We start from the raw sequence: 576,716 nt of genomic DNA, 5'->3' as shown, positions 1-576,716 counted from the left end.
CCTCTTTTCTTGTCTTACAAGCCAAGACTGTCATCTCTGAAAGAATGTAGCCTGCTGTGGACCCTGGACCACCTGTATTAGCATCATCTGAAGTGCTTGTAAAAACACACCTTTACAACTAATCACAACCAGCTGCAAATTTCTTTGTTCCTTCTCTGCTCCCACTGCTTCACTTGACTACAAGATAAATGCAAAAAACAAAAACACAGCTTTTGGCTAGCTGTGGTGGCTCATGCCTGTAATTCTAGTACTTTGGGAGGCCAAGGTGGAGGATCACTTGAGCCCAGGAGTTCAAGACCAGCCTGAGCAACATAGTGAGATCCCACCTCTACAAAAATAAAAGTAAAAAAAAAAAAAAAAAGCTGGGCATGGTGTTTTGCACCTGTAGTCCCAGCTACTTGGGAGGCTGAGGCAGGAGGATTGCTTGAGCTCAGAAGGTCGAGGCTGTAGTGAGCTATGATCATACCACTGTACTTCAGCTTGGGCGACAGAATGCAATCCTATCTCAAAAACAAAAACCAAACCAAAAATGCATTTTTCTGGGCGCTTTTCCAGACCTACTAAAAGGTCAGAACCTCTCAGGGTTCTGGACATTTTAACAGAATCCCCAGGTGATTCTTATGCACATTAATATTAGGGAATCAAGAGAGGCAAAGATAGAGTGGGAAGGTGGGGAGTCGGATGATGGCCTACTGTTTTCACGGCGTTGTAGCCATGGACTTCGATGGATAATTGATAAGGTCACCTGGCAAGTTCTCGTTTAGAGGGTAAAGCATGTGGCAGATAATCAAGAATATTTTCCTCAATCAATCTCATCAATGAGATAATTAGTAGCAATTACGCCTGAACCTTGGTTTTTGCCTAAGAGTGCAGCTGTAAATTTTCGTGCATTCCCCACGTGTTCTAATGAAATCTGGAGGAAGCATATCTGACATAATTAGTCACTCTCCAAGTTACTCTGAGAGCACCCCATCTCCTTCAGTTACTGCAACCCCCTGCTGTCTTTTATCAGGCCTTGGTGACCTCCTTGAGACCTGCAGATCCAACCAGGGCAGTTGAATAGGTTTCGCTCCATGTCCTCCCAGAGGCCCTCCAGATCTAAGTGGGCTTATTCGCAGTTGATTTCCTCATACCTCATCCCTGTAGAGTGGGGAGAAACAAGGGGAAACTGTTGCTGATAAAGTGGTGAAGAGGAAAATCTCAGGTCGACTCCATGATTCACTTTAAGTGAGGTGGGGCAGCAGCCTGAACACAGGGGCCCAGCCCAATACCTCATCTGTTCCTCCTTCCTGTAAGATAATAACAGTATGGGTGATGCATGAATGAGCACCGTATGACTTACAAAATATGTAATGCTCACTACACCATTTGAGGCAGGTATGATTATTTGGCTTATTGTACAGAGGAAGAAACTCAGGTGTAGACAGATTAAGTGACTCACCTGTTTCCCATTCCATCTTGTTTGCTAAGTGTCTTAGCCTGCTCAAAAGACAATAGACTGGGTAGCTGAAACAACAGAAACATTATTACAGTTCTGGTGGGTGGAAGTCTGAGATCAGGGTGCCAGCATGGTCGGGCTCTGGTGAGGGCCCTCTATTGGCTTGCAGACAGCCACCTTCTGTGCTGTGTCCTTACATGGCAGGGGTGGGGAGGGGAAAAGAGTCTCTTCTTATAAGGGCACTGATCCCATCACGAGGGCATCACCATCCTGACCTCATGTAAACCTAAATAGCTCCCAAAGTCCCCACTTCCAAATAACATCCTATTGGGGGTTAAGGCTTCAACATAAGAATTTTGGGGGGATACAGACATTTGGTCCGTAGCATTAAGTGACTTATACTTCCCCCAGAAGTGAGCAGTTTTGGTGTATTGGAAAATGGAGGCAATGTTAGTATCGTATTCTGGGAGCAACCCAGGGCATCTGTCTCCTAGGAGAAGATTCTTTGTAGGTCAAGGAATCCCTGGATCTTCGTAACTGGAAGGCTTTGAATGCTGTCAGTTCCCTGTAGGCACAACCTCCACCCTTGATGCTGTAGCATTAGTGAGTCCTGAAACCGAGGTATAGCAGCCTTTAGTCTCATGCCACATGATTTCCTGCCATGCATGGACACTGGGATTCCCCCATCGTTCTTGCATTCAAGGAGATGAGAGTCTTAAAAGGGGAATTAGAGATGTGAATAAATAATTAAAACCAGCATGGTCATATTATTCCATTCTAAGTGATGTGGTAGCAGGAGAAAGGGGTAGTTAACTTTCTTAGGAAGCCAGCAAGGCTGTGGCACTTGACAAATGATAACCAGCTGGAGGTGGAAGTCAGGGTTGGGAGGAGCCACTGAGAGCAGAGGCAGTCATGCTCACATTTATGGAATGCCTGCTATGTTTCTGGCATGATGGATACTATGAGGGGCAAAGTCAGACATGGTCCCTTTGACATCTCAGGCCTGAAGCAGGATATTCTAAAGCAGGATATTTCCCTGACACCTTCACGGGACTCAGGGCAGGGGTGTCTCAGTTACTCAGCCCACTGCTTTCAACTCCTCATGGGAGGAAGCATGTGAGCAAATGAGGTGGGAACTGGAGTAATGAGTGCTGGAACCAGCTGGCTGCTTCAGCACTGGCAGGAACAAACTCCATGTGGGCCCCGCAGCAACATCCAGGTGGAGGTGCCTTTGACCTCCAAAGTCCCAGAGGGCATGCTACAGTGCTCTTTTAGCTGTGCCATCCACAGACAGCTTAAGTGTTAACAGCTCAGTGGACCCTCTGCTTTTTCGTGTGAGGCAGCTGCCCTCCACCAGTGAGGACAAAGGGCCGGTGTGACAGCCTTTTGTATCCACACTTGTGGCTCCTGAGCTCTTGTCCAGCTTCCAGGAAAAATGAGGTTGCACGAATGCATTGAAGGATAGTAAATGCAGGGGATTTTATTGCTGATGAAAATGGCTGTCAGCGGGAAGGGGAGCTGAAAAGGGGACTGGGTGTGGGGGTAGGTAATCTTCCCCTGAAGTCCAGCTGTCTCTGGCTGGATTCTTCTCTGAAGTTATGCCATCAAGTTGTCCCTCTGAAGTCAAGCCGTTTCTCTCCAACATCCAGCCACAGTCTCCGCTCCTCTCAGACTGAGTCTGGGGTTTTTATAGGCACAGGATGGGGTGGGGTGGGGCCATGGGTAGTTTAGGAAAAGGCAACATTCAAGCGGGAAAACGGGATAGAAGTTCTCACTTTGGGCCGCAGCTCCAGGATTTTTGGCTTGAGGGTGGGGTTTTCACCAGGGACCTGCCCTTTTCTGCCTAGAATTTCTCTGCCTCCTGTCCCCATCAGTTCCTTATCTCCATCATCCTAAACTGGGACAGTCTTTTCTGTTACATGATTGCAAAGCACTGTATAACTTCCTTTTACAGCACTTAATCAGAGTTTGTTATTAGTTATTGTTATTGTCCTTCCTCACTAGACAGGAAACCTCTGTCACAGAGATCATGTCTGACTTTGCTCCTATACCTGAAATGTAGGGCACACCTCCCAGACAGCAGACAGATTCATAATTTTAAAATAAAAAATATACACACACATATACACATTTATACACGTATACATAGCTGCACCACTGTGTTCCAACCCCATGTGCACAATGTAATGTTCTCCATTCTCTTGTGGAGACTTGTGGGTCTAGATTTGTGACTCTAGAGCAGCTGTTCTCATGGATGGCTGCACATTAGATATACCTGAGGAGCTTTAGGCAATCCCCATGCTGGGCCCATAACCAGACAAGCCCACGGACTTGCCTGGTCAATGCCAGGCATCACTCATCCTAATGTTCAACAGGCCACAAAGTCCATTTCAGCAGCAAAACTCTTTCATAAACTATATTTTCTTCTCAAGAATCATCCTTTATGCTTTCTTCATGAAGCACTGATTCAAAAATACCCATCTAGTATTCAGAAAAACTGCCTGGACTAGGTGGGCCACAGTGACAAATTCAGTCAAGATGCCACAGTCCCTCTGTCCCACCTTCCTACCCCCAAATTCTAATGTCCACAGCTGGCAGACTCGGGAAGCCTTGAGAGCCTCTGACCCTCTAGTAAGAGGGGTGGCTGGAGGTTGACTTACCAGGTTGCCTTGACCTCAGTGGGAAGGCAGGTGGGGCAAGCACTGCTAGAAGTTCTCACAGAGGCCAAAGTGAGAAACCCAGCAGGAGTGAGGAGGGCTGGGCTGGGAACATGCCCTGACGAAGGACATATCTTATTGCCCTGCGATAAGAAGGAGCCTGAAGGTCTTGGATTGCTCTTGGTTTCTGAAGACACAAAAGAATCTGGCAATCCAGATTTTAAGCTGTGTAGCTCTTGATAGAGGGAGAATTGATTGCTGGGCATTGCACATGTGGGAGCTCCGCTGTGGGCCTGGGGCCTGGGAAGGGTTCTCTGTGGCTGAGGTAGAGAATGGCATCCACTAGGTGTGTTCACTGAGCTCCATGCCATCCCCAGATTCTTTCTCAGGGCCTGACTCCTTCCTCCTGGGTTTGCATCTCCAGGCCCAGGTGTGGGTCTGGGTGCCTCCCTGCCTCCCTCTCCTCCCTGTCCAAAGTTTGACAGGGCTCATGGGTCTGCCTTGAACCTTGGTAGGATCTCTCTGCAACTGAGAACAGAAGGGTCATGGTTTGCTTCTAAATTGGGCTAGGCCAGGCACAGTGGCTCACGCCTGTAATCCCAGAACTTTGGGAGGCCAAGGGGGGTGGATCACCTGAGGTCAGGAGTTCGAGACTAGCCTGGCCAACATGGTGAAACCCCGTCTCTACTAAAAATACAAAAATTAGCTGAGCCTGGTGGTGAGCGCCTGTAATCCCAACTACTCGGAAGGCTGAGGCACGAGAATCACTTGAACCCAGGAGGCGGAGGTTGCAGTGAGCTGAGACTGTGCCATTGGACTCCAGCCTGGGAAACAAGAGAAAAACTCCATCTCAAAAAAAAAATACATAATAAATAAATAAACAAATTGGGCTAGGACTTGGGATTGAAGGCCCTCCTTGGGGCCAGTGACAGGCCAGTGCTAGAGGACCTCATGGGTAACTGCATCCTTTCCCTCCCTCCAGGCTGCCCATTCCCCAGGGAGGTACGTTTGCTTTTGTGGTAACTTCTCTGGCCATGCTCTCCCTTCCCTCCTGGAATTGCCCTGAGTGGACACTCAGTGCCAGCCAGGTGAACATCAACTTTCCAGAATTCACTGAGAAATGGCAGAAGAGGATCCAAGAGGTAACAGAGCAAGGGGGATGGCTGGGAGCAGGAGAGGTGTCCGCAACAGAGACTCCTGAGTGCATTCATTCATTCAATATTCATTATCCAACTTCCTGCCAGGCAAGATCCTGGACTTTAAGATACTGCGGTAGATGAGACAGAGAAGGATTCTGCCCTCACAGAGCTAACGTTCTAGTGGACATGTGTGGTAAGGTAGGGTGGAGAGAGAAAGACACTAATAAGCAGTTGGAAAAGGCAAATTTCAGTGAGTTATAAGTGCAATGAAGAAAATAAAACAGAATGGTGAGCAAGAGAGGGACTGGGCTGCTCAATGGAAAGGATGGAGAGTGAAAATGGGTGTTCTTGGAAACACTCCTGCATATATCAAGGAGGAAGAGCTCAAGCATTCCTCCAGCCAGTCCCAGGTAGTAGAGAGGGCAGCGAGTAGTACTCCTGCTTTATATTAATTCACTAAACATCATTAGTTGAACATCTGGCAGGTTCCAAGCACTGTGTTGGGACTATAAAGAAGAGAGAGACACATCATGGGGGTAGTGGTGATGACGATGGTGGTGATGGTGGCGATGGTAGCAACAGATCGTGGTTACTGAGCACTTAGAGTTTTCCAGGCACTCTGCTACAAGTTCTTCATAGATGCACAAGTGCCATATTGATAAATGTCTGCAGTGGGCTCAGATTAATGGGAGAACCAACATGCCAGACTAGGGCTCAGCACCACTCTGTTAGTGGGCACTGCCAGCTTAGCTTGCCCATTTTGGAGAGTTGTGCCCCTGTGTTTATCCCACCATGAAGCATGACCCTTGCTAAACTTAATTGTCTCATCTAGGGAGAGGAAGTAGTGGCCTGGAGCAGGCTCTGAAAGTCAGCCATGTTCCAGGTTGGCTTATCTAAAGGGCCGAGAAGAAAGTCAGCACACTCAGGATTGTTGGCAGAGAGACCACCACAGGCTTAGGGACAGACCCCAGCATCCTCACCCAAAGTGGGCAGGTGGAGGGGTGGCCTGTGGGTGGGGTGCAGCTGTAGGTGGTACACTGTGAGACAGTGGAGGTCACTTGAGATCTTTAGGGAGGCTTAACCATCTACTTCCCAGCTCAACCTGAAACACCTAGGGCCATGGCATCTGTGCATGGGCTGGCTTGGAGCTGTGCCTGGCACCACCTGCTCTGGAGCAAGGGTAGCATTACACAGCACAACGTGATGATGGGGCCCAGTCCAGTGTAGTTTGCTCAGGCATGAATACAGCCCCCATTTATTATCTTCTGTACTAACTCCCTATTATCACTGGGACTAGACCAAGGATGTTCCAGAACTTAGGCCTATGGACCTAGAGCACAGTGGGTTCCCTAGATACATCTGGGAGCCAAGCTAAGAAGCCTTAGACCAGGCAGCACCCATCCTACAGCCCACCTTGATCCATGTTGAGGGTCCTCATAGCCTCATTGCTTCAACAATTGCCATTCTCCCATATGGGAAATACAAAGGACAAACATGGAAGACGGGAAACAGCAGTAAGATTCCTATTCCTACCCACGTTTGACCAGTAAGAAGGAACAGAATCCACAAAACATCTCAGTGCCTAACAATGCTACTCTGTGCTTGATAATATTGCTCTAGTTTGTTTTTTCCCTCCTTGCTTCCAAAGTTTGAACTAGTACCTTTTAAAATAAACTTTTTTGTTTTTTGTTTTTGAGACAGAGTCTTGCTCTGTCACCCAGGCTGGAGTGCAGTGGTGCCATCTCAGCTCACTGTAACCTCCGCCTCCCGGGTTCAAACAATTTTCCTGCCTCAGCCTCCCGAGTAGCTTGGACTACAGGCATGTGCCACCAAGCCCAGCTAATTTTTTGTGTTTTTAGTAGAGACAAGGTTTTGCCATGTTGGCCAGGCTGGTCTCAAACTCCTGATCTCAGGTGATCCGCCCGCCTCGGCCTCCCAAAGTGCTAGGATTACAGGGTGTGAGCCACTGCGCCCGGACATAAAATAAACTTTTAATTTAAGTCTTATAAGCATAAAGCAAAGAACACAATACATTTTCAAAGTCGAACTGATCTATATAACCTAGCTCAAGAAATAGGCATTACCAACACCCCTTAAGCCCTATCATACCTCCTTCCAGTCACCCCTCCCATAACAGTAACCACTATCCCAACTTCTAACGCCACAAATTAGTTTTGTCTGTTTGTGAACTTTGTGGAACCACACAGTACATATTCATTTGTGTCTGATTTCATTCGTTCAATATTATGTTTGCAAGATTCTTCCATATTGTTACGTGCAGTGGTAGATTATTCATACTCATTGCTGAATAATGTTTCATTATATAACGTTCCATTATATAAACCGACAGCAGTTTATCAATTCTGTGTTATCCAAATTATGTGTTTAAGGGTGGTTTCCAGTTATTTGCTGTTGTAAATAGTGTTGCTATGAATATTTGTGTACTTGTGCTTAAGTGAACATATATATGTACATCCCCTGAATGTGTACTTAGGAGGAGCATTGGTTGGGTCATAGAATGTGTATGTGTCCACCTTTAGTAAGCACTAATAAATACATTTCCAAAGCGGATCTTCCAGTTTACACTCCCACCAGCAGTGTGTGTGAGCTCCAGTTATTTTACATTCTCACAAACATTTTCTATCTTTTTTATTTTAGCCATCCTGGTGGTACATTTGTAGCATTTTAGTGATGTTGTTGGGATGATTTAGAGTTAACTATAATTGTCCCTCCTCAACTTGTAGTTCTGCTTGACTTCCTTGGGTCATTTTTTCCCTATGCTTATCACATTAACTGGTGACTGGAGTTAAATATCCTGATATAGACTTTGTCAGATATCACCATTTCCATGATTTTCATTTCACTGAATGTTATGCAAATCTTAATCTAACATAAAAGTTCAAGCAACAGACCATGTCCTAATGTGCCAGTGTCACGTTAGGAATTGGCTACGTTCACAACGGTCCCTCCTCCTTGCCCATCCAGCTCAGCCAAGTGTACTCTGGGCCCAGTTTTATCAAGACAATAACATCAAATGTGTTCCAGTTTGATAGAATCAACTCTGATGCCATCATCTCTCATCTAAGACTGAAGACATATCTAAAAATATTGCTAAGAAATAATTTTACTAGCAACTTATTTTAAAGGTAAAGGGCAAAAGTAGCATCATTTGGTACAGCAGTATTTCTGGTGGCTCCAGTTCTTTCTGCTACCATCTTTTTTTCCTCCACTGGGATGCCTTAGCCCATTCCCTTGCTCCTATTAAAGGAGGAGTATTGGATTCCTTCTGTTATCCTTCAAATAGTGGGCAGCAAAAGTAACACTGTTAAACCTACTTCATGTGTCCTTCCCAAGGTACTTTCAAATGACTTAATAAGTATATTGTAACTGGGTCCTCTCCACTGGGTAGGGTGCATCTTGAAAATACCAGATTTTTCAATACAGCTCATAAATGCCTTCAGGGTTCCAACAAGTGAAATTAAATTAATTTGTATTATTCCTACTTTAGGCAACACAATCAAATCCCTAGTCCTGGAAAGGCTTCCTTATCTCTCCATTTCTCAACCTATCCCGTAGACAATGCTCTGCTATTGACTTGCTCTCGTGCTCCTTCTACCCTGGAAAGCCAGGCCTCTGTGTCTTTCTCACCAACATTTTGTTCCTTCAAGCACACATTGCAATTTTTTTCAAAATTGTGCTGCTTTGTAGAAGTGATGTGAAATATGAAGAGGTAATTTGAGATTGTATTTCTTGGTCTACTCTTGCCCCGTTCATGCTGTGAAAAGTGATCCTTGAGCTGTTGATGTGTAAGTTGATATCATGTTGGTGGGTTATCTGGGCTGCCAGTCTTTTTATGGTACTCTGGGTCAGATCTTTAGTTGCAGAACGGGCAAAGCTCAAACCAGAAACATTGTCAATACCAGTTTTTAAAAAGTCTTTAAATTTCCCTTGCTCTGTGATATGTCCAGGATAGGCAGCCTGCCAGCTCTGTGTTGGGCCATAAACCCTCAAAGTATATTCCCCCACCGAAGGCACATGAGCCCATTGCTGTTGGCAATCCGGACCATCCTGGGTGACACAAGTGGCAACAGATGGAGGTGGGGATTATGTTGTTTGTGAGCGTGTGTCTTCATGGCTTGTGGCCCAAGGTGTCATCTTGTGGACTCTAGTGACTACATTCAAAGACATACTTCCCTGTTTTTAAGACTAAGGGGCATCAACATGAACAACCAGTCTCTAAAATTTAACCATGAAGTCCTGTCCCTTGAAAGGGAAGAAACGTAAATAGCGTTTTCTGTGATTCACTTGCCAGATCAGTTAGTTTATTAACTATGGCCCAGGAATCCATGGAATTACATATGGTATAATTGCTGGTAGGATTTGCGTGTGCACAGTTACCACGTCATACATACCTTGGTCCATTGGCCTGAGTTAGACTTGCCATACTTCTATCAGGGGCCTTCTGTTGGCTGGACAGAATGTTGCATTCTTCTTGTTCCAGCCTTTCCCAGTTAATTGAGTTCCACCTTCAGAAAGATGCCAACTAGTGCTTTTGAATTCAAAGATTTGTACAATGGGGCCCAAGTCTCTGCTGCTGGATTTAGATTATACTGTGAGGTTATGGCTGCCCTAGGGGATGGGGACTAAATCACTTGCTTGTGGATCTTATGTATCTTTCCTGGGTAATTGTCTTTTCTTTTCCTGAATATGACTATTTCCCTGTAATCAACACATTTTGTTTATCAGGCCGTTCCTCATTTGAATGTCTTTCTGACATCACTCAAGACATGATTGACATCTCTGATTTAGACTTATTTGCTTATTCATGAGTGGTCTAACCCCAAACAATGCCCAGTGGTGGACTGCTTGGTAATGGTCTTTCAAAGGGAGAGTGGTTGAGTAGCTGCCTTGGGCCACATCTGCACCAAAAGCCCCATGGCAGTGCTGGACACCTGTCTTTTGCAGGGTCAGTCCTCATTCAGCGTAGACTCCATCATTAACACTTCCCGTAGCTCAGGAGCACTGTGCCTGTGAGGATGCAATAGACCAATCTGAGCCCTAACTTGTGAATTTCAGCTAGAACCTTCTGTTACTCTTCTCTACTTTCAACAACAGCCTTTTTGCATGTGCCTGTACTCTGACATATGGTCCAAAAGTACACCCAGATGTAAGTAGACTCAATCACCTCATCAAATTCCTGTCCTTCTTTTTTATCTCAGGGTGGACCCAGAGTTAACAAGGCATTTCAAGCTTTAAAGAACTGTTCCAGGTAGCTCTAGACCAAGATGTACTTAAGGCCTTCACCTGTCAAGCTGGTGGGGCCTGGAGTTTTGCCAGGTTGGTTGTCCAATCTCAGAGTGGTATGTGCTGCACTACCTTTTCCAAATCAGGAAGTTCTTCAGTGAAGTCTATTCATATCATATCATCAATAGAATGAATCACAGCACACATGCGGTTTGCGGGCTTGTGGGATTTCTTGTTTTTGTTGCTTTTTGCTGTCCCCCGGGGAGCCTATACTTGGCTTTGGTAAATTCAAATTAAAACTGGGCATCTGCTCTGCTAGATTCCAGGGCAGGGTTTCCCTACACTCAGCCCCACTGAGAACTACGATTCCTTATGTAAGAATCTGTTGCCTTCCTACTTCCCAAGAAATAAGATCTGACAAGTTAATTCGTCTTTACTCCTAGTTAAGCCCTTATGCTGCTCAAATCCTTCCTGTGTTTTAATGCAATGTCTGCCTCTATCACTGCAATGGAACAACTAAAAAAACTTCAGTATGGCCGGGTGTGTTGGCTCATGCTTATAATCCCAGCACTTTGGGAGGCTGAGGCGGGCAGATCACCTGAGGTCAGGAGTTGGAGATCAGCCTGGCCAACATGATGAAACCCCATCTATACTAAAAATACAAAAATTAGCCAGGTGTGGTGGCGCACACCTGGAGTCCCAGCTACTCGGGAGGCTGAGACACGAGGATCACTTGAACCCGAGAGGCGAAGGTTGCAGTGAGCCGAGATTGTGCCGTTGCACTCCAGCCTGGGCAACAGAGCAAGACTCTGTCTAAAAATGCAAAAACAGAAAACTTCAGTGCATTTAGAAGAAGTTGCCTTGTGTTTTGAGGATAGTGGACAATAGTTATGGAAAGGAATGTTCCTGGGGCCTGAACGGTATCAGTAGTGAGAGTGGATGTTTAGGGATTTGGGTCATGCCCTGCCAGTACTGAGGACTAGATTCCAAGTGACAGAGGCATTCTTATTTTCTTTAATACATTTGCTGTTTACTTTTATGCTTGTGTTATGTAGAGTCCTGTAAAGCAGGAATTTGTAAAATATGGCTCTTGGACCAAATCCAGTCTGTGACCTGTTTTTTTTTTTTTTTCTTTTTTTAATGGCCCATGAACTAAGAATGTTTTTAAAGGTTGTTTTACAAAAAGATCGTGCATCAGAAACTACATGTGGCCTACAAATTCTAAAATATTTACTATCTGGCCTTTTACGGAAAAAGTTTGCCAATCATTGCTCTGAAACAGAGGGCCCAGGTCTAAGGGAGCAATCTTCACCCACACTGCCCCCAAGTGTCCAACACAGTGAGCCATAAACCTAGGGTCTTATCTGTGGTATTTTAGCGCCCTCTGCTGGGCCAATGTTTTTCACCAGTGCTGTAAACACGAGAAAGTTCTTGCTAATTTCAACTTCATCTTATTAATTGATGATTGATTGGTTTTATTCACCGAGTCAGCCTATTGGAAGGGAAGATACATTCCTCATGCTTCACTAAGTTATACTGATCCACACACATCTCAAGGCTTGAAACCACTGACGGTCAACCGACCAATTGTACAGCACGATACTAGCCACAGATGAAAGTGACAGCAATATGGAACCAACAGGAACATCATTACTCCCTGGGATGCAAGAAGTAGTGGAGAGGGAAAAGTGAACGATGATTCTGTTTTGCGGGAATCGTGCTTGCAGAAAAAGTAGAAAGCCGTGGGAAGAAACGGCAAATTCGGTTTTCAACACCTTAGACCCATTTAAACGTCATCCTCCAGTATCAGGGTAGTTTGAGCTAATATAGAACCCACAAACATTACCAACACTTGAAAATGCTGGATGAACTGTTATTAAATCCAGAATCAAGTTCAAAACCAAGGAGGAAAACCTTACTTTCTAGAAACCAAGATGGGAATTATAGCCAGGATCATGGCGCTTATGATGGTTGGGTAAAGAATCAGACCCAGATATAGGACCGAAGGCTAGGAGCTTGGGTTGTAATGATCAGCTGGGATCTGGAAGAGCACCCACTTCAGTGAATGGGGGAATAATAATCCCACCATTCCAGGGAATAAACAAGGAAACTTTTATTCTTCCTAGAGGTCTGTGGGAAGTGATAGAATACGGAGTTGCATGAAAAATAAGGACTCCAACTCTACAACAGGTGAACACATATGAGTGTGGTGGAAAGATTTGCAAGCTCAGAAATTAAAGCTAAAACTGGTCCTGTCAATAAAATATCTGTGGTTCTCACAGAAGAAAATGTACAATTATTCTTTAGGGATATTTCCATATTCTAAGGCACATAAGACACGGGGAAAAAAAACAATGCCCCTGAAGAAGAGTTCACAGACATAAATTTTGTCATTTCACACCAGGTAATAATGTATTATGAGAGAGAATCAGTAGAATCAAGAGCTAATAGAACAATTTAAAAGATGATAGTAAGTCAATATGTTTAAAATAATTAAAGAGATTCAAGAAGCAATAGAAACCATAATCTAGAAGATAAAATGAAACAAGAACAAGGAAATTTGAACATAGAACCAAATAGAAGTTTAGTAATAAAAACAAAGTCACTGCAATTTAAAAATGCATTCAATGAGTTAAACAGCATTTAGACACAGCTAAAGAGATATTCATGAACTGAAAGATTATCTAAGGAAATAATCCAGAATGCAGCACTGAGAGATAAAAAGATGGGAAATGTGAAATGGAGGATGAGAAATATGAAGCAGAAGTTAAGAAACGTGAAGCTAGACTGAGAAGTCCAGCATGTTTCTAATACGAATTCCTGAAGGTGATAATGAGAAAATGGAAAAGTGATAGTATTAGAAGTGATATAATGGCTAATAATATTTTGGAACAGATGAAAAATATGAATATTCAGATTTTAAAAGCACATGTAGTCCCAAGTGTAATAAACAATTAAATCTACAATTAGATATATCATAATGAAACTGCAATACAAATACAAAGAGAAAAATCTTAAAAGTAATAAGAAAGAAAGAAATACCTACAAAAGAATAGCAATTGGACAGTTAGCAGCCTTCTCACTAGCAATGGTAGAGGCTGGAAGACAATGGAATATTTTCAAAATGCTAAGAGAAAATATTATCATCCTAGAATTCTATCCCACTGTAGAATCCCATATCAGGCAACAGTGATAGCAAAATAAAGACATTTTCAGGTAAACAAAGACTAAGAGTTTATCAGTCACAGACCCTTATTGAAATAATTATTAAAAGCTAAACTTCAGGAAAAAGGAAATGGAATTTCGAATGAAAGAGTGGTGGAAAAGAAGCTCTAAGTGAGCAGAGGAACATATGGGTAGAAAACACAGGTGGGTTAGTCAGCCTGGGCTGCCACAACAAAATACTATAGCTGGGTGCAGTGCCTGTATATGTCTGTAGTCCCAGCTACTTCGTAGGCTAAGGCTGGAAGATTGCTTGAGTCCAGGAGTTCGAGACCAGCCTGGGCAACATAGTGAGACCCTGTCTTTACAAAACAAAAACAAAAACCAACCATAGACTGGGTGGCTTGAACAACTGAAATTTATTTTTTCACAGTACTGGAGGCTGGAAGTCTGAGATCTGGATGCCAGCATGGTCAGCTTCTGAGGGGTGATCCTTTCCTGGCTTGCAGATGGCCACCTTCTAGCTGTGTCCTCACAAAGACTTTCCTTGGTACATGCAGAGAGAGAGAGGAGAGAAGACACAGAAAAATCTCTTCTCTTTATAAGGGTACTAAGCCCATCAAAGGGGCTTTTCCCTCATGTATTAGTCTGTTTTCATGCTGCTGATAAAGACATACCCAAGACTGGGTAATTTATAAAGAAAAAGAAGTTTAATGGACTCACACAGTTCCAGGTGGCTGGGGAAGCCTCACAACCATGGCGGAAGGTGCAAGGCATGTCTTACATGGCAGCAGACAAGAGAGAATGAGAGAGTGAAAAGGGAAACTCCTTATAAAATCATCAGATCTTGTGAGACTTATTTACTACCATGAGAACAGTATGGGGGAAACCACCCCCATGATTCGGTTCTCCCACCAGGTCCCTCCCACAACATGTGAGAATTATAGGAGCTATAATTCAAGATGAGATTTGGGTGGGGACACAGTCAAACCATATCACTTTATGACCTCATCTAAACCTAGTTTCTTCCCAAAGGCTCCATCTTCAAACACCATCATATGAATTTTGAGGGAACACAAACGTTTACTTCACAGCACTAGGTAAATCTAAATAAGCACTAATCGTAGGAAAATATAATAAAAACAATAATGAGCAATGGCAGTGGAAAAATAAACAAATATTTGACAACAATAGCAGAATGGTGGTAGAAGTTCAAGTTTTCTAAGGTCATTGTACTATTTGATGGGAGACTAGACATTTTATTTACCCATGGACATTGCTAAGTGAACAATTCACATTAAAAAGTTGTGAGCAACTTCTAAAAGAATAAAATAACAAGTCGAACATCCAAACAAGTAAAATAAAAAGGGGAAATAAAGCAAACTTAATCCAGCAGATAAGTTGGCAAATTGCAGCCCAGGAGCCAGATCTGGCCCATCACCTCCTTTAGAGCAGACAGCCCACGACTAAGCATGGTTTTATATTTTAAGTGGTTAGAAAAATCAAAAGAAGAACATTTCATGACACATCAGAATTATCTGAAATTCAAATGTCAGTGTCTATAAGTGAAGTTTTATTGGAACACAGCTACACTCATTTTTTCACATCTTGTCTGGAAAAGTTGTGACAGAGCCCGTATGGGCATAAAGCCGAAAATATTCACTTTTTTGGTCCTTTACAGAAAAAGTTTGCAAAGCCGGGCACGGTGACTCATGCCTGCAATCCCAGCACTTTGGGAGGGCGAGGCGGGCAGATCACGAGGTCAGGAGTTCAAGACCAGCCTGACCAACATAGTGAAACCCTGTCTCTACTAAAAATACAAAAAAATTAGCCGGGCGTGGTGGCGCGCACCTGTTATCTCAGTTATTCAGGGACTGAGGCAGGAGAATCGCTTGAACCTGGGAGGCGGAGGTTGCAGTGAGCTGAGATCGTGCCACTGCACTTCACCCTGGGTGACAGAGTGAGATTCCGTCAAAACAAACAAACAAAACAAAACAAAACAAAAGAAACCCAGAAAGTTTGCCAACCTCTGCAATAGAAACTAGGAAAACAGAAAAATGCTGCAGCAAGATGTTCAATACACGACCGAGTGTGCTAGTGTTGGGAGTCGCCAACATCATCATCATTGTGACTACAATCAAGAATTAATTTCGAAGCCTATTTCCTGAAAAGCTTTGTTAAGCGAAAAAGTCCAACACGCAGTTGGAAATACAGACTGGAGGGAGGAGGGAAATCAGAGCTCTCCTTCTCTCAGTTCCTTTGGGGTCCAGCTTTGCCCCTGCACTGCCTAGGAACCGCCTAGGGGTCACCAGATTTCACCATGGGCTGCAGCACCCGGAACTGTCACGGTGGCCTGGGCCGCGCCGAGGGGCTGCAGCCTCCGGGACTGTTACGGTGGCCTGGGCCGCGCTGAGGCTCACAGTCCTGAGCACATCTCCCCTTCAGTTGCAGGGTGCCATCATGGTCACTTCCTGTGTCCAGATGCTGGTGGGCTTCTCAGGCCTGATTGGCTTTCTCATGGGTTTCATCTGCTCCTTGGCCGTTGCTCCAACTAACTCCCCAGTGGCCCTGCCCCTCTTCGATTCTGCAGGCAATAATGCCGGGATCCAGTGGGGGATTTCTGCCATGTAAGTGCTCCCTGGAGAGGGAATCCCATGTACGTTCTCTTTGGTGGAGAGTCACCCAGAAAGAATAACGGAGGGCCTGGATATTGGTAAACTCTTGTGGTTTACAAAGACTTTCATGAGTGTTATCAAACCTTAAAAAGCATCAAAGTTGTTACCTATAATTCATCATGACTGCTGATTATTATTATCCTATTTGTATTCACAATGAGGCGGAGGTTTCAGTGAGGAGAGACTGCGCCGCTGCGCTCCAGCCTGGGCAACAAGAACAAAACTCCATCTCAAAAAAAAAAAAAAAAAAAAAAAGAAAAAAAAAAGAAAGGAAAACAGATTCACAGGTGTTGGGAAAAGCTGGGTGTTGGGAGAAGCTGAGGCACGGCTTGCATGTCTGACATAATGTGAAAGAGTCTTGGAACATGTCCGGGGTCCAGGGTCTAAAACCCCTTGTGGCCTTTGGAACACCAAGCTCTGTGCTAAAGGGTGGAAGGCTACCCTGACACACCATAATCTAATCCTAGGGCATAAAATCCCTCGTGGCTTGGGAATCCAGGGCTTGTGGCTCTAGAATGTGTCTAGACTTGCTGACTCCTTGCTCTCCCGGGATCAATTGTATCTTGAGTTAAAATAACCTGCTCTCCATTATCTCAAGTAGCAGAGCAAATGCTAAACCATCACAGCTGTAAATCATGGGCTTAATGCAACGTGCCCTTTCAACCTCCACATTCTCACCACCTGTTTCTTTGTTGGATTACCAATAAATAGCATGGGCTCCCAGAGCTCAGGGCCTTCACAGCTTCCACAATTGCGATGGCCCCTTGGTCCCACTTGTCTCTCTCAAACTGTCTTTTCTCAATCCTTTGGCTCCGCCAGACTTTGTCGGCCTCACGACCTGGTCTTGGGTCTGATCACCCCAACAACAGGTTTGGGGAGAAGGGCGTGGGCCTCTGTAAGGGGCTATGATTTTGTCTTCCACATCTGGCCTTCTTTGCTTGTGGCGATTCCACAGGCAGAAATTCGATACTGGCCCTGGCAGAGCTCTTTGGTGGCTTTCTGAAGTGTAGCGGGGAGTTTCATTACCTCTGACCCAGCCCTGCATCTGAGCTCCAACCCTGAATATTCAAGTGTGTCCCAACCATCCCTGCCTGATGTCCTAAGGGCACCTCACCCTCAGTGGCCTCTGTGAAGCTCAGCCCGTGCCCCCTTCCTGACTGCTTCTGTGATCCTTGTCTTACTGGGCCGACCCAGTCACCCACGTTATCTGTAGCTTCTTGCTGTTCTGCACCCTCACTGGTGGGTTCTATTTTCTCAACACCCCCACTTCCTTCCTGTCCTCTTTTCTCCATTTCCAGGCCCATGGCTTCATCATTGCACTTGGACGTGCAGTGACCTCTTACATTCTCTCTTTCCAGGATCTTGCCCATGTCTTTCTACCACCTGGCTACCCAAGGATCTTTCTAGAACCTAATTCTGATGAGATTAGTCTCTGCTTAAAATCTCTTCATGGCTCTCCATTTTTTCACAGGAAAGCTCCGTAAGGTCAGCAGGAATTCTTCAGGATGGAGCTTTCTAAGGTGACACAAAATGATGGTGTCTAATCACATTGCTTTCCATATATCTCAGTGGACCTCTGCAGTTCCCAGCACAAGTCCTGTGAGCTTTGGAACAATACAGACCCTCCCTGCTGCCCACACTCCACCTTGCATTTTCTTTTTTCTTTTATTATTATTAGTATTACTTTTGAGATGGAGTCTCCCTCTGTCCCCAGGCTGGAGTGCAGTGGCACGATCCTGGCTCACTGCAACCTCCACCTCCCAGATTCAGCGATTCTCCTGCCTCAGCCTCCTGAGTAGCTGGGATTACAAGTGTCCATCACCACGCCTGGATGATTTTTGTATTTTTAATAGAGATGGGGTTTCACCATGTTGTCCAGGCTGGTCTCGAACTCCTGACCTCAGGTGATCTGCCTGCCTTGGCCTCCCAAAGTGCTGGGATTACAGGCGTGAGCCACCGTGCCCTCCTTGCATTTTCTTATAGCTCCATCAGTGGTTCTGACATGCAGCCTGGTAGCATCGTGTCTTTCTATTATCAGATCTGCCCACCTCTGTCCTCCTGCATGCCTCTGGCACAAAGCTATAGTTGATATCTGTGAGAAAATAGCTGAGCCAGCATCTACCCCAAAAGCAGATTCTACATTCTGTGACACCATGGACTCTTTGATACTTGTCCAAGGTTTCAAAGCCTTTAGCGCAGGCGAGGGGAACGTTTTCCACAGGAGGACCAATGAACCACGCTGAAACATAGCTGGAGATGAACAAATAAGTATAAAGCAGCAAATATTTTTTTTCCTGCTAAAGGGAGTGTATTTCATGCAGAACATAAAACTATATTCAATATACAGAACAAACATTTATTTGATGTATTATCTCTAAAATAAGGCCCTTAAAGGAGAGGAAAGAAAGAAAGATATATAGACACAGCAGGCTACAAATCAATTAGAAGGCTTAGATTAACCCTGAAAGAGGCACCAGGGCAAAGACCACTTCATTTATGGACTCACACCTCCCCCTCGTGGCCTTTTAAGGCACTGCTTCGTGTTGCATCTTTGCAAGAATGAGCTCTGGCCACTTGGTTGTCCACGTGAGTAGGGGGACGTCAGGCCAAAGACCAGAGATCTCCTGCCACTTCTCTGGGGTGCCACAGCTCCCTACCCAAAAGTCAGTTCTGAGGCCAGAAGAGGCCCAGGGCTGCATGATAAGTGGAATTGGCGGGTGACTGCAGTCTTTATAAGACCATCCGCAGATCCAGAGGGCGTTGGTTGATCCTCACAAATTGTTCTCATAGTTAATTGTTAGGGTTGTAAACAAAACAAAATGTTCTTTTGATGAGGTAAGAATTTTTTTTTTTTTAATTTGAGATGGAGTCACTTTTGCCACCCAGGTGGGAGTGCAGTGGCGCTATCTCGGCTCACTGCAATCTCTGCCTCTCCGGTTGAAGCGATTCTCCTGCCTCAGCCTCCGAGTAGCTGGGAATACAGGCGTGTGCTACCACACCTAGTTAATTTTTGTATTTTTAGTAGAGATGGGGTTTCACCATGTTGGCCAGGCTGGTCTTGAACTCCTGAGCTCAGGCAATATGCCTGTCTTGGCCTCCCAAAGTGCTGGGATTACAGGTGTGAGTCACCTTGCCCTGCTTAGAGTTTTTTTTTTAAATTTAATTGCCATAAAAGACATATAATATAAAATTTACCATCATAACCGTGTTAAAGTGTACAGCTCAGTACTGTCAAGTATGTTCACATTGTTGTACCACAGATCTCCAGAACTTTTTCATCTCACAAATTTGAAGCTGTATTAGAATGTCTTTGCAGGGGTCCCCAACTCCCAGGCTGCAGAGCAGTATTGGTCTGTGGCCTGTTAGAAACTGGGCTGCACAGCAGAAGGTGAGTGGTGGGTAAGCCAGCATGACCTCCTGAGCTCCACCTCCTGTCAGATCAGCAGCAGCATTTGATTCTCATGGGAACGTGAACCCTTTTGTGAACTGCACATTCAAGGGATCTAGGTTACGTGCTCCTTATGAAAATCTAATGCCTGATGATCTGAGGTGGAACAGTTTCATTCTGAAACCATCCCGCACCCCAACTGGTCTGTGGAAAAGTTGTCTTCCATGAAACCTGCCCCTGGTGCCAAAAAGGTTGGGGACCACTGTTTTAAATGCTGGGAGTAGACACAAATGGATGAGAAACAGATTCAAGAACTATCTAAATCATCCGCTGTGGCCGGGCACTGTGGCTTACACCTGTAATCCCAGCATTTTGGGAGGCTGAGGCAGGAGGATTGCTTGAGGCTGAGCCCAGGAGTTCAAGACCAGCATGGGACCTTATCTCTACAATTTTTGTTTTTAATTAGCCAGGCATGGTGGCACATGCCTATAGTCCCAGCTACTCAGGAGGCTTAGGCAGGAGGATCACTTGAGCACTGAAGGTAGAGGCTGCAGTGAGCCATGATCATGTCTCTGCACTCCAGCCTGGATGACAGAGTGAGACCTTGCCTCAAAAAAAAAAAAAAATCATCCATTGACAATAGAGTCATGATAAGATATTCAGACAAGAACATTTACAAACAGCCCTAACTTTGAAGAATGATACCAAGTGTCTCAAAGTCAGGAGTATTTTTTTAAGACTTAAATTTTTAGAGCCACTACACTCCAGCCTGGGCAACAGAGTGGGACTCCGTCTCAAAATAAATAAGTAAACAATAATGAAACATTTTACAGAGGGAGCTTTAGAAATGCAAATCTCATTATGTCACTAACTTGCTTAAAACCCCTCTACCAAGGTTTCTCTCATCTTTGGATTTTTTATTTTTAATACACATAACATAAAATTTACCATCTTAACCATGTCTGAGTGTATAGTTGGGAAGTGTTAAGTACATGTATATTGTTATGCAACCATCATCACCATATATCCTGTAAACTCTTTTCATCTTGAAAAATTAGAACTCTGTCCCCATTAAACAACAACTTCCCATTTCTCCCTCCTCTGGCTTCTAGCAACCACCATTCTCCTTTTGGTGAATTTGACTACTCAGGGTACCTCATATTTTGTGACTGGCTCATTTCACTTAGCATAATGTCTTCAAGGTTCATCCATGCTGTAATGTGTACTAGAATTTCCTTCCTTTTTCTAGGCTGAATAATATTCCATGGTAGGAATATGCCATGTTTTGCTTATGCCTTCCCTTTGGATTTTATTCTGACTCCTTTCCATAGCCCCCAAGGCCCTGCGGGACATCCCATCTCCTCCCCCTCTCCCTGTGTCACTGGGCCCCAGGCACAATGATTTTCCTTTTGCTCTCAAACCACCCAAGCTCCTCCCACCACAGAGTCTGCATTTGCTGTTTCCTCTCTAGAATTCTCTTCTACCAAATCTTCATGTCCGTGACTCCTTCTCTTCCTTTGGGTCTCAGCCAAACTCTCACCTCCTGGGGAGGCCTTTTCTGATTGCCCTCCAAAGAGCCTCCCATCCCAGCCACCCCCTGCCCTGTGACTTCATTATGGAAGACCGATTACTATCAGAAATTGTCTTCCTTCTTTATTAGCCTGGCTGTTTGGTATCTGTCTCTTCCGAAGATAATAGTAGCTCCACTGACAAAGTCACAGACAACATGGATATGGAATAGATATGGTGTAAATCAGGCACCCTGTCCGTGAACTCATAATGCTGTTTACAAAACCTGGAGGGGCCGGGTGCAGTGGCTCATGCCTGTAATTGCAGCACTTTGGGAGGCTGAGGTGGGCTGATCACATGAGACCAGGAGTTTGAGACCAGCCTGGCCAACATGGTGAAACCCTATCTGTACTAAAAATACAAAAATTAGCCAGGCATGGTGGCACATGACTGTAATCCCAGGTACTCGGGAGGCTAAGGCATGAGTATCCCTTGAACCTGGGTGGTGGAGGTTGCAGTGAGCCAAGATGGCACCACTGTACTCCAGCCTGGGTGACAGATCAAGACTCTATCTCTGGAAAAGAAAAGACAAGAAAAAAAATAAAAACAAACCTCAGGGTACTAATTGCCAGGCTGGACACAGGAGACCTGGTGTTATGCAAGCGTGACTACCCTGTGGCCTTGGGCCCCTTGCTCCCTCTCTTTGGGCCTTAATTTTCTCTTCTGTAAAATGAGAGGTTTGAACAAGGCACCCTCCAGGTTTCCGTCCTGCTCTGGCCCTCTATGATATATTAAACGTGTGCGTATCAGGTGCGTGTGGCCACAGGAGTGTTGTGGTCAAGGTGCGGCTATAGGAGGTAAAATGAGCAAGATTCCTGTCTTTGGGGAATAGATCTGGTGGGGAAATAGAAACACATGATCTGAGTGGATTAACAGCATGAACCACCCGCAGAGATGTAGCATCATACAAGAGAACTTTACACCTCTATCCCTTGCAAAAAACCTCTGCCCTTTATTGAGCACCGACTATGCTCAGTGCTTACTATTGTAAGCACTTCACCTACATGACATGACTTAGCCTTGTGAAGTGGGTGTTATTAATCCCCATGGCTCACGTGGAGGCTGACATTCAGAGAGATTAGGTAACGTGCCCAAAGTCACAGAGCTAGTTAGAGGTGGAGCTGGGATCGGCTTTCAAACCTCCATTCTGAAGTGCTGGGCCACTCTTCCTTGGTGAGCAATCCCTCGCCTTGCTGTCCAGGCTTCCTAGGGGGGAGGAATCAGAGCCAGGACTTGAAGACATGAGAGCAGACAGAAGTGATGAGGTGAGGGCACAGGCCGGGTGCCCAGCTCACACCTTCATCCTTTCCCAAACCCCATTTGGGAGCAGAGGGAGTGGTGTGGGATGAGGTGGTGCTGCTCCTGCAGTGGGCAGAGGCCTCAGGGGGCACCTGGCCTGACTGGTGCTCATCACTCCCCGGCCCTGGCTGCTGCAGGTGGGGAGCAGGACAGTGATTGTCACCGCAGGCTGCGTGCTGCTCCTGATGGGCGCATTTGGGAAGATCGGGGCTGCGTTTGCCACCATCCCTACCCCTGTGATTGGAGGCATGTCCCTGGTGATGTTTGGGGTCATCACTGCTGTGGGGATCTCCAATCTGCAGGTGAGGCGAGCGAGGTGCTCTTGGGAAGACAGCAGCAGTGCCTCTCCTGAGAGTAGCTGGTGGGACTAAGATGGATGGGACTGAGGTGGATAGGGCTGGGGCAGGGGAGGAGGAGAAGGAAGTCCTGGGTCTCAGAAACCACACTGGCCCCTAAATGGAGCAAAGAAACAGCCAGAAGCATCCAGACTTCTGCAAACCGGCAGTGAAGGTGCTGATGGCCCTGCCTGCCTCTAGGTCCTATCTCCCGCAGTATGTGGACATGAACTCGTCCAGGAGCCTCTTCGCCTTTGGCTTCTCCATCTACTGTGGGCTCACCATTCCCAACCGGGTGAGCAAGAACCCCGAGATGCTCCAGACAGGTGACTGTTCCCTGCCCTCTGGACTGTCTCTGCTCCAGGGGCAGAGCCAGCGCGGCCCCTGGTCCCCACGGATGTGTCGCTTTTGTCTCCACTCCAGGGGTTCTCCAGCTGGACCAGGTTGTTCAGATGCTGCTGACCATGGGCATGTTTGTCGGTGGATTTCTGAGTTTTCTTCTAGATGACACCATCCCTGGTATGACTCACCTCGCCCCTGAGGTAGGGCAGGGTAGGGCAGGGGTAAACATGGGGCCGCTGGCTCTAAGGTGACAGGACTGGCTCTCTTCTTCTCTAAAGAGGCAGAGGGTCCTGCTGGCCTCTCCATCCCCTCCCGCTCTGGGCCCGCTCAACCAGGCTGGTGTTCGGGAGCAGTAAGGGGTACCCCCACTCCTTCTGCCCCTCCTCTACATCCCTGCCACTCCAGCCTCATCCAGCTCAGGGAACTGTGGCCCAGTGTTGTCTACCCAAGCAGGAGGAAAGCTGAACGCATAGCCAGCAGTCCTCTGTGGTGTCACCACACACTGCTGTCCCTTGCTCTGTCCACACATGTCCCTTGGCCCTGCCTTCCCACTGCTCTTCAGCCTCCCCTTCAGGAGTCATGGGGTGGGCACTGAAGAGCCCTTCCAGGTAGGCAAGGGGGTAGCGGGCCAAGGAGGCTAAGTCCAGGTGTGGCAGGACTGGACGTAGCCTGCTCAGACCCTAGACTACTTGTCTACCAGAGTAGACTGCAGGCTGCTGGGAAGTTGAGCTCACCATTGCTTTGGGCTTCTCCAGAATCTTCCATTATTTCTGTAGGGGACTCAATCTGGATTTCTTTTTTTTTTTTTTTTTGAGACAGGGTCTCACTCAGTCACCCAGGTTGGGGTACAGTGATATGACCACAGCTCACTGCTCCTGGGCTCCCTGACTAATTTTTAATGGACTCTGGGTCCTACTAGCAAGAAAAAATATCCATGCCCTCCTTCAACACCTCCTCTCCCACCAAGAGCTCTCTCCTGGCTTGGCCAAACCCTCTCCTCGGGGAGAAAGAGGAGGAGACATGTTGCTGTGGGGATGGGGGAAGGGGGAACATCTGCGATTGTTCTAGGAGCCCCTTCTAGCAGGGTCTCCTCTGCCCTTCATACCGGCCATTCACCCATTGCTGCTTGGCATTGGGTGGGGGAGTCAGTCCCTGTAACCTACTTTCCAAGGCTTGGTGATTTTCCGTCTCCCATCAGAATGGGCGGGAAGGGTGTGTGTGCTCGGAGAGGGGAAAGTGTGTATATTCTTGTGTGTTAGCAGTGGGGGCCCACCAAGTGCAACGTCTGTAACTAAGCAGATCTAAAAGCTACGCATCCTGGCTCTCAGGGAGGGAACACATCAGGAGTGCGGACCCCATGGAGATGGGTGTGTATGGGGAGGCAGGGCTGGGAAGGGCACAGATGCTCTCACCGTGGTCTCAGACTTCTTCCTTTCCCTCCCAGAGCTCCTTCAATAAAACCTTCAAATAGCCTTTCATGCCGAGTGGCCTTGGAAATGGGAGGGGTCACCAGGTGGGGAGGAGGGGCTTACGACCTGGCTTTGGGATATGCTATGGGAGCATTTCTCCAGGTGGGAAAGTAAATCGGTGGGATTTCTTAAGGGAGGCGTCCTGAGACTGTGAGCCAGAGTTGGGAACGCACAGTGAGATCCACGTGACGCCAGATTCCCTTCAGTTCTGCAGGGTGGTGGTAACAGGAGCCAATGGGGAGGAATTGACAGGGAAGAGGGAGATGACTTCGGCGTGTGCAGTTTCAAGCACACACATGCAGGGATGTTTATTCCGACCCTCTGTGTTGGGTGATGGGCTCAGAGTGGCCAACCCTGAAGACCAGTCCTGGGGTGCATTGGACCAATGCCCTGATGTCCCCACCACTGACTGTCAGGCACCTCAGTGAGAAGGGCAGACATTTCTTGTCTCCTGGAACAATTCTAGTCGCTGTCCCTCCGGAGACAGTGGACCCAGGAGGAAGGAGGAGTGTCACTGAGCATGAGGAATTTCAGTCTTTAAGGGGGTGGGGAAGTGAAGTAGGGGAAGGAGTGTGATACAGCTGAATTCTAGAATGTGATGGAGCAGAGTGATAATAATACTTCTAAGAACAATCCTGAATGATGCCCAGTGAGTGAATTTGCCCAGTGAGTCCTAAATCCTGGAATATTATAGGAGTAGTCGTGCCTGCATGCTTGGAAGTTGAGTGAGAAGTAAATAAAAGGAAACAGGAGCATGACAGATAATATCCCCAAAGATGATCCAGGCTGAAAATACCTTTAAAAACTTTGATTCGCAGATGAATCCTAAAGGGAAGGGAGGATCTTGCAGGTCCTTGAAGCCTGGCATCCCTGTGACCTGGCAGGCTCTTGTAGAGTGCTGTGCCTGCGGCACCCCCAGCTCTGCCCCAGCACAGCCATCGGAAGATGGTCACAGCCTCTAAATTCTCTGCTGAGCCACACAAGAGATCTCTGCGTAATTAGTCAGGGTCCTTTTGGCTGAAAATGAGAAAAGTTTAACTAAAAAAATGGGAAGTGGGTGGGATTTATTGGTTCTTGCAGCTGGGAAGGAAGGAAACTGGGAGAGCTAGAAGAACTAGGGCCTGAAGGATGAGAACCTAGGCTTCTCTCCTCCCTGTCTCTCTCCACCTCCCTTTGCTGCTTCTCCTTTCTTGCTGACCTCTTCCTCTCCTGCTGCAGCTGAGGATGATGCCCTCCTAACCTTCCACTGTCATTGCAAAGGCAAAACAAAAACACAGCCTTCCATTGGCTCTACCAGAAACATCCCAGGGAGGACAAAGTTAGGTCAGAGTATTCTATGCAAAGAAGTTTTGTAAGTGCTGGGCTTGAAGACTTTATCTTTCCTGTCCCTGTCATCATTTCCTATGGCTGCTGTAACAAATGACCACAAACTGCATGTCTTGAAAGAATACAAATGTATGCATTCCTGGAAGAAATGCAGCTCAGAGGTCTAAAGTGAGTCTTACAGGGACACCAAGGTGTGGGCAGGGCTGCTTCCTCCTGGAGGTTGTAGGGGACAATCCATTTCCCAGACTTTTCCAGTGTCTAGAGTCTAGAAGGGGCCCACATTTCTTGGCTTGTGGCCCCTTCCCCATCTTAAAAGCACAATACTCCCACCTCTGCTTCCCTTGTCCCATCTTCTGTTTCCTTTGACCTGTGTGCCTCCCTTTTATAAGGACACTTTAATTACATTTAGAACCCACCCAGTTAATTTAGGATAATCGCCCCATCTCAAGATCCTTAATGTAGTTATTAATATATCTGCAAAAGTCCCTTTGCCCTAGAAGGAAGGTGACATTCACAGGTTTTGGTATTTAGGACATAAATATCTCTGGGGGCCATTATTCAGCCTACTACAGTCCTTAATTAAAAATCTTATACAGGGCCAGGCGCTGTGGCTCACGCCTGTAATCCCAGCACTTTGGGAGGCCGTGGCAGGAGGATTGCTTGAGCTCAGGAGTTGGAGAGCAGTCCTGCCAACCTAGCAATACCTCATCTCTACAAAGAATACAAAAATTAGCCGGGCGTAATGGTGTGTACTTGTAATCCCAGCTACTCGGGACACTGAGGTGGGAGCATCACTTGAGCCCGGGAGGTCAAGGCTGCAGTGAGCCATGGTCACACCACTGCACTCCAGCCTGGGTGACAGAGCAAGACCTTACCTCAAAAATAAAAATAAAAATAAAAAATCCTATACAGTAGCCTCACCTTATCCTTGGTTTCTCTTTCCCTGGTTTAAGTTACCTACAGTCAACTGAGGTCCAAAAATATTAAATAGAAAATGCCAGAAATAAATAATACGTAAGTTTTAAATTGAGTAGCCTGATGAAATCTCTCACCATCCCGTTCTTTCCCACCCAAGACTCGAATCATTCCTTGGTCTAGCATCTCCACGCTGTGGAGGATACCCGCCCCCTTAGTAGCTGTCTTGGTGATCAGATTGACTGTCGAGGCATTGCAGTGCTTGTCCTCAGGTAACCCTTACTTGAAAATATTATGATATTGTTATAATTGTTGCATTTTATTGTTAGGTATTTTGTTATTAGGGATGCCTAATTCATAAACTTTGTCATAGGTATGTATGTATAGGAAAAAACATAGTTTATATAGGGGTTTGGTACTATCCTTGATTTCAGGCATCTGCTGGGGGTCTTGGAATGCAGTCCCCAAGGATAAGGGGGAACTACTGTATTGGTTACAGTCTTAGTCTGTTTGGGCTGCTATAACAAAATACACTAAAAACTGAGTGGCTTACCAGAAATTTATTTCTTATGTCTGGAGGCTGTGAAGTCCAAGACTGAGGAAGGCACTGAGAGATCTGGTGAGAGTCTACTTCCTCACAGATTGCCACCTTCTCATTGTGACCTCACAAGGTGAGAGGGAGGAGGATTGCTCTGGGGCCTTGATTGTAAGGGCACTAATTCCATTCATGTGGGCTCTGCCCATGACCTAATCACCTCTCAAAGACCCCCACCTCCTAATACCATCACAGTTATGATTTTAACATACAAATTTTGGGTGGACACAAATATTCAGATCATAGCATTTCCTTTATAGTATGGCAGCTCTTCCTTAAGAAAACAAGCCTGAAGATTTTCTACACTTTGGGAAACTGATGGGCACAGAGATCAAAGCCTGGTTACATGGTCACTTTCACACTTTTATTCATTTACTATTTTTTTGAATAGAGAGATGGGGTCTTGCTATGTTGTCTAGGCTGGTCTCCAACTCCTGGGATCAAGCTACGCTCCTTCCCCTCCTAAAGTGTTAGGATTATAGGCATGAGCCACCATGCCCAGCCTTCAAAAAAAATTTTTTTTTTAAATTTTAACTTCACATTTTTAAACACACTGCCCAGAGTCCACAGTATTCTTGCTTTTATGAAAGATATCTTCCTTATATATACTCTTAGTTGATGAAAAGTCATGTATTTTTTTTCACCGCTTGCTAGTGAAGTTTCTAAACAAATTCTGCTCTTTTGAAGCAGTTTTTCTTTCCTATTTTATGTTGATTACATAATGTATCCAATTTGTTCTTAGGAGACATTTTGCAGTCTTAGCCCATGCAAAAATTGACAATTATTTTTATGTAATCTGTGATAAGCCATTCCTCTACACATTTTTCTTTTTGTTATATAGTTAGATAACATACTTATGTGAAATGTAATCTTTGCAAAACTCTACTGGAAGCTGACTAACAAAACTAGTACTTTACTTCAGGATAGTGAGGAATGGGGAAGAACTTTAATTCCAGATCCTACAGGACATCTCTACTGTGCTTTTGCTTTGAACCTCACACCATTGGATTTTCTACCTATGTACCTTTTTGTTGTTGGCATCTACAGACCAACCCTCCTTCTCTGAGGATGTTAGTGTGTTGGTCACTGTTCCTGTCTCCAAAATTCCTGTCTTCATAGTTGGAGACTTCATATCCACAGAGCTCATCCTTCCCACACCTTGGCCTCTAGTTCCTTGAGCTCCATGATCTGGCCTTTTTGATAGCGGCAGGAGGCAAACAAATTCCTAGACAGACAGGGGCAGGTCCCTGGTGAAGCCCGACCTTCAAACCAAAGACAGCTTAAAGCCTGAAAACCAGGCCTCCAGTTCCAGGTAGAGTCTATGAGCCAGAGTGAGAACTTCCTTGTTTAAGCCTGAAAACTGGGCTGCCAGTTCCAGGTAGAGTCCACAACCTGGAGTGAGAACTTCCTTGTTACTTTTTCTTTTTTTTTTTCTTGAGACAGAATCTTGCTCTGTAGTCCAGTCTGGAGCACAGTGGTGTGATCTCGGCTCACTGCAACCTCTGCCTCCTGGATTCAAGCAATTCTCCCCTCAGCGTTCCAAGCAGCTGGGACTATAGGTGCGTGCCACCACACCCGGCTAATTTTTGTATTTTTAGTAGAGACAGCTATGTCACTATGTTGAGCAGGCTGGTCTCAAACTCCTGACCTCAGGTGATCCGCCTGCCTTGGCCTCCCAAAGTGCTGGGATTACAGGCACAAGCCACCATGCCTAGCGCCTCGTTACCTTTTAGCCAATCCAATGGTGCTTTTTCCAGGCCCGCCCATACACCAATCAGCACACATTCCCCCATTCTGAGCCCATAAAAACCCCAGACTCAGCCACACATTGGGGCTACCTGCCTTTGGGTAGGGTCTACCCACTTTTGGTCCTGTCTCCTGTCAAGAGCTGTGCTGTCATTCAATAAAACTCTTCTCTGCCTTGCTCACTCTCTGGTTGTCCACATAACCTTATTTTTCTTGAATGCAGAACAAGAACCCAGAGCCCACCAAAGGACCGGGGTGAAAGGAGCTGTAGCACTGTATCCATCCCACCCTCCACTGGCACCGGATGGCTGCCCCACATGACAGGAAGTGTTGGTGTGGCCAGACCAGCAGCCCAGGAGCCATGGGCTAGAGTGGGGCATTGGGACTGAATGAACGCTAACATGAACAAGCTGAAACACATTCCTGGCCAGCCTGCCAAGCTGTGGGCAGTGACACGCTCTTATTTGCCAGACTACAAGAGAAGAGCTGTGACCCTTCTGGGGACCCATACCTCGGGGCTCCCCAAGCCAGAGTTGTGACATGCTGTAACACCCTCTTGCAGCTCCACAGTTGCTGGTGTCTTTGAGTTTTCAGGCACCATGGCGTTCCCCTCATTGGGATGCCAGTGCCCAAGGTGGAAGCCACTTGAGGCATACCTGGTCCAGCCACAGCCTCACATGGTTCTGACCCTGGAGCTGCCTACCCCTCTGCAGCAGCTGGTGCACCTGGCTCTGTGGTGTGGCTGGACCCCGTGCTCGCTCACACACCTCCCACTACTCCGCACCTGGCTCACCCACAGTGGGAATGGGATCTGGGCCAGTAGTGCAAGCTGACAGCCTGCTGGGCTGAGTAGGCAGAGCCAGCCCAGCAGTTGTGAGCAAAACTTGGTCAGAGGCGCCACTGGTCACAGAAGTTTCTGGCTGGTGAAGTGGCAGCGAAAGAATCCTGTGTGACTTTGCTCATCTCAGTTACTCATTCTGTGGCCACATCTCAGACTAGCCTTTGGGATTCCCAGTAGCTGTGCCTGCAATCCTCAATTTCAAGCAGTTGTCTGACCACCACCTCCTATTTTTCCAGCTCACTACTTCTAGTCCCCCAAGTCTAATAACTCTTTAATTGGCCAGGATCTGAATCTACCATCCTCCTACCTTCCGCTGGTCCCCTCTTCCCTCCTTGAGCAACCTCAATGCCACAGTCAGTCATAATAACCACCTTCTCGCATTTGCAATGCCCTTAGTCTGCTCTCTTCTTTACACTCTCTTGGCAAAACCTTAACACTGATGAGAAATAATTCTTCACTCTGCACCTGCGCTCGTGCAGTTGAACATCTCTGGAGAAAACATACAGTTGAACTGAGTGGTTTTAGATTCAGACCCTGAACTTCACGTGGCCCTCAGTGCTGCCTGGCAGGAAGGAACCCTTTCCCAAGCACACTGCTCTCTCTTCTAAAACTCTTTCCACCTCTGTCTTCTTCTTCTTCTTCTTTTTTTTTTTTTTTTTTTTTTGAGACTGAGTCTCACTGTCACTCAGGCTGGAGTGTAGTAGTGTGATTACAGATCACTGCAGCCTTGACCTCTGGGCTCAAGGGATCCTCCTGCCTCAGCCTCCCATGTAGCTGGGGCTATAAGCATGTACCACCACACTCGGCTAACTTTTTAAAAAACACTTTGTGGAGACAGAGTCTCGTCATGTTGCCCAGGCTGGTCTTGAACTGCTGGGCTCGAGCAATCCTCCGGCCTTGGCTTCCCAGAGTGCTAGGATTACAGACATGAGCCACTATACCCAGCCTCAGCTTCTTATTTCAGAGAAATCTGTAAAGGAGTAATCAGATGAGAAACTGTGCAAACACCTGCACGTCTCCACTCCCAGCTTTGGTGTCCCCTTGGCTCTCCCTCCTATTGGGTGAATGAGCTGCCTGGCTCCTCCCTGAAGCTGGTTTCTCCCCTTGTGCTCCAGAGCCCATTCCCTGATTCCTACTCCAGGGTTTCGCTGCGACAACTCTCTTGTCTTGCATCAAGTTTTCTCTTTCTCTCAGTAATGCATGTCAGCATACACACCTGCTGTTATTTCTGCTATCTTAAAAAGATTTTTTTTTCTTAAAAAAAGATTTTTGTGTGTGCCATGGTAGGCTTAAAGTAACAGGGTCCCGCCCATCTAACATGCTGTAATAAATGTGCTGGGAGCTGAGGACCTGCGCTTAGCTGCTCCAGGAGTCCTGGATGCCTCTCACACCAGTCAAGAGCAGGCCCATCCTCTTTCCTTACCCTACTGCTTCTCTATCCACAGAGGCCCTTCACATCCTGTCTGATTCTGCCTTTGTTCCTTTTCCTTTGGTTGACAGCTCCAGGACTTCAGAATGTTCCCTATGTTCTCACCAAACAGCTGCCAGGCAGCCAGGCTCAGTTTTCCTGTACTTTATTTTCGTATCGTGCTGTCCCCAGGCAGCCAAAGCAGGATGAACAGCAGGAGAAGAGAGCCAGGCCCTTTCCTGGAACAGCCTCCCGGTCTTCCCTCTGCTGTACTTTTTTTTTTTTTTTTTTTTTATCGGAACACGTGGTTTCAGAGCTTCAGGGACAAGGCAGCTTTGTGAGAAGCATATGCAAGAAGGGACAGATTTCTGACATTTCCATAAAAGCACAAAGGCTTGTTTTGTTCAGAATCAAGGTTGGAGAAGTAGCTGGTGGGTAAGAAGTAATTGACGAGATGGGCATGGGGTAATTAGCTTGATTCAATTAGCATGAGGTGGAACTGAGTTACCCAAGCTAGATGTCAGCTCAGCCCAGCCACCACCCACACACCATCTGCGCTCAATAAGCATTTATCTGTTGGAGCTTTTTCTGCACATTCCAAGGTCGCTATCAGAATCTGAATCTCCCGTTCTGATAATGCAGTGCCTAGAGCCACGGCCTCACAGCTTCCCTCCTTCACCTCCAATCTTGCTTCTTCCTGCCTCCACTTGACCGCCCATGATCCCCCTCCCAGCCATCACCTAGAGGTGATGCACGTGGCCGACAGAGGGAACTCCAAGGGCTGGCTTCACATTCCTACATCCTAATTCTTTAGTGGCAGAGCTTTTTTGTGACTTTAGACAACAAAATTGCTCCCCATTCATTAACTTATTGGGGATAAAAAGACAGAGTTAGAGGTGAGGTGATCTGAGATTCTTCTATTAAATGGTTTGGGGCTTCAGTTAAATCATTGTTTCTTCATCTGTCAAATGGCAGTAATAACAGAGGCCCAACCTCCACAGGGAGCTGTTATAACAACAACAACATAAAAATCCCCAAGGGGTACCCGTGATGTTGGTTTCATGTGTCAAGCTGGCCAAGCTATAGTATCTAGTTATCTAATCAGGCACTTCTTTGGGGGGTGTTGTGAAGGCATTTTATAGATATGGTTAACAAACCAGTCCACTTTAAATTAAGAAGATTGTCCTTGCTGATGTGATTGGGGCTCACCATCAATTAGCTGAAGGCCGTAAGAACAGAACTGAGGTTTCTGGGAGGAGACATTGTTTCAAGACTGCACTGCCAACTCCAGCCTGAGTTTCCAGCCTCCTGGAAGCCCTACAGATTTCAGACATGCAGTCCCCACAAAGAGATAAACCAATTTCTTAAAATAAATCTCGGTGTCTCTATATCCTATTGGTGCTGTTTTTCTGCAGAACTCTGACTGCTACAGTACTGACTGATAGATATAGGAAGATACCTTCCTGATACAAGTCCTTGGTGGGGAGGAAGGGAGATTAAGAACGACGTGAAGGTAGTTTTATGCAATAACTCCATCCCAGGCTATGCCAATACCCAAGGCTACAGGAGAGAAGCAGAGGGCTGTTGGGCTCACAACCCAGCACAAGGTTGTGGGGGGAAGGGACACCTCCACATCCTGCTGAGGTCCTCTCTGACCAGGGGCTGCTGACAGGTACGGCTCGAGGAATGAAGTCGCAGCCTTGGACTAAATAGGATCAGGGTGGAGCTTGGTACAAAGAGGGGCCGGCTAACACTGGCATACATTGCTTGAGGGCCTACTATGTGCAAGCCCCTCTGTAAAGCTGCATTTCTTCTTTCCCACACAGCTGGCTTGGTGAGCCACTGGGAGTGGCCAGCCTGAGCTCCTGCATTCCTGTCTTTCCAGCAGTTCAGGCTGCGCCTGAACACAAAGGCCCTTCCTGCCCAGCTCCTGGAGAGCCTCCCTCTGCCCACTCGGTGCGGTGATTTGTAAGCTGTGAAGGGCTGGCGAAGCTCCTATCCCTGCACACCCCGGGGGAAGTCCTCGAGTGTGGGCTCATGCATCTCAGGACAGCTTTGGAATCACACAGGACTGGGTATGGGTCCTAAGACAGCCTGCGTTTCAGGCTCTCACTAGGAGATAACACAGTCCAAGCCTTTGGGAGGGCCTCAGTGGAGGGGAGGGGCTGCTATGATGCCTTGAAAACTGTAAAGAGCCATGCAAGCCCCTTCTCCCTGCATACCCTGCATTAGTCTGGGTTCTCCAGAGAAACAGAACCAATAAGATGTGTATATATGTAGATATGGAGAAAGAGAGAGGTGAAATATTTATTTTAAGGAAGGGACCCATGTAGTTGCTAAAATCTGCAAGGCGGGCTGGCAGGCTGGGAAGAGCTGCAGTTCAAGTCCAAAGTCAGACTGCTGGCAAGATTCCCTCCTTCTCCCGGGAGGTCGGTCTCTTTCGATTCCGGCCTTCAACCTATAGGAAGCATTCTGAGGATCATCTGCTTTACTGGAAGTCTCCTGACTTAAATGTTAATTTCATTAACAATACCTTCACAGAAACATCTAAAATAATGTTTGACCAAATTCCTGGGTATCACAGACTAGCCAGGTTGACACATAAAATTCACCCTCACCCCCAGTGTCCAAGCCCAGGTACACGTATGCACCCTTTGCCCAGAAGCCTCACCAGAAAGCCCTCAGAACCCCAGGACCTCACTGTAGCTCCTGTTCAGGTGACTTTATTACTAGAAGCAGCAGATGAATCTGGTTCCACCCAGCCGTCCTGCGGCACAGGGTTGAGGTCAGCACTGCCCCTGGCTCTCAGAGTGTGCAGGGTGAACAGGTGGGCTCTGGAACTCTCTAGAACCCATCAGGGCAATGCCTTGTGCCCAGGACATGCTGAAAGCACCTGGCATTATGTCACCTCCAAGGACAGATCCTGCCTGTCCTCCTTGAAAGGCCCATGGCCTGGGCCCCAGCTATACTTTCTACCCCCTTAATAGGAGCACAATAGCAGCAGGCGAGCCCTTTGTGCCAAACAGTCCCCAAAGACCAACACAAGGCCATGCTTCTCTTATACTTTATAATAATCAGAAACTAAAATCATCAAAATGCTTCTGGAACAACCCACTCCAAAGAGTCCTGGAGGCCAAGGCAGGTGCAACCTTAGCTGCCAGCATTCAACCTTGGGAACTGCCCACCTCATTCAGTCCCTCCCCTCGCAGCTCCTCTTCTGCATTACAGATCTTCATCGTCAAAGGTCTCTGTGCACTGCAACATGATCATCTCTTCATCAACGGGAAAGGATGCTTCCTGCAAGACACAGGGTGGAAGAGGTTCACTTTTCATCTGTGGGTCTCGGGCCTCAGGCAGATAGGAAGGCTCCTGCATCTCTGGTGTGCCCAGCCCCCAGACTCTATCCTACATCTCTTCAGCTGCATTTTCACCTCCAGCTTGGGCCAGGAAGCAAGAGCTCTAAGGGGGAAGGTCCCATTTCCATTTCACTCAACTGAGCCCTCTATGACCTCCAGAAAGGACACAGCAGAACTGGCTTCTTTTTTATACTGGGGATTTCCAGGGTCCCACAAGAGAGACAGAGGACCTCATAAGGCTTTATCCAAATGCTCATCAATAGAAGACGGTGCACTGCACCACGGTGCTCCCACCAGTGAAACACCATGCAGCTTGTTTCCAACAAAAATAATGAGACAGCGTGCTCTCTGTGGGATACACTATTTACAAAGGGCAAAGTGCAAAGCAATGTGTACCGTAGGCTACTATTTGTGTTTGAAAGAATATATAATATCTGTAGAATATCTCTGGATGAGTGTACAAGAAACTGGTCACTGTAGTTGCCTCTGGGGGAGGGTATGGGGTAGGAAGCAAGGAAGAGAGAAAGTGTCCATTTTATGTCTTTTGGTAACTTGTAAATTTTATGCCATGTATATGGGTTACCTATTAGGAGACAATATTTTTTTAAGCAGCAGCACCGTGGCTGGTCATGGTGGCTCAATGCCTGTAATCCCAGCACTTTGGGAGGCCAAGGCAGTAGGATCACCTGAGATTAGGTGTTCGAGACCAGCCTGGCCAACATGGCGAAAACTTGTCTCTACTAAAAATACAAAAAAATTAGCTGGGCGTGGTGGTGTGCGCCTGTAATCCCAGCTACTCGGGAGGCCATGGCATGAGAATCGCTTGAACCCAGGAGCCAGAGGTTGCAGTGAGCCAAGATCACACCGTGACTACACACCAGTTTGGGTGAAAAAAAAAAAGCAGTAGCACTGTTTGCTTAGCAAGTGTTTCTCAGTCCCTAAAGGGACACTGTAAACAGTGATCCCAGCCAACACCTCAGGACTCTCCATGACTTCTTTCTGTAAAAATATGTTCCTGAGGTTTTGCTCCTTCTGTCTCTCTCCATCCCAGCAGAAAATGACCCCTGTAACTTGTCAGCCCTGCAGATCAGGGTTGATCCCCATGGAACCAGGTGGCATCCCTGACCCCAGTCAACCATCTAATGAATGTGGGACCTGGTCCCAAGGGTGATATCCTGATAATGGGGACGACCTCCACAAACTGAGCCTTTCCTGCCCTGGAGAAGCAGTTCCCGTTCACCATGCTTTCCTGATAGGGGCAGGGAAATAGGGATCAAGAGTGTCAGGGAGGTGGGACCACAGTCTCCAGGCAAATCATGTGGGCCCCTTGTTCAGTGGGAAGACAATGGCAGAGGTTGGGAGGAGAATGCAACTTTTCTGTTTACACCAGAGTCTATCAAAGCCTGAGTCCTCCTGCCCCAGAGCCACTTGGACAGCTCATTCCAAATGCAGATTTCTGGGGCCCGCTCTTGCAACACTGAGGCATCGGGAATCTAGGAGTGCTGAAGTTTGGCATCTTTGCTTTGTTCTGTTGTTGTTGTTGTTGTTTAGAGAGAGTCTCACTCTGTTGCCCAGGCTGGAGTACAGTGGCATGATCTCAGCTCATTGTAACCTCTACCTTGTAGGCTCAAACGATCCTCCCAACTCAGCCTCCTGAGTAGCTGGGACTACAGGCATGTACCACCACACCCAGCTAATTTTTGTATTTTTTGTAGTGATGAGGTTTTGACATGTTGTCCAGACTGGTCTTGAAGTCCTGGGCTCAAGTGATCTGCCCACCTCGACCTCCCAAAGTGCTGGGATTCCAGGCGTGAGCCACCGCGCCCGGCCATATCTTTGCCTTGTATGGATACTAGAATCCCTGCTTGTTATCTTTTCTGCCATATGTGGAGAAGGAGGGGAAGCAAAGATTGTCCTTTTCGTCTATTCTCAAAATCTTGATAAAGTGGGCTAATTTAACTGTATCTGAGAGAAAGAGGGAACAACTGGTCCAGGGGACAGTCACCCAAGGATTGGTGGGAAGGGGAGAGCAAACTGCAAGGAAGGGCTCCACGTAAGGATTCGCTGTGGTCCCAGCAGAAGGAAATGAAGACTTAGTTGGAAAAGGGCAAGTTATACCTTAGCCTACTGAACAGGTGTCTTGACTATTTTTAGACAAACATTTGCTATTATTGTAACTTACCTTTTAAATAAACAGTTGTATTATTGCTAAATTAGTAAAGAAAAATCTATGGCTATGAATCTGAAAGGACCTGTCCCCTTGTGGCTCAGGTATAACCCCCCTTCCCTGACAAAAAGCTTCCAGGAATGGCCCTCCTAACCAAGAGTCCCACTACTCATATCACTGTAAGTGGAACAATTTGGAAGCAGACATTAATATCCTTCAAAAGCTGACAGCAAATATTACTGAAGATGATGAAGACTGTAGAAGATGGTGAAATAGTCCAGCGTTTTGGGAAGGTGTCAAGGGTTCACACAACTTTATGAATGCCTGCTGAGAGTCAGGCCCCCGGGATCAGGTTCCTGCTTCAAAGGGCTCCCAGTCAAGGTCTGCCTTAGAGCAGTGGTTCCCAACCTTTATGGCACCAGGGACCAGTTTCACGGAAGACAATTTTTCCACAGACCTGGGGGGCAAGGGTGGTTTCAGGATGAAACTCTTCCACCTCAGATCATCAGGCATTAATCAGATTCTCATAAGGAGAGAGCAACCTAGACCCCTTTCATGAGCAGTTCATAATAGGGTCTGCACTCCTATGAGAATCTAATGCCACTGCTGATCTGACAGGAGGCTGAGGTCAGGCAGTCATGCTCACCCTCTGCTGGGCAGCTCTGCTCCTAGCAGGCCATAGATTTGTGCTGGTCTGTGGCCTAGGGGTTGGGGACCCCTGCCCTAGAGGACACCTCTCTGTCTTTCCTGATTCCCTGGCTATCTTCCATTCATTCTACAGGATGCGTCAGGCTGAAGGCGACCATCCATGGAGCAAGCCAGAGAGAATGAAGAGTGTCCCTGCCCAGTGGCTCCTCATGGTATGATTGGGGTGAGTTCTAGTTAGGGCTGCCCTTAAGAGCCTTTTTTGCTATCTAAGCAAGGGGGGCAGAGGTACCACGGCCCTCTACTCCATCCTACCTGCTTTACTTGAGTGTTTGCACAGCTAAGGCCTTTAAAAAAGTCGATGATCTGCATATAGAGCTGAAACTTCTCCTCTGGGTTTTCTGGGTTGCAGCTGGCAAGCACTGAACTGACAACAGAAAGGAAGAAGAGACAACAAATATTCAGGATCCTGATCTTTCAACTCTGCTTCCCACTCCCGTGAAAGATTTGGGTTACAGTGTGAACCAAGCACTTGTAAATTCTCAGACAGCCCAGACCTCTCTTTGAAAGGTTTGTGTTACCTCTGCTCACATATCATGTCTGGAATCCCCTGGAAAATCGAGACTGTGGTGAGACTGGCTCCTGCGCCCTAATTTAGTGTTCTGAGCTGTGGCCGCTGGAACAAGGGAACAAGAGTGCCTCTATCCCTCAATCTTCTGCAGAATGCCCCCATGGTTCTGGTTCCACTGTGGCTGCTGAGGCAGCTCTGGAGCACGCCGCACATCTTGAGTTCAGTTTGCTGAGTTGCCACTGCTCAGTGGGTCTAATGTGGAACTCAAGCCCTGGTGCAGAAAGGAGGCCTGTTGTGCAGGCTCTTTTCCTCCTGCCTAGCTGGGACAAGGGGAGATGCCCTGTGTGACTCGAGCTTATGTCACCATAAGCAGCACAGTTTGGAAGCAGACATTAAAATCCTTCAAAAGCTGACAGCAACTGTTATTGCAGGGCCTCAGAAGATGATGAGTTAGCTCAGCCTTTAGGAAAGGTGGCAGGGGCTCATGCAACATTTAGAAATGCCCGCTAAGAGCCAGGCCCTGCAATGTGGACCCTGCTTCAAAGGGCTACTTAGAGCACAGAGGCTGTGTGTCTGTAGGACAGCTGGCACTCACTCACTGTGAGTTCAGTAGGCAGCCCTCACTTCCTCCCGGGATGAGGCACCGCAGTCAGCTGAGGAACCCTCTGGCAGCAACCCCTGACTGTTCTAGGGAAAGTGGAACATTTTTAATAGGTTGTTTTTCCGTTCCATCAGCAGGGCGGGGAGTTCTGAATATTGCTTGGCAAGGACAGGCTGGCAGCTTCTCGATGGTTGTCTTTGCAGCCCAAGCACAGCATAGAAACAGGAATGTCTCTTCCAGGCAATTGCAGCAAAATGAAACTCCACTCACAGCTGAGAAGTGCTTGAGTCACTCTGTAAGGTCGATTTGCAGAGGACAAAGCCCTCCTCTGACAATCCCACTTATCCCCAAGGCCATCTAGGCCTGGGTGGAACAGGGAGAATGGAGGGAAAATGCTGATGTGTGGTTTCCCTGAAGCTCTGCTGAAAGGCCAGCTGGGTTACTAGGGACAGCTGTGGCTCCAAGGCCTCACAGGCACCCATAGGCCAGGCTCCCCTTGAGAGGACAATGAGATATTCATTGGGATCACAAGGATATGTCCCTCTCACCCCCAAAGCAGAAAAATAAATGTCCAGGATTCTTTTTAGCCATGACAGCAGCACAGGTATCTGAAGAACCTGTCCCTTCAGGCCCTAAGACCACAGGTTTTTCAAGCAAAGCAGCAAGGGAATTTCAGTCCTAAAGGATTTCTCTCAGAAAACACACCTTTGGGACATTGTTAGTCAAGCTGCTTCTTGTTTTAAAATCTTTTCACATCCTATTTTGTGTCTTCCCACTTCATGGGGTCAGCTATCCTTTTCTCCCCTCCTTCCATATCCGTTCCCATCAGCACCATGAAAAGCAGCAACCCCCCTTTGCAGAACTCAGAGAGTCCCCTAAACTCAGGGCCCGTGCCTGTTTGCATGTTGGCCCTTATTCTCTGTGCCCCAGAGCCCCCTCCCCGCCTTCTCCTTCCAGGTCAGCTGGGAGAACCTGCCCGCAAGCTGCCCTGGGTGCTACAGACTGATGGTTTGTGTTCTTCCAAAATTCATATGCTGAAGCCTAACCCGCAAGGTGATGGTGTTAGCAGGTGGGGGGAGGCTCCGGGAGATCATAGACTAGGGCATGAAGATGGGCCCCTCATGATGGGATTAGTGCCCTTATAAAACAGGCCCCAGAGCCAGGTGCTGTGGCTCACGCCTGTAATCCTAGCACTTTGGGAGCCAAGGTGGGTGGATCATCTGAGGTCAGGGGTTCGAGACCAGCCTGGCCAACATGGCAAAACCCTGTCTCTGCTAAAAATACAAAAATTAGCTGAGCATAGCGGCATGCACCTGTAATCCCAGCTACTCAGCAGGCTGAGGCAGGAGAATCACTTGAACCCAGGAGGTGGAGGTTGCAGTGAGCCAAGATCAAACCACTGCACTCCAGCCTGGGTGACAGAGTGAGACTCTGTCTTAGAAAAAAAAATTTTTTTTTAAAAAAGAAACAAGTTCCAGAGAGATTCCTTGCCCCTAGACCATGTGAAGTTTTATCCAGAAGGTGCCGTCTGTGAAAAAACGAGGCTCTGACTCTGCTGGCACCTTGATCATAGACTCCCCAACCTCCAGAACTGTGAGAAATACATTTCTGTTGTTTATAAGCCATCCGACCTATGGCATTTAGTATGTAATGGACTTAAGGCAGGGATACAGCAGCCCTCAGGGGAGGTTAGCAGGACTAACACACACTGGGAATAGGGTGCAAAGTGAACAGATGAGTTTCCACAACCTATAGCTGATAACCTGGTATGTCCCAGCCCTGTGCCAGGATGGAAGAATTTTCTACTCTGAAGATGCCACAGATGTCAAGCCCCAGGGCAATGACACAATCCTAGGACCAGCTCACTTCCAATCACAGAAAAAAGGTGGATCCCCAAGAATACCCACTGCATTAGGCACCAGATCTGATTTGGCTCTGTGTCCCCACCCAAATCTCCTGTTGAATTATAATCCCCATTTGTTGAAGGAGGGGCCTGGTGGGGGGGGGATGTGATTGAATCATGGAGGTGTATGTCCCCCTTGCTGTTCTCATGACACAGTTCTCACAAGATCTGGTTGTTTGAAAAGTGTGTAGCACTTCTCCCTTCACTCTCTCTCCTGTCGCCATGTGAGGATATACAGGTTTCCCCTTTGCCTTCCACCATGATTGTAAGTTTCCCCAGCCATGCCTCTTTTACAGCCTGTGGAACTGTGAGTCACTTAAACCTCTTTTCTTTATAAATTACCCAGTCTCAGGTAGTTCTTTGTAGCAGTGTGAGAATGGACTAGTACAACACTCATCTAGGGACTGCAGAGGAGAGGCCCCTGAACACCCCAGCAGGGGTGTGCACGCACACACACACACACACACACACACCTCTCTGTCTCTCTCTCTCTCTGACTCACCACATTCACACATGCAAACTCACACATACACACCCGCACACACACAATCTCACATCCACCCACACAGGGGCACGTGCTATCTCACACCCTCTTCCTCACCTGGAGCTAGATGTACTTGGAACCTCACTTTTGTCCAAGAAGCTTGCCACATCAAAGGCATCCTCAAAAAGGATCTGAAAGAAAGCACAGCACTTCATGAGTGGGAAATAACTTGACAATTTCACGCTTGCTCTGGGCTGCTGGGGAGAGATGAGTGGAAAGGCTCTCTATTTACACCATACCCCAGGGGGCATGCATGTCAGAGCTGGGGCCCACACCCAGGGGCTCTGCTTGCTCTTCTTCCTAGGGGGTGAATGCTAAACTCTAGAGTGCCTAGGACAAACTGCCAACCCTGGAGGTGGCTGTGAGGGACAGGAAGAAATGGGGATTGTGATTCCTCTTGCTGAAGAAGGTGGGAGCTCAGGTGTGAGATGCAATTACCAGAGCCTCAGTTTACCACTGAGAAAAATCTCATCAAAACCTCCCAAGGTGGACAGATTATTGGAGCCCAGAGTCCCCAGTCTAGCAGTCTCATGCCAGGACAGCTGAATCCAGAGGGTCAGGAAGGCTCTGGGTTAGGCTGCAGGCAGGCCAACTCCCAGGCCTGCCCCTTGCTAGCCGTGTGACCTGGGACAAGTTACTTCATCTCACAAATCCTCCTCTATAAAACAGGAATCACATTAGTGTCTACTCATAGGGCTATTCCAAGAATTAAGTAAGATAATGTATGTGAAGTATCTAGTTACATTTGAACATTATCAACTTTATAACAGACATACCCGGCACATAATTGAACATTATCTGCTTTATAACAGACATACATGTTCATTGTGGAAATTTTGGAAAATAGAAGCAGATCAAGAAAATAAGAATTACTGAGAAACAATCCCACCCAGATATCCGTTGTTGACACATTGATCTAATTCTCTCCAGTCACTTCCCTAGGTCTATAATATATATTTCCAATTTGGAATCTTGCTATTTAGACAGTTTTTCATCCTGCTTCCCCCAATGTGTTAGAGAATATTAAATATGTTACAGAAACATGATTTACACTTACATGACTGCCAGATTTAGCAAATACAAATACGGGATGCCTAGTTACATTTTGAATTTCAGATAAAGAATGAATAATTTTTAGTATAAGAATGTTTTGAATCATGCATGGGACGTTTTTGTATTAAAAATTGAACTGGGCATGCTTTACTTTAACTGACATCCCCTTTGCACTGGCAGTCACGCCTAGGAGAGGAGAGGAAGTTCTCTGACCCTGAGGTGGCAGGTACTGGCAGGTTCCGCCAGGGTCTCTCCTCTCCTCTTCCCTTCCTGCAACACACAGCTCTTCCAAGAGGATTGGTGTCTGCCCTTTCTGTCTTCCTTCAATTGACTTCCTGGAACTGAATCCCTTGGGACTCTGGCCCCTCTCCTAGTTTTCCGGACATTTTCTGTTGTCCTTCTACTTGATATCTCTGTGGTCATTTCAAAGAGGATCTGGAAAGGGGCCACAGAAAGACCTGTGCTTCAGTGTCCATCAGCTCTGAAGCCTATCAGCTACATGTTGCTCCCTGGCAGGCCTGAAACAGGGACCCAGAACTGAAATTCCTGTCCTTAAGCAATCAGCCCACCAAAGTCGCAGGCCACACATTGTGCTCACCTGTGCAAATCCCCCTCACAAGCCAGCCTGAGAAGGGACCCCAGACCAGGCTCCGCAGCCTTTCCAGAGTGCCACCACACTCACAGGGAAGCTCATGTCTGAACTGAAATGGAGCAGTCCAGAGCCTTCTGAGCCCATCTGACCGTGCTGCTGGCCTCTAACACAACAGTTCTGCAGCAGAACCTCTCCAGGTGGACCAGGGGCTGCAGTGGTGTCACTGCTCAGCAGGATTAACTGTGGCTTTGTCCCTGCCTCGGGCATGGGAGTTCTCTGTTCTGCCTACCTTATCACCCAGCCCTGGCCTGGCCTAAACCTGGGCACAGCCGTGCAGGCAGAGCCCTGCTTCTGGCCACAGCTGAGGGAATCTGCTGCCAGCTTCCCTTAATACCTAAAAAACATCAGCCCATAGGCCTCCCTGAAAAACCCAGAAAAGCTGTTTCCATGATTTGGAGACATTAGATTCTGGTTGTTTTCTCTTTGGATGTGTTCTTCCTGAGGAAGTGTTCATGCTGGCACAGTCAAATTTGGCAGAATTGCTCAGGCATTTGGTAGATACTGTCATGCATCACTTACTGATGGGGATAAGTTCTGAGAAATGTGTCCTTAGGCAACTTTGTCATGTGAACATCACAGAGTGTACTTATGCAAACCTAGATGGCATATATACATATATTTATCTTTTCTTTTTTGAGACAGAGTTTTACTCTTGTCACCCAGGCTGGAGTGCAATGGCATGATCTCGGCTCACTGCAACCTCCGCCTCCCAGGTTCAAGCAATTCTCCTGCCTCAGCCTCCCGAGTAGCTGGGATTACAGGCACTCGCCACCACACCCAGCTAATTTTTGTATTTTTAGTAAAGATGGTGTTTCACCATTTTGGCCAAGCTGATCTCGAACTCCTGACCTCAGATGATCCACCCACCTTGGCCTCCCAAAGTGCTGGAATTACAGACTGGCGTCACCACGCCCAGCCCATATATTTATTTATATATACTTTCTCATATGGAAAACCAAAAATCCAAGTTCCATTACTGAATATCAATTATTTCCCCTACTTGATGTGCAATGCCAATATCGAGTGCCATCTATCAGGTTTCCACATATGCTCCATTATCATTTTATGTGACCACCATTGTATATGTGGTCTGTTGTTGCCCAAAACATCTTTATGTATCCCATGACTGTATTTTCCTTTTGTTTTCTTCGTGTGAGACTCCAGGGCTGGGCACTTTGGGGCTGTAAACACATCTGTTTGGCTGCCCTTTCATACAAGCCTTGGCTCTTTTTGAGCCATCATGGAACAAAAGGCATGTCTTCTCATGGTGGACCCAGCATCAGAGGAAAACCGGATCAGAAGCCACAGTCTGGTGGACCCATGTTTGGGGGTCGGGGAAAGGATCAAGCTGGTAGGCCATTGAACATCTGCACTGGGAGTTCCCTCCAATAGGACCCACTGCATCAGCCACGAGGGAAGCTTGTTAAAAATGCAATTCCTGAGGCCCCACCCTTAGAGGCTCTGATTCAGTGTGTCTGGGATAGCAGCCCAGCCCCTGAGTTTTTTTGTGGGTTTTTTTGGGTTTTTTTTGGTTTGTTTGTTTTTTTTTTTTTTTAGATAGAGTCTTGCTGTGTTGCCAGGCTGGAGTGCAGTGACACGATCATAGCTCACTGCAGCCTTGACCTCCTGGGCTCAAAGGATCCTCCTGCCTCAGCCTCCTGAGTGCCTGGGACTACAGGTGTACACCACCACACCTCTTTATTTTTTTTAGTTTTTAGTAGAGACGCAGTCTCACTGTGTTGCCCAGGCTGGTCTCAAACTCCTGGGCTCAAGCATTGCTCCCACCTTGCTCAGGCTCCCAAAGTGCTGGGATTACAGGCGTGAGCCACTGCGCCCGGCCAGGCACCTGACTTTTTAAAAAACTCCACAGGTGATTCAGTTGAGAAGCATCAGGGGAGATAATGGAGGGTTGACCATCAACAGGTGACCAAACGGCAGAGTAATGTGAAAAAATGTGTGATGAGAGAGACACAGTCACCGAAGCAGGAGCTGGGAGTTCCGGGCAAGTCACGCTGCTGGTTAGGCCTGCAAACTGGAAGGACAGGAATGGGTGACATCTCTGTCGTTCTCCCGGCTTGGGCCTGATAGCTGAGGACCTTCTAAAAAACGGAGGCATTCCAGGGCTGTAACTCCAGGGTCAGAGACAATCGGACGCTCTCTGGCCCTAAGGCTCCACAGAGAGACACTGGGAAACTAGCATGTCGTCTCCTCAAAGGCGCCCCGACTGAGGAGCATTTGGAAAGTCAGGACAAGGGGGCGGCCTGTATCAGGCGGAAGCCATGGATGCTAAATGTCCATGAAGCACAGGGCATGTTCAGAGTGCGAATCGGCTACCCCTGTGCTAGAGGAGCAAGCGCGGGCCGTGTGGTAGAGCAGTGTTCTGAGGCCGTCCTCATACTGGAAGAGCAGCTGTGGGCCCACTTTTATCTCCGTGCAGGGCGACCTCAAATGCTACCTGATGCTCTGCTTTGCAGACTATGGCCACGGCCATTCTGACTAGCGTTCTGAACGCTGAGAAATGTATTTACAGTAGCAGTTGTGGTAACCTCCCCTTCACAGAGCGATCCCAGCGCTCTTTGGGGTGGGAACTGACCGCCTTTCAAGAGCTGGACCTGATTGGTCCAAGTGTGATCCTCTCTCTGGCCAGTCATTGGCTCAGCAGGCTGGCAATTTGGCCAGTTCCAGCCAATGAGAGGGGAGGAGCGGTTCTGGAAACATTCTTCCTTAACTCTTAAGAAAGAGAGCTTTCATAGGAAATCTTTGTTTTACCTGATGCAGAGTAGGAAGAATGACAGTTCGATTGCTCTAGCTGCCATTCCATAGCCACAGGAGCCGGGGGAGGTGGGGAGGGCAGGGAAAGATAAGAAACTGAGCAGAGCCAAGGGAGGCCTGAATCCACGCGGACATGGTGAGCTCCTCCGCCTGCCTCGGACCTCCCCGGGTGTGAGGAGTGCATTTTTTCGTGGTTTAATAATCCAGGCCCTGGCAGCCCAGAGAATCCCAACTGAGACAACCTCCCAAGCCTTGTCTTCTGCCATCCCCAGAGAAAGGCCAGGAAACTAACCGCAGAAAAACAAATGCTGTTCCGTGTCCCCAAGGATTAGAAAATCAGAAACCGGCCGGGCGCTGTGGCTCACAACTGTAATCCCAGCACTTTGGGAGGCCGAGGCAGGCGGATCACGAGGTCAGGAGATCGAGACCATCCTGGCTAACACAGTGAAACCCCGTCTCTACTAAAAATACAAAAAAATTAGCCGGGCGTGGTGGCGGGCGCCTGTAGTCCCAGCTACTGGGGAGGCTGAGGCAGGCGAATGAGGTGAACTCGGGAGGCGGAGCTTGCAGTGAGCCGAGATCGTGCCACTGCACTCCCGCCTGGGCGACAGAGCGAGACTCCGTCTCAAGAACAAAACAAAACAAAACAGAACAAAACAAAACAAAACAAAACAAAAGAAAATCAGAAACCTACCTTGGGAGCCAGAAGGCAAACTGCACCTCCAACCTGCTAAATGCAAAGCCCTGGTGTCCCCGGGCGAGGGCGAGGGTGGTTCCTGTGCCCCATCCACGCCACCCCGGTGGGCCTGCTCACCTCCTCGGGAGTGGAGACCAGCGAGCAGCTCGCCCCCTGGCTGTCCACGCCGCTGTCCTTCACGCTGCCCTCGGCACAGGCCGGCTCTCGGCAGGCCTCCGCCAGGGTCGCAGGGCCGCGGTGCTTCTGCGCCCAGGCCTGCCGGAGGCTGGCCTTCCTCTCCTCAGAGAGGTTCTGCCACAGGTGGGAGATGGCCGCGGAGACGATGGGCAGCGCCGCCTCCTGCGGGGTAATGATCCCGCTGCCAGTCAGAAGGTCCATCGTCTGTTTGTAAAAGTTGAGATACCTGGAACAGAAGCGGCGCCGTCTCGCACCCCTAAAGCTCCTTCTCGAAGCGTCTCCTCGGGATTCGGTTCATGGCGTGGACCCCAGCACACAGGCCCGGCCACGGCGCCACGGCTCACCAGGGGCTGAGACTTCTCTGACTCTGCACGCCCCTGGCCCTTGAAGAGCAGCAGCCTTCTTGGGGGCCATGAAGGACATAGACCTGGGCTTTGGGGCCACTCCCCATGTTCTCCCAGTCCCTGCCCCATGAAGCCTTCTATGTTAGACAGAAGGAGATAAGAGGCGTAGCTGCCTTAGTTCTCATCCTAAGGGAATATTCTTGAAAATTCTGAGCCCATGAATGTGCTGGCATGATAGGACTCCAACTTTAACCTGCAGCCCGAAAGTCAGGCTCGGCTGTGGAGAGAGCCTCCTGCTATTGAACCAACTCCTCTGGAAGCCAACATGGCTGCTGAGGGGCTTTGAGTCTATGGAGGAGGCAGTGGCAAGGGACGTCTGAGCCAGCCATTCGGCATCTTTCCTACTATAAGAGCAGTGCGGACTTGTGGGGGTATGTGTTTTGGGGGAGAGAGGGGTTAGCCCTCATAATCACCATCAGCTGTGCCCCCCACAAGACACCCCAAATAAACACCCAGTCTGAGTAAAAACACTGTATGAGTGTATGTGCTATGCTAATGTAGCTTCGAGACTATTTCTCTAGCCTCTCTGCCAGTCGTGTCCCTGAGCCCCTCCCATATGAAAATCCTGGAGATTTCCTGATTCAGGGCCTAGTCTGAACCATGCGCTCCAGCTGGGGTACACAGCTGCAGCATACCCCAGCCGGAGCCTCTGTCCCCTTCCCCATGGGAGGGAGCTCCATGGGTGCACAAAGCCACCCCACCCAACTGTTCACACCGTTCAAATTCCATGAGGTCAGGCGACAAAGTGCCTGGGGAGTATAAGATCACTTTTTTCTCCTCTTCCTCCTCTTCCTCTTCCTCCTCCTCCTCTTCCTCCTCCTCCTCTTCTTCTTCTTCCTCCTCTTCTTCTTGATCTTCCTCTTCCTCATCTTCCTCCTCCTCAGCATCCTTCCTGACTGCCTCAATTGGGCACCAAGGGGAGGAACCATTCTGAGGAAAACTGTTTGAAAGAAGGCTGGGAAAGAAAACAGAAACAAGACAACTATAGATTAATATCCCTCATGAACATGGACAAGAAATTCTTAGCAACTTTAGCAAGTATACATGTATATGTATGTGTGTGTGTGTGTAGGTGTACACATCATGACCAAATGAGCTTTTTCCTAGGAATGCAAGAGAACTGGTTCAACATTTGAAAATCAATCAATGCAATTCAACATATCAACAGACTACAGAAGAAAAACCTCAATAGATGCAGAAAAAGCATCTGACAAAATCAGCATCCATGCATGATAAAAACTCTCAGCAAAGTAAGAATAAAAAGGAGCTTGTTAACCTGATAGAGGGTATCTCCAAAAAACCTACTGCTAACATCATGCTTAAAGGCAAAAGACAGTTTCCCCTCTCAATCAGGAATAAGATGAGACTGTCCACTCTTACTACTTCTATTCAAAATTGTTCTGGAGGTTCTAGCCAGTCCAGTAAGGAATGCAAAAAAAAGGAATATACATTGGAGCAGAAGAGACAAATCTGTTTTTATTTGCAGACAGTGTGATTATCTGTGTAGAAAAATCTCAAATAATCTACACACATGTCATTAGAACCAAGAAGGGAATTTAGCAAGGTTGCAGAAGACAATGTCAGAATATAAAAATGAATAATATTGCTACATAGTAGCAATGAACAGTTGGAAATTGAAATTTTAAAAAGCATCATTTACAATAGCATGAAAAAATGACATACTTAGGTTTAAACAAAAAGCTCAATCTATTAAAAACAGGTTAAATTGGACTCATCAAAATTTGCAAATTCTGCTCTTCAAAAGACACCTTGAAGAGAATGAAACAATAGGATATAATTTGGAAAAGTCAGGACCTGCACCCAGGATCTCTTTATACTTATAGGAATAATCCCCAAGGTACCATGTTGAGTCAAAAAAGCAAGCTCGGCTGGGTGCGGTAGCTCACACCTGTAATCCCAACACTTTGGGAGGCCAAGGCAGGTAGATACCTTGAGGTCAGGAGTTTGAGACCAGCTTAGGCAACATGGTGAAACCCCGTCTCTACTAAAAATACAAAAACTAGCCAGGCGTGGTGGCGGGCGCCTGTAATCCCAGCTACTCGGGAGCCTGAGGCAGGAGAAGCTCTTGAACCTGGCAGGCAAAGGTGGCAGTGAACTGAGATCATGCCACTGCACTCCAGCCTGGGTGACAGAGTGAGACTCCATCTCAAAAAACAAACCAAACCAAACCAAAAACAAAAACAAAAAACCATGAGATCATAAAAGTACCTTTCTCAAATCAGTTTCTCCTTCAAAGTATGAATGTGACATATTAATAATGTTCCCCTTTCAGCATTGGTGACACCTGGGTGTACCATGGTTCCTTTTCCTTGCTGAAGTTTAATTTAGCTTTTCTTAGGTTCCCAGGAGGCTTGGAATATAGACTGAGATTTGCATTTTCCTGATTGTCATATGTATCCTCCAAGAAAGCCATTAGTTGTGGCTTTAAAAAATACATATAGAAAAAGCTATAATATAATGTAAACACTATGGTCTCATTTCTCTAAAGAATAATGTGCAACATTTTTTAAAAACTTGATGGATTTTCTTGAAAATTAACATTGATTTTCTTTGAGTTCTGGGACAATATATATTTTCTGGCTTTTGTGTATTTTCTGCATCTTGTGTGATAAGCGTGCATCATTTTTATAATTGGGAAAACACTGATGCATGTTACTAGAATAAAAGAGAAAGGAATGATCTCCAGCATATGGCTGTTTTGAATGGGGAGCAGCAGCCCTGATGGTTCTGCAGGCTGGAATGGAAGGGTGAGTTGCCACCAGACAGTACTGATGGCTGTAAGGACACAGCAGGCCCCCAGCTTGCTGGGGTTTGTGGTGTCTTACCTGTCATTTCCAGAATACATGCTGGCATATTCTTTCTTGACCTCCTCTAAGCTGCTTGCATGCCCATCTTCCAGGTTGAAGGATGCTATTGGGGAGTTGAAGGCCAGGAACACAAAGAGAAAAGTCAGGCCTCTGTTGAGTCTCTCCCACCCTTCTGGCCCAGGTGGGCTGTGGGTGGGACCCTGAACCCTCCAGGGTCAGCATTAGGGAGACCAGGTCCAGTTTTTCCTTCTAGGTGTGAGGGGAGAGCCTTAGACAAGCAGCAGCCCACTTTTCCTCTGGCCTCTGAAGATGAGATCAGGTGCCTTCGGCAGCACTCCAGTAGGGAACTCATCAAAGTCTCATGGCCTGGTGACTCTGGCCAGTCTTGCTGGACTGCAGGCTCACTAAGGACAGGGACCCTCAACATTGGCCCAAGCACAGTTCCTGGCACACAGTAGGCCCTCAATAAATATTTGTTGATTCATTGTAACCCAACTTCTGTTTTCAATAGAAAAACAGAACCAGTTTTCTCCAGGGAGGGAGATGGGGTTGGCAAGTAGTGATCCATTACCTTTCAGCTTCAGCAAATTATCCAGGGTTTGCTCCAGTTCCGGAATGTGACTCTTTGCCTTATTCAGAACCTGCCACTGAGGATAGACAGAGACAATGCTGAAAGCCAGCCTCTCACTGCAGAGACTGGTTTTGTGGACCCAGGAATCCCTTTCCAGGGCTGAGGCCACACTCCCTCAGATGCAAAGTCGCATCCCTTAACCTTGTCAGTAAAAAGAATAGGAAGTTTGTTCTGATGCACAGAAGGCATGAAGTTTTGTTTGTAGCTTAGAAATGGGTTCTCACCGAAATGCCAAAGGATTTGGAAAGAGTTAAGCTTTGTTCAGCAAATTGCTAGTGCTGTAGAAAGGCAAATGACTACAGAGGCGGCTTGAAGGTGGAATAAGGAGTGATGGAAGAGGTGCATTCTGCATGAACGTCAACCCCAGGCTTGCACAAAGCAGAGCTAGACTTCAGCTCAGTTGTAACCTTGTGCAAAGGGCAAGTTAATATTAAATGTCCTATTCTCCCACTATTTTTGTTTGCTAACAGCATACACTCCAGATGATCTAAAAACTTATCAAATGCTGTCAACCTGAACTCTAAATTTCCCTCTTTCCCTTTTTCCCTCCCTCCCTCCCCTCCCTTCTGCTCCCCCCTCCCTCCCCCTTCCTTCCTTCCTTCCAACTTCCTTCCTTTTTTCCCCTCCCTCCCTCCTTCCTTCCTTCCTCCCTTCCTCCCTTCCAACTTCCTTCCTTTTTTCCCTCCCTCCTTTCCTTCCTTTCCTTCCTTCCTTTTTCTTTCCCTCCTCCTCTCTCTTCCTTCCTTCTTCCCTCCTTCCTTCCTGTATGTGACATTATTAAAGTCAAAATGGTAACAGCAAGATTATTCAAAAATGAGCAATGCTAAATGTTGTTTGTTGGGCTGACCACCTATATCTGTCAGGGGCTGCATGCATCCCTTGGGCATGTACAAGGGCAAAACTGTGTGCTAAGTCCCAGGGATACAGAGTACATAAGACAGTCCCCGCTCTCAGGGTGCTGACCTCTGACAGGGAAGACAAGCATGGAGACAACCCCTCATAACACAAGATAGAATTAAGTAGGTACTAACAAGGGGTAGAAGCAAAGGGCTGTGAAAATGTACAAGGAGGAGGGAATAGTCCAACTGGAGGGGTCCAGAAGATTCCATGGAGCAGGGCAGCTGAGCAGAGTGAGCCAAGCCCAGCTTTGAAGTGTGCACAGAATCCCAAAGGCAGAGCTAACTGCATAAGCAGAGACACAGAGGCCTGGCTCAGGGAACTGCTGCAGTGAGATGTGGCCAGAGTGTGGGGTGGGCATGGGGGGACCCAAAGCAGCTGGGGGCAGAGCAGCCTGGGATTTGACATTCTAGATTCCAAGGATTCTGGTGGGTGCCTAAAAAGGAGACTTGACGGGGGCTGGAGTAACAGTGCTCTGCCAGCCCAAAGAGAAGGTGAAGGGAACCGCAGCTGCATGACGATACAGTGGATTGCAAGCTCCCTGAGCACTCCTATGTGTTTTGCTCTCCCCAGTCCCAGAGCTCATGTTGATGCTGTTGGGTCAGCAAGGACTTGGAACCAGGGGCTGACTGATTTACAGCATCTTGGGCTTGTTCGTAGGGTGGAAAGATGATTCTCCACCTGCTGTGGTTTGAATGTTTGTGTCCCCCCAAAATTTAGTATGTTGAGACCCAATCCCCGATATGATAGTATTAAGAGGTGGGGTCTTTTGGAAGGTGATTAAGGTGATTGGTGCCCTTATAAAAGAGTCCCGGGGAACCTGTTTGTCTTTCCCCCGTGTGAGAACACAGCAAGACAGCCCTGTCTATGAACCAATGAGCATGCCCTCACCAGACACCCAATCTGATGGCACCTTTGTCTTGGACTTCACAGGCTTCAGAACCGGGAGCAATAAACTTCTGTTGTTTACAAATTACCCTGTCTAGGGCATTTGTCGCTACCCCAGCAGAAGTGGCAGCTCCACACCAGTCCTTGCCTTGCAGCACAGTCCCTCCACATGTGAAAACGTCTCCTTCCCCGTGGAAATGTCCCCTCTCCTCCTCCAGGTCCCCATACCTTTGAGGCTGTGAGATCAGACTGAGAGTACACTGTCTTCCTGAGGTTGTTGAAGAGTGCTGCCAGGGTGGCTCGGTGGCGGGCCTGGGACAGGCGTCTCCGGGCCACCCGATGCTCAAGCTCCTGCAGCTGTGCTGGCAGCTGGGGTGTCGTTCTGTCATGGGGATTGCTGTTTTCTTCAGGGGTTGCCATTATAAGCTGTAATGTAATAGTATGCTTTTTTTTGCCCTAGATAATAAAAATACAATATTAAAGGGAAAGGAAGGCAAATTGAGGCAGGCAGAAAGGAGGTACCCTTCCCAAGTAAAGGCCCCAAATTCACTCCCTCATGAATTCAGTTATTGGCAAGATTTACAGTGAGAGAAATTTGAGAAGTTTACAAAAGCCCTTTGAAAGTGATGTTGGTCAATTGCTAATTAAGAAAAACAGATGGAGATTATACAGGGTCAACACAAATTCTGTTTTTGAAATTCAACTCCTAAAACTGCAAACCACCCATATAGGACTTAAGAGTTGAGGGGCCCTGGAACTTACCTCGAAAGGTTCCAACACATTGCAGGTACTCACCAGACACTTGTTAATTTCAGGGGTTAATTTTACACGTGGCCAAAGAGAGCAGCTGTACCCTGAGATCTCAGGCTTTACTTTAGTGTGTTCAAAGCCGAACAGGTACTTGTCCCCACTGTGAAGTCTTTTCTACCTCAAGAATGCCCCCTCTTTGATGTGGATAGTAGTTACATAGGTGTATGCATATGAAAAAAAAAATCTCTCAAGGGGTACACTTTAGACTTGTGAATTTTTCTGTGATATACCTCAAGGAAAAAACTAAAAAAGAAAACAAGAAAATTCACTTTACCACCTGTGCAAGCAAGAAGTCACCCGACGACACAGAACTGAAAGAGAACTCATACTTTGCCTTATCTTGCCTCTAGTGGGTTCTGGAGATGATCACTGTGTCCTTTGTTACATCTGAGCTTACAAGCCAGAAGCCCTTCCCTAGGAGAGGCGATTCTGGGACTGACATGTAATTGTTTTAATAAGATACAGGGGCCAGGGCCTTTTACCTGAGCCACAGACCCTTCCATCAAGCCTCACCCCACCACTCAGAGATCTGCTCCCCACTAGCCTGCCTGCTCTTTGGACAGGGAGGCTGCGACTTCGTCACTTCTGTACCCTCAGTGCGTAACACAGAGCCTGGCCCCCATTAGGTCTCAGTACTGGAGTTTCTGGTGAATTACAGTGAGAGGTTTCTGCTAGGTCTACTCCCTGCTGAGCTCAGTCCTTACAGAGACAATGCATGACCTCCGCCAGGAGTTTGTTAATTTTGAGGTATGTTAGGGTCACCTGCAGAGGCTGTTGAAAATACACATGCCCAGGCCCTGCCTTGAAAATATCAGATCTGAACCCAGCGTGTAGCTCCCAGGGTGATTCTTATGCTTTCACACTTTGAGAGCCACTGCTAACTCTTGATTTGTGTGTCAAGCATCACCACAGCTGGCAGCAGCTGGAAACAGAATCTTCATTAAGGGATTATGGGGAAGGGAGATGGAAGACACCTTTCCCACTATGTTTTAGTATGGAAAATAGGCCAATGAGATGGTAAACCCAATCAGGCAGTGTGGGATGTTGAAACACTTTTTAGGTCAGAAAACAACTTCTCATCAATAATCTGGTCTTCCCCAGTGTATCAACTTTCCCTTGTTTTGCTTTTTGGAACAGGGCAGGGAGATGGGAACAGTGATGCTGTGGTTGCCCATGCTGGTCCCTGCATGTCTCTGTCACATCTGTTATCAGGAGTTACACTGTAGTATCTTCCAAGGGAAAACAGCACGAATCTGCAGAGGCCCCTCAAGCCCAGCTCCAGGGTTATGTTAGATTAAAGCCTATGCCTTCATGGTCTTCAATTTCCAGATACCAACTAATCTTTAATAGGAAGCAAAGTGAAATTGTGAAGATTTTGAACTGCCCAGGGAAAATGAGAACCTTTTGAACAGAAGAATGTAGGTTTTTTTTGTTTTTTGTTTTTACTTGTTTAAATCAAGGAGCAACAGATGTGTCTGGACACCAGGGGATTTAGGTTAACATACAGAGAAAGGGAAGCGGGTGGGAAGCACTGTTCTAGATGAACAGAGATATAAAAATAACAGAGTCCTCCCAGGACCTCAAGTTCTCTAACAGTCTCAGGATACTAACACCAAAGGCGTCTGGGCTTGTAGGGAATCTGGAGTTCTCCCAATGCCAGTGCTGGGTGTCCTCCCTTCTGCCCAAACATGCTCAGCCTGAAATTCCTGGATGGCTGTGTGGACAGTTTCAGCCCTGGACAAGAGTGCAGTCCTCTACCTCCCCCATAGGGGGCAGACTTCCCACCAGTCGCCTCTAGGGGTCGCCAGGGCTGCTCGCCCCTAGGGGTGGGGACAGCCCCAGAGCATGCTGGCCAAGCTGCCTGGAGCCGTGGCCTCCATCTTGCCTGCCCCCAGGGGCCCCCTGGTTAGGAGCTGGGGGAAATTTCCACGCCCGCCCCCCCCTTGGCCCAGGGAGGGGGCACACCGCAGGAAAGATGGGAGATGACCCTCCTACTCTGCTTTAAGGGCAGAATCAAGCCCTGGAGATGTTATTCTTAATTAGACCTTGAGCGATTTTCAGTGTCTTCCATCTAGATCCTGCCTCCTATTCACTACTAGGAACCACTGTGCTATGATCCGCACAAGGCATTCTTTCCAAGTTATTTCGATTGACTTGGAATGTTTTCCTTCTCTGTGGCCCTGACAGGGTCTTAGGTAGATCTTTGTTAGACAGAGCTCTTTTTGTTTTGTTTTGTTTTTTGTTTTGAGGTGGAGTCTCGCTCTGTTGCCTGGGTTGGAGTGCAGTGGCGTGATCTCAGCTCACTGCAACCTCTGCCTCCTGGGTTCAAGCGATTCTCCTGCCTCAGCCTCCTGAGTATCTGGGATTACAGGCGCCCGCCACCACGACTGGCTAATTTTTGTATTTTTAGTAGAGACGGGGTTTCACCATATTGGTCAGGCTGGTCTCGAACTCCTGACCTCCTGATCCGCCCGCCTCGGCCTCCCAAAGTGCAAGGTTTACAGGAGTGAGCCACCGCGCCCGGTGGACAGAGCTCTTTTTATCTAATAATACACTTGGGTCTGTCCCATCAGCACCTGTGATTTGTGTGAAGGGCTGGCTCGCCTGGAACAGGTGCCTCAGAAATTACTGCCTAGGATGGAGAGAGGAGGGCAGGACCCTCCGCCTTATTCCAAGATTAGCCGTTTGGCTAGGAAGGGGGAATGAAACATACTGTGAAAGGGGGAGCTAACTATTGTAAAAATGAGATCAAGAAGTGATCTGTTATTTAAAAACAAAACTCGGCTCTCCTAAAAGCCCTCTGCAGTTGCAAAGTATGTCAAAGAAACTGCTTCCAGCAGCGTAAGGAATCATAGCAGTGTAGAGAAAACAGTCTGGAACTCTCCTCCCTAGGGCCTGGAACTGCATTTTAATAGCCTTGAAAACTCAGAATCTTCCAATTGCCCCTTTGGTTTGCTCCCCTGCTCACCAGTCTTTATTCCATGACCCACTGCCCCTTCTTCCATCTATAATACCATCTCTCTCTGCCCCGTCTTCATTTTCTACGGATCTACAGCCAACTTGCCCTTCCCAGTTTAAGTCCCAATTCCTTTAATGAGCTTCCCAGTCCCAGGCCACACTGGTTTCTAACTCAATCATGTTCTGGCAACAAGTAAGAAAAATCTTTGATCGGCACCTGTGTGTCAAGCATCAGTTGTGTCCCTCCCAGGAGGTGGTACCATGCATAGACATAGATGATTAGCTTAAGCTTCCCTTTCTTGGCTGCCTCTCCCACACTAAAACCGCTAAGAATTCTATTGCCTGGACTACTAAGACAAAAATCTCCCAAGCGTGGGGATGGGCAGAGACATTGGGTTGAATGAGCTAAAGGAAAATAAAAATTAAGAGAAAAGCTTGGTGGGTGGAGGGGAAATAACATCTTAGTTCCACCCTAACCCAAAAGACCTCTCTGCATCCCATTGAGAAGCCTTCAAAAATCTCTTTCAAGGTGATGTTGGTCAATTACTAATTAAGAAAGGTAGTGAAGATGATATAGGGTGAAGAAGCTGGATATCCTATCCAGACTTGGAAAACTGGGCATGCTTGGAGAGGTGAATGTGAATGTTTGGGCATCTAAAATGAGCAAGAATTGAGGGAACTCAGTACAGAGATAGTAGTCTGAAGGAAGCTAATCTTAAGGATGATGCAGAGACACAGTCAAAGATAGGATGAGCTGGTAAAGGGAAAGGCAAGTTGGGTTATGGATTGGCTTGAGACCTGGGTCATAACCATATCTTCAGGCTAACCAACCTTGTGACCTTGTGATTTTGGATGAGGCAAGAAATCTCTCTAGTTCACACACATACACACACACACACACACACACACACATATATATATAAAGATAGGGTCTCACTATGTTGCCCGGGCTGGTTTTGAATGCCTGGGCTCAAGTGAACCTCCCGCGTCAGCCTCCTAAAGTGTTGGCATTACAAACATGAGCTACCACCTCTGGCCTCTAGTTCTTAAGGTTTTTTTTTTCCCTATTTCTTTTGAGATAGGGTCTCGCTCCATTGCCCAGGCTGGAGGGCAGTGGCAAGCTCATGGCTCATTGCAGCCTCGAACTCCTAGGCTCAAGTAATCCTTCCACCTCATCCTCCTGAGTAGCTGGGACTACAGACGTGCACCACTGGGCCTGGCTAAATTTTTCTGTAGAGACGGGGTCTCACTATGTTGCCCGGGTTGGTCTTGAACTCTGGGGCTCAAGTGATCCTCCTATCTTGGCCTCCCAAAGTGCTGGGATTACAGGCATGAGCCACCATGTCTGGCCTTAATTTCTTTAAAGGAGGTAAAAATTCTTTAACTAGATTATAGTCTGAATGTTTTCATTTTTAAAAGGTCATGATCAGCTGGGCGCGGTGGCTCACATCTGTAATCCCAGCACGTTGTGGGGCCGAGGCGGGAGAATCACCCGAGGTAAGGAGTTCAAGACCAGCCTGGCCAACATGGTGAAACCCCGTCTCTTACTAAAAATAGAAAAATTAGCTGGCGTGGTGGCAAGCGCCTGAAATCTCAGTTACTCAGGAAGCTGAGGCAGGAAAATCACTTGAACCCAGGAGGTGGAGGTTGCAGTGAGCTGAGATCATGCCACTGTACTCCAACCTGGGCGACAAGAGTGAAACTCTGTCATAAAAAAAAAAAAAAAAAGTCATGCTCATGATTCTATGAATATCTGGGGCAATAAAAAAAAATAAGCCACTCATAACCAATAGAAGTGGGGTATGGATCACAGAGCAGTATGAGAAGCTTCATCTTAAGGAATTTTGGAGACTTCCTTATGTTTATGAACAAATGTTTACTGAACACTTTCTCTGTGCAAAGCCCATTTATTCTGCAGGAAACTGGAGCCCAAAATAATACTAGGCCTTTCAGAATGGCCATAGCTCTAACATATTTTCCCCTTTAAAAAACTTATTGCTGCCCAGGCATGGTGGCTCTTGCCTGTAATCCTAGCACTTTGGGAGGCTGCGGCAGGAGGATCACTTGAGCTCAGGAGTTTGAGACCAACCTGGGCAATGTGGCCAAACCCCATTTCTACAAAAAATACAAAAATTATCCGGGCATCATGTGCCTGTAGTCCCAGCCACCCAGGAGGCTGAGTTGGGAGGATCACTTGAGAAGGATCACCTGGGAAGCAGAGGTTGCAGTGAGCTGAGATTGTGCTACTGCACTCCAGCCTGGGTGACAGAGTGAGATTCTGTCTAAAAGAAAACAAGTGAACAAACAAAACCAAAACTTATTGCTGTGTTCAACCTTGTTCATGAGATCAGCTTGCCAAACATAACCTTTCAGTCTAACAAAGTTAGAAGGCAGCTTCATTGATACCTTCTTCTAAAAGGGCATTTTGTGAGGATTAACACTGTCACATGACATATTTTTATTAATTGTCATCTATAAAGCAGTGCATATTTTCGTTGCCACATATTTTCCTATTAAAACCTATTTAATATCCACTCAGAGCTGACATTTAAAAAACTCCCTAGACTAAGCTTTAAAAAAATGCCCTCACCTTCTCCAAGTTTCAGAGAAATGTTCATTTTTAAGCGTCAGTCCACAAAATATTTGAGCGTGATCCATTCTCATTAGCAAGCCCCAGACAATACAATACACTGGATAATGTACTACAACGCACAGACAGCTTCCTTTGATTTTCTATCTATATCAAATTATGTAAAAATAATCCAGAATTGGCTGGGTGCGGTGGCTCATGCCTGTAATCCCACACTTTGGGAAACCGAGGTGGACGGATCACCTGAGGTCAGGAGTTCGAGACCAGCCCGGCCAACACGGTGAAACCCCTGTCTCTACTAGAAATACAAAAAATTAGCCAGGCGTGGTGGCCCACACCTATAGTTCCAGCCACTCGGGAGGCTGAGGAGGAGAATTCCTTGAACCCGGGAGGCGGAGGTTGCAGGGAGCTGAGATCGCGCCATTGCACTCCAGCCTGGGTGACAAGAGCGAAACTCTGCCTCAAAATGATAATAATAATAATCATCATCATCATCCAGAATCACTCTCAAAAATGTAGGTAGCCACGATGACGGATACAAAAGGCTCCTGTGAACCCCGCGCTAAAAGTTCACCTGTTTGGCTCCACTGCACTGAATTCTTTCACGTCTACACAAACACTTACATGCCCAAGGGCACCTTTCTGGAGAGGAGCGTTCAAAGGATACTTACTCGCCGACGGTGCACGCGACGTCCCCACTCCCGGGACAGCAGTCACCCGGCTTCGTGCGCCGGAGTGGGGATCGCGGCTCCTGTCTGGGTCAGAAAACAGACCTGGCACCTCGTTACAGGGGTGGGGACCAATCGCGGCCCTGTCCTCGGCCGCCACAGCCAATGGGGATGCGCGGTGACGGTCCAATGGGCGTGTGGGCAGTGGAAGAAACAGTGTTACAAGTTGTCCGAAGGCGACAGAAAAGGGAGGAGAGCGAAGAGGGAGGGGCGGGGCTGACTCACCTCGCAGGGTCGCGAGGGGTCAGGGAGGGGACCCTCGTTTCAGTAATCAGCTCGGGGGCTCCACACAGCTTTCATGTGTCCTCAGAGGACTAAGTAGATGCCCTCCAGCTGGTTCCACTCACCTGGCACTGAGCCCCAGTTTTCTCATCTCTCAAATGGGGCAATGCCACCAGCTTAGAGGGTTGTCCTGAGGGTTAGGGAAAACCCCTTAGATAAAGGAATCAAAATACCAGGCTCGCTGTCTCAAGGGAAAACATGAGAAAACGGCATGAAGGAAATAAACGCATAAAAGGGAGAGAGGGGAATAGCATTTTAAATAAGGCAGGAAGAAATAGAGGATGGGGGAGAAAACGGGGTGCAGAGAAGGGACCTTTAATAGCTTGGATTAAAATATCAAGAATAAGAGAGAAAAGGGGTTCACTCTGGGTAGTAGGAAGTAGGTATTCTTTCAGTTTGGAAAAAAAAATTCATTTTTCCTCCCCAAATATAGATGTACTCTCGTTTAGGCTTCTTTTTGCTTGTATGCTTATATCCTGAAATATTTCATGATGCTCATGATACCACTATATCTGGTTGACACTGGTGGGGGTGCCAGCGAGGCCCAGCACATTTGGTAGCAGATGCAGGACCAAGCCCCTCGAAGTGCCCGGCTCAGGGCCGGTGCACAGTGCAAGAAGCATGGCTCCGCCCAGGCGCCCCCTTGCTGCCATCTGATGGGTGAGCTCCTTCACTCCTGAGGCAGGGGTGAAACAGGGGTCACAGGCTTAGCAGTCGTAGCAGGGGATTCTGGATTAGACTCTACCTCGCAGGGACTGAGAGGACTATCAATGAGTCCCTACGGAAAGCACGCAGTAGGGTACCTGGCAGGCTTAGACACTCATGAAGTTTGACATCAGTGAGATGATGTCCCACATATAAAGAAACCGTCACATAAAAACAGAAAAACCTTCCAGTAAGGGTCAATTCTCATTCTCCCCTTCTAGCTTTTTTTTTTTTTTTTTTTTTTTTTTTTTTTCTGAGACAGGTTCTCGTTCTGTCGCCCAGGTTGGAGTGCACTGCAGCCTCGAATTCCTGGGCTCAAGCAATTCTCCTGCCTCAGCCTCCTGAGTAGCTGGGACTGCAGCCCTGCACCACCACACCATGCTAATTTTTAATTTTTTTGTAGAGACAGGCCTTTCTAGGAAAATTTAAAATGTTCATTTCACTCCAAAATTCTGCTTGGGTCGCTGCCCCACTTCTGGCTCTCATGCAGCCCTTGACCTAGGGTCGCTCAGGGCTTTAAGGAGCTTGTCACCACTCCACTCCACCCCAACTCCCTGACTTTTCTCTCCCGGGCTTGCTCACACCTCCCCCCACCAACCTCCCACCACCAGCCCTACCTGCAGTGTTGCTGGGGACCTAGGATTTTGTGAAGCTCTGTCTTGGGGAGCCTTATCCTTGCACGAAGATGACACAGAGTGGTTTGGAAACTGACCTCTGACCTGCCGCAATCTTTCATGTAGTCACCCCACCTCCTGCCCCAACCACTGCCACACGCACAAGCAGATGTGCACCCAGAAAAAATGTAGTCCTGGGGGGAAAGTTACTAAGAAGCTTACTCACCTGCCATAGCCTGATTTCTTGATTGAAAATGAGGATCTTGTCCATGTCAATCTTCCCCATAGCTGCAAGGCAGAAGGCTCTGCCCATGAACACTGGGGGCCTCCTGGTGGCCTCTCACTAGCTCTGGATACGATGAGTTATACCTGGTAACATCCACACACACCACCACCCTCTGACCTTGACCCCTTCCTCCCAGTAGCAAAACTTTTGCCTTAAAGTACACCCCCTCCCCACCACAGGAACATAGATCCTGTCCAGAAATGCCCTCCCCCTACAATAACATAGATCCTTCTCTGAAATATTCTCCCAGCAACATAGATTCTGCCCTGAAATTCCTCCGGCACAGTGGCATAGATCCTGTCTTGAAATACTCCACCCCAGCAGAGATCTTGCCAGGAAATATTCTCCTTCTCTCCCAGTTGGAGAACATGCCCTCCTCGCAGATCCAGCTCAACACCCAGGAAGCCTTCCAAGATCCCTGCATTCACACCAACTCGGGATGGCCACCCCTTTTTGTGCCCCTCGGGCCTAACTTTCTGGTAGAAGGAATAACCCTCTGAATTTGTTCTCCTTGTTAGTGTCTATCCATTTCCTGAAATAAAAGTCAGGGACCTCAGGCTGTATTATCTTTTTATCCTCCAATTAAAATAAGAGAGATGGATCCTATACTGAGACTTTACTGTGCTCAGCATCCTCAGGGACAACCCTGTGAAGAGTCTTCTCCCCAGGCTCAGAGAGGGCCAGGGACTTGCTCAAGATCTTCTCTCCAGTCCTGTGCACTCCATGCCCCCTTGGGGGGCATTTGGTCCCTTAAACATCAACTACCTTAGGCCAGAGAGATATATGCAAGATTTTGTAATTTTTGGAACAAAAAACCCTCAGCTTTGAGCTGAGGTCTGCAGACAGTGGCTCCCAGGGAAGAATGAAAAAGGCAGAGACACAATGGAGGGATGCACTCTCTCTGACTGCAGTCAGGGGCTCCCAGCACTTCTGCCAAGATGAGCCTGAATGAAACACAATCCTAGGCTTTTGCTCACCGTGTCCTTTGCATGGAGCTAGACATTGGCTTCCAAGGGACCCTGTGGATACAGTAAACTCCTTTATGGGGAACATTGCTGGGTCAGTATGGCTGGGCACTTCCTGCTATAGGAGGGCAGATGTATGACCCCATCAAGACATGTTGCAGGGTGAGAGTCCCCACCCTCCCCAGACCTCCATAGTGAAAATTCCCAAAGACTCATAGTCTCATCACAACTCAGCAGCAACTTCCAAGGGACTGCTTTTGGAGTTTCTATTTTAAGGGTTTAATGTATAAGTGAAAGTGCTTCAGAATGTAGAAAGAGCTGTAGAAATACTGATAAAGAAGGTTGAAACTTGTGAATAAAAGTACATTCTTTGTGTTAGCTGCTCAGTGGTTTGACAGGGAACTTCTGCTATAGGGAGTCACAATTGATTTCACTATAAAGATTAAAGCCTGCTTTCATTCACTCAGTTAATAGACCTAACCTATTGTGCTTCAGATTCATTGAGAAAATACATGGGCCTCTTAATGTTTCACCATCAAAATGGGCAAACTATTGCTGTGAAAGTTAGATTGTTTCTTTTGTGGATAAAATTGATTGTAGATTCTCAAATGGGCTCAACTTAGATGGCACTTTAAGCTAGAGTTACTAAGTCAATAAGTATTTCAGTGCACTATCGTCATCTATTTCATTATATTTTTCTCTAATTCATGTTGAAATTTATTTTGTTTCCTTTTAGGGAATGACCTTTACAGTTTTTATACCACTCAGTTTAGTTATTTTTCAGAAGGACAGAGGGTTTGCATATGTGATAAGATTCACTTCTTTCTTGATTATATGAGAATATTGGGCCATCCCAATGTTAGGCTACTTTGGGATGGAAGAGAGAGTTTAGTTTCTTGGGTGGGGTTGTGTGTGGAGTAGGAATGAGTTCTTGGAACCAGAGGGTTTAATAGTTCAAGGATGTAGGATCAGGAACATGGAAACTGCATGGTCCGATGATGAGGCAGCTCCTTAGCAACTCCAAGAGCCTACTGGGGCAGTCTTGGCCACTGCATGGGCGGTCAAATGGGGGTGAGAAATGAGGCTTGCTTGCTTCATGTCTGAGAGACTGATCCATTAGGTTTCTTTTTCACCTGTTCCAAACTAATATCTTGGTTTCCAGCATAGACTATAGCAGGGTTTGAATAGCCACCACAGCTGCAAGACAGGTGAAGGTCACCCTTCTCAGCAAAAGTTACGGTAGATCAGTCACTGTGAGCGTCCAGGGCACTGGGGACTTCATATATTTTCTCAGAGGGTGAGACACAGTAAGCAGCTCAAGCGCAGCTAAAGATTTTCATGAGAGGGCAGTGGTTACCCCAGGCCTCAGCCCACGTTGATGGCTATCCAAGAGGGACAGTCTTATCTAATTCCACTGTGCATTACACATTGGGTTCAGTGGCCCCACTTCATTATAAATAGAGGAGTCAGGGGGATCGCCCCTTTTCGCCTCCGTATTATTTTCTCTTCTGTCTCCTACCATCAGGACTGATGTGGGTTCTCTCAGTTCTGGTCCATGGGAGCTTGGGCTCTCTTTCTTCACCACAACATTCCAGGTGGTGGATATGAGAAATAAACAGCCCAACTTCACATAGCCTGACTCGGGAGTTGGGGTGAGGTCAAAGGTTCTCTGTTTTGATGGAGGGGGCCATTTAACTGGTTAAAAGGATGAAGACAGCTTTTTAAACTCTGGCCACTCCCCTTGAAAGGGAGGGATTGAAAAAACTGCAAATGGTTAAGAAGATGCAAAATGGAGATGGTCCTTTGAAACAGACAGACAGACAGACAGTGATGGTAAATATAGACCTTGAAGCAGAGAGACAGGATGCTAGGCTGGTGTGATGAGGAGAGAGATGGCTGCCTGAGAGAAGGAAATCATGACCTCCATGGCCAGAGAGCACTAACACTTTCTCTACTTTTTTCTTTTTGGAACATCGATGTAGCTGTTTGATATGGTTTCGCTCTGTGTCCCCACCCAAATCTCATGTTGAATTGTAATCCTCAATGTTGGGGGAGGGACCTGGTAGGAGGTGATTGGATCATGGGGGCGGACTTCCCCCCTTGCTGTTCTCATGATAGTGAGTTCTCATGAGATCTGGTGGTTTGAAAAGTGTGTAGCACTTTCTTCTTCTTCTTCTCTCTCTCTCACTCGCTGCCATGTGAATATGTGCTTGCTTCCCCTTCACCCTTCTGCCATGATTGAAATTTCCTGAGGCCTCCCCAGCCATGCCTCCTGTGCAACCTGTGGAACTGTGAGTCAATTAAACCTCTTTTCTTTATAAATTACCCAATCTCAAGTAGTTCTTTTTAGCAGTGTGAGAATGGACTAATACACTGCTTTTAATGGAAAAAGCAATACACACACATGGTTATAAAAAAGTTCAAGCAGAATAAGATAGTGCACTGTAACTTTTAAGTCCTGGTGATAGGCAGTTTTATGTATCAATTGGCTAAGCTATGGTACCCACTTATTCATCAAACACTGATCTAGGTGTTGCTGTGAAGGTAATTTTTAGTTGTGATTAATGTCTACTATCAGGTGATTTAAACTAAAGTGGGTTACCCTAGATAATCTGGGTAGGCTTGATCTAATTGGTTGAAATGCCTTAAAAGCAAAGCTGAGAAAAAAGAAATTCGTTCTGTGGACGGCAGCATCAGCTCCTGTCTGAGAGTCTTCAGCCTACCCCTCCTGATCATCCTCCCCATGGATTTCAGACTTGCCCAGTGAGTGCCCCTTCAATCATGTAAGCCAATTTCTTGTAACAAATCTCTCTCTCTCCTGCTGGCTCTGTTTCTCTGGTAGAACCCTAAATGATAAAGGATCCCTTCTACTCCAGTCTTCCTGTCACCACAGAGGCAACCACTCTTTTCTTTTTTTTTTTCTGAGACAGAGTCTTGCTCTGTAGCCCAGGCTGGAGCACAGTGGTACGCTCTCGGCTGACTGCAACCTCCGCCTCCTGGGTTCAAGCGATTCTCCTGTCTCAGCCCCTCAAGCAACTGGGATTACAGGTGCACACCATCACGCCTGGCTAATTTTTGTATTTTTAGTAGAGACGGGATTTTGCCATGTTGGCCAGGCTGGTCTCGAACTCCTGACCTCAGACAATCCACCCATCTCGGCCTCCCAAAGTGCTGGGGTTACAGGCATGAACCACCGCACCCAGCCAGTGGCAACCACATTTAACAACTTATCACTTAAGAAATAGTCTATGCCCATACGAATGAATATCTGTTTATGTACCTCATTACTTTTACTCAAATGGCACACTGAATACACACTGTTGTTCTTCACCTTGCATTTTCACCTAATAATATATCTTCTTTTTTATGACTTTTTATTTTGCAATAATTTCAAATTAGGAAAAAAACGTGCAAAAATATTAGACTGCCTATATACCCTTTACCCAGCTTTCCTTAATATTCACTTATCTAACTATGATATAATTATCATAATCAAGAAATTAACATTGGTGCAATATTATTAACTAAACAGACCTTATTAGAATTTTGCCAATCCATGGAATTTATCTTACAGATCATTCTTACAGATCTGCCTGTAAATCTACCAAATCTTTTATGTACCTACCTGAATATACCAATATTTCATATTGCTAAAATTGAAAATGCTAAATCAAAGAGTAGATGCATTGTAAATATTGGTAGAAGCTGTACAATTACTCCTGAAAGAAGCTGTACCAATTTGTACTACCACCCTCAGCATACATAGTACCTACTTAACCATACCCTCACCAGTACTATGTATTGTCATAATTTTAGGACTGGTCCATCTGATAGGTGAAAGATGCTACAACATTTCAATAACAGCTTTATTGAGAAAGAATTGACACCATAAAATTCACCTTTTTAAACTGCACAATTCAGTGACTGTTAGTATGTTCATGGACTTTTGCAACTGTCACCACTGTCTAATTTTAGAACATTTTCATCACACCAAGAAGAGAGCCCACCCCCATTAGCACTTCCTCCCCATCCCTGCCCTGCCACTGCCCTACCATTCAGTCATTTGCAACCTCTAGTCTATTTTGTGTTTCTGTGGCTACACCTATTCTAGGCATTTTATAAAAATGGGATCATACATATAAATGAGACTATACAATCTGTGGCCTCTTGAGTCTAGCTTCTTTGCTTAGCATAAGGTTTTCAAGGTTCCATGTTGTAGCATGTATCAGTGCCTCATTTTTTTAGTGTGTGTGGCCAAATAATGGTTCTTTGTGTGGACTTTGTTTATCCGTTCTTGGGTTATTTCTACTTTTTGGCTATTATAAATAATGTTTCTACAATTATTCATGTGCACATTTTTGTGAGGATGTGTTTTCAATTTTCTTGGTTATATACATATAAATGGAATTCCTGGGTCACTTAGAAACTTTATGTTTAATTGTTTAAGAAACCACCAAACTGTTTTCCAAAGCAGCTGATCATTTCACCTTCCTACCAGCAATGTACAAGGGTTCCAATTTCTCCATATTAATGCTGACACTTGTCACTGTCCTTTTTATTATAACCATTGTAGTATGTTTAAAGTGGTATCTCATTGTGGTTTTGATTTGCATTTGTCTAGTGATGAATGATGTTGAGCATCTTTTCATGTGCATGTTGGCCATTTGTACCTTCCTTGGAGAAATATTTATTTAAATCCTTTGTTCATTTTTAAATTGGTTTGTCATTGAAAATCAGTAAAATTGTTGTGTTAAGAGTTCTTTATATATTCTGAATACAAGTCACTTATTAGACGTAAAATTTGCAAATATTTTCTTCCATTCTGTGGGTTGTTTTTTCACTTTATTGATGGTGCCCTTTGAGGCATAAAAATTTTTAATTTTGATGAAGTCCAATTTATCTATTTTTTTCTTACGTTGTTCATGCTTTGATTTTACTTCTGTATTTTTTGTTGAAGAGTTTTATAATTTTAGCTTTTATATTTATTTCTACAATCTATTTTGAGTTAATTTTTGTATATGGTGTGAGCTAGGGTCCAACTTTATTCTTTTGCATGTGGATATCCAGTTGTTCCAGCGCCACTTGTTGAATAGACAATTCTTTCTCCATTAAATGGTCTTGGCACCTGTGTCTGAAATCAACTGGTCACAGATTAATAGGTTTATTTCTGAATCCTCAATTCAATTTCATAGTCCTGTGCATCTACAATGTTTGTACCACAGTGTTTTGATTACTGTAGCTTTGTAGTAAGTTTTGATATTGGCATGTGTGAGTCCTGCAACTTTGTTCTTTTTCAGGATTATTTTGGCATTTGGAGCCCCTACAATCACATATGATTTTGAGGATTGGGTTCTTCATTACTGAAGAAGGCACTGGAAATTGTTAGGGATTGTCTTGAATCTTTTGGCCAATTTGTACAGTATTGCCATCTTAACAACAGGAAGTCTTCTGGTCTATGAACCTGGGCTATCCTATTTATTTAGGCCTTCTTTAATTTCTTTCAGCAATGTTGCATAGTTTTCAGTGTACATATCATTCTCTTGGTTAAATTCATTCCTAGGTATTTTATTCTTTTAAATACTATTGTAAATGGAGTTCTTTTTCATGTTGTTTATTGCTGGTATATAGAAACACAACTGATGTTTGCATGTTGATCTTACTTGCAACTCTACTGAATTCATTATTAACTCTAGTAGTTTATTTTGTGGATTCTTTCATATTTTCTATATATAGGATCATGTCATCTATGAATAGAGATAATTTTACTTCTTTCTCTCCAATTTGGATGCTTCATTTCTTTTTCTTGCCTAATTTCTCCAGCTAGAACTTATAGCGCAATGTTCAATAACAGCCATAAAATTAGGCATTCTTGTTTTGTTCCTGATCTGAAGAAGAAAGCTTTCAGTCTTTAATTATTGAATATGTTAACTGTGGGTTTTCCACAGGTGTTCTTTATTATGTGGAAGGTATTCCTTTCTATTCCTAGTTTTTTTTAGTGTTTTTATCATGAGAGTGTGTAGGATTTTGTCAAATTTTTTTTCCGCCCATATTGAAGATTTTTTTGGTTCTATTAATATGGTGTCTTACATTGATTGATTTTCTTATGTTGAACCATTCTTGCATTCCTGGGATAAATCCCCATTGGTCACAGTGTATAACCCTTATAATATGCTGTTGGATTCAATTTGATAATACTTTGTTGAGGATTTTTGCATTCTATGTTCATCATGGGATTTTGATCTATAGTTTTCTCTTTTTGTGTTTTCTTTGTCTGGATTTTGTATCAGGCTAATTCTGGCCTCATAGAATTAGCTAGAAAGCTGTAGCTCTGGAGGAGCCAAGATGGCCGAATAGGAACAGCTCCGGTCTACAGCTCCCAGCGCGAGCTACGCAGAAGACGGGTGATTTCTGCATTTCCATCTGAGGTACCCTGTTCATCTCACTAGGGAGTGCCAGACAGTGGGCGCAGGTCAGTGGGAGAGCGCACCGTGCGCCAGCCGAAGCAGGGGCGAGGCATTGCCTCACTCGGGAAGTGCAAGGGGTCAGGGAGTTCCCCTTCCAGAGGTGACAGACGGCACCTGGAAAATCGGGCCACTCCCACCCGAATACTGTGCTTTTCCGACGGGCTTAGGAAACGGTGCCCCAGGAGAGTATAGCCCGCACCTGGCTCAGAGGGTCCTACGCCCACGGAGTCTCGCTGATTGCTAGCACAGCAGTCTGAGATCAAGCAGCAAGTCGGCAGCGAGGCTGGGGGAGGGGCGCCCGCCATTGCCCAGGCTCGCTTAGGTAAACAAAGCAGCCTGGAAGCTTGAACTGGGTGGAGCCCACCACAGCTCAAGGAGGCCTGCCTGCCTCTGTAGGCTCCACCTCTGGGGGCAGGGCACAGACAAACAAAAAGACAGCAGTGACCTCTGCAGACTTAAATGTCCCTGTCTGACAGCTGTGAGGAGAGCAGTGGTTCTCCCAGCACGCAGCTGGAGATCTGAGAACGGGCTGACTGCCTCCTCAAGTGGGTCCCTGACCCCTGACCCCCGAGCAGCCTAACTGGGAGGCACCCCCCAGCAGGGGCAGACTGACACCTCACACGGCCGCCCAGGTACTCCAACAGACCTGCAGCTGAGGGTTCTGTCTGTTAGAAGGAAAACTAACAGAAAGGACATCCACACCAAAAACCCATCTGTACATCACCATCATCAAAGACCAAAAGTAGATAAAACCACAAAGATGGGGAAAAAACAGAGCAGAAAAACTGGAAACTCTAAAAACCAGAGTACCTCTCCTCCTCCAAAGGAACGCAGTTCCTCACCAGCAACGGAACAAAGCTGGACGGAGAATGACTTTGACGAGCTGAGAGAAGAAGGCTTCAGACGATCAAATTACTCCGAGCTACGGGAGGATATTCAATCCAAAGGCAAAGAAGTTGAAAACTTTGAAAAAAATTTAGAAGAATGTATAACTAGAATAACCAATACAGAGAAGTGCTTAAAGGAGCTGATGGAGCTGAAAACCAAGGCTCGAGAACTACGTGAAGAATGCAGAAGCCTCAGGAGCCGATGCGATCAAATGGAAGAAAGGGTATCAGCCCTGGAAGATGAAATGAATGAAATGAAGCGAGAAGGGAAGTTTAGAGAAAAAAGAATAAAAAGAAACGAGCAAAGCCTCCAAGAAATGTGGGACTATGTGAAAAGACCAAATCTACGTCTGATTGGTGTACCTGAAAGTGATGGGGAGAATGGAAACAAGTTGGAAAACACTCTGCAGGATATTATCCAGGAGAACTTCCCCAATCTAGCAAGGCAGGCCAACATTCAGATTCAGGAAATACAGAGAACGCCACAAAGATACTCTTCGAGAAGAGCAACTCCAAGACACATAATTGTCAGATTCACCAAAGTTGAAATGAAGGAAAAAATGTTAAGGGCAGCCAGAGAGAAAGGACGGGTTACCATCAAAGGGAAGCCCATCAGACTAACAGCGGATCTCTCGGCAGAAACCCTACAAGCCAGAAGAGAGTGGGGGCCAATATTCAACATTCTTAAAGAAAAGAATTTTCAACCCAGAATTTCATATCCTGCCAAACTAAGCTTCATAAGTGAAGGAGAAATAAAATACTTTACAGACAAGCAAATGCTGAGAGATTTTGTCACCACCAGGCCTGCCCTAAAAGAGCTCTTGAAGGAAGCGCTAAACATGGAAAGGCACAACCGGTACCAGCCACTGCAAAATCATACCAAAATGTAAAGACCATTGAGACTAGGAAGAGACTGCATCAACTAACGAGCAAAACATCGAGCTAACATCATAATGACAGGATCAAATTCACACATAACAATATTAACTTTAAATGTAAATGGACTAAATGGTCCAATTAAAAGACACAGACTGGCAAATTGGATAAAGACTCAAGACCCATCAGTGTGCTGTATTCAGGAAACCCATCTCACGTGCAGAGACACACATAGGTTCAAAATAAAAGGATGGAGGAAGATCTACCAAGCAAATGGAAAACAAAAAAAGGCAGGGGTTGCAATCCTAGTCTCTGATAAAACAGACTTTAAACCAACAAAGATCAAAAGAGACAAAGAAGGCCATTACATAATGGTAAAGGGATTAATTCAACAAGAAGAGCTAACTATCCTAAATATATATGCACCCAATACAGGAGCACCCAGATTCATAAAGCAAGTCCTGAGTGACCTACAAAGAGACTTAGACTCCCACACATTAATAATGGGAGACTTTAACACCCCACTGTCAACATTAGACAGATCAACGAGACAGAAAGTCAATAAGGATACCCAGGAATTGAACTCAGCTCTGCACCAAGCAGACCTAATAGACATCTACAGAACTCTCCACCCCAAATCAACAGAATATACATTTTTTTCAGCACCACACCACACCTATTCCAAAATTGACCATATCCTTGGAAGTAAAGCTCTCCTCAATAAATGTAAAAGAACAGAAATTGTAACAAACTGTCTCTCAGATCACAGTGCAATCAAGCTAGAACTCAGGATTAAGAATCTCACTCAAAACCGCTCAACTACGTGGAAACTGAACAACCTGCTCCTGAATGACTACTGGGTACATAACGAAATGAAGGCAGAAATAAAGATGTTCTTTGAAACCAACGAGAACCAAGACACAACATACCAGAATCTCTGGGATGCATTCAAAGCAGTGTGTAGAGGGAAACTTATAGCACTAAATGCCCACAAGAGAAAGCAGGAAAGATCCAAAATTGACACCCTAACATCACAATTAAAAGAACTAGAAAAGCAAGAGCAAACACATTCAAAAGCTAGCAGAAGGCAAGAAATAACTAAGATCAGAGCAGAACTGAAGTAAATAGAGACACAAAAAACCCTTCAAAAAATAAATGAATCCAGGAGCTGGTTTTTTGAAAGGATCAACAAAATTGATAGACCGCTAGCAAGATTAATAAAGAAAAAAAGAGAGAAGAATCAAATAGATGCAATAAAAAATGATAAAGGGGATATCACCACCGATCCCACAGAAATACAAACTACCATCAGAGAATATTACAAACACCTCTATGCAAATAAACTAGAAAATCTAGAAGAAATGGATAAATTCCTCAACACATACACCCTCCCAAGACTAAACCAAGAAGAAGTTCAATCTCTGAATAGACCAATAACAGGAGCTGAAATTATGGCAATAATCAATAGCTTACCAACCAAAAAAAGTCCAGGACCAGATGGGTTCACAGCCGAATTCTACCAGAGGTACAAGGAGGAGCTGGTACCATTCCTTCTGAAACTATTCCAATCAATAGAAAAAGAGGGAATCCTCCCTAACTCATTTTATGAGGCCAGCATCATCCTGATACCAAAGCCTGGCAGAGACACAACAAAAAAAGAGAATTTTAGACCAATATCCTTGATGAACATTGATGCAAAAATCCTCAATAAAATACTGGCAAACAGAATCCAGCAGCACATCAAAAAGCTTATCCACCATGATCAAGTGGGCTTCATCCCTGGGATGCAAGGCTGGTTCAATATACGCAAATCAATAAATGTAATCCAGCATATAAACAGAACCAAAGACAAAAACCACATGATTATCTCAATAGATGCAGAAAAGGCCTTTGACAAAATTCAACAACTCTTCATGCTAAAAACTCTCAATAAATTAGGTATTGATGGGACGTATCTCAAAATAATAAGAGCTATTTATGACAAACCCACAGCCAATATCATACTGAATGGGCAAAAACTGGAAGCATTCCCTTTGAAAACTGGCACAAGACAGGGATGCCCTCTCTCGCCACTTCTATTCAACATAGTGTTGGAAGTTCTGGCCAGGGCAATTAGGCAGGAGAAGGAAATCAAGGGTATTCAATTAGGAAAAGAGGAAGTCAAATTGTCCCTGTTTGCAGATGACATGATAGTATATCTAGAAAACCCCATTGTCTCAGCCCAAAATCTCCTTAAGCTGATAAGCAACTTCAGCAAAGTCTCAGGATACAAAATCAATGTGCAAAAATCACAAGCATTCTTATACATCAATAACAGACAAACAGAGAGCCAAATCATGAGTGAACTCCCATTCACAATTGCTTCAAAGAGAATAAAATACCTAGGAATCCAACTTACAAGGGATGTGAAAGACCTCTTCAAGGAGAACTACAAACCACTGCTCAAGGAAATAAAAGAGGATACAAACAAATGGAAGAACATTCCATGCTCATGGGTAGGAAGAATCAATATCATGAAAATGGCCATCCTTCCCAAGGTAATTTACAGATTCAATGCCATCCCCATCAAGCTACCAATGACTTTCTTCACAGAATTGGAAAAAACTACTTTAAAGTTCATATGGAACCAAAAAAGAGCCTGCATCGCCAAGTCAATCCTAAGCCAAAAGAACAAAGCTGGAGGCATCACGCTACCTGACTTCAAACTATACTACAAGGCTACAGTAACCAAAACAGCATGGTACTGGTACCAAAACAGAGATATAGATCAATGGAACAGAACAGAGCCGTCAGAAATAATGCCACATATCTACAACCATCTGATCTTTGACAAACCTGAGAAAACAAGAAATGGGGAAAGGATTCCCTATTTAATAAATGGTGCTGAGAAAACTGGCTAGCCATATGTAGAAAGCTGAAACTGGATCCCTTCCTTACACCTTATACAAAAATCAATTCAAGATGGATTAAAGACTTAAATGTTAGACCTAAAACCATAAAAACCCTAGAAGAAAACCTAGGCAATACCATTCAGGACATAGGCATGGGCAAGGACTTCATGTCTAAAACACCAAAAGCAATGGCAACAAAAGCCAAAATTGACAAATGGGATCTAATTAAACTAAAGAGCTTCTGCACAGCAAAGGAAACTACCATCAGAGTGAACAGGCAACCTACAAAATGGGAGAAAATTTTCGCAACCTACTCATCTGACAAAGGGCTAATATCCAGAATCTACAATGAACTCCAACAAATTTACAAGAAAAAAACAAACAACCCCATCAAAAAGTGGGCAAAGGACATGAACAGACACTTCTCAAAAGAAGACATTTATGCAGCCAAAAGACACATGAAAAAATGCTCACCATCACTGGCCATCAGAGAAATGCAAATCAAAACCGCAATGAGATACCATCTCACACCAGTTAGAATGGCGATCATTAAAAAGTCAGGAAACAACAGGTGCTGGAGAGGATGTGGAGAAATAGGAACACTTTTACACTGTTGGTGGGACTGTAAACTAGTTCAACCCTTGTGGAAGTCAGTGTGGCGATTCCTCAGGGATCTAGAACTAGAAATTCCATTCGACCCAGCCATCCCTTTACTGGGTATATACCCAAAGGACTATAAATCATGCTGCTATAAAGACACATGCACATGTATGTTTATTGCAGCATTATTCACAATAGCAAAGACTTGGAACCAACCCAAATGTCCAACAATGATAGACTGGATTAAGAAAATGTGGCACATATACACCATGGAATACTATGCAGCCATAAGAAATGATGAGTTCATGTCCTTTGTAGGGACATGGATGAAATTGGAAATCATCATTCTCAGTAAACTATCGCAAGAACAAAAAACCAAACACCGCATATTCTCACTCATAGGTGGGAATTGAACAATGAGAACAAATGGACACAGGAAGGGGAACATCACACTTCAGGGACTGTTGTGGGTTGGGGGGAGGGGGGAGGGATAACATTGGGAGATATACCTAATGCTAGATGACGAGTTGGTGGGTGCAGTGCACCAGCATGGCACATGTATACATATGTAACTTACCTGCACATTGGGCACATGTACCATAAAACCTAAAGTATAATAATAATAATAATAATAATAATAATAATAAAAAGAAAGCTGTAGCTCTTCCATTTTGTGGAAGAGTTTGAGAAGGATTGATTTTAATTCTTTTTTAAATATTTAGTAGAATTCATTAGTGAAGTCACCTGGTCCTGGCTTTGATTGCTGATTCAATCTCTTTACTTATTATAGGTCTATTCAGAGTTTTTATTTCTTCTTCAATCACTTTTGGTAATTTGTGTTTTTACGAACTTATTCATATCATTGTGGTTATCTAATTTGTCAGTATATAATTGTTTCTAGTATCTCTTATTATCCTTTTTTATAGGGTTAGTAGAAATGCCCCCACTTTCTAATTTTAGTCATTTACCTCTCTCCATTTTATAATCAGTCTAGCTAAAGATTTGTCAATTTTGTTGATCTTTTCAAAAAAACCATCTTTTGGTTTCATTGGTTTTCTCTATTGTTTTTCTATTCTCGATTTCATTTATCTCTGTTGTAATCTTTATTATTTCCTGCCTTCTTCTAGTTTTGGGTTTAGTTTGCCCTTGCTTTTCTAGTTCCTTAAAGTGTGAAGTTAGGTTACTAATTTTAGATCTTTCTTCTTTCTCAGTATAGTTGTTTATAGCTATACATTTTCCTCTGTATATTGCTTTCTCTGTATCCCATAACTTTTGGTATGTTGTATTTTTATTTGCATTCATCTGAAAGTTTTTTCTAAGTTTGCTTGTAATTTACTTTTTGACTTATTAGTTGTTTATCAATGTTTTGTTTAATTTCCACATATTTTGTGAATTTACCAGTTTTCCTTCTGTTACTGATTTTTAGCTTTATTCCTCTATGGTTAGAGAAGAAATACTTTGTATGATTTTAGTTCTGTTAAAATTTATTGGAACTCATTTTGTGGCCTAATACAAAGAAGAAAAGAGTTACAAACTACATTTTTACTGTCTTTTGTATTTACCTATGTAATTACCTTTACTAGTGCTTATTTCTTTGTGTGAATTCAAATTATTGGGTAGTGCCCTTTCTTTTCAGTTTAAAGGACTCTCTTTGGTATTTCCTATAGGGCAGGTCTACCAGCAACAAATCCTCTCAATTTTTGTTTATATGGAAGTATCTTTTTCCTTATCTTGGAAGTATAGTTTTGCTGGATATAGAATCGTTAGTTCACAGCCTTTACCTTTCAGTCCTTTGACTATGTCATCTCACTGCCTTCTGAACTCCATTATTTCTGCTGATAAATTCATTGTTAATCTTACTGAGGCACCGTTCTATATGTTAAGTTCTTTTCTCTTGCTGCTTTTAAGATTTTCACTTCATCTTTGGCTTTCAACAGTTTAATTATGCTGTTTTTAGGTCTAGATCTTTTTGAGTTAATCTGTTTGGAGTTTGTTGAATTCTTTTGTGTTCAGACTAATGTTTTTCATCAAATTTGAGAAATTTATGGCCATTATTTCTTCACATATACTTCCTGTTGCGTTCTTTCCTTTATTTTGGAAAAGAGTTTGCTGGATATAGAATTCTTAGTTGAGATCCTTTAACTTTCCTTTTGGGATTACCATTATGCACATGTTGCTATGCTTGATGATGTCTCACAAGTCTCTGAGGCTCTATACCCTCTTTTTAATTATTTTTTCTTTCTTTACCTCAAACTGCATATTCTTAGTTGACTTATCTTCAAGTTCACTGACTCTTTCTCCTGCCAGTTCTAATCTGCCGTTTCATCTCTCTGATGAATGTTTCACTTCAGTTATTGCATTTTTCAACTACAGATTTTCCATTTGATTCTTTTTTTAAAAAAGAATATTTCTATCTCTTTGTTGATATTCTCTATTTGATAAGCCATCGTTATTGTACTTTCTTTTAATTCTTTAGATATGCTTTCCTTTAGTCCTCTGAACATAATAGCTAATTTAAAGTCCTTGTGTGTTAAGTCCAACACCTGTGCTTCTTCAAACACTGTTTCTATGGACCGTCTGTTTTCCTGCATACAGACCATATTTCCTTTCTCTTTGTGATAATTTTTTATTATTAAAAATGGATTTGTTTTTTGAGATAGCGTCTCGCTTCATCACCCAGGCTGGAGTGCAATGGTGCAATCTCAGCTCACTGCAACCTCCACCTCCTGGGTTCAAGTGATTCTCCTGCCTCAGCCATCTCAGTGGCTGAGATTACAGGCATGTGCCACCACACCAAGCTAATTTTTGTATTTTTCGTAGAGACAGGGTTTCACCATGTTGGCCAGGCTGGTCTCAAACTCCTGACTCCAAGTGATCCACCTGCCTTGGCCTCCCAAAGCACTGGGATTACAGGCATGAGCCACAGTACCTGGCCAAAAATGGATATTTTATATAATGTAATGTGATACCTCTGAAAATCAGATTCTGCCCTTTCCTTGGGGTTTATCATTGCTTTTTGTTTGCTTACTGATATGGTTTGGCTGGGTCCCCACCCAAATCTCATCTTTAATTGTAGCTCCAATAATTCCCATGTGTCATGGGAGGGACCTGGTGGGAGGTAATTGAATCATGGGGTTGGGTCTTTCCCATGCTGTTATTGTGATAATGAATATGTCTCATGAGATCTGATGGTTTTATAAAGGGGAGTTGCCCTTCACAAGCTGTCTTGTCTGCTGCCATGTAAGATGTGACTTTGCTCCTCACTTGCCTTCAGCCATGATTGTGAGGCCTCTCCAGCCATGTGGAACTGTGAGTCAATTAAACTTCTTTCCTTTATTAATTACCCAGTCTCTGGTATGTCTTTATTAGCAGCGTGAGAACAGACTAATACACTTACTGTTATTCCAGTGACTTCCCTGGACTAACTTTGTAAAATCTTTATTCTTTGTCATGTGTAGCCACAGACACCTAAGCTTGGTTAACTCAGTGGTCATCTAGTGATTGGACAGAGATGTCCCTAAATACCTTGAACCAATAAGCCTCCCAGGCTTTGCCAAGGCAACCACTTGTGTAGGGCATGACTTCAACACTCTTTCACTTTATAATTCTGCCTCAGTCTTCACTTGCCACTTGCATAGAGGGTCAAAGTCAGCCACAGGTAGGAGAAAAGGGCCTTCTTAGTTCTTTTCTGGGCATGCACACATGTATGAAGCACAGGTATTGCAGAAGGCAGAAATGGTTTTGGATTTTAGGAATATGTTGGAGCTTTATGAATGTCCAGATTTCCCCTATGGAGATCTAATTTCACTTTTTTTTTCCGGTTAAGATTTTTAGCCAGTCTCTTGTAAGCCTCAACTGATAGCACTGCCTCAGGCAGCTGTGATGTTAAACAATTGCTAATGATTATCTCTGACAAATTCCCTAGCCATAGGCTGTTCTGTATAGACCAACCTTACGCCAAATAAAGACCAGCCCTGAGAATAGAGCTTTTAAAGGAGCTGCCACAAAGATCAAATAGTGATAATTCTCTGGAGATGAGGCTTTTGGGAATTCCAATCCCATTTTATTTCCTTCTGGGAATTCTTGGATGCTGTTTTTCATAGCTACTGTTACTGTAAGGTTCTTGGTTCTCAAGGCTATTGCAGAGCTACAGAGAGGGAGATGGGAATAGGGTACATTAAAATGACAAAAGTGTGCCATTCTTACCAAGATGCAGCTGTTTTCTTGAATAAATAGTCCTCAGATTGTTGCATGCCTTTGATTAATTTTGGGAGCTTTGCAAAAGTTGATTTTGAGCATTTTTGACAGTGTTCTTACCACTTTAATGGAGGTCTTTGCTATGCAAGAAGTGCTTTCCCGTCCTCATTTGTTGCTTTAATTTTGAATTTAAAGTATTATTGGAAGGAGAGATATTGACTCAGATATTTCCTCAAACAAAAACAAAACAACAGAAGGCCAGGCAAGTGGTCCAAGATGATGAATTGAGAAGGTTTGGACTGTTAATCCTGGCTGTACCTTTGAACTACTTGGGGAGCTTTTAAAAAATCCCCACCCTGAGAGATTCTGATTTAATTGATTTAGAGTATGGCCTCTATAACAGTATTTTAAAAGCTCCCTTGGCCAGGCACCATGGCACATGCCTGCAATCCCAGCACTTTGGGAGGCTGAGGTGGAAGGATTGATTGAGCCCAGGAGTTCAAGACCAGCATGGGTAACATGGTGAGACCCTGTCTCTACAAAAAAACAAAAAAATAGCTGGGCTTAGTGGCACGCACTTGTGGTCTCAGCTACCCGGGAGACTGAGACTGTGGATCACTTGAGCCAGGAGGTTAAGGCTGCAGTGGGCTGTGTTTGTACCACTGCACCCTAGCCTTGGCAAAGAGAGACCCTGTTTAAAAAAAACCCAGCAACCATAAAAACAAAATAACAACAAGAAAAGACAAAATAAAAGCTTTCTAGTGATTTTCATGTGCTACCAGAGGGAAAACCAACGGTCTAGAGTGGGTTTCAAGACAGAGGTTGACTTTGTGAGCCAGGGATGCAGTATGATGATATGACCCTGGACAGTAATGTTTGTCAAAGTGTGTGCTGTAGGTTAATTCCTTCCAAGTCACCCAGACTGGCAACTCCCAAATTTTTGTGTTGAAGGACCAAGTTTTCAAAAATTATTTTTTATTTCTAATATGTATTGACTGAAACTTTTATAAAATGCAGCAAAAATGAATTACCAGAAAAACAGACTAAAAAGTGATGCACAAAATATGTCCAAATATTTTGTTATTGTATCCAACAGACATATGATTGTGGTGTAAAATAGATACAAAAATGTCTGCTTAAGCTCAGTAGACCTTGGTGTGGACTGGCAACTAAGTATGTGAACCAGTACAGAGACCAGGTAAACTTGACTTTGGGTTCTTTGTTGAAGAGGCCCACCTTAGGGAGGCATTTCTGCTGTACTGGCAAAGCCAGCCAAAGGAACGGACCCACAGATAAGGCTCAAAAGGGAGCCCTTCTTTACCCTGTTGGGCTGGCAAAAAGGCAACTGTGGATGTGTGTCTCGCAAGCACACATCAATCTGGGGTGGATACAGGGAATTTTGAGGATGGACAGCTAGCTTATATGCCATCTGCACAGGAAAGCGGAATCAACCAGATGTGGTCATTGACTCAGATCCTGACACAAGGAGACATAGAAAGTTTCCCTAAGAGAAGTGCTGGGTAACCCCTCACAGGTAGCGGAAAGTGATATGAGGAGAAGCCCTGAAGAGGATGACAATGATGTATTGGAAGAGGGAGAATTCATACCAGCATGCACCATGACAGAGAAGCACAGGTATTGCAGAAGGCAGAAATGGTTTTGGATTTTAGGAAATGTGGAAACAGAGTTGGAATTCTCCCATGCTGTGCTCCAGTTGATGTTTGTTAAGGCCATGTTACTTATTAACCTAGGAGACTTGAATCATTCCAGCAGTGAAAGTGAATAATTTTATAGGCCCATAAATCTGCAAATTCCTACCACTGACCATCTAGCAGTATTATGAGTGGTTTGATACCCTGAGCTAATGGGGACTTTGCTGGGGTGGAAGGTGGTGGGGTAGGCAAGTGGCAGGTTCTCACACTAATTTGAGCTGCTTCTCAAGGAGATATGATCATAGTCTGAGACCTGAGAGAAAGTGGTTCATTTTCTCTCTTTAGAATTCATTATCTCTAAGTAGACAGACCAAAGTTCCCAGAAGGTTCTTGATAGCAGCATGATGCCCAGGACTATAAGGGTGAAAGAAGCTCAGGTTCCTTCTGGCCCAAAGTCTTTAAATTGCATATGATTGCTGGGAGCCAGAGAAATGACACGGTTTGGCAATCAGAGTTCAGCTGTGAGGTCCTATATTTGGTTCCAAAAATTTAACTGTAGAAGTACAGGATTGGAAATTCTTAGTTTTGCAGCGATTTATGCCTAGAAGTTTTGGGGGGACTAGTTGATAAAAAGCTTTGTATGAGTTATCACGAAGATATGGTTATTACAAATGATCATGCTGTGATTAAAGATTACATTCATTATATTTATAAATTATAAAATGAATATATGTTCATGGTAAGGAATTTGAAAAATATTAAAAAGCCTAAACTCAGAAATCACTTACAAAATCCAATACCTCTACTACCTAGAGCTAATAAATGTTAAGATTTTTTGTGTGTACATATGATCAAGAATATGCAAAGCAATGGTACTGCACCTACAGTTTTGTATCAACTTTTAAAAATTAAACTTATTATTCTGATATAACTATAGATTAATAAGCAGTTATAAGAAATAATATAGAGAAAGAAAGGATTTTGAACGTTCACAATGTGAAGAAATGATAAATGTTTGAGGTGATGGATATGCTAATTACCCTGATTTGATCATTACACTTTGTATATGTGTATTGAAATATCACTCTGGGCTGGGAGCGGTGGCTTATGCCTGTAATCCCAGCACTTTTGGAGGCCGAGGTGGGCGGAACTCTTGAGGCCAGGAGTTTGAGAACAGCCTGGCCAACATGGTGAAACCCTGTCTCTACTAAAAATACAAAAATTAGCGTGGTGGCTCATGCCTGTAATCCCAGCTACTCGGGAGGCTGAGGCAGGAGAATCACTTGAACCCGGGAGGCAGAGGTTGCAATGAGCCGAGATTGCGCCATTGTACTCTAGCCTAGGAAACAGAGTGAGGCTGTTTCCCAGTCTCAAAAAAAAAAAAAAAAAAAAAAAGTCTGTCTCAAAAAACAGAAAGAAAAAAGAAAAGAAATATCACTCTGTATCCCATAAATATGTACAATTATTACATGCCAACTAAAAATAAAAGGAAAAAAAGAAAAAAGAAATAATTCAGAGAGATCCCGTTGTATCCTTTACTCAGTTTTCTCCAATAGTAACATATTGTACAATATCATAACCAAGATACTGACATTTACTGATCTTATTCAAAATTCCCTGTTTTACTTGTACGTGTGTGTGTATTTAGTTCTATACAATTTATCATGTTAGGCTTGTGCATCTATAACCACAATCAAGATGCAGAACAATTCCATTGCCACAAGGATCCTTTGTGTTGCCCTTTTAAAAATCACAACCCTTCCTTCCTCACCCTCCTCCCACGTGCCCATCCCTCTTCACGGCCTTCACTAATCTGTTTTCCACGTCTACATTTTGGCTTTTCAAAAATACTCTATACATGGAATCATGCTGTTGAAGGACATCTGGGTTGTTTCCAGTTTTGGCTATTATGAATAAACCTTTGTGTACAGATTTTTATGTAAAAATCTAAGTTTTCATTTCTCTGGGACAAATACCTGAGTGTCATTACTGGGTTGTATGGTATTTGCATGCTTAATCTTGTCAGAACCTGCCAAATTGGTTTCTAGAGTGTGAATCATAATTTTAAACAGATTGTATTATAACTATTTCTCCAAATAATTAAATTATCTTAAAAAACAAAAATTATAACAATTGCATAATATTACATGGGATAGATGTAGCATAATGTATAAGATTTCCTCTAATGTTGAACATTTGGTTGTCTGAGATTTCTTTCTCCTTGTAGAAATCAGTAATAGACTCCTGCATGTGGAACTGGTATGAACAGACCCACTAGAACTGACTGGTTCCTGTAGTCCCCAGGAGTGACTAAGTTCTGAAAGGCTAATTTGTGCTAACCTCATTGCACAGCGGCCTGAGGAAGATATCATGATGTCACTTTGTAAATCTTTGAATGAGACATATAACTGTCACACAGGGACTATTCGTGGTAGCACTGGCATAAATGATATCCTTTCCACCTATGCTGGAAGACTATTGTAATTAAAAACTACCTTTTAGTTTACCAGGAGGAAGACACTGGAATGCTGTTTCCGTGTAGTCAAGTGCTGGAGGACACAGATGGTCTTTTTGTGAGCTTTGTACCAGGAAAAGGGGAGTGGGATGCCTCTCAGGGCCCAATTTTGGGATGGTCTAGAGCCACCTTCTCATCCTGGGGATGGCCTTGCCATAGGTCAGAACATACGATGAGTGCCGGCTGTGTTGCAAATGAGCGTGGGCCCTGTCCATGGCACTCTCTGGTTTCTGTGTGCCTGTGTTTAAAACCTCTTCCGACTGACCTAATATTTATTTTGGAAGTGAATGCCCTCAACCAAGGCCAGTGAGCCTAGTATCTTTTCTCTCTCTTTCCACTGATTTTGCATCCTTGGATTCTAAACCATCTTAGGTTGATTTTGCAGTTTAACTCTCAGTGGGAAGTACAATTTCTTCATTCCCAAGATCTTGGAGGGTAACTCACTGTAGCCTCTAAATACTTATACCTTTCACTATTGTAAATAACTTCCATTATTAAAGATAAGTTGCACTCTTATTAAAAAAAACCTCATTCTGCATAAATCTTATTTTTAATGTTTAAATTAATTTATTTTCTTTTTTAAAAAAATAGAGAAGGGGTCTCCCTATGTTGCTCAGGCTGGTCATAACTTCTGGCCTCAAGCGATTCTTCCACCTGGGCCTCCCAAAGTGCTAGGATTACAGGTGTGAGTCACTGTGCCCAGCCTTTTTTTTTTTTCTTTCAGCTTATTTTTAAAATTATTTCTTTAAGGGAAATTAAAGAAATTAAGTGGGATCATTGGGCTAAAGAGTAGAAACATTTTGGAAGCTTTGATAAGCTATAAATTGACTCCTAGAAAAGTAGCTCCTTCTGAAGCTTAATGACAATGCCCCTTTCATTTTATGTTCACCAACAGTGTGCAATAAATTTTAAAAATTACTAATTTGAGAAGTGAAAAAGGGTATCTGTTGTATGTCACTGATTTTCAGTGAACGAAACATTAACACATACATAGGCTGCCTCCTACAACAAGCATGAGGGCTATCAATAGGAAACCTGTGAATTACTGGATGGATCATTGTGGGCCATTTCCAGTTTTCAGAGGTGCTCATGACTATTTAAGGAACTGACTACAGTAAGAAAAGATTTATCTGCCAAAGACTATGGCGATGGATGCTCTCTACTGAGCATGTAACTTGGCACTATCTATGAACCAGACAGTGGGCATCCAGCAGACAATGAATCTGCTAGTGTCTTGATTTTGGACTTTCCACCCTCCAGAACTATGAGAAATAAGTTTCTGGTGCTTATAAGCCACCCAGTTTATGGCATTTCTAAAAAAAAAAAAAAAAAATTGCAGCCCTAAAAGACTAAGACAGTGACATTTGAGCAAACGCGTGAAGGAGGAAAGGCAGCTATCCATGTGGGTATTCTGGAGAAGACATTCCTGTAGAACAAAGGGCTTGTACTTAAGCTCTGAGGAGCTGCCTTTCATTGATCAGAAAACTAATCTTAGCTGGTTTTACAGGCTCTGGTCTGGGAGGTGTCAGGGCAGATGGAGGTGGGGGAGGTGAGATCTATGGTTGCAGACTTCAGGTGCCCTTAGGGAAATCTACTTCACAACTTTCCTGTAGGTGGAAGCTTTGGTGGTTGCAACTTGTCCAAATTTTCCAAGTTCACTTTGATGATCTGAGATCTCAAAGTAGGAGTTGGTCTCCCAGTAGTCACAGTGGTAACTCTCCTTTCCTGCCCTCGAGGCAAGGTTAGCTGCCTGGAGGGTACACTTGTGGAGACAGGTAGGGCAAACAAAGAGGGCAGAACAAGGTCTGTCTTGTCCTGCTGTGGCTTGCTCTGTGCTATCTTTTTGGCTTTTTCTAGTGTAGATCAGAGCCCTTTTGGAGCTGAATTTCCATAGAGTAGGAGTGGAGTGTCTGAGCAGAGGGGCAGCAATGATTCTGAGTTGTATTTTGACAAACACAAAACGTCATATCATTCGAGGGAAGGAGAAGGGAACACTCACTGCATGTTACCAATAGGCCATTCACTGTGCTAAGCGTTTTACATACACTGTCTTATTAAATCTTCATTACTACTGTGCAAGGTGGGTGTTATTGTCACCACTTTTTTTTTGTTTGAGACGGAATTTCGCTCTGTCGCCCAGGCTGGAGTGAAGTGGCGCGATCTCGGCTCACTGCAAGCTCTGCCTCCTGGGTTCTCGCCATTCTCCTGCCTCAGCCTCCCGAGTAGCTGGGACTACAGGCGCCCGCCACGACGCCTGGCTAATTTTTTGTATTTTTAGTAGAGACGGGGTTTCACCATGTTAGCCAGGATGGTCTCGATCTCCTGACCTCGTGATCTGCCCGCCTCGGCCTCCTAAAGTGCTGGGATTTCAGGCGTGAGCCACTGCGCACGGCCTATTGTCACCATTTTGCAGAAGCAAGGCTCAAAGACACTGGCTATTTTACTACTTACAAAAATACGTACACCTTGTAAAAACTTCAACGATAAAAAGAAAGTAAAAAACAAGAAGTCCTTCATAGTCTCACCTCTCAGATAAAACCACTCCAATTGTCACTTGGTATCTGCAGGGGTTTGGTTTTACGACCCTCCCTAGAAGACCAAAATCCATGGATGTCCTGATGTAAAAAGGCCTAGTATTTGCATCTAACCTATACACTTCCTCCTGTATACTTTAAATAATCTCTACATTGCTTATAATACTGAATACACTGTACATGTTATGTAAATTGTTGTTATGCTATATTTAATTTGTGTTTTTAAATATTGTATTTTTTTTAAACTGAGACAGTATCCTGCTCTGTCACCCAGGCTGGAGTGCAGTGGTGCAATCTCAGCCCACTGCAGCCTCGACCTCCTGGGCTCAAGTGATCCTCCTGCCTCAGCCTCCCAAGTAGCTGGGACCACAGGCAGCACCACCACGCCCGGCTAATTTTTTTTTTTTTTTTTTGAGACAGAGTTTCGCTCTTGTTGCCCAGGCTGGTGTGCAATGGCGCGATTTCGGCTCACTGCAACCTCCACCTTCTGGGTTCAAGCGATTCTCCTGCTTCAGCCTCCCGAGTAGCTGGGATTACAGGCATGCGCCACGACGCCTGGCTAATCTTGTATTTTTAGTAGAGACGGGGTTTCTCCATGTTGGTCAGGCTGGTCTCAAACTCCCGACCTCAGGTGATCCGCCCACCTCGGCCTCCCAAAGTGCTGGGATTACAGGCGTGAGCCACTGCGCTCCGCATTTTTTTTTTTTTTTCTGTAGAGATGTGGTTTCGTCATGTTGTCCAGGATGGTCTCCAACTCCTGGGGCCAAGAGATCCGCCTACCCTGGCCTCCCAAAATGTTAGGATTACAAGTGTGAGCCACTGCGCCCTGCTATTTTTTATTTTTAAAACTTTGGAAAAAATATTTTCAATCCTCGTTAGTTGAATCCATGAATGCGGAACCCGAGGATGCAGAGATCCGACTGCATAGGAACTTGGTGTATAATCTTCCTGAATTTAAAAAATGTACACACATACATACTTAATTTTTTTTTCACAAGAAACCAGGACTATAGCGTACATACACTGCTATGAAATTTGCCTATCCTAGCAGTCCATCTTGGTTATCTTGCTGTGTAGCCAAATCGTCTTACTAATGAAAGCAGAGATTTGGGGGAGTTAGTGCTCTCTGAGGACACGCGTGGTTGTGGCTTCACGCAGGTCACTCTGCACCGGGAGCTCTGCGATATAACGCCAACCAACAGGGCACCGCATCCCCTGCCCGCCTCGGGACTACCTGGGATGTTCTTAAGAACCAGTCTTGTTTGACTTGGGTGGCAGCCGCCACTTTCAGCAATCCAGACAAAGCCGCCGCCGGCGCCGCCAGGACCTCCCCTCGCCACTCCTCGGGAGGGTTAAGGGTGACCCGAGCGGGCACGCTGGCTGGGGCTGGCCCAGGGGCGGGGCCTCGGGCGGGGTGCCGGTCGAGGGGCGGGGCCTCAGGCTGGGGCGCCCGGTGCGTGCGGGCTGGTAGGCCTGTCGCGGCGTGACGTGCTCGGCGCCCGCGTCTGGCCCCGCCCCATTCCTCCCAGGCCCCTCCCCTCCGTCCCTCGCCGCGCCACCCCTAAAGACGCTAGTGCTGCGATGGCGGAGGCCGTGGAGCGCACTGACGAGCTGGTCCGGGAGTACCTGCTCTTCCGCGGGTTCACGCACACACTGCGGCAGCTCGACGCCGAGATCAAGGCGGACAAGGAGAAGGGGTTCCGGGTGAGGGGCCGGCGGGAGCGGCGCGGGCAGAGGCGGCCCGAGGGAGCCGGGGAGCGGGCTTCCCCCCAGCACTGCCTCCGGGGCGGGAGCGGCGCTGTCACTCGCGCCGGGGCGCCGGAGACCTCAGCGCGTCCGACCCCAGCTTGACGGATGAGGAACTGAGGCCCTCAGACGGACGGGACCTGCCTGAAGCTGCCCCCCGAGTCAGGAGCATCGCCGAGGCTGGAGCCCCGATGCCCCGGCTCCTGGTCTAGGGTTCGGTCTCCACTCCAGCCTCCTTGGCCAGGATGGCCATGAGGTTTTAGGAGCCGAGGTTAGGTAGATGGTTGCGTTTTGGCAACAGATATTCGTGTTGGCTTCCAGTGGCAGTGGAAGCAAAGAAGTCTGCAGTCCAAAACGTTAGCTGCGTTCAAGTATCTGCGGTGTTTGTTTAAAATGGCCTCGTCAGGGACTCATCGGCAATTTTGCTTCTGCAGTTGTGGAAGACCTCATGGCACATTAGAGAAACCCAGACTTCCCCTGCTCTAAAATGATTTTCCATTGCGAGGTTCTTGGAATGTATATGTGTGTGATTTGTATGTTTGTGTGTACTGACTTCAATGAGAGGCAGTGAGCTAACAGCAAGAGCACTGGAGGGGAGTTAGGAGATCTGGTTTCCTGCCTGGCCAAAGTTAGTGGCTACTTAGTGGCAAAAGCAAATCATTTCACCCCTCTGGGCTTCAGTGGCCTGATCTATAAACTAGGGGCGTTGGATTGGTATTGATATCCAAACCCTTTTCCAGATTCTGTACTCTGCTGTAATTGCTCCTCACAAGAAGGTGACTGCCTTGGCTGACACTCTGAGCAGCTACCACGGCTTCGTGGAACTTTGATGACTTGAAGGAGTCAGTCCATGCACCTCCTCATGATCCTTGGGATATGGGAATTGTGGAGATTGTCTCATACACTCTTCTTCACCCCACCCCCTTTTTAAAAAATGTGAGGTAACTGAAACTACAGTTAAGCAACACTGCCATTTTTTTTTCTTTTTTGAGACAGAGTCTCACTCTGTCGCTTAGGCTGGAGTGCAGTGGCACGATCTCAGCTCACTGCAACCTCTGCCTCCTGGGTTCAAGCGATTCTTCTGCCTCAGCCTCCCGAGTAGCTGGGATTACAGGCGTGCGCCACCACACCCAGCTAATTTTTGTATTTTTAGTAGAGTCAGGGTTTCACCATGTTGGGAAGGCTGGTCTTGAACTCCTGACCTCAGGTGATCCACCCGCCTTGGCCTCCCAAAATGCTGGGATTACAGGCGTGAGCCATGGTGCCTGGCCTGATGACACTTCCAGTGTCATTGATCAAGTAAGTCAGAGGCAGATCCAAGATCTGGAGCCAGATCTCTTAGGTTCTGGGCCAGAGCCCTTTTACACCTGAAATTTCCGTTCTTGCTAGAGGGTCAAACCACTTCTCTAACATCAGAAAATTACTGAAAAACCGTTGCGTTAGTATGTTTTGAAAATTTTATAGATTGCTAACTTACGAATTTTTTTTTTACACCCAGAAGCCATGACAAGAGGAAAAAGGTTTATTCCATGGAGGGGAGAATTCCCTTCTGTCCCTTACCACCTTCTCCATCCATGTTTCTCGCCAGGTGGATAAGATTGTGGACCAGCTGCAGCAGTTAATGCAGGTGTATGATTTGGCTGCCCTTCGGGATTATTGGAGCTACTTGGAGCGTCGGCTCTTCAGCCGCTTGGAGGATATATACAGACCCACAATCCACAAGCTGAAAACCAGCCTGTTTCGCTTTTATCTTGTCTACACAATCCAGGTGCCTGTTGATTCAGGGGTTCTGCTTTCCTTGGTGGAAGGAGCTCTTTGATCCCAAAATAGATTTTCTTCCATTTCCTAGGGAGGACTCTGTATGTGACTATGGGAAAGAGTGCAGCAGTTACAGTGCAATTATTTTTGACTGTTTTCCTTTTTTTTCCTTGTCATCATCTGTAGATCATCTGACTTGTCTTCCCCATTCCTGTTTCCTTTTTTATGTTAAGCATGTAAGCTTAAGCTTAAAACAAAGGTGGTATTTTAAAGAATATAAGTAGCTGGGTTAAAGTTTGAGTAATAAAGATGATAGCTGACCTGGAGGAATGAGTCACTTAGTTATTTGAACATCAGCTAGGGATTAATTTTTAGGATGGGATTTATCATTAGAACTTCAGCTTAAACCAGCTTTGAAATGACAAGTTCCTTGAGAAAAGAGTGATGATTTCCTTTATATTATGGAATTTTATTTTGCCACTTACCTGGCAGGCTGATAGCCAAAGGTTGTCTGCTGTGCAGTGATGAAGTCTTACCTCTGGATTTCTGTCTCTCCTCCCTCCTTGCTACCTCGTTGTGTCTTGGCAGACAAACAGAAATGACAAGGCTCAGGAGTTCTTTGCAAAGCAGGCCACGGAACTGCAGAACCAGGCTGAGTGGAAGGATTGGTTTGTCCTGCCCTTCCTGCCATCCCCGGACACCAACCCCACCTTTGCTACCTACTTTTCTCGACAGTGGGCTGACACCTTCATTGTGTCCCTGCACAACTTCCTGAGCGTCCTGTTTCAGTGCATGCATATCCTTTCAGTTGCCTGGGGCTGAAGGCCCAGCCTGAGGCACCCAGACCTCAGGATCAGTAGCCCGCTGCTCTCCATACAGGCATTTCTTCTACAAAAATGCCCAGGGACCATTTTTATGGGTCACATGAGGGGGCTGGACAAATTGTGGTTGTTTTTGTCAGTAAGCCAGGGAATCATAAATCTTAGTTCTGACACTGTGCTGTTCAAGTATTAGCTGACATGTGTAGGCAGTGACAGTGGCAGCAGTGGGGTGCTAGTACCAGCTTTGTCAGCAGGCACTGGGGTTGGAAGGCAGCTGCTGCTTGGAGAAACCAGGCAGCCTTGAGAGTACCCTCTCTGTGCATGAAACGTGTTCCCAGGGATATACCTTTGCTGGGATTAGGTACAGATGAGAAGACTTCTTGGGTTGGAACTTCCATCTGCATTAGTGTTTGGGTTATTGTCTCTAATAGTAACTTCAGTCTTCCTCAAGTTGCCAGAAAACACAGCAGCTTTAAGAATATATATGCGGGTATTTGAGAGGGGGAATGAATGAGAATGCAGGTAAATAATTTACAGCCTACCAAGTGTACAAGCCAGAGCTCCTGAGGCCATCGTTCATGCTCTCTAGGCTGGAAATTTAGAGGAGGAGAAGGGAGTCTGGCTTGAATGGGGCTGGCTGGTGAGGCACTGATAAACTTGGGTGTTTAGAGGCCCACCCATGGGTGGGTGTTTTGGCCTCTGGGAGGAACACTTTCTGGTGGAGGTGGGAAGGGCACCTTTCCTGCCTTCACCCTTTCTGCGCCCCAGATGAGTGTGAATTCCACCCTTGCCAGAACTGCCTTGTTTCCTCCCTCTTGCTCCCTCTCTTCATCCTGAGGGCTCTCCAGTTAACTTTGTGGGCCCTCCAGTGAAATCGAAACTGTCACTCAAGATCTTTTCAGTGCTCCTCAAACTAGGTTACACACATATGGGCTCCAGTCCTCTTTCCAGTTCTGAGGCCCTGTCTGCTCTGTGCTCCTCCTAACTGAAGCTGCCTGAGGCAGTGGAGAAGGACCAGTATCCCAAGCTATAGACTGTGGTTGTTCTTGGGGTGGCCACACAATCTGCAGAAAGCTTTCTCTTCTCAGTCCAAACCTTTGCCAGGGAGAGGCTCAATCTGGGGAGGCGAAGCCAAGTGACTGGTCTTTTCTGCCTCATTGGCTGTATTATTGCAGAGCCACTGGCCTCCAGGGCTGCTTTTAGCTGAATGTAGTGACCTCACTAAAGCTCAGACTGGCTGTGAAGTCCACTGGATGCTAGCTCTTTGCTGCTGGTATTTGAGAGAAAATGCTTAGGTTTGGATTTATGTCCCCTCTGTGGGCCTGCCAGGCAGATGGTCGTGCATCTATGAATCTGTCCGAATGAAATGAGGCCAGACCTAGAGAAAGTCTTGGAGACAAGACTATAGGGAGTGACTATTTCATTAAGCCCACAAGAGCCCAAGGCACCGCTCCTGTACTCTGTTCTCTGTGTCCCTGTGTCTCATGTGTTTTACTGCTGTGTCAAGGGTTTGGGAAGGACTTTTAAATATTTCATGGGCTGGCTTATTCTTTAACTTCGTGCACCAGTTCCTGTGATCCTGAACTTTGATGCGGAGTGTCAGAGGACTAACCAGGTTCAAGAAGAAAATGAAGTTCTGCGTCAGAAGGTTTGTTCTGAACAGGCTTGCTCCTGAGGAAGTACTTCTGCTTTTTGTGTGTGAAATTAGGTAGTGGCGGTGGAAGACTATATTAATCAGCTTTCCACTGCCACTACCTAATTTCTCAGGTGGAAATGAGTCACCAGAAAGTCAGTATTGGGGATTTGGAGAGTAACAGTCTCTGAAAACCAGAGGCGAGATTCATATTTTAAGTCAGATATATAGCATGAACAATATAGTAACAGTAATTAACTTTTAAGGAGAAAAAGACTATATGCACCCATGCCACCTTATAACTAATCTGTTTTCATGTGTCTGTTTTGTCTTTCCACGTATAGCTATATATGTGTATGTATATATACACATATATATGTAAACTATATGTATATGTATATATGTAAACTATATATATACACACACACATATATATATAGTTTATAACCCAGATATAATTTAGTTGTTCCTACTCAGCTATATGCTTCTCTAGTTTGATAAAACAGTAGAGCCAGGGGACCCACATTTGCCTGTACATGTTGCCTGAGGAACAATTTCTCTTTCCTGAAGTTAAGATCTCCTTAGGTGATATTGTTAGGAAAAGGAAGATTATAGGCTGTTTAGGTTATGGGGTTTAAGATTCTTGGGTTTTGGGGTGTGTGTATATGTAATTTTCTTCAGGCAAAAGGTAAAAAACGCTGTAGTTCGTTAAAAGTTTTTTTTTTTTTTTTCCATTCCAGAATGAGGCTTTGAGAGTTCTAAAGCCTGATTTTGTAGATTCTAAAAAGCAAAGCAGGTTGGGTGGAGCTATTTTTCTCAGTGAATCTAGGAGGAAGCAAGTCAAAGGATTAAAAAGAAAATGGGTTTTGGATTTCTAATAGTTTTTGGTTTTCTCACCTCATTGCTGTCCAGTGACAGCAGTCACTTTTCCCAGTCTGCAGTGAGCAGAGTGAGATGGGCCCCTTGACGCTGAGGCGAGTGGCGCTCAGAACAGTGGGCTTGGATGCAATGTGTCTAGAAATCTTCCTCCGCAGGGGGAAGGTTAGGTGAGATCATTGGCTAACTCAGTCCCACCCCTGTATAGCTTTTTGCATTGCAAGCTGAAATCCACCGACTGAAGAAAGAGGAGCAACAGCCAGAAGAGGAAGAGGCCTTGGTCCAACACAAATTGCCTCCTTATGTCTCCAACATGGACCGCCTGGGGGACTCAGAACTGTGAGTGTGTGTGATGGCCCTTTCCTTTTCTTTGCCCTCTGTGCTCTCAGCCCCACAGTTCCCTCTGATCTTGCCTTGCCTGCAGTCCTCTGTGCCTGCTGAAGGAGAATTGCGGAAGAGCCTCCTGGCACACACTGCTCTTGCTTGAGAGCTTTATTTTTATTTTTAGAGATGGAGTCTCGCTCTGTTGCCCAGGCTAGAGTGCCGTGGCACAATCTTGGCTCAAAGCAACCTCCGCCTCCTGGGTTCAAGAGACTCTCCTGCCTCAGCCTCCCAAGTAGCTGGGATTACAAGTACATGCCACCATGCCTGGCTAATTTTTTTTGTATTTTTAGTAGAGATGGGATTTCATCGTATTGGCCAGGCTAGTCTCAACTCCTGACCTCAAGTGATCCACCTGCCTTGGCCTCCCAAAGTGCTGGGATTACAGGCGTGAGCCACCGCGTCCAGCCTTGCTTCAGAGCTTTATGAGTAAGGTCCCCATGGCCTCAGAAGTCCTCTAGGAGTTCTGAGCCTCCAAGCCTGTGGCTCTGCCTAGAGCTGGGGAACTGCACAGCTCTGCCAGCTCTACATCCAGATATGTGTAGTCGGGATAAATAAAAACACAACCACTGTGGTAAAGTCTTGGGAAGGTTTTGTGCATTGGAAGGAGCATCTCATGTATGGAAAGATTGGTAACCACAGGTTGGATGCATTCCTCAGTAGAAGCGTGCACCTCTCTGACTGTTTAAAGAGGAAGGCAGATTAGAGAGAGGTATTTGACCTTCAGAAACAGCCAGTTAAAGCAGAAGCCCCAGCTGGTGATAATAATAGTAGTGGTTGAAGAAACAGAGGTACACACAGGTGAGGAAGATAGTGATTGGTGAGTCACGACGCAAACCCAGGCAGCCGGATTCCAGACCTCCACATAGCCAAGTATTGCACCAGATGAAATAGCTCTAGTGGTGGAGCCAGTTCTTTCTGATGGAAATAAAATGCGAGTCAAATACGTAATTTAATTTTTTTTTAGTAGCTATGTTAAAAAAAAAAAAAAGATGAAGTTAATTTTAGTGATATATTTTATTTGGCCTAGTATATTCAAAACATCATTTCAATATGTAATGAATATAAACAAAATGTTAATGAGCTATTTTATTCTTCTTTTCATGCCAAGTCTTTGAATTCCAGTGTCAATTTTACATCTCTAGCACATCTTGATTTGGACTAACCACATTTCATTTGCTCAGTAGCACACGTGACCAGTGGCTATCGAACAAGACAGCTCTGAGTTTACTGTGACCCTCAAAGAACAGCCGCAGACTTCACCCTTGTAACAGATAAGCTGCTGGCTCCCTTTGTGCAAAAAAATGATACCAAGGATAATACCACCTTAAAGCCCAGGCTCCTGGACCTGACCCAGGCCTGGTCACTTAACGTCATCCATAGCCCGGGAGGTCTATGTTCTTGGTTTTTCCACATCCTGTTTCAGCCCTCTGACCCTTTGGTGTGTTTGCTGACCAGTGCCATGGTGTGCAGCCAAAGGAATGCCTCCCTCTCCCAGTCACCTCGTGTGGGCTTCCTGTCCTCGCTGCTGCCTCAGAGTAAGAAGAGCCCCTCAAGGTTGTCACCTGCTCAGGGCCCTCCTCAAGCTCAGAGCTCGGCCAAGAAAGAGTCCTTCGGTGGTCAGGTAAGCACAAGTCCTGCCTCTCTGACTCTGGCCAAGAAGGCCCTGACAGCTGCCTGTGCTTCCAGACCTCCTGGTCAAGTGTAGACTTGTTTGCCCTCCCTTTAGGACTGATTTCTTGGGCATGTTGATGAGATTCTAAATTGACATCTCATTCCCTTTCTTCCCCCTTCTCTGCCTTTCCTCTCAGAAAGTGATGGTTCTGCAGGATGAGAATCTAGATTAGACTGTAGCAGAGGAATTGAGAGGAGAAGGAGGAAAATCCACCGAATGCATTCTGGCTCCCTGCTCCATCTTCACCTCTGGCTAGACTGCAGGCACTGTGGTGTTTGAGATGCTAGGTAGATGCTTGTGCACTGATCAAGGCAATGCCAGACCTCACACCCAGGTCTCTTGACCCAAGGGGCTGCCTTCCCCTGCTTGCACTCCTGTGCCAGTTCTCTGAAGTCTGTGATGCTTTCTGGTTGAAGTAGTAGATAGCTGATGACAGGAAGTAGGCTTTGAAGACTCTCCCCTCTTTTCTCATAAATTTCCTATGAACTCATGAGGGCTTATGGCTGTTTTGGTGGCTCAAGTGTGAGTTCAGGCAATTAGAATTTTGGATTTTTGGTGATATAAAAATAGTGTTTGGCTAAAGACTAAATCAAGAATTACCTCTGAATCCATGCATTTTGCCTACAAGTTGGTATTTGCTGATTCTGCAAAGGATTTTCACTATTTCTCACTTTTATGGAAGACTGCAAGCGGATTTTTTTTGATGTCAGCTTATATCCAAAACAGCCAAGGGTCCCACTGACTAGTTTAACTAGCAGACATTGTCAGAATTCATTGCTTTCAGAAATGCCTGCAGACTGTTTAATGCTTGCGTAGGGACACTTTGAGTGTATTATTAGTTACAGATAAAATAAATAGTCATAGTCTGTGGCTTTTTCTCCTACCAGCCTCGGTGTGAGACCAGTTGCAAGTGACACAGCAGTTTGGGGCTGCTCGCTGTACCCAGGGAGGTAGGGGTCTGCCTCAGGCTGCCACTGGAATACAGCACTTGGGCTGAGTATTGTTGAACTGGAGACACTGAGCAGGACCCTGGATCAGAAAGAGCATGGGCTTTGGGGCCAGGCAACTTAACTTTCAGCTCTGGCTCCTCGTTTGTCATTGGTGCTCAGATTGCGTAAACTCACCCCAGTTTGCTTGGGATGATAATAATAGTATTTACTCCCCAGGGAAGGATGAATTGAGCTGCTAGAAGAAGAGTGCTTGACAGAGGGTCAGCACTCAGTAAATGTTGGTAGTAGAAGTTGTATTCCTGCAGGCCCTGGCCCACGTGGGTACCTGAATTAGTTCTGAGACCTAAAGTACCGTTAATGCAAACAAACACTATAATTTTAGCAGCCATGAGGGTTCAGGCAGTTAAAACTCAATCATGGTTACTCCTATGAATATTTTTCTGAAATTTAAATCTTAAAGTTAGAATTCCAGTTCTGTGGAGTGTGGCCGAGTAAGTTGTACTGCTTGCTTTCTGGATCTCTCACTGTGCGACATTTTATAAGTTTAATAGGTGATGTGTGGAATGTTAAGTCCTTTGAAATGAGCTTGAAATTATGAAATTCAATTTCATTAACTTGAAAGAAAAAATAGAGACAGCTTCTGTGCGAGTAAGCTGTGGCCATACTCTATGTGGTTAGGAACTGTGTGTCACATGGTGAGGTTGAAATGAGATTGGAAATTATTTCTGCAGTTTACAGCCAAGCAATGGGGATAAGAATGTGTGATTTGCAGTAAAACGTGCCTTACCTTTCCTCTAAAATATAATGGAACAAAGATTGGGTCACTGTGTGGTATGTTAACAGAGCAGTTTGTAGTTCCTCAGTGAAGATGAAAGATATCTCTAATCTAAAAAACCCAATAGTCAGGTCACTTGTTTTTTATTAATGGTAGATGATTTAGATTCAGCATTAATGTTTCACTTCTAAAAATAACTAGTAGATTTGAGGTTCAAGAAAATCACAGAATTTTAGAGTTAGAGGGAAGCTCGAAGGTCATCTGGCCCACCTCCTGCTGAGTATAGGAATACAGTGTCTGGATTGATTGCCTCCTAAGATGCAGAGCTCACTGCTTGTCAAAGTGAGAATATATGCATGTTACAAAGCTATTAGAAGAAACTTCTTTATGACTTTTCCTCATGGATCTTAGCTTAGCCCTCTGGAGCTACATAGAATAATAAGGCTTATTGTACAGAGTGACTCTTCCTATCTTTTCCATGCTAAGCACTCTTGTTCACCCTCCCTCCAACCCCCACCTCAACTGTTTGTCCCTATGGCATGATTCCCCTCACATCCTGGGCCCCCTGCTCTGGAGGACATTCTAATGTTTCAATCCCGCTATTACAATTAATGCCCAAATTTCAGTGCACAATTCCAGATGCTCTCTCACAGATTAAATGCAGGGCATGGAAAGATCACTTCCTGCCATTTTCATAATATACTGCTTTAAACTCAGTATACAATGACATTGGTTTTTAAATAAGCCACATTGCTTTGTAAGTGCATATTAAGCATGTCGTCTTTTTTCCTTACTGCTACCACACCAGAGCCCTTCTTTCTTTTTTACTGTTAAAGAATAAGCACACACAAAAAATAGGCTGTATTTTATTGTTAAATTAGCAATATGTAAAAATGATTAGACTTTCCTATCTTAAATATAATTTATAGAAAGCATTGTAAATTTTGCTCACATCAGCACTTTGCCTCCTTGTAATTGGTTGCTGTACCTGTTGTCATTATTACTGAAATGTTCATAGCATTATTCTTGTAAAATAGATGGCAAAATAGATGCAAAATAGATTGCTTTTATATTGAAAGCCTGGCAAATACTCTCCAGGCTTTCAATATGAATCTGGAGGCAATTTTTTTTTTTTTTTTTTTTTAGTGGAAATAACTGCAAAACCACACTTCCCAAGCCCTTCTAGGATCTCTAATTACAATAGCCAGGGAGGGCACATCGATAGCAGGCTTGCCTGGGCTGCTGCTTGGCTCACACAGCCTGTAGTTTGTACTCCATCCTTCCCGCCAGCAATAATTCTGCTCCTTTCACACCCACTTGGTGAGCCATGGAAATTACCTCATTATAGAGATAACCTTTAATCAGCTGTAATGTAAGGCAAGCAAAGCATCCACAAACTTCTGTGCTTGTGACTCTTATTAGTGTCAAATTACCTCCCAGTTACTGAGAAGTAAGTGGTCACAACCGCTGCCCTGAAGGTTTTCCCCAAGGATCTTGGCAATAGGAGAAAGCCTGTCGTTCATTCTGGGATTTCTGTGTTATGAGGGCCTATTTTCTGGGTAGCTTTGTTTAGCTTCAGGTGAGACCAAATTACTGGAACTTGTTTCGTGCTCCATTTGGATGGCTGCCATCCTGGTAAGCTCTGTGAGGCTCTGGAATCCCTCCTGACCTACTCAGTCCACCGGAAATTAATGGGTATCAACTTATGTCTGTCTCCAGAGTGAGAAGGTCAAATGATAAGACAGAGGTTACCGTGTCTCTCCTGAACTGTAGGAGTCAGGTAGATTATGATAGAATATACTTTAGACTATTGGGATATTCTGTTATTTGAAGCCAGCAGTTAAAGACTATTATGAGGGTTGCACTTAAAATGAAATAAAACTTTCAATGAACAGTTATTTCATCTGTCCATCAGTCCATACATTTGTTACCTAGCCAGTCATGAATGAGTGCCCAGCTTATGCGAGGCATGGTGCTGGGTGCTAAGGTTACAAAGATGTGTAAGGTAGGGTCACAGTAGAAGACGCTTCCAGAAGGGTGCGAGCTTCTCTGTGTGCAAGTGTCATCGTCTAGAGAGTACACAGTTCTGCCGACATCTTTCACTCTCTCCAGCTCTTTACCCATACACAAGTGCTTGGCCAGAGTTTTATGGATTTGTTTGAAGGTAATTACTTACATAGCATTGTGACTTTATCCCTTTTTCCTTTGTTTTTATTTTTTAGCTTTTTATTTCTAAAAAATTAACAGTTGCCAGTAAGCATTCACTTGTTAGGTACATTTGTGGCTAGACACAAATTGGCCTTCACTTACTTATTAAAAAGTTTTGTGGACAACCACATTCACCAGCTTTTAATATATTATTATCTTTTGTTACTCTTATTCAGTGATTAACATAGATTTAAGGAGAAAGGAGAACCTATCCTCTTCTTTAAGCAAAATCTGATAGGTCATGCTTAGGTCCATCACTGTCTTGGCATAAACTGCCCTGTCATTGTAAAGGCAGTTCTTCTCTGTACCAGATGCCTTCCTTGCTATCCTGACTTGTGAGGGAAGTATTACCTTTGTACTTCTCAGTGTTTTATTGTTTGCTCCTGCTGGGGAAGTGTTACAAGTGGCTTTCAAATAAGCCAGAGGAATTCGAAGCCTCCTCCTTGCATCAATATTCACCAATTGAATTGAACACTCTTTACTGTTGCTGAAAAAGGAAAAGACACCATTATCCAGTGGAGGGGCTGAATAAGGCAGGAAGGGGCGCATAAAGTGCCTGTCTCCCTCTGTAATGGTTCCCACCTTTGCTTCCAAGGCAGAATCCACCTGTGACCCATGTAGAGCACGGCATATATGCAGCAGCACAAAATGTGGAAGCGGCACCTCCTGGACTGTGATGTGGCTGCTCAGTGTTTGCATTTTCAGTGATTTCTTCTTATGGGGGTTTCAGAGCCTTGTCTTGAAACAGGACACGACGCAACTGCCTACCACCTCCCCAGATCTTAGCCTTGACAGCCAACTCCAACAGGCCACCTCCCCACTCCATCTCTCTGAAACTCTGAGGAGTGGACATTACCTCTCCGTGGCTTTTGTCCTCCCAGGACCCATACACAATTGTTATTGACACAGTTCTAATACTTGGAATTAAATGTGTCTGTGGCTGATTGAGACAGGTTTACCATCCTTTCTTTGTTCACGGAAGTACTTGAAGTTTATAAACAGGCCAAAAATAGTAAATACCCTGCAGGTTAGTCATGGTTTGGTTCCAGGTAAGCTAATAGTCCTTTAAAATTTTCTTTCTTAACTGTTCACATGGCTGCAGGATTCCAAGGAATCCATGTTAATCATTTTAAATTGTTTACTGTTGACATAAAAAATAACAAATAGAAGAACTGGAAAGCAGCAGGTAGACTTTGGTTGAGTTTCTTCTCTTCACTTAGGGCTTGTGTAGAAATGGTTTCTTGAGAAGACTGGTCTCAAACCTGAGTAGCTGTTTGCATTCATATCTCTTAGATATGAATGAGGGTGAGGGTGTTTGACCATCACAATTTGTGGGTAAAAAGCTGGAAAAAGAGAACCCTGCCCAGCAATCTGGAAAGATGCGGGGGTGGCAGCTCCTTTTAAGAGTTTCTAGATTAAGAATGGAGACTTCTCTCTATACGGGTGGGGTGGGGATGGTCAAATTCATCCCCTCTTGCTATAACTTAGCTGACCCTATCACGGTTGTTATGAAAAGGAGCCAGAAAATACCAGTTTATTTCCTGTCCGATTTATCTTTCTTAGCATTCCTTGGGTTTTCAACAATTTCTGTTAAAAATTTCTGGTTTTCTGGTAATCATTTTCAAACACCTCAGTATTTGTTAATATTAGCTGGTTTAGTCCACACTTGGCCCAAAACAAGAGAGGGTACTGTGTTCCTTTTCCCTCCAGAGGTGATTGCTTGTCGCATAAATAATTTTTAGATTGCCCAAACATATTGTTGCTTGTAAATGTGTATAACACCAAGCGTAGGCCCAGGCCTGCCTTAGTCATCACTTAGTAAGTGCTGGCTCCTTCCCCTCAACTAGACTAAATTGTTCCGATTAGATCAAGATGACATCTCCCTCCAGATGAGAGATACCGCAGGATGAGGATTGCAGGTGACCTGTCCTCTTAATGGGTAGAGGACAGAAAGGAGGAGGTCATAGCAGGGGCTGTCTATGACCTCACCTACATAGCTGAGCCAACACCATTTTAACCACCTGCCCCCGACCCACCACGCCCCCGCCCAGGGCTGACCACTCCTGGCATGCTTATCATGGCCTAGGCAGATGGGAAGAGACTTCACAACCAGCTTCTTTTCCTCTAGGGCACCAAGGGAAAGGACCCGACGTCCGGAGCCAAGGATGGGAAGGGCCTCCTCAGCGGGCTGGCCACTGGGGAGTCCGGTTGGTCACAGCACCGGCAGCGGCGCCTGCAGGACCATGGCAAGGAAAGGAAGGAGCTTTTCTCCACAACCACTTCCCAGGTATGGGGTTGTCCTGAACACCCCTGAGGACACTCATGCAGCTACTGAGGAGCACTGTGGAGGGCCTTCTCTTCTCTCTCTTCTGAGTTCTGCTGCTGTGCAGAGTGTGCTTTTGCCTAATTGGTTTCAATGGCTTGTATTTTGGTTATTTGGGTTCATCATTTGCCTGGCTCTTCTGTGGTCCATTTCTCCCATGCAGCATTTCCCTAAGTAGGGGCCAGAAAATGCAGGCCTCTGGAAGTGCTCTCAGAAGATGACTTCTGTGGTTAAGCTGGCTTGGGAACCTTTGCATACTCATCCTTCCCTTAGGTTAATTGTGCTAAGCAGCCTGTCGTGGGCTCCTGGAGACCTGGTTCCCTCGGTTTCACCCAGTCACCCAGACTTGCTTGGTCACAGGATTCCTTTCTCCTGTGCTGCCTGAGGCCCAGCTGCCTGTATTGCTGCACTGAGGGCCATGTGCCCACACAATGGGGGGCTGTGGCCCAGGCCCTTCTGTACTGAGCCCTGGGCTCTGGGGACTCCCCTCACTGGCCAGTGTGGGCCACAGCCTGCTCTTTGTGGCATTACAGCTGCTTCTGTTTCTGCCAGATACTCCCAACTGATGGCAAAGTCTAAGGTATTTACTGGTTCTCTTGCCCAAGTCACCATCTTGACCATTTATCTCATAATTGGGGCTATTTGCCTGTTTTAAAGGTATTTCCTCATTAACAGCCTGGTACTGTGGTGACAACAGACCCCTAAGGCTCAGATCATAAGTTCTGGCATTTCAGGATTCAAGATGCACTTGGGGGCCAGCCACAGCCCCATAATGTCTGAAGTTCCTCTGTTATTTTATTGTTGAACTCCTCCTCCTGCCTCTCTGAGGAAGCACTTGCAGGAGCATCTGGACCCCAGGGCTAGTAGAGAGTGCCCTGGCCGATGCCCCCAGCCTGGATTGTGTCTAGGTGAGCACCAGATGGTAGCCAACACCTGCTGTCCCAGGGACGTAGAGATGGGGCAGCCTTGGACCCTCAGTGGCCCTTGGGTCTCTGTCTTTCTTCCTGGCCAGTTGTGTCTGTTTCTTAGTTTCTCAGTGCCCACCTCCCAGGAGGGCTGGTGGGCGTAGGGGTGCACTGGAAAGGGGCTGGGCTTACCTCTCACCCACCCAGCTTCACATCCAATTTCTCCCCCTTGCCAGCCATATGACTTTGGGCGAGGGATTTGGCTTCTCTTTCAGTCTTTTAGTTTCCACAGCTGTAAAATGGGGAAAATAATAGCATCTCATTGTTTGAGGAGGACTAAATGAGAGAAATCTGTAAAATACTCAGCGCGGTGTGTGGCCTGCACCACGCATCCTCCGCCTGGCCTGTTAAGGCAGATTTGTGTCCTGGGTCCCATCCGCTGTGTCACAGAGAGGCCACAGCCCCCTCTCCTTCAGCAGGGCCTGTGTGGAGCGAAGTCTCCAGGAAGGGGCTGTCAGGGGGGCAGGCCCTGCACTCTCCTAGGGTGAGCTGAGCACCACCCTCGCAGGTCAGAGCTCTCCTCTCCACTCTGTAATTACCGAGAGCCCCGCAAAATGCTGCAGCCTAGGCCTAGACCCCCTGCGGTGTATGCCCTGATGTGGGGGACCCTTTCCTGGCTGACTTGTCCCCACCCTGCTTGTGACAGTGTGCAGAGAAGAAACCAGAAGCCAGTGGCCCAGAGGCTGAGCCCTGCCCAGAGCTCCACACGGAGCCAGTGGAGCCACTGACTCGGACATCCTCGGCAGGCCCTGAGGGTGGAGGAGTCCGCCCCGAGCAGCCCTTTATTGTGCTGGGACAGGAGGAGTATGGGGAACACCACTCGTCCATCATGCACTGCAGGTGGGTTGGGCCTGGGGCCAAGGAAACCCTGGGAAGCTCAGATTTTCAGGCAGTACACGTGGAGGTGTGGCCAGCAGGAGATGGCAGAGAATGGGGGCTTGGACAAGGGCCACAGCCATGGCAGTAGAGTCATGGGAATCGGTTGGAGCTGCCAGTGGACTGGTCAGCCTGTCTGCCCTTTTTTTCCTTTTTGAGACAGAGTCTTGCTCTGTCACCTAGGCTGGAGTGCAATGGCACGATCTTGGCTCACTGCAACCTTGCCCTCCCAGGCTCAAGCGATTGTCGTGCCTCAGCCTCCAAAGTAGCTGGAATTACAGATGCCTGCCACCACACCCATCTAATTTTTATATTTGTAGTAGAGACGGGGTTTCAGCATATTGGCCAGGCTGGTCTTGAACTCCTGGCTTCAAGTGATCTGCCCATCTCAGCCTCCCAAAATGCCGGGATTACAGGCATAAGCCACTGCACTGGGCCTCTCTGCCCTCTCTAATTGTGTTTCTCTCAGTTTTAGGAACAAGTTACCCTTTATTTTAGCCCCCCAAACTCACTCAATTTTAATTTGCTTTATGTTGGTACTTTTAGGTAAATACCTGATTTGTAATTTACCATTTGTAAGTTTGTACTTAAGCACAGTATAAACCTTTCAAGAACAAACCTTGGTGGGGCATAATTTTCAGCTGTAGACGGGTTTCTTGTTTTGACAGCCCTGATGGCTCCTGGGGCCCTTGGGCTGTTCTGGAGTGTGAGTCGGAGGCTCTAAATCTCCAGAGACTGCAAGTGGCCTCAGGGCAGGGCCCTGCAACTCTTGCTCACGGCTCTTTGCCCAGAGTTGACCAAAAGCTCTGCACGTGGTTGGCACTTAATAAGTATTTCTTAGACAAATGAATGAATAAATATTTCTAGAAATAGTCTATACCAGTCCTTTGAATGTAGACCTCTAGGGATTGTTTTTTTAAAACAGTAAGGAAGTCAGGAAAGTGATCATCTTGGCATTAGCAGAAGAGGATGGGGACTGAGAGGCCAGCTGACAGGCCTCCCTTTTCTCTCATCTCAGAGTGGATTGCTCTGGGAGGAGAGTCGCCAGCTTAGACGTAGATGGGGTCATCAAAGTGTGGTCCTTCAACCCCATCATGCAGACCAAAGCGTCCTCCATTTCCAAATCTCCGCTGCTATCTTTGGAATGGGCCACCAAACGGGACAGACTGGTGAGTAATGGTGGCCTGTGGGGCCCGCTCTGCTGGCTCAGTGGAGGAATTCCCCAGGGTTCTCCACTGGCTGAGTCAAGACAGCCAAGCCAGTTCCCTTCCCTTCCCTCCATTTTTGGGGATTCAGGGACACACATCCAGGACTGGCCCAGAAGGCTCCTGTTGTGGGAAGACAGGGAGGTTACCAAATTGACAGATTGAAATGAGCTGCAGGGGGCCTGGAACACACGGCTTCTTCCTGTCTGTGGTGGTCTGCCCCGGGGACCACCTGCCTGACTGCTGTCCCTCCAAACAGCTGTGTTTCCAGCTGCAGTTTCAGTGGGCGTCCTCCCGTGCCAGGCCCCACGGGAAGTGGCTTCCGCTGGTGAGGGGCTGGTGTTCTATTTTGTGGTTCCCATGGGTCTTATTGTCCCCAGGAATAGTACAGTGTTCTTCCCTCTGGATTTTATATTTGAGATAGGACTTGTAGTTAAGGAGGTAAAATTGCCTTCCTGTTTTTTCTTTTACTTCATTTGTGGGGATCATACCACATAGCCCAAGATGCAAACCCTGTTTTTCTATAATTTTTGGCAGCTGAAGGGATTATCCCCATGGATGAGGACCTCAGGGTTTGCCCTGTGCCAGCGCCAGTTTGCCAAGTGAATGCCGAGGTCACACTCTACCTAATATTCCTGGGAGACACCCTCAGACCTGGGCTGCTTCTGGCACTTTCCTCTGGCACTATTATTATCTTTGAAGCTTTTCACCAAATAAGTCACAAGTTCCTGAAGGCAAGGATAACCCCTTTTATTTTTTTTCTGGAGGTCTTTACAGACCCAGAGCCAGAGCGGTCCCCTGAAAGGGCAAATGGGAGTCACCCAGGCCCCGTGGCAGCCGAAGCCAGTACGCTGGAAGGGGTGCTGGGCAGACCAGGAGTGGGAAGGAAGGGTTCCAACAGCTGGGGTTTCAAACTGAAGAAAGGGAGGATCAGAGGGCCTCATTCACCAGCCAGAACATTTCCAGATGTGTCCAAGGTGACACGTCTCTCCCATTCCACAGATACTTTTTGTGGTTTTGCTTAGAAGTTCAAGGTCAGCTCTCATGTCTTTGTTTAATTTTAAAGTGAGGCTCATTGTAGCCAGATTTCCCCTGAACTGCCTGGATGAATAGAGGAGGGGCCTCACCCCCGCAGCCTGCCCAGCCTCGCCCGCTCTGGAGATCCTCCCTGACTCAGCCTCACTCCATGGTATCCTTCCCACCTCCCGCCCCTTGTCGTTCCAGCTCTTGCTGGGCAGTGGTGTGGGAACGGTGCGTCTCTATGACACGGAAGCCAAGAAGAATCTCTGTGAAATCAATATCAACGACGACATGCCCAGGTGAACTGGAACCTACCCCCCACCATCAAGGCCGCAGGCTGCCAAGTGTGGTCCGCGGGGCTGGTCCTTTCCCAAGCCTAGTGCCTCATCTCCTGTGCAGGATCCAGCCTCAGGACCAAAGTGCTCCCTCCCTCTCTGGGCAGGCGGAGGGTCTGACCCAGGCCCATGTGTGTTGCAGAATCCTGTCTCTTGCGTGCAGCCCCAACGGGGCCTCTTTCGTCTGTTCGGCTGCAGCTCCGAGCCTCACTTCCCAGGTGGACTTCTCAGCACCAGACATCGGCAGCAAGGGCATGAACCAGGTTCCTGGCAGGCTGCTGCTGTGGGACACGAAAACCATGAAGCAGCAGGTACGGGCCTGCCCTGTGGCTCTCTCTGGGGCCAGGCACACACTCTGCATTCCCCTGGGTTTCTGAAGAGCCTCTTCCCTCTTTTTGCTTTGGTCTCCTCAGATTTTTAATAAAGATTTTAGTGTTGAAAAGTAGTGTACTCCAACTGGGCAGATTGTTAGTGACATGTCATTCAGAATTGTGCCACAAACTTAGAAGTCACCCAGAACCTACCAGAGGGCCCCTGTGGTTGATTTTCTAGGAGAGGACTCGTGCCTCCCTCTGATGTCCTGTTAACTTAAAATTGTATGAGAATTATAGCAGCAGCAGCCAGCAGTAGCAAGGACATATGCAGATTCATAAGAAGCGAGGTGACCATACAGCCTGTGAACTTGCTCCCAGGGGACCTGGGCACCACCTCAGAGCCAAGAACCCCTTCCTTCAAGACAGTAATAGATGCTGCAGCTGCCACCCTGAGCCCCAGAGAGATTGAATGATGCTAAACTCACCTTCCAAGGCAGTGCTACTTCTTATTAAAGTGATTCGTTTCACTGCTCACAAGTCATATGGCCTTTATGTTGAACACATTGTTTCCTGATGCTGCTGGAAACTCAAGGCTCCTGCTTTCAGTTGGTTCCTGTTCCACATGTTCAGTTTGTTCTGTTCTGCATCTGCCTGTAGAAGTGGTCTGTGTTCCCTTTGGGTCTGTCAGACCTCTCAGGCCCGTCAGGGTCACACTCGAATTCTTGCCGCATCCATCCGTCCCCTCATAATTTTCCTCACTTTGGCAAATGTGCCTCACTTAGAAATTGGGGATCTTGGCCAGGAGCAGTTGCTCATGCCTGTAATCCCAGCACTTTGGGAAGCTGAGGCAGGTGGATTGCTTGAGGCCAGGAGTTCAAGTCCAGCCTGGGCAATGTAGTGAGCCCTTGTCTCTACAAAAAATTTAAAAATTAGCCATGTGTGGTGGTGCTCATTTGTAGTCCCAGCTACTTGGGAGGCTGAGGCAAGAGAATTGCTTGAGCCTGGGAGGTGGTGGCTGCAGTGAGCTGATGTGGTGCCACTGCATTCCAGCCTGGGTGACAGAGTGAGACCCTGTCTCAAAAAAAAAAAAACAAACAAAACGCAACAGAAATTGGGGTTCTTCCCAGACCTGTCCTTTTCCCTCTGCTCACACAGTCAGTACATAAGCAAATGCTGCCAGTGTGTTTCCAGTCTGATCACTTCTCTGCATTTCCAGGGACATACTCTAGACCTATCTCTCGTGCCCCTCCCTGCCCACTGTCCTGTCCACCAGATTAATTCAGTTCCTCTCAGCTCATAGCATCTTGTATTTTCCTCCAAAGTTCTTATTACAATTTCATGTTTACTTGTGATTTTCAAGTTTTTAATTAGACATTGGATACATACAAAAGCATACTGAAATCATAGGTGTATAGTATAATGAGAAGAAAAGCAGTACAGTGAGCACCTGCAGACCCATCACAGTTTATACAGAACATCACCAATACTTTTTAGCTCTTGTGTAGCCCTTCCCAGTCTTGGTCTTTTTCCGTTTCAGAGAGAACCTATCTTGAATTTTGTCATACTGTTGCTTTACTTTTTTTTTTTGAGACGGAGTCTTGCTCTGTCACCCAGGCTGGAGTGCAGTGGCACAATCTTGGCTCAGCACAACATCCACCTCCTGAGTTCAAGCAATTCTTCTTCCTCAACCTCCTGAGTCGCTGGGATTACAGGTGCCCACCACCACACCCAGCTAATTTTTTGTATTTTTAGTAGAAATGGCCAGGTCTCGAACTCCTGACCTCAGGTGATCCACCCACCTGGGGCTCCCAAAGTGCTAGGATTACAGGCATGAGCCACTGCGCCCGGCCTGCCTTACATTTAAAAAATTACTTTACCATGTTAATTACTATATATCCCTAAACAACTGAATTTTTGTTTTGCGGGTTTTCTGACTCCATATGAATAAACCACAATATATGTGTTTTTCTAGAATAGCTTCTTGTATTCCAGGCTGAACACTGCTTGCCTAACTTTGTGATTTGGTCCATCCTCCAGCTGCCTTTGCTGAGACCGGGACATTAGCTCTCCATGTAATTGGCATTCCTTTGTTGTCTTTTCTCTCTGGCTGCTTTTAAAATCTTCTTATCTGGCTCTCTGGATGTGGATTTTCTGGTTTTTAAGTTTTGAAATTTATTTTTTTAAAGTTCTGCTTGGGATTTGTTTTCTGAATCAGAGTATTTGTGTCTTTGTTCAATTCTGGAAAATTCTCAGTCATCATTTTTTCCAGTATTGCGGTTCTCTGATCATCTCTTGCCTTCTGGAACTCCCATTCCATATGTGTTAGAACTTGCCTCTTCCTCTTTTTTGTTTCACTTTGCTGCATTCTTGATAATAGTTTTTTCAGATCTATCAGTTTGCTAATCTCTCCTCTACTATATCTAATCTTCTGTTTCATCTATTTATTAGGATGGTAATTTCAGTTATTGTATTTCTCATTTTTAGAAGCTCAGCTTCATTTTTTAAAACCTGCTTTGTCGTGTTTATAGTCTCTCATTTTTACCCATATTTTCAATTCCTTATTTTATTTTGTTGAACAATTGAATGTGCTTGTATGTTCTGCATTATAAATCTAATGTCTGAAGTCTTTGTGTGTCTGATTCTGCTCTGTTGTTTCTGTGGGTGCTGGCTCCTTTTGCCTTATTTTCTTGTTTCTTATGAATTGTGATCATGGTGTTTCTTGGTCCAGTATCTCTGAGAATATTTTGAGGCTTGGGTTGGAGGTGCATTTCTTTGGATTTGCATTAATTTTTGCCAGGTTCCTCCCACGTCAGGGCTAGTTTGTGGTTATGAATTTGCAGGGAGGTCAGTTTTCTTGTTATCCCTTTCTGTGAAGTAGGTTTGTTTCTAGTTCATTCCTGCACTGAAGGTATAGCTCTTTGGAGTCCCAGCTCCATGTGATGGTTTCTTATCGCCTGACCTTGGGCAGATCACACATTGTTGTCTCCAGGCTCCTGAGCTCTTCATGGGTAGCAGAATGGGAACTTGAGTCATCTGGATCTGATTAATTCCCCATAGTGAAAGGCAGCTTTGGAGTGTGCTGGTTCTCTGCGTTCTTGCTTTCTCTTAGTTGTGGCCCTAGAGGATTCTTTTATTTGCTAGCTCAGTACTCTGTGTGTATTTTAAATAACATTCTATCTTGCATTTTTAATTTCAGGAGGATTATTTAGTGTTCCCAGGGTTCCATATTGTTTGAAATGATAGTGTTCATTAATTATGTAATTAATAGACCTTATGTTCTATGAGGTGGTTTTGTTTGCTACTATATTTCTAAGTGTTTCTGTGGGGCGCCATAGGGCAGGTTTATTAGTGTTGTCTGTCATCAAAGGCAGTTGATGAAGTGTTATTTTCTGAGGGCATAAGACTTTTCAATGAGAATTTGCTTGGAATGCATTCGGGGCGAAGTGTAGGTTGCTAAGATATGTATTATTTCTTTTATAATGGAGCAAGCATGGATTATTATTTCTCTATGGAAACCAGAAGTGTATAGGCATAGAGACCTTGTTCTCAAAAGAGCACAGAAGGTCACTGGCACAGCACTTTGGCAAAGGCTCAGATCTACATTTCCAGATTACATAAGGGAGGAGCTGGTGGAAAACCCAGTCTGGGGCACCTGTCTGCATTGGAATAAGCAGCTTGCCTGGGCTGAGTGAAGATCTGCTACTGGCATTTTTGTTTTGTTTCAATAGCTCCAGTTCTCCCTGGATCCAGAACCCATTGCTATCAACTGTACAGCCTTCAATCACAACGGGAACCTGCTGGTCACAGGGGCAGCTGATGGTGTTATCCGGCTGTTTGGTATGCAAGTGTGCTCATAGCAATCCTTGATCTCCTTAGATTTCCCAGGCATTTTTTTTGCCAGTGTTGGATTTTTTTGCCAGCTGGGCTAGAGGCTTTTGCAAAACCCTGACTTCAGATGCATGTACTAGAGCTTAACTTTGGTTAACGTTTTCAAAACACCCACTGTAATAAACTCGCCCATAGTTAGTGTCAATAGACATGGGAGGGGGTGGAGCTCAGCGGTCCTTGAGTCTTGAGTTGTTCCATCTGAGTCCTTGTCACCCATGTGAAATACAAGAGGGCATACAAGGGTACTGCTGTCCTACCCACTTGCTGTGGGTAGTTGATTCTCAAAAGCATCAGAACGGTGCTCCTTAACCAGAGGCATACATCAGAATCACCTGGCATGCTGTGTACAAATCCCCAGGTTGGGCTCCGTCCCCAGGAGACATCCCCAGAGCCTGGGCTGGGGCAAGGCAATTGTATTTTTAGGGGATTCCCAGGGCACCCATGGGGAAGTTACAGAGGGCAGTTTCTCGGGTGTCTTCCTAGACTTAGGCCTCCCCAGATGAGCTCCCCCCAGGGACTCCTGAGCCTCACTTCTGACCTGGTGAAAGAAGCTGCCTCTGAGGCTCAGAAGCAGCCTGACCTCTTGGGCAGGGGCAGCTTTATGGCGCTCACTGGGTCCTGGGTGCCTGCCCTTGGCCTCCAGAACAGCTGTCAGCCTGAGTAGAGGGTGAGTGGGCCTCCTGCTGCAGGTAGATTCCTTCTGCAGAGCCCTGGCCAGGATGTGAATGGTGGTGTCTCATTGCCTCAGACATGCAGCAGCACGAGTGCGCGATGAGCTGGAGGGCCCACTACGGGGAGGTCTACTCTGTGGAGTTCAGCTATGATGAGAACACTGTGTACAGCATCGGCGAGGACGGGAAGGTAGGCGGCCGCAGGATTCAGATAAGAGAGCACCGGGATGACATGTGGGCCGGCTGCAGGTTGTGGCCATACCTGTTATTAGCTCTGTGACTTGGGGACTCTTTTTGCAGCTTTGTTATCTGTAGAATAGGGATAAACTAGTAATTCGTCTTACAATCTTTGCGAGGTTTTAGTGAGTTCAGCAGGAGTTGGCTATCCTTATGAAAGGAAGTACCAAAAATTACTCATCTTACCATAGATGGATCTGTGGGGTCTGGATTTAGGGCTGAGTTTGCTTTGCTGGGCTTGGTAATGAGTGGTCCCAGGACCACTCATGGATGTGTAGTTTGCTGAGTGGCTGGGGACAGCTTCTTAGATGCGTACAGACCCCAGCAGAGCCCAAAGATGTAAACAAGAAGCCAGAAAAAAAGGAAAAGTACATGCCCCTGGTAGATTCCCTCTGTGGAGGGTTAGGAACTAGGAATAGTGACCGCCTCAGAGGGGGAGCTGGCAGGGACAGAGATGGGAGAAGGACGCGCTTTCCATGTGTGCCTGCCTGGACCTTTGGGATTGGACACTGTCTATCCCTTGAAAGGAGTAACTACAAAATAAATTCTTCATTTGAAAAGTTTAGGAAGGGGCTTTTACATTAAAGCTCGACTTCCTTCTTATGTGGGATGCTCAGTGAAGAGGTGGTCACAGCCAAGTATCCTGTCCATGGGGTAGGCTAAGGGATGATGTCTGCTACGATAACAAGCTGAGTTTATAATGGCATCGCCCAGTGTTCAATTGATTATATGCCTGAAACACTGGAAATATATGTGGCCTTTGTCCTCTGTACCTTGTTCCTAGGACAGAAAAATCTAGTTGGGGTCTAACTCTGATAATAATAATAGGTCACTTGAAGCATTCCTCCTGCTTGAGAGACCAGGAATCCAGGCAAAGCCGCTTGCTGTCCCTTTTCCTTTCCTAGGGTCAGGCCAGAGGGAAAGAGAAGGGTTGGACTTTAATGTGAGGTTGCTGCCTCTTTTTCTAGATTTTCTTCCCTAAAAAATGCTTAAATCATGTTGGCCAGAGATAGGACCTGTAAACCTCTCGCCTGCTTTTCTGCCTCTGGCACTTGAAAGGCTTTTCAAGGATGTCAGCACTGTAGCTGGGGGAGGCGGGTCGTCCTCGCCAGCCTCTGCTCTGGGGTGGGTCCTGGCTCTTCCTCGAGGCCTGCATTGGCCAGCTCCGCTGCGAGCACCCTGCTTGTGCCCTGTGACTGCAGTTCATCCAGTGGAACATCCACAAGAGCGGCCTCAAGGTATCCGAGTACAGCCTCCCCTCAGACGCCACAGGCCCCTTTGTGCTGTCTGGATACAGCGGCTACAAGCAGGTTCAAGTCCCCAGAGGCCGACTGTTCGCTTTTGACTCGGAGGGCAATTACATGCTGACATGTTCTGCCACAGGTGGCGTCATCTACAAGGTAACTGATGGTTGGGGGTGGGAGGTGGTGGTATTGTGGTGGGCAGGGGTTCCTCCCTGGAGGTCTGGGCCATGGCTGCTGAGCGTGGCCCTCTACCCCGAGCTGCATGGCTGTGGAGATGCCTTTGACAAAGGATGGACAGTGCCTAGAGCAGAGGTGTCCAATCCTTTGCCTTCCTCGGGCCATGTTGGAAGAAGAAGAATTGTCTTGGGCCACACATAAAATACACTAACACTAATGATAGCCGTTGAGCTAAAAAAAAAAAAAAAAAAAAAAAAAAAAAAAAGAAAAGGAAAAGAAAATCGCAAAAAAAATCTCATAATGTTCTTAAAACACAAATTTGTGTTGGGCCTCATTCAAAGCCGTCCTAGGCTGCATGTGGCCCGCAGGCTGCACGGTAGACAAGCTTGGCCTAGAGCTTCCTTGCTGCAGGCCTGGCCAGGGCTGCTCTGCAGCTCAGGTGGTTAGAAAAGATGGGACCGGGGCATGAGACCCCCATTCTCTCTGCTCATCCTTGACCAGATTCTGCCCTTTCTCTGCCTTCTTTCCTTGGGAATAGCCTATTACAGAAATCGCTCAGGAGTAGGGAGAAGAGTTGGGGAGTGTTGGGATGGAGGAACATGCCCCCAACCAGGTCCCAACTAGGTTGTTTATTTTAGTACTCTAATCTGGTATAGATTAATTAATTTATTGAATGTCCCATGGGTCAAGTATATTCCAGTCCATGTTTTAAAAAAAATGTTTTAAATTTTTAATTTTTGTGGGTACATCCATAGATATATATATTTATGGGGAACATGAGATGTTTTGATTAAGGCATGCAATGTGAAATAAGCACATCATGGAGAATGGGGCATTCATCCCCTCAAGCATTTATCCATTGCATTGCAAACAATTCAATTACACTCTTGATTTTAAAATATACAGTTATTATTAACTATGGTCACCCTGTTGTGCTATCAAATAGTAGGTCTTATTCATTCTTTCTATTTTTTTTTTTAACACATCCAGTCCATGTTACAGACAGAAATTTGAGGGTGTGATTTGTCAAGCCATAGTGTAAGTTATCCACATTGTTTTTTGCCTCTCAGTTTACATGTTTTTTTAGCTCTTAAGTCAGAACTTATTTCATGTATTTTTAAGTATAAGTGTCTTCTGTTTTACTGGTATCACCTAGACTAGTGATGGGGATTTGTGTCATAGCCTGAGCTCCTGTGTCTGGTGTCGAGTGGGTCCGTTCTCAGCCTGTGTGATACTTTTTAGTTATTTGCCCAGTGGTGGTGTTTGTGCCTTCAAGGTGGGATATTCTCAGCAGCTCTTGCTGCCACAGCTCATTGATCAGTCAAGGGCATGTGTTTTGGATGGCAGTTTTGTGCTAGGCATTGGACTAGGCACTGAGGAGTATATGAAGAACATATGGAAAATGATCTCTGCTCTCTTGGGGTGCATACTCAGAAAGAGACACAGTACCAACAAAGGAGAGCAATGCGGAGTCGAGCAGCTCAGAGAGAAGAAAGCTGTCTCAGTGGGGACTGAGTCCTTGGGGGAGGTGGGAGGCTGTGGATTGGAGGCCTTGGAACCAAGAGGAGAGGACGAAGAGGAGTTGTTGGGTAGATGGAGAGGAAAGCAGGTCTTGGGGCCCCACATGGGCAGAGGTGAGCAAGAGCTCACAGTGAGGCAAGGGACACTGCACGTGCTGAGGTGGAAGTGGGAGCCTCCTAGACTGTAGCCTGAAGTGTGCACGGCAGGACCTGCGCTCACTGTCAGTTAGGCTCCTCTTTTCTGTGGAGCATGATTCTGTCAGTTGCCCTTGCCCTTTCCTTCAAAATTAGCTCCATCATTTCTTATAACTGATATTTCCCAATGGAGACACACTGTAAGACACTTTCCATTTACATGCCTGATCTTATTTTATTCTCCAAAGGTTTGTTTTTGTTGCATTTTTGGTGGGCTGTTCAGTACTTTGCTCTCTGTATGGATATATGTGTGTATGTATTTTATTTTTAGTCATGCAGTCTTTGTCATTTCATCTGATAAGTTCGTATGATTTACAGTCAGACTTGCTGTATGACCAATTAGTTGGTTGAAAGATTTTCCTCCGTAGAATTCTTTAAATGTGAATAATGAGATCTAATTACTTAAGGAATATATTGAACTTCAGGTCCCACTTTTATAATCTATAAACAATGTAATTTATGGTTTTTGTAAGTGTTTTCTCTATGATGGCTGAATACTGCGTTGTCTCCCGCTTACAGATGTTATACATCGTGGTACTGATAGCAATTCAGTTCGTTCCTAGCTTCCCCTTCCCCGTTAGTGCCCTATCACACAGGATTGCTGGCTAGCTAGTGCTGGGGTTCAGAGGAGAGCCATGTTTCTGCACTAACTGAAGGCTCCCGTGGCCAGCACTGTTCTGGGTGCGGCAGGCTGGCCCCCCCGCAGGAGACAGCTGCCCGAGGCCCTGCTCCCCTGCAGCTTGCATTCCCAGTATGGGACGTGAACCTTCAACAAATAAGCAGATTCATGAGCACCTGTCAGGTAGTGAGAAGTGATGCTGTAGTGAGAACAACCAGTGTGTGTGCAAGAGGCACCAGCCCACAGCAAGTTCAAGGCAGCTGAGAAAATGCCTTTTTTTAAGGAGCCGCTCAGGGACTTGTTTTCCACTTCAGATGGACCAGCTGTAGTTGGGAAAGTGAAAGCATTTCCTGGTTCAAGAAGTTAAACAGACTTCCTGGAAAGGTGGGCATGTGTGCCTGGCCTCAGGCACATCCTCAGGTAGGACACTGAAAGTGGATCAAGTGTGTGTAAGTGGTGTTTGCTGACACCTCCTCCTCTTTCCTGTCCTCTTGCAGCTGGGTGGCGATGAGAAGGTTCTGGAGAGCTGCTTGAGCCTGGGTGGCCACCGAGCCCCTGTGGTCACCGTGGACTGGAGCACTGCCATGGACTGTGGGACCTGCCTTACCGCCTCCATGGATGGCAAGATCAAGCTGACCACCCTCCTGGCCCATAAAGCCTGATGACCTGCCCCAAGGGGCACCCGAGGAAGCAGTATTATCTGGGGTGGGGGGAGGAGATTTAGGACGGGAAAACCAGGTGCTCCACTCCAGCTCCCTGCCAGTGCAGTGACTCTGCAGGGAAAGACTGGCAAGGAGGCTCAGGCACTTCCATCTGCGGTGACTGGAATGGGACCCACGTGGAGTAGGTGGCATATGCTTCCCAGAGACTGGTATTGTGGCTTTGCCAGGAGTACACGTGAGATTATGGGAGGAAAGCTCCGGAAGAAGGAGAAACATTGCGGTGGCTACTGTGTTGGCCCAGTAGAAATTGACAGTATTTTGTATATATGTGCCCATTTTTCTTTTTCTTTTTTAAAAAAAGAGAATACTCTTGTGGTCCCCTGATGTCTCTTTCTAGGATGTGTGTCACTTTGCTTCAGTGACAGCCCTCCCACCCAGCCTGGTTCTGCTGGCCCCAAACTGAACCTCTCCAGGCTCTCCTGTTGCTTTGCCATGGAGCCAGGTCAGCTCTCTGTCTGTTCCACTGGGTAACAAGGTTTGGCAGTTCCTGTTTCTCTGGGCTTAAGTCAAGGCCACAGAGTTCTTTTTCTTCCCTGAAAGCTGGCAGCTTTTGTTACAGAAGATTCTCAGGATGAAGGCAGGGGCTGAGGCCTCTGCCACTGGCTGCCCCTTTCCATCCAGTGGCTGCTGTTTCCCAAGACGGGCTAAGCGTTTCTTATTTGAAGTGCTTGGGACAGGAGTGTTACAGATTTTGGATTTTTTCAGACTTTGGAATATTTGCACATATACATAATAAGGTATCTTGGTAGGTCTCATGTCTAAACATGAAATTCATTCATGTTTTATATATACCTTATACATGTAGCCTGAAGGTAACTCTATATAGTATTTTAAATAATTTTGTACATGAAACAAAGTATTGATTGTGGTCAGGTGTGGTATTTTCTACTTGTGGTGTCACATTGGTGCTCACAGTTTTGGGGCTGGGCACGGTGGCTCACATCTGTAATCCCAGCACTTTGGGAGGCCAAGGTGGGTGGATCACTTAAGGTCAGGAGTTCAAGACCAGCCTGGCCAACATGGTGAAACCCCATCTCTACTAAAAATACCAAAATCAGCCAGGCATGGTGGCAGGTGCATGTAATCCCAGCTACTCTGGAGGCTGGGGCAGGAGAATCACTTGAGCCCAGGAGGCAGAGGTTGCAGTGAGCTGAGATCACGCCATTGGGAGAACCCAACTCAAAAAAAAAAAAAGTTTTGGGTTATGGAGCATTATGGATTTTGGATCTTTGGGTTAAGGACGCTCAACCTGTACCTTTTTCATTTGGTGGCTCCTCTCCTTCCTCCAACTGAACATCTTTGTGGAAAGGTGACGGCTGCCTGCACCTACTGCTGGCGAATGGTGAGAAGGTCAGAGCAAGGGGGCCAAGTTGCTGCTGGTGGGCACCTGGGGTTCAGGGCGGCCCAACTGTGGCTGAGCCGATCTGTAGCTGAGCTGAGCGTCAACCAGCTGTGTCTACACCCTGCCTGAGGCCTGCCCTCTCCTCCCTGGCTGGAGTGGGACCTTGAAGAGGCAGATCCTCCCACTAGGTGAGGAGGAACAAGAGACTCACTCCCCTTCTCCCTCTTGCCTTTCACAGCTGAGACAGAGCTTATGGGAGGAGTCACTATGGGAGTGATGGGCCTGGGCTTTGGTCTCCAGTGCTTGGCAGGGGCGACCTTATCACTGAGCTGGAGAAGGCGGCTGCCATGAGTCATTTTAAGTCTCTGAGCTCCAGCCCAGTTCTAGGGGCACAAGGCTGGAATAGGGATACTCCTAGTTACCTGCTTGAGGAAAAGCACAAAGAAATTGGTACCAAAGCCTTGGCTCTGTTCTGGGAGTTGAGGGAAAGTAGGGAGGTATTTAAGTGGCTTGATTATGAGAAAACACCAGAGAGAGTAGTAAATAGTTATTTACCGATTTTTACCCATTTCTACCCTGGTAATCCTCCCTGCAAATGAAGAAAACCAAGACTTCTTTATTTATTATTTTTCCCCATCTGTATTGGAACAGTGATCTTACATATCTCACCCAGTGACTCCGTAGGACATTTAAAAAGTGGTCATGGGTTTCATTGGAGTGAGAATGTATTAACGTTTCCTCTCATCATCTCAAAGTTTTCTCTCCCCTTAATACCATCTCTACAGCTTGCTGAGATGCTTTAAGGATCACAGAGACACAAAGAAGATTTGAACCCTATGCTCCTCCCATCCCACCTCTTACTCCCTCCCAGGTGAGCGCTCGTCCTCAAATAAAGCATGTTGGAACTTCCGCTTATCTCTCCTTCCATAGACCTGCTTGGCGTCTGCTTAAGAACCCAAGCAAGACTCTTGCATTGTCTTGGTTGAGGGCGGCATAGAAGAAAACCTCTTTCCCAGTCCCAGCCTCAGTTCCCAGCCCAGGTGTTGACCCTCAGCTCTGGGGAGGGCTGCACTGAGAGCCTTGCAGGTGCACTTCCCCACTTCCTCCCTCTCTTCAGATACCTGCCGGTATTTGCCTCTTCTGCTCCACGGCCTCAGGCCTTGGCTGTCTTCTGGGAGTTGAGGGAAGCATTTGAATGGGGAGGGCCTCATAGCCAGTCCCCGTTTAAATGCTTTAGGAGTTCAGCGTAATCTTTTGAAGTATGTATACATTGTGGAATACAGACAATGTAGAATAATTAAATCTAGCTGACTGACATGTGCATTACCTCACATGATAAATAACAGTTTAGCTGTCAGTTAAAAAAAATCCCCCAAACCCCCAAATGCTTCAGGTGCTGACTCCAATCTGTGCAAATGACACAGTTCAGATTCCTGACCCCTGCCTGGGGTGGGGAGCATCTCTCCCTTCAAATAGCTCTTTTCAGCTGGCTATGGAAAGAGGTTTTAAGGGGAGAAATGTGCAAGGGGTGGTTCTGTTAAAGAAAAACTTAGTCAATGATACTCATTAAAGCACAGTAAAGACTACTATCTTGATAGGTATAGGGACCACTGCAATGGAGTCTTGCATCAGGGAGAGAGATTGGGCTCAATTCCGAATACAGCGTGCACAGTGGGAATTCATAGCCAAGGAGCAGGGTGGGGGTCTGTGAATAGAAAATTACTAAGTGGAGCCATCAGGGTAAGAGAGATTCTGGTGAAACTGACCTAACAGGACTCTTGCTGAATACAGGCTAGGGCGATAAACCACTCGGGGATGGTGGAGGGTGAGGAGCCTGATAAGGCTTGGAGGGTGATCAGATACCAAGGGGAAAGGGGTTTTTGCTAAGACTGGGTTTTACAAGGAAGTGCACAGACGGGCCTTGCAGAAGACTCAGAAGCCTGACTGAAGCTTGGACTAGTAAAGCCTCTATGTCAGTTCCAATTGCCAAGGATTTTTTTTTTTTTTTCCCTGTAAGTGGCAAGGCAGAATAGCCAAGTATTTTCTGTTCCTTTATTCACAAGGAAAAGATGCTTCTCCACCCCAGCCCGTGGGACCTGGGCTTGTCCTGGCTCACAGCCGGTGAGAGCGGGGACCCTGGAGGTCAGTGACCCTAACCCCTCAAGGCGACGGTGGTGGGGAAACAAGTCCTGCCTGAGACTGCCCTCCTGAAGAGCTACATGGACCCCAGTGTGGCAGTTCGGTTTGTGACCTGAAGGCACTGGGGCCGCCCCTTCAGCCTTGCTATCCGGACACTGTCCCACGCAGTCAGGGGCTGAGGGCAGAGATTCAGCTGCGTGGGTGTCGCTGCTGTGGAGGAGCCACAGGAGCCGTGCAGGGAGGGAGCACGGTGTCCGAGCTTGCTGTGCCCAGGTGTGGGTAGCACCCATTCTCGTTGCTGATTTTTTGCGAACCATATTTCAGATCGCTGTCCTGAGTTCCCATTTTAGGGCCAGATCTTGTCAGATCATCCTTTCAACCTGAAAATGCTGCTGGGGAAGGCCTCACCGGCCACTGCTTGTGCGGGCGTTTCCAGTCTGGGTTCTGGTGTCCTTTGGGCTGTGTGAAGCCAGGAGTATGGTTTTCAACTAAAACTCGGTGCTGATGCCACGTGACCACGGCGGAGCCCAGCATCCAGCAGGACATGTGGGCAGAGGGGACCCCCGGGGCCGCCACCAGAACATTAAGCATTAGCAAGGCCTCCTGTCTTGAAATGTTGCAAAAATTAAGGGACAAGAGAGACCGAAGAATGGGATGCAGGAAAGTTTTTATTTTTAGGTGTACATCAGCTCAGTGGAATTGCATCCAGAAAGTCTAAGTATAGAACAAAGAAAACGAATGTCTTTTAAGCATTTTGAGGCAGGAATTACATGAAGCAGGAAGCAGGCTTACAGAAGCAAGTACAAAGGCCATTAATTATCTTGTGACACTTTTGCAACATGTCGTACATCTCTGGGAAAACTTAGTATGCAGCTTATGCTTATCTGTCTTGTGACCTTGCAGCTGTGCAAGGAGGGAAGAAGACACAAGCTTACAGAGCCTACAAAATACCTGAAGGGCAGATATGGTTAATGTTTCTTGGGACTGGCAGTTGATATCCTTCTTGAACTCTAACTTCAGGGGGGCTACTTAAATTCTTTTTAGCCTTGGTTGGTACAGCAATTCATTCTATGAGCTATTATTTCTTTTACTATAATTTTACTATTATTACTTATGTTATTATCCTATTATTTTAATTTTCCACTTCATTCCCCCCTTTGGTGCTCTATATAAATGTTGGTTAATAGCACACCACAATTGTTTATTTTTTCTTGAGTTGGTACATATTCTTCTTGGGGCAATACTTAGTCAATGCCATTATTTGAGTAGTAGTATTTGGCCACGACTGCCTCTATAGTTGACTGAACACTTCTGATGAGAAGAGGTAGGAGACAAGGGAGAATTAGGCAGGCACCTATGATAAGTAGGAACCCACCTATTAAGGTTTTGAACCCACTAAAGGTCGAAAACCATCCTTCAAAGAGAGAATCTGGAGACCAGCCTGACCAGGTTTGAACTGGAACATGGGCTAACTTCCACATCCTGGCAGTAATTTCCATGACAGCTCACCTGTTGTCATCTATTTCTAAACAGCAGTTTGTTAGATTAAACTTCCTGCATACTCCTCCTTCTGAGGCTAGGAGGTAATCTAGTGCCAGCCTGTTTTGATATATGGCATTCCTCATCTGTATAGCTTGTACAGCTAGTAAATCTAAAGCTCTTGATGTTTCATAGGTTATTATTTCAAGAACAGCCTGTAACCTTATGATACGGTTGAGCATATAAATTGGGGTGTGGTATCCCCATTACCTATTTTGTGCCTAGGTAGCTGGCCCATAGTATTTAATGATTTTTTCAGGAGGCCATTTGTTATTTTTCTAGTCTCCTATGTCTATGTCTTTTTTGATATTTATATTTATTTTTGAGATCATGCTCCTTTTAGTTCTTTTATTCTCATTATAGACTGGTTATCCTAAGAGTTCCCCTTGCTTTAGAGGAATTAGAAAGAAGGATGGCTTGATTGTTCCTAATACACATGCTCCTGTCCATTTAGCTGGCAGTTGCTGATATGCCTGTGCTCCACAGATCCAATATAGGCCTTTTCCTGAACAAAAATAATAACATAATAATAAGATAATCAGTATTACTAAGATCACTACTAGGCTTATAAGTTCTATCCACATTTACTTATCTAGTGAAGACTCCTCAAGCTTTGGCCATGCGTAGACTAGTCAGCTTCCAGTGTGTGACTAGAGCAGGGTTCGACTTCTCAAGCTTCAGTTGTGCATAGACTGACCAGCCTCCAGAGTGGTCAGAGCAGAGCGGTTGTCTTTCTCAGTGGTGTTGTGGTTTTGCCACAGGATTAGTCATGTTGGATGGTCTGGGTCTTGTTGACTGGTTCACTGGTCCTGCGCAGCCGGCTTCAGTCAACTGTGATGAATCCAAGGTGTGATACCTGCAACTTTAACAGCAGTGGAAGTAGACAAGATTACAGTGTGGGCCCATCCCATGTGGTCCCTAGTGTGGTTGGGTTCCATTTCTTAACCCAAACCAAGTCCCCAGGTGTAAAGGGGTGAACTGGGTCTGTTAGGCTTATAGGCAATTTTTCTCATACCCAGCCATGAATCTTTTGCATAGCTAATCCTAAAGCTTGTATTTGCCTTTTTAAAGTTAGTTCCCCTAGTTCCCACAGATCACCTTTTACCTGATTTATAATCGGGGGTGGTCGGCTGAACACAATTTCACAGGGTGAAAGCCCAGTCAATTTGGTAAGGGTACACCTGACTTGGAGAAAGGCCATGGGCAAGACCTGATCCCACCTAAGATGAGGTTCTTGACAAAACTTCTTCAGCAGATGTTTTAGTGTCTGGTTCATCCATTCTACCTTTCCTTTCCAGAGCTCTGTGGGTGGTAGGCTATGTGCAATTTCCACTTTATCTTTAGCAGCTGCGTCAGCTGCTGAACTACTTCAGCCATGAATGCTGGGCCATTATCTGATCCTAAAGTTAGAGGCAGTCCAAACCTAGGAATAATGTCTTTTAGCAACACTCTGGTTACTTCTTGGGCTTTCTCTGTCCTGGTAGGGAATGCCTCGACCCACCCTGAGAAAGTGCAAACAAACACTAGCATGTACTGATAGCCCCCTGCTCAGGGCAGTTCGGTAAAGTCCACAAGCAAGTTTTCACAGGGTGTAGCTCCAGTCTCTTGAATCCCTGGGGGCTGAGTTGGCACTTGCCATGGATTGTTCTGGGCGCAGGTTAAACATTGCTCACAAACGGCTCGAGTGATGGCAGTAAGGCACAGCACATAGAAATGCCATCCTACAAGAGTTTCTAATGCAGTCTTTCCCATGTGTGTTCCCTGATGAAACTGCTTCATAATTTGGGGGGCTATTGCTTCCAGAATAGCTAGCCTCCCATCTGAGAACTTCCACCAGCCTCCTTTTATGTAACTTCCGCTCTCTTGTTCAAACCAAGCTTCTTCATTGGGAGAGTAGCTTGGGGTTTCAGGTAAGGAGGGTTCTAGTAGAAGCGGTAGGGTTGGGGTTTTCTTTTTAGTACTTGAGTTGGACATAGTTGCTTGTCTGGCTTCTCTGTCTGCCTTCCTATTTCCTTTTGCTTCTATGCTGCCTCTTGTCTGATGTCCTTTACAGTGAATAACGGCCACCTTGTCGGGGGCCCACACAGCTTCTAAGAGTTGTAAGATTTCTTCTTTATTTTTAATTTCTTTCCCTCCAGCAGTTAAGAGTCCCCTTTCTTTGTAAATGGCTCCATGGGCATGTAATGTAGCAAAGGCATACTTTGAATCAGTATAGATGTTAACTGTCCTTCCTTTGGCTAGTAGTAGTGCTCTAGTTAGAGCTATTAATTCTGCTTTTTGTGCTGAGGTCCTGTTAGGGAGGGCCTGTGCCTTGGCTACTGAATTTAGAGTGACCCTGCATACCTGGCTTGGCAGACCCCTTCTGATATAAACCTGCTTCCCTCTGTGAAATATTCAGCATCTGGGTCCTTAAAGGGTTGGTCTCTTAAGTCTTTTCGGCTTGAGAACACCTCATCTACTACGTCTACGCAATAGCGTTGGGGAAACCGGTCTTGCAACTTCAGCATTTCTACAGGCAACAGGGTAGCCGGGTTGAGGGTATTCGCGGTTTTTAAAGTTACGTATGGATTTCCACATAACAGCCCTTGATATCTTAACATTCTTGGATTAGATAGCCAGTGATATATCCTCTTTGCTCCATTAAGGTGATCACTGTGTGTGGCACCCGTATTATTAGCTTTTGTCCTAGTGTCAGCTTCCAGCATTTTCTGCCAGCATGGCAGTGGCAGCTAACGCTTTTAAGCAGGGGGGCCACCCCAGGGTCACAAGGTCTAACCGCTTGTTAAATAGGCTGCTGGTCAATACCATGATCCTACTGTTTGAACTAAAACTCCTGTAGTCATTCCTTTTCTTTCATGGACATAGAAAAAGAAAGGCTTAGTCAGGTCTGGTAATCCCAGGGCTTGAGCTTGGCTTAAGGCCTTTTTGATCTCATTAAAGGCCTTCTCCTGCTCATTACCCCAGAGGAGGGGCTCTTTTTCTCCCCCACTTTGTAGCTTCATACAGTGGCTTTGCCATGAGTGAAAAGTTTGGCATTGAAGTACAGCGAAAGTCTGCTGCCCCTAAAAATTCCCTTACTTGTCGCCGGGTGACAGGAGTAGGGAGCGCACATATGGCTTCCTTCTGCCCACTGCCGAGTTCACGCTGCCCTTGGGCTACTAGGAAACCTAGATATCTTACTCTTTTTGCACAGACCTGAGCTTTTTCCTGAGACATCTTGTAACCGCCTTCCATAGAAGGCGAAGGAGATCTTTGGTGCCCTGGAAGCAATCTTTCTTGGTAGGTGCCGCAAACAAAAGATCACCAATGTATTGTAACAATACACACTTGTCATTTGGTGGGACAAAAGCCTTGAGGTCTGATGCTAGTGCCTCTTCAAAGATAGTGGGGGAGTTTTTGAACCCTTATGGGAGCCTGGTCCAGGTGAATTGTGTTCCTCCCCATTGGAATGCAAAAATAGGCTGACTTATTGGAGCTAGCCTGAGGCAGAAAAAGGCATCTTTTAAGTCCAAACGGGAAAACCAGGCAGCATGAGCAGGAATGTGGCTCGTCATTGTATATGGGTTGGGCACCACCGCATGTAAGGTAACAGTAACTTTATTTATGTCCCATAGGTCTTGCACAGGCCTGAACCCACCAGACGGTTTTTGCACTGGTTAAGAGTAGAGTATTCCAGGGTGACTTGCATTTCTTTATGATCCCATGTTCTAATAGCCGATTTATGTGCTTGGTCATTCCTCGCACTGCCTCTGTAGACACCTGGTACTGGGGAATGTGCACTGGAGTTGCACCTGGAACTAACTCTACTACCACCGGTGCCTGGTTTATGACCAATCCTGGAGGACTGTCTTCTGCCCACACCTCAGGTATTTCAGTGACTAGTTTGTCAAATATTCTGTCCATAAATTCAGACAGCCTGTACGCCTCTTTTACATATAGCCTCCATTCCTCAGTCTCGGGGAGGGTAAGAGTTAACATCATAGCTTTTGGTCAGCTTAGATCCAGAGTCATGTTTCCTTCCGGCCTGAAAGAAATTTGTGCTTGTAGTTTCTGAAGCAAGTCTCTCCCTAACAGGGGCACAATAAAGTCCATCTGTTGGCCTCCCACTTTCATAGAGACCAGGGGCTCCTGGAGGCCTAGAGAGATGGAGCCCAGTCTGTCTCAGTCCTTATATTCCTCAACTCCTGATAAGCCGACCAGATTGGCATCCAGCTTTAGAACAACGGCTAGTGGCTGCAGGCCTTGGGCGGGCATCAGGTCCCTGGCTGCTGCTTTCTTCCTTTTCTCTTTCTGGACATTCATCCTTCCAATGCCCTTTCTGTTTGCATTCTTGCTCATTGATCCCTCTGAAGCCTAGGCTGGCCTTCAAACCCTGGCCTAGCTTGTCCTCTACTGTGACCACGATCACGTCCGCGTCCTCTCACAAAACCAGTCTCTCAACCAGAGCAGCAGCCAACAAATCAGCCTTTTCCTTGGCTTTGTGCTTTGCCTCTTTCTTGGCTTCCTCCTCTGGATTAACAAACACCTTAGCAGCTACTTGAATGAGCTGGGTAATATTCATAGCCTCAAAATCTTCCAACTTCTGAAGCTTCTGTCTAATGTCACCTTGTGCCTGGCCCACAAATGCCACGTTAACCATGCATTGATTCCCTGCAGCCTCCGGATCAAACGATGTATAAAGCTGGTGTGCTTCACAGTCTTTCATAAAATTCACTGGGACTCTAATCAGCCTTTTGGCGTACCTCTGAGACCTCTCCCAAATTCGTTGCCTTTTTCCTTCTGGCCTTTATTCCATTAAGGGGTGCCTCCCGATACCTATGCAGGTTTTGCAATTCTCCTGCCTGGTTTGGATCCCAATTTGGATCTGCTTCTGGGAACCTCTTCTGTGCATACCGCTTAACATCATTTGTGCCTTCAGGCGCACTGCTTTCTAACCACTGTAAGGCTGCCTGAGTAATTCCCCTGCGTTCTTCTGTATTGAACAATATTAAAAGTAGCTGCTGACAATCAGGCCCGGTAGGGTTATGAGTCAGAAAGATGGACTGCATGAAGTCTGTGAGGGCCTGGGGCTTCTCCATGTAGGAGGGTGTAAGCTGTTTCCAGTTTAGGAGGTCAGTCCTTTTCTGTCAATGCCTAATGTTCCATATTTTCCTTTATTCCACTTTGAGTCTGAGGGGTTTGTGATTATCAATTCTAAAGGGTCACAGCTCCCACTCGTGCAGGAGGGGCTGCCTTTCCTTTTTGGAGCCAAACAGGATATTTTTTAATCTTCTTTCCAAGTGGCCTAAATGACACAAGACCAGTACTGACACATCTCACATAAATATGATTTTTGACAGAGGTACTTATTTTCTGCTGTGTAGCTTTTTTCTCAATCTAGAGAACCGCATTCTATCCCATGCTGTTTACTATTAATAGCGACACAAGCGTCAAATTTAAGGTTACATTTTTGGGGACCTCTCTTTCTTCTGTTCTAGCTAGTACCTTACTTGTGTCACCTAGAAAAGGGCCAGTCCTTAATTTTATTTTAAAAACTGTGATCATGGGAGGCTTAAAATGGGTCATAACACGCATCAGGTTGGTTATTTCCTGGGCTACATACCTTGGATAGAATAGCATTATACAAACAAGTTTCTTTTAGAGTCCTGGTACACTTATAATAACCATAAAATAATAGGACTGTAGCAATCTTTTGTCCTACCTCAGTGACTGGATGTATATACTGGAAACAGTTCTCAGTCTGAGGAAGGTCAGTTGAAGTCCTTACTGTTCAAGTCCAAATTTTAAGGAAAATGAGTCTGCGATGAGTTTCCTCATGTTTCGGCCATGCGTGGACCAGTGAGCTTCCGGGTGTGAGTGGAGCAGGGCTTGTCGTCTTCTTCAGAGTCACTTTGCAGGGGTTGGCAAAGCTGCTCCCATCCACGTACAGCTCCCAGCCTACTGATGTTTAAGGGTGGTCTCGGTGGTTGGGCCTACTAGAATAAACTGAGTCCAATACTTCTACACAGTTATGGTTAACTGGGTGGGCTCTCGGATACTGGGAGTAAGGTGGCAGGGTTTAGGGTGTGCAAACTTCAGTGGTTATGTGGGGATTTTCACAGAGCAAGCTCTGGTATCTAGTTAGTCTAGCATTCATCTAGTATGGTGTCCTTTGGTATTTATTAAAATCACCACAGCATTGGGGGAGTTTATGTGTAGGTTTTGTCTAAGAGTTAGCTTATCTGCTTCTTGTGCTAACAGGGCCATTGCTACCAGGGCCCTTGGACATGGGGGCCAGGCTTTGGAAACCCCATCTAGTTGTTTTGAGAGATAGGCCACCGGCCTTGGCCAGGGCCCTACAGTCTGGGTTAAAACTCTAACTGCCATTTTTTTTCTTTCTGACACATAGAGTGCAAAGAGTTTTGTCAGGTCAGGTAGACTCAGGGCTGGGGCCGACATGAGTTTTTCTTTTTAACTCATGAAAAACTCGTTGCTGTTGGTTGTAATAGATGTAGTTTATCTAATCTACATTTTTATTGACTGTCATCTACCAAAATATTTACTTAAATCCTGTAACTATTTGATTTCAAGCTTTAAATTGATCTGGTATTCTTTGCGGGGCTTTAATTGCATCTAAATAGATGTGAGAGTTGAAAGACCTATAAGGGGCTTTTCTCGCTTTATGATGTCTTATTTTTATTTTTTCCTCTTGTTGATGAAATGTCAGGGTGAAACGGATAGCCAAATGGACTAAAGCACAAGTGCCACTCTAGTTATTCGGCAGAGTGCCCAGTAAAGGTCTACCACAAACACCACCACACGTCCGCTTGGGGATGAACAAGGGCTGACTGATTGATAAGCTCGTGAAAATTCTTAAGCTCACTGCATCCCTTCAGGTCTCCAAGGAATGCTAAGTTTCCTCCCTGCCGTGAGAGACACGAAGTGAACTTAGTGTTGGGAGATGGAAGCTGGATGGCCCTCGGGGGCTGACCCGCAAGGACTTTGGGATATAGCAGAGAGAGCTTGGCATGACTTATTACTCCAGGCTGTAGAATCCTGGAAAAGAGCTACCATGCAGCCCACGCCTGGCCGACTGGAGGACCACCTTAGTGGAAGGGGGACAATCAGGGCCTCTGGCCTGCCATGTGCACAAGCATAATAATTGCTTTTGTTTAACGTGCAGATGGAATATTTGATCCATTTCAACCGGGCATTTGCATCTTGGTATGCTGTCTTAATTGCCAATGTTTGTTTTAAGTCTTTAACTTTTATGATCCTCTAGTAAAATGAATGCTTCCTTTAGCACCAATTTTTATTAGTTTTAAGACCAAAGAAAGCTAAACCCTATTTTATATTTAATAATGCTTCTTGTATGACTTTTATACCACATAAGCTAAATTTTACCTTTATATTAGTGTGTTATTAATGTTAAACTTAATTTTAATAAAACCTTGTAGACATATTTATCCAATTTTTTATGTTTGACCATAAGGTAAGATTTTATAGACTCTTTTTAACCTTTTATAATTTTTGTTAAAGAGCAGGCTGATGCTTTAAGAAAAACCTGTTGCATTTTTACTTTAATGTCCAGTTCACAGAAAAACTGGATACCTTTTTAACTTTAGCTAGTATGTTTACACACAGCATTTTTTTTATAATTAACGTTTTAAAACTTGCTTAAACTTTTAAAACAATAATTTTTTTAACCTTTTAATGTAGGTAAAAATCCACATTTTTATGCCCCTTTATAATTTTTTTTTTACCAAAGGCATATTTTACTTATATATCTTGCACATGAACTGTTTTTTTTTTTTTTGTTAAATAGTACTCAGGAGGCCTCATTACTTTTAAATTATACAACATTTTTTGCATAAAAATTTTTTTATAACTTTTTTCTTTTACAACTTTTGCAGACAATTTTTTAACATGTCTCAATTTTTTGACTTATTACAAACTTTTTTTTCTTTAAACAACCAGTTAATTTATTTCAGGACAAGAATTTACCATATAACTTTTTTTAATATAAATTCTGCCTCCCCCGTTTTTTTTCCTTTTTAAAAAAGCGAACTTTCTTTATGTCTTTGGACTAGACTGTCTAAGGCCACAAGATTAGAAGTTACCATAATACATGTTACACTGTTAACTTTTAGCAAACTTCACTTTTGTTGAAAACCTTGTAAGTTTGAGATTTCAATTATCCTTTGCTATTAATAAGAACTTGTTTAGTCTAAACTCTTAGAATTGGTACAGATGGCCTCTTTTTCTCTTTGCTGGTCTTTCCTTGCCTCTGCCAGCCACTTATGCTGCTGTTCTCTTAACTATTGTGGTGGAGGAAAGGGGGTCTAAAACCAGCTGTAACTGTCTATGTACAGAAACCGGTCTGGGTGCTTTGGCTTACAGGTTACCTTGTGCCATACCTTTGAAATAAGGGACCTGTCCAGGCTTCCTTCTGGTGGCCAACCTACCTCTAATGCTAGCCAGTCTATTTCACACAAAGGTCTAAGTTTTCCTGTTGTCATAGTAACACCGTAATCTTCTTTAAATTCTCTCTTGAAAAAAATTTTTTTAACATAGGTCCCAGTGGGGTGGGCTTACTTTGCACCTGACCCATTTTTTTTTTTTTCCCCGAGACAAAATACCATGCTCACATCACACATACTCACCACAAGACAAAGAACGGGTAAAGAGGGCACACACACTTTTACCATTTATACCAAACCAAAATCACGAAATTCAAAATCCGAGTACCAAAAAATTCAAGCCAAGTCAAAACCAAAACCAAAGTATCCAGCAATTCAACTCAAGTCAAAACCAGAACAAGAGTGCCAATGCAGGCATGCCATGGGTGATCAGGCCACGTTTCCACTCAGATGGAGTAGGGCAAGTTCCAAAGACTAGTCTTACCAAGTCAAGCCAAGTCAAAACCAGAACAAAAGTGCCAATACAGGCACACTGTGGGTGATCAGGCCACGCTTCCTGGAGTGGGGCAAGTTCCAAAGACTAGTCTTACCAAGTCAAGCCAAGTCAAAACCAGAACAAAGGTGCCAATACAGGCACACTGTGGGTGCTCAGGCCACGCTTCCACTCACGTGGAGTGGGGCAAGTTCCAAAGACTAGTCTTACCAAGTCAAGCCAAGTCAAAACCAGAACAAAGGTGCCAATACAGGCACACTGTGGGTGATCAGGCCACGCTTCCACTCACGTGGAGTGGGGCAAGTTCCAAAGACTAGTCTTACCAAGTCAAGCCAAGTCAAAACCAGAACAAAGGTGCCAATACAGGCACACTGTGGTGATTAGGCCATGCTTCCACTCAGATGGAGCGGGGCAAGTTCCAAAGACTAGTCTTGCCAAGTTTCAGCTGTCCAGACTCCAAGTGCCAGTTCCTTCTCAGTGTTCAGCCACTGTGTTAATCCTCCTCAGGGGCCTGCTATGCGCTGCTCTGGCAAGGCGTTCCACCGGGACAATTTCCTACCCGGGAGCGCTCTTTGGATCATGTCACTCAGGCTGGCCGGAGTTCCCTGCAGGGATGCTCCACAGGGCAGGCTTAAGCCACCTAAGGGGCTGCCTCGGCCATCCCTCAGTCACCTCACCTCCCAGTCAGGGAACCAAGGAATGTAGCAGGATGAGCTGCAGACAAAACCTCTCAGACACCGAGCTGTAGAAGGAAGTGCTTTATTCAGCTGGGAGCATTGGCAAGCTACTGCCTTAAAATCCCAGCTCCTTGAGTGCACAATTTCTTTCCCTTTTAAGGGCTCACAACACTAAAGATTTCACATGAAAGGGTAGTGATTGATTTGAGCAAGCAAGGGGTACATGACAGGGGCTGCATGCACAGGTGGTCAGAGCGAAACAGAACTGGGCAGGGAGTTTCACAATGTTCTTCTACACAACGTCTGGAATCTATGAATAACATCAGTTTCTAAGTCATGAGTTGATTTTTGATTTTTAACTACTAGGTTTAGGCCAGGCAGGCCCAGGTCCAGTTTTGGGCCTGGCGGTGGGCTGCCTGTCTTTGATTTCACTTCCTTTTTTTTTTTTTTTAAACAGGTACTGAGTATAAAACAATATAAAACAATATGAGAGGGTCTCTCTCTTCCCTCACTTTAACTTCTGGAGGGCTGAAATTCTTTTTAGCCTTGGTTAATACAGCAATTCATTCTATTCTAGCTATTGTTATTTCTCTTACTATAATTTTACTATTAGTACTTATGCTATTATTCTATTATTTTCTTAATTTTCCACTTAATTAGGATAACAAACCGAGGCCGGGCTCCCATCCTCCTCCAGCACACGAGGGGGCCCCTGGCCCAGCAAGAAGCTTCGCCTGGTTTCTGAGGGAATTCCCCGCGGGCCTTTCCAAAACACGCCCGTTCCCTTCCGCTAACTTCAGGGGCCAAGAATTGACACTTTTACGCTCCTCAAGCCGGTGGCGCTGCCTCGCTGGCGTTCGCAGCGCGCAGCCAACCGGATGCCAGCCGGGGGCCGTTAGCACTGCCAGCATGGGGCGCCCGCGGACCTCCGACTGAGCCAGCTGCCGGAAGCCGGAAGTGTCCCAGGCCCGGGACTGCGAGGGGGCCGGGGGCTCCCCAAGACCGGAAGTGTCCCGGGGGCCAGGAGCGCGCGGGACCCGGGAGCGCGCGAGGCCGGAAGAGGCGGGCGGCCAGAAGAGGTCCGCAGAGTTCAGGCGACAGGCGAGACGGCAGGGCTTAAAGTTCCGGGTGAGGCCTGGGTCCCGCAACCGCTTGGAATTTGCTTCCCGGCTCCGCTCTGGAAGCTAAGAAGGGGCCCGAGAGCCGGAGACGGGGAACTTGAGAGCAGGGAAGCCAGCAGCAGGCTGGAGGAGCGCGCAGCCGCTCGGGTCGGAAGGAGCCGGTGCAGCCCTGTCCGAGGTGCGGCGGGGTCAGCGAGGCCCCTGCGGTGCTTCGCCCGCGCCTTCCCCTCCGCAGTCACCGGCCCTCTGGGCCTCCCACAGGTCGGCGCCGTCAGCGGCGGGTACCGGCCCACAGAGGGAGGGCGGGCTGTGAACTGGCAGCACATCGCGTTCCCGCGAGGCCCCCATTCTGCCCAGGCAGGGAGCGGCTGGGATGGGACTGAGGTCGGTCCGCGAGCGCGGTGCCCCAGAGACCCGGCTTCTGGAAGGTGCTGCGGCCTGCTCTTGGGGCCCAGAAGCAGGGCGGGGAGGCGCGGGGTCTGGAGTCTGCAGGACCTGGCTGCGAATCCAACCAGCTGATTTCAAACTTTTGTGATCTTCTGCAAGTTAACTAAGTCTCAGTTCCTAGTTTGCGAAATGTACTTAATAGGCACCCCACGGTGAAATAAATTTGTCCGCATAGACTGCAGCACTGCGCTTGGGAGGCGCCTTAGGGGGTAGGAGTCACTAATATCACTGAGTTTTGACAGAAATGAAGGTGCATTGGCAAAGGTGTGCCCCATGGCCGGGCAGGTTAGGAGGAGGGTCTGGTAATATTTTTTCTTAAATTGTAAACAGCTATCTGGATGAGCAATACATTATCAAATTATGATTCAGAGAGAACTATCGCTGACTACTCTTTTTTGGGCAAACCTCCGCTTCAGGAGATTCTGGCTTGATTCCTAAGTGGAAGGTAGAGACCTAGGCCCTCTGAGTCACAACTCCATCTCTCTGGGTGAGGACTGAGCTCCAGGACTGCTGAGTGGAGGCAGAACAATTGGGATAGGGAAAAGAGAGGCCAAACTAGATCGGAGGCTAGCGTGGGCTTCAGAATCTACAGACTGGCACAGTTATGCCTCCGGGCCCCTATTGCTGCTTCAAGTTTGACCAATCAGAAGTATCTTTAGCTTAAGGGCGGCGTGTTGGCCAGTGAGACTTTATTGTGAAATAATAAAATGCCCTCAGTTTCATGTAACTGAGCCACCAATAGAAGAGTGGAGAAATCGAGTTGGCCAGATGAGGGAGAGGCCATTAAGAGGTGTTTTAGGGATTGAATGGGCTGGGCACCCCGAGGACAGTGGCATTTGGGGTGGTAATGAGAAGGAACATTAGGGGCCTCCGCCTCCTTCCTTTCCTCCTGTGCTGTCTCAGTCAGCACAGAGGCTGCAGGAGGTATCTCTGGTTGGCTTTGGCTGCCTGTGGCTTTGGGGAGGTCAGAGGGCTCTCTCCTGCCCACAATCACACCTGCCTGATGTCTGTGAATGGCCGTCTGAGTCTCTTGGGCCTTGGGTCACTTCTGGCCTGCCCTGCACTGACCAGTAACTGTGCCTGATGACTGGAGGTATTGGAATTCATTGGACTTTATTGTTCTTTGTAGGAATCAAAGATCAACTCCCACTGAGGACAAATGGACCTGTAATTCCGGGTGTGACGAGAGAACGAGATTTACCTTCCTGAATTAAAAAACAGGTCATTAAGCTTGGGCCCTGACTCTTCTTTGTGAGAAGGTGCAGAGATGGAAACCTTACAATCCAAGACTAAAACGAGGGTCCTTCCCTCATGGCTGACAGCCCAGGTGGCTACAAAGAATGTGGCACCAATGAAGGCCCCCAAGAGGATGAGAATGGCAGCAGTGCCAGTGGCAGCAGCAAGGTGCGACAACCCTGGTCAGAAGACTGTTGCGAATTGGCAAGTGGAGCAGGGGCCTCCATGACCTGGGCCAGGTCTTCCAGCCTAGGCAGAACAGCAAGATGGGCGGGTGTTTCAGTCTGATCATCTCTTGAGCTTTTAGAAGGTGGAGGGGCTGTGGGGGGATGCAAAGCGGGTTAACCCTCGAGGACAGGCACCCACTTCTGCCTCTGCACTGGTGAGTGTCCTGCCCTCAGCACACACAGAGTGGGTTCTCCATGTCAGCCAATCTCTGATGCCAGTTGTCCAAAATGCCAGTCTCTTCCTTTACAACGAACATGGTAACATCAGATGGGCAAGATCAGTGGTAGTGTCTGTTTTGAGTGGTGCCTGCCCCTGTGGACAGACCTTTAGGGATGGCCAGATGAGCAGCAGCTGCAGGGCCAGCAAGAGATAAGGAGCTGGGGAGTGAGTTAGTTGAATGACGGTAATTGCCGGGAGGTGAGGGGGGCGCGGGGTGAGTCTCCAGGCTGCAGCGTGAAGTGGGCAGAGCCCCAGCACTTGATGTTCCCCTCTCTGGCTCCTCCTCCTCTAAGGTTTCCTGACTGACAGCCTTCCCTTGTGACTGCTGCCGTCTTTCCCTAAGTCTGGTCCTGCTTTCAGGTTCCTCTCAGTGCAGCCTCAGCCCGAGGTTCCCTTCCTCTTTCATCCACGTGTGTGTTTCAGAGGTGGCCATCCTTCCCTACTTCCAGATCCTTATAGGGCAGTTGGTGGAGAGTGGGAGGCACCCCGGTGTTGCCTCCATGAAGCCCTGTGCCAGTCACTGGGCTGCAAGGCTGAGGAAATTGTGTCCGCGTCAGAGAAAGCTCCTCAGCTCAGAGGTGCTGGTGCCTCCTGCGTGGTAGGAAGGCAGGGGGAAGAGGCCCTGTTGATCTTGTTTTCTTTGCCCTTATGAGACCTGAGAGTCTGTGTCATCTGTGCCTTGTGTGTCTTTGTTTCAGACTCCCTGCGACAAGGACTGTGTACTGCATGAATGAGGCCGAGATAGTCGATGTTGCTCTGGGAATCCTGATTGAGGTAAAGTCAGACAAGCCTTTTACTCATGACCAGAAACTCTGCATGGGCAGAAGCTAGACTAGGCCCTTGGTCACCGTCAGTAAGAGAGATGCCCTCTGCCGTAGGCTACCTCTTCTTCCTCCTGCCACTTCTCTCGCTCTTGTCTCGGCCATGCTGCCCAGGCCTCTCCCCATGTGGGTGTGCACTCGTGGGGTGTCTTTGGGGCTAGATGCCTGGGAGGGCATGCGTGTGTTAGGGAGGGCGTGTGTGTGTTAGGGAGAGCATGACTGTGCGCTGGTGTGTATGTGGATGGGACATGAAGCATTTACCTGTTTGTGTTCTCGGAAAGGTTCCCAGTTGGGTAGATGACTTCTTAGCCATTGCCCCTCTCCTGAGCAGAGGATGCTGAGCTTCCTCGCTTCCTGCAGTAATAATTGCAGTGCCTCAGAGTTGCACAGCATTCTACAGTTTACCAGGTGCCTTGAAAGCATGTGTTATGTCATTTTAGCCTTGCAATAACCCTGTGGTGTGGGACTTTTCCTAGTGCTAAGGCATGGGCCCACACCCAGGTTTTGTATCCTGGGCTCCTCCCATTCTGTCACCGGCCTTTCTAGACATGTTTCTTCCATTTCTTTTTCCTTTCCCCTCAGCTAATCCTCATGCCTCTGCTTCTTCTCTCCCGAGTGGGTTCTGGTTTCTTCAAGAGCTGTGAAGAGGGGGTCGGGGGAGGAGTGGGGTGAAGAGAGGGTGGGTGCTCAGGATATGGGCACATTGCCTGGCCTGGTCACTTTGGCTTTGTAGTTGCTTCTAGATACATCCTGCGTTACTGACAGATCAGCATGTTAGGGAAATAAAACACGTATGTTGAGCCTGCCTTTTCCCGTACTCCACAGAGCCGCAAACAGGAAAAGGCCTGCGAGCAGCTGGCCCTGGTGGGGGCTGATAACCCAGAGCACTCCCCTCCCTGCTCTGTGTCGCCTCACACAAGTTCTGGGAGCAGCAGTGAGGAAGAGGACAGTGGGAAAGAGGCACTGGCTCCAGGCCTCAGCCCTTCCCAGAGGCCGGGGGGTATCAACTCTGCCTGCAGCAGGAGCCCTGAGGAGGAGGAGGAAGAGGATGTGTTGAAATACGTCCGGGAGATCTTTTTCAGCTAGGGCATAAACTGTGCACTGAACTGTCTGCCGAGAGCAGCTGGAGGACAGCTGAGCTTCCACTGGTGCTGCTGGGCTGCCCGTCTGTGGGAATGGGGCTCTTTGTGCTCCTACCTTTGTGCCTTCTTGGGCCTGGCCAGAAGCCCCTGGACACTCCAGGCCTTGGGGCTGCCGTTCTGAGTGTGCAGAAGGCAGGACTCAAAACGAGATCCCATTCGATTCCTTCTGTATGTACTGTGCCTTCTCCCGGCTCTGAGGCTCTGGAATCCCAATTGTCTGTGTTAGTCAGTGACCAGGTTCCAGGGAAAATGATGTCATTTGGTGGTCCAACTTACTGGAACCAAAGAGACAGTACTTTTCAAAGAAAAGGATCACTGCCAGGTGCACTGGAATTGCTACAGTTTAGTCCGCATGATCCCTCCTGAAGGAGGAAGCTTGAAATTTCAAAAACAGTTTCCATCATGAGTCTATCAATGAGCTCCCACCTCTCCAGCCAGCCTAGAAAACAAACGAGCTGCCCACAGTTCTCTGCCCTGTCTGGGAGGTTGAGGCCACAGTGTATAGACTGGTAAGCCAGACAGGCCTCCTCCCACAAGCTGCTACCTTGCTATCACCTGTACCTTGGTCCCTGGGCAGCTAGCTATAAAGCAAGAGGGACAGGAGCCCAGAAGAGACACTGAGGACAAGGATCACACCAGAGTACATGTTTCTGCCTTTGTTTTCAGTGTGGCATTGGACAGGAATATATGAATAAATCACTTGCCATACAGGTTTTCCAATACACAGGTGCTGGAAAATACACACAGTTCCCCAATGCGTAAGTTGTGCTAATGTCTTTCCAAGTTCCGGGTTGGGAAGTGGAGGGTGGCAGCGTTTGTATGTGTGCAACCATCCAGTCCTGTTCACAGCAAGGATTTGGAGTCCTCCAGGGTCTCATCATGGGAGTGATTTGTCAGCGGACACCTCTGCCCTGTCTGGCTTCAGGTCCAGGGAAGCTTTGAAGCAGTCAAGGCTTGTCTTTGTACCCCATGTGTCCTGTCTTTGTTGAGTCACTCAGAGATCACTGCTGGACCTCTGGGGTTGGAGTTCCAGTGATGGCTTATGGCGGCCCGCTCACCATGGTGGGCCGAGTGGAAGCTCCTTAACCATGCCCCCGGAGACACTGAGGTGCTCACTCTTTTAATGTCCTTGTTTATTGCCATAAGTCTTTGCTAGGTTTCAGTTTGGCATTTGGCAAATCAGCCTGGAAGTCTGGCCCCATGACGGCAATCACTCCCTCCCCACCCTCCTGAAGCTAGAGGAAGATTTGCTCAGATCCATTAATTAAAGCAGGAATTGGTGTGACCATGAGCTGCGTGGTTTAGGGAGTACTTGGGAGCCTTGGAAGTCCTGAAGGACAAACAATCTTATACTAAGAAGCCGCAGGTGCCCTGGCTGCCCTTGCTGCCCCTCGGCCTCTTTGACACGGGGGCCCCACCTCCTCTGTAGTGGGTTCCATCGCTGGAGCTGGAGATCAGCGTTAGCTGTAGAATGAGATGGCTGAGCAGATGTGCCACCTCTGACCATGGTTGGAACTGAACCCTTGCAATCACATAAGCCTTTAGCAGCTCTCAAGCTTGCTCTCAGCCCTCTCAGCCCTCAGAGGGAACACAGCCGTGGCCACAAGCAAGAGGATGAGTAAGGCCTGGGCACTGCCCAGAGCTAGAAACCCAGGCCCCGGGAGGGAGAGCCTGACCCACTTCCACACATAGAAGAGGAAGAGGCCCAGGCCGCCGGCCAGCAGCACGGAGGACACAGCCAGGAAGCCCACTGCCAGCTGCCACGCTCTCTCATCACTGTTGCACCGGGCTAGGAGGAGAGGCTGGGGGGCAAAGAGGGTGAGGACCAGGGCCCCGTACACACCAAACCTGGCCAGGGCCAGGCCAACCTGAGGCATCCCCAGGGCCTCCAGCTCAGGGAACTGGTGACACTGTAGGGTGCCGGTGTCCTCATTCCACAGGCAGAAGTTGTAGAAGCCGATTCTCAGGTTGGGCAGGTCAGTGAGGTTGCCAGCCTTCCAGAGAAGAGCGTATAACATCAGGCAGATGACCACAACCACGAGGACTATGATGCTCACGAACAGCAGCTGGTCACGCCACCGAGGCCTTGGGCCGGCCATCTCTCCTGCCCTCTGCGGGGGGACCTGCGGGGAAGTCACAGCAGTCAGTCCATCTCTCCCTCGCTTGCTCCCTGTGTCCACACAAGCTCATGTTCTCCCTTTGGCATTTCTTACAAACCCATGGCAAGTTTCCCTCCTACGCTGCCCTCCGCCAAGGACCAGAAATCTGAGGTAACCTCCTGCCAGGACCTATTTGCTAATAAGTCATTAGCTGCCCTCTTGATTTGAGGAAAAGTCTCTCCCGAGCAGCTTTGAAAGTGTGAAACATCTTAAACTGAGTGAAGTGCTCTTTAGCCAAAGGTTTTACTCCAGTCCAAATACAACAAGCCATTGGAAACATTAGTGAGGGGATTTCTCAGATCTTTTTTGAAGGTGGGTTTTGACTGAGGTGAAGGGCAAGGCCCACCCTTAATGGAGACCTGAAGGTGGAGGAAGCTATTGGTTTTCACCACAGCTGCCAAGACAACCACCTGGGGAGCTGCAAGAACTACCCATTGCTGGGCCACAGATCAATCAGCTCAACTTCTGTGCTTAGGGCTGGGCACTGGTGTGTTTCTGAAGCTCTGCAGCTCATTCGAAGGTGAGCCTGGGTCAAAGGCCACTGACACCCACTCTGATTTTACCTGCAGTGCTCTGGGAACTCATTACTGGGTCAAGACAAGACGTCACCTGGTGATGAAATCCCATCATATACTCATTACTTTAAAAACTAATACAAATTTTTTCCTGACAATGGTAGTATAAATGATAGAAAACTTAGACGTTTTTGTTTGTTTGTTTTTGAGATGGAGCCTCGCTGTGTCACCCAGGCTGGAGTGCAGTGGTGCGATATTGGCTCACTGCAACCTCCACCTCCCGGGGTCAAGTGAGTCTCCTGCCTCAGCCTCCCGAGTAGCTGGGACTACAGGCACCCGCCACTATGCCTGGCTAATTTTTGTATTTTTGGTAGAGATGGGTTTCACCATGTTGGCCAGGCTGGTCTTGAACTCCTGACTTCAAATGATCCACCCACCTTGGCCTCCCAAAGTGCTGGGGTTACAGGCATGAGCCACCATGCCTGGCCAGAAGATATTTTTAAAATAATAATAAAAAAGATAACCTTTTATCCCACCATACACATAAAACCACTGTTAATATTCTACCAATATTTTCTTCCTGTACTGATGTATTTTTACATAATCATGATGTTGAATATAATGTTTTTCACTAGATTTAGTAAACATTTTTCAAAGCTGTTAAATATTCTTCAAAAACATGATCAATGGCTGTGCAATAGTTCATGTGGAATCATCTGTTACACTATTACTAGACAAATTGTTTCCACTTTTCACCATTATAAGTGATGGTCAGTGAAGATACTGTGTGAATCGTGTTTGGGATCTGATTTTTCTCAGGTGATCTACCTATAAGTGCAATCATTGGATCAAGGGTAGAAATATCTTTTAGTGATCTTGCTAAATATTGCCTAACTGGCCTACAGAAAACTTGCTAATCATAGTCCCTCTAATTGTATATAAAAGTGCGCACTTTGTTATACTCTTTTAAAAAATTCTTTTCACTCCTTTTTAAATCAGAAGAGCTTTGTCCAGTTGGTCTCTGAAACAGTGGTCTGTACACTGTATTTTACATATGTGTATTTTCCAATATGGGATAAAGTTTGGCTGATATGGTTTGGCTGTGTCCCTACCCAAATCTCATCTTGAATTATAGCTCCCATAATCCCCACATTGTGTGAGGTAATTGGATCATTGGGGTGGGTTTCCCCCATACTGTACTCACGGTAGTAAGTCTCATGATATCTGATGGTTTTATAAAGGGCAGTTCCCCTGCACATGTTCTCTTGCCTGCTGCCATGTAAGATGTGCTTTTGCTCTTCCTTTGCCTTCCACCATGATTATGAGGCCTCCCCAGCCATGTGGAACTGTGAGTCCATTAAACCTCTTTTTCTTTACAAATTACCGGCTATCTCTTCATAGCAGTATGAAAATGGACTAATACAATAGCATTCACACCAGGAAGTGACTAGGAACACAGACCTTCAAGCTTTGTGAGGCACAAGGTACTGGGGCCATGATACCAAGTGGCCTCCTGGAAGCCCCGGCAGGGAGTCCCAGGTGGTTTTCAGCAGCAAAATGAGTGGTGGCCCTGGGAAGGGACCTGAAGGCTACACAGCCCTGATGACCAGTTTCTGAGGGGACCCCTCTGGGGGAACAGCTCCCTCCTCTTTCCCAGAGCTGACTGGAAGGTCTGTCTCATTCCACACACTGCATTTGTTACAGAAAGGGACCAAGTGGGGGAAAAAAAGAACATGGAACAGGCTGAGAGAGAGGGCAGCTCCATTCAAACGACCTGGGTGTATTCCAAAAATGAGAATGAAGATTGACCAGCGACTTTTTTGGCAGAGACCTGGGCACGCTGGCCAGTGGAGAGCTGGGGCCTGTGAGTACAGTAAGGGTGGGGTCCACACTGCCACCGCCTCCCCTCAGATGCCGCTGCTCTGGGTTCAGCAGCACTGGGCAGTCCGCCCAGTTCTGCCCGTGGCTTCTGCTCCAGAGAAGCCCAGTGGGGACAGTCGGAGTGGAGGAGTGAGGGGCTGTCCCAGCGGAAGCCCTGGCTGCTGCCTTGGGTGGCACTGTCAAAGGCTCTGGAGGTCCCAGAGGGCCAAGGGTCTGAAGACTCGGGTTTGAATGTAGTTGAGAGATTCTTGGAGCAATGATGCTTGTTACAGAAGGATTTATTGGGAATTGAAAAGGTGGCATTAGTCTGGGATGATGAGGAGTTTTAACCATTTGAGTCCATGGTATGGGAAAAACTGCCAACGGGAACATATTTTGTATGGTTTTGCTTGTTTAGTAAATGTTTGTAAAAGCCTATATCTGTGCTTTTAATGGGTTTGGGTATTTTAGGGTGTGGAATAGATTTCCAGGACTTCCCTGATTTATGCCATCATGCTGTGGAAAAGAAGGTTTGACCTCCTCCATTGTTCAGGACCAACTGGGAAGGGACTTGGAGATGCCTTTGTTTAAACACTCCCTCTTACTTTTCCCATTTGAATTCTGTTACACTGGGGTTCCAAAAAAAATTATTAAACATTTTGCTTTGAAAACAGCTGCCTTTTTAAAAAGTAATGTGGCTTCTCGGGGAGACTGCATCAGTCACCTTGCGGCAGCTCCTGCCACAAGCCAGGAGCCTTTGTTTTGACTTCCTCATTTTCTCTCAACTGACCTTTTAATGTAGAGCAAAACAAAATGAGCCAAGAAGCTCAGGACCAGGCGTGTGGAGAAGGTGGCGGCCCCTCACCTTTTTATATTCAGTCCCAGCTCTTATGAGGCTTGCCACCATCTGGTACGACTTGGAACTTGAACTTGGAATTCTCTAGTGAGGCCCAGCTTCCCCTCTTGCCTTGTGCAGTCCAGCACCTGCTCAGCTGCTCAGGCTGTGTATGAATACATTCCCATCTGCCCATACTCTGCCACCCCACAGCTCCTAGAGTCCTACCCTACTTTCTGCTTCTCTAAATCTGATCCATGCAGCAAGAGCATTCCTAGGCTCCTTCAGCCCACACTCTGGTTTAGCTATAAATTAGGATTTATTCTCCACTCTAGTGTCATGTCTCTGAGGAACAATCTTCATCTGTTTTGTTATTTTGATACACAGTAGGGGCTCTTTTTTTTTTTTTTTTTTTTTTTTTTTTTTAAATGAGCGAATGAAAATGCTACATAGGCTCCCTGAGTTCTTTCATGTACGAATCTTGGTTACACATCTTAGGACAGCAGAGCTGCCTGAGGGAGGGCTGTGTTTAATGTCGTATGCATGCTCAGCACAGTGCTGGCATGGCCCATCTATGCTTTCTATTGAACTATGGACAGACTTCAGGAACTTGTGTATGGAGAGGGTGGAAGTCAGTGCTCGCTTCTTTCCCTAAACATTTTGCAGTGACAGCATATGGATCTTTGGTTGGAAACCCCATGACACTCTTCTCTACTTCCCCATGGGCCTACCCTGGTTTTTGTTTTTCTTTTCTTAAACAATCCTGGTAATGATACTTCCACCACAGTGAGCTTTTAAATGTCCTTTAATGATAAGCCAGTGTTTCCTTCAGAGGGCAAAGGGGAGACTGCTGAGTCACTGTGGCCATTTTTAGATAAACTTTTTCCTGTTTATAATAAAATAACACATGCTGATTGCAGGAAACTAGAAAATACATGAAAGTGCAGAGAAAAGACTAAAAGTTATCTACACTTCAGGTCGTAGAAATAACCACTCTGAACAGCACACTTCTTTTTACACTATTGTTTTGCACTGTTGGGATTACATAAATATATATGTTTGTATCCCACTTTGTGAACATCATTCTATGTGAACTAGAAATGGTTCCTAAACATTAAGGGCTGCATATAGCTGTATCATAGTTTATAGTTTATACATAGATGCTTTGTAACATTATTTTGTAATACTATGAATGCTATGGTGAATATTTTTGTGAATCAACTTATGTTTCCACCAGCAGTTTCAGAGAGTGTCTGTCTCATCCCATCCTCCCCAGTATTACATATTCTTGAGTCTTTTATTCTTTGATAATGACAAATGATGAATCAGTGATAGTTTTTCTTCATAATAAGTAAAGTTTAACATTTTCAAGTGTTTGTTGACCATCTGTATTTCTTCTTTTGTGAAGTGCTGTCAGTTCTTTTGCTATTTTAAAAATAATTCTGAGTTTCAGTTTTTGTTTGTTGGTCTGTATGAACCCTTTAAAAATAAAGGCTGTTAGCCTTTTGCCATCGTAGTTGTGACGGTAAAGTATAATCCTTTGCTGCACTAGGTCCTCTGGAACAAGATGCAGATTTAGATTCCAGGTCAGCATGTAACTTGACCACTGTCATTCAAGAGTTACAGCCTGAGCAGGGCCTTAGGAGGGAGATGATTTCTGCTTAAAGGTGATGCAAATTCCTAGTTAGGGAAAAAGAAGGAAAGTATTCTCAGGAGATTAATTTAAGGCAGCTTTTTTGTTTGTTTGTTTAAGCACCTCTAACATTTTCATACTAATAAGGGAGAATGGGATGGCGGCTGAAAGAGACACAAATATTGTATCATTTAATTCTAAATTATGTATTTGTCAGGTTCTTATTGAAAGAGTAAATTTTCGAAAGGATCAAGATGGCTGTCTAAACACAGGTAGTATATGCCTCCACCATGGTGAGAAACCAGAATAGTAAGTGGATCCATTTTGAACAGATTGTCTAGGAGAGAATGCTAGGATAAACCAGAAAAGATATGAGAAACATGAGAAGTAAGGAGAGGATTCAAGGCAGCTTGCCCAGCTGGGAACCGACTGAGAGTCGGGAGAGGCTCCTGATGTGGGGAAACAGTAAGAGAGAACCCCCCAGGGCTCTAAAACAAACTTTTATAATCTCGGCCATGGAAGGAAACCTTGACCCACTGGGCCAGGGCCTGGGTCTGACATTCACAGCTGCCTAAACATTGCACAGAGGCTTTGCTCCAGAAAGGAAACCAATACAAAATCTCACATGCATCTGAACCTGGAGCAGCCTCAGCAGGGTGCCATTTTGAGAGCCTAGATACTGGGACTCTACAGACATGGCTCTTGCTGCCAAGCTGCTCCAAGGAGGGAGACGGGAGAGCAGGTGTTCCCATGCACCCCTGGGAGGGTCTGCTCCCCTGCTGTGGGCTATTGAGACAGATGAAAGTAGACACCCCTCCCCACAGCTTCTTTTCCACACTGCTTGTCTGGGAGGGACACTGTCTGATCCCAGGCCCAAGGTGGCATTTTGAGAGTTTAATGCTAGGCTGCATCCCCCTCCCAGCCTGAGTTTGGGCTGATGAGGCTGCAGCTGCCTCTTGGCTAAGGAAAGATAGGGAAATCAGGCCATCCTACACATATCTAGGACAAGACCCACTGCCCTGCCATGGGCTGCTGTGAGACCGAGATGTGGCCATCCCGTGTGTTCCACAGCTTGTTGCCAATGCTGCTTGCTTGTGAGGTGCTCCACCTTCTCTGATCTCAGGCTCCAGGTGCTATTTTGAGAGTTTAATGTTGGGCTGCACCCCTCCCTGGAACTGAGATTGGGCTGGTGCGGCTGTAGCTGCCACCCAGCCAAGGATTAACAGGGAAATCAGGCTGTCCTATGCACATCTAGGTCAATACCCACTGCTCTGCAACATGCTGCTGTTGAGACTGAAATGTGAGCAGACTGCCTTCCCTACAGCTTCTTGCCCATGCTGCCTGCCTGGAGGGAGCCCTGCCCTCCTGGTCACAGGCCCAAGGTGCCATTTTGAGAGTTTAATGCTGGGCTGTGCCCCACCTTCTTGCTAAGTTCAACTTGATGTGGCTGAAGCTGCTACCCAGTCAGGGAGAAACAAGGAATCCATGCTCTCCCACACATACCTAGGACAATACCCAGTGCCTGCTACAGGTTGCTGTGAGACCGAGACTCAAGTAGACCACAGTCCCTACAGCTTCTTGCCCATGCTGCTCACCTGATAGGGGCCCCACCTTCTCTGTTCACAAGCCCACAGCTGGCACCGTTTTGAAAGTTTAATGCTGATTCACAATCAGTCTGAATATCAGGCAATGTGGCTGCAGCTGCCACCCAGGTAGGAAAGGGACAGGGAAGACCAAGCTCTCCTAAGCACACTTAGAACAATGCCCATCACCCTGCTACAGGTGGCTGTGAGACTGGGGAGTAGCTCGCCCAACCCATCGCAGCTTCCAGCAACACCAACATGGACTGCTTGGATCCCAGTTGGCTGCTTCAACACTGCTACTGCCATCACTCACATGACATCACCTGCTCAGGGGCTAGAGATCATGCCCACACACCGGGCTCACCACTTCCACTACTAGCTTCTAAGCAAGCCACGTGGAGGCGCAAGAATCAGCCCTCCAAGACCCATTAACCACCAGAGCAGCGTAAGCTGCTGTAGGGCCTAAAACGGCACACTTACCCCACTGTTGCCACCACTGGGGCCCAAAGGCTGCTCAGTTGGCATCCAAGTCCCAGCTAAACTTCTGGGGACTTAGTCTCAGCTAATTACTGTACTCTATCCCACTGAGTAAATCACAGAGACCACTGACCCTATGCCGAAGAAGTCATAGAAAGATCACACGACTGCAGGCATCCAAAATCAAAGTCAAAGCATCTTAACAACATACATACATCCTCGGGAAAAAATTCTCCCTTATAAAAGCAATTTCAAAAAATTGGAACTAGCAATTACTACACCAGATGCAAAGAAATCAATGGAAGGATACAGGAAACATGTAAAAGCAGAGAAATATGACACCATTGTATTAGTCCATTTTCACACTGCTAATAAAGACATACCTGAGACTGGGAAGAAAAAGAGGTTTAATTGGACTTACAGTTCCACATGGCTAGGGAGGCCTCAGAATCCTGGCGGGAGGTGAAACACACTTCTTATATGGTGGCGGCAAGAGAAAATGAGGAGGAAGCAAAAGCAGAAACCCTGATGAACCCATCGGTTCTCATGAGACTTATTCACTATCACGAGAATAGCATGGGAAAGACCAGCCCCCATAATTCAATTACCTCCCCTTGGGTCCCCTCTCACAACATGTGGGAATTATGGGAGCTACAATTCAAGTTGAAATTTGGGTGGGGACACAGTCAAACCATAACAATCATCAAAGGACCACAACAGCTGTCCAGCAGCAGCAGATCCCAATCAAAGAGAATTCTTCAAAATGCCAGATAAAGAATTCAAAATATTGATTTTAAAGGAGCTCAATGAAGTGCAAGAGAAATCTGAAAACTAATACAAAGAAATCAAAAAATTAATCCAGGATATAAATGAGAAATTTATCAAGGAGATAGACATCTTAAATAAAAACAAGCAGAAATTCTGGAACTAAAAAATTCATTGAAGGAAATACACCATATGCTCAAAAACTTCAACAGTAGACTACACCAAGCAGAAGAAAGAATCTCAGAACTCGAAGACAGGACTTTTGAAATAATCCAGTCAGACAAAAATGAGGAAAAGAGGATAAAAAAGAATGAATAAAGCCTTTGAGATGTCTGGGACTACAAGAAGCAACTGAACTTATGAATTATTGGTATTTCTGAGGGGGAAGAGAGATTAGAAAGTTTAGAAAACATATTTAAAGAAATAGACATCCAGACACAGGAGGCCCAGTGATCCCCAGGAAAATACATTGCAAAAGGACCTCACCATGGCATATTCAAAATGTCTGAAGTCAAGTGAAAGAAAGAATTTTAAAATTAGCAAAAGTGACTAGTCACCTATAAAGGAAATCCCAAATCCCATCAAACTAATTGAGGACTTTTCAGCAGAATCCTTACATGCCAGAAGACAATGGGATGGCATTTTCAAAGTGCTAAAGGAAAAAAAACCAAACTGTCTGTCAGCCAAGAATTTTGTATCCTGCCAGAATAAGCTTTATAAAAGGAGAAATAAAGGCCTTCCCATAGAAGCAAATGCTGAGGGAATTTGTCACCACTAGACTGGTACTACAGGAAATGCTCAAAAGGATCTTAAACACTGAAATGAATGGTGCTTTTAATTAATTATTTTTGATACAGGGTCTTGCTTTGTCACTCAACCTGGAATGCAGTAGTGCAATCACAGTTCATTGCAGCCTTGACCTCCTGGGCTCAAGCAATCTTCCTGCCTCAGCCTTTTGAGTAGCTAGAAATACAGACATGTGCCACCATGCCCGGTTAATTTTTAATTTTTTTGTAGAGAGAAGATCTTGCTATTTTTCCCAGGTTGGTCTCAACCACCTGCCATCAATTAATACCCCTGCCTGGCATCAATTAATCCCCCTCCCTAGCATCCCGAAGCACTGGGATTAAAGGCATGAGCCACCATGCCCAGCCAAAAGGTTGATATTCACCATCACAAAAACATACAGAAATATAAACCTCATAGTTTGTATAAAACAATCATACAAAGGAAGAGAAAGGAATCAAATGGCAACATGACAGAGTTTCATCAAAACACAAAGTCAAAAAGGCAAAGACAAAGAATCTATAAAACAATTTGAAAACAATAAACAATATAACAGAAACAAAGTCTCACAGATCCATATTAACCTTGAGTGTAAATGGATTAAATGCTCCACTTAAAAGATACAGATTGGCAGAATGGATGAAAAAATATAATCCATGCTACTTACAAGAAACTAACCTTACCCATGAAGACAAATAGACTGAAAACAAAGGGGTGGAAAAAGATATTCCATGTAATTAGAAACCAAAAGCAAGCAGGCATAGCTATATTTATATCTGATAAAACAGATGACTTTAAATTAAAAATAGTAAGAAAAAAAGATAAGGTCATTGTATAATGATGTAGGGATAAATTCAGCAAGACGATATAACAGTCCTAAATATATATGTACCCAACATTTAAGCACCCAGATTCACAAAACAAATATCACTAAAGAAAGAGGTAGACAGCAATACAATAATTGTAGGGGACTTTTCACACTCCACTCACAACACTAGACAGATCATTGGGACAGAAAATTAACAAAGAAACATTGTATTTAAATTGAACTTTAGACCAAATGGATTTATAAAACATTCTACCCAACAACTACAGAATATACATTATTTTTGTCAGCACATGGAACATTCTCCAAGATAGATCACATGTAAGGCCACAAAAGAAGTTTTAACAAACTTTTTAAAAATTGAAATTATATCAAGTATCTTCTCAGACCACAGTGGAATAAAACTAGAAATCAATACCAAGAGGAAATTTGGAAACTATACAGATAATGGAAATTAAACAGCATGCTCCTGAACAACTACTGGGTCAATGAAGAAATTAAGACAAATTAAAAACATCTTTGAAATGAATGCAAAAACACATTGTACTAAATCCTGCAGGTTACAGCAAAAGAAATGCTAAGAGGGAAGTTTATAGCATTAAATGCCTACATCAAAAAAGTAGAAAGATCACAAATTAATAACCTAACATTGCACCTCAAGGAATTAGAAAAGGAACAAACCAAATCCAAAGTTAGCAGAAAAGAAAAAACAAAGATCAGAGCAGAACTAAATGAAATAGAGACAAAAAATTTACAAAGGATCGATGAAACTAAAAGTTCATATATTAGTTCTTTGGATCAATGAAAGCAAAAGCTGATTATTTGAAAAGATAAACAAAATTGATAAACCACTAGCTAGATTAACCAAGAAGAAAGAAGATCCAAATAAACACAATCAGAAATGAAAAAGACATTACAACTGATACCATAGAAATACAAAAGATCATCAAGGACTGTTATGAACAACTGCATGCTCACAAACTAGAAAAACTAGAGGAAATGGATACATCCCTGGAAACACAAAATCCCCCAAGATTGAACCAGGAAGAAATAGAACTTCTAAACAGACCAATAATGAGTAGTGAGATTGAATCAATAATAAAAACCTCCCAAGAAAGCTTAAGACTAGATGTATTCACAGCCAAATTCTACCAAACATACAAAGAAAAACTAATAACAATAATCCTGAAACTATTACAAAAATCAAGGAGAAAGAAATTCTCCCTAACTAATTCTCTGAGGCCAGGGTCACCCTGATACCAAAAACCAGACAAGGACACAACAGAAAACGAAAACACAGACCAACATCCCTGATGAACGTAGATGCAAAAATCCTCAACAAAATACTAGTAAATCAAATCTAACAGCACATCAAAAAGATAATACACTATGATCAGATGGGATTTATTGCAGGGATGCAAGGGTGGTTCAACATATGCAAATCAATAAATGTGATACCCCGGGTTGCTGGATTGCATGGTTTTTCAGTTCTTTGAGAAATCTCCATACTGTTTTCCCTAAAAGTTGTACTAATTTACATTCCCACCAACAATGTATAAGCATTCCCTTTTCTCCACATCCTTGACAACATCTGTTGTTTTTAGAGTTTTTAGACTTTTTTTTTTTTTTTTTTTTTTTTTTTGTGGAGATGGAGTCTTGCTGTGTTGTCCAGGCTGGAGTACAGTGGCATGATCTCAGCTCACTGCAACCTCCGCCTCCCAGGTTCAAGCGATTCTCCTGCCTCAGCCTTCCAAGTAGCTAAGACTACAGGCGTGCAACACCATGCCCAGCTAATTTTTGTATTTTTAGTAGAGACAGGGTTTCACCATGTTGGCCAGGATGGTCTCGATCTCTCCTGATCTCGTGATCTGCCCACCTTGGCCTCTGAAGGTGCTGAGATTACAGGCATGAGCCACCATGCCCTGCCTAGACTTTTTAATAATGGTCATTCTGACTGGTGTAAGATGGTATCTCATTGTGGTTTTAATTTGCATTTATCTGGTGATTAGTGATGTTGAGCATTTTTTCATATGTTTCTTGGCCACTTGTATGTCTTCCTTTGGAAAATGTCTGTTTATGTCCTTTGCCCACTTTTTAATGGGATTGTTTTTTCTTGTTGAGTTGTTTGTGTTCTTGTAGATTCTGGATATTAGTCCTTGGTCAGATGCATAGTTTGGCAGCCCCCTCCCCGTCGGGCACCACCAGCAGCAGTTGCTATCGTGGCCTTGAGGACTGCTGCATGGAACTTACGTTTTAATTTTGCTGCTGTTAAACATTACACACTTTGCAAATTTTGCGGAGTAGAATATTAAAAGAAAAAACAGGTAAGCCATTAGGTTCCTAGGGCCTTTCTTTTAATTAATGATTTCAGAAAGCCAAAGGGGACCAGGGAGGGAAGAACTTGCTTTGATAAGACTCTTTGATCAGTGGAAGGTGTCTGAGAAGGAATCTAATTTTAGTGAGAACTTATTAATAATTAAAAACAGACCTCAAAATCTCTTGAGAATTTACTATATGCCAGGCCCTGTGCTAAGCACTTAACACATATTGTCTTATTAATTTCTTACAACCATGTAGGGTAGAGTTACTGTTTTCATCTTCATTTTCCAGAGAAGAAAACAGGCCTAGTAAGGGTCAGTAACTTGCCCAAGTTCACACAGCCAGTGAATGGTGGGTCCTGTCAGGCTGCATTGTTAATCACCATGAGGATCTACCTCTAACTGGGGGCCTGGCCCTTTACATGTATTAACTCATTTAATCTTCACAACACCCTTGTGTGGTTGTTATTATCACTGTTCCCATTTGATGTAGTGAAGACAATGTGGAATACTGGTTCTGAGCATGGACCTTGAAGCTATGGCTTCTGGATTCAAGACTCTGCTCTTCCATTCACCAGCTGTGTGACCTTAGTTACTTAACATCCTTCTGCCTAGATTTTTCATCTGTAAAATGGCTTTAATTATATAACTTATTTTGTAGATGTTATGGAAATTAAATGAAGTAATTTGTGCATGACATTTAGAACATGACCTGGTAAGTATTATTTAAATTATTACTACTATAGAGAGAAAACTGAGGCTCAGAGAAATTAAGCCCAGGCTACCAGCCTGACAGTGGTGAGATTCTAGGAAGACAAATAGTGCCAGGGTTCATTCCCAGAGATGAACTCTAGGAAGCTGGTCTCATTTATGTTTGGTTGTGATGACTCCAGGATGCAGCTGCCTGTTGAGAGGTAGCACAGTGTGGTGGTAAGGAGCATGGGTTTTAGAGCCAGATAACCTGGGAGCATGTCGTTCTGTCACTCACTAGTCATGTGACCTTGGGCAAGTTACATAGCCAGCCTGAGCCTCACATCCTCATCTGTAATGCGTCAGTTGTCACGTTCCTCATGGGCTGTTGTGAGACTGAAGGAAGTTCACTCGCATATAGAGGGCTTGGGGCCTGACACAAACTGGGTCGATGTGTCTGCTCTGGTCATGATGCTGAAGCAATAGCTCAGCGGGAGAAATGGGAATTGACGGAGAGTCAGGTAGAGATGGTTGGGTGTGTCGCCTGAATGGAGAGAGGAGAACTGGGAAGAAAATGTTAGCAGAATAAAGCTGGGGCAACAGAGCTTGCCAGGGCATAGAACAAGGGCACAGGTTTACTTGTCGGAGGCCACCAGTCCTGGCTAAAATATTTCTGGTGGAACACGTTGAAGATCAGTGTGTTCATGGTTTAGGTGTGGCTGTCACAAAAATAAAAAGGGAAGAAGAAAGGGAAATGTGTCATATTTCCTTTGGCAGAAACATGAGTCCAGGTTCTAATTCTTTTCAAAACAGGGCTACTGCAGCGTTTTTCAACAGTGTGTAGGTGGTGGCAGCTCCTGGATTTCACCAGTGTTTTCTGTGGACAGCCATACCAACCGCCAAGTTTTTAATGAATGCTGTGATGTTTTGATTTACTTAATTATTCCATGTAAATAAAACAGCTTTATCAGACAAAATAGGACTATACCATGAGATTGTAATATAAAGTCAGAAGCATGAGTCCAGGCACCCAGATGACAAGCCATTGAGATAGCTGTTTAAATGGTTCCATTAATATTAACTTGCTATTTATGCAATTGTTTTGTTGATTATTAGCTCTCACTAGCAGATAATCCAAGTGGGAACAAAGATTACAAAAAGTTTAGAGGGAGAAGAAAATCCTTAAAAATGAGAAAATGTCTACAAATGAGCCATCCTAATTTGTTTGTTTGTTTGAGACAGTCTTGCTCTGTCACCCAGGGTGGAATGCAGTGGCACCATCTTGGCTCACTGCAATCTGTGCCTCCCGGGTTCAAGCAATTCGCCTGCCTCAGCCTCCCGCCACCACGTCCAGCTAATCTCATTTGGTTTTTGTTGGCAGGACTCCATGGTCCAGTTTATGGGTGGCTAAGATTCACAAGATTCAGAGTTTGAGAATCAGTAGTACCAGAAACTGGTGACTGCCTTTGGCTGTCAATGGTTAGTTTTCCTGCACGAGCCCTCTCTTCCGCAATTACAAAGGCAATTTGCCACCCCCTTCGACTCCTGGGGTCAGCATTTCATCTTGTAACTCTATTAGTGTCACATTTTGGATGAATCCCTGAATCAGAGGCCCTGGGGAATCAGTGCCACACAGGACAAACCAGGTGCCTGCTCTCATTGAGCTTGTACTCTAGTTGGGAAGGCAAACACCAAACGTATTTTTTAAAAGGTAATTATAATTTTTGAAGAGCTTTGGGAAGGAAATAAACAGGGTGAATGAGGGAGAGAAACTGGCAGGAGGAAGTCATGACTAGATTATAGGGTCGGGGAAAGCCTCTCTTCAGAAGAGATATTTGTTTTGAGTCCTGAAAGGGTTCTTCATTAACTAATACTGAAGCAATTGATTAGATAACTAGAAAAGAGAAACAAAACTATTTTAGGTCCTCATCTCACTCCACATACCCAAATAAATTTCACATGGATCCAAGAGTGAAAGGTAAAACCAGATAAAAAATCAATGATCTGGAAAAAAGGATATATTTGATTTATGAGTGAAAAATAAAATTTGGAACTTAAGAGCAAATGGAAACTACAAATAAAGAATTGCACAGGTTTAACCATTCTAAAATATAGATTTCTATTCGCCAAAAACAACATAAATATAATTAAAAGTCAATGAGCATGGAAAATACCTACCACAATTATGTAATGATCAATGTACTTAATATTTAAAATGTTTACGCAAACTGTCAAAAAACATTAAACCTCATTAAAAATGGACAAATATGAAGAGATAATTCACAAAGAATGCAAAGTAGTTAACTAACATGAAAAAAAAATTCTGTAACTTTTCTAATGTAATTAAAGATACGCCAAGTAAAATAACCTGAGTTTCCCTATCAACACTGTAGATAAAAACACTTGATGATACCAAAAATATGGTAAAACTGGCATTCTCACACAATGATGGTGGATGTGAACATTTGTACAAACTTTCGGAGAGGCAGATTGGCAATAAACATTAAAAACCCTAAAAAATAGTCATATCTCTTTGGCCCACTTTTATAAATCTATCCTAAGACAGAAATCAGAAATCCAGTCAATAATTTATACATAGGAATGTTCAGCACAGCATTACTTTTGGCACAAAATGGGAAGCAGCTTGAAAGTCCAATATTAGAAGTAAACTATGATGTATCAAGGATAAAATACTATGCATCTTTTAGAAAAAGCAGGTATAAAATCACTCTACATAGTGTGACTACATCCATATAAAGAGGCATAGGAGAAAGAGACTAAAGAAGTATTTGAAAATGTTAATGTTAGCTGTGGTAGCTCTGGGTGGTGACATTACAGGCAATTGTTCTTCTCTATTTGCAGTAAAATATTTTTAGAATTATGTGCTACATTTATGAAAAAAAAGAAATTTATAAAACAGGCATTCAAAACAACCTTAGTAATTAGATAAAGCAGGGACTAAGCTGGAAAGAAAGTTGAGAAAGGGGAATATGTGCAAGATTGAAAAAATATCTCATGGACTGAGTCTCAGACCTGAGATTTGGGGAATGGGGTATGGTAAGTTGATACTGAAAAATGCTCTTCAGTTATCATGAGGGAAGAAGGAAATATGTGTCTTTTCCTTCTTTCAAAGGAGCCTTTGACTTTATAGGCGAAGAAGCATAGTGGAAGTTATTAGTGAAACTAAGCCCACATTAAAAAAAAATCTCTTAAAATATGCACCAAGAGAACTAAAATACCACCATGGATTTCCATTGGGGCATGAGAAGCAATCTGGTCTAATGACTAACATAAGATCTAAACATCTCTTAGGTCCTATTCTTTGAGGCAAGAACACAAGTTTTTCTGTTGATATTAATCTTCAGTGTATATTTTAAAGTTTTATGATGTGTTCGTAACTACCATTGAATAGTGGTTTAGTTAGTGCTGGTCGGTGACCTGCTTTTGTTTGCCTATTTCTGATGAACAGTGTATTGCACAAGCCGCAGCCATGTCCTTGTACACGCTGCGTGCAAGACTCTGCTGTGTGCAGTCAGCCCTGCATCATTTCTAACCGGTTATACTGGCCTTACTTTCATCATCTTTGAGGCCAGAGTTACACATGTTGATGCTGAAGAGTGGAAGGAAGGAGAGCAGAGAGTAAAGGGGATAGATCATGTAGATTATACAGACATGAGGGAGGGAGGGTCACAGATACTGAACAACCAGTGAGTTCCCCTATGCAGATTGCCAGAACGTGAAATATCTGAGAAGAAAACAAAATTATCTTACAAGGTAGTAGACGTCTGGGTAAGCTGTGATGCTTGCAGGATCGGTACTTACAGAAAGGAGGTGCAGAGACCACAGGAACACTCATGAAAAGGAGAAGCAGGAAATCAGGGTTGGTTGTTTGAATCTTCCTTCTCGCTGGCTTTCTAATGTCAGACTCCAGGAAGGAGGAGTGGAAGGGAAATGGCAGGCACATGCAGTCCTGAGCTGGGCCCCCTTGCCTTCGCAGTCGTGCCTAGTAAACAGCTCTCTGAACTTTGGTACATTTGTTCTGACTGATGTCACTATCAGCTGATTTCACTTTCGTTTCCTAACTTGCCAGTGGCCCATGACTTTTCAGAAATGAGGTACGTAAACAACTTTTTATTGTCCATTATGACATACTCTTTACCCACACTGTAGCCAGCAAACCAACTGATTTAAAGAACCAGGTAAATGTCTTGATTATATCACACAATAATTCCATAAAGGGAAGTAGCCAAAGAACTCTCGAAGCTCCCAGTGATTTAAACTGCAAGATAAACACAACCCGGAATTTTATTCAGAAGAAACCCCTCAGGATCATCTGATCCAAGCTCCCAGCCAGTGTGGCAGTCAGGACCCAGGTCACCTCCTACTCATTTCCTTGGGAAGCAGCTATGCCATCTGTCCCCCAACCCCTTTCAGAGATCGGTTTTGTAATGATGACTGGGCTTCTCTGGACACAAAACTTTGTGTCCTGAGCATTCTCACTACGGTGTTTAGGCCCATATTGGAGCAGCTGGAACATCTATTTTATTTCAAAATAAGAATCGAACAAAGCTTTTATTTTTGTAAGCATTGGGGCTGGCCAGAGTTTAAAAATTGCTTCCGTTGCTCACATGACCAACTGGAAATTTCAACTGTGGGTTAAACTTGGTTACATGAGACTGCTACCTAGTGCTATTGCTGAATCCTTCAGCGTTTCTCTTCTGCTTCCTTGCCCTTCCTCCAAAGGAGGAGTTATTTGAACTGCTACATTGCCCTCCCCCTGCCCCTAGTTCTTTTAAACGCAAACTCTAGAAAGAGGTGATGGGATCCAGGAGGAAGGAAGGACAGAGGCTTTGAGATCAGAGAGTTCTGCTATATACTAGCAAATTATTTAATCTCTTTGAGCATCAATTTCTTATCTGTAAAATGGAAACAGTACCTACTTTGCATGGTTGCTCTGGGGACTGGAGATAATATAAGTGCTTAGTACAATACTGGGAACATAGCAATGGTAGCTATTATTATGAAAAGTGGAATTTCTGTATATTTAGTCTAGCCTCCATATTAATGCCTTTAAGACAGAGAAAATTAACTTTTAGATACTAATATAAAGTAGTTACTCTGAAAACTCAATACTAGTGAGTGACGTGATATAGAAGAGATAGAAACATATTTATATTTATGAAATTTATTCAAGGTTATCATGTACCTAGTTTTCAAAGAGTCAAACAGTTTTTCAAAACTTAGGAAAATCGGCAGTCCCACACTCTCCCTTTCTTCCTCTTCAGAGGCAAGCACTTTCACCTGTGCTCATTCTTTAGGCATTTACCTCAGTTCTCTAAATAACATGCTTGGATTGGTACTTCTTGATTTTTCAGTTTCAGGCATAATCTACTGACTCCCAACCATAGAAGGTGAAGATTTAGCTTTCTTCTTCCCAACTGCATGTTCCAGAAGTATGCTTCCTCTCTTCCTCCTCTATCCAAATTGGTTATAGTTTTGTTTAAATCAATATTCAGTGTTTACAATATTGTAATATGCACAGGTATACTTTATTTTATTGTGCAACTCTTTCTTTGTGGATCCTGCATCTTTTACAAATTGAGGATTTGTGGCATTCCTGCATCGAGCAAGTCTATTGGCACCATTTTTTCAATAGCCTTTGCTCACTTCATGTCTCTGTGTCACATTTTGGTAACTTTTGCAACATTTCAAACTTTTTCATTATTATTATGTTGGTTATGGTGATCTTTGATGTTACTATTGTGATTGTTTTGGGGTGCCATGAACCGCACCCATATGACAGTGAACTTAATTGATAATTGTGTGTTCTGACTGCTCCACCAACCAGACGTTCCTCCATTTCTCTCTCACGTTAGGTCTCCCTATTCCTGAGACACAATAATACTGAAATTAGGTCAATTAATGTCCCTACAATGGCCTGTAAGTGTTTAAGTGAAAGGAAGTGTCACATGTCTTTCATTTAAAATTGAAAACTAGAAATGATTAAGCTCAGTGAGGAAGGCATTGTGAAAGCAAAGATAAGCCAAATGTTAGGCCTTATATTGTAAAGGCAAAGGCTCAGATGATTGTTAGCATTATTTAGCAACAAAGTATTTCTAAATTAAGGTATGTCCGTTAGGTTTTTTTAGACATAACAGTATCACACACTAAATAGGCTACCTCATAGTATAAACATGATTTTATATGCACTGGGAAACCAAAAATTCGTGTGATTTGCTTTACTGTAATACTTGCTTTATTGCAGTGGTCTGGAACAGAACCTGCAACATATCTCCGAGGTGTGCCTGTAAATACCATTTACAGCAGCTGAGCCATGTAGAAAATTAAGATTACATTTCCTATCCTGCATAACTTTTGAACTTCTCTGAAGATAATTGCCTTTTTTAAAAAGTTTGTTTGCTTGCTTGGTTTTCTATTACTTAACACTAATCCAACCCTCAAATCTTTATCAAATCTTCTATGAATAAATTTCTATGCATCAAGTATTCTATATCTTCCTGAGAAAGGCTTTTCAGACCCTTCCAACCTGCCCCAGTCTGGGGCTTGACACCACACACAGCTGTTGTCCTGGCTTCTCACATCACCACCATGCTGGGGATTCCCTTTACTTCTGTCCTAGGTTGGATCTCCTGCTTCCTGCATCAAAGGCATTTCTCTTCCTCCATTTATTCAGTTCTGGGAGAGTAAATCTCCAGTAACTTCCTGAGAAATGGGTACACTGAAGAGACTATTTTGAGAACTTACAAAACTGAAAATATCTTCATTCTAACTTGATGTATTCAAATGTGATCAAATTTAGACTGAATATAAAATTTTAGGTTAAAAATAATTTTCGTTTATAACTTTGAAGGCTTTGTCCCATTATGTCTGGCTTTCTTGTTTCGTTGAGAAGTTTAAATTTGTTCTGCTTCCTGGCTTCCAAAATGGTCTCCTCTCGTCATCCTTTCAGCTTTATGCCTTAAAAAATAAATTATTTTGGTGGTTTTGAGAGGGAGCAAAATTGAATGTGTATCCAGTTTGCCATTTTTAACTGGAGGTCTAAAATATTTCTTTGTTCTTCTTCTTCTTCTTTTTTTTTTTTTACTCTTTTGAGACAGGGTCTCTCTGTCACCTAGGCTGGAGTGCAGTGGTACGATCACAGCTCACTGCAGCCTTGACCTCTTGTGCTCAGGTGATCCTCCTACCTCAGCCTCCTAAGTAGCTAGGACTACAGGTGCATGCCACTATGCCTGGCTAATTTTTGTATTATTATTATTAATTTTTTGTACAGATGGGGTTTTGCCATGTTGCCCAGGCTGGTCTAACACTCCTGGGCTCAAGGGATTCACCTGCCTCGGCCTCCCAGAATGCTGGGATTACAGGCATGAGCCACTGCACCTGGCCTCTTTCTTATTCTTTATCTTCCCTTTTTCTTTTCTTTGTTTTTACTCCAAGAGGGTTATTTCTTACTGTCTCTTTCACTGGTTCTCTGGCAACCTAGCTGGCCTATGGTTGAGCTTGTTGCTTTTATCAAGCTACTCATTTCCTCTTAATTGCTTACCGTCAAAATCTCCATTGTTTTTGGCAGTACTCTTAACCTTGAACTTCCCCACACTCTGTTCCAAACAAGTCAGTTTACTTGAGGACAGCTTCAGAGCTCTCTGTTCTTAAGGCATGCCTCTCCTCTGGGCAACATATCTGAGCCACTGCTCTGGACCTGGGGTTGGTGACAGTGGCTTGCTTCTTCTAGAGTGACCCATCTACTTTTTGAGCATGGTGCTGAGTGGGGTAGTAGCCTCTGGTCTTTTCAACTTCGGCTTGACTCTCCTGGCATGGAACCTCCACCCTATGAAGTAGCTGGAGAAAAGGTGACCAGGAATCCAGTATTCCCAGCCCACTGAACCTTTGCCTTATGGTTGAGTGGAGAAAGGGAGTCCCTGACCTCTTGGCCTCATTAGCCTCAAATGTTGTTTCTGCTTCACAGAGGTAGGGAGATGAGAAACGCTGGCAGCCTTCTCCTCCTAGGGGAGATACCATAGCCCTTGACTGGGAGCTGGAGTGACTGTGATCCCAGTGTTCTTGGCCATATCCTCCCACAGTGGAGTTTCCCTTCTGCTGAACATGGGGGAAGGGAAGGAGTGGGCCATGGCTAAGTACCAGAGACCCTCACTTTTCTTACAGAAATTTAGTAAATTTTCTGAATAAATATGTCTTTATTTGATATATGTCCTTAGGACAATTTTCAGAAACTTTAAATGGGTTTTTCTAAAAAATATTTCTACCAGGTTCCCCTCCCTGCCCACCACTGGGGAGTGGGTGAGAAGCTTCTCAGGGTGCTGTTTTAGAGCTGGATCTCTGCCCATTTTTTTTTTTAAATTCAATATTAAACACTTCATTTATTAGATTGGTTTTAGGTTCACAGGAAAATTGAGAGGAAGGTACAGAGATATCTCATGTAATTCCTACACATACCCACAGCCGTCTAGTTTTTTTTCCTATGTTATCTTCCAGATTTATAGTATTGCATTTTACATTTAGGTCTGTGATCCATTTTGAGTTAATTTTTGTGAAGGCAATAAGGTCTGTATCTGGATTTGTTTGTTTTTGCAGTATGTGGATGTCCAGTTGTTCCAGCACCATTTGTTGAAAGGACTATCTTTGTTCCATCGTATTGCCTTTGCTCCTTTGTTAAAGATGAGTTGACTATATTTATGTGGATCTTTTTCTTGTCTCTTTATTCTGTTCATTGATCTGTCTGTTATTTTGCCAATAACATACTGTATTGATTATTGTACCTCTATAGTAAGTCCGTTTTTAGAATTTTCTTTTTATTTATTTTTGTAGAAACAGGGTCTTGCTATGTTGCCCAGGCTGGTTTTAAGTTCCTGGCTTCAAGTGAACATCCCAACTTGGCCTCCCAAAGTGGTGGGATTACAGGCGTGAGCCACCGCACTCAGTCGATAGTAAGTCTTAAAGGCATGTAGTGTCAGTCTTCTGACTTTGTTCTTCTTCAATACTGTGTTGGCTATTCTGGGTCTTTTGCCTCTCCATATGAACTTTAGAAACAGTTTGTTGATATCTACAAAATAACTGGCTGGGATTTTAATTGGGATCTGTAGGTCAAGTTGGAAAGAACTGACATCTTGACAATATTGAGTCTTCCTATCTATGAACATGGACTATCTTTCCATTTATATAGTTATTCTTTAGTAGTTTTTTTTTCATCAGAGTTTTATAGTTTTCCTCATATAGATCTTGACACATACTTAAGTATTTCGTTTTTATTTTTTGGTGTTAATGCCAATGGTAATGTGTTTTTAATTTCAAACTCCAATTGTTCATTGCTGGCATATAAGAAAGCAATTGACTTTTGTATATTAACCTAGTGTCTTGCTGTCTTGCTATTATCACTTATTACTCCCAGTTTTTGTTGTTGTTATTGATTTCCTTGCATTTTCTACAAAGACAGTCATGTTATCTGTGAACAAATACAGTTGACCCTTGAGCTACACAGGAATTAGAGGCACCAACCCCCTCATACAGAAGAAAACTGATGTATAACTTTTGAAACCCCAAAACTTAATAGCCTATTGTTGATCAGAAGCCTTACTGATAACAAACAGCTGATAACACATATTTTGTATATGTATTACATACTGTATTACAATAAAGTAACTAAAGAAACTATTAAGAAAATCATAAGGAAGGGCAAATACATGGAAAGAACTGTACCTCCCATGTACTTGATGTATTTATTGATACCATTAAGTTTACATTATCTACTTATGAAATAAATTGTCTGAAATAGTGGGCAAATGCAGCTGCAGATCTCAATCTATGGTGCATATCAAGCAATTCAACTTTTTCTTTTAATGTCATGACCCATTACAGTATTAGACATATCACTGAGGCAGAAAACTAACAAAGATATTCTGGAACTAAACTTGACACTTGACCAAATGGACCTAACAGACATCTACAGAACACCCCACCCAACAACAACAGAATATACATTCTTCTCATTTGCACATGGCACATACTCTAAGATCAACCGCATGCTTGGCCATAAAGCAATTCTCAGAAATTAAAGAAAAAATGAAATCATACCAACCACGCTTTCAGAATAAAGCATGATAAAAGTAGAAATCAACACCAAGATTTCTCTAAACCATACAATTACATAGAAATTAAACAATTTGCTCCTGAATTACTTATGGGTAAACAATGAAATTAAGGCAGAAATCAAGAAATTCTTTGAAACTAATGAAAACAAATATACAACATATGAGAATGTCTGGGACACAGCTAAATCAGGATTGAGGGTAAAGTTTGTAGCACTAAATGCCAACATCCAAAAGAAAGATCTCAAATTTACAATCTAACACCACACCTAGAGGAACTAGAAAAACAGGAGCGAACCGACCCCAAAGCTAGAAGAAAATAAATAAGCACAATCAGAGCTGAACTGAATGAAACTGAGACACAAAAAACCATACAAAAGATCAACAAAACCAAAAGTTGGTTTTTTGAAAGAATAAATAGAATTGATAGACCACTAGCTAGACTAATGAAGAAACAGAGAAGATCCAAATAAACACAATCAGAAATAACAAAGGGGACATTACCACTGACCCCACAAAAGTATAAGAAACCCTCAGAGACAATTATGAATGCCTGTATGCATACAAACTAGAAAACCTAGAAGAAATGGATAAATTCCTGGAAACATACCACCTCCCAAGATTGAACCAGGAAGAAATTGAAATCCTGAACATACTATAACAAGTTCTGAAATTGAATCAGTAATAAAAACCTACCAACCAGAAAAGGCCCTGGACCATACAGATTCATGGTTGAATTCTACCAGAAGTATAAAGAAAAACAGGTACCAAACCTACTGAAACTATCCCAAAAAATCAAGGAGCGGGGACTCCTCTCTAACTCAGTCTATAAGGTCAGCATCAGCCTGATACCAAAACCTGGCAGAGGCACAATGAAGAAAAGAAAACTTCAGGCCAATATCCTTGATGAACATAGAGGAAAAAATCCTCAACAAAATACTAGCAAACCGAATCCAGCAGCACATTGAAAAGCTAATCCACCATGATCAAGGTGGATGCAAGGTTGGTTCAACATATGCAAATCAATAAATGTGATTCATCACATAAACAGAACTATAAACAATCTTTTCTGCATCTATTGATCATCTTAATAGATGCAGAAAAGGCTTTTGATAAAATTCAACATCCCTTCATGTTAAAAACTCTCAACAAACTAGGGATCAAGGCAACATACCTCAAAATAATAAGAGCCACCTATGATAAACCTACAGCCAACAGCATACTGAATGGGCAAAAGCTGGAAGCATTCTCTTTGAAAATGGGCACAAAACAAGGATGTCCACTTGCACCACTGCTACTCAACATACTATTGGGAGTCCTAGCCAGAGCAACTAGGCAAGAGAAAGAAGTAAAAGGCGTCCAAATAAAAAGAGATGAAGTCAAACTATCTCTCTGCAGATTATATGACTCTATACCTAGAAAACCCCATAGTCTCTGCCCAAAGGCTCCTAGATCTGATAAGCAACTTCAGCAAAGTTTCAGGATACAAAATCAATGTACAAAAATCAATAGCATTCTTATACACCAATAATGTCCAAGCTGAGAACCAAATCAGGAATGCAGTCCCATTCACAATAACCACAGGTAGATAAAAATACCTATGAATACAACTAACCAGGGACGTGAAAGATGTCTACAATGAGAATTATAAAACACTGCTGAAATAAGAAATGACACAAATAAATGGAAAAACATTCCATGCTCATGGATAGGAAGAATCGATATTGTTAAAATGGACTTACTGCCCAAAACAATGTACAGATTCAATGCTATTCTTTATCAAACTACAATATTTTTTACAGAATTAGAAAAAAAAACTATTCTAAAATTCATATGGATCCAAAAAAGAGCCTGAATTGCCAAAGCAATCCTAAGCAAAAAGAACAAAGCTGGAAGCATCACGCTGCTTGACTTCAAACTATACTACAAGGCTATGTAACCAAAACAACATGGTACTGGTACAAAAACAGACTAATGAAACAGGGTAAAGAACCCAGATATAATGTTGTACCCTACAACCATCTGATCTTTGACAAAGTCAACAATAACAAGCAATGGGGAAAGAGCACCCTATTCAATAAATGGTGCTGGAATAACTGGCTAGTCATATGCAGAAGATTGAAATTGGACCCCTTCCTTTCACCATATACAAAAATCAACTCAAGATGGATTAAAGACTTAAATGTAAAACCTGAAGCTATAAAAACCATAGAAGAAAACCTGGAAAATACCATTTTGGACATAGGCCCTGGCAAATATTTCATGTTAAAGACTACAAAAGCAATTGCAACAAAAACAAAAATTGCAAGTGGGACCTAATTAAACTAAAGAGCTTCTGCACAGCAGAAGAAACTTTCAGCACAGTAAACAGCCTATAAAAGGGGAGAAAATATTTGCAAAATATGCATCTAAGAAAGGTCAAATATTGAGAATCTATAAAAAACTTAAATCAACAAGCAAAAAACAACCTCATTAAAAAAAAAGGGCAAAGGACACGAATAGACACTTCTCAAGAGAAGACATACACATGGCCAACAAGCATATGAAAAAATTCTCAACATCACTAATGATTAGACAAATGCAAATCAAAATCACAATGAGATACCATCTCACAACAGTCAGAATGGCTATTGTTAAAGTAAAAAAAACTAGTGAGGTTGCAGAGGAAAGGGAATGCTTACACACTGTTGGCAGGAATGTACATTAGTTCAGTCACTTTGGAAAGCAGTTTGGGGATTTATCAAAGAACTTAAAACATAACTATCATTTGACCCAGCAATCCCATTATGCAGTATATATCCAAAGGAATATAAATTGTTCTACCATAAAGACACATGCATGTGTATGTTCACTGTAGCACCATTCACAGTAGCAAAGACATAGAATTAACCTAGATGACCATCAATGGTGGACTGAATAAAGAAAATGTGGTACACATATACCATAGAATACTATGCGGCCATATAAAACAATGAAATAGTGTCCTTTACAGCAACATGGGTGAAGCTGGAGGTCATTATCCTAAGCAAATTAATGCAGGAACAGAAAACCAAATGCCACAAGTTCTTACTTATAAGTGGGAACTAAACATTAGGTACACATGGACACAATGAAGGGAACAATAGACACTAGGGCCTACTTGAGGGTGAAGGGTGGGAGGAGGGTGAGGATCGAAAAACTACCTATTTTGTATTATGCTTATTACATGAGTGATGAAATAATCTGTACACAAAATGCCCACAACATGCAATTTACCCATGTAACAAACCTTTATTATTTTGTCTTCCACTTGTTTTCTACCTCCTTCTATTTTAATTGAATATTTTGTATGATTTGATTTTTTTCCTATTTTAGTATATCAATTATACTTCTTTTTTACCCTTGAATTTACAGGATACATTTACAATGAATCTAATCCTTTTTCAAATAACCCTACTCCACTTGCTTCTTTGGTAGTACAAGTATTTTGTAACAGGGTATTCCCAATTCCTCCCTCCTATTCCTTACAGCATTGCTGCTATTCATTTCACTTATCAATAAGCTATAATTTCTGAATACACTGTTATTGTTTTGAACAAACTATTATCTGTTAGGTAATTAAGAAAAATAAAAGATTTTATTTTACCTTCATTTATTCCTTTTCTGTTGCTTTTCCTTTGTTTACGTAGGCCAGAATTTCTGACCTGTATAATTTTCATCCTTTCTAAGGAATTTCTTTTAACATTAAAAAAAAGAGCAGGTCTAGAGATGACAAATTCCCACAATTTTTGTTTGTCTGAAAAAGTCCATTTCTCTTTCACTTTTGGAGGACAATTTCACTGGATACAGAACTGTAGTCAGTGGTTGTTATGGTCTGATGTTGCATCCCCCAAATTTCATATGTTGCAATCCTAACCCCTAGTGTGATCGTATTAGAAGACAGGACCTTTGGGTGGTAATTAGGTCATGAGGGTGAAGCCCTCATGAATGAGATTAGTGATCATAAGAAGAGACGTGGGATGATCTCTCCCTACCATGTGAGGATACAACAAGAAGGATACAACATGCAGGATACAACCTGCAAACCAAGATGACTGCCCTCACCAGACATTGGATCTTTTGACATCTTGATCTTGGACTTCCCAGCCTCAGAACTGAGATAAATTTCTATTGTTTCATTAAGCAGCCTAGTTTATGGTATTTTGTTACAGCAGCCTGAGCTGAGACAGTGGTTCTTTAAACCCTTTAAATGTTTCACTCCACTACTCTCTTCTTTCTTGCATGGTTTCTGAAGAGATGTCTGATGTAATTCTTATCCCTGCTTATCTATACATAAGGTGTTTTTTTCAAGATTTTTTCTTGGTCTTTGATTTTTTTGGTATTTATCCTTCCTGGTATTCTGTGAGCTTTCTGGATCTGTGGTTTGGTGTCATTCATTTTGGGAAATTCTTAGTCATTATTGCCTCAATATTTCTTGTGTTCCTTTTTTTCTTTTACTTCTGGTAGTCCCATTACACGTTACATACCTTTTAAAATTGTCCTGCAGTTTTTGGATATTCTGGATTTTTCATTCTTTTTTGCTCTGCATTTAAGTTTTGCTAATTTCTATTGACATTGTTTCAAGCATACTGACTCTTTCCTCAGTTGTGTCTCACCTGTTGGGTAGTCCATCATCATTCATTCTATTACAGTGTTTTTGATTTCTAGCATTTTTTTTTTGTTTCTTAGTTCCCATCTCTCTGCTTATATTACCCATCTGTTCTTGCATTGTCTAGTTTTCCCATTAGAACTGTCAGCATGTTAATCGTAGTTGTTTTAAATTTCTATGGAAATATATGGAAGGTTTGTCAGAGAAGGCAGCAGTTGAGTTGAATCTTAAAGAAGTAGGGGCTGCCAGGTGGAGGAGATGCTGGGCTGAGAGAATAAATAGCTTTTATGAGAGAGGGGCATGCTCAGAAAACAAAGTATTGTAGCACAGTGAGGAAGTGGACTGCCAATCCTCTTACTTTGGGTAAAGCATCTTATATTTGTATCAAATACAAGGAGTGCAATTATGGACCAAGGTAAAATTGTTTAGGTAATATCTGTGCATCCCTAAATCTTCCAGGAAACTGGTTTATCACCTTTTTTGGTCATCCACAAAGACAATAAATTCCAGAGTTTACAATTTCAAACTCTTAGGCAATCAAAATTCAAATGACATTTCACTGAATTAAAAATATTTTCCCAGAGTTTAGGCTTTTGTCCTGATCTATGTGGAGAAGGGCCAACTGAATTTTGAGAACTCTTACTCCATCCTGAAGTCAGCTACAGTAAATTCTATGATCCAGAACATTAACCTCCGGCTTTCCCAAGCCCGAGCACCTACCTGGCAGAGGGCATCCCAAAAGCAAGTAGACTTCTGCTCTTGCCCAAGATAATCACTGAGGATGAGAATTTTATATCAAAAGTTGGGGTACTCTCTGAGAACCAGTAGAACCAGGATACTTGCCTCCAAAGCACCATCTAATGTATTTAGAAGGTAGCTATTTCCCACCAGATGTTAAAGATTCCTGAGGAAATCTATGGTCATGGTCCTTTAAAACATAGTAGTTAACTCTTTTAACAGTGCAGCGGGCTCTCCTTGGAAACTCTTTAGCTACTAGAAATACTGTTGAGAGTAGACCACTCAACCCCAGATCTTCATAGTTCCACCCAGCTGTAATTAGGCTGTGGCTTGTATTTTTAATGTACCTTTTCTACCTGACCCTTCTTCTGCTTAGCCTCATCCTCTAATGGATGCCATTGTTGACCTATGACTCCAGGCTGCTTGATTCTGTTTTCTGACTTACTACATCCATCTTGATTCTTCTGCCTGACATACCTGCTCCTCTGTGTGTCCTTCACAAATCCCTCCCAGTGCTCACTGCCTTATGAATGACAAACTGAGGTGCTGGACTTATTCCAGTGTTCACGTGAATAAATGGCTGGAGATGTAAACCAATTCGCTGTAAAGGAATCTGTACATCTTTACACCTTTGCTACATTTTGAGAAATAAAATGATTATTTTAAACCACAGTCTATGCATTTCAGTGCCATGTTGTGCCACACTTTTGCTTTGTGCAGCTGGCAACTTTTAATATACAGTATTTTTTCTAATCATTGGAAGTGCACAACTTAACACTTTATCTTATTCTGTAGTCATTTTATTCAGGTATGTTTTATCTGTACAGTTATGTGGTAATCTCCTAGTAGAGAGAAATGGTTCCTAGCACACCAATGATATAACAGAAAATCAGGAAATGATGTTTATTGACTGATTCATTCAAGTGTCTAGTAGGGAGGTTAAAATCAGTGACATATTATATGTCATTCCTACTTTGAGTTCTTAAGTTTTTTTGGTGTCGAATGCATAAGTAGTTTTGGAAGAAATCAAAACTTCAGAGATTTTTTTCCATGCTGATAAAAACTAAATATAAATATCTGCTTTAATATTTTTCCATATTTTCTCTAGATTTCTTTTTAAATCTCTGAAAGATGTTCCCACTACAGAAGATGGGATATCTAAAATTTTTAGTTTATGCATATGCACGTATAGGGGGAGAGATAGGGAAAGGGGAAGGGGAGGGCTTTCCTTTTTTTCTTTTTACTACATAAGCATATGTTATCCTTCATTCACAGTTCTCCGAGCAGTATAAAGCTAGATTAACTCTCCCTTTGGAACTTCAGATATAAGGTGGGTTGTCCATCATTCTTATTGGCCTGCTCATCCTTATTTTTAGTTAGATGGAGGGCTGTACGCTTAGAGCTTTGCTGGTTAGTTTCTTCAGCTTGAAGACTCTTATATTTTAGAACATTTGCATCCATTCCAAAGCTTGAAGAAGCAGTCTCCCAGTTGCTGCTGAGAGGTTTTATGTCTTCATTCTTTATGGCCCAGATTTGAGAATTTTTATTCTTCTTGGGGCCTTTGAGAGGTGATAAACTTTCCAATGACCCGTGGGGCTTAGACTGGACCCATTCTGAAGAGTTTGCCGTAACATCCCCTTGGATTACAAAAGGGTGATTTCTGGGTGCTGTCCAAGATGTGCTGTATTTCTTTATATTTCTGCAAGTAGCCTGATTTAGTCTAGAAAAGAAATGAAATATGTGAATTTTTGTCCATCATGTACCTACTTTGTAGTCCTAGGTATGTTGTCATAGTATAAATAATATTTTTTCTTTTTAGTAAGTTCATAACTTCTTAAAGTTTAAGACTTTTACCATCATTTACAAGTCTTCATCTCTGATCATGATTTTTTTTTTTAGCACTATTCCAATCCTGTATTTCTAAATGCCTAGAGGATATGTTTATTTGGATACCTACTCTGACCTCAGCCTTCCTAATATAATAACCACTCTGGGCCCCAGCTCCTTACCTATATATCTAGTTAAAGTAGATGGTCACTAAAAAGTAAAGTAGTTGTTTGCTCTAAAAATCTATTCTGTTTATTCTATTAGAATGGATTCAGTATATATGCTATGAGATTTTTTTCTATAACCAGTAAAAAAATCAACATGAGTCTAAGAGAGGGAAGTTTTCCTCGAGGGAGCTTTTGTAAACTAATAATTGCAGGCACTTAAAATCTCTGTTTTTTTAGCATTCCATTTTTTAACCATAGAATTTCAGCTATATTTTCAATTAAACTTTTAAATTTTGAGATAACTGTAGACTTACCTGCATTTGAGAGAAGTAATACAGAGAGACCCCATGAACTCTTCACCCAATTTTCCCAAAATAGCTTGCAAAACCATAGAACCATATCACAATCAGGATATTGACATTGATGTAGTCAAGATAGAGAACACTGTCCCCATGTTGCCCTCTTATAGTACCTGCTTCCCTCCTTTCCCATCCCCTCCTTAATTCCTGGCAACCATTATTAATCTATTATCAAGTTATATTATTTTGTTATTTTAAGAATGTTACATAAAGGAATCATACTGTATGTAACCTTCTGGGATCAGCTTTTTTTTTTTTCTCAGAGTAATTGTCTGGAGATTCATCTATGTTGTTTTGTGCATCAGCAGTTCATTCCTTATTATAATCGCTGAGTCTGTGACATGAATGTACCATAGTTTGTTTAATAATTCATCCATTCAATGACATATAGATTATTTCTAGTTTATGGCTCTTATAAACAGTTATACACACAGGTTTTTTGTGAGTTAATTTTTGTATAAGATGTAAGTTTAAAGTTCATTATTTTAGCCTATGGATATCCAATTGTTCCAGCACCATTTGTTGAAAAGTCTCTTTTTTCTCCATTGAATTGCTTTTGAATTCCCTATCAAAATCAGTGGAGCAAATTTATGTCGTCTATTTCTTGGTTTTTGCCTCAGTTCCACTGATGTGTATGTTTATTTCTCCTCTAATACTACTGTCTTGATTACTCTAACTATATAAAAGTTCTTGAAATCAGATAGACTGATCTCTCCCATTTTATCCTTGTTTGTCAAAATTGTTTTTGCTATTTTAGTGCATTGGCAGATAAATTCTGGAATAATCTTGTCTATATATACAAAAGATCTTGCTGGGATTTTGATAGGCATTGTGTTAAACTTGTATATTAATCTGGGAAGAACTGACATCTTTATTGAGGCTTTCAATTTATGAACATGCTACATCTTTCCACTCATTTAGATATTTTTAAATTTCTCTTATTCATGTTGTATACTTTTCAGCATACAAACCCTGTACAACTAAGTATTTTTTTTGAGATATTTTGTAATTTTGGTGTTGACATGTTCATTGCTTATTTATAGAAGAGCAATTAATTTTGTACATTTATCTTGTATTCTGAGGCCTAGCATAACTTATTAGTTCTAAAGGTTGTGTGTGTGTGTGTGCATAGGCGTGCGTGTGTGTTTTGGTAAATTTGTTAGGATTTTCTACATAGAGAATAACATCTTTCACAATAGGGATCATTATATTTTTTCCTTTCTGATTTGTATGCTTTTTATTTTTTTATTACCTTATTGCAGTGGCTAGAACTTCTAGCACAATGTTCAATAGAGTGGTGTATTATTCTATTCTCATGCTGCTAATAAAAACATACCCAATACTGGGTAATTTATAAAGGAAAGAGGTTTAATTGACTCACAGTTCCACATGGCTGGGGAGGCCTCGCAATCATGGCAGAAGGCAAAGGAGGAGCAAAGTCACGTCTTACATGGTGGCAGGCAAGAGAGCTTATGCAGGGGAACTCCTATTTATAAAACCATCGGATCTCCTGAGACTTGTTCACTACCACGAGAAGAGTATGGGGAAACTGCTCCCATGATTCAATTATCTCCACCTGACCCTGCCTTGACACGTGGGGATTATTACAATTAAAGGTGAGATTCGGGTGGGGACACAGCCAAACTATATCAAGTGGTAAGAATGGACTTTATTAAGTTGAGTAAGTTCCCCTTTATTCTTATGTTTTTCTGAGACTTTTTATCATGGATGGGTACTGAATTCTGTCGAATACCAATTTCTGTGCCAATTAATAGGATCTTGTGATTTTTCTTCTTAAGCTTGCTAATATGAAGGATTTCATCAATTACTTTTTGAATATTAAACTAACCTTGAATTCCTGAAATAGACTTCACTTGGTCATGGTGTATAATTCTTTTTATTTAGAGCTGAATTCTATTTGCTAATATTTTGTTAGATTTAGCTTGTTAAATCTATATTTATGCAAAATCTTATTCTGTCATTTCCTTTTTTGTTTTGCCCTTGTCTGGTTTTGATAGCATGCTAACAGTGGCTTCATTAAATGAACTGAAAACTCCTATTTTCTGGAAGAAATTGTACAGAATTAGTATTAATTCTTCCTTAATTTATTGGTAAAATTTTCTTCTAAAACCACCTAGGCCAGGTGATTTCTTTTTTAGGGTTTTAAAATTATGAAATCAATTTCCTTATTAGTTACAGGGGTATTCAAATATTCTATTTCATATTGAATGATCTGGGGTAGTTCATATTTTATTGAGGAAATAATCCATTTTCTGTAAGTTGTCAAATTTGTGTGTAGTGTTTTCTATTAACTCTTTGATGTATGCAGGATTTTTAGTGATATCCCCTGTTTCATTCCTCATGTTAGTAATTTGTGTCTTTTTTCTTTGTTTCTTTGTCAGTATTAATAGAAGTTTGTCAGTTTTATTGATCTTTTCAAACAACCAGTTGTTTCACTGATTTTTTGTGTCATTTTTCTGTTTTTAATTTTATTAATTCCTGCTCTTATCTTTATTATCTTCTTTCTGCTTGCTTTGAGTTTATTTGCTTTTCTTTTTATAGGTCCCTGAGGTGGGAGCTTAGATCATTGATTTCAGATGTTTTCTCATTTTTTAGCATATGCAGTTCTATAAATTTCTTTATCAGTACTGCTTTAGCTATATCTCACTTATTTTGATATATTATAGTTTCATTTCCATTAATTTAAATACATATTTTTACTTCCTTTGAGAATGTTTTTTTTTTAATTTTTGTTTCCTTTATTTCTTCTAAAAAAAAAGCCGGGATACATGTGCAGAACGTGCAGGTTTGTTACATAGGTATATGTGTGCTATGGTGGTTTGCTGCACCTATTGACACATCCTCTATGTTCCCTCCCCTCACTCCTCACCCCCGAACAGGCCCTGGTGTGTGATGTTCCCCTCTATGTGTCCATGTGTCTCACTGTTCAACTCCCACTTATGAGTGAAAACATGTGGTGTTTGGTTTTCTGTTCCTGTGTTAAGTTTGCTGAAGATGATGGCTTCCGGCTTCATCCACATCCCTGGAAAAGACATGATCTCGTTCCTTTTTTTTCTAATTACAAGATGATTTTTAAATTTATTTTTATTTTTAAGATTAAGCATCCTCTTTGACAATCCAAAAACATAGTCCTTGCTCACTCTGGACACACACACCTAAAACAGTTAAAAGCGATTCTTCAATTTTCAATGACAAAGTAGGAAAAAAAGATATGTTCTCAAGCTGCAGTTCAATTTTCTGTCCTCTTTTCCAAAAAATTTTACTTTGCTACCAAGCCACCCACCAACGATAACGAAAGACAATTTTTCAAAAGGCCAACAAAACCCAGAAAAAGGAACAGGTATCAATTCAAAATTATCACCCAAAACACTGCTGTTGCAAAAAAAGAGTATGAAGCTAAATTCCCATAGCTTGTTAGAGAAGACCTTTAAAAATAATTCAGAAAATTAGGACTGGAACTACAGTGGTATAGACAGGTTATACTGTCACTATATGCATATACAGTGGTAAATGCAGATAATTCAAGAACATTCAGCTTGGGATGAATATATGAATAATATGATTATATTATTATATTAAATTAATATATTTATTAAGCTTTCTCCTATTCCAGCAAAGGAAATAAAAACATGTGTTGCTGGAATTAATATTAAGATTGTCCTTACAAACAGAAGGTAGGGCAAAGGTAAAGAGAGAGAATGTGGAACAAAAGTAGCGAAGACAAGTCATTTTGAATCTAGGCTCTAACACCCAGGAAAGTTGAATAGAACTTAAATTCTTCTGAGCCAGTATCACTAAATTCTAGATTTGGCCTGAAACCAGTGGAGCATATACACCACTAATAAATATAAAGTGCCCCATAGCGTTTGTGGTATTAAAACATATTTTTAAATTATTATAAATTTCCATTCTGAAAAGCAGGTCAAAATGACACTGGACCATCCAGTCAGTTACAGAGTAAAGGACTTCCTCCAGAGAGAACTGACTTGGCAGAAATTTAGGTCGGTAAGAATGTGATTAACATGGAGTAAATGAGATCAGATTCTCAGTATAATTTTCATAAGGCTTCTTCTATCTACCCCAGTTGTAAGGAGTAGTACTGAGGGAACTCCAACAGAATGTCTTAGAGGGATGCTTCTCAGAGACAAAGGGTCTGTAAGTTTAACTCTTGACCCCTCTTCTCCTTATGTAAAGCTTGGGGAAGGCAATAAATATTTAATTTTTAACTATTCAGAGCTTTGGACACATTATAATATTTAATATTCTGTAGTTTCATTTTCTGAACCCTTGGCTTATAATTTTTCTCAACTTGCATTAAAAAATGTATGAATGCACCCTCTTCAGTAGTACCACATGAAAATACAAACCTTGTTCTTCCATATCTTCTACACAAGAAGAGTGAATGAATAGTACCCTAAATATCCTGCAGGGTTACTTTGTGTACTTGACAAAAGATTAGGGAAAACCAATCCACTTCCATATCTTGAGCAGTAGTTAACTAGTCTTCAATCTCATCTTCCCAAATATCTTCATCAACATCCACAGCATAAAACAGCTGGTTAAAACGTGGTGAAGCAGGATCAGTGAAATGTTTGTAACGGTTTGCTCTAGAGAGAGAACTCATGCAAATCCAACAGAAATATTGCATACAGCCAGTACATGTCATCTTGTTATATCCATCTAATTTCTCTATGGGAGTTCCACAACATGGGCAGTTCTTGAAGTTTTTCTCTAGCCACTCCATACTTTCCATCTCTTCCAGTGCCTTCTGAATCACCCTCTTATCATACCTTTGTTCCAAAAGTCTTTTATTGCCCTCATCTGCTTGCAGGTATTCATTTCATAAGTCTATTAATTTCTCTGCAGTCACCTTACATGGAGAGACCCCATGGTAGGTCAACCTGCACAAGGTACAGAAGGCAAAATTGCAGCTAGAGCAGATACCCACGGTGCAGCCAGGCTCCTGCATCACAGGCAGCTGGCAGCACGGGTGGGGGCAGTACACCACATCTGCCATCAGGTCCAAGGTGGACTGGAGGAGAAGGCAGTCATAATGGGCAAATAATTCTGCTTCCACTAGCTCTTTGACCTGACCAGGAGTGGCCACTGAAGGGCACTTTGGTTCTGGGCAGTTGAGACATTGAACCTGGCCATCTCTGATCTGGATTTCAAAGTAGTCCTTCAGACAGGCTTTGCAGTACACATGCGTGCACTCCAAGAAGTACATGCATTCACTACCCAGCTTCTTACAGAAACAGATATTGCACAGGAACAAATTACTATTAAAGCATTTTATCTGCTGAGCTTGATCAAAGTCCAAGATTTCCTGGATCATATTTAACAATGATTCCACATCCTCCACACAGCTGTCTCATCCACAATTTCCTCTTGGTCTGTATCAGATCCAGAAGTTTCTCCAAAATCTAGCTCTGTGTTGGGAGAGGCTTGAGCTGTCCTTCTCTGCACTTTTTTTCTGAGAATCAATCTTGAGCTCAAAAGGAGAGACAATATTCAGGTATACTAGGGTCTCTTCCTTAAGAAATTGCATCCAGGCAAACAGGATCACGCTGCCACGGTGTTCTTCCCATAGAGCAGACAGCGCTCACAAATATCTTGAAATTCTATGGCAAATCCAAATAGATCTTGGTTTCTCCACCTTGGACAGACTGCTTTTCTAAATTCATCTCCATCGTAAATACTCACTGGGGCCAGCAATTCATCCTCCTGAGCTTCTTGGTCTTCTGATGACATTTAATTTTCTGAGGAACAAAACCAAGATGACCACGAGAGTGATCTCTGATCGTCCTCACTGCTACACTCCCACCAGGGCCATGACAGTTTACAAATGCCGTTTTTTTTTTCTTGAGATGGAGTCTTACTCTGTTGCCCAGGCTGGAGTGCAGTGGTGCCATCTCGGCTCACTGAAACCTCTGCCTCCTGGGTTCAAGCAATTCTCCTGTCTCAGCCTCCCGAGTAGCTGGGACTACAGGCGCTCACCACCACACCCGGCTAATTTTTGTATTTTTAGTAGAGACAGGGTTTCACCATATTGGCCAGGCTGGTCTCAAACTTCTGACCTTGTGATCCACCCACCTTGGCCTCCCAAAGAGCTGGGATTATAGGCGTGAGCCACCATGCCTGGCAGATCCCATTCCTTTTTATGGCTGCATAGTATTCCATGGTGTATATGGCCACATTTTCTTTATCCAGTCTATCATTGATGGGTATTTGGGTTGGTTCCATGTCTTTGCTATTGTAAACAGTGCTGCAATAAACATATGTGTGCATGTGTCTTTATAGTAGAATGATTTATATTCCTTTGGGTATATACCCAGTAATGGGATTGCTGGGTCAAATGGTGGTTCTGGTTCTAGATCCTTGAGGAATCACCATACTGTCTTCCACAATGGTTGAACTAATTTACACTCCCACCAGCAGAGTAAAAGCATTCTTATTTCTCTACAGCCTCCCCAGCCATCTATTGTTTCTTGACTTTTTAGTAATTGCCATTCTGACTGATGTGAGATGGTATCTCATTGTGGTTTTGATTTACATTTCTCTGATGATCAGTGTGATCAGTGATGTTGAGTTTTTTTTTTTTTTTTTAGACGGAGACTTGCTCCGTTGCCAGGCTGGAGTGCAGTGGTGCAATCTTGGCTTACTGCAACCTCTGCCTCCTGGGTTCAAGCAATTCCCCTGCCTCAGCCTCCCAAGTAGCTGGGACTACAGGGGTGTGCCACCACACCCCAGCTAATTTTTTGTATAGTAGAGATGGGGTTTCACCATGTTGGCCAGGATGGTCTTGATATTCTGACCTCGTGATCCACCCACCTTGGCCTCCCAAAGTGCTGGGATTATAGGCGTGAGCCACCGCGCCCAGCCATTGAGCTTTTTTACATATGCTTGTTGGCTGCATGAGTATCTTCTTTTGAGAAGCGTCTTCATATGCTTTGCCCACTTTTTGATGGGGTTGTCTGTTTTTTTCTTGTAAATATGTTTAAGTTCTGTGTAAATTCTGGATATTAGACCTTTATCAGATGGGTAGATTGCAAAAAATTTCTCCCATTCTGTAGGTTGCCTGTTCACTCTGATGCTGGTTTCTTTTGCTGTGCAGAAGCTCTTTAGTGTAATTAGATCCCATTTGTCAATTTTGGCTTCTGTTGCAATTGCTTTTGGTGTTTTGTCATGAAGTCTTTACCCATGCCTATGTCCTGAATGGTATTGCCTAGGTTTTCTTCTGGAGTTTTTCTGGTTTTGGGTTTTACATTTAAGTCTTTAATCCATCTTCAGTTACTTTTTGTATAAGGTGTAAGGAAGGGGTCCAGTTTCAGTTTTCTGCACATGGCTAGCCAGTTTTCCTAGCATCACTTATTGAACAGGGAATCCTTTCCCCATTGCTTGTTTTTGTCAGGTTTGTCAAAGATCAGATAGTTGTAGATGTGTGGTATTATTTCTGAGGTCTCCGTTCTGTTGCATTGGTCTATATGTCTATTTTGGTTACTGTAGCCTCGTAGTACAGTTTGAAGTCAGGTAGTGTGATGCCTCCAGCTTTGTTCTTTCTGCTTAGGATTGTCTTGGCTATTCGGGGTCTTCTTTGATTCCACATGAAATTTAAAGTAGTTTGATGGGAAAAGTGTTGAATCTATAAATTACTTTGGGCAGTACTGCCATTTTCATGATATTGATTCTTCCTATCCATGAGGATGGAATATTTTTCCACTTGTTTGTATCCTCTCTTGTTTCCTTGGTGGTCTGTAGTTCTCCTTGAAGAGGTCCTTCACATCCCTTGTTAGCTGTATTCCTAGGTATTTTATTCTCTGTGTAGCAATCGTGAATGGGAGTCCATTCATGATTTGGCTCTCTGCTTATCTATATTGGTGTAAAGGAATGCTTGTGATTTTTGCACATTGATTCTGTATTCTGAGACTTTGCTGAAGTTGCTTATCAGTTAAGGAGTTTTGGGGCTGAGATGGTGGGGTTTTCTAAATATAAAATCATGTCATCTGCAAAAAGAGACAATTTGACTTCCTCTCTTCCTATTTGAATTCCCTTTACTTCTTTCTCTTGCCTGATTGCCCCGGCCAGAGCTTCCAATACTATGTTGAATAGGGGTGGTGAGAGAGGGCATCCTTGTCTTGTACTGGTTTTCAAAGGGAATGTGTCTGGCTTTTGCCCGTTCAATATGATATTGGCTATATATTATCATAAATAGCTCTCATTATTTTGAGATATGTTCCATCAATACCTAGTTTATTGAGAGTTTTTAACATGAAGGGATGTTGAATTTTATCAAAACTCTTTTCTGCATCTATTGAGATAATTATGTGGTTTTTGTGCTTGGTTCTGTTTATGTGATGGATTATGTTTATTGATTTGCATATGTTGAATCAGCCTTGTATCCCAGGGATGAAGCCAGCTTCATCATGGTGGATACGTTTTTTGATGTGCTGCTGGATTCGGTTTGCCCGTATTTTATTGAGGATTTTCGTATTGATGTTCATCAGGAATATTGGTCTGAAGTTTTCTTTTTTTTTGTTGTGTCTCTTCCTGGTTTTGGTATCAGGATGATGGTGGCTTCATAAATTGAATTAGGGAGGAGTCCCTCCTTTTCAATTGTTTGGAGTAGTTTCAGAAGGAATGGTACCAGCTCTTCTTTGTACTTCTGGTAAAATTCAGCCGTGAATCCGTCTGGTCCTGAGCTTTTTTTGCTTGGTAGGCTATTAATTATTGCCTCAATTTCAGAACTTGCTATTGGTCTATTCAGGGATCCGACTTCTTGGTTTAGTCTTGGGAGGGTGTGTGTGTCCAGGAGTTTCTCCATTTCTTCTAGATTTTCTAGTTTATTTCCATCAAGGTGTTGATAGTATTCTCTGATGGTAGTTTGTATTTCTGTGGGATCAGTGGTGATATCCCCTTATTATTTTTATTGTGTCTATTTGATTCTTCTCTCTTCTTTATTAGTCTAGCCAGTGGTCTATTTTGTTAATTTTTTTAAAAAAACAGCTGGATTCAGTGATTTTTGGGGGAGTTTTTGTGTCTCTATCTCCTTCAATTCTGCTCTAATCTTAGTTATTTCTTGTCTTCTGCTAGCTTTTGGATTAGTTTGCTCTTGCCTCTCTAGCTCTTTTAATTGTGATATTTGGGTGTGGATTTGGGATCTTTCTAGCTTTCTGATGTGGGTGTTTAGTGCTATAAATTTCCCCCTTAACACAATGCTTTAGCTGTGTCCCAGAGATTCTGGTACGTTGTCTCTTTGTTCTCATTGGTTTCAAAGAACTTCTTGATTTCTGCTTTAATTTCATTATTTACCAAGGAGTCATTCAGGAGCAGATTGTTCAATTTCCATGTAATCGTGTGGTTTTGAGTGAGTTTTTTAATCCTGAGTTGTAATTTGATTGCACTGTGGTCTGAGAGACTGTTTGCTATGATTTCAGTTCTTTTGCATTTGCTGAGGGCTGTTTTACTTCCAATTATGTGGTCAATTTTAGAATAAGTGCCATGTGGCACAGAGAAGAACGTATATTCTGTTGATTTGGGGTGGAGATTTCTGTAGATGTCTATTAGATCCACTTGATCCAGAGCTGAGAGTTCAAGTCCTGAATATCCTTGTTAATTTTCTGTCTTGTTGATCTGTCTAATATTGACAGTGGGGTGTTAAAGTCTTCCACTATTATTGTGTAGGAGTCTAAGTCTCCTTTTGGGTCTCTAAGAACTTGTTTTATGAATCCGGGTGCTCCTGTATTGGGTGCATATATATTTAGAACAGTTAGCTCTTCTTGTTGAATTGTTCCCTTTACCGTTATGTAATACCCTTGTCTTTTTTGATTTTGTTGGTTTAAAGTCTATTTTGTCAGAGACTAGGATTGCAACCCCTACTTTTTTTTTTTTTTTTGCTTTCCATTTGCTTGGTAAATTTTTCTCTATCCCTTGATTTTGAGCCTATGTGTGTCTTTGCACGTGAGACAGGTCTCCTGAATACAGCACACCAATGGGACTTGACTCTTTATCCAATTTGCCAGTCTGTGTCTTTTAACTGGGGCATTTAGCCCATTTACATTTAAGGTTAGTATTGTAATGTGTCAATTTGATCCTGTCATCATGATGCTATTTGGTTATTTTGTGCGCTAATTGATGCAGTTTCTTCATAGTGTCATTGGTCTTTATATTTTGGTGTGGTTTTGCAGTGGCTGGTACCAGTTTTTGTTTTTCATATTTAGTGCTTCTTTCAGGAGCTTTTGCAAGGCAGCCCTGGTGGTAATGAAACCCCTCAGTATTTGTTTGTCTGGAAAGGATTTGATTTATCCTTTGCTTATGAAGATTAGTTTGGCCAGATACGAAATTCTGAGTTGAAATTTTTTTTCTTTAAGAATGTTGAATATTGACTCCCAATCTTTTCTGGCTTGTAGAGTTTCTGCTGAGAGGGCCACTGTTAGTCTGATGGGATTTCCTTTGTAGATGACCTGGCCTTTCTCTCTGGCTGCCCTTAACATTTTTTCCTTCATTTTGACCTTAGAGAATCTGAAGATTATGTGTCTTGGGGTTGATCTTCTCATGGAATATCTTAGTGATGTTCTCTGCATTTCCCGAATTTGCATATTGGCCTGTCTTGTGAGGTTGGAGAAGTTCTCCTGGATAATATCCTGAAGTGTGTTTTCCAACTTGTTTGCATTCTCGCTGTCTCCCTCAGGTACTCTGATCAATCGTAGGTTTGGTCTTTTTATGAAGTCCCACATTTCTTGGAGGCTTTGTTGATTCCTTTTTATTCTTTTTTCTCTAGTCTTGTCTGCATGCCTTATTTCAGCAAGGTGGTCTTCAAACTCTGATATCCTTTATTCTGCTTGGTTGATTCGGCTATTGATACTTGTGTATGCTTCACAAGGTTCTCGTGCTGTGTTTTTCAGCTCCACCAGGTCATTTATGTTCCTCTCTAAACTGGTTATTCTAGTTAGCAGCTACTCTAACCTTTTATCAACGTTCTTAGCTTCTTTGCATTGGGTTAGAACATGCTCCTTTAGCTCAGAGTAGTTTTTTATTAGTCATCTTCTGAAGCCTACTTCTATCAATTTGTCTGTCTCATCCTCCAACCAATTCTGTACCATTGCTGGAGATACATTGCGATCATTTGGAGGAGAGGAGGCACTCTGGCCTTTTGGGTTTTCAGTGTTTTTTCATTAATTCTTTCCCATCTTCATGAGTTTGTCTAGTTTTGATCTTTGAGGCTGCTGATCCTTGGATGGGGTTTTTCTGGGGGCTTTTTTGTTGTTGTTGATACTGTTGTTGTTGCTTTCTATTTGTTTTTCTTTCATTGGTCAGGTCCCTTTTCTATAGGGCTGCTGCTGTTTGCTGGGGTTTCACTTCAGGCCCTAGTCATCTGGTTCACTCCTGGGCCTGGAGATGTCACTCAAGGAGGCTGGAGAATAGCAAAGAAGGGTGCCTGCTCCTTCTTCTGGGATCTCTGACCTCAAGGGGTACCAGCCTGATGCCAGCAGTATTGCTCATGTATAGGGTATCTGACAACCCCTGTTGGAGGGTCTTACCTAGTGGGTGGCAGGGGGAACAGGACCCATTTAATGAAGCACTTTGTCCCTTGGTTGGGGGGGTGTGCTTCACTGGGGGGAAACCCACTTCTCTGGGCTGCCCAGATACCTCAGAACTACCAGGAGGAAAGGCTAAGTCTGCTGGTCTGCAAAGACTGTGGCTTCCCCTCCCCCTAGGGGCTCAGGCCCAGGGAAATCTGGGTTCTGTCCCTGAGCCTCTGGCTGGAGTTATTGCAGTTCCTGCAGGGAAGCCCCACCCAATGAGGAAGGATGGGTCAGGGTCAGGCCTGAAGAGGCACTCTGGCCACAGTCGGTGTGTTGGGCTCTGGGGAACATGTCTTGGGACCAAGCTCTTCAGCCTCCCTGACTCCAGCAAAGGAAAAGCACAGCCTGGAGCTATAGAGATGGAAGATTCCCTTCCACCACCCAGGGAGCTTAGTGTGTTAGGCAGTTGTGAGTCCCAGTGCTGGCTGCAGCCCCTCCCCCAAGGAACTCAAACGGCTTAGACAGCAGGCAGCCACAGCTGTGGTGCTGGTCATGCCTCCCCTGGGGAGCTCTGTAGGCTTAAGCAGATTCCAGCTAAGAGGCTATTGAGAATCTTCACGGCTCTGGGGTTGCGACGCTAGGCCCTGGTGGCGTGGGTTCATGAGTGGGATCTTCCAATCTACAGGTTTCACAGCTCTGTGGAAAAAGCATGGTTTCCCCGGCTGGGTAGCACACTCACTCACTACCTCCCTTGGCTGGGGATGTAGGGGGGTGCTCTCCTGCCCTGTGTGGCTCTCAGGTGGGCCACTGCACTACACTGTTCTTCCTTCCTCTCTGTGGATCACACCAGCCTCCTAGTCAGTTCTGATGAGAGAACCTGGATACCTTGCTTATTATAGTTCTTTTCAATGGGAGCCTCCGAATGCCGCTGTTTCTAGTCAGCCATCTTGGCCCCATCCCAGAGAATATTTTTGATTCACGATTTATTCAGAAGCGTGTTATTTAGTTTCCAAATGTTTAGGTTTTTTTTTTTTTCCTATTACCCTTTGCCTATTGATTTCTAGTTGGAGTCCATTGTGGTCAGATAATACACTTTGTATGAGTTAAATTCTTTTAAATATGTTGAGGTTTATTTCATAGCTAGGATATGTTCTATCTTGGTATATGATCCACATACACTTGAAAATAATGTGTACTGTGCTGTTGTTGGATGAAGTGCTCCTTAAATGTCAGTTAGATATTTATATTCTTGTTGAATTATTTTATATCCTTCCTTATTTTCTAATTATTGAAACAATTGTGAATTTGTCTATTTCTCCTTTCTGTTTTATCAGTTTTTGCTTCACATATTTTGCAGTTCTGTGTTGTTTTGTTTTGTTTTTTGAGATGGAGTTTTGTTCTTGTTGCCCAGGCTGGAGTGCAATGGCACCATCTTGGCTCACTGCAACCTCCACCTCCCGAGTTCAAGTGATTCTCCTGCCTCAGCCTCCCGAGTAGCTGGGATTACAGGTATAAGTCACCATGCCCGGCTAATTTTTTGTATTTTTAGTAGAGACAGGGTTTCTCCGCGTTGGTCAGGCTGGTCTCAAAATCCCGACCTCAGGTGATCCACCGGCCTCGGCCGTCCAAAGTGCTGAGATTACAGGCGTGAGCCACCTCACCCGGCCAGTTCTGTGATTTTATACACACATCTAAGATTGCTGTGTTTCTAGTGGATTGACCTTTTAAACATTATATATAATGCCCCTGTTTGATAATTTTCTTTCCTCTAAAATCTACTTTACCTAATATTAACATAGCCACTCCTGCTTTCATCTATTAATGTTTGCATGACGTATCTTCTTCCATCCTTTTACTTTCAGCCTGCCTCCATTGTCATATTTGAAATGAGTTTTTTGTGACTGCATATTGTTGGGTAATGTTTTAAAATTCATTCTGTTAATCTGTCCTTAACTGTTGTATTTAGGTCATTTACATTTAATGTAATTGTTGATGTCTTAGGACTTAAATCTGCCATTTAAAAAAATGTTTATTTTTTGTTTTTTGTTTTCTCTTTCCTGCCTTCCTGTGGGTAATGTGAACATTTTTCAAGAATTCCATTTTGATTTATTTAGTGTTTTTTAGTATATCTCTTTGAACAGCTTTTTCAGTGGTTGTTGTATTATACTACATATGCATAACTTATCACAATTTATTGGTTGTGTTAACTTAGTAATTTGAGTGAAGTACAAACCTTACCTCCTTTTATGTCCTTTTACCTTCTCACATTTATAATGGTCTTAAATATGTCTTTTATATACATTTGGAACCACATCAATATTATAATTTTTGCATCAACCATCAAATATGATTTAGAAAAATTTATATTTACCTGTATTTTATATCTACCTGTATTTTTGCTTACCATATTCTTTCTTTCCTCATATTCCTTCTTTTGTCATTTTCTATCTGTTTAGAAAAATTCCTTTAGTCATTCTTTTAGAGTAAGTCTTCTGGTGAAAAATTCTCTTCGTTTTCTTTTATCTGAACATTTCTTGACTTCTCCCTTATTTTCACTGGGTATAATATTCTAGGTTGACAATTTCTTCCAATAATTAAAATTATTGTGCTTTGTGGGTTTTGATGAGAAATCCACTGTCATTCAAATTGTTTTTCCTCTGTAGGAAAGGTGTCATTTTTCTCTGACTCCTTTCTTTTTCTTTTTTTTTTTTCTTTTGAGACGGAGTCTTGCTCTGTCACCCAGGCTGGAGTACAGTGGTGCGATCTTGGCTCACTGCAAGCTCTGCCTCCCGCGTTCACGCCATTCTCCTGCCTCAGCCTCCAGAGTAGCTGGAACTACAGGCACCCGCCGCCACGCCCGCATAATTTTTTGTATTTTTAGTAGAGACGGGGTTTCACCGTGTTAGCCAGGTTGGTCTCGATCTCCTGACCTCGTGATCTGCCCACCTCGGCCTCCCAAAGTGCTGGGATTACAGGCATGAGCCACCGTGCCCAGCCTCTCTGACTCCTTTCAATAGTTTTTTCTTTCCTTTTTCTTTTTTTTCTCTCATTTTCAGAAGTTAAATTTTGGGGAATGGGCATGGTGATTCATGCCTGTAATCCCGGCACTTTGGGAGGCTGAGGCAGTCAGATCACTTAAGGTCAGGAGTTCAAGACCAGCATGGCCAACACGGCAAAACCTTGTCTCTACTAAAAATGCAAAAATTGGCCAGGCATGGTGGTGGGCGCCTATAATCCCAGCTACTCAGAAGGCTGAGGCACAAGAATCACTTGAACCCAGGAGGTGGAGGTTTCAGTGAGCTGAGATCGTTCCACTGGACTCCAGCCTGGGTAACAGAGCAAGACTTTGTCTCAAAAAAAAAAAAGTTAAATTTTGGGGTATCTTGGTGTGAATTTCTTTGGGTGTATCCTATTAGTGGTCTGCTCAGCTTTTTGATCTGTAGGTTTATGTCTCCTGTCAAATTTGGGAACCTTTCAGCCATTATTTCTTTGATTTCCTTTTCAGCCCTGTATTCATTCTGTCCTTCTGAAACTACGATATGTGAATATTATTAGATCTTGTCTTATAGTCCTACAGGTCCCTGAGGCTCTATTCATTTTATTTTAAGCCTATTTTTTCTCTTACGTTCAGTTGGGTAATTTCTATTTTTCTATCTCTCTCAATTCACTGACTCTTTCCTCTATTTGCACAATTATACTGTTGTGCTCAGCCATTAAGCTTTTAAAATTTCAATTGTATTCAATTCAAAAATTTCTATTTGGTTCTTCTTAATATTTTTTTCTCTCTCTCTGCTGAGGCTTTCTATTTTTTTATTTCTTCCAAGTGTGTTTATAAGTGTTTTTTGAAGCATTTTAATTATGACTGCTTTAAAAATCTTTGTCAAAAAATTCTAACATCATTAACATCTCAGTGTTTGTTTCTACTAATTGTCTTTTTTCAGTTTTAGATCTTCCTGGTTCTTGGTACAACAATTTATTTCTGATTAAAACATGGACACTTTCATATTATGTTATGAGACTCTGGATCTTATGTAAACCCTCTGTTTCAGCTGGCTTTTTGTTAGTTTGCTCCAGCACAGGGAGTGGGGAGATAAGACCTCATTACTGCAAGATGGAAGTGGAAGTCCAGGTTCCCCATCTGGACTCCACTGACACCAGAGATAGAAGGCTTCTAATTATTATTGGACAGATGTTGAGGTTCATCTCCATATGTAGCCTCCATTGAGATTGGGGTGGGGTCTAGGTGACAATTAGGACATGGCTTGATTTTTAGTCATTACTTTCATAAGAGGTTCCTTATATATTAATACTTTGAATCTAGAAATGCACTCAATGAGGATTGGCCTGAGCATGAAGGTACAGACAAATAGTGAGGTATTAACTAAGACCTCTTTGGTTACAAGTAACAGAAACCAATTCAAGCCAGCTAAATTTAAAAAAGCATAAGGTAGGGTAGGGGAAGAATTATAAGAAAGTACAAAGCTACTCATGGAAACAGACGGAGAGGGAATTCAGCCAGGCTTCAGGAAAGGAGTAGAACTAGAAAATGGAAAACTTCCAAGGGTTTTTATTCATCTGCAGTCTCTGCTTTTCTCTCTCCACAGGAAAGTTTTTACTTCCCTTAGCTCAAATTTGCATCCTACAGCAGTTTAATATGCAAGACTGATCCACTATCTCTCATTGCAATTCCAAAGTATAGAGAAAGATAATCTGATTGGCAACCATGCCAGTGGGTAGAGGTCACATAATTACAAATGCAGCTTTTGGAAGTGCTACCCTTGTGGATCAAGAGGCAGTCCCCAGAGAAGGACAAATTGTGCCTGAAGTAGACACCCCCAAAAGTATCTGATATAGGTGTATATGGAAATATTAAAAAGTAGGAAAGCAGCAAGCAAGGCCTTTCTTAACAGATGATCTCACTGCAAACTTAAACATTGTCAGGTTGATTTTTGTTGTTGTTGTTCTTACAACTTAGTTCTTTATGGCTACCTTTTCTGTTTTATATATCGTTTGTTTGACTGTCTCAACACTCTTCCATACTATTACCTATAGTAAGTGATTGCAGGGTAAAGTGAGAATAAGCAAAGAATGAGAAGATCACACTTTGCTAAACCATTTTAGACATTGGTCTTAGTTAGGATTAAGGAGAAACTAGTTAATGTGCTGTAAGAGTTTGCAGAATTATCATGTTGAACATGATGTAACATCTGAATGTAATCATAGGGCTGAAACCTACATTGTCTGTTCTGTTCTTAAGCCAAAATGAATAGGGTCTAGGTGGATTAATAGGTGAATTGCATGTTAACAAGATGATTTACATACCTTAAATTTCTCTCTAGTCAAACATGGGTCAGATTTCAAATATGGAGGAATAAATCTCATGCTTGGCATTCCATTTGGTAATGATGAAAATTCTTGAGAAAGATTATGCAAATCAAAATATAATTGGAGAGATTTTTCACTTCCATGAAGATGAAGCAGATGCATTTTCCCTATTCTTTGCACTAAAAATAACTACAAATCCTGGACATTACATATAAATGAACAAAAGGCAACTCCAAAAGGTAGAAAGCAGGCAGGCTAGCTAGGGACTTCAAGAACGAAGGAACAACACAATGGTGTCTCCTGGGTTTTCTTTTTGCCTCATATATCCAAGACTTGGAGCTGAAGAAGCCAGCAATCTGAAAACACAAATGTGCCCAGCCACATGCACAAAAAGCTCTCAACAATAGCCTGTACTGTGTAGAAAAGGACCAGGAAAGGGACAGCCTACTGATATAGAAAATGTTAGGTAATAACCACTGTACTCCAGCCAAGCACCACAGATAAACAGTGCCCTCACTCCCACCCATGTAAGCAGAGGCAGAGGGGCTTACACTTCCACTCTTACGAGGTATAATGAGGGATCTCAAACCTCTGCTAGGGTGGTGTCGAAGAACAAGAAGAAGCCAGAACTTTGACCCTCCCACTGGCCTATAAAGAGTCTCTCTCCTCCCCCAGGGTGTCATTGGAAACCAAATGGGGAGCTGAGATTTCCACACTCAATGGACAGAAATGAAGTACCTCTTTCTCTCCCCATTGGGCTGGTGTCAGAGGAGGCCTAGTGAAGAGTCAGGGTTTTTACTAATGCACAGTAGCAATGGTTCATAGCCTTTACCCATTTTCTTATGAAAGTATTAATAAGTTTCCAGTTGATATGTAAGCACTCTTTGTATATTAAGTATATTGGTCATGTTTTTCACTTATAAAGAGAAATGGCAAAGCATAATGATGAAGTTCAGGAGGACTCTGTAGTCAGAATGTCTAGGTGGATTTGACTCCAGATTCCACTACATATTGGCTTGTGAGGCTTTGGACAAATTATTTAACCTCTTTGCACCTCAATTTTCTCATGTGTAAAATGTAAAGTGTATACATATATAACTATGTGTGTAGCACATAGGAAGTACATTATAAAAATCTGTTGATAATATTAGTATTGTATTTATTATTTTCAGCTTATTACTGTTTTTACTTTTATTTACACATGTTTCCTTTTGGCCTTAGAGGTGGTTCTGTTTTTTATCTTTAGAAGAAAACTAGTCTCACTCTTTCTGCTTTCATCTGAGTATCAATAAACTGAAGTAGCTCAGGTTAATTATTTTTAATTCTGGTTACCCCATAGGATTATAAGGTTTAAAACAGCTGATAATTTTCAAATCAGGCTATAATCATACTTTGTTTATGCATACTTTATTAATAGATCTAAATTAATGAGCAGTTTCATGCAAATAATCAATTAAATAAGGCCTGATAACTTACTCCTTCATTTATCCAGTGTTTTCTGACAGCTTTGGGTCTCTGCCCTTTGCCAAATGTGATGTAGCTGATATCACTTTCAGGAACAGATTTTTTTTTCTTAGGATAATAAATTAATAAGCCCTGCTTTCTTAAAAAAGATGTGTTAAATAGCTAAGAGTGATAAAATTGTATTGACTTACTGATGTTGGATTTGGAAGTTGGTTCTTGAATTGAATAGCTGTTTTATCTGAGTGGTTTGCATGTTTTTAGTGCTATGCATGATGGGGAGCAAATACTGCAATATTTCTTGAGTTTGAACTATTCCTTTATCCTTGTAGCTTCTTTTTTCATCATCTGTCCAATTTATGCCAGTCTTCTTGCTTTGGAAAGATATGCATTCTTTTATTTTGCTTTTTAAGTTGTGGTGCAGATCTGGGGAGCAACCACAAAAATATGTACAGAGATATGAACTCTATTCACAGTTACTTATTGGGCATTATTATATGCCAAGGATTTTATCTAAAATTCCTTGCCCATCTGAAGCTTGTACTTTAATGACAGTGGGCAGAAAATAAACAAATAAAATATACATTATGTTAGATAATGATAAAGTTTACAGGATAAAGTAAAGCTGCGGAGGGGAGTAGAGAATTCTTGAGGGGTTGATTTCCATTTTTAAAAAGGTGTTAAGAAAAAGCCTCCTTATGAAGCTGACATCTCATGGAAGTTGGGAAGTAAATCAAGCAGGTTTCAGGGGAAAGATAATTCGAGGCAAAGGCCCTTACTGAGGTAGGAGAATAGTAGTATGTTCAAGAACACCAAGAATGCATCAGTGGGTGGAGTAGAATGAACAAAAGGGAAAGTTATAAGGGATAAATTTAGGTAGGTAACATGGACTCAGCTCATGTTGGGCCTCAAAGCCAGTAGAAGGACTTTGATTTTTCCTGAGTGTGAGATGGAGAATCATTGGAAGGCACTGAGCAGAGGAGTGTCAATCTGAGATCTGTTTGGACAAGATTGTGCTGGTTGCCAAGTTGAGAACAGATTGAAGAGAGGCAAGAGTGAACAAACAGGGAGATCTCTTGGAAGGCTGCAGAAACAATCCAGGAGAGATGGTGGTAGCTTGGACCAGGGTGGTGGAAATGGCTAGAAGGGTGAGAAGTGGGGTGGGAGTATTCTGGGTACATATGTGGATTTTCTAAAGAATTGGATGTGAGATGAGAGAATAAGAGAGGAATCAATGGTGGCTCCAAAGCTTCTAGTTTGAGGAAGTGGCAGTATAGGGATATGGGGAGACTGGGAAGAGCATGTTAGAAATCCCTTCTTTATTAGATGATACAAAGGAATTATTGTTTTGTTAATAGAGACACTGGAATATAATAAAATTTAAAAAAATGTTTATCTCACCCCATATTAGGATGGCTACTATCAAAAAAAAAACCTCCAGAAAATAACAAGTGCTGGCAAGGATTTAGAAAAATTGGAACCTTCACACATTATTAATAAGAATGTAAAATGGTACAACATTGTGGAAAACAATATGATGGTTCCTCAATAATTAAAAATAGGATTACCATATGACCCAGCAATTCCACTTCTGGTTATATCCCCAAAAGAATTGAAAGCAGGGTCCCAAAGAGACATAGATACATTCATATTTATAGTAGCATTATTCATAATAGCCAACAGTTGTAAGCAACACACATGTTCATTGATGAATGGATTAACGAAATGAGGTATATTCATACAATGGAATATTATTTAGTCTTAAAAAGGAAGGAAATACTGACAAATGCTACAATACTGATAAACCTTGAGACCATTATATAAAATAAGCCAGACACAAAAAGACAAATACTATATTTGTCATCCAAATATTTGACTCCACTTCCTAATTTGACTAGAATATTCCATTGACTAGAATTCTATTTGACTAGAACAGTCAAATTCATAGATACAAAAGTAGAAGGATGGTTTCCAGGTGCTGGGGGGAGGGAGAATTGCGGAGGAATAGGCATAAAGTTTCAATTTTAAAAGAGAAAAAGGAGTTCTGGAGAGTGCACCACAATATGACTGTACTTAACACTACTGAATTGTACACTTAAAAACAGTTAAGATGGTAAATTTTGTTATGTGTATTTTATCACAATTTAGAGTCTACATACTTGGGAAGCGGGTGGAACCCTGAGTAAAGCCTGAAGGAAGAGTAGTAGTCACACATTTAAAAAAAGTCTTATAATTTATAATTGTCATGCTTAAATTGGTCCATAGACAGCATAAGAGAAAGTAGAATACATTTAGAATAAAAGCAAGAAATATACTGTGCTTTGTTAATAACTGTTTGTCTAGTGATATACACTAAACTGTTTATAGGCAAAATAATATAATTTATAGAATTTATTTTAAAATATTCTAGGAAAAAAGTGGTGGGAAAACAGATGAAACAAGAGTAGCAGGATACTGATGAGGACGGGTGATGGGCATCAGTGGACTCATTATTCTATTATTTCTACTTTTGTTTATGTTTGAAAATTTCTACAATAAGTTTTTTGTAAAGAAATTATCTATTCTTAAAAGGAAAATAAAAAGATAAATAAAGCACGCATTGCATTAAGCTAGATCTGAAAGATAATGTATGATTACAATATCTGGCAATATTGGCAAATGAAATGAACTTATTTACAGTTTCTTGATAAGCCATTCTTAGGCCACTCAATAAACATTCATTGAATGTAGGCCGGGTGTGGTAGCTCATGCTTGTAATCTCAGCACTTTAGGAGGCTGAGGCAGATGGATCACTTGAGGTTAGGAGTTCGAGACTAGCCTGGCCAACAGGGTGAAACCCTGTCTTTACTAAAAATACAAAAATTAAGTGGGCATGGTGGCGAGTTCTGTAATCCCAGCTACTCAGGAGGCTGAGGCAGAGGAATTGCTTGAACCTAGGAGGCGGAGGTTACAGTGAGCCAAGATTGCATCACTGCACTCCAGCCTGTGTGACAGAGCAATACTCCATCTCAAAAAAATAAAAATAAATAAACATTCAGTGAATGCTTATTATGTATCTGGCACTACTTTTGTTTGGTAAATAGATGTGAAAAACACAGTTCCTGCCTTCAGTATGTTAAGAATCAGGACTAGAGAGCAAAAAGTAAAGTATCTATTAGAATATACTTCTATAGAGATAAACCAGGGCACTCACTACATACATATACTTATAGCCATACTTATAGATGGGGGCAAAGGGTATGGGGTAAATGAATGAACACAAGTCAGCCAAGTAGAAAAGAAGGAGAATGATCTAGGATGTGGGACTAACATGGCACATTCAGGAAATCACAAGTGTGGTGTAGAATAGTTGGGATATCAGGTAGGTATGAAGACATGGTTCAAAACTAGAGGCCTTGTTTGCAATGACACTTTTGAGAGATCCTCTGAGATGGGAATAATTCATGACTGACAGATGCTAAATAAATGTGTTTTGAATGAAACAGGGGGCCATTGAAGATTTTACGCAAGAAAATCAGGTTTGCATTTTTGAAAGATCACACTGGGACCCAGGAAAACAAAAAGTTGAAGAAAAGTGAAACACAGGGCAGGGAGACAAATTAGGAGGCTAATGCAGTTATTCAAGGGAGGCAAAATGAGGGTCTGAATTAGCGGTAGCATTAAGATGAAGAGAGAAGATTCAAGAGAATCTTTAGAGGTAGAATGGATAGAGCTTCATGTTATTAAAGACCAAAAAACAGAAGTGTACAACATTAGGATAAGTCTTGGGTTTATTACTTAGATAACTGGATGATGGCAGTACACTGACTGAGACATGGGATGCACAATAGCTATTGTGAAATAGCTCAATGAATCAAGGGAAATAGTTTAAATGCCCTGGAAATAATCAACAGTAGAGAAGTCAGTATGGCTTTGTAAATAACCATTTCATGGTATGGCAACAGTAGAAACATTCTCAAGCAGTAGGTTGAGAAGTATACAAGTGAGGAAGTGAAGGTAATGAATGTTGGCTATATTTTGAGGAAGGTGAGAAAGACGGCAGTGATTAGAGTTGTGTCACTAAGGAAATTGATGGACATGGGATCTAGAGCACTGCTGACTGAATTAACCTTAAACAGAGGGATATTTATTTCTTTGAAACAAGAAGGAAGGATGTTTGAGATGAGTTAATTTTTTGATGGCCTCTCTGGTTTTTGTTTCTGTTTTATATGTGAAGTAAGAAGTGAGGTTATCTACTGAGGGTAAAGGGGAGATGTTAGGTAGGAGAGAGAGAGGAAAAGATTTAGAATAGTTACTTTGGAGAATGGAAGAGGTAGCTGATCAAGTATATGTATATATAAATTGTGCAAACAAGAATGTATAGTGCCATTTGGTAATGTAATTTTTCTCCAGCAGGGCTCTATAATCTAAGATAGGGGCAGAGATGGATAGTTAGATTCATCCAGAATTACAGTTGTTCAGCATTGGCTTAGTCAAAGGATAAGGAGGCAAAACGAGTTTTAAGGACATTGTTAAGAAAGTGGTTGGGAGGCTGGCTAGATGCAGCTTGCATTTGCCACTCTCATGGAGAGAAACTGAAGGAGTAAGTGAACACAACACCTTCAACTGAAACATCCAGGTACATACATTGGGATTCATAAAGAAAACAACTTGACCCATGGATAACAGAGAAGAGCAAGGCAGACAACTGCCCACCCAGGAGCAATACAGAGCCAGGAGAGCCTCCCCTGCCCAAGGAAGGGGTGAGTGAGTGAGTGATGATGGGGACCCATGCTTCTCCCACAGATCTTTGCAGCTTCCAGGTCAGGAGGTCTTCTCATGAACCTACTCCACCAATTCTTGCAGTCTGACACATAGGGTTATTGATACATGGAGTCTTGGCAGAGCAGCTGCTCAGGCATACACAGAGCCCCAGGAGCTTTAGACACTCGGGTTTCCCAGCAAAAGTGGCTGCAACTCCAGCAAAGTGGGAAGTTAGACCTCTGTACATACCCCTAAGAAAGGGGCTGAATCCAGGGGGCTGAGCAGTGACTGTGTGCAGATCCTGCTGCCACAGCACATCTCAGGATAAGACCCACTGGCTTGGAACTCCAGCCAGCCACTGGTAGCAGTGTTGTACCTCCGTGAGACAGAGCTCCCAGAGGGACTGGCTTGCACTCCAGCCAGCCACTAGTAGCAGTGTTACACCTCCCTGAGACAGAGCTCCCAGAGGGAGGGTGAACCACTATCTTTGCTGTTTTGCAGCCCTAGCCGTTGTTGCCTTTGGTGCAGCCACCCTACAGAAAAGCAGCTAGACTACTTTTTCACATGGGTCTCTGATGCTGCTTCTCCTCAATGGGCAGAACTTCTCAACCAGGGTCACCAGTCACCCTTACTGGTGTTTTCCAGCTGGCAGTGGTTCGGAGCCTCCCTGGTATAGAGCTCCCAGGGGAAAGGATGGGCCACTGTCTTTGCTATTTCACAGCCTTAGCTGTTTTTGCCTTCAGGCTCTAGACAGTCTGAGGTGATTAGGGATTGGAGTGGTCCCCCGGTGCAGCACAGCAGCTCTCCATAAAAGTGGTCAGACTGCTTTTTCACACAGGCACTGGAACCCATTTCTCTTCACTGAGAGGAATTTCCTGACCAAGGTCTACAGATACCCCTGCTAGTGTTTTCTGTCAGCAACAGTTTCAAACCTCCCTGGGACAGAGCTCCCAGAGGGAAGGGTGGACCACCATCTTTGCTGTTTCACGACCTTCATTGTTGGTACCTTCAGGTGCTGAAAAATCCGAGGTGACAAGGGACTGAAGTGGACCCCCAGCATACTGCAGCAGCCATAGAGAAAGTGGGCAGACTGTTTGTTATGTGGGCCCCCATCCTGTATCTCTTCACTAGGCATGTCCTCCCAGCCTGAGTCTTCAGCCACTCCTTGCTGGGGCTATCGAGCCAATAGCAGCTCTACAACTGCCTGGGACAGAGCTCTCAGTGGGAGAGGTGGGTTGTCATCTTTGCTGTCTTGCAGCCCTCACCTGTGCTGCCCTCCAGGCCCTAGAGAGAATTCTGGCAGTTCGATGGCCCAAGTGTCTTATGTCCTTCAAATGACTGCATTAGTTCTCCAACAAGGGTTCTTAACCTGAGATGGTTGAAATGATAGAAATAGAATTCAGAATATGGATAGGAAAGATCATCAAGATTCAGGAGAATGGCAAAACCCAATCCAAAGAAACTAAGAATCACAATAAAATGGATACAGGAGCTGACAAACAAAATAGGCAGTATAAAAAAGAACCTAAATGATCTCATAGAGCTATAAAACACACTACAAGAATTTCACAGCACAATCCTAAGTATTAACAGCAGAATAGACCAAGCTGAGGAAAGAATCTTGGAGCTTGAAGACTGGCTCTATGAATTAAGACAGCCAGACAAAAATAAAGAGAACTAAGAATAAAAAGGAATGAACAAAACCTCTGAGAAACACGGATTACGTAAAGAGGCCAAATTTATGAATCATTTGCATCCCTGAAAGGGACAGGGGAAAAGCAAAACATTTCAGGATATTGTCCATGAAAACTTCCCCAACTTTGCTAGAGAGGCCATCAGTCAAATCCAGAAAATACAGGAAACCCCTGCAAGATTCTACACAAGAAGATCATTCCCAAGACACATAAACATCAGATTTTCCAAGGTAGAAATGAAAGACTATTAAAGGCAGGTAGAGAGAAAGGGCAGGTCACCTACAGAGGGAACCCCATCAGCTGACCTCTCAGCAGAAACCCTACAAGCCAGAAGAGATTGGGGGCCTATATTCAATATTCTTAAAGAAAAAAATTTTGAACCCAGAATTCCACATCCAGTCAAACTAAGCTTCCTCAGTGAAGGTGAAATAAGATCCATTTTAGATAAGCAAATGCTGAGGGAGTTCATTACCACCAGACCCACCTTACAAGAGATCTTGAAAGGAGCACTAAATATGGAAAGGAAAGACCAGTACCAGCCAAAACACTTAAGTACATGGACCAGTGACACTGTAAAGCAATCACACAAGCCAGCCAGCATAATAAACAGCTAACAACACAATGACAGGATCAAATCCACACATAACAATACTAATCTTGAATGTAAATGGGCTAAATGCCCCCATTTAAAAGGCACAGAGTGGCAAGCTGGAAAAAAAAAAGCAAAATCTAATGGTATGCTGTCTTCTAGAGACCCATCTCACATGCAGCTACACCCATAGGCTCAAAATAAAGGGATGAAGAAAAATCTACCAAGTAAATGGAAATCAGAAAAAAGCAGGGGTTGCAATCCTAATTTTAGACAACAAAGACTTTAAGCCAACAAAGATAAAAAAAAAAAAAAAAGATAAAGAAAGACATTACATAATGGTAAAGGGTTCAATTCAACAAGAAGACCTAATTGTCCTAAATATATATGTACCCAACACAGGAGCACCCAGATTCATAAAGCAAGTTCCTAGAGACCTACAAAGAGACTTAGATTCCCACACAAAATAGTGGGAGACTTCAACACTCCACTGACAGTATTAGATCACCAAGGCAGAAAATTCACAAAGATATTCAGGATGTGAATTCAACATTGGACCAAATAGATCTGATAGACGTCTACAGAACTCTCCATCCTAAATCAACAGAATATACATTCTTCTCATTGCCATATGGTACATACTGTAAAATTGACTACACAATCAGACATAAAACAATCCTCAGGAAATGCAAAAGAACTGAAATCATAACCAACACACTCTTAGATTACAGCACAATAAAAATAGAAATCAAGATTTAAAAAATTTGCTCAAAACCATGCAATTACAGGGAAACTAAACAACATGCTCCTGAATGACTTTCGGGTAAATAATGAAGTTAAGGCAGAAATCAAGAAGCTCTTCTCAATTAATGAGAACAAAGATATAACATACCAGAATCTCTGGGACACATCTAAGGCACTGTCAAGAGAGAAATTTATATCACTAAATGCCCATATCAGAAAGTTAGGAAGATCTCAAATTAACAACCTAACCTCACAACTAAAATAACAAGAGAAGCAGGAGCAAACCACCTTCAAAGCTGGCAGAAGACATGAAACAACCCAAGTCAGAGCTGAAGCAGAGGAGACTGAGACATGAAAAAACCATTCAAAATATCGATTAATCCAGGAGTTGGCTTTTTGAAAAAAAAATCAATAATATAGATAGGTTGGTAGCTAGACTAATAAAGAAGAAAAGAGAGAAGATCCAAAGAATCACAATAAGGAATGACAAAGGGGATGTTACCACTAACCCCACAGAAAAACAATAATCAGAGACTACTATGAACATCTCTATGCACACAAACTAGAGAACCCAGAAGAGATGGATAAATTCCTGGATATATACACCCTCCCAAGACCGAACCAGGAAGAAATCGGTTCCCTGAACAGTTCAATAGTGACCTCTGAAATAGAATCAGTAATAAATAGCTTATCATCCAAAAAAGTCCCAGGACAAGACAGATTCACAGCTGAATTCGATCAGATGTACAAAGACGAGCTGGTACCATTCCTACTGAAACTATTTCAAAAAGCTGAGGAGGAGGGACTCCTCCCCAGCTCATTCTGTGAGGCCAGCATTATCCTGATACCAAAACCTGGCAGAGCCACAACAATAAAAGAAAACTTCAGGCCAATATCCTTGATGAACATTGATGCAAAAATCCTCAACAAAATACTTGCAAACCAAATCCAGCAGCACATCAAAAAGCTAATCCACCATGATCAGGTAGGCTTTATTCCTGGGATGCAAGGTTGGTTCAACATATGCAAATCAAGAAATGTGATTCATCACATAAACAGAACTAAAGATAAAACCACGTGATTATCTCAATAGATGCAGAAAAGGCTTTTGATAAAATTCAACATTCCTCCATGTTAAAAACTCTCAATAAACTAGTATTGAAGGAACATACCTAAAAAGATCTATGACATGCCCACAGCCAACATCGTACTGTGGGCAAAAGCTGGAAGCATTCCCCTTAAATACTGGCACAAGACAAGGATGCCCTCTCTCACCACTCCTATTCAACATAGTATTGGAAGACCTGGCCAGAGCAGTCAGGCAAGAGAAAGAAATAAAGAGCATCCAAATAGGAAGAGCAGAAGTCAGACTATGCCTGTTTGCAGACAACATGATTCTAGAAAACCTCAGTCTTGGCCCAAAAACTCCTTCAGCTGACAAACAACTTCAGTAAGTTTCAGGATACAAAATCAATGTACAAAAATCACTGGCATTCCTATATACCAACAACAGCCTAACCGAGAGCCAAATCAGGAACACAATCTCATTCATAATAGTCACAAAAAGAATAAAATGCCTAGGAATATTGGTAACTAGGGAGGTGAAAGATCTCTACAATGAAAATTACAAAACACTGCTCAAAGAAATCAGAAGTGACATAAACAAATGGAACATTCCATGCTCGTGGGTCAGAAGAATCAATGTCATTAAAATGGTCATATTGTCCAAAGCAATTTACAGATTCAATGCTATTCCTATCAAACTACCAATGACATTCTTCACAGAACCGGAAAAAAATTATTGTAAAATTCATATGGAAATAAACAAACAAACAAAAGCCCAAATAGCAAAGGCAATCCTAAGCAAAAAGAACAAAGCTGGAGGCATCACGTTACCTGACCTCAAACTATATTATAGGGCTATAGTAACCAAAACAGCATGGTACTGTACAAAAACAGACACATAGACCAATGGAACCAAATAGAGAGCCCAGAAATAAGGCTGCACACCTACAACCATCTTATCTTCTACAAATCTGACAAAAACAAGCAATGGGGAAAGATTCCCTATTCAATAACAGGTGCTGGGATAACTGGCTAGCCATATGCAGAAGATTGAAACTGGACCCCTGCCTTACACCATATACAAAAATCAATGCAAGATGGATTAAAAACTTGAATGTAGGTTGGGTGCGGTGGCTTATGCCTGTAATCCCAGCACTTTGGGAGACCGAGGCAGGTGGATCACCTGAGGTCAGGAGTTCAAGACCAGCCTGGCCAACATGGTGAAACCCCATCTCTACTAAAAATGCAAAAGTTAGCCAGACATGGTGGTGGGTGCCTGTAATCCCAGCTACTGGGGAGGCTGAGGCAAGAGAATCGCTTGAATCTGGGAGGTGGAGGTTGCAGTGAGCCAAGATTACACCACTGCACTCCAGCCTGGGTGACAGAGCAAGACTCCATCTCAAAAAAAAAAAAAAAAAAAAAAATTGAATGTAAAACCCAAAACTATAAAAACCCTGGAAGACAACCTAGGCAATACTATTCTGCACATAGGAACTGGCAAAAATTTCATGACAAAGACACCGAAAGCAATCACAACAAAAGCAAAAATTGACAAATGAGATCTAATTAAACTTAAGAGCTTCTGCACAGCAAAAGAAACTATCAACAGAGTAAACAGGCAACCTACAGAGTGGGGAGAAAATATTTGCATTTGACAAAGGTCTAAATATCCAGCATCTATAAAGAACTTAAACAAATGTACAAGAAAAAAAAACAAACAGCCCCATTAAAAAGTGGGCAAAGGACATGAACACTTTTCAAAAGAAGACATACATGTGGCCAAAAGGCATATGAAATAAAGCTCAATATCACTGATCATTAAAGAAATGCAAATCAAAACCACAATGAGATACCATCTCACAGCAGTCAGAATGACTATTATTAAAAAGTCAAAAAATAACAAATGCCGGCAAGGTTGCAGAAAAAAGGGAATCTTATACACTGTTGGTGGGAGTGTAGACTAATTCAACCACTATAGAAAGCAGTATGGCGATTCCTTAAGGAGCTAAAAACAGAATTACCACTCAACCTGGTAATTCTATTACTGGGTATATATCCAAAGCAATATAAATCATTTCATCATAAAAATACATGCATATGTATGTTCACTGCAACACTATTCACAATAGCAAAGACATGGAATCAACCTAGATGCCTATCAATGGTGGACTGAATAAAGAAAATGTGGTACACATACACCATGGAATACGATGTAGCCATGAAAATAATGAGATCATGTCCTATGCAGGAACATGGATGGAGGTGGAGGCCATTATCCTTAGCAAACTAGCACAGGAACAGAAAACCAAATATCACATGTTATCACTTATAAGTGGGAGCCAAATTATGAGAACACATGGACACAAAGAGGGGAACAACAGACACTGGGGCCTACTTGAGGGTGAAGGGTGGGAGGAGGGAGAGGATCAGAAAAAGTATCTATTGGGTACTGGGGTGATGAAATAATCTGTACAACAAACCCCCATGACATAAGTTTACCTATATAAGAAACCTGCACATGTACCTCAAACTTAAAAGTTTAAAAATAAAATAATACCATGATGAACATCCTTACATTTAAAAAAAAGCAGTTGAAGCAGTTGAAGAAAATTACAACACAAGGAATGGAGAAAATGTGATAGAGACGTGGATGAGGTTGCAAGACCTAAAATGTAACCTATATTCCTTAAATTTGGAATTGAGCTAATGTAGATTCTCAATCTGCCTGACTCTGCTTATTTATACCTGTCCAGATTCCAGCTTTCGGTGAGATGTGATGTGACTACAGATATCTAATTATTCCCCTCTCAGTCTCCTACTGAGATGGCATGTGAAAAAGAGGAAACTGACTACCATAAGAAAACAGTAGGGATTATGGCTTTCCATATGTCAGAAACTTGAAGGCCTTTCTGTTAAATACAGTGCAGATGGATCAGATAAAACTCCTGTAGGCTGATTTTTAAAAATCTTTCCTAAGAAAAAAGCATGCATATTAAAAAAATAAAGAAACACCAGAAATATTCTATAAACATACTCTAATTCATATGGGTGAGAGTTTGATTCAAGAACAGATTATTGATAGTTGAGAGAGTATATTTTTGGACTTCATTTAAAACATTTTCTATAGTCCTGAATACAGAGAGACTAGTATAAGGAACTCCCTCTTAAACCTATCACTCAGCTTCAATAATCTGATTTCTTTTTGCTGCAGTGATTAATATTTAGAATCCACTAAGAGCATTAGAAGAAATGATTATAGACAGCTAATATAAGCAGAAAATCTATGCAGGTGAAGCATGTTCCAAAGAAAGAGAAATAATTCCTGGAATGCCATGACTTATTTCCAGGTGAGGATGGTCTGGCTAAGTAGAAGAGTGGATTCTGCCAGAGTATTGTGTTTGTGTTTACCAAGTTCAAAGAAGAAATGACATAGGTATAAAACGAGGCCTTTACTGGTTGTACATTTGGTAAATTTTTTCCAATATGTCCCATGCATTTTAATTTTCTTAACAGTGTCTTTTAAAGAGAATGATTTTGATGAAGTTCATTAACCAAGTTTTTCTTTTATGATTGGTGTTTATGAATACTATTTGAGGAGTCTTTTCTTATTCCAAAACCACAAAGATTCCCTCCCATGCTTTTTCCTATAAGTTTTTATAATTTTAGCTTTGATATTTAGATCTATGATCCATTTTGAGTTAATTTTTTTGCTATGGTGTAAGACAAGGGTTAGGGTTAATTTTTATATGAATATTTAAGAGCCAAAGAGATGATCATTTTATGATCTGGAGATGGGAGATGGGGTAAAACCTTCCAAGCATTACAGCAATGAAAAAAAAAACTCACGAGAGAGGACCAAAGTTCTCTCATACTGAAATGGTCTACTGGCTTGTCATAGCCACATAATACTGAGAACATGAGTAAGTGTGGTGCATATTTTGAGATGCATTTTTTCAATGCTTTGGATTATGTCAATGGCATATAAAATTTTATTGGCCAATTATTCCATATTGTTATCTTTGATATTATTAACACTTTTTAAGAATTAATGAATCAAATGACTGTTTTTTATAAAACACTTTAGGGAAGGTAAACTAAAAATGTCAATTCATTCCAGAAACAGAAGAAAATATTATAATTTCCATGGTAGTCCAATTTTTAGACCTAATGAAGAAACTTTATGTTCCATTGAAGGTCAGCAGATAATATTTAAGTAATCACAGATTTGGAGCAGGTGAATTTGACTTTAGCCTTATTTACTATAATTTAAACTAACAAGAATTACCATTGCATTAGTCTGTTTTTATGCTGCTGATAAAGACATACTCCAGACTGGGTAATTTATAAAGGAAAAGAGGTTTAATGGAATCATGATTCTATGTGGCTGGGGAGGCCTCACGATCATGGTGGAAGGCAAAAGGCACATCTTACATGGAAGCAGGCAAGAGAGAATGAGAGCAAAGTGAAAGGGGAAACCCCTTATAAAACCAACGGATCTCGTGAGACTTATTTACTATCATGAGGACAGCGTGGGGGACACCGCCTCCATGATTCAATTATCTCTCACGGGGTCCCTCCCACAACATGTGGGAATTATGGGAGCTATAATTCAAGATGAGATTTGGGTGGGGACACAGGCAAACCATATCAACCATGATGGAATCAAGGCTGGGCCAATCTTTTCTGCCCTTCTATAGGACACTTCAGTATAGAAATATCCCAAGACAGAAACTATGAACTATATTAGTCTTCAGTTAGTTAAGGGCCACTCTAAAGAGTGATGAAGTAAAAGATGTTTTTCAACTGAAAACCCCATGTCTAGGAAGCAGAAGTTACCAGAATGTCTTTTTATTTTCTTGGCAGGTAGTGGTGAGGATGAAAGGCATCAAGTAACAGGAAGGTATTAGGAATACAGCAATTAAGTTTTTTTTAAGGCTATATTAAACTGAAATAATTTCCTTCTATATTCAACTCATATACAAATTAAATAAAGCAAGTATTTTTCACAGACAGGACTAAAATAGCTATCGATCTCATCTTTTTACAAAAGTAGTTCCCATAATCCAAGTTTCATAGGATATGTTAATGATGATATAGTGAAAACCATCTTTGTATGTATGAAAATCTTAAACAATAAAAACAAGTAACAACCTTCTGCTGGTATCCTTGTCTTCTCAGTCCAAGTAGAAGTTTGTTTGCCCATAGGAGACTTCAAGGATGTCACTTTGAAACAGTTTCCATACAAATCAGTTCCCTTGAGGGGAATTTTTTTCCTAGATTGGCCTCTCACTGATTTCTAAAAAATGTTTGTGTTGGTCTTTGCTATGACTCTGAGTCATACTTTGGGAGATGAAAAAAATTGGGTCCTCTGATTTCATTGTCAACAGTAAACTACTCATGTAAGAGTAATGTAATAGCCATGTTATATTTGCATATTACACCTTAGGGTATGCAAAGTCTTTTAATACATTATCATACTTGGCGCTCTGATCAGTCTCATGATGTAGGCAGGATGGCCAATGTTATTCCCATGTTACATAAGGGGAATCAGAGAGGTTAAGCTATTTGCTGAAGATCACATAACTAGTAAGGGGCAGAGGTGGGTCTAGCATTCACATCTTCTAACTCCAGTACTTTTTCTATTACCTTCTTTTGTCTTGATATATCATTTGATTTCTTTCCATAAGACATGATAAATAATACATTTTAAAAAATAAGTCAGTTTAAAATAATCAATTCTAGATCCAAGTGAAAGCAGGCCCAAAGATGCTTTACATGTTGGTCTCTTACCTAAATTTCTATATTTCTGGGGCAAGAGAATCTACATCTTTCATCAGAACCCATTTTATTTAACAGGAACTAAGTTCTCAGAAGAGTAGAGTAGCCAGGAAGGAAGAAATGATATACCATGGTCTCTCTGTCGTACAAATCTAGTTGGTTCTCAAATACTTACCTATGGTTACCTATTCCAACATCCAGACAGTTGTTTATATTATTCCTAAGTAAGGGGAAACTTGCCGAGGGTGATAAGAGATATAATAATTACTGGTTTAGACAAAACTATAAAGTTTGTCTGTTATATTTGACTTCCCATTCTCTTCTTTCTCCAGTTTTTAGTACTAGTTTTATCCCCCCATGACCAGTGCTCCAGTTGCTGCAATGGATAGTAAAACATTTGACTGTCATTCATTCTAAAGTGCTAGATAATTATCTTATGTCACCAGTGTTTCTTTTTAAAAAGAGAAACTCGCCAGCCGGGCGCGGTGGCTCACGCCTGTAATCCCAGCACTTTGGGAGGCTGAGGTGGGCAGATCACGAGGTCAGGAGATTGAGACCATCCTGGTTAACACGGTGAAACCCCGTCTCTACTAAAAATACAAAAATTAGCCAGGTATGGTGGCGGGCGCATGTAGTTCCAGCTACTTGGGAGGCTGAGGCAGGAGAATGGCGTGAACCTGGGAGGCAGAGCTTGCAGTGAGCCGAGATCGTGCCACTGCACTCCAGCCTGGGCGACAGACCGAGACTCCATCTCAAAAAAAAAAAAAAAAAAGAGAAACTCAGATAATACAATGCTAAATGCACAGAAATAAATATCTAACTAGATTTTAAGGCATCTATTGGGGTAGTCTGGGGATAGCAAAATCTTCTCAGAACCTGCTAAAACACACCTTGTGGGGCACTATGTATAAAACTGACCTAGTCACAGATACTATGTAGAATATGAGAAGACATCTGATTAGCAATCGTTATCCAAAAAGTCACTTTTACCTGTTGCTTTAATTCAAAATCAAAATCTTATAAGACAGAGGAAAAGGTGTAAGGTAGTCAGGTAGAAGAAATCAAGTACAGTTCTCCTACCTCAAATATTTTTTTAGAAGCCAAGAAGGGGCTCGTTCAGGTATTTTCACTAAAAAAGAGAATATACCATAAAATATCTGAAGTTAGGTTTTAAAAATCAATAAAACTTAATTTTTAACTTTCTTGACAATTACTTCATCCATATATTTAATGGCTAGTTTAATTGAGCTTATCTTCAATTAACCTACCATTGTTTCATTCAGACACACAAAATATATGCATACATATTTCCCCTGGAAGCCTTTAAATTAAACTGTTTCAAGAGAACAACAAACAATATAAATACCTAACCTATCTAATACATGTTAAACATTTCAGAACTGAATTTATCTATATTAGGATCTATGAAAGACAGTGACAGGTACACTAAGGTGACAAACATTTTTAGAGAGCCAATCTAGGACACAGATATACCAGACCAAAAAATAGTCTAACATATAATAATTACATACACATATTATTTTAAAATGAAATATGAAAATAAGTGTTTAACATTTTTATTATTCTTTATTATTTGCTTTGCTGTTACCTACAGGTGATTAGGCAAAACAACAACAGGACTAGTTAACAGTGGCAATTAGTAGTAATAGTGGAACAGATTAATAGTATGTGTGAGAAAAGTAATATTTTTATAATGTTTCTCTCCTCTGATACAGATTTTAGCTCTTTAGTGGATATTTAAGTTTTATATATCATATTATTATTGTATATTCTTAGGTTATAGATAAGACCTTTTAAAAGATCAATGTAAATATTTATTAAAAACTAACAATGACATATTTCTTAGTGTCCCATGATAAAGTAGGATATTTTTGCTCTTCCTGTTTCTTTTTCCAATAATACTTCTCTGAACTGCCTGTAGCCTTTGAGATATCTTTCTTTGATGTAGTGATTAAACAGTGTATTCTCACTTCAATGCCAAATTCCCTTTGACTTTCAGATCTGCTCTTATCAAGCCCACATTACAGTGCTCCTGGTATCATTCCAATGCAATGACATCAAGTTAGATATCCTGTCAACAAAAATGTTTTCAGCATGGAATACAGTTGGCATTGTTTGTGTGGGCTCCACATCCGTGGATTTAACCAACTGAGGATGGAAAATATTTAGGAAAAAAATGCATCTGTACCAAACACGTGCAGACTTTTTTCCTTGTCATCATTCCCTAAACAATACAGTCTTACAACTTTTTACATAGCATTCACATTGTATCAGGTATTATAAGTAATCTAGAGATGATTTAAAGCATACTGGAGGATATGCATAGGTTGTATGCAAACACTATGCCATTTTACAGCAGGACTTGAGCATATGCAGATTTTGGTATCTGTAGGAGATCCTGGAACCAATCCTCCATGATACCAAGGGATGACTGTATTTAGACTTTACTTATTAGCAACGGCGGGTATTTAGACTTGTAGGAATTGGTTTCCAGCTCTTCAAAACTGTCCACTCCCTTTGTATCTATAGACCTATTTTGGTAGACTAGCTGTTTGTCATTTAGGCCCTTTGCATCTATAAATTCATCATGTAGAGTCTCCATATCTAAAATATCCTGTTTATAGATTATCTAAAGCACATTGAATGTCATTATAAGTTAAACTTCTCTTTCTCAGGGAAAATGTTTTTAAAGCACTGAGGTAATCTGAACTTAAACTGAGCATAGATTACAAATAAATTATAATTTTAGTACTGTTTAACTTGTATGCTCCTTTCTGGTGACATATTTTTGAGTTCTGAGTCAGTCTTATTTCCTCCCAAATGTCATTTTTTACCATACACGTCTTTGTCACAACCTACATATAATATCAAATAACTCAGGTACATGTCTAAGGAGGATATCTTCTTCCATTTCCATGAAGTCAGAAGTCTCATTCAGTGCTTCTGTATGTTTTCAGGAAATTAAAAAGTGACCCCAAACTTTTATTACAAAAGCCTCAGTGTCACAGGCTAGCAAATCATACCATTCACAGTACAACGTGTGGAAGACATTTAGTGGATAAGATCTTTTCATTTTCTTTGATAAGAAGTTCACAGACTGAATGAAACATGCCAAAATTTACATTTTCACTGCCAATAATGCAGATTGGTGAGCAAAGTCAGGTTAGTATTTGGACAAAATATTAGCTAGTAATATTTGGTTTTATGTTTTCTTTGGTTTCATTAAAATATTCATAGAAATCAAGATTATTTGAAACCTCACTTTTCAAATCAAAGTACCTAAAAGCCATGGGGATTTTTTCTTTTGTTGCCATGATTCAGTGTATCACTTGATATACTGTAGAAAACATTATTGTTGGTAAGATCTGACAAAATGAGCTCTACCCTATAAGAGGCCAACACATCTTTTACAAAATTTTCCCTTTGTTGACTGACGGGATATTTTAGTCGTAACCTTTGAACCAGGAAATGTAATTTTACTTTGTTTCATCAAGCAATCAAGGGAATGAATGATGTGATAAGCATTCATTTGTTGATGTGATAAGCATTCATTTGTGTGGTATGCCCAAGTGAATTCACCAGCTATTATGTTCAACTGAGCATTGGTATCTTCTTGGGTTATAAAAACACTTTCAATTGATTTAGAAGTACTTGCTTGTCTCTTCCAGGATTCCTCAGATTCAGTCTTCATATGTGCTTTCACATCCTTTCCTTTATAATGCACAATCCTAAATTCTTTTCTGCATGTTTTGTCATATGCTCTATTTTGCGTATCTTCCTAGTTGTATATGTTCTTCCACCAGTCATTAAAAGAATAGCCATATATGTCCTTCCTTCTTACCTTTCTGTCTTTCTTTTCTTTCTTTCTCTCTCTCTTTCTTTCTTTTTCTTTCTTTCTTTCTTTCTCTTTCTCTTTTCTTTCTTTCTTTCTTTTTCTTTCTTTCTTCCCTCTTTTTCTTTTTTGGTGATGTTCTATTTTGGGTATCTTCCTAGTTGTATATGTTCTTCCACCAGTCATTAAGAGAATAGCCATATCTATCTATCTATCGATCTATCTATCTATCTATCATCTATCTATCTTTCTTTCTTTTTCTTTTTGTTTTTTTCTCTTTTTCTTTTTTGGTGATGTTCTATTTTGGGTATCTTCCTAGTTGTATATGTTCTTCCACCAGTCATTAAAAGAATAGCCATATATATCTTTCTTTCTTTCTTTCCTTCCTTCCTTCCTCCCTCCCTTCCTTCTCTCTCTCTCTTTCTTTCTTTCTTTCCTCTTTTTCTTTTTTGGTGACGTTTGGGCCATGCTGGCATTGGTATTATACTCATTCTATTTTCATTGTCTGAACTCTTAGGAAACATGATCCCAATACACACAACACTGAAATTAAGTTAGTGCTATCTCAATGTAAGCAAAACAGTTAACTCACAGGTAAAGTCAAAGATTAATTTTTTTTTTTTTGAGAGAGAGATAGAGTCTGTCTCTGTCACCCAGGCTGGAGTGCAGTGGCACAATCTCAGCTCACTGCAACCTCTGCCTCCCAGGTTCAAGCAATTCTCCTGCCTCAGTTTCCCAAGTAGGTGGGGCTATAGCCATGTGCTACTACAACCCAGCTGATTTTTGTAGTTTTAGTAGAGATAGGGTTTCACCATGTTGGCCAGGCTGATCTTGAACTCCGAACCTCAGGTGATCTGCCTGCCTAAGCCTCCCAAAGTGCTGGGATTACAGGCGTGAGCCACCGCGTCCTGCCCAAAGATGAATTGTTAGCACTCCAGATTGCAACACACTTAAGTTGCACTTCAGTCCCCCCTTCTACGCAGAGTGATGCTCCCCTGGATAATCCATTATTGTGAGCAGCAAAAATCATGGTTGCCAACATCAGCAGTCAAGGGGAAAAAAGTGACAGTGACTTTGAATGGTGGATAATCTATGATGTATCCAATTAGCACAAAAAACAGTCTTGCTTCCATTTTCTATTTTGGGGAACTGAAAGCAAAGGTAACATATGGCTTTTGTATTTTCTTGCCTTTTAAAATGCTTTAAAATCTTTTGTTAATCACAGGACAGTGGGTAACAAAAACTGAAGTTAATAGGCCTTTACTATGGGGTTTTATATTAATCTGACAAGGAATTGGACTGTTTAATGTTTGCTGTAGCCACTGGTATCAAAGGCTTGGAATTCCTCTAGGATATTTGTTTTTGTCTCTCCTGTTGCCTTTAGGATTTCCAAAGAATGACTTATCAGATAGAATCTGTCTTTCTTGCTGCTTTATCAGCTGTAAACCACTGTTATTATACTGGAGTCATGTTGGTGTGGTGGTAAGGTATGGGGGAGAGGAAGTATCCTATAAACTTATTTTTAAATCTCAGTCTAAGTGGGCCTGTGTTCCTGGGCTGTGACCTTAATAAGTGTTTCTTAGCTTTTCTTCCTCCAACCCTCCAGTGAGACAGGAAGACTAGAGGAGGCTGGAGTTGCAGAAATATCCCTCCCCGAAAATAGCATAAGGTTCTGGTAAAGACTGTTCACCTTGTGAACTTAGCAGAGTTCCAGGCTTAACATCAGTGACTATCTTGGGCTACTGACTCCATGTTGAACTGCTGATGAACTGTGAGACCAACAAGGGAACTATGAAAACCAAGTTCCTTTGCAAACATCTGTGCTCTCAACAATACAAGGAAACTGATCCCAGTCTTTAAGGGATTCTGTATATAGTTTTTCCTTGCCAGCTGATGCAAATGCACCATTCTACTAATGATTAAAGCCTTCTTTGTTTGGTAAACCAATGAAAAATCTGACAAACAACTTATGTAATCTGAATAAATTCCTATAAATGTAAGGCCTCTTGCTCCTCTTGGGTGGTATGGTCTCTGACTACTACCCAGGTTGCAATTCCTATTCTGAATAAATGCTTCATTTGTCTCTAACCTATTGATTTTCTCCTTTTAGAGTTAACACCCTAAGAGAGTAGGCCCTTGTTACGGGGAATGCTCTGGGTGTATTTCACAATGTTTACTCTTCTTCTCCCCTTTCCAGAGCAACTAAGAGGTCTTTCTTGGCTCTATGAGAACCTGGTGGGATTCCTGAAGATAAAGTCCATGAAAATGAAGCTCCATACAAGACTATGGCCACCAGGAGTTTCTCACTTTCAAGCTAGTGCGCACTCAGCCTCTGGCAATTTGTTAAAATCACTGTTTAAGTGTTCCTACCAGTTTGTGATTCTAGCAGCTTCTGCTTCAGACAAGCAGATCTCAGCAGTGACTCTCTGGATTTGTCTGTCTCTTCAGATTTCAGGGTGGTGGTTTACTTGTCAGCCTCAGTTCTCTGATGGATCCAATAAGTTGCTGATTTTTAGTTTGTTCAGCTTTTTTTTGTTGTAAGGACAGGAATGTTGACTTTCAAGCATTATTCATGTTGGAGCTAAAACGAGAAGACCCCTTACTATCTGTTTAAATAGTAAGTCTATATTTTCTTCTAAGAGTAGTTTTAACTCCTACATTTGTTTCTATGATCCATTTTCTATTATTTTTAGTGTATGGTATAAGGAACACGGCCAACTTCATTCTTTTGCATGTGGATATCCAGTTGTCCCAGTACCATTTGCTGAAAAGACTATTTTTTTCCCCATCCAATTGTCCTGGCATCTTTGTTGAAAAATCAATTGAAATATATATAAAGGTTTATTTACATATTTTCAATCCTATTTCATTTATCTATATGTTTACCCTTAGGCCAGTACCACATAGTCTCGATTACTATAGCTTAGTTGTCAGTTTTGAAATCAGGAATCCTCAAACATTGTTCTTTATCAAAATTGCTTTGGTTATTCTGGGTCCCTTGTGTTTCCATATAAATTTCAGATTCGGTTTGTTAGTTTCTGCACAAAAGGTAGCTGATATTTTGATAGGGATTGCACTGAATCTGTCAATTTGAGGAGTATTGCCATCTAGCAATATTAAATCTTCTGATCCATGACCAGAGTTATTTTGCCATTTATTTAGAGCTTCTTTAATACAGTTCAACTGTGTTTTTTGTAGTTTTCAGTTTATAAGTCTTGTACTTCTTTTGTAAAATTTATTCCTAAGTATTTTGTTCTTTCTGATGCTAATGTAAATGGAATTGTTTTCTTAATTTCATTTTTTAAATGTTCATTGCTAGTGTATAGAGGTACAATTGATTTTTATAACAGGTTTTTGAGATGTAATTCACATACCATACAGTTCATTCACTACAACTGATTTTTGCCTATTGATCTTTTATCCTGCGACCGTGTTGAACTCATTTATTAGTGCTAATAGTGTGGCGTGTGTATGTGTGTGTTCCTTCGGATTTTCTATATACAAGAACATATATCCTACAAATAGAAATGGCTTCGCTTTTTTCTTTCTAATTTGGATGCGTTTTATTTTTTTTCTTGCCTTATTGCCCGGCCTAAGCCTTTATTATAATGTTGAATAGAAGTGTTGAGAGTGAATATCCCTGTCTTGTTCCAGGTCTCAGGGAGAAAAGCATTTAGTCTTGCACTACCAACTATGACATTAGCTGCAGGATTTTTGAAGATGGCTTTTTTTTTTTTTTTTTGGTAGAGGAAGATTCTATCTTTCCTAATTTGTTGAGTGTCTCTTTTTTAATCATGAAAGAATGTTGGATTTTGCCAGATACTTTTTCTGCATCTATTGAGATGACCATGTGCCCTTTTCTTTATATTCTATTAACATGGTATATTATATTGTTTAATTTTCATAATTTCATATGCTAAACTAACCTTGAATTTCTGGGATAAATCCTATTTGGTCATTGTGTATAATCCCTTTTGGTTTGCTAGTATTTTGTCTTACTTTTTCATTCTAATTCTTAATAGATATAGAAGTTGGTTAAAAAAAAAGTTCCATTTATTTGGCCCCTGAAATCTTAACAATTACCTTTTCTGAGAAACCTTTTCTGATTTGCTCCTACCCACAAACAACTCCGATGTAACCCCATAACACAATAAGTAGCATTTGTTTCATATTACTATGTCTATTTACTTGTCACCCACTCTGCTATATTTTATTTCCCATTGTACCCAAGTATCTAGCACAACCACTTACTATTACAAGTTGGGACTTCTGGGAAGCAGAGAAACATCAGATTTTTAAAAGAACATGAACAACAATGGAAAGATTATGTAACAAAGGTTGAATATAAGAGAGTGCATAAACCATAGAATAGTTTCAGGATGATTAAACCTCAAATAAACTAAGATTTGAAAAAAATGTTGACAACAAAATTTTATGTAGCTCTATTCAGAATAAAAATATACCAATGAATTTTCAGATTTATACTTCTGGAATTATTTTGTAATACTTATGGATGACAAAGAGCAGAGTTCCTCAGCTCATAAGTTACTTTTCTCTTTTCTATTAAACAGAGTTTTCCTCTAACTGGAAAAAGGAGAATAAATATTGGAAGAGATGAGAGAAATCATAAGGCTCTGAATGAGTTCTCGCCATCCCAGATATATTACATTACAAGTAAGGAAAGCATTTACATATAAGATCACAGAACCATTGACAATAGTCTTTTAAGAAGTCAAGGAAGTGATTTTCCTCTCCACCCTAAATGCCTGACTTCTCAGTTAAGACTACATCATGATTTAAGGATTAAATTCTTTAAGAAATCATTCTTGCAGATTTCCAGGTGGATTAGATTCCCATCTCTGAGCCACCAGACCGACTTGTGCATAACTGTGATTCAATCTGTCTCACTCTTATTTTAAGGAACTGTTTGAATCTTATTAAACCTTGGTGCTTATGCCTTAAATGATGAGTAGCTAGTCTAGTTTAAGAGAGGGAGAAGTATATTTCAGGCAGTGAAGTCAGTATGAGCAGAAGCAAGGAGGTGAGAAGACTGATACATGCTGAGGCAACAAGATCATCTTTGTAAATGTCAGGGTCAGAGGATCACTGGAAGTCTTTCATGTCATGTTAGAGAACTTGGTTTCTATGCTGCAGCTAGAAGTTGTCAAAAAAATTTTTTATTTCTCAGAGTAATGTCAGCAAGATGGCTGACTAGAAGACCCTAGTTCACAGCCCTCAAAAAGAACAATGAATAAACAATTACACTTGACCTGTGAACAACACAGGTTTCAACTGTGCGGATCCACTTATACACAGATATTTTTCAACCAAACATGATCAAAAATACTGTATTCAAAGGATGTGAAACCCATGTACATCAAGGGTCAATTTTTTGAAAATGTGGGTACAGGGCTGACTGTGGGACTTGAGTATGTATAGATTTTGGTATACATGGGGGTCCTGGAACAAATCCCCCACATATACTGAGGGGCAACTATATGTTTTAATGAAAATAACTAAGGGAGAGCACCAGAGTGCATGAGAGGAGGAACAGAAACCCTGGTGAGTGCAGAAACTAGGGAAGGCCATATAGAAAATGGAAGGAAACACCAGGACTCCACCACCCCATCCTCCAACCATGGTCAGCTGGGAATCAGGAGGAACTTCTTCCTACAGCAAGGAAGAGAAATCAAGAGGATCCCAGCAACCTCCATCAACACATTGGACACCTATTGACTTCACCACTGGGGTCCCCTGCATTCCTTACAGGCACAGTCCTTCCTCACAGCTGAAGGAGCTGCCTGGACTCCACTAGCTGTGCTCCCCGCAGAGAAGGAGCTGTCATCTTGGAACTGGAACTACAGCAGAAGTATGTCTTGCACCAGGGGTGAGTAGCTATAGCTCCCCTTCATCCCTGAGACTAGGCTGCTATGGAAACACCCCAGGGCTGGTGGTCCAACATCCTCAAACTGAGCTCTCTGAAACTCAACTGAAGCTGTTACACTCTCCCTGCCCTTTCACCCTTAGGGTGGAGCTTAGGCGGTACCCTACCTCCTGGGAAAACAGTACCTTGGCTGCTCAGTGTAGTCATGCCTCCCCAATGCCTAAGTTAAAGCAGTACCCTGTATCCCAGGAAATGGTGCCTTGGTCACTCAGAGTGGTCACGTACCCCAGTACCTAAGCTGGAGTAGTGCCCTGCTTCCCAGGGAAATGGTGCCCGGGCCACCCGGAATAGTCACAGCCCCCAGCCCTTAGCTGTAGCAGTACATTTCCCCTTGGATGATCGGTGCCCTCGCTGAGCTGAGCAGCTGTGCATCCCAGGACTGAGCTGACGTAGTACCCTATGTCCCAAGGAAATAGCAATGGCTGAGCTGAGACGCCCCACCCTATAGGCCAAACAGCTAGAGTATTCTGTTTCCCTAGAGTTGAACTAGCCCCTTAGAGTCTGAGCTGCTGAGATACCCCCTCCCTGGAAAATGGAGTCATTGCTCTGCTGGGCCCTCTAGGGCCCAGATGACAGCTGTACTTCACCACTCTGGGGTACTTGCTGCCAACGCACCTGGCCTCACAGAGTCTGTGATATACTGACCCTCACTATTCCAGGGTCTAAAGTCACTACTACACAGTGCTTCATCCACTGGAATCTGGGTTATCACTGAGTCCTATTGCCTCAGGTTCCTGAATTGCAGCCATATCCTGCCTGCTGGGCCCAAACTTCCAGAGTGATCCTTCCTCCCCAGAGTCAGGCCAGTGCTGAGTCCAGCTTAGGAGTAGAATCACAGCTACAACCTGGCCCCATGGGATACCTCAGATTCACAGATCCTGGCTCTGTGGGGGAACCTACATCCAGCTCTGCCATAGAGAGTGAACATGCACTGGAAGACCCAGGTACCACAATAGTTTCATGAGTCCTTGAGTCTAAGACCCTGGTCCCACAACCACTCCAAGCACCTGCACCTGGAACCCCACACCACTGCAGCTGCTTGTAGGTTGTGTCAGTCATGACAACAAGAGGGATCTCTTCAGCTAAGTCTCCCCAGTATGGGGAAAACAAAAATAGGAAGACCTCAAAAGCCCTTAACAGTGAAGAGATGAACAACCTTTGCTGCTGCTGCCACAAACCTCTACAGCCTATACCACTGAGGCAACCACAGTTATTGCTTATGTTGAACATAGACGAAACTTCATGGAGACTACACCACTGCACCTATCCAGAAACAAGTCAGCACATCCTTCCCAAACGGCACACAGAAACCCAACTGCAGGTGAAAGTCTCCCTACAAAAGCCACTCTGGAAAGTTTGGAAGGGACAATCATTCCACCAGATGCACAGGCATCAATGCAGGGACACAAGGAACACTAAAAAGCAAGGAAATATGACACCACTAAAGAGCCATAATAACTTTCTAATAACAGACTCCCATGAAAAGGAAATCAACAAATTGCTGGAAAAAGAATTCAATGAGAAATTGAGGAAACTCAACGAGATACAAGAAAATACAGACAGATAATTCAGTGAAATTAGGAAAACAGTTCATAATGTGAATAAGAAATTCAACATAAATAGATATAATAAAAAAAGAAATATCACAGCTGAAACATTCAATGAATGAAATAAAAATTACAATAAAGAGCTTTGATGGCAGACTTAAGTAGAAGAAAGAATCTCTGAACTTAAAGACAGGTAGTCTGAAATACTCAGTAAGAGGAAAAAAAAAGAATGAAGAACAGTGAAGAAAACCTGCAAGACATATGGGACACCATTAAGCAAACAAATATTCATATCATGGGAGTTCAAGAAGGAGAAGAGAAGGGAAAGGTGTAGAAAACCAATTTCTTGAAATAATAGCTGAAAACTTCCCAAGTCTGGGGAGACATATGAGATCCAGATCCAGGAAACTCAAAGTTTCCCAAATAGACTCAACTGGAAAAAGGTCCTCACCAAGGCACATTACAGTCATATTGTCAAAAGTCAAGAACAAAGAATTCTAAAAACAGCAAGAGAAAAGCATCAAGTCACACACAAGGGAATCATCATTAGACTAACAGCAGATTTCTCTGCAGAAACTTTACAGGCTAGAAGAGAATGGGATGATAAATTCAAAGTGCAGAATGAAAAAAAATTGCCAGTCAAGAATATGAGACCCAGCAAAGCTATCCTTCAGACATGGGAGAGAAATAAAGTCTGTCATAGACAAGCAAAAACTGAAGTAATTTATCACCACTAGACTGGTCTTACAAGAAATAATCTAGGGAATACTACATTTGGAAGGAAAAAGATAATAATCACTATCATTAAAACATATAAAAGTATAAAACTCACTGGTAGAACAGATACACAAAAGAGAGAAAAGAATTAAACCTTATCAGTATAGAAAACCATTAAATGGAGCTCTAGAGCCAAGATGGCTGAATAGGACAGCTCCGGTCTACAGCTCCCAGTGTGACCGACGCAGAAGACGGGTGATTTCTGCATTTCCATCTGAGGTACCGGGTTTGTCTCACTAGGGAGTGCCAGACAGTGGGCGCAGGACAGTGGGGGCAGGGCACCGTGCACGAGCCGAAGCAGGGCGAGGCATTGCCTCACTTGGGAAGCACAAGGGGTCAGGGAGTTCCCTTTCCTAGTCAAAGAAAGGGGTGACAACACCTGGAAAATCGGGTCACTCCCACCCTAATACTGCGCTTTTCCGACGGGCTTAAAAAACGGCGCACCAGGAGATTATATCCCGCACCTGGCTCGGAGGGTCCTACGCCCACGGGGTCTTGCTGATTGCTAGCACAGCAGTCTGAGATCAAACTGGAAGGCGGCAGCGAGGCTGGGTGAGGGGTGCCCGCCATTACCCAGGCTTGCTTAGGTAAACAAAGCAGCCGGGAAGCTCGAACTGGGTGGAGCCCACCGCAGCTCTAGGAGGCCTGCCTGCCTCTGTAGGCTCCACCTCAGGGGTCAGGGCACAGACAAACAAAAAGACAGCAGTAACCTCTGCAGACTTCAATGTCCCTGTCTGACAGCTTTGAAGAGAGCAGTGGTTCTCCCAGCACGCAGCTGGAGATCTGAGAATGGGCAGACTGCCTCCTCAAGTGGGTTCCTGACCCCTGACCCCTGTGCAGCCTAACTGGGAGGCACCCCCCCAGTAGGGGCAGACTGACACCTCACACGGCTGGGTACTCCTCTGAGACAAAACTTCCAGAGGAACGATCAGACAGCAGCATTCGCGGTTCATGAAAATCCGCTGTTCTGCAGCTACTGCTGCTGATACCCAGGCAAACAGGGTCTGGAGTGGACCTCTAGCAAACTCCAACAGACCTGCAGCTGAGGGTCCAGTCTGTTAGAAGGAAAACTAACAAATGGAAAGGACATCCACACCAAAAACCCATCTGTACATCACCATCATCAAAGACCAAAAGTAGATAAACCACAAAGATGGGGAAAAAACAGAGCAGAAAAACTGGAAACTCTAAAAAGCAGAGCGCCTCTCCTCCTCCGAAGGAACGCAGCTCCTCACCAGCAACGGAACAAAGCTGGACGGAGAATGACTTTGACGAGTTGAGAGAAGGAGGCTTCAGACGATCAAACTACTCTGAGCTACAGGAGGAAATTCAAACCAAAGGCAAAGAAGTTAAAAACTTTGAAAAAAATTTAGATGAATGTATAACTAGAATAACCAATACAGAGAAGTGCTTAAAGGAGCTGATGGAGCTGAAAGCCAAGGCTCGAGAACTACGTGAAGAATGCAGAAGCCTCAGTAGCCGATGCGATCAGCTGGAAGAAAGGGTATCAGCGATGGAAGATCAAATGAATGAAATGAAGCGAGAAGGGAAGTTTAGAGAAAAAAGAATAAAAAGAAATGAACAAAACCTCTAAGAAATATGGGACTATGTGAAAAGACCAAATCTACGTATGATTGGTATACCTGAAAGTGATGGGGAGAATGGAACCAAGTTGGAAAACACTATGCAGGATATTATCCAGGAGAACCTCCCCAATCTAGCAAGGCAGGCCAACATTCACATTCAGGAAATACAGAGAACGCCACAAAGATACTCCTCGAGAAGAGCAACTCCAAGATACATAATTGTCAGATTCACCAAAGTTGAAATGAAGGAAAAAATGTTAAGGGCAGCCAGAGAGAAAGGTCGGGTTACCCACAAAGGGAAGCCCATCAGACTAACAGCAGATCTTTCGGCAGAAACTCTGCAAGCCAGAAGAGAGTGGGGGCCAATATTCAACATTCTTAAAGAAAAGAATTTTCAAGCCAGAATTTCATATCCAGCCAAACTAAGCTTCATAAGTGAAGGAGAAATAAAATACTTTACAGACAAGCAAATGCTGAGAGATTTTGTCACCACCAGGCCTGCCCTAAAAGAGCTCCTGAAGGAAGCGCTAAACATGGAAAGGAAGAACCGGTACCAGCCACTGCAAAATCATGCCAAATTGTAAAGACCATCGAGACTAGGAAGAAACTGCATCAACTAACGAGCAAAATAACCAGCTAACATCATAATGACAGGATCAAATTCACACATAACAATATTAACTTTAAATGTAAATGGACTAAATGCTCCAATTAAAAGACAGAGACTGGCAAATTGGATAAAGACTCAAGACCCATCAGTGTGCTGTATTCAGGAAACCCATCTCACGTGCAGAGACACACATGGGCTCAAAATAAAAGGATGGAGGAAGATGTACCAAGCAAATGGAAAACAAAAAAAAGGCAGGGGTTGCAATCCTAGTCTCTGATAAAACAGACTTTAAACCAACAAAGATCAAAAGAGACAAAGAAGGCCATTACATAATGGTAAAGGGATCAATTCAACAAGAAGAGCTAGCTATCCTAAATATACATGCACCCAATACAGGAGCACCCAGATTCATAAAGCAAGTCCTGAGTGACCTACAAAGAGACTTAGACTCCCACACAGTAATAATGGGAGACTTTAACACCCCACTGTCAACATTAGACAGATCAACGAGACAGAAAGTTAACAAGGATACCCAGGAATTGAACTCAGCTCTGCACCAAGAGGACGTAATAGACATCTACAGAACTCTCCACCCCAAATCAACAGAATATACATTTTTTTCAGTACCACACCACACCTATTCCAAAATTGATCACATAGTTGAAAGTAAAGCTCTCCTCAGCAAATGTAGAAGAGCAGAAATTATAACAAACTGTCTGTCAGACCACAGTGCAATCAAACTAGAACTCAGGATTAAGAAACTCACTCAAAACCGCTCAACTACATGGAAACTGAACAACCTGCTCCTGAATGACTACTAGGTACATAACGAAATGAAGGCAGAAATAAAGATGTTCTTTGAAACCAACGAGAACAAAGACACAACATACCAGAATCTCTGGGACACATTCAAAGCAGTGTGTAGAGGGAAATTTATAGCACTAAATGCCCACAAGAGAAAGCAGGAAAGATCCAAAATTGACACCCTAACATCACAATTAAAAGAACTAGAAAAGCAAGAGCAAACACATTCAAAAGCTAGCAGAAGGCAAGAAATAACTAAGATCAGAGCAGAACTGAAGTAAATAGAGACACAAAAAACCCTTCAAAAAATTAATGAATTCAGGAGCTGATTTTTTGAAAGGATCAACAAAATTGATAGACCGCTAGCAAGACTAATAAAGAAGAAAAGAGAGAAGAATCAAATAGACACAATAAAAAATGATAAAGGGGATATCACCACCGATACCACAGAAATACAAACTACCATCAGAGAATACTACAAACACCTCTACACAAATAAACTAGAAAATCTAGAAGAAATGGATAAATTCCTTGACATATACACCCTCCCAAGAGTAAACCAGGAAGAAGTTGGATCTCTGAATAGACCAATAACAGGCTCTGAAATTGTGGCAATAATCAATAGCTTACCAACCAAAAAGAGTCCAGGACCAGATGGATTCACAGCCGAATTCTACCAGAAGTACAAGGAGGAACTGGTACCATTCCTTCTGAAACTATTCCAATCAATAGAAAAAGAGGGAATCCTCCCTAACTCACTTTATGAGGCCAGCATCATCCTGATACCAAAGCCGGGCAGAGACACAACCAAAAAAGAATTTTAGACTAATATCCTTGATGAACATTGATGCAAAAATCCTCAATAAAATACTGGCAAACCAAATCCAGCAGCACATCAAAAAGCTTATTCCTTCATCCCTGGGATGCAAGGCTGGTTCAATATACACAAATCAATAAATGTAATCCAGCATATAAACAGAACCAAAGACATAAACCACATGGTTATCTCAACAGATGCAGAAAAGGCCTTTGACAAAATTCGACAACCCTTCATGCTAAAAACTCTCAATAAATTAGGTATTGATGGGACGTATCTCAAAATAATAAGAGCTATCTATGACAAACCCACAGCCAATATCATACTGAATGGGCAAAAACTGGAAGCATTCCCTTTGAAAACGGGCACAAGACAGGGACGCCGTCTCTCACCACTCCTATTCAACATAGTGTTGGAAGTTCTGGCCAGGGCTATCAGGCAGGAGAAGGAAATAAAGGGTATTCAATTAGGAAAAGAGGAAGTCAAATTGTCCCTGTTTGCAGATGACATGATTGTATATCTACAAAACCCCATTGTCTCAGCCCAAAATCTCCTTAAGCTGATAAGCAACTTCAGCAAAGTCTCAGGATACAAAATCAATGTACAAAAATCACAAGCATTCTTATACACCGATAACAGACAAACAGAGAGCCAAATCATGAGTGAATTCCTATTCACAATTGCTTCAAAGAGAATAAAATACCTAGGAATCCAACTTACAAGGGACGTGAAGGACCTCTTCAAGGAGAACTACAAACCACTGCTCAATGAAATAAAAGAGGATACAAACAAATGGAAGAACATTCCATGCTCATGGGTAGGAAGAATCAATATCGTGAAAATAGCCATACTGCCCAAGGTAATTTATAGATTCAATGCCATCCCCATCAAGCTACCAATGACTTTCTTCACAGAATTGGAAAAAACTACTTTAAAGTTCATATGGAACCAAAAAAGAGCCCGCATCGCCAAGTGAATCCTAAGCCAAAAGAACGAAGCTGGAGGCATCACACTACCTGACTTCAAACTATACTACAAGGCTACAGTAACCAAAACAGCATGGTACTTGTACCAAAACAGAGATATAGATCAATGGAACAGAACAGAGCCCTCAGAAATAATGCCACATATCTACAACTATCTGATCTTTGACAAACCTGAGAAAAACAAGCAATGGGGAAAGGATTCCCTATTTAATAAATGGTGCTGGGAAAACTGGCTAGCTATATGTAGAAAGCTGAAACTGGATCCCTTCCTTACACCTTATACAAAAATTAATTCAAGATGGATTAAAGACTTAAATGTTAGACCTAAAACCATAAAAACCCTAGAAGAAAACCTAGGCATTACCATTCAGGACACAGGCATGGGCAAGGCCTTCATGTCTAAAACACCAAAAGCAATGGCAACAAAAGCCAAAATTGAAAAATGGGATCTAATTAAACTAAACAGCTTCTGCACAGCAAAAGAAACTACCATCAGAGTGAACAGGCAACCTACAAAATGGGAGAAAATTTTCACAACCTACTCATCTGACAAAGGGCTAATATCCAGAATCTACAATGAACCCCAACAAATTTACAAGAAAAAAACAAACAACCCCATCAAAAAGTGGGCGAAGGACATGAACAGACACTTCTCAAAAGAAGACATTTATGCAGCCAAAAAACACATGAAAAAATGCTCACCATCACTGGCCATCAGAGAAATGCAAATCAAAACCACAATGAGATACCATCTCACACCAGTTAGAATGGCAATCATTAAAAAGTCAGGAAACAACAGGTGCTGGAGAGGATGTGAAGAAATAGGAACACTTTTACACTGTTGGTGGGACTGTAAACTAGTTCAACCATTGTGGAAGTCAGTGTGGCAATTCCTCAGGGATGCAGAACTAGAAATACCATTTGACCCAGCCATCCCATTACTTGGTATATACCCAAAGGACTATAAATCATGCTGCTATAAAGACACATGCACACGTATGTTTACTGCGGCACTATTCACAATAGCAAAGACTTAGAACCAACCCAGATGTCCAACAAGGATAGACTGGATTAAGAAAATGTGGCACATATACACCATGGAATACTATGCAGCCATAAAAAATGATGAGTTCATGTTCTTTGTAGGGACATGGATGAAATTGGAAATCATCATTCTCAGTAAACTATCGCAAGGACAAAAAACCAAACACTGCATGTTCTCACTTATAGATGGGAATTGAACAACAATGAGAACACATGGACACAGGAAGGGGAACATCACACTCTGGGGACTGTTGTGGGGTGGGGGGAGAGGGGAGGGATAGCATTAGGAGATATACCTAATGCTAAATGACGAGTTAATGGGTGCAGCACACCAGCATGGCACATGTATACATGTGTGACTGACCTGCATGTTGTTCACATGTACCCTAAAACTTAAAGTATAATAATAATAAAATAAAATAAAATAAAAAAGAAAAAAAGTATTATTTTCAGTTGTCTTTTTCAGTTTTTTTTTTTTTTTTTTTGAGATGGAGTTTCGCTCTTGTTGCCCAGGCTGGAGTGCAATGGCATGATCTTGGCTCACTGCAACCTCCACCTCCCAGGTTCAAGTGATTCTCCTGCCTCAGCATTCTGAGTAGCTGGGATTACAGGCGCCACCACCACTCCCAGCTAATTTTTGTATTTCTAGTAGAGACAGGGTTTCACCATGTTGTCCAGGCTGGTCTCGAACTCCTGACCTCGGATGATCCACCTGCCTCGGCCTTCCAAAGTGCTGGGATTACAGGTGTGAGCCACCAAGCCCAACCTTTTTTCAGTTTTTATTATCCTTTTTTTGGTCATTTCTTATTTTATATCTTGTCCATTCTCACTTATTCATTGAATGAAGTAGAAAGCAGTTGTTCTTTCTGTTATTCAAAAGGAATTTTTTGAAACATTTATTTATTTACATTTTAATTGACAAAATGTCTTGAAAACAGGTCATGTTAGTCTTCCAACTTTTCTTTTTCGAAGTTGTTTTAGCATTGATATAATCTGTAGTGCTATTTAACTTTTTGAATATATAGAATACAATTATAATCAGTCTTTTCTACTAAGTATCATATTTAGATCAGTAAATATTCTTGAGTTTTGTCCTTGGATGCAGCTAAGTTACTTAGAAACAGTTTGATCCTTTCTGGATCTTGCTTTTAAGATGTGTTAAGTGGGACTGGACCAATGCTCAGTCCAGAGTTAAATATTCTTCATCACTGAGTCAACACCCTCTGCATACTCTACTCTGTGCTCCGTGAATCATGAGGCTTTCCATTCTGGCTGGTGAGAACAGGCACTGTTCCATGTCCTGCATGAGTACTATTACCTCTAATTCTCTTAGGTGGTTCTCCGCTCAGGTAGTTTCTTCTAGTGCATTTGTTATCAGTACTCATTGAATACTTGAGGGGATCCCTACACAGATCTCTGTAGTTATCTCTCTGTGCAGCATTCTTCTCTTTGATACTCTATCCTGCAAAATGTGGGCACCTTGGACTCCCTGAACTCTCAGCAATATTTCCTCAATTCAGAAAATCCATTGCCCCTCCCTGCATCATGGCTTAGAAACTCTCTTCCATCTTCAACTTGGAAGCAACCATAGGGCTCGCCATATTTGTTTTTGTCTCTCTGGATCACTGTCCTTCATTCAGTATCATGAAAACTTTTTTTATGTATTTCATCTGGATTTTTTGCTGTTGTTGTCTTTGTTGTTTCAAATGGGAGGGTAACCCAATCCCTGTTTTGCCATCTTGGCTGGAAGTGGAAGTCCACAGTATTTTGTAAGGATGGTAAATTATTCATTAAACATTTTCTAGAATTTTAGTTAATTGAACAAATATACAGATAGAGTAAAAAAAAAAAAAAGAAAACCATTAAATGACAATGATAAACAATAAGAGAGAAGGAAAGGATGAATGGACGTACAAAAAACCAGAAACAACAAAATATAGGAGTATGTCCTCACCTATTAATAAAAACCTTAAATGTAAGTGAATTAAATTCTCCACTTAAAAGATATAGACTGTCTGAATGGATTTTAAAAACCAACTATATGCTGCCTACAGGAAACTTACTTCACCATAAAGACACATTTAGGCTGAACTGAAGGGATGGAAAAAATATTCTACACAAACAGAAACCAAAAGTGAGCAGAAGTATCTATACTTATATCAGATAAAACAGACTTTAAGTCAAAAACTGTAAACAAGAGACAAAGAAGGTTATAAGGATAAAGGATCAACTCAATAAGAAGATATAATGATTGTGAATACATATGCACCCCACACTGGAGCACCCAGAAACATAAAGCAGATATTATTAGATCTAAAGGGAGAGATAGAATTTGATATAATAATATCAAAGACAACTTTAACACATCACTGTCATCACTGGACAGATCATCTAGTCAGAAAATAAAAAAGAAACATTGAACTTAAACTGCACTTTAGAACAAATGAACCTAATAAACATTTACAGAACATTTCATCCAACAGGTGCAGAATACACATTCCTTCCATCAGCACATGGAACATCCTCTAAGACTTATGTTAGGGAACAAAATAATTTTCAAGAAATTTAAAAGAACTGAAATAATATCAAGTATCTTTTCTGACCACAAAGGGATGAAACTAGAAGTCAATAACAAGAAGAACTTTCAAAATTGTATAGTTACATGGAAATTAGACAACATACTTCTGAATAACTGCTGAAGACAGTAAAAAGGAAATTAAAAAATGTTTTGAAACCAATGTAAATAGAAACACAACATACCAAAACCTATGGGATATAGCAAAAGCAGCCCTAAGAGGAAAGTTCATAGCAATAAATGCCTATATCCAAAAAGTAGAATGATTTCAAATAAACAACCTAATTATGTACCACAAGGAACTAGAAAAGCAAGAACAAACCAAACCAAAAATTAGTAGAAGGAAAGAAATAATAAAGATCAGAGCAGAATATATGAAATTGAGATTAAAAATTATAAAAGATCAATGAAATGAAAAGTTGATTTTTTTTTGAAAGATAAAATCAACAAACCATTAGCTAGAATAACCAAGAGAAAAAAAGAAAAGACCCAAATAAAATCAGAATGAAGAAGACGTTACAACTGATACCATGGAAATACAAGGATCACTGGAGACTATCACAAACAACTGTACTCCAACAAATTAGAAAACTTAGCAGAAATGAATAAATTTCTAGACACGTACAATCTACTAAGATTAAGCAAAGAAGAAATAGAAAACCCAAACAGATCAATTATGAGTAATGATTGAATCTGTAATAAAAAGTCTTCCATTGAAGAAAACCCCAGGACTTGATTACATCACTGTAGAATTCTACCAAACATTTAAAGAAGAACAAATACCAGTTCTTCTCAAACTTTTTTAGAAAATTGAATATGAGGAAATTCTTCCAAACTTATTCTGTGTGACTAATATTACCCTGGTATCAACCAGACAAGGACACAACAACAACAACAAAAGAAACCTATTGGCCTATGTTCTTGATAAAGATGTAAAAGTCCTCAAAAAAATACCAACAAACCACATCTCCTAAACCCAGCAGCACATTGAAAAAAATTATTCACCATGATCAAGTGGGATTCATCCGAGGGATGCAAGGATGAATCAATATACACACATTAATAAATATGATACATCACATCAACAGGATGGAGGACAAAAACCCTGCATATATTGATCATCTGAATATATGCAGAAAAAGCATTTGATAAAATTCAACATCTTTTTGTGACAAAAACTCTCACCAAATAAGGTATGGAAGGAATGTACCTCAACACAATAAAGGCCATACAAGACAAACTCACACCCAATATCATGCTGAGTGAGGAAAAGTTGCAAGCTTTTCCCCTAAGATGTGGGACAAGATAATGATGCTTACTTTTGTTCAACATAGTAATGAAAGTTCTGGCCAAAGCAAATAGGCAAGAGAAAGAAATAAACGGCATCCAAATTGGAAAGAAGCAAGTCAAATTGTCCCTGTTTGCAGATGACATGATCTTATATACAGAAAACCCTAAAGGCTCTATCAAATACTCCTAGAACTGATAAATTTAGGAAAGTTGGATACAAAACCAACATACAAAGATCAGTGGTATTTCTATACCCCAAGAACAAACCATCAAAACAAGAAATCAAGAAAAACAATCCCATTTACAATAGCTACAAAAAATAATATGTAGGAATAAATTTAGCCAAAGAGGTGAAATGTCTCTACAAGGAAAACTATAAAACACTGATGAAAAAAATTGAGGCGGATACAAATAGACATCTCATGTTCATGGATTGGAAGACTTAATATTGTGAAAATGTCCATACGATCCAAAGTTATCTGTTGATTCAATGCACTCCCTATCAAAATACCAATAACATTCTTCACAGAAATGGAAAAAACAATCCTAAAATTTGTGCAGAACCACAGAAGACCCCAAATAGCAAAAGCAAATCCTGAGCAAAAGGAATAAAGCTGGAGGCATCACACTACTAGACTTCAAAATGAAGGCAATAGTAATCAAACCAGAATGGTTAAAAACATGAAAACAGATATGTAGACCAATGAGACAGAACAGAGAACCCCAAAATAAATCTACTTATTTACAGACAACTGATATTTGACAAAGGTGCCAAGAACATCCATAGGGGAATGATAATCTCTTCAATAAACTGTGCCAGGAAAGCTAGATATCAATACACAGAAAAATGAAACTGGACTCCTATCTCTCACCATAAAAAAGGTCAATTCAAAATGGACTAAGAACTTAAATGTAAGACCCCAAACTATGAAACTACCAGAAGAAATCATAAGGGAAATCCTTCAGGACATTGGTCTGATGAAAGATTTTATGGAGAAGACCTCAAAAGCCCAGGCAACTAAAGCAAATATAGGCAAATGGAATTCTATCAGACTGAAAATATTTGCACGGCAAAGGAAACAATCAACAGAGTGACGAGATAACCTGCAGAATGGGAGAAAACATTTGCAAACTATCTGACAAGGGATTAATATCCAGAATATATAAGGGACTTACCTCAATAGCAAAAATAAACAAACAAAAATAACCTACTTTAAAAATGGTCAAATGAGCTGAATAGACATCTCTGAAAAGAAGACATACAAATGGCCAACATGTATATGGAACAATGCTCAACAGCACTAATCATCAGAGAAATGGAAATTAAAACCACAAGGAGATATGGTCTCATATCTGTTAGAATAGCTATTATCAAAAAGATAAAAGATAACAAGTATTGGAGAGGATGTAGAGAAAAAGGAATCCCTGCACACTTTTAGTGGGAATGCAAATTTGTGCAGTCATTATAGAGAATAATATGGAGGTTACCCAGAAAACTAAAAACAGAACTACCATATGATACAGCAATCCCACTACTGGGTATATATCCAAAAAGAAGGAAATCAGTATGTCAAAGAGATATCTGCACTCTCATGGTCATTGCAGCACTATTCACAACAGCCAAGATATGGAATCAACCTAAGTGTCCATCAACAGATGAAATGATAAAGAAAATATGGTACGTAGAAACAATGGAATAGTATTTAACCATGAAAAAGAACAAAATTCTGTCATTTGTGGCAACATTGATGAGCTTGGAGGACATTATGTTAAGTGAAATAAGCCAGCCACAGGAAGATGAATACTGCATGTTCTCATTCATATGTAGAAACTTAAAATGTTGATCTCATAGAAGTAGAGAGTATAGAATAGTGGTTAATAGAAGCAGAGAAGGATAGAGGGGTGGAAAGGATAGTCGAAGGTTGCTTAACAGATACTAATTACAGCTACATAGGAGGAATAGGGACTAGTGTTCCATAGAACTATAGGGTGAGTATAATTAACAATTTATTGTGTATTTTCAAATAGCTAGGAGAGCAGATTTTGAATGTACCAAACACAAAGAAATGATAACTGTTTGAGGTGATGCTAATTACCTCAATTTGATCATTATACATTGTATACATGTATCAAAATATCACACTGTACCCCATATGTACAATTATTACATCAACTAAAAATAATAATAAAAGGAAAAAATTTCAAGTTATAGACCATTATTGAAAGAAACATTGCATAAGAAAACTATTCAGGATGAAACAGGTTTGGTACAATTATTATGTCAATTAAAAATAATAGTAAAAGGAAAAAATTTTGAGTAATAGACCATTATTGAAAGAAAATTACATAAGAAAGCTATTCAAGATGAAAAAGGTTTGGATGGGCTAGGCCCCAACTGCTTGGCCTCCAACCGATTTTCATTGTGGCCCCCATAGTGGTAACTTGCAAAGTGTGGTCTGCAGGTCATCAATGCCAGAATTATCTGAAATCCCATATAAACAATACAAATTAAGGGGTGACATCAAAGACCTACTCGGTCAGAAGCTGAGATTTACATAAACTCTTTTGGTAATTCTTTTGTTCACTAAAATTTTAAAACCAGATATTCTATAAGACAACTTGCCAATAATCTTTAAAAATGACAGTGTTGTGAATGACAAAGAAAGGCTGAGCCAATGTTCCAAATTAAGAGAATAAAGAAATATGATAATTCAGTGCAATTCATGATCCCATATTACACCTTGAATTAGATAGTAAGTTTGCTCTAAAGAACACTATTGGGATATTTGGCAAAACTGAATTATATATGATACAAAATAGTGTTGTATCAAGTTGAATTTCCTGATTTTAATGTAAGAGAATGTTCTTTTTCTTAGAGAATGGATAATGGGAAAAAAGATAGATTGATTAATAGAGAGAGAGAGAAAGTTTTTTTACTATTCTCGAAATTATTTTAAAATTAAATGTAAAAAGAAATTAAAATGAGAAAGAGAAAGCCTAAAGAAAAGGCAGTGCCAGTCTTAGGGCAGTGTCAGACCAACCCCTGTTAGATGACTGGGAATCACTAAAAGGCTTTAGGTGCTGAGGTTGTATAGTCAGATTTGTGTTTCTGGTAAATCACTTTGATGGTAGTATGAAGGGTGTAATTAGAATGACAATATTGGTGGCAGGGAGACTGACTAGAAAACTACAGAACTCCTGGTAAGTGGATGATGATAAGAATCTGAAAAGAATGATGGTAATGATGGTAGTTAAGATAGAGAAAAAGAGATTCTGAGGTAAAATCATATGGATTCAGTGGCTGACTGGATGGATATGAGGGACAGAAGTGAAAGTGAGAAAAAAGGATACCGATCAGATTTGTAGCTGGAGTGGTTATGGAGATAGTACTGCCATCAATGTTATTGAGAATATGTGAGGAAGAGCATTTTGTGTGGAATTAGACGAATTTGAATTTGGATATGTGGGACATCTGTGTGGAGATGTATAGCAGATAGTTACATACAGGGTCTGAAGCTTTGACAAGAGGTCAAATACATGTATCTATGTATATGTATATATACACATACATATATGTATTCACACATGCATATATATATAGTATAACAATATGACATAATAGTTCATGAAAGGCTGAATCTAAGAAGGTTAAATTTAAATTTAACAGGAATAAATTTAAGGTCAAGCACAATGAACCAAATAATAAGTGAAGAAGTAGAGAATGGAGGAGATACAACTTAGCAGTAGCACTATGAAAATAAAACGTTAAAGGTTTGAATATGTGAAATCCATTATGTCAAGATTTTAGAGTAATTTTCAAAAGAAGAAATATAATCTTAAACTGCATTAATGGAAAACTAGTATCTATAAAGGAGCAAATAAAAATAAAGATATATTTTGCACTCATTAGACAACATCTGCAATACTATGTTCAGTTTCATTTAAGCTTGAATAGCAATAAAAAAAGAGTAAAATAAAATGGTAAAGGGACTTGAATCACGGTGCTTTATGGATGGTTGAAAGAAACGGAAAATTTCAGGGAAATAAATGACAGCTTTTTAAAAAATAGAGAAGGTATTACAATTGCATTATTTCAAGGAGAATTGGGGAAAATGAGTCAGTTGGAATTATTTACCTTTAAGGTTTCTTCACTATTTTGTGTTATTAGAGAGGACAGATTAAAAGAAGTGGATGAAATTTACAAGGACACATATTTTAAACTTTTTACCGTTAAAGTTTGTTGAAAATAAACTTTTTCAATGCTATAGCTCTTTAGCAATGGAATGAATTATATTGCAATTTAGCAAAGTACTTGTCACCAAGTGTAATCAACCAGAGGTTGGATGAGCCTGGGGCCTGTCATGGGCAGAAGGTGAAACTAGAACATTCTCAAGGTTTCTCTCTGCTCTAAGATTTGGTGAGATGGGAATGAAAAGATTAGACAATGAGATGAATATTCTTTTGTTTTGTTTTGACTGGGTGAAATTAAAAGCAAATTGACATACAGTAAATTTCTACTGTTTCCCCTGTGTATTTCTAGAGCTAGAGAGAAAAATAACATTCAGATCATAGGGGACCACTTATTACTGTCTGTGTTCCTATTTTACTCACCCAAACCTTGATTAGGTAACTGTCTTCTGAAATAATCAACCATATAACCATCTGGTTCATTTGGCCTTGTATCTAGAGAAGATGATAAAGATCATAGTAGCATGAAAATAACTCGCCCATTTACATTTCATATTTTTCATCTTTTTTCAAAGTGGAAAATGCTAGTAAATAACTTGTAGACAGTAGTTTAGTTCAATGAAATTAAAATAAGCAGTCTTCAAATGTTACAAATTTTTGTTGCATTTAAAAATGTTCATACCTTTTGGGCCAGCAATTCCTTTTCTAGGAATTTGTTATAAAGAAATAATTAAGAAAACACACAAATAGAGAGTTATAAAGTTTTCATTGTTGTTTACAATAGGAAAAAATTTGGAAACAAAATGTAAGTTTAACACTAGGGGTGGCTTAATTAGTAGAATGGAATACTTTGCCACCATTTATTTACATATAAAGAGGTTTATAATATACTGTAATTTAAAATTAAAAAGTAGGTTGCAAAATAATGCGATGATTATGTGATTCATTAACATGGTGTGTATGTGGATAAATATAGGAACACATTTAAAATAAATATTCTAAAATATAATGTTTACTTTTGCTTATCTTTATTTTTAATTTTTGACATTAAAATGTTAAAAGAATACATAAAAGTTACTTATAAAAAGCCGCTGAATATGCCTAGCTGACCATTATCAGAAAAAATAAAGTTTAAGTGAATTGACTCTTTTAATTATAATAGTATTCTTCCCTTTCCTAGGCATGGTTCTTAGGTTCTTATCTCCATTTATATTTTTAATTCTTTTGCTACATCATAAACTACATGGATATATGAGTGTGTGTGTGTGTGTGTGTGTGTGTGTGTGTGTGTAATTAGGTTACCTCAAATCCTTTTGGGAAATAGGTATATAAAAATGTACAATAAATTAATATATATATACACACACATAAAAAATTAGGTATTTTAGATAAAATTAAAATTTTGCTTAAATTATATGATTCCCCCCACCAAAGGACCTCAACTAAAGATAAAATGACAGAATTAAGAAAAAAAAAAAAACAGAGATGCTAGAGAGTCAGTTAAAGATTCACATCAGACTTAGCAGGTTGCAGTAGAAGCCAATGAACAGTCTATGAATTAATTTCTCTCCTGGGCTCATCTTCTATTAAATTACGAAATGAGAGGAAAAAGATGGTTTTTCAAACATAAATGCCTTTCCCTTTAGGGGCAAACCTTTCAAAACCTTGGGGATAGCCCTCAAATATGTGGACCTCTCTCTTCTCCAACGTAATTGACCGCTCCTTTCTCTGTGCTCCCTGGGAACCCTGAACAGACTACTGGCATTGTGTCTATGACACTGCACTTGGATTGTTGTTGTTTCTTTCCTGATTAAAGGATGAGGTACTGCAGGGAAGAAATGGTATCATATACATTTAATATCCCTAGCATCAAGCACAGTGGCAACCTCAAAGTTGTGGCACCAAAAATTCTTAGTTGAGTAAATTAATTAATTGTTTATGAGAAGGTAGAAGCAGAATATTACCTTTCACATCAGAATTTGATTGTTTGTGTCTTTGCAGCAAATGTCCTCTATCATAAACCTAATGGAATGTAGAATCAAAGAAAACAATGCTATTTTATCAACATGAAATGGGGTATATTTCCTATATGATTTATGGTATTGTGCATTTTTAACAAATATTTCTCATTTCATCCTTACAGGTTTAGAATGACCAAAATTATCTTATAAATCAGAATCTTCTAATATTTTTCACTACACTACTTTTCTCCTGCATCAATGAATAGAAGAAAATATTGATACTATATTTTGGCAGTAAAGGGGGCTTAAAAATTTTCCACATCACATAGAATTTATTTATAATGAGAAAGAGACAAAAAATGGTATTCTTATAATCTCACTTATTTAAATTAGAAGAACAAACATGGGAAGATAAAAGTGTGAAATGGGTAAAAAGATATAAAATTATGTAAGATATATAAACAGATTGCAAAACTGTGCTTATGTAGAAAAAGATGAGGCCGGGCATGGTGCACATCTGTAATCCCAGTACTTAGGGAGGCCGAGGCGGGCAGATCACTTGAGGTCAGGAGTTCGAGACAAGCCTGGCCAACATGGTGGAAAAAAAAAAAAAAAAAAATTAGTGGGGGGTGGTGGCAGGCACCTGTAATTTCTGACCACAGTAATATATAATTGTTTGTGTTGAAATTCTTCAGAATCAACAAGTGAGAGTGTCTTGGTGGGAAACAAAGTTAACTGAAATATTTTTAAAATAATTTACCAATTATTTTAGGGATGTATTGATGTCTTATAAGCAAACAAAGTAAGAAATAGTCAGTTCAAGAGCATGAATTTAAGTTGCCCTCAGCCATTTACCTGAGTGAAAGTGAGATTGTTCACTCTTTTTGTGAAAGACGAGTAGGAATTTCAAGGTAAGTGACCACAATCTCCTATTAGCTTATGGGCACACTTAGAATGTATGCAACTTTCTCAAAGCATTTGACCAAATGAAGATTGTTTTCCATTTGGAAGTATCTAACATTAAATATTATGATTTCATACAATTTTAAAACCTCCAATCAAGAAAGATGCAAATACACGAGCATTTAATATAAAGGGATTTATAATATTTTACATTAAATGTAGCTTGGATACGTGAGGAAAACCACTCTGTGGATATATTTATGAGAACTAAATAAATATGTGTCTTGCAATATACACATTAAAAAAAAATCCCCTAACAAAAACCTATTTTGGTTATTGGGTCCTGCAAATGACTTAACACAGGGGTATCAATTAGAGGATTTGTTTACCATAAAAAAATTTTAATTCCTATTCATATTACATTCCTGAAATAATGTAATTCTAGAAGAGAGAGCAGAGGAAAAGGAGCATTACTCCTTTATAGCCATCTCTGCTCCCTGCAGTACTAAGCCTCTGATGTTGGTCCTCAGAGGTACAGACTGAGGTATATCCACATTCACTTGGGATGACAGAGCTAAGGCAGGGCTCTCTTTGTCTCTTTCCCTGACCACATTCAGCTCTGCTCTTCAGACTAATCCAGTCAAACTTCTTCAAAAGGATAGTTGCAGAGGTCAGTGTTTAAGAGACAGCTAGGAGGAGCCTTACTGGAGTCAGAAAAAATTTTATTTTTTCTGACTCCAGTAAGGCTCCTCCTAGCTATCTCTGTCTCCAGTTCTCTCTGGCAAACTAGTCAGTATTCAGTTTAGCCTGTAGCTCCAATGAATCTACCAGTGTTGTTGCAGTAGGTAGCTAATCAGGCATCAGTGGGCAGGAGAGGGCTCCACCAAAACCCCACCAGGAATGTCAGGCATCAGGTGATGGTCAGGTGGTTGTTAACTGCCTCTCTAAAATAATAATTGGTTGCAGCCAGCAGCAGGGAAAGGCAGTCTTTCTACAGATAGGAAACACCTGAGACTGGTGATCAGCCGCTTCCTGATGAGATCTCAGGAGTGAGCTCAAGCATGCGCATTAAGAAACAAAATGGCAGAGTTTAACTGGTATATGAACATTTTAAGATTTGACTCAGAGGCATAAGGCAGAAAAAGAGACTGAGGCAAGTTTTAGGGCAGGAGTGGAAGGCAAGAATTGATGTTGCTGCAGACCTGTACAGATTTGCTGCTGGTAAGATAACTTCCACCAGTAATATATTTGTCCTCCAGAATTTTTTTTTTAAAGCCATAATTGTACTGGTTTTGAGACTGTCCTTAAGCTTAACTTCTCTTTTTCTGGAAGAGATTAGGAGCTATCTGTTTTATGACCTAGTTTTTCATCAGGGCAAAATTTATAAGCTATGGCTTATGAGCTGGGGATGGCGGAAATGGCACTCTTCCCTCCAAGTGATACCCTGCTTTAGGAGCTGAACTGTAGGCGGAGGGGAGGCAGTAGACTTAGGTCTCCTCCATTTGCCTCTCCCAGTGTGGAACCATCATTTTACAAACCAAGATAAGGGCAATCAGAGCCCAAGAATGCTCGGTGGTGGAGCACCTGAAGTAGCGCCTCTGTCTCATGAACGGGGACTGAGAGAGGAAGGGAGCCCCCATCTCTTGTCCGCACTCACCTGACTTAGCAACAGGCAGCAGGGGGAAGAATAAGACATACTGATATCCTGCCCCTCCTGGGATAGCCCTTTGGTAGCTCTGGGGAGAGGGAGCCCTAATTTCTTGTCTACACTAGTGTGGAGTTTCTGTCTTACTGAGCTGCAGAGTCGGGTGGGGGTAGGGGAAGAGGCAGTCTTGATTGAAATACCACAGGCTCTCACAGTTTTTAATGAATTTTAGTAGATTTTCTTGAATAGATTTTTGTTTCATTTGCCGTATAACCTTAAGACCATTTCAGAGACTTTAAATATCTGTTGTTGTTTGTTGTTGTTGTTGTGGATAATTTCACTAGTTTTGCTGGTGAATGGGTTTGCAGAGCTCTTCCTGTTGTCATGGTAGAAGCTGATCTTTCAGTACCACTGTTTTTATTTTTATACCCTTATATTCCCAGTTAATTTTTCTTAGTTTTAATTTCTTTATTCTTGCTACCCTGGATGCATCTTTGTAAGCTTCCTCAAATACTTTTTAGAGTAAGGTAAAAGTATAAATGAAATTTAAATATGGCATCTTAATAAGGCACACCTCTCATCTGTCAAGGATCTTTTGTGTTTTTATAAACAGTAAATAATATGAACAAAATTTTAACTTCTCCTGGGGGAAAATTCGGGTATAAGAAGTATAAGAGAAAATAACTTGCCATTCTCTTTCATTCATTTAAAAAAACTTTAATAACTGGATTAATGAAGATTTACCTCTTGTCCTTCTCTGGCATTTTGGTGGCTTGCTATGGTAGAATTCCTTTCCTTCTTTGTTTTCAAATGTTTTTTCTAGTAAAAGAATCATACTTAAAATCAATATTTAGTCAACATATCAAAGAGTACATATGCAGACATGAAATTGTTTTCAGATTCCCACTTCTAAAAAGATGAGAAGTACTTTATTCCTCCCACTAAGTACAACCAAAAATTCTGAGTATTACATAAGAAGCTCTAAAAGATGGAAAGGAGAAGGCAGACTAGCTAGGGAGTTCAAGGCCAGAAGAGTGGCATGATGATGAGTTCACTGGGTTTTCTTTTTGCTTCATATATTCTCGCTTTAAACCTGGAGAGGCTGGCAACCCAGAAATGCCAATGAATGCAATTTTAAAAAATCCCTACATACGCCTGTTCCTTCTAGCCCAAGGGCCAGGAGAGGGACAGCCTAAAGAGACCAAAACCTTTTAGATAGTTAACTGTTCTACTCCAGCCTAACACCACAGAAATGACTGTGACTCCCACACCCACCCATGCCAACACAAGCCCAGTGGGAGTGCCCCAACCCCTTTTTCAAGGTAGTGTCAGTGAAGGCTAAGCAGGGGCCAGGCAAATAAGCATGTGAAAAGATATTCAACATCGTTTAACTGTTATGGAAATGCAAATTAAAACCACAATGAGATAACACACTTGTCAGAATGGCTAAAATAGAAAATAGTGACAATACCAAATTTTGGTGACGATGCACAGAAAATGGATTGCTCATAAACTGTTCTTGGGAATGGAAAATTGTACATCCATTTTGGAAAACAGTTTGGCAGTCAATTAAAGAATTAAACATGTATGTAACATAACTACCATACCACCTACCAATTGAACTCCTGGGTTTTTATCTCAGGGAAATGAAGACTCATTTCACATAAACCTGTACACTAATGTGTTCATAATGGCCCCAAACTGAAAACAACCCACATGTTCTTCAACAGGTGAATGGTTAAATAGGCTGTGGTAAATCCATATCACGGAATACTGCACAGAAATAAAAAGGAAGAAACTATGGATGTATGCATCAACTTGGGGGTGGGGGATAAGTATTCCAAGAAGTGTGCCAACTGATAAAAGCCAATCCCAGCACGTTACATATTGTGTGATTTCACAGGGATGTGAAAAAACATTTGTGAATGATACATTTACAGAAATGCGGAACAGATTTGTGGTTGCCGGGGGATAACTGCAAGGTAAGGACAGGAGGGAGTGGGTATGGCTTTAAGAGGGCAATATGAGGGATCCTTATGGTCATGGAAATGGTCAGCATTTCGACTGCATGAATATAAATAGCCTTATTGTAACATGGCACTATAGTTTTGCAAGATGTTACCATTAGGGGAAACAGAAGACAGGGTCCCTGGCATCTCTCTGAATTATTTCTTACAAGAGCACGTTAATCAAAATTAAAAGTTTAATTTTTAAAAGTTAGAATTTAATTGGTATTGTTTCATCTGTTTATTCTTTAAAAGTTAACATTTTTATAATGCTAGAAAAATATCTTGATAAAGATGCCTATACTCAAAATATGGCACATAATCAATATCTGACCATTGTAGGGATTCATTTAGTTTTTGCAAATGACCACACAGAATACAAACTTGTTCTTTTTACTGTTATTTTTTACTCCAGAGGGTGTGTGTGTATGTATAACTGCCTGAATTGTGGGCATGGGTATGAATATTTATCCATGAGTGTCCTGATATACATCACTTGGAAAGAGAAGGTGTTTGTGAAATAAAGACTTGCATGGTATTTTAACAAACCCACTAGAATATTTGAGTATAATCCTTTAAAGTATTGAGGGTGGAGAGAGGAGAGAGGGAAAGATTGGCAAATGGAGGGAAAGGGAGAATGTGATGGCACAGGAGAGAATATGGGAGGAGGTAAAACACTTGTGCTATGTGATTGCTTAAAATTTTTTTGAATTTGGACTTTGTCCAAATTTGTTGTTCATGTCCCCAGAACCCATTCCCTCTTCTTCTGGCAACTGTCTTTAATTTTGTTAGAGAATTTAATCCTACCCACTCTCAGTTCTTGAAGTCTGAGTGAATCCTATGAGGGTTTGTCAAATAACCCAGGCTGATGCCAATCAGCACAGTCTATCCTGTTAGTCACAGTGAGTGATTTATGGGTTGACACATGTCTAAACCAGCCTGATAAGAATCATCTTTGCTTTTTTCCCTCTAGCTTTATTGAGGTCTAAATTGACAAATAAAAATTGTATATATTTAAGGTGTACATGATGTTTTAAGTATACATTTTGAAATTATTACCACAATCAAGCTAATTAACACATGTATCACCTCACATAGTTACCACTTATTTTGCTTTTCGTGATGAGAATACTTAAGACCCATTCTCTTAGCAAATTTCAAGTATACAATACAATATTATTAACTATAGTCACCACATTGTACGTTAGGTCTTCAAAATGTATTCATCTTAAGGGAGGAGACCACCCCTCATATTGTCTTATGCCCAATTTCTGCCTCCAAAGAAAGAAGAAGTAAAAACTAAAAGGTAGAAATGAAAACCACAAGCAAACAGCCTGGCGCCACACCCTGGGCCTGGTAGTTAAAAATCGACCCCTGACCTAATCGGTTATTTGCATAAAAAAGGCACTGTGAAGATCCCTGTCCTGTTCAGTTTCTTTCTAATTACCAGTGTATGTAGCCCCCAGTCATGTACCCCCTGCTTGTTCAATCATCACGACCCTCTCATGCAGACCCCCTTAGACTTGTGAGCCCTTAAAAGGGACAGGAATTGCTCACCTGGGGAGCTCGGCTCTTGAGACAGGAGTCTTGCCAATGCTCCCAGCTGAATAAACCCCTTCCTTCTTTAACTCGGTGTCTGAGAGGTTTTGTCTGCGGCTCTTCCTGCTACACTCTTACAACTGCAAGGTTTATTTATTTATTTATTTTGAGACGGAGTCTTGCACTGTCGCGTGGGCTGGAGTGCAGTGGCGTAGTCTCAGCTCACTGCAACCTCCTTCCACTTCCCAGGTTCAAGTGATTTTCCTTGCCTCAGCCTCCCACGTAGCTGGGATTACAGGCACCCACCACCACACCTGGCTAATTTTTTTTTGTATTTTTAGTAGAGACGGGGTTTCACTATGTTGGCCAGGCTGGTCTTGAACTTCTGACCTCGTGATCCACCTGCATTGGCCTCCCATAGTGCTGGGATTACAGGCATGAGCCACCATGCCCGGCTACAACTGCAAGTTTATACCGTTGACTAACATCTCCCCAACCCCTGGTAATGACCCTTCTATTCTCTATTAGGTCAACTTTTTTAGATTTCACATAAAAGTGCGATCATGTAGTATTTGTCTTTCTGTGTTTGGCTTATTTTACGGATCATAATGTCCTCCAGGTTCAAAGGCTAAATGATATTCCAGTATGTACACACACATACACATACACACACCCCTCATCTTTTTTTTTTTTGAATTTTTTGAATTTTTTAATTTTTATTTATTTTTTATTTTTTATTATACTTTAAGTTTTAGGGTACATGTGCACAATGTGCAGGTTTGTTACATATGTATACATGTGCCATGTTGGTGTGCTGTACCCATTAACTTGTCATTTAACATTAGGTATATCTCCTAATGCTATCCCTCCCCCCTCCCCCAACTCTACAACAGGCCCCAGTGTGTGATGTTCCCCTTCCTGTGTCCAAGTGTTCTCATTGTTCAATTCCCACCTAGGAGTGAGAACATGCAGTGTTTGGTTTTTTGGCCTTGCGATACTTTGCTCAGAATGATGGTTTCCAGCTTCATCCATGTCCCTACAAAGGACATGAACTCATCATTTTTTATGGCTGCATGGTACTCCATGGTGTATATGTGCCACATTTTCTTAATCCAGTCTATCATTGTTGGACATTTGGGTTGGTTCCAAGACTTTGCTATTGTGAATAGTGCCGCAATAAACATACGTGTGCATGTGTCTTTATAGCAGCATGTTTTATAATCCTTTGGGTATATACCCAGTAATGGGATGGCTGGGTCAAATGGTATTTCTAGTTCTAGATCCCTGAGGAATCACCACAGGGATCTAGGAATCTAGGAATTCCTAGATCCCTGAGGAATTCCACAATGGTTGAACTAGTTTACAGTCCCACCAACAGTGTAAAAGTGTTCCTATTTCTCCACATCCTCTCTAGCACCTGTTGTTTCCTGACTTTTTAATGATCGCCATTCTAACTGGTGTGAGATGATATCTCACTGCGGTTTTGATTTGCATTTCCCTGATGGCCAGTGATGATGAGCATTTTTTCATGTGTCTTTTGGCTGCATAAATGTCTTCTTTTGAGAAGTGTCTGTTCATATCCTTCACCCACATTTTGATGGGGTTGTTTTTTTCTTGTAAATTTGTTTGAGTTCATTGTAGATTTTGGATATTAGCCCTTTGTCAGATGAACAGATTGCAAAAATTTTCTCCCATTCTGTAGGTTGCCTGTTCACTCTGATGGTAGTTTCTTTTGCTGTGCAGAAGCTCTTTAGTTTAATTAGATCCCATTTGTCAATTTTGGCTTTTGTTGCCATTGCTTTTGGTGTTTTAGACATGAAGTTTTTGCCCATGCCTATGTCCTGAATGGTATTGCTTAGGTTTTCTTCTAGGGTTTTTATGGTTTTAGGTCTAACATTTAAGTCTTTAATCCATCTTGAATTAATTTTTGTATAAGGTGTAAGGAAGGGATCCAGTTTCAGCTTTCTACATATGGCTAGCCAGTTTTCTCAGCACCATTTAAAAATAGGGAATCCTTTCCCCACTTCTTGTTTTTGTCAGGTTTGTCAAAGATCAGATAGTTGTAGATATGCGGCATTATTTCTGAGGGCTCTGTTCTGCTCCATTGGTCTATATCTCTGTTTTGGTAACAGTACCATGCTGTTTTGGTTACTGTAGCCTTGTAGTATAGTTTGAAGTCAGGTAGCGTGATGCCTCCAGCTTTGTTCTTTTTGCTTAGGATTGACTTAGCGACGCGGGCTCTTTTTTGGTTCCATATGAACTTTAGTTTTTTCCAATTCTGTGAAGAAAGTCATTGGTAACTTGATGGAGATGGCATTGAATCTACAAATTACCTTGGGCAGTATGGCCATTTTCACGGTATTGATTCTTCCTACCCATGAGCATGGAATGTTCTTCCATTTGTTTGTATCCTCTTTTATTTCATTGAGCAGTGGTTTGTAGTTCTCCTTGAAGAGGTCCTTCACGTCCCTGGTAAGTTGGATTCCTAGGTATTTTATTCTCTTTGAAGCAATTGTGAATGGGAGTTCACTCATGATTTGGCTCTCTGTTTGTCTGCTATCGCTGTAAAAGAATGCTTGTGAATTTTGCACGTTGATTTTGTATCCTGAGACTTTGCTGAAGTTGCCTATCAGCTTAAGGATATTTTGGTCTGAGACGATGGGGTTTTGTAGATATACAATCATGTCATCTGCAAACAGGGCCAATTTGACTTCCTCTTTTCCTAATTGAATACCCTTTATTTCCTTCTCCTGCCTGATAGCCCTGGCCAGAACTTCCAACACTATGTTGAATAGGAGTGGTGAGAGAGGGCATCCCTGTCTTGTGCCCGTTTTCAAAGGGAATACTTCCAGTTTTTGCCCATTCAGTATGATATTGGCTGTGGGTTTGTCATAGATAGCTCTGATTATTTTGAGATACGTCCCATCAATACCTAATTTATTGAGAGTTTTTAGCATGAAGGGTTGTCAAATTTTATCAAAGGCCTTTTCTGCATCTATTGAGATAACCATGTGGTTTTTGTCTTTGGTTCTGTTTATATGCTGGATTACGTTTATTGATTTGCATATGTTGAACCAGCCTTGCATCCCAGGGATGAAGCCCACTTGATCATGGTGGATAAGCTTTTTGATGTGCTGCTGGATTCGGTTTGCCAGTATTTTATTGAGGATTTTTGCATCAATGTTCATCAAGGATATTGGTCTAAAATTCTCTTTTTTTGTTGTGTCTCTGCCAGGCTTTGGTATCAGGATGATGCTGGCCTCATAAAATGAGTTAGGGAGGATTCCCTCTTTCTATTGATTGGAATAGTTTCAGAAGTAATGGTACCAGCTCCTCCTTGTACCTCTGGTAGAATTTGGCTGTGAATCCATCTGGTCCTGGACTTTTTTTGGTTGGTAAGCTATTAATTATTGCCTCAATTTCAGCTCCTGTTATTGGTCTATTTAGAGATTCAACTTCTTCCTGGTTTAGTCTTGGGAGGGTGTATGTGTCCAGGAATTTATCCATTTCTTCTAGATTTTCTAGTTTATTTGCGTAGAGGTGTTTATAGTATTCTCTGATGGTAGTTTGTATTTCTGTGGTATCAGTGGTGATATCCCCTTTATCATTTTTTATTGTGTCTATTTGATTCTTCTCTCTTTTCTTATTAGTCTTGCTAGCGGTCTATCAATTTTGTTGATCTTTTTAAAAAACCAGCTCCTGGATTCATTGATTTTTTGAAGGGTTTTTTGTGTCTCTATTTACTTCAGTTCTGCTCTGATCTTAGTTATTTCTTGCCTTCTGCTAGCTTTTGAATGTGTTTGCTCTTGCTTTTCTAGTTCTTTTAATTGTGATGTTAGGGTGTCAATTTTGGATCTTTCCTGCTTTCTCTTGTGGGCATTTAGTGCTATAAATTTCCCTCTACACACTGCTTTGAATGTGTCCCAGAGATTCTGGTATGTTGTGTCTTTGTTCTCGTTGGTTTCAAGGAACATCTTTATTTCTGCCTTCATTTCATTATGTACCCAGTAGTCATTCAGGAGCAGGTTGTTCAGTTTCCATGTAGTTGAGCGGTTTTGAGTGAGATTCTTAATCCTGAGTTCTAGTTTGATTGCACTGTGGTCTGAGAGACAGTTTGTTATAATTTCTGTTCTTTTACATTTGCTGAGGAGTGCTTTACTTCCAACTATGTGGTCAGTTTTGGAATAGGTATGGTGTGGTGCTGAAAAAAATGTATGTTCTGTTGATTTGGGGTGGAGAGTTCTGTAGATGTCTATTACGTCCGCTTGGTGCAGAGCTGAGTTCAGTTCCTGGATATCCTTGTTAACTTTCTGTCTCGTTGATCTGTGTAATGTTGACAGTGGGGTGTTAAAGTCTCCCATTATTATTGTGTGGGAGTTTAAGTCTCTTTGTAGGTCACTCAGGACTTGCTTTATGAATCTGGGTGCTCCTGTATTGGGTGCATATATATTTAGGATAGTTAGCTTTCCTTGTTGAATTGATCCCTTTACCATTATGTAATGGCCTTCTTTGTTGCTTTTGATCTTTGTTGGTTTAAAGTCTGTTTTATCAGAGACGAGGATTGCAACCTCCGCCTTTTTTTGTTTTCATTTGCTTGGTAGATCTTCCTCCATCCCTCTATTTTGAGCCTATGTGTGTCTCCACATGAGATGGGTTTCCTGAATACAGCACACTGATGGGTCTTGACCCTTTATCCAATTTGCCAGTCGGTGTCTTTTAATTGGAGCATTTAGCCCATTTACATTTAAGGTTAATATTGTTATGTGTGAATTTGATCTTGTCATTATGTTGTTAGCTGGTTATTTTGCTCGTTAGTTGATGCAGTTTCTTCCTAGCCTCGATGGTCTTTACAATTTGGCATGATTTTGCAGTGGCTGGTACTGGTTGTTCCTTTCCATGTTTAGTGCTTCCTTCAGGAGTTCTTTTAGGGCAGGCCTGGTGGTGAAAAAATCTCTCAGCATTTGCTTGTCTGTAAAGTATTTTATTTCTCCTTCACTTATGAAACTTAGTTCAGCTGGATATGAAATTCTGGGTTGAAAATTCTTTTCTTTAAGGATGTTGAATATTGGCCCCCACTCTCCTGGCTTGCAGAGTTTCTGCCGAGAGATCTGCTGTTAGTCTGATGGGCTTCTCTTTGTGGGTAACCCGACCTTTCTCTCTGGATGCCCTTAACATTTTTTCCTTCAACTTTGGTGAATCTGACAATTATGTGTCTTGGAGTTGCTCTTCTCGAGGAGTATCTTTGTGGCGTTCTCTGTATTTCCTGAATGTGAATGTTGGCCTGCCTTGCTAGATTGGGGAAGTTCTCCTGGATAATATCCTGCATAGTGTTTTCCAGCTTGGTTCCATTCTCCCCATCACTTTCAGGTATACCAATCAGACGTAGATTTGGTCTTTTCATATAGTCCCATATTTCTTGGAGGCTTTGTTGGTTTCTTTTTATTCTTTTGTCTCTAAACTTCTCTTCTCACTTCATTTCATTCATTTGATCTTCCATCACTGATACCATTTCTTCCAGTTGATCGAATCGGCTACTGAGGCTTGTGCATTCATCACGTAGTTCTCATGCCATGGTTTTCAGCTCCATCAGGTCCTTTAAGGACTTCTCTGCATTGGTTATTCTAGTTAGCCATTCGCCTAATTTTTTTTCAAGGTTTTTAACTTCTTTGCCATGGGTTTGAACTTCCTCCGTTAGCTCGGAGTAGTTTGATTGTCTGAAGCCTTCTTCTCTCAACTTGTCAAAGTCATTCTCCGTCCAGTTTTGTTCCGTTGCTGGTGAGGAGCTGCGTTCCTTTGGAGGAGGAGAGGCGCTCTGCTTTTTAGAGTTTCTAGTTTTTCTTCTCTGTTTTTTCCCCATCTTTGTGGTTTTATCTACCTTTGGTCTTTGATGATGGTGACGAACAGATGGGTTTTTGGTGTGGATGTCCTTTTGTTTGTTAGTTTTCCTTCTTACAGTCAGGACCCTCGGCTGCAGGTCTGTTGGAGTTTGCTGGAGGTCCACTCCAGACCTTGTTTGCCTGGGTATCAGCAGCGGAGGCTGCAGAACAGCAGATATTGGTGAACAGCAAATGTTGCTGCCTGATCATTCCTCTGGAAGTTTTGTCTCAGAGGAGTACCTGGCCGTGTGAGATGTCAGTGTGCCCCTACTGGGGGATGCCTCCCAGTTAGGCTACTCGGGGGTCAGGGACCCACTTGAGGAGGCAGTCTGTCCATTCTCAGGTCTCCAGTTGCATGCTGGGAGAACCACTACTCTCTTCAAAGCTGTTAGGCAGGGACATTTAAGTCTGCAGAGGTTTCTGCTGCCTTTTGTTTGGCTATGCCCTGCCCCCAGAGGTGGAATCTTCAGGGGTAGGCAGGCCTCCTTGAGCTTCGGTGGGCTCAACCCAGTTTGAGCTTCCCGGCTGCTTTGTTCACCTACTCAAGCCTTGGCAATGGCGGGTGCCCCTCCTCCAGCCTCGCTGGCACCTTGCAGTTTGATCTCAGACTGCTGTGCTAGCAATGAGCAAGGCTCTGTGGGCATAGGACCCTCCGAGCCAGGTGCAGGATATAATCTCCTGGTGTGCCGTTTGCTAAGACCATTGGAAGAGTGCAGTATTAGGGTGGGAGTGACCCGATTTTCCATGTGCCATCTGTCACCCCTTTCTTTGACTAGGAAAGGGAATTCCCTGACCCCTTGCACTTCCTGGGTGAGGTGATGCCTCGCCCTGCTTTGGCTCACACTCGGTGTGCTGCACCCACTGTCCTGCACCCACTGTCCGACACTCCCCAGTGAGATGAACCCGGTACCTCAGTTGGAAATGCAGAAATCACCCGTCTTCTGCGTTGCTCACGCTGGGAGCTGTAGACTGGAGCTGTTCCTATTCGGCCATCTTGGCTCTAAAATCCCCCCTCATCTTTTTTATCCATTCATCCATTGATAGACATTTGTTTCTGCATCTTGGCTATTGTGAATAGTACTGCAATAAACATGGGAATGCTAATATCTCTTTAGCATCTGGATTTCCATTCTTTTGGATGAATACCAGAAGGGTGATTACTGTATCATATGGTAATTCACTTTTAAATTTTTTTTGAGGAAACTCCATATTGTTTTCCATAATGGCTGTACCAATTTACATTCTCACTGACAATGTATAAAGGCTTCATTTTCTCCACATCCTTGCAAACACTATTTTTAATTTTTTGACCAAGCAGGTGTGAGATGATATCTCATTGTGGTTTTGATTTGAATTTCTCTGATGATTAGTGATGTTGAACAACCTTTCATATAATTGTTGGCCATTTATATGTTTTCCTTGGAGAAATGTCTATTCAAGTACTTAGCCCATTTTAAAATCAGCTTAGTGGGTTCTTTTGCTATTAAGTTGTAGGAGTTCCTTAAAAATTTTGGAGATTACCACCTATTCAGATATAAGATTTGCAAGTGTTTTCTTCTATTCCATAGGTTGCCTTTTCCTGCTATTAAATATTTTCTTTGTTGTACAGAAGCTTTTTAGTTTGTTATAGTCCCACTTGTTTAAGTTTGTTTTTGTTGTCTATGCTTTTGGTGTTATAGCCATGAAATTATTGTCAAGATCAATGTCATGGTGCTTTCCCCTATGTTTCTTCTAGGAGTTTTATGGTTTTGGGTCTTACTTTTAAGTGTTTAGCCCATCTTCAGTTGACTTTTTGTGTGTAGTATAAAGGTCCAATTTCATTCTGTTTTATGTATATATCCAGTTTTCCAACACCATTTTTTTTTCTTTGATACAGCATCTCATTCTGTTGCTCAGGCTCGAGTGCAGTGGCCCAATCATGACTTACTACAGCCTTGACCTCCCGGGCTCATTGATCCTCCCACCTCAGCCTCCTGAGAAGCTGGGACTATAGGCGTGAGCCACCATGCCTGGATAATTTTCTTATTTTTTGTAGAGGTGGGGTCTCACTATGTTGCTCAGGCTGGTCTCGAACTCCTAAGCTCAAGTGATTCTCCTGCCTTGGCCTCTGAAAGTGTTGGGATTACAGGAGTGAGCCACCACAGTCGGCCACCAACACCATTTTTTCAAGAGACTATCCTTTCTTCATTGTGTATTCTTAGCACCCTTGTCAAAGATCAGTTGACTGTATATGCATGGTCTTACTTCTGGGCTTTCTATTTTGCTCCATTGTGCTGTGTGTCTGTTCATATGCCAGTATCATATACTTTTGGTTATTGTAGCTTTGTAAGATATTTTAAAATCAGGAAGTGTGATACCTCCAGCTTTGTTGTTCTTGCTCAAGTTTGCTTTAGCTATTCAGGCTCTTTTGTGGTTCTATACAAATTTTAGTACTGTTTGTTCTACTTCTGTGAAAAATGTCATTGAAATAGGTATTGCGTTGAATTTGTAGAGAGCTTTGGGTAGTATAGACATTTTGACAATATTAATTCTTCTGATTCATGAACACGAAATACTTTCCATTTGTTTGTGTCTTCAATTTCATCAACATTTTACAGTTTTCACTGAACAGATCTTTCACCTCTTTGTTAAAAATGTCAATATCTGCATTTTTGAGGGAACTACTGTATAGGAGGATGTCTCAACCAGACTTAGTATAGTAAGGATGTGAGGCTGGATTTCTATAGTGATTTTAACACCAAGAGAAGAAAGTCTGTCTGAGAATGGAACCAACCAAGAAAAGGCAGAAATGAGATGAAAGCAGGAGAAAAAACCCTCCAGGATCTTAATGACATCATTTGAGCCCCTCATTTAAGCCATGACAAAAGCCAGCCTTGTCCCTAGACTTTTTATTTAGTAATCCAACAAATTTCCCTTTTGACTAAGCCATTTTGGAAGGACTTTTTGCCTCTTGCAATGGAGAGAGTCCTAATACATCTTCAAAATATGGTTTAGTAGCTAGAGAACAAAATTAAGTTAACTATTTTACCATTGTCCTCATGGAATGGAAACTCTAATCTCCAGATGCTCAGGTCCCAAATTCTGGAGACCACCTTCTTTCCTTTCTATTTTTCAATCTTATAAACATGTCATCAGCAAATTTTCTTAACACTATCTTGAAAATATATCTAAAATCTAATCACTTCTCATTCCCTCTACTAGTATCACCTTGGTGCAGCCACCACTTTTATCTTGCCTGGGTTATTATAAGAGCCCCCTAATTGGTCTCCCTTATGGGTCATCATTGTACTCTTAACACAACAGCCAAGGTGACCCTACTAACCACTTCAGGCAGATCATGTCATTCCTCTGATCAAAGATCTCCAAACTCAGAGCAAAAACTGAAGTCCTAAGCCTACCAGGCTTTACATGACCTGCTCCTGCAACCTTCAAAGCCTATCTGATTTCATGTTTTACCATTGTTCTCCTTATTCATTCTTCTCTAGCCACATTAGCTTCCTTGGTCTTCCTAGAAAATGACAGACATGCTCCTTTGTCAGGGCCACTGCACTTTTAGTATTCCTGGCCTGGGAAAAGATACCCCTGGATTGTTCCTAAATGTTCACTATTATATAATTATCCTTCCCCACCCCATTGATGTTGAATTTGGACATATGTCTTAATTTGGTCAGTAGAATGTTAATCAGAGGCTTTAAATAGATTTGCATGGTTTGGCTTGCCCTCTTGAACTCTTGTGATTGGCCATGAGCAATCACAAGAGGTGAAGCTGGCTGCTGGTCTAGGTGAAGAAAGAAAGGTGGAATAAACCTGAACCCAACCCACAATTAGGAGCTAAGTTTGGCTGATTTCTGATTAGTTCAGTAGAGCCACTGCTGACCTTCAGATTCATGAACAAGAAAATACATGTTTGCTATTGTAAGCCATTGATAGTCTGAGGGTGTTATGCATTAAAATCTGAAAACTACAGAAATTGATATGCAGAAGTAAGATGCTGTCCTAACAAAACCTAAACTATGTCATAGTCATTGCTTTTGTGACTTGATAGTAGGTAATTAGGAAAATATAACAGAAAAATAGTGACACATTTACAAGCACATGGAAATTAAACAATACACTCCTGAACAGCCAATGGGTCAGTAAAGAAATTAAAACAAATTTAAAAATATCTTGAGACAAACAAAAATGGAAATACAACATATCAAAACTTATCAGATGCAGCAAAAGCAGTTCTAAGAGGGAAGTTCATATCAATAAACACCTACATCAAAAAAGAAGATCTTTTGAGCTGGGGCTGAAAAAAAAGGAAAAACAGTTCTGAAATACACAACCTAGTGTTACACTTCAAGGAACTAGGAAAAGAAGAACAAACTAAGCATGGAGTTAGCAGAAAGAAGAAAATAATATCAGAGCAAAAATAAATAGGGACTAGAAAAACAATAGGAAAGACCAATGAAATGAAGAGGTTTTCTGTTTTTAAAAAGAGAAACAAAATGGATAAATCTATAGCTAGACTAAGAAGAGAGAGAGAGAAGACTCAGATAAAGTCAGAAAAGAAAGATGAGACATTATAACCGACACCACAGAAATAGGATCATAAAAGACTACCATTATAAACAATTATATGCCAACAAATTAGATAACCTAGAAGAAATAAATAAATTCCTTGCTACATATAACCTACCAAGACTGAATCATGAAGAAGCAGAACATCTGAATAGATGAATAATGAGTAAGGAGATTAAATTAGAAATAAAAAGTTTCCCATCAAAGAAAAGCCGAGGACCTGATGGTTTGACTGCTGAATTCTACCAAACATTTAAAGAGAAACTAATATGAATCCTTCTTAAACTCTTCCAAAATATTGAAGGAGAGGGAATATTTCCAAATTCATTTAATGAGGCCAGCATTTCTCTGATACCAAAGCCAGACAAGTAAACTACAAGAAAAAGATAACAGACCAATATCCCTGATGAGCATAGATGCAAAAATCCTCAACAAAATACTAACAAACCAAATCTAGCAGCACAATAAAAGATTATTCATCATGATCAAGTGGGATTAATCCCAGAAATATAGGGATGGTTCAACATATACAAATTGATAAATGTGATACATCACATCAGCAGAATGAAGGACAAAAACCCTATGATCATCTGAATATATGCAGAAGAAAGCATTTGATAGAATTCAACATCGCTTTCATGATAAAAATGCTCCACAAATAAGGTATAAAATGCATGTACCTCAATGCAATAAAGGCCATCTATGACAAACCCAAAGCTAACATCATACCCAATGGTGAAAACTTGAAAGCTTTTCCTCTAAGACAAGGAACAAGACAATGATGCCCACTTTTACCACTTCTATTCAACATGGTACTGAAGTCCTAGCCAGAGCAATTAGACAGGAGTAAAAGGAAGAAGTTAAATTGTCTTTGATTGCAGATAACATGATCTTATATATAGAAAACTCCATCAAAGAACAGAATTTAAAAATTCAGTAAAGTTGAAGGATAAAAAATCAACATACAAAATCAGTAGTGATTCTATACAAAGTATAATTAATAACAAACTATCTAAAAAACTATCTAAAAAAGAAATCAAGAACATAATTCCATTTATAATATCTACAAAAAAAGTAGGAATAAATTTAACCAAGGAAGGGAAAGACCTGTACACTGACAATTATAAAACATTGATAAAAGAAATAGAAGAAGACATGGAAAGTCTTCTATGAAGAAATGGAAAGATATCTTGTGCTCATGGATCAGAAGAATTAATATTGTCAAATTGTCCATACTACCCAAAGTGATCTACAGATTCAATATAATCCCTATCAAAATTCCAATGGGATTTTTCAGAGAAATAGAAAACAAATTCTATAATTCATATGGAACCACAAAGGAGCCGAACTAGCCAAAACAGTCTTGAGCTACATGAACAAAGCTGGAAGCTCACACTGTCTGACTTTAAAATATACTATAAAACTACAGAAATCAAAAAGGTATGGTACTGGCATAAAAACAGACACATAAACCAAAATAATGAAATAGCCCCCAAATAAATCTGTGCATTTATAGTCAATTGACTTTTGACAGAAGTGCCAAGAACACACGATGTGAAAAGGACAGTATCTTTGATAAATGCTGTTAGGACAATAAGATATCCACATGCAAAATAATGAAATTAGACTCATCTCACACTGTGTACAAAAATCAACTAAAATTGGATTAAAGACTTAAATGTAAGACTTGAAACTATAAAACTACTGAAAAAAATATAGGGGAAAGGCTCCAAGATGTTGGTCTGGGCAATGATTTTTTTGGATATGAACTTGAAAACACAGGCAACAAAAGCAAAAACAGATACATGGGATTACATCAAACTAAAAAGCCTTTGTACAGCCAATGAAACAATCAACAGAATGATGAGACATCTAATGGGATGGGAGAAAATATTTGCAAACCATACATCTGATAAGGGGTTAATATCCGAAATATATCAGGAACTCAATAGTAAGAAAACAAATAACCTGATTAAAAAATGGGCAAAGGCTCTAAATAGATATTTGTCAAAAGAAAAATACAAATGGCCAACAGGCATATTTAAAAATGCCCTACATCACTAATCATCAGAGAAATGCAAGTTAAAACCACATATGGATATTACCTCATGCCTGTTAGAGTGGCTGTTATAAAAAAAAAAAGATAATTAGTGTTGGAGATGTGGAGAAAAGGAACCCCTGTACACTGTTGGTGGGAATATAAATTAGTACAGCCATTATGGAAAACAGTATGGAAGTTCCTCAAAAAATTAAAAATAGAACTATCATCTAAACTAGCAATCCCACCACTGAGTCTGTATCTTACAGGAAAGGAAGTCAGTATGTCAAAGAGATATCTGCACTCTCATGGTCATTGAAGCACTATTCACAATAGCCAGTGTATGGAATCAACTTAAGTGTTCATCAACAGATAAATGGATAAAGAAAATGTGGCATGTAGCACAATGAAATACTATTCAGCCTTTAAAAAGAAAGAAATCTTGTCACTTGGAGTAGTATAGATGAACGTGGAGGACACTACGTTAAGTGAGGTAAGCCAGGCACAGAAAGATCATGATGTCACTTATGTGTGGAGTATTAAAAAAAATGCTGAATTCATAGAAGTTGAGAGTAGAATGGTAGTTACCAGGGGCTGCAGGAGTGAAGGGGTGTGGGTTGAGCAGGTGCTGGTCAAAGGATACAAAATTCCAGTTAGATAGGAGGAATAGGTTCAAGAGATCTATTGTACATCATTGTGACTATAGTTAATAACAATGTATTATACTGAAAATTGCTAAGAATAGATTTTAAGTGTTTTCAGTGTTCTCACCACAAAAATAGGTATGTGAGATAATGAATATGTTAATTAGCTCAATTTCATCATTCCACAATGTATACATATTTCAATACAATGTGTCATATACAATAAATATATATAATCTTTACTTATTAAAAATAAATGAATTGAAGAATGATGACACAAATTATGCAGAAGTGATACATTTAGTAAAACTGTCTCAAGTGATAGTTTGAAAGACAGAAAATCTGCCTGACAGACTTGGGTCACTGGAAAAAGAGGTTTTGAGGTAGACTATGAACAGTGTGTGTTAGGGATAGTATTGCTTGGTTTAACCTTGTATACTCTGGGTTTTCAACATAGGATCTTGCCTGGCTATTCTCTAGCCCAAGCAAATGAGAAACATGTGGAACATAACTGAACTCAACCTGTAGCCTGAATCCAAGACCAGTTGACCCTACCCATGTCTAACAGAGCCAACCTGCAGACCCATGAGTGAGAAAATAAAAGTTTGTTGTAAGCCACTGAGGTTTTAAAGTTGTTATGTACCAAAAAGCAGTTAATATACCTAGTATCTACTTGGCTTGTCCCTCATTTCCTTTGAGTTCTTACTTAAGTATTTATCTTTCACTTTGGTAGCCTCTATCCCAAACTGCAATCTCCACCTAAACTCTTTATTCCCCCTCCTGCTTTAATTTACTCCTTAGGCACTCATCCCCATGTAACACATCATGTATTTTACTTATCTTCTTTATTTTGTATCTCCCCCAGCCAGAATGTAAGATAACAAAGGGAAAGCTGTTGTCTCATTTTGTTCACTGCTCTATCCCCATCACTCAGCCAGTGCCTGATACGTAGTTGGAGCTCAAGACATAGTTGAATAATAAATGTATAAATTAAGCAGTCAGGTGATGTATGTTAGGCTACCACCTCTGTAACTAACAAGTTGTATGGCTTTTAAGAAATAATTTCATCTCTATGGATCTTAACTATTCTCATCTATAAAGCAAGGATGTTAGAATAAGAAACCCTAAAGTTAAATAACTGTATGATTTAAGATATGTACATAGTTAGAAAATAAATAATGATATACAATAATTACATATCTGCAATTTTTTTGCCTGATTATTAGTCACAGTAAGAACAGTACCTACACAGCATATCCACATATAAGCAAAAATATTCACTCATACCTGAGAAGTTAACTTGAGAAGGTAAGTCAGAGAGTCAATGGATTCTGAACTGTCAGAGCCTCGGCTACTACAAAAAAAAAAAAATTTTGGTTTATACAATGTTTTGGTGGCATCTTAAAATTTCAACTGTTGCTTTTATTTATCTTATTTGAATGGTTGAAAAGTTCTAATTATAAGAAGTGGCCGGGCGCAGTGGCTCATGCCTGTAATCCGAGTACTTTGGGAGGCCAGGGCAGGTGGATCACCTGAGGTCAGGAGTTTGAGACCAGCCTGACCAACACGGTGAAACCCTGTCTCTGCTAAAATTGCAAAAATTAGCTGGGCATGGTGGCGCTTGTCTGTAATCCCAGCTACTCAGGAGGCTGAGGCAGGAGAATCGCCTGGGCCCAGGAGGTGGAGGTTGCAGTGAGCCGAGATCGTGCCATTGCACTCCAGCCTGGGCAACAAGAGCGAAACTCCATCTCGGGGGTGGGGGGGAAGGGAGACAAAAGAAGAAGAAGAGGAAGAATGTTTACAAAGGTTTAGTAGTTCCAGACAGCTTAGAGCATTTTTGTTGAATGTGTGGAGAGATATAAAGGTTTGGGAATGTGTTAATGGAATGTAAGCTCCAGAAAAGTAGGATTTTTTTTTTTTCTGTCTGGCTCACTGCTGTATCACCAGAGTGGAAATAGTGCTCGGCATATAGTAGGCACTCACGATTTGTTAATATGTTAATGAATAAATGCTATATCAGGGGAGTTTCCTAGATGTCATAGGTATCATTAGCTCTTAAAATTCATTTATTTTTATATCACTATATCCATTCTACATAAAGCAATGCAGCACCATATGAAACATAGTACCTCAAGAAAAAAGGGTCAAACAAATATGTTTCTAATTATAATCATTTAATGCAGTGGTGGGCAAGTTTTTTTGCTTGAGAGCCAATACAAGAAAGAAAATATTTCTGGGTTGTATTTTTTATGTGTTATTTTAAAATTAACATAATTTATGTTTTTAGAAAAGTTCTAGGTTTACAGAAAAATTGAGCAGGTAGTACAGAGTTCCCATACACATGCCCCCATTCCCTGCATAACTTCCTAAATTACAGTATGTGGTACATTTGTAAATTAGATATCTGATAGTATGTGGTACATTTGTAAATTAGATATCTGATAGTATGTGGTACATTTGTTACAATTGATTAAACAACACTGATACATTAGTAAAAATTATAGTTTACCTTAGGGTTTACTCTTGTGGTATATGTTCTATGAGTTTTGACAACTTTATACTGATATATATCCATCATTACAGTATCATAAATAGCAGTTAAACTGCCCTAAAATTCCTCTGTGTTCCATCTATTCATTCTTCCTTTTCCCAGAACTTCTGGCAACCCAGTGTCATATAGCTGGGATCACAGAGTATGTGGCCTTTTCAGACTTATATTTTCCACTTAGCAACATAAATTAAAGTTCTGCCGTATATTTTTATGGTTTGATAGCTCATTTTTAAAAAATCACTGAATAACATTTCATTGTCTGAACGTATGTTTCTTTATCCATTCACCTACTGAAGGACATTTTGGTTGCTTCCAGGTTTTGGCAATCATGAATAAAGCTGCTATATGAATGCAATTGCTGGATCAAGTGTTGAGACTATGCTTAGCTTTGTAAACTGCCAAACTGGCTTCCAAAATAGCTGTACCATTTTACATTCCCACTAGCAAAGAAGGAGAGTTCCTGTTGCTCCTCATCCTCACTGGCATTTGGTATTGTCAGTACTTTGGATTTTAGCCATTATAATAGGTGTGTCATGATATTTCACTGTTGTTTTAATCTGCAATTTCCTAATGAAAATGATGTCAAGCATCTTTTATTTTTATTTTTTTTCAGGTTTCAACCATCTTTAGACTTACTAATTTTTTTCTTTCATGGATCATGATTCTGTCATATCTAAAAAGTCATTACCAAATTCAAGAGAATTTAGATTTCCTCCTATGTTGTCTCCTAGGAGTTTTATAGTTTTGTATTTTACATCTAGGTCTATAATTCATTTGGAGTTAATTTTCGTGAAAGGTGTAAAGTTGCTTCTAGTTCACATTTTTGCCTGTGGATGTCCAGTTGTTCCAGTAACATTTGTCGAAAAGACCTTATTTCTCCATTTAACTAGGGATTTTTGTTGCTCTTTTTTCAAACACCATTGACTATATTTGTCAGTGGTGACAAATATATTGGATATATTTCTGGGTTCCCTATTTTGTTTTATTGGTCTATTTGTCTGTTCTTCTCTAGTACTGCACTGTTTTAATTATGTAGCTTTATAGTAAGTCTTAAAGTCAAGTAGTGTAGGTCCTTAGATTTTGTCCTTCTTCAGTATTTTGTTAGCTATTTCAGGTCTTTTGCATACCCATACAAATTTTAGAATTAGTTTGTCTATAGCCACAAAATAACTTTCTGGGATTTTGATTGGAATTACATTGAGTCAAAAATCATGCCAGGAGGAACTGAGATCTTAACAATATTGTCTTCCTATCTATGAACACAAACTCTCTCTCCATTTATTTAGATCCTCTTTGATTTCTTTCCTCAGAGTTTGTAATTTTCCTCATATACATCTTACACATATTTTAGTAGCTTTAATCCAAGTATTTTAAATTTTTGTGCTAGCTAGATGGTATTTTTTTAAAATTTTAAATTCCAATTGTTCGTGGCTGGTATATTGAAAGGCAATTGTATATTAACTTTTTATCTTTAAATCTTTCTATGATTATTAGTTTCAGGTTTCTAAAAAATTCTTTGCTATTTTCTACATAGATAACCATGTCCAGTGTGAACAAAGATAAATATTTTAACTAAATTAAATTTAAAATACAACATCAATATTTGTAGAATGGTGCACAAGCAGTGCTTAGAGGGAAATTTATAGCATTGAATGCATATATCAGAAAAGAAGAAAGCTTTAAAATGAAAAATCCAAGTGTCCACATTAGGAAATCAGAAAAAGGAGAAATAGAGATGTAATGCAAGCAGAAAAAAAGAAATAATTTAAAAATCAGAGAAACTGAAAACAGGGAATCAATAATCAATGAACACAATGCTGCTGCTTTGAAAAGATCAATAAAATAGATAAATCCCTAGCCAGGTTAACCAAGAAAAAAGAAAGGACACAACTTGCTAACATCAGAAATAAAAGAGGGGTCATCGCTACTGATGCTATGGAAATTAAAGAGATAAAGAATACTAACAGCCGTGCCTCACAAATTTTATAGCTTAGATGAAAGAGACCAGCTTCTTGAAAGACACAGTCTACCAGAACTCACACTGGGAGAGATATAGCTCTAATAGATAGATATATAGATCTATATATCAATTAAAGAAATCGAATTGATAATTAGTGACCCTACAAAACAAAGCACAAGTCCCAGATAGTTTATTGTGGATTCTACCAAACATTTAAGGAAAAAATAATACTAGTTTTCTAAAATCTGTTCCAGAAAATAGAAACAGAGAGAACACTTACTTTTTCTAAAAGGCTAGCATTATCCTAATACCAAAAGCAGGCAAAGATACTGTAAGAAAGAAAAACTACACCAATGTCTTATGAACACAGGTGCAAAAATCTTTGAGAAAATATTAGCAGATTGAGTCCAACAAGAAATAAAAAGAATTATACACCATGACCAAGTAGGATTTATTCCAGGTATGCCAGGTTGTTCCAACATTCAAAAATCAGTTGATGTAATCTGTCACATTAACAGGCTAAAGCAGAAAAAAAAATTGTATCAATATATTTTTGACATAAAGCATTTGACAAAATCCAACACATATTCATGACAAAAACTCTCAGCTAACGAAGTAGAGGGAATCTTGTTCAACTTGACATCTACAGAAACCTTACAGCTAACATCATGCATAATGGTGAGAAACTAGATGCTTTCCTGCTTTGACTGAGGACAGGACAAGGATGTCTTCTCATAGCACTTCTACTCAGTATCATACTGGAAGTTCTAGCTAATAGAGTAAGACAAGTACTATAATATGGTTTAGCACTTATGGTTTGTCCCCACCCAAACTCATGTTGAAATTTGATTCCTAATGTGCCAGTGTTGGGAGGTAGGGCCTAGCGGGAGGTGTTTGGGTCATGGGGGTGGGTCCCTTATGAATGACCTGGTTCCCACTCTTGTGAGACTGGATTAGTTGTGGTGATGGATTCGTTCCCACAAGAGTGGGTTATTATAAAGCAAAGATGCCCCTTGGGTTTTTGCCTCTTCGCCTGTGTCCACTTCCCCTTTGACCTTCTCTGCCATGTTATGATGCAGCATGAAAAGCCCTCACCAGAAGCTGAGCAGGTGCTACCATCATGCTTCTTGTACTTCCTCACCTGCAAAACCATGAGCTAAATAAACCTCTTTTCTTTATAAATTACCCAGTTTTAGGTATTCTCTTGTAGCAACATTAAACAGAGTAAGAAAATAAGAGAAGCAAATAAGAAGCTATACAGATTGATGAATAAGAAAACTCTCTGGGTTGTATTTTGGAAATAAGCAAACATACAAATATATGTGTGCATGCATATTTTTTATAACTACAGTAATGTGTATACACATATTTATGTTTTTAAGCATATTTTAATTATCTACCATTAAATATTTTCCTTTTTTGGCTAAGAAACTACATAACTATTATATTTACCGCAATATCTGATTCAATGTGCATTAGAAAATATTTTTTCATTAAACAACATACCTTTTAAAGTTGCTTTATCTTTTTATATTAATTATAAAATATTGTTTGTCCTTGTGGTACTACTGTATTCTCTATAAGCAAATATTTCCCATTGCAAATTAGAAAATGTATCAATGCTTTTAAATCAAAGAAACTTCTACATTTCCTTATTTTGAAACACAATGCTTCCTTTTTCAGCAGCAGCTATAAAAGGAATTTAAGTTTCATTTGGAAAATTTCTCCTCTGCACTCACAATTTAAGTTCCAATGGATTTTATTTTACTTTGATTCTCAGATACAGCTACAAGGTGCTTATAAAATGGCCTTCCAGGTAAATTTACTTATCTTTATTTCTGTGTTAGATCCAGCTTAAAGAGAGCCAAAGGCAAGAGGACAGGCTGAGGTTAATTCATTGTAGGCCTTAAACTCCTCATTTGTAATATGGAAACTCCTAAAATTATATAGAAGCCTGCCACATATGGTTAGAAAGTTAAGGGTCTCTCAATACTGACTTGATGTGTTTCACTTATGCCATCATAGAAGGTAACCAAATTTATGAAACAATAAAAGTAAACAAATTTTTAAATAATAATTAATATATCATAACTGTTGTTCATATCAGCCTTGATTTTGACACAGTAGGAATCTATATGGAAAGGTCTATGTTTTAAATTGCTTTATAATAGTATTTTCTATTTAATATATACTTATTCTTCTTAAAATCAAAGACATTGACTGGCAGACTATATTTTAAATGTCCACTTCCTATTTATTAGAAATGTTTTTATTTTCTTAAGATGAATTGTTAAATTGACAGTATCCATTAGAATCTTATAATTTTTTAGGTCTCAGGAATAATTTAACTAAATCTTTCTCACAACACAGGAATTATTTCATTAAGTCCCATAGCAGATGGTCCTCCAGCTTTGGCTGAATCCTTTCTGTGTTTTGTTTTGTTTTGTTTTTTTGAGATGGAGTTTTGCTCTTGTTGCCCAGGCTGGAGTGCAATGGCACGATCTCAGCTTACCGCAACCTCCGCCTCCCGGGTTCAAATGATTCTCCTGCCTCAGCCTCCCGAGTAGCTGGGATTACAGGCATGCACCACCATGCCTGGCTAATTTTGTATTTTTAGTAGAGATGGGGTTTATCCATGTTGGTCAGGCTGGTCTCAAACTCCCAACCTCAGGTGATCCGCCTGCCTCAGCCTCCCAAAGTGTTGGGATTACAGGCATGAGCCACCTGCCCGGCCTGGCTGAATCCTTTCTATAACAAGGCACTAACTACTTTCCACTAACCCTTCTCAGAATTAGCACTCATTATTAGGGAGTTCTTCCTTTTATTGTCCTGAAAGTCAGCTTCATGCATTTTTCACCAATCACTACTGGTGTGGCCTTGCTTTCTTAAGCAAAGAATGAAGCTATGCCTTCTACATGTTTCTGCATGCAAAGTTCTTAAAATATTTGGACGCTTTCATTTAAAATTGGTTTATATCTCTGGAAAAAGTGGTTATTATGTTCCTTTTTCAAAAGGGCAATATACTTACGTAGCACATTTGTAATATTTCTGCACATGTAAGGATGAAGCTTTCTTCAATGTGTATCAGATGTTACAAAGTTTCCAAAATAACCAACATGGAATGATTCTGCAACCTCAAAAAACAGACTCCAGACTCCTGTAGAGTATTGATTGGTGCTAGGAAATCAAGTTTATGTCCCAATTTACTATAAATTCCTGAATTTCTTAAAAGGTATTCTAGATAGATAACATGATATATATTATTTATATAGTATTTTACAGCACAAAGTTATAGAGGATTTACTTACACATTATCTTATTTGATCTCACTTCTATCTCTTATCCTAATTTAGAACCACATTTAAAAGTAAATCGTTTTCAAATACCGCATGTTCTCACTTACAAGTGGGAGCTAAACAAAGGGTACACATGGACATAAAGATGGAAACAACAGGCACTGGGGACTCCAAGAGCGGGGAGGAAGGTGGGGGAGAGGGGTTGAAAAACTACCTATTGGGCACTATATTCACAATTTGGGTGATGGGTTCAATGGAAGCCCAAACCCCAGCATTATGCAATAAATCCATGTAACAAGCCCACACATAAACCCCCCTGAATCTATGAAAAAAATACTAATTGGAAAAAGTAGGCGATTTTCAAATTTCCATCAATAGAGGACAGACTGAGTGAATTATGATATATCCACCCTGTGGAGTACTACACAGAAATAAGGAAAACCCCTATGTACTGAAAAATCTACAGTGATTTCCAGAGTATTGTAAGTGAAAATAGCAAGATATGAAACAATGCTGATGGTATGCTACCTTTCGTATAAGGTACAGAGACATGAAAATATGTAGTTATTCACTCATATTTTCAAAGTAAAACAAAGAATAAGTAAAAAAATTAATGAAAATGGTTACCCATGGAACAAGGGAGGAAACAGGGTAGAGAAGGGGGAATGGGGTAGAATCAACACTTTTTTGAATGTTCCCTGTTATATAGTTTTGATGTTCTTATGTAAATGTGTTATATAATTTAAAAACAAAAAAATTAATAAAAATTATTCCTAAAAGTTAATATAATCAAAAACAAAGACACTTAACTGTCAGACAGGTGGCATAGCCATATAGAGAAAATAATCTCTCTCCTTTAAAAAAATACTTTATACTAAGCTTAAAAAGAATTACAAAGAAATGTTAAACTGCATTCAATAGTCATTTTATTGGTAGCATTATTATGGGTATATGATAGGAAAAGGAAGAAGCAGGTAAATATTTACCCTAAAGTAATTAGGAATGAAGATTTTTCAGTATAAGAGAAAAGAGATAAAAGTATAAAAAATAAGGAAGAATAAGTTCTATAATCTTAAATTTGAACTGGAAATATAATTATGAACTGAAGACTTTTTCTCATGAAAACACATATTTCCTAACTTAATCCCCTGGAAAAAAAAACACCTAGAAGCAATAATAACTATCATCTAGGCTATGTTATCTAAATATCCCTTTTTACTGAAAAGAACCAGGACTTCTGAGAGAAATGGTAGATTCCAGTTCTGGTGCAGGAAATGTACAAGATGAGCCCGGGAAATCTTATCATGGCTGAAAGTTACTGAAGACTATGAGAGTCATGTCAAAAAACGCAGGCCAACTTAATCGGTCTTGTATTATCGAGGTTTGGGAAAATTTGAGCATTCAAGTAATAATGACTGAAATTGATTAGAGCATATCAAATATTATATAAACAAACTCATGAGCTCAAAATCATACTCTGCATCTGGAAACAAACATATTAGTCACCAGGGAAGGTTGCAGGGGCACTAACTCAAGACTGAAAAATGTGTAAATATAAGGGAAGAATCATACATTTGTTTTACCTTTCCTGTAAGTACTGTACTCACCTACAAGTGGGGGCTTACAAAATTAATACATTCTTTCTTCCAACTATATTCCTGTGGCATTGAATTTTCCAGTTATTATTCACTAACTTTTATTATACTGCTTTTGTGTCATCTCAATAAAAATGTCAATTCTCTGTGGGTAGTGACAGCATTAGAAATAATTTGAAGAGAAAAGAGAAAAAACTATAAGACTAATAGAAAACAACAAAATGGCAATAGTAAATCTTCTATCAATAATGACCTTAAGTATAAATGGACTAAACTCAATCTAAGGACACAGAATGGCTGAACGGATTAAAAAAAGAGGACCCAACTACAATCTATCTACAAGATACTCCCTTTAGATTTAAGGAAATACATAGGCTGAATTAAGGGATGGGAAAATATTCCATGCTAAAATGGTAACTAAAAGAGAGCAAGAATAGCTATACTTATATCAGATAAAATAGACTTCAAGTAAAAAACTGTCATGAGAGACAAAGAAAGATATTATATAATGATAAAAGGGTCAATCCACTAGGAAGATATAACAAATAAAAGGGCCAATCCACTAGGAAGATACAACAATCACAAATATACATGCAGCCAACATCAGAGCACCTAAATATATAAAGCATATATATTTATATATTTATAGATAAATATAGAACTGAAGAGAGAAACGGCAATACAATACTAGCAGGAGACTTCAATACCTCATTTCAATAATAGAATGTCAACATAGATGATCAATAAGGAAACAGAGGGCTTGAACAACATTATAGACCAAATAGATCTAACAGACATATACAGAACATTGTACCCAACAGCAGCAGGCTACATGGTCTTCTCAAGCACATCTGGAACTTTCTCCAGGATAGATCACATGTTAGGCCACAAAATAAGCCTTAACAAATTTAACAAACAAGTATTATTACTGACCATAATGGGGTGAAACTAGATAAATAGCAGAAGGAAAACTGGAATATTCACATTCTCAAGTGTAAAGAAATTAAACAGCACAATCCTGAACAATCATCGGGTCAAAGTAGAAATAAAAAAGGAAACTAAGAACAATTTGAGACAAAAATGAAAACATAAAATACCAGAATTAATGGGATATAGCAAAAGCAGTACTAAGAGGGAAATTTATTGTGATAAATGTGTATATTTAAAAAAGAATAAAGATCTCAAATAAACAACCTAATTTTATACCTCGAGGAGATAGAAAAGAACAAACTAAGCCCAAAATTAGCAGAAGAAAGGAAAAACAAAGATTAAAGCAGAAATAAAATAGAAAATAGAAAAACAATAGAAAAAAATCAGCGAAACTAAGAATTAGTTTTTTGAAAAGCCAAAATTGACAAACTCTTAGCTAAACTAATTATGAAAAATGGAGAAGACTCAAATAAAATAAAAAATGAAAGAGGAGACTTTATAGCTGGTACTACAGAAATAAAAAGAATCATAAGAGACTGTTATGAACAGTTGTATAACAACAATCTAAATAATCTGGAAGAAACAGATAAACGCCTAGAAACATACAAATTACCAAGACTAAATTTTGGATAAATAGAAAGTCTGAACAGGCCTATAACTATTATGGAGATTGAATCAGTAATCGAAACTCTCCTAACAAAGAAAGCCCAGGATTAGATGGCTTCATTGGTGAATTATATAAAATGTTTAAAGAATAATTCCAATCCTTCTCAAACTCAAACAGGAGAGTGAACTAAGAGGCTCACATTAACCTGATATCAAAGATGTAGACAAAGATACCAGAAGAAAAGGAAGCCACAGGCTAATATCCTTCATGAACACAGATACAAAAATTCTCAAGAAAATACTAGAAAACTAAATGTAACAACACATTAAAAGGATTGTCCACCATGACTAAGTGGGATTTATCCCTGGGATGCAAGTATGGCTCAATATATGCAAATCAATTAATGTGATAAACCATACAAACAGAATAAAGGATAAAAATCCATGATCCTCTCCATAGAGAAAAAGCACCTGACAAAATTCAACATCCTTTCCTCAACAAAGAATAGAAGGAAAGTACTTCAACATAATATAGGCCATATATGAAAAGCCCACAGCTAACAGCATAATTAAAGGTAAAAAACTGAAGGCTTTTACTCTAATATCAGGAAAAAGGCAAGGATGCTCACTTTGCCACTAAAGGTAAAAAACTGAAGGCTTTTACTCTAAGATCAGGAACAAGGCAAGGATGCTCACCTTGCCACTTCTATTCAACATAATACTGGAAGTCCAAGCCAGAGCAATTAGGCAAGAGAACGAATGAAAAGGCATGTAAACTGGCAATGAAGAAGTAAAATTGTTCCTGTTTCCAGAGGACATGATCTTATATATGTATATAGAAAACCCTATGGACTCCATTTAAAAAAAAAAAACAACCGTGAGAACTAATAAATAAACTCACAAAGTTACAGGTTACAAAATCTGCATACAAAAATCCATTGTGTTTCTATATACTAATAATGAACTATCTGAAAAGGTGATACCCCTTTTACAATATCCCATTTTACAAAATATCCCATTTACAATAGCACCAGAAAGAATAAAATAGGAATAAACCTAAGACTTGTATAATGAAAACTGTAAAACATTGATAAAAGAAATTAAAGAAGACTGAAATAAATGGAAAGACATCCCCTGTTGGTGGATCAGAAGACTTAATATTGTTAAAATGCCCATACTACTCAAAGTGATCTACACATTCAATACAATCACTATCAAAATCCCAATGGCACCTTTTACAAAAATAGGAAAAACAGTTCTGTGATTCATATGGAAACACCAAAGACCATGAATAGCCACATCAAATCAATCCTGAGAAAAAAGAACAAAGCGGGAGTCGTCACTTTCTCTGATTTCAAATTAATATTACAAAGCTACAGCAATCAAATGAGTATGACACTGACAAAGAGAGACATCTATACTTACAGGATAGAATACAGGGCCCCAAAATAAGACCACACATATATGACCAAATAATCTTCAATAAGGGTGCCAAGGATACACAATGGGAAAAGAATAATATCTTCAACAAATAATGGTGGGAAACTGGATATCCACATGCAAAAGAATAAAATTGGATACTATACAAAAAAATCAACTCAAAATGGGCTAAACACTTAAATATAAGAGCTGAAACTATAAAACTTCCAGAAACGTAGGGGAAAAGCTCCATGGTACTGATCTCCGCAAAGATTTCATAGATACGACACCAAAAGCATAGGCAACAAACCCAAAAATAAACATATGGGACTACATCAAACTAAAAAGCTTCTGTACAACCAAGGAAACAATAGAGTGAAAAAGTGGCCTATAGAATGGAAAAAAATATGTGCAAACTATACATCTGATAAGGGGTAGTCTACAAAATATATAAGGAATTCCTTCAACTCAATAGCAAAAACCCCTATAACCTGATTTTGTCATAAAATGGGCTAAGTACTTGAATAGATATTTCTACAATAAGACACACTGGTCAACAGGTATATGAAAAAGTGCTCAACATCGCTTATCAGGGAAATGCAAATTAAAACACAATGAGATATCACCTCATGCCTGTCAGGATGGCTGTCATCAAAAAACCAAAAGACAAGTGTTAGGGAGAATGTGGAGAAATTGAAACCCTTGTACACTGTGGTGGGAATACAAAACAGTGCAGCTGCTACTGAAAACAGCACAGAAGTTCCTCAGAAAGTCTAAAAACAGAACTGCCATATGATCCAGCAGTCTTACTTCTGGGTATTTATCCAAAAGAACTGAAATCTAGATATTAGCATTCCCGTTTTTATCGTAGCACTATTCACAATAGCCAATATATAGAAACAACCTAAATATCTTTTGACAAATGAATGGATAAAGAAAATATGGCATACCTATTCAGCTTTAAAAAAGAAGAAAATTCTGCAATATGTTAACATGGATAAACAGCGAGGACATTACACTAAGTGAAATAAGCCAATCACAGAAAGACAAATACTGTATGATTTCACTTTTATGAAGTATCTAAAATGTCAAATTCATAAAATAAAAGTCAAATGGTGGTTTCTAGAGGGTAGTAGGGGAATGGGACTTTAAGATAAGCAAGATGAATAAACTCTAGAGATCTGCTCTACAGTATTGTATCAAAAATAATAAAATATTGTACAGTTAATAATTTAAGAGGGTATATCTCATACTGTGTTCTTACCACAATAAAATAAAAAATGAAGTAACAATCGACTCCAATGCTGGAAGAAGAAAAGCCACGAAACATATTCTTATCATACTGTCTAGCAACCATGCTCCTTGATATCTACTCAAAGAAGTCAAAGACTTATGTCTACACAAAAACCTGCACATGGATGTATATAGCAACTTTATTTATAAGTGCCAAAACTTGGAGGCAACCAAGATGTCCTTCAGTAGGTAAACTGATATATAAACTGTGGTACATTCAGACAATGGAATATTACTGAGTGCTAAAAATAAATGAGCTTTTAAGCCATGAAAAGACATGGAAGAAACTTAAATGTGTATTACTAAGTGAAAGAAGCCAGCCTGAAAAGGCCACATACTGTGTGATTCTACCTATATGCCATTCTGGAAAAGGCAAAACTATGGAGACAGTTTAAAATGTCTGTGGTTTCCAGGGGTTAGTAGGGAGAGATGGTTGAATAGGTGGATTCTTAGGGTGAATCCTTACAGTGAAAATACTCTGTATGATACTATAATAGTGAATACATATATTATACATTTGTCAAAACCTGCAGAATTAACACCAAGAGTGAAGCCTAATATATCCAATGGACTTTGGATGATAAAGACGTGTCACTGCAGACTCATTAACTGTAAATAAGTACCACTCTGGTAGGGAATATATAGGAACTCTCTGTACTTCCCCTTCCATTTTGCTGTGAATCTAAAACTGCTCTAAAAAGCTAAAATAAAGTCTATTAAAAAGAAAGAGAAAAAGGAAAACAATAACCAAACAAAAACCAATTTCATAGGTCTTTCACACACTATTCACAGTACACTGTACATAGTAATGTTCATGTTACTTGAATAAAATAATGAAGTCTTAATGAGGTCTGGCCAAAATAATGGGCATAGGAGAAATTTTCCACCACTTACAGTTGGATTTTCAGTTGAGAATTGACAATAAAATGCTGGTATAATTATAAAGAACATAGTAAAACAGCACAACAAATTGCATTACTTCAGCAGCCTTGAGTTACCTAGACTCTACATCCAATGTAATGTCTATCACAGGTGTGTCTGAATCCTCAAAGACTTTTTCCAGGGTTATATGTCTTTCCATTTCTTCTAATTCTTTCAGGCATCGATAATACTAGGCAAAAGTAATAAATGAGCTCATTATGAAATAACTTTATTTCCTAATTAAACTATTTGAGTATTTATGGACACCTGGAACAATTGTTACTGGGAAATTAAGTGCCAAAACCCCAACAACACTGTTGGGACATTAAAAGGCAAACACTGCATAGGCCCGTAGTCAGCTTATGTTGTCTGATAGACTGGAGTCTGATGCATTACCAAATGGACTTTGCTTACCTTGGTCCGGTCGGGATCACAATAATCCAAGAGAGAATCACAAAAATGATATCCCATTGATTCCAGGTCTTTTGTGCTGAAATGAGTGCCTCGTTTATTACCTAAAACATCAATAAGTTTATCCACCCTTGAGGGTAAGTTAATAATTTTTCTTAGCAGGTACATTGCAAAACAGTATAAACAAAACATTGATATGATTCCATATCCTGTCCTTTAGATTTTCTTCTCCAGGGCAGGTCATTTAACAGCTCATTGCTTTCCCTTGTTCCTTTTCCACCATCTGGACCAAAGCTGATTTAACACACATTAGTACATGTTTTAAAGGCAGAAAAAACTTCAATAAGACAGTTATAGAATATTTGGTTGCCAGTTAGAAACAGTGGTAATAATCACTTTGAGAAAAACTCATGTAAAGATTTTATGAGAAAAGGTTTTCATCGTCCCAAATAATGTTATATCAGTATCAAAGTGCTTTAAAAACTAGCTGGAAAGTACATATGTGGATTTCTAGCACTTTAAGTTGATACATTTTTCTGATAATGTGACAATTATTTTAATATGGAGTATTCTAACCATGTTAGGATATGCTAGCTGTAACTAAAAGATTTCTTAAATGGGACTACAAAGCACACTTTTAATTTTTTTTCAGGGAACCAAGTGCTTTCATTTAAACATATATTGACCCCCAAAAGTCCATTTTGCCTTGCAAATAGCAAATTCAATAAAAAATATTTTTAAAAAATCTGTAGATATCCCTTTAAAAATAACAAGCATTTAAAGATTACCATATGAAACAACCAATTAGAGTATTCTGTTTATATGCTTAAATCTTCCTTTCTAAACAAAGGAAAATTATGAAATAGAGATACCGTATTGTGAGAGTTTATTCATCCTGTTTATAGAATTGATTAAATATTAGTATTATTTAAATAGGAAGAAAGTGCTATTGTCTGTACTGTTACATTTACATTAAATTATACATGTTTGGTTTAAAGCTTTGAGAGCTGTGAATGAGAACCCTTGGTCTTACCCAGAGTAGATCCACAAAAGGTGGCCTCCATGGTAAAGCTGTTCCTGATTCCCATTTTCCACATTACCACCCTTCCTGTTCCTTCTTTGCTCTTCTGGACATTAAACTTGCAAGCTGAGAATGAAAACTGAAAAGCAGCAAATAAAAATGAGACTCGTTGTTCTGGTACCTATATCTTTTTTTGAAAGTAGTATTAAAAATAATAAAGTGGTTATGCAAAGTCTATAATTCTCACTAAAGCTTCAGGAGCTACTTTTTATTTCTTGACCAGTGGAAATACCTCATTTTAAGGATGATATGTTCACATTTCTGAGAACTATAGATTCTAATTCCTGCAATAAAATTTACTTTCTATTTTTATAGGAAGATATGTATATATCTTTATGTAACATATATATTCAAAATAAGTTCTTTTTTAATTTTTAATTTTTGCAGGTACATAGTAGGTTTATATATACAGGGAGTACATGAGATATTTTGATAGAGGTATGCAGTGTGTAATAATCACATCAGAGTAAATGGGGTATCCATCACCTCAAGCATTTATCCTTTGTGTTACAAATAATCCAATTATACTTTTACTTTTTAAAAAATGTATAATTAAATTATTATTGACTATAGTCACCCTCTTGTGCCATCAAATACTAGTTCTTATTCTATTTTTTGTACCCATTAACCATCTCCACTTCTGCCCTCCCCCACTACCTTTCCTAGCTTCTAGTAACCATCCTTCTATTCTCTGTCTCTACAAGTTCAATTGTCTTAATTTTTAGCTCCCACAAATAAGTGAGTACATGCAAACTTTGTCTTTCTGTCCCTAGCTTATTTCACTTAACACAATGATCTCCAGTTCCATCCATGTTGTTGCAAACGACAGAATCTCATTCTTTTTTATGCCTGAATAGTACCCATTCTGTATATGTACCACATTTTCTTTATCCATTCATCTGCTAATGGACACTTAGGTTGCTTCCAAAAGTTGATTAATTCTTGATGCTGTTGGGATAAAATTTTATACTTTTAAAAAAGTTATAGGAAGGGATTCAATCTTCATTCATGTTAGGAATGAAGATTAGTGTTGGAGATGTTCAAAAATAAAGATTCTTAATCTTCATATGAAAGACCATTTGAAATTATGCCCTGAAAGATTGTCTACAAAGTAATTTTTTGAGGTGCAATTTTATTTTTTCAGTAACATACAATAAAATTGACTTTTTGTGTTCATTCTATGCATCTTTTTGTTTTTGTTTTTGAGACAGGGTCTCTCTCTGTCACCCAGGCTGGAGTGCAGTGGTACGATCATAGCTCACTGCAGTCTCAAACTCCTGGGCTCAAAGCTATCCTCCTACCTCAGTTTCCCAAATAGCTGAGACCACAGGCACTTACCACCATACATAGCTATTTTTGTATTTTTTTCACAGAAATGAGGTCTTGCTATATTGCCCAGGCTGGTCTCAAATTCCTGGCCTCATGTGATCCTCCTGCCTTGGTCTTCCGAAGTGCTGGGATTACAGGTGTGGGCCACTGTGCCCAGCCTCATTTTATGAATTTTAACACACATATAGATTCCTGTAACCACCATCACACTCAAGATACAGAGCAGTTCTATTATCCTAATAGGATAGTTATAGTCACACCCTCCTGCCACCTCTAACCCCTGGCAACCATTGATTTGCTCTCTGTCACTATAGATTTGCTTTTTCAAGACTGCTATATAAATGGAATCATATAGAATGTAATCTTCTGAGACTGGCTTCTTTCACTTAGCCTAATACTTTTGGGATTTATTCAAGTTGTTGCATGTGTGAATATTCATTCCTTTTTATTGCCAAGTACTATTCCGTTGTATGGGTGTACTAAAATGTATATCCATTTACCAGTTAAAGGACATTTTGGGTTGTTTGCACCTTTTGGCAATTATGATAGCGTTGTTATAAATGTTTGTGTGTACAGGTTTATATATGAATGTACATTTTCATTTCTCTAGGGTAAATACCTAGGAATGGGATTGCTGGATCATATAAGTGTACAATTTACTTTATAAGAAACTGACAAACTACTTTTCAAAATGATATACCATTTTGCATCCCCAACAAAAATGTATAGTATGAGAGTTCCAGTTACTCCAAATTCTTATTAGAACTTGGGACTGTCAGTATTTTTATTTTAGCAATTCTAAAGGTGTATAATTGTATCTCCTCATGGTTTTACTTTGCAGTTCCCTAAGGGCTACTGATGTCAAACATCTTTTAATGTGCTTATTTGCCTTCACATATCCTTTTTGGAAACGTGTGTATATAAGATTATTGCCATTTTTAATTGGGTTGTTTGTTTTATTACTACTGAGTTATTCTGGATAAAAGTTCTTTGTGAGATATGTGATTGAAAATAATTTCTTCTATCTGGAGCTTATCTTTGTATTCACTTAGGAGGATCTTTAAGAGAGCAAAAGGATTAATTTTGATGATGTCCAATTTATCAATTCATTACAATCCAATGGATAATGCTTTTGGTATTTTCTAAGAAATTTTTGTCTAATTCCATGTCATAAAAATTTTCTTCTATGTTTTCTTGTAAAAGTTTTACAGTTTTACATTTAAGGTTTGAGGGTTAGGTGAAAGTTTTTTGTTTTTTAGATGGATGTCCAATTGTTCCAACACATATTTATTTAAAGGTTTCTTTCTCCATTAAATTTCCTGTGCACCTTTGTCAAAAGGCCATATGTATATGGGTCTATTACTAGACTTGCTATTCTGTACCACTGCTCTTGGTGTTTACACAGTTCCTATTAACATACTATCTTTATTACTGTAGTTTTATACTGTCATAAAATTTGATAGTGTGATTCCTTCAACTTTATTTTTTAAAATTGTTTTGCCTATTCTAGTTCCTTTGCATTTCCTTATCCATCTTAGAATTAGCCTGTTTATATCTATAAACAATTATGCTGTGATTTTGTCTGAAACTCTGTTAAATCTACAGATCAACTTGGGGGAGTTGACATTTTACTTGTTTAGTCTTCCAATCCATAATACAGCACGTTGTCTCCATTTCTTTGGGCCTTTGTTTTATTTCATCAGCATTTTTAAGGCTTTAGCATATAGAATCTGTACATTTTGTTAGATTTATAACTAAGTATTTATTTTGAAGCTATGATAAAAATGGTATTGTTTTTAACTTTGGTTTCCAGTTTTTTCATTGTGAGTATACAGAAATGCAATTGTTTTTTGTGGGTTGATCTTGTATCCTACGACCTTGCTTAAATTCCCTCGTTAGTTCTAGTTCTGTGTGTGTGTATGTGTGTGTGTGGTGTGTGTGTGTGTGCGTGGATCACTTTTGATTTTCTGTGTAGATAATTGTGCCACTGTCATTACTTCTTTCCAATCTGTCTGCCTTCTCCTTTCTTCTGCCTTTTTGAAGTGGTTAGAAGCTCCAGTACAAGGCTGCATGAAGTGGGGAAGAGTGGACATTCTTGTCTTCCTCCTGACCTTGGGCAGAAAACATTCAGTCTTTCATCAACTGTGTTGTTAACTGTAGAGTTTTTTGTAGATGTCCTTTATCAGGTTAAGGAAGTACACTTTTATTTTTTATTTGCTGAAAGTTTTTTTTTTTTCATAACAAGATGCTGAATTGTGTTAAAAACTTTTTCTATATCAATTGATGAGATCACACAGTTTTTCTTCTTTCAACTTTGAACATAGTGGATTACAATGATTCATTTTCAAATATGAAACCAGCCTTATATTTTGGGATAAACCCCATCTGGTCATGGTATATTACTCTTTTTATATATTGCTGGATTTAATATGCTAATATTTTGGTGAGGATTTTTGCATCTATGTCCATGAGGGATATTAGTCTGTAGTTTTCTTTTCTTGTACTATCTTTGTCTTGTGTTGGTATCATGGTAATCCTGGGAAAGACTGCCTTTAAATTTTTGGTAGAATGCTTCAGTGAATCCAACTGGATCTGGATATTTGTTTTCTGGAGTTTCTTTTTGAAATGCTTTTCAGGACTATTCAGATTATTTCACCTTGGGTGAGTTTTGGTAGTCTGTAGTTTTCAAGGAATTGGTTCATTTCATCTAAGTTGTTAAATTGATGTGCATAGAATTGAATTTCCCCTTATTGTCCTTTTAATGCCTGCAGGGTCTGTAGTGATACCTCTCTTTCATTCTTGATATTGGTAAGTCGTGCCATCATTGCCTCCCCCCTACCCTTCTCTTCCTCCTACTTTCTCATCAATCTTGGTAAAGTTTTATCAGTTTTACCAGTCTTTTCCAAGTACAAATGTTGCTTAATTGATTTTTTTTCATTGTTTCTCATTTTCCAATTTCATTGACCTGCTTGTCTTTATTATCTGCTTCCTTCTGCTTGGTTTATTTTACTCTTCTTTTTCTATTCTTAATGTGGAAACTTAGATTACTAATTCAAGACCTCTGTTCTTTTCTTTTTTGAGATGGAGTCTCACTCTGTTGCCCAGGCTGGAGTACAGTGGTACGACCTTGGCTCCCTGCAACCTCTGCCTCCTGGGCTCAAACAGTCCTCCTGCCTCAGCCTCCCAAGTAGCTGGGATTACAGGTGCACACTGCCATGCTTGGCTAATTTTTGTATTTTTAGTAGAGATAAGGTTTCACCATGTTGGTCAAGTTGGTCTTGAACTCCTGACCTCAAGTGATCTGCCCACTTCGGCCTCTCAAAGTGCTGGGATTATAGGCATGAGCCATTGTACCCAGCCTATTCTTTTCTAATATAAGCATTTCTTGCTATACATTTTCTTCTAAGTGCTACTATTTAGCTGAATTTCATAAAATTTCATGTTACATATTTTCATTTTCTTTCAGGTGAAACTATATTCTAATGTTCCTTAAGAGTTCCTCTTAGGCCTAAGGATTTTTTAGAAATGTGGTTTAATATCTACATGTTTGTAGATTTTCCTCTTTTATTGATTTAGTCTAATCACATTATGATTAAAAACATACTTGTGTGATATTATTTTAAATTTGTTAGTATTTGTTTTAAACCAGGATGTGATTTATGTTGGTGCTGTTCCATGTGCATTTGAATATAATGTGTATTCTGCTGTTTAGTAGAGTGTCCTATAAATGTCAAATCCAGTTGGTTGATCCTTGCCTACTGTCTATCTACCAGTTCCAGATTAATGTAAGAGGTATTTAAAATCTCCAACTATAATTGTGGATTTTCACAAAAAGATTTTTTTTTTTTTTGGGACAGTCTCGCTCTATCGTCCAGGCTGGAGTGCAGTGGCGCCATCTCGGCTCACTGCAAGCTCCGCCTCCTGGGTTCACACCATTCTCCTGCCTCAGCCTCCTGAGTAGCTGGGACTACAGGCACCTGCCACCAAGCCCAGCTAATTTTTTGTTTTAGTAGAGACGGGGTTTCACTGTGTTAGCCAGGATGGTCTTGATCTCCTGACCTCGTGATCCACCCGCCTCGGGCTCCCAAAGTGCTAGGATTACAGGCGTGAGCCACCGCGTCCGGCCCAAAAAGATTTTTATAAGAAACATTTAACAGAAAACCTAGAAATAGAAGCCTCTATGTTTTAAGCAACCTTTAGATGATGTGGAAGACCTGTTTAAGCTGCAGAGTGGTGGTTTGAGTTATTCAAGAAATTGGTCCATTTCATCTAAGGCACAACAGCTTAGAGATCTAAAACCCTAAGAAGCATGTCAAAAGACAAACATTAAAATATCTTAGTAACACAGAATTATTTTATAGGAGTAATAAACTATACCTAAGAGTATTGACAGTATAAATTTACATAGCAATAGCTTCAGCTATGGGGTTGGGTTTTCCTGTCTTTCTTTCTGAGGAAATGAATCCTCTTTGGGGAACAAACCTGTTCTTTCTTTAAATAGCTATTTTTATCAGATCATCCTTTCCTTTTTATGTCTTTGGGCCCCAATTATCCCCAAAAGACAATTAGTTCTTCTCAGTAAGTCCTTTATAATTGAATTGATTGGTTGAGAACTTAAGGGAAAGTCTGCAGGAATTTTCTTTGCTATGTTAACATCTTTTCCCTAAAGAATGATTAAAATATAATTTTCACATCTTGGTAAATGAGGCTCCAATATTTCCATAGTTTGTGAAAATAATAATATACTTTATTCTTTTCTCATTCTAATTTCTATATATTTTAAAAATATTGGTTATTGGATTAAGTTTTTTCCTAGCAAAATTCTAATAAATACTTTGAAGAAACTGTTACACATTTCTTAAGAATACACATTTCTTAAGAAATTAATCTGTATAATTTAGGCACTCAATGACTATTAAAACAATAAAAAAACCCTAAAGTTGATTGATAAAAATGACTAATAGAGGAAGCTTTCAAAAGGTAAAAGAGCAGTGGTATTATGGTGGTACGTTTGGGGTCATTTTTGCCGTTTTTCCCCATATTTTCAAATTATTGCTCACTAAGTAGTTCTATATAGTTGCTTTCTTATTGTCAATTGTATAAACTGGTCAAACTAACTAAAAAAAAAGCAGTTTGGAACAGTATTATCCACGTGGGCCATTCTGCTATCTCACATGGGCAACATTTGATAAAGGAAAAGTTAATACCTTAAAAGGTGCTTACTTTATCTGGACAATTTTTGCTTAGCATAAGTGGGAAGATTCGTTGCTGTAAGTATAATGTCTTAGATCTGTCACTACCATCACAGCCATACATGAAGATGTTCTCTTTCCTACTATGGCCATGAAGATCACAGTATAAAATAACCTCTCGTTTCTCCATCAGTCTGCCAGGAAGAAAGATAAGTTACTAACTTTTATCTCTGCATTTTTCTTCTATAGGTACAACTATGGATTTATAAGTGTAATATCCAAATAAACACAGTTTCTTATATCCTAGCTTTCTCTTATCTATATCGCATATTACTAATATACAATTTTTAAAATCTACAATAATTTATTAACTATATAAATATCTGAATGCAGGCCGAGCACAGTGCCTCATGCCTGTAATCCTAATGCTTTTGGAGACTGAGGCAGGTGGTTCGCCTGAGGTCAGGGGTTTGAGACCAGCCTGGCCAATGTGGCGAAACCACCTCTCTACTAAAAATACAAAAATTAGCTGTGTGTGGCGGCACATGCCTGTAATCCCAGCTACTTGGGAGGCTGAGGCAGGAGAATTGCTTGAACCCAGGAGGCAGAGGTTGCAGTGAGCGGAGATAGCATTACTGCACTCTGTTGAGTGAGACTCCGTCTAAAAAAAAAAAAAGTCTGAATGCAGTAGCCTTCCATTATAAGGACAAAATTTACCTTACTCGCAAGACTTTCTTCAACAAGATCTCTCTGCTTTATTATTTTGATGTTTTCACTCTTGCCTTTGCCCATTACCTTTCACATATTTTCTTTCTGACTGAAATACCTTCTTTCTTTATCTTTGTAGATGTAAATACTACCTGCCATCCTTCAATACTGACCTCATGTCTCACTTCCTTTCTAATTTGTCAAGGCCACAGAGCTTTCTCTTTTTGAACTTCGGTAGCACTTAAAGATATTGGTACCATTTGCTTGGCCCTTGTCTAGAAAAGTTTTTATATTTTTCATATTGAAGCTTATTAAGAATGGGGAATGCTTCAAATCATCTAGAACAGTGCTATGCACATAATAAGTACCCAAATATTTGTTAAAAATTGAGTGCTTGATGACTTGGTGCTGAAACCAATTAATATTTAACCCTTGATTAGTGTGGTGATTAAGTTATTATTTTGAGAAAAATGGTACCAAAGTTTGAATTGACTTTTTCTGATAAATTTCTAACAAATATCTAAAAAAAAATTACACATTCCTGAAGAGCACCACCTTTGGTCTATATAATTTAACACTCAATATAAAAATAACAAAATAAAAAATAAGTCCCTCAAACTGATTGATAAAATGACTAATATTAATAGAAGGGGCTTTAAAAAGTAAGAAAGCGTGGTGATAAGGTAGTAGGATTATTACTTAACTAATCAAAATTACATATACTATTTGCTATATCTGGAAAGATAAACACCAAAATGTTAGCAATAGTATTTATAATATTATGAAATATATTACATTTGTAACAAAAATATTAAAACCTAAAATATAAACATTTAAAGCATTTTGCTTCTATTAGAAACCATACTGCTTTAAACTACAGTGAAATTACAAACTAAAATTTATTATGTGTTAATTTATTGCCCTTTTCTTATTTGCTGCCTAATAAATTCTCATTGATAACATAAGATTGATATAAAGCCACTAAAGGATAGTTACAAGTTTCTAGAAAACTAACTAGATTATAAGGCATGAATATCAAGTTAAGTTCTTATATATGAAACGTGCTGTACATTTTTAAGCCACAAATTCCTCAGTCTTTCAGTTTCTTATAAACAAGTCAAAAGGAACTCTACTTCTAACAGATTAATTTCCAAAGAGATGGTATTACTTCTGAAGTGAAACAGGATATTAGGGTCTCTCATCTTACATTAATTTGAATAACTTTAGAAACAGTTTGGATTTTCTTTTTACCCATAGGTAAACAGAAATACTTAGTGTAAGATTTTACCCATAGGTATCTTTATGGGTAAAAAGATATTCTACTTATGTTATACTAAGTATTTTATACAAAAATCTACTCTCTTATTCTAATATGCTTTAAATATACTTAATCTTATATATCCTTACAGCTGCTCACCTTTCCACACACGTGACTGACTTCTTATCCTACTTACCTGTGTATGATTAACTGGATTAAGATATTTCTCTTTCTTGGAAGTCTTTTAGAAACCTGCTGAATAGACTCCTGCCTTAAACTTCTTACAAGACAATCAGAGACTAACTGACATTTAAAAGTTTCTAGAGAGAGAAGCCAACGGTTTCATGTATATAAAATATATATATTTATAAAAAAATAAAATTATTTTAAACATCAGTGCTACCATTATCTTTAGCAAGAAGCCAAATTTGGGATATGCGAGCTTATTAGTTTCATCGAGTCATCAAAACATTCTAGAATCTGTTTCACTATTTAAGGGGAGGTTAGTGAATCCAGTGGCATAATGACAGAAGGGTATAGAATCACAGTTGTGAATAACGGGGAAAAAATAAAGTAGTTAGACAATCTTGAGAAGTTACAGTAAAATGAATGAGATTGTGGGAGCAAAATTCTTACTACCAAGTTTACTAAATAAGCAGAGAGGTAATTTGAGGCTTATTTTACCTATGAACCATGTTCCGGGTATACCATACAGAAGGAAAAGATTCCTTCAGGAGAGATGTATAATTACGGTTTAAATCCCGTCCAGCTAAGGAACAGCGATAATTTCCCACAATCACACCATCTGGATTCAGCATGGGTACCACCTTGAAGATGAAAGTGTCCCGAAGCAACTGTGCATCACTTGAGTGTCCTAAAATATAATCTAGGAAGCCTTTCATGATCCAAGAGCTGTTGGTTTCCCCTGGATGGACCCTTGCAGTCAGAATCACAGCCTTCCGCTTTCTTGAGTCAGAGTTCTTCAAGGGGGTAGTGATTGTTAAAATATACACCATGTTCCTAGCAAGCGTGTGGCACAAAACACGTATTTTACAAAACTTTGACCGTACTGGATCATTATTGATGCCAGAAAGGTATTCTTGCAGGTTGGTGTAAGTGTATGGATAGCAATGAGCAAAGTAGCAGGTATCTTTGTTGTGTGGAAATTGAAATGTCCATGTAAGAGAGAAATAATGCTGCCCATCTTGGCCTGGGTTGTTCCTATAATACTTGATTTGGTCTCCTATTCTCTGCCAGCCAATATGATGAGCCTTGGCCTCTTTTTCAGAATAGAACAGTGGGCGCATACCCCGACTGTAAAGACTAGCAGGTTTGGTGAAGTTGACAATAGTGAATCTGTAGACTATTCCTGCTCGCATATTAGTGACTTGGAAATAGTACCACTGGGTGTGTTTATTTGTGAAGAGGTCAGGGCGTACAGTCAATTGGTATTCATATTCTGCCCTAATACACAAGAAAGAAAGGGAAAAAAGCACGTAAGAATGTAAAAAAAATTACATTTTGTAAAAAAACCAATGTAAAATTTTGAGTTAAATTAAATAAGGAAAATTATTTTATTTTTACTCATTCACAGAAAGCTTTGTTAGGAAACAATGTAAAAGATAAAAGTTTTGAAATTTTCCCCTTTATTGGATGAGAAACTGCTTCTATGCTAATTCTAAATCCTTTGTATTCCTTGGTAATTCAAGAGAGCACATAAAAACACAGGTATTTGATAAAAGTTTATATATTTCAACCTAATTATATTTTCTATATAAGAAATGATTAAAGAGTTACCAAAACTGAAGCAAAGTCCAACATTTCTTTTTTTACTTCAGACATATGTATCTATTACAGTCTAATACTAGGGATATAAAATAACTATCACTGAGAGATTTAAACACATATAAATTAATGTGATCACATAGATTACATAATTTGAACTATTTGAGAACAGGAACTGCATTCGATAACTATTTGCATCCCTTTACTTAGTCTTTGGAGATGCTTAAATAAAGGCAAAAATAATAATTTCACTGGAATGTTATTTATATACATAACAATATTATCTGGTTAGTCGTGACTATTTTTCTCTACCAAGTAACTTTCTATTCTATAAGTACTCTGCACTTAGCATGTAATGTGTATGTGTACAGTTGTAAATAATCACATAGGAATAGGTAAAATAAATGTTGCAAAACCTTGATAGCTGTTGAGTCTAGGTGATAGGTATGTGGCAGTGAACACAGAATTGTACTATTCTGTGTACTTAAGTGTATGTTTAAATATTTCCATAATATTTTTAAATAAAATAATGCCCTTGGGATATTCTATGGAACACTCATCCCAAGAACTATTTCAATACAAAGTTTGAGAAGCACTGTGTGTGTGACAACTCATATTGCCATATTGAAAATGTACAGTACAGAAGCCTTCTTAACTTTACCTCATAGTTCTCAAAATTATTTGAACTCAGAATCTTTTATACTCCCCTCCTCCACAACAATTTCTAATTATTAATAGTATCCATACTTCAAGGAATTACGGTTTAATAATGGATACTAAGAACTTTAATGTACTTGATACAGAAAATAATAGTTGATGGTCTAGCTCCTTAAATAAAAATAATTAGAACTTACACTTTGACTACCTTCTGTAGATTACCACTCTCAAACCTTGCTTCAAACATCAAAGTATTGTCACGGTAATCCACAGGTTGCTTCAAAGGTGTTCGGTTACCCCCAACTCGGGAATACACAAAACAGGGCTCTTTGTAAGCTGATGAGAGAAGAAGATCATAAAGATGTCAAGGTATACCTAAAGTAAGAAGGTTATTCTGCACAGAGTTTGGAGCAATAGTACAAGTATAAGGATTGTAAATTTTAAAGTAACTGGACACTAATTTATATAGACATGTTGAAATAAGAGAGTCTAAGAGTATTTAGACTAGAAAAACAATGCCTAAAATAAATTTGTATATTTCTTACATTAAAAATACTCATTTGGCCAGGCGCAGTGGGTCATGTCTGTAATCCTAACACTTTGGGAAGCCAAGGCAGGCAGATTGCCTGAGCTCGAGGAGTTCAAGACCACCCTGGGCAACATGGTGAAACCCTGTCTCTACTAAAAAAAAAAAAAAAAAAATTAGCCAGGTGTGGTGGCACGTGCCTGTAGTCCCAGCTACCCAGGAGGCTGAGGCAGGAGAATTGCTTGAACCTGGGAGGCAGAGGTTGCAGTGAGCAGAGATCGCATCACTGCACTTTACCCTGGGCGACAGAGTGAGACTCTGTCTCAAAAAAAAAAAAAAATTCACTCCGTTTCTGGTCATGATGAAGTAATTGGTTCTGAACTTGCCCTTTCACCATAAATGACTGTAAAACTGGCTAAAGGATATGAGCTGTTTTCATGCATTTGGACAACAAATAGAACAACTATGTAGGATCTTTGAAAGAAGATCAATACATGAAGTGAGCCCATGTTGAGCCCTGGCTTGCTGCATAGGGGTACTTGCTGGACTACAGCCTAGGGAGGTGGCATTTTAGAACAGTATGACAGTCTTCAGCTGAAGAGGAAAGATTGTTGCTTGGGGCTGCTGAAATTTGTGGGTCAGGACACCAGGGAAAAGAAAGCTACATAGAGAGAGAACCTCAACAGTCTACATAGCGGTTTCCCAGTCCTTGGATGAGGGTTTGGCTACCCAGTCAAAAGATGAGACTAAGAAAGACAGGAGAGAGCACCACTGCGGGCTGAGATGCGGGCTGACATACACTTCTGGGATATATTAGAATTCCAACTTATCCAGAGTGGAAAGATTTTATGGAATACCTTAGGCTTTCAACTGTGACTCCAGAAAGGCTGCATCTTAGGCATAAGGACCACATTCAAGAGTAAAGGTCATGACCTAGCATTGGGGATAAAATGAAAACAGACCTGCCCCTATACAAAATCAAAGCAAGCCTGAAAGAAGCAAAATGATCTGCCAGCAATTTAATTGCCTGCTAGAACAAAATTCAACATAATGTTTAAAAGAACATAATACATGATGGATGCAGTGGTTCATGCTTGTAATCTTAGCATTTTGGGAGGCTGAGGAAGGTGGATCACAAGGTCAAGAGTTTGAGACCAACCTGGCCAACATGGTGAAAACCCATCTCTACTAAAAATACAAAAATTAGCCAGTGTAGTGGTGCATGCCTGTAGTCCCAGCTACTCAGGAGACTGAGGCAAGAGAATCGCTTGAACCCAGGAGGTGGAGGTTGCAGTGAGCTGAAATTGTGCCACTGTACTCCAGCCTAGGCGACAGAGCGAGACTTCATCTCAAAATAAATAAATAAATATATAAATAAAAGAATATAATACAGACTCCCTAAAACATATCTTTTACAATGTTCTACATATGATAAAAACAAAGCATTCAGAGAAGCAGGAAAATGTGATCCATGAATACATATAAAATTCAGCAGACTCCAAGATAATGCAAATGTTGGAATTAACAGAGAAGGACTTTGAATATATATTCAAAGACAAAAATGAAAAGATAAGAGATCATGAGAAAACAGATAAGAAATCTCAAAAAAGAAAAAAACGAAAAAGAACCAAACGAAAATTCTAGAAATAAAACTACAATAACTGAAAGATTTACCAAATGGGCTCAAGATTTAATTATTCCACACTATATTCATAAATCATAACATCATTTTGTATGCCATAAATATATACAACTATAATTTGCCAATTTATAATTGAAAATTTTAAAAAGAAAAGAGTTAAAGCTTGCAAAAGAAATAATCAGTGAACTTGCAAACAAATACAAATTGTCCAAACTGAAAGACAGAGAGGGAAAAAAATGGACAAATATCCAGTGACATGTGGGGACATATCTAGAATCCAACATATGTATAATTCTAAAAAACATGAAAGAGTGGTATGGAAAAAAATATGTGAAGAAATAATGGCTGAAATTTTCTCAAATTTTGGTGCAAAACCCCTACTAACCTATGGATCCAAGAAGTTCAGCAAACTCCAAGCAGGATAAATATTAAGATAACCAAATCTAGGCACACCATGGTCGAATTGCTGAAGACAGCCAAAGAGAAAAAGACACATTACATACAGATGGTCTCCTACTTATGATGGTTTGACTTATGATTTTCCAGCTTTACAATGGTGTAAAAGTGATATGCATTCAATACCCTCCTTGACTTACAATGAAGTTGTACCCAATAAATCCATCATGAGCTGAAAATATCACAAGTTGAAAATACACCTTTGATTTATGATATTTTCAGCTTAAAATTGGTTTATTGAGAGGTAACCCTAATGTAAATTGAAGAATATCTGTATAGGAAACAATGATAAAGGCGTACCTTGTGAAATTGTGCTTTGCTTTATTGTGCTTCACAGATACTGTTTTGTTTGTTTGTTAACAAATTAAAGGTTTGTGTTGAGCAAGTCTATCAGCACCATTTTTCCAACATGTGCTCACTTTGTGTTTCTGTGTCATATTTTGGTAATTCTCACAACATTTAAAACTTTTTCATTATTATGATATCTATTATGAGTGATCTTTGATGTTACTGTTGTAATTGTTTTGGGCCACCACAAACTGCACCCATATAAAATGGTGAACTTAATTGCTGTGTGTGTTCTGACTACTCCGCCACCACCCATTCCCCCATCTTTCTCCCTTTCCTTGGGCCTCCCTATTCCCTGAGACATAACAATATTGAAATTAGGCCAATTAATAATCCTCCAATGGCCTCCATGTGTTCAAGTGGAGAGTCACACATCTCTCTCTTTAAATCAAAAGCCAAAAATGATTAAGCTTAGTGAGGAAGGCATGTCAAAAGCTAAGATAGGCCAAAAGCTAGGCCTTTTGTGTCAGTTAACCAGGTTGTGAATGCAAAGAAAAAAATTCTTGAAGGAGACTAAAAGTGCTACTCCAGTGAACACACAGATGATAAGACAAACAGTCTTATTGCTGACATGGAAAAAGTTTGGTGGTCTGGGTCAAACCAGCCATAACATTCCTTTAAGCCAAAGCCTAATCCAGAGGAAGGCCCTAATTCTCTTCAATTCTGTGAGGGCAGAGACAGGTAAGGAAGCTGCAGAAGAAAAGTTTGAAGCTAGCAGAGGTTGCTTCATGAGGTTTAAGTAAAGAAGCCATATTAATAACATGAAAGTACAAGGTTAAGCAGCAAGTGATGATGCAGAAACTTCAGCAAGTTATCCAGTTCTAGCTAACATAATTGATGAAGGTGGCTACACTAAGCAACAGCTTTCAATGTAGACAATCAGCCTTCTATTGGAAGAAGATGACATCTAGGACTTTCCTAGCTAGAGAAGAGAAGTCAATGCCCTGCTTCAGAGCTTCAAAGACAGACTGACTGTCCTCTTAGGGGTGAATGCGGCTGGTGACTTTAAGTGGAAGCCAATGCTCATTTACCATTCTGAAAATCCTAAGGCCCTTAAGAATTATGCTAAATCTATTCTGCCTGTGTTCTATAAACAAAACAACAAAATCTAGACAACACCACATCTGTTTACAGCATGCTTTACTAAATATTTTAAGCCCATTATTGAGACTGACTTCTCAGAAAAAAGATTCCTTTTAAAATATTACTGCTTATTGACAATGCATCTAGTCACCCAAGAGCTCTGATGGAGATGCACTGGAGACTAACATTGTTTTCATGCCTATTAACAAAACAACCATTCTGCAGCCCATGGATCAAGAAGTAATTTCAACTTTCAAGTATTATTATTAAAGAAATAGATTTTGTAAGGCTATAGCTGGCCTAGAGAATTACTATTCCTCTGATGGATCTGGGCAAAGTAAATTGAAAACCTTCTGGAAAGCATTTTCCATTCTAGATGCCATTCAGAACACTAGTAATTCATGGGAGGAGGCAAAAATGCCAATATTAACAAAAGTTTAGGAGAAGTTGATTTCATTCCTTATGGATAAGTTTGAGGGCTACACAACTTCACTGGAGGAAGTAACTGCCGATGTGGTGGAAATAGCAAGAGAACTAGAATTAGAAGTAGAGCCTAAAGATGTGACTGAATTGCTTCCATCCCATAATAAAACTTCAATGGATGAAGAGTTGCTTCTTAAGGATGAGCAAAGAAAGTGGTTTCTTAACATGAAATTTATTACTGGTAAAGATGCTGTGAAGATTGTTGAAATGACAAAAAAGGATTTAGTATATTCCATAATAGTAGTTATAAACTAAGGATTTAATAGGACTGACTCCAATTTTGAAAGAAGTTTTACTGTAGGTAAAATGCTGTCAAACAGCATCACATGCTACAGAGAAATCTTTCGTGAAGAGTCAATTATGTCTAATTGACTCACTGCTGTCTAATTTTAAGAAATTGTCAGAGCCACCCTACCTTCAGCAACCACCACCCTGATCAGTCAGCAGCCATTAACACTGAGACAAAATCCTCCACCAAGCAAAAAGAATATGAATTGCTGAAGGCTTAGATGATGATTTGAATTTTTTAGCAATAAAGTATTTCTAATTAGGGCATAGATATTGTTGTTTTTAGACATGATGCTATTTCATACCTAATGGACTTTCATATCCACTTGGACACCACCAAAAAATTTGTGTGACTTACTTTATTGACAGATTCACTTTATTGCAGTGGTCTGGAACTAAACTTGCATCTCTGAGGCATGGTTGTATAAATCATGGCTGAATTCTTTTTAAAAATTTGTGCAAATATATAGGGTTCATGTGAAATTTTGTTATATGTATGTAACGTGTAAGGTGTAGTGATCAAGTCCAGGTGTTTAGGATGTCCATCTCCTGAGTACAATATATTCTTGTTTAACTACATTCTATGGCTGACTTCTTATTAAAGATAACAGAGGCTACAAGACAATGGAAAAATATCTTTAAAGAAAAAAAAGCCAACTCAGAATTCTATATTCATTGACAATGCCCTTCAAAAAGTGGTGGAAAAAATACAGGATTAGACAAATGAAATTTCAAATAATTCACTGCCAGCCAACTGAAAACTGAAAAGAAATGCTAAAGACGTTCTTTGGGATAAAAAACGATGCCAGATGGAAATTCAGATCTACAGGAAGGAATAAAGAGGAGAAGAAGTGGTAAATATATAAATAAATAAAAATACAATTTTTTCTCCTCTTAATTTCTTTAAAGGCAACTGACCCATTTAAAACAAACAAAAAAGGTATAATATTAATTTCAAATAGACCATAAGAGGCCAGAGGTTCACGCCTGTAATCCTAGCACTTTGGAAGGCCAAGATGGGTGGACTGCCTGAGCTAAGAAGTTTGAGACCAGCCTTGGTAACATGGTAAAACCCCATCTCTACTAAAATACAAAAAATTAGCTGAACGTGGTGGTGTGCGCCCTAGTCCCAGCTTCTCAGGAGGCTGAGGTGGCAGAATCACTTGAACCTGGGAGGTAGAGGTTACAGTGAGCCGAGATCATGCCACGGCACTCCAGCCTGGGTGACAGAGCGAGACTCTGTCTCCAAAAAAAATCAAATAAAAAGTAAAATAAAATAGACTTTAAGAAATTGTATATTGTAATTTCTAAACCAATCAAACTAAACATGAGGTATACCTAAGAAAATATTTTAATTAAAATGAAATACTAAAAGGTGTTTGATTAACCTTCCCAAAAAGAGGAGTAACTGAGGAATAAAAATGAGATGGGCCAATTAATTAGACCCAAACCCAAACATATATGCAAATACACGAAATGCAAACTGTCAAACCACTCTAAGAGATTTGACAGAGATTGTCAGATTAGATTTTTTAAAGTAAGGTACTACTATATACTATCTATAAGAGATAGAATTAAAATATAATTTCATAAAAAGATTGAAAATGAAACGGGGAGTTATTCTAAGTAAACAGTAAACATAAGAAAACTGGTATTGACTATATTACTCTCAAACAACATAAAGATATGATGTAATGCCAGAGATAAAAAGAAATATTTCCTAGTTATGAAAGACACTGGCAGGCATGGTGGCTTACGCCTGTAATCCCAGCACTTTGGGAGGTCGAGGTAAGTGGATCACTTGAGGTCAGGAGTTCGAGACCACCCTGGCCAACATGGTGAAACCCTGTCTCTACTAAAAATACAAAAATTAGCCAGGTGTGGTAGCACACGCCTGTAATCCCAGCTACTTGAGAAACCGAGGCAGGAGAATCGCTTGAACCTAAGAGGCGGAGGTTGCAATGAGCCAAGATCGTGCCACTACACTCCAGCCTGGGCAAAAGAGCAAGCCTCCATCTCTAAAATAAAATAAAATAATGGTATTCATTTCTATTTTTATTGCACTGTGATGTGAGAATGTGCTTGGGGTGATTTCAGTTTTTTTGAATTTATTGGGTCTTGCTTTATGACAAAGCATGTGGTTGATCTTAGAATATGTTTCATGTGCAAATGAGAAGAATACATATTCTGTGGTTGCTGGGTGTTCTATTAGGTCCAATTGCTCAAGTGTCCAGTTTAAGTCTAGAATTTCTTTGTTAGCTTTCTGTCTCAATCATCTTAACACTGTTAGTGGGGTGTTAAAGTCTCCTACTGTTATTGCGTGGCTACGTCTTTTTATAGGTCAAGAAGAACTTTTATGAAACAGGATGCGCCAATGTTGGGTTTATATATATTTAGGATAGTTAAGACTTCTTGTTTAATTGAACTGTTTATGTAATGCCCTTCTTTTTCTTGATTATTGTTGATTGAAAGTCTGTTTCATCTGATATAAGAATTGTGATTCCTGGCCTTTTTTGTTTTCTGTTTGCCTGGTAGATCTTTCTCCATCCCTTTACTTTGAGCCTGTGGATGTTATTACGTATGAGATGGGTCTGTTGAAGACAGCCAACAGTTGGGTCTTGTCTTTATATGTAGTCTGCCACTCTATGCCTTTTAAGTGGTCTGTTCAGACCATTTACATTCAGTGTTAGTATTAATATGTGAGATTTTAATCCTGTCATCATGTTATTAGCTGGTTGCTATGTAGATTTGATTGTGTAACTGCTTTAGAGTTGGCTATATGGTTAAGCATGTTTTTGTGGTAGCATGTATCATTCTTTTATTTCCATATCATCTTGTAAGGCTGGTCTAGTGATAACAAATTCCCTTAGCACTTACTTGTTTGAGAAGGATTTTATTTCTCCTTCACTTGTGGAAGCTTAGTTTCATGGGATATGAAATTCTTGATTAGAATTCTTTCTTTAGGGATGCTGAAAATAGGCCCCCTTCTGGCTTGTAAGGTTTCTGCTGAAAGGTTCATGGCTAGCTGGATGGGGTTCCCTTTGTAAGTGACTTCACCCTTCTCTCTCGCTGCCTTTAAGATTTTTTCTTTCATGTTGACTTTGGTGATTCTGCTGACTATGTGCCATGAGGATGGTCATCTTGTATAATATCTTGCAGGGGTTCTCTGTATTTCTTGAATTTGCATGTTAACCTCCTTAGTGAGATTGGGGAAATTTTTGTGAACTATATCCTAAAATACATTTTCCAAGTTGCTTACTCTCTCTCCTTCCCTCTCAGGAATGCCAATGGGTCACAGGTTTGGAATCTTTACATAATCCCGTATTTCTCAAAGGTTTTGTTCATTAAAAAAATTATTTTTTCTTTATTTTTGTATGAGTTTATTCAAGCTCTGAGAGTTTTCTTCAGCTTCGTCTAGTCTGCTGTTAATGATTCTAACTGTATTATGTAATTCTTGTAGTGAATTTTTCAATTCCAGCAGTTCAGTTTGGTTTTTTTCTTAAAATGGCGATTACATCTTTCAGCTCTTGGATCATTTTACTGGATTCCTAGATTGGGTTTCAACTTTCTCCTGAATCTCGATAAGATTCCTTGCCATCCAGATTCTGAATCCTGTGTCTCTCATTTCAGTCATTTCAATCTTGTTAAGAACCATTGCTGGAGAGCTAGTGTGCTCATTTGGAGGTAAAGGGACACTCAGACTTTTTGAATTACCTGAGTTCTTGTGCTGATTCTTTCTCATCTGAGAAGGCTGGTGTTCTTTTAACTGTGGTTTAAGTTGAGTATAGTCAGTTGGCTTCATTTCTGGGTGTTTTCAGAGGGCCAAAGCTCTGTACAGGGTATTATTTGTGGATAGATTCTTGCCCTGGGTTTTACAGGCAATGAATGTATATTGGGCAGAATATTTTTGGTATTGTAATTTGTGCTACAAACCGTAGATGGCGCTTAAGAGTAATGGCCAGCAGAGAGTCTCTTAGCCATAGGGCTCTTTTGTATTGCAGCACACCTGCAGCAGCACTCTATGGTGGGCAGGTGGAAAGATGACCCCCATCACCAGGCCCGCTCTGGGCCTTGCAGGAGTCCCCTCCAATCACTGGTGCCACTTGTGTTTTTTTGTTGTTAGGTGTTCCAGGTTGTGGGGTCCCAGGCACACCACACCCTTCCCAGATGGTCACGTAGAGGGAGGTGTGCCCTGCTCCTTTGCCGGCCCATGAGTTTGCATGTCTCATCTCTCTCAATGTTCTCAGAATGGGGGCTCCTCCCACTCAAGTGCTGGTCACAGATCTACACTCAGCACTCACAAGCTGCATGCCAAAGCCCTGGGACATTGTAACTGGCCTGTGCCTCCATCTGGCCCCTTGGGGTTGAGCACTGGCTGTGCTGGGGGATATGAAGTGCTCCTAGGCCACTGGGAAGTATTCAGATGGGGCCACCAGCAAAGCACCCAGGTTGGGCAGAGGAGGCTGTGCTGTGCACATGCTCCTGCAGGAGCAGCCAGGCAGGGGCCTTGGGAAGGGCTAGCGGGCAGGAAGGCCTGAAGAACAGACATGCCCCAGTCCCACACGATAGGATAGGATAGTCAGCCCTGCTCTCTCTTGACCCTGTAGTCAGCTGGGGTTACAGTGACTCAGAGGAACATAGGGAGCCTTATATTAGAAGATGGGCACCTATGGCTGTGTTCTGCTTCAGCTGCCCCATGTGCAAAATCCCCTGGGCTCCATACAGGCGAAAGCTCTGTCTCTGCCTACTCTCTAGGCAGATTCCCCTGCCAGTTCAAATATCTGTGGGGGTCATGAAATCTCTTGTAGCTAGGATCCCAGTAATCTGCAGCAAAAGTAGGCTGTCCCACCATCCCTTCACTTGCCTCTTCCCTAGAACTGTTCAGGGGTGGGAACCCTGGCATTCAGCAACCCCATGCAGGGTTCCTAGCTTTCTCTTCAACCTTGGTGTCTGCATCACCCCTCTATCAACCCTCAGTGTTTTCTCTCTGAGGATCTGTTCAAAGTATGTTGATATACTTGATATTTTGGTCTCTGTCAGTGGGAGTGGTGCTTCCTGACTGTCTAGTCAGCCATCTTGTCTCCTCCTTCATTGAGTTTCTATAGCACATGAAAAAGTAAAACATTTGAAAACCATAACACAAAGAAAGGGAAGCAGGAACTGAGAATATACTTTTGTAAGGTGCTCACACTATATGTGAAGTGGTATAACATTATTTGAAGATAGTCTTCTAAATTAAAGATACATACAAAAAAAAACCTAGGGCAAAAATTTAAAAACAGATATACATGATAAGCCAATAGTGGAGATAAAATGGAATAATAAAATATAGTCAAATTAATGTCAATGCAGGCAAAGAATTAAAAAGAAATAACAGATGGAATAAAACAAAGCTAGTAAGATGGTAGCTATTAATCCGACAACAATAATTATATATTAAACATAATAATTAAAAGACAGATTTTCAGTTTATATAAAAAGCAAATCCAACCATAAAAACTCTAGAAGAAAACCTAGGCAATACCATTAAGAACATAGGCATGGGCAAAGATTTTATAATGAAATCAACAAAAGCAATTGCAACAAAAGCTAAAATTGAGAAATGGGATCTAATTAAACTGAAGAGCATCTGCATAGCAAAGGAAACTATCATAAGAGCAAACAGGCAACCTACAGAATGGGAGAAAATTTTTGCAATTTACCCATCTAACAAAGGTCTAATATCCAGAATTTACAAGAACGTAAAACAAATTTACGAGAAAAAAAAAACCCATCCAAAAGTGAGCAAAGGATATGAACAGACACTTCTCAAAAGAAGACGTTTATGTGGCCAACAAATATATGAAGAAAAGCTCATCATCACTGGTCATTAGAGAAATACAAATCAAAACCACAATGACATACCATCTCACACCAGTCAGAATGGTGATTATTAAAAAGTCAAGAAACAACAGATGCTGGTGAGGCTATGGAGAATAGAAACACGTTTACATTGTTGGTGGGAATGTAAATTAGTTCAACCATTGTGGAATAAAGTGTGGTGATTCCTCAAGGACCTAGAACCAGAAATACCATTTGACCCAGCAATCTTATTACTGGGTATATACCCAAAGGAATATAAATCATTCTTTTGTAAAGATACGTGCACATGTATGTGTATTGCAGCACTATTCACAATGGTAAAGACATGGAACCAACTCAAATGTCCATCAATGACAGACTGGATAAATAAAATGTGGTACAAATATACCATGGACTACTATGCAGCCACAAAAAGGAATGAGATCATGTCCTTTGCAGGGACATGGATGAAGCTAGATGCCATCATCCTCAGCAGACTAATACAGGAACAGAAAACCAAACACCACATGTTCTCACTCATAAGTGGGAGCTGAACAATGAGAACACATGGACACAGGGAGAGGAACAACACATACCGGGGCCTGTCAGGGCCAAGGTGAGAGGAGGGAGAGCATCAGGACAAACAGCTAATGCACATGGAGCTTAAAACCTAGGTGACAGGTTGATAGGTCCAGCAAACTACCATGGCACACAGATACCTATGTAACAAACCTGCACATTCTGCACATGTATTCCAGAAGTTAAAAAAAAAAAAAAAAAGCAAATCCCAATGATATGCTGTATATCTTCCAAAATTAAAAAAAAAAAAATAAAACATAGGTTAAAAGTAGGGCCGGGTGCCGTGGCTCACGCCTGTAATCCCAGCACTTTGGGAGGCCGAGGCAGGCGGATCACGAGGTCAGGAGATCGAGACCATCCTGGCTAACATGGTGAAACCCTGTCTCTACTAAAAATACAAAAAATTAGCCAGGCGTGGTGGCGGGCGCCTGTAGTCCCAGCTACTCGGGAGGCTGAGGCAGGAGAATGGCGTGAACCCAGCAGGTGGAGCTTGCAGTGAGCTGAGATCACGCCACTGCACTCCAGCCTGGGCAACAGAGTGAGACTCCGTCTCAAAAAAAAAAGTAAAATGATGGAAAAATATATATGCACTATACAAATGCTAATAAAAGAAAGATTGAATATCAAAGTAGATTGCCATGGATAAAGCTACAATATCAATATGGTGGTACTGGCATAACTATCAATACATCAATGGAACAGAATGAAGTGTCTAGAAATAGACCTACATATATATTGTTAACTGACATTTAATAAAGGTGGCTGGGCAATTCAATAGGTCATAGGATAGTCTTTTTTTTTATTATTATACTTTAAGTTCTAGGGTACATGTGCATAACGTGCAGTTTGTTACATATGTATACATGTGCCATGTTGGTGTGCTGCACCCATTAACTCGTCATTTACATTAGGTATATCTCCTAATGCTATCCCTCCCCCCTCCCCCACCCCACAACAGGCCCCAGTGTGTGATGTTCCCCTTCCTGTGTCCAAGTGTTCTCATTGTTCAATTCCCATCTAGGAGTGAGAACATGTGGTGTTTGGTTTTTTGGCCTTGCGATAGTTTGCTCAGAATGATGGTTTCCAGCTTCATCCATGTCCCTACAAGGGACATGAACTCATCATTTTTTATGGCCGCATAGTATTCCATGGTGTATATGTGCCACATTTTCTTAATCCAGTCTATCATTGATGGACATTTGGGTTGGTTCCAAGACTTTGCTATTGTGAATAGTGCCGCAATAAACATATGTGTGCATGTATCTTTATAACAGCATGACTTACAATCCTTTGGGTATATACCCACTAATAGGATCACTGGGTCAAATGGTATTTCTAGTTCTAGATCCCTGAGGAATCGCCACACTGTCTTCCACAATGGTTGAACTAGTTTACAGTCCCACCAACAGTTTAAAAGTGTTCCTATTTCTCCACATCCTCTCCAGCACCCGTTGTTTCCTGACTTTTTAATGATCGCCATTCTAACTGGTGTGAGATGGTATCTCATTGTGGTTTTGATTTGCATTTCTCTGATGGACAGTGATGATGATCATTTTTTCATGTGTCTGTTGGCTGCATAAATGTCTTCTTTTGAGAAGTGTCTGTTCATATCCTTCACCCACATTTTGATGGGGTTGTTTGTTTTTTTCTTGTAAATTTGTTTGAGTTCTTTGTAGATTCTGGATATTAGCCATTTGTCAGATAAGCAGATTGCAAAAATTTTCTCCCATTCTATAGGTTGCCTGTTCACTCTGATGGTAGTTTCTTTTGCTGTGCAGAAGCTCTTTAGTTTAATTAGATCCCATTTGTCAGTTTTGGCTTTTGTTGCCATTGCTTTTGGTGTTTTAGACATGAAGTCCTTGCCCATGCCTATGTCCTGAATGGTATTGCCTAGGTTTTCTTCTAGGGTTTTTATGGTTTTAGGTCTAACATTTAAGTCTTTAATCCATCTTGAATTAATTTTCGTATAAGGTGTAAGGAATGGATCCAGTTTCAGCTTTCTACTTATGGCTAGCCAGTTTTCCCAGCACCATTTGTTAAATAGGGAATCCTTTCCCCATTTCTTGTTTTTGTCAGGTTTGTCAAAGATCAGATGGTTGTAGATGTGTGGTATTAATTCTGAGGGCTCTGTTCTGTTCCATTGGTCTTTATCTCTGTTTTGGTACCAGTACCATGCTGTTTTGGTTACTGTAGCCTTGTAGTATAGTTTGAAGTCAGGTAGCGTGATGCCTCCAGCTTTGTTCTTTTTGCTTAGGATTGACTTGGCAATGCAAGGATAGTCTTTTCAATAGCTAGTGATGAATGAATTTTGTTAAAAGGTGGGAAAAAATGAACCTTGACCCATATCACAAACCATTCACAAAAAAATGATTCTAGATGAATCAAAGACAAAGATAAAAAAGTGAAAAGAATAAAGTTTCTTGAAAAAAAATAGGTGATCTTGGGAAAAGCAAAGTTTATAGGTAGGAAGGATGCAAAATGCACTAAATCTGAAAGAAAAACAATTGGTAATTGACTTCATAGAAGTTTAAAACTTCTACTCATCAAAAGATATTGTTATGAAAATGAAAAGGACTTCCACAGATGAAAGTGAAGATTTCACTATATCATATATATATGACACAGCATTTACATCTTGAACACATATCATAAAAAGACAATGTGGTATAGTTATATGATGGAGTACCATTTGGCAATATAAAAGAGTCTGCTAACATGTATAAATCTGAAAACATAATCCCAAGTCAAAGAATTCAGACATAACAGTGTACTTACTGTATAACTGAATTTATATGAAGCTAAAAATCAGGCAAAACTAATCTATGGTGACAGAAATCAGACCAGTGTTTGCCTGGGGCTGGAGCTGCGGACTGACCAGAAGGGGAGAGATGGGAACTTTCCGGGGTGATGGAAGTATTCCATATCTTGATAGGAGTGTTGGTTACACAGATGATATATTTTTCAAAACTCACAAAATTGTGTACTTATGATCTATACATTTCATTCTGTCTACATTTTACCTCAATTTATTCAAAATAAAAACTAACCATGTCTCACAGTATGACACATTCTTCAGTACCCTGTCCTAGGCTTTTAACTTTATATGAACATTTTAATTTTCATTGACATTTAAATTACATCTTACCTACCGAAATTTGCCTTTTCTATTCTTCTTTTTTGTCATTTGTAAAAATGGAAAAAGGTAAGTATTTACAATTAATCTTTCACATGTTCAATGAAAATCAAGTAAGTCAAGACTTTTTTTTATCCTGAAACCTTGTTTCTATAGCTTTCCTTTCAACTCATGGAAAGGCAGATCTTCACAACTCCTAAGTATGGCATAAAAATAAGATTAAGTGGGTTAATTGAGATGGATATTCTGTTTCTACCTACAGATCTATCCTCTACTCTTCTCCACATTATACGTTTCCAAAGAGGCTGATCTGTATTGACTGCCTCAGAGGTTCCCTTGCCCTTTGGCTATGGACAATGGGAGGCACTTGTAGAACACGGGAAGTTGGGAGGAGAGTGAAATTGGGTTATTTATCCTCCTAGCATTTTCCCTTCGGTGCCACAGGTTGGCAGTTGTCTATTTCTTTAGTAAAAGCCACAATTGTTTCGAGGCTGCCCTCTCCTATACCTAAAGGATTCTACAGGTCTGGAGACCAGTTCTGTCTTCTCACCCTTTCAGGCCTAGCAGACATGGTTCTCCTCTGTTGATAGTCCTATGTTGCTTCACCATCCCTTGTTAATCTCAATTAACTCTGTCTACCCTTTTTAAAATTCATTAAATTAAATTTAATTAAACTTTCTTAAATTACTCTGAGTATGCTATCTAATTCCTGAGAAGACCCTGACTTATTTATCTCAATTATTTTAGTTTTTTCTAAATCAGACCTCATTTCAGTTATGTATGGCAGTTCTGAGGCATGTTCACCATGTGAATATTCACAATCAAATTGGAAAAATCATAGGTATTCCTCTCACTCCATTTGTTTAAAAATATTGTTAGTATATTTTTGTGAGTTGTTTGTGAGTATATGATTTCTAGAATTGCTTACTGTACAGGAAGCAGCCTCTGTGAATTTCTCTTTGTCTTGCTAGTTCCTTAAATAAAATACATATGCTCCCTGGAAGTTATCTTTAATATACGAAAACACTCTAAGATATTAAACTGTGATGGTGAAATTCTGTGGAGTCTATACTTCCTTATGCTGGTGCTTCAGGAGCAGTATAGTTGAGAATATACTCTGAGACTTCTATGTTTGATTTTTTGCAAAGTGGGGTAATTGTTTCTCTTTTAAAGATTATAACACCAAGAAATGCATCAGAGTCAGGAAATTAAAAGAAAAACATCTGAACGAATGCATGAATGTGAGCTGTACATGGAGAGGGAACAATAGTTGCAAAGCACTTCACTGGGTTTATCTTTCAAAATTGATATGAAGCAAAATTCATTCTAAATATAACTCTTCATTCTAATGGCCAACATGATGTTTAATTTTAAAGTAACTTTGCATAAACTGCAATACACCTTCAAAAATATAACTGGCTCTAAATCAACACTTGGATCAATATATAAACAAACATCTTTACGTTTAGGGACTGGTCATCTGAAATTTCCACTACAAACAGCAAAACAAATATAACTAAGAGATTAACCTAAGTACCAAATTATATTTTACAGCAACACGTGTCCTTATGTGCTCACCATCTTCAGCTAGATAAACCACAGTAGCTTCCTTGGAGTCTGGATAAAGGGGTTCTGTTTCTAAGCCCGTTGGGATATACACTGGCTCAGGACAAGAAGGAGTCCAATCTGGAAAAAAAAGTGAAACATTATTTGAAAATGACTTCAAAATAAAACAGAAAAATTTTATTGCATATTTTCAAATTATTCATTGATAGATCTAGACTAAAATGTAGTGTTTTGTGTGGGGTAAGATTTTACTAAGGGTTCATTGGAATAATGAATATTGTCACACTGTAATACAACTTATGACATTTCATTCATATCTTCTTCTGAATTATTATATTGAGTAATTTCATGATTGCTTTTTGCTCCTTACTGATTTTATACCTATTATATAACACAATTCTCTTTCTCCTGAGCTCTTGATACCATTCTGTCCCACCTCTGGGAAATCTTACTCTACCTTTTATTCTTCCTTTCCCTTCAGCTTCTTTGCTTGATAATAGCTGTCAAGATAAATCTTATAAACATGTTCAGGTTTATCTCTCGAAAGATAGTCTTAGATGCCCCCCTACCGCTGCCACTTCTCCTTTAGCTATCAGCTTTCCTTCTTTTTAGGATCAAATTTCTTAAACATCATCTGCACTACTCTCAGGTCTTTCTGACCATGACCTATTTGATGGGGGAAAAATGACATCACAGCCTAACTACCCTAGTTATTTGTATTTTTTTTTAATGGACAAAGAATTTGATGACAAACAAGTATTACTGGACAAACATTTTGGAGATTATGTGTACATCTGCTTAAACAACAAAAGTGTATTTGACATTATCAATAGGGGTCAAATCTAGCTACAGAAGAAACACAGTCTACCATATTGATGTAAATGTGTATCACTGTATTGTAGAGTTAAATGAATCACACATGACCAAATAAATTGATAATAAAGATAAGCAAATTATAATTAAAACTTTAAATGTTTTATTTAAAAATCTTCTCATTAGTTGAAAGTCTTAACCAACTTGTCAAAATTAATGAACTAAGAAAATAGCTCCCATTCTGAAAACATTAGGAATTTCAGCTATTTGCCTTTGTGTATGCTGATTTTCTTTTTTCTTTTCTTTTTTTTTTTTTTTTTTTTTTTTTTTTTGAGATGGAGTGTTGCTCTGTCGCCCAGGCTGGAGTGCAGTGGCGTGATCTCAGCTCACTGCAAGCTCCGCCTCCCGGGTTCATGCCATTCTCCTGCCTCAGCCTCCCGAGTAGCTGGGACTACAGGCACCTGCCACCACGCCCGGCTAATTTTTTTTGTGTGTGTATTTTTAGTAGAGACGGAGTTTCACCGTGTTAGCCAGGATGGTCTCAATTTCCTGACCTCGTGATCCGCCTGCCACGGCCTACCAAAGTGCTGGGATTACAGGCGTGAGCCACCATGCCCGGCCTGTGTATGCTGATTTTCAAAAGTTGCACGAAATCCAGACTTCTCAGTTAAGAAAACAGAGATTTTATTAATTTCTGCTTATGCTCTTCTTTATTTATTAATAACTAGTCCTTATTGTAAAGAACCATGAAACCCTACCATTATAACTGGAGAAAGAACTTGTATATAAGGGTCAAGTTTGCAGTTTATTAGAGTACCCTTACTGAGAGCCATGTTTTGAGAATCAGATGTAACCCACTTCTGATACCCATATCCACTGTTCCACTAAAATTGTTCTTTACATTGTATTTGAAACAGGGTGAGCATTCAGTTAGATGTCTATAGATTAAATGGACAGACAGATGAATGGACAGATGGAGAGATGAATGAATGGATGGTTGAACAATGCAAAGTTCTTATCCATATATTTCTTAAATGTAAATAATGTAATATTCATCTACTGCATAAACGTTTTATGTCTGGCAATATCGTCACTGCACAAAAGCTACTCTAGAGCAAGGTTGTTTAAGTAGAAGATTTTGGCTTGAAATGAAGCATTTCAAGATTTTCTGAGTATTCCATAGTAAGCAATTTCATCTGTAATGGACTTAAACATCAACATGGATTCCTGATACAGGCACTTCTTCTTGACTTGTTATTCAGTGATAGATTTTGCAGCTATCTTTATGTCAAGTAGCCTGGAAAATTCTATATTCATCTTTGCATTATCACAGTTTCCTCCTATCCTTGTTGATGTCTGCTGTTCAAAAAACTATTTGAAAGTGGTGGCTATCACTTTCCCAAGAGAACTCAGATGTCTGTGCATAACAAATATGTGTTTCCTAGTTCTCTCAAAGCTGCAAACTCTTGAGCTGTGAAAAAACACTGCATTCTCTTGAGTCCTCCTTTAGTCAAAGTCATGTTCCCAGAAGAATGGAGACTGTGCTTAGCAGTTACCATGACATATGCGCACCAAATCAGTGCTGTTTGTGCCATTACGTCTCATGGATCACCTTGTGAAGGTTTTTGCTTTGGCCTTCAGCTCCTTTCTCCATAGGCCTTAGGACTGGCTGAGACAACACCATGCCTTCAGCCCTACACCATATGTTTCATTTTCTTCCAAGGAAAAAGAAAAAAAAAAAAAAACTTCTATGCAAAAGAAGACTCCTTCAGGTCCTAACCATCAGTATAGCAGATTTAAAAGCCTAAGTAGTTGGTAAGGATATTCCATTTTGTATATCTTTTTTCACTTGGCTACTGTGAGACTTCTTGTTATCTGTTCTCAGATTTATCTTTGGGTGATCCCACTTTTTGATCACTGAGATATGGTAATATGCAAATGATCTTACAAAAGGGATATCCAGGAGTCACAGAAAATCCCAGAAATAATAGAGGTTCTGAATTAAAGGTGTTTAATTTGGAATGCTTTTTATAAGTAATTATTTTTATCGGACTTGTTTATTGTGTAAAAGTTAAAAGTATAGCTTAAGCAAAAAGAAAAAAATCCACAGTCTCATTATGGAGAAATAAATATCAACATTTCGGTTTTTGTTTTTTTTTTTTTTCAGACACACAGTCTCGCTCTGTTGCCCAGGCTGGAGTGCAGTGGCATGATCTCAGCTCACTGCAACCTCCACTTCCCAGGTTCAAGCGATTCTCCTGCCTCAGCCTCCCGAGTAGCTGGGACTACAGGCGCATGCCATCATGAACAGCTAATTTTTTTGTATTTTAGTAGAGATGGAGTTCCACCGTGTTGCCCAGGCTGGTCTCGAACTCCTGAGCTCAGGCAATCCACCCGTCTTGGCCTCCCAAAGTGCTAGGATTACAGACATGAGCCACTGCACCCGGCCAACATTTTGGTTTTTATCTTTTTAGGCTTTCTCACTTTCAACCATCCAGTTCAGATGCTTTTGGCATATGCTAAGAAAATATATTATTTCACATATTTAGAAACTCAGAAGTAGAGTGGATTCAAGGGATGGTATAATCAGTGACTCAGTGGTCATCCAGAGCTCACTTTCTTTATGTCTCTCCACTTTGTCATCCTCATCCTAAGCCTTACCGTTGTAAAATGTAAAACAACATGACTGTCAGCGGAAGTGTCTTGTACTAACTGACTTAATCAACTACAATGCAATCAACCACAATGAGTCAACCACAATGTCTTCTTCATGTATATGGCATCATTCTATATATACTGATCACCAATTTGTTTTTCTCACCCACTTCACTAAACATCTTAGAGATGTTTAATATACATAGATCTTTGTCATTTTTTAACATCTGTATAGTGTTCTCTAATATGGATTGCCACAATTTGACCATTAGTGGACCTAATAGTTATGTCTTTATTTACCTAAGAGATAAACTGCTGGTCAGGGAATACATGTATATTTTCCTTTATTAAGAAACAAAACTGTCAAACCTTTTTACAAAGTGATTATGCAATTTTACATTCCCACCAACAATGTATTAGAGTTCCAGTTGCTCTGCTTTCTAATATTTGGTTGTCAGTCTTTTAAATTTTTTGCCATCCTGGTAGATGCAAAGTGGTATCTCATTGTGGTTCAGATTTTCATTTCCCATGTTGAAAAATGTTTTCATATGATTATTGATTATTATAATTCTTTGAGAAATGTCTGTTCGAGTCTTTTGTCCATTTTAAAATTAGGTTTTGATTATTGGTTCATAGGAATTCTTCATATATTCTGCATACAAGTCTTTTGTCATATATGTGTTGGGAATATTTTTTATAGACTGTGGCTTTCCTTTTCATTTTTAACTGTCTCTTAATGAGAAATTTTAAATTTTGATGAAGTCAACTTTATTAATTTTTCATTGTTTCTTTTTTCTTTCTGGCTCCTAAGGAATTGTTGCCTTATCTATAACTACAGAGATATTGTTCCATGTTTTCTTCTAGGATCTTTATAATGTTAGGTTAATAGCTTCGTTTAGGTCTGTGATCTGTCTTGAATTCATTTTTGTTTACTAGTGAGGTAGAGGTCAAGGATTTTTTTTTCTACATGTATGCTAAGTTGTTACAACACCACTTACTGAAAAGACTTTCCTTACCCTCACTGGGTTTCTTTGGTGCCTCTGTCAAAGGTCATTTGGTAATATACACGTTGGTCTATTTCTGGACATTTTACTCTGTTCCACTGATGTATTCATCTTTTTGTCAATTGTGCCCATTAAAAAAATCTACCAAAACATACGTCTATCCACATTTCACAGGGCCAGAAACAAAGCAAATGTTTAAATGTTTATTAGGTATTATACTTATGAAAAGTGCAAAAACAAAGAACTACAGCTTACTGATTTATCACAAAGCAAATACCACACAGGCCAAGATATATTACATTGCAAGCACCTTACATACTCCACTCATGCCCCTTTCCCATCACCAGCCTCTCCCTCCCTTTGAAAAGTAGCCATTAGTCTTAATATAATGCAATCATTTCTTTACTCTCCTTTATAATTTTACCACTTAAGCATTCATATATATGCATGTGTATAATATAGTTTTTATATACAGAAGTGTAAATAAAACTATTGCTTTGCTTTGCCTATATTTGAACTTTATAAAATTAAAATCACACAGTATATGGTATTCTTCTGTGCTGTTTTTCACGTATATTCATGAAATCAATCCACACTGTGGCATATTGCTGAAATTTGCTTATTTCATTGATATATAATATTGTACAAAATGTTACAATTTATCGATTTCTATTTATAATGGACATTTGGGCTGTTTCAGTTTGGAGCTATTAAGAAAAATGGTGCTATGAACAGCTTTATACATATTGCTTAGAGCACCTGTGCTCACATCAGTTTTAGGTATACAACTGGGAGTAAAAATTCTAGGTTGCAGGGCATGTATCAATTTCAGTAAATAACGCCAAGCTATCATCCAAAATGATTATACCAATTTACACACCCACCAGCGGGTCACAAAGGTTCTGTTTGCTCCATATGCTCACTATTCCTTAGTATAAGTTAAATTTAACCTTGCAAGGTGTCTGTGAAACAGTACTCAGTCTCATTAACAATCAGGGAATAGCAAATTAAAATCACAACAAGACTTCATGATAAGGTTGATATTATCTCATATGTTTATTGGCCATGTGAATATCATTTTTTATAAAGTGCCCATTCAAGTCTCTTGCCCATTTTCCTACCGGGTTGTTTGTCTTTTCTTATTACTTTCAGAAATGCTTTGTATATTCCAGAAATGATCTATTTGTCAGTTATGTATTGCAAATATTAATATATTCTCCCAATCTGTTGTTTGCCTCATTTTATTTTTTGATGAACTGAGGTTTTTAATTGTATCAGTCTTTTTCTTTATGATTAGGGTATTTTATGTTCTGTTTAAGCCTTTCCAGATTTTAATATTATGAAGATATTTTCTTGTATTATTTTCTAGAAGTCTTATTGTTTTACCTTTCATTTCTATATCCATAACCCATTTAAAATGGACTTTTGTGCATAAGGTTGGGGTGAGATTTCACTTTTTCCATATGGAAATCCAGTTATTCCAGTATTATTTACTGAAAAGACCATCTTTAATTTTCTCTTGCAGTTCTACCTTTGTCATAATGACCATATATGCATAGGTCTGTTTCTAAGCTCTCTGTTCCATTCCATTCCTGTTTCCTTTCAGCAATGCCATATATTACTATAACTTTATTAAGGTTTAAGAGCTAGTAAATCTTACAATTTTTTTGTCCTTTTAAGAGGTCGTTGGCATTTCCATATGCATTTTTAAAGTATCTTGTCAATTTCTATAAAAAAATCACAATTGGGATTTTGACTGGTATTGCATGGGACATGTAGATCAGTTTGGAGATAACTGACATCTTTAAAATAATGAGTCTCCCAATCTATGAACATGCTATTTCCCTCTATTTACTTAGGTCTTTTAAAAATCTCTCTCAATGCTTTATTGCTTCTTCATAGAAATCTTGTCTATCAGATTTATTCCTAGGCATGTGGTTTTTAAACTTTTTATTTGAAACAGTTGAAAACATACAGAAAAGTTGCAATAACAGGAAAAAAACCTTTTTTTCCCTGAAATATTTGCCAACATAATACCCCATCCTCTCCAAATACTTATATTTCCTCCAGTGAAAGAAATCCTCTTATATAAATAACCATAATACAACCATCAAGATCAGGACATTAATACTGATTTATTTCTAATATTTAATCCTTAGACTTAAAATTTTGACAGTTGTATAAATAATGTCCTCTATAGCAAAAGGATCCACTTTAGAAACACATATTACATTGAACTTTAATGTGTATTTTAGTTTTCTTCGATATAGAACAGCTTTTCAGTCTTTCCTTATATTTCATGACTTTGACACTTTTGAAAATTACAGGTCAGATTTCCAATATCAGCTAAGAGATACAGAATGTTAAAAAAACAAAAACAAAAACAAAAAACCCAGCACTTTGGGAAGCTGAGGCAGGCGGATCATGAGGTCAAGAGACGGACACCATCCTGGCCAACATGGTGAAACCCCGTCTCTACTAAAAATACAAAATTAGCTGGGCGTGGTGGCACGTGCCTGTAGTCCCAGCTACTCAGGAGGCGGAGGCAGGAGAATCGCTTGAACCTGGGAGGTGGAGGTTGCAGTGAGCCGAGATCGCACCACTGCACTCCAGCCTGGTGAGACTCACTCCAGCATGAGACTCCATCTCAAAAAAAAAAAAAAAAAGTGTCATCCTCACCCTTACAACAAAAAAATAAACTAACAAACTGCAAATTAATGACTTTTTGCCAACCCACCATAGAAGAGGTTGCAGGGCAACCAAATGCTCCAAAGTCTGTGAAAAGACAGAAACCTGCAAGGTGAAACTGGACCTCAGTAGTTGCCCACTGAAGGCAAATGCTGCTGAACTTCATATAATCTGGTAAGAAGGCACAGCTAAAACTTTTAAAATAAATTTTTAAAAGCCAAATGTGAGTGTGAAGCCCCTTGGGGCTGTAGATATAAGTGGGTTAGCACCCACTTTCAGACTTTTCCTCCGGGAATCCCACCAGGTGCTCACAAGGAAGATCAAAGAGAATCCTGGGAAAGTTATTCTTGTGGTGTTGTGTTGGGGAGGGGAACAGCAGCCTCTGCCAAACTCCACCTAGACCCATCTATGCATCTCCCTTTATGGAACAAAATACTTGATCTATAATAAGACATTAGTAGAAAACCATTGCATCTGGGGAAAGGGAACAGAAAAAAACAATACAAAAAATCCCAACACTACCACACTAACCTTGAGTGAGATGTAGGCATATGTGCTATTTTGTCTATATAGTTGCCTGTTCTAGACATTTCACATAATTAGAATCACATTATTTGTTCTTTTGTGTCTGGCTTCTATCACTCAGCATAATGTTTTCAAAGTTCATCCATGTTGTACCATGTATCAGTACCTCATTCCATTTTATGGCTAATTAATATTATATTGTGTGGAAATACCGTACTTTGTTTTTCCATTCATCCACTGATGGACATTTGGGTTGTTTCCACCATGTGGCACTAAGAAAAATGCTGCCATTAACGTTTGTATGTAAGTTTTTGTTTGGGTATATGTTTTCATTTCTCTTGGGTACATACCTACAAGTGGAACTGCTGGGTCAAATAGTAACTCAATGTTTAACTTTCTGAAGAAATACCAGGTTTCCAAAGTAGCTGCACAACTTTACATTCCCAACAGCAGTGTATAAGGGTTCCAATCTCTCCACATGCTTGTCAGCACTTGTTATCTGACTTTTTGATTCTAGTCATCCTAGTGGGGGTAAAGAGGTATCTTATTGTGGTATTAATTTGCATTTCCCTATGACTAAAGATGTTGAACATATTTTCATGTGTTTATTGGCCATTTGTTCATCTACTTTGGAGAAATATTTAGATCCTTTGCACACTTTAAAATTTGTCTTTTTAATATTGAGTTGTAAGAGTTCTTTATATAGTCTAGATAGAAGTCCTTTGTCAGATAAATAATTTTCAAATATTTTCTCTTGTTCTATGGGTTTTATTTTCATTTCCTTGACAGTTACTGTTGAAACACAGAAGTTTCAATTTTGATAAAGTTCAATTCATCTATTTTTTTTCCAGTTGTTGCTTGTGCTTCTGGCATTATACCTAAGAATCCATTGCCAAATCCAAAGTCATGAAGATTTGCCTCTATGTTTCCTTGTAAGGGTTTTATAGTTCAGGCTGTTAGTTAGATCTTGATCCATTTTGAATCAATTTTTGTATATGGTGTGAGGTAAGGGACAAACTTCTTTATTTTGCATGTGGTTATCTATCCAGTTGTCTGGGCGCCATTTGTTGAAAAGACAATGCTCTTCCTATTGAATAGTCTTGCCATCCTTGTCAAAAATCAGTTCACCACAGACACATGGGCTTATTTCTGGACTTCCAATTTTATTCACTGGTCTATATGTCTATCCTCATGACAGTACCACACTGTCTAAATTACTATTTGTAGTAAGTTTTGAAATCAGAAAGTGTGAGCTCTCAAATTTGTTCTTAAGTTTTTTTTTCTTTTTTTGGCCATTCTGGGTTCCTTGAGTTTCTATATAAATTTTAGTATCAGTCTGTCAATTTCTACAAAGCAACCCACTGGTATTCTAATGGAAATTGCATTGAATCTGTAGATTCATTTGGGGAGGACTGTCATTGTAATAATAGTAAGTCTTTTGATCCATAAACATGGGATGTCTGTTTACCTAGATCTTTCTTTTCTTTCAGTAATGTTTTGTAGTTGTCAGAGTATGTCTTGTACTTTTTACCTAAATGTATTCATATTTTATTCTTTTGCAAATTGAATAGTTTTCATGAGTTCATTTTAGGGTTGTTTATTATAAGCACATAGAAATACAATTGATTTTTATATATTAATCTTGTATTCTGCAACCTTGCCGAACTCATATATTAGTTCTAAAAGTTTTTTTCAGTGGATTGCTTAGGATTTTCTATGTACAAAATTATTTTATTGGCAAATATAGTTTTACTTCCTTCTTTCCAATCTGGACTTTTTAAGCTTCTTTTTCTTGTCTAATTACCCTGGCTAGAACCTCCATTACAATGTCATATAAAAGTGGAAAAGTGGGTATCTTTGTCTTGTTCATGACCTTATGGGGAAAGCATCTAGTCTTTTCACCATTAAGTAGATATTAGCTGTGGGATTTCCATAGATGCCTTTCATTGAGGACATTCCTTTCTCTTCCTAATTTGGTGAGTGTTTTTGTCATGAAAGGGTTTAGGATTTCTTAAAATGTCTTTTCTATGTTTATTGAAATTATCTTGTTTCTTTTTAATTCTACTGATATGTTCTATCACATTAATTGATTTTTGGGTACAGGGAACAAACAACATATCTGGATAGATTCCACTTGTTCATGATATATATTCTTTTTATTTGTTGCTGGATTTAGTTTGCTAGTATTTTGCTGATGAATTTTACATCTATATTCATAATATATATTAGACTGTCGTTTTCTTGTGATGTCTTTGTGTGGTTTTGTTATCAGAGTAATACTGGCCTCATAGGGATGAATGGGGAAGCATTCCTTCCTCTTCTATTATTGGAAGAGTTTTTGAAGAATTAGGAATTGTTTGGTAGAATGTTCTAAACATTAAATGTTTGGTAGAATTCAGCAATGAAGCTATTTGGGTTTAAGCTACTCTCTGTAGTAGTTTTTCTATTATTAATTAAATCTCTTTACTTGTTATATGTCTCTTTAGATGTTCTATTTCCTCTTGAGTCAGTTTCAGTACTTCGTGTCTTGCCAGTCATGTGTCCATTTCATCTTAGTTATTTAATTCCTTTTTAGTCTGTATCTGGTTCTCATCTAATTTGATAATTACATCCTCTTAGTTTTCTAGCACAAGATTCTCAGGACAGTTACATACATCATTACAAGTTAGTAATATTCAAGCCTTTAAACTGTTTGCAACTATAGCAGACAGTTTGTTCTGCATTTAAATCACATGCCACAAAATTTCACATAACTTCTTCTTTTCAAGGGTATACAAATCTAAGTATTCCTCCAAAAGATTTCACACTTCCAAAGTTGTGCTGAGGAGCCACTTTATTTTGTCTTATGTGGCAGATATAAAAGATGACTATTTTCCATAAGGCAGAATTGGTGACTTTGTTAAGTAATTGCCAGGATAAGCCACTTCCATATGCAGATTCAAGTAGTTGTTCAAGTTAGTCCACAGTTACATGAACAAAAGAGTATTTAGGAGTATAAGGCCCTGCACTCAGCTAGCTGTCCTCCAAATTTCCACTGCTAGTTTTCCTATACATTGCTAGTTGTCCTCCACATTTTCATTCTAACTTTCTTCCTTACTTACTAAAACCTGAATTTATCAGGGTAGCAATGTACCTCCATTAAAAAACCTTAAGTTTTCAGGCTTGCCTGTGGCCAGGAGTAGCCATGCAATATAATTCTAGTCAATGAGGGATAAAAGATGACTTCTGGTGGAATTTCTGAGAAAGCTTTTTTAAAAAAAATAAAAATAAAAAAAGGAGATAGAATCAACTGGCATAAGCATGTTGCTCTTTGTTTTTCCTCCTCTTCACTGTATTTTCATCTGCTTAACAGGGTCTTTTGCAAAACAAGAGCTTTTAATTCTGAAGTCCAATTTATCAATTTTTTATTAATCATGTTTTTGGTGTCAATTCTAAGAACTCTTTGCTTAGCTCTAGGTCATAAAGATTTTCTTCTATTTTAAAAAAGATTTATAATTGTATGTTTTACATTTAAATCTATGATTCATTTTGAATGCATTTTTGTATAAGGTGTTAGACTTAGGTTGAAGTTTTCCTTTGTCTCTCTCTTTTCTTCCTGTGGATATCCAATTTCTCCAGCAATATTTGTTGAAAATGCAAGCTTTCTTCCATTAAATTGCTTTTTCACTTTTCATCAAAAACCACTTGGGAATATTTGTGTGGTTCTACTTCTGAGTTCTCTATTCTCTTCTACTGATCTAATACCACATAGCTTTGACTACTGTAGCTATATAAAAGCTTGAGGTAAGAGGCTACTTTATCCCATTTCATGCTTCATTTTCAAAGCTGCTTTTTTAAAAAGTTATTTTAGTTCTTTAGCCTTTCCATATAAATTTTAGAATAATTTTGTCTACATCTACAAAAAGAAATCCTGATAGGAATTTCTTGAAACCTATATGTCAACTGGGGAGAGTTGACATCTTACCACGTTGAGCTGAGTCCTAATCATGAACATGGTATATTTCTTGATTTATTTAGATCGTCTTTTATTTATTTCATCAACATTGTGTAGTTTTAAGAATGCAAGTCTTATACATGTTTTGTTAGATTTACACCTAAGTAATTTTTAAAAAGTAATTATAACAGTAATGTTTTATACTGTGGTATGCGTTTAGATTACACAAATGTATGCATTTGTTAAATTTGTTAAAATTCATTGATACAATTAGATTTGTGAATTTCATCTTTTGTAAAATGTACCTCAAAACTAAAAAGGAATTCTAGGTAACAATATACATGCTAAAGTATTTAGAGGTGAAATGTAAGGATATCTGCAACTTACTTTTAAATGAATAAAAAACTAAAAGGACTTGATGGATAAAGAGAGGGATGGATAGATGGCTACATATGTGATAAAGCAATATAGTAAATTATTGATTGTAAGAATCTAGTTGATGGCCATATGGGTTCCTGTACAATCCTTTCAATTTATCTGCATATTTGAAAACATTCTTAATAAAATACTGGGAAGTAAGAAGTTAATACAGAGCAAGAGGTTAAATAAAGAGCAAAATAAATCTAAATAAATCCGATTTATAAAAAAATTAACTAATAAATTAGAATACAGCACAAAACTAGAACTAATAAATAATTTCAAGCACTGATTCTTTGAAAAAATTAACAAGATAAAGCCTACCAACATACTCAGGGGAGAAAAATAAGAATGCAAAAACACAATGTAAAATATTAGGACAAAGGGAAAAAAAATCTCCTATCTTTAAAGGAAATTATGGCAATTCTAGGAGAATGCTTTGCTTAAATTTATTAAATGAATTTTAAAATCCTGCATGAAAAGTATTTTTCTAGGAAAATAAATAACCAAAACTGTCCCTGGAATAGAATATATAGGAAACTTAGATGTAACAAAGAAGAAACTGAGAAGTTTTATGATAACAATATTCTCTGTCTCTCTAAAACAGTAACAAAATATGCAGTTTTAGAAGATTTATCTCGAAATTAAAAAGAACATTAATTAAAACATTATTGAAACTGTTCTAAAGCAAAGAATTCTAAATAACGTCTACACCAAAACCTGATAAATGTACACAAGCTAGAAAATTTTTAAAAATTGATCTTATTTATGAATATTAAAGCAAAAATCCTGCATAAAATGAGAAAACAGGATTCAGCAACCCACTAAAAATTATTCACAATGACTAACTGCACTTTATTTCAATACTATACAACTGGTTCAATATTAAAAAACTAATATAACTCACCAACATAATAGGTCAAATGAGAAGAATATCATAATCCCTCTACCCCACAGATGTTAAAAAGGCATTTAATAAAGTTTAGTAATAATTTCTGGTAAAGTTTTCTTAATAATATAAGAATAAATTGTTAACTCCTTAGCAGAATCAAAGAAATTTATTTTAAACCAGAAGCCAATAATTTGCTTAATGAGAAAACAGTAAAACTAGTCCCATTAAAATGAAGAATAAGATAAAGGCAACATTATTAAATATTTTTTGACAGCACCAGTAAATGCATTTAGTACAAAAAAGAAATATAAGGTATAAAAACTGGAAATTAGGAGATATAATTACATTAATACAGGATAACTGTACAATTGGAACATATATAATAATTTAAATATTAGAAACAAAGTATGGCAATTTTCAAAAGTAATACACACAAAAATAACTTTCCTGTATGTAAACAAGTTAGAAAATATAAAATAATAAATATTCTATTTGAAATTGCTATTCTCACAACAAAAATAATTTTAGCAACAAAATAAAATACCTAACAATAAACTTAGAAATGGTGCAGAAAAAAAAAATTAAAAGTATAATAAGAGAGATAAAGGAAAACTAGGATAACTAGATAAAGGAAAACAAATCTTATTATTGGACAGGAAGGTGCAATTTTAAAAGTATGTTACTCTTCCTTAAGTTAATCTATAAATTAATGTGATCACAATAAAGTTACCAGTTTATTTATTTTAGGACAACTAGGAAAGCTTATTTTAGATTCCATATAGAGACATAATAAGGCAAAAGTAGCCAGAAAAATCTTGAACACAGTAAAACAGTAAGGAACTAAGTTTATCACATAACAGAATTATAGTTTAAAAGCTATAGTAATACAGTTTCATGCTGGCATATCGAAAGACAGATTAATGGAACAGAATTCAAAATTGGACCTAAAAGTTTAGTATATCATACATGTGGCATTGTAAGTGGGTAGAAAAAGATAATTCATTTAATAAATTTTGTTGGAACAACTCACCAGGCATTTAATAATAGGACTGGATTGGAAGTTTACTTCTTATATCAAAATGGATTCCTGATGGATCAAAAGTTTAATCACAAAAAATACACTTGGATACTACTAAGAAAGAAGTATGAAAATTTCAAAACCCCAGAAATCATTTAAAAATGATAGACAAAGTAACTACATAAAAATTACAAATTTATGCATGACAAAGACAAAAAGGCAAATGAAAAACTGAGAAAAATAGCATGCAACATATAAGACACAGTAATCAAATCTCTTGCATAGACAGAAAGCACTTACAGATTGAGAAGAAAAAAAGTCCAATCAATAGCAAAATGGGCAAAGGATTTTATCAGGTAGCTTATATGAAGTCAGTAGATAAAATGTTCCAATCTCATCCATAAAGAATACATGAACAAAAAACACATATCAAGTAAACAATATCAGATTGTCAAAAACCAGAATGAGTGATTAACAGTATTGATGAGAGTATGGGAAAATAGGTACTCTCATTGTGCAGCACTCAGATGGCCTAGGTTGTCCAAACCCTGTACATCCAAAGAAAGATTTGGACCTTGTCCAACTCCTGGGAGATAACCTCTAAGACCCTGAAATATTCTGCCTGTTCAGAGTTTCTTTGTCTACTTGGGGCCTTGGGCTACATCAGATAGTTTATGCTAATAATGTGAGTTGTGGTGGGGGGTTCTGGGCCACATTATATTAATTTTGGATGGAGAGGCTGGGGACTGAATAACTAAAGCCAGCCACATGGGCATTCCATGCAGACATAACTGGCCCCTAATAGAAACTCTGGACACCAAGGCTGGATGAGCTTCCCTGATTAGCAGTACTTCATGAGTGTTATCTCACATCATGACTGGAAGAAGTAAGTGCTGTCTATAAAACTCCACCAGGAGAGGACAACTGGAAGCCCACATCTAGTCTCTCCTGGACTCTGCCCTAAATTAATTCTGCTGATTTTAGTCTGTATCATTTCACTGTAACAAGTCACAACCATTAATGTCATGGTTTTTCTGAATTTCTCGAGTCCTTTTAATGAATCATCGAACCTTGGGGTGGTCTTCAGGACTCCTGATCACAGGTGACATCAGAAGTGGGATTCACTAGAATTACCCTGACTCACTGAAATGTGGCGAAAGAATGGTTTGGGAAAAGGAAGGGTAAGAGGGTAGGAGTTGACAAACCTTTGATTCTGTATGGCCACTGGGCCACCATAGTGTGAAGTAGCAGCTGTGTTGCAACCAGTTACTAGGAGTAAAAGTCACCACTGGAATTTAGAAATGATAAATCTAACTCCCAAAGAGTTGGCTCACTGGATGCATAAGGAAATGCAAAACGACAAGAAACAAGCTAAATATACAATCTCTCAGTTATTATGTGTAATAGCTAAAATTACAGTAAAGTGTTGAGGCAAATCCTGACACTGGGCCAAGCTTGAATTTCAGCTGGTCCAAGCTACAGACACTAGCTTCAGGGTTTCCAACAAAGAGACAAATAACATGCTGAAAAAACTGACAGCTAAAATAACATGAGTCATGAAAGAATAGGGAAAGACAAAAGGAAGAATCAAGGGACTCATCCCAGCAGGTTGGACACTGATGGGATCAAAGGTCTTAATGAAGCACTATTGGAGATTACATAGACCAATGGGAGCTCCTGGCATACCCCGACTTTGAAGAGCTTTAAACAAATCTGTTCTATTTACCTTAGTCTGGAGGAATTAACAAAGCTGAAAGGCAAAAAGGACAATGAAAAATGTTACCTCAAATCATCTGTGGCAATTGTCTCACAAACTAATATGGATAAAGACTGATGAAAAGGGTCAGGGTCCTTTAGTCTGATCCTTGTTTGGGGACATGGGCTACATGCACATGTGGTTAAAATGGACAGGGGGTGGATAATAAGCTTTTCTGGGACTCTTTGACATGGCAGACCAATGCACTGAGGTTCCAAAATCTGTTGGTGAAATCCTAATGTGGACTACAGTTAGGTTGGGAGGATTTAGCCATGAAATGGTTGATGAAATTAAGGTGAAAGTTGAGATTAAAACTGAAATATTTAAATGGACTTCATGTGAACTGGATGTATCTCCTTTACCTGAATGTATTGGGATGGATTTTACATCTGATTGGGGAACAACACTTCCCTACCTAATACTGTAAAACTGAAGGCATGTAAATTTGCCCTTTATCCAGCATACCTGCTAATGGGAATCTATAGAATTGTCCAAGCCCACAGATTTTAGTTGGAAATAGTATAGAATACCTGTTGCACAAAAATAGATTACACCTTTAATCAATGACGTGTTAGAAACTGGGCTGCTGGTACCGACACATTTTCTCTACAGTAGCCCTGTATGTACCAGAGATTGGGGCTTATGGAAAAAGCCTGTTAGCACCATCCAGCAGTGACTGCCAGAATTTGGACCAGAAAATTTTCAGATGCAGCTGTAAGATATACAGCATTTGAGAACCAATTACTAACTTGCTATTGGTCATTAGTTGAAAATGCCCCTGTGACTGAATGTATTAGTCAGGGTTCTTCAGAAAAAATAGAACCAGTAGTGTGTGTGTGTGTGTGTGTGTGTGTGTGTGTGTGTGTATTTATTATATCAGTGAATATACACATATGCATATATACATTGTCACAAATTATGGAGACTGAGAAGTCTCACAATCTGCTGTGTACAAGCTGTAGAACTAGGAAAGCTGGTGGTGTAATTCAGTCCAAGTCCAAAAGCCTGAGAACTAGAAGCTCTGATGTCTGGGGCAGATGATGAATATCCCAGTTCAAGAAGAGAGAGCTCACCCTTCCTCCATCCTTTTGTTCTATTCAGGCAGGCCCTCAATAGATTGGATGATGCCCCACCTCCTTACATTGGTGATGGTGAATCTTCTTTACTGAATCTACCAATTCAAATGCTAATCTATTTCAGAAACACCCTCAGAGGCACATCCAGAAATAATGTTTTACCAGCTATCTGGGCATCCCGTGGCCCAGTCAAGCTGACACATAAAATTAACCATTATACTGAAGGACATATAACCGTGAAAGCTGAAATGCCCACAATGCCTTAAGTGATGTGAAAGAAACACTCTAATAAGGCAGTGCCCAGAAGGGCTCCATAATAAATGGAAACGGTTTATACAGGACAATGTTACTGGGACAGTGCAAGGAGGTACTCATTCTGTTCATGTGCAGGAGGTCTTTTTTCCACTGGAGCCTACTTTGAAATCAGCTGAGGAGCCACCAAATCCTATGGCCACCTGGGCAGCGCCCTGTGAACAGCTCTCTATTGAAAGAGAGCTGCTAGGTTGACTGATGGCAGTTCTAAGGTGGATAGTCAATATCCTGTTTGGAAGACTACTGTACTACATCAGATGATGGAAAAGTTCTGATTGAAGAAGGTAAGAACAATCTGCTCAGGCTGAACTATATGCTGTCCTTGCAGTGATGAAAAAACTGAACAAGTATAAAAGTTCCATTTAAAAATAATCAAAGTTTGGATGTGCCAATGGCTGGCCATATGGTAAAATAGATAGGCGATGAAAAACTAGTCTATTAGATGCCCCATGTGGGGCACCATCCTATGGAAATCACCATGGAATTTAGGGGCACATTAAAGTAGGATGTGTCAATGCCCACCAGAAGAACACTCTTCCAGGATCAGATGATGACTGGACCCAGTAAGTGGGAAACTTGGTGTGTTTACTTGAGGTAGGCATGTGGGTCCATGAAATAAATGGAAATGGGAGAGGTGTAGGAATGTAGGCATGGGCTGATTGTTGGCATATTTCTCTTACTCCCTCTGAGGCACAAAATATAAATAAATACTTCAAGAGAGATAGAGACCGCAGGTGGCTATGGGCAGATTTCCTGGGGAGAAGGTGGCACACACAACTGACAAGTAACTACATCAGTATGCTGTGGTAGCCCCCAGAGACTATAAAAGGGTCCTGACAGGACTAGACATTTACTCTGAACTAGGCTTTGCACCCCCAGAGGTAGATGGACACAAAATGCTTAAAATACTATAAAAGGACTGAAACAGAAGATACTGTGGCAATTTGGACCATCAAGTTATATTTCTTCAGACCAAGAAACACACTTTACAGCCCATAGTGTCTAATGATGGGCAAAAAGATATCACATCAAAATGGACTAGTGGTTTATTAGAGAATTGGAAAAGGTAATTGAAACTTTTTTTCTCTAAAATGGGGGGTGATAAAGGCAGGAAGGGCTGACATATATACCTTCATGTGTATGCACATTCAACATGAGGGGGACAAGAGTGGGTCCCCACTTGACGAATTCTTTTACTTGTATGGTGGATCTGGAGAGGAAGGGATGGAGGAGGACACTGGTACAAACTACAAAGCGATTTCTCCAGTCACCTCAACTTTTCTTTTTTTTTCCAGCCTGGGGCAGTGGTTGGAGACTGCAGGTGCTAGAAACAGGAATCATTCTTAAGCAAGAAACTTACCTTTCAACCTTTATGTCAGAATTGCTATGGGCCTAACGGGGTGGACTGTGTCTTCACCCCACCTGGTAAAATTCAGATTGATAGTGAATGCAGCTGTATTTCCTGGTGGTCAAGATAGCCCACTAGTTCTGTACCTATATATCCTTACTCTAAATAAAAGGGAATGAGCTGAAAGGAAGCACAAGCTAGACTGGTATTACTGCTGGCAATCTAGACCAGGACAGTGGCTAAGCCTAACAACTCTTCCAAAGATGAAAATGTGTGGGTAAAAAATTATGACAAGTGAAAAATAGGAGAAATAGCCAAGGCACAGGAATAAATAAATGAAATAGGTAATGAGGAAAATCTAGTATTACACTGGTGTTTTGAGAGAGGCTCAGAGCAAGAGACTGTAGTCTCTTAGCTTAATTATACTAGATGCCTAAAAAGGTGAAGTCAGTTTTCTAAGACTAGCCTTACTCTTAGAAGCTGAAAAGGTTGAATGGAAGCCTGCAAACTTGAGTGGCATTGCTCTGGGAGACATTCTGGTCATAAGATATAATATGAACTGGACCAATTAATTGTTAATGACAGAGGTAATGGGCCATTATCTTTTGATTCTTATTTTTCAGGTTACATCTACTACAATACTGCAGATACCGTATAACATTGGTATTGCTGGTATGATTCCTCTACCTTAGGTAAAGTCATATGATGATCAAATGTATTGGAAAATTGAATCACAGCCTCCTTGGTATGTAATATCAATGAAAAATGGGCTGAGTAAGAACTGGATCTACTTAATTATGAGTTAATTTCTATGCTGAATATTTATGCACAAGTTTGTTAAAACGTATAAATAGCAGAATATTAAAATAGGAGATAATTATACTAGTTACAAACTAGGCTCTTTGTTAAAGAAAGCCTAGGCCAAGGGACGGTGGGTAGCCTGTGTGTAAATAATTAACTCAGCAGGCCTTGGTTGTCCAAACCCTGCACATTGTAAAGGTTTGGACCTTGCTAAACTCTTGGGAGATAGCCTCTGATGCCTTGGAATACCTTGCCTCATTAAGAGTATCTTTGTCTACCTGGGACCTTGGGCTATGTCAGATAGTAGTTTATGCTAACAATTGATTTATTGTGGTAGTGGTGGTGGTAGAGGCCTTGGACACACAGTATCAATTTTGACCCCTGGAAAGGCCAGAGACTAAGTAACTAAGGTCAGCCATGTGGGCACTTAATGTAAATATAACCAACCTGCAATAGAAACCAGTGACATCAAAGCTAGATGAGCTTCCCTGATTTGCAGCACTTCATATTATCTCACATTATGGCTGGGAGAATGAAGTGCTGTTTCTAAGACTCCACAGGGAGAGAACAACTGGAAGCTTGTGCTTGGTCTCATCTGGACTCTGCCGCATAGCAAAGGTCCCCAGCCCTGAGGCCATGGACCAGTACTGGTCTATGGCCTGTTAGGAACCAGGCCACACAGCAGCAGGTGAGCAGTGGGCGAACGAGCATTACCACCTGAGCTTTGCCTCCTGTCAGATCGGCAGCAACATTAGATTCTCATAAGAGCACAAGCTCTTCCTATTGTGAACTGTGCATGCAAGGGATCTAGGTTGTGTGTGCTCCTCATGAGAATCTAACTAATGCCTGACGCTCTGAGGTGGAACAGTTTCATCCCAAAACCATCCCCCCACATCTATAGAAAAATTATCTTCCCCGAAACTGGTCCCTGGTGCCAAAAAGTTTGGGGACCACTGCTATACGCCATTTACCTTTGCTGATTTTAATCTGTGTCCTTTCAGGGACATAATAAACCATAACCATGAGTATAATGGCTTCTCTGAGTTCTGCAAGTCCTTGTAGCAAATCGTTGAATATGAGTTGTCCTGAGGACCCCTGACCATACTCATAAACTATTTGCTTTTATGACTATAAATTGATGCAACTCTTTTTGGAGGAAAATTTGACAGTATCCTTATACTAGAAATTATGGGAATGTACCCCCAAAATATGTATGTATATATGCATTAGGCCACACATAAAAGGATATTTATGCAGTTTTGTCAGAGCCAATGACTGGAAACCCCTTAAATTCATTAATAAGGTACCAGTGAAAGAAATTCTGATTCATCCATTTAATGAAATCTGATGTACCAGTTTATAAAAAAGGAGACTAATATATATAAACTGATATGGAAAGTCTTTCAAGATAGATGACTGTGTAAGACAGAGTTAATTTATAGCTGGACTAGAAAAGCTCTATTTTTACCTCTGGGGAATTCTGGCTGTCCAGCTTTGACTCTTGGCCAAGATAAGAACAGTAAGATTAATGATGTGCTGTTTACTGTCTGAAACTCCCCCTGAGAGTTTCATGTCCCCCGCATGGCCAGTTTGTTTACTGATGGTTTTCATTTGGCAGAATCAGGAAGACAGCCTGGCTTGATGTCATGACTACAGGGGTCTAAAAACCCAGATGGGAACTTTTGCCTTGAGGTTTTCTGAAGCTAAGATGCATCACATAGATCTTGGTGTTTCAATCTGAAGACAGGCAGTGTATGTGTGAATAAAGCCCCTGGAAAGCTTACACCTGGCTCCCAATGCTTGCCACAGTATCTTTCTCTTGCTGCACTGTATCCTGTGCCTTTAAATAAAAGCCACACAGAAGAATGCTCTGTGAAGTCTTATAAGTCCTTTCAAATATTCAAATTTGTAAAATCTTTGCAATAGTCAAGTGACAAAAGCAAGGTCTAGAGCAATATGTAAGACTGTGGGAAGTAAACTTTCTGAAATGCTAGCAAGCAAAGTGGAAAAAGCCATCAAGGACACATGTGGGAGAAGATTCTGATTCTTCCTACACAAGGATGTATTGTATTGGGTGTTCCAGTTGGCTTGAGGACCAGCAGAGCTTGCAAAAATTTCAGGGGCACAGACTGAAAATGAACAGTGGCATAGCCCAAAATAAAGCTTTTATCCAGCATGACTATACCTTGCACAGATAGTGTGACCAGTAGCTGTGTGACATCATGACTCTAGGGATCATGGGAAACGTATGCTGAGAGAGGCTGCACCTTCACCAGGGTGGAGGCTGGATTCACAGAGCCCAAAGCCTATTTATTATGTAAGATATCTGAAAGGAGGCACCACAAATTCTAGCCACTCTTACAACAATATTTTGGTTAGAAACTATATTTAGAATGTCAATAGAAGAGGCCAGAAACACAGCTGCCCACATCTGAAAGAACCTCGGCAGTAACAGTGGGGGATTACCAAGCAACTAAGGAAAATAGAAACTCTCCCCACTCTGAGCTGCTGATGGTGACTCCTGTGACTGAGGGCAAAATGACGCCTGAAAGTGAGGGCTAGGAAATTTAAGGAAAAGAAAGGTGTGGCAAAGATGTGACAGAAGGGTTTTCTAGTTAGGTGAGGTGGAACCAAGTTGAGTGGAATGAGCACATTTGGCTGGAAGTGACACTGAGAAGCAGTGGGCCGACGGGGTCTTGCTTTCCTCTTCCTTTTGGGTCTCTTCTGCTCTCATTCTCTCGTCACTGCTACTGGAGAGAAATTAGGCAGAAGTCACAGTAGGAGCAGTAGGGATTTTCCTTTATTGCTCCTTATCCATTCCCTCTGCCACAAATATGTCATGAGGAGGCTAGGAAACAGAACCAAAGTACAAAAAGAAAGGCTTGGGAGAAGGTTCAAATTCAGTAGCATGGCAGTGTTTTCTCTGCTGGACTTTTTTATTTCCTGACCTGGTGCTGTAGCAAAAATGAGGTTGGAGGGGGTGGTAGCAGAAGAGAGGTGGGGACGATAGTAGAAGGACTGAAAGGAGAAAAAGGGAGAGAGATGTCCTATACTGCAGAAGATAAATATAAACCCAGCTTTGAAGAGATCTGTGTAAATAAGTGATTCTGTTTAGTACTATTAAGCATGAATTCTTTAATATATTTTTAACCCTATAACTTTGGAATTCTTGAGGAAAATTACCTTTGTCCTCTATGAACAAAAATCATTTTTTGTGTTTTCTCTCTCTCCACATGTCCTTTCTCCCCATATCTATCTATCTATATGCCAGATGATATATGAAGAAAATTTAGTTTTTAAGAACTCCCAGTAGGCACTGCAATAAGTGTAGTTATAAAAAGTATGTATGTGTAATTTTTTTTTATTCACCAATGAGTGTCCATAAGATCTCTACCTGGCAATAACATATGTTTACGTGCCTCAATCAACAAAAGGTGGAAAGTCATGGCAGTGAAAAGATGATGAACAATGGGATGTTTCTGTCATGCCTGTGTACGGATTGGAGAGATGAGGCTATAAGCTTTACTTGGAAAAGCAAAAAATGAATTTGGGAATGGACACATACAGAAACATTAAAATCTATATATACTAAAATATATACTCTTCAGTTTCATAAACATCCATTAAAGGAAAAAGCAGAAAGTGGGAAAAAGACAAAGGAGCAGAAAGAGAAAATGAAAGAGGAAAAGAAATGGAAAAAAGGAAAAAGGCAGAAAGTGGTAAAAGAAGATAAAGATACACTAAGAAGAAGACAGACCTACAAGGAGGAAATAAAGAGAAAGAGACAGAGAGCCACAAATAGCAGGACTACAGCTCACAGCCATTCCGGCATAGCCTCCATCTATGACTTCACTCTGTGTATGAGTTTGTGCCTGGGACACCGTCATGCCCTTTGGAATTGTTTAGAATTGCTAAAGCTTCAGGAGCCAAGCAAATGCTGTAAGTGCCTCCATTTAAGCCCATGTGGCTACTGAACACTTGAAATGTGGCTGATCTCAATTCAAATGTCTGTAAAGATAAATGCACACCAGATTCTGAAGACTTTGGACAAAAAGAATGTGAAATATTCTGGATATATTTGGGTTAAATAAAATTGATTTTTATTTAACCCAAATATTTGCCTTTTTAAATGTGACTACAAGCAAATTTAAAATTGCATATGTGGCTCACGTTATATTTCTGTTGGAATGACTGTTTTCTAACATTGTGAGTCTCCTCATTAAAATCAAGGTTGGCAAAGTAAGTTTGCTAATGTCTGAATCCCCCAAACTGCTAAAAACATACCAATATGCTGGACTTTTTCATCGATGACTTCACAATGGTATGGCCACCGTGTTGGGCTCAATGGACCAGAAGAAGAGACACCATATAAATCCCGTGGTTCACGAAGACGTGGCACCCATCTCCCTAGCTGATATTCCAATAGTATCTGTGTAGTCCGGGGGAAGAAGGGATCACCAAAAGAGTCAGCTGAGAAAAAGATTCAAACACAGTCATGAGTGGGAAGAAGAAAAATACCAACTCCTGTAATTTTTATATAGTTCCTTTTTTCCTTTCAACACTATTCAATGTGTGGGTATCATTATAAATGTTTTATAATTCATGGCACTGTTTATAAAAGTACTAATGAAATTTTGTGATGACTGATCTTCACAATAGCCAAAAAATAGTTGACCTTTATACTATTAATTTATTCTAAAAGCTCATTACTAGTTTAAAAACATGTTTCTCGTAGCTTTTCTAGAAAATCATCTACTTTGACTCTTCCTAAATGTAGTCACACTATTTGTCTAACGAGTTAAATACAGTGATGAACTATAATTCCTCACCACTTCCTGGAACTGTATTCTCAAGGTTTGCTAGTGAACTCAGTCACAACTTTTTCTCAGTTCTCCTTCTAGAGCTACTGTGTGATACAATGCCAGGAACACAATTCACATAGACTAGTATGGGGCCACACCAAGCAGGCCATGCAGTGATCTGGTGTTTTGGTGTGATACTGTATGGCATCAGTTTGACGTTGATTATCACCCTCCTTAAGCGCACTTCTCTTATGATACGTTTCCTGGGTTTCCCCCTCCCTTCCACATATTTGGTTTTCCATTTGTCTCACTGACTCCTCTTGCTCTTTCACTTCTGAAATGTGGCTTTTTGCCGAGATTTAGTTCTTGGTTATTTTTGTACAACAGCTGATACCGCAACTGGACTAGAGCTCAGATAACTGGATTCCTTCCCTTTTATCACTTTGTTTTTGTATGACTTTGTTTGGGCAAGGCAGCCTCTTTGAACATAAATCTTACTACAGGTCAGTAACTAATAATATCACCTGCCCTAGCTACTTATCAGGATTGTTCTATAGACTCATTCATTCAACAGATACTTATCATGCATCTACTATGTGCTAAAAACTATATACAGACAATTGCCATACAGGGTGAAAAAAACAATGTCCCTGCCATCATGAGCTTACACTGTAGTAGGGCATATATAAATAGGAAAACAAGATAATTTCAGTGATCATAAATGCTACAAAAATAAAACACAGAAATATAAATGAAGATTAGAAATGGGAAAGTGGGAGTGAGAATGCTATTTTAGATAGGGTGGTCAGGCAAGATTTCTCTGAAGAGGTAACATGTGAGCTGACACCTAAATAATGAACTCAGCCCTGGAGTAAAGACTGTTCTGGCTGGACACACTCTAACAAAGCTGAAAGGCAAGCCTCAAAGTAATGAAACTGATCCACAAGCAAAACTGCTTATTAGGACAAAGTCCAACATTCTTTAACTGAGTACAACAAAATCCAGCAACCACATGTAAAATTTGCAAGTTTGTCATTCACCCAAAAGTTAATGAACAAGAGTTCTAGTTCTGCTGTGGCAACGTAAGTCTTATACAGGCCTTCTCTCTCTCTCATTCCAACTAAACTCTAGATAAAATACAAAAACATAACTATCTGAAGAATTTGAAAAGTAAACAAGAGCAGACTGTAGAGTTAATACTTAGAGAAGCACCCCCACAGGAAAGTAAGTCCAGCCCCTTGTTTGCTCTGGCCTGCTGAATGGCAGGCCCCGTGCACAAAGCAGTGTGGTGGTGCAAATGGCTAAATCTCAGATAGAAACTGAGTCCTTTTTTTTCTGTTTACTAAAGTTTGGAGTTATTTTTTATTATAAATGTTTGATTCCAAAATGCTTGAGAGTAGCCTTTTCTTTTTCTCTTGAGCAGAATAATTTAGTCACACCCCCCTAACAATGATAATATCCTATTTAGTGATTACCTACTATGTGCCAGACCCAGTGCTTGGAAGAGATACGAACATTGATAAGACAGCCTCTGAGATCAAGGCATTCTCAGTACAGAGAGAAAGAAGGAAGGGTTAGGTGATATGATATGGGAAGGGCAACCACGCAGGCATATACAGGATGTCATGGGAGAACGTGGTGGGGTGGTCAGTAGTGTAGAGGTTGAGAAATTCTGGCCTAGACTAAGAAATGACAATATGTACACATACAAGAAAATAAAAAAAAAATGCCTTCTCCAAATCAGAAACCCAGTCTTTCTTAACAGAAGAACCAGGAAAAGGGGTCCTTACAGTGTGGAGGGAATCTGAAGGGAAGAAAGGAACCAGAGAAAGGTATCTCCTAATCCTGTGTATGAGCGCACAAAAGTCTCATCCTAATCCCTGAGCTATGCAAGCAGACACACTCTCAAAGACTATGAAAACTTAGCTGAAACTTTAACCACCCCCCCACCCACACACAAATGTCTCAGCTCAATCCCTGAATTACACATGTGCAAGATAGTCCCAAACCAATACAAGGAAAACTTCAGAGAACTCAACAGGGCTCTGAACCATCTATACAAGTCTCAAAACCCCTGAACTACACTGGCATGGGAAAGAACCAAATAAGCATAGCAAAGGCTTACAGATCAGAACTGAAATCTGAATTATCCACAGAAGGGGCACCAGAACTTATTGCTTCAACCTAACTGGATTGATTGCCTGCTAGAAGAAATACATTGACCCAGAATCTACACAGCATAGCATGAATAAGGGAAAACCAGGAATAGGACCAGTTCTCAGGGCAAAAGGCAATCAACAAATGTTAACATCAAGATAACCCAGATGTTAAAACTATCAGACAAGAACTTTAAAGGAGTCATTACAATTATGCTCCATGAGGTAAGGGAAAAGCACACTTGTACTGAATTAAAACGTAAGAATTCTTGACGAAGAAATAACACATTGCTGGGAATGCAAAAGGATATAGCCACTTTAGAAAACAGATTCAGTTTCTCATACAGTATATATTTAGCATATAACCCAACAATACTATTCCTAGGGATTTGCCCATGAGAAACAAAAACATGTTCACACAAGGACTTGTACAAAAATATTCACAAGAGCTTTATTCATTACCGCCCCAAACTGAAAACAATTTAAATGAGCATGAATGGATGGCTAAATGGAGAAATTTTGATCTATTCACACAATGGAATACCTCTCAACAATGAAAAGGAACTACTGATATATGCAACAACATGGATAAATCTCAAGAGTATTATGCTAAATGAAAGGAGACAGAAAACACAAAATGTATGATTCTGTTTTGTGAAATTCTAGAAAAGCCAAACATAGGGGAGGGAATGCAAATCACTGGTTGCCTGGAGCCAGGGGTGAAGCCTGGAAGGAGAGGATCTACTGCAGAGACACAGGAACATTTAGGGGTGATTAAATGTTTTACATCTTGCTTTTGGTAATGTTCTAAACAAAGGAAGCAACATAAAGGGATTACTACAACAGGCAATTCAGACCAACTAAGAATATGCGTAGATAATAAGCCTATAGAAGTAATTCTCAATTTTTCTAGCAATCCCAGAAATGCTAGTTAAAGGAGTGAGTTATCTCCTGTTTTCTAATAGCTTGGCAAAATTTAAAAAACAGAAAAGGTAGCAGGGAAATGTCCACAAAAGAGTACTATAAAATTTCTATGCCTATGGGTATAGATATGTGTATATGCAAAGAAGTTCTAGAATGATACACACCAAACTAAGAATGGTGGTTATTTCAAACAGGAAGATTTATTTTAGGATGGTGGTAAAAGACAAAAGAAAAAAAAGATAAAGGCCTTAACTCCAATTTCAGAGTATTTGTGACACATATGTAAATATTTAGTAGAGATATTTTAGCATTTGAAAGTACAATTCTAAGTATAACTCTTTAAAAATTAAGTATACATCAAGATGTCCACACACATGTTCAGTTGCAAATGAATGACTTTATTAATGAGACTCTTTAGACAATGTACTTCGTTTAAATGAAGATGTACTTCTAACATAATCTGTCTGTTATAACTTGAGTCATACAGTCAATACATTTAAACAAATGACAAGGTAAATCCTTATATTAAATATAAGATAATCATCACTTTCATTTATTATTTTCTAATATAAAATAGGTTTACCTAAAACAAACCTGAAAAGTTTGAACTCTGCAAGTGGATACATTTCTCTTTCACAATCTACTAGAATAATCATTCCCTATATTATTCAATCTGACTTTTTAGTTTCCTCATCTTTTTTATCCACTCAAAGTTTTATGCTAACAAAAACTATACGAATAGGTTCAAACCTGTTAAAAGTGCACACCGATGAAGATCTTCACTTACAAATTTCATGAACATATCCTCATCCTAAAATAAGAATTTAAAAATATTTCTCTTTTAAAAACCAACAGTTTTCAAATCCAGAATTTTTTTACATCTATTTTAGTACTTGGGATTGAGTATATGTCTTTAACCTTTAATAAATGAGAAAATTAAAGGATTATCATCAGCTACTGGTCTCAATGCACCCAACACTTCAAATATCCTGAAACCTTAAAGTTTGCATCTTTCATTCCTCCTCTTCCACTGGGTGTGGTCATAATAATGACTTTATGGAAGGAATAAAGTTTAAAGATTCTTGATAAACCTGGGAAAACAATTTAAATTAAGAATAAAATTGGCCAGGCATGGCGGCTCATGCCTGTAATCCCAGCACTTTGGGAGGCCAAGGCGGGTGGATCACCTGAGGTCAGAAGTTTGAGACCAGCCTGGCTAACATGGTGAAAACCAGTTTCTACTAAAAATACAAAAAAATTAGCTGGGTGTGGTGGCACATGCCTGTAATTCCAGCTACTCAGGTGGCTGAGGCAGGAGAATCGTTTGAACCCAGGAGGCAGAGGTTGCAGTGAGCCGAGATCGCGCCATTGCACTCCAGCTTGAGCAACAAGAGCGAAACTCTGGCTCAAGAAAAAAAAAAAAAATTAAATTAACAAAAAGAAAAACACAGAAAGCCATAAATCCTTTAAATAGCTAAAGTAAGCTTTAAGAGCTTATTTCGGGACATTAGTTTACATACATAATTTATACTTTAATAAAATTTGAAGGAAATCTCTCAGCCTATGTAGTAGAAACAGACTAAAGAATTTTAAATACTACGTTTTCCCCCCTTTTTCTTCTTCCATGTCTCTTCCTTTATGACATCAGAGCCACAATAAACTGTTACGGTGATACACAATAAGGTCAGAACACGGTGGTTCTACTATGATTCATACTACGATGTAACACAATCCAATCAGCACACAGAAGAAAATAAGTGGACATCAATCCTAAAACTAAAACCCTACTAATAATTTAATATACAAATTTTAATAAAACCTAGAAGAATCTTAGCTAAAATATTTCCTCAAAAAAAAATACAAATATAGTTTCTCTTTCTAGACAGGGCATAGTGTTCCCAGTGATAGCTTAGCTTTTTCAGCCAAATTATTTCCCAACTTCAATGATAATAATTTAAACATCCAATTGATTTTTATTTCCAATTGATTTTATAATATTTTAATTGGGGAGTTATATAATACAAATTTTATCTCCAAGTAAAATAAAGTTGAGAAAAACATACCGATTCATCTTCATCACTGATTGTTCTGTCTGAATAGTCTTCCTTTTCTGAATCTTCTGACATCTCTTCCAGTGTTTGACTTGAGATTTCTTGTAATATACGGGTAGGCTGTAAAACAATTTCTAAGGAAATTATTTGACAGCTTTTCTTTTCAAGCTGTAGGTGTTTACTACATTAAATGAGTACTCAAAAATATATTCAATTGTATTTAACAGTCACAACAGTCTTCTCTAAAAACTAATTAGAATACAACTAATAAAACCTTCAATTTCAAAGAGTTAAAGGAATTTTCCATGACTATAGGAGACAACAACCACAATAAGACAAATCAAGGAAATCATTTAATTAAAAGGAATTTCCAGAGTATACAGCCAAATCATTCACATTTTATATTTACAATTAAATACTACACAGCAAGTTCAGAATGATCCTGAGGCATTAAAAGATAATGAATTTAAAAATTATAGTCACTTACTGAAATATAGCAATATAATTTTAAGTTTTCTCCTTGATTTTCACTTGACCAAAAGTTCAAGTGACAAGACTTTACATTTTGATTATTATTCTGTAGATACTGTCTGTTCTAATATTCATTTATATTATTCTTATTCTTAGAAATCTAAATAGCTACCAAAAGGTTGTATTGGTAATGACCATTACCATTCTATGCATGTATCTTCCCATGTGGTTAATATCAAGACCAGGGAATAATCGAAATTTCTTGTCAAGTTCCGTTCCCATTGTTCTTGAGAGACCAAAGGACTCGACAATTTCAAATCTATCGGTTTACGCCCCTCTCTACAGAAAGCGTGTTTTGGAGCGTGGACTACATATAAGTTAAGTCCAAGCTCTATGGCAAATCACTGCCAATGCCACGGAACCGACTGTCTCATAGATGACACCTTCAGTCCTAAGAAACTGAAGTTTCTGCCTGGGCATCACAACTCCACATTTGGAAAACCCGACTGGCCTAAATTCCATTCCTTACAGGTGCACACGGGGCGCACGAAATTCTGACCTGCTGCGGATACAGCTCTGGCCCCAGGAAACGGCCCTTATCCACCGGCGCTCCGCGGGTGTCTTCTACCACTGCGGAGGAGGGGCAGATGCAGGCGCGTCCACGCTCAGCCGCGTCTCGACAGTACCAAGGCGTTTTTGGCGGGAAGCACGATGAGGCCACAACTCCTGGCGGCCGAGTTCCTTCCCGCACTCACTCCTGGACACAGTGGTGTGGGGAGGCGCTCATTTTCCGGGGCGCGCTCGCTTCCCGCAGGGGGCGCCCCGCCTTACTTCTGCATACCTCACCGTCCTGTCGGGACCGGCACCTCGCTCCCACCCGAGTCCTCTGGCCAGGCCAGTCGTCGCTTCCGTGCGGGCAGAATATCTCGCGATCTCGCGGAGAACCCGGGATCCAGCCGCTAGAAGTAAGGCCACTGCTGGAGATCCGCAGCCCCAGCCACACTCCCAACTCTCGTCACCAGGCAACGGGTCCGCCCTCGCCAGACTTCGGGCAGCCCTCGGAGATCACCTAGCAACCAGCTCGGAGGAAAGGAGCCTGCGTAGGTTTTGGCTCCAGGAAGCGGGATCCCAGAGGATGCCGGGAACTGGGGGTGGGCCGCAGGGCGGTCAGAGAGGATCTCAGAGAGGCTTTGGGGTCTGTCGGGAGAATTTAGGAGTGGGGAAGGCCGGGCAGCTATTTATTCCTAGTGGTCTGCACTTCGGCTGTTGCCTTAGAGGAGGCAGTAGCGCATGCTGGTTAGGACTGTGCTTTGGAGCCCACCTGACTTTTAACAGTGTGACATTGGACAAATTAATTACCTGGACTTCATGGGTACAACAGTTGTAACTACTACTTGGAGATGTTAGAATATTAAAAAGTACGTTGGCCTTGATTTTTATACAGACTGAGTTCTATTCTACACAATTGTGCGATTAATTATCTTTATTCGATTCTGGAAAATGAGGCTTTTCTCCTTAAATACTAAATGGAGAGTCATAGATGAACTAGGGTTGAATTCTCAAAATTATCAGCTCAGAGATTCTTTATAGCAATCGTCAGCTAGCATATTTAACACTGTTTTCCTGATGACTGCAAATCACTATATGTAGTCTCATTTAATTAACAGACGTTATTCATGAACATCCCATATTGATTTTTTCCCTCATCTTTAGCTCTACTGGGTAATATAATATATTTGGAAAAGTTTTCCAAGTACAGCTGAAAAAAAGTCTAGATTTTGATGATATAAGAATGTAAATAAACACTTTTCACAAAGCATTATATGCCATGAGGTTCGTGATATTGTACAAATGGAGATAATAAATGGTAGGAAGTTCGAAAGTAGACTAAAGGGCAAAGCACTATGGCTTAAGCATGGAAATGGGTTAACATAATCTCTTTGTATTTTGTAGGTTTCTGAAAATAGGTGTTTTTGAGGTCAGCAGTTTAAAAGTCTGAACCTTCCAGATTAGACCTTGACCAGAGAATATTAATAGAGTATATCTTACATCAACCTCTTGAAAAGTAGCTCTTATAGTTGAACCTTGTTTTATGCCATACATAAATCACTAAAGGTGACATGCACAGAGAAATCTTTATATATGTAATCTATTTTTCTGTTGGATTTTAGTCATGGCTGCAAGCCACAGGATGTCAGCTGTACAAGGTAAAACTGAGAAATGGTCTAACCAGGTTATATAAGAAATTAATGGCAGGGCTGAGAGACTTAAGTCTCATGATTTTTAGTCCATATAGTTATATTATCACATATCAAGTAATCCTTGGGAAGAAAAATGATCTTAGTGCATAATTTTAAAAACTTAGAATTTTTTTTTTTTTTTTTTTTTTTTTTTGAGACAGAATCTCACTTGCTCTGTCGCCCAGGCTGGAGTGCTGTGGTGCAATCTCAGCTCACTGCAACCTCCACCTTCGGGGTTCAGGTGATTCTCATGCCTCCTGACTAGCTGGGACTATAGGCACGTCCACCACTAATTTTTGTATTTTTTAGTAGAGACGTGGTATCACCATGCTGGCCAGTGTGGTCTCAAACTCCTGGTATCAGGTGATCCGTCTACCTCAGCCAAAGTACTGGGATTACAGGTGTGAGTCACCGTGCCTGGCCAAAAACTTAGGAACTTGGCAAAACTTTGAAAATGATATTCATTCATTATTTTATTAACAACTTTTTTCTTTTTAAAGACAGCTCTGTCACCCAGGTTGGGGTGTAGAGGCACAATCATAGCTCACTGCAGACTCAAACTACTGGTCCCAAGCGATCCTCATGCCTTGGTATAACAAATTTACTGGATGGCTGCTACCTACTAGGGACGGTTCACTATTGCAAGGAAAAAAACCAGACATTTGTGGTGGAGGTTATGTTCTGGTGGGAGTAAACAAACAAACCAATGATGATAATAAAAATGATATCACTCAGACGATAACTGCTATGGAGAGAAATCAAGTAGGGCGAAAAAAAAAGAGAATAGGGGATGCTGGGGGTGGGGGGCCTTGCTAGGTTACTCTTTTAGATGGAATGGCCAGGGAAGGCCTCTCTGGCTAGGGGGCATTTGAGCAGAGGGATGAACCGTAGGATGTCTTAGGGGGAGACACTGCCAGGCAGGGTAAGCAGCAAGTACATAGACTGAGAATTCTGTGTTATGAACTACAGTTGAGCCTTGAACAACTCGGGGGTTAGGGGTATCGTCCTCTACATAGTTGAAAATCTGCGTATAACTTTTGACTCCCCAGAAACTTAACTACTGAGAGCCTACTGTTGACTGGAACCCTTACTGATGACATAAACGGTTGATTAGCACATATTTTGTATGTTATATGTGTTATATACTGTATTCTTACAACAAAGTAAGATGAAATGTTATTAAGAAAGTTATAAGGAAGAGAAAGTATATTTACTATTCATTAAATGTAAGTCAGTCATCATAATGGTCTTCATCCTTGTCTTCACATCGAGTAGGCTGAGGAAGAGGAGGAAGAAGAGGAAGAGGAAGGGTTATTTTATTAACAATTTTTTTCTTTTTAAAGATAGCTCTGTCACCCAGGTTGGAGTGCAGTGGAGTTGCTGTCTCAGGGGTGGCAAAGGTGGAAGAAAATCCCTGTATACTTGGACCTACATAGTTCAAACTCGTATTTTTCAGGGATCAGCTGTATACTAAGCAGTAGTGTTTAGCCAAAGCTTAGCTGGAGTCAGTATCATTTTAAGGTAAGAGATTTCACAGGGATTTTTTTCTTCCCCAAGTAAAATTGAAATGGTTTGCTTAAGCTTCTGCTTTTTTTTTTTTTGACTCTTTCTTTTTAACTTAGACAGTAATATGTACTGGAAATGAAATTCTTTGTCTTTAAGTTAATATGGAAGTAAGGCCTAGAATAAACTTCTACCAAGGACTTTGTCTGAATTTTTGTTCCCCTTCCCTATAATCTCACCAAAGAAGGTTACTGGACATGTTCCTTCTATAGACAGCTTCTGCCTTTTGGGAAGACAGCTTTACCCTTGTGGCAACTTTTTCTCCTTTTTTTTTTTTTTTTTTTTTTGTGAGTTTAAGACTGCAGTCTAAAAGGCAATATAATAAAAAATAGAGTAAGAAAGGAGGAAAAGACAACCAAAACTCTAAGTGCCAACTGTGCCAAAAAGCACAATTACTTGTGTGGGAATCAGGAAGAAAGTTCGTCTTAGCAGGCACTTTAGCAGGCCAAAGATAAGTTGTGTTAGGAATATAATCTTGTGGAATTATATCATTTTGATCAGAATCAAAATAGAGTCACGAAAGTTAAGAAAACTCTGACAAACGGAGCTGGGGAAGGCCATGAAAGAAGAGTCCTCATATTTGTTTGCTTGATAATGAAAAAGACTCCATAACAACCATAACGTTACACAAGGGCCATCATAACCTTACACAAAAGATACCTCTACAAGGGCATCTGCTAAGCAACTGCCTGGCTAACCTCAGACTGGCATCACTCTTGTTATTGATCTTTGTGGCTAAGGATAATCATTTAAAAAACCAGTATGTAATCTTCCTCTTTTTTTCTTTTAAAAATCTTTATCTTCCTTTACCTCCCTGACTACACACATAGTTTACTATGACATGCATATTCCCATTGCTATGTTCCATTTCCAAATAAACATCTTTTAGAGAGCCTGTCTCTGTTATTTAGGTTGACAATTGAGAGGGACTTAAATGAGTATATGAAGTGACTAGTGCAATCAGTTACTTATGACATCATAGAACTCAGTAGTCAAGTGACCTTAGAGGTCTTGTAATTTGACTGAGGAAGCCATAGTAGGGCCTGGGAAGCCTGGGATAGTCTAGTAATTATCTTGGCCTTCTTCATACTATCTGGGTCTAGGATGACCTAATACAGGGCCAAACCTCTTAAACTGTTTCCAAGCTCAAATCTTGAGATCTGTCTCAGCCAGTCAACTAGCCAACACTCAGCTTAAGCATCATTCACTTGATGATGTCTTTTCTAATTACTTTGTCATTGGCAGAATTAATTGTCTGTATTTGGGGGCTACAGTGAAGCTATCGTTGCCCTTAGTATTTGGAAATGAGTTAGTAAGAATGCCTCCTGCCTGCTCAACAGATAATAGATAGGACAAATCATCTCAAAAGAGAATGAATGGTTCCGAGACTCATTGTGAAATCCCATGACAACAAACATGAAATTGTCTTTTTTCCCCAAAAAAACTGCCCTAACTGTGCAATGGTGAAATTCCCTTTCCGGCTGAGGGCATGTTGGCTAGAGTTGGTAACTTTCCAGCTGCTAAAACAGTATCATTTTGATATTTGAGATTTGCTTCTGGTATTTGGCATTCGATTTGGCATTAAGAAGTTCATTTTTTTAAATTATACTTCAAGTTCAAGGGTACATGTGCACAATGTGCAGGTTTGTTACACATGTATACATGTGCCATGTTGATGTGCTGCACCCATTAACTGGTCATTTACAATAGGTATTTCTCTTAATGCCATCTCTCCCTCCTCCCCCCACCCCACAACAGGCCCCAGTGTGTGATGTTCCCTGCCCAGTGTCCAAGTGTTCTCATTGTTCAATTCCCATCTGTGAGTGAGAACATGTGGTGTTTGGTTTTCTGTCCTTGCTATAGTTTGCTCAGAATGATGGTTTCCAGCTTCATCCATGTCCCCACAAAGGACATGAACTCATTCTTTTTTTATGGCTGCATAGTATTCCATGGTATATATGTGCCACATTTTCTTAATCCAGTCTATCATTGATGGACATCTGGGTTGATTCCAAGTCTTTGCTATTGTGAATAGTGCCACGATAAACATATGTGTGCATGTGTTTTTATAGTAGCATGATGTATAATCCTTTGGGTATATACCCAGTAATGGGATCGCTGGGTCAAATGGTATTTCTAGTTATAGATCCTTGAGGAATCGCCACATTGACTTCCACAATGGTTGAACTAGTTTACACTCCCACCAACAATGTAAAAGTGTTCCTATTTATCCACATCCTCTCCAGCCCCTGTTGTTTCCTGATTTTTTAATGATCGCCATTCTAACTGGTGTGAGATGGTATCTCATTGTGGTTTGATTTGCATTTCTCTGATGGACAGTGATGCTGAGCATTTTTTCATGTGTCTGTTGGCTGCATAAATGTCTTCTTTTGAGAAGTGTCTGTTCATATCCTTCACCCACTTTTTGATGGGGTTGTTTGATTTTTTTCTTATAAATTTGTTTAAGTTCTTTGTAGATTCTGGATATTAGCCCTTTGTCAGATGAGTAGATTGCAAAAATTTTCTCCCATTCTGTAGGTTGCCTGTTCACTCTGATGGTAGTTTTTTTTACTTTGCAGAAGCTCTTTAGTTTAATTAGATCTCGTTTGTCTATTTTGGCTTTTGTTGCCATTGCTTTTTGTGTTTTAGTCGTGAAGTCCTTGCCCATGGCTATATCCTGAATGGTATTGCCTAGGTTTTCTTTTAGGGTTTTTATGGTTTTAGGTCTGACATTTAAGTATTTAATCCATCTTGAATTAATTTTTGTATAAGGTGTAAGGAAGGGATCCAGTTTCAGATTTCTACATATGGCTAGCCTGTCCTCCCAGCACCATTTATTAAATAGGGAATCCTTTCCTCATTTCTTGTTTTTGTCAGGTTTGTCAAAGATCGGATGATTGTAGATGTGTGGTATTATTTCTGAGGTCTCTGTTCTGTTCCATTGGTCTATATCTCTGTTTTGGTACCAGTGCCATACTATTTTGGTTACTGTAGCCTTGTAGTATAGTTTGAAGTCAGATAGTGTGATGCCTCCAGGTTTGTTCTTTTTGCTTAGGATTGGCTTGGCAATGCAGGCTCTTCTTTAGTTCCATATGAACTTTAGTTTTTTCCAATTCTGTGAAGAAAGTCATTGGCAGCTTGATGGTGATGGTTTTGAATCTATAAATTACCTTGGGAAGTATGGCCATTTTCATGATATTGATTCTTCCTGTCCATGAGCATGGAATGTTCTTCCATTTGTTTGTGTCCTCTTTTGTTTCGTTGAGCAGTGGTTTGTAGTTTTCCTTGAAGAGGTCCTTCACATCCCTAGTAGGTTGGATTCCTAGGTATTTTATTCTCTTTGAAGCAATTGTGAATGGGAGTTCACTCATGATTTGGATCTCTGTTTGTCTGTTATTGCTGTATAAGAATGCTTTTGATTTTTGCACATTGATTTTGTATCCTGAGACTTTGCTGAAGTTGCCTATCAGCTTAAGGAGATTTTGGGCTGAGATGATGGGGTTTTCTAACCATAGAATCACATCATCTGCCAACAGGGACAATTTGAATTCCTCTTTTCCAAACCAAATACCCTTTATTGCTTTCTCTTGCCTGATTGCCCTGGCCAGAACTTCCAAGACTATGTTGAATAGGAGTGGTGAGAGAGGGCATCCCTGTCTTGTGCCAGTTTTCAAAGGGAATGCTTCCAGTTTTTGCCCATTCAGTATGATATTGGCTGTGGGTTTGTCATGAATAGCTCTTATTATTTTGAGATACATCCCATCAATACCTAGTTTATTGAGAGTTTTTAGCATGAAGTGCTGTTGAATTTTGTCAAAGGCCTTTTCTGCATCTATTGAGGTAATTATGTGGTTTTTTTCTTTTGGTTCTATTTATATGATGGATTATGTTTATTGATTTGCATATGTTGAACCAGCCTTGCATCCCAGGGATGAAGCCAACTTGATCATGGTGGATAAGCTTTTTGGTGTGCTGCTGGATTCGGTTTGCCAGTATTTTATTGAGAATTTTTGCATCAATGTTAATCAGGGATATTGGTCTAAAATTCTCTTTTTTTGTTGTGTCTCTGCCAGGCTTTGGTACCAGGATGATGTTGGCCTCATAAAATGAATTAGGGAGGATTCCCTCTTTTTCCATTGATTGGAATAGTTTCAGAAGGAATGGTACCAGCTCCTCTTTGTACCTCTGGTAGAATTCAGCTGTGAATCCGTCTGGTCCTGGACTTTTTTTGGTTGGTAGGCTATTAATTATTGCCTCAATTTCAGAGCCTGTTATTGGTCTATTCAGGGATTCAGCTTCTTCCTGGTTTAGTCTTGGGAGGGTTTATATGTCCAGGAATTTATCCATTTCTTCTAGATTTTCTAGTTTATTTGCATAGAGGTGTTTATAGTATTCTCTGATGGTAGTTTGTATTTCTGTGGGATCAGTGGTGATATCCCCTTTATCATTTTTTATTGCGTCTATTTGATTCTTCTCTCTTTTCTTCTTTATTAGTCTTGCTAGCAGTCTATCAATTTTGTTGATCTTTTCAAAAACCAGCTCCTGGATTCATTGATTTTTTGAAAGTTTTTTTTGTGTCTCTATCTCCTTCAGTTCTGCTCTGATCTTAGTTATTTCTTGCCTTCTGCTAGCTTTTGAATGTGTTTGCTCTTGCTTCTCTAGTTCTTTTAATTGTGATGTTAGGGTGTCAATTTTAGATCTTTCCTGCTTTCTCTTGTTGGCATTTAGTGCTATAAATTTTCCTCTACACACTGCTTTAAATGTGTCCCAGAGATTCTGGTATGTTGTGTCTTTGTTCTCATTGGTTTCAAAGAACATCTTTATTTAGCTGTCATTTTGTTATTTACCCAGTAGTCATTCAGGAGCAGGTTGTTCCGTTTCCATGTAGTTGTGTGGTTTTGAGTGAGTTTCTTAATCCTGAGTTCTAATTTGATTGCACTGTGGTCTGAGAGACAGTTTGTTATAATTTCTGTTCTTTTACATTTGCTGAGGGGTGCTTTACTTCCAACTATGTGGTCAATTCTGGAATAAGTGTGATGTGGTGCTGAGAAGAATATATATTCTGTTGATTTGGTGTGGAGAGTTCTGTAGATATCTATTAGGTTGGCTTGGTGCAGAGCAGAGTTCAAGTCCTGGATATCCTTGTTAACCTTCTGTCTCATTGATTTGCCTAATGTTGACAGTGGGGTGTTAAAGTCTCCCATTATTATTGTGTGGGAGTCTAAGTCTCTTTGTAGGTCTCTAAGGACTTGCTTTATGAATCTGGGTGCTCCTGTATTGGGTGCATATATATTTAGGATAGCTAGCTCTTCTTGTTGAATTGATCCCTTTACCATTATGTAATGGCCTTCTTTGTCTCTTTTGATCTTTGTTGGTTTAAAGTCTGTTTTATCAGAGATGAGGATTGCAACCCCTGCTTTTTTTTTTTTTCCATATGCTTGGTAGATCTTCCTTCATCCCTTTATTTTGAGCCTCTGTGTGTCTCTGCATGTGAGATGGGTCTCCTGAATACAGTACACTGATGGGTCTTTACTCTTTATTCAATTTGTCAGTCTGTGTCTTTTAATTGGGGCATTTAGCCCATTTACATTTAAGGTTAATATTGTTATGTGTGAATTTGATCCTGTCATTATGATGTTAGCTGGTTAATTTGCTCGTTAGTTAATGCAGTTTCTTCCTAGCATCGATGGCCATTACAATTTGGCATGTTTTTGCAGTGGCTGGTACTGGTTGTTCCTTTCCATGTTTAGTGCTTCCTTCAGGAGCTCTTGTAAGGCAGTCCTGGTGGTGACAAAAATCTCTCAGCATTTGCTTGTCTGTAAAGGATTTTATTTCTCCTTCACTTATGAAGCTTAGTTTGGCTGGATATGAAATTCTGGGTTGAAAATTCTTTTTTTAAGAATGTTGAATATTGGCCCCCACTCTCTTCTGGTTTGTAGAGTTCCTGCTGAGAGATCCGCTGTTAGTCTGATGGGCTTCCCTTTGTGGGTAACCCGACCTTTCTCTCTGTCTGCCCTTAACATTTTTTCCTTCATTTCTACCTTGGTGAATCTGACAATTATGTGTCTTGGAGTTGCTCTTCTCGAGGAGTGTCTTTGTGGCGTTCTCTGTATTTCCTGAATTTGAATGCTGGCCTGCCTTGCTATGTTGGGGAAGTTCTCCTGGATAATATCCTGCATAGTGTTTTCCAACTTGGTTCCATTCTCCCCGTCACTTTCAGGTACACCAATCAGATGTAGATTTGGTCTTTTCCCATAGTCCCATATTTCTTGGAGGTTTTGTTCATTTCTTTTTACTCCTTTTTCTCTAAACTTCTCTTCTCACTTCATTTCATTCATTTGATCTTCACTCACTGATACCTTTTCTTCCACTTGATGGAATCGGCTACTGAAGCTTGTGCATGCGTCACGTAGTTCTCGTGCCATGGTTTTCAGCTTCATCAGGTCATTTAAGGTCTTCTCTATGCTGTTTATTGTAGTTAACCATTTGTCTAATCTTTTTTCAAGGTTTTCAGCTTCTTTGCGATGGGTTTGAACATCCTTCTTTAGCTCAGAGAGAAGTTTGTTATTACTGATCTTCTCAAGACTACTTCCGTCAACTAGTCAAAGTCATTCTCCATCCAGCTTTGTTCTGCTGCTGGCGAGGAGCTGCATTCCTTTGGAGGAGAAGAGCCACTGATTTTTACAATTTTCAGCTTTTCTGCTCTGGTTTCTCCCCATCTTTGTGGTTTTATCTACCTTTGGTCTTTGATGATGGTGACCTATAGATGGGGCTTTCGTGTGGATGTCCTTTTTGTTGATGTTGACGCTATTAATTTCTGTTTGTTTGTTTTCCTTCTAACAGTCAGGACCTTCAGCTTCAGGTCTGTTGGAGTTTCCTGGAGGTCCACTCCAGACCCTGTTTGCCTGGGTATCACCAGCAGAGGCTGCAGAACGGCAAATATTGCAGAACAGCAAATGTTGCTGCTTGATCCTTCCTCTGGAAGCTTTGTCTCAGAGGGGCACCCAACTGTATGAGGTGTCAGTCAGCCCCTACTGGGAAGTGTCTCCCAGTTAGGCTACTTGGGGGTCAGGGACCCACTTGAGGAGGCAGTCTGTCTGTTTTCAGATCTCAAACTCCTTGCTGGGAGAACCACTACTCTCTTCAAAGCTGTCAGACAGGGACGTTTAAGTCTTCAGAAGTTTCTGCTGCCTTTTGTTCAGCTCTGCCCTGCCCGCAGAGGTGGAGTCTACAGAGCCAGGCAGGCCTCCTTGAGCTGCAGTGGGCTTCACCCAGTTCAAGCTTTCTGGCTGCTTTGTTTACCTACTCAAGCCTCAGCAGTGGTGGATGCCCCTCCCCCAGCTTCGCTGCTGCCTTGCAGTTCAATCTCAGACTGCTGTGCTAGCAGTGAGCAAGGCTTTGTGGGCGTGGGACCCTCCAAGCCAGGCACGGGATATAATCTCCTGGTGTGCTGTTTGCTAAGACCATTGGAATAGCGCAGTATTAGGGTGGGAGTGTCCTGATTTTCCAGGTACCGTCTGTCATGGCTTCCCTTGGCTAGGAAAGGGAATTCCCTGACCCTTGTGCTTCCTGGGTGAGGCAATGCCCCACCCTGCTTTGGCTCACACTCCATGGGCTGCACTCACTGTCCAACAAGTCCCAGTGAGATGAACCCGGTACCTCAGTTGGAAATGCAGAAATCACCCATTTTCTGCATCTCTCATGCTGGGAGCTATAGACTGGAGCTGTTCCTATTCGGCCATCCAAGAAGTTCATTTTAAACCTCAGTTTTAAAGTCTATTTAAAGCCCTCCCCTCCTCACCCCCTGTAACTGAGGGTCCAAGGGATTTGGGGTTTTGGAGTATACACTATGAAAAAGTACCCACTGATAACTGTTGCACTTTGAGTTCTTGTTATTTCAGAAAAGTTCTGGGAGAAAGCCTAGCCCTGGCAAAACAAAAACAGGTTGGATACAGAGATACCTAAGTTGGAGATGACCTTTGGCAAACTCTCTTCATTACCATACTAAAAACTCTGCCCAGGGAGGAGCTCATTTGCTATTTTCTATACACATAGCATATGAAGAAGTGTGGTCAACAACTGTGCCTGCACTGCCTTGACTCCACCTCTACATACAGTGACTTGGCTAACCAGCCTGTTAGAAGCCCCGTTTTCACCTTTGGGGAGATACTTTGGGGAGCTATCCCCAGTGTCGTCCTTGCTTGTTGCAGGTAATCTCCTTTCTTAGTCCTCCTTGGCTGTGGTCATTGGACCGTTGCCTCCCCAAGTAATAAAATCCCCCTGTTCAATCCTCCTTGGTTGTGTTCATTGGACCATCACTCCCTGTATTAGTCTGTTCTCACGCTGGTAATAAAGACATACCTGAGACTGGGTAATTTATAAAGGAAAGAGGTTTAATTGACTCACAGTTTCACATGACTGGGGAGGCCTCACAATCATGGCAGAAGATGAATGAGGAGCAAAGTCACATCTTACGTGGTGGCAGGGAAGAGACCTTGTACAGGGGATCTCCCATTTATAAAACCATCAGATCTTGTGAGACTTACTACCACAAGAACAGTATGGGGGAAACCGCCCCCAAGATTCAATTATCTCCACCTGGCCCCGCGTCTGACATGTCGGAATTATTACAATTCAAGGTGAGATTTGGGTGGGGACACAGCCAAACCATATCACCCCCCAAGTAATAAAATCCTCTTGTTCAGTCCTCCTTGGTTGTGTTCATTGGTCTGTCACCCACCAAATAATTGAACCTACCCCCTGTGTGGGTAACACCCCCAGAGCACCTGAGAGCTATCCATAGCTATGGTGGCTTGGAAAATGTTAAGGAGGTTGGTGTTTTGCTGTTTACATTCATCTCCTCTTCTTTCTAGGTTCTAGTTCCTTGCTGTGTTAGGATGGGGATGACTGGGGGACAAAAGGGGTCTCCTTAAGGGTCTCCTTAACTGAGCCAAATTATAGTCTACATGGTTGGTCTCAAGTGCTGTTTTTTCTCTGTCTGTGGACTTCAAGAAGAGAGTAGTGACACCCACCTGCCCCATCAGCAAGGGGCTCTCTTCAAGGTGCACTCCTAGGCAATAATATCTTGTGACAGAGTTAAGCACATGGGCTCAGGAGCCAACTGCCTACGGTCAAGTATTCTGCCAGTTAGCCATATGACTGTGGGCAAGTTTTTAAATTCTCTTTGATTCAATTTATTTACCTGTCAAGGGGGGTAATACAGTAGTACCTGTCTTGTAGGGTTGTGAGGATTGGGTAAGTAACATGTAAGTTCTAAGCACTTACATGTTACATCAGGGAGCAGGTTGGAGCCACCATTCTCCTCAAGGCATGGGGAAGTGGTTTTTAAAATGTGGTCTGTGAGACCTTAGTTGAGAAACCCTAGTGAACTCGACAACTAATTTCCATAATTTGAAAAAAAACTCAAAGCACCTGTGTTATTAATGTTGGCAGGTGTGATGGTTAATACTGAACGTCAACTTGATTGGATTGAAGGATACAAACTATTGATCCTGGGTGTATCTGTGAGGGTGTTGCTAAAAGAGATTAGCATTTGAGTCATTAGTCTGGGAAAGGCTGACCCACCCTTAATCTGGGTGGGGAAAATCTAATCAGCCAGCATGGGGAAATATAAGCAGGCAGAAAAATGTGAAAAGAGAGACTGGCCTAGCCTCCCAGCCCACATCTTTCTTCTGTGCTGGATGCTTCCTGCCCTCAAGCATCGGACTCCAAGTTCTTCAGTTTTGGAACTCAGACTGGCTCTCCTTGCTCCTCAGCCTGCAGATGGACTATTGTGGGACCTTGTGATCGTGTGAGTGAATACTTAATAAACTCCCCTTTATAGATTTTATATAAACTATTCCATTAGTCTGTTTCTCTAGAGAACCCTGACTAATACAACAGGAACTAGACATATACAAGATAGCATTTTATTATTCTAATAAAAGCAGGTTAGAATGAAAGAGTGCTAGGTAAGGTTGAAAACTGGTTAAGAAACTAATCTTGTGTTCTGTAGGATTGTGGTACTTTTGCATAATTTTTAGTATATTCAATAAGAGAAGATTGAATTATGGTTCCTTATTCAGGTAGAAATGACCCATTGGGCCTTCTAAAATCTATTTTAATGAAACATTTTTTGGAAATCCCATTTCCGGATAGTAAAAGCCATCACCACTAAGAGCATGTCATGGCAAAATTATATTAAATCTGCATTAGAGGCCAGGCATGATGGCTCACGCCTGTAATCCCAGCACTTTGGGAGGCCGAGGTGGGCAGATCACTTGAGGTCAGGAGTTCATGACCAGCTTGGCCAACATGGTGAAACCCCATCTCTACTAAAAATACAAAATTTAGCTGGGTGTGGTGGCAGGCACCTGTAGTCCAAGCTACTCGGGAGGCTGAGGCAGGAGAATCGCTTGAACCTGGGAGGCGGAGGTTGCAGTGCAGGGAGCTGAGATGGTGCCACTGCACTCCAGCCTGGGCAACAGAGCAAGGCTCCATCTCAACAACAACAGTAACAACAACCGGCATTAGAGTGATGTAAGGAGCCAATGTTCTTTATGGAGCTGAGATGCAGGGCTGAGTTGATATACAAACTCTAAATTTAGTAATATAAAATATCACAAAACTAACCTCTTATAACTCTAGAAACTTCACGGAAATTCACAGCAGCACATCTAGCAAAGTTTATAAACTGAATTCCTCATGAAATCATCTTATTGCTTACCAAGCACTGGTATGTGTAGTGGTACTGGGTACACTTCTGGGGATATAAAAAACGTTAAGGCAAATATTTTTCTTCTTTGATTACCCCATGCTGATGTATTCTCTCTTCCCTGTAAATGTTGACAACTATATACTACATAATTCTTTGACAATTATGTGCTAGAGCCTTGTTGATACTTTATCTCTTAAATTCTTGAATTGTTACTCAGTATTTTGTAACTTTTCTCATTTTTACCATTGATCATTTATTTCCTTGCTAGAATACTAGAATTGTTCCACAGAGTGGAGCTAGGTGGCAATCTGTGTGAAGACCAGATAACTTTAAATTCACCTTACTTTTAGGAGGCAGCTCTCTGAAGACCCAACCAAAGCTAGAAGTAGTTTACCCAGCCCTCATTCTTGGCAGTTACCAGATTCTGACTTTTTTTCCTCTAGCCCAATTGTATTTCCAAAGGTCTAGCTCAGCCTCTCAGCTGCCACTTGTAGATCAGCATATGCTCTGAAACAGAAGCAGTCCAGCATGAACAAGAAAGAAAAAGTAATATAGTACAGATGGCACATAGCTAGGATACTATTAAATACAAAAATATCAGTAATTACATTAAATATGAAAGGACTAAATATTCCCATTGAAACTCAAAGGTCATCAGATTGGATTAAAACCCAAACCATGTGATTATTATTAAAGACACATATATAAGACTAAAGGATATATAAAAGTTGAAGTTTAAGGGATGGAAAAAATAATATGATGCAAGCCCTAGTCAAAAGAAAGCCACTGTGGTAATTTTAGAATAGAAAAAAATAACTTGAAGGCAAAAGTCTTTGCACAAATAGATGGTCACTTCGTAGTGATCTTTATCTAAAGATCTAGAATCATTATGTCTTCCTAGTGAATTGAATATTTCACCTAAAAAATAACCTTAAAATATGGAAGGCAAAATTAACAAAATTACAAGGAGAAATAGACAAATCCATAATCATAGTGGGAGATTTTTTACCTTCCTTTCTCAGTAACAGATAAGGAAAAAATCAGTAGGATATAGAATATTAGGACAACTGATTAATAGACTTGACACAAATAGACACTGTACTAAAATCAAAACCTTGTTAGTTATCTCCTAACGCCAATGGAAGAACACAAATTTAGGATTGAGATCTTTTTTCTTATCCATTCTTCCACTTGGAGCATACATGCAAGCAAAGGTAGGAAAAAACCTTTAATACAGACCTGTTTTGACATCACAGAAGACACTAATATGTTTTCAAGCTCATATCCTGAATATACATATTGTAAAATTAATTTCCATTCACCCCAATCTTATCAGTTTGGTATTGGTATTACAGATTGTATTCTTTCCATTGCTTAATTTTGCAAATTGATTTTGATAACAACTATATTATTGTCTATACTTATCACCCTTCTTGTTAGGACACAGAAATAAAAATACTAATTTTTTTATAGTAACTTAGTTCATTGTGTCAATTTTATAGGCAGGGTTGAGGGAACTCTTCAGGAGCTTTGAACCCACAGTTTAAAACCTTCATGAGAACTTCAGATTTCAGACCAATTAGTGCTACATAAACATGCAAAATTACCATGAAAAAATAACTTTGGATTCACATGTAATCACCAGTGCCTTGCAAGTAGTAAGTATTCTACAAATGAATGGTATATATTAAATGGGTGTTTCTATATAAGAGACACTACCTTTGAGAAAACAGTACTGCCCATCTTAGAAGCCAGAGGGTCTGGTATGTGACAACACTGGCAATGAGGAGGAGGATGGAGGGACAATCGATAGTTACTTTTTTTTTTAAGACAGGGTCTTGCTTTGTCACCTAGGCTGGAGTGCAGTGGTGCTATCAGGGCTCACTGCAGCCTCGACCTCCTGGGCTCAAGCGATCCTCCTGCCTCAGGCTCCTAAGTATCTGGGACTACAGGCATATGCCACCATGCCTGGCTTTTTAATTTTTTTTGTACAGAAAGCGGTCTTGCTATGTTGCCCAGGCTGGTCTTGAACTCCTGGGCTCAAGCAATCCTCCTGCTTCCCAAAGTGCTGGGATTAGAGGCGTGAGCCACTGTGCCTGGACGATAGTTTCTTTTAGAAATGATATGCAAAATCCCTCTTCAACCTTTTCCATACATGTTTGGTCAGTTGTCAACATAAGACCAATTTTCTATATTTTATTAGATAATTTAAAAATATGAAAATGCTCTTCTTCTTTAAAGAGTGAAACCAAGACTCAACCTAAAATATAGGTTTTACTGTGCCATAATCTTTATTATAATAGACATACCTCTCACTATCAATATTGTACATAAAAATAAGTGAGACAAAGACATTTTGCAGGAAGGAATTCCATTTATTGTGGATGCATTTTCACAATATATGTTTATTGGAGCGATCCATTATCAGTGAAAAATATCAAGTGTTTATAAAATTTTTAGGAATGGCAGATTCACAGAACGTGCTAGTCAGCTCGCAGTTTTAGCTCATAAAGATAACAGAGAATTATAGTCAAACCAGTAAACAAGGAATTTACTTTTCAAAAGATAAAATCCAAACTGAACAAAATTCTACCCTAAAACTTACTCCATCCAAATATTGGAATAAAAGTCAGCAGTGATACATTCTCTTCTGAACTTTAGATTTTCTAGAAAAATATGTAATAGTGATCAGGAGGAGCTCTTGTTCAAAAGTATAACAAAGCAATGTTACCTCACCATAGGCCTTAATTCAAACTTTGATCCATTTCACTCCAATGACGGGAGTCAATGCTACCTGGGACACTTGTATTTGTAAATTCTGATTTAGCTTATTGTAGACTTGTGCCTACTCTGTTATGAGGGTTTGACTTCTGCATTCTTCGTGGCTTTCCTTCCTTTGGCTTAGGTTTGCTAAAGCTAGAAGATTCAATTGCTCTTTACAGACTTATGAGGAAGATAGACTTTGTAACGCAGGCATCACTTCTCATGCCAGCCCTGCCCTGGTTAGCTCTTCTGGAGGAATACTGCAGATAGGAAAATAGTTATTTGGGAGGCTCCCTCAGTGTGGCAGGAATTGAGACTAACACAATTTTGGTTAAGTCCACTGAGGTATGAGTTTATATAACTCCACTGTATGTATCTAGCTATACCACAACATTTTGCCAAGACACTGGAGGACTCTTTCATTATCTACTGTGAAGAATAAAGACTTAGAGGCTATATAATAAGATCTGGATTGTGTGTGTAAAAATTATGAGTTAAAAAAGACTTGGGGAAGAAAGTAAAACTAGTAGAAGTTACATATAATTTTGAAATTTCACCACATTGTCAACTTACTACAAGTACCAATGACAAAGGTAGAAAAGTTTAAAGAAATGCTTCAGAGTATATAAAGATCAAAGTACTGTCATGACTCCTCAATACTGGATTTTGCTCACTTTACTTCTCTGCTTCCAGACATTTAGCCAAAGGTAGTCTTTGTTGAGACTCATACATGGAATTTCTATCTGTACAATATTGGCACTAAATTTCTTGTCTTTCAATTTTAGAAAAGGAAGAGACCTTTTGACCTATTGTGAACTTCATTGTTTCTAATAAGTAGGCTTTGAGCTTGGTCGAGATGATAGCATTAATAAAATTCACACTGGACTTCAAGAATGCATTTAATTATAAACTAAATACTATGCCTTTTAGAAAATTTCAACTCCTTGTGACACTTCTAATCTCTCTTCTTTTCAATACTTTCTTCTTATAGGTCATCAGGCACTGAAAACATATTGATACCTATCTGCCATGTTTCTATTGGCAAATATGAAATATTAATATAATGTGATTTTTTAATTTTTCAAAAGCTGTGATATTGGCTAGTTACAATGACATACTACTAAATATAATAGTCTAGCACATAAAAAAGCATTCTACCATTAGTGTGTTTGTATATGTGTATGCACATACATACATAATTGAGTTATCTAAAATGTGGTTCAGGCTACTATCACTACTAAAGAAATCCACAAAACAACCAACCTAAAAAATCAGTACCACTGTCAGCTAACATAATAATGTAATTTAGATATGAATGAATCATCAGCATGAAAAAAAGTAATACCTTAACAGTACATTTCTTTTTTTTTTTTTAAAGACAACCATTATTGAAGTATTTCAAATCCGAAATGGGTTACTTTCAAAAAGTGTTACAATTGCCTACAAAGATAATTTCTTCCATGCTTTATTATAAAGTGCAGAAACAACATGACTTCTGTATTTAAAAAAACAAAAACTATGGTTCATTTTTCTAGATACTGCACACATTCCGCAGGCAATTTTAAACTTGGATCTTCTGTTGACTTCAGATGTGGTTGATATCACTGCTCAGATACAGAGTTATGATGATCAGTAGAAAAGTCTCTATTTCACAGCATGGGTTTCTTTAGAAACAGGCTCCTGTGCAAAGGCAGTACTTTTACCATGAACATCTCTAGACTGTGATTATTAAATATAGTGATAATATACATGGGTTTATTGGGATATTGAAAAATAAAAGAAAATGAACCCAATTTAGTAAATCAACATAAATACAAAACAGAGCAAATTAGCCCTCTACCACTGAGCTCGTCCCGCGTCTTGAGCTTGGGTTCTTTCTGGAACTGTCTCAAACCTGCCAAGAGAAGAGAACTTGAAATTTGACAGCCTGTAGTGTGAAACTGACAGCCTGCAGTGTTTCAGGCAGATGGTTTTTATAGTCAGAAGAAAAAGGAATAATAGTATGGCAGGAATAAATATTTATGAAAGGGAGGATTATTATCGGCATTCCATTCAAATATGATGTTTTATTTTACTTTTTATTTTTTTGAGACGGAATCTTGCTCTGTCGCCCAGGCTGGAGTGCAGTGGTGTGATCTCAGCTCACTGCAACCTCTGCCTCCCAGATTCAAGCAATTCTCTCATCTCAGCCTCCTGAGTAGCTGGGGATTACAGGCATACACCACCACGCCCGGCTAATTTTTGTATTTTTGGTAGAGACGGGGTTTCCCCATATGTTGGCCAGGCTGATCTCAAACTCCTGACCTCCAGTGATCTGCCTGCCTCGGCCTCCCAAAGTGTTGGAATTATAGGTGTGAGCCACTGCGCCTGGCTGGATCTTATTTTATCCTTCCTTTTGCTGATTTTTTTCACTTCCCTCTTCCTGTCTTTCTCCTTCATGTCCTCTTTTCCTGTCTTAACTTTTGGCCTTGCTCATAGCGTTTAGAGTCAAGTAAGTTGCTTTGTTTTTTTTCATTTTTAAGCTCCACCGTAAGAGCCAAAAATCTACAGTGTGTATTCCAGAACAGGCACATGCGACTGAATAGCTCAGTGAGGGCCACATCAATGTATGATGGTGAAGGAAGATGTTTATCTTTAGTTTTCTCCCATTTTTAATCTAGCAATCTCTATTTTCTCCCTCCTATTCTTAGTACACCTCTATCCCATGAGACTTATCTGATCTATAGTCCTATTCTTATACTATTCTTTCCCCCTCAGCTAGTTGCTAAAAATTTTTGCCAAGCTATTAAGAAATCTTAAAGTGTTGTGAATTCCAATTTTCAAGGGTGTTCATTGTATTCATTTCTAAGGAATGACTGAGTAACAAGAAATGAGTTTGACAGTTTGGAGCAAAAGAGGTACCTAATCTGCTACCTCATAAACTCAGTTCTGGGTCTGGTGGTTATACTGTTACTACTGTAGAAAGAGGTTAGTGGCATGTGAAAACTCACACTGTCACCCTCCTACCTTGTACTGCCCTGATGCTACATAACTCCGGGGAGTACCATTCATGTTTGTATGTCAGTGGTGTTCTCTGAGTCTGACCATTCCACATCATCTTTGCTCCACTTTCCAGAGCTCTGGCTAGGAGAGACTCCATTATACTGGTGATGATGGTCTATGGCCAGCTGACATCTCCTTTTCAGACAAGAACCTATATAAACACTGGGACTGCCATTCTGAGAGGTCAGATACCTCTCAGAGGTCTGAGAGGAGAGCCTTCTGCTGTCAACGTTCCTCCCACGGTGGTGTATAGAGAACGTCTTCCTAAAAACCATTCCATAGGTTTGGGCTATTTACATTGCATGGCTGACAAACCTGCTATGCGCTAATAGCATAGGCTAGAGAGGTCATAAAAGCTTAGGTCGACAAGCTCATTCTTTGTTTAAAAAATAACAAAGAAAGTTCTTTTCTCCTCTGCCACCGAGAGAAAATTATGCAAGGAATTGAACAACTATACATTTTCTCCTGAATATGCATCCTAAAAGAAAGTACCATGTATAATGGTTAAAAATGCAGGCTCAGATCAGACTGCTGGAGTATCAGTGCAGGCTATGCTACTTATTCACTGTGTGACTTTGGGAAAGTTACTTCATCTCTCAGTGCCTCATTTTTCTCAGCTGCAAAATGAGAATGATACACTACTTACCTCACATGGTGACTGGAGGATCAAATGAAATAATGGAGGGTAAGAAGGTAGAATAGTGTCTGGTATATAGTGGGGTGCTCATTTGTAGTGCTAGTAGTTTGCAATGTGATAATTACCAGCAGGTACTTTTCATATGTTTAGCAATGGCTTAGAAAGGCTAGTGGATTTTAATGGAATAAAAGCGCAATATGTAGCTAATAGTGAAGGTGGGGTAATATGTTTAGGTAGCTGCACCAGAACTAAGAGCATGTAGAAAGTAGGAAAGGGAAGGTAATTCTCTCACTGCAGTGAATTGTAGCGATTCTCTAGTTGCCTTTGATATGCTCTCTAGTCCCGAGTTTGCTTACGAAGTGCTTCTGTTTAAATCAACCCATAAGCAGCCTGTTCTAACCTTGCTTATTGTTGGTCTCCAGTTTCTCCCTTTTTAATTTTCTTTTTATTGAAGGAGAAGACTAGGTCTATTACTTGAAATGGGGAAAGGCTACAGTTGGGAGTTGAATGAGCTCCTTGTACCACAAAGGGTCCCATTTGCAGTCTAAGCATCATTTAGATGTTCTTCAGAGCCTCCTTTCTGAAGAATGACCATATCTTTTGACCAGAAGACTAAAAGTAAGAGGAACCCAATCATTCTTAGTCATTCATTTTCATAGGGTGGTAAATGGTTGCCTTACTTTTGAATATTATTTTAATTTTTTTGCCATAGCAACCCTGAGTCTTAGGCTGCTGGCAGTGGCAATATAATCTAAAATGGTTCCAGAAAGCAGTTTTGGAAACACTCAGGGAGACAGATGTTTTCCCCAAGTGATTTTTAAATGACTGTGGCACCAAGCTGGGACTTTGTAAGGAAACGTAGACCATGGTATCCCATACGGCCTTCTGCTGCCAGCGTTCCTACCACTGCAGTCTGTGGTGTATTGAGAATGTCTTAGTGAGAACCATTCCATGGATTTGGGCTGTTTATGTTGTATGACTGACAAACTTGCAATGCACTTTTCCTTTCACTGTGTTTTATGTACTGGTCTTTTAGACACTGATGGGTGTGCAGGCAAAGATCTATAGGTCAGTGATATTTCTCATCTGACTCCAAGACATTGTACTACACCATATATCAGGAAAACAAACCTCTGAAATACTAGTCTTCCCAATAGATTACCTTAGTGGGGGAAGTGACCTTATCCACAGACTGCTTTTCCCAGAGGTTCCGCTTGCTGGATACGTCTCCTGGTCTCAAGTCCTAATAAAAAGAAAGCAGAAAAACATTGATAGGTGGCCATTTATATTTTCTAGCCAGCTCTAAATAAATGGCCACATCTATTGTTTATTTGAATCAATTTGTTGTTTAATACACTTTACCCCAGTGATCTGAAATGGAATTGAAAGGACCATCAGCTGTTGTTTGATGTTTTTTTTTTTAATTTTTTTTGAGACAGAGTCTCACTCTGTAGCCCAGGCTGGAGTGTAGTGGCGTGATCTTGGCTCACTGCATCCTCCATCTACTAGGTTCAAGTGATTCTCCTGCCTCAGCCTCTCGAGTAGCTGGGATTACAGGCGTGTGCCACCATGCCTGGCTAATTTTTTGTATTTTTAGTAGAGATGGGGTTAGCTGTTGTTTGATTTTATATAGACAGTGACATGTCTTAGGATATGAGAATGGGCTGGAACTATAGCCTCTGGGTCCTTGCCCTTTCCTAAGGACTTACTGTTTATTGATCAGTAAAAGTGAAACAGGAGCATGTTTAAAATAACGTAGCCTCATTTTAAATTTCTGCACTCTTACAAGTCAATAGATCATGGGTTATTTAAAAATAATTAATTTGGGGTTTGATAAGCATTTCCTGCCTCACAGATGAACTCAATTTGTACTCACCTCTTTTCCCCCAGCCCTGACTACTTTAGTGCACACCAGCCTGACTGCCAACTGCCCACACAGCACTTCTCTGCCTAGGGACTTTCTCTGGGTACAGATGCCTGTTTTGCCTGCCCAGGAGGCAGGCTGGAAAGTTCAGAGAGTTATTATAACATCCCCAGGAGCAGTCCTCAATGGCTGACTGGTGAATGTTGGTGCAATATTATTTTCAGGCTCACTCTCGCCTCAGCTTGGGTAACTCTGAAGTATGTGTTCTTTGGTGGCTTCCAGGATTTCCTCCATGGGATGAAGGTTTAACAGTCCATGTGGGGACTTGCTTAATAACACCTTCTGTGCGGGCTGCCTTCTTCTCCCAACCTCAGCCCCTGTAGGGTTTTCTTCACCTCCATGTAAACAACTTGCTCTGGAATCACTATCTTGGGATCCATTGCCGGGCAGCCCAAACAAAGTCACTTTTCTTTCTTCTTTTTCTTTTTTGAGACAGAGTCTTGCTGTGTCGCCCAGGCTGGAGTGCAGTGGTGCAATCTCGGCTCACTGCAACCTCCGACTCCCAGGTTCAAGCGATTCTCCTGCCTCAGCCTCCTGAGTAGCTGAGATTACAGGCACAAGCCACCATGCTCAGCTAATTTTTGTAGTTTTAGTAGAGATGGAGTTTCACCATGTTAGCCAGGATGGTCTTGATCTCCTGACCTCATGATCTGCCCTCCTCAGCCTCTCAAAGTACTGGGATTACAGGCATGAGCCACCACGCCCAGCCACAAAGTCCCTTTTCTAGCAGCACTTTCCTCACCCTAAAATCATTTTGTGTCTCCCAAGGGGCAAGTGGGTAATTCAGAAGTGGATCAGTAGAACCTAGCAAATATAAACATTCATCACAAATTGAACCCATGCGAGAAGTTGACAGTTGATGACATATGTAAGAACATGTGGAAATCTTGGGATGGAAACACTAAAATATGATCGATAACAGTTATATAGCTTAGAGTCTTTATTTACTACCTCATAATTAATTTCATTTGGATAAGGATCCAAATTTCTGTTTCAATTTACTTTTCCTCCAGCATTTGCTTATATTAGTACTTGGCAAAAGGTAGTTTGTAGAAAATAAATGTGTTTTACTGAAATAGTAATGCTTATCTTGGCAAACCCTTTTCTCAGGAGGAAGGCAAAGCTAACAGCAATTGCATTTACCCGTGGACACTGATCTAAATGGACATATTTCTGATAGATAGTATTGAGATTGTAAGACTGAAAATGCACAGTTAAATGATACCTGTGAAGCATTTCAGATTTGCCTAAACTTTACTGAGTTTCTGGATTTCCTCTGTGGCATGAATTCCTGATATTCTATTAGAGAGTTACACCTATTTAACTTGGAGCCATTAAGCAACAAATCAGATTATTTTTGTAGAATTCCACTACATTTGCCAGCGTATGTGGAAGCTGCCAAACTGTCTGGAAGACTGTTTTAAAATTTTGGAAACTATAATTAGGAACATGCTGAGGGAAGCTCTGGAAAGCAGCTATTATCGCTTTGTTTATTTGATTCATATGAGACAAATATTTTTCCTTCTCATGCATGTTCTTCTACCTAAGAAAATGGATTGCACTTCCCATAAATCCTGCCGATGAATCTTTCAAGATCACTTAAAGAGTTTAAAGAGTCCTTTTAAGAAAATATTAACATCTGAGTTATAAGTTGGCATTTTAATCAAAGGGGAAATATAAAGGAATTACCTGACCAGACTACATTTTAGAGAAAGACCCACTCCGGAAGAAGAGGGAGAAATGAAGGCAGGAGAAGCAGGTTTCCAATCAACCAGAGACCAAAGAGTGAGGAACAGAAGGTCAGCTGAGAAAGACATTGTTGGTTTTTTTTTTTTAAACAAAAAGAAAGACAAATTAGCTTTTTAATTGCTGCATAACATGTAGTTTAGACACAAAGAATAGACAAACCAGCTCAAACAGACATACTCAGAATTGAATTGCAGTTACAAAGTTACACTGAAATCCTATAAATTCTACCCACAAATAGCAAGGGACATCCCAGTAGCAGTCTGGTGTATTTACAACATTGATTTCATAGAACTTTCTTCCATCTGGTTCTCATTCAGGAAGCCACACTAGTCTACAAAATCTAATGGGAAGAAGGATCTCACTAAAATCTATACTAACTGCCATGTTCTTCTTTCCTTTTCTTCACCCTCTAGGGGGTGATCTAGCAAGTCACATACTAATTAGTAGGTAAAGCAGGCAATGATTTTGTAATTTCTCTGCAATATCTTTTTTTTTTTTTTTTTTTTAGGAGGCTGTCAATAGCCCCAGAACATGGTGTATGTTTTGTTTTGTTTTGTTTTTGCTGTGGAAACCTGGATACAGTTATACCTATCATAATAATAACTGAATTTTATCTTTTTAACCTCATTAGGATGTCATACAGATGATGGTAAACTTTTAAGTTTACAAGTTAAAGTGCTGATAAAAGAATAGGGGCCAAGTTCTGGATCAAATTTTTGAGTATAATCTGCTACAAAAATGAAAGATTGCAAATATCATAAACGTGCAAAAATTAGCATCTCCTCCAAATATTTCATACTTATCGAAGAGTGAAACATAGATCTTTCTCTCCTTACTTACTATCTTGAGAGTTACTCAGTAGATCCATTGACTGCCTTGTTTTTTTATATGTATATTTTGGGGGAGAGGGTCCTTAAATTTCATTAGGTTTTAAAGGGGTTCATAATTCAAAAAGGGTTAATAATCACTGGTCTGGAACCACAAAACTTATATACATTGCCATGGCTTTGTTTGTTTTGTATTTGAAAATAATTTCTACTCCTTATGTTACCAGAGATGCTTGGAAAATTCGAGGCGCTAAAGAGCACATAACTTTTGGGTCCAGTCTCTTGCCTCAACTGTGTCCTTTTATAAACTCCCATTCTTGTACCTATTGAGAGGGGGAGGAAAAGTTGCTTTTTTCAATGTATAAAGACTTTCCAATTGTAAATTGGGTTGACATTAGTTTATACCTCCTGTGAGCCTTTATGCAAAGAATCTCGGGGTGTAGATTAATTAAATGGTTCAAGGAGTTGTGCCCAAGAAGGATTTGTGAACATTTCCATTTCTTCCTTTTTAAATTGGAAAGTGACAAAATTTAATGACTTTGGAGATTATATATGGAGCCAACGAATGCAATTAAATGGCATGGAGCCAATGGATGCAATTAAATGCACAGAGGCCTAGGATTGGAAAGTTTTTCTTCTTCCTCCAGAATGTAGGATTATGACAGTGGACTCTCAGCTCCCTTGGGCACCAACAAAGCTATAAAAGCAAACTTAACAGGGAAAGCTCAGCAATATACAGGGGGAGCTTGATACGTTTTCTTATTATAATGACAAATGCAAGCAATTGTCGTATATATTCAACGAAAAGGTGAAAAGAAACGTACTGTTTAGTAAGATAGCTGCACTTAATAAATTAAGAAAATTTTAGATTCTCAAAAACATCATTCATAACCAGTTTTTCTAGTTTCCAGTTTTATGACTTTCCTCAGGAGGTGTTGACAACACAATAAGACCAATTATTTCAACAACTACCCAATAACTGCATTTTTGTGCCAAGTTATAAAAATTAGGCAAATTGGAACATATGGGTTCCCAATAGGCAACATACATATTCTTTTGGGAATAAGTTTAGGGGTGCTCTTGACAAAGAAGTAGCCAAAATGATTTGACCTTTCATTTTCAAATTTCTATCCAGAATTTATAGAATAGAAGCTAAACAAATAGACGAGTAAAGGATCTAAATTTGAACTGCCTTAATATTCTAGCTGATTCCTCCTCTCAGTTAGGGTGTGGAGGTGATTATTTGGTTCCATTTTACCCTCTGAGTAACTGAGATGCAGCTTCTTAGAACTGTTGTAAATCTGAACACTTTCCTGTTTGTTATTCATCAGGGAAAGCAAAGAACAGGAGCACTGCCATTCCTAGGTAAACAGACCAACTGCTTATTTTCTTCTGCTGGTAGAAGCTGGGAGATCAAAGAAACTCAGAAAAACCTGAAGGTACTTACAGAAGGTTTGGGAGCAGGTGACTTGTTTCCATCTGGGGTTTTAGTTAGCCATTCATTGATGCGGCTAGAAACCCCTACCTTCAAGCCAGCAGTTTCCTACAAAGGGGCAATCATCCAAAATATTAAAGAATGAAGTAAACTTTACCTGGGAAGGAATTTTCAAAGCAAATTCAAAATATCATTAAGTATGATTTCACATAACCATAAACCTTAACACTTGATATTTACAGAATATGTTATCTGGTTTTCTTTCCCTTGTAACTCACCCGACTCCAACTCCAAGGGTGGACATTTCAACTCAGGCACTTTATTTGGAGTAAGATGGCCCGGGCTTAGTACCTCGTGCAACCTCATGAACACATTCTCTCTGAGCTTGCTTTTGTGGTCATTGCAAAACAAAGTACAAATTGCACCTTCTTCACTGCTTTTATTATTTACTAGTGTGATTCCTAAATCAAAATCGACATGCAAAAAAATATGCCCCTCTACACTTAAAAGACAAAAATCAGATGCTCACCTTATTTGGTGTGCCTGCTGCAGTGGGGGATGAAAACACATTCCCTTTCTCCCACATACTCTTGATGTTGCGTACGCCTTCAGCAGGAACAGGAAGATCCGAGGCTGCCGGCTTTGTAGGTTTTGCGCTTTTTGTTCCCTGAAATTTGTGAGTTATTTTTAGGATTGGTGCTGGGAAGGTTGTTCTCATAAAATTATAGTGAGTTTGTCTTCCTCAACATTATCATCTTAAAAACTCATTGTGTAAACACCTCCACCAAAAATGAGAGTGATAATTTCTGTTGTAAAACTGTATGCTGATGACATATGTCCCTCAAAATAAACCATCACAGCTAGATCAGAGAATCTTTCAAAAATGAAATATGCTTTTTGTTGGGACACAATTTATTGTGAAATTGATATTCTACTTTGTTTCTTCAACAGATACTTTTTTGTTTTTTTTTTTGAGACACGGTCTTGCTCTGTCACCCAGGCTGGAGTGCGGTGGCACAATCAAGGCTCACTACAGCCACGACCTCCAGGGCTCAAGTGGTCCTCCCACTTCAGCTTCCCAAGTAGCTGGAACCATAGGCCTCTCTCTATTTTGTAGAGAAAAAAATGAAAAAATTAGCCAGGCATAGTCCCTATGTTGCCCAGGCCAGTTTCGAATTCCTGGGCTCAAGGGATCCTCCTGCCTCGGCCTCCCGAAGTGCTGTGACTACAGGCATGAGTCACCACACCTGGCCTCAACAATACTTCTTAAATGCCTACTGTATGAAGGGCACTTTGCTAGGCTCTGGGGATACAATCGTGCTCAAAACAAGACAGGAGGCTGAGGCAGGAGAATCGCTTGAACCTGGAATGCAGAGGTTGCAGTGAGCCGAGATTGCACCACTGCACTCTAGCTTGGGCAAAAAGAGCTAAACTCCATCTCAAAAAATAAAAATAAAAAACAAAAAACAAACAAAAAAAAAACAAGACAGTCAGCTGCAGTGGGCTTATATTTTAATAGAAAGGAAAGATAGCAACTAGTTATACAAGTATTTATTCCACATTGTGCTAAGTGCTATGAAAAATAATGATGTGCCATAAAGCATGGCACACAATTGGGGGGCAGTACTTAGTTTGGGGGTGCAAAGAAGGCTACTCTGAGGAAGTGACATTTAAACCCCAGATCTGACAGAAGACTTGAAAGAAGACTTAAATATATATATATTTAAATACCAGTAAACCCATTCGTTAAAAAAAAACATTTTCATTAAACAATATTCAGGCTGAAAGTAGAAAATAATTTATTTAAAACTCTTCTAAAATTTATCTTTATTATTGTATTTCTTAGAACTTAGAATTTCAAAGTGTAATAAAGCATCATTAATATTCTAACACCATTGGGGGCCAGGTGTGGTGGCTCACATTCGGCATTGGGAGGCCAAGGCGGGTGGATCACTTGAGGTCAGGAGTTCGAGACCTGCCTGGCCAACAGGGTGAAACTCTGTCTCTACTAAAAATACAAAAATTAGCCAAGTGTGGTGGTGGGCTCCTGTAATCCCAGCTACGCAGGAGGTTGAGGCAGAATTGCCTGACCCCAGGAGGCAGACGTTGCAGTGAGCTGAGATTGCCACTGCACTGCAGCCTGGGCAACAGAGTGAGACTCCGTCTAAAAAAAAAAAAAAAAAAAAAAAAAAAAAAAAAATTCTAACACTCCTGGGGCTATTGGACTTGATTATTGTCCTAAGTGTTTTTATGATCTTCTATGTAGTCAGAATCTATTTCTGTTCAGCAGGACCATAACGCTGAGGACAATTCTCACCTCAATTGCACTGGTATACTGCTCCAGTCTGCTGTCAATCTTGGAGACTACTGCTGCTTGATGGGTCGATTTGACACCACTGCTAAAAAAGTAAACACATACATATAAAAATATGAGAGAGAATCTTCTCGTACATATGCTAGCTGATTAGCTCAATTGAACCATCAACCATATTTACCTTTTCTGCACAGACTTATTCAAAAATTCTGCTCGCTCTTCTATCTAGGAATTGCAAAAGAAAATAAATCCAATTAATATTTCAAGCTTATAAACAGTGTTTCTCAGCCCAGGCCAATATCATCCCTGAATCTGTTAAACACACCAAAGAGCATATAAGGGTATTTGAGTTACTGTGCATAGCTCTGCTAGAAAGCAAAACTACATATAAGGTATTTGATAGTGAGACTTGGGGGAATGAAGGTAGGATTGATACAGAATAGAGAAAATGTGTTAAAATCGAGTTTTCAAGGCAAAATAAAAGACCAGACAGAAATGGAATAAAAATGCCTCTAAAACAATATAAATCAGTGGCAAAATAATTAAATTTTAAGACTAACATAATTGGCTGGGCGCTGAGGCTTACGCCTATAATCCTAGCACTTTGAGAGGCCGAGGCAGGCAAATCACTTGAGGTCAGGAGTTCAAGACCAGCCTGGCCAACATGGTGAAACCCTATCTCTACTAAAAAATACAAAAAGTAGCTGGGTGTGGTGGCATGTGCCTGTAGCCCCAGCTACTTGGAAGGCTGAGATGGGAGAATTGTTTGAACCTGGGAGGGAGACATTGCAGTGAGCCAAGATTGTGCCACTGTACTCTAGCCTGGGTGACAGAGTGAGCGAGCATCTGTCTCAAACAAACAAAACACAACAACAACAAACTTAAATAATTTTTTCAAAAATACACACTGTTACCTCTTAGGATGTATTTACTAGAGACATACCATGCTATTTGAGTAACAAAATTTTCCCACAATGTTTTAACTATGTATTTGGTATGTAACAGGATTGAATAACTAGGAAATGTGAACTAGTCCCTTACTGCTTAACCTGATTTTCTAACTTGACAAGGGTCAATGATCAAGCCTATTGTTGAATTTAATTAGCCTTGGAACGTAAAAGATGGGATGCAGGTAGAATGAGGATGGGGCACAGCTCATCTGTAATGGCTGAGGCTTCCCATGAAGCCCCTCTTAGCCCAAGTGTGAAATGAGGAAATAAGCCCAGAGAAACAGGGGTGGACAGAAAAAATCAGCAGTTAGTAGTCTTTGATGAATTCTTTTTTTTTTTTTTTTTTTTAAAGCTAGGAACTTTTTGCTACAACTGAAGCTGCTAAATCAAACATTATACTTTACTGAAACTGTAACACTTAAATTTAGATGTTAGCAATAAGCAAATATTTGTTGAATCCATGCCACACCCAACTCCAGGCTAGAAATATCCTCTGCCACCCATCACCTATCAATACCATGAGCAAATACCTTCTTTGCTTATGACTGCATGTGCCAAAGCACATGCACGCTGAAAAGTTCCATTTTCTTCCCTGTTCAGGACAGCCAAGAAATCTACTGGATTTTAGTTGCCCTAGGCTAGTATGTTTGAGTGGCCCCTTGTCTCAGTGGGTCTCGGTTAATGTTAGAAATTACCATAGACTGGGTGGCTTAAAACAACAAACATTTCTCACAGTTCCAGAGACTGGGAAGTCTAAGATTAAGTTGCCAGCATGGTTGGGGTCTGGTGAGACCTCTCTTCACAGTTTGCAGATGGCCACCTTCCTGCTGTGTCCTCATATAGTGCAGAATAGAGAGGGAGCAAATAAGGTTCTGTGTCTCTTCTTACAAGGGCACTAATCCCATTAACGGGGCCTCCACCTTCATGACCTAATTGTCTTCCAAAGATCCCACCTCCTAATACCATCATATTGCAGATTAGGATTTCAACATATGAATTTTGAGGGGATACACACAATTCTCCAAGATGTGAGGGGTTCTTTCTGACCCAGACTGGTCTGGGATTCATGAGCAATTAATAAATACCATAGAGTTTTTTTTTTTGAAAACATGCTTCCTCTCTAATATCAGTTGAATAACACTTTTATAGATATTAGTAAGAGCATTTCATTCTTTCTGATGATTTCCTACAAAGACAAAAGCAAACTCTTACTTAAAAAACTTTATGCAAAAAAGTACTATAAGTAGTGCTGAGTTTATGGGATATATAAAACACCTGTAAAGTAACTCTTATTTTTCTGATTTTAATTATAAACTTAGAAGTATATTTCTGTAGAAAAAATTCCCAGGTGAGTAAGGTGAAGCAGTTTAGAACCATGCAATGCACTGGCACTTTTAATAAATATTACCCATCCGTCCGTCCATCCATCCATCCATCCATCCATCCATCCATCCGTCCATCCATCCATCCATCCATCCTATTTTTATCCCTGCCAGGCTGTCAGCCAAACAATTAGCCAATAAACAATATATTGAGTGCCTTCTATATAAAATTGAATACCAATAAATAAAATAGTGCTATTGATCGAATTGTGTCCCCCTAAAATGCATGTGTTGAGGCCCTAACCCCCAATGTGATTGTACTTGGAAATGGGGCCTCTAAGGAAGTAATTAAGGTTAAATGAGATCATAGCGATGGAACCCTGATCCTACAGGATTGTTATCCCTACAAGAAGAGACACTAGAGAGCTCCCTCGCTCTCTTTCCACCTTGTGAAGACACAGTAAGAAGGCAGCCATCTGCAAGACATGGAGAGGGCTCTCACCAGAAACTGAATCTGCTCGCACCTTGATCTCGGACTTCCAGCCTCCAGGACTGTGAGAAGTACATTTCTATTGTTTAATCCATCCAGTCTATGGTATTTTGTTATGGCAACCTGAGCAAGCTAAGATAGACAAGGTCTTTTTCTTTTTCTTTTTTTTTTGAGACAGAGTCTCACTCTGTTGCCAGGATGGAGTGCAGTGGTGGAATCTCGGCTCACTGCAAGCTCCGCCTCCCGGGTTCAAGTGATTCTTCTGCCTCAGCCTCGAGTAGCTGGGACTACAGATGCGTGCCACCACACCCAGCTAATTTTTGTATTTTTAGTAGAGACGGGTTTCACCATGTTGGCCAGGATGGTCTCGATCTCTTGACCTCGTGATCCGCCCACCTTGGCCTCCCAAAGTGCTGGGATTACAGGCGTGAACCACTGTGCCCGACTGACAAGGTCTTATTCTTTAAGGAACACAGAATTTAGTAGAGAAGACTAGTAAAGTATATAAAATAAAATATTTAAAAATTAACAGTAGGTATAATATTAAAGAAAAAATGCTGTGTGTGTAAGAAGTAACTATCTGGGGGAGTTGGAGAAGGCTTTTCAGTAGTGTTGATATTTGAGCTGAGATTAGTAGTTTCTGGTTTACATGGTTTCAGAAACGAGTTTATGAAAGTGAGAAAGGAAGTGCATGGCTTAGCCAGGAAAGGGCATTTCTGGCAAAGCAAGCACATGTACAAAGATTTGGAGAGCCACAAGGCACGCAGCATGGTGAGACTGAAGGATAAAGAAAAATTCAGTGTCGTGGGATAGAGGCACCGCAGAAGGGGATAGCGGAGGTGAGAACTGTTCTTTGTCCCACCTGCAGCATCTTTATGACTCAGGGATCATTTTTCTAAACTTGGCCATGGCATTTATTCAAATCACCGAGATTCTCAGATTCCTACTCCTCCTTTTGCTTCTATCATAGCTAACATAGCTTGACTTCATCATTGCATTTCGCACATTTTGTCAGGATGCACTGTCCGTTTACTGATGCACTCCTGCTAGAAAATATCTAACTTAGTGACTCTAAACAATTTGTACTGAATTTGTATATTAAATATTCTGTTTAAGGAGTTTAACGAGGGAAATTGGTTCTTCTGAAGACCAAGAGGTGGCAGTATTGTCTCGATAAAACTTGGAATAAAAGCACACTATTCGTTTTAGAAAATTGGTGCTCTCATTACTCCACACCCTGTCCCCAACCAATAAAGGCAATATAAATTAAAAAATCTTTGAATTTAATTTACTTAAAATCTATTCTTTATTACATATGAAAATCAGTCACTGCTAACATAATTTAATGATGAAAAACCAGGTACAGACTTTCCCAAACAAGGAATAGAAATCATGAGATATTTTTTAAAAATACACTAGTTAATAGTATTTTGATGTCAAATAGCAAATATTTTTCCTCCCATTGGTATTCTACAATGCTAACTTGTGACCACTTATAAAAGTTGCAGGGCCAAGGGTATCAATAGCTATCCCAATTACACTGTAGAATATGAAATTGAGCTTGAAAATCAGAGTCACAGCAAGTTCTTCAAGGCACATACATGGAGGGAAGCATAGACTGTCTACGCCTGAATATGTGACTCTCTTACATAGAAATTTAAAATATCCTAGACCTTTTTTGTACATCTACTTTAATCAATTGCAGACAAATGCCTCTCCACCAGAGGGAGTAGATAAATGGCTTCCTGGGGGTACTAGATGAAATGGGAAGCCAGCATCTGGTTGTGGGAAAGACCAGAGAAATAAGTAAGTTGAGAAATTTGGTAGAGAAGAAATAATTAAAGAGGAGGGGAGGGTAGGTTGTAGTTTCTCCTGAAAAAAAAAAAAAAAAAAAAAACCACGTAGAATTTGGAAGTCTAGATGACTACTATTTTCTTCATATTACCAAGACTGTTCAAGGAAGGCTTGGGTGGGATTTTAAAGAAGCTAGAAAGAGAAGCATGGTTTTCTTTTTCTTTTTCTTTTTTTTTTTTTTTTTGAGACGGAGTTTTGCTTTTGTTGCCCACGCTGGAGTGCAATGGCATGATCTCGGCTCACCGCAACCTCTGCCTCCCAGGTTCAAGCAGTTCTTCTGCCTCAGCCTCTCTAGTAGCTGGGATTACAGGTATGCGCCACTGCGCCCAGCTAACCTCTACCTCCCAGGTTCAAGTGATTCTCCTGTCTCAGCCTCCTGAGTAGGGATTACAGGCACCTGCCACTTTGCCTGGCTAATTTTTGTATTTTTAGTAGAGATGAGGTTTCGTCATGTTGGCCAGGCTGGTTTCAAACTCCTGACCTCAGGTGATACACCTGCCTCGGCCTCCCAACGTGCTGGGATTACAGGTGTGAGCCACTGCACCTGGCCTTGAGAATGGTTTTCACATTGTTAAATGGCTAAAAAAAAATCAAAAAAAGAGTAATATTTCATGACATTAGAAAATCACAATAAAATTACATAAAATTCAAATTTCAGAGTTTATAAATAAAGCTTGCCTACTCCACAAAGCCTTTCTCTACTCATTTTGCTCTGCTTACTTTTGTAATTCTTGAATTGTGTCTTTGAGGCAGTCATTAGTGCCATCAGGGCAGCCACCTTGCTTTGTTCTTTCCCTCATAGGACATAGCATGCATTAAGTATTTCATAAATAATCAGATATTAAATGTATAATCCCTCTGTGGCTTAGTTTAAATTTTCCCTGAAGCAGACCTTGAGACAAGGGTTCAAGTACAAATAATTTATTTGGGAGGTATCAGAAATATGACTGGGACCCAGACCATCATCAAGACTAAGTGAGCTGGGCACAGTGGCTCATGCGTGTAATCCCAGCACTTTGGGAGACCAAGGTGGGCGGATCATGAGGTCAGGAGTTCAAGACCAGCCTGGCCAATATGGTGAAACCCCATCTCTACTAAATATACAAAAATTAGCCAGGCATGGTGGCGTGCGCCTGTAGTCCCAGCTACTCGAGAGGCTGAGGCAGAAGAATCGCTTGAACCTGGGAGGCGGAAGTTGCAGTGAGCCAAGATCGTGCCACTGCACTCCAGCCTGGGCAACAGAGCTAGACTCCATCTCAAAAAAAAAAAAAAAAAAGACTAAGTGAAGTTATTTGGGAATTAAAAAATTCTGATTTTCATGTGGAACAAGTAATAACTGTAAAATGTAAGCAGCTTTTGGTCATTTTGGTGTGCCACTTGATATAACCGTACACATATGTACATAATTAACCATCCAGACCTTGCTATGATTCTTTTTTTTCTTTTTTTAGAGATAGGGTCTCATTCTGTCACACAGGCTGGAGTGCAGTGGCACGATCTCTGCCTCCCAAGTTCAAGTGGTTCTCCTGCCTCAGCCTCCCAAATACCTGGGATTACAGGTGTGCGCCATCATGCCTGGCTAATTTTTGTATTTTTAGTAGAGATGAGGTTTCACCAGATTGGCCAGGAAGGTCTAGAACTCCTGACCTCAGGTGATCCACCCACCTCGGCCTCCCAAAATGCTGGGATCACAGGTGTGAGCCACTGTGCCCGGCCAGACCTGGGTATAATTCTCTCATGGCTTTGTCCATTGTTGATGCCTTATAACCTAGCTAGGTTGATGGAAAATGAAATGTTAAAAGTCCCAATCTCCGAAGATTCATTCCTTTATTCATCATTTAAGAAATTTTTATTAAGTATCTTCAATATGATGTAAGGCACTGTGCTAGATGCTCAACGATGTTAATCCTCAAAGAAACTGCCACTGGCAATAATGGTGGACTGATTATAAATCAAGGATGCTACTTTCTTGAGTCCACTGTGTTTTCCCTACATCTCAACTATTCTATCATCTCCCTGATTCAGCTGATTCCTGCTCCTTCTCTGTTCTCTTGGCAGCACTCTGTTTTACATCAAATAGGAGCTGTGCTCCATGAAGGCTGTCATAGGACCAAAGCCATCCTGGAAAAGGACCCTTTCCAAGTCACATTTCACCTCCTCCCATAATAACTGCTTTAAAATTTGCACCTGTACCATTTCCAGCTGGCTTTTAATCATGACAAAGAAAAAATGGACAGCTAGCATGAAAAGCAGCTTAAACTTTTAAAATATACTTTCCCATTTTATAAATTTTAAATGTCTCTATTCTCAATTGCTCAAAGGAATGAGGCACATGGAGAATGTGGATCAGTGAAATTGAGAGATAATCACCGAATGTCATTTTGATGCCAAAGCATCTAATAAACAACAGATAAAAATTTCACTACTGTCTCTCCTTTCCATATGTTGTAAACAAAGAGAAGCTGTGAAACAGCTGAAAGGAGGTGCTGTGGTCCCACATTTATATGTTGAAACTGAATCCTTGATGTGTTGGTATTAAGAAGCGAGACCTTTGGGTGGTAACTAGGTAATGAGGGTGGGGCCCTTGTGAATGGGACTAGTGCCCTTATAAAAGAGGCCTAAGGGACTAGTCCCCTTATAAAAGAGACCTAGGGGAGCCTGTTTTCTCCCTTTCTCCTTTCACCATGTGAGGACACGGAGAAGGTGCCATCTATGAGGAATAGGCCCTCACTAGACACCACATCTGCTGGCACCTTGATCTTTGACTTCCCAGCCTCCAGAACTGTGAGTGATGAATTTTGAGATGGAGTCTTGCTGTGTTGCCCAGGCTGGAGTGGAGTGGCATGATCTCAGCTCACTGCAACCTCCGCCTCCTGGGTTCAAGTGATTCTCCTGCCTAAGCCTCCCAAGTAGCTGGGATTATTACAGGTGTGTGCCACCATGTCCGGCTAATTTTTGTATTTTTGGTAGAGATGGGGTTTCACCACGTTGGCCAGGCTGGTCTCGAACTCCTGACCTCAGGTGATATGCCCACATCAGCCTCCCAAAGTGCTGGGATTACAGGCATGAGCCACAGTGCCTGGCCCCAGTCTAAAGTATTTTGTTATAGCAGCCTGAACAGATTAACATGGAAGGATAGCTAAAAGATAAATAAAGCAAAGTCCCTGTATAATCAATAACCAAACAAGGGGCTAAAATCCAGTCTCTATCATATTCTAATAGAGGTTTTCTGGGGAAAAAAATACCTTGAGAGATGAACCTTTAGGAGTGAAACACTTGAATGGTTTCTTGTCATCTGACAAGCCATCTTCTGGCATCTTCTGGCGTTTCTCAGCAGCTTCTGCTCTTCGCCTTTCAATCTCTTCCTTTAGCCTCCTCTTCTCTTCCTAAGAGAGAAAGAACGAATAACGAGGCATCAGTACCAGCTTCACAGCCAAAGGGAAGAGTGCTGTAGGAGAGAGAGCACAGTTGGAGAGGCAGCAGACTCAGGCTGCAGGCTCGACACTCCCCTTCTAGGTGGTCACCAGAGGTTTAGCCTGAGAGCTGGAGTCGAGCTGCCTGCATTTGCATTCTGGTGCTGCTACTTTCCAACTGCCTGACCTTGGCCATGTTATTTATCTGCTCTGTGGCTCAGTTTCTTCATCTGTAAAATAGGGATAACAATAGTACTCATTTTATAGGGCTTTCGTGAGCACTCAGTGAGAAAGCACATGTAAAATGCTTACACCAAGCTGGTCCAACCCACAGCCCAGGGGCCACATCATGCCCAGGATGGCTTTGAATGTAGCCTAACACAAATTAGTAAACTTTCTTAAAACATTATGAGACCTTTTTGTGATTTTTTTTTTTTTTAGCTCATCAGTGATCATTAGTGTTAGTGTATTTTACATCTGGCCCAAGGCAATTCTTCTTCCAATGTGACCCAGGGAAGCCAAAAGATTGGACACCCCTGGCTTAGACTAACACTCATTATGGTGATTTCCCATAGGATGATACATAATCACCACCGTCCTATGGGTCATTAACAATGACCTCACACTTCTGTATATGTAAAAGGGATATGAATATTCCTTCTACCTACATCCTAGGAGAGTTGTGAAGACAAATTAATAACTTATGTGAAAAGCTATCTAAATCTGTGGTACTATATTTGCCAGATGGTACAAGAAGTGATTTTATGGTTCCTCTCCGCTTCAAGTGAATATATAATTTAGATGGTTTGACAAACCTGAAATGCTGTAGACATTGCACCATAGTGGTGCAATTGCAAATGTTTAGAGACTGTTTCATTAACCCCTCTTTGTCTTCATTCCTAGTCTAGAATACTCTGTCTTCTCTATCAGGGCTCTGATCAAGTTGCACAACTTGATTTTCTGAGAGATTTATGCAGTCTTTGGTAGTTCTTAAGCTGTGAGATCATTATCACTGCATGTTCTCAAGCAGAGACTAGACGTTCATCTGTCAGAGGATGTCATAGAAGGATCCTGTGTTTGGTAGTTTAGCCCAAATCATCTCCCAGGTCCAATCCAGTTCTAAGACTTCATGATTTCCCTTTAGCCTTTCCCGATACTCTCCTCCTCTGAATAATAATCATAATAACAATGATGGCAATAATGATATCTACTAATTTTTGAGTGCCTAGAATGTGCCAGGCACTGGGAGCACAATGATCTATTAAATTATTGGAAGAATCCTGCAAAGTAGATATTATTTCACAGATAAGGAAAAGAAGTCACAGAGCAGTCCAGATTTCCCAAGGCCCCAGCTTGTTAGTGACAGAGTTAGGATAGAAGACTGGGTGTGTTCTGAGATTGCACCACTGCATTCCTGCACTCCAGCCTGGGTGACAGAGTAAGACTACGTTTAAAAAAAAAAAAAAAAAAAAGAAGCCTGGGTGTGTTTAACCCCAAAACTCTTTCATCCTGATTACTTCCCATACTTCCCAACCAAAGGTCATTGGCTCATTGAAAATTGGAGTTAAAAGAGACCTCAAAATAATGTATCCCAATTTTCCATACAGTTCAGGAAAATTTTGCATAGGATCCTTGTCAAAATGCCATTGAAAGTCTTTTTTTCTTTTCATATTTTGAACGATGGGAGATCGCTATCTCAAAAGCTCTAGGCTCTGAGTTGGAAGAGCGGGGTCTCCTTACTGATTCTACCATTTATTAGTCAAGAATCTTCAAATAAGTCATTCAAATTATTTGATTCCTGGTTTCTTTGCCCATAAAATGAGAACAACGTACCTCAGGATGAAGGGAAAGAATACACTTTGTAAACTGTAGTACGGTAAGTTGTAGTTGGTTAAACATTATTTCATATGCTGAGTCAAAATACTCCTCCTTGTAACTTTATCTGCTGTTTTTAGCTCTGTCTTAAAAGATGAAACAAATTCATCTGTTTATAATGATGGGGGTCCTCCTGCATGTCAGGCATGGTATGGGGTCCTGGGTATACAGTAATGAACAACGCAGATTCTGTCCCTGCCTGTTTACATTCTAATGTACTTACTTGCTCATTAAAAAACAAAAAAGATTTAAAAAAATCTTCTCTATAAAAACTCTCCAACTATTAGAAAACCATAACTTCATTCTGGTAACTAATTTGCAGACCTCTTATCCTTTTCAGCTTTCTAACTTTTCCTTTTTGAGAGGCAGTAAAGGGTTTTAAGGATGGGGCTCCTCCTGCATGTCAGGCAGACACAAGGGAGACCTCGGGAAAGTTACAAACAAAAAAAAAACAAAAAAACAAAACCTCTCTGTGCCTCAGTTTTCTCATCTGTAAAATGGGGATTAGTACCCACGTCAGCGAGTTCTTGGAAGCGGTGGACAAATTAATATGTCTACAAGTTCTAGAACAGTACCTAGCACATGGTAAGTTTATTATTCTTAAAAAATATTTTTGAGAGCCCATGCTCAAAAGAGCAGCCGCATGGCACTAGGGAATTTTCCCGGGCAACATTCTCAGGGGCTAGCGCCCGCCTTACCTCCTCTCTGAGTTTTCGATCGGCTTCCTCCTGCTTCCTCCTCTGCTCTTCCTCCTCCAGGACCTTCCTTCTCTCCTCCCTCTTTTTCTTGAGTTCCTCCAGCTCCAAAGCCGCCTCCTGCTGCTTCTGTTTGAGCTTCTCGAACTCTTCGCTCTCGGTCTCCCCGCGACGACGACGAAGCTCCTCCAGCCTTTTGCCAGCTTCCACCTGGGGGGCGCCTTCAGCCTCCTTGGTGTCCACGCTGGCCCTCCCTCCAGGGCGGCTGTGGTTGGGGGGCAATGGAAAGGGGTTTACATGCTTTTGCCTGTAGTCTCCCTGGAGGAAGGGGAGGTCAGTCTGCGGCTTTTGCATCCCAGACCAAACACCCACTGCCTCTCATTAGCCCAAGGGGGTAGGCTGGGGAAGGGGTCTGCCCGGAATCACAGAGTCCGGGAGCCTCTGCTCTGCCACTTGTGCTTCGTTTCCTCAGCTGTAAAATGGGACAAATATGCACTGTAAAATGGGATTGTAAAGTTGTGCAGCTGCTATGGAAACAGTTGGAGGTTCCTCAAAAAATCAACAAGAGAACTACCACGTGATCCAGCAATCCCACTTCTGATACACATCTAAAAGAATGGAAAGCAAGGTCTTGAAGAGACATTTGTATACCCGTGTTCATAGCAGCATTATTTACAAGGAGCAAGAGATGGACGCAACCCAAGTGTCCATCATGGCACGAATGGATAAATAAAAGGTGGTCTAGCTATACTATGGAATATTATGCAGCCTTAAAAAGGAAGGAGAGGCCGGGTGCAGTGGCTCACGCCTGTAATCCTAGCACTTTGGGAGGCCGAGGCGGGCGGATTGCCTGAGCTCAGGAGTTTAAGACAGCCTGGGCAACACGGTGAAACCCTGTCTCTACTAAAATACAAAAAAAAAAAAAAATTAGCCAGGCGTGGTGGCGTGTGCTTGTGGTCCCAGCTACTCGGGAGGCTGAGGCAGGAGAATTGCTTGAGCCTGGGAGGCAGAGGTTGCAGTGAGCCGAGATTGTGCCACTGCACTCCAGCCTGGGCAACAAAGTGAGACTCTGTCTCTAAGAAAAAAAGAAAAAAAAAAAAAAAAGGAAGGAGATCTTGTTACCTGTTAACAACATGGATAAACCTTGAAGATACTATGCTAAGTGAAATAAGCCAATCACGGAAATCATACAAATATTGTGTGATTCCACTTATATGAGGGATCTAAAGTAGTCAAATTCATAGAGACAGAAATACAACTGTAGTTACCAGAGGCAGAGGGTGGGCGGTAGCAGGAAATAAAGAGTTGCTGTTTAATGGGTGTAGTCTTTCAGTCTTGCAAGATGAAAAGAGTTTTGGAGATCTGTTGCACAACAATGTGAATATGCCTCATACTACTTAACTGTACTTTTAAAAATGCTTAAGATGGTAAATTTTAGGTGATGTTTGTTTTTACCACAATTTTTAAGAAGATACATGCTACAACATGGAAAAATGGGTGAATACTATTTATTCTATTTACCTCAGTGGGTTGCATGGGATTATGTATTATATCAATATGACAGATATCATACTGATATACTATAATTTATATATTATCTACAGTATAGATATTAGTTGTTATTAGAAAGGAAGGCACGTAGTCCAAAAGGTTACTTGTGAATGAGTTCAAAAGTCTTGTAGTGGCCTTACTAGTCCTTTCCCATAAGTTACTGGTTAACTTGGGTCTGCCTGGAGTAACGGATCAGGAGGGAAGACAGAAAGGTTCAGGCACTGGGAATGGGAAAAAGTGGCTGTAACTAAGGGTAGGCATTGAAGTAAATCCATCTATCCACAACTTTGCCTTGAGCTTGACTCTAGCAGCTGATCTCTGGCAGATGAAATTACCCATTGCCTCTTGATTAAGAGCTAACACAGTGATTTATGTCTATTCTTACAGAGCTGCTCCAGGAAAGTCCTTAATGACTGCATTAACCTATGGCTTCAATTTGTGTATTTTCTATGCTCTTTGACCCCAATACAACCGGAATACTCCTTATACAGACTTAAAATTATGAAATTAGCTTGGTATGATGTGGCTAAGGTTATTACTTACATGTCATTCTTTATGCTTTCTAAACCCTTTTCATATCCACTACTTCATTTAACAGTCACAATAACTGGGAAGATGTCAGGTTAGGTTTATTATCCCCATCACACAAACAAGGAAACCACAGGTAAGAGAGAGAATAATATACTCAAACTTTTGGTAGCTAGAAAGCAGTCGAGCCATGATCAGATTCTAATGCTTATCTATTAGTTGTACTCTTCTTGTAACTATAATTATACCTGAAATTAAATACATTTTGTTATGAAAGAATGAGTAAACTGAAATAGAACATGTTATTCCATCTGTCCACCTCTTACCTCAAACCTTCAGGATAGAGTCTGAGAGAAGCGTTTCCTACCTCTGTCTCTAGAGTTTCTACAGTCTAGGTCTAGCTACCTTCCATGCCTGAGATGAAGCAGAAGCTTCATCAGATAGAACAGCTTATAAAACAGGAAGAAAATGGGTACATTTTTATATAAGTAAGAACTAAAATTGAAATTATGTTGAATTTTCTTTTGTGATTAAGGAGGATACACAGGGCTTTCATTGCAGAATTCGGAACATATTAAGACTTCAGACAGAATGCTATCCCAAGAGTCCTTATGGTAAAATTTTATTTTGGAACTGGTATTTTTAGTATTTTACACAACTATAAAAAGATGGAGACATATCATTAGCACCTACTGTAACCCCTGAGTTTCTTTAATAAATTTGCTATATGATACAGTTAGAACACTGATAATTTTAAAACATGTCGATACTCAAAGTAGAACTTCAGTAGAATACAGCGTTTTCACTAACACAGAATTCACCTAAGTTGGATTTGCCTGGGACTTCAGTAAGCAGAATTTAGTGGCTTAATTTAGGCTTGAACGCCCTTGCTATAAGTAGTTTTTAAGAGACAGAGATACAGCTTTGCCATTTAAATACTTACTAGCAAGTAGTAAGGTCATTCTTAACTAGATGTCAACATGGATATCCTATTCCTGACACTTTTGTCTAAGGAACAAAGGAATTATCACACCCTAACATCATTTACTATATGTAAAGAATGGTACAGTGTTTCTAGCTGTGGAACAAGAGAAAGAATAAAACAAGAAATGGGCTCAAGAAATACACTGTGCAATATTGATTTTATAATATATATGTATATTATATATCATGCTTTTTAAACACTGAAGTAGTTCTGAATATACTGTGTCCTCCAGAACAATAATTTTCAAGCTGCAGACCAGAAAACCAATTTAGTAGATTGTAATCAACATTTTTAAAAAAGGAAACAGAAAATATCAGAGTGCACTGCATAGAGCAAAAGAAAGTACCATTTCTTGATACACTTGTTTCAGTTATAAAAATATATACAGGCGTGTACTGGGTCATTATGTAAAATTTATTTCTTACTAACGGCTTAGGTTAAAAAATTTATGACTATTGGTCTAGGCTTTTGTCAGTTACAGGTAAACTTTTATTTTGAACTCAAACAAGGTTAAAGGGTCCCTCAAAACCTTGCCGTCAAAGACTCTTTCAGGGTCTTCTAGGTTCACAGGCCTGTGACTCCTCTCTCAGTCAATTTAGGGTCTTTCCTTTCAAAAATGAGTTTGCTCTCTCTTTGTGTTCATCATATTACTGTACAGGAGCTGGACCGGCAAAACATATGCCTATAGAAACATCTGTGGAATCCACTAGGTGTCACTCAGTCTTCATTTTGGACAATCAAAATGTCCATCATTAGGGACTGGCTAAATAAGTCATAATATATCCATCCAGTAGAATCTAATATCATTAATTATAGGCTTATATTTATTGACATAGAAAGCAAGCTATGATACATTCTAATGCACAGTGCAAGAATCAATGTAAAATTATAAGTATACTCACACATGTATATACTACATATAAATATACACATGTGTGTGTATCTTGAATATTATACACACAGATAAATATCTGGAAAAAGTGTTACTGGTAGTTATCTTTGGGTGGTGGGTGCTTATTTTTATTCTTCTATTTTCTGAGCATTTTTATAATGAGTACTTTTTGTTCTATAATCGGAAAAAATCTTTTAATTTCCACCTTCAGAAATAAAAAATCAAAAAACTCTTCATTTTGCACTTTCTATAAAACCCTTGGTATAATTTGCATTGCTATATCTTGCTCATTGAATTGAGATTTTTATGTCATGTTTTAGAGAAAACGCGTTACAAGAAAACGCAAATATCAAAGGGAACAGTAATTAAATCACACATAAGCAGCTATGCTCAAAACAGGAGCAAAAGTTTTGTTCACACCACCTCTGCCTATGTGCATGACCTCAGCATTAGGGTGCCACTTAATGTGGAAATCTCTTCCATAAAGTTCTTTCTCCCCCAACCCCGCCCCCGCCACCCTACCCCCGTCCTTGGCTTCCTTAGGTGTAAGTCAAGATGAGTATCAGGCTTTTGACCATTAAGAACACAGCTTGTTTTCAGTTAAGCTGGTAGATACTAAACTTATCTAAATAGAGGCTAGGCTGATACTCTCTTCCTCTCTCCTCATTTTATATGTATATGGAGCAAAACTATACTTCTCTGCTTCAATCAGCATGAACTTCTAATTGAAACTAAAACTCACATACCTTGGTGGCTAAACAAAAATAAATAATATGGTAGCAGCTTGTTCCTGTATTTTTTTTTCCTGCCCAAAATAGAAAAATTAAGGCCAGAGTCACGTGTAAGGGTTCTTAGCACTTAACTTGTCACCATCCTTTGTGACTATTCCTCTCTTCGAATTACCCAGCTTTTTGGATTTCTACACAATAGGCATGTTAATTATTAATTTGAGCTTTGAAGCTTGTTGGCAAGTTTGCTAATTGTTAAACAGACTTTTTTCTACTGACAGATTTTTTTAAACGTTATTTCCCTTAACAAAAAACTTATACCTTAAAAGAACCTTACGTTTACAAGACATCTTTTAAACTATTAATTCAAAAATAGTAATACTAGGTAATATTCATTGAACACTTTTCATGAACCTAATACTATTCTAGGGCTTTAAAACATTAAACTACAGACACTTCAGCAAGTTTTAGACTCAACTTACCAACCTGAATCAACTTGCTTTGTAGATTTTCCATGAATGTTCAATAAACTTAATTTTCACATCTATTCTCTTGGCAATCCCAAGTAATATCTATAGATTCTACCTTTCTTAAACCTTCATCATTTTATTTAGATCTTTTATGTACACCTTTTCTTCTGTGTGCTTTAGGTTCTCCTTTGGATAAATATGAGTAGGTTTCTGCTCATATTTATGTACAGAAAAATCATTTTGGGGCAACTGTATTTATCCATCTTAGCCTCCTGGATGAGACTGAAATGTCCATCCCTAGTAGCTCTGCCTGCTTTTGAATATTACAAAGGCTTTGGTGTGAGGAGCATGTCAAATTTCTCCCTCATACCTGCTTGATGACTTTCTTATTTGAAGTGTTCAGAAAAACAGGGTCTCTAGGCAAGGCTGCAGCCAAGGATCAAGCCCGGGGAAATCCACATTGCAGGGACCCAAGACTCTTCTCCGGCACATCTGGCACAGCAACCAGTGACATAACAGAGGTTGGAATTTGGCCCCAGTGGTTGGAGGGAGTGTTTTGTGGGGAAGGAGCACAGGAATCACATAGCCAGCCCAGTGTCTGCACCTCAAGTTCTTCTACAAAATTGGTAAAGAGCTCTCAGGATTCGACTGTATTTAGAAATGAGGATTTACCTGAATATACTGATCTCGTCTGTCTGATAAACAGTTGCCCAGATTTTCAATTTGATGGGGTAGGGGGTTATGTTGAGGGGAAAGCTCAAGCTATACAAGACAGTTTTTCCAAACTGTATAAAATAGAGCAGTAGGTCCATACCCTCTCACTCCCTCTTAGAGACTTCCAATGCAAATGAACATGAAGGGCTCTCAAAGTCATGTGGTAAAGAAATCTGATGAATTTAGCTTAATCCAGTGTTTCCCAAGTATTTTGCCACAAAACGACCTTAGTCTTATGCAATATTTATTTACAATCTTTAGAAAATGCATTCTTGAAAATGGTACTGAGAAAGGTCTCTTAGGAAGCTGGTCAGACCATACAGAGAATCATTGAATGATATGAATCCCCCCCCAGTCATGTTTTCTAATACACTAATCTCTCAAAAGGTCAGTGAACAAAAACATGGATGCCAAGCATGATCTGCCTTTCAAAATAATGGGAAAAGCAGACTAAGCCCTGTCTCAGCGGTGACTGCTGTTAGTGATACAAGAGCTGGACCTGCTGACTGAGTATCTCTAAGACAATGGCTAATGACCTCACAACAAAAGCATGCTGCCTGTTTAGCACGTTTCTTTCTGGAAGCACAGGATGGGAAGACTTTTTTTTTTTTTTTTGGCATGTGAACACAGTTACTATTAACTAGTTGCTACTTCTTACCTGAAAGTATTCTCAGTATGTTTAAGTTTGTGAGTCATGAATTCTCCATTCTGCGACTTAACTTCTGTAAATCCCTTCTTTCTATCCATGAAGCTTTTAACTTCTTCTTTGGGTTCTTTGTCCTTTTTAATCTTTTCATCTTTGATCTAACCAACAGTACATATCAGGAAGAAACAGAACAAGAAAAATCTTATTAGGTTTTGGTTGGTATCATTAAATAAGACCCAAAATTGTTAGGAAGGCAGAAAACTCAGAAAGAAACCACTCAGATGTGGTAGAGTTGGAATCAGGTGAAATTCTTAGAGAATAAGCTATGGTCCTTTAGCCTGTGAACAAACACGTTTACCACAATTTTAAGAAGGTAAGATCATCCCTGATCTCACTGAGGTTTTTATTTTCAAGAGCAGTGGTAGTACTATTGTATGGAAACCACTAAGTTCTGGGAACTTCATGTAAAAGTAGCTGTTTGCAGTTCCCACTGGGAAGAGCAATTATTAGGATGGCTTTGATGGAAGGATGACCACGTTGACTTAGGCAGGTTTCTTCCTGGATGGAGAGAGAATCTGTGAGAAAGACACAAATGTGAAAGAAAGAAACAAAGAAAAGGAAACCTACCAGTTTAGCTAGATCTGCCAAGCCAATTCTGGTGAAGACCAGTATTTTAATCAACTGAGTAAATCGTCCCAAGGATTGGACACCTACTAACCCTACCTTTAGTAGGAGGATCCAAAGATATGTGGGGTCTGTGAGAACATGTCTGTAGTCATCTAAACCATTAAAGTTAGAATGGAATAGGAAAAATTCCAGGGTTTACCTTGATTTCCATTGTCAATAAAAATTTAGTTCTCTGGAAGTAGTTTTGTGGTTGTGGTGGGAGACATAGGAAGATGATATATGGAGGGCAGGTGTTAGCTTTCATATTTTGTGGGTTTTGTGTTTCTTACAATAAGTGAGACAGATTATTTAAAAGTAAACTGAATTTACATAGCTTTTTGTGGGGGAGGGGGTAAAGGAATTCAAATTACTTCACTTATATCATCTCATCCATTCTTAAAAGATGAGTGTGAAAACAGGTGAGGTGCATTCACAATGGTTCTTTTCAGGACAGTTACAAAGCACGAGCATTCTAAAGAAATCCACAGAGGAAAGGTAGGCCATAAGAGCTCAGGACTTTAGGTGCTGCGGCCTAGGAGGTTCTATCCTGACCTGATCACTCACCTCTTCTCACCTATTTTTCAGATACCCTGTGAAGATTTACTCCTAAAATGCATTTTTTTTTAAATTTTTTTAGAGACAGAGTCTTGCTCTCTTGCCCAGGCTGGAGTGCAGTGATGCGATCTCAGCTCACTGCAACTTCCACCTCCCGGGTTCAAGGGTTTCTCCCACCTCAGCATCCTGAGTAGCTGGGATTACAGGCATGCAACACCAAACCCAGATAATTTTTGTATTTTTTAGTAGAGAAGGGGTTTCACCATGTTGGCCAGGCTGGTCTCAAACTCCTGACCTCAAGTGATCTGCCCGCCTCGGCCTCCCAAAGTGCTGGGATTACAGGTGTGAGCCACCACACCTGGCCTGAAGTACATGTTTTACAAAGCAGAGCACAGTTTTTTGCTCTTTATTGATAAGTTTTAAGTCATTTGATTGTCTTCTTTGGGTATTATCTGGTTAATTACTAGGGATTCACTTCTATGCTTCCCTAATTAGTTAAGACTTCAATCTTTCACCATGGGGTATATACCTAGGATGTCCCTCAGACACACTGAAAATGGGGGCTGTACTTTGCCATTCTCTGCAAGAGCTTTGTCTGTAAATCAGGAAACCTGACTTTTGGCTCCAGTGCTGATAACAAACTAGTTGTGTTACTTGGACAAATCACTTGACTGCTCTGGGATGCTGGTCCCACGTACGTGAAAAAATGTGGCTGGACCAGATGATTCCTTCCGAATTTTTCATCCTGTCATTTCCCTCTTGGGTCCTCATGGGTCATGAGAGGCTACAGAAAAAAGGAGCACGCTCATAGCCTGAATGACAGCTTCACTGTGGCTCCTTGATGGCTGTCCTTGCCCAAGAATACATCAGTATTCACTGGACAGGAAGGAGGAAACAAAATATATTCTCATTTTGGCCTACTGTTGTTAGACTTAGCCCCAGAAACCATGGACTGGAGTTTATGTTCTGGTTAGGAAGCATCTGTGGCTCCAAATGTGAGGGAAACCCATTTTAGGGATAACCATGAAATAAATTCTGAGTAGGAGCTCACAGTCTGTGGAGCACTATGCATGGAGACACTCCCTTTAACTTGTTTCTCCTATGTTGCAGTCAGAAAAATTTCCATTCTCCCCAAATGTATTATATCTGATTTACTGGTCCCCAAAGTGTTTAAAATAGATTTGTAAGACGATATATGTCTAACAGAAAAAAAAATTCCCCCTTTTATCAAGCTCTGCCTTTATTGGCAAAGGCTATAGTGGATGGCAGGCTTATATTCTTTTTGGAAAACCTTAGAAACCTTGTCGATGTAATAATGACGATTTGGGTTCAACTGAAAATTATTTTCTCTTTCTGGGAAATGAATAAAGAAAGTAATTTCATAGAGCCTTTACATTTTTTTTTTTTTAGATGTTATGGCAGATTTAACCCAAACTCATGGGATTCTGAGCCCCCTGGGAAAGGCATTAGATCTTATAGGTCAGTATGTTACCATGGAGAACATCTGTGCTGAAGGATTAATAGGTAGCCGGGTATCCTGAAAGAGTTTCTGTGCTTCATACACAGATAACATTAGCATACTCATAAGAAAGGCTCTGGTCAAATGTGATCATTTGGGTTTTGAAACTCTAGATATTTGGGATATCCAGTGGAATAACACATGGGGATGAGGTGGGGGATGGAAATTCAAATGACAGGCCCTTGTGCCACAGAGACACTCAGAAAGTCAAGCGAGCAAGGACTGAGATGTGTCTCAAGCATATTTTGCATTATTTGCTTCCGGAATAGCAACAAGAGCTGGGTGTAGCTACTGTTTCTCAGGCTGGGTTTTACGTGCTTTTGTCAGCTTCATAAGCCCCAAATCCTTTCCTCGGTTCAATTTCTATAACATGGACATCTTCTAGATTCCTCGCTACTACTGCAAGTTTGGTCCACGGACAACATGGACCTCATGGAATCAGATTCTGCATTTAACAAGACTCCTAGGTTATTTGCATGCGCACTAATGTTTGGGAAGGGTTGATCCGCATGACACGAACATCACTTTCAATACCTCAGGAGCAGCTCGGCTAGAAACTCTGTTTTCCTGTTAGAGGCTAGAAAAGAAATAAAATAGCCCCTACATGAAGAACTAAAATGAGACTTTTTATAATTGGAGAGGAGAGAAAAAAGCTAAATTAAGTTTCAATGTTGGTGATCGTCTGCAACTCACTGCCACAGTTAAACTGCAGTGGAGAAAGACAGGTTTTATTTTGTGTGTTTTTTAAGACATTGGAGTGCTTTCTGGAAATGTTTTCTTTAAGAAGGCTCACGTGATGTTTGTGTTTACTTGTGGTTGCCCTATCCTATGCTGCATAAATCCTTGAAAGGAAAGGTTTTAGTTAGTTGCTTTCTTTCTTCTTTTTTTTTTTTGAACAAAAAGGAAAAAAAATAGGAAGAGGTTGTTTAAAATGGCTGAATCATGTAAACATGATTTAAAGCTGTCTACATAAAGAAACAACACAACTAGCTGAAAAGGGGAAAACCTAGTCTTTCGACCAGCAGGTTATGTACACAGTGTTAAAAAAGGAATATAGATTGGGGTTGTTTTCTTTTTTTTTTTAAACCAGTTTGAGTAGCTTATCTGGCCTTGTGTCAAAAACAGGCCAAAAGTTTTGGAACTGGCTGGAATGTGCTGAGGGGCAACTTGGGAAAAGGGCAGGGCTCAATCATTCCTGGGAGTATCTGATTGACACAGAGGACGCTGTTGAACTGGGGCCTTATCTGAAAAGAGACAAAAGGATCACCCGAGTGGCAACTGATGGGCCCTTCTAGTTCTCAGACACTCTACATAGGTATAAAAAGCTTTGGTCATAAAAACAAATTAGTGAACTGAATGAAATTTTAAATATAGAATCCAGTGTTTTCTACAGCCTCCCTTCCCCGATGTGTTTAATTCCTGAGTCATCATTTCATGCCCACTTCTTTTTATAAAGACATTCACCAAGAAACATTACAAGAACCCATGTGGGACATATTTCTGAGTTTAGTTCTGAGGTAACTTTCATTTTTCTTTTTTTATGAATGAATTTGTAGGTATTTGGTCACCAAATGAAAAGTATTTCCCAACATGTTCAATGAATGATTTCCTTGACTGCCTCATGAGAGCTAAATTCAGTTTTCCTGTTATTAGCATTTACACTTTCTCCTTCCTTTACATGGCCTGTGCTCACATTCAATTTTCACTTCCAAACCACCCCAACTTCTGTTAGAAACAGAGGAACATACATCTTAACGGAAATGTAATATGTAACATGAACTAGGGGTTTTCATTTTTCACGTGAAATTGACAAAACATATTTAAGAAAATAACCCACCCCCTATTTAATCTGGCCATGTTTTCTAAATATGGATTTCTCTGTTTAAGATTTTGAGTTTTCTTAATAGATGCCATAGTTTTGTTAATAGATGGGTTGGAGCTTGTTGGCTACAAATCACTTCAGCAGTCTCATAGGCGAAGAACTTTGGGCCTTCCTACTTCTAATAATTCAGTTTCAACACATTCTAATAAGTATTGTGAACTTATTCGATATAGTCACAATTTTTAAGATTATTTGGGGCAAACACAGCATGAGAGTTGAAGTGCAATCGGGTGTTCTGATACGGTGTTCTGATTCCTGTCAAACCCCGTGCCATTCTATCTGTATAGCTCCTTGTTCACTTACCTACAGTCAAATACCCTGGCACCCGCTCCTGTGTGTGCCTCAGAAATGCAATGCAGAACATTTGGCCAAACTTTCCTTTTGAAAACCAAATATCATCTTCAGTTCACCAAATTTTCTATTGAGATGTGTGTGGGTGTTTTTCCTTTGAAAAGTTAAAGCATTAATTGAGGCCAGTTGGAAATATTTCATAATTGAAATGAAAGTAGAATGGCTCAAGGAAAAAAAAATTAGCATTCAGAAGAATAGAAAACAGGATAAATTGATTCCAGCAGTGTTTTTCAAGCCTTTTTGATGACGTCCCACTGAAAAAAAGACAATTTACATGACAGTGCAATACTTACTACCTACAATGCCCTCTGATGCCTTCCATCGGTTTCATTTTTTTAAAAAATGCTGATTGATACATTTAATTAATTTTGAGACACTCTAAGCTGATCTCACTATTCAATGGATTGTGAGTCATGGCTTGAAATACACTGGATATGAGGTTACAATTTTGAGATCATCAGACCTGAGATATCTTGGAACACTGACTGCTTTTTCTGTTGCTTTACAATCATTACTTCTCAATCATATTTACCTCTTCTTTTTTGAAGGTAGGCTTGTCTTCTTGGAGCTTTTCTCTTTTAGCTTGAACTTTAGCTCCCTTCTCTTCTCCCTTTTTATTTTCAAGAATGGTAAGGTCACACAAGTAAAAGAAGCCCTTTCTAGTTTACAAGAGTGACAGGGTGCTCGGATTGCCTTGCAAGTGCCGCACGGGATGGCTTCTCTTCTGCCGTCTCAGCGCTCACAGCACAGTGGTTCTAAAGAGCAAGGTGGGATATTTTCTTCCCACCCCAACATCTTCTCGTGTGCCTGCCATTGCGCTCACTGAAATCTAGCATGATGTGGCACTCCTCGTGTGTTTACAAACCTCATGTGTGGTTTGGTGCACTTTGCTCATGATCTCAATTTTAGCTGTGTTCATGAGCCTCTTGTACAGAAGCAGGAGTTAAAGACACCTTCAGTGCAATGCAGGCTTAGTGACAGAGAATTTGCTCTGGAAAGGTGAATGTGAAAGCATCTCTTTTTTTGATTTTTTAGGAGTGGTGGTGGTGGTGTGGTGGTGATTAGGTACAGTGCTTTTAATGCAGTCTTGCAGACAGAAAAAAAATCTTTCTCAAAGCTTACAAACATTTCCCCCCCTACTATTTCCACCCTTCCTCAGGCCACGTGAATTTGTGTCACCCAGATAATAAAGAAGCAGCATGTATGCTCTTAATTACCAGTCAGTTATAAATCAATACTACCCTAAATTAATAGTTTTCTGCAAGTCTACATTAAGCTGAGGTCTACATGTTGGCAAATCAGGGTTTTGACTTTTTTTTAAGGAAAGTTTCCAACCAGTTCCTTTCCCCTCTTTATTACCAGTTAATTTCCAGGGGTTTGTTTTTGCCTTCTTTTCTTTCTTTCTTTTTTTTTTTTTTTTTTTGTTGTTGTTGTTTTTGTTGTTGAGATGGAGTCTCTCCCTGTTGCCCAGTGGGGTGCAGTGGCACAATCTCAGCTCATTGCAACCTCTACCTCCCAGGTTCAAGTGATTCTCCTGCCTCAGCCTCCTGAGTAGCTGGGATTACAGGCATGTGCCGCCACACCCAGCTAATTTTGTATTTTTAGTAGAGATGGGGTTTCACCATGTTGGCCAGGATGGTCTCGATCTCCTGACCTTGTGATCCACCCACCTCGGCCTCCCAAAGTGCTGTACCCAGGCTGTTTTTGCCTTCTTAAGATGAAATGTCTGACCATTATTCTTCATGTCTATTTCCCACCCCAGCTTTTATCATTTTTTTAATTCAACGTCAAACCCATGAGTGAGGTAAGGAGTTATGGGCCTCTTGCCTCATGCAGACCTACGGATAGAGGAAAGATAATTAGAAGACTGAGTTTAGACACAAGCGCAGAATCAGAAGCCAACACACCACCACCAAAGATTTATCATCTTTGGATTAATTCTTTTTTTGGGTATTCATAACAATCAAGCACAGAGCAATTAATTTCTCTCTGTCTTCTGGACAGCCAAATTTACTGGCTGTCCCAGTAAATTTGGTTGATTGAATATTCAGCCATCAATCAATTGCTGCATGCTTGTGTATCGCTATGGCCTGAAAAAATGAACAGCTTGCCAAATGATCAAGCATGTGAGCTATATGCATGTGGCCTCAGTCCCAAATCAGATGTGCATTACATTTTTCACAAGTCACAGGCATCACACATTTGGTGCAAAATGTTTACTGTACCTGTTTCTTTAGGACAGCTGTCTGAAGTTTATCTTCTTGTGCTTTCTTTTCATTTACCCATTTCCCTTCTATTTTCTGTTCTACCTTTTCCCCTTTTATCTTTGTCTCTTGCATGGCACGTTTTTTCTCTTCTAGCTGCTTGTTACGTTTCTGCTCTTCTACCTTAGCCTTCTCTTCCTCCTCTGCCCTGGCCCTTTGCCTCTCCTCTGCTGCCCTTTTCTCTTCCTCCTTTATCCTCTGCCTCTCCTCTGCTGCCCTTTTCTCTTCCTCCTTTATCCTCTGCCTCTCCTCTGCTGCCCTTTTCTCTTCCTCCTTTATCCTCTGCTTCTCCTCTGCTGCCCTTTTCTCTTCCTCCCTCATCCTTTCCCTCTCCTCTGCCTCTCTCCTTTCTCTTTCTTGGGCAGCTGCTTTTTCTTCTGCTTCAATTCTTGCTCGTTCATCTGCTATCTTTTTGTCTTGCTCAGCTTTAATTCTTTCCCTTTCTTCTGCTTCCAACCTTACCCTCTCTGCCTCAGCTCTTTCCTTATCTTCCTCTTCCATCTTTTCATGATGGGGAATCTCATCTGAACCTTGTTCCCTCTCCTCCTCTTGTTTAGGCTCTTCTGAACTGATCTGCCCATTTTTTAATGACATTACCACTGTTTCCTCCTGGCTTTCAGTTGTTTTCTCTTCCACCATCACCTCTACCTGATTTTCTCCAATGCTCCCTCGCTTTGGCTTCTCCTCTTCCTCCTCCTCCTTTTCCTTGTCTTCTTTCTTGTTTTCTTCAGCATCCCTCCAGTCATTCTTCTGGTAGGACTTGGTGACTGTTTCTGTTTCCTCTATCTCGTATCTTTCTTGGCAACTTTCACTTTTTTCTTCCTTCTCGGCAGTTTCGTTTTCTGCTGTGTCATTTTGCATTCTTCTGTTTGGGAGCGACAGACTTGAATCTGTTATTGTTGGATCGAACTCCTTCTGCCGCTCCAGAGCCTCCTGAAGGCGTTTTTGGCGTCTTTCCTCTCGCCGAGCCAGGCGCTCCAGGAATGCGGCCTCATCATCCCCTTCCACTTGAGTGTTTGTGGTGGTTGTCTTGGCCTCCTCGTCAGGCACACTGTACAACAGAAAGAACAACACCAAAGACAGCTTGCTCATTCATCAGTCAGCAGCATTCATACAGCCTGTGCTACCCAGGACTACAGCAGATGCCAGTAGTGCCAAGCTTGCCCATATCCCCAGTACGTTACCATTTTAGTACGAGCCTGCCTGGCTTTCAGCTGACAGCATGTGCAAGCCCTTCTCTGACCACTGGAGTCTACTCAACATGCCAGAAGTGCTTTGGGTATTAATGTCCGCTGGGAGCAGTTTTCAAACAAAAATTGATGAGCCTTAGTGTTTAGATACCTCAGCACCCCTCACTTTTTGAGTGGGATAACTCTGAGGTGTGTGTTCCACACTGGACCTCGGAGTTTCCCGGTGGAGTGAAGCTCCAGATACCCACAGTAGTGATGTGCTTGGTCATGCAACCTTTATTTGGGTGGCCTTCCCTTTTCTGTCTTACCTTCCCACACCCCCACCAGTGTTTCCTAGCATCACCTTACAAATAAACGACTTCCAGTCAAATCTTTGTTTCTGGACTTGCTTCTTGGGGAATTCAAACTTAAGGATCAAACTGAAATAATAAGTGAATTCCTTCGGCATCATGTAGTATTCTCCCATGTCACCAAGTCATCTAGAATTCCTGATCTGGATTGGAGGCTCCCAAGGTACTTTGAGAGGAAGAAAATGTACATTACAGTGTTGAGATTCCACACTCACGCCAATGACCCCAGTGGAAGAGACATCTAAGTGTCCCCTACAATTCCTGCTCCTCCTTCCATAGTTGGGGGGAGTGATCACCACTCAAGGATTAAATTTGCACCCTCTCCCTTCTTTGCACCTAGGCAGGGCCATGTGATCAATAACTGCCAATGAAATGTAAACAAAAGTGTCCAACCAAGGCAATGAACAGAGGTGCACTCCCTGTCTTCTCTATCTCTGTCTGTTGGTAGATCAGTGAGCGCCAAGCCCTAGGGATTGAGAGCCACAAGACAAAAGAAGATGTGTGGCTGGTTCCACCAACTAGACAGAAATATGCATAATGGTAAGTGTCACTGCATTAAACTTAAAATTTGGGGGCACTAATCGTTATAGCAGCCAGCATTACCCTAACTAATGTATACACAATCTACCTTCTTTGTCAAGATTTCCATGAATAAAGGGTTTCTTGTCTATCTTTTCTACAGTGGAAAAAGGGCAGTTAAATTTGACATTTATTTTAAAAAGGAAAGAAAATCTCCAAAAGTTAAACTGTTGTCCATCACCTCCCTCACTACTGCAGGATGCTGGACACTGTCCAAGCCAGGGTGTTGGTTTCTACTTGCAGGAAACAACCAGTCATGTGATACCAGAACTGTGACCAGAGTTGGAAGAATTTGTCTTGCAATGTTTAGAAACTCCATCAAATTTCATATTTCAGACCAAACTTGGCCCTTTCGACGTTCAAATTCACTTAATTTTGGAAAAACACATTTCATATTTAACAATGAAAAATGGCAGAGTAAAAACTAGCTTTAAAACTTTCTTGGCCTTTACTTTTGCTTCAGGATATTGCCTCCATGAAATTAGACCTATAAGGATTAAATGTCCCTACAAATGCAAAAACTTTATAATTTAAGGGGAAGTCTATAGAAAGGGCACTTGGATCAATTGAATTCTGATAATTTTTAAAAGGCCCCAAAATTCCAAAGTGCTAGACAGATTAAAGTACTCTTATGCTAAGAAACCAACAAACTGTATTGAACATTTCTTTGCCTATTTATAAATCATGACCACAGTCATCAGTAGATATCAAATGCCAGTTAGAGTTGTTTAGCCCCAAGAAGACTTATTCTTCCTGTGGCTAACTAATATGTCAGAGATAAATCACACATTCTCAGACCTCAATACGATTTTCTAAAAAAAAAAGAATTTGAATTCAATTAATAGCATGAAATAATGAATAACAGCCAAATATGAGAAGAGAAGCACAAGGAAAAGCAAGATTTTAAAAGCAAGAAAACTACAGACCACCAGTAACTTTTAAAGCTCCTGTTGACCACTCATTAATAACAAGATTCAGGAAAGGCATCAAAATGCCATTTTTAAAACTCTTTCTATTATTTCTCTCTCAGCTTGAAAATGGAAAAGGCAGTGAATGATTATGTTGCCCTCCCGTGTTAAGAATCTGGTAACAGTGAAAATTTATTGAGTGCTTACTATGTGTAAGACACTCTGCATTTTACATGCATTTTTCCATAGTTTAAGTTTAGCAGCATTTTTAGGAGAAAGGTATAATTTTTATTTCCATTTAACTGAAGAAATACAGTTAGTGAAAGGTCAAATTGGGAGTCAAAGTCAATTAGCAAACCCTAGAAATTATACCTATTTCCCCTTTGCTATACCTACTCCCCAATTAGAAGCTACTTACTGAGGGAAAGGGTAAACAATATTGTGCTACCGGCCAACATTTTCAAGACTGCTTTCTGAAACCTTCTAATACAGCCTCTCAAACTTGGGTTAAGGAGGCCAGGACCCATTCCCTTTAGAATTTTCTAAATAGACTGAATTAAACAAAACAAACTAAAACCAAAACCACATATGAGATCTTATATAGTGTAACCATTATAATTAGTCCATGGTTTTAAATTAAAATTATTTTCTCCATTTTCCTCCTCAAATATCCTCAACTTTTTTAGACCTTGGGGCACATAAATGACAATATAAATGACATATACTAACCATTAGCATAATGAACCATGTGACCTTATTTCTGCTGCAAAAGCCCTCTTTGAAGAAGTTGAACCTATTAGGCATTCTCAACTTCCCTGATTTCTACCAGGGCCTGAGTGAGAAAATACGTAATAGCAAACTCACTAAGTGTGTTTGAATAATCACATTAAATTAAGCAGAATTCTGCATCTTGTTGAATATTATAATGATCAGAGACTATTGATTCAGGCTGTATGTTAGAAAAAAGAAGACATCCGCAATTCATGCCCACTTTAAAAATTCATGTGTTACCTATTAATGGTAGCCACGGAGGACTCTGCTAAACATATCTTCAGTTCAAGACAGATAGCAATACCCTACAGAATAAATGTAAATACTTTTCCTTATTTAAAGATATAACCCACCAGAAAACAGTATAGATTCCTTAAAGAACTGAAAGTAGAACTAACATTTGATCCAGCAATCCCACTACTGGGTATCAACCCAGGGGAAAAGAAGTCATTATATGCAAAATATACTTGCACACGCATGTTTATAGAAGCACAATTTGCAATTGCAAAAATATGGAAGCAGCTTAAATGCCCATCAACCAATCAGTGGGTAAAGGAAATGTGGTGTATATATATACATACATATATATGTATATATATGTATGTATATATATATACATACATATATATATGTATATATATACACACCATGGAATACTATTCAGCCATAAAAAGGAACACAATAATGGAATTCACCGCAACCTGGATGGAGTTGGAGACCATTATTTTAAGTGAAGTAACTCAGGAATGGAAACCCAAATATCATATGTTCTCACTTACAAGTGGGAGCTGAGATATGAGGATGCAAAGGTAGAAAAGTGATGTAATGGACACTGGGGACTCAGGGAGAAAGGCAGGAGGGGTGTGAGGGATGAAATACTACACATTGGGTATGGTGTACACTGCTCGGGTGATGAGTGCACTAAAATATCAGAAATCACCGTTAAAGAACTTATCCGTGTAACCAAAACCCCACCTGTTCCCCAAAAACTATTGAAATTTTAAAAAAGAATTAAACAGAAAAAATATACATATATATATGTAAGATATAGCACACACATATAAATAAACAAATGCTAGATTGTAAAATGAAATAAAAGCCTTCAACTGGGGTATTTTTATGAGATGGGAATGGGGTGGAGAGAAATAGAATAGTGTGTCCTAGTGTCTAAATCAGATTGCCTACCTAATCAGATTGGTTGCCTAAAATGACTGCAAAATAATTAAACAAGTTAAATTGAAAAAGGTTGAGTTGGGCTGAGAAAGGAATGCTTTGCTCAACAAATTCCATTCAACAGACAGGCTAAGATGCAAGTTAGAAATTCCCTGTCCCAAAGAGGACAGTACCTGTTCTGGGCATTCACCTCCACCTGGTCGGTCACCTGTCCCAAGGATTCTTCCTCCTGCTTCTGCCGCAGCCGTTCCTGTCGGGCTCGGCGGCGCCGTTCCCGGGCTGCCTCTTCTTCATCATCATCATTCCTCTGGTAGGCGATTCTGCAACATTACAAAGACAACCTCTTGAGCATGCCACTTGCCAAATGTCTTCACCAACTTCTTGGCAGGAACAGCCCTGAGCCCTTTTCTGAACTTAACTGCTTAATGAACCACATACGTCTAAAAGGTTGGTTTAGTTCCTTAAGTTTAGAGACCTAGTCAACTAGCTTTCAAACTTTTAACTATTTGAAAAGCATGAATCCAATAGCTACAGAAGATAATTTACAATAACCAAATAACAACTTAAACTAAAACATTCTGCACAAAGGCAAGTTGCCTTTGGAAACTGTGGGTTAGCATTTTTTTTTTTTTTTTTTGAGACACAGTCTTGCACTGTCACCCGGGCTGGAGTGCAGCAGCACGATCTCGGCTCACTGCCACCTCCACCTCCTGGGATCAAGTGATTCTCCTACCTCAGCCTCCCAAGTAGCTGGGATTACAGGCGCATGCCACCATGCCCAGCTAATTTTTGTATTTTAGTAGAGGCGGGGTTTTGCCAAGCTGGCCAGGCTGGTCTCGAACGCCTGACCTCATGATCCGCCCACCTCGGCCTCCCAAAGTGCTGGGATTACAGGTGTGAGCCACTGGGCCTGGCCTTGTAAGATTTAGAAGAAGGGACCCAAAGTATTGAATCAAAAATAAACAAAATGCTTACTTCAAAAGATACAGCATGTTGCGTGAGTTATTTGTGTAGACACTGTCACGAAGATCAGAAAAGAATCAAGTTACACTACCAAACCGGGACTTTGGTGCTAATAAGCCAAAATTATTAAATTTATTTAATAATTATAATAAATATTATATTATAATAAATATTATTAAATCATAAGTATTATTAAAATTAAATACTATATTAAATAATAAATATTATTGAAATTGGGAGTAGGATATCGTCTTTGCTTGGATTTTGTTTTTCCCTCCGGTTCCTTTTCACTGGTGAGAAAAGGTGTTACTGACAATTGGCAGGATGCTTCAGAGTCAGTGCATTTTGAAGGGGTGGCAGCTCCCTTTAAGAGGAAGCCCCCTCTTTTGCTCTAAAACGTGCCTTAGTATCATACCACCTACACGCTGGGCACATCACAATGGCCCACAGGTGTGTATTTAGATAGACGTCTATGAGCTGAAGAAGGCAGAAGAGACACAGAGGACATCACATGTGTATATATTATTTAGCTTTTTTTTTTTTTTTTTTTTTTTTTGAGACAGAGTCTAACTCTGTCACCCAGGCCAGAATGCAGTGGTGTGGTCACAGCTCACTGCAGCCTTGACCTCCCAGGCTCAAGCAGTTCTCCTACCTCAGCCTCCTGAGTAGCTAGGACTACAGGTGCACACAACCACATCCAGCTAACTTTCGTATTTTTTTTTTTAAGAGATGGGGTTTCACTATGTTGCCCAGGCTGGTCTCGAGCTCCTGAGCTCGATTTAGCTTTCGTAGTCATCTAAAGTGAATGTCTATTTGAGGAAATTACAAATCAATATCACTATGCTAGATATGTTTCTCCTAATACTTATTTCCAAATAAAGAATTGGGGCTGGGGAACTGCAGATGCTCAAACTCAAGAGGAAATAGTTATTTTGACACATGTTTGACTTAGCTATTTTTGAAGGTAGAATGTGTACTGAGATACAGAGTGCCAAGAAAGGATGGGTGCTGGCTTGACGGGTCAATGGGTTGGGTATGGATATGGGGCTGCATTGTGTAGCAAGCTGCTTTTTGTATTGGAGAGTCACAGTGTTTTTATTACAATGTTACTTACATATCTACAAAATAGAAACCCAGATATGTAAACATTTCATGCTAATAATTCTTTTTAAAATTGTGGTAAGAACACTTAACATGAAATCCACCCTGTTGACATATTTTAAAGTGTACAATACACTTTAAAATTGTTAACCATAGGTACAATGTTGCATGGCACTTCTCTAGAACAGGCTTATAATTCTTATATCATTGCAAAGCCAAAACAATTTGCAAATTAAAACAAAACAGTAGAACCATACCACTTATACCATATATTAACCTAATATAACTGATGATGGTTTGCTCATGTTAGAGTTATAAGTTAGGCATTTTTAGGCTTAGAGTCGGTACTTTATTTCATCTGTGTCATCTTTTGACTTCAATAATAAGAATGCTATGAATGTTTTTTCACTGAGATATCTCATAAAAAACAGGATTAATGATTCCGAAGGTTGGTTGGTTTCTTCTTTGCTACTTGAGAAAATCTGACTTCATATTTACTAAAATCTGCTCATGTGCAATCCTCAAAAGCCAATACAAATAAAGTGTCACTTAGTAATTCTATAAAATGGGCTGGTTTATTTCACAAATATGGGGGGGGGCAGTGTGATATAGTCGATAATGGATGACTAGATTAGGATTCAGAAAACTTGGGTTTTAGAATTGGTCTTTTACTAATTTGCAGCCCTTTGATTAACCTTTTAAAGTTAAATTTAAAGTTAAATTTTAGAGTTAAATTTTCTTGTGTGTGACAATCAAATGAAATAATAGATAGATATGTCGTGGCAAAGCATTCTACACTACAGTGTCTTCCTGTTATTAGGAAAGTTCAGTTAAGGAGCCGCTTTGTGAGGAAAGATGAGTTCAATTTTAGACTTGTTGAATTTGAGGTGACAACATGACATGATTCAAATGTTCCTTTCTAATTCAATCACATTGTAGTTGCAGTAGAAAGCCCTTCCCAGTGGTTTGGCTTCACCCTTCAGATTCTTGGCCTAATGTTCCTTTGGCTTATTTCTTGGTAGACAGCTTTAACCACAACAGGGAGAATCAATCCTTAATAACTGCTTCCCAAACTAATCAAACAGGAAATCTCAATTTGCTTTTCCACATCTCTGGATCAGCCATGAGGTCATGACTGTTACTTGGGGCGTTCTTCTTCCAAGACAAGCAAGAGGCATAAAACTCCATATGGGACATCCCTAATGATAGGGTTAGGCTTTGTGTCCCCACCCAAATCTCATCTTGCATTGTAATACCCAGGTGTCAGGTGTTGAGGAAGGAATGTGGTGGGAGCTGACTGGATCATGGGGGTGGTTCCCTCATGCTGTGCTCGTGATAGTGAGTGAATTCTCACAAGGTTTTTATAAGTGTTTGGCAAGTTCCTCCTTTGCTCACTCTTCTCTCTTCTGCCACTTTGTAAAGAAGGTGCCTGCTTTCCCTTCCTCCATGATTGTAAGTTTCCTGAGGCCCCCCCCAGCAATGAGTGAGTCAATTAAACCTCTTTTCTTTATAAATTACCCATCTTGGGCAGTTCTTTATAGCAGTGCGAGAATGAACTTATACACCTATCCTAAAAGCAAAACTCCTCTGTCCCCTTAATGGAATATAACCTTAAGTCCTTAATTTCCCGCTATTTTGAGAACTTACCATCTTTCTCCTTTCACCTACCCACTGGGCTTCACGGCTGGATATTGCTGGCTATTAGCTCTGACATGAACTAGATTTGCCACGTAGGCCACATCACATTGTAACCTCTCTTCATCTTTGATTTCTCAGTGGAGCGACCTGAACAACCGATCATCTCCACTGTCCCTTCTAACTCTTCTTGCTCGGTACAGCTTAAAGTTTATAGGCAATCATTCTCCACTGGGAGCCCATTTTCTAGGATACACAGCTACTAGAGTGTATTAGTCCATTTCACACTGCTATAAAGAACTGCCCGAGACTGGGTAACTTATAAAGCAAAGAGGTTTAATTGATTCACAGTTCAGCATGGCTGGGAAGGCCTCAGGAAACTTACGATTATGGCAGAAGGTGAAGGGGAAGCAAGGCACCTTCTCCACTAGGTGGCAGGAAGAAGTGCCAAGTGAAGGAGGAAGAGCCCCCCTTATAAAACCATCAGATCTCGTGAGAACTCACTGTCATGAGAACAGCATGGGGGAAACTGCACCCATGATTCAGTTACCTCTACCTGGTCTCTCCCTTGACATGTGGAGATTATGGGGAGTACAATTCAAGATGAGATTTGAGTAGGGACACAAAGCCTAACCATATCATGGGGCAAAATTTCTAAGGATCTTTTTATGACTACTAATAAAGAAATATATTAAAATTATTTACAAAGTTAAGAACAAAAAAAGAGCTAAAATGGTTTCATGGCATTTTCAATCATAACATGTCCAGTTCCTGGTTCAAGAACATATCAGTTGACTTTATAGGTAAAATTGTGTCCATGCCAAATGACTTGATGGGGTGAAAATTCTTCAACTCTGAGGCTCCCTACATTAGCCTTAGGCAAGCAAAGCAAACAGTCAGTTCTTAGCTCTTAGGCCTCTCCCTCATGGTGACTTTCCCATCCTACTAACACCACAGGTTTATTATTTTTTCTTCCGAAATTGAAAAAAAAGTACCTTCAATTGTTCATTCTTTTGGATTTTAAAAGCAACACACACATAATTTTTTTTTAAAAGCAAACAATTCAAAATGTATAAAGGAGAAAGTAAATGCCATTCCCGAGAATCATACCACCCAGATTTGAACATGATGAGTATGTGATATATTCCACCATTTTCCCGTGCATGCACAGACCTTTTCGTTTTTGATAAAATAGGGTTATGTCATACATATCACTTCACAAACCATTTCTTTAGTTTACCTTGTTTATGACTATTTTTAACATGTTAGCAATATATAATTTCAATAGCAACACAGTATTCCACTTAGGTATACACCTACATAATGATTACATGGATCTACTGTGACTAACCAATTTTCTACTGAGGCACATTTAAGATTGTTTTCAACTTTATATCTTCTTATAAACAATGCTGCTAAGGACATTATTACAGACTCACTTTAATCACTTGTTCAATTATTTACTTAGGAAAACTTCTCAGAAGTTAGAATTTCTGAGTTTAATTTCTGAGTTTAAGAGCATGCTCATTTTAAAGGCTTTTGATGATCATCGACAAATTGTCAATTTAACACCAGTAATGCATGAAAGCTAATTTTACCACAAAGCAGAATTTGTCCAAAAAGACAAGTACACAGAATCCTTATTATATTGAATGATAGCACAGTGTCTGCTTCATGCTTCAGTGAAAGACAAAATGTTGACATTTCTGATTTTCCACATGCCAGATTTAAATGTATTTGAAATGCTGCTGACTAGTAAAAATCATACCTAACCAACCACTGGATTGTAATAAAAGCATAATAATCCATTTGTTCCTTCTGTGAAAATTCAGCAGATGCCAGTATTAACCTGTCTGCCATATGCTACAGAACAAAGCCAAGTGATGTTCCCAGATGATTCAGAAGGAGTGTGGGATCCTGAAGTTTATCTGAATCATCTGAGAATGATTGAATTATGTTTAATAGAGTTTAAATCAAATGCATTTTATTGTAGATCTATTTAAAAAAAAAACTGGTAATCCACAAATGATCTATAAGGTACTTCTCTATGAAATAAAATGTTTGTTTGACCAGAATCCATGAACTTCCCACCTATGCTGGTTGGAAGAGGGTTTATTGTGGAGTATTCCACTTTGTTACTTGGTAACTGCTTTTAGCTCATCTTTTGGCACAAACACTTGGAGAAAGGTACCTTTCTGCAGCAAAGGTCAGCTGACAGCAACAAGTCTCATTGGATATTTGGGAGAAAGAGAAATAATCTTGTGTGTGTGTGTGTGTGTGTATGTGTGTTCACACACTGATGAATAAATGCAAAGAATTTTAAAAGTCCATAATAATCATATGATGTTATTTGATTGTGTGAGTAGTATAAAAAAATAGAGAGGACTGGCTTTTCTTCCATTCCTGGAACCATTGCTTAAGGACCCTGGTGTTACAAGATAAGAAAAAAAACATATATGCAATGGGAAAGCTCTCTTCTAATGCTGTGGCTTTTACACCAAAGATATTTTAGGTCTTTAACACCAGACCTTGCTGCCTCAGTGTATTTAAGTAACAAGATAACCATGTTATAGTTTGTGCCTTTTAGATAGAAAGTTCAAATGAATTGAAGTCTTGCAGACATGGCAAATGAGGAGATAAATGAGATGTTATTACATTTGGAATGGCCAGGGTCTAAACATATGCCAGATGAGAGACAGAGGAACTTGCAGAAGCTTCCGTAGCAAGACACTGGAGCAAGGCACGAGTTTTCCTCTTGCCCCAGTGTCCCCCCACCCCAGCTTCCCTATCAAATATTTCTCAAAACTTCTGCAACACTGGCAAAATTCTTATTATCATCTCAACTATAGTATAGGTCGTCTTGTTTGATTTTTTTACTCCGTGTTCCCCGTAGTTTAAAGAATGTTGCTCTTATTCCCTTCATTTTGTCTTTTCTCCATTTTGGTATCTTCTGGTTTGAGATTGTAGGACATCATCCTTAAAGGTTCAAGTAAAATCGTGGCAATAGTATTTTATTAACAAGACAAGATCTCTTATGAGGAAGCCATGTTTAAAAATTAAATCAGGGAAAAAATAATAGACATTTTTATGGGGAGGGTGCCGATTTTATTACATGTTTAGGAGCATTAAAGACTCAGAGAGAATGAAAAAGAACAGTTTAAGTCTATAGCGAGTACAAATATTTACTTATTTTATGTTGATAATCACAGTACTACTCTGAGTAATTACCTAGATAACCAAATAGTTAATCAAGTTTGGATTTGCATCTTGCAATGCTGTATTTTTTACATACATGGGATATATAATATAGTTATTTTGCCGTGTAAAAAAATTTAATAATGTGTTTGAGGACTTGCCAAAATCAGTTCACTAGGGCATACCTTTGTTTTCATCATTTATGTAATAGGATACCACAGTTTAACCATTCTATAGAAAGATATTTTGGGTTCTTTCATTTTTTCCCCTATTGCATGATGCAAGTATTTCTTTAGGATAGATATTGAGAAGTGAAATAGTATGTGTTCATTTAAATTTAAAATTTAAAAGATCAGATCAAATTGCCCTGCACAGCAGTTTTGTTTTTTTTTTTGACAGAATCTCACTGGAGTGCAGCGGCCCAATCTCGGCTCACTGCAACCTCCACCTCCCGGTTCAAGTGATTCTCATGTCTCAGCCTCCCAAGTAGCTGGGATTACAGGCTCCCGCCACCATGCCCAATTAATTTTTGTATTTTTAGTAAAGAGAGAGTTTCACCATGTTGGCCAGACTGGTCTTGAACTCCTGACCTCAGGTGATCTGCCCGCCTTGGCCTCCCAAAGTGCTGGGATTACAGGCGTGAGCCACCATGCCCGACCACAGCAGTTGTTTTCATTTACATTCCCATGCTTTGTCATTTCAAATAGCCAAGTTGGATCAACACACACTAAGATAGCCACTGCTAACTGGTAAGATTAGAGAAAAGATGTAATCTTCTATATCTTGTATTGCAATGGTTTCTAACATTTTAAGAATGAGGATCCTTTTAAAATATTAAGAAAAAATTAAGATCTCATGACAATTGCTTATACTTTTGTTATTTATTGATAAAACGTTTTATAAAATATCTATAAATTCAATAGTGCATAAAAAGGAATCTGTATATTATAAACCAGTGCATATATGCTTATTTGAAAAACAGTCTTTCATACATGAGACAACTGTTCATCAGACTACAGAAAATACTTGGTGTGGATGTGAATTTGGGAATCTCTTTCAAAATCTTCACCGCTAGAGAACCATTGCTGTATTGAAAGAGATTACAAGAGTGCCAGTGGATAGACTTTGAACTGTCACCTTCAAACTTTTTTGTGTTCTTCAATATTCCCTGTGCTTGATAAGCACACACACAAATGCAGACACAGATGCAGACCCACAAGTTAAGTGAGAAAAAGCCTCAGAGAAAACTAAAGGCTCAAGGTATTGTAGTGAAGCCCAGTTATAAAAGACTTAAAGAGGACTCCATTCAGATCAAAGTTTCCAAGTCTGTTTTCCTTAATTGTTTCTGCCACATTCCTATATTTTGAAAAAGAACTCTGCACCTAAAATTCCAACAGATCAAATAAACTCACCATCTGACAGAATGAATGCTATTGAAGTTCACCATTTGTGAATTCATAGTAACTTACTGGCCAGTAGACCGTTGACCGGTCCCCAAGATCAGCTCTAATCTTTCTGCATTCCACTGTCTGTCCACTTTCATATTAGGAGTCGTTTGAGAGAAAGCGGTGTTGTTCGATGGAGATTTCAGGCTGGTAACTGAGATACTCAATCCAGAACACTATTCTGTCCCCAGCTTTCTGCAGCAATACACTCCCCATGAAAGCCACACCCCAAAGAAGAATGCCTGGGGCTCACAGCCTCAAAAAAGGATGACTTCTTAGTCAATTACTTTTATTTGATTTCCATCATTATTGGTTCTGCTAATGGCATTGTCTGAACCTGGGTCTTAATTTGGGATCCAACTTAAAAAGTTAAAACCTCATGTAGGTTGGAAACATGCTTATCAACTATTTGGAGGCAAAATGACTCACACATACTTTCATTATTCTTTTTCATGTACCAAAACCCCCAGGGATTTTATTTCTTAGCATGAAATACAAGCACATTCACCAAACATATCCAAATAGCTCTATAAATTGCTCAAACATTCTTAGCAAAATCTCGGACCATACTGTGATCAGGAGGGAAAATCCTGAGCTACTGAAATGAGTCATATTTGCCTTGCAGATTTACTGTATGTTTGAAAGTTAAAAGAAGTTTATAGAAACATTCCAGGCTCTTAAATATGATTTTGTTTATATGTGGTGTCTGCAAAATGTTGTGGTTTCATTTAATTCACATAAAATCCAACTCTGAATTTTTTTCCTTGGATTCCTTAAAAGGCAGGTATTAAAAATTATGGAGGAAAAAAAATCAAGATAATAAAAATATTTTTCATATTAGAATATGTTTAGACATTTATTAGTAAGTAGTCCATAGTCAATTGGTCTGTTATTAATACAGGATAGAGTGAAAGAAAGCCCTCTTGGTTTAGAAGAAAAAAAATTTTCATGGTAAAGTGCTGTATTATTTCATTGCGGGGTTCATTGCTGTATCAGTGTTGTGCCTTTTCCTGGGGTGACAGCATGCAAGGGGATATATTACTTGGAAGAAAGTTACTCAGGAGGCAAAGCATTTCCCACTTCATTTATTCCCCATTCTCCCACCCCATCTCCCATACATAGACATATTTGAGAGTCAGTGAAGTTTGCATACCAACCATACTTGGGCTCTCAATAATAAAACACTGTGTACTTGGAAGCTTTAGTGTTCTTATGTATGTACTCACAAGTTGTCACCACCAGCCCAACATTTGCTTTATACAATGGTGACATCCCATAATTGGATGAGTTTCTCTAATTACAGACCCTAACGGGAAATATGCTGCAGAACAGAGTACACAGTGACATAAAATCCTCTTCTTGTGTCTACACATACCATAGCAGTCTGGTTCTTAGCATCATTATGACTGGAACATCCTGTCCAACAAATAGATCAGGTCTGGTTGGTCCTGTATTGTTAGAAGGCACCCAGGGAGTACTGAGAGTTCTGATTCTGACTCTGAGTTATAAAAGGACAGTTTTTAGAATGATCCTGCTTCAGGGCAGGCAGATCCCCAAACATACAGGCTCATTTCTGAATCCATGCACATATTCACAGGACATTTTAAAATGATGGATTCTAATTGTTTGGGTTTATTATTTCAAGCTAAAAAGACTTTTATCATGACTTATATTGTACCTACAAATGAATGTATAGTACATGACTACTTTGTTTTATTACTATTATTAATTTATTTATTTATTGAGACAAGATCTCCTCTGAAACCCAGCTGGTGCATACAATCTTGGCTCACTGCAGCCTCGACCTCCTGGGTTCATGTGATCCGCCCACCTCAGCCCCCCGAGTAGCTGGGACTACAGGTGTGCGCCATCACATCTGGCTAATTTTTATATTTTTTGCAGAGACAGGGTCTCCCCATGTTGCCCAGGCTGGTCTCGAACTCCTGAGCTCAAGCAATCTGCCTGCCTCGGCCTCCCAAAGTTCTGGGTTACAGGCATGAGCCACCACGCCCAGCCGTGTACACGACTACTTTAAAGAGCAATCAGACACACAACTATGTGCCTACTACCCAATGTAAACAGCACCAGTTGTTAGGGATCCTTATGTGATCCTCTTCAATCGCATCCCTATCTCTTTTTAAATGCCTCCAAATAAGCACCAGCCTGAATTTTAAGATCTCTGAATTATTCTCTTGCTTTTCTTCGTAGTTTTACCAGCATGGTATGCATCCCTAAACAATACATTTTTTGGTGTTGCCTTAAAAAAACTATACATAACAATACTGCATGCATTCTGTGATTCTTTCATTCGACATTATGTTTTTGAGATTCATCTGTATTTATATGAATAGCGGTAGTTTATAGCAACAGATGAAGCACAAGATTTTCCAAACATTTCTTGAGATTATAATTTGTATGGGATAGATGTTTAACTTCTCTTTCAATGGGTGCTATTTTCTTTTAAAACGTCCAGAAATGGTTTGTGATATTCAGTACAAATAAAATGAATAGAAACTGGATTTATCTTTTATTGAGTTGCTATTTTTCTCACATTTATTTTTAAAAGAAATAATGCATCTGTCAACCCCAGTAAATATGGATTTTGGAAGGATAATTCCATGACAGTTTCCTAAGATAAACTAAAATCTATTCATCTTGCCACAAACAGGGACAGAATTTGCACCACCCCATCTACCCCACCCTATTAAATCAATAAGCTTGCTCAGATACAAACATTCACTTTTTAATTTATAAATGTTTACAAAGAATATGTAAGGACAGACAGGGTTGATGGTGGAGAAGACATCTATTGCTCCTGACTTAGTTACTTGAATTAAACTTTAGCGGAAATGAATGAAAAGGAGTTATCAATGCATAAGTGGCCAGAAAGATAATTAAAATAAAATAACCAAACTCCTTCCTCTCTTTCCATCATTATTTAAGATTCAACTGGTATAAATGTGGCTAAAAAAGATAAGCCCAGTTACTACCTGAGTTTTCATGAACTTTGCCTTTTCTTCATCCCCAGCCTAGAATTCTTTGTTTATAACAGTCTTAAATAATGAGTAAGAATTTTAAATAGGCCTGGTGCGGTGGCTCATGCCTGTAATCCCAGCACTTTGGGAGGCCAAGGAGGGTGGATCACCTGAGGACAGGAGTTCGAGACCAGCCTGGCCAACATGGTGAAACTCCGTCTCTACTAAAAATACAAAAAGTTAGCTGGGCGTGGTGGCGCACACCTGTAATCCCAGCTACTCAAGAGGCTGAGGCAGGAGAATCACTTGAACCCCGGAAGTGGAGGTTGTAGTAAGCTGAGACCATGCCATTGCACTCCAGCCTAGGCAACAAGAACAAAACTCTGTCTCAAAAAAAAAAATTTTTTTTAAATAAATATGATCCTCAATGAACTTAGGCTTTTAAAAAATGTTGTCAATCAAAAGTAAAATCTGAGTTGGAGCTGTTCTTTGAATGCTATTATCTATTAAAGGACAATTTTGCTTTAATGTGCATGGTAGATGTGGACAATAAACTTTGGGCTTAGTTGTTTAAAAAAAGTAAAACATTAGGAAACAGTTCAGACCCAGGTGTTGATGGCTGGCAGCACTATATTTTTCCAGCTCTTTCTCTTGCATAGAGGTCTAGATCTGGATATGCAACTGAATCACACCTGCTCCACAGCAGGATGCAGGGATATTCTCACATTTCTACTGGCTGAGTTCGATGCAATGACATTTGACCACAGGTATATAAACAAACACATTATTTTCATGTCTGAAGACAATCACCTAGAAAGAGAAATTTCCACTGTCATCTTCAAATGTAAAAAATATTAACTCCTTTTAGATAAGTCTTATATTTAGAGTGATCTAGAAGTTCAAGTCTCATCCCTAAATCTGAAGTGTTCATGTGATGCAATACTAAAGTCCATAATCTCATGTGGTTGAGCTTCAAATTATGGTACCACTATCACATCGGTAAACATCTGACAAAAGACATAAAGCGATTGGAAAATGAAAGCAAGATGTCCTTAAATGGAGATTATAAGCCTGCGAGTAATTAAAGGGGATCCCTGCAAGGGAAAGTGGCATTGCAGACATGCCAATGGAAACGGTACACGACATGTGGATGCCGCTAAATCAAGTCACATATCTTGTGTCAGCTGAGTGAATTCTCAGCATCCTCTCTAGACAGGCTCTGCTTAATGCGGGGAAATTTATGGGTAATGGATTTTCATAACAGGCCTTTTATGATCTTTCCCTCCCTGAAAAGTGCCCTCTGGAGCTTTTCTGCTTCCACTCTCATTTTTCTTAATTGGAAAAAGATTTACTATTCATTTCCTCCTTCCCAGGGCTCCTTTCCACTCGAGTGGCATTGACTCCCATCTTGTTCCTCCCTCTTGAACCCCTCATCTCTTCTTCAGACAGGAAACTGTAATATATGATAGATCTGACACTGGGGCATTGTTGCTAGCTCTGCTAGTGAAGAAGTCACTGCCATTCTAACAAGAATGGGGTGAACCCTACCTGCCTGAATCCAGAGGTCCTGCACACACCTATCTAACATCCAGTTGGCTCATACCCCCACTCCATGTGCTAGCATTGGAGAGCTTTGTGTACAAGTGGCAGAAAGTAGAAAGACAAACCTTGAGTGAAGACAGGAAATGGGAAATGAAGGGCCAAATCATGGATGCTTTGCCCATTGGAGAGAATATTTATTCTTGCAGGGGACTTGGCAGTCAACCGCTGTTCATGGGTCCCATCTCCCTACTGTTGAGAAAGGAAGTCAAGGAGTCTGCTCTGCTCTTGATAGATCATCTTCCTAAATCAGTGGAAACCTTGCTTAACACAGGGCCTGCTCAATGTGGAGGGAGAAAAGCAAACACCCATTTGTTGGGATTTGGTAAAAAGCCAGCCTGACCAAACCAAACCAAGTAGAATCTTCTATGCTTAAAGACTCCCTTTGAGTTAATAGAAGACCCCTATAAAATGTGAATGTTTTAACAGATAGAATAATATTAAATAACTAAGCACCCACATTTCTGTGTGCAAATTGAGTTAGAATCACCAACAGCTTAAGACTCAGGGAACCAGGACTCTGAGAGAGGGAGCATGAGCATTAGAGACATTCAACAGCACTTAAACGACTTGAGGGTTCCTGTCTGTCCTGGAACAGATTTCTATCCCAACAAGGCAATTCCATCCTAATCCATTGGTTAGATTAGATTACTAACCAACAAGGCTTATGCTGTCTTCTGACTAGATCACCAATGTAATCATTAATTCCTTAAACTTGTTACCTAATACAGGAGGAACTGCTTCAGTGGTGGAGATCACTGACTTGACTTAAAAAAAAGTTCATATTTCTGAATTACAAAGTGACAGCACTGGCACTGACTTATGGGTTGCTAATCTGGTATACATTCCTCTCCCTGACTGATCCATGTGGAACCTAGACTTGGAGGCAAGGACAGTTCAATTCAGAACTGTCGTCAGAGTGGTGAGCTCTGGGCAGCAAGGGGGCTGCATGGAGGTCTAGGTTCTGAGGAGGAGGCATGGAGGTCTAGGTTCCAAGGAGGAGGTGGCGAACCATTGTTCAGAACCAACTGCCAGATACCAAGGTGGAGTCTGAACTTGTGGTTGTGGGATGCTGGTAGGTAATGCTTGCTGCTATAACCTGGAAACAGACACACAGGTGGCTGGAATTAGCACATCCATTCAACAGATATTTATTGAACATTTACTCCATTCAAGCCAGTGAAGGCAGAAACCAAGATGAATTCAACTCCTGAGAGGAGTTCATAATCTGTAGGGAAGTTAAAACCTGTTAAGAATGTGATAATAGGTAGAATGTGGTAAATATTACAGAAGACTTAAAGTGATTTAAAATTTAGAGGAGGAAGAAAGCAATTCCAGCTAAGGGATCAGAGGAGGCTTCATAAAGAAAGTGGTATTCAAGCTGGCTCTTTTGGGATGGCTAGGATTGGGAGCTGACGGGATGAAAGAGGACCTTTCCATGTACAGAAAGCTCAAATAGCAAGGTTGCAGAATCGGGGAATATGGTTATGGAAAAGCACACAATTCCATCTGGCTAGGGCTTGGAAGGCATGAAGGGTATTAGTGAGGCACCAATTGTGCTTGGTGCATGCATAAAGATGGCTTTGAAGAACTGAGAAGAGCAGACCAATCATTTAACGAAGTATAAGCTCCTTCCAAAGGCTATGGCCCTGAGGAAGGGAGTCCCGGAAGGGCAGCACACATTTTCCAGTTTCAATCTCCACTCCAGGTGTTTCATTTCACTCTGCAGCTTTCCCCAAGAAATAAAAGAAATTAGGGCCAGCTACCCCATATCAAGGACCCCATCCATCTTAGCTGCAAGAGGAGACTTCAGTTCAACAATTCCTACAATCATTTAGAACAGTAGCACCATGGAGGACCCCTCAAGAGCCATAAGCTGTAACTTTCCATTTTTCAGAATGGAATTTCTGTCCTTTTTTATTCTTGTCACCTTCTCCACTGTTTTGAACTCACTTTGCCCACCTTGTATTAAATTGGATTTTCACTTATTCTGCTTCTATTCAGCGCCCAGCTGAAATCCACTGCTTGTGGCAAGGTAGTGAGCATCTAAGATGATAGATCAATGAAACTAGAAGGAATTTTGAGGTTATTTCGAATTCAAGCTTTATATTTTATACTTGGTAACCTGGGATCTAAGAGGTGAAGTGACTCATCCAGGTAATTACAAAATCAGGATTGACCCAGGTCTTCAAGTTCCTATACCTGTTTTCTTTCTACAGTAGGAAGCTTTCTTAGGGTGCCCTGGAGACTAACAAAGAGCTTCAGTCATCTGAGCCAGGGATTGGCAAACTATGACCTGCAGGCCAGAGCCAGCTCACTCTGTTTTTGCAAATAAAGTTTTATAGGAATACAACCACACCTCTATCATCTATGGCTGTTTTGCACTTCAGTGCCAGAGCTCAATTATTACGACAGAAACTGTATGGCTCACAAATTTGAAAATATATACTATCTGACCATTTACAAAAAAGTTTGGTGATCCGTGATCTAAGCCAATGGTTTCTAAATGACTTTTCATACTATACTACAATCAATTTCAAAAATTAAGCATGCACCACTAACACTGATATATATATTTATGTATACATATACATTTATACGTATATGTATAGTCATTTATAAATTACATGTAGTGTTATTTAAATGTTTGTAGACATTACAAAACACAATGAACAGAAATTTAAAAGGACAAAATGACAATAAAACAAAGATATATTTAAAGTAATGTTAAATTTAATCTATTAATGTTCATAAAACTTTAATTATTTTTGAAAAATCTTGGCTGAACGCATTGTAATCGATAATGTGAAGGTCTGGTTCTAAGTTCAGTTTATTTAGGCATTTAGTTTTAAATGACAGTTGTAGCTTAATTTTTTTTTTTTTTTTTTGAGATGGAGTTTCGCTCTTGTTGCCCAGGCTGGAGTGCAATGGCATAATCTCGGCTCACTGCAACCTCCACCTCCCGGGTTCAAGCAATTCTCCTGCCTCAGCCTCCCAAGTAGCTGGGATTACAGGCATGTGCCACCACACCCAGCTAATTTTGTATTTTTTTAGTAGAGACGGGGTTTCTCCATGTTGGTCAGGCTGGTCTTGAACTCCCGACCTCAGGTGATTTGCCCGCCTCGGCCTCCCAAAGTGCTGGGATTGCAGATGTGAGCCACCAGGCTCAGCCCCGCTTAATTTTTTTAATCCCCAAAGATATACAAAGAAACACATCATTGGCTTGACAGGTGGAAGCACAGTACTAATATATTAAATCTGCCCCACTAACCATGCACAATTTTTTGATACAATTTGCCTAGAAAACTGTATCAAAAATTGTCTGTCCTAATGTCAGTCAGTTGTTCCAGCTCAAAGTAATCCCAAGGTGTTTCAATTTTACATTTTAAATAAATAGTTTCAAAACCTACTGAAATTCTTCACTGGGGAGATTTTTAAATACATTAGAAAATGTTTCCAAGGTGGAGTGTGAAGATATGATAGTCTTGATAGGTTACATGTTTACATCTTTTTCACCAGCAAAATCACAAAAAAATGCTGCCATTTTTCCAAAAGATCTGCCCACTCATGAGTTACTTCTGAAAAGCAGTGGGATTCCCCCTCTCTGCTGGAAACCCACCTCTGCTGAAAGGAACAGGTAAAGTGTGAGCTGAGGACGCACTGGTCTGCGTTCACAAGCATTAGTGTCCTCTCCGTGTGTAAGTGTCAGCGTTGCCTTATGTTTGCATTATTAGTGTTACCTCTGCTTGCAGCTTATGCAGAAATCCTTCTCAGTACAGGTCTATCTCATGAACTTTAACCTAGATAAGGTTTACCACTGGTAAATCCATTTACCCAGTCAGTTACAAATAAACTGCCTTGAGACACAGAATGCTGAAAAGACAGGGCCAAGCGAAGGCCCCACTGTTCTCCCCTCTGGGGGTGCAGGGGACTCATGCTCCATTTTTCCAGGGCACTATTTTTGTGCGATGCTCTCAGGACCAGTCACATGGGGTCAGAAATTGAGGGAAGGTGTTGGTGCCAGAAAGCATAACGAACATCAGTAAAGCTTTCTTTCTTTTTCTTTCAACTTCATTTTATACTCTCTTGCCCTCTTTGATTACACTTAAGTGGTTCTTTCCTTCTCTCCATTTTTACCGAGACCCCGCTTATCTGTCCATCAATGTCAGCTCAAATGCTACACTTTTCCATCATGGAAGTCAACTAGAAGGAGCTCTTTAACACCTCTGAAATTTCTGTGGTTGTTCCAGTTATTTATCACATATTGCTCTATTGCTGTTATTTGTGTATTATCTCCCGTATTATGGCATGTGTTTCTTGAAAGCAAGAGTCAAGTTTTATACATTTTTAGCCCCCTTCTCAAAGTGCCTTGCATAAAGCAGGGATTTAATAAGTATTTTTAGTTAACTGCAGTCAAGAAGGCATATGGCATTAAAATACAAAGCAATAGCAATCATGAGGCTAACCTATACCTGAATAAGAGGTGAACTGCCTAAGCTCATGTGGATTCATCTAAATCAGAACATGGAAAGGCCAAATACTCCAAGACTTTAAAGTTTTAGTGTCAAATACAGAGCAACAGTGCTTCCTTAAAAGGCAGATCAATGAAATGTGACTCCAGTCCATGCGTAGGGAAAGGCTGACAATTCTATGCTAGGCTCATGAGTATTTACTGCAAAAATGGTGTTTAAAGTTATTACAGCTTTACCTTCTCTCAGTAACAGAGGTGGGAGAAGGTCATCCCCAAAACCAAAGCGTGTACACACACACACAGCACACATACACTCTGTCGGAAGTTTTGTGAGTGGCTTTAAAAGCAGACACTTCATACTGGCTCATGGATATGAACCAGGAATACCTGGCTATGCCTGCTGCCATGTTGCTATGGGCTGCAGGGCTCACTCTCTGACCATCAGTTCCAGAAGGTGAAGCCTGATCATTCACCAAAAAAAAAAAAAAAGAAAAAAAAAAAAAGGAAATGACCTCTCAGGTTTCAGTTTCATCATCATGACAAAACCATATTAAACCAACAGAGGAGTGGCAGTGGCAGCCTACTAAAAGCTAGGCTTGGAGACAGAAGAATTTTTAGAAAAAAATACAGGAGATGGAACCCCCAACACTTTGCACTTCTTTCAGTTCCTTCCTGCCAATAGTCGGAAGCAATTATTAGCCACAAACTTTCTTGCCAGTGTTTGCTTAGGTAGGTTCTTGGTGCATTTTGCTCATTGGTCCAGAATGCAAATGTTTTAATGCATTTCTTTGCTTCTCATTCCCATGCTATTTTCTCTGGAGATGGCATTATGTTGCAACTATATACAGAAAATCCCCTTGAGTTCAGAGCTGGAAGATGGATATTTTACTTATTAAGAAGACCAAGTGATTATGGACAGGAAAAGTATTTGACTTTTGAACCTAGTCAATGATCAGGCGCTAAAGTCAAACAGAGTCAACCGGTGTTTTCCAGTGAGACTGTGGACTTTGGCCTGCTTCAAGAGTGTGTGTGTGTGTGTGTGTGTGTGTGTGTGTATGTGTGTGCATGTGCCATCAGTCTTTTTTATTGTCATGTGATTGGCCTTGGCTTGGCTCATGAATAGAGCAGTTCTATATTTTCCTGCAACTCTAGCACATGCCTTTTTACCTCCATAACTCCTCCTGCACCATCTTCCCTTGCAAATTTCTAATATTCTTTCTCTTTTCACTATCAAGCCCAGTGTTAGTTTTGGCCTTTTGCAATGTCTGTGGGAAGCAAAAAGAACTCAGTACAACTAGGTAAACTGAGCATGTTTGATTTAGCAGTCCTTTGGAAATATTTTCATGTGCTGTAGCCAAAACTGGTTCTGAAATTCAATGGATAAGTCATTAATAGCCCAAAATAGTTAATTCCACTCTATCACGGGCTGTCTTGTCAGTTTACATTCAATTTCGGAGTTAGGTTCATCAGTTAGTTTAAGCTACTTGGTAGTTGACCTAAAATCATCTTCGGATGGATCTCTACGGGGCTAGTGATTTTTAGTTCCAGACATCTTATTCACTTGACCAGTTGATCAAAATATCAAAAGAACAGTTCAGTTTCATTATTAAATATATTGGAACACTGTGTTGACTATACTCAATATTTTTGATGCAGGTATTAGTAGCCCTAACTCCAAAATGACATTGTGTTATGGGTTTGTGCTCTCTAAGCTGTCCTTTGAGACAAATTGTCCAATGTCCCTTTGTGCTCTCAATCTTACTTGATCCCACAGAGAGCTCTGACACTGTTGACCACATCTCCCTTTTTGAGATTCTCTGTTTTTAAATTTATTTTGTAGTTTCTTTTGTACCTTTTATTGGGTTTCTTCCTCAACTCCTTTCTTATCCTATCCAACATATGCTCCCTGGATAATGTCATCTATGTTTATAACTTGTCTGTCAATTTTAAGGTGAGGATTCTCTAATTTATATTCCCAGCTCAGTCTACACTTCCGAACGAATTTCCTTTTTTTTTTTTTTGAGACTGAGTTTTGCTCTTGTCACCCAGGCTGGAGTGCAATGGTGCGATCTTGGCTCACTGCAATCTCCACCTCCCCGGTTCAGGCAATTCTCCTGCCTCAGCCTCCCAAGTAGGTGGGATTACAGGTGCCTGCCACCATGCCCAGCTAATTTTTGTATTTTTAGTAGAGACAGGGTTTCACTGTGTTGGCCAGGCTGGTCTCGAACTCCTGACCTCAGGTGATCCATCTGCCTCGGCCTCCCAAAGTGCTAGGATTACAGGCGTGAGCCACCGCGCCCGGCGTTTGCACTCCTGAATTTCTAAATGGCCTTCTTCCTTGGTAATGAAATATCCAGTAAGGAAGCTGAGAGTAATGAGTAATTCTAGACACCTGATTAATCAAAAATTCTTTCAAAATGCAAAACTTCTCTCCATGCAGGCACTGCACTTCCATATCCTCTTACTTTTAAAAATTGATAATCCGAAAAAATTTTTTAAACTTCTCAATCATATCATCCTATCCTTGCTACAGCAATTTCACAATTCTAGGATGTGAAGTTGGCTTAATATTATAAGAAAAAGTAAAATAAGAGGCATGTATTAACTAAATTAAATATCAAGGGATGAATCACTTGCAGGGACACAGAAAATATAAAAAATCTCATCTCATTACTTATGACTTTGAAATGGATACCGTTTTCAACTACTTGGCAGAGTACTTCACTCCTTATATGCATGGAAAATAAAGTTTAAACAATACCCATGTGTCTAGAAGTTGATTTTGGTTGAAAGCACAATTCTCTACTGTTGAGTTTTAAACAACTGAACTGAATATACCAACTTGAGAGGAAACCTGTCTAACTTGTTTCATGTATATATATAGTATTTTCTTGAGAGGTTTCAAAACGTTAGGAAGAAAAACTGCCTGGCCCTTCAGGGGGCCAGATGATCCAATAGAGGATGCATTCAGAGCAGCCGTTGCTTCTCGAGGTCCTCAACCTTAGCCGCACATTAGAATCACCTGGAGGAGTGCCTAAGAATCCTGATGCCCAGGCCATGCCCCAAATCAATTAAACCAGAATCCTGCTCGAGGTCTGATCTAGACATTAGAACTTTTTAAAGCTCCCCAAATGATTCCAGCCTGCAGCTCATGTGAGAAACACTGATGTATAATGAGTGACTTAAGAACACTGTGGACCAGATGCAGTTAAGTTAAAAGTCAGTGTCGAGTCATTCAGAAAACAGAGTGGAGAGAAGAGTCACTGGCAGGCATTTAGTGATCAGACAGGAAATAGATGAGCAACTCATCACTATGATCCTAAGTGTCAGGCTCTTTTTGTTTCTTTTATTATTTTAAAATTGGAGAATATAAATATTTACGAGCAAAAGTAGGTGTTACTTAATATTGTTGCATAGATAAATGTTTAAAACTTATTAAACATTTGTTAAATATATCCAATGGTATATCCCTTGTTCTCTCCATGGCTAAATTTGATCAAGTCCAGTATCACCTTCATCGCCTGGTGACCGAGAGGATTTTAACCTATATCCTCAACCTCTTTTAATGAAAACATTATGTAACCCCAAATTCCTATCTTTTTTCAACATAGATAAACTGTGTCAGCATGATATTCCTAAAGCTCAGTTAGAGATCTGTGAAAAAAACAATTCTTAGCAGTCTGTTCTACAGAATTCAAACTGAAAAAAGAGAAAAAACCTAGGTCTGGAGCCAGCCAAACCAATGAGATACCTGCCAAACCACACTTTATCCTCTTCAATCAGCAAAAATATCATCCACCGCCTGACTCCCCTTCCCTCACCAATAGGCGCTTGTTCATTCCCTTATTAGGACACTGGCAGCGGCCAGAGGGATTGCTCGTGTCTGAGGGCCCACGAGTGGCTCCCACAACATGTGCAGTTCATCAAAAATGAAAAGGCGGGGAGGACTGGAAAAATGAAATCCTCACTGTAGGGAGGAGAATCCATTTGGGGTAGGCCACAATTATGGTTTGGAAAACAATTTTTTTTAAAAGTCCAAACCAAAAAAACACAATCCTAATATTTTTTGTAAATGCATTTTTAGGAAGAATATGTTTGAATCTTAGAAATGCCATCAAGGAAATTTTATTTGCATGCTTCCAGGGAGTTGAATATATAATCAGGAAGCACCTAGTCTTACTTTTAAGAAGGGTTGGGCTTTGTTGGTCTGTGTTGGTCTGTTCCAGTTCTAGGACCTGGGACAGACACCTGAACATAGAGTTGTAATGTGCTTTTTTTTTTTTTCTTTTTAACCTGTAGCAGAATAAAAGCTCTGTCCTCCCTTCTCTCTTTCTGCTTCTCTTCTGTTTACAGGGCTACTTTCTCTACTATGCTCTGAATCTTAGTTCTTATCACCTTCTTCCTCTTCTCACAAGGTACCAACCAACAGTTAAACCTGTTTTTTTTTTTCTATGATATTAGTGCGACTTCCAAGTCAAAATGAGACATCTCCCTGTTATGATCTGTGTCAGCAAGGCTGTACTGCTAATCCTATCCTGTTTCGTGGTAAGCTGTTTTCAGAGCCAACTCATGAACTCAGGTCCATCCAAGCAAAAACAGATGGCAACTTTTTACAAAACACTTTCATCACGTATATGCGATCTAATTTGATCTTCATAGTTATAGTATCTGTGAGATGGGCACTATTATTTCTAGTTCATAGTTGAGGAAATTGGCTCAGAGGTGTTAGGTGACTTGTATTCAGAACTGGGACACCACTACAATTGTGGGCTTTTCTGACTGGTGGTGTTCTCTTCTTTCTCCAAGATGTCACCGTTCTGCTCAAATAAGGAGCTCTGAAGCCTATTAGAGAGACTTTAAGTCCTCAACTTCCCCTAGGGACCCCTAAACAAAGGGTATCAGGGCCGCTAGGAGACTATAGGAGGCCCCAGGAATCACCTCACCCTGCTGGGGTTATGCTGCTAGTGAGGAATACCTAACCTGCTCAATTTTACTCCTCGTTGAAGTTCTAAGTTTCTCATTTGTAAGGCTAAAAAAACTAAAACTCATAGCCACTGTATATTTAAAAATGAACAGTAACATTGATAGTTTTAAAAAAAGAAGAATGTACAGGTCCAGTCGATCTTACTTGGCATAAGTGAGTCAAACAAATTGTTTTACAGGATGGTGAAGCTTACTTAACAGTGATAACTTGCATTTGTGCAGGACTTACAAGGTGCCAGGCAGATGCATCTCATCTCATCCTTAGAACAACATTGAATAGACATGATTGCTCTATTTTACAATCTAGATGTGCAAACCTGGCACAGAGAAGTCAAATCACTCACCCAGGATTATACACACAGCATTTTAGCCATCACCCAGCCAACCCCAAAGTTGGGGCTCTTTACACGACAGCAAAGCCCATTCATTTCTTTCCAGGTCTCAGTTCTCTGGCTTTGACAGGACAGGGGTTAGAACTTAAGATATAGAGAAGTCCGGCCAGGCGTGGTGGCTCATGCCTGTAATCCCAGCACTTTGGGAGTCTGAGGTGGGTGGATCACCTGAGGTCAGGAGTTAGAGACCAGCCTGGCCAACATTGTGAAACCCTGTCTCTACTAACAATACAAAAATTAGCCAGGCATGGTGGTGGGTCCCAGGCTACTTGGGAGGTTGAGGCAGGAGAATCATTTGAACCTGGGAAAAGGAGGTTGCAGTGAGCCAAGATCGCACCACTGCATTACAGAATGGGCGACAAGAGCAAACCTCTGTCTCAAAAAAAAAGATATAGAGAGGTCCAAAATTATGCCGAGTTTCGTTTCCTTGAATTGGCATACAAAGTCATGTGAGATTAATTAATAACAATGGAGTTAGAGGATTGGCTAGTTATATGGAAGTCCATGTCTCCTGCTGGGGAAAGAGGTACACTCATGACCTCTTTTTAGGGCCTGTAAAGCAGTATTTAGACCCCTGGGCTAGCTATTTAAGGGAAAGAGTTATAGAACTCAAAGTCTCTTGCTAGATCCTTCCTCTCCAGCCCTCCAGCCCTGCTCCTCCAGGAGGAGAAATTTGCTCATCAAGCAGGATCTGATATAATAATACAGCTACTGCCAGATTCACCCACTCAAAGACTAGCGGTTAGAGCTCTGAAAACCCAGGGAATAACTTTCATTAAATGCTAAGCTGGAGAGAGCAGGGGAGCCACCAGGAGCCAGCCTGGAGCCAAAAACCAGGCACCAGTCTTACACACGCCCAAGCAGGGAGGAGGTGGGCAAGTGAGTGAACCCCTCTGGCCTCATTTTCCTCATCTGCGAATGGAGGTAACACATTATTAGCTAACCACGGAAGTCATAGTGGAGTTGTAAGGATTAAATGAACTAATAGTTGCACGGTACTTAGAACAGTGCTTGGCATATAATTAGTACTATATGAGTGTTCACCATTTTTATAATTTTATCGTCATCATCATGATGGAAATTAAATCTGTGCTTACAGGTCTTAGAGAGCATGTTCTTGTTTCCAAACAAGAAGTGGGGAATTGGGCAGAAAAGATTTTTCTAACTTAAGGATCTTAAATGCCTTTTCATTGATGGTAGTAACCCCACAGAAGGCTGAGAAATGCAGAATATATCTCCTCTGTGTTTTCCCTTGTTCCTCCCTGTTGATTACTCTTCTCTTTCTTTTTTGAGGGGTGTACAAGGAGAACTGTGGCTAAAAATGTCCAACAAATGGAATGCCTTTCATCTCTTATTTTCTCTATCTCTTTCTTAATCCATGTCATTTCTCATTAAAATGTACTTGGAAATTTATCATCAGAGAGCTTTATCTTCCCATGCCAGAAAAGGTATGTGTCCTAGTGGAAGAGGATAATCCCCTTTTCTGTTCTTCTTTGGGGCTGGTTTAATACCCAGACTTCATGGAGAATTGATGGATCAGAGCTCGATGCAGGGAGATTAGTTAGCTTTCTAAGAAGTGAATACTTCCTGATCACAAAGAGGCAAAAGCTCCCTAGACCCAATGGTTTTATACAGGTTTTTTACCTGTGAGGGAAGGACCCAGCTGTCCTTCCTGCCCCAACAAACTTCAGCCAGCTGGCATTTCATTTATTGATTTTTATTATTTTTATCTTAAGACACCATCTCACTGTGTCACCCAGGCCAGAGTGCAGTGGCAAGAACACCGACCTCCCAGCTCAAGCAATCCTCCCACCGCAGCCTCTCGAGTAGCTGGGACTGCAGGTGTGTGCCACCATGCCCAGCTAATTTTTTTAGTTTTCACAGAGATGAGATTTCACCATGTTGCCCAGGCTAGTCTCAAACTCCTGGGATCAAGCAATCCTCCCACTCGACCTCTCCAAGTGTTGGGATTATAGGTGTGAGCCACCATGCATGGCCAGCTGGCATTTTAAATGTATTCAATAATTATCCCACTTATTGCTTTATTTATTTATTTATTTATTTATTTATTTATTTTGAGATGGTGTCTCACTCTGTACCCCAGGCTGGAGTGTGATGGCATCATCTTGGCTCACTGCAACCTCTGCTTCCTGGGTTCAAGTGATTCTCCTGCCTCAGCCTCCCGAGTAGCTGGGATTATAGGCACGCACCACCACACCTGGTTAATTTTTGTATTTTTAGTAGAGATGGGGTTTCGCCATGTTGACCAGGCTGGTCTCAAACTCCTGACCTCAGGTGATCTGCCTGCCTTGGCCTCCCAAAGTGCTAGGATTACAGGCGTGAGGCCCCATGCCTGGCCTATCCCACTTATTGCTTATGGATTAAATTATGAAACTGCACATTAAAATTTTTAAATCTTTCAGTATTTGTCATGTGTTCAGTTGTGTCCTCCAAAAAATGATATGTGGATGACCTAACCCCCAGTACCCTAGAATGTGGCCTTATTTGGAAACAGGGACTTGACCGAGGTAACTGAGTGAAGATGAAGTTATCGGGGTGGGTTCTAATCCAATATGACTGATGTCCTTATCAAAAGGGGACATTTGGCTTCAGACACAGACAGACCTGCACAGAGGGCAGATGCTAAGAAGAGACACAGGGAGACAATCTTGGCCATGTGAAGGCAGAGATTGGAGTGACGCATCTACAAGCCAAGAAATGCCAAAGCTTGCTGCCAAACCACCAGAAGTGAGGACAGAGGCATGGAACAGATTCTTCCTCACGGTTCTCAGAAGGAACCAACCCTGCTTGTGATTTATTTATTTTTAAAGATTTTATTTTTGTAGAGGAGTTTTACATTCATGGCAAAATTGAGAGGATGATACAGAGATGTCCCGTATATTCCGTCTCACACACACATAACCTCTCCCATTATAAACATCCCCCACAAGCGTAGTACATTTGTTACAACTGATGAACCTGCAGTGACACATCAGTATCACCCAAAGTCCATAGATTACATTAGGGTTCACTCTTGCCATTGTACATTCTATGGGATTAGACAAATGTAGTGTCATACCAACTATTTTCACTGCCCTAAAAATCCCCTGTGCTCTGCCTATTCATCCCTCTCTTCTTGCCCTAGTGCCTAGAAACCACTGTTCTTTTTACTGTCTCCATAGTGTTGCCTTTTCAGAATGTCACGTAGTTGGAATCCTACAGCATGCAGCCTTTTCAGACTGGCTTCTTTTACTTAGTAATATGCACTTACATTTCCTCCATGTCTTTTCATGGCTTAATAGCTCATTTGGTTTTGGTTCTGAGTAATATTCTATTGTCTGGGTGCACCACAGTTTATTTATCCACTCATCCACTGAAGTCATTTATCCATTCACCTATTGAAGGACAACCTGTTATTTTAAGCCACGAAGTACATGATACTTTGTTAAGGTAGCCCTAGGAAAGGAATACAGTAGTCAGTTTAAGGATTGAAGGATTCTACTTTGTTAATAATCATGTTTCAACAATTTCTAGCACCTTGTACTCTTTATTTAGGTGAGTGGTTCATTGCACTGAAGCGGCAGCCCACCTTACTTTTTCAGATGCCTTCTGTTGTAGGTTGTAAATTTATTCTCTTGGATGTTCAGTTTTTCCCTTTGCTGTGTTCCTTTTGTCCTCTGGTATCTGGGGATCTTGGATGGAGATTTCCCTGTAGCTCCGAGGTGGGCTCATGAAACCTAAGCCTTCCCAGGCTCCCAGGGGTAGCTGGATCACAGAGCCACTCCATTCCCTGGGAGTAGGGGGTGGTTTACATGATCTCCCTCCCAGCCCCAAAACCTTCAGATTCAGGAAAAACAGACTCATAATACTTCCCTGGATCACACTGAATGTTTCATTAATGTCAGACATTTGAACATATATACAGGAAAGGGAAAGCAAGTAGGAAAAATATTCCCCATGGTATGAACTTATGTAGACCTGGGATGGCTCAGTCTATGATGCAAGGCTGTTTCCTTTGGGGTGAATGGACATGCACACACTTCCTGGTTGCCCTTCACTCAGTGGGGTTAAAAGGAAAGTCCCTGCCTACGCTTGAGTCTAGGGAACTTTTGCTCTTTTGTGATGAGAAAATATTCACTTAGAAAGCTAACCAATATCACAATACCATTTTTCACAATAGGCCTCTCTAGGTTGCAAGAAATTGGCCCAATGTGTGGAGATTGTGCCCAATTTTAGAATGTGGAGGTAATGCCCAGGCTCGTTGCATTTAATCTAGAAGTATGTATACTCAGATGATGGGCTGAATTGTATACTCCACCTCCAAAGATATGTTAGTCTTAACCCCCAGTACCTCAGGATGTGACCTGATTTGGAAACAGAATATTTGCAGATGTAATCAAGGTAAGGTCATTAGGATGAGCCCTAATCCAGTGTGGCTGGTGCCCTTTGGACACAAACACAGACACACACAGAGGGAAGCCTCTGTGAAGAGACATAGGGAAAATGCTGTATGAAATTATGGAAGCACTGGAGTTATGCTGGCATAAGCCAAGGAATATCTGGGGCTACCAGAAGCTACAGGAGGCAAGGAAGGATCCTCCCCGACAGGTTTCAGAGGGAGCATGGCCCTGCTGACACCCTGATTCTAGACTTCTAGCCTCCACAGCTGTGAGACAATAAGTGTCTGTTGTTCTAAGACACCCAGCTCATAGTACTTTGTACTTTACAAGCAAAGCAGCCCTCAGAAACTAATACAACTCATCACAGTCACTCGTGCTTTTGTGATTACCCAGAAGCTCCCCCAGATTCATCCCCTACGTACCCAGTTCGTGGCAATAATTATTGTTAAACACCTACGTTCCCCACATTCCCACCCCTTGAGCACTGAGTAAGCACCAAGCACTGTGCTAGCCACTTTACATGTATCTTCCTCTTTTTGTAGATCAATCAGCTGAGAAACTCAGAGAGATTCAGTAACTCGCTCAAGGGCACATAGTTGATAAAATGATGGGACTAGGATTTGGATTCAGGTTTATCTGGATTTTGACATCAATAGTCTTAATTTATGCTCTCCTCACTTGTCCAGAATACTTCAAGATTGGTGGCATCTGCTGGCAAAAAAAAAAAAAACTTACTTCTCCCTACCTCCCTCTTGGCACTGAATCTGGCTTAGGCCCACCAGGAAAAGTAGTAATTCTATATTTTGCCAAAAAAAAAATCAGTTTTTAGCAAGTTTCCTTTAACATCAGAGTTAGCCAGCATATAGTGGTACAAATTCTCATTTTAAATAGTAAGCCAACAAGATAACTCCATCTGAAATAAAGGGCTCTGATTTTCCTGAAAGCAGAAGAATGTTTTAATAAATGCATGTCAATCACAAATTGAATTCCGCTGATTTCACCCTGGCATCTATCAGTTTGTTGGCAGAAGAGATCATGCCATTTCTCTTTGGGGGTCTTTGGGGAGGGGAGTATTCAGAGGGAAAGGGAAAGGATGGAAATGTCACACTGATCAGGCATCCACTGTGGTTTATATAATTTGCATAGCTAGTTCCTTTCATTTTCACCTATAAGACAGACAATAGATGTCTTTAACAGATGGAGAAACTTAGGCCAGTGAAATTAAGTGACCTGCTTGTGGTCATACAGTGTGTCATGAGTGGGATCTAAATACAGATGTGGGAATCAGCATGTCGGGCCCAGTTTCTTATTTGTCAAGAATGTACCCATTTAGTGCTGCGAGGGCTAGGCCTGGGTAGCAGGAGGGGCGTTGAGACTCTTTTGTGCAACCTGCAGTGCAGCTACACCCCAGAAAGGCCGCCTGCCAGTAGTGAAGGTGAACAATCAGCTGCTCTTTAAAACCATCCCTTCTGCTTCCAGTCCAGTGTACCTAACCCCTCTGGGCTTCAGCTTACTGATTCAAAAGCCGTGGGAACTCAGTCTTTTTCATTCAATTTGCAGGCATACCATAACACTCATGAAACAGCTGCAGAAAGTATCTACAAAGAAGCTATACAACAGTCATGAAATCAGCTTAAAGCTAGGTATAAAAAAACTGCTTAACTTTTATGCATTTTAGATGTTTTCTCTGGAAACTACAGTAAGTGCTGATGAGTAGTGGCCTTCGGTGGACATTGCTGATTTGTGTAATGAATACTTTCACTCTTTAAAGGACAAAAGGGAATTATTTTCTTCTCTTTGGAGTGAATATAGTTTTGTTTTTATTTTATTTTATTATTATTTTATTCTTCCCATTGTTACTTACAAAATGAAAGGTAGAGTGATTTGGAGAACTGAGTCCTAGAAAAGGTGAATGTAGACATTCTTTTAAAAAAGATCAGCAAACAGGCTGGGTGTGGTGACTCATGTCTGTAATCCCTACACTTTGGGAGCCCGAGGCAGGAGGATCTCTTGAGTCCAGGAGTTTGAGAGCAGCCTGGGCAGCATAGTGAGACTTCGCCTCTACAAAAAAATTTTAAAAATTAACTAGGAATGGTGGCAAGCATCTGTAGTCCTAGCTACTCAGGAGGCTGAGGTGGGAAGATTGCTTGAGCCCAGGAGGTTGAGGCTGCAGTGAGCTGAGATAGTGCCACTGCACTCTAGCCTGGGAGACAGAGCAAGACCCTGTCTCAAAACAAAAACAAAAACAAAAAAGAAAGATCAATAAACAGACATGGAAAGGTAGAGAAAAGACACACAGAGCTAATGCAGCAGGCAGAGCTAGCCTGTAAGGCACAGCTCTAGGGTGGGTTAGGCTCCGAATAGGAATTCAGCAGGCTTTGAAAGAAGCATTCTGGCTGGGCGTGGTGACTCATGCCTGAAATCCCAGCAGTTTGTGAGGGCCAGGCGGGTGGATCACCTGAGGTCAGGAGTTCAACACCAGCCTGGCCAACATGGTGAAACCCCGTCTCTACTAAAAATGGAAAATTAGCCAGGCGTGGTGGTGGGTGCCTGTAATCCCAGCTACTCGGGAGGCTGAGGCAGGAGAATTGCTTGAACCTGAGAGGCAGAGGTTGTAGTGAGCCGAGATTGTGCCACTGCACTCCAGCCCTCCAGCCTGGGCAACAAGAGTGAAACTCCATCTCAAAAAAAAAAGAAAGAAGCATTCGTTCTCACCAATGTCTGTGTGAGATGTGTGAGATGAGGTTTAGGATAGTTACAAAAGAAAAAGTGAAAGATAGATGAGGAAAGTACCATATTTGATCTAAAAGTTTATTGTTTTAAACCCTTCTTGATAAAATTATCTCTTTTAGTGGTTGGTTTTATTTACTGTTAGTTGCTTTTAATAAAAAGTGGTCTTAAGAACAGTAGAAATTAGTGTTTATAAATCTACTGGGTTAGAGCAGATAATATCAGGCAAAGCACGCTCCTTTACAAATAGGCTCATGACTTAAAAACCCAACAACCACCTAGTTGCTTCCTTGATTTTAAAACCGGAAAAATGGCCAGGCACAGTGGCTCACGCCTATAATGCCAGCACTTTGGGAGGCTGAGGTTGGCAGATCACCTGAGGTCAGGAGTTCGAGACCAGCCTGGCCAACATGGCGAAACTCCGTCTCTACAAAAATACAAAAATCACACCTGTAATCCCAGCTACTCGGGAGGCTGAGGCTGGAGAAGTGCTTGAACCCAGGAGGCGGAGGTTTCAGTGAGCTGAGATCATGCCACTGCACTCCAGCCTGGGCAATAGAGTGAGACTCCATCTCAAAAAAATAAAAATAAAAAATAAAACCAGAAAAAAGTATTTAAGGGAAGAGGGACCAGGATAACTTGGCTAAGTTTCTTCAATTCAAATCTACTTATAATATCACAAAAAAAGTTACCCTGAGATTTCCATTTATAAAGTTGTATCATATTATAGCCTTGTTCAAGAATCCTTTCCCAGATCTACAAAGAACAAATGGTCCCTCCAAGTTGTTCCTCTGATATTAAATTTTAATTGTAAAAGTAAGACTGTTTAATAGTAACTTGCATTTGCTCTGTACTTAATATTTTTCTGCACACTTTAATGCACATTATTATACTGGATGTTCTTGCTCACCCTGTGAATTACACAGAGCAGGCATCAGCATCTCCACTTCATAGCTGTGTTGCAGCAAGTTGAAGCGACTTGCTGCAGATCACCGTGCTGATTACTGAAGGAGTTAGACCAGAATCCAGACCCTCTGACTCCCATCCAAAAAAAATTTCTTAAACCTCCAGGCTAGCCAGGCATGGTGGCGGATGCCTGTAATCCCAGCTTCTCGGGAGGATGAAGCAGAATAATCGCTTGAACCTGGGAGGCAGAGGTTGCAGTGAGCCGAGATAGTGGAGGCTTATCACTTTTGGGAGGCCAAGGTGGGAGGACTGCTTGAGCCCAGGAGTTTGAGACCAGCATGGGCAATATAGCGAGACCCCATCTCTACAAAAAAATACAAAAACTTACCAGGGCATGGTGGCACACGTCTGTAGCCCCAGCTAATTGGGAGGCTGAGGCAGGAGGATCGCTTAAGCCCAGGAGGTTGAGGCTGCAGTGAGCCAAGGTTGTGCCACTGCACTCCAGCCTGAGTGACCAGAGACCTTCCCTTGAAAAAACAAAATTAATTAAATTAAAAAAACAAAAAACAAAATAAAACAAAAAACCTCCATGCTGACCCTTGTAGCTGGCAGCCTGGGTTGTCACCAGCCAACATAGCTTCCTAAGCTGCCCTGAAGGCAGGGACCAGAGATACCAAGGTCATGTGATATGTTCAATGGTTTTCAAACTTCGGTTTGTGACCCATCTGCAGCTTCTGAAATCTATTTAGTGGGTGACCAGCATTTTAAAATGAAATAGAATCGTATAGAAAATATCAGATGACATTGTACACAGCAAGCATGATCACTGTTTTGTGAAATTTTTGTTTCAAATATATATATATATAGTATATAGGTACTGGGGTTACAAAATAAAATGCATTTATTTCAGAAGATCACAGGAAAAAAAATGAAAACTGAGAACACTGATGTAGTTAATGCTAAGCTGGGTGGGAGGTCAGAAGACAACAGAACCCTTGAGGCCAGAGCCTGAGCTTTGTCCTTTTTGATGTTCTTAATGCTCAGTCAGTACAGCAGTATTCACTAGAATGTGAAACCCTCAATGAGTATTTGCTGAATGAATGACTGGAAATGAATGAGGTTTACAGATTTTCTAAAGACTCCTCTTAAAAATTCAATTAGACTTGGAAATAGATCCAGGCAGCATTACATTTATGAAGAGGTTGTTTCCAAGACCTTCATTGTAAATTGGCTTTTGAAACTTTCAACACCATGACACATGGTAGTTGGGCTCTCAGGCCAGCCTACAACCACCTTTTTAAACCCAAGGTGTGTCTGAAGCTGGTATGGAGAAACGAAGCTGTGTTTCTATAGGGAAATGGATCCTCACTAGTCTGGTTAAAAATGCCAGGGGTAAGTTTGCCTCCAGAGGACAGAGGACCTCTTCCCCATTTCTCATTCCTCTTGCCACTGTTAGGCCTGTCTCTATAAAGTGATTTTGATGGGCTGAGAGGAATGTGAGAAGCAGCATAGGCAGGGCTCATTTCAAGGATCAATAGATCAAAGGTAAGGAGAGGGAAAAACGCAGATAGCAATGCAAATTGCTATTCAATAGATTTGAAAGGCTTGTGGCCACCAGGTAGTGAACCAGTGTGAGTGTGGGTGGGCTGGCCATTTGTAGAGAAGACACATATACAGAAGGTCAAGACCACCTCCATAATCACCACTGCTCGTGCAGTGCTGCAATATCATGTATAGAGTACCCAATACATGCAAAGCACAGTGACCTATTTCTCTGCCATTCTTTCTTATTTTTAATCTATAAACAGCAGTAGCAATTTTATCTATAACCAGATAAGGGGTCCAGTTCATTTGAAACCTTTCTTTGAACCAAAAAGTAGGCAAAATTGGTCAGTGTTAGAAATGCAAAATGCTTGTTCCCCAGTGCCGCAAAGAAATAGCACTCTAACGTAAATGCAATTTTCTCAGAAAGGCAAACTTTACTTTCTGCAGAAAGGGTGCCCCTCGAAGATGGAACAATGGCAAGAGCACACCTAGATGGGGGATGGGCAGGAGTTCTTATTCCTGACACAAGTGGCCCCTACTGCTGTGTCGTTCCCTACTGGCTAGTGTTGGATCGCACAGTCTAAGCCAGTTCCGACTGGCTATTTTAAAGAGGTCAGGGGTATGAGCCAGAGTGGCAGGGTGAGTAGTTTGGATGGAAGGATGGTTAGGAACAGGTAATCAAAGCTGACTTAGGTCAGAGCAGATGACCAGGGGTGATTCAGGTCAAAGCATGTGACCAGGATGAGAAAGGACGGAGCAGGTGACCAGGGGAACAGATGTGAACCTACTGATTAGGACTGGTGGGAAAGTTGTTTACTGAAACTAGAAGCAAGTGGGCAAAGAGAACCAGGAAATTAAACTTTAAAATCGAGAATTAAAGAATGAGAGAGCTGAACATACTGACATACTGATTCTTTGAAGAGAAACTTGAAGTTCACTATATTTAACATTTTGGCCTACAAACCAATAGTCACAAAATGTAAGTGCCCATTACTTTGTAAGAGAGAAGGCCTCTCTCACCAGATTGTTGATTTTTACTTTGAAAGTAATCCTAACGAGTGGGTGTCCTGTTACTCTTGGCTACAGCAAAACAGGGAGTGGGACCACGACAGGCAGATGGATTAATAGGTATTAGAAGAGATTTAAAAGTGTCAATAAGTAGATGGAAGACATCACATAATAACTGGACCCATTTTTGGATGAGAGTCTTATCCCCTGAGGTATCACTGTTTTATAGCATGTTTAAAAAACTATGTTCATAAGGACAACTCCTAGCAATCTGAAAATGTTTTAAATGTGTTGTAATATCTGCTTTAATGAAGGCAAAGAGTTTCCACTAAATACATACACACAAACATACAGACACACACACACACACACACACACACATATAAAACAAAATTTAGCATCCTGGATAATTATAATGCTACATTTCCTGATAACATTGAATAAACCAGGCACTCCTAAACTTTTGACAAATCTCAATATTCTTGTGTTCATTTCCTTTGTCATTTCTGCAGAATCTTTAAAAATTATGCCAATCATTTATTTATTTATTTATTTATTCATTTATTTCTCAGCACTGTTTTGGATTCAGTTCCCTCAGAAAACAGTGGGATGAACTAAATAATTTCCTATGTTTCCTTGACTCCATGATTTTACAATTTATATACCCTTCCATGTTTGTTACAAAATGTAACACACAAAAAAAACTTTTAACTTTCATCTGCAGGATATATAAAAGCACACTTCTCTATAAGAAAAATAACCCTTTATGGACTAAAACAAATATTTACAGGAAACCCCAAATCTTGTTGCAAGTAAACTTCCTTAGGCTTTGGGAAAATGATAAAAGTACCAGTGAAAATATTAAACTGCAAATGACAGAATCTCTCAGTGATCTTGGTAGGAACAAATTAAACATGCCTGGAGATCTAAATAACTGAACAACCATTCACAACTGCTCCTGAAAATAACATGGCCCTTGTGTAAGTCTTGGCATTCAGGAACTTTAACATGCCTCATTAAAAAATCACAGCCAATCTTGCTCTACAGGTGATGAAACAGAGATAAATTATCTGATGGAAATGCAAAGGAACTTAGAATTCATTTTCTTGGGCACCTGTTTTAGCATTTAGCCTAGTACGTCTAGCAAAGCAAAAGGAGTGAAGGCTTCGTGTGTTCAAACGGCTCAAATGAAAAAGGTAAACTAAGGTGAACTGAGTTTGATTTACTCAATAATAGGAAACTTAAAGAATATTTCTGGAGCATCAGCACCGTTCTGGATGCTGAAGATTCAAAGATTCAAAATCGTTCCTGCCCTCAAGTGAACTACCATTTACTGGGAGGGAAGATAGCTGTGTTCAACAATAACTTTAGTACTGTGAAAGGAAATTAAATTTTGGTACCCCGAACACATTTAGACAAACGGAAAAGTCAAGCTGGGAACTGGGTCACTCAAAGCTTCCCCTTTTAGTTCCTAAATAAGATGGCTACAAGGTGAATAGCTACACAAGCCTCCCCCATATTTTGCCCACAAGGACATTCCTAGTGAGCTGTTAAAACTTCACCAAAGCAATGCAAATGGACAGCTTATCTTTATAGGTGCAGTCACCCTGGCCCACCAGACACAAATGCATAACTGAGTGTTGCCCTACCCCATTTTGTCTATCATACGTAAAATGCAGATTCCCCACATTTTTCCTCTGCCCCTTTTATTTATGTGATCTTATGTACAAAATACAGATTCACTTACATGAAAACCGTATACTTCTCAATATCCCCACCCTTTCCCCTTTAAATGTGGAGCCCTCAAAATCATCTTCAGATAAAGGCATAGACCTATCTCCCAGGCACATCCTTGACTTTGGCAAATAAACCTCCTAAAATGATTGAGACTTGCCTCGTCATTTTCCTCGATTGACGGTACAAAGCTAGTAATAGAAGGATGGACAAAGGTTATTAGAGTGAAAGAAGTGAGGAATGAGGAAGATTTATAGAGGAAGGGAGCATTTGATCAGGGCCTTGCAGAACAGGAAGGAGGTCAGAAACAGGCGAGTGAGGGTATTCCCTGTGTAGGGAATAGAATGAATCACGAAACAGTGGTGGCTTGTGTATGCTGAGTTTGGGGAGCTGTGAGTGATCTTATTTCACTGGATCAGGTACTCCTATACTTTTTACAAATCTCGACATCCCTGTATGCATTTCTTTTGTCATTTCTGCAGAATCTGATAAAATTATGCCCATCATTTATTTATTTCCCCCGCAATGTTTTTAACATTCTCCCTGGCGGAAGTCAGAATGGGAAGAAATACTGAAGGCATATTGTGGAGAAATCTGAATGCTGTAATAAGGAGAATGGACTTTATCTTCAAGGGTGGAGGCTGTAGGGGGCTGGATCAGAAAGGGGAGAGAGACAGAGGCCGAGGACCAGATGGCAGGCAATGACAACCATCCCGGTGAGAGGTAATAGCTGTTGAAATCCAGGAAATGGCAGAGTAAACAGAGAAGAGGGACACAGAGAAAGGAGACTGATAGAATCATAGGCATGAAGGAGTGGAAACAAGCCTCAGGACCATGAGTTGAGAGAAAGAGAGACAGCCAGCCAGACTGGGCTCTTTTCCTAGCATCCCACGCTCTATTGCTGATCAGCTGTGTGACCCCTGGGCAAGCCCTTCCTGTGCTTCAGTTTCCTCATCTGAAATGAAGGCTTTCAATGAGATCAGTGGTTTCTGAACTATTCCATGGAGACCTAGGATTCCACGGAAGTTTTGATGAAGAGGGTGGGGAGGTGGGGTAGAAGAGGGATGAGGAGAGGGATAGAATTTTGCAGTGGGCTATGACTGGAGAGTAGAGCGAGGATGAGGAGCTCTAGATCCCAAACCTTTTCTTTAACCAGAACATCTCCTTTACACAATAGCGTTCCCCTTAAGATTAAATTTGATTTTTAAAGAAGTTTGATAAGCACTGGACTATACAGATAACCTCTAAAGTCCCTTTGAGCTCTCCCATGTGAATAACCACACTTACAGAAACTAGCTATCCAAGAGATCTGCTAATGTAATGGACATGGGTCTTGTTTTTAGGACCCCGATGAGTTCCTCTGTTTATTTGATTAACTGTTGCACAAATGCTGGAACAACTGGAACAACAATTGTCATGCTGAATCGGTGCCAAAACTCTCAAAAATGGAAAAGATTTACTGAAAGGCCATTTGGTGTTCTAATTCTTGTGCGGTACCTTTTCCCAAGACCCAGTAAGTTTTTCAAACCTCATAAACACCAGTGTGAAAACGGCCCTTTGCATGAGAGTACAAAGACATGGCTTTGCTACCGACTGTTGTCTGCTTTGGGGTAAGTTGAGTTACCCCTCTGCGTTCTGTTTCCCTGCCTGTTGAAAGACAGCATTGCACCAAAGAGGCTAAAGGCCTCCCTTCTGGCTTTAACATTCCAGGATTTCATGATCCTAAACCCTTGGAGCCCGTTATCTGAACAATTCCCTGATCAATAGCATATGCTCTGGGTCTTGTTCTGTCTTAGTCAGATGGTCAGTATATTGAGGGCTTTGGCTGTTTACTCTAAGGATTGGGCAATGTGTGCTTTAGCCAAAATCTCTGAGCCCTGCAAATGGATCATTCTGAACGGAGGGCTAAGGTCTAAATTAACAGCAGACCTTTAGAAACACAATGCTTTATGGATTGGTATTTGAAACGGAGAAACCCGTGCCTAGGTATAAACTCCTGGCAAATGGTCCACAAACCACCATTAAAATGGAAACGAGAAAAACCAGTGAATCAGAGCAACCATGAAGTGGAAACCAGAAAGTTTCAGACAGGTCTGAAACTCACACACTCACTGCATTCCTTTCCTGCCTGGTGTCTCCTCCTCTCCCCTCCCACTCCCACTCCCACATTTTTTTTTTTTTTTTTTTTTTTACAACAATTCGTTTGTTTTTTATAAAAAAAGAAAAGAAAGGAAAAAACCAAAGAGGCGAAATGAGGACTCACTGGGAGAGCGCGGCCAGGCTGCGTCTTCCATGCGATCCGGATCCACCCAGCATGTCCGCAGTTGGGAAGGGGCGGCGGGGCAGAGAGATACGGAGACCTGGCCGGGCCGGGCGGTCAGGGCGTGGGCCGGGCCCGCGGAGGGGCCATGTGATCTGTGGCTGAAATGCACGGTGCAGGATGCTCCCGTGTTCTCCCTTTGTGTTAACACGTTGGTCTGTCCCTGTGACGAAAGTCTGGGCTTGTCCTCAGCCAAATCTACTCCTCCCCACCCGTTCCCTCCTCACAGGATCATCAGAGAGCTGATTGTTATTTTTTACTGTAATCTCTCTAATAGAAGCTCATCATGTTTAGCGATTAGAGAGCACTGATTGCTTCGAGAGTTCCAGAAATGTTGTTGCTGGGTAGTCAGGGCCAGGATCCCCAGTAGCTTTCATGATGAAGACTTTATATGCTTAACTACAAATAATTTTTCCAAGGTAAGTAACTGGTCAAAGGAAAAAGACACTGATACATTTGCTCAGCCTTTTGGAAAATAGTTGATCATGGTATTACATGCATATACAACCTAAATCTGACAAGATCAACAGAAATCAGCCCACCAAAAAGTTCATCCGGGTGCAGTTCTCAGGCTCCCATTCTGAGCTCTGTTCTCAATTAGCATTGGTGTAGGTGGCTTCCAAAGCAAACAGTTCCCACTGAGAAATCAAATCTGAGAAACTCCTCTTATCCCTTTTATCCAGGGAAGGAGGCATGACATAAAAATGCAAACCAAATGAAAAGGGATGAAGAGAGATGGCCCTGCTCAGTGATGGGCTGGATGGTTCAGCATGTTTGGTGCTCACACCTCTCCAAGAAATGTGCGCAAGAGCCCTCCTGAGAACATGTTGAAACAGCAGGCCCTGTCTGCACCCATGGTACTCTGCCAGTGATCTCATCAGCCAAGCTGGGCAATGGAGCCTGGTCAGCAGTGGCTTGGAAAGCAGCCAAATCCCAGTTCCTGAGGAGGGGGTGGTGTTGATTCTGTCTGGAGATGACACTCTGTCTCAGCTTGACTTATGAATATGGTTCTTCATCTCTAATGAGCACTGAACAGACTGGTACTTGGGTACCAAGCTGCTCGTGGGACTGGCTTTCTGTCAAGTGAGAACAAATCAGATCTCCACAATGTAGGGTTAAGATTATTCTCTTGGTAAACAGCAGGAGAAGCAGTCAACTTCACACATTGAGAGCACTTTCACGGAATGAAAGAGATCTTTGAGATCTGTGGCTTCATGTCACACGTAGACAAGGACACCAAAGCACAGAGCATTTAGACAACTCACGCAATGTCATGGAGCTGAACTGTGTTCAACTTAAAGTTTAATTGGGTTAGGTTAAGTGGTCTCTTCACTTTAGCTAGAACATTTTGATTGTTTTCTTGCTTAAATACTATGCGGTCATCAGAGTCATAGTTTATAGGCCAAGCGAGGTGGCTCATGTCTGTAATCCCAGCACTCTGGGAGGCTGAGGTGGGTGGGTCAAGGTCAGGAGTTCAAGACCAGCCTGGCCAACATGGTGAAACCCCGTCTCTACTAAAAATACAAAAATTACCCAGGCTTGGTGGTGGGTGCCTGTAGTCCCAGCTACTTGGGAGGCTGTGGCAGGAGAATCGCTTGAACCCAAGAGGCGGAGGTTGCAGTGAGCTGAGATGGCGCCACTGCACTCCAATCTGGGCGACAGAGTGAGACTCCATCTCAAAAAACAAAAAACAAAACAAAACAAAAAATGAAGTCATAGTTTATAGAGTAAATACAGTTTAATAAACAAAGTTAATTATCTCCATATATCATTATGTATATATGCATTTAAATATCTCTGATTACACATATGATCACCGAACATATATTGATGAAAGTAGCACATAAGACACTCATAAAAGTAGAGATACATCTGCCTTCACACAAGAGGACTTGAATATACACTGACTTGTCTTGAGTTTCTCGCTCTAGAACTGAGACAGAAACATGTATCGAGGCATTCTGCGGCTCCTCTTTCTACCGAATTTTGCCCAATTAATTTTTTCCCTTCAATTACTTATAAAAGTCAGTGGTTTTCTGTGGTAGGTGGCATAACGTTTCCCGCAAATCTCCAGAACCTGAGAACATGTTACTTTGCGTGGCAAAAGGGACCTTGTAGATGTGATGAAATTAAAGGCATTGAGATAGGGAGAGCATCCTGGATTATCCAGGTGTGCTGGAACGAATCCCATGGCTCTTTAAAATCAGAGACCCCTTTCCAGCTGTGGTTAGAGGAGCTATATCTTCAGGGTGGGCAGACAGACTGGTGATGGCTTTGAAGATGGAGAGGGGGTCCAAGAGCCTGGGAATGTGACTTCCTCTAGAAGCTGGAAAAGGCAAGGAAATGGATTCTCCCCTGGAGTCTCCAGGAAGGAACGCAGCCCTGCTGACACCTTGATGTTAGCCCAGTGAGACCTGTGTCAGACATCTAACCTATAGAACTGTACATAATAAGTTGTGTTGTTTAAAGCCACCAAGTTTGTAGTTATTTGTCACAGCCATGCGAGAAAGCTATCACCTCCTGATTCCCTCCTCCCCAGCCCCCCACTCCAATTCTGAGGTGACAAGTATAATTTTGGCATATTCAGAATAGGTTCATAAAATGGAATAACCTAGAAAAAAAATCTGTGGTTCTTTCTGGCCAGTATTCTCCATGGAGGAGAGCAAGAATTTAGTAATCTTCCACTCATGTGCAGAACCCATGTACAGAAAGTGTGCTAATTGCCGGCTGTACACAGGATGTCCACCAGGCTATCTCCCTAATTGCCAAAAGAGGGAAAGGGAAACAGCGCACACCCTCCTTTGTTATTAGGGGCACGCATTTGGGAAGCAGCTGTCTGTCTTCAGTTTGTGATAGTAAAACCCAGTGGTGTTATAGCTCGTGCTACCTGGTAGGGTACTGACATGGGAACAGTGAAGAGAGAAGTGAATCTTGGACCTGGTTCAGACACTCTCTGGGAATAGGAAGAACACAAAGGCCAATGAAAGACAGGCAATGCGGGAAGATGCATAGAGATAACAAGTGAATCACGAGCTGAGAGCAGGGCTGGGCTAGGCAAGTGCTTCCAAGAGTCCTCTGAGACCTGGTGCCCGGGGCTGGAGAGGCAAGGTAAGAGGATTGAGAAATAACAATCTAAAGGTTATTTGTGCACAGTGTTCTGGTCCTGCAGAGACCTACAGGCCTGTGTGCTTTCACAGAGAATGGTACCCAGTGTCCAGCTGCCAGAACTGGTGTCTCTGAGAAGTGAACTAATGACTATTCATTGGCATCATGAACAAGTGGGCCAGTCATCCTTCAGCAAAATAATAGGTATCATGAATTTGATGATGCTTCAGGACTCTTACTGGGAAAAATGAAAGTCTGGCCCATTCTGAGATTACTCATAGTATCCTTTGTTTCTGGACACTTTATCGTTTAATTTTTCATCAAAGAGATTCTGGGCTGGGAAGGTTTGAGGAAGGTCAGATTGTAATAGAAAGGAACAGCTCCCACCACAGGGTGGTCCTTTATTAAGAAAATATGATTTTTTAAAAATAACTTTACTTCATGGAGGTGGGAGACTGGACCACAAGATCTGTTCCAGACTTTAGAGTCTGCAGCAGTTGTTTAAGAACAGCTTCTACCTTGGAACAATTCCCTAGGGAAGAGAGGTATGTGGGAAGCGCTGTGCACACACCCTAATGCACTTATGACACACATGCACACACATACACATGCACACACATACAGACACGCATGCACACACAGGCACACACACATATACATGAATGCATGCATACGCACACATGCACACACATACACATGTGCACACATACACAGGCACACGCATACACACGCACTCACAGGCACACATGCACACACAGGCACACACACACATGCATGCATATGCACACATGCACATACACATATACACGCATGCATGCACACATACATATACACACATGCATGCATACACACATGCACACACATACACACATGCATGCACACACATACAGACATACACACAGGCACACACATACACGCATGCATGCATACACACACATGCACACACATACAGACACACATGCACACACAGGCACACACATATATACACACATGCATGCATACACACATGCACATACACATATACACACATGCACGTACACACATGTACACACACATATACACGCATGCATGCATATGCACACATGCACACACACAACATGCACAGAGCCATTCACTTACTACAGAAACTCACATAAACCAAAGGGAAATCTACCGCTAGGGAGGCAAAAGTTCAAGTAGTAAAAAGGGGACGTTTGAAAAGGCTGTTGGAGATAAATTTTCTTATGATGAAATTCATAGGCTCTGTACTCTTAGAACTAGGCAAAAAATCTTGCCCAGACAGCTGTTCCCCCACCCCAAGGTGAACAGGAATGTAGGTAAAGGAGTTTACATATTCAAAGGCAGCATCTCTTTCCTCCTTTCTGTTGGCCTCTCATAGTCTTCCCATCATAGCTGATGGCATCTCCCATCCTCTGCCCCCACCATGGCGTTGAATATGTTCACTTAAACTATATTGCTCTGTCATGTCCTGTGATATTGAATGTAGGGGCTGCTGTGGAAAAATCACAGTTTACTCCTCATCCTAGTCTTCCAGTGGTTCTTCACCAGTGTCCTCGTGACCTGTGCTGATACACGTTTCTTAATTATTCTTTGCCTCAACTATCTCTAGGCCTGTAATAGGGGTTCGGGTTGTGACACTGTCTTATTGCCCTTATAATGGTGACCATGTAGTTTTATTTTGTCCCAGCACATTCCTTTTTGCTTTGCTTCGCTTAGCACTATTGGAACGTTTACTACAAGCAAGTCATTGCACTAAGTGCTGTGGGGGATGCAAAGATAAGAAGGGCAGTCCCAAAGGCAGATAAGACATGTATACAAAAATTCTATTACAAGACAGAAAGTGAACAGTACTCTGAAAGCAGTAGAGCTAAAGAACTATACTTCAGTAGGTGACATCCTGTGATCAAGGTCCCAGTGTTTAATCACTCTCATGCTCAATTTATCCTGTTATCGAACTAGATTTCCTGTTGCTGAAATAGAAACCTACTTATCTCTACGAGGGCCACAGGTATTAAGTCATCCTTTAGTCTCGTCTTTTCTAGGCTAGACGCCAATACCTATTTTCCATCCTTTTAATATCAGCCTGACTATAACAACTCTTCAAACGGGAAACCAAAATTGGACATAATAAAAGCTGACCAAGGCCTGGCTGAAGTCCCAGTGCTGCCTGCCACGTTCCTGTTAACACATCCTAACATTATTTTCACATTGATAATAGCATCTCAGAGAGATCATTCATTCAGTTTTGTGCTACAACCAGGGTTTTTGCTTTTTCTTTTTTCTTCTCCAAATGAATTGCTTTGTAAGTCCTATGCCCACTGTTACTCCTTTTGCTTCTCTGAATTCTAGTGGTTCTTTAAATACCAGTTCCTGGCCTTACCTCTATGAAGTCTTCCTGGATTTGACTTTATTTCTTTCTAATTTATCTTGTTAGGGAGGGAGAGACCAGAAAGCTTGAGCCCACTCTTGTTTGCATGTTATTTGAGAAATAATTATGTTGCAGTGTATGAGTCAGCCCCTCCAGCCAACTTGCTGTGAGACTCCCTGTTTCTGTTTAAACTGTCTTGCACCAATTACTTAGGCCGACTCTCTAAGCTCTTTTTAAAATCCAGGGTTTTTTAAACAACTGGACTATTTTCTTTTCCTGAAAAGTTTCTATCTGAAAAGGATCATGCCTCTAACTCCTTTCTGCCCTCCAACTTGAAACATATCTTTAAAACAATAAACAGTGCTTGGAAATAGCAGGGCTCTAACAATTTCTTGAATGAATGGTGGCTGGTGCACATCTACAAAATTCTGGTTCTGGTTTCAGTGAAAATGAGAATAATAATGTCTGCTTTATATAATTCTAGGAAAGAAGTGTGTACATGAAGAATGTGATTTCTACCCATAAGAAACTGAATCTAGGCCATAGTGATATATTTTAGAATGTAGATTTGTTGTTCATAGGTGCAGGTTGTGAAGGAAATTATTATAAGGACTCGGGAGATAATTCTAGTGGAGAAGAAAAGGTCAAATCTTCAAAGGAAGCATATTAGTTCATAAGCCACAGAATTCTCAGTGTGTACCACTCTTGTTCAAAGTGTCTAAATATTTCCACAATCATAAATTTATGATTTATAAATTTATGTGGATGTCCACTTTATGCATCTGGATATTAAATTTACACATGGCTTTTATAGCTGGAATCAAATCCAGATTTTTTTCCAGTGATACCATATAAAGTCTTAAAAATATTGATTTCCTTCTTTTTGGGGGGTGGTCAGACCTGGGTGAAAGCATATTGCTCCTATTGCTAGAGAAATAATCCATTATGTGTTTCAGATACTTTAGGTGTTGTGCTTATTATTTACATTATATAGTAACACTTTATTAGGTTCTGTTATATTTTGTAATAACATCTGACTGGGATCAGCACTTGATTGTGATCTACAGATAGAAATAAATGTATGGTGCCAGGCGTTGGGGCTCACACCTGTAATCCCAGCACTTTGGGAGGCAGAGGCAGGAGGGTCACCTGAGGTCAGGAGTTAGAGACCAGACTGGCCAACATAGCAAAACCCCATCTCTGTTAAAAATACAAAAGTTAGCCTGGCATGGTGGTGCACGCCTGTAACCCCTCCAGAGGCTGAGGCACGGGAATCACTTGAACCTGGAGGCGGAGGCTGCAGTGAGCCGAGATCACACCAGTGTACTCTAGCCTGGGTGACAGAGTGAGACTCTGTCTCAAAAAAAAATCAAAAAAATAAAAGAAAGAAAGAAAGAAATATATGGATAAATACAAATACACAGTCTTATTTATTCATTGTTCCTGTGTATATACTTGTTTTTATCAAACAAGTTACAGTGTAACATTTTTGCTGGAAGGGATATTTCCTACCACCACTTTTGCACCTGATACAGCCTAGAAGGGTGTTAGTTATATAGCAGATGGCCAATAAGTACTTGTCATTTGTTCTCTGGAGTGAAGAGGGACAACGATGGAGTAGAGACGCTGCACCAAGGTTTGTTTGCTGCATCAGGGCTTGTTTTTCCAAAAGTTTCTACAGATTAGCCTTTTTTTTTTGAGTATTCATAACAGTTCTGCACCAGAAATTGGATCTTGGGAGGTCCAGAATCGACAGGTATCAGGAAGATTGATGAACTCACAGATGCACAAGAGACTGATAACATCTCTAGTGCCAATTAAGATAGAATAAATGCCCTCCATCTACTGTGCCTGGAGAACTGTCATCCCCAACCAGGGCACCTCCCATTCCCCAAGCCAGGATGTCAGGAAGCTGCATAGTCAATAGAGACTTCTTCATGAGTGTGAAGTCAGAGCAAAGGGAGGTGAAATCATCACAGGTAATATTTTACCCAAGCCAATGGGAGACATGAGGAAACACTTCTCCAAGTGGAGAGAATACTTTTCATGTCACAGCTCTGAGATTCAAGCCATAAATCTCATGTCACCACCCTGAAACTCAACCAACCCTGAGATTCAAGGTCTGTCTCATTTGGATATTCCTAGATCCCCAGGGCCAAACCAGGTCTTGAACTTGGCAGACATGCAGGCTTCTTCTACTGGCCATTCTTTTTTTTTTCTTTTTTGAGACGGAGTTTCGCTCTTGTTTCCCAGGCTGGAGTGCAATGGTGTGATCTTGGCTCACTGCAACCTCGGCCTCCTAGGTTCAAGCAATTCTCCTGCCTCAGCCTCCCAGGTAGCTGGGATTACAGACATGTGCCACCTTGCCTGGCTAATTTTGTATTTTTAGTAGAGACCTCACCGTGTTGGTCAGGCTGGTCTCGAACTCCTGACCTCAGGTGATCCATGCGCCTCGGTCTCCCAAAGTGCTGGGATTACAGGCGTGAGCCACCGTGGCCAGCTTCTACTGGCCATTCTTTCTTTACACTCACTAATATCGTGGATTACAGTTGGACTCCACTTGCTCAAATCTGGGAGACCTAATGCAATTTGACCCTTATGCATTGTGTTTATCAGAAATGCTCTTCTGTAGAATCTTAGGTATCTTTATGATGGTAGCCTAAGGCAGGAGATTGGAAACAGAGTAGGAGAAGAAAGCTTTTCCATTTTAAGATGCTATTTTACTTTGACATTATTGAGTAGTGAAATCAAGCTCTTATTAAGATTAAAACCGGAAAAGCAAATGGGGCCTTTTTTTTAACCTCACTAATTAATATAATAACAACCAGCCTGGCAGGTTTTTAAGGGAAAATATTTAGTAAAAAGAATATTCAATTTTCTCATTTAAAAGCCAGAAGCCATCTGGAAAGCTTTTTAATGTTAACACATTATGAAGACAACAACAACAAAAAATAAAATAATGATACTTAAAAAAAATAGCAGACAGTCACTTCAAATTTGAAAGCCAATGATCTGAAATATGAATTCAGCTTTCTAAAATATGTTGCAAAGTAGAGAGGGCTGAAGTAATCTGAGATTCTCCTAGGTATTTTAGAATTCAGAGTCTTTCTAGGATAACTTCAAATTACCTTTCCTTCTGACTCTTTCCCAGTAGATCTAAGAATCAAAAATTAAGCTGAAAGGTAAGAAATACAATTCTGAGGCTATTCTATTGTGCTTCTGGGTCTATGTACTTTGAGTGTTCCAGTTCACTAACTTTATTTTAATTACAAATTTTATGTTAACAAATTAACCAAAGGGTATATTTTATGATGAAGAAACTCCATTTATAAATACTCCTCCTCCTTCTTCCAAATAGTACTACTCAAGGAGCACAAACTATTTATAAAAATGCTCGACTTTACTGTAAAAAAAGGATTAAGTCCTCATATCTTGATTAAAAAGTATTGGGCTGTAATGTATTACTTTATTCTTTTTCTTTTTTGGTCCATCATTACATCCCAATATTGGAAAACCATTTACCATTTGGAATCTAAACTTTGAACTCAACTTGTATGCTAAAGACTCCATTCTACTGTATGCTAAACATTCTATTATCAGAAAGAATGTTGATAAATACATGCCAGAGATTGGCCCTACCCTTATCCTACTTCTGCCCATTCTTCTGGGATTAACTGGATACTTTACTCCTCCTGACCACAAGCTTGATCTTTCATTAGAGAAATTTTTGATTATACAGTTTGTTCACTGTTGGACTCCTGTACGTTTGGCATAAACCCTGTAATTTGATGATTATCTGATTTATAATGCAGACACTAATTGCAAATATACTAAGGGCTTGAGTACCAGAGTAAATAGGCCAACAAAAGGAAATGGACTCTTACCATATTAATATCATTTGCCTCCACAATGCAACTAAATAAGCATAAGTGGTCAAAATTATATGTTGTAAAGGTCCAATTATCCTTAATAATCAAAAAAATACATGAGATAAATCTCTTCATTTCTCTAGAGAAAAGATATGGAGTTGAAATCGCAATGGCTTGAAGGCTCAGCAGAGGAGTGGTGAAACCCCAGGAGAGTTATTGATGGTGTCAGTATTTAGAAGACACGACGAGTGTCACTAACATTTCTGCCTCCCTCACAAGTAGCTTAGCAAATTTGTCACAGTTGTGCCTTGATACACAAGTATTAGTGTTCATTCAACATTGTATGCTGGTCTTGGGGAAATAAAAGTGAGTAAGATGTAGCTTCTGATCTACAGTTGCTTTCAATTTGGTGGAGAAAACAGATACGAGAACAAATAAACATATAAAATAGAGGATAATATTTAACATATGTAAAAAGTGCTATGTAAGACCCCAGGTGGGAGTAGGGTTCTCCTCGTAAGCACAGCACAGTTTCCTTCTGATTGGGATAAAGCCAGAATTTTAAATCATCTTCACAACTAGAGGAAAAGGGAAAATAAAATGGCTTTGGTTCTTCTAATCTGCAATTGAGGTCCTAAGCCCTCTCCAGAGGTGACAGGCTCTAGGGAGAGTGACAGGTGACATTTTATTTCATTGTGTTTTCTCAGCATCTGATTTTTGAAAGACTATAATGCCTGACAGCCAGTCAGCTAGCATAAGGCAGCAGGGTGAGATGTGTGAAAATTTCTTTGAAACACAGCACATGACCAGCATGAAACCTGCAACTCTACATGTAGTTAATATAGAAGTGAATCCAATGTAATCACCCAGGCACTTCAACATGATAAACGTATGTCATGCGTTTATCCTTTATACTTTCCCTTTATACTTTCGATAACATTTTTTCTATATCTTGCTTAATTTTCTCAGCCACTCTGAGAAGTGTTAGTTCTCTCTTATAGATAAGGAAGCCCTGATCTGCTGAACTTTTATTCAGTGTCTTTTCTTTTATCCTTGATTTAAAAGGCAGTCTCTTCAGCAGGAGTTAGAGGACATTTAGCTCTAATGTGATAATAAATTGAGAGTGGGGCCTCGCACGACGCAAAGAAAAAAAGTGCCGGAGTTGGAGAAAATGACAAGGTTTCTGAATTTGACCTTGCCACTGACTGTATGCTCTTGGACATGTTGCTCTACAAGCCTGGGTCCAATGATTTGGGCTTCCAACCCCCTTTCAGAGAACGTAGGAAAAACAGTGTATGTTAATTTCTGATGACATAACCCAACTGGACACCAGAATCTGTCTTCTAGAAGTAATTCTGCACTTCAGGCAGAGTTCTCATGGAAAACTGACACCTTTCTGAAGGGCATATGTCTCTGATTTCAGCTCTACCATAGCTCCGACAATGCCACAATGAGACATCATTTATATGATGTGAGGCACTTAGGGACTAAAGGATTTGGGAATTTCTCTCCGGCCTCAACCTAGAGTTTTAAAAAACTTCATTCTGTTCAGTTCAAAAGCCACTGAGCATCTGTAGCAATGATAATCCCTAGGTAGCCAGGATATGCTATGAAAATGCTGGCTCAGGGAAAATACACTCTGATGCTTAGATAGGAAGAGTTAAAGGATCTTAAAAGGTAGTAGCAGGAAGAACAGGTATCAGATATCAGTTCTTTCTACATCACAATTTTTGCGCAAGGCCCCTTAATAATAGGTCCTTTCTCATCTTCTTCATCAAAGGACAAATACTAAGGGAATGTTAGATCCCCCAAATGAAACCCCACTAAAAAAAAGATCAAGATCTACACAACAGTTTTGATTAGAGAAACAGAAGAATTGTTCAAGGAAGAAGTGAGCAGAGATATACATGTACTGTAGCTGCCAATCGTGCCTTGGGAAAGAGGCAGTGTGATTACACCTGATGATGCTTCTTGTCTTTGAATCAGCATCATAACCCATCACCTCATCCTGCTTGTTTATTTGCTCACTTCTTACTCAGTTATTTTTCATATTAGTCTCTTGAGTCTCCCCCCACCTCCAGAAAACCTTCCAACAGTGTAAAGTTTTCTGTGGGAATAAAAAATGGGTTGACTGCTGTTATTCTAAGCGGGCACAGTAGTGCTACTAGCTCCAGAAATAAAGGACTCTTTCATTACCTAGTTGCTGGTGCCGGCTCTGAGTTATCTAGCTTTTATTTGGAGAGCCCCATGAAGCATGCAAAATTCCCACTGGACAAAAAGACCCAGGCTACCCTTAGAAAAATAAAAAGCACATATTGAACAATCTACTGGAAACCGTCAGTTGAGTTCCTAAATGGTACAGGAAAACAGAAGCCAGTGAAGATGTGACATGGGATAGTCCATGTCACCCACAATGGAAAATATGAACATTGGAAGAATTTCCTATTCTAAACAATGTGGGGTTTAAAATACACTCTCTGGAGACTCTCCTGAATGTACAGGCTTGTAGCTGCTATTTATAGTGACCGATGTGTACTTTACTGAGATTTTTATCCCAACAAAGGAACTGTATGTGATGTAGGGAGTTATTAAAATGGAAAATAAGCCCTCACGTTCTAACCTAGTCATTGGTGCTCATCTCAAATGCAATGTCAGGTCTCACTAAAATAGATCAACTAGAAGGAAGGCCAGTCAAAGTTATAAAATACCTTAAAAGAAATTTAATTTTGAAAAATGTTCAAGTCTACCTACCTGGTAACTTCCACCACGCTAGCAAAACATTAGAAGCTTATTCAAATGGTGAATACATAAAAATGATTTATAATTAACAAATTAAGCTGTTCAACGTAAGTGAATGTTTTTAAAATTATTTAAAAGGTTTAAAGAAAGTTGTACTCTCCAGTATCTAAAAACTAAGCCATGGAATGTAGCTTCCATATTTAACATGTTAGCCAAAACCTTTATTTATAAATAATTCAAAGTTGTACTTTACTAATGTTCCTGAATAAATGATTAAAAATTCAAAAACAGTCTGCGTTAATGCAGATTTAGGATAGGCTAAAAACTGATTTTTCACTGCTGATGAATAGTGCTCATTAGATAGCAAACTAGTGGAAACAACTGATTTTATTCACAAAATATGCACATGATTCCTCTTTAACCTGATTCACAGATGAATGAGAATCCACTTACACAGCCCACCACATTGGTCCAACATGCTCATGTTTCATGCCCTGTGGTACTTTCTTGTAGCACCATTTAGGGACCTTTGGGATAATAAAGGTCAAGAACTTCCTTGGAAAACTTGAAAGCAATTGAAGTCATCATTTCTGTCTGCCAGTTCCACCTGACCAAATGACAACTGCAAATGCAGATCTGTCACTCCTGCTGGCCAATGAGAAAACCACAGGGCAAAAGAGAGAGGTTCAATGTAAGTATTGGATAGCTTTCATTACACCTTTTTTTTTTTTTTTTTTTTTTTTTTGAGACAAGGTCTCCCTCTGTTGTCCAGGCTGGAGTGCAGTGGTGCAATCATGGCTCACAGCTGACTGCAGCCTCAAACTCCCAGGCTCAAGTAATCCTCCCACCTCAGCCTCCAGAGTAGCTGGTACTACAGGCACACACTGCCACATCCAGCTATTTATTATTATTATTATTTGTAGAGATGAGGTCTTCCTATGTTGCTCAGGCTGGTCTCAAACTTCTGGGCTCAAGTGATCCTCCCACCTCAGCCTCCCAAAGTGTTGGGATCCCAAAGGAGTGAGTCACTGCACCTGGCCTATATTTTTATTTTATTTTGATGAGAATTCTTTGTTCACACTGTATACTTCTTACAGCTTTAGACAGCATAAGAACGTTTATCTTGTGTGTTTATTTTTATTTTTTCTTGAGGCAGGGTCTCGTTCTGTCACCCAGGCTGGAATGCAGTGGTGCGATCTCGGCTCACTGCACCCTCTGCCTCCTGGTTTCAAGTGATTCTCCTGCCTCAGCCTCCCCAGTAGCTGGAATTACAGGCGCCCACTACCATGCCCGGCTAATTTTTGTATTTTTAGTAGAGAAGAGGTTTCGCTATGTTGGCCAGGCTGGTCTAAAACTCCTGACTTCAAGTGATTTGCCCGCCTCAGCCTCCCAAAGTGCTGACATTACATGTAGGAGCCACCATGCCCAGCCTGTCCTGTGTGTTTAGAAAGACAAACTTCTTGCCCTCTCAGGGAAGTGGGCTCTCACTGACACCTTTACCTGAGAGTCTGGAGAGAATCTTTGGAATGCCTGCATCCCACGGCCTTGGAGAAGCTAGTATCTAAATTCGTATGATCTCATTTCAAATTTTATTTTAAAATAAATGAATTATTCAGGACACTGGTTACCTCTGTGGGTGGGGAGGTGAAGGGAAGGGATTGGAGAGGAGCCTGGGGCATTGGAAATGTTCTAGGTCTTAGGCTGTATGGTGAGTTTATAGGATACGCATTAGGATGAGTTAGAACTTCCATATATATTACATAGGATTGCTTTGTATGCATCAGTTTTTTCATAATTAAAATGAATAAATTAGTAATTTGGGATACATTTTTTCAAAGTCATTTTGTAACAGTTAGGCATATGATTTTCCTTATGTTATTATTACAATATTTATATATAATGTTGGCATTGAGAAGCTTCTGGTTGATGCTTTAATCGTAATGAAACCATAGATTATGCAATATGAGAAGAGAAATGATAATTTCACAAGGCAAAAAGTATTTTAAATATAGTCATCCCTCAGTATCAGCAGGGGAATATAAATGCTATGTACATAGTTGTTATACTGTATCGTTAAGAAATAATGACAAGGAAAAAAGTATGTACATGTTTAGCACAGATGCAACCATGGTAGGCCTAACTACATTTTTGATCTGGGTTGGTTGAATCCTCAGGTACGGAGAGCTGACCATATATGATTAATTAAATTATATACATACATACACATATGTATATATCATTGTGACAAAGACCTTGATATGTATCAGACTATTGTATGCTTTTGTCTTGATTTCAAACAAGTAGGGAAAATGGAAAAGAACTCCTAATAACAAAAAGGTAAATTTTCTTTTTACAGGGAGACCTTTATATCCATAATTCTCCCATCACTTTAAAGGTAGCTGCTAAAACAGATCTGAAACAGAGAAGAGATTAGACACTGGACCATCTGACACATGGAGTTGTACCTTGTTCAGTGATACCCCAGATGGTAGCTGCCAAAAGGCTGAGTTTCCTGGGAGGTGACCCCAGAGAGGGCTTTTCTGAGAGTGCCTTTCTTACCATGTCCTTCAGCCAGCAGAAAAACAGCAACAAGAGGTAACAGACTGAGCACTAATCATGTTTTAGGAATTACTAAGTGCTTTATAATCTGCATTAAACCTTATAAGGAAGAACTATTTCGATGGCCATTTTCCACTTGATGAAATAGGCTGAGAGAGGCGGAGTAGAACCACCATTGAGAATCCAGCTGGGATTCTGGGATTTGAATCTAAGTCTTCATGACTCTAGATCCTACTCTCTGAAAGGCACCTGTCCCACTCCAAATCTGTCCCATCCTCCCCAAAGATAGTAGTGATAAATGTAAAATATAAGTTTCTCTGTTAGGAATCAAATCAGTTATTATCTTTTTCATATTTAGAGAGAAAAGTCATTTGATGAATTTTCTAAAAACTGGTAACAATGGAGAAATCCTACATAACTTAGTTTCATAATTAAGCTTTGTTTGAAGAAATCATGCTAACACAACATATACCAAATAAAAGAATTCCAAAATTGATGGAAAATGGGATTGTAGTAAATCACCATAGTTTTTTTTGTCCTTGTTGACAAAGATGCCAAAGTTCGATTCCCAGTTCCTGACAATTAACTGGTATCATTCTGCCTATCCACTCATCTTTCTTTATTTTTCACTTTATTCACTGTAATCTGACCTAATCTCCTTTATTTAGAAATATTATCCATAAACGGTTTTTAAGTTTTAGAAAGCACTCTACATGCAGTACATTGTAGAATACACTCTTTTCCAAAAGTATGCTTTATTTTCCTAATCAATAGCCATAGACTTTTTTACATACAGCAGGATCAGGATGGCTTTGTTTGTCTAGGGGCCCACACTATGCAAACAGCTTAGCTGGGTGATCTTAAGAGGATATGTCTCCTAGGCTTGAGTTTCTTAATATTTAACAGGCAGTTTTAAAATTCATTAGATCAGGGATTCTTGGCCAGAAGGCATCGGCCTCCAGGAGGTCTGCGGACGGAGGTTCATGATGCCACTGAATGTAAGTGCCAAGTTTGGTGGGTGCATATGTGCATTTTTCTTGGAGGAGGGTCCAGAGCTTTCATCAGTGCCTCAAAAATAGTGTGTGGTCCAAAACTGAATACATAACGTTCCCCTGCGGAAGATGATTCATAAGGTCAGAGACAGCCTTAAGTTTTTAAGAGTGATGATGTGACTAAGTCCCTGTCCTAATGATGTACAGTCTTGTTGAAAAAAGTCCGGTGAAAAGTCAAGAATAGTCGTATCAACAGCCTTCTTTGCCTTAAGCAGGGAAACTCGATCTTCTCTGTTTCTATTTTTCTGTTAAACGGGAATAACACAGGAGATTTTCTGAGGGCAAACAAAACAATGACTGTGCCTACACATGTAAGCAATTTACCTGAAGAAGCATAAAAAATAGTTCAACTAGGCACAATAGTCTTTGTTTAGTCCATTGCTGTTGCAGGACTTTCCTTAGTTCAGCTAAAGACAGGGTTCTTGTCTGTCCCACGGCCACGAAAATTTGGGCTCACAGATGGTTTAACGGGTGAGCAAAGCAGGATTTTATTGGGTGAAAAGGAAGTAAAGGGGGAAACAGGGACTCTCCCAAGGCCAGAGTCCCTCTGCTAGAGCTCTTCCCACCCGCCATTTGAATGCCCCGTTCCGCACAGGAAAAGGCGGGGCCAGGCTCCTCCCAGCTGCAAATCTCGTGAACTTCCTGAGGCTCCACCTGAGCGGGCAGGCTGATTGGAGTTTCTCCAGGGACTCTCTCCCACCTGGCTGTCTCATTGCCACATAACCGCTTTGAATAAATTTCCCCAATCTTGGGGAGTTATTTTGCCATTATGGAGATTATGGATTTTCAGCCAAGACCACCAGTTAAACATAAAAAACTCTATGGATCAATTTGTTTCAGTGGGAAGGCTTTGAGATTTGAGGCAGAACCGGGTTGTAGTCCTTAGTTATAGGAAGCTGAACATGTTACTTAGACTTTCAGACCCAAGGATTCCTCAACTGTAAGTAAAATATCCAGGTCATAGCATTGTTTGGATGATTAAATGGGGTAATGTATATAAAGTATATCACCTAGTACCTGGAATTTGGTTGATGTTAAACAAATGATGGTTCATTTTCTTATTAATATTAGACAAAAAAATTGGCTGATACTTTTTTTTCTACTTGAGAGCTATTTTTCTACTTGAGAACTACTTTAAATTAAACTTTTAACGTGAAATTCAGAGAGATGTTTTAGACATTATATTTAAAATAAAGAATATGTCACTCATGAATTAGAAAATCAGCCACGTCTACAATATGTAATTTTGAACTCCTCATGGAGCAATAATATTTGCCAGGTAGACTTCGATGTTGCCAAAGTTTTCTTTCTCAACTGCAATAAAAACGTCTCAGCAAATTCAAGGTCAGTATAGAAAAGAAGGTTTGTGGTAAGGATGCAGGAAGTTATAATGACCGAGATGACAGAGACATAAAATTCATATTCAGGGCTGGATGCAGTGGCTTATGCCTGTAATCCCAGCACTTTGGGAGGCCGAGGCGGGCAGATCACAAGGTCAGGAGTTTGAGACCTGCCTGACCAACATGGTGAAATCCCGTCTCTACTAAAGATACAAAAAATTAGCCAGGCGTGGTGGCGCGTGCCTGTAATCCCAGCTACTCGAGAGGGTGAGGCAGGAGAACCACTTGAACTCGGGAGGTGGAGGTTGCAGTGAGCCAAGATCGTGCTACTGCACTCCAGCATGGGTGACAGGACAAGACTCCGTCTCAAAAAAAAAAAAAAAAAAAAAATTTGTGTTCAGTAAAATTTTATTTTGTACCAAAGGCCTACCAAAACATTAAAACAATTATAATAATAATATCTAACATTTTTTGTGCATATACTATATGCCAGGCATTGTGCTAATTTTTCTACACGATGGGCCAACTAGTTTAATTTTTTTTTTTTTTTTTTTTTTTTAAGACAGAGTTTCACTCTGTCGCCCAGGCTGGAGTGCAGTGATGTGATCTTGGCTTACTGCAACCTCTGCCTCCTGGGTTCAAGCGAGTCTCCTGCCTCAGCCTCCCAAGTAGCTGGGATTATAGGCGACTGCCACCACGCGCAGCTAATTTTTTGGTTTTTGTTTTTGTGTTTGTATTTTTTAGTAGCGATGGGGTTTCACCAAGTTGGCCAGGCTGGTCTTGAGCTCCTGACTTCAAGTGATCTGCCCATCTCAGCCTCCCAAAGTGCTGGGATTACAGGCGTGAGCCACCGTGCCCAGCCTAATCTTTACAATGACTCTGTGAGGCTTTTTTATAGATAAATAAAAAGGAGCAAGAAATATTTAATTTATCACAAGGTAACCCAACTAATAGCTGTCCAAGTCAGGATTTGAACCCAGGTGTGTCAGACTTCATAACCCACACACCTAACTACCACATCATCCTCCCTTTCCCTAGGTGATGGAGGATTGTTAAATTATAAATTTTACATATGGAAACAAACAAACAAACAAAACAAAATTGCTTTTTAATATGTAAATGTATGGACTTACATATTTGTTACCTTTTTTTTTTTTTTTGCAGCTACGCATGAGGTGATGGATCAGTATGTGAGACCCTTAAGAATCTAGATATTTAATTTTTTGTACCAAAAATTTAGATGTAGTTATTGAATGGATGCCACTTTGGGTAGATCCTAATTCTTGATGTTCTCCTGGCAACCGTAGCATAGGCTACTTTTAGGTTGAGAGGAATTGTTAGGCTAGTGGAAATTGGTCAAAGTATGTCATCTTTACCTATAAATTGACAAAGGTAACAAATAATGTGTATTTAGAGTGAGTGAGAGAAAAAAAGTACAAGAGGGGGAGGATATCGATGTGTATGTGTATTTTTATGTGACTGGACACAAACAAATAAGGATCCCTATACATGGGAATTATCTACTTCATCTTGTTCATGCCCTTACATTCAAGTTGGACTGAAACTAAAGAAATAGATTGTAAAAAGTATAAATAGATACCAAAACATCTAATTTTTATGTCAAATAGATATGAAACCTTCCAGAAATATTTTTAAATGTCTTTCAAACCAATTACTTGAAAACAAATCTTTTTTATTTTTTTAGACGGAGTCTTGCTGTCTCCCAGGCTGGAGTACAGTGGTGTAATCTTGGCTCATTGCAAGCTCCACCTCCTGGGTTCACGCCATTCTCCTGCCTCAGCCTCCCGAGTAGCTGGGACTACAGACACCCGCCACCACACCAGGCTAGTTTTTTGTATTTTTAGTAGAGACAGGGTTTCACCGTGTTAGCCAGGATGGTCTCAATCTCCTGACCTCATAATCTGCCCGCCTCAGCCTCCTAAAGTGCTGAGATGACAGGTGTGAGCCACCGTGCCCAGCCTTTTTTTCTTTTTTTTTTTTTTTGAGATGGCATTTCGCTCTTGTTGCCCAGGCTGGAGTGCAATGGCGTGATCTCGGCTCACTGCAACCTCCACCTCCCGGGTTCCAGCAATTCTCCTGTCTCAGCTTCCTGAGTAGCTGGGATTACAGGCGCCCACTGCCACGCCCAGCTTATTTTTTGTATTTTTAGTAGAGATGGGGTTTCACCATGTTGGCCAGGCTGGTCTCGAACTCCTGACCTCAGGTGATCCACCTGGCTTAGCCTCGCAAATTGTTGGGATTACAGGCATGAGCCACCTCGCCCAGTGACAGATCTTTTAATTTGAAAGTATGCGGTGACTCACGCCTGTAACCTCAGCACTTTGGGAGGCCAAGGTGGGAGGACTGCTTGAGTCCAGGAGTTTGAGACTGGACTGCGCAACATGGCGAGACCACATCTCTACAAAAAATAAAAAATAAAAGTAGAAAACTAGATGGCAAATTCTAACTTTCTTTTGCCCCCTGGAGTGATCAGTTTTCTGAGAGAACTGAAGGGAAATTTTGAGCAAATCTAGCTACTTTGATAATTTAGATAGTTTCAAAGGAATATCGTATTTAACTTCTTAATGGAAAATAATGTTCTGATGATAAAATAACAGTAATTTCATTTTAAAAGATTTTATTTAAAAATGTCAAGGTCCTGATGCTAAGCATTTTGAATAAGTGTGCGTGTTTGTGTGTGTGAGGGGTTGTGTGTTGTATAATCATTGATTGGCCATTTCTATTAAGTCATGTAAAAAAGTCTCAGTGATACAGTTCTGGGAGGGGACTTTAGAGACCCCATGGATTTTAAAAAATTGCTTCTTTTTATAGTGTAGTAAAAATATTTACTTTCAAATGTCTAATCATCAAGCTATTTCAGAGGCCCGTAAAAATGTATGAATGATGACAACAGCAAGTGTTTTCATTCCCTTTATTTATGTCTGTGAGCTTCTGAATCTGATAACGTAACTCTACAATAGGGGCCTTTCTTCTGATCAGTGAGAGGAACTCACGTTGGGTGCAGAAAGCAGATGCTGGGAACGTAATGAGCACATCTTGGAAAGGAGAGCCGTTTGTTGGGGAACCAAGCCCAGTGTCGGCCAAGTGTGTCTGCTGGAGATTTTCTCATGGATAAAAGCATCACTGCTGGTTTCTCAGAAAATATGTCACAGCTCCTCATGCCTGTAATCCCAGTACTTTGGGAGACTGAGGCCGGTGGAGCACTTGAGGCCAGGAGTTTGAGACCAGCCTGGCCAACATGGTGAAACCTCCTCTCTAATTAACACAAAAACTAGCTGGATGTGGTAGCATGTGCCTACTCGAGAGGCTGGGGCAGGAGAATCGCTTGAACCTGGGAGGCGGAGATTGCAGTGAGCCGAGATGGTACCACTGCGCTCCAGCCTGGCCAACAAAGCGAGACTCCATCTCAAAAAAACAAAACAAAACAAAAACAAAAAACAAAGAAAAAAAGAAAATACACCACAGCTCAACATTCTTTCAACCAAATTTTTAAAAATAACTTAAACTGGTGCTAATTCTTCCAGCTGAGGCAACACAGTCCTTCCTCAAAAACTGTTACTGATCACAGCCACTCAAAGCTCAAAGTCAGTCACGAATTCCTGCCTTTCATCTTGCCTATGGTTCTTGTACCATCTATGATGTGCAAAACAATCCACAAGCCTTTCATATTTTTATTTTTTTATTTCCATGTTGTAGAGAATCAAATTAGGTAATAATAATTAATAATGAGTTTATTGAATGTTTGTTAGATGAATAACACTGTGTTAATACTTTCATGTATTATCTTTTTACATCCCCACAAAAAACCAGTGAGGTGGATACTTTTATTACCCCCATTTTGTAAGGGAGGATACAAAATATTTGAAAGATTGAATAATTTGGTAGATCCCATAGTTAATAAGTGGCAGAGCTGGGATTTGACACTATAGCTGCCCAATGCTAAAGCTCATGCCCTTAACTGCCAACTGTACTGCCTCCCATCATTATATGTCTTGGGATTGCCTCATTCATATAGAGCATAAATGTTCCATTCAGACATAGCTAATTCTGGGGCCGGTGGCGGTCCGTCTTTACTAGACACACATAAAATATCTAGCACTTTTTTATACTTGCTGAACAGGAAGAGAACTGGGTTTCTCTCTTCCTCTTTCCTGTTCAGAAGTATGTATTTCCTGGTGATGCAACAGCACATCCACACATAATCCAGAGCAGACAGATTAGGAATGCAGATGGGAAGAGACACAGAAACAAACAAATCAAGTGTTGATGAAGATGCACGTGGACCGGGGAAGAGGCACATGAAGGTGCACCGAAGAATACAGAGATGAAGGCAGAGGAGAGGGATTGAAATAAAAGAAACAGAAAGGGAAGCAGAATATAGTTTCTTTTTTTTTTCCTCTGTCGCCCAGATTGTAGTGCAGTGGCGTGATTGTGGCTCACTGCAACCTCTGCCTCCCAGATTCAAGTGATTCTCCTGCCTCAGACTCCTGAGTAGCTGGGATTACAGGCACCAGCTACTACGCCCAGCTAATTTTTTTTTGTATTTTTAGTAGAGACAGGGTTTCACCATGTTGGCCAGGCTGGTTTCGAACTCCTGACCTCAAGTGATCTGCCTGCCTTGGCCTCCCAAAATGCTAGGATTATGGGAGTGAGCCATCGCATCCGGCCAGAATGTATCTATTTAACTTTTTACTCCCATGAGATTGGTGGAGAATAATAAACAGCAAAACTAAATTTTTATCTATTTGTTCAAATGAGTAATTGCTTTTAAAATATAGTTTAATTTGAGATGTGAGCAAATAGTGCCTTTTGCTTAGAAACAATGCATTAAGGATTTTCACTGATTACCTGCTCATTCCATTCGGCCTACTGAATTTTTTTTCTCCCTCTTTTGGTCATGATTGCTCTAAAGTTACTAATCCCCTTAGAATAGGAGCTTAGTGACTACTGGGATACTGTCTCTACTGGTGACCACTGATTCCTATGGTTCGGTATAGTATCTTGCATTTTGTAGGTATTCAACGTCTGTATTTCTTTTTATGACAAAATGAAGTACTTCCTTCCTTTTTGCCAAATCTAAAGACCTTATCTCAAGAACTCAGAGTGAGAAAGCCAAATGGAAGACAAGGAAGGACGAGGTAATGGCATAAAAGTTGCACAGGCTAAGGGGCAAGACAAAGAAGAAAGAACTTTTTTTTTTTATTTTTTTGAGACCGAGTCTCACTCTGTCGCTTAGGCTGGGGTGCAGTGGCGTAATCTCGGCTCACTGCACCCTCTGCCTCCCAGGTTCAAGCTATTCTCCTTACCTCAGCCTCCAGAGTAGCTGGGATTACAGGCACCCACCACCATGCCTAGCTACTTTTTGTATTTTTAGTACAGACGGGGTTTCTCCATGTTGGCCAGGGTGGTCTCGAACTCCTGACCACCCACCTCAGCCTCCCAAAGTGCTGGGATTACAGGCATGAGCCTCTGTGCCCAGCTGGAAGAACGTTTTTGATGCACTATGTTTGCAGTCGAGGTTATTTGAAATGAACTGGGCTAAAACCCTTAGAAGGAGATATGTGAACGACAGAGTCTCAGGACAGCTCGGATGCAGTGAATAAATGCCAGTCCCAAGCACGTGCAAGCCAGCATGGCACAAAGCCTGCAATTAGCTTGCAAAATAGTTTTTGAAAAGGTCTATTTCTGAAGAATAAAATGCATAAAAATTCACTTTATTTTAATCTGTGGTTATAACACCAGGTAAAAGTACAAGTTTTAAATTGTTTATCATTTCAAAGTAAAACTGTACTTGGTAATCAAACTCAATACTAATTAAATAAAAATAACAGGGTATTTTTATTTGAAAAGCTTTTATGGGTAAGGAAAGTCAATGGACTTTCTCTTCTCTGCAGTATACCCCATCCCCCACACTGTCTGCAGGGGTGAAGTGTACAAAGGCTGTGGGTCATCTCTAATAAGTATGAACTCATACGGGGTACATGTTATGTTTGGGGATATAAAAGTATAATTTCTTGATATTTTCTTCATTTTAGATAGGTTGAAAAACATTAAGCACACACTTCCCAACACTGTTACTCTGTGGGTCTATTCTCAGTACCCAAAATAGAGCTTGTAGTGGAATAGATGCCTAGTAAAAATGTGTTGAGAGTAAGTGAATGAATCTGCAGCTCCGAGCCTTGGAGCCACTCTATTTCCGGTAGTTGGTAACTGCCCTCCAGATCAAGGATGAAATCTTTCTTTTAGTTCCCTAAATTCAAAGAGAAGCTAAGTCTTCTCCCATCTGGGCTCAGGTATACTGCATAGGGCCATAGAATTATTTTTTTTCAAGACAGAAAATTGCCTTAATTTTTATTTGGCTTTAAATAAAGTAACATATGATCGTAGTAAAGAAAAGTCAATAATACAAAAGCGAAAAAAAAATTAAAATGACCACCAATACCCCAGAGAAAATGGCTAGTCTTATTTTAGAGGACGAAGCCAAGGTCTGGAGCTAAAGGAAGAGGGACTCGCTCAGGGTCTCATGTGCCCTTTGTCTTCAGATCAAAACCATGATTTTAGATGGCCTTGATTTCAGCTTCTGGCCACCTGTTTCCTGCACACACCCTGCACTTTCCCACCAGAGCTGGCTGAACCATGAAGCCTGACTTTCACTATTCCCATAAATGATCAGATTTTACAAAATCCTGACGGGTGGGCATGGGCTTACCAAATCTCAGAATAGCAGAACTAGAAGGCTCACCTTGAAACATGGAAAGGTAAACTTAGTAGAAGTATAAGGAATTATGTAGGTACTACTCTTAAGAAGAAAGAAAGAGCGAGAGAGAGAGAGAGAGGAAGGAAGGAAGGAAGGAAATGAATGGAAGCAAGAAAGAAAAGGAAGGAAAGAAGAAATAAAAAACAGAAAAGAAAACAATATAATATCCCAAAAGAAGTAATACAGACAGAAATGTAAATTAAACAAGGTTAGGATTAATTTGTGTAAGTTTATTTTAGGTTATTTAGGGTACATAACTAAGATTTACTGTGTACATTCCTTTTACGTCTGACATTAAAAGAAGACAAATTCTTCCACACAAAACAAAAAAGTCAAAGGAACAAACCATGTAGCCGTGTGGTCAGTTCTTAAGCAAAGTCCTGAATCTGAAGAAACTGGGTTTATTCACTCTAATGACAGTATGGCCCTAACCACACCAATTTAGTTCCGTCACACCTCTGTCAATGATTCCCTGACGCCCTGTTCACGTGGAAAGGAAAGAAGCTGACAATGGCAATCTAGCCTGATGCCCAATGTCTACATCCTCAGTCCTGAGCCTCTCTAGCCACAACTCTATCAGGTCTGCCCCTACACCCTGGCCTGTCTGCTTCCTGATTCTATTACACTTTGGTTTCCTAGCATGCTGTGAGTTATATAAAGGCAGGAACCATGTCTACTTCTTTACCACCATTATTTTTTCCCATCTTGGCACACTTAAACCTGGTTAGTGCTTAATAAATAGTTGTTGGATGAAGGTATTTTGTAGACTATCATGAGAACCTGAGGTGAAATAACACAGCATTGGAAGGAATAAGAGGTGTGGTTCACTGAGCCCAGACACTGCCCACAAGACTTCCATGTCCACCATGTCCACTCAACATTGGGCCTCATACTCTCCCTGGTTCTCCCCCATCTCCCTGGTACTTTGTCTTCTTTGATGGTTTCCATTATACCTTGATGACCGCTCACTTTTTCTACACTTGCATTTTTGGGAATATCCCCTCAGCTTTTGTACTAGCACCACCATACTATGTCTGCCCAAATTTATTTCTCTAATAATAATTTCTTTCCCTTTTTGAACAAAGAGTGAAATTTCCTATCTCCACATGCCTGCAGGAAATCTCCTTTTGGATGTGGTTTCTACCTGAAATTAAACACTGCTCCTCTGACCATTCAAGAAGGAAATCCTCCATTTGGGACAAAGCAGAGACTTTCCTTCCAGCTCCTCAGACGTATATTCTTTGGAATCATCTATAAGTACTTTGCTCTCCTAAAAGGTTTGCTAATTCTCCCTCTGTAAGGACTCTCATATTTGATCTTTCTTCATTTCCATACTCATTGACCTGATTCAGGCCCTCATTACCATACTATCTCTTCCAGTGCTGCTATCCCCATATTCTAGTCCACTGTAGATGAGTTTCTCCAGCATAGTGTCATCACACATAACTCCCTTGTTAAGTCTCTGTCTATTCCTTGTATGGCAAATAGAAACAGCCAAGATATACAAGTCCAATCCATTTTTCCCTCAAACACTCAACAGGTTTCTTGCACCAGGATTCTTATTTCCACTTCTGCACTTTTGCTGGTGTCATTCCTTCACCTAGACAGGCTCCGTTTCCCTCTTCATTGCCATCGTTACCTCCTCCATGGCTCACCTCCACCAAGAAACTTTCTCTGACTAGTTCCATTGCAGGATGATGACTACCTTTCCTTCTCTTGGCATGATTGTTTAGCTCTGGCTATGCTGCTATGCTATTTCTTACTTGTTTGGCTAGTGATAATGGTTAATAATAATAATAGCTATCATTTGTGAAAAACTATCATTTATGAAAAACTACTATGTGCTAGGTACCTGACTAGGCTATTTATGAAGCTCAATAATCTTCCCAACAATCACACAGGCTATGTAGATATTATGCCTGTTTTATATATAAGGCAACTATGGCTTACAGAGAAATCATTTGCTCAGGGCCACACAGCTTGTAAATGGCAGAGCTAGGATTTGAACCAACAGAATGCAGGTACCATCCGTAGTGCCTTGTGGACATGTTTAGTCATTTCATGAATGCCAGCTGACTCTGGCCAAGTTTATCATAGGCAGTTATTTTATCTTTTGCTTTTGCATTCTCCATGCAAATAAGTAGAACATAAGAACAATACTTTTCATTATAGGTGTAAGTTTCCAGTTTTCTGCTGTGGTATCGTTAAAGTGTCATCTTTCATCTGAGCATTGGAGTTACTGGGAAAAAAATCGATTTGATTTTAAGGTCATTGTTTAACATTTTTCTCTCTGTGAATGCCTAACCTGCTTTCTCAAAAGAACGTCTGATTTAAGTCACATCAAATACCACACTGTCCTTTGTTCTGAGGCCTAAAATGTTAAAATATGCATTTATGCCCCAGGTTTTATGTGCCAATGCTTTATCTCCCCAATTTGACCTTATAGTCACCACTGTAGAGGCCTCACACAACATTAACAGCTTCCAATTACGAGGAGTTACCAGAATCTCCTCGGTAACATAGCCCATTATTAACCTGTACTATGCGGATCCCTAGAGTTGGATACTTTTCTAATAAGAATGAAAATGTTTCACAAGATTCATCCAGGGCTTTTTGCCTTTATATTTTTCAGATTGAAGACTCTCATGTCCTAAATGGTTCCAATATTCAATACTTGGCATTTTTCTGTCATTTCTTATTATATAAGCTTTTTAAACCTTCATTCACACATTACTTTTGTCATTTAAAACATTCCAATGTGAAAGGTATTGATTAAATGCAATTATCAATATGCAATTATCAATTGATTCCTCTCAAATCTCTCTTTTCCTTGATTCTTGTTTGTTTTCCTTTTTTAAATGCTAAATTTAGAGTCTTAGCAGAAAAATTTTCCATAACTACTTTTGCAAACAGTTTAGTGTGCAATATGACCATATTTGGCCTTTCAGAAGGATGGTCTTTGAGGCCTGAAACCAACGTTGTTAATAAGGGATTACAAGTATTTTTCACCCTAGATCCTTACCTTTCTGCTTCGAGTCGCATCTCCTCCCTCTTTTGCCTTCTAAGTTCTCTGCGACGTTCAAAATCATCCATGGTGTGATTTCAGGTTCAGGGAGACCAGTTGATGTCTGGACCTGAAGGAGAGGAGGTAGAGTCAATATCATAGATAACTCAGCGTGTTACCTCTCCCGAGTCACCGTGGGCCCTCTTTCCCATTTGTCATTCTCCTGATTTTTCTTTACTCTTAGAAAGCTGATAAGGTAGCCAGTGATCAATTTCTGACTCCTGAGCCGAGTTAAATTCAGTCTCATTCATGAATCTCTTTGAGACAAATAAGTAAGATCCCAAGATTATATATTCTTTAAAAAAGACCTCAGGAGACAGAGAGCTTTTGAAGACTTGAAATATTGGTAGAATCACTTGAAATTCTACTGAATGATTTTGTTCTTTGTAACTTGCTGAACCCCAGACCAAAGTTATGAAAAAGTGAACAAAGAAAGAGGAAAACAGGAATGATAAACAGAAAAGAAAATTGGCAAGAAGAGGTAAATGTAGGAACCAGGAGAAAAGTGAAAGCCAGAAATAAAATAATACAGTGTCTAGGCATATAATGTGCATATTCTCAAAGAAGCATCAGGATTTTAATAAAGACTGCAGCAGTAACATCATGAGTAAACATCATGAAGCAACATTTTTAAAAGCAGTTAAGTGGTGATCAAGCTGTTTTCCAAGCTCTAAAATCACTGCTTTTCTACAGATGTAACCCAACCATTTCACCCTTTCCTCCCTCCTCTGTGATGATTTTAATTCCGGAAAGACCTTCCCCTTCCAGCTCTTTAAACGAGGCGCCCGTTTCCCCTGCGTTTCTGTGCCATGGAGTCAAGTATTCCAGAATTCCCCTGCAGCCCCCAAACCCAAAATGACTACCAGAAAGGGGGAAGCGGGCTCTTTTTGTCCTTGCTTTGTTTACAGAGCTGTCAGTGGTTAGTTAAACTCGGCCTGGAATCTGGCATTTAAGGCCTGCTTGAAGATTGTTTCCTGTGCGGAACGGGAGGCCTCCACTTCCTCTGGAATCCTAGACTCTCTGCTGCACTTGAATCACAAAAATATTTTCCAGCCCTTTCTGTGCACATGAGACAAGCCATTTGCCCTGCGTGAAAAAATAAGGAGCTGTACAAAACCTAAAGCCATCACACCTGAAGGCATCTTTGTTTGAAGGAGTAAAAAACAAAACTTAGATTTTGAAGCCAAGTTCGGAAACCTTCTTAAATAAATTGTCCAATTATTTTATTTTCAAAGGTTTTTTTCCCCTCTTTAAAAACCCCACAAAAACAAAAATAAAATCTCAGCCAACAAAAGCAAAACTATACAATGTTTGAATTTTTCCCCTTTTTTATCCTCTAGGGTATTATTAATGCTGCTTATAAATCTTTAGAAATTCAAATCTTGGTGTTTATTTGGAGTTTTAAAATTTTGATGTTTATCTATCTTACTCTTACCAAGAGTACTTCCCGAGGCTTTGCTAATTATGAAGGAAACAACCCATTTTCCTTCTTATTATTTCATCGACCATAAAGAAACTTTTCTACACTTTCCAATCTAGTCTATAATTATCAGAATGGAAAAAGAAAAAGTGATTTGAGAGTTCCCTAAGAGGCCATCCCAGGGCCCTTCTCCCTGGGGTAGGCTCCTGTTCTGACCACAGGGCAGGAGTGTGTGAGGACAGCCCTGTGGGCAGGAGGGTCTAAACTCGTGGACTCAAATGCCAGGTGCAGTGGGAGAGTAGACTCTTCTCTTCCTTCAATGTGGTCTTTTGTTGCATATAAAGTGCCTCTTGAATAACTATAGCAATAGCAAACAGACGTGGGAAAAAGAGGTCTGTCTATAAGCAAACAATTTTACCTTTTAAAATTTATCCAAGTAGCTTGAAGAGCATCCTCTAAGCCTCTGTCTGGTTTTTGCTCCTACCTCATCAAATTTAAGTAGTCATTCTGGCTGTTTGTCAGCAACAGTCGTTCTCAGCCTATACCTCTGATAGAGGTGCTAACGAGCAGTGAAATGAATATCTCCAAGCAGGCTGGAGATGCACATGGTCTGCAGAGCCCCTCAGTGTCTTGGAATACTTAAGAGGGAAGTGAAACTAACATCGTGAGGTCAGTTTGGCTGACCATCCTCACTGGCTCTTAACCCACGCAAATTCTTTTTCTCCTACCCATTCTCTTCTCCCACTCCTCACCTTCTCTTGCTTACTTGGGCACTTTTTCTTTCCCAGCCATAGAAAAACTACCTGTCATTTGAATGCTGCTGAGTATACATGTGGGGGCACCCAGAGGGAGAGAGAGAGTGTGTGCCATTTCCTACAGACCAGTGCTTTTCTAGGTAAGGCTTTGTGCACATGAGTGGGTGTAGCTTAGAGGAAAGCGCAAAACCACATCTGTGTACCATGTGGTATGACTCTCGCTGGTATGTGTGTCTTGTGTGGGGGAGAGAAGGTGTATGTGTTTATGAAAATGGCTCTCAGTGTCAACCCAGGATGGGGCTGGAGATCCTCCTTCATCCCTGCACCCTTATATCACAGAGCTTTTCGGCCCTTCTCTAGCATCTTTCCTTTGTAAGAGAAGAAACGTCTAGGTAGAATGGTAAGTGATTTTTTTTTTCTCTTCTATGTCCGCAGGCAGTAATCCCTCATTTCCTGCCCTACCCCTACTCGGTGCTGAATTCTTTTCAGCAACATTGGTTAGGAAACAAACTCTCAACCAATGAAGGGATGAAAAGTCAAGACAGGGTGATTCCATCAGTCGTGAGGCTCTGGGTGTCACAAATAGAGTAGTGTGAAAGAGCTAAGTATTGATGTTTGTGACAGATGGGTTCTTGGAGAGTTTTATGAAAATCTAAATTTTTGTGCTGGAGGGGGGATTGTGGTCATGCTATTGAAAGATTTACTGAGGTGACTTCTTTTGTAAAGAGGGGAAAAACAAAAATCTTAACAGAGGCAGATGTCATTACCTATGGATATGTCTGTGTTTTCAATACAGATTCTCATAGATTGGATTTTCTTTTAAAACAGGGCATGCCTACACTGCCATGATTAAGAAATAAGTCAGTGTTAAAGGTTTCAGGCCAGATGCAGTGGCTCACGCCTGTAATCTCAGCACTTTGGGAGGCCGAGGTGGGTGGATCACTTGAGGTCAGGAGATTGAGACCAGCCTGGCCAACATGGTGAAACCCCATCTTTACTAAACACACAAAAAATTAGCTGGGTGTGATGGCAGGTGCCTATAATCCTAGCTACTTGGGAGGCTGAGGCAGGAGAATCACTTGAACTCGTGAGGTGGAGGTTGCAGTGAGCTGAGATTGGGCCAGTTCACTCCAGTCTGAGCGACAGAGCGAGACTCCATCTCAAAAAAAAAAGGAAAGAAAAAAGATTTCAAATCACCAAACACACTGCCCTTCCTTTTTTTTTTTTTGAGATGGAGTTTCACTCTTGTCACCCAGGCTGGAGTGCAATGGCGTGATCTCGGCTCACTGCAGCCTCTGCCTCCTGAGTTCGAGAAATTCTCCTGCCTCAGCCTCCCGAGTACCTGGGATTACAGGTGTATAGCACCACACCTGGCTAATTTTTGTTATTTTTAGTAGAGATGGGATTTCACCATGTTGGCCAGGCTGGTCTCGAACTCCTAACCTCAGGTGATCCTCCCACCTCGGCCTCCCAAAGTGCTGGGATTACAGGCGTGAGCCACCGTGCTCGGCCTGCCCTTCTTTTTGAACAAAGCCAAAAGCCTGCGGCCCAGGGGATTGGCATGATGTGACAAGAGGCGTGTACTGCATCTTACCACCATACCAGGGCTTCCGGGACTTTCCTGTCTTTCCTTTCCTTCCTCCTTGCTTTTTTTTCTCTGCCTGTTTTCAAAGGCAGAATATTGACTGGTATTTCTTCTGACATTAAAAAAATTTTTCTCTTTCTTTGTCACTTTTTTTTCTTCTCTATCTCCCACCCTATGTCAGAAATGAAAGTATATTTATATTTATTAAAATCAATTTATGGCTGTTTTCCTTTAAAAATTTAGTTCAATAGCTGATGTGCATCTTTCAACCAAGAAATGTATTATGTTTTATATTCACAAAGTTTTTGCTGTTTTTCTTTTTCCCTCTATGGGCATGTAGCCCTCACTATAGATATTTCCTGTGATGCCTTTATAACAAGAACTAGTAAGTTTCTGCTTTTGTTTGGGTCAGTGTTGGTGGCAGATAAGCCATTTTAGGTGTGTGTGGGTATGCTCACCTGTGTCACCTGTGCACGAGCATGTGTGTAAATGCAGTCAAGGCAGGAGATGTTTGTGAGCAGGTGGCTTTCTAACCCAGCACTCAACACTTAGGGACAAGGCCATGTGGAAGAAGCTAAGTCTTATCTACTTTTTGGGCAGTGCCAATATTGGTCTTGGAATGCAAGAAGAATAAAATCTGTTGTGTCAGGGACACTGAATAAGTTAATGCAGCATCCAAAAGAAACTAACATTTATTGAATATGTACTATGTGGCAGGCTGTTTTTTAAGCCTTTAACATTTTTAATGAATAGACTTTATTTCTTAGAGCAGAAAAAAAGCGAATAGAGAGTACAGAGTTTCCATATATTCCCCCCTCCCCAGCTCCTGTCCACATTTTCTCCTGCATTTGGAGATAGAGTCTTTGCAGATGTAGTCAAGATGAGGTGATTAGGGTGGTCCCTTATCCAATATGATGGTGTCCTTATGAAAAGAGGAAATTTGGCACAGAGACAGACACACACAGAGGGGAGATAATGTGAAGACATGGTGAGATGCCATGAGAAAATGGAGACAAGGAAGACCTAAGGCCACCAGAAAGCTGGGAAAGAGAAATGGGACAAACCCTTCCCCAGTGCATTCAGAGGGAGCCTGGCCATGCTGACACCTCCATTTCAAACTTCAACTCTCCATAACAGTGGGACAAGAAATTACTGTTATTATAAACCAACTAGTGTGTGGTACTTTGTTATGGCAGCCCTAGGAAACTATTAGGAACATCTTGCAGTAGTGTGGTACATTTGTTCCAATTGACAAACCAATATTCATGCATTATGATTAACTAAAGTTCATAGTTTACATTAAGGTTCACTGTTTGTTGTACAGTTTCATAGGTTTCACCAAATACTGAATGTCATGTATTCACCATAGTAGCATCATACAGAATAGCTTCACTGCCCTAAAAACCCCACCGGCTCCACTCATTCATCCCTTCCCTCTCCTTACTCCCAAACCCTGGCAACCACTGATGTTTTTATGTCTCTACAGCTTTGAGTTTTCCAGAATATCATATAGTTGGAATCATACAGTATGCCTGTAGCCTTTTCTGATTGGCTTATTCCACTTAACAACACACATTTAAGTTTCCTTCAAGTCTTTTCATGGCTGATAGCTCTGCTGGGCCATTAAAATATATGTAATTTTACTTTATCTGGGTAACAGATCTGTGAGGTAGCTAGTATAATCCCCATTTTATGGAATTTCAAAGTGCATACACTTAACTACTATAATAGGACTAATCCACTATTTCTAGGATTTGTTTCCCATTTCAGGGAACAAACAAGAGTGCCTCAAAGAAGTTCTGAGAGGACTATTATCAGTGATTGCCACATTGATTCATTGGATCATATAACCTTAGGTAAGAAATAATCCTAAAAATTACCTATGCCTTCAGTTTACAACCTGTTTGGTTTAAATCATAGAATTATCAAGTCACAAAAGATCTCAATTGAATTAGCCTTCCAAATGCTTATTTCATCTCTGTTAATTTATTGTTAGTGCTTTGTAAAATTCGTAACTCAGGATGGCTGTATCCTCAACAGCATCATTGCATACTCTTCTTCAATATCTTAGTTTCTTCTCTTATATTGCACCTTCTTCATTACACATCTTCCTCCTCTAACCCACTGTATCCTCATTCACAACATCATCATTTCTCTGCTCTTGCAAGGAACTCTAGTCTTGGAACACTCAAAACCATTATTAGACAGGTCCTCTCTGATTAGTCATCATTTTGCACCCACTGTAAATTTCATGATTCAGCTACTTCAATGAGGCCTCACAAAAACATTTATACAATCAATATACAGTAAATATTTACCAAACAGCTACTATATGCTGGGTACTGTTCTAGACGCTGGGATATAACAGTGAACAAGACAGAAAAGGTCTTTGCCTTCCTGGAATTGATAGTTCAGACTTTCTTGCTTCTTTAAACTTCCACCAGGCTTATCACATCCATCTTCAACCTTGGATCACACCCATCACCTGCTTTCTGTTTTGTGTTCTTGAGATTCAGCGCTTTGTGGGAGAAAGGGAGCATGTCGTGTCTATCCTAAAGATTCGCATTCATTTCAGTTGGGCCATCGCTGCAACTCAGTGATGTTTCTCTTCATCCTACAGGTATTGGGTGATTTCTGGGTACAACATACTCCAGCAGATTTCCTACCTCTGATCTGCAATGATCATCACTCACCTTGACACTTTTACTGTTTTCCTTCACAAACCCTTGGCAAATAGTGACCTGGAATGAGACCTAGGAGACTGAGACTGAAGCTCTATGAGCTTTGTTTCTCTATAAAGTGAGCTGGTTGGAGAGATAATATTCAAAGTTTTATCTTACACCACATAATAATACTATGGCTGTATACCTGCTTGAGCCAGCAAAGCTGGAGGTATCACACTTGACATATCCATGCTTCTTCCTCCTTCCCAGATGTAAATGTGTTGAGTATCTAAGTCTGTTCTCATTTAATTTTTTGATATAGAAACCATTAACCTTCCTTTCAAGCTGATCATACCACAGCATCCTACATAAAAATATTTTATCACCTCTCAAATATGTCTTACAACTTTCTACCTCTACATTTTTACTCATTCTTTTTAATCTACATCTTCACTATCCATATTTTTATTCAATCATGAATTTCAGGCTCAAATTTTACTTCCCTCATGATACCCTTTTCTGGGAACCCTAGCTTAAAAGTGACAATTCCCTCCTTGAATATCTATAATTCATTTTGATAATCAATAACACACTGTCGGCTGCAGCTCATCAATTGTTCTCTTTAGCTAGTCTTTCGATATTTGTATTAATATTTTACTTTCCATATGCTTTTGTTCTTAAGGCCTCTTATGAAAAGATATAGTCTTTAAAAAAAATTTTCCACAATTGAGAAAGAGTAGGCACTCAGAAATTTTAGCCAGTTTGAGCCACTGGATTTTTATTCTAGATTATACCATTCTGAGTATGGAAAATGTAACTCAAGCCAATTCATCTCTCTGTACTTTGACTGATCAGTGTTTACAAAGTGAATCAAAGACCTTGGTAATTGACTATGTATGAATCTCAAAAATTATATAAACCCACATTTGCAGTAGTTACACAGTAAATCTGGCAGCACTTTCTTTCTGACTGTACAAAATGAACTTTTGTCCTTTTCAAACAAAATCAATTTATCAACCCACTTTGCTCTTTTCTGAACTCAGTGGTTCATTTGGGATTCAAAAACCAAATAAACAAATGGATTATAATGTACAGTTTGCACTTAACTTTAGCTCAACCTTCACCATCTTGTTCCAAAAATCTGTGCTACTTTAAAAAAATACCTGCATTTACCAAGGCAGGTCTGTCAAGAACAGCAGCATAGAAATAAGAATGAATACAATCAACCTGAGGCACTTTGTCTTCTCAAGGTGTTTCTTTTCTCTAATTAATGGAATCCAACATACTAAGGGCAGGTTAACAGGTTATGACCTGTTTTTCCCTTGCCTTCCCTGCACAATCTTTTATCATTACCATTTCTCTATTTGTACTTCTCCACTAGCAAACAGAAGACCTGGCAGATTTAACATTATTAAAGCCAATGTCTTTATGCCCTTTCTTTCACCTTCTGAGTAGCAGACAGTTTGGGTAGTTTAGATTTGTGGAATGATGGTTTTTGTATATACTAATTCAACACTTAGGAAGACACCATGTTTAGGGACTTTAGGTTGCATCTTCAAGTGTTATCACAAATATCACCACCTTAATTTGGAGCACTTTATATTTTTCAAAACTTTATGGTTATCATTATTTGATCCTCCCAAGTAAGAAGAATCAATTCAATCCCATTTAAAGAAAGGAGACTGAGACATATAAAGCTTTGACATTAGCTCCTTAACTGCTACAAATCCAGGATTGACATTTAGACTAATTTCTAAACCAACTTGAAAGTTGCTTAGAAGAGTGAAGAGAAGTGAAAATTTGGGACACGACTTCTGTTTTGTTTTCAAGCATTTAAATACTTTTCCTTGATAAACTCAAGGTGAATTAGGCTGAAAGACAGAGTTTAATGCTAAATCAGAATAGGCATGCTGCTCTTTTGGCCCCTAGAGGAGAACAAATGACATAAGCATAAACCCTAAGGCAAGGTGGAAATTCTCCACTAACTTGTGTCCATGTGAGAAAAAATGCATAGACTTGCTACAAATATGTAAACATGCTTTCTAAATGTATGCCTGACTAACAGAGGCATTCACAATATTATCACACATAATTCAGATACAGGGAGGGCTGGCTCCAGCACAACTACCCAAAAATGGGGGTGCATGGAAAGGGTAGACCCCTATCTCTGAAAAAGCCAGGGAGAAGAAGTGGCCATCTATTTAGGGTTATGGTGAAAATATATTTTTTAGGATTCTAAGGCCATGCTGTCCAATATGGTAGCTACCAGCCACAAGGTCATTTAAATTTAATTGAAAATAAATAAAATTTAAAATTCAGTTCCTCAGCTTCACCAGTCCCATTTCAAGAGCTCAGTAGCCATTATGTGTTTAGTGGCCCCCATATAAGATGGTGCAGAGAATGTTTTCATCACTGCACAAAGTTCTGCTGGACAGCCCTGCTATAAGATCTTCCAACTCCTGGCTGGGCGTGGTGGCTCACACCTGTGATCCCAGCACTTTGGGAGGCCAAGGCAGGTGGATCACAAGGTCAGGGGATTGAGACCATCCTGGCCAACATGGTGAAACCCTGTCTCTACTAAAATTACAAAAATTAGCCAGGTGTGGTGGCGCACACCTGTAGTCTCAGCTACTCAAGGGGCTGAGGGAGGAGAATCGCTTGAACCCAGGAGGTGGAGGTTGCAGTGAGCCGGGATCACATCACTGCACTCCAGCCTGGTGACAGAACAAGACTCTGTCTCAAAAAAAAAAAAAAAAATCTTTCAACTCCTAATATGAAGTGATTATACTGAGTGAAGTAATGCTATGCACTTCAGAGACATGAAGGTATGTTAGATATGGTTTCTGTCTTCAAAGACCTTACAATCTCATAGAAAAGATGTGATAAGTTGTGGAGTGTTGTATAGGTCAGCATCTCAAAGCATGGCTGTGCTCTCATAATTCCCTCATTGGTACTCTCTCCATTTCCCTATGGAGGCTTTTTGGATGGGGGCAATCTTGCTGTGACTGGGCACTTGCAACTGAGAAAGTGAAATGCTTGGCAAATACAAAAGAAGCTGAGACACTGGCTGAAGAAAGATCACACTTCAAGTTAAGTAACAAGGCCCAAGAGTGGTTCACATGGAATGAAAGTTCAGAAGCCATAGGCCTTTCCCAATTGTAAACATGCTGCAGAGATCACCATATTTTACATAAAAGTAGTTTAACTTGTGCATGACCTTCTGGACTTGCTGAACTACTCATCTTAAAAAAAAAAAAAAGTCAGCAACTCATGTGCCTGCTTTTTGTGACTGGTTTGTTCAACTAACACTTCCAGTTTAGTGATACAGATCCTTGGCCAGCTATCTTGCTAATATAAAGTAGGATAGCTTAGATGGCAGGATGCAAATCCATTTATATTGCTGAAAACAATTCAAGGGTGTGTTCTAGAGGTGCTTTGTTAATAGCAGTATTTTTGTATGTGAAGGACAAGCTGTTATTGATCAGGGACTAATTATTCTCTAGTGAATTATTTGACTTCTATTCATCATGATCATCAAGTGTGTTTACTGTATTCTGGAACTGCAAAGCAGGTTAAAAACTATCTTCTAGAAGTTTATAATCCAAGGTGGAAAGCTTTGAAACCCAACTAAAGGATGTTATCTGCTATGTCCCTTGGATGTAATAGACATATAATTTAAGCATATACATTTACAGATAAATAATAAGTTGAAAAGTACTTAGATTGCTTCCTCTTTCTTTATATTTAGATAGTAATTTAGATAGTAATGAGTCCTTTAGATAGTAGTTTCACTCATTTATTAGTTTGGGGATACCTGGACTTTTCTTCAGGTAGGGAATGGCTTCACAGTTGGGGTCTGCTTAAGAATAGCACAGAACCGGCCAGGCGTGGTGGCTCACGCTTGTAATCCCAGCACTTTGGGAGGCCGAAGCGGGTGGATCACGAGGTCAGGAGATCGAGACCATCCTGGCTAACACGGTGAAACCCCGTCTCTACTAAAAATACAAAAAATTAGCTGGGCGTGGTGGTGGGCGCCTGTAGTCCCAGCTACTCAGAGAGGCTGAGGCAGGAGAATGGCGTGAACTCAGGAGGCGGAGCTTGCAGTGAGCTGAGATCGCGCCACTGCACTCCAGCCTGGGTGACATAGCGAGACTCTGTCTCCAAAAAAAAAAAAAAAAAAAAAAAAAAGAGAATAGCACAAAACCATAGGATCTTTGAACAACTGACTCAATAACCTGAGTTTGTACTGATATTCATGTTGTATTTCTATTGGAGCACTTAGTCTATAGCTTGTATTTTAATTACCAAGTACATATTTGTCTTCTGTAAAAGGTTGTTATCTCTTAGAAGTGATTACTGTCTTTCGTGATCCCTCAAAGTTCTTAACTGACTATTTTTCTTATACTCCGCATTAGGCTCACACTTGTTGAGTTGGAACAGATGCCAGGGCAGTGCTTATTTGTTGAACTTAGTTGTTAAACAAATGAACTTGGCTAAGACGTTATCAAAAGGCTGTTTCTCTGGCTGAGCTCTTAGTAACCTCGGGAATGGTGGTGGTTTACTATGGAACTCTATTTTATATTCTGATTGGTAGTTGTGGTTGTTTTTCTCTAGTGGAAAAGAACTTGGTCTTAGAAAGACATTTCTATTTCAGGAAGAGGAGTATTAGGCATTTAACTGAGGGAATAGGTTTGTTCTTGGATGTTGAAAGAAAAAGAAGACAGGATGAATAAGAAAAGAAGAGAATCAGAATTCAGCTGATACACTTCAAATTTCTGCAGCCTTTGGAAACTTCTTGCTACTCCTCTATCATAATTAGAAAACACTGACATTCAGAGCCAATTAAATGTTTCCATCAGTCTAAAAAAAGTGTTGCCTGATTTTGCTCTCTAACCATGCTCAGTAATTAGAAACATAAGGCACCGTTCTGGAGGTTTGCTTGGGAACCTACCCTTCCCAGGCCTTGCGTGGCTACCCATTGGCTATAGGACTTTTATCTTTTCTCACCATCTCTCTTAGGAGCCCCAGCCCAGATCACAGGAAAAGTGTGAGGTTGCCATGGGCATTCCTGAAAAAACTAGAAACTTCCGGCACCACTTTAGACTTTAAAAAATGCAGAAGAAGCTCACTCTGCCTGCCTGTTTCCTCGCTAAAGCACTATAGCTCTGTACTATACGTGGAAGGCAACGGTTCGAGGATTCAAACCAAGAGAGGCAAAAGGAGGATCTTTGTGACAACCAGCTTGAAATGGCAGCCTCGCTCGCTTCGTAGAACAAGAAAAGCTGTTCCAGCAGCTGATGTTAGAGTTCCTCACACTCTTGCTGAAAAACCTATACTCTGCAGAGTGTAGGATTAGAATACCATCTAAGAAGCAGCAGCAACAGCTTTCTACTTCTGACAATATCTACAAAGAAAATGGAAAAATACTTGTAATCAAGGACTTCAACTCGACAGTTACCTAGCTTGTCAAATTAAAACATGTGGCAACCACCTGCTAAATATCTTGAAAGAATGATACTTTCTTATTTTTCTCCCTGACCTAAAATCTCTTTGGAGTACATTTGCAATTCCTAATTTTTCACACTTAAACAAAAGCTGTCCGCACTATGTTTAAAGATGACTAAGCAATTTTGTATTAAGTAACCGAAGATCACCCTGCCAATTTTAGAATAATTAAGTTTCTGCAGCCGAATATAAACAGTTCCAAGAACTACATACGGCCTACCAAAAGTATATATTACAAGTAGTCAACCCTGTGGCCAGCTGGCAGACAGATCAACATGTTAAAGTAGAATTGTTCAGAATTTGGAGTATTATTTTTCTTTTCTCCCAATATTTTTTCTGCATCCAACTTTGTTTCCTTGGGAATGTTTTCAAGTATACAAAGCAAGAAACTATTGTGGGATTGCACCTCTTGTAAACGAATGAGCATTTCTCTTGAGATCCTTTGGAATGCACATATCATTCCCATTTCAATTCCATCTACACAGGCAGCCAAAGAAAAATGGAGCAAATGAATCCACCTTCGTACCCCTCAAGTGAAAGTATTCATATTGTGCTTGATCACCAGAAAGATCTGCATTGACCACTGGACAAGTGAATGTGGACATTAAGCCATAGGTCTGTTGAGTACCAAAACACCTTTCTGACCCTAGATCCTTGCACTGTGCATTCGTCTGCTCTTGCAGTGCTATAAAGAACCATCTGAGACTGTGTAATTTATAAAGAAAAGAGTTTAATTGGCTCATGATTCTGCAGGCTGTATGAGTAACCTGGCTGGGGAGGCCTCAGGAGACTTTCAATCATGGTGGAAGGCAAACAGGAAGCAGGCATGCCTGACATGGCCGGAGTAGGAGGAAGAAAGAGCAGGGGAGGTGCTGCACACTTTTAAACAGCCATATCTTGTGAGAACTCACTCAGTATCACGAGAACAGCAAGGAGGAAATCCTTCCCCATGATCCAATCACCTCCCACCAGGCCCCTCCTCCAACAATGGGGATCACAATTCGACATGAGATTTGGCAGGGACACAAATCCAAACCATATCACACTGCCTTTACCAGATAGCTTTGTGGGCCAGAATTTCTTGCTAATAAGGCTAAAGTCACAGATTTATCCCACCAGGAATGAGTTACTCATTTGAGGGGAAAAAAATCCTGAACTACGGCCCTGTGCTATGACATTAATCCAGGCCAGCTATATGACAGATGTAGCTGACCACCTTAAACTGAGAAAATAGAGATGGTTAGTTTAGCCCATCCCGCCGTGACCTTCAGTAGTGTGTATGGCCAAATGAATGTGAGTGTGTCATCACACAAAAAGCCCCTACATATTCAGCTGCATTAAAAGTCTTGTCGTCTTCTGCATTATATTTAAATTCAGATACAATCAAGAGTGGCTGAGACTCTACAACCATCATCCCAATGAGAACTTTAATAAAAATATTCAGTGTAGATCATTAAAAAGTCAGGAAACAACAGATGCTGGAGAGGATGTGGAGAAATAGGAATGCTTTTACTCTGTTGGTGGGAGTGTAAGTTAGCTCAACCATTGTGGAAGACAGTGTGGCAATTCCTCAAGGATCTAGAACTAGAAATACCATTTGACCCAGCAATCCCATTACTGGGTATATACCCAAAGGATTATAAATCATTCTACTATAAAGACACATGCACATGTATGTTTATTGCAGCACTATTCACAATAGCAAAGACTTGGAACCAACCCAAATGTCCATCAATGATAGACTGGATTAAAAAAAATGTGGCACATATAAACCATGGAATACTATGCAGCCATAAAAAAGGATGAGTTCATGTCCTCTGCAGGGACATTGATGAAGCTGGAAACCATCATTCTCAGCAAACTAACACAAGAACAGAAAACCAAACACAGTATGTTCTCACTCATAATTGGAAGTTGAACAATGAGGACACATGGGCACAGGAAGGGGAACATCACACACTGAGACCTGTCAGGGGGTGGGGGTGAGGGGCTACGGGAGGGATAGCATTAGGAGAAATACCTAATGTAGGTGATGGGTTGATGGGTGCAGCAAACAACCATGGCATGTGTATACCTATGTAACAAACTGCACGTTCTGCACATGTACCCCAGAACTTAAAGTATAATAAAAGTAAATAAATAAAAAATTCAATAAATGTTTATGAAATATTCATGTACTAGCTACCTTGCTTAGTGTAGCATATAAGATGTGAATGCAGCTATTCTGCCCTCAAGGTGCTTGTAGTCTGATGGTGGAGATGGATAATCAACAAATAAAATACAAATTAGGTTAATTTTAGGAAGAAACCTAAAAAGAAGAAAAAAAGAAGCTACTATGAGAGAGAACTACAGGAACGATCTAATGGTTTCCTATGTGTTAGAATAAGATCTGGGTGGTAATCACCTTTTCCAAAAGGAATGACATTAATATATATAGAGACATGAATTCATACAGGGAACATAAATTTATAAGACTGGAGTTTGTATTCATTCAACAAATTAAATTGACATCGAGTACGTGCCAGACATTTGCTCCCCTAGGTACAGATAAATAAAATTCCTTTCCACTTTTCTCTCCTAAATAGGTGGGTGAGGAGAAAAGCAAATAGTCAGATTTGAGGGATGGTGAACTAGTCTCACCCACTTCTTTCCCACTTCAGGTCCTACATAAGTCACATAAAAATAATGATCCATCAGAAGCTGTTGCCAGAATTCATGCAGACCCAGAGAATACACGTTAAGACATTAACTTCATGCGGCTAAGGTGGGAGGCATGAAAGAGGGCATCTTTCTAGACCCATCCAGCTCTGTGAACTTCCAACAATAAAAGCATGGTTCTAACACACCATCAAGCAGAAATATGCTGATTTATTTTCAAATGCTGGTGCATGATTCCAAGAAACAAACAGTCCATAATAAATTTATCCCAGTGGCAGAACATCTCACAACCAGCTTTTCCACTTTGAGTACCACAAGCAAACCTTTTATTTGTTGACACACAGCCCCTGGACATTCATGAAAACAAGATGTTCTCTTGCTGCTTTTTAAGTTAAACAGATTTAAGTCAAGGTCTGAGCTCTCAGCTGAATTTTAAAAACAGATGTTACATAGCAAAAAGGCTACACTGACCCCAGCAATAAGAGGCTATTTCACTTGAACTTGGATATTCTTTGTCAGCAGGAGAAGTGATCAAAGATGCTTTAAACTGGAGGCAGGAGCAGCCCAGGGTTTACTACTGTCTCCATTCAGTGACTGCCTAGAAGGTCTGGGAAGCTGTTGGGTATTTGGGACTCTTGTTTTGGGGAATAAATGTGCTGGGAAGGGCTGGTGATTGGGAGGTGCAAATTCCTTGGATTTGAATGGAGTTATTCAGGAAAAAATGATCTTCCTCCCACATACCACCATCTTGTTTCTCTGCAGACCCCAGAAGCTCTCTGTGAAATGGCTCCACTCTATCCACCACACGATTCCTCTCCCCACCCTACCCTCCCATGCAAACACAACTTACAGCCAAGCCAAACTCCTGAATCCTGCAATAATTTCACCCTCATTTCTGCCTCTGGGCCTTTGTCTCTGGCTTCTTGCCGCCCATAACCTGAAGTGCCCTCCATTCCTGCAAATCCCATATATTTTTCTAGAGTCCAGCTCAAGTCCTATCTTTATCCCAGAACCACCCTCCCTTTCAGCTTCTACAGCAATTATTGGCCTTGTTCTTGGTGATCAATACTATATGGGCTTGTTGTTCAAATGTTTTATACCATCACTTTCTCTTGACCAAGTCTGAAGCTGCTCAGTGTCAAGGCCTACATCTCCTCTGACATCCCCTCACAGTGCTGAGTACTTTGCTATGCAGTTATTTATGAATGGAAATATTTGCTGAGTTGAACTCATTGAAAAGCTGAAGAATTCTGGCCTGAGACTCCAAGTTCCGAATAATGTTGCAGCTCTGATCCTTTGTGCTGTTTGCCCCATATTCTTATTTCACTTCTTCTGGGCACATTATAGAATTGTGCTTGCCCCTTGTGGTCATCTGGGGCCAAGAGGCTAATTCTGGCCAATGAGTTTTGAGCAGAAGTATCATGTCACTTCTGGGGTAGACTTGCCAATAGGAGACCCTCCAAAGATCTCTTTTCTCTCCATCATGGTTGGTAAGATTTCCAAACAGTCATTGTCAGTAGGGGTTGCTAAACATGGATGACAGTGATGTGGACTAGAAACCCTTGCCTATCCAGGGTTAGTGACAAAGCATGAGTGAGAAACACACGTTCATTTTGACGTCGCTGAGATTTTGGCTGTTTCTGACACCAGCATAACCTAGCTTATCATGACTGACAGAGCCGTGGCCAGCTCTGACATTAGGTTGTACTTGTCTCTGTTTCTAAGCAAGTACTTGCTCAGATTCCTGATTTCCTATTTCCCTTCTGAGATCTCTAGTTTAGAAACAGGGATAGGTAGGTTAACCAGAACACGGTTTGCAGGTAGAGCATCGGGGAGTGGAAGTGACTCATATTTCACTTCCTTATGGGCCCATCTCTTTACTCCAATGAGCCATAAAGCTGCCACTAACTGTAGCAGTGTTCGTGTGTTATGGGATCATTCATTTATATCAGGCATGACAAACTCACATAGTTTAAAGGACCAAAGAGGTAACTATTTGGGGAGTGGTAGCTTATGGGAAAATGGAGAACATATGCATCCCTGCATCCCTATGAGCATTCAGACTCAAAATTTGAAAAAAATGCTTGTATTAGTCTATTCTCACACTGCTAGTAAAGACATACCTGAGACTGGGTAATTTATAAAGGAAAGATGTCTAATTGAATCACAGTTCCACGTGGCTGGGAGGCCTCACAATCATGGTGGAAGGTGAATGAGGAGCAAAGGGACGTCTTACATGGCAGCAGGCAAGAGAGAGCATGTGTGGGGGAAATCCCCTTTATAAAACCATCAGATCTTGTGAGACTTATTCACTATCATGAGAACAACACAGGGAAAAACCCACTCCCAAGATTCAATTACTTCCCACCTGGTCCCTCCCACGACACATGAGGAATATTACAATTCAAGGTGAGATTTGAGTGAATACACAAAGCCAAACCACATCAATGGTGGACAAGGGAAGCACACTTGCAGGGCAGCATGGGCCCCGGGTTGCTCTCTTTCATTGATGGCTGACCATGTGTCATGTTAGGCACTGTGAGGAGGTGCAAGACTGAACCCACAAGCAATCCCATATAGCTTTCATTCTAGATGGATAAGTTGATTTATTTAGACAACAGTTATGTAGCACTTACTATGTACCAAGCACAGTTCTAAGAACTGAGACAATATCAATTCAAATCCTTGTGACAATCCTTATTATTTCCATTTTACAGATGAAAAGACAGAGGCCCAGAGAAGGTGAGTCATTGGCCCAAGGTCACATAGCTAGTAAGTGGTAGAGCTGGGGTCTACATCCAGGCAACTCAGCCCCAGATTGTGTGCTTTTAATCACAACACTCTGTTACATCTCACAAGACCTGTAAATGGATAATACAAAGTAGACTGTAGCAAGGACCTCAATGATGAAATGATCACGTGATTGCCTGGAAGGATTTATGTTCTTCTACAAATGCTCTTACTAGGAGCTGTTTCCTGTCAGCAGGAGGCCTTGGCCTGCTTGATGTTAGGTTCCGTTCATATTTGATGTTTATTAATGAAGTAAAAATGAATCTTCTGTTTATGTTCACTTGTGCCTTGGCAAACTGATTTATTATTTCACTTAAGTGGGGTTCACTTTAGAAAATAAGCTGAATTTGTCTTAAAGCCTTAAAAAAATAAATGATCACATTTCACACTTTGACCATTTCTTTGCTTTGCTCACTTAATTAGCTTTAGACATGATGCTAAATCACCTCAGTTTATCTGTGTCAGTTTTAGGGCAGGTCCAGGTTTTGTGGGACCTGAAGATTATTTGAGAGGCCTTCTTGGAAAACCAGAATACAATAATAAATGTAAAAAGTTAGGCATGGGGGTGTTGAGGCAGGGACCTCTCCCCGTGAGAGGCCCTGCGGCTTAAACTCTACTGACTTCACGGTAAATTGGCTTCTGGTCTCTCATCTTTGATTCTCATGAGCATTTCATAAAAATATCACAGCACCCTTATTTTGCTTTTAAATTCAATTACTATCAGCTCTCCATATCCATGGGTTCTGCATCCATAGATTCAATCAAACAGGGATAGAAAAATTTTTTTTAAAAAAAACCAATGCAATTTAAAAAACCACACAACAATAAAAAATATAACAGGAAATACAGTATAACAGTGATTTACATAGCATTTACATTTTATTAGGTGTTAGAGATGACTTAAAGTATATGAGAGGATATGCATAGATTATATGCAAATACTATGCCATTGTGTATCAGGGAATTGAGCATCAATATATTTTGGTATCCTCGGGAGTCCTGAAACCAATCCCCTATGGATACAGAGGAAGGAGCATACTTGGAACTACATTATAGTCTGCTTTTAACAACATTCTATACAAAAGTTAGAATCTAGGAAACAAATAATGTAGGGGGCAATTATGCATTACCCTTCAAGTGATTTGCAGAAAAGTAGATTTACAGATATAGCCAGTGCATGCCTGTGTTTTGCCTATAAATGGCATAATAAAGTATGATAGGTGGATGAGAGGGCAGAGAAATTTAAAATATTATGACCCTTTGCCGAGACAAAGCCAATGAAAAATATATACAGTATCAGAAATCACAATTTACGTCACTGAACACGTCATTGGATTCACAAAATTTTCCATTGCATTTAATTTTAAAAAAGCCCATTTTATGGTAAGGAATACTAGAATTGCAAACGTAACACAGAACTAATATGGCACGTGAGATGGAGAAGGTCCAGTCCAGTGATATCTGTAGAATGAATGAATTAATGAGTGACTGAATATGCATGTTTAAGGAAGGTGCTAATGGTGGTCACAGGCTTCCCTCATCAACCCCAACTTATAGTTGCATTTTAAAATTTATAAACCATTAGCCAATAATGGGAGACAGAGAGATTCCTGGAGTCTCTCATAATAAAAAATGTCTTTATAATTATAATTTTGTAATTCTGTGTGAAATCAGATTCAAAATCATGGTATCATATACTTATGGGAGGAATTCTTTGAGGAACTTGGAGAAAATACTCCTAGAAGAGCTTCTTCCTTAGGGCCCAACATGAATGCAATATGTTTGCATTCATTCCCGTCTGCATCCTGTGGATATGATAAAATGCTTTCCCCCAAACTCAGGACGCCCCATTCCATGATATATCATATTTGGTCATTAAAGAACAGGATTCAATATTAACGTTGGCCTTCTTTACTGCTCTTTAGCAAAGTGTTTTCAGCCAAATATATTAAACTAGTCAACTGTTCTTTTCCCCTGTCAGTAAAACAGCCAGCATCCTGAAATCACAGCTCATTTGTACCACATTGGCGTGAATATTCAGACTTCATTTGTCTCTAGCTCTTAGAGGCTGGTGTTAGAGTATGTGATGGACATTTTGTTTTGAATTAGCAAAAGGGAGGAGGAAAGAAAAAAATCCAAGTTATAAGTTTGGGCTAAAATATGTTTCAGGGAATGCAGCTCTGCCTTTTCCTCTAGGAAACGTCTATTAAAAAAAATCCAGATTTAATTTGGCATTAAGTTGAGCCTGGGATACAGAGAATAGTAGGAAGGAAAATGTCTTAGGGTTTTTTTTTTCCCCTAGACTGTTTGTTCTGCTTAAGTCCTATTTGAGTACTGTTGCACGGCGTGGTATGAGATGTTCACAACTTAATCTTGTTAGGCATCCTAAAGCAGAGTTCAGAAGCAGTTTGAGTCTGTGTCCTGTAACTGTACAAATCCTATTAGAGTTGGAACCTTAGGAAAGGCTTGATAGTTTTTGGTTCAAAGCTAAATAGCACAAACATTCTTTTCTCTACTTGTGTACTCACTTGCGCTTATGGGAAAAAAGCCTGAAAAGGAGTTCTAGACAAGAGCTCCTGGCACCGTTGTGTGTTTTTCTCCCTGCTGTGTCCACCTTCTCAGCACAGTCTTTCTCTGTCAATGGTCACGCCAGGCAGAAAGGTGTGTTTTCGTGGAGGTGCCTCTTAAGACCAGGTGCAATTCCCTGGCCGGGGAAACACATTTATTTGGGCAAGGTTACTAAAGCTGCACATGGTGGTGTTGGAATGTCCTCTACCCTCTTTACTATGAAGGTTTCCAGAATGCTGGGAGTCCCGTGGGACCTGTGACCTCGTGTCCCCTCAATCCTTAACCACATCTGGACTATGCCCAGGCTCATTGTGGATTTTTCTTCTCATATCTCATGACAAGGACCCTGAGAGTGGTCTCCTTGAGAGGAGACTCCCAGGGAAGGGAGTGGATTCCAGAACTTCTCCCATATGAGCCTAGTTCTACAGCCACTACCAAAAACCCACAGGAAGGAATCTTAGTTTAAGAAAGATCCCTTCAGATCCTACTATAAAAAGCTTGGGCCCACCTGAACCAAAGGAGACTAAGGACTTCGTCAGGGTTTCCAGGGAGGCTCATTCTGCAAAACTCAAGAAAAGAAGAATAAAATAAAAACCCAAGCTTCTCTTTCCACTCCATCTGGAGCTTCAACTGACTTCAAAAATACTGGCCCACAGTGGTTATAAAATCTCCCATTCGAAAACAAGGGCAAAGCCTTCGAAGTGCTTACAACTCAAAGCACTTCTTTTACATGCTCTTAGGCAAATGATCTTTCCCTCCAAGCCCATGAGCTGACTGAAATTAATGAAACACAGTTGGGAGGCACCTATGTTGGCCACTGGCCATCATTCATTGGAACACCCCAACTAGACCATTCATGGATTGCAAAGGGTTTCCTCTTGCTTTCAACATTTCTCATTTGATATAAATAGTAATTTGCATAAAATCACTGACCCAAGTGTCACTGACACTTTGGGCACCTTCAAGAAAATGGGCGTCTTTTTCCTGGCTGCTCCAAGAACACAAAGAGGAAAGTGTGGAAGTGGGTTCTTGAAGAAAGCTGGTATCTCAATATACATTTAAAACAATTGGATGAAGTAGGGGAATAAAGAAATGCAGGAGGTGGCTTCCGGATCTCTGATAGCCTCTTCTGCTAATAATCAGAAAATCACCCTGAAGATGAAGCATTTCTACTAAGGAAGGAGAACTAAGGGAGAGAGAAGAAAAATAAAGTAAAGCAAGGAGAGAACTTAAAGGAAAAGAAATAACACTTTGGAAAATAAAAGAGAGATGAATAAATACCTTTACCCCTTTTATTGGCATCATGCTAGCAGAGCAAATTAGGGAAATTCAGCCCAAGGGTAAATATGGCTCCATGAGAAATGACATTTGATGGTGAGGCCTAGAGAGAGGAGGCTGGTAATGACTGTCAGGGGCCATGGCCTGGCCCCTCTACTCTCTGGTCTGGCAGGGAAACCCTAAAATACTGCCAAAACTTATTCTGGGGAACAGGTGGAGTGGGACAATCAGCAGGGGACAACGGACAAAGGAGGGAGTTCAGGGCAAAAGAGGCACAGCCCTCCACCCCTATCTGGGGCCTTTACTGACTAAACAAGATGATGCTCTGTGACCACTGCGTCACAGCCACCTGACCCTGAAAACGACCTGCCCCTGTCTCTTTGATCATTAAGGATTCTCATCCAGGCCTCCCCTCCTGTCCATTCTGATCAGCTCTGATTGGCTGATGAAGAAAATGGGCCCAAAGGAAGTTTGTCTAAGATTCTCTGAGCAGGCAGCAGGGGAGATGGACAGTGACCATAGGTGGAGTTAGCTAGAAGGGGGCAAAGGTGGGTAGGAGAAGGCTCACAGGAATGGTTTGGGGCATAGCCCCCAAAAGACAGGACAGAGAAGGAACAAAATAGGTCCAAAAACACTAGGGGAGAAAAAATAGACACACACATTAGCTCATCTACATGTTCTCACACAGCTTCATTAGAAGTATTGTGTAGTGTTCTTCCTCTTGGACGGGTCCTTCTCCTGTTATCTACCAGGAAAAATTTCCATATACAATTTCTGATGGAATCTTTAAGCCACTGCTCCTCTCTCTCTACACAGTCTCCCTTGGTGGCCTCATCCATTGACACACTGCTGCTTCCTGCCTGTAGGCCGTGACTGTGAACATCTCTGGTTCTCACCTGACCTTCAGACCTGCATATGCATTGTTTTCTAGACACATGCCCTTGCATGTCCCACAGGCTTCAAACTCAGTAAGTCCCTCTTGGATCCCCGAACAGTTTTCTCATGGAAAGGCCACCTTAACTGGGGCATGCTCATGCTATTTACTGTTTCCTACCTCTGGGAGAAAGGTAACTCTCCTGCTATTAGTCAATCACACCTTTCTTTCAATCTTTCTCCTCAGCCTTAACTTATTTCTACCTGTCTTGGGGGGCGGGAAGTGAGGAGAAAGCATCTTTAATACTCATCATTTGGAGACAGTCTTAAAGCATATAAATTGTAGGTTCAGAGGCTGCATCTAATCCTCTTTCCATTCATTCATTCATTCATTTAATAAATATTACAAAATGTCTACTGTATACAAAACCTCCTCTAGTGCTATGAGAGATGTAAAAGGCACACTCTCTGTTTTCAGAATTTATAGAATGTCATAGGGAAATGAGAGCTGTACCCAAATGACTATAATGCACTCTAGGAACTGCAGATGCTCTGAGAGTAATGTAATCGCTAAAGGAGTTCAGGAGGGGAGAAACAGAGGGAAGCCCATGTGCAATAAACAAAAAATCAGCATATTAGACAGAGAAAATGATGGTGGCAGCATTATGGGCTGAAGGGTATTTCCCCCAAATTCATACGTTGAAATCCTAACTTTCAGGACCTCAGAATGTAACCGCATTTGGAGATGAGTTCTTCAAAGAGTGATTAAGTTAAAATGAGATCTTTAGGGTGGGCCTAATCCAATATGACTGGTGTTTTTACAAGAAGAGGAAATTTGGGCACAGAGAGAAAGACACCAGACAGGTGTGTGCCCGGAGAGACGACCATGTGAAGACACAGGGAGAAGGTGGCTATCTGCAAGGAGGGCCTTGAGAAATCCACCATGCCAACACCTTGATCTCAGACTTCTACCCTCCAGAATGGTGAGAAAAGAAATCTCTGTTGTTTAAGCCATCCAGTCTGTGGATTTTCACTATGGTAGCCTGAGAAAACTTGCATGGGGGCAACAGATAGAATCTTGAAACAACAGTTGCCTGAGTGGTGTGCTGAACTCTTGAAGAACTTTTCTACCTACTGGAGCCAAGCTCAGCAAAACTGTGAATGAGTGAAATGCCCTTTGGTTTCTCCATCCTCTAAAGTGGAAATCCCCTCTTTCACCTCCCTAGGTGGTCCTTGTTCTGGTAGAAGTTTTCCTCCCAGGTGAGAGAGATTTGTTGAAAGTGAGGGGTACTTAGTGCTCCAGAGATTACCAGTGTTTGCACAAAGGTGAGCTTATTCACCTTGGAAGGCTGACTCATGTTGTCTTTATTGATTCAAGTCACTAGCATTTTTCACAGGAAGTGAAGACTTCATGATTGATCCAGGACTGTTTTGCGAAAGATATTACATTGCAGGAAACATTTAAAAATAAAGCAAAAAAAATCAGATTACAAAACAGGGTAAAAGACTTGGTAGATCCTTCAAAACTTGATAGATTCTAACTGATTAATTGGTAAGTAAAGTAGGAGGGCCACAGCAGAAAAACTGTTTTCTCACAGTGCATCTTTAGATCTAAGAATTTAGAATATCAGGCACAAAGGCTGTGTAATTCCTAAGAGCAGAGACCAAAGTATTAATAAAACGTAAACTTTACTCACAGGTCAGCAATCAGATGTCTGAGCCTTCTGGTTGATCACCAATCCCTGTGGAATTTGATTTGATGATCTTGAAATGTTCCAGTGATACCTGGAATAAAAGGAGGATGGAAACATAATTAAGTTGAATGAATTTTAGTTAATACAGACTATATATTTTCAAATATCATTTCTTCCTCAAGTACTGTTGTTAGTTAGAATCTAAAGGGAGAAATAAGGCAGGGGTAGAAATAGCTATTGTGCATTTGTATTTTAAGGAAAATACACTTATCGCAGAGTCCATCCATTTATTCTGAATAAATTATTCTGGAGAAGGAGGCATAGTTAAGACAAGCCCGGGGACAGTATCTAATTGCCAAGTTTCTTTTTCACTGCTCCCAATCCCCTCAGTAATTTTATTTCAAAATTTGATAATGAATAAAGGGAAACTGAAGGAAGAAAATGTTATAAGTGGAAAACTTTTTTGGTCTGTAGTGTCTATGTATGTCCATGAACTATCTTGTTAGTGAGACAAAGACAGAAAGGCTTTCAAGAGAAAACAAAAAATGAATGGCAGAGTCACTAACAGTGGAGTTTGTCTTCAGATAATATCTTTCCTTTCTATTTTCAGATTTAGGGTCTAAGGGCCAGAGAGTTGCTAAAGCTCTTACTCCCTGTCTTAAGATCTTTCTCTCCCATCAGTTACCTTGCAACTTCAAATAGATGCCTGGGTGAACCATTTCTCCCTTGAGCCCTTTAAGCCATAGCTTTTAATGCAGTGCCCGACACACAGATGCTGGCTGCCCTGGCTCAGAAGCAGTTGCCAAAGGTCTCTGCAGGGAAAGCTGAGTCTAGACCGGAGGTAGTAAGGAAGGAAAAGGCCCAAGATGAAGGAAGACAGGAAGGGAGCTGGGCCCTGTTAGGCAAATGAGCCTGTCTTCCTCCCTGAGTCCCCATTGCAGCCAGTGGCAAACAGCCAGGCACTAGTTATTGCTCCTTTGATTTAACCATCTCCTCGGGCATGGGGAGAAATGAGTTTTATATGAAAACATTTACTATAGGAGAACCAAGGTGTAATAAAAAGAAAGAAGTAATTTCTTCCCTCTTGATCAGATTTCTAGTCCCCTAAGATAGCGATTTTCTTAGAACCCTCAGGAAACCTCTAGCTAAAGTCATTCAGTAGCATGAAAAACTGTAACTAGCACCTTTCTAGATTAAACAAATAGAAAAACATTGCTAGCATATATTTACAGGAGATGGTTAATATCCTAATTTAAAATTTCTACTGCAAGTATTCTCAGAAAGACGGCATTTTCCAAATGGATACTAAGAGGCTGGTGGTGGGGGAAGAGGGGAGGGTGAGATGATAACTTATTTCAACAGAGAATCATTGCAAAGGTTAAATTAGGGATCCTTTACAAAAGTAATTGTAAATAACTAACAAGAAGACCCAGATTTTCATTAATTTAAAATTTTATCTTACATGGTTGAATTAGGGTCTCTGATTTCAACATTACCATTTTTATAAAACAATTCCTCTGTGACTTTTTCATAATATGATTTGCTTTCATTATGGAAATAATAATAATAACTATTGTTTGTTAAGTATTTTTCAGTGATAGGCCCCGTGCTAAGCACATTGCACACATTATTTCATTTGATGACTGTAACAACCTTGTAAAATACATATTCTTTTTTTATTTTTTTATTTTATTATTATTATACTTTAAGTTTTAGGGTACATGTGCACAATGTACAGGTTTGTTACATATGTATACATGTGCCATGTTGGTGTGCTGCACCCATTAACTCGTCATTTAGCATTGGGTATATCTCCTAATGCTATCCCTCCCCCCATACATATTCTTATCTTAGGATAAGCACTGAGAAGTTTCTTGGCTGAAGTCATTTGCCTGAATTCACCCAGCTAGTGGTGAGGCCAGTATTCAAAGTCAGGGCCTGACCAACCGTGCTGGGTGTATTTGGTGGATACAGGAGCCTGTTTGCTTGTTCACTGAGTGAGTCCTCTGCTTCAGGACACGGCACACGGTGATGCACAAGGGCTCTGCTTCCATGGAGCTTATACTCTGCTGGAGTTCAGACAACACACATTTCTGATAGTGACTGAGCAAATAAAAAACAGCCGGGTGTAAAGAGGTCCACTGAGGGTCCCTGGAGGTTGGATGGTGAGGGATAGTCTCTCTGAAAAGGAGACATCTAGGCTAAAAACACATTTCTAGGAAGAAGCCCCCCATGTAAAGATCTGAAGGAAGCATGTTCCAGGCAGAGCCCTTGAGAAGCCTGGTGTGAGGCTTTTATGAGATGGCTGTGTGCTCTGGGATCATGAAACTCTTCCAAGTTACTCAGTCCATGTGGCATTCAGGCTCATATGTCTGTTTGTAGAGTACACAATGCTGAAAGATGTGCTGGACACAGGGTCTTACCAAAAAACTATCCCCACAGGGCTGCCTTTGCTGGAAAGCATGAGGATCTGTCCCTGCCCAGAGATGAAAGTGCCAAAGAAGCACATGATCACCTTTGTATCCAGTGCCCAGAGGGATGGAGGTTCCCCACTCCCTTTTTTGCTAGGTAGACTTCAAGAGAGCTGTGTTTTACAGGCTTGCACGAGCTCCTTTCATACATTAGAGGATAAGGCAGATCATTTCTTAATAACAGAAAAATGAAAAGCTACAGGACATAATCCTTAAAATGGGAAAGGAATGGCAAGTAGCTATTTCAATCATAGTTGGCAGGAAGTCACATAATCTGTGGGGATGGAAATTAAAATAAAATATTTAAAAATAGATCGATGGGTTTTAGTTAGAATGAGCCAGTAATAATAACACATTATTAATTGTCTCTGCTCTACATTTATAGTTAAACATGGGAGCTAGGAGTATGTTAGAAGAAAAGAAATATATGATCTTAGGGAATTTGGGTCATTTAAATAAATACTAACAAGTGAACTGACCTCATAGAAGTCATTTAATCACTCAATTTCTTCAGCTATAAAATGAAGCATTTGGAATAGATTTGCCACAGTACTCAATTCAGGTGATTTATTTCTACCATCTTTCCATGAAAAAAATGTATTGTGTATGTGAATGACCTTGATATCATTTTGAATAAAATAAGTTCAACCAAGTTCCCCCTTTTCAGCATCTAACAGGGTGCTCAGAGAAGAGTATTGCTTTTCAAGTCCACCTATCCTGACTCCTTCTCTATTATTTCTAAGAGATGAGTGCATTTTATAACTCTAAGAGAAATGATAATATATTACATAATAATATCTATAATTTATTGAATACCTACTATTTGCAAGGTATTTGATATCTGTTCTTTCATTTAATCTTCATGAGAAAACTGTGAAACTAGTTGTTTTTTATTATCCCCACTTGGAAGTAAGATTCGTTGTCACACAGTTAATAAATGACAAGTTAGAATTAAAACCCAGGTTTGTTTTATTCCAAAGCTCCTTCCATGACAGGATACATGGAGCAGCCATAGCTGCCAACACTGACATTTTCTTTTACCTTTTTGAGTTCCATACAACATTTTTCTTTAAATGTTTTGGAGGAGATTGTTGATGAGTTTGTGGAATGTAGCCAGACTGACGTAGGTATTTGCCTCAATGGAATAGCTTGTGGCAGTCCAGTGCTTTCATTGAGAATAACTAGAAACTCTGGATAATATTCCACAAAACCAAAATTAATTTGGAGGCATCCCAGAGCTGCTGTGGTAACCAGGACTACAGGGGCCAACATCTTAGAGAGAAGGAAGGCCTGGAAAAGTAATCTTACATTCAGTGATTTCCCCCTCAAGGAATTTGGCATACTTTAGATACAAAGGACAAGAAGATACAAGAGAGAAACTAAGTAGAACATTTCTGAGAAGCAGAGCAGTCTTCTCAGCCTTGTGGAGCTGAGGAGAAAAAACTTTAAGTGCAAGAGGGAAGGACCATTCTGGGGTGACAGAACTGCGCTATATCTTATTCATGGTGATTGTTATTTAACTATATGCACTTGTCAAAACTTGCAGAACTGTACACTGAAAAGAGTAAATTTTACTGTGTGTAAATTACGCTGTGATAAATGTCTTGGGATACAACCTTAGTTAGGACCCTTGGAGAGTTCAGCCACGGAGAGGGAGCAAACCAGAGGTTGAAGGAGTCATGCAAAATGGAAGATGAGTTGTAGATCAGCTCAGCCCCCTGTTTAACTGAAGAGAACTTTCCCAACTCTATCAAAACAACCAGAAGATAAGACAATCCCTATCTGCAGAAAAGTAACATCATCCCGCACCTAAATGAATATCTATATGGAAAAAGGAAAATCAAAACCTGACCTCTATTTAGCATCATTCCCCCAAATTCTTTCAGATTGATTGTGGATCTACATGTGAAAACTTACACATTTGCGCTTTCAGGAAAAAAAAATTCCCATGATTTTGGGATAGGCAAAGATTTTGTAAACGGGACATAAAAATTAAAAACTTGTGTTGCACATGGACACAGGAAGGGGAACATCACACTTCAGGGACTGTTGTGGGTTGGGGGGAGGGGGGAGGGATAACACTGGGAGATATACCTAATGCTAGATGACGAGTTGGTGGGTGCAGTGCACCAGCATGGCACATGTATACATATGTAACTTACCTGCACATTGGGCACATGTACCATAAAACCTAAAGTACAATAATAATAATAATAATAATAATTACAATAAAAGAAAAAAAAAAAAAAAAAAAAACTTGTGTTGCATTAAAACTAAAAACCATAAAAAGAGTGGAGATGCAAGCCATAGATTGAGAAAATATTAGCAATATGGATGACAAAGAACTTGCATCCAGAATATATATAAAAATTTCCACACATCAAAAAGAAAAAGATGGATGATCTAATAGAGAAATGAGTAATGATTTCAACGGGCATTTCACAAAAGAGGATACTTAAAATTGCCAACAACTAAAAAATAAATTAGCCAGGTATGGTGGTGCATGCCTGTAGTCTCAGCTACCTGGGAGGCTAAGGTGGGAGGATCTCTTGAGCCAGGGAAGTCAAGGCTACAGTAAGCCATGATCATGACACTGCACTCCAGCCTGGGGACAGAGAGAGACCTTGTCTCAAAACAAAAAAAGACAAAAAGGTCAACAAGCGTATGAAAAAGTGCTCAATCTCATTAATCGTTAGAAAAATTCAAATGGAAACTTATGATGAACTAAAACTACATACCACTAGAATAGCTAAAATTTAAAAGACATAAATCAAAATGTTGGTGAGCAACTGAAATGCTCATGCACTGCTGTGGGAATATAAATTGGCAAAATCACTTGGGAAAAAGATTTGGCAGCATATGCTAAAGCTGAATATTTGTATACCCTGTGACCCAAAGATCTTATTCATAGGCGTATATACAACAAAAATCCATGCATATATTCACCAGAAGACATGAACTTGAATGTTTGTAGAAGTACTATTAATAATAGCCGTGAAAAGGAAATAACCTCAATGTCTATCAACAGCAAAATGGATAAATTGTGGGAGGCAAACAATGAAACCCTATATAGGAATTAGAATGATCTAAGTTTTGCTGAGGCAATGAATCTCAGAGTCATAATGTAAACAACACAACAAAAATTACTATATGATTTCATTAATATAAAAACTGAAGCCCAGACAAAATTAATACTTCATGTTGGAAATCAGAATAATGATTATCATGAGGCAGTGGCTGGGTGGGGGAAGGCATGATTCTGAAGGGACATTTAGGGTGCTTCTGAATGCAAGTAGTATTCTGTTTTGTGATCTGGATGCTGACTACTCAGTTGTGTTCATTCTGTGAAAGTCCATCACTCTGTACAATTATAAATTGTGCACTTCTCTATATGTTACACATCATTAAAAAGATTATTTTTAGAACATGTGAACAGAAAAAGATGAAGCTTTAGTCTGAAAAGATGACAACTCCAGGGAATTTATGAGCTCAAAATATATAAAATCAGGAAAGTTCACTATCTCTGGTCATGTATTGTACCAGTAGGAAAATGAAATAATAAAAAGAAAGACAAACAATGAGAGAAAACAATAAGATAATACAAATCAATGTACTCTGCAGGGGGAGAATTGTAGTTGGGAAGGCTGGGATCAATTTGGCCAGTTATTTCTAAATTAAAAGTCAACACTGGATTACTTACCAATGACTTAGTGAACTTTCCATATATATTTTTTGGCTTACCATATCTTAGAAGGGAAATATTGAATGTTTTTGCAAGTGGCCCATACCAAGGCAATCCAAATACAGGGACTACTTATCATCTTAAGAATGCCATGAAATTTCACCATCCATCCAGCCCTTTGCTTAGTATACACTGTTTCTCGTCCTCACTTTTAACCACCCACCTTCCCCAAATTATTTCTTGTAGCTCTTTTGTGCATCAAGCCCTTGCACAATGTTTCCTCTTTATTTCTTAAAATTATATGTTTCCATTTCAGATTTTGCCTATGTATCTTGAACAAATTCATCTATAGTATGCTTGTATTTTAGTGTATAGGTTTATGTCTGTATGAGAATCTCTTGATTTTTATGGGATATGTTTTCTGTGTTATTAGGAATTATGCATATGGAAATGTATACAAATATTTGTATAAATGAGTAGATAAGAGGGACAAGATGTATTAATATGATAATATGTTAGGAATTTAGCTACCAAACAGGCTAAAGTGGGAAATTAAGGAAATTGTTCTTATAATTAAAGAAAAAGTCAATTATTCAGTGAAAGTCAGAATTTTTGTGGCATTCTGTAGCAAACAGATTTATTGGATAGCAGACAAAGCTTTAAATCATTCAGTTGGATTGAACATAGATCTTTCCCATTAAAACAGCATGGAATTGTAAGACTGACTATAGGGTCACATAGAACTCTACACTTAATAACCTAAGAGAAGCTCTTTAACAAAGATAACTAACAGATGTCAGCTACTTCAATTTTAAAATGAGGATAGTGATTACTAACTTGAAGGGTTTTTTCCTTCTTCCATTGTACTTGGTTAATGCCTCTATGGTAGCATTGCATGAGTATGGGCTTCCCAATGGTAAGGGCGTGGTCTTATCAATCACTCCCTACCAAGCATTTAGTATGTTCTCTGGCATATATCATATGCTTCATAAAAGTCTGTTGTTGGCCGGGTGCATTGGCTCACACCTGTAATCCCAGCACTTTGGGAGGCCGAGGCAGGCAGATCACAAGGTCAGGAATTTGAGACCAGTCTGGCCAACACAGTGAAACCCCATCTCTACTAAAAATCAAAAAAAAAAAAAAAAATTAGCCAGTGTGGTGGTGTGTGCCTGTAATCCCAGCTACTCAGGAGGCTGAGGCAGGAGAATCGCGTGAACCCAGGAGACGGAGGTTGCAATGAGCCGAGATCGTGCCATTGCACTCCAGCTTGGGTGACAGTGCAAGACTCCGTCTCAGAAAAAAAAAAAAAGAACGAAAGAAAAAAGTCTGCTGTTGAGTGATGATTGAGCTAACATATAAAGTACCTAGTATTGAACTTAGCATGCCATTGACCCTTGTTTAATATTATCAGCTTCTTTCTCTGCCTTCTTTGTCATTCTGCATCTAGAGAGTAGAATGGCTCAATTCTTAGTTTATTTCTATGCCGTCAGGTCCCAAGACTAGCAAGCTACCCAGGAAAATTTTGCTGAGTTCTTCTTAAAATTTTATGGAGTGCAAAGGATATAGCTTAGATGTATGTTCTCAGAGAAGCCAATGTTGTAAAACTATGAAAAAAAAAAGGTCTTATCCTGTTCTATGATAGTACAAAAGATGGGCTTTGATATCTTAAAATGGTGCCTAATCACTGCAGCCTTTTCTCCTTTCTCTTGGACAATCATTTAATGAAGAGTAATCTGCGATGCTATTTGCATCATCCAAGATCTTTCCATTGTTAATAGAAGAACAAGGGTGGATTTTTACAGGCAAGATGATTTCTGATTGGAGAAGCAATGAGAATGTATCCATGAAGGTCAGATGTTTATTTTTAAGCTTCATGAAAAGTTCTGTACTTGTCTGAAGCAAATAGGAAAGAGAAAGTCATTTGTGGTCTTATGAAATTTCTGAACTTCTCATGGGAAAGTAGCTGACGTCAGTGTTTGATAAGTTTCCCATGGCTACAGGCATAAGAGACACTGAGAAAAATGTATCTTTCTCTTCATAGAGTCATAGTGTACCTGAAGTTTGAGCTGGGTATAACTACCACTCATCACGAAAGACCTAGCGTAGATAATAAAAAGTCCAATGTTTGTGAAAAGGCAGTGGCAGTTGTTTCTCTTGCCTTCATCATCGTAATCATCACCACTGCCACCACCACTGTCATCATTATCAGCGAGCACTGACTGTTGTTTGTAAGATGTGATGTTAAGTTACCTAAGTTTCAGCAAATGATAAGAAACGGTGCACTTAATTTTTATGTATATTAAATTTTCCAATGGATGCAGTCTTCTGGTTCTCTTCTGCCTGTGTGCCTGTGTATGGCTTCCTAAATAAATAGAACTTATCAAAGAGAAGCAACTATGAAGATTAGAACCCTCATGGTTGATGAGGCAAAGCTGAGGAAACAAGATGGACATCTGAGCAAGGGTAAGAGTCATATCATCTATCTTTTTTTTTCTTTTTCTTTTTTTTTGAGATGAAGTCTCACTCTGTCACCAGGCTGGAGTGCAGTGGCGCGATCTCAGCTCACTGCAACCTCTGCCTCCCAGGTTCAAGTGATTCTCCTGCTTCAGCTTCCTGAGTAGCTGGGGTTACAGGCGCCCACCGCCACACCTAGCTAATGTTTGTATTTTTAGTAGAGACGGGGTTTCACCATGTTGGCCAGGCTGGTCTCAAACTCCTAACTCAGGTGATCCGCCTAACTCGGCCTCCCAAATTTCTGGGATTACAGGTGTGAGCCACCTCACCTAGCCTCATTTATCTTTTATCTGTAGAATTTAGCACAGCCTCTAGCATATAGGATAAATTTAATAATGTCCGGTTTGGCAAAATTGAACCTCTTTAATTCTATTAGACTCTCAATTTTTGACAATCTCATCAATAAAGGTTGTACTTAGAAATTTTCGATATTCACAAAGAAGGAGTGTCTCAAGTCAATAAATTCTAGTTCAGGCTACACGTCATCAAAGCGATCGGAGTATCTATTGTGCAATTAAGTCAACTCTGAAAAATTTAGGCACACTTTATTGATGTAATAAATACATTTCATGTTCCTATTTATAATATGTTCTTGTTTGTTTAAAGTATGCTTAAAACTTTTTCTAATGTTAGTTTTGACTACTGATTGAAATTTAACTACCTAAGGACAGGGCCATATATTTCCTTTATGGCCAGTTGCTTAAGGTAAGCAAAAAACAAAGCAAAATAACACCCTAAGTGGAATTATCCTGTTCCTCTTTCCCACGTTCCAACCAACTGGTATTGCCCACCTCTCCTCTCTGTCACAGAGCTGTGTAGTAAGACCTAATCCAGAGCCTTGAGCTCAGTTGGTGGCAAGCATGAAACACTGACAGAGAGAATCTGGGCAGCAGCAGGACACAGGGCTCAGGTCAGGATCTAGAATCACCTTGTCCTACCCTTGCAACCAAAACCATCAGTATGTGTAGCCTTGAAAAAATTCACTAAATGTCATTCCTCAGCATTTTAAAGAAAGGCAGGCAGTACTTTATCTCTTTGCACATTCAACTGAAAGAGTAACTAGTGAAGGCTGCAAGCCCATAGATTAGATACAGAGGCCTTTGCACTAGAAAACTGGTAAAATATCACACTCACTCTGTCTGTTCATCATCACCCAGATATCCATCTGTTAATGTCTAGGAAGCTGTGGACATCGGCAAACACAGCAAAATAACAATGCACAGGGGACCATTTTGTGCGCAGGGCCCTGGGAAGGGCCAGTGGAATTCCTCTGATCAGTCTCCTTTTGACTTTTTCCCATAGACCTTGTTCCTGCACTGAAATGCCTGGAATGTTTGGTAGGGATGAAGTGGGTTGGTCACAGGGCAATTATGCTTCTATCATCAATCAGATCAGCCATTTGTGGGCTGATTTCCAAGTGCCTAGTGACATCACAAATGGGTTAAGAATACAAATACATGGCACTTTTACAGTAAACAGGGCTTTCATATCTCTATTCTTAAATGATTTTCATAGCAACCCTGGAGGTCAGTAAGACAAGTATTATTGGCAACATTTTATAAATAAGACCTAGAAAGGCCTAGAGAGGTTAAATGGTTTACCCAAGGCTTCTCAGCTAGTGATGGGCGGAGCTGGGTCCCCAAATCTGTTCTTTTTGTAGAACACCACTCTGCCTGTGTTTGATTAGTTAACAACTAAGTTCATTTAGCAGGAGCTGGTTATTTTTTATTTTAGGACAAATCAATCACTACATCTGATTTTGGATGGAAGAATCCACTGCTCGATTTCTAACTGCCATCATGGGCTAAACAGTTTTCAAATAATTATCTCAAGAACTGATCCTTTGTGGCCCTTGCAATCTGGCCTGTCTTTGCAGTAATCACACAGCAGAGAAAGTGTAACAAGCGATAAATACTTCAAGCAACCGTCCTAATCTCAAAGCATTTGAACATCAAAATAGATCTTCCATCAGGTATGGTGGCCCACCATAGCAGCTTTCTATGTGGAGTTCTGATCACAGTATTGTTGCTACTCTGACGTATCATCAGAAATGTGAGGTTTCATGTGATTTACTTTTTAAAATATTAGGAAGGATTCAAAGTTATCCATATAAACTTGATACTCATTCAATGGGATTCTAGGCATCTTTCTTCGGTGGAAGAAAAAGGCCTATTTGTCTTCCTCTAAGTGGGTCTTTTCTGTGAATGTCATTCCTCATATGGGGGAAAAGTTTGAGATTTGCTCTTCTACTATTCCTATCTCATGAAACAAAAAGTTAGGACCCGCTTGGGATTCTATTTCCAGTTATTAAATGGGAGTTGCTAAGGAGACAGCAGAGATGGAGAAAGACAAGATCACTGCTCTCAGAGGGGTAACACTCTAGTGGGCAAATAAATATTAAATTATTCATGTCATATTCATTTCTGTATCCCCAGTGTCTAGCATAGCTCTGATCACATAGCAGTTTCTCAATAAATGTGTGTTAAGTGAATAAATAAGTGAGGTCTCCAGAAGCTCAATCTTTTCCATTTCTAAATCTTGATGGAAACATTCTCCAGTGCCCTTCTTCCCAGGGCTACACTGAAAACGGACACAAGGTGGACAATGAGAATCTCACTGAAGAATAGTACTGCTGTTTTTATTGGTAATACATTAGCTGGTTGACGGTAACGTGGACAGTATCAAACTTCAGTCTTACATGGCCACAAACTTAAACCCAAGCTGCTATCTTTTATAAAATGTGGAATTTTAACCAGATGAAGGATAACGTGTAGATACAGATGGGTTAATGAAACCCATTTCCACATTAATAAGATATTTCATATTGAACATCCCATAATGTTTATCTCCAAAGGATAGCATTTTTAAACACAGCAATGCTTCCTTTCATATGCCAAAAAAATCCCCCAAAAACCAGAAGTTTCAGTGGGTTCAACATTTATAGCTAAGTGGATTGAATTAAGTGAAAAAGATAAATTAATTCAATAAAAATTTTTGGCAGTTGCCACCAAATACCTGTTGGGGAGCTCTTGGTCTCTGTTGAAATGGCAATTCTGGCATTATGCAGACACAGTTATAGGCTAAATAGAGCTGATAAGCGTAAGTATAAAACATGTCTTGCAACTTCATAAGGAAAACTTCTAAAACATACTGTCCAGAGACAAGACAATAATTCTTATATGTCTGGCACATAAAGATGTGATTGTGACAAATTACTTTTAAAGAGTTAAAAAACAAATAACTGTGAAAAACTTAAAATAACTAAGCTTGCATACAAATGCTACTCCAGAACCTTGAGCAGAGCTACAACTACATTATGTGGAATACACTAGAAGAGTGAAGGAGGAAACAAAAAAAGGAAAAACCTTAAACTTAGCCAGAATTTAAATGATATTGAGGCTGCACAGATACTTAGGTTGTTTTGCGAGTGTATTTCTCCCGCTGTCTGTCTGTGTTCCTTCATTTCCTGATGTGGCTTAAAAGAAAAAACTCAGATACGAAAATCAAAACTGCCCTTATTATGTTCTTAGGCTGTTTGAACCCAAACAAGGGAAATCCAGGAGTGTGGGAACTTGATCATAAGATCCATGAATGAGCAATCACATTTTCACACAACTTTATACCCCACAGTATCTCAGGCAGCACTTGACAATTATTCATTGCTGGTTTTCAAGACTGCTTTTATTTCTATTTCACTCTACTGAAAAAGGTCCCAAATTGTTACAGGTAGTCAGTCATGAGCAGGGAGCAGCAGAGGGCTCTCCCACCACCCACTAGAAATTTCAGGTGATGGTTTGGCAATTATCCCTTTGCCTCTCTAAAAATGATAATTCAGAGCAGCCAGAAACAGACAATCTCCTGATGGTCCATACCTGTTAACATTTAAAAGTGTTAACTGAATGCAGACCCCAGAGAGAAACAGCTTTCTGGAAATGCATATTAAGAGACAAAAATGACGAAGTAAGATCTCCTGGGTACTCTGCTGGAAGAAGGAAGAAAGCCTCAGATGGGCATGTGTGTAACTCCCTAAACATACTGCACGTGCGCATTTCTCAAGAGTAAGAAGGGCTCTGTGCATGCCCACCCCAAGGAAGAATCATGGGGAAAAGACGAGCTTATAAAAGTCCTAGGATCATGGTTATACGGGACACTTGACCTTCTCTCTTTAACACTCACGTGCCTGCTTGGGTGTCTTGCAAGCGTGCCTTTCTTTCCTGTTCTAAAGGCTTTTAAAATAAACTTCCACTCTTGCTCTGAAACTTGCCTCTATCTCTTTTTCTGCTTTACACGCCCCTCAGTTGAGTTCTTTCTTCTGAGGAGGCAAGGACTGAAGTTGCTGTGGACCCCTATGGATTCGCCGCCGGTAACTCGCAGATAACTCGGATCTCTTCCACAAAAATCATCAAATCTGTAGAAGTTATGCCATCTCTGAGTGCTATATAGATATACATTTTATTATAGAAAGTATACAAATATGCATTTTATTATAGAAAATACAGAAATTATGCAGAGACCGGGTGCGGTGGCTCGTGCCTGTAATCCCAACACTTTGGGAGGCTGAGGTGGGCAGATCACAAGGTCAGGAGTTCAAGACCAGCCTGGCCAAGATGGTGAAACCCCATCTCTACTAAAAATACAAAAAAATTAGCCAGGCGTGGTGGTGGGCACCTGTAATCCCACCTACTCGGGAGGCTGAGGCAGAGAATTTCTTGAACCTAGGAGGCAGAGGCTGCAGTGAGCCGAGATAGCGCCACTGCACTCCAGCCTGGGCAACAGAGCAAGACTCCATCTCAAAAAAAAAGAAAGAAAGAAATTATGCAGAAAATAATTCTAAAGTCTCTTTTCATCCTTCCCACCCTGAGATTAAAGTTTCAATATATTTCCTTCCAGTCTTTTTTTTCAACAAAGGTAAGATTCTATTTTAAAAACAAATGTGATGTTATGCACTCAATTTTTTCACTTATTATATTATACATATTTTTTATACAATTTTTAAAACATGATTGATAACTTTACAGTTATATGTAATCATTCCCTTATCACTGGACATTGAGAGTATTTCAGGTTTGGGCTATTATAAGTAGTGCTGTGATGGATATTCTTGTACATAAATCTTGATCACTTAATCTCTACCACTTTGTTTTTGCATTGCTAAGTAATGTAGAGCTTAGTACTCTACCAGCGGCTCTCAGGGGAATCAAACAGATCACATTTTCTTTCTGTGAATTCTTCTTGTTTCCACATACACCACTGGAGAAGTTGGAATATTTGTAGTTGAGTTACAGCAAATAACAGGAAGATAAAATGGTAAAGACTTCTATTGTCATTATTCACTGCCAAGATTATAGAAGCACCAAAAAAAAATATTGCCTTTAAAAATCTGGTTTGAGATCATATCCTTCGCAGGGACATGGATGGAGGTGGTGGCCATTATCCTTAGCAAACTAATGCAGGATCAGAAAACGAAATACTGCTTGTTCTCACTTATAAGTGGGAGCTAAATGATGAGAACACATGGACACATAGAGGGGAACAACACACACTGGGGCTTATTGGAGGGTTGAGGGTGGGAGGGGAGAGAGGATTAGGAAAAATAACTAATGGGTACTAGGGTTAATACCTGGGTGATGAAATAATCTGTATAACAAACCCCCATGACACACATTTACCTGTGTAACAAACCTGCACATCCTGCACATGTACCCCTGAACTTAAAAATTTAAAAAAATAAAGATCTAGTTTTTAAGATTGACTGATGCCTTGATAAATGAGATAATTCAAAGGTGTAGCAAATTAAATTATTAAAATCAACTGCATTATATGTAGACACACACAGAGGAAGGGTGAAGAGAGAATAAATTCCATGAGTGAGCTAACCCACATCATAGTAGAGCCTCTGGTGGTTTGAGAAAGCCTGTTAAGGAAATATCAACAGCGGATTTAATGCTTAGGGTGCAAGCATTCTGAAGATGGGTGTTAAGCTTTATACTTTTGTTTCCTCTCTATAACTCACAAAAAGTTCCAGCACTACTCCCCGGCCCCTTTTTTTTTTCCTCAGCAAACAGGATAGAATTGAACACGGTCCATGTTTCCCAAGTTTTTCCCATCTTAGCAAATGACACCAATATTTACCTGGTTGCTTAAGCTCTGGACTTGGGAATCATTTCATACACTTCCTCCTTCCTCATCTACCGTTACTCCCTCTACAGTAAATTACTAAATCCAGGTGATTCTCCCTTCAGGATATTTGCCCAAAATGGTTCATTTATCTTCATTATTGTTGCTGTCACTCAAATCCAAGCCACCATCATCTCATCTGGACCCTTCCAAGAGTCTCCCAACTGGTCTTTCTGTTCTAATCTTCCAGCCATCTGCAAACAATTACCCTTTTAAAAACATAAATCTAATCATGTCACTCCCCTGCTTAAAACATTTCAGTAGCTTCATAGTGCATCTAGAATACAGATCCAACTCTTCCCGTGACCTACAATGTCGTGTATAATCTAGCTCAGCCTGCGTCTCCAGCTTCCTCTTGTGCCTCTCTCTTTTGTGATCCAGTCACACAAGCTTGCTTTCAATTTCTTGCATGGATCTAGAGCTTACTGGCCACAGAGACCAGAAATGAGTCCCTCACTGTTACCTAATGATAAAGGCATACTTCTTACTTGGATAATTCTTAGCCTTTCTTAAACCCACAAAGTCAAAGTTGGAATAGTATTAAATAATTGCAACACCCTGAAAACACCAATTTTTGTGTTACAGTACAATCAGATGATAATGTTTTCAAGTATCCTATCCATTTATTGCCAAAGTATTGTAAATTAAAATTTGTTGCATTAGACATATAGAATTTTAAGATTTTACTTCCATGTCATTCTCTAAGTCTCTGCTCTTTGTCTTCATGTACAATCACAATTTGCAATGGTATTTATGTTTGGTTACTTATGTATTTAATATCTGTCTTTTCTACTAGACTGAAATCTCCATGAGGATGTATTTATTGTGTTTACTAATGATTCTTCAGCACTTTGCAGTTGCCTGCCATTTAGTAGTCACTCAATAAACATACATGGAATGAATGAATGGCCAACATGTATCTTGAAATAAAAATATTTCAAAAGAGTATCTAACGATAAGATGGGGGGGGAGCTTTACAGGTTTATCATCTATTTGCAAAGATGAGAATAAGAGCTCCTAATTAAGAGCTTGGCACTTGCTAAGTGCTCAATATTCTGAATAAAAGAATGAATATATGGATGAATAGTTATTAGCTGTCAAAGCAGAATATGATAAATCTAAATGAAAAGCAGATAACTGTACCAGAGCAACCAGGGGCAGACCTAAAAGCTATTTTCTCTGCTGCTACTTTTCTCCAAGTGTTGTAGTTTGAAAAACAGAAGGCTCATAATACGTTTTTTGGTAATAGTTGAATCATGCATTATCTCATTGGATTTTCCTAAGAATCCTATGATATAGGTAGTATATCATCCCCCCATTTGACAAACAATGAAATTAAGCCTAGTGTCTAAGATTACTCAGAATGTAGTGAATCCAGAGCTCAAATGCTGGGTTTCTAACCCACGAGATTAAGCAACGAGAACAACATTGGACAATTATGGAACAGATGATGCAATTTTGTTCTGATTTCCTCCTCTATATCTGTGTTAAGGTTGGCTGGGCTTTTTAAAAATTGACTGAGTCTTTCAATAAGAAGCAAGCAAATACCCAAATCTCTCCAAGTCTTCCAGCTTAAAAATCTGACTTTGGTCTAGCTGCGATTCTGAATTATTTTTGGATCAGTGAATTTTTATTTTTCTTTCCAGCCACATTTAAAAATATACTCTGAGCCACATTTGTCTCTATTCCTTTTAAACCAGTGAGAAAATGCTCTCAAGAAAACTGCCTCGGTGCAGAGGACCTACTCATACACCAGCCGCGATATTGGCTTATTTCCATATAACCTAATATGGTTAAGAAAATGTTTGACTGGAACAGAGTGAGGATTGCCAAACTTAACAACTTTTTAGTAAGAAAAGTGCCACGGAGTCCTCTGTTTGGACATAGTGTGATTTCAGTTAACATGCAGTGCTTATCGGTTCACATCAACGAAACCAAAGTTGTATTTCTATGCAGTAACAAAAGCCAGACACCTGCCCCCTTTGCCCAGTCACAGGCAAGATGAATAAATACAAGCTGCTCAGAAAGGCTCTTGGTGATAGTCTATTGAATATATTGCCCTTGTTGGGTTATAAAAACTAAGTGACCTGGGGATACCAATCTGAATTGGGGATACCCAATTCAGATTCTGTAGAAGGTCCTGAGTTTGTGTTAAATCCGGTAGCTTTAAACAGAAGAATGAATGAAAAAAAGTCATCTCTATCTGAACCTCAGTCCATCATGGACCCTCCATCACCTTCCCCAAGTAACACCTTTGACTGATATTTCTGTTTAGTCTGACTCCCAGCACTCTGTACATTTGGAATATCATGTGATCTGATATGGTCCTCACTCTTTCCTGTGCCTGGGCCATTGCCGTTGTCATCTGGCCAAGTCCTGAAAGGCTTTTAAAGTCAGGCAGATCTGGGTTTGAATTCTGGATTGTGCCACTTTCTTACTGGATGACTTTGGCAAATTGTTTATTTGCTCCATTGAAAAGTGGAGAATGCCTACCTTGCATGGTTGTTGTGAGAGTGAAATGGGGTAATATGTATAACAGTATAGAACCTGGTATGGAGAAAAAGCTCAGCAAATGGCAAAAAACGCCCATTTTCTGCTTTTACTCTCTTCCTAATCTTACTACATTCTGGAAAATAGTGCTGGATTCTTCCTAATCTTACTACATTCTGGAAAATAGTGCTGGATTCATTTTCCCAACTAAGAATGTAGCAAATGAATACCTATTGGCTCCTGACATTGTCCTGGTCCACTGAGATAGGGAGATCTGCCTAAGATTTCAATCTGGGCCAAGTTAAAGAAAAACTAATGTCAAAACTTCTGTTGTTTCTTAGAGTTACTAAGGGCATAAGCCCAGGGTAGATAACTATTATATTTTGTTTACATAAATATCCTGACCTTGCTTTGTGGTTGTAAAAGTTGAATGGCCCTGTCCACCCCAAAATCACATGGGAGAGAATTAAGGCAAAGAGCTAAAGAGTTAATTTTTTTCTCAAATTAAAATATTTAATTTTGAGCTGTGATCCAGTGTGGGCTGTACTTTAATGCCATAAACCATTCATCAAAGTCTGTTAAATGCAGCAGCTTTGTGGGAATGAAGAAAAAAAGAACTTTTCCATGTTTAGAGTTAAGCTGATAGAGGTTGGACTGAGGATGTAAATGTGTGACTGGAATTTGGAGCAGGAGGTGACAAAAATATAAGGCATCCCACCACCTTATCTCTTTCTTGGGGATTCTCAGAAATATTGAGATGGAGGCCCCAATTATTTTATTTGGATCTGAAATGAAAGAATAATCCAGGAACAATTTGGGCATATCCAGATTTCATACTTAGGAACAATGAACCAACAATACAAAACCAATATTATCAGTAAAATGTCTGTTATCATGATTAGTTTAGGGAATTCAGGCAACAGTATTCGTGGTAAAATACCTTAATTTTAAGTCATGGTGACACTACTAACTTGCTTTGTGACCTCAGACAAGTCACAAACTCTGCAAATTGGGTCTCCTAAACTGTAAAAAGTTGAAGAATGGACTAGAAAAGCTCTGGTGTATGTTGATTAGGTGGGCTGGAGTACTTAGGAGATGCTTCAGGAAGATGATTGGCCCTTAAAGAGTTAAGATTTGGATAACTAGAAAGGAGGTGTGAGAATATTTCAAACATGAGGAAGGAGCAACATCAGCAGAACAGAAACACATCAGTTATGGCCATGGGCAGCTGTGGTCGTGGGAGAGTATATTCAAAAGCCTGCCTGGGAGGGTGGGAGAAAGCAGGAATATTGACCAGGTCCTTGGACATCAGTTTTTTACTTTATTATTTGGAGCAGACAATAGAATAATAAAATTATCCTTATATAGAGAATTTAAAAATGCTGGTTTTGTTCACCCCTCTTTAATTTAAAATTTTTAAAGTAAATAGTAGTTTGGGAAGATTTTGAGACTAAGTTTTTTTTATATAAACAGTAGTTTGGGAAGATTTAAAATCAGTTTATAGGATGGAATGATACTTGAAAGGGCTAAACTAGAGTGTGTAGGTAAGTTTGGAGATTCTTGAAACCTGAATTAAGATGGTGTTGGTGCAACTGAAGGAAAAGATAGCCTGAGACATTGAGAAACGTGCTTGTATTTCTCCCCAGCATACCCGAGGCTCCTCTGGTCAGTCTGCACAGGGATCTGCTCTCAGTTGCAATGCCCTGAACTCTGACCCCTGGGTCTAAAAATTGAGCTATTAATGACCAATAAATCATTTGGGAGGTTAATCTACAGGAAGGGTCAAAACAATTTTTTATTGTAAGTATAAAATGACCTTGGGTTATTATGTGATGTAATATGTTACATTAATTGCATAATTGAATATAATTTTGTAGATTATACCAACCAACAATGAACTCTAAATGACTTCACCAAAAGGGAAATCTTCGCATTTTTTCTGGGAAAATATACATAAAATATCTATAAATCCAAAAGTTCGACTACAAAATTAGCCTTATATAGAGAATTTTAAAATGCTAATTTTTCTCACCCCTCTTTAATGCTTAGATATTTTATAGCAATTTAAAGACCTTAAATTACCCTAATCACTTATAAAAATAAATGCTTGGAAAGAGGAAATCCAAACTTAAATTTATAGTTAACAAAGCAAATTTATTTTAATGCGGGTACATTACATTCTCTTAACAACTCTATGCCCTGGAATGAGACAGAGCTGGAAGTGAAGCTCAGGTCTACCCAAATGTATGACCCCATCTATTTTCTAATAAACTTGGCCATCATCTTATAAATGTTAATTACCTTACCCCTTTTCCCATGCTCCTTTTTCTATCCCCCTTTCTCCCCACTTTATCTAAATCTTAAAGCTTCAAAGTGATGATTTTAGGTCAAATAATAGAAAAACCTCTTTGCATTATAAGTATTAAACACTTGGAATATATTACTTTCAATGCTGGTACCATGATAAAAATGTGCATAGGTTCAAGAGTAGTTTAGAGATGTTACTGCATAATAGATATTTAAAAGCCTCTGAAGGAAAGGTAGTATTTTTAAAGTCTCAGAGAATAACACAAATTCCAACAACAGTCTCTTCTTGCCATCATCAGAGACATCAGGCCCTGGAGCTCAGATCTGACCAAGTGAGGTATATCTCTAGTTCTAATATTCTTTAACAGCGTATATAATGAGTGTCAAATATTCTTTTAACCCTTCTGTTGAGAAGTTATCATCACAATAGAAAATGAAAAAAAGCAGAAAACTCCATATGTACAACTGAGGGGGAATTGGGAAAAAAATTGCATTTATTGTAGGCCAATTGTGTATCAAATGCCACAGCATCTATTTAATGTCCCAAACATAGCACAAGGTGAGCGTTTGTTCTCTCCATTTACAGATAAGAAAAATGAGGCTTGAAAGGTTAAGAGAAACTTTTCAAGCATCAGATAGAGGTGGAAGAGTTGAAGCTGGAATGCACATCTTAACCAATCCTTCTGCCACTCCAAACAGAAACTCTCATTAAAGAAGAAGAAGAGGAAGAAGTAGAAGAAGGAGAAGGAGAAGGAAAAGCAAGAGGAGAAGAAGGAGGAGGAGGAGGAGGAAAGAAAAGTAAAGATTGTCTAGTCATACAATTATTTCATTCACTGTTGTTTGAATAGAGCAATGGATGTCTTAAATCAATCTGATCAACTGCACAAAAATGGTTGGATTATTTAGAAGATTTGATTGAAAACCAGTTGTTTCAGTGGTCATGTGTAGACCTGGACTTAATAAATGACCACCTTTGAGTCCCCCAGCTGAAAGAGAACAAAAGAATCCGGAGGCAAATCAATGGCAAATTGCCACCCCAAACAAATTGCAGTATGTAAGTTCTGAAACTTGAATTACCCTTCAAGGATTAAAGTTCAAGACTGTGAAAAATTAAAAATGTTGCCTAGCCTAGGAAATAGCATATGAATCAAAAATCTCATTAGTAAGCTTAACGGCACTCCTAATCTTCTACTTTCATGACATCTAAACTGTTTTGTTATTCTTAATGGACCAAATCCCCCTTCTGGTAATGTTCTGAAAATTCTATTTTTGTGGCAATTTAAAAAATCATATGGCATGTTCTTTATATTTGGTTTATGTAGGAGTTAAGACCACTTCAAACATACTTTTCTTTCTTTGTCAGATGACTATTTAATATTGTGTCATTCACTTGTTGAAATAAAAGTAAGTTAATCTGCAAAAATACATGAACACCCCAAAAGGATTGAATTGTATTTTTGAGAAATGATATTTTTTTTTTCAAAGTCAGACATCAAAGGCTCCATATTCCAGAAAGTTTATTTTGAGAAGCTTCAGTCAAAACAGTTTGGGAACTATGAAATGAGTCATTTTTTCTTGAAGAAATGTAACTTTGTCTATTCCCACTGCATTTTTGGTTTGGTAGGAGACATCTTTATTCCACAGGATTTTAAAAGCATGTTTAAGATTCCATAGGTTTAGTATTACATCACTAATGGTTCCTAATGAGATCCAGGCAATAGCAAGACGGGGGAAAAAGAACACACAAAGGCTGAATTCTACAACACCAAGCACCATGTAAAATGTGGAAAAATCTCCATGCTTTATCTATTGCTGAAGCCATCTGGATAAAAAGGGGGCAATTCATATACAATCAACCAGACATGTGGATGACATGATACCCAATGTTTGGCTCTTCACAACCAGTCATCTAACAGGCTGAATTTTTTACTTTTCGTGCAGATGTTTGCTGCCCTGTGGGTACGGTCAAAATGAACCATGTAAATATTGAGATATTTTATTCATCCCATTGAGCGCTTCGGGCCTTAGCTACTTGTTTGGCTTTGTTCTCATAGGCATCTTTTAGATAAAAATTACAGAAATTTTCCTTTTGAGATGATATGTACATACATAAAGAAGCATACGTCTTCCCCAAGCTTCCAGCAATTTTGCATTTTAAGGGGGCATGTGGAGGGACAGTTGGGGTGGGCAGGGTGACCCACGGAGAAGTCATTTTTCTACAGACCTATTCACCAATTTCATCTTAAGGCAATTCCACATTGTTGACTTGAGTACAGAGCTTCTACATGTAAAGTACTAAACTAGTTACAGTGGAGAGGCAGGGATAAATCAAAGCATAGTTTCTGCTTTCAAAGAACACATGATCTAGCCAGGGAGATAAAGGCAACTAACTATATTGCCAAATAGAACGTAGAGTGTAGAAATATAATAGAAAAATGCAATGAATGAAAACCATACTTAGTTCTCTTCAAATGAAGCAGAATAAGTTGTTTGAAGATTTGGGGAGGAAGTTTGAAAAGGAGATGGTACGATGAGAGGTTTTAGAAATTTAAAATATTTTTATACAAGGAAGTATCAATGCCTTATTTACAGTGAGTGTTAGCATTCACTCACAAAACAACTACAGAATATGTTTGAGATTCCAGGATTATGCTAGACAAGTTAGTATTTTTTTAACAAATGCATAACTTATTAAGTTTTGTCATTTCTTATGAAAAATCACTATATTCTGAATTCAACTGAAGAATAAAATTTGTGGATAGATACAAATGCCTTTCTTGTTTGACAAGTGAACTGATCAATTCATATCTTGTTCAGACAAGATATGATTCTAGAAATTCTGGAAAGTTTCCCTTCATCCCATTTACCCATTATCACTCACCACATAAAGCAGAAATAACATTTTCCCTCACATCTGGTAAACCTCTTTTGGGCCTAGGCATTGGCCCAAATAAAAGATAAATAAAAGATAGCCAACAGTCCCTCATCAAACAGAAAATTCTAGAAATAAAAATATCTGATTTCTCTTCAATATATAACCTTAACTTAGCAAGCAGTCTCGTGCCCAAGATAATATAGACCTGTCCAAGGGTTGGCACTGTCTGCAAGAATTGGGTGATGTGCCACAAAGTTGTCAGCTGTTTTGTGATTTTAGACTCAATAGTTTTATTGAGACTTCCCCCTATAAGTTTCTGGCCAACAGGAGAGGTCGGTGTGCCACAATTGAACCAATGTTTTAAAGAATTAATTGTTAAACTTTTGAAAGAAAAAAGGAAATCATAGATAGAAATAAAGAGAGAGAGAGTCAACTATCTCTCTCTATAAACATCTATCTCTTTTATTAAAATGTTGTTGACTCTTGGCAGGGTGCAGTGGCTCATGCCTGTAATCCTAGCACTTTGGGAGGCTGTGATGGGAAGATCACGAGGTCAGGAACCAGAGACCAGCTTGGCCAACATGGTGAAACCACATCTCTACTAAAAATACAAAAATTAGCCAGGCGTGGTGGTGCGCACCCGTAATCCCAGCTACTCAGGAGGCTGAGGCAGGAGAATCACTTGAACCTGGGAGGCAGAGGTTGCAGTGAGCCGAGATTGTGCCGTTGCACTCCAGCCTGGGTGACGGAGCAAGACTCTGTCTCAAAAAAATAAAAATAAAATAAAATAAAATGTCATTGACTCTTTTAAAAAGTTAAACATAAAAAAGTATAAAGAACATTAAAAAAATCACCTATATCTAGCACTCAGAAATTAATTGTTAACATTTGGTGAATAAAATTCTGGGTATCTCTAAAAATATAAAAATAGATAGATGGATAGGTAGAAATAGTTTTATAAATGTAGTCTAATATTTAGAAATATTACTTACAATAATTTAACAAAGAGAAACAGCTTCAGTGATAGAAGTTGATGAACTAAAGATAAATGTTTCTTTACAACGAGATATGGGTTTTTAAAAGTTAAAATTATGAAAAAAACTAAAAGACTGGGCTTGTTGTTGTTTTAACTACAGATATTATCACTAGACATTATCTGAATCCCTACTATAAATCATAGGGAAATTTGTACACTTACATTTTTTTCTTACAGTCTCTTTCTTCTCTATTTAAAAAATTATATTATTATTATTTTACATTGCCAAGGTATGTAACATTTACATGGTGTAATCACAAATTCCAACAGTTGCTTAGCTTTCATTTTATAATTGAGTCAGTTACGCATAAATGTAATCTAAGTTTAATAGAAAACAACTGCATTCTAGCCTCTAAGGGAAAGTAAATAGTTTGCATCTTTTTTCTCCTCCCCTCTCCTTCACTGTTTACTGTGGTTTCATGTTACCATTAAAATTTTTCTAAGGAATGTATCCCTTTGTCCATATGTTATATTGTTAGTCTTTTAAAAAATCTTTTAAAATAATGGAAATGCTAATATATATTTTGAAGTCAACACTTCCTACAGTCCACGACCACCCCTTGCTACCCACCATGTCCCCCGGAATAAAATATTTGACCAATATGTCAGAGTATCACATAGATTTTTCCTTTGAAATTGGGCATCTAGCATTTATGGAAAATCTTATTTTAAAAGAGATTAATTTTTAAATGATATTAATTACTAAAGGTGCAAGGTAGTCCTTCAGAACATCTCAACATTTGTAGTGGGTAAAGTGTAGACAGAAAGACTTCTTCCAGGAACAATGAAAATGATTTTTCTCCTTGTAATATGATTTTACTTCAAATATTTTGTATATCTTATAATGCTATCTAGATAAGATCACCCAACATCTAGACTTTCAAGTATCTTTCAGCAGCTTTTAGACCAGAAGCATTTTATCTGGTGGATTAAATGTGTTCCACCAACTTCTACCCATGACAGATTTCTCCTAGATTTTATTTTTCATCTTTTTGACAACATAGAACTAAATATTTTACCACGGAAACCAACAGATTCAGGAGTAAAATGGCTCCAGGGCAATTTTAAGCATAGCTTTTAGGTCATTGTCCATCTATACATACAAGATCATAGATCTGTCAGTTTAATCTTCTTACAATGTAGACAGACCACCCTCATCATTATGGGCTGAGAGTATGTCTTAGAAGTTTCTGGTTACCGTGTGTGTAGACATGAACTCAAAATTCTCTCTTAGATCTGAATTTCTATGAAAATCAAACTAAAGTGAATAGAAGGGTGAAAAAAGAAGCACATTAACAAAATTTCAAAACCATGCCTGATTTTCATTAGATCCATTATTTCAGTTTCCATTCTCTTTTAGCATTTACATTTATAGGCCAGTGTATATTTTCATAGCTATCTTCATTGTTTTCTTAAAACCAGGGTTTTGCTTGTTTGTTTTGTTTTTGAGATGGGATGTCACTGTGTTGCCTAGGATGGAGTGCAGTGGCACAATCATAGCTCACTACAGCTTTGAACTTCTGGGCTCAAGCAATCCTCCTGCCTCAGCCTCCCAAGTAGCTGGGACCACAGGCATGTGCCATCACATCTGGCTCAGGAGCTAGAGGGTTTATGTGTAGTCATCATTGGGTACTAAAATGTTTTTTACAAGGGCTTCTTGGATGCTGACTGAATTTTCTAAACTTGGTAGAGATGATTTCAATACCATTGGACTGAGCTGAAGTTGTAAAGATAGTTAAACACTTCATTAAGCCATCTGGAGCATCCCAAACATTAAGGCATGGCTAACATAAACAACACATATATATTAAGCATTTCCTGTGTGCTAGACACAGTGCTAAGCAAAAAGCATGCAATTGTAAACTTGAGCGGTATGGCCCCAGTTCTATTAGGCTTGCAGTCCAGTAGGGATGTCAATATTAAATATTATAATGTGGTGTGATAACCCTGCTCTGGAGAGGGTATCAAGAATTGTCAGGGCATAGAGAAAGGTAATAAGTCAAACTTGAGTCTGTTAAGCTTTCCTCAGGAAGTGGTATCCTAAGGTGAGACGTGAGGGAAGACTAGGAATTAGGTCAGCAAGAGGCCATGGAATAGAATGGAGAGTGCTTCTTAATTCCCCAGAGACTGTCATTCATGTTCTAGCATGTTCTACAACTTCAGGCCTTTTGTTCTTGCTCCTGGGCCTCACGACGGTTCCTACTTCATCTAGTCAGGCTACCTGTTCTCAGTTGCTCTTGCCTTATGTGAAATCAGAAACACTCACAGAAGGAAGAGGAGAGGAGATTAGTCTGGGATTTTGGATCTGGTTTAGCGTGGCCAGTTTGGATTTTCCTGTGACTGAACAGGATTGAAATCTCTACCTCACACCCCCGGCACCCAGTCCCCTGTGTTTTCCTCCTAAAGTTTTCCATTACAAATAAACAAAAATGTTGGCATGTGAACTACTGCCACTGGTTGACTGCTTGGTTTCCATCTTGTAGTATGTCATAGACACCAACTTCACATCATGTCCAGCTGCCTCTTGGAGCTCGGCTGCCCACAGAAGCTCTGGCGCAATGGGGGGTTATTGAGTTACATTTTCCAGCGTGGAGTGATAATTGCAAGATTTACTGAGCAGAGAAATATGACCCATCAAATTCAGTCTAAAAATAATTTTTGCTCTGAAAAAGAAAATCGAATTACCTTGCTCTTCACTATGAAAAATTGGCTTCATCTGGGTCAAGAGACATGGAACCTTTCTTTGAAGTAGACCCTACATTCCAAAATATCACTGGCAAACTCTGGGGCCTGCTTCTGATTAAACAATTGACATAAACCTCCCCCAAATAAACATCGAACCCTTCAAAAACAGAGAAGTAAATGAAAAAAAAAATGCATCTATGCTTTAAGTAGAAGATCTTCTGCAATAATTTGTTACCAGAAAGCAATTTACTTTTCCTTTTGTAAACTAGTGTTAAAACCTGAGAAGAAAGCACACTGAGTGAAACTCTAGTTGAAACTTCAAAATAGTCTTAAATCTATTCTACATATTATCAGATTTAATGTTGACCTTAAGAGAGTGCTTCCATATTTATGGTTTTCCATCTTATCCCTCAAAACTAAATTTATTACTCATAAAATATGAACCTTAAAAAGTAAAATATTGTATTTTCCTGAGAATATTTTGGTCTTTAAATTGACAACAGTATAAATACATTGTAAGAAAAAAATAGCAACCCAACTGTGTGTATGTATACCTTGCCTCTTTCTTCAAGGAATGCTATCTGTGCATATAAAACTCAAAAACAGTTAACCAAGAAATAAAGAAAAAGAATAAACTATTTTGGGTTTATTACAGATGAGGTTATAACAAAATGGGCTGAAGGCAAGTGTGACAAAAAGTATTGTTTGAAAATTCTAATCTTGTTGCCACAAAACTGTGACTTTTTAGAAATATATGGGGAAATTTTATTGTAAATAAATAAAATTTTATTGTAATAGAATGGAATGAATTTATTGCAATTTTATTGCAAATGAATAAAATTTTGAAGAGATCTTCAATAATGGAATGAGTAAGATAATTACTACTTCACTTAGCTTTCTAAAAACTTTGCACCAATGGATTTCTGCCTTCCCAGATGATTTTTTTCTCATTTAGCTTTTGTATACTTTGAAAAATAGAACAATGACTTTGTTCTGTCCTTCATCGGTTGGGATTTATAAAAATGATTTTGTTTGCCTCTGCAAAATGTGGAGAAGTACTGAATAAACAACAATCAGGTATTTTTCAGTTAAAGGGACAGTTTTTAGAGGAAACCCATGGTTGTAATGAATTATTTCTTGTTTTAAAAATACTTTCTTATCTGAATAACATTGTGAATCATACGAATGTCAATTTCTTGGGTTTTGGTATTGCACTGTAGTTATGCAAGATGTTACTACCGGGGAAAACTGGGTGAAGGGTACTTGCGACCTTTCTATGCTATTTTGTAACTTCCTGTTAATCTTTTACTTTATTTCAAAATAAAAATGTTTAAAAATGAAAAAAATTAAAATAAATATCAGTGGTCAAAAAGAGCAAATAAAGAAAAAAGTCCTTTCTAACCAGCTCAAGAGGGTCTATATCCATATGCTGAGATTCCGTTTGTTAAATATGTCTTCTTTTAAGGTAGTCTCGTAGAAGCTCTTAGCAAGCTTGCCTACCTTACATTCCTCCAAAGATGCACTCTTTAGAATTTTGACCATAAAGGAGAATAGCAGAGATAAAAAAAATTAAATAAAAATAAAACCAAAGAAGTAACAACATCCTAGCAAATGGGAACAGCTCTCCATTGGTCTGTGCTCTACAATACTGTTATAAAATTTGTGACAACAAATAATTGAATTCAATGAATTATCTCTAATCCTCTGACAAGGTAATAAAGCCAGGAAGGAAACAGGTTCCACAAGAGAAGTTCAAGGAGACTGAAGCTCATTGTTCTACCTTCTGACACAGTAGAGTCTCACCTATTGAAGCCATGGGATTGTCAATGAAATGTAACTAGTATGGGAAACAGTGGAAATGTCTTCTCCAGTGTCTGGCTGAATACATTGATCCTATGACGGCACAGTTCACTTCAAAGTGTGCTTACTCCCTATATTTTACCCATTCGCCTGGAAACTTCTAAAATCCTCTGACCAGCTCAGTCAGAGCAACAACATAAGCATAAATCTTCCAAATGAGTTAATGTTGCATATACAAAACAGTCTACTGATTGCTTAAATTGGCTGAAGAGAAAGGGGCTATTCAGGAATAAGTTTGGTTTCTGAGCATGTACACATGATCTAAGAATGATGTCATAAGCTCTTTCAAATATTTTGGGGTAGCTTTTAAATTGCAAACTAAATGGAACTAGTCAAATTTGCACCTTTTCCAGCATGTGAAAATTAATAAGTGGAAAATCCAAGAACTCTAGCAATTTCCTTCAATAAATGGCTGCCAGTGGACAAACTGTGAAGCTCTTGGATTGACATGGCCCCTGTGTTCCTCATCCTTACTTGATGCAGTGCTAGGGACACATCTATTGATTTGCAACATCACATTATATAATCAGACACTGAGATAAACTCCAATTTGACGTAAAATTTGGCTTTATTTTTAAAGCCTATAGTCCATATTTGTGCATAACAAACTCTTGCATGATTCCAGAAAAATAAAATTTTAAAGCTGGAGATGACTCCCACTGTAGGGAAGTTATACAACTGAACTAAATTAGTAAAACTTTAGATAGGCTGAGGGAAAGCAGGACAGCACTGAGCGAAACAAATGTTCTGGATCTAGTTAAGAGGAGACAAGACAAGTTCACAAGTGAATGACCCTGGTTATCACAATTGCTATTTTGAAAGAAAGATTCTTAAGGAATTGATATTTTACAAAGGGAATATATGCCAGTTCGAGGATAGTTTTTAAAAAATTAGTAGGCTTTGTTTTTCAAAGGATAGATATCTTAAAATGTTTTATTTGATAATTGGTTCTTTTGAGAATATTGTATATTTGTAAATGGTGGTACGTATTCTGTCTCTATTTTCATTTTCTCTATGCATTTTGTTCAAACACCAAATTTCTCAGTTCCACTAATTCATTGAATTTTTCACTTTAGTAAAAATCCTAGGCCTTACTAGCTTCCAGAAGATAGGTAAAATTTTGGTATAGGACCTCATAGGCTCAGTTAAACATTCCTTCAACCTTAAAAACCACAAGAAATGGTTTAGAGGGTCACCCCTCTAAACAGTGAGACTTCAGATAGGTGAATGATATCATTACAGTGCATCAGAGCTATACAGCCAAAACCATGTTTAGTAAATATTCACAAAGCAAGAGTGACATATACCAAAACCCCAAGCAGAGTTTTCCTTATCCAGGAACAATGAGGGGAAACTTCTCCAGGAGGCACTGGGACTGGGAAGTCCCACTAGCACTGGGAAAAAAAGAGGCAGAAATTCTACAACTTGAGGACCAGCTGGAGAGACAACATGGAGTATATGTTCTCCTTTCATCTCTTCTTGTTCTTTATGTCACAGACATACAAGCAATTTGATAGTTGCTTCTCAGACAATATGCACAGCCTAAATTCCAACCATATTAGTGTGTGTTGGGTTCTAACCCACTTCATCCCCAAAGGCCAGCTAGAATTGCAGCAATCCTTGGCATCACTTGTCTGGACATGATGAGGACACAGTTACCTAAGGGACAGCAAGCAATCTAGTCAAAAGTACTGTGGCTGGCCCACGCTCCTGACATAAGAAATGAAAAGCTAGACCACGGCAAAACTGAGAATAAAGGGTAGGAACCAGGGGCCAATGTAGGCCAAACCCAAAAGCTAGGAAGCCACAGTTAAAGACTCAGATTCAGGGCTTGAAGGGAACCTAGATGTCATGTGATCCAGCTCCCTTATTTTACAGAGGAAGAAATTCAAATTCAAATTGGGGGAGGCATTTATCCAAGGACACTCAGTCAAGACCAATACTCAGGTTTTTTGACTCTGTTGAGTGTTAATTCCAGAAGTCAACAGGCAAACAGTGAATCAACAATCATAGAGAGACTGTTGCTTCTTTTCCAACAGGGGTGTGCCTTCACTCTTTATCTGACCTTCTTCTGGATACAGCAAACCCTTGTGGACCAGCTGCACTGAAGCATTAAACAAGGTATGGAATAAATAGCATCTTCCTTAGGGTTAGAGGAGTGAAGGTGGTCCCCAGAGCTTTGTGTGCTCTTAGTAACCAACTCCTTCCCAAGCCTCCAATCAACCTCAGTAGGAGGGGAAAGGGAGCCCCAGAATTCTGTGTGTTCTTGGAAGGAAATCCTTCCACAGCAGTCCCAGTCTCACCACTACACTCTTCATGAGAGACCACTGGGACTGACTGCATGATGCCTTACATTCTGCAAGACCCCCAGGACTTCCAGATCCTTGTGGAACCCCTACTCCCATAGCCAACTGGCTCTATGCATCTCCTACTCTGACCCAATGTCATTCCCCTTTCTGATTTCTCTGGAACTCCAGATAAGTCATTAGCCAAGACCCTGTATCTCAAACCCTTCTTTGAATGTTCCCTGCAACTTCATGCTCTATACTTCCTCTCATGATTTATAGCTCTTCCGACAGCTTCCACACCCTTTGTATCACAGAGCCTGGAAGTAGACGCAATGGTCTCCTTGCTCCATAGCTATTTTCCTTCCTGAAAATATTATCCTCTAGCCCTCCTCGTTGCAGTCATTTCCTGATCCCTGCATTACCTCCCTTCATTTCTAGATGTTAGCTCCTGGTTTTAACTCTTTCCAATGCTACTTCTGCCATAATTCTCAGAGATTTCAATATTCATGTCTGTGATCATTCTAATACCCTGGCCTCTTAGTTCCTTGGGCTTCTGTCCTCCAATGATCTTGTCTTCCCACATGCCTCAGCCACCCACCGCCCTTTACCAGCTGACATCCCCTGATTCATCACTCTAAACACTGCTCTCCATATAGCAAGCAGGCAGGCAGCTAAATCCAGCTGGAGGAAAACACGCAGCTAAGCTAAGTGCTTTTACTTAAAATTTGTTACCAGTAATGTCAACTGGGTCCTTAGTGCTACCTGGCAAGTCTGCTGTTTCCCAAGTCCAAACATCCTCTGTTGCCTTAAAGTCTCCAAACCTCCTGCTTCCCTAACTTAGTCTTAGTTGAAGAATTTGCTTCCTTATTGAACTGAGAAAATAGAGGCAATCAGATAAGAGCATCACAGGCTTCTACCATCATATGTTCCAATCTACTTATAGCTGAATCCAGATAGTTTGTCTTTACTCCTGCAACGATGCCTGATTTGTCCATGCTCCTATTGAAGGTCAACGCTACTTAGCTCTAGGTTTCATGCTCTCTTATCTACCCAAGGACATTGCTCTAGCAATTGTCACCTCTCTTATGCATCATCAATGATCTCTCTCTATTATATTATTCTCATCATCATACAAGCATGTCAAAATATATCTCATCTTAAGCTAAGAGAAAAAAAGAAATCTTCGTTAAACCCATACAACTCTCCAGCTCCTATTCCAATCCTCCGCCCCTCTTTCAACAAAAATTCTGAAAATGTTGTCTCTATTCACTGCTCCAAGTTCTTTTCCTCCCATCTTCTGTTGAACCCATGCCAATCAGGCTTTTTCCCTACCATCCTTGATGCTTTTCAAGATCATCAACATTTCTACATTGCCAAAGCCAATGATCAATTCTCAATTCTCATCTTAATTAATACATGAGCATTTGACACAGTTGATCACTTCCTTCTTTTGGAAGTCCTTTCTTCATTTGGCTTCTAGCACATCTCACCCTCCTGGTTCTCTTTCTGCCCCATTGGCCACTCTTCTTGGTCTCCTTTGCTGGTTTCTGGTCTTTACTCTGACCTTTAAATGTTGGAAGACCCTAAAAATTATCCTGGGACTGCGCTCCTCTATCTAATAACTCACTGGCTTGGTCTCGTCTTGTCTCTTGGCATTAAATACCATGCAAATGCATGACTCCCAAATAAATATATTCACAACCTCTTCCCTGAACCCCAGACTTGTATATCCAACTGCTTATTTAACAATTCCAATCAAATGCCTATTTGTCATGACAAATATAAAATGTTCAAAGCTGAACTACTGACTTGCACTCCCATAGTTCCTCCTTGTATGTTCTTCCTAAGTTTGGTAAATGAAAACATCATTATTCCAGTCTTTTAGACCAAAAACCTTGAGCTCATTTTTTTTTTTTTTTTAACTATTCTTTCCAGTGGTGTGCTGGTAAATGGATAATAGCGGTCTGTCATCTCTGAAGGGTGGGAAGTAGGAGAAGGCCTACTTCCTTGTGTAAACACTCCCAATATTGTTGATTTCTAGCTATAAGAATGGGGCCACTAAGTGGTCCTTGGAAACAGCACACACAAAATCAATTGAACCCCAATTTTGCATTCTGCGTATTCAGTCATTCTGTGTAGTTCCAACTTTGGGAGAAGTAGTTACAAGAACTGGAACCACATTCTTCTTTCTTTATAGAAAATAAAACAATAACTTTCTACCACGTGAAGCTAGGTGGCTAAAGAGATTATCATAAGAAGTAGGAGAGTAATGGTAGCATGCAGCATATAGGGAACATTTCCTATGACATTCTCAGTAACAATTTGTTCTCCAAAAAATCGCTAATTGCAAATATTTGATAAGTTTTTAAAAGTTTTCCCCAAACCTCCAAACCCTAGGGAAGATAGAGTGTTCCCAGGCCAGACAAAAACCTTTTAACCTTAAGTCCCTTAAACATAAATATGTTGCCAAGATGCCGAGTGGATATTTAAATCATCCACTTCCTGTTTCAGTGCTATCTCTCTGTTTTGGAGAAGGACCAAATATGTTTCATTCCTTTTGGCACTGCTTTCTTCATTTAAAAAGGATTTATACTTTAGGGGTTTTGACTCCAGGAAAAAAAAATAGCACATATTTTGGATGTCACATTCTTAATGTTTTGACCCTTTCAAACAAAAACACACTATTCTGTAGCCAGTGGGGAGAGAGAACCAGATCGGGGTAGAACATGTCCAAATGGACTTCTAAGTAACAAGTAAAGAGGGAAAATTGGCCCACCTGCAATAATTTGTTTAGGAAACATTAAAAATAGCCCATTAAAGACACAGATTTTTACTAGATCGCTTGTAAATAGTTTTGTTTAAATGTAATTTAAGAGCATCTATCTAAGTATTTCCATTGTGCCTGAGTTATCAGTTAATTAAACTTCAAGTGTGATGAAAACACATCCAGGACTAGTTTTAGGAGACTTTCATTAAAATGAAGAGAGCTAAACAGAAGATTCTGAATGATGTATTTTGGACAGGGAGGGTTCTTTGAAAGTCCTCAACTAGCATTAAGTATTGGTGAGATGTGAGCAGGGATAATTTCAGAGTATCCTGAATAGCTTTTTAACACAGTCCACTACCATTAGCCTGTACAGTTTGGAAAACTGTCCAGTTGATTCTGATTGTACTCCAGACCCCTGCTCCCAGTGAAGATTCCCTAGCGAGGCAGGATAATATTAAAAGTATTACTACAGTGTCAGTAAACAACCCTTTCTTCAATTAATTGAATTCAGTTCAATTCAGCATTTGTTGAGCCTCTGCTTTGTGTCTGATGCTGTGTTCGGCACTAGAATTGAGGGAAGGATATACAAGGATCGATAAAAATTGTTCCTGCCTTTTAACGAAGTAGGGAGATGACAGTAGTAAACCCTATTGGTCAGATATAATACACAGAGGTTTGTGCTGTGGCAACCCAAGAGGAGAACCATTTATTCTCACTGGGGCAATAAGGAGGTGGTGGAGGTATATAAGCTGAACCTTGAATTATGGATTAATTTTCAATCAGTACAGAGTGAATGGAAAAGCATCCAAGACCATCGAAACAATCTGCCTGGCTGACAGCACATGTTGATAGACATGTGCTTGGGAAAATCTGTAGGCAACTTGGGTGGTTGGCCATTCCTCCATGGCCCAGGAGTTGCCAAGAGGCTAACTCCCACACACCTAGCTGCTGCATCGTCAGCTAAAAGAGGATGGGAGGCATTCTCAGACTGAGAATGCAAAGGCTGAGCACAGAATGAAGGCTTGAGCAGGCCTCACAGGTAAACTTTGGGTTTTATGAAACTGCTGCCATTTCAAAAATTGGCCCACACTCATGTGGGTGCAGAAAGAGAGAAGATCTTCAGCTATCATGGGAGGAACCCTAAAGATAAAGTCAATGGTTTGATCCTCTGATGGCCAGTTCAATGATTGTTGTAGCTCTCTCCCCAGGGAGCCATCACACAGGGGACACTCTTGTCCCAGGGTGCTGGGCAGGAGGATATTGACTCTTTGAAAAACAGCATGCATGTACCCTACTAACAGTGAGCTCATAATACATATTCTTGTACATAAGTTATGATATAACTAAATAAAGGGCAAATAGATCCTCCATCAGCTGTAATCTGCCAGGTGTAATCTGGCAGTTCAAATGTGTACCTGAAACTGGAAAAATGTAGGAAACACTAATTAAGACAGCTGAGAGTAACCTATTGGCAGATTTGCTATCTCTGACCACTGATTTATTTCATATGAGTAGGATTTAAGTCAATTCACTGAAAATGCAGGATTGGACCAATTGGGTTGATTAGGCAGCAGTTGGCAACTAGTCCCAATATGTTCACTTTTAGTAAGCATTTACGATCCTTAAGTTTATGCTACCTCTGAGAATAATATTAATCAACTTAAATACTTTTATAAAAATTCAATGTCTACAAAGTGTTTTGGTGACCTTACTATTTCTGTAAGTCATCCAAGATTCCTTTTAAAAGTTTATAGTCTTTGGTTTTCTAAATATTGTCAAAAGATGGGGGAAAAAACCCTTAAACTCAAGGGTGTTCTTGTGGAATTTGGCTCCCATGTCCCATTTCTGTCTGTATAGCTTAATTTTTTTCTAGAAATGAAAATATGTTCTCATCACCTCTGCAATACAAAGCCGAATGTTGGCTCACAGCCTTTTGTGATTGTGAGTAAGCTGTCAAGGCATTAATATTTTAGGGCTCCAAAGCTGATTTGAGGGAATTTTAATCTTATTTTCTTTGTTTTCCAATGTGACTATCCTAAACGTCCGTTTTCATGTTGGAAAATAAAAAATGACAGATATGACTAAAACTGACAGTAAAAACATACACAATTATACCTTGCTGAATGCACATTTTGTTCTAGATGGAGTTCTCCTGGAAAAGACATGAGCAGAATGTAACATATCAGCTTAGTTGAAACTTTGTGGCTACAAGAGGAGGGAACTGATATTTATCCAGCCTCAACAGGCAGTGGCCAAATTATTTATATTATTTCATTTAGTTCTTATAACTCCCACCCCTCACCTCTGTCTTTTAGTGGACGAAGAAATGGAAGCTCAAAAGATTCAATATTTTATCTAAGTTCTCACAGCTAGGACAGACCCAGTGACTTTTGTATTACAATGAAGTTCTCTCTTATGCATCAATTCTGACCCATCAGCTTCAGCTGCCCAAAATACTACATTAAAAAGAATTTTAAAACCATAAAAATTTAAAAGAATTTAAAACCATGATTCATTAGCAAGAGCCCATGAGCAGGATTATAGTAGGTATACTACCTGTGTCCCCGGTATTATACTACAATGTCTCTCATGAACTTTTATTGGTAATTTCAGCTTAAAAGTAGGGTGCTGGGAGGAACATAAAATCCTCATGGATTCTAGCCTTCATATTCTTTCCTTAGTAAATATAGATTTTCTATGAGATAGTCTCTCTCCTGGTTGTAGTATTTTCTTAACATTAGTTTATTTTCATCCTAAAATATTCAACTACTTTTTTATCCCTTGGCAATGAGCCCCGCATCACCTAAAATAGTTAGCTCAGCATTGTCACCAATGTTATATTGTTGAAAATTTGTTTTAAAATACTTCAGTGCAGACAATATATGTAAATTAATTCTAATCTGCACCCTAGGAACTGTTAGCATATGAAGGACTCTAGTCAGGAGTACACACTCCAGAAAGCCTAATATTGATGTTTTCAATATCATTCTCTAAATCCATACCTGAAGGTCTGCAAATTGGCATAAAGGACAGAGAAATAATGCTTCACCAGGCAAATGAGTGGGTGTTCAATATACGTGATTGGGTTGGATAGAAAGACTTATTCAGGCATCTCCATCCTTGTGTGTACAAGGATTAAGAAATCTGACAAACCCAGCATTCAGAGGCATGCCATAGATCTAGGATTCTATTCAGGCCTGTGCCCATTTAATGAAAGTTTCTGGCCTGACTAGAACATGAGCTGGCTCTGCCATTAGAATATTGTAACACTTGCCAGGGAGTGGATCTTTTGCTTAAAGTGCAAAAGCACTTGTCAGAGCACTTTAAAAAATAGAATGGGGGCCAGGCGGTGGCTCACGCCTGTAATCTCAGCACTTTGGCAGGCCGAGTTGGGAGGATCACTTGAGCCCAGGAGTTCGAGACCAGCCTGGGTAACATAGTGAGACCTTGTCTCTACAAAAAGTAACTTAAAAAAAAAAATTAGCCCAGCATGATAGCACATGCCCAAGGCCCCAGCTACTCGGGAGGCTGAGGTGGGAGGATTGCTTGAGCCCAGGAGTTTGGGCCTGTGGTGAAACATGATTGCACCACTGTACTCAAGCCTGGGCAACAAAGTAAGACCCTGTCTGGAAAAAAAAAAAAAAAAAGATGGAATGGGGACTTTACCAAATGTATGGAACAGGCTTTGTAATTGTTTTTATGCCTATTTATTTCATGTGTGGCAGAATTTAGTCTCTGAGACTTGTTTCCATTGTAACATATCACGTGGTATTGAGGTTATCTGGGAGGAAATGGTGCCTACATCTAAAAATTTGAGATAATTGGCCGGGCACGGTAGCTTAAAACACTTGTAATCCCAGCACTTTGGGAGGCGAAGGCAGGTGGATCACCTGAGGTCAGGAGTTCAAGACCAGCCTGGCCAACATGGTGAAACCCCGTCTCTAATAAAAGTACAAAAATTAGCTGGGTGTGGTGGCGGGCACCTGTAATCCCAGCTACTCAGGAGGCTGAGGCAGGAGAATTGTTTAAACCAGAGAGGTGGAGGTTGCAGTGAGCTGAGATCGCACTACTCCACTCCAGACAACTGTGAAGAGGCAGATTGGCTTAGGTCATTTCATAACACCAGTTATTATAGGAAGTCTAGTACAGACCTCTTCTTCCTCCACCCTCTTCATGCTCCCCCATATTCTAGGGTTATTCACTGGAATGAAGGAAAAGAAGTTGTTTAAGAGCCAGAACCCTACAATTCTAAGCCACTAGACTCTAGCCTGAGGGAGTGGGGTGAGGGTAGGAGCAATTTATCCTTCTTGAGTTTAGAAACTGGTCAGAGATGTAATTAAAGGCCCCCTGTAGCTAGTAATAAAAGGAAGTTTGACACAGAACAGTACTGATAGGGAAAAATAGAAATCATTTCTTCTTTATACCCCAGTGAGTTGAGACTCCTCAATAAACCAGTCATGGTATCATGGAAAGAATGTTGCATGGTTGTGCCAATGTTTTAGTAGATATAAAATCTGAGGTCTTCAGGTCTCATATTCTTCAAATCCTCAAGGAGCAATATTTCCATTTTTCCCATTACAAGACTCATTTCTATTTAAAAGGTTGAGCATGGAAAAATAGAAATTAGGACCAGGGGCTAAGTCCTCTACCCATGATGATGCTTCTCCACTTGCATACAAACTGAGAATCTTCCACCACAGCTGTCATATCTGAAATTACCTTCAAGGCTAAATCTCCACTAGATAATTTAATTTTCCTCAATTAATAATGCAAGCTGAATGAATAAATAGGTGAAATTTGGGGGAAAAATGATGGCAATGGTTATTGAGATAGTCCAAGGCAATCTGTTTCATTTACTAGATCTACTCTTTGGGAGCCATGTTGTGACAGGAAAAACACCAGAAAAAAATTCTCCTTTGACCACCGTGTTACACTAGTGGACAGATATAGGAAAATAAGTATGATAAAAATTCAAACAGGAATTTTTTTAACAGACAAAATTGTTGGCGAAGGATTGATAACATACACACAAGCAAACCGAGGCACTATAATTTACTGATTGCTCTCAGAGTCCAGAATTCTGAATCAATAACTTTAGACTTTTGGTCAATATGGACTAAGCAGATCCAAGAAGCATTTCTACTCTGCTTCAAATGCATAAATGTTGCAGAATAAATGAGCAAAACATTTGCAAACCACACTTAAATGAGCTTGTAAGCAAGAGAAGAACATCTCCAGGTTCCAGAATACAGAGGAAACTCAAAGACAGAGAAGTTGGCCTGAGTTAAGGGTATGATAGCATTCATTGGTAACATGGCAGAAAACTGGAACTGAGCGCCTGTGTAAAGCCACAAGCTAGAAAGGTGGCATTTCATCTATGAACACAAATGGAAACACTCTACCCATGACAGCCTACTAATGAGGAAGCTAAACTGTGGGCTGGGGGGAGAAAAACCCCTTTTTGTGGGAGGGAATGGGAAGCAAATATGAACTATCTGCTTAGGAATTCTAGCCAGGACACTGATGTGAAACATGGCCTAGAACCAGTGAAACTGACAGGGCCTACCAAGGGCAAAGGGGGGAACTATCCCATGGGGATGGCTCTACAATGCAGGTAATGCCCTAAGACTTCTCAGAATGTCGACCCTTTGCTTACAACTCAGAGGAAGAGTTTTGGAAAATCTTCTTTGGGGCCGGGTGTGGTGGCTCACACCTGTAATCCCAGCACTTTGGGAGGCCAAGGAGGGTGGATCACTTGAGGTCATGAGTTCAAGGCCAGCCTGGCCAACATGGGGAAACCCTATCTCTACTAAAAATACAAAAATTGGCCAGGTGTGGTGGCACGTGTCTGTAGTCCCAGCTACTCGGGAGGCTGAGGCAGGAGAATCACTTGAACCCAAGAGGCAGAGGTTACAGTGAGCTGAGATCACACCACTACACTCCAGCCTGGGTAACAGAGCAAAAAGAAAATCTTTGGATAAACTTGTTCAAGAAAAAGGATCTAGAGATATGGGTATTTGGAGATTGCCATGGGAAGAAAAACAACTGGCCCATTTTCTGCCAGCCAGCACTCCTGAACCCACAGCTTTTAATCAGCTTTTTACTGCCTTGCTCCTATATATGGACAGCCAAGGATCACCAGGATTCTGAGGGAAGAATGAAAGACAGAGACTAGCACAAATAATAGAAAACAGGAACACAGAGAAAACTCAGATAAGGCAGGGGCAGAAAGGCACTGAAAATATAAATGATATTTCCAGGGGCATAGAAAACTACTGTATCTATGAAAGAGGATCAGGATGTTATATAAACAAAGAACCCTTAGAAATTAAAAATACTATGGCTAAAAACAATATATAGCCAAAGTTAAGGAAACTCTCAAAAATTAGAAAAAGATACAGAAAAGTAGAATATAGTTAAGAAAATACAAAATCAGAGAGTTGGTTTAGGAGGTTCAAGCTCTCAATAATTCAGTGACAGAGGAGACAGTGTGTGTATCAGAACATGGGAAATGAGGAGAAGGAAATTATAATCAAAATTACGTAAGAAAATTTCTAACTATAAGATGTGTTTTTCTGGATTGAACAGGTCCATAGTGTTCAGAATGAATAAAAATCCAAAAACTGTCTCATCTGGGCTTGTGGTCCCCACCTAGGAGCTGACTAAGCTCAAGAAGACAGCTTCTACTGCCTATGATTTCATCTCTGACCTGACCAATCAGCACTCCGAACTCACTGGCCCCCTACCCACCAAATTACCCTTAAAAATTCCCATCCTGAATTATCAGAAAGACTGATTTTAGCAGTAATCAGTAATAAAACTTTGGTCTCCCCTACAGCCAGTTTTGAGTGAATTACTCTTTCTCTATTGCAATTCCCCATCTTGACAAATCAGCTCTGTCTAGGAGGCGGGCAAGGAGAACCTGTTGGTCAGTTACAATGCAGGTATGTTTGGGGAAGTTTTAGGAAAAATGATTTCCAGCCTAGAATTCTATGCCCAGCCAATAAATTCATCAAGTACGTCTTAAATCAAAGATACTAAAAACAATTAAGTTTTCAGAAATGTTGTCTTCCCTGGACCCTTGTTCAAGATGCTCTTAGACAATCTTCTTCATCAAAACAAGAGTATAAAGAAGGAGGAATAATGGGAACCAGGAAATGGAGGATTCAAATTTCAGCCCACATACAAAGGAAATTCCTTTCAGTCCTAGGAAGGAAATGCCTCAGATGACTGTGAAGTGAAGATTTAGAACAGCAAGCTGTGCACCAAACCTAGAAAATGCCAAGAAGTTTCCAGAAAAGTCTCTTTAAAGAAAAATAATTGACAAATTACCTGATGTGTTTGACTGTATTAAAAAGGGTTTGACATTCCTGTCAGATACCCTGGGGCAGGCATTAATGATAGAAAACAAACAGGTAAAAGAAATGAAGTCATTATTAAATCATGGGGGATAGTAGCAAGGAAAGTGGTAATATAGAAAGAAAATATAATCATAGTATACTCTGTGGTAAGCTATGAAGTATTCATACAATTATTGTAATATTGAAAGTATGGGGAAGATGCCATATTGAATGGGGAGATTGTATGAATGTACTAAATCCTTATCTCCAACAGTAGAAAGGTAACAAGCAATGTCTAACATTAATGAAGCCACAGTAATCAAGACAATTTGGTATTTGTAAGAATAGACAAATGAATCTATAGAACAGAAAAGAAGCTATAGAAATAGAACCATGCCTGGCTGGGTGTGGTGGCTCACACCTGTAATCCCAGCACTTTGGGAGGCTGAGGCAGGCGGATCACCTGAGGTCAGGAGTTCGAGACCAGCCCGGTCAACATGGCGAAACCCCGTCTCTACTAAAAATACAAAAATTAGCCAGGTGTGTTGGCCTGCACCTGTAATCCCAGCTATTGAGGAGGCTGAGGCAAGAGAATCGCTTAAACCCAGGAGGCGAAGGTTGCAGTGAGCCGAGATTGTGCCACTGCACTCTAGCCTGGGTGACAGAGTGAGACTGTCTCAAAAAAAAAAAAAAAAATAGAACCACACCTATGCAGGAGATGATTGATTTTCAACAAGGAGTCAATACAATTCATAAAGAAAAGGTTTTTTGACAAATTGTTCTGGAACAATTGGATAAATAAATGGGAAAAATGAAACTCAACTGCTATCTGACACCATACACAAATACTCATTCTACATGGACCACAGATCTAAACATAAAAACAAAAACTAAAAGTTTTTTTAAAATAGAAGGTCCTTGCAACCTAGAGTATGCAAATATTTCTTAAAGAGAAAAGAAAAATAACTAGCCATAAAATTTTAAAGAATGATAAATTGGATTTCATTAAAATATAAAACTTTTGTTTATCAAAATACAGCATCAAGGAAATGAAAAGGTGAGCCACTGACTGGGAGAAAATATGTATTAATATAATACATATATCTGACTTGTATCCAGAAAGTATAATGAGCTCCTACAAAATAATAATAAACAGTTTAATTTAAAGATTGGGCAAGAAACTTGAATAAATCCTTCATAGAAGATACACATATGTTCAATAAGAACGAAAAATATGCTGAATATCATTTGTCATTAGACAAATGCAAAATAAGACCACAATGAGATACCACTAAACAACTACTAGAATTGTTTAAATTAGAAAGACTGACTACTCCAAATGTTGTTAAAGATAGGGAGCCACTGGAATGCTAATTTATTGCTTGTAAGTGTTAAAAACAGCATCACCGCAGTGAACAGTTTGGCAATTTCTTGTAAAGTCAAACATGTACATTAGACTCAGCAATTCCACTTCTCAGTTTTAGCCAAAAGAAATAAAAACTTGGGTTTACACACACAAACATGGAAAACGGTACTTGAATCTTACACAGATGGTCCTTGACTTATGAAGATTTGACTTTACAACAGTATGGAACTGTTGCAATTTCAGTGTACTTCAAATTTCAGATTTTGATCTTTTCTCTGGCTAGTGATATGCAGTACATAAGATTCAACATTTTATTATAAAATAGGCTTTGTGTTAGATAATTTAGCCCAACTGTGCTCTGAGCACATTTAAGGTAAGCTAGGATAAGCTGTGATGTTTCAGTAGGTTAGGTGTATTAAATGCATTTTCAACTTAAAATATTTTCAACTTGCAATAGCTTTATCAGGATATAACCCCATCATAAGTTGAGAAGCATCTCTTATATCTTTATTCATAATATCCCAAACTGGGAACGATTCAAATGACCATTAACAGGACAATGGAAAACAAGTTATGTATATTAATTCTATGAAATATTATTCATGAAGTTTAAAAAATAAACTACTTATACATGCAACAACTTGGATGAATCATAAAAACATTATGTTGCACAAAACAGACCAGACAAAAAATATATACTATTTGATTCCCTTTATATGAATTCCAAGAATAGACACATGTGATCTATGGTGATAGAAATCAGAACAGTAGATGTCTAAGGTAGGCAATGTGGTAATGGAAATTGACATATATAGGCAGATATATATATATGACATACACACACACACATATATGTTGACATATATGGCAAACATATACCTTATATATAGACATACATATGTATATATACTACACACATACACACACATATATATTACACTTAAAATCTGAATATTTCTCTGTGTGGAAATTTTGCTTTTTTACTTCAGTTACAAAAATGACCAGAGAGAAAATATGAATTACATTGGCAGAAGACAGGACAGCAAGACTGACAGCCAACTTCTCCTAAATAGATATGAGAAGAAAATGTAATAATATCTTGACTGGGCGTGGTGGCTCATACCTGTAATCCCAGCACTTTGGGAGGCTGACATGGGAGGATGGCTTAAACCCAGGAGTTTGAGACCAGCCTGGCCATCATGGCAAAATACCATCTTTTAAAAAAAATACACAAATTTAGCAGGCATAGTGGTGAGTGCCTGTAGTCCCAGCTACACGGGAGGCTAAGGTGGGAGAATCCCCTGACCCCAGAGGTCAAGGCTGCAGTGAGCCATGACTGTGCTACTGCACTGGAGCCTGGGTGACAGAGTGAGACCCTGTCTCAAAAAAGAGAGAGAGAGAGAGAGAAGAAAATGTGATTTATTCAATGTACCAAGCAAAAATATTCTATACTCAGCTAAACAAATATCCAAGAGTGAGGTCTAAATTAAACGTAAAAGCAAAAAGTGTATTTTTACAAAGTCTAAGAGCTTACAACCCAAAGTCACTCTCTAAAGGAACTACTAAAGAATAAGTTCATCAAATAGGAATTTGAACCCAGAAATGGGGAGTGAGATGCTAGAAGCAAGGGTGAACAAAGAAATCAACAAAATATATTGGTAAATTATTGTAACAATTGGCTGTTTAAAAAAAAATGAATTTTTCAAGGTTTAAAAATGAAACAGATTATTAAACAATAATAGCTTATAGAATGAACACAGATAGTTTGGAGGGAAAATAAAGTTTATACTTTGTAATATATGCATATTAAATGTTAATAGAAATATTCTCTAGAATAGGGATGTATATAACCCAAACAGTAAAGACTAAAAGGGAATCAATAAACATAATAAAACACTAGGAAGGGAGAAAATAAAGACGTGAAGAATACACATGGGAAAGAAGAAATACAAAATATGATGTTAAAAATAAGACTAAATTACCTTGAGTCCAAAAAAATCAGAAAATATAGGGTAAACACTTATACTGTAGGTTAGATACATTTCAAATAATATGCTCATATGTTTTGTACAATAAATACATTACATAGGGTCTAAAAATTCTGGAAATTCAGAAAATAGTGTATTTTTTATACTTTTTAGGGTTAAAAAATTGGACATTGCTTTAAATTTAAAGATACTTTACTTGAAATGTTGTCTGAAGCTTGAAGAAAACATATTAAGCAAATATTTTAAAAATGTGACTAATATATTGTTTAAAATTAAGTTTGCCCTGTTTTCAGATTTTCAGACATCCTGTACATAATCCGTAATAACAAATATAATGGATTTATCTCATACATTAAATGATAGAAATCTCTCTGACTAGATTTTGAAATTTATCTATATGCTATTAATGAGACCCACTTTAAGATAATTAGAAATATTAAAAATAAAATGTTTTAAATTTATGTAATAAGTAAATAACAAAAGAAACATGTCGTAGCAATATTAATAGCAGACAAAATATGCTTTAAGATGTAAAAATCATAAACTTACGTGTATCAAGCAACATAGTTAGAAACATGAACAGTAATTATGGCAAATTTTATAAGGAGAAATTTTATAAGGAGACTATCATAGATCCACAATCATTATGGGAGATTGACACAGCTGTCTTGGAAATGAATTGATTAAGAAAAAAATTTTAATTAGTAAGAATATCAGAGATTTGAGCAATACATTTAAACTAAATTGAAAAAGTTTAAGCAAATTAGAAGCCCAAAAATAGAAGTTTTTATTTTTGTTTCACTGTAAAATCTAGCATAAAACACTCAGCTTTAAAAAATCAAAACATTTGTATTAAATACTTTGACACAAATTAATTTATCAGCAACATTTTTACCTTTATTGTCTAGAATTTTAAAATTCTCTGTGTGCAAATGTTTAAATGATCTGCAATTTACCAATCTCTTTTTATAATCCTGATTTTCTATACCACCTAAGGATATATTCCTCTGTAGGTTAACTAATTCTACCTTTTTTCATCTTTTCTCTCGCAGTCTGTTATTTTTCCTCAGTCCTCTAATTTTCATCCTCTTGGCCCTTTCTTATCAGATTCCGAGAGACTTTAAAAATATTTATGAAATGTTCCTTGTTTTTCTTGATGAAGAAAAACATATGAGCACAATTTCCATCTAGTCACCAGCTATCCCCTCTGTGTGCAAGGGGGAACAACCTTGCCTGATTATTGTCATGGTATTTTCTACCAAGTCTTTTATGAATGTCAAACGGTACATTTTTTCACGTTGTGAAGCAGGGTCTCTTTATATACCAGAAGGCCAATCCGAATGACACATGTTTGCTTTATCAACCTCTGTAAAAGTCTAGTGGTAATTTATATTGATTACATAATAAGAAACTTCATCCCTGGTACAACATGTTCTTTCAGCTGCAGAGCCACACCTGTAGAAATGCTAACTCACATCTGGTTCCATAAATCTGTTCTTTCTGATCCTCTGGAGAAATACTTTTATGTAAACTATATAGCTACATGTGGAACAGGAAAGACCAGAGCAGATGGCTAAACTTAGTAACCATTTCCACCCCAAGCCTTGAGCTCTTACTTTCTTCCTTGACTTTGATGTCTTCCTATTTGAGAGTTAGTTCAACCATTCCTTTCATGAAAGGTGTCTCTTCCCAACTTTATTTATCGTTAAATAACCAATTCAAATTGTTGTCATTTTGAGGCTTTAAGGAAGTTCTCTGAGTCAAGAATATTAGTTTCACTCATTAGTAAGGGTTCCTCTCAATTAATTTTTTGATATGAAGATACCAAAGAAGATACCTACATTTCCTCATCATGATGTATTTTCAACTTTATTGATTCAGTTGCACGTTTGATTATCTCTACCTAAAATCAACTTTAAAAACAAACCAACTGTGATCAATCAAATAACTAGTGAAGGCAGCGAATTTGTAACTAGTATTTGAACTACATCTAGAATTTTGTCCCCTGTGAAGCAATTTGTTAATGAAAGTGAAACAGTAGAAAAAGAAATCTGATAGAAAGGACACCAACAAGACTTCTGAGGGAACGTTATAAAGCCCCAATCCAAGCAGATTTAAAACTAGGAGAGACCACATCTAGTCCAGGCTTTCTACCATAAGGTGCCACCCCAGAAGACTGAGATGCCTCCAGATGTCAGTCAGCAAGCTGCTCAAAGGCAGAAATTGAATTAAAAAGATTCTTTCCACTAGTGTCTGCTGGTAACTCGTATTTCAAAGAAAGCTTGGAAGCTCAGGATGTGGAATACTGTCATTGGGGTGATTTCTAGAAAGCAATCTCCTTTATAATTTCTCTATTTGTTACTAACAGGTATTTTCCATAAATTGTAGTGTTTTTAAACTGGCGAAAGTCTTTAGATCTCAAGATTTGGGGGAACATCGCTCAGGTCTTCTTTTGGACCTTCTATTAATGTCAAAGCTCTCACAAGTCACTGTGGTATGAAGCAACTTTAAAAACAGAGTTTCAGCAATTCAACAGCCAGGTAAACGTTTTCACTCTAAGACTTCTGCCTAAAACTGTGAAATTGTGGGAGGGGGTGTGATGCTGGATATTACCATCTGTCTGGAATGACTAGTCAGATTGGCAGCAGCAAGAAGGTTCCAACATCTGGCACCAGTGTGGGTCAGGCTGAGCAATCTGCTAATGGTCTCAAGGGAAACAAACCAGAGACCAGAAGAGGCCTAAGGTATTACAGGTGGAAAGTCCTCAAGAGATTGTCAGTCCAGTAAGCATATGTTCAAGAAAAGAGTTAGCTTAAACCATTTTCACTCATGTATTAGAGTTCCAACCATATAGCTACAATGTGAACATTACATTTTCCCCATATGAAACATTTTTCTATTTTAAGGGGCTTAAAGAAACCTAAAACAATCCAAATAAATGTTGGACTTTCATTAATAATAATACATCAATATTGTTTTATTATTTGTGACAAATGTGCCTTAATGTTAACAATAGGAGAAACTGGATGTGGGGCGTATAAGAACTCTGTAATATTCTTGCTACTTTTCTGTAAATTTAAAAGTATTCTAAAATAAACTTTTATTTAAAGAACAATAAAAATAAACAATTTGGCCAGCCATGGTGGCTCACGCCTGTAATCCCAACACTTTGGGAAGCCGAGGCAGGTGGATCACCTGAGGTCAGGAGATCGAGACCATCCTGGCCAACATGGTGAAACCCCATCTCTACTAAAAATACAAAAATTAGCCAGTGTGGTGGTGCATGCCTATAGTCCCAGCTACTCGGGAGGCTGAGGCAGGAAAATTGCTTGAACCCAGGAGGCGGAGGTTGCAGTGAGCCCAGATTGCGCCACTGCACTCCAGCCTGGCCACAGAGCAAGACTCCGTCTCAAAAATAAAAAATAAACAATTTAACCCACCCACGATTGCTCGTTCAAGTCTGGCTGCAAGCACAGTTGCTGGGGTCAAACATTCTTTTCTTCTACTCTTCTTAGGTTCCTGGAGCACTTTTACACTTTAATATATTCTGCTATAGATAGTAAAATCACAGATATTACAAAGCACAAGCACTTTCACATATGTGATCTCATGTGTTAGAAACTTAAATGCTGATAAAAGACAATTTTAGAAAATCTGAGGGCAACAAGAGTCTAAGAGTCTGCCATTGTGCACTATGTGCTTTGGTTTCAGATAAAGCTTTTAAAAAAGTTTTCTTGGTCGGGTGCAGTGGCTCAGGCCTGTTATCTCAGCACACTGGGAGGCCAAGGTGGAAGGATTACTTGAGCCCTAGAGTTCGAAACCAGTTTGAGTAATATAATGAAACCTCGTCTCTACAAAAAATAAAGTTTTTCAACTAGCCAAGTGTGGTAGCCCCAGCTACTTGGGAGGCTGAGGCTTCCGTGAGCTGCGATTGCGCCACTGCATTCAAGCCTGGGCGACAGAGCAAGGCTTTGTCTCAAAAAAAAGAAAAAAAGAAAAAAAAATTCTTACCACATTAGAGGAAAAGCTTCAATTGAATGGCAATCTGTCTCAATCCTCCCTTTTCAGCACTGTAGGGTTTCAGAGTTTCTCCAAACAAGATGATTCTTAATATTACTTTTAAAGATGAGGATGGGGCCAGTGTGGTGGCTCATGCCTGTAATCCCAGCACTGTGGGAAACTGAGGCAGAGGATCACTTGGGGCCAAGAGTTCAAGACCAACCTGGACAACACAGGGAGACCCCTTCTCTACAAAAAAATACAAAATTAGCCTGGCGCGATGGTGCTGTGTCTGTGGTTTTAGCTGTTCAGGAGGTTGGGGCAGGATGATTGCTTGAGCCCAGGAGTTCAAGGTTGCAGTGAGCTATGATTGCACCACTGCACTCCAGCCTGGGCAACAGAGTGAGACTCTATCTATCTCTAAAATAAATAAATAAATAAATAAATAAAAATAAAACTAGGAAAGGCTGGAACTGGGGGTGGGGCAGCCCCAGCAGAGGGAGTCAGCTCTCGTGCATGAGATGATTATTGGAAACTCCAAATTCTGAACTCTGAATATGGGGTGTGTCCTTTATGAATATATGATTTCTATCTTCCCCCAAAACCAACCAGGAAAAGTCTCCATATTTCAAAGGAAGAAGAAAGGAAATCCATGTCTGTGTTTTAAGACACTTTACTGCCTAACGTCCTTTTGTATTAAAGATCACATTGCTCCCCACCTTGGCATCATAGAGAAGGGAAAAGGCTGTTGGCAGTTTATAATTAAGAAGCCCAAGGCACAAGGAGGCCATTCAAAGTCACACAGATTATCAGCTGCGGATATGAGACAGGAGCCAGGGCTAATTTTCTATTAGACCATTATCTGGAGTCTAGGGCTCCTATAAAATATAGGAGCCAAGACTTAAAAAACTTAAAACCTCATGCAAACACTCTCTCAAAAAAGAATTAGCAAGCTAGAAACTACTCCCATGGAAAGAATATCTGAGAGCAGAAATATGAAAAGGCATGAAAGTTTTAAAAAGTAAAAAACAAAAATAACTCTCAAACTCCTACACTCCTTGTTTCCTAGTTACCAGACATAGGTGGGTCAGTGGCTCCAGGCTGGCTGGGGATGACTCTATCAAGTCTTAGGGTAGTAGGGAGCTCTCTGGATAGATATTTCCATTCCACCATCACATCTACCCAGCAGAGTGTGGGTGAAGTATTTTTTGTTACCATCGATCTTCATAAAAAGATATATATAAGCAAGAGAGCTATAGGCCACCATGGATAAAGCACAAGGCTGCCCAATCATAATAGCACATTTCCAGCCATATCAATCTCAGTGGGAGAAGAAACAAAAACTGGAAAATGTGAAGAATGAGGAGAAAGAGAAAGAAAGAAAAGGAGGAGGGGGAAGGAAGGGAAAGAGAGAGGAAGGAAGAAGAGAACTTGAACAAAACCTGTATTTCCATTCATAAAATATCTATTTCACTGTTGTATTAGTCTGTTCTCACTCTGGTAATCATGACATATCCAAGACTAGGTAATTTATAAAGGAAAGAGGTTTAATTGACTCACAGTTCCTGGGGAAGTGTCACAATCATGGTGGAAGGCAAATTAGGAACAAAAATCATGTCTTACATGGCGGCAGGCAAGATGTGCAGGGGAACTTCCCTGTATAAAACCATCAGATCTCGTGAGAGTTATTCACTACCATGAGGACAGCATGGAAGAGACCCACCCCCATGATTCAATTACCTCCCACTGGATCCCTCCCACCACACGTGGGAATTATGGGAGCTCCAATTCAAAATAAGATTTGGGTGGGGACACAGCCAACTGTCTTCTTTCCTCATTCTTTAATTTTTAGAGTATTTGAAAAAAAAAGAGAAAGAAAATTATGGTCAAAATTCCCAAATAAGTAAATAAATAAATAAAAAAGACGAGAGCAACTCCTGACAACTGACACAGTACCATTCTGTCAAGTATTTCAGGTATCTGTGGACTGGCTTCCAGTGACTTACAAGAGGAAAATACTCTTCCTTTCTCATTTTCAAGTTGGGAAGCAGTTTCAGGCCTTCCTTGCACAACCTTAAGTCTAAGGAATATCTGGAAAATTGAAGTGATTTTTCAGAATAAACCGTAAGTTGCAGATGACTACGTCATGAGAACATTTAAAAAGAACTAAAATAAATATTTATTCTATCTTGTTGCCTAAAAGTTTATTGTTATTTATGTTAGACCTATAGCAGGCCGGGCATGGTGTAATCCTAGCACTTTGGGAGGCTGAGGCGGGCAGATCACTTGAGGTCAGGAGTTCAACACCAGCCTGGCCAACATGGTGAAACCCCATTTCTACTAAAAATACAAAAATTAGCTGGGTGTGGTGGCACACACCTGTAATCCCAGCTACTCGGGAGGCTGAGGCAGGAAAATCGCTTGAACCCAAGAAGTGAAGGTTGTAGTGAGCCAAGATTGTGCCACTGCACTCCAGCCTCGGTGACAAAGTGAGACTCTGTCTCAATTGGCAACAACAACAAAAAACCTATGGCAGCCATTGCTAGGCCTTTGGTATACATTTCTTTAGAGGATAAGATGATCCAGATTACTGAAGTCATAACAAAGGCAATGCATAGTTAGCTCACCCGTCACTTTCTTTTTGTCTTTTGGGTCATATACTTTCATCATTTTTAAACTCTAGTGTACATAGGTACACATATAGGAAATGCATCCCGTGCAAGCCTAGACACATACACAGAACAGGTCTCCGTAACAGTAACAGGCATGGCTGCTTGCGTGGTGTAGGGATTGTTCTAGTCTCTGGGTAGAGGTGCTGAAAGGGTGAACAGTCCACTCAGGGCTCATCTGAGACCTAAAGCAGCTTGTAACATTTGGTGGCTTATTTTGAAGTGTGTGTGTATGTGCTCAGCTGTGCCTTGATTTGTTTCAGAAATGCAGGGACTATGTCCTGCATGTATCATGGCAGACAGGCATGGCCTCTGTGAGCTGCAGTCCAGTCTGTACCCAAAAGAAGGAAATCAAGGGAGAAGAAGAATTGAAGTGGTGAGATAAGATAGAGAGCAGAGTAGAGTAAAGTGAGGGAATGAGGAGGAGATAAAAGAAGATAGAAATACAAGAATACTTAAAGGTTCTTGGGGTTGAAATAAAAAAACAAGGACCAGAACATAAAAGGTTTTAAAAAAAAAAAAGGTACATAAGTGGAGGGAGTGGTTGATAGGTGAAGAGAGATTTATGGAAAGCAGAAAACTACACCATGGATAGAATAAGCATCCACTCCGCAGTGTGCCTGGGACAGTCCCACTTCAGGACTGCATTTTGGGGAAATTATTAACTGCTCCTTCTTTCCCTTTTCAAAGTGTCCCAGTTTGACGATAAAAGGTATAGTCATCCTGTCTATAGACTACCCCTGGCCTAAGACAGAGAAGCCATGAGCAGGACCAAAGCTGGGAAATGGGCACCAAGAAGAGCTTTAGGAAAGGGACAAAGAGAAATAATGGCTAAAATAAAATACCTTAAAAATAGAACATGGAAAATGGAGACAAGACACAACGTAAGGGCACTTGTAACCAACTAGAGCAAAGACAGATAAAGTGAGGAGGGCTGTTGAGAGAAAAAGTATAAAAATTTAAGGATGGATAGAGAGGAGAGAGAGGAAAACAAAGACAAGAGACAAATGATTCAGAGCACAAATATGTGTAGGCTTCAAATATTTTTCCTTGTGTCTGGGGATTTGTGGTTGTGATCAGCATATATAAAAATGACGGAAAAGGGCCACCCTCTTTGGGTCCTGTGCAGGCATGCACAAGGTCCCTCTGTGGCTGCCTCCCTGGCCTGGCCAGCTGCCCTGAAGCTGCTCCCCTCTCAGCGCCTGCCTCCCTGGCTTGCAGGCTGCCCTGGCCAAGCCTTCCCACTGAGCCCCCTCCTTGGCTCCTAAAGGTCTCATAACAGATGGTCTGCCGCCGTGGTTTCATAGCTGTCCACAGATAGGCCACAGTATGTGAAGCTGTACTTCAGTGCGTCATTTCGAAAACCTCTTTTGACTTTTAATGGGATCAGAATTTCATATTGAGAAAGGCAGAAAGTAAATGTCAAAGGCAAATTCCAAAGGCCGAGGGATTTCTAGCAAAGCATTCCCTTAGACCCAGTGGAAAGATAGAATACCAGCGGCAGTAGGGTCTTTGGCACTTGAGCTTCAGAAAATGTGCCATATGGATTTCTACCACCATTGTGAGTTGGGACGTACTATGGGTTGAATTGTATCTCCCCCAAGTATTCATATGTTGAAGCAGTCCTAACCCCTAAGACCTCAGAATGTGACCTTATTTGGAGATAGAGTCTTTACAGAGGTAATCAAGTTAAAGTGAGGTCATGAAGGTGGCCCCTATCCAATACAACTGGTGTCTTTATAAGAAGAGGAGGCCAGGCTCGGTGGCTCACTCCTGTAATCCCAGCACTTTGGGAGGCAGAGGCAGGTGGATCACCTGACAGCAGGAGTTCAAGACCAGCCTGCCCAACATGGCAAAACCTTGTCTCTACTAAAAATACAAAAAAATTAGCCTGGCATGGTGGCGGGTGCCTGTAATCCCAGCTACTCGGGAGGCTGAGGCAGGAGAATTGCTTGAACCTGAGAGATGGAGGTTGCAGTGAGTCGAGATGGCACTACTGCTCTCCAGCCTGGGCAACAAGAGCAAAACTCCATCTCAAAAAAAAAAAAGAAGAGGAAATTTGGATGCAGATACATGTTCAGAAAGAATGCCTTGTGAACACAAAGATAACCATCTATAAGTGAAAGAGAGAGGCCTGGAACAGTGACTTCCCTCACAGCCCTTGAAGGAACCAATCCTGCTGACACCTTGATCTTGGACTTCTAACCTCCATCCAGAAATAAATTTGTTCGTGCATTTTGTTATGGCATCAGATATGGTTTGGCTGTGTCCCCACCCAAATCTCACCTTGAATTGTAATAATCCCATGTGTCAAGGGCAGAGCCAGGTGGAGATAACTGAATCACGGCGGCAGTTGCCCCCATACTATTCTCGTGGTAGTGAATAAGTCTCAGGAAATCTGACGGTTTTATAAATGGGAGTTCCCCTGCACAAGTTCTTTTGCCTGCCACCATGTAATTTGTGACTTTGCTCCTCATTCGCCTTCTGCCATGATTGTGAGGCCTCCCCAGTCATGTGGAACTGTGAGTCCATTAAACCTCTTTCTTTATAAATTATCCAGTCTTGGGTATGCCTAATAAACTGGTACTCCAGATGCAATCTGGTCAAAGATGATAGTTAGGAGAAGATGACCAGACTATTTACAGGTTTTTTTGTTTTTTGGTTTTTGTTTTTCATTTCCCTGGGGACACTAAGTGATGCCTCTTTGGATTCTCTGAAAGTGTGGGCACTCTGTATGGCAAGATGGAACTGGCTGTCTTTGAGGAAATAGTTTCAACTGTTCATGCCTCTGCTTCTCCTTTCATAAAGTTGGTTACTGAACCCGCATTCTAAAGTGCCCATTGTGGCTGGGCATGGTCCCTGTAATCCCAGGACTTTGAGAGGCCAAAGTGGGCAGATCACTTGAGGTCAGGAGTTCGAGACCAGCCTGGCCAACATAGTGAAACCCCGTCTCTACTAAAAATACAAAAAATTAACCAGGCATGGTGGTGTGTGCCTGTAATCCCAGCTACTCAGGAGGCTGAGGTGGGAGAATCACTTGAACCCAGGTGGCAGAAGTTGCAGTGAGCCGAGATCGTACCATTGCACTCCAACCTGGGTGACGGAACAAAACTTCATCTCAAAAAACAAACAAGCAAATAAAGTGCCCATAGTGTCTGAGTCTTAAGGCAAAGAGTGATCCCGCGAATATTCTCAGCTTTGGACAAGAAGGTCAAACTTAAATGTAAAGTCTTCTTAATAAGTAGTATTTCTGAGAGTGGCTGGGAAGGTGAGTGGACACTAATTTCTTTTGTAAATCACTGTACAGAGAAATACAGTCCTTGACTTTCTACCTGACCCACAGAGAAGCAGCTCTGTCTTGGCCTTTTGAATACCTTTTGGATATGTTGGCCTTTTGAATACCTGAACTGATTCTCTGCCTTTTCTTAAAATTTGACGTAATCAAACACCAAAACAGCTTGAAGTATTTGTACGAGTAGTTGAATCCTTTAGTGCCTAAGGTCAGAGAAAATCTCCTGTTGAGTCAGGGAGAAGGATGGAAACTGCTTGTTAAACTATCTCTGGTACCAGGAAAAGAAAACACAAACTACTTCTCTGGCTTTCTTTCTTTTTTTTTTTAATTTAATTTAACTGCTCTAGGTCTAGATCCTCATCTTGTCTGACTCTAACTTGAGCAATCTCTCCAGTCAATAGTGAAAGGAATGGTGTTTAGCTCTGTTTCCTTATATGGCAGGGAATGACAATGTGCTTGTCTAGTTGAACTGCAGTATGGCTCCCTGACAAATTATAATGACTAGTTACGGAAACCTCCTGCTCTGGTTTCCATCGCTTTCTTGGGGGAAGACACAGAGCAGATAGCTGTAGAGAAATGGAGAGGGTTGGAGTTAGGGAGGAGCTTTGAACAGCTCTGGCATTTTCCAGCAGTGTGACTTTGGGCAAGTTATTTGATTTACTTTACTGCTCTGAGAGAGCAGTCCTCAACAAGAACAGTGCCTGTCACATAGCTAGTATGCCAGCAAGGTAGCTGAATGAGCTAGCTTATCTTCTCAACCATCCCTTAACCTGTGAGGACTTCAGATAACTATCAATCCATTACTATTCAGTCTCTTTCCCAAGTTCAGTACTTTTTCTCCAGATAAATTCCAATTTCCTTCTCCCCTCCCTCCTCTTCCCCCTTTTCCCTTCCTCTCTCTCTCTCTCCTCTCCTTTCTCTCTGTCTCTCTCTCTATCTCTATCGCTCTCTCTCCTTATTTCTTTTTCTCTTTTCCCCTCCCTCCCTCTTTTCTTACTTCCTTTCATTCCAGGTCTAAAACACTGAAAACCTACAAAACAACCCAATCTCAGGAATAATACAACTCTTTAGCTATACTAGATAAAATGATTTAAAATGTTAAAGGCAGCATAGATTTGTTGATAAGGGCAAGCAGGTAAACCTTCTGGTTGAAGAGGACAGTGGAAGTTGTCTGCTTCTGTAGAGCAGCGAGGTTCATGCTTCAGAGACAGAAATATCTATTTAGAAAGTGTGTAAGCTGATCTGAAATAGGACTTCCTAGAACTTGTATCTATTGATCCTAGTCTTACCTCCTGGAGACCTCAAATATAGAAGCAGTGAGCCCTTTTTAATCTGTCTACAGGATGGCCTAGAGGAGGCAACAGGGGACAGTGTGTGGCTAAGCCCCACGCTTACAGGTAGTCTCCACAGGAAATCACAACCAATAGCTGACCATTTGTAATTTAGTGTCTATCACGTACGTGCAAAACAGTTTCAAGATATTACTTCTAGTAGTTGTGACAACTACAAAGTGGAGGAGAAATCATCATCCCCATTTTGTAAGTGAAGAAAGTGGTAAATTTGAGATTCAAACTCAAGTTCTCCTGACTCCAAAGTTTGTTCTCAAAGTCTCAGTCACGTGGAGTAATTAGCAAGAGGCAGCATAGCACAGTGGTGAAGAAGGTGGGCAATGCCTCCAGATTATCCCGGGTTTAGATCCTGACCCAGCTACTTACTAGCTGTGGGACCTTAGCTATATTACTTAATCTAATCGTAACTCAGTTTCTTCATCTGTAAAATTAGCTGTTATGGAGATAACTTATTTTATTTTTACCTAATAAAAATCTACACACTACTTAGCATGTGCCAGGCACTGTTCTAAGCACTGAGCATGATACAATTCATGAGGAATCAATGAGCTCCAACATGAAAACTGGCTTCAGGTATTTTTAAAGAAGAAATTGTAGACTTTTTTTTTTTTACTTTTTATTTTTTTCTGAGACAGGGTCTCACTGTGTCACCCAGGGTGGAGTGCAGTGGTACAATCTCAGCTCACTGCAGCTTGGACCTCCCAAGCTCATGTGATCCTCCCACTTCAGGCTCCCAAGTAGCTGGGACTACAGATGCACACCACCATGGCCGGCTAATTTTTGTATTTTTTGTAGAGGCAGGGTTTCACCATTTTGCTCAGGCTAGTCTCAAACTCCTGTACTTAAGCAATCTGCCTGCCTTGGCCACCCAAAGTGCTGGGACTACAGGCGTGAGCTACCACTACCAGCCTGACATTTATTTCTTTCACTCATTTAACTCATTTATTAATACTATGTGCAGGACACAGCACATTTTTAGGCTCAAATCACAGCACTGAAAAAGCCAGACGAAGTCTCTACTTTCATAGAGCTTATGTTCTAGGAGCATAAGAAATAAATAAGCAAGCAAACAAACAAATATGCAATCATAAGCATACATTATGAATATGCATGTAACTGAACCACAGAGGTATTCCGATTGGCTCTCCAATGCAGAGGCTAATTTTACCACTGCATCCCTTAGGGACAGTGCTGTGCTAGTCAATGTTTAGCAACAAGCTCTTGGGCGAGGGGAGGGGAGTCTGCTTTGTAGCATGGGCTGATTTCCGTGGTGTAATTACTTCCATCATGGTCAGTTTCAAGTTCTGGGTATGACATCACTGAATGAAGAATTGGGAGGAGAAGCTCAGTTGCACAGCATTTTTTACAGTATTTCCACCATATAGCCACAATAGATGTAACTAACCTCAAGAGAATAGATAATAGTGAAACATAGCAAAATAATTAGGAAGAGTTTTGAGTATTTATTATCTTGGCTTTTCATACAATGTGTTTAATTGTAAGTTTATATGATTTAGTTTTTATAATGCTGTGTTTTACAACTGGCTCTCCAAATTCTTGAAGGTTTAACAATGAGCTTTTGGGAGCCAGTATGAGTTTGGGGTGCAGAGAAAGTGGGGACAGTGTTAGAGACAAAGGAGACTGAGTCCAGATGGTGTCATTGTACAGAGGTGGATTCTAATCTAATTCCTTTTTAGCTGCTCTTCTCCAACAAGCTCTGCTTCTATGTACACACGGAAGCACCTGCCCTCTAAACCAAAGAGCGTGGGTACAAATATAGTAACAGTTTTGACATTCTTACTAGATCAGGTCACTCTTGCAGAGAAACTTTTTGGCTCTCTAATCTTTAGTGAATATAATCCATGTACTCAGTGCTCTGAAGATGGTAGGTTCTTCTGCGCAATACAAAGGATGTAATTCCTAACTGCTGAATAAATGAAGAACCTAGAGATAATTTTCTGTCCTTCTGCAAAAGCAAATTATCCCCCATCCATACACTCAAAGTCTCCCGTCTCTTAGGGTCCACATACTTTCAAAAGGGCCACCCAGGGAAGCATCTAAACCAGGGACTGTGATGACTCCGGCCCTAGAGAAGATGTAGAGGTGAGGGTGGAGGTGGAGGAAGCTTCTCCCCTCTTCAGGATTTGTGCATCCTCACCACAAAGTGGAAACAGAGAAAAACATCTTCAGCTTTTCCTAGGAAGCGAAATGTCTGCTTAAAACCTCCTAAGAACAGAAATACTTAAAATTTTTTTTCTCCTAGATTCACCCCTCCCCCTAAGCCTAAATTTCCCTTAGTAATGATGGCTGGAAAAGAAAGTGGGAAATACCATCAGAAATTTTATTCTTGCCACATTTCCAGTCCTTTACAAAAGCAAACACTGGAAATCTCATCAGAAAAGTTTGACCTTACAGAGTTGATAACTTTGTGCTTAAACTGAAAAAAAAAGCAAAACTAAAGGTTTTGCTCTTCTGGCCAAATGGATTATTTGGCATATGCAACTATAATTTTTAGAAAGAAATTATTCAAAACTAAAGAAATAGGCTTCTGAGGAATAAGTATCTACATACATCTACTATCAATTATTTTAACGATAGGTGCACAGAACCGTTTCTGAGCCAGGATGTTTTATCAGAGTCACCAGGGAGCTTTTACAAACTACAGATGCCTGGACCCCCTTCTAGACCTACTGAATCAGAATCTCTAGAGGATAGGTCTCAGGGATGTGTATTTTCAAAAAGCTCTACAGTTGATTCTGATTAAGATACTGGTTAAGATCCACGGGTATATAGGCAGATTGGGCTGCATTGCATAACCTAAATTTGCTAACTGTTAAAACATGCTCTCCTACTATCAGGGGAAGTAATGTGGTATATTGAAAAGGTTAACTGCTTGGAACTTAGGAGCTGTGTGTTTTGGAACTATCTTACCACTAATTAACTGGATGACTTTGGTCAAGTCACTTGGTTTGTTATTTCATTCAACAAATATTTATTGAGATTCTGCCGTGTGCCACGCACTGGGTATATATGAATGAAAAAAAAATAGAGGTTCCTGTCCTTATATATCTGACAGACCAATAAGACAGGGCAGACATTAATCAAAGAAACCTACAAATACATACATAATTTTACCTGGTGTGGCTAGGCTTTGGAGAATAAAAAATAGATCACTGGTTCCTCTTTTAAAAAGAATTTCTACTTAAGATCCCAAATTTCCTGTCCCAACCTTCCCACACATAATATAATTATGTGTTTTAAGTCCACTCATTAATAAAACACAAAAACACAAACCTAAAAGCTACTATGAATTCAATAACTCTTTTAAATAAATTAGCATTTTATCATTATAATGTATGTATAGAATTAGAAAAATAGTAGCACATATGATGTAAGATATATTATTTACTCAGAGTAGCTTGCCAAAAGCACTTGCTGCATATACGGATTTGTTTACCTCTTGCAATGACTTTGTGGCCTCCCAGGGATCCACCACCCAGAGGTTAAAAACCTACAGACCACATTAATGAAGACTAAAACATGGTACTTGAGTAGATATGGTCCTTTTCTTCCACAACAGATATCACTATCAGTGATCACATTTTCCCCTCCCCTCTGAGCTTAGATTCATCCTCAGAATCCTTTTTAACATGCCAATTGGTTGGAGCTGGCATACAGATGAAAAGTTAAATGTACTCCTTGGGCTAAATGAGCTCCTAAGGTCTTGCCCAGCTTAAAAATTCTATGAATTTATGTATTCAATTCTGTTCTGCTGCCTTGAGAAACACAAATGCCTTCTCCCATGTTCATATAAAAGTACCCCAAATATTAGAAGATATTTATGTGGCCTTCTCATTTTCTTTCCTTTGGGATAAACAGCTCTAGATCCCTTATCTGTTCTGCACATGTTTTGCCTCCTGACTCCCTCCAGCCTTTGATGCTCACCCTAGAATGCATATGTATCCGTGTCTTTCAGAAAAATGAGCCCAGAACAGGGCATGAGGTCCCAAATGGGATCTGAACTATGCAGAACTCAGGGGATTTTTTACTCAACTTGACAAACACCATGATGGGTGCTCAATGGATTAAAAATTACATAGCAAATATTGGTTAGATCTGAAACTTCCAGTGATTAAGAGTACACCAGCTTTTATGCATTCACTTTATTATGTATTGTGGTTTACACTGAGTTGTGCTTGTTTTTATTTATTAAAATTGTTAAATCATTACATATTAAATCTTCAAGATTGCTTTCATTTGAAGGGAGCCATATCACATGGAAGATTCATATGAAGTTTCTTGCCAACGATAATATCCAGAATGTTTTTTCCCAAAATCTTTCTGGGATGGATGATTCTTATCCCTTCAGTTACCAGCGGTGCAAACTTCTAGATTAATCTCCCTTAACGCTGGCTCACTGGGTCATGTCACAGTGATCATCAAGAACTGTGTGATCATTCATTGGGTGTTTGCCTCTCTAGGAGTATATTCACCTGAACATTCCAATGATTCCCATTAAGAGCTGTTGGACATTTCAGCTAATTTGCCTTCCATGTTCAATTTCTCTTCTAACTAAAATTACCCATTGAGCTCTTCTTTGCCCAGGGATGACCACTGCCTGGATTAGAGTAATTCATCCTTAGGTGCACCTGTGCTTTTGATGTTCTCCTCCTACTAAAGGATTTGCCAAAGACAATAGTCTCTGACTGAATCAATCAGATCTCCTCTCTCAGGACTGGACCTGGAAACACAGAAGAAATTTTCCAGTTGATAGAACAACAGAAAGAGGCAGACATGTGCGTTGAGCTGAGTCACACTAGTGGAAAGGGATGGAGTAAACATCCATGGACTGTGGCTGGGATCCTCTCACCCACCTTGACTCTAACTCTACTTTCTTTGGGCCCTGGTCCTATTTGGGCTTCTGCTCTTGGATATCCCTGTGATTCCATCTGTTCATTAATCTGTGTCTTATAATCCTGGCCCTTTACTTGAGCTACCAAAGTTTGCTCACACTGAGGTCTACTTCTTCCTAACACTGGGCCATGTGCTCTCCCAGACTTCACCTTATTCATCCATACACTACTTCGCTAAGCTCTGCCTGACTTCTGATTTTTGCTGTTTCTTCTTTACTCACCTGGCTGTCATGCACAACTTAGCCCATTTTTGTAACTGATATCCATTCTGTCTTAGACTGGTCCTCCTGACCCCAATGGAACTAATATCTTTGATGCCAACTGGTCCTTGGCCCTCTTGGGCACTTTGCCTTGGTTCTGCTGGTCTTCAGCACAAGGTGAAGTCAGCCTGGTTCCCCAGCAATGTATCTTGAGACAAGCGAGGGGGAATGTGATATGTGGGTGTCAAAGGAACTGATTATATATTCCTACTTAATATGTTTCTCTCCAAGTGAGATTATTCCCTTTTAGTCAGTGCTTTCATGGAGTATTCACAAAACAATGCCAGAAGCCTCAGGATACCATCAAAAAGCAATTTATCTTCAAGTTATACATCATTTATACATATACATATATTTTCAAAGAAAAGCCGTGTACTAAAATGAGTACCCAATTTACTAAAATTTTTTAAAAATGTATTTTCCTTCAACTATTCCCTTACTGCTGCTTAGCAAGCCTTTTATTAACTTCTTGGTGTTCTTTTTACGTACACTTAATAGCAGCCATTCCTGGATTTCTCTAGCCCCCACAAGCTCCCCGTAGAAAACTGCTTCTTTTCTAGAAATGACCTTCTTTTCTTCGAAATGGAGGCCATATGATGCAATCTTCACCTATACATCTGTGTATTTACCCCCTCTTTTCTTCCTTCCAGATCATGTTTTGATCCCATCCACCCTTGTCTTCTATGGGAATCCAGATCTGACCCCACTCCCCATCTTACATGCCCCAGCTGAAAGGTCTCTTATCTGTCAATCATGAAGGGTGGGTTTACAAAGGGACCTTAAGTGTTCACAGTTTTTATCAGATTCTCAAAGGTTTCCATAGCAACAACACAGGGAAGAACAACATAGGGAACAACTCATCACCCCTCCCTCACAGCCCAGGTCATAGTTTCCCCCCCACCCCCTCCCATAGCTTTACCCGCAGCCTGCCAATTATGAGTTTGGGGTGAGAAGCAGAGTGGGTCTTACCACAAAACATGCTCTGACATCTCCTCTGTCTGTGCAAGTGGCTTTCCCTAGCTAGAACGTATCTGTGCTAGAGTGTTCTGCTGTACTCTGGGCCTCATCTTAGAGCTGGCCCTTGCAAATTGTCAATGTTAGATCAAGAAAGCTCCCTATCCGGTACGGGGATGGGGGAGCTGGGGAAGAGGTTAGAGGTGGAGGCCTGGGGGTAAGGAAGTTAGGGATGCAACCAGGGTCCGTTACAGCTGGGAGCACTAAAGACAGAGGCAAAGAGGTGAGAGGCGAGCTCCGTGGAGCAGTCTGGTTTCAATACCAACAGGAACCACAGCCAGGTGTTCCTGCCTTCCTTGCCCTTCCTACAAGGCCCAGGCATGACGTGCTGGGATTCATTCCATGCTTTTGGCTGGAGGCAGAGAAGCTGCCTCAATTACTAAGGGCTTTCTGTTGTCAGCACTTTCTCACTGGTCTTATGCTCAAGTGGATCTTTGGATTTCCTGGTGCCTTGTACCACTGATGGCCCATCTTATTCCACCTCCTTATATTTGTATCCTCTTAGTCTGTGATCATCAAAGTAAAAATTCTGACAACATTGGGATAGACCAGTATTCACTGGACACAGCTCAGGGCTCTAGAAAGAACTAGGAGGGAGAAGATATCACTCAAGGGTCCTCAAATACGAGAAAGGAAGAGACCATTAGGGATACTAGGTAAGAAGTGGAGGATACCAGCCAAGATGAGCATAATGTCCAGAGGACTCAAATGATAGGCAGTTCAGGGTATTGAATCTGCAGGGAAGAGGGAGCAAACAGCTTCATTTCATTTGGACATCTTAACCACTATGGGACATCGGAGAAGCATTACCAATGTCCATTCTTCACTCAACAGATGAAGTCAAAAGCTGATGATTTCCTCAAAAAGGTCAGGGTTACTTAAGCAGAGGAACCAATACTAGAACTGAGATGTTGTAGTGGTGCTCATAAGTTAAGCCTGTGCCAAAAGTTTCTCTTTAAGCTACCCATCTACTCAGGACTTATGGGCATCTCTCCAATAGCAAACTTGGATTAGCCTGACAGATGAAGGACTTTCAGTAAGGAGCTAATGGTATCTTCTCAGGCTCTAAGAGAACTTACGCAGAAAACGCCCTTTTGAAGTCTGAAAATTCTTTGGCAGCATCTTTCTAACCTCCTCCTTAGTCCTACCATGCTATTTGCATACCACTCTATCAGCATTTTTCCTGTCCCCCGACCACATTTCTGAGACATGTGATAGACTACAGGCAAATGGGGAACTAGCATATCTCTTTTCATGCCCATCTCTAAATCACTTTTGCGTCTTGCTAAGGAATGACTAACTAGTAATCATGCTATCATGAAAATGGCAAATGGAGACAATTACATGTGTTTCTATAAAAATGCCTGCTGAGGTGCATTTTATTTATCAGAACAGAGAATACCTGGGCTAGATTCTGGAACTTTACATGGCTGGCCATAGGATCAACTTGTTTTATCTACCTAAGACCAGGAGATTCTCAGGCCAGTCACAGGAGCCAATTAGAATTGTTAATAATTCTAATAATAAGGCAGTTGCCGTACTGTCAGGAAATGCTTTCATGTATCTCATTTAAAATCCTTTAAACTGCAGTTTAAGCCTGGTTCTCCTTCTCCTAACTTTAATATAAGAATTGTGTATTTACTTAAGTCAATCTTTTGTAAATAAATTACACATTCTATTTGCTTCGAATACTTGAAACAACCCTGCACTTTCCTTATGGATCAATCCATTGTACGTGCATTCCTTGTGTGTCCTAGGATCAACTCTTAGTGACTTTTTGTTCTGGAATTTTGTGATTATATTTCTGAAATGAAAGTTACTGTGCTTTCATGGTGCTCCTTTGGCCTCACTATGTGGGGAAATGTGTTCTAGGTAACATTCAACAGGAAGGAAGTAGCACAAAGAACTGCCTAAAATTCAGCATAAACTCAAATCCTCTCACTCTATCTCTACCTATACCAGCAGAACACCTAAAGTGTTACTTGGAAAAACATGAGTGTTTTTATGGTTGTTGGGGGTGGGGAGCCCAAGAGGAGGGGAATGGGGGATCTGGAGAGAGTGGTCATAGCACAGTTTGAACTTTCAGGGATTCGGAGATGTTGGTTTCAAAATGGAATTTATCCTCAAATCCCAAGATTATAGATCTCCTTCCAAACTGCATTCCCTTCATGGTTTAGAGAACAGTTAGAAGAAAAATTGCTCTCCATATTTTGATTGACATTAAAAACCCTGTGAAAATAGTTTGGAACTTGATCTCTTCAAGGGAAGGACAGTAATTAAACTATAGCTTTCGCCTGCAGCTTTTCTCTCACACTTACTCAGAACTGTTCCAGGGAAGGAAATTCACAAGGAATTCTGTTCTCATATATCACTTCTAGAAGGAGAAAGAGGCATTCCCAAGAAAATTATCCCCAAACTTCTAAATACAAAGAGAAAAGGTTATTTAATGAGTCCCAACCCCAAACTACCGCATTCCATGGAATAAAATCCAATTGAATCAGTCATTTGTGACTGGTAGTCTTTAATAGCCAGCACTACTAAAAAATCATCAGATTTACCCTGCTTGCCATATAGCATCTAGTCTTCACTCAAGTTCTAGCTGTATATGTCTGGTTTTGGCAAACACATTAGAAGGATTTTCAGTTTACAAGTCCATCTGCATAGTCCTGTTAATAGAAGGCATCTATAAATACCAAGTACTTTGTTCTCATCCACTTTTTTTGACCATGTATTGCCACAGCACTAAAACTCCCCCACCCCTTACCATCAGCTCTTTCTAAAAGGAATTCCAGGCTACTACCAACTAGCTGCCTTGTACTACTGTTTCAGACACCCAAATATGTCTATCTCGATATAAAAGCCTGCCCCCTTCCTTTCTGAAACACATTTCCAATCGACATCTCTTTAGATTCTCTAGACACACTCAGGCACACTTTCAAACAGAAAATAAGATTTCTTAAAAAATAGTTTGGTAGGACGTTAAATGTGCTTTCTCAAAACACACCCACTAGCACATGCATTCTCTTGTTATTAGGTTTTATAAGAAACAGACCAGCCTAGGCATCTTCTGTCTTAGCAAATATCCCATCAGTGACATTAACCCAACCAGTGCTAGGTGCTAGTGATCTCTCCATCTCTGACCATATTTCCTTGCAACTCTGGAAGTCTAGTTTTAAATACTGGCAGCAGACTATAACGCAAATGCCTTTGGTTAAAAAATCATTCCCTTTTGGCTTCTCATCAACCTAAAGAATTGTTGATTTTGTTTTTAAAGCAAAAGCTCTTCAAATCTTTGGCAATAAAAGATGCAGAAGAGACTGTGTGAGCAGTCTGGTGCAGTAGGCTTGCTAACACTGGCCTTTGGATATCAGGTATAATCTCATATGGCTGTCCTAAACAAAAGGCTATCCTCATCAAAGTTGCCAGTGCTCCCTAAATGTAAGTCTCTATATGGTCGCCCTTCTTGTCCAAACTCTAAAAACAAAACTGGAAATCTCATCCTGTTTGCCTTCCGGGAATATCCGTATGGCAGTGAAGCCCAGTCAGGCTCGGGAGTTTGCATGGTTTATTGCCTTGAACATTCTTGCATCTCCAGCTACCTTAGCCAGGAATGTTGACTGAAAGCCGGAGAAAGTCCCCAGATTCTCTCTAGAAGATAAAAAAAGAAAGCCTTCTGTGCCTTACCTTGTAGTCTGAAACTTCTTCCCGAGGACTAAGTCGGAAAGGAAGGACTGATTTCTTTAAGCAAGAGCACAGCCAGAGAGCAAGCAGGCAGGCAGGCAGGCAGCCGAATACACACTGCTCTATTCAATAAAACTCCAGACCGCCCTTCCTTGGCCCCTCCCAGAAGTCCAGGCTAAGTGAGCACATATCCCCTATGTTTACAGTCGGCAGGCGGTGGTATGCATTGTCCTGTCGTTTTTCTAATAGGCAGCCAATGACGACACCCCAGCCAAGGTGGATGCAGCCTGCCTGTGGAGATGCCTGTCATTCCCTAGGCATGCTCAGGAAATCACTCATCAGAAAACCCAAGACCTAAAAAGCTCTGAAACTGCGTGCAGGCTGCCAAAACCAGCCTGCTCCATGCCCTTTTTTGGTTATCCTTAGCAGGGCCTCTGGAAGTGAATCCATTGTCAGGAACAATCATAAGAAATGTTAATCTTGGAGAAAGAGGCTGTCTTGTAGAACACAAATGCAGCAATAAAAAGAAAGCACAGTCTCTGAAACAAAAAGTTAACAGATCAGTTTATTGGGCGTGGGGGTGGGGAAGGCTTCTCACCAGAGGGAGTCTTAATAGTATATTTCTTTTCAAAGTACTTGTACGTACAAAATGAGTTTAAATTGTTATGCAATTCTAAAACCTGAAGGAGACAGGACCCGGGTCTGCTGAGCAGACTAAATTCTAGCCTGAAAGAGGCACAACTCCCCAAAATGTGTCTGCATGTGTTATAAAAACAAGCGACCAAAGGGAAACCAAAAGCATAGGTCTTTTTTAGCGGGTAATACTGGCCAGAATAAACCTAAGGTCCTCCAGGCTTGGATATCCTCACTGGCTTCACTTTCCTCTCCTTATCTCTTTTGTTTCCTCAGATTTGGTGATGTGGAGATAGTACTAGAAATTCCTAGAAATTGATGCACATCAGAGAGGGTATGAAGAGACCCACCACCTGCTTTGGGCTGGGGTAGACAGATGCATATATCCCGCAGAGGTGGCATAATGTTCAGGTGACGTCTTGAAAGTGCTCCGACCAACTCTTCATGGTTAGGACGTGTGCTATAAGAGGGTCAGAATTAGCAGATGCTAATGAGAATTAAGGTAACTGGCCCACACATAGTCTTGTCCTTTTCAATATAGAATTCACTCAATTAGCACTCAATTAAAATTGAAAACCCCTTTTTTTGGAGCACTTACTATTTGTCAGGCCTGGGGATAGGTGCAAGATCTATGTCTCATTGTTATATGTTTGGAGACTGTTTCATCACTGAACAAGAGGTTTCACAATATTTTTCCTGGCTAATTACAAGTCCAGATATTGATCTTTAAAAATGGGAGGTTTTACTATATGCCTTTCCCTGTTTATGAAGATGTGACTTAGAAATGATCTCTGTTTACGAAAATGTCCCTGCCCTTTGTGCCTCTTTTAGAACAGTTGGGAAGTAGCCAGTTCACACTGTTGGTTTCCTTCTTCAGCCTTCCAGCATTAACAAGTTACCCAGAGGCATCCATATCAACTCTCTACATTCATCTCTTTCTTGGGAAGGTTGCTTCCCTCCCCTCTTCCTGACTGCTACTGTTGCACAGCCCCAAAAATCTATAGCTGAGGCTCCCAGGCAGAGGGAGAGATGAGCCTCAGGCATCCCAAGAGGAATGCACTTTCCCAGAGGAAAGAATAAATAATGGTTGGTGGGAATCGTACAGTCAATGTTGCATTTCAGGTACACTGTGGCACAAGCAGGCATTTGTGGAACACCACTGTTTATAAAATTGTTCCTGTGGGAAAATGTCTTCTGATCCCAGATAAATGATTTAGAAATAAATTTTCAGAACACGGCCAGTTTTGCTGATGGGGACATCCCAATCCAGAGAGGGAGGAAAGATAGAATAATACTACATATTCTGGTAAACTGCTGGGCTTGAACATATTGTAGGGCAGACATCAGGGAGTTCAGAAAACAGCTCATTCGGTGATCTCTGTGCAAAGATATGACCTGTGTCCAGAGACGTTCCGGGTGCATGATCTCCAGGTGGTATTCTCCATAACTCAGTGAGGCCTGTTTGAAAGTGCTATTTTCCATTACCGCTGCTGATTATATCCTAAACCACACTCTCCCTGCTTGTATAAATAATGCCCTTTGGTGGAACAGCATCAGGGTATAATTTTGCAATCTATGAATAAAATAAATACCAGCTTTCCAGAGGAAAGAAAAGTTGTGTTACAAATGGGGAAAATATTATCAACAGGAAACACAGCAGGGACCTGCATTTTGCATGGTTTTTAGAAGATAAATGGCTAAATATTTTTGGGTTATGTCTTTTGATAAAAAAAATAGTATGTTTCCCTAGATAAATTCTGGATATCTCATATATAGGGTATAGTGGATGAGTGACCACACAACCTATTTTATGTATTTGAAATACACTTATCGTGGAGGAACTATATAGTTTGAAGAATAATTTAACAAATTTCATGTAGTGTATACCATGATATTGAAAAATTCTTCTTTCTTTGTCCTTTTACTTTTTTTAAACAATCAAGAATTTAAAAAAGAAAGGAAGGGGAATAAAAAGAAAAAAAAGGATACATGTTGCTGAATCTCTGCCATGGGAAACTTTACTTTCATAGTATTTACTCTTTCCAGAGGTCATTTGTAAACAGCCCTAAAAATACACGAGATTTATATAGGAAATTTCTGTGAAATATATGTCCCAATTGGATCATCCCAGATAAAGGACTGCTTGTCTATCATAGGCTAGATCTACCTAATCAAACCATAATAAATCTAAAAAGACATTTAGAAATGTCTGGACTATTCTTTGTATTTTTTTAGTTACAACTGAGTGTTTGCTATGATGTAGATCAGTAGCAAGAAATTATATTTTGCTTGCATGTCAACCTGGGAAAAGTAAAAACAGGCCATTTTTTAATTCAAAATTAGTTACTTCATTTAGTCGTGAAAAACATACCTCCTTTCAGCTTAAAGTACCTACTTTATTCAATAGAAAAGAAGATTTGAAAGTTTTAAAAGGCAGCAGAACACCCTTTGCCAGATTCTTTTAGTCAAATAAAACCTTTGCCAACACCCAGGTTTATCAAACAATAAAAGCAGACTGGTAGAATCTTGATATCAAAATTGGACACAAAAGTACCAAACACAATAGAGAATTTGGATTAAGTGCACTTATGAACGCAGATGAAAAAATTAGTAATTGAATCCAACAGTGTGGAAAAAAGAGATAAGGCCAATCCAGAGATGGTTTAAGATCTGAAAATCCACTGATATAATGTACAACATTAGCAGTTTAAAAATAAAATAAAATAAATAAGAAAAGTAGAAAAATGAAAAGAGAAAGATTGTCTCAATAGGTGAATGATACTTGGTAAACTTAGTAATTATTTTGGAAAAAAAACTCTTGGAAAACTAGAAATAGAATCTTTTTAAACATAATGAGAGGCATTTACCAGAAATCTATAGCAAACGTCATGCTTAATGATAAAATGTTAAAAGCATTCCCATTATAATCAGCGAAAAGACCAAGCCACTACTATCTCTTCTACAACTAAAAAAAATGTGCTAGATACCTAACCAAGACAAATAAATAGAAAAAATAGCCACTGGGATTAGAAAGAGAAATAAAGGTCTTTATTTGCTGTACGATTATCTGTGTAGAGAATTTGAGAGGATCTATAATATATTGGAACTAATAGAAGAGCTTAGCAAGATTGTTGGAATTAAGTTCAAGATGCAAAAACCTAGAAGAGCTTAGCAAGATTGTTGGAATTAAGTTCAAGACGCAAAAACCTAGAGTTTCTGTAATCAGCCATCTCTAATTTTTAAATGTAATGGAAAAAGATGCTATTCATAATAACAAAAAGTGTTCATTACCTGGGAATAAATGTAACAAAATATGTGCAAGAAAGTTATAAAACTTGAGTTAAGGGCATGAAAAACCTGACTAAATTGTGAAATGTATCATCTTCATGAATGAAAAACCTGGAAGTTGTAAAGATATATATTCTCCTCAAAGTAATCCATGCATTCATTATTCTTTTCTTTTTTTTTTTGAGACGGAGTCTCGCTCTGTCGCCCAGGCTGGAGTGCAGTGGCATGATCTTGGCTCACTGCAAGCTCCACTTTCCGGGTTCAAGCGATTCTCCTGCCTCAGCCTCCTGAGTAGCTGGTACTACAGGCGCCCGCCACCACGCCCAGCTAATTTTTTGTATTTTTAGTAGAGACGGGGTTTCACTGTGTTAGCCAGGATGGTCTCGATATCCTGACCTCGTGATCCACCTGCCTTGGCCTCCCAAAGTGCTGAGATTACAGGCGTGAGCCACCGCGCCCAGCCGCATTCATTATTCTAATTAAAATCTCCAAATGATGTATTTTGTAGAACTTGACAAAACAATAGTAAATATTTTAAAAGTAAAGACCTAAAAATAGGCAAAGAGGTTTTTTTATAGAGCAATTCTAATTAAGATAAGCGCTATTCACACAAGACTAAACAAATAGATCAATAGAATAAAGCAGAAAGCCTAGAAATAGACCCCAGCATATATGAATTATTTTAGAGGAAGTATTATAAATAAAGAAGAAAAGGGTGGATTACTCTATTAATGGCAGGGTTACAATCAATTTTGTGGAAACAGAAAATTTAGATTCAAAGTTTCTACTACACACTATAATAAACTAGGTTATATAAAAAACAAACTTAGAAATGATTAGAAAAAATTGAAGGTGAATTTTTTTTATCATAGGGTATATAACATAAAAAACAGAATTAACAAATGAAAAGACTAATAAATTTGAGGATATGGTTAAACACGGCAGATCACATCAGAACACTCATTTAATTTCTGCTTCCCCACACCTCTCCAGAATGATAGTAAAGCAATAAAAAAATCATAAATAAATCCTACAAGACAAAGAGTACCTGAAAGGAATTAGCATGAGTCCAGATGTCAGCCAAATTTTGGACTATGGAAAATGGACAGATGGCTGGAAATTGACTCAACAGAGCTGAGAAACTGAAATCTGGTCCTGTAAATTAGGATGCCAGCAAGAAGGACACTGATTCAAGCCTCAGAATCAGGAAAAACTCGGGATATGGAAGCCCTGGGAACCTCTGAGGACAGGCGGTGGAGCAGAAAACAGATTTGTTGAAAGTCTGGGTAAGGAATAGTTAGAAGTCCAGATAGCGTCCTCTACCCCACACAACCAGCTGAGCATCTCTCTCTCAACCAGATGGAAAACTGGAAGTTTATTCTGATTCTTCTATGAAGTGCTGGACTCAGAAGAACAAGTGAAGCAGTGAACAGGGAAGAGGCTAAATGCTGAAAATAAATGTTTAAATGAAAGCCAACTCGTTGAACACTGAACATCTCCAATCGCCTCACCCTGCAGGGCTCCCAGGACACCAACAATCAGGTTTGTATCCCACAGACAGGAAATTGAAGGATTCCATTCCAGAGAAACTGGCATGCTCATGGAAAAAAAGACCTAAACTCACAGACATTTGAGAGACATTGTCCAGTGCACTTTAGTAACCCATTTGCAGCAACTTCCAATTGGCTACTTAGTACCTCACTCTTTTTTTTTTTTTTTTTGAGACGGAGTCTCACTCTGTCACCCAGGCTGGAGTGCAGTGGCACCACGTCAGCTCACTGCAACCTCTGTCTCCTGGGTTCAACAAATTCTCCTGCCTCAGCCTCCCGAGTAGCTGGGAGTACAGGTGCCCACCACCACACCCGGCTAATTTTTGTATGTTTTATTAGAGACGGGGTTTCCCCATGTTGGCCAGGCTGGTTTCAATCTCCTGACCTCGTGATCCACCTGCCTCGGTCTCCCAAAGTGCTGGGATTACAGGCGTGAGCCACCGTACCCGGCCTACCTCACTCTTAAATATGAGCATCACATTAAGGAAAGAGAGATTATAACAAACAACAGAAACACACACACACACACACACACAGAAGAGAGGTTGGGTAGGAAATGGAAGAAAACTTGGAGAAAACTACAATTACAGTTCTCAGTGAGATAAGAGAAGATATTGTATCTATGAAACAAGAAAATCAGGCTTTAAAAAGGCACTTTCAGAGAACAGAAAAGAATGCTTGTATATGAAAAGTATGATGGCAGAAATTTACAAAAATTCAACTCAAGAAATGCAAGATAAGGTTTAGAAAAATCAACTGGGCATGGTGGTTCATGCCTGTAATCCCAGCCCTTTGGGAGGCTGAGAAGAAGGAGCCTAGGAGTTCAAGACCAGCCTGGACAACAGGGCAAAACCCTGTCTCTATGAAAAATACAGAAATTAGCTGAGCATGGTGGCACGCGCCCATAGTCCCAGTCCTAGGGAGGCTGAGGTGGGAGGATAGCTTAAGCCCAGGAGGTGGAGGCCACAGTGAGCCATGATTGTGCCACTGCACCCCAGCTTGGGCAACAGAGGTAGATCTTGTCCTAAAAAAAAAAAAATTCAGAAAAATCTTACAGAAAAATGAAGAAAAAGGCAAGCTGGAATAGAAAAGATAAAAGATAAAAACACTACATAATTACACCTGAGTGTACGTAAAAAAGAGGACAGAAAAAAATAGTAAGAAGAAAATTATCAAAGGAAATAATAAAATAAGACTTCCGAAAACTAAAGGATACAAGTTTCCAGATCCAAAGGGCCCAATGGGCCAATATAATGAATGAAAACATATTTCATTCTGAAATTATCAAGTTCCAAGGTTATATGCTTCACCTCAAGGGGGAATAATACTTTGGAGTGAAAATTAGAAACCAAGAAGGAGGACAAAAATCAGGAAACAGAGAATGCAAACCCAGGATAGAGGTGAAAGAGTCCCATGATAGTAAAAGAAAATCCCAGGACAATAGCTGTATGGCTCATTAAGAAAGCAACCATTAGACATTGCAGCAGTGGATGCCAGGAGGAATGTTTTAAGGAAAAGTGAGGTAGATAGATTATTCAATGTATTCTTGGCAAAAGCACTTGCAGTAAGTACATAGAAAATAAGTAAATGTAAGATTGAGGTCATTATAATTAAAAAAAAAAACATTTGTACAAAAAAGGAAAAGTAATCATTGGATACCATATAGTTCAACTGTAAGAAAAATTTACCACAATCATAAGAATGGAAATATTGCACATTGATTTTTACCAAAACCAAGATGATGTAATTAGATTCAGAGGATAGCAGGCAAGACCATATTAGTAGGATGATGGTGGGGAAGAGAGCCAAACCTTCATTTCATTCAGCAAGAAATCATAGATAATGTCTACTATTGAAAATGTAATAAATAGCAGAATTAGTATGTTGTTTAGGCTCATGGAAATAAATGCCTAAAAGAACAGTAAGGCTGGGCACGGTGGCTTGCTCCTATAATCCCAGTATTTTGGGAGGCTGAGGCAGGCAGATCGCTTGAGCCCAGGAGTTTGAGGCCAGCCTGGAAAACATGCTGAAACCTCATCTCCACAAAAAGTATAAAAAATTAGCCAGGCGTGGTGGTGCACGCCTGTAGTCCCAGCTACTCGGTAGGTGAGGTGGGAGGGTCACCTGAGCCTGGGAGGTCGAAGCTACAGTGAGTCATGTTTGCACCACTGCACTGCAGCCTGAGTGACTGAGTGAGACCCTGTCTCAAAAAAAAAAAAAAAAAAAAAGTTCATTTATTCTTTGATTCACTCACTGAACAAATGTTTACTGAGTTTCTACCACATGCCAGGGCCTGTTCTAGATGTTGTGAACAAGATACGTTTTGATGGAGGGAGGCAGATATACACATTAGCTAATACATGAATATATAATGTCAGGCAGTGGTAAGTGCTATAAAAAGAAAAGAAGGAGTAAAGGAATAGGGAGAAACAGGGAAGTCTTTTCTGAAGAAGGTTTTCAACAGAGACATGAATAAAGTGAAGGAACAAGCAGTGAGACTACATGAAGGAAAAGCCTTCCAGAAGGCAAGACAGCAAGTGCATATTAAAGAAATAGCAACGAGCCCAGGGGGACTTGGGGAGGAGTGAGAGCCTGTGGCCAGATCTGTCATCCAGAGGCTTCTAGCCATGGTAAGGACTGCGGGGCTTGTTCTAAGATGGAAGGTCATTGGAAGATTTTGAGGCAGGAAAAAAAAAGCACTGTGTCTACCTTGTCTAGAATAGAGGCAAGATTGCCAGAGGCAGAAACAGGAGGTGATTGCCCACTCCCAGGTGACAGGTGCTGTTGTGGGCTGGGGCAGAGGTGCTTGGGAGCTGAGAGAGTATTTATTTCTAGGACATGGAGATTCACTGATGGCTTAGATGAGGACTGTGAAAAAAAGAGAGGAATCAAGAGTGTCTCCTGTTATGGTCTGAATAATGGAGTGAATGGGAGTGCTATTGAATAGAACGGGCACCCTTAGGGGGATGGACATTTGCGGGGAGGGGTGGAAATCATATTAGACATATTTCAGGCATGTTAAGATGTTAAGAGGGGAGGGAGTGTCATATGCAAATCTGGTGTTCAGAAAAGGGATCCAGGCTTGAGATGCACATTTGCGAATCTTCAGTTTTTAGATAGGATTTAAAACCAGGAATGAGTTACCTGAGGGAGTGCAGACAGAAAAGAGCAGAGATGTGGGAGCTAACACCCCAACATTTACATCCCAGAAAAGGAGGCTGAGAAGGAGCTGAGAGCCATTGCTCAGGGGAAGAGGCAGTTGAAGGAAGGGGTGGCGTGGAGGACTCCTGCTTTTGTTAAAAGTCATATAGTATTATTTAACTTTTCAAACAATATACTTGTGATAGATTGGGTTATTGTTACCCAATTCACTTCCTCTTTTAATGGAATTCCTTGCAGCACTCTAAGTAGGTGGACTTGACCATGTGGTTTGCCTTGAGCAGTGCAGTGTGGCCAGAGGTGACGGCGTGCCTGTCCATGGGGGAGGCTTAAAGAGGCGTCGAATGTTTGCTTTTGCGTTGAGCACCTGCCCTTTGCCATGATAACAGCATACCACATGCAGTGGGTTGAGCAGTGCCCCCTGACAATGTGTTCATCCAAACACATAGGACCTTATTTGGAAATAGGGTCTCTGTATGTATAATTAAGGATCTCAATATGAAATCGTACTGGATTGTCCAGGTGGGCCTGAAATCCAACCACAAGTGGCCTTACAAGAAAAAGACAGCGAGATTTGAGATACACAAAACAAGGAGGAGAAGAGGGGGTGAATACAGAGGCAGGGATGGAAGCGACACATCTATAAGCCAAGGAATGCTGAGGCTTGCCAGTGACCCCTAGAAGCTGGAAGGGAGGCGTGGGGTGCAGTCTCCCTCAGGGCCCCAGAAAAAGCCAGCGACCCTGTTGACACCTTGATTTTGTACTCCTGGCCTCTAGAACTGTGAGAGAAGAAATGTGTATTGTTCTATCACCCAGTTTGTGGTAATTTGTAATAGCAGCACAGGAAACGAATCCTCCTCCGATAGTGGCTGCTCTGCAGTTTGGTTTCCAGAATGAGAAGACACATGGAGCGGGGCTGGGCCGCTGAGTCCAGTCAACACCAGCAGAGCTACTATTTCCCAGGCCTCATGTGACGGGAGCAAGAAACAAATGTTTGCTGTTGTAAGCCACTGACGTTTGAGAGCATTTTTTCTCTTTACAAAGAGAAAGGTAACTAATATTTATCAATATTAAGTGAGAGTTAAACTAAAGAAAAAAATTTGGTTACATCAAGAAATAAAAATTTCTGTTCAAAAAAAGCCACCATCTACAAAGGGAAAAGACAAGCCCAGAGAAATTTTTCAATGTTTAAAACAAAGAATTAGAATCTAGACTATCGGCTGGGCGTGGTGGCTCACACCTGCAATCCCAGTGCTTTGGGAGGCCGAGGCAGGAGGATCACCTGAGGTCAGGAGTTCGAGACCAGCCTGGCCAATATGGTGAAATGCTGTCTCTACTAAAAATACAAAAATTAGCTAGGCATGTTGGCGCACGCCTGTAATCCCAGCTACTTAAGAGGTTGAGGCAGGAGAATTGCTTGAACCCGGGAGGCGGAGGTTGCAGTGAGCCCAGATCACACCACTGCACTCTGCACTCCAGTCTGGGCAACAGAGCAAGACTCCATCTTAAAAAAAAAAAAAATCTAGACTATCAAGGAATGCCTACAAATCAACTGATACAGAGAGAGAGAGAGTGTGTGTGTGTGTAAGAGAAAACCCAATAAAAAATAGGTATAGGATAAACAGTCCACTTAGGAGAACACTGCAAAGGTCAAAAGCCTTGAAATGATGTTCAACTTCATTAGTCATCAGAAAAATGCAAGTTAAAACAATGCCAACCAGATTGGTAAAGAAAAAAAGTTTAATCATGCAAAACTAAATGTTGTTGATGATGTACAGAAACAAATTCTTACACATTTTGGATAAGAAAGTAGATTGGTGCATTCACTTTGTTGAGTGATTTGACAATATCTAGTGACTTTCAGTATGCACATCTATATTCTGTAATCCCATTTCTAGGTATATCCTCTTGGGACACCCTCACACTCTTAAGCCAAGAGACATGTCAAAGGAAGCTCATTCGAGCATTGTTTGCAGTAGTGAAAACGTTGTTAAAAATGCTCCAATAGCAATTGGCAGGGGAGAGGCTACAGAAACCATGATATATAACATAATAGCTAAATATCTAATTATATAAATATATGTATAATTATAAAAATACATAATAGCTAATACCATATTATATATGGAATAGGATGGGGTATTATACATAATAGCTAAAATGAATGACCTAGATGTACCTGAAACTCAAAAGCATATTAAGTGGGAAAAAAGAAGCAGGTTGCAATTGGAATTATTCCATTTGTATGAATCATTTAAGAATGCATATAAGAATGGACTAGAACCACATCAAATTTAACATAGTTGTTGGCCATAAGGAGGGAGAGAGGAGAATGGTACTGGTCTTGAAATTAAGAAATTTAAAGTGTATCAGCAATGTATAAAAGAGCATCTTAAGCAATATGAAAAAAATTACATCTGTTAACACTGCAGAGCATGTACACAGGTGTTTGTTGTGTTATTCTTAAGCTTTTGGTTGTTTTGTTTTTTTAAAAAAAATTGCAATATAAATGAGACATTCTCCCCCCAGAGCACTAGTAATCTGGTCCTCTAGATTACTTCTCGGATGTTCCTGTGATGTCAGGAAAAGCCACTGTGCTTCTTTGTCCTCAGGCCAACAGAGTAGCTCACTTGGGGCCAGCCCAACTAGCAGGAGAATGGACCTGCCCTGACTGTGAGGTCCTCAGCTTAGTCACACATTTGTACAAAGGCTTTGACACCATAACATCAACAGTCACTCCTTAAGGAGTAATAACTTAAGCCACAGCCTGCTTAGCACCTGCTCAGCACCTGCTCAGCGCTTGGTGCCACCTGTTTTATGAGTAGGGTGCAGATGAAATGAGAGTCTGCACTGACCCACTTTGATGGGGCCAGTCTCCTGGAGCAGCAGGTGGAAGAAGAAGGGCACTGATGGTCCGGAATAAGGCCGAGGCCCTGACAAAATGAAAGAGGGCATGATCAGAGAAGACCCAGTGTGGATGAAGGAGCTCCTGAGATAAATGGTAGTGTTTCTCACTTCCATGGCACAGGACTGGCCATCCTCTCAGCCTCCCTATAGGAAGTCTCTGTCTCCTTATTTCTTGAGCTATAGAGGATGACTAGATGTCTCCATGTTCCAACCTTCCCAGTCCACTCATATTCATTGCTGTTGGATTTGCTGTAACCTTAGAGAAAGCAAAAAGTTTCCAGAAATTTCTCCCAGTCTCCAATGGGTATCTGAGTCATGCAAAGCTGTGGCTAGATTTTTCTCAGCTATTCATTTGTCCATTCATTCATTTATTCACTCAACATCTGAACATCTGTTACCTGCAAGGCTTACTGTTAGGTTCTGTCCTTGTTATAATCTTGTCATTGTCACTTTCATAGAATCAGAGACATGGTGTGTGCCTCTAGAGAACTGCTGTTCTAATGGGGAAGCTCTGACAGGCACCGGAGATGGACTCCAGGATGGCAAGTCCTGAGAGAGACCATTTGGCTCTGCAAGTCTGCACGTGCTAACCCAGCCGTGCACGTTTCCTCTTCCTGTTCATGCTCAAGGAAGCCTGTCTGAAATCCAACCAAGACTGTTTGGTGAGGCCTGGCCTCCCCTCCTAACCAGAAAACACGCCCTTCACTCATTTCAGAAAGAAAAAATAAAAAAGCCAGTCTTATAATTGGCTTTGCATTGCAGGCATACTTGTGAGGGGCGCAAATAAGAAAACATTTAAAATATTTGATCTATTTTGGGTGAGATTCTGTAGCTTTGGCCTAGCCGACTGTCATCTGAAAGGCAAGAAGCTAGAGATTTCTCTTGGGGGATAGACTATTTTTAAGACCCGAAAAATATTTTTAAAGAGATTGCTGAGTCTGGTGATAACTGGGGAGAAATGGCTGTTTGGACTAAGCAAACTGTGTGATATAGATGCATCTAACTACTGATCAATCTCTGCTGGAGGTTTGATGGATTTATGACACACACACGCATGCACACACACACACACACTCACACAGAGACAGAGAGAGAGAGAGTGTGTGTACACGAGGGAGAACTGAAATATCTTTGCAGCTTCACAGTCTCGTCCCTTTCTGAACCCTCACTGGGCCTTTCAGCTTCATTTCACCTCACGCTGCTTCCTGCTCTTTCGTCTCTCTGTTGGTCCCTCCTCTCTGTCTATAAACATGTCCAAGGGTTGGGGCGAAAATACCTTTGACTGACTCTTGTTTCTTTTAGCTCCACTCTTCTCTTTCCTCTTAGTGTCAAATTTCTCCAAATGATTAGTTTATGAAGCAGCCTCTCCCTGTTCTTCGTCCATGACCTCACCTCTTGATCCAGGGACATTATGTCTTCAGCCTCCCTTCCTCCCTCCCTGTCTGCCCGCCATGCTCCCTAACTCCTCTTGCTTCTCTCTTCGTCTTTGGTGGCTCCTGACGCCAGTGTCTAGCCTATCGTCCTATCTCTCTGGCCTCTTGACGTTTTCTACTTGTGCTTTCTTTTCCCTAAACATGGGCATCCTCCCAGGTCCAGGCTTGATCTCCCTCCTAGAAACCAATAATACCTACTTCACAGGACAGAAGTAAGAATTGAATGAAATAAAATGCCTATGAAGCTGCTTTGTGAACTAACTGCTCATTTACTTACACACAATAAACATTTATGAAGTAGCTTCTCTGTACTAAAACTTTTCTCAGTCCTGATGTATTAGGCCATTCTAGCATTGCTAAAAATACCTGAGACTGGACAATTTATAAAGAAAAGAGGAGGCCGGGTGCAGTGGCTCATGCCTGTAATCCCAGCACTTTGGGAGGCTGAGGCAGGTGGATCACCCGAGGTCAGGAGTTCGAGACTAGACTGGCCAACATGGTGAAACTGCATCTCTACCAAAAGTACAAGAATTAGCCAGGCGTGGTGGCCTGTAGTCCCAGCTACATGGGAGCCTGAGGCAGAAGAATTGGTTGAACCCAGGAGGCGGAAGTTGCAGTGAGCCAAGATCGTGCCACTGCACTCCAGCCTGGGTGACAGAGTGAGACTCCCTCTCAAAAAAACAAAAAAAGAAAAGAGGTTTAAGGGGCTCATGGTTCTGCAGGCTTTATAGGAAGCATGGTATCGGCACCTGCCCACCTTCTGGTGAAGCCTCAGGAATCTTTCAATCATGATGGAAGGCAAAGCAGGAGCAGGTGCTTCACATGGTGAAAACAGGAGCTAGCTAGAGAGAGAGAGAGAAAGAGAGAGGTGCCATACACTTTTAAACAGCCAGATATTGTGAGAACTCACTCACTATCCTGAGGACAGCACTAAGAAGATGGTGCTAAATCATTCATGAGAAATCCATCACCACGATCCAATCACCTTTGAGGACAGCACCAAGAAGATGGTGCTAAATCATTCATGAGAAATCCATCACCACGATCCAATCACCTTTGAGGACAGCACCAAGAAGATGGTGCTAAATCATTCATGAGAAATCCATCACCACGATCCAATCACCTTTGAGGACAGCACCAATAAGATGGTGCTAAATCATTCATGAGAAATCCATCACCACGATCCAATCACCTTTGAGGACAGCACCAAGAAGGTGGTGCTAAACCATTCATGAGAAATCCATCCCCATGATCCGATCACCTCCTACCAGGCCCCACCTCCAATACTGCAGATTACAATTCAACATGAGATTTGGGTGGGGACAAATATTCAAACAATATCACCTGGGAATACGTTGATACTGTATAAGACACTGTACCTGCCCTTCTCGTAAAAGGGGTTTGCCTTTTGCTGGCAGATATACATGGAATTGCATAAGTGCGGTAGTGGGGCAGGTTTCCCACAAAAATTCTGTGCAGTGGGGGTTATGTCAGGCAACCAAGGAGGAAGAGGTCATTCTTATCTTACTAGGGTTTTTAAAAAAATCTCATTGTTCTCATGTTGTTAACAATTAGCTGTTGTGATAACAAATAATATGCATATTTATACCCTGAACATTTTTTTCTTTTTTTTTTTTTTTTCCCGAGACAGAGTCTTGCCCTGTCATCCAGGCTGGAGTACAGTGGCACAATCTCAGCTCACTGCAACTTCTGCCCCCGGGTTTAAGCAATTATCCTCCCTCAGCCTCCAGAGTAACTGGGATTACAGGCGCGCACCACCACACTCAGCTAATTTTTGTATTGTTAGTAGAGACAGGGTTTCACCATGTTGGCCAGGCTGCTCTCAAACTCCTGATGTCGTGATCCGCCCATCTCGGCTTTCCAAAGTGCTGGGATCAGAGGCATAAGCCACCGCGCCCGGCCTGAACTTTGTTTTCATTGCAAATTAATGCAATTGCTCAGACACCTTCAATATCATCTTACTACCAATAAGATAAAGTTAAGGCTTGGCTGAGCATTTTAGGGGAATCAATCATCGTCCCTCTGCTTGCCTTTCCTACAATTCCCTGCACAAACTTCTTCTTTCTCCCTCTCTTTTCTCCTTGGCACCAGCCCCACATCATGTAGTGCACCTCCTGCCTCAGTGACTTCAGTCTTGGTGCTTCTCCCGCTTCACATTTGCCCACTCTGGCTCCAGACCCACTTGAAAGCTGCCTCTAAAATCCCAGCACCCAGCTCACACCCTTTCTCGGACAACTTGCAATCCAAGAAGTGAGGTCAGACTCTCATTTTCTCTTTATCATTTACTGACTTGAATTATTTGATTTGATTGTATTTAAGTATATCCATCCTGTTTCCCTAACTAGATTAACAACTAATTAATTAATAGTTGAGTGATAGCTAATGAATAACTAATTAATCAATGAATAATTGACAAATATTTCTTGAGTGCCTGTTATGTGTTACTCTATTAAGTCCTAATGCCGTCGTGGTGAACAAGGCAAACACAATTTTAAAACATCAAGTCTATACCATAAAATCATCAGCCATATATAATCCCTACCTATATTTCTCTTTTTTTCTCTTTTTCTGTACTCCCTTTCTGAGCCAGAATTTAAAAATGCAAACAAAATATGAAGGTACCTTGACAAAATTATTTATATTCAACTTGTACACAAACCCAGAACCAAATCTGAGAATGCAAGTTGGTGCCTGGGGAACGGTGAGTGTGGATTTGGGTCCAGGCCAAGAGCCCTGGAGTCTGGTTGTTTGTTGCTACCCTAATTAAGAGGTGCAGGTGTCTGCAAAGGGGAGCTAATGATACAGTCCTCCCACATGCCCAGGAATGCCAGGTATACCACACACAGAACTACCCTTGTATGGACTTTGGGGACACTTTGTTACATGTATCTTCTGGAAGGCAGAGAAGTAGTAGCCATAATAATAACAAACATCTAAGTATGGCTAAGGGCTGATTTAGAAACTAGAGTGCCAATTAGCTAAGTTAAAGTGGGAAATACATTTTTTTTTTTTTTTGAGATGGAGTCTCGCCCTGTTGCCCAGGCTGGAGTGCAATGGCACGATCTCGGCTCACTGCAACCTCTGCCTCCTGGGTTCCAACAATTTTCATGCTTCAGCCTCCTGAGTAGGTGGGATTACAGGCACCTGCCACCACATCCAGCTAATTTTTGTATTTTTAGTAGAGACGGGGTTTCACCATGTTAGCCAGGCTGGTCTCAAACTCCTGACCTCGTGACCCACCCGCCTTGGCCTCCCAAAGTGCTGGGATTACAGACATGAGCCATTGCGCCCAGCTAGTGGGAAATATATTCTGAGAGGGAAAACTCAGGTGGCCATTTATAACAAGTCTTCTCTCTGGTGGACAGCCCCTCTCAGGACACAGAGAAAGAGGTGTTAGGGAAAGTTCTGACCGATAACCCAAGAGGCTGGCCAATCTGGAGAGATGGCTCCAGCAATCTGTGGTGGCTGATAAATTGCCCCTCTTTAGGGATATTTCTGTCTGAAAAACTAAGCCCCATTGCTCGAAGAACTTCTTCTCCCTAAAATAATACCAGAGGATTACTCATATGTTCTTCTTGCTCAAACTCTAAAACACTTGCCTTCTCTTTGTCTGCCATTTACACTGCCTTCTTTGAAGTAATGGATCTCATATTTATGTATCATGTTTAGTTGAATATTTCCTGGTGTTTTATAGGAATCTATCTCCTTAGAAAGACTATCTCTAAATCTCAAAATCACTTTGTTGAATAGTTAATTTCTGGGAAGTTTTTATTTAAGTAGACTATTTACAATATGTGACTCTAGATAGACAGACTGAGAGACCGATTAGATAGATAGACAGATAAATAGATAGATTAGATAGATAAATAGATAATAGGTAGATAGAGGTATAGATAGATAGAGATATGGGCCTAGATCTAGATCTAGATCTAATTGAGCAAGTACTCATTTCTGTATCCCAGCGTCTGGTATAATATCACACAAAATGTTATGGGATGAATGAATTTTAGAGCATTTTAACTTCCTGATCTCATTTCCAAATTTTGGGATTCTTCTTACTTTCAGAACCCTATATGATTTGGATCTGTGTCCTGGCCCAAATCTCATGTCCAGTTGTAATCCCCAATGTTGGAGGTGGGGCCTGGTGGGAGGTGATTGGATCATGGGTGTGGATTTCCCCCTTGGTGCTGTTCTCGTGATAGTGAGTGAGTGAGTGCTCTCGAGATCTGTTTGTTTAAAAGTGTGTGGCATCTCCCTGCTGTCTGTCTCCCTCCTCCTCCAGCCATGTAAGATGGGGTTGCTTCCCCTTTGCCTTCCACCAGGATTGTAAGTTTCCTGAAACCTCCCCAGAAGCCATGCAGATGTCAGCATCATGCTTCCTGCACAGCCAGTGAAACTGTGAGCCAATTAAACCTCTTTTCTTTATAAATTACCCAGTTTCAGGTATTTCTTTATAGTAATGTGAGAATGGACTAATACAGAACCCTTAGCTAGGATGGCTTGTAGCAACTCTCCCAATCCAGAACTGTAACACTCCTCGCCTCCCATGAAGAAAACCCATGCTCGAGACTGCCCAAGTTCAAAGAGACCATTCTACATTATCTAGGCACTAGAGCCTAGAGCCATAGAATATATCTATTTAGGGCCAGATGCTCCCTTTACCAGGCTGGAGTGGCAAGGAGAGCTGGGACTACACTCACTTAGAAGAGCACCTGGCCATTTCTATTTTCTGCTTCCTCTTCATTTTGCTGGCTGGTGGGCTTTGGACCAGGCTTCTTCCTCAATGGAGTGATAAGGTCCAAGATTCAACTGAAGATTCAATTGTAGTCCAACTAAGATCAGTTGGAAGATACCCTGCATTTGGAGGCCAAGGCTCCAGCCAATAGGAAAAGTGCTCCTTCGTCCAGTACTGGCCTCTGTACCTATTTCTTCCCTTGGGAAACTCACAGAGAAGGTTGCCTGATGGTAGGGAGCCAAACTGGGGGTTCCCAGGTCTGTTCCTGCTAAATACTACTCTTTTAAGATGGTTTATAAGCTGCAAAGACCTGATTGCAAATATTTCAAAAATAATAATAATAATACAAACAATGGTAAATGTCTATTGGCATTTTTCATCCAACGGGTTGTGCCACCCACACTATCATCACTTTTCTTTTCTATATCCCCATGAAGTTAATTGGCAAATGTTATAACGTTCACTTACAGGAAGCAAAGACAGGTTTAGAACCTGACCTCAGGACACAGGAAGAGTTCTAACACAGAAAGAGTGCAGATTACAAGTTAAGCAACTTGAGAAAGTCATTTAAACTCTCTGAGTTTTAGTTTTCTCACTTGTAAAGTAGCTGCCTCACAAGAGTTGATATGAAGATCAAAGAGATTAAGCAATGTGAACATGCTTTGTAAACTAAGAAGTACTTAGCTATGTTATCAGCACAAAACTGAGATAAAACTCAAGTAACCTCCTGACTGCCAGTTTTATTTTTTTATCTTTAAATTAATCAACTGCAAATTTTCCTTCTACGAGACCTTGAACCTCAGTAGATTATGGAGCAGTGGTTTCAGCAGCAGCCGCAGAACTTTTTCTGATACTTGTCATTCCAAAGAAATTGGTGAAATTCCACTGCGCGCAGAGGGGAAAACACTAAAGTTTTTTCTTAAATGTCAGAACAGGATATCGTTTGGAAAACTGGGTTGGAGCAGGGGGTTGGGGTTAGGGAGAAGTAAAAATAAAACTTCATGCAGAGCCAATTTTAGGTGAAACTGTGGAGGAGGTAAAATTTGTTTTCAGAATTCTGTTTTTCTCACTTCTTATGTCCTAACGATCTAGCTCTGACTGGTCACATGATACCCACCTTTCTTGGCATCATTTGTCTAGCATTTCTCCTTTTCACCATTCGCTGTTAAAGCCTGACTATCCCGAGACCTGTTCTCTCAGAGGCCTCCTCTAAACTAGAACAACTAACAAAGCAGTACTGAGTTGCTAGTGCTCAACAACGTTTACTGTTTTGATCTGTCTGAAAAAACAGGGTACTATACTTGATACCTATGTGCAGTTTACCTACATAATAATTCTGCATATATACCTCTAAACCTAAAACAAAAGTTAAAAAAGGAAGAAAGAAGGAAAAAAATTTGCGTTCTGGAACTTTGTTCTTTCGTTTCGTTTTGTTTTATTATTTTTATAACATCCTCTTATCTTCTCCCCACTGTAGGCAACCATCCTATTCTATTTCCTGTGCATTTTCTATATTGCAAGTCTTCTTCCAAAGTTGTAAGTATTGCTTCATATGCATACATCTTTAATTTATGTAAATGCATTTTTTTATATATCATCCTTTTATTTTTCTCTCTAAATTCTGTGTTTTTCAGACCAAAAACAAAAACACCATTTGCCCAAATAGAATCTTTCAATTCTTTAAACTCAAGAGAGATACTGTAATAAGAAAAACTTCAGTCAGTGTGCAAGTTATGATAAAAAATATTTTGGAATCAAGGGACAGGGTCCTCTTAGCATCCTTCAATTTTGTCTCTCTCTTCTGCCTCTAATTTGTCACATATTCCAATATTATTACCTTGCTTAGGTTATCATCATTGCTTATCTGATTTTATGCAATAAGCAGGTCTCCCTGCCTGCTCTGCCACTCTATCCCCAAACCCCACCCTCAATCCATTCTTCTGCAGCTAGAACTGTGCAAGCAGGGTTATGCTACCTCCCTATTGAAAACTCACATTTGATTTCCTACCACACTCAGGATACAATCCTATAAGTCTCTCTGTAATCTTGCCCTTCTATCTCTCAGACTTCATCTCCTACTGCTTCTGTGCTCTCTCCCTTTGCTCTAGCCAGAGTAGCCTCTGGTTGTTCCTGCAACACACTGAGCACCTGGTGATCCAGCCCTCCATCTTCTTTCCTCTGCCCAGACTTTCCCCTGCACATATCTTCATAATTTCTTCCTGCACTTCCTTAGATCTCTGCTGAATGCCACCACATCAAGGAGACCTCACTGACCCTATGTGAAAAGAGAACGAGAATGAGAACCGTCCTGCCACATTGCCTATCGCCCACCTTGAGTTATTTTTCTTCTTGGCATTTATTGCTGCTTGACATACTATATATTCAATTTGATTACTTGTTCATTGACTTTCCTCCACCCTTCACGAGAATGGAAGCTCCTTGAGGGCTCATTCTTTGTCTGTTTTATTTGTTGCTTTATCCCCAGCACTAGTTCTTGGCACATGGTAGGATGAATGGTTCATGGATAAAGGTTAGTCATCTACAAAGGACTTAAAAGGCCAGCCCTTAATAATTTAGCTCCTAGCCCTCTGTCCAGGAGCATCTTGGACATCCCTCCCAAATCTGCCTTCACCCCCTCACACACATGCACACACTCACTCTCCACTTTAGCCAGATTAAACTGTTTTTCATTCCTGAATGTGCCTTGCTGCCTCTTGTCCTCAGGTTTTCACACATGCTGTTCTCTCTGCCTTGAGCTCTGTTCCTCCGTATCTGTGTCCAGGTAGCTCACCTCTGGCCTTCTTCTAGGTAACCTTTATGACTGCCCAAGTCTGAGTTAAGAGCCCTCCTAGCCCCCACACAGTGAACTTTCAATGTAATTGTGCTCATTCTCCTCTACTGCAATCACCTTGTGACTTTTCAGTCTCTATCTTGCACTTAGACTTTTGAAGACAGAGGCAGATCTATTTTTTTCTCATGAACTCTGCAGTGCCCAGAAGAGAGCCTCAATAAATATTTGTGGAATGATTGGTGTCTTACTAGTATATTCTAGACTCTAGTTTGCTAGAGGGCATTGCCTGTAGGTTTAACTTGTTTTGAGTAGCTCTTTATAAATGTGATGGTCATGCATTTTGGGGCTGAAGTCTATATAGGGTCACAGTACACTAACTAGAAAGATCCACAGACTCTCTAAGGTGTTATTTTTATCTTTAGAAATAGCCACAGGGGAATAAATGCCTAATCAGTAGCCTGTAGGAATTTTTAAACAACCTTGATTTGGAGAATTGCCATGTGCCAGGATTTCTGTCAGCGTAAAGGGGCCTAGGGCTGGGAAGGAAGGGTACAGATGTGGGTGCTGAGCTGAGTGACAGGTGTTTGCCTAGATCCTCCGAGCTATTCTCAGTGTATCTTCTCAGGAAGAGACTGTCAAGCCCTGTGTACATGTAGTTGTCTCACATGTTACTATGAGAACAGCAATAAGGGGAGTCTCCTTCCCAGCATCCCTTTGAGGAATAATAAGTAAATGTTACTTAAAAAATAAAACTGTTTCACAAAGTAAAACAGACTTTGGAGTAAAGAAACAGCCAGCCAGAATTCCACAGGGAGCTGGAAACTGTTCCACATTTTAACCATTCCCATCTGTCTAATGGGTGGCAATTAGTAACTTCTCCACTGCTATGTTCTTGGAAACACACACACACACACACACACACACACACACACACACACACACACACCCCAATGGGAGCTGCAGATATTTAAAAGAAAGGAGAGCTAACTTCACATGCTTATATCCCAAATGACCAGTTCACTTAAAGTTTAAATGTATATGAATTTTTCATTCATTTGCTAGTAATATGATTAATATGGTTGATTATATATGTTATAAATGTGTGTGCCTATATATTTATAAATGAAATATACTAGAGTCAACAGGCAGTCATCCCAGTTCTAAAATGAGATGGTTCAACAAGAAAGTCCCTAAAGTGTTTTCAGTTCTAACAATCCATAAGTCTTGGGGTTTTGACTTTAACTTTGCATCATCTCACACAGGCTTTAGGAAAGAAGCATAGAGTTGCACACAACAGTCTGAATCAGCTAGCCTCACCCGCACACTCAGCATGTAGAATGTACTTGTAGAAAGTTTCTGGGTGGGCCCACATAAACTGTGTTTGCTATACTGAACAGAGTCCCTGTGCTCAGCTGGTTACAAGTTTGACTCAAGGTACGAGCCTTGCATTGTCATCAGATAGATGCTTGTGCAGAATCAATAATACCTGTGTGGATGAGCACGCCATCCTCCTGTACAGCCATTCTGAAATTTTGCTGGACTCCTTTTTTTTTTTTTTTTTTATTTTTTTAGACAGAGTCTAGCTTTGTTGCCCAGGCTGGAGTGCGGTGGCATGATCTCTCCTCACTGCAACCTCCGCCTCCCGGGTTCAAGCAATTCTCATGCCTCAGCATCCCGAGTAGCTGGGATTACAGGCACGCACCACCATGCCCGGCTAATTTTTGTATTTTTAGTAGAGACAGGTTTTTACCATGTTGGCCAGGCTGGTCTAGGACTCCTGATCTCGTGATCCACTCACCTCAGCCTCCCAAAGTGCTGGGATTACAGGCATGAGCCACCGCGCCTGGCCTCCATATTTTTAAAATAGTCATATAGGAGACCATTTGAACTCTTGTAAGACAAACCCTGATAAGAACTCATGCCTGGAAACTGCCAGAAGTCTCCAGGCTAATTACATGAGTAACCTTTGCAGTCTGTGGAATGAGGTCTTCAAGGAACACAGAGCTGCAAATTGTAGGCATCAACAAGTGAACATATAGGATAGATAGCAGGATCTATCTATAGGCAGAACCAGGAGGATCTTTTGGAACAGAGAAACACAGAGAATGGAAGTGGGAGATGGAAGGAGAACAGTACTGTGCACTGCACAACTCCAGGGGTTGTCATTCACATTCTAGTCTACGTAGGCCGTGCTCTCTAGAGAGAAGGGAGAGTAAAGTAAGTGCAGTTTTCGTTCAATTGCACCATATGGAAAGCCAATATGGAGAATAAGGTTTATGCTTCAGCGGTTTATTTGATAGCCAATAACTAAACAACTAAGTGTCTCAGGCTTTAAAAAAAAAAGCCCAAGAAAAAAGCTAAATTGACTCAAAATTTTCTGGCAAAGAAAGCAATTCAGGCCAAGTTCTAATATCATGTGCCTTAAAACAGCAAGAGCAAAACAGCTACTCTGAATGAAGCAAATCAGTAAAGTGCCTAGAAAAAGGAGCGTAAGTGGTGGTTTTCAAGTTACGCATCGTACTACTTTCATTCATTCTGCATATATTTATTCACTGACTACTATTTGTCAAACTGTGCTATGGGATGGCATTTAAGGTTCATACGGGCCCATGGAAAAGCTCATATTTCTATTTTTGGACTCTTGTTCTAAATTATCAGTTTACTTAAAAGATATATGAATTAATTTTATTAATACACTATGAATCAAGTTACAAGTTTCAAGTCATAATAATATTCAGGAAGAAATAAAAACAAGTTGGCTGCTTCACTGGACACCAAGATCCGTATCTAAGAATCATGCAGGTCCTCAATGTGGGAGCTCTAAAAGATAACAAAAGGATTATTTAGATTGAGCCTCCTGTCAGAAGCGAGAATTCCATATAATTTATAATACATAGTTTATTATAACATCAAGTTATATACTATGAATTAAACTTAATATAGAGTAGATTTTTATTTAAACCCAACCTCTCACTTACTAACAGATCAGGGATAACCCATGACTACTGTAGCTAAATGAATAATTTCTCCAAATATAATTTTAATCATAAGAACAGAATTCAGAGCCTCAAAATGGACCTATGAATATAGGAAAAAATGCCATATGATAGAGGTAGTATTTAATTTTTTAATTTTTAATTTTTAGGGTTTTTTTAATTTTTAATTTTTTTTTTTTTTTTGAGACAAAGTCTCACTCTTGTCCCCCAGGCTGGAGTGCAATGGCATGATTTCGGCTCACTGCAACCTCCGCCTCCCAGGTTTGAGCAATTCTCCTGCCTCTCGCCTATAATCCCAACACTTTGGGAGGCCGTGGCGGGTGGATCACTTGAGGTCAGGAGTTCAAGACGAGTCCAGCCAACATAGTGAAACCCCGTCTCTACTAAAAATACACAAATTAGCTGGGCATGATGGTGGAGGTAGTATTTTAGGTAAGGGATGTCTTTTGGATGTCTATTCAATAATTTGTTGGTATTATTGGTTATCAATTTGGACAAAGATAATGTTTAGATCCCTATCTCACATCATCCACCAGTCATTTCCAGATAGATTAAATATATGAGCATAGAAAGTAAAACTATAAAAGAATCAGAGGAAATACAGGAAAATGTTTTACTTTGGGTAGGAAAGATTATCTTAAGACTCAGAAGGCAAACAACACAAAGGAAAAGAACGATAAATATGAGTAGAAAAACAACTTCTACACTGTGAAAAATAACACAAGTAAAATGTAAAGACAAGAGACAGAGTAAAGATAAAATATTTACATATTTATCACAAACAAAAGCTGACTGCCAGTTATGGCTGTGCAGGCTGTGTACTGTGCACCACCGGGGGGAGCCATTCAAGTAGACTACAATGTAAATTGTGCCCTGAAGGAAATCCGTAATCTATAAATCACTCCTATATCAATAACAAGAAAGATAAGCCACCCAACAGAAAAGTGGGCAAAGAATATGGGAAGTGGATTCATAGAGGAGTAAAACCAAATAATAGTAGGCATACACAAAAATGTTCAATCTTACTTGTAATCAATGAAAAGCAAATTGAAACAATAATGAAGCATATTTTCACCACACCAGTAATGAAAAAAATACTTAAGTGCAAACAAAGAAATACCATTCCAGAGAAGCAACATTTGAAATATGTGGCCGGGCATGGTGGATCACGCCCGTAATCCCAGCACTTTAGGAGGCTGAGGCAGGCAGATCACTGGAGGTCACGAGTTCGAGACCAGCCTGGCCAACATGGTGAAACCCTGTCTCTACTAAAAATACAAAAATTAGCCAAGAGTGGTGGTGGGCGCCTGTAATCCCAGCTACTCAGAAGTCTGAGGCAGGAGAATCGCTTGAACCTGGGAAGTAGACATTACAGTGAGCCCAGATCGGGCCACTGTACTCCAGCCTGGGTGACAGAGTGAGACTTCATCTAAAAATAATAATAATAATAATAAAATAAAGTAAAATATGTAATAGTGTTGAGTAGAGTAATGTAAAATGGTATTCTCTTGCATTACTAGGTGAGGTTTAAATTTGACAATACCTATTTAAAATAAAAATTCATCTACCCTATTTTCTAACAATTTTACTTTTCCTGATCTTCTCTAAAGAAACCTTCACACACACATATAAGCTATACATTGTATTTATACAATTGTTTGTAATTGTATACATTGGAAATAGCTTATTTGTCCATAGTTAGCATTTAGTAGTTCAGTAGAATGAGATCTATATGTGGTGAAATGAAAGATCTCTATTATAGACTGTTGAGTGAAAAAAAGTAATTTTCCTAATGATATATGTGGTATTATTCCAGTTATATAAAACACACACGAAGCAATATCATACATGTATTTTTTTGTATGTCAAACAGTCCTTCCGGGACTACACAACTGTTAACAGAGGTACCTCTGGGAGCCAAAACGGATTATACATGGATATCAGCAGTGGGTTTTAGGTTTACTTTTCATATTTGGTTGAAAATTAGAGCATATGTATTATTTTATACACATTTTCTTTTCAACTTACACTTCTGTGCTTGTACTTTGAGACAAGGGTGGTATTAAAAAGTCATGAAGAAGACATGATACAGAATTCTTTAAATGACAGCAGCAATTTATAAGCGACAGTGGCCAGTGCTAACATTTATAATACACACTTAGGTTTACCTAAAGAAGATGGTCTTACTCATCATTTTCTCTTCTCCCTTCTCTTTATAAAGTCTCTCCTTTCCACATCTCAGGCCCTAGCACAGGAACCTACCCCCTAGTCACCTAGGCTTTCTCTCTCTCACTCTGTTGTGACTTCCTCACCCAGGATTCAAACCCAGGCTGGTTTCATCCTATGACAAGAAGATGGCTATCTAGATGGATGGGCTGGGACTTCATCTCATCTCACAGAAGTTACGTGTTAAACAAATATGGTCAGGGGCTGCCTGTGGAGATGTCCCCAGCCTCCTGCCAGAGAGAAGGGACTGGAAGTCAGAATCTAACTGAGATGGTTGAATCAGATGCCTGCTTCAAGTCAATGCAGCTAGGGGAGCTTGCAAAGCCAGAGTTTGCAACAGAGTGGGCAAATACTCAGAAGGAAATACAAATTTCTGGAGTCAGAGCAGGCCAGGGAGGGATCAGCAGACATCTGGGTATCAGAAGCATTAGATTATAGACAATAGATGCAAGACAATCTGTAGTCAAGGACCAGCACTACAAGGCAGGAGAATAAAGAACATGAAGGAGAAAGGGCAGTAAGAATAGGGAAGAGGCCCCACTGTTGTCCTGTGTGCATCTCTGCATCTCTGTCTCGCAAAGTCATAGTCTTTGCAAGGCAGGAGCCATCCTCAGGGCAGTTGGCCTAGACCAGTGCTTCTTACCTAGCGTGCTTTAAGAAAACTAGCAATGCCTAGGCTGCATCCCAGTCTAATTAAACTAACATTTCCTAGGTGGAGCCGGATGTCAGTATTTTTCAAAACTCCCCAAGTGATTCTCCAGGACTCAGATGCATTGCCCTGGCCTTACAAATTTAGAGTTGGTGATTGGTGGCACCTGGCAAAGGTGAGGCATACAAAGGGTGGAGAATCCTGGGAATCCACTCCCTCAGAACAATTTCATCTGATTTTTTTTTTAGCAAATGAGATGATACACCTATTTTTTTTCCATAAAAATTAAGGTGGCTCCTCTCATTATTTGCTCATATGAGACCTTAGGCCCAAGGTTTATCAAGTCATAACAATTTCTGGATCCTTCGTTTCAGTTCTCTTTCCAGAGCTGAGTCTTGTCTTTTTTCTCTAGACAGGCTCCCACTCCACCCCAAGGCCCAGCGGATTTTGCAGCATGGACCCAATATAGCATTCCATTAATTATATTCTGTCTGAAAATAATACATTCAACACTGAAAAGTGTGAAAAGTGTTTTTTGTTTTGTTTTGTTTTTTGGTTTTTTGGTTTTGTTTTTTTTTGATACAGAGTCTCGTTCTGTTGCCCAGGCTGGAGTGCAGTGGTGCCGTCTCGGCTCACTGAAACTTCCACCTTCTGGGTTCAAGTGCTTCTCCTCCTTCAGCCTCCTGAGTAGCTGGGATTATAGGTCCCCGCCACCATGCCACCACGCCTGGCTAATTTTTGTATTTTTTAGTAGAGACAATGTTTCACCATGTTGGCCAGGCTGGTCTCGAACTCCTTACCTCCGGTGATCTGCCTGCCTCGGCCTCCTAAAGTGCTGGGATTACAGGTGTGAGCCACTGCACCCAGCCTTAAAAGTGTATTTTTGATAATCGGTGCAAAGACTGGATTTATATTCTGATCCGACATAAATCAGGCTCAAAATTTTTTGGCAGAAATAGAAGTTGCATAATTACTCGGCTGTGGTTATGCATTCTTGACACATTTATCTCCCCGAGCCTGAACTCTGTACATGCATGGACACATATGAAATTCCCCACTCATAATGCCTATTTTCTGGCACTTGGAAATAGATTTATGAAGGTACCACTGTATAATACATAGTTTCACTTTTATAATTTAGATGGTTTAGGGTAGTGATGAGAAGAAGCTAAACTTTTGTGTGCTAAAATCATAACTTATTTCTTTGGGAATCTGAGACTGGATGTACAAATACAAAAACAAAATGAAAAATAATTAATTTGGAAATTATTTGACTGGTTATTTTGACTAGCGAATTTCTTTGGCAACAGGCTGAAAGCTTCCTTTTCTGACAGGCTCAATACTCTCTACTTAGCCTATATGAAATAAGCATTCTGTCCAAGTCGCACACCCAGGATGATTCATCATGCTCTTGAAAGCTATTCCATTAAGCTCTCAGGTCTAATCTTCCTGATTCTTCTGCCACTTGAAGATCCATATTAACTTTCTCCTGGAAATCTCCTCCCAGTATGTCTTGAGCTAAAATATTGCATGAATGACATTTCTGAAAAGAAACTATACCTTGGGTGAGGAATCAAAGGACTCAAGAGTATAGATAACAAACTTTTTTTTTTTTTTTTTTTGAAACGAGTATCACTCTGTCACCCAGGCTGGAGTGCAGTGGCACGATCTCAGCTCACTGCAACCTCCGTCTCCTGGCTCAAGCAATCATCCCACCTCAGCCTCCCAAGTAGCTGGGACTACAGGAGCACACCACCACACCTGCCTAATTTTTTGTATTTTTGGTAGAGACAGGGTTTCGCCATGTTGCCCAGGCTTGTCTCAAACTCCTGAGCTCAAGCGATTCACTGCCTCAGCCTCCTGAAGTGCTGGGACTACAGTTGTGAGCCACCACGCCCAGCCCTAGATGATAAACTTATATAATCATTTTTTCTACCAACAATAAAGACTTTGAAGAGAAAGAAAAATCTGTGGGTTGAATGTACAATTACAAATATGATAAACAGAAGTGAGATTTATAAGCCAAAGCCATGGTTCTAGGTACTGGGATAAATGATGTATTCTTGGCGAGGGAAGGATATTTGACCAGAGTCTGGGTGATCCAACTGAAAAACTTTAAGTAAAGGAAGAAAGAAGGACAATCACCTTGATAAACCTATGAACATGGTTCCTATGGAAGACAACAAGTGTAAGATGAGAATATGAATAAGGGTATGGGAGATGCCTGGGATTTGCACCCCCAAAATATTGGAAGGCAGAGAGGAGATGGAAATAATGCTAACAGCCTCAAAACCATTATACTAATAATAGGTGTCATTGATTGAGCACTTACTGACTGTATATTTCCTTTCATCTTAGGAACAACCTTACAAGGTAGGTATTGTTACTTCCATTTCACAGATGGAGAAAAATGAGGCTTATGGAAGTTAAATAACTTGCATAAGGACATGTACAGCTGGTAGGCAGAAAAGCAGGGATTTGGACATGGGCAATCTGGTCCAGAGGTCACTATATCATAATGTCTCAGTGTGCATTGTAAGTGAACCAAGCTTGAGGTTACACCATAATGTTATTTTTTGAGACATGGTGGGAAGGGGCTTCAGATTAAAATACAGTGATGGAGAAGCATGCCATATTCCCAAATGACAGGCTGTAATAAGGGGAGACTGAATGGTATGATCTGTCAATAAGGTATTCACTTGAGTAACCCAAAAACAGAAACACTGTAGAGAAGTGAGTCAGAGAAAAATGTAAGTGACCTGCTCTGGAACTTTGGTATAGGTCACCTGACCAGAAGGAGAAAATTAATCATGCATTATGAACAGATGAAAAAAAAATAGAGAAGTAATGTGTAGAATTGGTAATTGAATATATATTTTATACAGTGGTGATGAGAAACTTCAAATATTGGATATGTGCTAGAGAGTTTGGTGGATATGCTCTTGACTTTTCAGAAGAAAGTGAAAGTAGCTTTTTTTTTTCTGTTAATAGCTAGGAATGGAAAGGATAAACATAGTCAAACATGTGCCTCAGCTTTTGAGATGGCAGGATTTTTAAATCTGCAGAAGCTAGGTATGGTTCTCCCAAGAGAAGGTACCTAGAAAGGGCTCAAATACAATTATAGCTGTAATTGGTAATACATGGTTCTACTAGGAAAGAAACATGTGTCTTGGGACGCTATATGGAGAACGTGCCACTTAAAAAGCTGTGACCTCGCAACTCCAGACCCACTCTCCTGTATTCCACTGAGGCTAGGACTCTGCACAACACCTTTCTGCTTGGCCAGCAGACACCCTGTTAGGCTCTGCCAGTTGGGGGCACCAGAGAGAGACCACAAGCCTGGATGGAGGAAGGGACGGGGGTTCCTTGCTCCTGTTGGCGAACAGGTCTTCAGGTCACCCCAGCAATGGCAGTACCTTCCTGAAGCAGCAACTAAATCTAGTTTGCAGGGTTTGTTTGTTTGTTTGTTTGTTTTAACACTTGCCATATCAACCTTCCAACTTGTCCCCCAAGACAGTTGGTCTGTGTCTTGGAAATCTGGGTGTCATGAGGCCACTCTTTCAAGTTCAGAGACACCAACACCAGCCCAGCAGCTCTCTGGGAGCCCTCCCTGAAGTTTCTATGTTTCCCTTATAGAAGGCACCTGTTTACTGGGAACTGCATTCCCTAAAGCGATTCAAGAGTCAGCTCTTTCTATGAGAGTAAGAACCTCTTTTGTGTATCCCTGAGAAACCTATGTCAGTTCTTTAAATTAAATTACAGAAATATAGTCCACCCTTCCATGGCATCACTGAACCTTACTGCTGTTTTCTGGAACTTTGAAAAACTTTGTAGTTTTGGCGAAACAGAATTCCTTCATGGTGTTAGAATGAGCACCTGGGTCCCTGGCTCCAGGTGCATCTTGACCTTACACATCAGGCATCCCCTGAGGCGGGATCATTCCACATCCATGCCTTACCTCACTCTTCTAGCCTTGCTTTTTTTCACTCTTTTTGCTCAGGCTGGAGTGCAATGGCGTGATCTTGGCTCACTGCAACTTCCTGGGTTCAAGCGATTCTCCTGCCTCAGCCTCCCAAGTAGCTGGGATTACAGGCATGCGCCATCATTCCCAGCTAATTTTGTATTTTTAGTAGAGACGGGGTTTCACCATTTTGGCCAGGCTGGTCTTGAACTCCTGACCTCAAGTGATCCGCCCACCTCGGCCTCCCAAAATGCTGGAATTACAGGCGCGAGCCACCATGCCTGGCCCCTGGCCTTGCTTCTTAAAGACCCAGTCCTTGCTCTGCATCCTTGAGTCACTTCTTCTATCTTTGGTTCCAGGGCTGAGAGGTATTCCTTTGAAGACAAACAAATAAGTCCGTTTTCTTTTTTCATTTACTGGGCCTCATTAGACTAATCTCCAGTTCTTGAAATATTATTTCTCACTAGGTCCCGCTTTCCAAAAAGTCCAAACTGGGGTGTCTTATTCCATTTGAGCTGCCACAACAAAATACTATAAACTGGGTGGCTTATAAATAATGAAAATTTATTTCTCACAGCTCCCGAGGTCAGGAAGTCCAAACTCAGGGCAGATTCAGGGTCCGGTGAGAGTCTGCTTTCTGCCTATAGACAGTGCCTTCTTGCTGTGTCCTCACATGGTGAAAGGGGTGGGGGTCTCCCTCTAGCCTTTTTGATGAGGGCATTAATCCCATACATGAAGACTGCCCTGATGACCTAATCACCTCCCAAAGGCAGTACCTCATAATACCGTCACCTTGAGGGCTAGGATTTCAACATGAATTTTGGAGGAGAAACAAACATTCAGACCATAGAATTTCACCCCTGCCTCTACCCAAATTCATGTTTGTTTGTTTTTTTGGTTTTTCTTGGTGGGGGGATGGAGCTTCATTCTTGTTGCACAGGCTGGAATGCAATGGCACAATCTTGGCTCACTGCAACCTCTGCCTTCCAGGTTCAAGCCATTCTCCTGCCTCAGCCTCCTCAGTAGCTGGGATTACAGGTACCTGCCACCACGCCCAGCCAATTTTTTGTATTTTTAGTAGAGATAGGGCTTCACCATGTTGGCCAGGCTGGTCTCGAACTCCTGACCTCAGGTGATCCACCCACCTCCGCCTCCCAAAGTGCTGGGATTATAGGCGTGAGCCAGTGTGCCCAGCCTCATGTCCTTCTTGCATGCAAAATATATTCATTTCATCCCAAGAGCCCTGAAGTTTTAACTCAGTCCAGCATCAATTTAAAAGTCTGAAGTCCAGGGTCTCATCTAAATGTCATCCAAATTAGATATGGGTGAGACCCCAGGTACTATCCGTCCTGAACTGTGAACCTCTAAAATTAAACATGTTAAGTGCTTCCAAAATAAAATGATGGGACAGGCATAGGCTAGATATTCCCATTCCAAGATGGAGAAATAGTAAAAAAAGAAGTGGCAAGTTCTGAGCAAGTCCAAAATCTTAATGCTCAAGCATAATCTTTTTGGCTCAGTGTTCCGCTGTCTAGGTGCTGGGGCAGAGGTCCTGCCTTGCAGACCTACTGGGATGGCAGTCCTACCTCTGCAGCTTTGCCTGCCTTCGTGGCCTGGGACAGCCCAGCCACCATAGATTTTCCAGTTGTAGCCTATGGCACAGCTCTCTCAGTCTGGAGTTGAGTGCCTGCGGTTCATGGGAATCACATGCTAGGGGCTCTACTGGTCTGTGGTCTCAGTGGTGTCCCCACTCGCATGGTTCCGCTGGGTATTGCCTTAGTGGGGACTCTCTGTGGTGGCCTCACCTTTGTGGTGTTTGTCTGCCTGGGTCTATGGCTTTCCAGGGCATTCTTTGAAATCCAGGTAGAGGCAGCCATGCCCCCGTGGCTTTGCTGGGTGCCGAGCATGCTGCACTGGAGCCATCTAAGCTGGCCCTGGGGCAGCCACGGGGCACAGGGATGGAGTGCAGTGGGTAGAGCCCCTGATATAAGGCTGCTCTGGGCAGTGATGGCCTTCCTTTGATATTGTTCTGCACTCTAGGACCTATGATGGGAAGGGCAGCCCCAGTGATCTCCACAATGCTTTCTGAGTCATTCTTAATCCATTGTCTCAAACAATAGGTCCTGGATTTCGTTTAAATTAAATTACAGAAATATATAGTTCACCCTTCCTTGGCATCATGAATCCTACTGCTGTTTTCTGGAACTTTGAACAACTCCCTCTAGGGTTGGCGAAACAGAATTCTTTCACATTGTTAGAATGAGCACCTGGGTTCCTGGCTCCATGTGCATCTTGACCTTAGTACGAAACATCCTCTGAGGCTGGATCATTCCACATCTGCACTTTATCTCACTCTTCTGGCTTGCTTTCTCAAAGACCTATTCCTTGCTCTGCATCCTTGAGTCACTTCTTCTATCTTTGGTTCCAGGGCTGAGATGATAAATGTCCCAATTATCTTGATGAATAGCACCTGGCTTCCATTGAGATGACAATCTATACTAACTTTCTTATCAAATAATCGTTTGGCCACACCCTTGTTCTCTTCCACACAAGTTTTCTCATATTTTTTCAATGTGAATAGACTAAGAATCTTCTAAAATTTTAAGCTCTGCATTCCTTTTAATTAAAAATTCCATCTTTAAATCATTTCTCTCTTCTTTCATTTTACTATAAGCAGTCAAGAGAAACCAGGCTACATCTTCAACACTTTGCTTGGAAATAGTTTCAGCTAAATATTTAATTTCATCACTCACAAGTTCTACCTTCCACAAAACACTAGGACAAGAACACAGAGAAGCCAAATTCTTTGCCACTTCTTAAATAGAATTGCCTTTTCTCTCATTTCCAATAACATATTTCTCATTTCCATCTGAATGGCCTCATCAGAATAGCCTTTACCGTTCATATTTCTACTAACATTTTCTGTTCATGACCACTTAGGCATTCTCTAAAAAGACTGAGGTTTTCTCTACAGCTCTCCTTTTTTCTTTCTGGGCCCTCAGCAATATTGCCCTTAATGGTTGGTTCACCACAATGTAGGCTTTTTCTAGCATGCACCTCAAAACTCTTCCAGCCTCTACTCATTATCCAGTTCCAAAGCTGCTTCCACATTTCAAGTATTTAATACAGCAGCACCCCCACTTCTCAGTACTAATTTTTTGTCTTAGACCGTTTGGACTGCCAGAACAAATTACCATAAACCAGGTGGCTTATAAACAACAAAAATGTATTTCTCACAGCTCTGGAGGCTAGCAAGCCAAGATCAAGGCAGATTTGGTGTCTGGTGCAGGTCTGCTTTCTGGATTACAGACAGTGCCTTCTTGCTGTGTCCTCACAGAGTGAAGGGGACAAGGGGTCTCTCTTCAGCCCATTCCCATTCATGAGGGAATCGGCCCTTATGATTTAGTCACCTCCCAAAGGCATCATCTTCTAATATTATCATCTTGGAGTTAGGATTTCAACATATGAATTTTGAAGAGACACAAACATTCAGACCATAGCATGGGAGAACATTCAAATGACAGAGTCCAAGCTTTGACTCCTGAAGGCACCATTTCTGGAGATTCCAGTTAAGCTCTTCCTACTACCTTCTCCATAGGTTCTCTTCAGTCAACATGAACTAATAGCAGTGGCTTCATCAACCCACACAACCATGGTAGATAACACCATACATCACAAGTTGAGAAATAAATACCACGATCACCACAACAAAAGGGTTTCCAAAATCTTCCAAAACTCTTGGATTCTGAGCAAAAAGAACAGGAATTGCTTATCTATTAAGGCCACATCACACCATGTATTATAAAGAACAATTGGGAGATGAAAGGCACAACTTCTGGGACATTAAAAGAAGTTGAAGTATATTTTAAGTTGCTATTTCTAAAGTATAGCAAAACGACACTTCCTCCTGAACTTTTATTAATGTAGCCAGGGAAAATTTATCAGAGAAGATGGGTCCATGAGGTGAGAGCTGAACGGCAATTGCCCCTTGGAATTTAAGTTAAATTCACCTCTCTAGCAGATGTTTTGATTTAAAATAGTTACCTTTTGTTCAGCTTAACTCTCAGCTCCCAAATCTTTCTGCTTTCAATTCTTCAAGGAAGGCATCCCTGAATACAATGCGAGGGAGGGAGTTTAATCCAGAATTCTTGAAAACAGCTTGATATTTTCAACTAAATCCAGTAGCGGAATGCAGGCTTAACTGGCCCCACCCAATTTCTCCCACCCAGATATTTTTCCTTTTTGTCCAGCAAAGTTTCATCTGTTCCAAAGAAAGAAAAGGAAGAAAAAGAACAAATGTTTGCTTAAACCATGAAACTCTAAACTACTCAACTAATTCTGACCAAATTTAAGATGCCTGATACTGAATTGGGATGGAGAAAATAACAGAGGTATTTATTTGATTAATTTTTTAAATGGAGTTTTAATTTTATCCTCTCTGGTAAGAACACTTAGGTTATAGGTTACTGCTATACACTAGAAGTGGGTTTGGATGCGTTTATTTTATTAATTAAACACACACTTATTGTGTGCCTATAAGGTGCAAGGTACTGTGCTAAAATCCACGTGGAGGTAAAAAGTGAAATCTATCCTAAATCTTGCCTTTGTGGAGCTTATAAATCAGTAGAAGAGATTAGATAAATGTGATTAGAGAAATTTGAACATAAATTACTATGATATGTGGCACAATTAAACACATGCCTGAAAGACATGGAAGTAAAGTTCTATGGGAGTCCAGAGAAAGGTGGGCTGCTTCTTTTCTCCAGGAAAGTCTTCCTGGAGAAGAGGCATTTCAGCTGCCCTTTCAAGAGCAAAGAGAGAAAAGCCTTCCAAGGCTCTTCAAGGAAGAGCAGAAACAAAGGGTGTAGCTAAGGAAAGGATGAGGCTCCCCTAGGGAAAGACTTGCAGATATTTACCATGGTAACCAAGCCTACTCTGCCAATGTTTGGTGACAAATATTGCTCTAGTAAACTTACTTTAATTAGCTTACTTTGATTTTGCTTGGTTTCTGGAGGAATTCAGGTAACATCTGCATATGTGATGTTACCTCCTCTGCTTTCAATATGTCCAACATTTCATACATAAAATTATTAAATTAATCTTGCTCTCTCATTCTTTCTGCACACACACACACACAACTTCCTGATAGAAAAGAATAAAATAAATGTTTAAAACCAACTTTAAAGAGGCAAGACTTCTGATTTTCTTCATTAAATAACCAACCTGCATTTCAAGCTGCACACTAAATCCCATCAGAGACATCTGGAGGTAGACCCAGTCTTGCTTCCTGAGAATGAAGTCAAAAGATTTCAGGCCTGAGAGCAGGCTCGAATATTTCCTCAGCCACTTTACCTCCCCTAGGAAAGCGACAGTTCTGTGTAACAACACCCATTGTCTGCTTTAATAAAAATCTCTCTCATTACTACAAGCTGCTACTAGAGAAGGTTTCCCAGTGGCTAAGGGCTTAACCGTGAGGCCCTGTTCTTGCATCTTCTCTCCTTGGTCTTCCCATTGACCATGGCTGCTGCAGGAAAAGAGGGGTCCACTCTCATCCAAACCTTAACACAGCCCGCTTATTTTTAAAATGATCGCAAACAACTAATCTGATTGGCTATTTTTCATTGATTGTATCAGAGGACTTCAGTGAGGAAATTAACCAACTCCTTGAGGATCATACTAAAATAGACCTCAACTTTACGCATGTGAATTCTTCTGCCTCAGGGAACAAGTAATTTCTGCTATGTGATTGTGCAAATAAACTAGATTTAAGTCTTATATTTGTGAGAAACTCCACAAGTAAAGTCATGCAAATCTCAAAAGGTGAATTCAACAAAAAGTGGACAGAAGTTAGACTACAGACACTGTCACAGATTATGTTAGGATACAGATATTTTAATAACCAGCAACACTTTTCTGATTGATTCCAAGCGAATAGTATCCAGCACATGCTGCTTATCTCTCATTCATTAACGAAATGCTAAATTGAGTCACTGCACAGAGAACATCTCCACTTTGAAAGAGATGTTCGACAAAACAGCAAGATCACTTTACCAGGCATCAGAGGAAAGAAGTTAAGTATTTGCTGAGCTCTCAGAGAAGGAAATGAACTCCAATTCCCACCCCCCTTAGATTTGCTCAGGATTGTGAAGAGCTGAAAAACTTCAAAGTATAACAAAACTGAGGCTCAATTTTAGAAATATAAAGCATTTGGAGTAACTAATTTGGCCAAATATTTATGTTTTGGTGCATAGTTGAACTGCTTATCAGACCTTCAGGAATTCTTTGTTTTTCATTTTTGTGCTTTTATTTCCTCTCCCATCTTCTCCTCCCCTCGACAGAAGCAAAACACCCTTTGGCAATGAAAGTTGAAGATGCTTCTTCATGGAAGAACCAAGCCAGGGCCAAGGGGGCTGATCCCCAAGTTTTTGCCAACTGCACTTAAAGCAGTCATCTTCTCCTCCCACTAGCTCTCTTCTGAGAAGTGCTGGGAAATGTGGAAATCCCTAAGGCCTCCCAGGAAAGAAACAAAAATCTTTTCCTATGAGTATAAGATCTTAGATTGACTTTAAAAGGCTGCTGTAAAGGGCTGGCTTTTGTGGCTTTACAAACTGAGGCAGAGAGGTAGGCAAGGAGGGTTCCCAGGAGCCTCCACATCTAGTGGACCCTCTCTTTCCACTATCAGTACTCACCAGCCTTCCCTGCCACCTCCCACAATCTCTCTGCAGTCCTAACCTTAAAGAAACAGAACACTGCTCAGGGAGATGATGCTCATTTATAAAAAAGAAGGGTAGGTGTTAGTTACACTGCTAACTTCCAGTGGAGACAGGGCAAAGGGAAGGCACATGGACAGTCTTTGTGGGAAATTATGCTGAGATGTTCGATACTGGTAAGAAGGGCAGAGGAACCGCTGTTTCTCCTTTAATCTCCAGGCTGACCTCTGCTTTCAGAGCTGCCTGCGGTGACAAGTTCTGCATTTCCTATTAGTTTCTTCACCTTCCAGCCCTGGGGGCTGCTGAACCACACCAGAGATCCCAGGTGGGCCCCAACCAGCCCCTGCCAGCAGATCTCTACTGCTCCCAGGCTTCAAAGCCCACAGGGCTTCGAGCACATTCCAAGACATTCCACAGCTGGGAGGCTGGGAGCCTGGAATGTCTGGATCCCACAGAGGGAAGGTGTCCCAGCATGCTCCCCCATCCCAACCACATTTCCCCAAAGATCTCAAAGCATTCTCCAAGGGTGATCTCATTTACTAATAGACATTTATTTGCATTTTCATCCTTACTGTTAGGAATGGCCTTCTTTTGCATGAATGTCACTTTGAGTTTTTTCACATAGCCTATCTCATGGTAAGAACATCACCTTGGGAACCAAGAACCCAGTTACTACTCAACCACTAATTAGATACCACTTAAGCCCTTTCCATTGCACAGACCTTTGAAATTTAACAATGAAGCAGCAAGGAAATGACTGTTCCAGTTCCACCCATTGAAAGAGAAAAATGTAATATGGGGCCAAGACGTACATCACAAATATGTGTGTGTGTGTGTGTGTGTGTGTGTGTATCAATACCTCACAGTGCTAGTGCTACTGCAGTCTTCAGGACTTCTATATCCTTAACTGTAGAATGAAGAAAATAACACCACCTTACAAAGTTCTTGTGATTGATCTTGCTGTAGTGACTGGAACATAGTAGGCATTTAATTAATGTTTGCTGAATAAATAGACTGATGGGTGAATAAACATAAAGTTTCAGGGTTTGTTTCCTCATCTCTTAACTTGCCACGTTTAATTCACAAGGCAATTTGGAGGATTAAAAGGACATCCAGGTTTTTAAAAATGGGTTTTGAAAATAAAAAACGAACTATAAAAAACACCAGATTATTATTGCACATGTGACTACTAGCATTGGTGCCCAGGTGTGTCAAAACCTCATGGATCTATATCTTTTTTTAAATATGCATTGGGCACTAAAGCAACTTCCTGGACAGGGAGTAACTCTGCCTCTTTGGTTCTTTCTATAGCTTTGTTTTTATGTGTTAATTGCCTCAACCCCATTAAAACTATTGAACACGAATTGAGTGCTTGAGATCAAAGAGTTTTAGAGCTAATATGGTTTGGCTGTGTCCCCACCCAAATCTCATATTGAACTGTAGTCCCATAATCCCCATGTGTCATGGGAGGGACCTGGTGGGAGGTAATTGAATAATGGGGGCGGTTACCTCCATGCTGGTCTTGTGATAATGTGTTCTCACAAGATCCGATAGTTTTATAAGGGGCTTTTCCCCCTCTTCACTTCTCCTTGCTGCTGCCATGTGAAGAAGGATGTGTTTGCTTCCCTTTCCACCATAACTGTAAGTTTTCTGAGGCCTCCCCAGCCTTGTGGAACTGTGAGTCAATTAAACCTCTTTCCTTTATAAATCAGCCAGTCTCAGATGTGTCCTTATAGCAATGTGAGAATGGACTAATAATACAGAGCTCAATTGGGCAGATAGTATGTGGGATAGGAGTATCAGTCCTAGAGTCCAAATGCCTGATTTTTGTGCCCAGACCCCCAGATTTACTAAGGTACCTAACCTCGCTATTCCTCAATTCATCCATAAAATGGGGACACTAGTAGAAGAATTTCATAGAATTGCTGTGAAGATTGAATAAGATACATGTGTAAAGCATTTAGAGAAGGGCCTTGCACATGGTAAGAATCCAATAAATGCTAACTCCAACCATTGTTGGTGGTATTGCTATTATTATCCCTTTGCTAATGAGCTTGCAGTCTAGTGGAGAAGACAGACCACAGAACAGAGCTGGAGGAGTAGCGCAGCACGAAAAAGGTTACCAGCAGTATGCCTTGGGTGCAGAACCAGGAGACATCTTTATTCACAATCCTCGTCACCTCCTCTGCATAGTCTCTAGTTTGTCACTGTTCCAATGTACACAGAATTTAAAAATAATGTCCCAGATTCCATCTGAGGAGCACAGAGCCCAATACTTCTCACGATCATCACACAATGCTTCCATTAATGCAGTAAGTTTGTGGAGCCATATCACACTGTTGGCTTACATGAAGCTTTTGGTCAAACAAGACCCCCAGGGCCTTTTCACATCAATTGCTGCCAAGTTGCATGTTCTCCATCCTGTATCCCTATAATTCTTTTTTGGACCTAAAAATAAGACTTTGCATTTATCCTTATTACATTTTGTGTTGTTAGTCTTGGCCCAGCATTGCAGCATGTCAAGATAATTTTAAATCTTGATTCTGTCAACTCTCTTATGTCTTTTTTTTAATCCCCTCCAGACTTGTGTCATTGCATATTTGATCAACATACCTACTACTTCCTCATTCAAGGCACTGATTCAAATGTTGACCAAAATGAGGCTAAGAGAATAGCCCAACAGTTCAGTTGCAGAGCCCTCAGAATACTTAATTGTGTCCACTAATCATTTTGGGTATGATTGTTCAAGTAGTTTTAAATTCATTGAGAGGTATCCCTATTTCACCATTTTCTTCAAAATACCTTGCTGATATGAAGTTACACTGGGTCTATGACATTCTTGAATATTATTTTATTTTAAATGTTCCTGAAATGCTTGTGTCTCCCTTAAATTTTATGAGAATATCCATTTCTACATCTAGATTATCAGTGAAGAATGTAGTGGACATCATTTAATAGGTGACTTAAGAATAAAACTATGCCATTTGATTGTTACTCTTGGACTCCAATTTGAGGCTTTAGTTTGAAGGTGCATTTGCTAGAATATTTGCCTGCCTCAATAGAGAGCCTCCAAAATCTCAGTGGCTTAAGACAATGGAAGCTTATTTCTCACTCACGTGAAGTCACATGAAGTGATCCTGATTGACAGGCTGCCTTCCATGTGTCATTAGGGAAATCTAATTTCTTCTATTTAGTGGCTTCCCTCTCCTCTTATTCTTTGCAGTTCTAGGAAGTCAGCAGTTAATGGGGAAAGGAGAGAGATGATGGCATGTGGAACGTTTTTGTGGCCCAGGCCTGGGAGTAGTGCACATCAGTCACATGACCACCCTACCTGCACAGGAGGCTGGGAAGTGCACTTCATGTATGTGCCCAGCAAAACCAGAAAGTGAACAGCAAGTTTGGCTTAAAAACAGATAGAAAACATAGTTTAGGTGGGACCCACATGCTATTTCATGTTACGTATGGTACTAAACCTGACAGTATAGGGGGTTGATGGATCGGAAGTGATAAGACCTAGGTTCTAATTCCAGGTCCATCATTTATTGGGTAAATGTAGCCTTGGATAAGTCACAGAACTGTACAAATTGCTAGGCTTAAGATACTGTCTTGGTCCATTTTGTCCATTGCTAAATCCCTTTTGTTTGTGCCCATTTGTGTCACATTGTGTGGGCTGATCTCTTCCATATAGTTTTTGCTTGTTTCCCACTATAGAAAACAGACAAGCTCCAAAAACCATTCAAGGTAAAGCTCTGCCCCACTTACATTGCTTCTATGACTTGAAGTCCAGTCACCAATGTTCCCTCCATAATTAAACTTAAGAAGCAGGCATTGAGTGCCTGTTGAGACCAGCACATGTGCTAAGTTGTGGATTGATACAACGAATCCTAAAATAAATAAAAACACTTGCACATGGTAAGAATTCAAAACTTCAGAATGAATTCAAAACTACTTGAACAATCATATCTAAAATGATTAGTGGACACAATTAAGTCTGCCCAGGGCTCTGCAATTGAACTGTTGGGCTATTCTCTTAGACTCCTTTTGGCCAACATTTGTATCAGTACCTTGAATGAGGATGCAGTAAGTATGCTGATCAAATGTGCAATGACACAAGTCTAGAGGGGATTTTAAAAGAGACATAAGAGAGTTGACAGAATCAAGATTTAAAACTGTCTTGACATGCCGCAATGCTGGTCCTATAGTTGAGGATCCATATGACAGTTTTATATATCAGACAGCTCTCACCTACTTTGTTAATAAGAATTTTCAAAAGTGAACAATCAAAATCTTCACTAAAACTACTAGAAAATTTATTTAATTGGAGGCCAGATAATAGATGACCTTAAATGCAAGGACAGGGAATTTAGACTATTGCACACGCAACACGTGGGCTGCCAACAGTTGTTAAGCCAGAAAATCTCATAGTCAAAGTGAAGAAAACATAAAGTATAGACGAAAGAACCTCTAATTCTGATGAGATGGCAGGCTGAAATCACTGGGAAACTCTGCCTTTTGGGTATGCCTAGGATTTGAGGATAAAATATAACAAAACAATTTTTTATGCAAAACTAAGATCACAGAAAGAAGGGGAAATCACAGAAAGAGAAAGAATAAAACCAAGCAAGTTAGCGTGTGAACTGATTCTCCATTTCCCGCAGAATTGGAGTGAGTCACAGAGCTTCAGAATCCATGGAACTTGGGTTTTAATGACCACAGGAGATAAAGCCTTGAGCCTGAACAAGATGGGGGTGGAAATGAGACTTCCTCATAAAGCCAACACCCTTGGAGGCCTGAACCGTCAGGGAGGATATGAACCAGAAAAAAAGAAATTTCTCAACCAGCATAGCAGGATGACACAGAAACACATTTGTCTCTCTTTGTGGAAAAAAACATCTTTCAAAATCTTTGAGAATATGAAACTCTGGACCTACTCTACATACGAATTTTCTTTTTAAAATTACCCTATTGGAATAGCCCAGAAACTTCCAAGCCAAGAAATTAATGTAAAAACTGGTCCCTGGCTAATAATATTTTGGAGTGGCTGGCAGAAGCAATTATAAAAACACTCCAGAGAGACATTCCACCATCCAGAATGCAAGGTGGTTTCACAGGAGCAAGCAAGCCCATGCGAAATGAGCTCACAATAAAAGGAATTAAAAAACACTAGAGGAAATAATCCATCCTGGGCAGGAGTCTGTAGATACTACTCACATTAGAATTCACGAGCACTACCTCCTACCTCCCAAGAAACCGAGGGACTAGAACAACAATATGAAAGATAATACAAAATAAGCATGTTTAGTTAGAATGATTGAAGACATTACAGAAGGAAAGAAATCCACAAGAAAAACAATACCATGACCAAGAAATGGCAGATTTTTTTTAAAGAACTAAATGGAAAGTGTAGAAATAAAATGCATAGTTATTTAAACTAAGAACTTAATGGAGGCCAGGTGCAGTGGCTCATGCCTGTAATCCCAGTACTTTGGGAAGCCAAGGCGGGAGGATTGCTTGAGCTCAGGAGTTCAAGACCAGCCTGGGCAACTTGGCAAAACCCTGCCTCTACAAAAAAAAAATTACAAAAATTAGCCAGGTGTGGTGGTGTGCACCTGTAATCCTAGCTACTCAGGAGGCTGAGGTGGGAAGATCGCTTCAGCTCAGGAGGTCAAGGCTGCAGTGAGCTGTGATAGTGCCACTGCACTCTCCAGCGTGGATGACAGATCAAGACCCTGTCTCAAAACAAATATATACATATAGTTACCATTAGCCAAATCAGATGTCATTTGCTTGAAGATATATATATATTTCACATATATATTTGATATATATATCTCTCAAATACTTATCCAGATATATATACATAAATGGATGAACTAAATAGTGAACTAGACACATCTGAAGAAGAATTAGTGAACAAGAAGACAAAGCTAAAGCAACACAGTGAAGGTAGCACAGAAAAATAAAGGGGTGAAAAATTTGGAAGAGAAGTTAATATAGAAAAGATTGCATGAGAAACTTTAATGAAGACTAAAATGATTTCTAGAAATGAAGAAAGAATGGAGCTGAGGCAATATTAGAGAAAGCAATGGCCAGAAATTTCTAATTGGATGAAAAGCATGAATTCTTACAGCAAAGATGCATAGTGAGACTGAATAGCATATATAAAAATGTGTCCAGGCCCATCCTCTCTGTGATGTACCCACCATCAAGCACTGTCAGTCTTTGTTCTCTGGGGATTTAAGGTTGTCTTGACAGTTACCATTAGCCAAATCAGATGCCATTGGCCAGATGATATTACTTAGCTTTGTTCTTTAAGGGAGAGAGAATGGGACTCATTTTGCCTATCTATAAGAAAACATGTGATTTCTCTTTGGCGTCTCTAAGGCACGGAAGGAAAGAGAGCGGTCCTATTGCTGAGAAGCCCCATATTGCAAAGGATCAGTCTGGGAGTCTGTAGAGTGTGGAGCTGCATGAATGAAGTGGAGGGAGCTGAGGGTGCATGTTCGTGTGTGTACATTTTTCTGTAGCTCTATACTTACAGACATAGGCACGTACTCAAAGGGATTTCAATAGGCTCTCACTGACATTAAGCCTCTATCATGAGATTTTTGAATGTCATCCTAAATGTTCAGATATAATACACTTATTTTCTTCATTTGAGGGGGATATTTGGTTTGGATTTTGTTGTCAATGGTGATAGCTTTTGAAGCAGAAAGGAACCTTTGCCTCCACTCTTTTCCTGCAATAGACACATAAAGGAGAAAGGCTTACATTCCCGTTTCCCATGGAAAGCACTGTATGCAGGAAGCATTGAGGCTCCAGAACCTGTGAAAAAGATGTTTCCTTTAATAATATTGTATTTTGTCTCTCCCTATTCTTGGGTTTTAGGTATGAGTCGCTCTTATAGATTTCTGGTCAGTGTGTTGGTGGAATTTTTCCTTTTAGTAGTAATATTGTCATTATGCAGTGAGTACTCTTCAATGTCCCCAAGGTATTTCTGCATAGGATAGTGTTCAAGGACTTTATCAAACTCCTTATAAAATGTACCCCAGCTAGACTCTTCGGAGTTATGTATCTCTACCTCCTAGCAATCCCAGGTAGCCACAACATTTTAGAAAAAAGTTCCAAATTCAACTTGAATGTCCCTTATGGCAATAGGACAGTGTGTAAACCAAGTCCCAGGAGCAATACTAGAAACCTCATAGTGCTTGGAATAAGTATATAAATTTATTTCTGCTAAGAACAAGTTCCACTGAGAGCTCTACACACACAAACACATACACACACACACACACACGCATACACATAGAGGATAGTGGGGAGGGAAAGAAAGAGAGAAATAGCATTCCTGTAGGAGTGTTTAACTGTTATCCAAATAAGCATGCTGTACGATACACACACACTCACCAGGTTGTATGCGTATATGGCATTACCACCCAAGTTTATGTTTCAAGGTTTACTTCAATATTTCACCCATACAAACTCAGTTATTCAAATATACTGAATGGTGTGTGTTAATGTGCAATGAACTTTCCCATCGAGACCACTCCAAACAGTTGAATGTATCTACATTTTGAATCAAGTGCTATTCAAAACTACATCAATATCAAGGCACTTCAAAGAGATACACTCATGCTGCCTCTACCTGACACCAACCATCTTAATGAAAATTGAAAACAATGAATGTCAAACACCAGTTTTCATATCCAGATACAAAGAGTCTTGGATGGTACAAAGTGTATTTCTCCAGAGAACAGTGCCACCTTCATCGGCAACACAGCCATTCGGGAGCTGTTCAGGTGCATCTTGCAGCAGTTCTCCACCATTTTCAGACACAAGGCCTTCCTGCATTGGTACATGAGGGCATGGACGAGATGGAGTTCACTGAGGCCAAGTGCAACATAAATGACATGGTGTTTGCGTACCAACAGTACCAGGATGCCACGGCCGAGGGGAAGGGAGCGTTTAAGGAGTGGGATGAGGAGAAGGTGACTTAGAGCCTTCTGTTACTGGGTGTATTGGTCTGTTCTCACACACTAATAAAGACATACCCAAAACTGGGTAATTTATAAAGGAAAGAGGTTTAAGGGACTTACAGTTCCAAATGGCTGGGGAGGCCTCACAGTCATGGTGGAAGGCAAAGGAGGAGCAAAGTCACATCTTACATGGCAGCAGGCAAGAAAGTTTGTGCAGGGGAACTCCCATTTATAAAACCATCAGATCTCGTAAGACTTATTCACTATCACAAGAACAGCTCAAACAAAAGGCCCACCCCCATGATTCAATTACCTCCCACTGGGTCCCTCCATGATGTGTAGGGATTATGAAATCTACAATTCAAGATGAGATTTGGGTGGCGACACACACAAATCATATCACTGGGTAAAGGGTGGAAGTGGCACGAACTCCTTATTCACTTACACTCTCTTCCCAGATAGCCATGTCTCACCATGTGTGTACTTGCTGTTCTTTGTGTCTTCACATGGCATGCTGTGAAGACACCTCAATTAAAGCATTTCCATAGTAAAAACAAAAAAACCAAAAAACAAAAACAACAATAAACAGTAGTACAAAGTAGTGCACTCCTAGAAACCAAAATGGACACATTTCCTCATGAATTCTGGAGAGAAATAAAAATCTGGCAGCTTGGATATGATTTTAAGAAATAATTATTTATAGGAAACATTGTTTTAATTTGATGATAGCCTCTGATACCCAAAGAAATTAGAAGTGTGTCTGTTTTCTCTGTGACCCTCTCCTCATGCTATGGAGGCTCAAGAATAATTTGTTTTCCTGTGTGATGAACAGCTTCACCCCTGTAAGGCTCTGGTAATGTCACTGCTGCATATTAATGGCTTTTAAAGTTTAATATAATGGGTTAATATAAATAACTATATAATATGTGCTATGTATATTTTATATTACTATAATATAGCAAATTTATACTATATAAGTTATATTATACAAACTGAAGGTTATATATTATTACATAGTGACTTCTATGTAACAATTATGACATTATATAATTTAATATCATTTAGCAGACATTTTTAAACACCCAATATGGGTATTGCTGTGGGGGATAAAAAGACGTACAAGATATAGTCCCCAGCTTTAAGAAGTCTACAGTTTTGTCAAGAGGATTTGGGAATTCTGAAAACAGTTCTGTGGCTTCTAGAAAGACATTTTTCCCATAAACTCCTCTGGG

The 576,716-nt window shown here is 40.6% G+C and overlaps 6 protein-coding genes, 1 long non-coding RNA gene and 1 pseudogene across 64 annotated transcripts; 3 read left to right on the top strand and 5 right to left on the bottom strand.

Moving 5' to 3' along the window:
* Positions 1-22,207: 22,207 nt before the first annotated feature.
* Positions 22,208-38,559, top strand: LOC129060491 (uncharacterized). The gene is made up of 6 exons (XR_008527267.2): positions 22,208-23,856; positions 27,538-27,629; positions 28,997-29,112; positions 29,523-33,623; positions 37,853-37,942; positions 38,129-38,559. It is a non-coding gene; the product is annotated as an uncharacterized LOC129060491 (long non-coding RNA).
* On the bottom strand, positions 34,597-61,372 carry STRA8 (stimulated by retinoic acid 8). 2 transcript variants are annotated; one of them, XM_002818472.2, is made up of 9 exons: positions 61,248-61,372; positions 52,563-52,760; positions 50,490-50,565; positions 49,937-50,021; positions 48,004-48,030; positions 46,627-46,912; positions 41,393-41,466; positions 38,032-38,143; positions 34,600-34,845 (listed from the first exon to the last, which is right to left on the bottom strand). In XM_002818472.2, the coding sequence occupies exons 1-9, from the start codon at positions 61,332-61,334 to the stop codon at positions 34,771-34,773; spliced, it is 1,020 nt and encodes a 339-aa protein (XP_002818518.2). In that variant the 5' UTR covers positions 61,335-61,372; the 3' UTR covers positions 34,600-34,770. The 2 variants fall into 2 exon arrangements, with proteins under 2 accessions (XP_054415842.1, XP_002818518.2); XM_054559867.1 differs by lacking the exon at positions 61,248-61,372 and having other exon boundaries at positions 34,597-34,845; positions 47,806-48,045; positions 52,563-52,878.
* Positions 61,373-86,427: 25,055 nt separating this feature from the next.
* WDR91 (WD repeat domain 91) lies at positions 86,428-116,273 on the top strand. Of its 2 annotated transcripts, none has more exons than XM_009243243.3 (15): positions 86,428-86,592; positions 88,223-88,402; positions 88,981-89,188; positions 90,779-90,861; positions 91,931-92,061; positions 93,562-93,727; positions 99,840-99,998; positions 101,646-101,839; positions 102,894-103,044; positions 104,305-104,399; positions 104,578-104,746; positions 108,478-108,586; positions 109,386-109,498; positions 110,748-110,945; positions 113,798-116,273. In XM_009243243.3, exons 1-15 carry the CDS (start codon positions 86,470-86,472, stop codon positions 113,960-113,962), a joined length of 2,244 nt encoding a protein of 747 aa, XP_009241518.1. In that variant the 5' UTR covers positions 86,428-86,469; the 3' UTR covers positions 113,963-116,273.
* A 15,000-nt stretch (positions 116,274-131,273) lies between these two features.
* TMEM140 (transmembrane protein 140) lies at positions 131,274-135,924 on the bottom strand. The gene has a single exon (XM_054559865.1). The coding sequence runs from the start codon at positions 135,922-135,924 to the stop codon at positions 135,367-135,369; it is 558 nt and encodes a 185-aa protein (XP_054415840.1). The 3' UTR covers positions 131,274-135,366.
* On the top strand, positions 131,447-134,587 carry CYREN (cell cycle regulator of NHEJ). The gene is made up of 3 exons (XM_009243249.2): positions 131,447-131,583; positions 132,561-132,636; positions 133,509-134,587. Exons 1-3 carry the CDS (start codon positions 131,447-131,449, stop codon positions 133,767-133,769), a joined length of 474 nt encoding a protein of 157 aa, XP_009241524.1. The 3' UTR covers positions 133,770-134,587.
* Positions 135,925-163,160: 27,236 nt separating the features above from the next.
* Positions 163,161-333,130, bottom strand: AGBL3 (AGBL carboxypeptidase 3). Of its 26 annotated transcripts, none has more exons than XM_054559839.2 (18): positions 319,671-333,130; positions 319,389-319,586; positions 318,371-318,478; positions 317,058-317,118; positions 312,710-312,895; positions 289,199-289,306; positions 273,439-273,577; positions 271,484-272,263; positions 268,865-269,027; positions 262,265-262,391; positions 261,235-261,335; positions 260,898-261,010; positions 247,537-247,603; positions 230,328-230,402; positions 227,039-227,096; positions 225,498-225,569; positions 184,635-184,866; positions 163,161-165,478 (listed from the first exon to the last, which is right to left on the bottom strand). In XM_054559839.2, exons 3-18 carry the CDS (start codon positions 318,431-318,433, stop codon positions 165,058-165,060), a joined length of 2,766 nt encoding a protein of 921 aa, XP_054415814.1. In that variant the 5' UTR covers positions 318,434-318,478; positions 319,389-319,586; positions 319,671-333,130; the 3' UTR covers positions 163,161-165,057. The 26 variants fall into 26 exon arrangements, 22 of the variants coding, with proteins under 22 accessions (XP_054415814.1, XP_054415817.1, XP_009241523.1 ...); XM_054559843.2 differs by lacking the exons at positions 163,161-165,478; positions 184,635-184,866 and adding exons at positions 196,554-199,804; positions 200,134-200,182; XM_054559842.2 differs by lacking the exon at positions 184,635-184,866 and adding an exon at positions 200,134-200,182 and having other exon boundaries at positions 319,389-333,130.
* On the bottom strand, positions 170,540-184,026 carry LOC129060490 (E3 ubiquitin-protein ligase RNF14-like; annotated as a pseudogene).
* Positions 333,131-335,703: 2,573 nt separating the features above from the next.
* Positions 335,704-567,548, bottom strand: CALD1 (caldesmon 1). 31 transcript variants are annotated; one of them, XM_054558996.2, is made up of 16 exons: positions 530,453-530,642; positions 514,832-514,927; positions 465,430-465,517; positions 441,596-441,707; positions 377,535-377,681; positions 372,352-373,441; positions 370,659-370,736; positions 365,166-365,311; positions 358,643-358,904; positions 355,902-356,042; positions 348,222-348,265; positions 348,044-348,125; positions 346,256-346,393; positions 345,739-345,834; positions 340,954-341,034; positions 335,704-338,006 (listed from the first exon to the last, which is right to left on the bottom strand). In XM_054558996.2, the coding sequence occupies exons 4-16, from the start codon at positions 441,664-441,666 to the stop codon at positions 338,001-338,003; spliced, it is 2,382 nt and encodes a 793-aa protein (XP_054414971.1). In that variant the 5' UTR covers positions 441,667-441,707; positions 465,430-465,517; positions 514,832-514,927; positions 530,453-530,642; the 3' UTR covers positions 335,704-338,000.
* Between the last annotated feature and the right edge of the window lie 9,168 nt (positions 567,549-576,716).

The sequence above is a fragment of the Pongo abelii genome, chromosome 6 (genome assembly GCF_028885655.2).
Source record: "Pongo abelii isolate AG06213 chromosome 6, NHGRI_mPonAbe1-v2.0_pri, whole genome shotgun sequence".
In the NCBI taxonomy this organism is placed as follows: Eukaryota; Metazoa; Chordata; class Mammalia; order Primates; family Hominidae; genus Pongo; species Pongo abelii.
This window is presented reverse-complemented; position numbering and strand designations above follow the sequence as displayed.

Bases quoted from the DNA above. Each gene is read 5' to 3' on its own strand.
- STRA8 (XM_054559867.1), bottom strand. From the start codon at position 52,754: ATGGCAACCCCTGAAGAAAACAGCAATCCCCATGACAGAACGACACCC. The intron at 41,467-46,626 runs GTGAGCAGGCCC...GCTTTCTTTCAG, and splicing joins TGGTCTCCACTCCCGAGGAG to ATCCTTTTTGAGGATGCCTT. The intron at 38,144-41,392 runs GTGAGGAAGAGG...TTCTGTTGTCAG, and splicing joins CCAAGTACATCTAGCTCCAG to TTCAGTGCTTGCCAGCTGCA.
- TMEM140 (XM_054559865.1), bottom strand. From the start codon at position 135,924: ATGGCCGGCCCAAGGCCTCGGTGGCGTGACCAGCTGCTGTTCGTGAGC.
- CALD1 (XM_054558997.2), bottom strand. From the start codon at position 441,666: ATGGATGATTTTGAACGTCGCAGAGAACTTAGAAGGCAAAAGAGGGAG. The intron at 373,442-377,534 runs GTACTGTCCTCT...TCTGTTGTACAG, and splicing joins GAGGTGAATGCCCAGAACAG to TGTGCCTGACGAGGAGGCCA. The intron at 356,043-358,642 runs GTAAGGCGGGCG...TTTCTCTCTTAG, and splicing joins ATCGAAAACTCAGAGAGGAG to GAAGAGAAGAGGAGGCTAAA.
- AGBL3 (XM_009243248.4), bottom strand. From the start codon at position 318,433: ATGTCAGAAGATTCAGAAAAGGAAGACTATTCAGACAGAACAATCAGT. The intron at 289,307-312,709 runs GTATGTTTTTAG...TTTTTTTTCCAG, and splicing joins TGAAAAAGTCCAGCATATTG to ATTGGACTCCTTCTTGTCCT. The intron at 269,028-271,483 runs GTAAAATAAGCC...TCTTCCTGGCAG, and splicing joins ACCCGGAACATGGTTCATAG to ACTGATGGAGAAACGAGAGG.
- WDR91 (XM_009243243.3), top strand. From the start codon at position 86,470: ATGGCGGAGGCCGTGGAGCGCACTGACGAGCTGGTCCGGGAGTACCTG. The intron at 90,862-91,930 runs GTTTGTTCTGAA...ACCCCTGTATAG, and splicing joins ATGAAGTTCTGCGTCAGAAG to CTTTTTGCATTGCAAGCTGA. The intron at 92,062-93,561 runs GTGAGTGTGTGT...TTTGCTGACCAG, and splicing joins CGCCTGGGGGACTCAGAACT to TGCCATGGTGTGCAGCCAAA.
- CYREN (XM_009243249.2), top strand. From the start codon at position 131,447: ATGGAAACCTTACAATCCAAGACTAAAACGAGGGTCCTTCCCTCATGG. The intron at 131,584-132,560 runs GTGCGACAACCC...TCTTTGTTTCAG, and splicing joins GTGCCAGTGGCAGCAGCAAG to ACTCCCTGCGACAAGGACTG. The intron at 132,637-133,508 runs GTAAAGTCAGAC...CGTACTCCACAG, and splicing joins CTCTGGGAATCCTGATTGAG to AGCCGCAAACAGGAAAAGGC.